Raw genomic sequence first — 467,769 nt, 5'->3', positions numbered from 1 at the left:
TTTCAATTAACTCCAGTAATTTCCTCCGAAAGTCATTAAGACTTTCCACTTTGGAATATTTCTCAACCCCCCCAACTCCTGGAAAGCTAATACATTTATGTAAAGTCTCTGGAAAGTTCTCAAAAGTTCACTAGACATTTTCCACTGCTTGTTATTCCAGCAGCAGGTTCGTGGAATGACAGGAGGGCAAAACTGGTGAAACACATATACCTGAAACTGAACAGGTCATGAGACCAGACTTCCAAATGACCAATGACCAACTTATACAGGTGCAATTGGACATAGCTTTCTTTAACCACTCCTGCCGCCCCCCGGGTCTATGCTGAACCTGGGTGGTCGTCCATATCGTCAATGTCAAAGAAACGCCACCGGTTTTTATAATTTTACTCCTTCAAAGGTTGCTTTCTAACACAAGTGAAGATATTTCAAACAAGCTGCGACTCCAGGTTGTATTTAACATGACGCACAAAACAAAACAAAAAAAACAAAACAACAACAATAATATTCAGCAGCAGCAGCAGAGAAAGGAAGCACTGGAGACTTTACGCAGCTGCAAAAGTCACTCTCCCCATTTTGTCCTCTAAGTCACAGTACGGAGAGAGAAGGAGGCAGCGAGAGAGGAGAGGAGAGGAGAGAGGGAGGGGAGGGAGTATAGTGAGAGTCTCGGACTGGTTAGCCTACCTATCCACTAGGAGGAGAGGAGAGGCAGCCGAGCAGCAGCAAAACAATAAACACCTACTACTACAAATCACATCGGCGGAGTTCACGGCACACGCAATCAGAAAAAGAAAGAAAGAAAGAAAGAAAGAAAGAAAGAAAGGAAACAGGAGTAATACTAACAGACAACTGAGACAAAACGCCATTGTGTTCGGCCGGGAGTGAAGTCACACAGCCATGTATCTGAACAGGGAAGAGGACAACAGCAAAGGTAAGGAGATCCTGTCAAGAACTGCCACTCTGTGCTGGGAGAGCGTCCTGACACTTTCAAGGTGTTTCATTGCTTAACGCGCCTCCTCTGCTGGAGGTGACACCAAAAAAAAAAGGTGGGAATGTTCTGTCACACATCCTCCCCTTTAATGTGGCTCGTACTGGGAAGCCTCGTCCTTTCTGCGCGGACAGGGGATGTTGCTGAAAAGTGTGGGCTGTCATTATGTAATATCGGTGCAGTTAATTGCCTCCTATAGGAGGATGCATATCTGTACGCCCGATCCCGTTTTCTGCTTCTTTGCTAAACCGATCAATTGTGAACCTGTTGTGGGCACATCCACTTTAGTCGTGCACGAATTTTGCAAGTGTGCACCGGCTGGATTTGTGCGCTTATTTAATGTTGTGGACATTAAGGGTAACGTAGCACAAGGTCAAAGCCTTGAGCTGGGAAGAAAAACCCCGGTCTAAATAGGTTATTATCTTCCGCTCTCTGCAGCATCCTGCAAAAAAAAAAAAGAAAAGAAAAAAAAAAGATACAAACGGAGTCGGCTGCAGCTTAATGCTTGTAAGGAGAGATAACCGTGCCGCAGCGAGAGGGGTAAAGAAGGGTACAAAGGAGGAATATTTGAGTAATCTCTCCCACGTGTTTTTGAGGCGTGATTCCCCTCTCTCTCCACGGCTGCTCAGAAAGGCACTCGACTCTCGTCCCCTGCCTGCTCCCCACGAAGCATAAATAACTCCCCCGGGCTGAGAGGTGACGCTAATTACCACCCAAATCTTCAGGTTGTACGGGAATAACACCTGCTGCTACTGGGGGACCAGTCGAGGAGGTGAAGGTGGTGAAAGAGGGCGCAAAAGGTGGAGTGGGAGGAGCCGTTTTTGTTCAGTTCCCCCCCCCCCCCCTGTGTGGTGTGAGACGTGATCTCACACGGACCACAACACCGCGGGTACCGTACGGGGAAGTGTGAGAGAGGGAAGCAGCAGCAGCAGATCCATGAGATGGTGATGGTGGTGGCAGCTCACAGAACCAAGATTACAGCCCCAAACAAGCCAGACACTCTTTGACGTTTCCTGTTGAGACGTGCTATAATCCTTCGCAGCATAAATTCAACAAGCTGTCAGAATAATTGCTGTCCTTACTGACACCATCACACACGTGCGGATTTGCTGGCTGTGCGTCCCGTTCCGTCACATCCCAGTGGTTATCCCAGTGGGACCTGGTGACTCTGGAGGCTGCTGGAGTACAGTGAACTCATCGTCACATTCGAGGTGTCAGTTTGAGAGGATTTGAGCCTTGCGACTCTGTGCGTCTTCCTGATGCAGGCAGCCATCAGCACACTGTGTTCATAAAGGGATGGATTTGGTCCACATTGATACTCGGGTAGCCTGTGGCGATTAAACAGTGATCAAACACTCATTGTCCCCAGTATACCCCCTCCAACACCAGATAGAGCTGTGCTTTTATGTTGTTTGTACCTAATTCTTACTGTGGTATATGAATGTTGCAGTTGAAATCACGACTTATTGGACCAGGCTGTGTTTTTGTAACCCATTATTGCCCATTTGCGATGAGCCTCATGTTCTTGTACTTAACAGACTGCAGTGACTCCAGATGTGCTCCTCTGGGGGATAAGCCTAATTTAAAAACACAACTTTTAAATTGCGAACACAGTTTTTGCTTTTTATCGCCTCTCTCAAGTTTAAGTTTCCACTTTTCTTCAATCGAGCCAGTACGGTTTGCTTTAAAAACCTGTAAGTAACTGACCTGGTGAAGGGAAGTGGCCAGGTGGCCCAGAATAGGGCTCATATTAGATATCTAAACCTTTTAATTTCAGTCTGATTGAGCAGTTGTAAAACTCGGGTGAGAAAGAAATATTTAAAAATCATTTATCCGATGCAGTGCTGCACAGTGGAGCAGATGGTAGCACTGTGTCCTTGGAACAAGACAGTCCCAGATTTGAATCCCGGCCTGGGGTCTTTCGGTATAGAGTTTGCGTGTTCTCCCTGTGCATGCGTGGTTTCTCTCTGGGTACTCTCACTTCCTCCCACTGTCCAAAAACATGACAGTTAGATCAATTCAATATGCTGAATTGTGTCCTCTGTGTTTCTGTGATGGACTTCTGACTTGACCAGCCAGAGATGGGCACCAGTTCCCCCACAAGTGGGCACTGAACATACCTGGATGGATGATAATTCTATACATATGAAATGCTTTCATAATTGAATACACAATAACAACAATTCATGATTTAAAAAAAATATGAAGCAGTCTGGTTTTGCGTTTGGTGTTGCAATATCCTTTGTCTGATAGTGAGCAGAGGCCTTAGTTCATCCTGGACGAAATCTACAGATATTCAGCTCCCCTCACTATCGTCTGTTGGGTCCACCGTATTGCAGCTGGAGGATAACACTGAAATGCAGTACATCACAACAACCAATCATAGCTCTGCAGAAGGTTATCATGATGCTGTCAGGGAGTGATGTTTATTTCAGTTTTCTTTAAAAGCGCAGTCTCTGCTGAGTGCTTCAACCAGGTGGGGGTCATCAGAGATCTGCAGGTTTTTTGGAACTCGGCGTTATCAACTCTTTCCAATTCACGGTTGCTGAGGCTGCAGGTTGTGAGTTCAGGCTGTAACCTCCGGAAGTCGATAATGAGCTCCTTTTTTTGTTCATGTTGAGCACCAGGTTGTTGTTTCTGCAAAGGCTCTCTAGCTGAAAAACCCGCTAACCATTATTACTTAATCTGCTTACTCTATGCAATCTCTCTAAGCTGGTCTGATTACAAAAGTCAATACTGGAGTGACCTAAAGTAAAGTTACATGAAGTTTTGTTCAGACCAGCCATGTGGCACAACTCTGATATCCACACAAGTCCTAAAGTATCATTCGGGTGAGACTTTATGTTATCCTCATCAGCATGAGTCAAAACACCGCAAAGGCTGTTGATAAATTAATTCTGCATTACATTTTTGGCTTAAATTAACAAAATCTTGATGCTGCTACGATGATTTTTATTTTTTTTTTACATCTGTGTTTATTCAGAAGACTATAAGTTGACACCTTAAACTCTCTGGTCAAGGTCAGTATAGTTGCTTGTCCGAAGATAAATACATCCAGAGTTATTTCATGAGTTTGAGCACTTGATTCTAATGGTAAAATTTTCTTCAGAACCGAGCGAGATTTATTTCTCCTTGTTTCATTCAGAGAGAGCCACTCAATGAAGCTGGAGACAATAGCTTCTCTTTGACTGACACATTCACAGCGTATTCCATAGCTGAGTGGGTTACATTACAATGGATGTATCTTTTACACACAGTCTTTTAGAAGTGGAGTTTTTTTCACCTCATCAAACAATCTTTATTGACATCTGCTGGTGGATTTGCAGCTAAAGCTGGAGGCAGCGTTTTTTGTTTCTATAAATGTCTATGTTGCAGTTTTGTCATTTTTAGTAAGTACATTACCTTAATTTTCTCTTTAATAAGTTGACTCTCTCTCTGTTTTGTATCTGTTTTGTTATTTAGTTCTTAGGAGCAAACAACAAAGTTTGCTGACATTGTTAAATTGGGATTATTAAAAACTTTAGCTGAAAAAAAAAGTCATTGCACCAATGCACCCCTAGAGTCTTTCCTGGCATTTAGACTTGAAAAATGGCCAAGCTTGTTTCTGGTTTCCTGCTTTCCAAAAACACTTTGTGAGAAAATAGTTGCAACTCTCTATTCATTTCTGAGCTCAGTAGATGTTTTCAAGTTGATCATTTCCCTTTTTTGAACAATAATCTCATTTAGAGTAAAGTTGAGTTGAGTTGTTTTGAGGTTTTCTATTAATCTTAGTCTCTTTTTTGTTTCTTTTCTTTTAGTTAAGTCCTTCTTAGTGATTCTAGTTTATTTACTGTCTTTTGTTGTTCCTTGTTACTCTATTTAAGTGTTTCTAAGGTTTTGTCATTCTTTAGAATCTAAAGATCTATTTCCAAGTCCCTGTATATTTTCTCTCTCTCTCTCTCTCTCTCTCTCTCTCTCTCTCTCTCTCTCTCTCTCTCTCTCTCTCTCTCCTCACCCTGCCTTCTGCTACAAAAGCGGTTCTTAACGTGGGCGGTACCGCCCCCCAGGGGGCGTTCAGAGGACGGTAGGGGGCGCTGGCGGAAAGTTTTACAAAAGGGGGGCGCTGGGATGCCTTTGGGGGGCGTTTGGTCGAAGGTAAACTTTACACCTTAAATGCACAACAATACCAGTTTAGACTTTGAGCAACTTGGTAAAACTGTATTGTGTAACATTAAATCATGCTTGGCTGCAACTGTATTGATGGCAGCTCTTCTTCTATTCAGTGTTTGTTAGCTTCTGTTAGCTTCTTGGCGCAGCTCCGTTCTCCTGCTACTGGTAGCTTCACCGCATCAGTTCAGCGTTACACCGGCTGCTGACGTTGCTGTGATTCACTTTGTCTAGTATTTATGTACATATGTTTTGGCAGTTCTGTGATCATGTTTAGCAGCAACTTATATTAAAAAGTGTTTTATTTCCATTTGAAGGCAACCCGCTTCCATAGAAGGAGAACAGAAAATCGCTCTTATAAACATATAATTACTAAAATCACGATACCCTCACTGTGTATCCCTCTGAAAAATGAACCCATTTAAATAAAGAAATCCCTCCATGGGTGATACCTCGATAGAGAGCGTTCATTTTATAGCGTTAACACCGGTGCTGTAAGTGGTCCGGTATGAAATGGGTGTGATAGAACAACGGTACCACAGCACTTTTAAATTTCAATAATCAGAATACCGAAATTGTTTCCGTTGTTTTAAAAGGTTTATGTCAGTCTGCCTTTTCCCCATTGATACTCTTCCCGACCGCCCTGCACCATATGGGGTTAAAAAAGAAAAAATAAAATAAAATAAAACGAGACGCATATCGCGCAAAACTCTGAACAAGAGAAGCGGGACATAAAACGGAGCGAAAAACTAGATGTGAATTATGGCATAAAAACAGAGAATCCGACGCTGAACAGTAAAAAAATCAACATATGATGTGAAACACATGACAATTAGGCTGCGCAGCAGGTGATGAGTGAAGATTACTGATGGTGAGCGTCAATAAACGATAAAATAAATCTAGCAACAGGAAAGAAACTAAAGTGGACAAAGCAATAAACCAAGAAAGGATAATACTAATAAAAAAGAAACTAAATAGAAATGAATGAAGAACAAAATGCAAGAATAAACTAAGAAACTAAAGTAAATACAGAGGAATAAACTGGTATGGCAAGACCTTTTGAGCAATACTTAATACAGAGGACTGTATGGCAAGAATAAACAGACACTATTTCCAGATAAAAGGTAAAATAATATTGTTGAAGTTCCATTTGTTTATTGAGACCATATCTAATACTGAGAATAAATATATCTTACAGACCATAACAGTAAAGAACTGATCACTTATTTATGTTTTTAATTAGATTTTATACATTTATTTCTTCAATATTATTTTTCATGTCAGTGTTAATGTCAGGAGGCTGATGACTCCATGACACTTTCAATTTGACTCATTAGGATTTGATTAAGAACCAGATTTGTTCTTTGTAATTTATGTCCAGTAAAACTATTAATCTATGTAAAGATCTATGTAAAGATATAATCCATGTTTCTGTCTCATATTTGTATGGCATTAAAAGGACCTGGAACTTTTGTTTTTCCACTGAAAAACAAAAGTGGGGGGCGGTGAGGGACCTGGATAAAGGCTAGGGGGGCGCTGGCCCGAAAAAGATGGCAAAACACTGTGCTACAATCAGCACCACACCTGTAATCAGTTAGCCAATCAGCAGTTTAAGTACTTTCCCAGTACTTAAACACTTCTATTCCTCTCACTCTTGTTTTGGTCTTGTTCCCTGTGATTTTTGTAAGTTTGTCCATCATTTTTCTCATGAGGCATTCTTCATTTACTTGATACCTTTGCCTTTCTGCATTTGGGTCCACCGTCAAAACCCACATCATGACAACTTGTGCTGTTTATGTTTTCCTTCTGACAAGACAAAAACTATTGACTTAAGTTAAAGCTGCATTGAACTAGAATGGCACAATATCAGGGAAACATGTGATTGGGATACTATGATGAAGATATTGATTATGATTAGCCCACTCTGCTTTTCTTTTTCTTCATCCCAATGATCCCAACACTGTGAGATTCAGCATCTCGGCCACTAAAAATACACAGTAAGTGAAGGAATAGTGTGATTTGGAGGTGTTATGGTCAAGGAGCTGAGCACATATTATGGCCCATTGTTGTGCATTTAAAGGGCACCCACATGACTTTCCTCTTAAACTGTGTCATACATGCAGCCCATATGCCTGCCAATTGCACGATGCAACCACAAGACCTCATTCAAACCTACAATACGACCCCATAAAGCTCAAGAAATGCTGTCGATAAACGCAGCCTCAATCATATCTAAAAACTGTGAAATGGCTCTTTAATCCAGCAGAGGCAGGAAGCCCTGAAGCAGATTCTAACTTTCGGTTAGTTGGCATACAGTGGCTTATAAATGGTCCTTTTTTGTCAATGTTTGTCAATGTTTTCCTTTCTTGCCAAGTGGTATTGCACAAACGATTTAAAAATAGTGGGGGCCTCATTGATGCTTTCTGTGTTGTCAACCACCCTGATGGAAAATCTTTATTAAACAACACTGTCAAAACACCAAGACAATTCAAGAACTACTTCCTCTCTACAAAATAAGAGTCTCAGACATGGATACAAGTTGTGAAGTTTAAAGAACTCACCCTAATAGTTCTTTACGGGGCTAGGTCAAATATGGAAAGCAACTTGATTGCACTTTGCAACACAAACTTTGCTTTGACAAGAAACATCCTAGCATTTTAAAGTTGTGAGGTCCTGTGTCACATCTTGCTGCATGCTGTCCTCTTGGCTGCCTGAAACATCCTCTGTCTGTTGACCTATTCCCTATTAAGACTTACTGTTAGACACTTCTGCAGCTGCCCGATCCCAGTATTTTTTGGTGCTGGTACTAGGCATACCAGCTCTTTGCATCAAATCCTTCATGTGTACATACTCGTCTCTGCTTTGCAAGTGTACCAATTTACCCACAATTTGTACTGCAACAGTTTTTGGCAGTAACTGTTGTGTTTTTGGCCTTGCAAAGTGATTTTCTCTTTAAAATCGGACAAAAACTTGGTTTACGCGAATGGATCAATTGAAGGATGAAGCATTTTTCAAATTTGCCTTTTACAAATTGTTGGCCCTGATGGTTACTCATTATGTGCTAAAACAGGCTGCTCTTTTGTGGACTATGAGGAGAACTCAGGGTTTCGCTGATGCTTTTACTTGGTTCACATCGGTAGGTATTTCCCTCGCTGTGCTGCTGTGTTCTTTGAATTCACGCTGTGTTTCAAGGTGGATTGAAGGGAGAGGGAGAAAGGTCTACCACTGACACATCGATGACAGAGGATTAGAGGGGAGTCTGGCCAAACAGGTTGGTCATATGTAAGCTTAAAAGTCTGACATGATGTGCTCCCTGTCCAACGCTGTTCTTAGCAAAAACGGTAAATTACAGTTCGTGGAATGATGGGAATGAACAGGATATTGTAGCGTCCTATTGTTTACTCAGTCTGATTGTGAAATGGGTTATCATTTATACTCTTGAGAAAACATTCAACAACTATGATGAGGATTATGTTTTAAAAATGTTATTTTAAAATGTCCTGGTTGGAAAACTATTCAGGGCCCACCTTCTTCTTTCTACCCTTACTTTCACCCACTGACCACAGAAGGCTCTCACCAGTCCCCAAGTGACCCTGCAGGATTAAGTGGGTATGGAAAATTAAAGAATGGATGGACCTAACTGGCCAAGATTTTATTTGATCAAATCAATATTTACTGGAATTCAACAGCACAGGTCAGCTGTGCGCTGGCTTTCTTTGTCGCTCTCCATGATAGCCTGTGTTTTTCCATTTTAAAAACCCCCTGCGTGCGTGAAAGTGAGTGCAGGAAGCGTCACCGCCCCATACATAACCAGAACTCTGCCTGCCTGCTTGTGAAATGACTGCAATGCTGCCATCACAGGAAGGATTCTGGCAGCGGAGGGCTAATTTCCACATAAACGCCAGTGGTATTTACTTGCCAAAATGCCACAAGGTTAGAAATATCGGACTTCGTTTGTTGATGGGTTTTAATGAACTGTGGTTCGTAGGTAAGCAACTTTAGCCTTTAATGCGTTTAACCACAGATGGAACAAGTCTGGGTTTTGGAGAAAATCACAAGATATGGTGGCTGCGTTTTTTTTTTTCTGGTTACTTTAGTTTTACTCCAAAATAGAGTGCAGCTTAGCGGAGACAAAGCTCAATACTGTTTCTATCTGAGAGCAGCAACTCAATGCAGAGCTTCATTTTTTTTGTCTTTTTTATCTTGTTCATTAGAACAAGAATTTGTGCATGGGGGTAAATTTGCCTTAGCTTTATTTGCTGTGTGGTCTTGCATTGAATCTGGCAGCATATACGGCTTGAATATGATATGTTGTAACACCAACAGTTTCGCTATTGATTTAGGTTGATACTTTATTTGGTTTTGGGCTCGAGTCCAAACTTCTGGTCAAGGCCAGGAGTCTAAATGACTTATGTTTGGCATGCATGAGCTGTGCTGGAGAGAGCAAGAGGTGGAAGCTGTTTGTTTATTTTGGCATTTCTGACTTATGTGCAGCTAGGAAAATATTATGCAGCAGATAGATGCTATAAGGAATACTTGATGTGAGCTGTCTGTTTTTTCTTTTTCTTTAGAAGAGACCCGGGGTTCCACTGTTTCTGTGTTTAGCTCTATTTCTGTCCTCTAGAAAGTCATTGACTGAGCAATTGCTACCATTATATTTGTATACTCTCATTATTTTTCCTTCCTGTGGAAAGTACTACTAGCTCAGTGATTATTTCTTTAACTGTGTTTCTTTCCTGCACAACTACTTTATGCAGCTATGGCTGCCATTAACTCCTTGTTTTGTGTCACATAGAAATTACTCATCATTGAAAGAGCTGCTCCTTCCATCAACTTACTTTTTGCTCTATTTATTGTCCCTTCCCACAGAAAGTATTTCTGGCTGATTGCTTCTATCTTTAACCATGTTTTTTTCATGGAAGAACTTAGTTATTGAGATTTAAAAGTACTCCTGGCTCAGTGTGGTTGTTTAGTTGTGCCTCTCCAGCTGTGAATCATCGATGGAAATGTGTCTTATATTAACACTGTGTACTCTGTTACAAAGAAAGTACTCCTGGCTAATGGAGTAGTAGTCGTGCTTCCGTCTTTAGCCATGTTTAAATGTCTTTCTATCCATGATAAAGTCACTAACATAATTTTAAACTGACCTGGATTATAGCTGGATATGAGTTGGATCGGTTTGTCTTTCAAAAATACCTTCAGGTAACATTTGTTTCGAATTGGTGCTACATAATTAAAATGTACTAAAGTAAAATAAAAGGTTCATGTGGCAACATTAGTCTCTAATTGGCTTTAATGAATCCAGTTGAACATGCAGTATGTTTAGACAGTCAAACCTGTGGATACGGCAGGAACTTGAGTCTTAATTAGAAGGTCTTCAATGCGCCCCGGGATTTTACACCATTTTCTTTCTGGTTCCTGTAAATTGGCGGTGAGCATCAAAGGATTTTTACTGTAGAGGAAATGAAATAGAAAACTGAGTGGATTTCTGGGGCGTCTTTAACGTGGTATGAAGTATAAGTGTCAGCAGAAGACTGTGAGCTCCTAACCTCTTTGTTATTATTGCCCTGTAGAAATTGATGATGTCCCTCTACTTCATGGCTGTTTTACTAATGTGTGATAGGAAATTATTTGGGGGCAATTGCTCCAGCAGTGTTGTAATGTCCACGCCTCTTAGGGCAAGATGAATTGAAACAGAGCTGGATGGCAAGAGAAAAAGGTACTTGGCTTGGCAGCTGGCTTCAACAAGTCTCATTTTCTTTGATCAAAACTTTAAAGGAGGATTAGCTGAGATCTTAATTCATGACTCCCTGAATTAAATTCTTAACGGCACAAAGCAGCCGTGAGCCACCCTGTTGTCCTGTCAGCTTGCTGCATTGATATCAGATGCAAAGCCTGGATTAAACACAACACATTCACCCCTGTGCGCATTAAAAAGGGGAACACAATCACAACAGAGACCCTTGGGTATAAAAAGAACATAAACTGGCACAGAAAACAAAACATTGTGGCATTCAGTGGACACCGTCATTTGGTTTTACGTTTATTCACCTTGATTGAATAGCTAATGGCTCCAGTTAAGGCTGCAGATGTGCGCTGTGAGCTGAAACCACAGGGAAAATCTCAAGGATCGCAAGAGTCAGAGGAACAGGCTGCAAAAGAGTGCAATTAGATGCTTTTGTAGGAACACCTGCAATGAAACGTGGGTTTGAACCTGCTGTGTTTGTCGACCCCCCCCCCCCCGCCCCGGTGGAAACAGGAAGCCAGTCACCTGATTAGAGCAAAGTCTAATCAAAGTTTGAATCGAGTAAAAAGCACCGCACAAGAAAACTGAATTGCATTTGTACCAAGTTCCACTAGTTGCTATGGAAGAAGTGGAAGCTTTTTACACTGCTGCATGCTGGAATCAGTCATTAGGTAAAGAAATAGAAGCTAAACGTCTTCTTCCCTATTCATGTAATACAGTGCCTTTCACTACATTTTCACATTCCATTATGTGAAAACACAAATCTCAATGGATTTAATTTAGATTTTCTGTCATAGACCAGCACTGAGTTGTGTGAAATTAATATTTTCTGTAACGAACACAATGTAGGATTTATTTTTTTATATTTCTTCCTATTAAAAGCATGTGTGACCTACGCCAACATTATAATCCATTGCAGAGGTCACCTGATTAGCAAGTAGTCCACATGAGTGTAATTCAATCACAGCAGAAATCCATCTTTTCTGTGCATCATGTAGAAACGGTAAGGTTATGGGACAACTGCAAATCCACCACGATACCTAAACCGTAATAGCCAGTCGAGGAAAATGGTAGGCAAGAATAAAGCAATCAGTGAAAGAAAGCCATAATAAGTCCTGCTTGCAGTTTGGCACAAGATGCTCTGGGCAGATGAGGCCAGAATTAAACGTCCTGATCTGCATGCAAAACACAATGTTTGGCGGATAACTAATGCTACACATCATCCACGAAATACCGCTGCAGTGAATAGAGAGGGCACCATCACTGTGTTACAAGCATTGCTCAGTTCTGACCAGAGCAATGCTTTTAAAGAGACTGCAAGGACTTGGCTGACCTGCCAGGAGGTCATTGACCCTGAAACCAAACTTGCACAACTAGAACTAGAGACTTGAAATCTTGTTTGGAAATCCTCTACATAGAAAAAAATTGCAAAACCCTTATTGTCTATGTAAAGCTGAGAACAGAGAGATTCCCCATTAATATTGCAGCTGGAGATGCAGAAAAACGAGCTTATTTCAAGCATTGACCAGGGGAGGCTAAATACACATCCAAGTCATAATTGTCATCTAAAAAAGTTTGAAAATGTTTCCTTTTCCTTTCACTTCAGAATGACGCACTACATTACGATGGACTAGCCCATAACCTTCCTCCAATAAAAACTAAACAAAAAAGTGACTTGCTGTTGTAACTTATCAAAAAGTGAACTAGTAGAAAGTAGCCTCCATCCTAATAGCAGACTTGTTGATACAGTGTCTTAGTACTGGAGTTATTTTTATAGTTTTCTCGCTCAGCTGACTCAAGGGGAAGGGGGGAGGTCCTTCACTTCTCCTTTCTCTGCCATCTTCCATTCCCTTTCTCCTGTGAGTCTCAGGGAGAAGGAGAAAAAGGATCGCGGCGGTTAACATTAGCTAGCCACAGGAGGAGTGATAGACAGGAAAAGTGTACAATAGAGTGGGGGTGAACTGGGGGGGAAAAAAAAGATGGAAAGAACAAGTGAGACGGGAGGACAGGATAAGCAAAGAACAAGCCCCAGAGTGCTAGCAAGTCAAGGTCACACAAAGGATAGGAGGCCGTGTGTGTGCGTGTGTGTGTCAGAGTGTGTGGAAATGCAAAAGTGCAGAGATGGACGGCCGGTACAGGAATTAGTGACGGGCTGGTGACAGCCAACTGGTTTAGTTTAGGATGGGGAGGATGAGGGATAAAAAGCTGAAGAAACTTAATGCCATACCCAAACTTACTTAAAAAAATAATTTATTTTTAGAAAATTTAGTCAGCAGGAATATAAATCCACAAGATATAGTAGTTTTTTTTTCTCTCACACATACTGGCAAGCCAAACAACTCTTTAAAAGACTCAGTCATTCTTTAAATATTCCTTTCCTTTTTAAAGTTGCTTTTAGAGCCTTCTAAATATTAACATGTTGTCCATTTTTTATGCCATATAATCAGATTGAATTTAGAGCATCTGTGAAAAACCTTTAAGTGTTAGGTCAGTTTCTTAACTGAATCTTTTTTCTAAATCGTCCACGTTGGCTCTTATTGAATGTTTATGGGACACTGTCCCACTGGACGGTGAGTCAGTCTGAAGTGTATTGCAGCCTCTAACATCATTTCTTCCAGCGTTAAACTGTATTTAGTTTCTGCTTTTTCATAGCAGAAACAAGGTGAGGCATGAAGAGATTTTCCCACCAGATCTGCGGATTGATGCAGTTCCTCCAGAGTTACTGCTGGCCTCCTGGCTGCTTCTCCTTAGCGGACCTGTAGGTTTAGGCAGACGGCCATGTCTTGATAGGTTTACCGGGCTCCCATAAACTCTCTATTAGCAGCGGATGGATTAAACAGAGCTTCCTGTTATGTTTAAAGCTGCAGATCAGACTGCTGCGATAAATAATAAAATTATTAATTGCGTGATAAATTGAAAAAGAGTTTGATCAGTTCCACTTGCATGATTGTTTGTGTTTCTCGTGTCTCTCCTTCTTTCTACCAAAGATTGGATGACAAAAGGCAACTAGCCCCTTTTTTGAAGTGCAATTTTGTTTACAAAGACTTCAGTATTCATTGTATTTATTGTTTCGATTGTTTTGTTTATCTATTTTGGCTATCTAAGATGTCTCCAGCGTTAAATGCTTGTTGGAATTTGAAGTTTATTGGCCTTTTAGAGCTTGTATTGTTATTGTTTATCACAATGACTTTTGAAAAATGTGCTATGGTGACAGGCCTTGCTGTGGATATTGTTTTATCCACTTACCCTGCTTTAAACGTCTCCACGGCTTCATCCCTGACCCGTCTGCTGTGTTCCTTGGTCTTAAAATCTTGTTGATTCACTAATGATCTCTAACATTATGTCATTAGACTGAGATTAAATTAAACTTAGTCTCTAATTACTAATTAAACTAATTAGAGGAGGCTAAATACATATGTGTACTTTAAAAAAAATTTTCTACCTCACATTTATACATGCTTTGTGCTAATGGAGCATAATATACATTGAAATGCGTTGTTGGATATAAGAATGAAAAAAGGTTCTTGGGATTTGAATGTTGGTTTTGGAGGACAGTGTTTATATTCACCGAAACAACAGATACAAGTTTTGTTTTTGCATATTTTCAGTGCCAATGGATGCTTCAGGTGTATATCAATCCTTCTCTCCTGATATGGTTTAATGTCTAACTCTCATTATGTCTGACTGGAATCAGAGGCAGCTGTGGTACGTTTGTCCCGTTTATGGCTAAAGGATGCGCTTGCATGCTCAGTGAGTGTTTACAAGTCTAGCTCTCACTGTGTTTTTCCATTATGCTCTCTATTCTTCACGTTGCCTTCAGTGACCTCCACCGTCTCATTGCAGGTGCAACTGTCAGTACGTGTGCCACATTAAAGTGAATGTGTTTTGAAAATGAACGGTTGTAGCTCTGGTTTTATGTCCCCCTCTCCTGTACCCTAAAAGCAAAGGGGGGGAAGAAAAAGAGGCTTCTAATCCCAACCTGCAGCCTTGCCTGTTATTTTGCTTAGTGCTGGTGAAAGGCTTGGTGTTTGTCATTTTAATAATATTTTTTTTTATCCATTTACTCGTGCATGATGCCACCTTAGAAGTAAAATCTCTTGTCTCTTCAAACAAATCAGCTTTGTTTACAGTTCACACCCAAGAGAGATTATGCTCCTGAGCTGTTGCCATAGTGCTTTGGAGCACCAATGGAGTGATGCACAACATCTGAGGTTACTCTGGTGCTCTGACATATCTCTAAAGAGCATTAAGCATAAAGTCATGACAGGGTGTGATCCATCTGCATAGAAGTCACCCCATGCTTGACCTCTGAGATCATGTCCAGCTCTTGCTGCTTTAAAGAAGCTTAAACCCAATTTTCTTGCTGCATAGATCTTAGGCATTTTCTTTTTTCCAGCACGTCAGTCTCGCCACTAATCCTTGCATTGAACCTCCAACGGTCACACAATCGCATCCGGTTCATGATACCCTGCAAATTATCTGAAAATGTTCAGTGTGTGATTAATCTCCTAAACATAATGATTTCTTACATGTGTACAGTGGCAGCTTTGTTAAAAAAGTGGTTCAGACCACTGAGTTTAATCATGCATATTCTGAATAGACAATGTTTCTGAGAGAGTAGTGCCATAGACACAATGAGCACATGGAGCTGAACCCCTCACTGGAAGTGCTTTTCTACTAGAGTGTCTTCTGAAAGTAGTGAAATTTACACTTGCGTGTAAAAAATAGAACCATCCAGGAAATGTGCAGGTATTTCTGCAGACATGTTCACATTTCCCAATCTATTTTTTGTGTTCCTGGAAAAAGAAGAAGTTGAATTACAGGCAAATACTTGAAATTAACTTGCAAGTATTTGCAAGATAATCAACAAGAAAGTGTGTTTGAACTGAGGAAAAAGTTACGACGGCCTGCCCTGCCCTGCTCTCCCCTTGTTTTTGTCTGCATCCTAGTGCACACCAAAGGAGGAAATGAACCAGAGTTCATTTTAAAATGATTGAAATCCTTGGGTTCAAACTGTTCACAGCATGACAGGGTAGCTTTTAGTTTTGGTGCATGAACTTAGTGGAAAAAATATCAGATTCATTTTAGTTTTTTAATCCAATCACTGGTCAAGTTTGGTCTGATTTTACTCAGCAGCTAATTTCTAACTGCATCTCTAGAGTCAGACTTGGTGCAATTAGTTTGTTTTCTGTTGTAAAGAATACATCAAAGGAAATAACAACCAATAGTTGTTGGATGTGGGACCTCAGACTAGGTTAATGTAAAAAAACGTATAAGAATATCACAGAATATCTGCAGCAGCACCCACCTGGACTCTTCTTCAGTTGTTATAAAAAGACATTAAAAATATTCAAACCTTCTTACTAAAACATTCACAAACTAATTCAATGAAATTGCAACTTTATACTCCACTGCTGTTATTTGTTCTGAAAGCAACTACTGGCTAAAACAATCAAAAGTGGAGCAATCTCATGTCATTGCAGCTTCACACGAGCGGCAACAATAAACAGGTGATAAGTCAAAAAGAAAAAAAAAAAAAAAATCAGGTTAAAAACCGTCTATGGTGGAAAGTGAAGCAGGGAAGAGCTGGGGCAACTCGAACCGTTCTGTTCTCTGGGGTGGAAAAGACTATTTTAGGACTTTGTGTCCTTTGGATGGCCACCATGCAGCTCACCTGCCATCAAAAGCACTGCTGTCTTCAAGCTACAGTTTTATGAATTCACAAAATGTAGAAAAAGCCTTCAGCATGAAGTGTCAGTGAAATCACAGCACCAGATAAGAGCATTTTTGTAAAATCTCCCTCATTTGGCTCAGCTTACGAAAAAAGAAATGTTTATCTGAACTCAAGAGTAGCTTTTTACCCATTTTTACATTCCTAATTCATCCAAGTTACCAAAAATATAACTTACATGTGTACATTAATGTATATTACAACATAATCATGATGCGACTTTGCTTTGATTATGTTTATAACTTCCTAAAACTAAACATATTTCAACATGAGTGTCTGCACACCTCCCTCTTCTGTTCATTACCACCCGAAAACTGGACCACTACCTCTGTTCCAGTGGACCCTCCTTTGCTCTTGGACCTGAAAATGAGATTCTGGTCTGTTACCACACCTAATTAGCTCCCTAAAATCAACACAGTCGGTTAGAGGCTTTGGACGTTGCCCCGACGTGGCAGTTTAGCTGTGAACTATACCCCAAATGGGCATTCAGTCAAACTGGTTTTCGAAATGTTACCAGTAAGAATGACTGTGGGTGTGACTGAGGTGAGCGCTTGGGCCTTGAAACGCATCAGCTACAATAAATTATTTGAGTTAAATATCATATTAAATGCATAATCTTGTAATTCTTTTCTTCTTTTTTTTTGTCGAATCCAGAAATACTATTAAACCTCCGCAGTAGAGTTTCCCCCCACCCCTCTTTTTTTATGTGGTAGTCCTAATATAATAATAATAATAATAATAATAATAATAATAATAATAATAATAATAATAATAATAATAATAATAATAATCAGAGTTAGAATCATGATTTAAAGGTCAGAGTGAAGGAAGCTGGAAATGCCTGATCAGAGCATCTCGTCCAGTTAATACGGCAGAATTGAAGTTGCGGTCTGGAGGGTATGAATCTGAACTGCTCACTGACAAAAGTAATGAGTGTTGATATATTCAGTGTAACATGTTTGCTTTGGTACACCATGTTCCATGACTTGGTGTGTATGCTGGTTGTTAGAGCATTAATTTCTCTGTTTGTGTGTGTAGCAGCAGCCTCTTAGTATTTAGCAGAAGAAAGAAAATAGTGTGATGCTGTGTGAGGCACCCTGTATTTGGCAAGGTGCTCAGACTGACAGATTGGGCTATATGAGTGCCATCTCTTCGGCTTGGCTGACTGAGCCTTTCTCCCTCGTTCCTCTCTCCTGGCTTTCATTTCCTTATATCCCACTTCAGTGGTGATCAGCAAGGGAATGGACAATTTTTCTTTTCCTTTGGCTCATTCAGGTGTAATATGTTTAGTCACAACAATTTAAAAGGGAGGAACCAAATGCAGGCAAACGGGGAAGGTGAGGAACACAAGGTTAAACTCCAAGAGTCTTGCAAGTCAGGAAGGCAAAATCTGAAATCCAGGTAGTAATCTAAAAAGGAGGACATAAAACAAGACATGAACAGAAAAGAATAAAAAAAAGACAAAAATCAGCAACATGGCAGTTTTAAGCTGTTTAAATCAACTCCAGACATATACACAAAACCATAAACCATGACAAGAATCCCCCTCTATGGAGTTATTTCCTGTATAAATGTGGCCTTAATTAATGAGTGAACAGCCATCTCGGCTTGTCTTCCCTGTGGTCGAACCAGCGGGTTCGCTTCTGACTCTGTGAGGTTAAAGTGTCAGAGAAGGCAGCTAGCACACTGCGTGCCCTTGCTTTACTCTCTTCCATTAGCAGCTTGTGGATGTGCATCACGACTGAGTAGAAATTACACACAATATGTAGATGATGAGCCAGAGAGGTATTGTTCTGCAGCATCTGTTATGAATAGGAGTCGATGGAGTCATAGTTGTCTCTGTGTGGCTTGTTGTTGCAGATAATGGATGTTGTGAATTTGCTCACGACAGATTTTCATCAGGAAATTTAACTACATTTATTTCAACAAAAGAAGTAATTTCATTGGATTTATCAACCGAGTTGTTTTCAAATTGCAATTTCTCTTTATTAACACCATTTTAATACGTTCAGTTTTAATACTAACTTTCTAAATTTTGTCATATTGCAACCACAAACTTCAAAGTATGTGTTTTTTGGTGATCCACGTGCTTGGTCACCAAAAACTACTGCACAAATATGAAGTGAAGCGCAAAAAAGTTTTCAAAATTTACACACACACAAAAAAAAGGAATGTGGGCATTTGGTATTTGGCACTACATGTATCCAGGATGTAAAAAAAAAATCACAGAGGACTTGGAATCTTTATTTATCATCTCTTACATATTTATTCAGGAGGTACATAAGCAAACTTTGCTTTTCAGTAAGACGAGAAAACATCAGTATTTTAAGATTGTCTTCTTGGTAAGAAAAATGCTGCAGAACCCACATGCCTTGAGTATGCTGTTATGTTGTATCAAGTTTTTGTTGTTGCTAAAGCGGCACAACAAAATTTCAGATTTCTTTGCAAACATTATGGAGACAAATATTGACATTCTGCTGTGGTTCGCACACTTAACTTGAAATCTTCACCTTACCACCATTACAACTGACATTGCCTGTCATTCGTCTTTGTAAAAGATAGCTGTGGAGTCTTTCTTCCACTCTGTAATGACTCCGGCTCATTGCGAGTTTTCTTCTGGTAATGTGCATCTGTCAAGGAAAACAAGGCAGCGCCTCTTAATGAATTGCTCGGAGAATCCAGTGCTGATGGATCAGAGGTCCCCATTCTCACAATTTTGAGCACCAGCTGAGAATATGATGGAAAGAGTGCAGAGAATTGACTGAGGAGATGAAGGAGCAGGCAGCAGACGGTAATGAACCCAGGGAGGAGGGAAAGACAACATAAGAAAACCCAACAAATACAAAATAAATGCACAGTGCCAAGTCACATGGAATCTGTGGCTTTTGATTTATAAGCGGAGTATTTGCTTCCGACTGAGCGTATCCAGTATGAACACAAATAAGAACGCGGGGAGACTTTTTGGCTGTTTTTGTCTATTTTTGACACTTTCTTTTTCCAAATTACCTGCATGACCTGCTTTTTGCGGCTTTATCTCGACACCTCCACCTGTCGTGGAACTTCGCCGGGGTCACAGGCTTATCATTCGCCGTTTGCCCTGGCAGCGGCCTGAATTTGTGCAGCTGGAGGAGCACAATGAATTGAATTCAAGCAATTGTGCATGCACGGGTGTGAGCAGGCGGAGCTCAGATTGGGACCCAGTGGAGCCGAGACACACCAGATTGGACTGACTCGTCCAAGCAATGCAATTCTGATTGGCTTGGCCTACGGAGCAGAAATGTGCCTTTTGTGGAAAATGCACTCATATACTATCGCCAGTGCCCCTTTGTTTACATCCATGGATCACGTTTCATTTACGCAACATGCATCAATTAGTGCCAAACCGCCCTGAAACCGTTTTCAATGATTATGGCTCTCGGGGCTCGGGGAGGAGCGACCCATACTCGCAATGAGTCATAAAAGGCAACAAATTATGCACTCCGAAAAGCCTGGACATTGGGTGATATTTCAATGTTTGGCCACTCACTCTTGGAGTCTATTTGCCCTCGAAGTTGGCACATGTTCAAATACCCTTCAGACGTGCATTTGCACAAGTAAACAGTGAAATCTTGACTCTCCAGTCTTGTGGTGTGTTTTCTGTGCACTCAAAGGATTTCAGGCAGAATCCTTTTGAACTTCTTGCAGTAAAACAAACACAAGAGTCAGAGAGAGGCATTTTGAAGTATGTTGTGACTCTGGTCAGCTTGTCGCCACCAAACTGAAGTGCACAATTACACAATCGGAACAAGATTCTTGAGTGCCAACATCCACTATGTGATTTGTCATAATGCTTCTAGTTCAGCAATGTTATTGTGAGTCCTTCCTGGGGTTCCATTTTGTTCATGGTGGTATTTTTTTTTGTTAGTATAAATCTTAGGCTGTTAACCAGCCTCCTTTTTAGATTGCAGTTGATTTTGTGCTTGGTGTTGCACAAAGATATAAGTGCAAAGTAAAATAAATAAATAATTCTGTGATAACGCTTGTTTTATTGTACTATGCGTATCAGTAATCAGTGACTGGGAGGGTATGAGCTAAAGAAAAGACAATAAATTATTCATAATTACTTTTTTTTAATTACTTTGCTGTTTCTTTCATGTTTGCTCTCTGATGTCAATCTAGTATTTAAATACAAATGAATAATTCCACAGAGAAAAAGCCAGTAATGTCGTCACAAAGATGAAATTAGGATGCTGTTTTTAAAAGCCATTATTGTTTTTTTTTTTTTTTTGTCAACTCCGGGTGTTTTGTGAAGGGCAGAAGTCAGCCAGCCTCTGTTACTCCCTTGGTTCACCAAGCCAGAAAGTCACAGCGCCGCATCAGTTGACTTCCATAGGGCCAGGATCGGCTTTGTGGCCTAAGGGCTGATTTTAGTGATGATGTGCAACCGGGCAGCAGCAGGGTTTACAAGAGTAAACACCATTCAAGCCATTTACAAGTTCAAAACATCAGGGATGTGAGAAATATGATTTCAATTTGAAGCACTTGCTCAGGCGACAATGGGATTGCTACACTGAGTTTGTCCAACATTGTGGCTTTGAAAAGAACGGCATGGGGAGACTTGCAACGCAGATTTTATGCATGATGCTGAGGCTGATGCAACATGACACAGTCTGTCGTCCCACACTGCCCGCTAACTTTTTATTACACTCACAGCTGTGCAGTATATCACCGTATCGCCGTTAGTCTAACAGGGGTCGAGATCAAATCAGACTTTTACCGTCCTGTTACAACCACCCTTCTCAAAAACGTCACGGCTGTTTATGCTAATGCTATTTTATGAACCCATTAGCCAAAATGAGGTCTGCAATGGCTTTTTATTTGCACAAAGCTGCAGATCATTTCCTCACACCCATTTAATAATTAGGAAGAATGGTCAAACTATTTTTTCTCAAAAATGCCAAATTTGAATGGAAATACCTGCAGTTAAAATGTTGAAATTAAACCTATTTGTAGCTAGAATAATTACTGACGCATGGTTGTTTTACTGATGCATTTACAGTGCAATGCTGTGCACATTCCCTTATCAATGTAATTTATGAGTAAAGCAGGTTTACATGAGCTTTTAGTGAAAAACAATGAAATACATCAAATCCTTCATAGAGTGCATTTCAGTAAATTTGATAAGTATTCATCATTGGTAATCGACATACTTCTTGTTGAATTGATGACAATGTGTTAAATACAAATAATTCTAGGATTTCTTTCTCACATCAGGGTAAATTTATGCTTGCTGTTGTTGGCGTCCTGAATAATGAGGGAGATAAAGGACTGTGCTGTGCCCGTTGTTTGGAGACGTGTTCTGTTCTTTTGGCTGGTTGTGCAGTTCCCATTTTTGTGAGCAAGCAAGTGGCACTTAGCAGATAGGAAAGGTGACGTCTAAGGGCGTAAAGATGCATCCAAAACAAAATTGGGTTCAGGAGGACAACACAAGAAAAGATTTCAGCAATATTTTCTGGGATAAATGAGAATACTCTTTTTGTTGCGTTCAAGTAAAATGTACTTTTAAAAAAAGTCTCTAACTGTTTTAAAGAATATCCATTTAGTGTAAAATAAGCCATCTAAATACTTTAGAACTTAAAGTGGAGGTTTTTTAAGTGGTAGGAGTCGGTGATCTGACGTTTTGAGGACCGAACGTGAAAAGCAGAACAGTTCTGTGAAATAAAAGTAAAGCTATGTAAATAGCCCAAAAAATTATCACTATTTAAATGACATTATTTCATTGATATTTAAACCAGCCTTACTCTATTCTTACATACTTTCTCTGACCATGAATGCTTCACATACGAAGCTCATGTTTCATGCAGGAAGATGATTGGGCCACATTGCCTCCCAACTCAATTTCCGGCATGTTTAACGATTGACTCCTGTGTTGGTAACCACCCAATATAAATAGGTCAACAGTTTAAATGAGTATAAATGAGTATTTATCCAATTAGTGCTGGAGATGAACACCAACTTCCTGGCTATTGTATTTAATTTAGAAACCAACTTATCTGCTGCAAAAAAAGTGTATCTATTAAAGTAATGTTTTATTCCATTTTTGTTACAATTAATCTTGACGTTAAGATAAATGTGTTTTGATGCAAGAAGACAAAGATGAACAATATCCCAGATTCACCCACTCTTAATGTTTTATAGCTTCTAACTGCAGTAACACTCCTGGCCTGTTGGTGTCCCACCAACAAGCAACCTTTTCCTGCATGTTAGCTATCATTCATGTCTGCTATGTTTGTGGTGCATTTTTGGCAAGGGGCAAATTATTTTCAAAATGGAAGTAGGATTATGACATTCTGCTATGTGGCCGTGCAAATGTATGGAAAAAGGTCAATGTAAGGACAGCGAAATGCAGTGACAGTGCCTCTCGAGACACCCGCAATGATATGATGGAGATCTTCACTTGTTAATTAGCTATCAGAGAGAAAAGCGGCACGCATGGGTCGTCATAATGAGTCTTTGACACCCTCGTTTTCTAGGGTTAATGTGTTGTTGCCTTGCCTCTGAGTCCACCGTCCCCTGAAAAACACTTCTTAATTATAGAAGGAAAAAAAAAGCAGAAGAGAGGAGGACAAAATGGGAGAAAAGGGGGGAAACAAATCCTGCAGATTTTAGAAATAGAAATGGATGCATGCGTACAGCTGTGTAGAAGCGGAAGGAGATGGACAAAGTATCTTTGAAAGAAGATGGTTTTAGAATCACGTAAAAAATGCTTGTTAATGTTTGCAGACCAATGCGATTTGAGATGCCCCGCTGACCAAGCTCTCACTGTGATGAAAACGCGTAATGACTGCACATCGGACGTGGCTGAGGGTTGACAGCCATGTGGCTCCCAGCCTTCTTCCGACAATCCTTCCCTTTCTTAAAGCGTCTGACAGACCTCATTAAGGGCAGTTCACACAGGGTCTATTGACAGGAGACATACCAGGACAGTCATGTATAAAACATGAGTTCACCATCGTCCTACGGAAGAACCTAAAGCTGCAGCCGAAGCTCATGGATGCCAAACGCAGCAACATATTTGACTCATATTTGGTGTTTACTGCAAGTTAACTGCGTGTCTCTAAGTTTGGTTCACACTTGACTTGCTTTTGTACCGAGTCAGTCAAAATTCAAATCATGTAGGTTGGACGATAAAAAAATAACACACCCTTTTTAATTGCCAGGCTTTTGTGAAATGAAAAATAAGACCAAGCTAAATCATTATAAAGTTTCTCATCGCATATTCTGGTTAACTCAACTGACAGATATATCTTTGAGGCATGATTACAAACATCCTGAAACCAGTATGGAAAATTCAAGGAATCCTGAAACATGCATGAATGGGTCAAGGCGTCACTCCAGGTATGTGTTTGAAGAAAGAATGGCATTATAACAGGAAATAAAGCTTAAAAAAGAGCCTATTTTATATAATACTCACCCTTTCTAATTACCAAAAAATAAATAAAAAAATCCCTTTGGGTTAAGTTGTATGGCGTGTATTATCATCCAAGATGTAAGTGGAATTAGAATAATTCAACAGTATATATTAAATCACATAAAAGCGGAAAATAACTTCAAAATTATTTATTAGTCTTTTCACTTCAAATAAAGCTGGCATTTTATCACCATTGGAGACACATTGATATTCACTCCCCCCTGCCCCCAGCCCCCTAACTCTTCTAAAATATGAATCTAATATAATAGGCTGTTTGTATTAAATATTTAGCCCTGTGTTATATTTATATCTCATAAGTTGAGGGTCAGTATAGCTGCAGATTACCTTCAGAAATGGAACAGGCAGAGAAGCAGATGATGGCTGGGAGAGGAGACAGCAGTGTGTAGTGTGCGGTGTGTGTGTTTGGAATTGCTTCAGGAAGTTCGGTGAAAATGCATCTTGTGTCCTTTCAGCTGCTCCATTTTCTTCCTTTTCTTCTAAGCACAGCGCTGTGCTCGGTTTCCCAGTGTTCATTGCCCACTGTTTGCAGGAGCACTTTGTGTAATGTGCTCCTGAAACATTTGACAGCCTGGACGGGGACCATACAAAATCTCCTTTAAGTTCACTATCCAGCAAGAGATCTGAGGAAAATGTTTCGAGTCTCTTAGGTTTTTGAAGGAACACCGGATGTAAAATCAAAAACAAATGGGAGAAGCAGGTAAAGATGCATAGAATGTGATTCTGGCTCCTCAACTTTCCCTCAGTCAAAAATGCAGCTGGGAAAAAATATTTATTGTTTTCAGTATATAAGACTAATTATCTAACAAATGGGCTGAAGAGTATTTACAATCACATTTCACAAAACCACACAAACGAACAATAGGAGGTTACACTGGAAAACAACCCTTAAAACGTAGCAAACATTATTTAGCTAGTTTTGGTTAAGTGATCAAAGAAGGTCTGCAGTTACCTGTGAGTACAGTTTGAAAATAACTTGGGACCGAAGTACATTTATTCAAGTCCAATTTGAAAATTAAATCAAAAGAGTTGGAACAGAATGTACAAGTGACAGTTTTCTCTGATAACAATGACTTATGGTGCTTTTACTGGTCAGAATTGGATGTGATATTTGAGTTTCCAACTGGCTAACCAACCAGTCTGGGTTTGTTGTGGTTGAAATTGGTTTGGTTCTGGTGACCAGCAGGTTTTCTTCCTCCTTTCTGCAATATGTGCTGTCCTTTATGTAATAAATGAATGCAAAAAAAAAAGAAAATCTGAAAATATATGTATATATATAGTATATCTATATATATGTAGCTCCTTAAAAAAATGTTTTTGAGTTTGACTATCAGGTTTGTTTTTCAGTTTAATTATACTTTGAGGTGACATTAGTCATTTCTCTTTGTATGTACTTTGTTTTAAGTAATAATAATGTTAATCTGGTATGTGTTCAGAGAAGCCAGGTCTACTTTGCAGTGGACAAATTTGTGCATTTGTCCATATTTGTAGTCCTGGCCTGAGGTTATTACTGTGTGCACTCATGGGGAAAGGAAGGCCGATGCCTGGATTCATTTTGTCATGCTGTTTCAGTTGTTTGAGGCCTTTGTGTTGATCTGACATGCATTTCTTTAATTGTTGATTGTACTTTATTCATACCTAGATGCAGAATATGCAATAACATGCATTGTCCTTCGAAGTGACTGGGGATGACAGTTGATCCGGCACATATTCCTTGATAAGACTGAAATTGCAATATTACATTTAGTCCAATATAAGATCTAATCCACAGATACTCTGGAGCCTCCCTTTGCTGTGAGCATGCTCGTATCTGTGCATGCCCCCCTAATCACCTGTGAGCAGCTACAAATGCAGGTGTTGCTGCCCCCAAACCGCTTTAAAAGCAGTGATCAGTGATGCACATGGCTGCATATTCAGTGTAGTGTGAAAGCAAGTGTCTGCCTGACTCTGAGCAGGGGCTTCAACCTCAACATTTCGCAACCTGCAAAAACATGACAAGTTATTTGTTCAGTGGAAATAACATGGGCAGTTTTGAGACCTCAGTCCACGAATGAATGACTCCAAATGCATTTATTGTCTCGGTGATAATTTCCTTCTCACTGTAGACTTATAGGATTTCAGTAGCAAACAACAGGTTTAGATTTATATATCTATCCCATAACTCCACTGTTTTTATTATATGAACTTAGCTGACATCACTAAATTGTGAGGAAAGTTTTGTATTTCAAAAGGCTTTTGGAAGAATATTAGTGTTACGTGTAATTTGGCTTTGTTGAATAAGGCTAATGAAAAGCCCTGAGCGTCGGCAGTCCTGCATACCCTGACTTGCTCACTGTCTGCCTCCAGCCAGGCTGCATACCAACTTCCAGTCTTGTGACCTCCTCCTCCTCCTCTTCGCCCCTTCACAGCCTTCAGCCTTGCCAGCCACCAGCTAGCAGAGCCTGGAGGTAGGGCATACTGGCAGCCCTCTGTGTTTGATGGTTGCATTTTTCTAATTCTATTCTGAGTGCTTGTCTTTCAGCAAAGGTTCGCAAAAAATGATTTGGTCCAGATGAAGAGACAAAGGGACACTTTGGGACATTTCCCCTCCCCTCTCTGCTGCTACATGTTATTGTATAATGTGTTTATGACCACTTCACTGCTCAACCATACATTGGCTGGGAATGTTGCAGAAAAGTGGTGCCAGTTGCTGCTGCTGCTGCACGTAGGCATACAATGTTCGTGTAAGAGGGAGCAGAGCTCCCTGCATTGTACAGTCCATTGTATTTTCCTCCTCCTGTTCCTCTTTACAAATTCTTCTAGTCTCAAATCCAATTCTCCATGATGGTGAGCCCACACAGGAATCCTCCAGAACATCCTGGTGAATCACCCTTCATCCGCAGGCTGAACACAGCTGAGCCATGTTTGACTCTAACACTAATAGGCACAGACATATACCCATCCAAACATGTTCTCCTCCCTGAGCCCTATCTTTCGGCCTTGTGCTATTTAGTAGCTGTTAGCCACTTTATAAACTGTCATTGTGTAATGAATGAGCTAATTTAAACCATTCCATTTAATGCTGATTTACTTGATTTAATATTTATTACGACGTGGCAGCATTACCCAATATTTAGAAATTACAGGATAATTTGTGGGGCTGCAGCGAGTCTTTAAACATGCGAGCTCCAGTTTCAGCTGTGAGGTATGAGTGATATGGGCTGCTACCCAGGGCGGCACACCAGAAGGGGAAGACACGTAGCAAAACAGGCAGTAATATCTTACCCCTGGACATTAAGTCAATAACAATGTATATTATGATATACACATGATCAATATTAATGGATAATGTCTGGTAGAATATTCGGTAATTTCACTGAACTCTGATCCAAAACTGCACGGCATTCTGGGGGATGTAGGCAGAAAACTGTCTTCAGCTGCTCATCCTCTCACAGCCAGCTAAGCAAGGCTGGGTGACATCAACTAACTCACTCACTCTTTGGTTACCTAGCAACTCACTCTCTGGTTGCCTAGCAACAACCTGCTGAGTAACTTTCACAGCAGCAGCTTAAAGTTTCACCACTGTGCCTTATAACTGCTTAAAAATAAACAGTGTGGAGAGAAAACTGTGGATAAGACATAAAAGGTCATCCCACCAGTTAGGGGGTGGCAGTATTTTTTGGCAGTATTTCAGATAATTAAAACAAAAAAACTAATTAATAAAAATACTTGATACTGACTGTTAAGACATGCTTTTAATGTGGTGCATTTTTCAGCCATATCGTCCAGCCCTAGTTGCACCCTGAATGAATTCTGTTCAAATAACTCAAACAATGGGGTCTGATTTTTTGGCTGACTTTAGTAAATGTTATACTGGAAAAGTAAGTTTGAACTGATTCTGACAGGAATTCTGAAGCATTTTATTTCAGTCAGATGGACGTTTTACTGAGAAATATTCAGCTCTGTGAGAGGGAACATTCCTGCTACAGGCGGTTCTGCTTTTTAAAGTTTGAGCAGGGACATAATGTGAGGAAGAGACGGAAACAACGAGGGAAATGATCACCATCAGTGCTTAAATCAGCATAAATCTATTTATATCCCTATTTGTTTTTCATTTGACTGATTTCCATATTCTGCTGCTGTCGCCTCAATTATATGACATGCCTCCACAGAAGTCAAAGAGATAACATAAAAATCAACTGTTATACATTAAACACAGAAGTGTATAAACACATATTTATTTTTGTTTCTTGTGCATAGTGGAGTCAATTTGCTACATGGAAAATGTTTTTTTTCTAGATTTTCTTTGAGCGATCTAGCTAAGAGAACCTATAGGCTCTGGATGTTTGATCATGTAAAACAAGTGGAGTTGGGATAAGAGTGCCAAAAACATCAAAGAGGAAGCCAGAACAATTTTGTGTAGCGAGTTTCAAACGTTTTTTTTAAGACTGATATGACAAATTTTATTTTAAATATTGATGTACAAACAGACAGACTGTGTACAAACACTTGATAAATGATAAGGATATCTTTTCAGGTGGGTGAATCTTAATCAAAGAACAATTAAGGCTCATTTCTAATCTTCAGACTCTAAGAGGAACACAATTTAATAAACTTTACACTATCATAACAACACCAAAGGTTTATGTGTGCAATGAACAGTATCATTTCTTATCTATTTTGTTTACTAATGTTTCTTTTTTTTTGTTGCAATTTTTTGTTTTCGTTTTTTCAGATGTTTTTTCTTCACCCTCTTTTTTTCTTCCAAGTTTATTTCACAATGTGAAATTTGTCTTTAGATTCAGTATCTTTTTTGGGGACTTATGTATTACTCTGGTGAAAAACATTAACTAAGACATCACTGCAACCTGAGAACAAAAAGACACTTTTCATGGTAGCCAGAAATTCGATATTTCTACTTTTTCAAAACTGTGATTGGACGGAGAGAGGGGATCTGGAAATCCAACCTGCTTTTTTTAAATTTTTTCTCTAAGTTTCTAACATAATACTGGCATTTAGCAATACTTTGACGTAGATATAATAAAACAAAACATTAAAATCAGCATTTCTAATATGACAGTCATAAATGTCAATTGTTAAGACTAAATTCTGGACTAAAATAAGGGATAACATCATTCTTCCAGTGACGGGAAATGTGCTCTTCTAACTCTGCTCGCCACTCTGAGCCCGTTCTCAGCCAGAGACCTGAGCTGAAGTGTTTCCCTAAATACAGCGACTTGAAGAGCAGAGGAGGTTGATCTAGAAAGGCCTCTGCTCAATTCAATCAAATCTGATTTAACAGGAACCTCTGTTTTCAGACTGTTTGCGCAAGTGTTCTCAAGAGCCCCTCGATTGGCTTAAAGGTCAGGTTGTACATAGATTGCACAGTTTCCCCGTTTGTCCTTTTAGAAATCAAACAGGCCTCATAGAGACACGGAGCTGAGAGGCTGCCTCAACAGCATCACTTGTTCCATCAGACCCCATTACACAGGACGAGAATTATAGCCCCTTCAAGTGAGTCAATTAATCAGCCATGGATCAAGTTAGATCAGAGCTCTTTGTTTTTTGTTCCTGTTACAATAAATAATAATTGCACTGCTGGGGAGATTGTTTGTGACAAGGTATTTTGCATGTTGCCGGGTCAGAATGAAGTGCCCTCGAGAGGATGTCAAGAAATTGAGGGAGGGATGGGAAGCGAAACGCTCTCCACGATTAATTATATATTTGAGGCATTAATACTCTGTTGCTCATTATCACTCCGCCAGAAGAGACGTGTCCACGGACGTGATTTCCATCTTTTCTCTTTTCTGCCTTAATTCCTCTCCAGGCTGATCTCACACTTCCCTCTATTATTTCCCACCGCCAGCTATGCCAGCAATAGTTAACCAAATGACATCCTTGTCATGATGTTATGGTGATAATGTCAAGTAGCTGCAAGAGCCCTGCCTGCCCGTGTGTGTGTGTGTGTGTGTGTGTGTGTGTGTGTGTGTGTGTATTGCTGTGTTTAATAGTGGTCAATTCTGCCATCAAATCACCCCAGCCTTGCTAGCTAGATGAGAAGCTCTACTGTCTCAGTAGGCGTGACAAACATTGACACAGAGCTCTGCAGTTATCATGTTCACTTCTTTGAAATAATACTGAGATGATACTTATGGCAGCAGGCTTGTCTTGTCTGAATGGCTCCTGTTCAAGAGCCTTTGAGGAAGAATTATAGGGAGGCTTCAAGATTTTTCACATAAGCTTCTGTTGAGAGTTTATAAGTGGCTTAAAGCTTACCTGCATTTCAGAACGGCCTCATCCAAGACCAATGTGGACTTTTAACTTCTTTTACTAACTTCAATCTGAAAAATATTGGAAGTGGCTCACACAAATGTGATTTCATCAAACTTTGTAATGATGTCCAGATTTGGGTTTAAAGTAATCTTTTAGTTTTAGAGGAGTGTCCTTGTTTGAATCTAACAGAAATGATCAAAAGATTTAGATAATGGCTAAAAGATAAATCATCAAAATACCAATAGATAAACGTGACAACCTGGTCGTCAATTATAAGCATAGTGATATAAAGGCAATTACTCCATAGCTTTCTGTAGCATCTCATGAAAAGGACTTTGAACAGAAATGACAGAAAATGCTCCAAACATTGAAATTGTAACTTTAAAAAACTTTTTTTTTTTTTTTTGGCTGACTACAGTTCAAAACCAAAAGTAACGGAGCTTCACCTTAAAAATCCTGAGCTACCCCTTTAAGACAAGCGAGCCACCACGACATACAGCCGGGTTAAAACGTCCTCAGGTGCTGTGTAATAACTGAGTTAATGTGGAAGGAAAATTACAGAGTGCGCCCTGCAGAAAGTGAAGGCCACAAGGGCCAGTAGTGGTGGAAAACTATATTTCCCATGGGCTCCAGACTGCATCCTGCTGTGAGCAAGCAGCTGCGTGGCATCATCAATAAGTCTCTGTCTGCTGGGTGCTACCCAGCTGTAAACAGTTGACAGCTATACGAGCAAACACATCAATGAGCTGTCAGGCAACAGACAGCAGTGCTGAAGGCCTCTCCAAGACGAGATGATCCCCATGCTTAGGATTCTAATCATTTACTGCTAATAATATTTGAAGAATTATGTTTTATGCTAGGTTGGCTCACGGCTTTTGTGTCGGTCTTTGATTATGGAGAACTCAAGCGGGATTAATGTAGGTGGTTGGGTATTTTTCATTACTGGAGTTTGCCCTTCCTTTGACTTTGGTTGATGCTAATGAGGGTTATTTTCTGTGGTATCACTCCAGCTGGAGTCTAAAAGCAGAGGGATATTTAAATCTTCTCCTGACATGCAGCCAATACAGTGTCGTCCCTGGAGACGCTCCTCAGTCCACAGCATTAAAGAGGACAGGACCCGAGCAGCGCTTTACCTATATAACACCCAGCAAAGTGATGAGATTTGTCACCTGAAGGCATGAGCTGCTTACTGGTCTGAAGGTTTATAACACTACAGTTTCAAAAATGCTACAATTTTCCAGTTTGGAATCCTATAAATAACATGCTAGGGTTTCCTCTGGCTGTATAGCAACAAGCAGAGTTGTCCTGCCCATCCCCAACATGTTGCTGCCCACTACTGCAGGACAACTGGCTGAAAATCATATCATGAAATACAAAAAATGAAATCAGGCCTTCCCAGCCTGTTTTGACAATTATCAACAATTGTCAATATTGATAATTACTTTAGTTTATAGTTTTAAGAGCAGCATAACAAAATTCAGTGCATCAATAATTGTCTGGAGAATCAACTTCTTGACTACACGAAATAAATTCAAAGAATAAATAATCAAATTTTGACAAACTTCACATCTGTAATATTACTGTGCGGTTTCGGATTGGAGTTCAGTGAAATTATTGAAAATTCTATCAGACATGCTATCCGTTGGTCACGCGTCTATCACAAATTGTTATTGAGCCCTACTTCGAACATTTTGCTGGTCCTGAAAAATACAGACACCCATGGGAAGCAAAATAGGGCCACCGGTCACTGCTAAACACCATTATCAGTAAAGGTTAGCTAAAATATGATGTTGTATTGTTGTCAATTTGAAGAAGAGTGAATACATTCTCAGAGCAATAAAAGGCTAACAAGCTGTTCAGACTGATCCATCGCTTTAAATGATCTGTTTGACCCGATGTTAAGGTCATCCCTCAGGGAGGTATTGGCTGTTTTCATCTGGCCCAATCTTTGGATGTTTGATGGTTCCTCTCTGGGATTCTGAACCGAGTTCAGCAAAAAAATAGTCTTGGTAGATAAGCTAGCTCTGTCTGTACTGCAGCTATGTAAAACAAATCTGGCTCCAAATTTATTATTAAGATGTAAAACAAAGACAAAATGTTACTGTGGAGAAACTTGCCTCAATCTCCTTGATTCTGTGTTTTTTAGTCTTGTCAGTCCATCACGCTCCCTGGCTCGCTGATTCAGGATTAAGGCCAATGCAAACACAAACAGAGAAATGTTTTCTCAGTGCTGGCGCTGCAAGAACTCATCATTGTGTTGTTACAGGTCACTCTTGGAGCTTGTGGTTGACACATTTTCTGGGCAGAACCATTTTATTTGTGGTGTCTGACAAATATTGTGTGATTGGTCAGAAATTTGAAGCATTCATTGTTACTATCCTGATAAATGGTGCTGGAGGAGGGATTTATGAGGACTTCTCACAAATTCTGCAATTGATTATGAAACGTCATGACCATGGAAAATTTGTTCTTATTTGTGCCACCTCAATAACAGAAAACATATTTCTCTGTTCTTGCTGGATACTTTGAGGCCTTTAGATTGCTCACAGAAGTTGCCCCAGCATAATGTTACCTGGTACTGATCACTGACTAGTTTAGTAAATGTAATGTTACACAATCGAGGTAGAAATATAATCTACCTTTTTCAAACGTTCTGTTTGTCTGAGAGGATAAGCTGCTCCAAAACGCTGAGCGACAACATCTGTTTGGCTATTCAGGTCATGGAAACCATACAGTCATGAAATGTTCACACATGTATATTCATGTACAATTTTTAAGATTCATAATGCTGTGACATGTAGCATTATTTTTGCAACAGTATGAATAATCTTTGCTTTTCTGTTTTAGATTAAAATAATTCCGTGATTTTTAGAGATTGTATTTCAAATTCTGTGTGAATCTACGCTATACTTTTGGAAAGTCTGTATTCTGTTTACTGTGTGAGGAAAGCAGGAATCACCATCTATAAAGCCCCGTATCCTGGAGTTAACATGCTGTTTCTCATAAGTTCCAGTTTGGCTGCCTTTTCAGCATGCAGACACCAGATCCAGTTCTTTTTTCCTGAACCCTCTTACTCTTTCTCACTAAGCTGTCGCACACTTGTTCATCATCCTCTCATCAGCAACTCCTCCTGACACCAGTTGTGAGAAGGTTGTGGTTACAGGCGGGGTGTAGTGATCTCTCCTCACACCATTTTAAGTTAGTCAGTGTGAGGATTTGACTGCAGGGAATGTGTGTAAAAGACTAAAACACACACACACAGGAATGTCGTCGGGTCACTTAAGGTCTGTGTCTTAGTGGATTTTTTATGGACTCTAAAGGTAGAGGACTTTGACTGGGCTGTGGCTCAGTCAATATTCTAACCTCCAGCTACTGATTCCAGTTTGCAGGTTTTTTTTACTGCCTGCTCTGGCCAGTCTGGTAATAAAGTGACTTTTACGAGCCATCTTTATTTGAATTAAGAGGCAAAAGGTAGAGCCCTTCATGTCGTCATGAATCAAAATTAATTCATTTGTGCTCTGCGGAGTCTGTCTGCCATGCCCATATGAACTTTGCTCATTGTTTGGTAGACACCCGTCACTCCTGGAAACTGGATAATCACATGAAACCCCTTGAGCTGTAAGCTCATGCGCCGCCTCTGTTGTGTCTGATGAGACTTCACATAAACCATAACGGATATGCCGAGAATAGGCTGCTTCGCTGTCATTTGACTGTCATTTAGCTGCCGTTCAATTAAAGTTGCACTTGTCCTGCCAATAATTTAATTACACCATTAATAATTGTTTTCCCTTTTTTAAAAGGCAGAGAATATTTAGGTTAATATTTTGCACGTGACCAGAGGGGCAGGAATCAGACATTGATATCTAAGTGCAGGGGCATGCACGCATGCGACTCCGTGTCCTCGGGCAAAAACAATTGACTTCGACTTGGATTAGATTTTATTATGCCGCCCACATGATACATCTGGAGCATCCGAGACCTCTTTGTCTTGGTTGATGTCACCAGCAGCAAGCAGTTGATGTGGGCAGATGGGGACTGTAGGCCTGTATGCATATGCACAGGCTTCACAAATCGCTTTTCAATAGCATTACAGTTGAGTCCCTCTTCCCTCACTCCCACTCCTACTCTCTTTTTTTTCCTGCGCTGCTTTTTCTCCATTTTCTCGCTTTCTTCACATCCCAAAAGTGCTCTGAGAGGATCCCACTCATGTCACTTGGCTTAGGATGTGTCAAGTGGAAGAGTGCGTGACTGTGTGGATGTTTGCAACTCTGAGCATGTATGTGCACCCATTTTCTGGAAGGCGGTGTCCTTTTTAAAGGGGATGAATTAGAAGTTTCTATTGAGCACATTAGGTGAAAGTGATAAAAAGTTAGCACTGAGTGGGTGTAGACAGTTGGATATGCCAGGATTAATAGCTGGCACGCTTTGCTTTGCATTTAAACGAGGATAAGGAGCAAATTAATATTTATGGGTTGGTAACTAATTGCAGCAATTGTCCACAACTGTCCATACACCTATTAAAAAAATGTTTTATCAGACCAATGCAAAACATAATCACTTTAAAGCACTGCTGTGATGTAACATTAGGTTGTAGCGTAGCCAGTAAATTACCTGTTTATGCAGTGAAGCTCATAATAATCCATTCCAATGTCAAATTTAAGATGAAAATGATATTTTTCATCACAGCACCACAATACCTTAAAGATCTGTTATTATTGTACCAACCGTCTAGACCCCTCAGATCTTCTGGTTCTGGTTCTGCTCTGCATCCCCAGAACCAGAACAAAACGAGGAGAAGCAGCATTCAGCTTCTACGCACCACAGACTTGGAACAAACTTCCAGAAAACTGTAAAACAGCTGAAACACTTGGTTCCTTTAAATCTCAACTTAAAGCCTACCTAGTTGCTTATGGCTAAATTAGGGTTAGAGTGTGGGTTTTGATGTCTTCCATGTTTTTATGTCTTTAATGTTTTTAATTTCTTTTAATTTCTTTTCTACGTTTTAATGATGTAAAGCCCCCCGGAAAACGTCCCAGTTAAACGATGTTTAACTAAAGTTCTACGGGATTTAGAGTCCCAGTTGACGGAGTTTCAACTAAAAACCTAGAGGTTGGAGTCCTTGTCAAACGGTGTTTTTGACTAAAGTCACTGAGGGTTAGAATCCCAGTTAAACGACGTTTAACTGAAGTCCTAAAGGAGTGCGGGTTTTAATGTTTTTATCTTTTTTTTTTTTAAATCTCTTTCTCACTGTTTATTTAATGTCACATGCTGTTTTTATTTTAATTATGTAAAGCACTTTGAAATGCCTTGCTGCTGAAATGTGCTATACAAATAAAATTTGATTGATTGATTGATTTTGATTTTACCAATATGTTGAAGTAACAAGAGTCCTGCATGACTCCTAATTATGCATAGTATTAAACCTAAAATCACAAAACACTTTTTCAGTGTTTTTCCAAGTTGAGTCATTTACATAAACACTGTTTCTGATACAAAAGAGCAATTTGAAGGTCGTCCTTCAAAACAGGAAACCACTACCATATATGGTTGCAGTCTTCATGACTTTTAACCGCATCTTCTTGAATCCTGTCACTCTCTGTGGATTATTTTATGTACAAATACAATGTTTTGAGTGAAATAGTGAATAGCTGCTTATTGTAGCAAAGGATATGACAAGCACTTTCGCTGCAGAGATCAGTTATGCAGGAGAATTGATGAGCTCCATAGCAATAAACAGGTGAAAAAGCTTGATTTCTTCTCACCCAGCAGAAACAATTCCTCTGTTGGAAACAGTTTTTTGCCTCAGGGTTTTGAAATCAACTGAAATATTGGATCGAATAGACAGAACAACCCAAAGAGGAGAGAGCAGGAAATAAAACACAGTTCATGCCATAGTTAGGACAGATCAGTGCATGTATTCTAAAAATGGGGGGAAAAAAGTGACAAATGTAGTTTGCTGTCCAGCTTTAGGAGATAACGAGCATTTGTAAAATGTGTGCAAGAAGCCATTAGGCCAGATGTGTCGTTTAACAATCCAGAAGCCGGTTTATTGGGAAGTCTGACCCCGCTTAGAACAAATGAAATAGCCAATTTAATGGCCCTGATTTCAGAATCCTGGTAGCCATGACGGACTTAGTCTCCAGCTCACAAGCTCATTACTGGGATAGGCACTAGTCCACCTCCAGAGTATCAGCAGCCACATTGTGGACTTAAATCAATAAAGTCAAAGCCACCAGTGGGACGGGTGAATAATGGCTTATTTGGAGGTGTGTGGAGCAGCCATAACGGCCCAAAGCTTGGGGGACACGAGTGGTTCATTCAGCTTGATCAGGTGCCGGTGATATTGCTTATTTGTCTCTGACACGCAGGAGCTCTTAGGTGGTACTTATAAAACAGGGTTAAGTCTGTACTTATCGCCTGCGGGACAGGAAGTCAAGAGTTACAGTTGATTAGAAGTTAAATGCATGATTTATTATTAATTCGGCACAGATGGACTGCAATGACAAATATTAAGATAGCATCCAGGCAGGTACATTAACCTTTGTTAGGGCAACATTTGAAGGGATTCTCTGATGTATATCTGTAATCTATTATTAACGTGCGCTTCACTTAAGGCAGCAGCACAAATACGAGTTTGCTCATTTGAAGGCGAGGGAAGCTGCCTTTTTATAAATGGGCTGGCTCTATGAGGCTTACACATTAAAGTAATTTATTTCAATCTTGCCGCTTAATTTTGCCGTTCTGTGCCAGAGCTGGGGGAAGAAAATTATCCCAGGGACACTGATAGATTATCTGATATATGTTACGGTTTAATGTAACTCTTATCTAAGGCAGGGGAGAGATAGATGCTGCCAGAAAGCTAGTTTTATCTCTTGATCAGATGGAATTGAAAGTGGATAATATTCAGTTACCTCCCACTGGGGTCATGACAGTGAATAAACATTGCTAAAAATATCCGTGCTGAGTTTAGGTTTGTGGATATAAAGCTTTGCATTTTTTGAATTAAAGCTCTGCGTTTAGGGACATGACTACTCTTCAATCTAAGTGAAGTGTTAGGACTAGTATTAGAGCTAGTATAGCTCCTTATCCAAAGCATTAATACACACTTTGTCACATTTCAACCACACACAAGTGTATTTTAATGTGAAAGACCACAGAAAAATGCTGCACTACTGAGAAGTGGAAGAGAAATCTAAATAGTGAGGGCATGCATGTATTTAGCCCCATTTAATCTGATATCTTTTAATGAAATCAGCGCAACCAGCATCTTTGAGTAGTCATTTAAATAGAAAATAGGTGTGCAGAGGATTGTAAGAAAAATCAGACTGAATGAGCTCGAGCTATTTTGTAAAATAGCTCCAGTTCCTGGGTGAGTGTTTGAATTTGGGGCTCCATAAATACAAATGCATTTTCCATCCACATCTCGTATAAGCATTACTTTATGCTCATTTATTTTGCAAAATCCCAAATATAAACACAAAGATTTTTAATTGTAACATCTATGTGAAAAAGGTCATCGTCTCTATCTGTGTTTTCCATCCAGTTCATTTCCAAGGCTTGCTTTTGATGCCTCATTTATTACCTGGAGGTTTTCATACAACATTAGCTCCCTTTCTTACCCGGTTTCCTGTGCTTTTTTTTTTTTTTTTTCCTGTCTGGATTTTTAGATCCCTCAAAAATCAACTTTTTAATTAGAGCTTTCTTTCAAGTTTTACAGCGTTTGCCTGGCATTTGGGTTGGCTTTATAACCAACACAGAACAGATGGTGCCTTTCTAGGTGACGCCGTGCATGTGTCACATGATGCCTCGCTAGTTAAACGCAAGCACGCCTTGTTACTGGGATGAGATGGAGCTTGATGGAGCTTGTCACTGAACTGAGTGGTGGTCCGCTCACTTTTACTATGAAGCGGCCTCGGTGAGGGGCACAGCGGCGCTGCAGCTGAGCCTCAGGGTGCATATTGGGACCAGAGAACAGGCAAAGCGCCCTGCAGCCTACAGGGGAAGCAAGAGACACTTGCTCTCACCACAGGTGCGGCCCACCTGTCAAAATTTCACTGATCCGGTACACGTCCATGTGATTTGCTGCACACGGAGCTCGAGTATCGGCTGTGGACTCGGATTTCCAAAGCTTCAGCTTTTTTTTTTTTTTTGTTGCTTTTTTAGTTTTTTTTTTTCTCCGTCACCTGAAAATAGCCTCTGTTCCTTGCTGTCAGTTCATCTGAAGATGACTTATTTATGTAAACAAATCTGTGCCCGTACACATTCAGCCAATGCATGGTAAAATGTGGTGTTCCTTATGTCTAAAAGCTGAGCTTAACTACAATGCTGGCCGCGTTATCGGGAAGTTGCAACCCGGATTAAGATGGTCAAATGAACGTTTTACTTCAGCAGCATAAGACACAACCACAAGAAAGGGAAATAAACAAGTTCTAACTTTACTCTTAGTATGCTTATCTAGTGGAGCAAAAATAGTAGTGAAAATATCGCCCAAGTCAAAACCACTGACACTATAACAAAAAATGAATGTAACTGAGACCTTTAAGATCTTAAACGGAGAAAAGGATGGAGGAGTTCAAACAAACCCCAGAACTATAAGAATTGCAGGGTGGGAATATGCTATTGCACCAACAGATGGCTTCTCTTTATGTCCGATTGTTTTGGATGTGATGCTTTAAAGATGGTCTACATCTTTGAGTTTTTTTTTTTAAAGCTTCGAGCTTCTTAGAAAAATGTACCACATTTTTCCTCCAATCCTGATAATAATTCAAATGGTTTGCACTTTTGGCCGCCTGCAGTGGGAACCTGTCAGTTTATTTGTGATCAGAGCAAAAATGGCAGTCTGTAAGAAAGCAAATGCCCACTGAACTGTGCTGGAATGGCAATGTTACAGCTATAACGTAGAGCGAATGTCAGAGCAGCAGGTTAGCTTTTGAGAAGATCGGTAAATTAAATGCCACCACGTCAGTTTGACACGTTTCTTACCTTAATCTAAAATAGATGTCTAGTTTTTGAAAAAAAAAAAGAAAAGAAAATTTAATTTAAGGTTGCTCTTGCAGTTGCAGCTCATCTTAGTACAGCAGAAATAATTCAAATCTGCTGATTGCAATCAGCTATGTATTAGTCCTCAGACTCCAAACGGAAAAAAAAAAAAAAATCCACTGTGTAAAATTGAACCAGAAAGCAGTCGGAACACATTTGCAAAACTCAGCATCGTGCTTTAGCTGCGGGTAAACAACATTTTGCTGAAACATCCCGTTTCTGCTCCTGAGGCAGAAGAGACTAAGGAGTGACATCTGAGGTTTGCCCTGCCGATCAGTGGCTACACAAAGTGCAGAACCCGGGCTCAAATAGAAGAAGCAGGCTCTTTGAAGTTACTTATAGGCTACCAGCTTTGAATCCAGATCTCCTGAGGCGCACAGTCCTCTTCACCTCACTTACGGCACACAGATATGCTTTGGCAGTTTTGATGACTGGACACTGCTCCAGATCCGCCTGTCCAATTAGCAAAGCTTTTTCTCCCCCTGAGGGCTGGTACCTGCATGTCATTGGACCTGAGATCACTCCATGGGGACCAGAACACATCTGCACAGTCACAACAATGCTTAATGTCATAAATGGGCATGAGCCAATTATTGCTTTCAAGATATACTAATGCTTTATAAAAGTACAGTTTTAAAGCTGTCATCATGTGGGTCCTGTTTGAAATTATTTATTGGTTTGATAAAGAAATTGCTAGTTTTCTTTGGGTTAATTTAACACAACCCTGGTAGTTGGCTGGCCAAAGAAGGCAGCAGCACATTTGCTTATCTTGCAAGATAGACAGATTTGGCATTAATACTAGAGATGATCAATCTTTTCTTTTTAAATACTCATTTCTGTTTTTCCTAGAGCTCTAACCTGTTGATTCTGATGGTCACTAAATCTGAGCTTTCTTGTTCTGACTGTAAATGATCTGGATTTACGCATTAAAGCACATGTCATTGACCTCTGTTACAGTGTTATTTGCCTTTCATTTAAATAGTATGGAATTATATTATGCTACACTAGTTGGGTAACAACACTGAAGCGTCACCTTTGTACATATACAACTGTAGCAAACATTATTTTATCGCAAGATAAGCCTGGCTGAAATAGATTTTTTAAATATTTCAAATAATTCCTAAGTATGAGCGCTGCAGCTTTCACACAGGTGCTTTAGACATGTATTTCTCTGCTACATGACTAATGCCACCGCTAGTCAAAAATATTAAAACCCAACTATATTGTTACTTATAGTCATACAACAATATGCAGATATTCTGTCTGTGCTGATGGAAATTAAGGAGTCTGCAACTGTTGACAGTGAAACTGAAACTGATGCCATGAGCTATGTTCGTATTTGTTTAGCAATTATCTGGACACTTGGTGACACTAGTAGAGACCTTCACCACCAGTTGATCCCTAAATATGTTTTTAAATAAATAAAAAAATAAATAAATAAATAAATGCGCCTCAGAGAAAGTTGCACGCCCAGTTGTTGCGCAACAGATGCAACAACTGGATGTTGCATAAAATGTCCTAATTTTCTCCTGTTTAGATGCAGCATAACACATTTTATAATTTTGTCTGCCTACATGGCAAGAAATAAAACATTTTAATAAATCAAAAACTTAATAAATATATAAATATGATTGAGCAATGTATTATTAGAACAAAAACAGTACGAACTATTACTTTTTGTGCATTTGACGAATAGGAAATTCTTTAAGATTTTTCAATTTTTCACTGATCAAGGGGAAATTGGTCATTTTTAATGAATGCATGACGTAATATTTAGCAGCAGTAGGAACAAATACATTTTTGTTTTTAAAAAACACAATTAAATGATGTTACATATTTTAATTATTTACCTAAACAACATGAAGCCATGGTATGTTTACTCACAGTTTATCACACTGGGGGAGAATCCAATGCCAGTCACAACTTCACACTTAGGCTCCACCTTTCTTGTTGACTGTCCACACTTAACCTCTCGCACGAATTCGGTCTTTGTTTTCCTCTTCAGTGAGAAGGGTTTATTACAAGCTCATTTGCAGCATCATTGGAAGCACTTGCCCCGGTACACAGAGCCATTTATTTCCTCTTTTATGTGCATATAAAAGAAAGAGCCACTGAAATCTAAAACAAGCAAGTGACTTTCAAGTTCAAGAGTGGCCTGACTTCTAAAGGCCTTTGATCAAAGGCTTCAATGGCTTGTTCACCTCACTTGTCATTTTTTACCAAGTAGTGCCGTTGCAGATGAGATTCAGCGCCCTCCCTTTGCTAGGATTTTTTACAGTGCTGGCTTAAGCTATGTGTATGCTAGAATATTGCTTCTCTGTTTACATATTCAGAATGCAAACAACCATTTTAACCTTTCACCCTTCCAAAGCTGCACCTGCTGAAGTATTTCAAGCTATGAGTTGTGTGCAGCGGGAAGGATAAATTTAATTTCCTGAGCGCCGTGCTAGCTAGAGGTTTTGCATGCTTTTCTTCCTCTAATGATGCAGTTTTTTTTTCTTCTGCACAGCCATAGAAGATTTGAATATATCTCTAATACCTCCACACAGTGTATTTCCTTCCTTTTATTCCTTTAGCCAAGTTTTGCACGCTACAGATGGCTATATAAAAAAAAAGGGAACCATGAAATGGGAAGCAAAGTGGAACTGTCTGTTACTTTAAATACACCTTTTCAGTTGAAAGCCATATGAGTGACACAGCTCATAAACTCTCTCCTAACCACCTGCCACCTCCCCACCTTCTGACCTTCAGAGAAAACGCAGGGCTTGATGGCTGTATATCAGCTGCTGGCTTCCATGAATCCTGACACATCCAAACATTCATCACTGAGCCACTCAGCACCGACTGCCTCTCCCACATGCCCAGAGCTCCGCAACAGTCCGACTCTACTTGTTTAAGATTCATTGCTACCCGTGCTAATGCCATGCTTTCTAATGGACTCGACTTTATTGACCTGCTTTTAGAATACACAAGCAGACCACAGAGGCTATTTTTGAACATCTGTGAACAGAGATATTCATCATCCAGAAGAAAGGCTGAGCTTTACGGACCCTCTCATACTTGGAGCTCATCTTCTGCCAGGCGTCTGAGCAAAGATAAAGAGAGATAAATAATGGACGAGACGCTTGTAATGAATGTTATGCTGGTTGTAACTTTACAATCAGATAAAGGTCAGGGGAGTACGATCAAGTGTGTTTACTCGGCTGGGTCAACTTCATTTGTGTCAGGGTCTGTTTGTCCTCCCCTTTTCCTAGTTTCTTAGTTTGTTTTCCTTTAGTTAGTTTTATTTCCACCTGTCCCTGGAACCACCACTTCTCAAGACATCCAGCAGATGTCACCCATGCTCCACCCCTGAGAAGTGTCCTGGTTCAACCCGGACACACACCTGCAGCTGGTTTAGAGGGCGTGGACCTGCGATATAAGCAGCAGCTACACTCCGTCTCACCGCCTGAGTGTTTGCCTACCACGGTAACCAGCGTTCCAGAAAGAGGCCTTCTGTGATTACTCTCGTCTAACCCTTGTTGTCTCCCTCGCCAGATTCTCCCGCCGTCTTCTAGTTGTTTCCCGGAAACCAGCTGCCCCCGCATTCGTGTAAGTCTGTCTCCCCGCTGTGGATCACCTCCCTCCTGTGTGATTTCCCGACGCTGCCGGTGTTCCCGGTCAGACGCCACTCCCTGTGTGTGTGTGCGTGATCTCCCCTCGTCGATCCCTCCCCGGGATTTCCCCTTCGGGACGCAACGGGCCAGGAGGCCCACGCCCGAACTTCCCGGAGGACCGCCTGGACGGATCAGGCTCCAGGCCGTGCCCGACATCAGAGCTAAGCATCGCTCGTCAACGGACTCTCGGCTCGCGCTCCGCTTCGCCCCTAATACCTCCACGCCAAGTAAGCTCACCTCAGTCATTTCCTGGAGAAACTCCGCTGAGTTCCCGCTAACCCTGCTTTCTCCCGTTGGCAGTAGAAGAACCGGTCCGCCGATTCGGCTTCGCCACCAGCTCCCTGATCCTTCAATAAACATTATTGTTTCTGACTCGCTCTGTCTGACTGTGTTCTTGCATGTGGGTTCGCAACCTTAAAACCGACATGACAGAACACTCAGGCCAGTTCGGAACCTCAGCAGACGCAATCAGACGGGCGCTGTCCGAACAACACGCGCTAGTCCAGTCACATGACTCCGCATTACGGGAGTTAGCTAGTCGTCAAGCCGAGACTAACGATAAACTAACAGAATTAACCACTTTCCTACGGAATTCAGTTCAGCAGGCTCCCAGCTCTCAACCTTCCCCGACAGTGGCTCCGGATCCACCAGCCCGCTCCATGTTTTCGGACGTCCGACCCTCAGCGCCAGAGAAATTTTCAGGTGACGTCCGGAAGGTCAAGGGGTTTATTCTCCAATGCAATATCATCTTTAATCATTCACCGCAGAGTTTTTTGCATGACAGTGCTAAGATTTCCTACGTGTTATCCCTGTTGACGGGCCGAGCCCTAGAGTGGGCCGAAGCCCGGTTTTCTTCAGCCTCTAACTATGGGTGTACCTTCCCCGAGTTTTTGAAGGAGTTACAGCAGGTGTTTTGTCAAGAGGCTGAGAAGACTTCAGCCTCCCGTGAACTACACGGATTGAAGCAAGGCCAGAAGACTGTGTCAGACTTTGCCATCGATTTTAGAATCTTGGCCGCTGCTTCAGGCTGGAACCCTGCTGCGCTTAAAAGCGCATTCTTTCATGGGTTAAATGAGCAGATAAAGGACCAACTGGCTACTCTAGATGAACCAGAGTCTCTGGATGAATTTATTAACTTGGCCATAAGATTAGACAACCGGATTCGGTCAAGGATGAGTGAGCGATCCCGCCGCACCGCCCTTCCGCGCTCCGCACAGGTCAGTAACCAGTCGACTGTCCAACCTCCACCCACCTTTCCCTCATCTACAGGACCAGAACCCATGCAACTGGGACACGCTAAGCTAACCCCAGAGGAGCGGCAGAGGAGGATGCGCTCCCGGCTTTGCCTTTACTGTGGTGAACCCAATCATGTAATCGCTAACTGTCCAATACGTTTAAACCCGCAGGTCCGGCAGTAAGGACGGGGAGACTGCCGGAGACTACAGCAGTAAGATCTCGCTTCATCATCCCTGTCTCCATAATCATTAACGAACCATATTCTTTATCAGCCCTCATTGACTCAGGGTGTGAACAGAACCTCATTAATTCAGACATCGTCGAGCAACTGTCTATTGAAATCGAGCCGCTTCCAGTTCCTCTCCGGGTATCAGCCCTCGACGGAGGGAACCTGCCACAGATCACCCATCAAACCAAGCCAGTGCGTCTACTCACTTCAGGTAATCACACAGAAGAGATTACTTTCCTCGTGTTTCCTGCCGCCAGTGCCTCCATCATCCTTGGTTTCGACTGGTTATACAAGCACAACCCGCACATAGACTGGGCCGAGACCAAGATTGAGTCGTGGTCCACAAAGTGTCACAGTACCTGCCTTCATTCCGCCTTTCCAGTCGTCACTACGCCTACAGAGCCAGCTGAGATCGACCCATCTGACGTCTCCTCCATTCCCCGTGAGTACCATGATCTAGCTCCTGTTTTCAGTAAGGACAAAGCCCTGTCTCTGCCACCCCACAGACCGTATGACTGTGCCATCGATCTACTGCCTGGCGCCCCATTACCCAACAGTAAGCTATATAACATCTCTAGAGCAGAAAGGCAAACCATGGAGGAGTACATAAACAAGTCTCTAGCTGCAGGGATTATCCGCACCTCATCCTCTCCCCTCGGAGCGGGGTTCTTCTTCGTGGGGAAAAAGGATGGCTCTCTCCGGCCCTGTATTGACTACCGTGGACTCAACCAGATCACCATCAAGAATAAGTACCCGTTGCCATTATTATCCTCAGCCTTTGAGCCCGTCCAAGAAGCAATTCATTCTGGAAGTTGACGCCTCCGACACCGGGGTCGGCGCGGTTCTTTCCCAGATGTCTACCCACGACCATAAGCTCCATCCATGCGCTTTCTTTTCCCGTAGACTCTCACCAGCTGAGAGGAATTATGACGTGGGCGACAGAGAGCTTCTCGCGATTAAACTCGCCTTGGAGGAGTGGCGCCACTGGCTGGAGGGCGCCGAACACCCCGTACTGGTCTGGACCGATCACAAGAACCTGACATACTTACAAGCAGCCAAGAAATCCAATCCCCGCCAGTCTCGTTGGTCTCTGTTCTTTTCTCGATTTAACCTATCTATCACATTTCGCCCAGGTTCAAGGAATGTTAAACCCGATGCTCTATCTCGAGTCTATTCCCCAGATGACGCTGAGGTGGTCCCAGCTCCCATCCTGCCTCCCAGTTGCACCGTGGGAATGGTCACCTGGGAGATCGAAGACATCGTCCATCAAGCTCAGCAAACAGAACCAGCCCCAGAGTCCTGCCCACCGGGTAAGGTGTATGTTCCGTCCTCTGTCCGATCCCGTTTTCTCCAGTGGATACACAATTCTAAGTTCTCAGGTCACCCCGGCGTTAGCCGCACGATTGGGCTAATAAACAGACGGTTTTGGTGGGCCTCCGTACACAAAGATGTCAAGGAGTTTGTTTCAGCCTGCCCAATCTGTGCCCGGAACAAGTCATCCAATCAACCCCCCGCAGGACTCCTACAACCACTACCCATACCTAAGCGCCCTTGGTCCCACGTGGCCATAGATTTCGTTACCGGACTCCCAACCAGTAAAGGTATGACCACCATCCTCACCATCGTCGACCGTTTCTCCAAGGCATGTCACCTTGTTCCCCTACGTAAGCTGCCCAGACTGCCCTGTTATTAATTAAACATGTCTTTAAACTACATGGCATCCCGCAGGAAATCCTCTCGGATCGCGGCCCCCAGTTCATATCACAGGTCTGGCGTCAGTTCTGCTCGGCTCTGGGGGCTAAGGTATCCCTCACTTCTGGCTACCATCCACAAACCAATGGCCAGACAGAACGTATGAACCAAGAGCTAGAGACGACTCTGCGATGCCTGACCTCCACGAACCCCAACGATTGGGCCCAATACCTCCCATGGGTCGAGTATGCACATAACAGCCACATTTCTGCAGCCACAGGTCTCTCTCCGTTTGAAGTGGTCCTGGGTTACCAACCACCACTCCTCCCCTCTGACGAGGAGAACCTCTCGATCACGTCGGTACAACACCACATCCGACGAAGCCATAAGATTTGGAAGGACACCATCACTGCCCTCAACAACACCTCCGCTACCAATAAACGCCTGGCTGACCGTCGTAGAACCCCTGCACCTGCTTATATAGTGGGACAAAAGGTATGGTTGTCCACACACAACATTCCCCTCAAGTCTATGTCTAGAAAGTTGTCTCCAAGGTTCATTGGCCCCTTTGAAGTGCTGGCAGTCATTAGCCCCTCAGCTGTACGCCTCCGCCTTCCCCCGTCTCTGCGTGTCCACCCAACCTTCCACGTTTCCCAAATTAAGCCAGTGCTCTCCAGTGAACTTTGCCCTCCGGCCGAACCCCCTCCACCCGCCCGGGTCATCGATGGCCATCCGGCCTTCTCCGTCCGCCGGATTGTCGCCACTCGGCGACGAGGTCGGGGTCACCAGTTCCTTGTCGACTGGGAGGGTTATGGTCCTGAGGAACGTTCCTGGGTTCCGGGATCATTCATTTTAGACCCCTCCCTTATTAGAGACTTTAGGGACTCCCAGACCCCGTCCTCTGTTCGGCCGCCAGGTGGCGTCCGTTGAGGGGGGGGTACTGTCAGGGTCTGTTTGTCCTCCCCTTTTCCTAGTTTCTTAGTTTGTTTTCCTTTAGTTAGTTTTATTTCCACCTGTCCCTGGAACCACCACTTCTCAAGACATCCAGCAGATGTCACCCATGCTCCACCCCTGAGAAGTGTCCTGGTTCAACCCGGACACACACCTGCAGCTGGTTTAGAGGGCGTGGACCTGCGATATAAGCAGCAGCTACACTCCGTCTCACCGCCTGAGTGTTTGCCTACCACGGTAACCAGCGTTCCAGAAAGAGGCCTTCTGTGATTACTCTCGTCTAACCCTTGTTGTCTCCCTCGCCAGATTCTCCCGCCGTCTTCTAGTTGTTTCCCGGAAACCAGCTGCCCCCGCATTCGTGTAAGTCTGTCTCCCCGCTGTGGATCACCTCCCTCCTGTGTGATTTCCCGACGCTGCCGGTGTTCCCGGTCAGAGGCCACTCCCTGTGTGTGTGTGCGTGATCTCCCCTCGTCGATCCCTCCCCGGGATTTCCCCTTCGGGACGCAACGGGCCAGGAGGCCCACGCCCGAACTTCCCGGAGGACCGCCTGGACGGATCAGGCTCCAGGCCGTGCCCGACATCAGAGCTAAGCATCGCTCGTCAACGGACTCTCGGCTCGCGCTCCGCTTCGCCCCTAATACCTCCACGCCAAGTAAGCTCACCTCAGTCATTTCCTGGAGAAACTCCGCTGAGTTCTCGCTAACCCTGCTTTTTCCCGTTGGCAGTAGAAGAACCGGTCCGCCGATTCGGCTTCGCCACCAGCTCCCTGATCCTTCAATAAACATTATTGTTTCTGACTCGCTCTGTCTGACTGTGTTCTTGCATGTGGGTTCGCAACCTTAAAACCGACATGACAATTTGTAGTCGGGGGATGAACAAAGATAGTGTAGTGTTTATGTTTCTGCACTGAGAGCTTTGCTGGATTCCTGAGGCACCACAGAAAACATCTGAAATCTTCCATCTCTTCTTTTAAATAGCATTTTTAATCCAGTCATAAGTAAAATGTCATTCTGTTGCGTTTTAGAGACGATTCCATCGTCTTCTTTGTCTGGCTACAGGCTGACACTTATTGGAGAGGTTGGCAGCTCTGAACCATTGACCAGAGAGACTCTGCTCCTTCTACTTTTTATCTGGAAGTTTATCTCCATGGTTTTTCACATCCCTTAGGTTTGTAAAATGAAAAAAAAAATATTAGCGTCAAGAACAGCTTGCACATTTTCGCAACATCGGAACACCTGGATCTTTTAGTGGAGGCAAGCAAAAACAATATGTAACTGTGGTTTCCATAAATTTTGCTGACTGGACCACAGTATTTATTTAACTTGCAAATGCACAATTAATGCTTCAGTGCTGTCATATGGAGGTCGTTGTTTTCTGCTTATTTAATTGTGCAAAATTTATGTTTTTTTTTATCTTTGTATTATGTTAAAATGTTTGATTTACTTTGATTTATTCATGTACGTTTGAGAAGTCCCTTAATTTCTCACAGTAACTACTCTGGGGTGCCTAAACTGATGGCCTTCCCAGATCATAAGGTCAATATACTGTATTCCCAAAGATACTCATTCGCTTGAGTGCCATCCAGGTCTTAAACCATCTAGTTTATTCTGATGACTGTCCACTCTTTACTGCTGTAACAAATTCAGCTCTTCTGGGAAGGCTTTGTACAAGGTTTTGGAGTTTGTTTGCAGGAATGTTTGACCATTCTTCCAGAGCCACATTTGAAATGTCAGACACTGATGTTGGACGAGAAGACCCAGTTTGCAGTGTTCGCTCTAATTTATCCCCAAAACTCTGTGGACTTCAGGTCAGATAAGTTCTTTACGTTCAAACCAACAGCTTGGTTGTTCTCTTTGTTGAAGTGCAAAATATATGGTAACACAAAACCTAGGTCTTTAAAAGTATATAGTAGCTTTGCGAACAGTTGCTGTTATAATAACCACTGTTATTTGCTCTAGGCACAGTTCAAGCAAATGCTGGGAAAATGTTTCCAGATAATGTTTTTAATTCCATCCTGTACAAAACGTGGATTAATTACAGCAAAGGGACCCTTTTTGTTTCCAGAACAAGTAATATCTAAAATCTTCTTTATTTCCACACTTGGTGGTTAAAACCAATCAGCACCAAGTAAAATGAATGATGCTCTGGGATTGGCTGGTTTGCAAACACTAGGCAATGGCGTCTCAAGTAGCATTGCACCTCGGTATTTCAGCCTCTCAAGCTGAATTTTTAATATTTTTTTAAATAATATTTTAGATTGCAAATTGACAGGTTTATAATTTGAAGATTTGTTCCACAGAAAAATACTCAAGTAGATTCTATTACTGTAAATTTTTAATTCTCATCCGCTTTAAAATAATAAAGCACTTTATAAGTCTGATGTCTTTTCTAAAAATAAAAATTGCTCACCCTTTTTCCCAAGAGGACTGGCTGTTTTTGCTCCTAACCAGCTGAATGGTGTCATTGAAATAAATGTGCATGTTAGTTAAATGTGTGAATTCACGCTTGCCTGCCAAGCAACTGTGCAATCCACCTTCAAAACACAGTTGGTAGATGCTGTTATGATGAATAAACACCGGCCATGATATAACAAACACAGAGGAGCAAGTCAAGTCATGTTACCTATTTAGTTACAAGGTTCTGCTTAGAAAACAGCATTTAGGGTTGGAGGTATTTTTCTTAAATATCTCCAAAGATTCTGCATATGCAGAGTAAAAGAGTCTGCGTGGCTGACTCTTTTACTCAGTCAGCCACGCAGATGCACTGACTTTTAAGTTCATCTTAAAAGTCAACAATAGCATTTATTTAGGGTTTACTCAGTGGACGGCAGCTGAAAGTTTGCCTGAATCATAAATAGGTCTTCAGTAAATATCGAACTCCCATCTGGTAATGAGGGGGCAGGGATATAAGAGTGTGTTATCACTTATTCCCAAACACATTCAGTTATAATCACTCACTGTGGACGTAAAACAAGCATGAAAAACAGGCATATCCATATAATATATCATAAAAATATTGGATTAAAGCGCTGAGGAATGTTGGAAGGATGCAAAATGCAGGCTTACAGGCTAAGACTTGGACAAAAGCTTTATTTCACTTAACAAAAACCCAAAGCAGGGAATCCAAAATCATAAATCCAACAATAAGAGGAACACAAAGACAAAATCCACTGAGTGAAGGAGTTCCAACACTGCTCATGGATTTGCGGATGGAGAAGATGACGAAAGAGTTACAGAAAGGCCAGAAAATGTATAGAGAAGAAAATGACAATGGAACATTTGTAGCCAAAAAAACAGCAGCAGATAACAATACATCAGATGAGCACTAACTCACTCACTCACATCTAAGTCATTTCCAGGTTAAAAAACCCAACAGGACAAAAAAAGTGTTTTTAATGGACTAATAGGTTTGGTATGAGAATGTCATGATAGTATAGTAGAGGGTAAAAATTATGAAAACATAGGGCTGGACGATGTGGCTTAAAAACGTATCACAATGTAAGAGTTTCATGTCAGTATTAATAAATATTGATACATTTTTGGTTTTAAATTTCTGAAATACTACATATTGGTGCTGTGACCTTTCCTCTTTTTTCCATGGTTTTCACTCCACACCATTGTTGTTTATTACGCAGTTATGCAGAATGGTGGCGAAACCTTAAACTACTGCCAGCCTTGCAGGTTGTTGCTAGGTAACCAAAGAGTGAGTTAGTTGCTATGCAACCAAAGAGTAAATGAGTTAGTTGATGCCAACTAACTCAACAAGGGTTCAGCTGGCCATGACAGACTGAGCGGCTAATGCCCTTTCTTTGCCTACATTTCCCAGAATGCTGTGCGGTTCTGGATCCGAGTTTGGTGAAATTAAACTGTGTGCATAATACAAGAGAGAGAGAGAAAAAACATCTTCCAGCAAAGAGTTGTGTCCTATTTTTTCCTATTTGTTGTATTTAGTGCAAACTAAAAGTCTTTTTGCTCTTGGGGAAGCTGGTTTGGATCTAGTAGCCTAATCACTGTGTTCTTCTCATTAATTTTTTCCTGCTCTTTTTCTTTTTTTTTTCATCCATGTTCTGTGCCGGTCTGTGCGGGGTCATGGTTTCTGAAGTGGACTCACTGGCTCTGAAACAGTAGCTGAAGAGAAAGAGGCAGCTTTGCCACATAAAACAACTTCACTGCCACTTTTTGCTCCTTTCTGAGCTAATCTGCTCCCACGGGTCTTGGCGAGGAGGAGAATAAACGCAAAGATAGAATGGAGAAATATGATGAAAAGGCAAGTTGTGACAAGCACAGAAAGGGAGAGAGATAGCTGTTGGGGAAACGAGAACAGACCCAGTTGGTGTAGGAAGGCTGAGCCGTTTGTCAGTTTTTCTCGTTGAGCGGGCTTGGAGGTGTACTCTGGCATATTGCTGTTTATTTAGGAACTGTTAGGTAATGAAATACCAAATTTCAACATATTAGCATCTTTCCCCCCATCATTTAGGCTGAGCATCTCCGTCATCCAAAGTGAAGATATTAAAATGTGGATTCTGAAAAATTCCACACACCAGGGGAAGCAGTGGATGGTGTTTTTTATGAGTCTTCCACAGCCACCACACTCCCTGGGCATCCTCTGCTGCCCATTAATCATGAGCTCTCTTGCATTGTCACCCCAGCCTCCCATCCGCCCCACCACCCACACCCCACCCTTTCACTCTCAGCCTGTCAGTTAACAAGCCTCGACACCATGACAGTGACGTGTGTGCGGCTGACTGATGCCTGCCTCAGGTCCGTATTGAAAAGGTATTGAAATGCTCCTGCAAGGAGGCCAGTAAGATTGTATTTCTCAGCTTACGATGGAATGTGGAAAAAAAAAAAAAGGAAAGAAAAAAAGGCAGCCCAGCTTGGTGATTCAATTAATCGTGCAGGGGAGAAGGCGCAGCTCTATTTTGAGACGCTTTCCGTTTGACAGCATTTACAGTGGCATGTAATCAACCCGTGTTTTTCATTTTAAGCACCTGTATGTCTCCCCTGCTCACTCCCAAAAAAGACATCACTGATCTTTTTCCTCTCTTACGTGTCGTTGTGTGTCCAGGCTCGGTGTCCCTCAGTGTGTTCCTGGTCTCCCTCGCAGTGACAGTTTGTGCGGTTTGGCTGGTGGCTCTTTGTGGCGTCTGTGGTTGGTGTCAACGGAAGCTGGTAAGTTTACGTACAAATACAAGCAAAAGCTTTAAATCTACACTGCGTTACATTACAACTTGAAGTGTTAAAAGGGGAAGATATTGAGTGCTTATTTTTTTCTTTTTAGGTTTATTTCACATTATTTCCTCATCAAAAACATTCCTGGAATGAAGCTGCAGTCTCCTAATAGTGCACAATAATAAATGGAGGTAACAGAGATACTGGATTGTGATATAAAATTGCACTATGTACCTGAAAAAGACATAATTCTGCCCCTTTAATACATCTAGATAATCAGTGAACCATTGGAAACAATAGAGAAAAATCATGCACATGTTCTGAACAAAGACATTAGTTGGAAGGGAAAAAAGGCGCAATAACCTTGTTGGATAAAAGTGCACACATAATACCTGTTGATGCACATTTTGATTGAATTGTAGTATTCAGTATTTTTAATTTGCCGTCTTTCAGCACTGAAGGCTAAAATGTGTGTGGTCCATTTTTTACATTACACAAACCTTGATGTTTGTGAACGTTAAGCATCAAAGCTACAATGTGAATCTTCCTGGATGACAGAGATTCTGCATTCATCATTCATAAACAAAAGGTTTTCCATCAGTCAAGTTACTAATTGGTGCACTTCCTGCCTTCATAATAATTATTGTTGAAATATAGATGATTTAGGCTAAGATTAACTTAACATAAAAACTGAAAGTTCTCATTTTCAGTAGTATCTTTTGTATCTATTAGTAATTATTACACCATTAGGTTGTCAGTATTCCTACATTTGTGATGTTTTTCTATTTGTGCAGCTGTGTGAGCTTAATTTTATCAGCCCAATTCACATTTATTTACACTTGAGCAGATTAATCCGGTGGCTGCAAACGTAAGCTTTCTCCTGCCTGGATTCATACCGTCTGTTTAAATGCCTTTGACAGAGGGCTCCAATGTAATGAGCTTATTTCTAAAAGGCATCACAAAAAGGTGTGAAATGCTGGTTCTAATTTCAAAAGGGGTTCAAATGTTTGCGATGCAATATCTTTCAAAAGGTGTTACAGTCAAGTAATTATTATTAGTTGAAGGGGTAACTTTTTCTCCTGGAATATTTTTGAAACATGAGCACATAAGTCATTTGAAGTGTAAAAAGTGTTCCTGTTGTCTGTTTAGGATCTGATACACTTTAGGTTTTGATTTGAATGTTCACATGCATGTGAAGGTTACAGCTAACAAAGAGATGCAGATGTAGTGTGATGACAAAATGTATGGAGGACAGATCCTGCCACAGTTGGCAAGAAAAAACAAATAAAAACATGGCTTGATAAATTCACTAATATGGCAAATATTGCATCCAAAAAATAAGAATTTTCTCAACTTACTTGACTATGCAGTGTTAATTTATCATCAATTTCAGCAGGATCTCCCCTCCGTAGATCTGCTGACCTTCAGAAAACTGGCTAATTTATTGCAAAATAGTTATTCTGGAAAGAGTTGAAAAAAAGACAGGGGAGGAAGAGAAAAGAGATAGAGGCACCAAGAAGGATTAATCATGCAACGCAAAAGAGGAAACAAATTACATAAATGCAAACAATTTAGAAATCTGAGATGCCAGCTGAGTAAAGAGAGGGGTCATGTGACAAATGTAACTTTTTAAGAATTTTATTCTATCGAAGTTGTTTTGGGCATATGTAGTTTTTATATTTTCATAGTTGATTTCTTCAGGTACAAAAGGAGCCGACTGTCACTGAACTTTTTTTTTCTCAACTTAATGCTAAATAAGATTTACTTTGGAAACCAGTGATTAAAAGTAATTTCCTATATTTTTTTTTCATATTTTACTACAAGAAAATGAACATATTGAATATCCATTAGCAAGGGATTAAATAAACATACTTCAGTTTAATAAGAAACCGAATCATATGCAATTGGAAGAGGTATAAAATCTTATGAAATTAATGCAGAATTGAATTTCACTGTATAAATGTATAAACCAACATGTGCTTGGATTTTTTTGGGAGGTTTAGCAAACCAGAATGCTCTGTAAGAACTAGCAGCGCCTTAACTTTGTCAGTGCAACGTCAGAGCCAAATCTCATTGGTGCACCTCTATAGTTTATAGTAGCTGAGTACTTTAAAAACTGACTTACATGAGTAAACAACAGCGCAGGCACAGTATGTGTGTAAAATTGTCTCTCTGAGCCCAGATGAAGCAGACTGACCTCTGACAGAGGGCGTGTCATTGGAATTATGTGGTATGAAATGTAATTGATTAAACAGGAGCCACCATTCATCACACAGACAGACCTATAAGCCTGAATGCCACTTCGTCTTAAAGGATTCTTTTCAGATTTTTATGCCTAGTACTACAACCAACAAAAACCTGCTTCAAGTTTAATATCACCTCAATCTCTTTTTTGGCTCAGTGTTGCTCTGCCAAGTCGCTCTAATAACAGAATTTGACAGTACAGCAGGTTCTACACACACTATGCCTCGCTATATACGGCCATCGGCAGTGCTACAATCACCAAGAAGGTGACTGTGCCTGGATTACCTGCTGATGTCATTACAACACATAGCAGGTAAATGATCCTTGCTGAAATGGGACGCAGGTTCAGGACAAGCTCTGTGTTGTTTCAGCATCACATTATATTTGATATTCCACCTTAAAATAAATGGAGCAGTGAATTTCTTCTAGTTTCCTGTGGTGAATAGAGGTAGTTCTGCTGCCAGTGTCATGGGAAGTCTCTGAGGTCCTCCTCTGAGTGCCGCTGCAGATGAATCTTATTTTTATCCTCTGACGGTGCTGCGAAGCAGTCCCGCTGCAGCTGCAAGTTGAGATTAAGTGACAATTTTTCTGACCTCACAACACGGTGATGGCCGCCGTCGACCACACAGAACGAGTCTCTTCCCTCTCTCATGAGGCGGCATTTAAAGCAGCCTTTTTGTTTTAATATCGGTGAATCTAGTTACCTTCTGGGTTTGTGTTTGTGTGTGTGTATGTGTAGCGGACGAGGTGGGAGGAATTGAGATGTCAATTAAAGCGCTTTGTATTCTTTGGACCACTTACTTTGGAGAAAAAAATGTCAGCAGCCCACTGGTGTGAAACCACTTTAAACGCAGCTGTTTAATGTACAAAATAATTAAGTGTGACCGAGATGAATAGAGCTCATTTCTCTGATGGGAAACGTGTTATTGATGACATGCTGCCGTTTGAGGAAGCACAAATAATGTTAATCTGGTTAAAAACAGCTTTTTCACATATGTAAATGTTAGTTTTCTACAAAACATTTTGCCTTTTGACAAGCCATAAGCTAAAACTTGCTTGTGGCAAAGTGCAAGTGGGAGATTTTAAGGCTTCCTTTCAAAAGTCTTTCTTCTTGTCACTGTTCCATAATGTTTGGCGTGCACAACTGACACTTGTCTATGGATGGGCTTCTCTGATTAATGCTCCTCCTTCTCCTTATCTGGCTTATCAGGTTAGATTGGCCACTGGCTTGTCTTGGTGGGTTTGCTAACAAAACTTTCATCTAATGGTGAAATAAAATAGAAATAATATGTTTAAGGGACAAGTTGTAACGGTGGATGACACTGATACATTGCAGCAGACATTAGCCTCTATGGGATCCTGCACAAATAACTGCGTATGTATGATGATGATGATCTTTAGCAAATCTCAGTTGTTCACATCACAACCGTTTTAAACCTTAGAATAGACTATTCACATGCAGACTAGTAATTTACTAACTAGGTGTATAGAAATGCTTTGTTTGTAGGTTTATGTTCCCTCAGTTCATACCAGCATTACATAAACATGCTTCCTTTCAGCTAAACTCTTTTATTATAAAAAGCCATCTGTATTCCATTTCCCATAAGGTCGCGCTCCCTGCACGCTTCCTTAGCTCGTGTCCAAGGCATCCGTTTTGGATATTTCCGAGTGTACTCTTAGACAGCGTCAGCTTTTATAAGAACAAGCGGCTCGCCTGGAGCCTCACGTGTCATTTGCGAGTGGACCCGTTCCAGTTTCTGGTATGATTCATAGGTTAATAGACAAGATGTTTTTGGGCAAGTGTTGCTTTTGGTATTTTAGCTTTGGCAAACTGGTGCAATGAGTTTTGTTTCAACGGTCCTCACATGAAGTCATCCTGCTTAAAAAAAATAAAAATAAAGCTCCTCTTTTAAGTAGAACACAAAGAATACTTTACTTTGTTGTGGCTTAAAGATTCATAAGGTGTGGTGAATTTTGAACAAGCGCATAGTTGGTGTTGTTTAATGCCTGATTTAATCCCAGTGGAGACAACAGCAAAGAAAACAACAAATACTAATACATTAATCTCTGATAATGTGATTATTGGGCTCCTGTGTGGTGGAGCTGATGGGTGTCAGCGGGGCCCTGTGCTGCCGGTAGTGGGAGAGATTTTCAGATTTCAGAAGCGGTGCAGCTCTAACATCTGTTTGAGCAGCAGTGGCCGCTTGGCATTCAGAAACCCCCCACCTGCTCCTGTGTACCTTGTTGCTGTTTGATCCGTGACATAGTTGTGAGTGGGGTTAAGATTGAACCAGACCACACTCACAGCGCTCACTCAGGGTTTCCCTTTAGCATTCTGCCAGCTGTTATCGTGTGAGAGAGAAGTATCGTAATTATATCAATCACGAATCAAAGACATTTAAAGGTAGCTGTGAAACGACTCCTGGAGGATTTAATACAAGATTAAGTGTAAAATACAACAGCAGGATTCGGGTATATAAAAAGGATTTTGACTGGTGCTAAATATAAATCACTTGATTTCACGGCCATTTTAATAGTTGACTCCTTTTTAATTGTGGAGGGTTTCTGGTAACATTGAGTGAGCGTGTCTACTCTTGTTGCCTGTTAATTCATGGCAAACAAACACAGCTGGGTGTTGGAAGGCGAGTGCGCTGCTGGGCGAGACAGAAAGAGAGCCATGCTTTTAACTCTGCCTCCTCTCATGTTGGGACTCTTTCGCAAAACTCTCAGCATCACCGCAGGCGGTCCAAGACCACATCTCCTCTTACTCATCTGCAGCTCTGCAGCAGTAACTAAACTTGCTGCTTCCTCCAAACAAAGCATTTGCTGACTTCCCGTCCCTTTTGTCAAGTCAAAACGTCCTCATCAGTGCCTAAGTGTTGTAAGGTTCCTTCTGTATTGCAAGGTTCCTTCTGTATTGCGCCATCCTGCTGCTCCCACTTTGTTTTGAGAGTCACGAAAGAGGTGTGTGCAGTGTGGAAAATGGGAAAGTCTTCTGTATGCAGCATCACCCAAACAATGTTGTTGTCTCAGGTAGCATAAAACTGCATCAATGTTATGCCAGTTTTCCGAACATTTTGAAGCAGAAAACCGGTGTATGCACCAATTTGTTTTAATTGCCAGCCTTCAGACTACAACACCAGTGCTACCTTCAGTAAACGTCAGAGCTGCCAAAATGTGTGATGTTTGTGGTGATTTAGCTTTGCAAAAGACTTATTGATGGTGAATGCTCCACAGTATCTTCCCCTAAGCCATTATGAAATTGCTTTTCCTTAAAAAAAAAAAAATTAATAAAAAAAGCAACATCCCTTGGAGATTTTGGTCCAAATTAACTTTAGAACATCAAGCCATTGCTGAAAATTTGTCAGCTGCATATCTTGATAGAAATCTTCTGTTCCACAACATCTTGAAGGGTTTTGACATCTGGTGACTGTGGAGACCCTCAGAGTACCATGAGTGCATCGTCATGTTCAGGAAGCCAGTTGAGCTGGTTAGAGGTTTGTGACATGGCGTGTTATCTTGGTGGAAGTAACCGTCAGAGTTTGCTGTCCTTTCCTGTGGTGATTAAGATCAGCAGCAGTAATCTGGTAGGCTGTGGCATTTAAACTGTTAATTTGGTACTTGGGGACCCAAAGTGTGGTGAGAAAATATCCACCATAGCTTTTCATCACTGTTACCAGTCTGATACCGTTCAGACTGGATTCGTGATTTGATGTTGTTTACACCAAATTCTGATCCCAACATCTAAACGTCACAGCTGGAGTAAAAACCAGGCAACAGAAAGATAACTGTGCATAGATCATCAATTTCTGGACAAACGTATGCCGTTTGGTACCAACAGTAACGCATCAAGTGCAAAATCTCTATCAATTTATTTTTTGTTCATCAAGAGGATGATGCTTATTTTATTCATATTAAACTGTTACAATATATAGAATAAACATATGGAGATTATTATTATTATTATTATTATTATTATTATTATTATTATTATTATTATTATTATTATTATTATTATTATTATTATTATTTATTTCCGTCATGACAAATATTACAGTTAGAAAGTTTTGTCAGTTAAACTTAATTTTTTTTTTCTTTTTTAAATTTCCAAAATCTATTTGTAGAATTGAGACAAAGCACTTATCCAGAGAAACGTGCTAAATTCATAATATAAGCACAACTCGTATAAGAAATCGTAGCATAATTTAAAACAGCCAGTTCAGAACCTGATTAAATATTTATTTTAATTTATTCATTAAACTAATTTGTTTTTTAAAAACTAATTATTTAATTCTTTCAAAACAAATGCTTTACTCTGGGAATTTGCTAGAACTGAATGCGACTAAATGATCTGAGCCTCGCTTAATTAACTGGAACACCCCCAGCAGAATATAAGTCATGATATGTCTGATTGCCAGAAAGCATTTTGGGGATTATTTCATTATTTGATCCATTGTTTTGCTGTGAAATTTATTATGAAGTGCTGACTCACAGCAACACCTCGCCGAAGCCTTCAGTCTGAAAACAAAAAGCCAGCTGGTGAATTTTATCGTCTGCTATTGGTTTTCTATAACCTGGATCTGGAGGTATTGACTTGATTTTCTCCTTTGTTTTCCGTCTTATTTTGTAATAACTGCTCAGCTTTGTCACATCAGCCTTTATAGATTTCTGCTGCCTTACTCTATTTAAGGAGAAGAAAGCGACTTTTAGCTGTCCGATCTTGTGAATGAGCCTGAAGGACGCTGTACAGAAGTTCTTTATTTTTGGTTTTTTGGATGCTGTGTGTTCTCCGTGAGACTGCTGCGTCGCACTGCAGAACGGATGACTTCTTCCTCGTTTTAAACCCCTACCCACTTGGGACTGTCTGTCACTCACTGTTTCACTCAGTTCTCATTTGCACCTGTCTCTCTCTCCTCTACTACCTCCCCTGCCATTGTTTCACAAGCTGCTCTGCGCCGTCATTGTTTTTCACTCCTTGTGGTCAGGCCTCCTTTTTGTTTTTCAATTTGATTTCCATTTTCAGCTTTCGCTCGTCTTTCTTGGCGCGGGACCTCTGCTCATCTCCCACCTTCCAGAAAATTTTACAATTGCAATGAATGAAACATTAGTTTTGTTTGATAGTTTGTCCTCGCTGCAAAGAAAAGCACATCCAAAATAACTGCGATGCAAAAGAATTTGCAGTAGATTGACCAAAATTTTTTGGAAAAGTCCATCTCTTTTCCTTGCAAGTTATATCTTATATAGTTTTCAGACACATTTTGAGCTCCTGTGGGAACACACACACATAGATTGGCGCACATTTTTTGTGTGTGTATTATAAGCAGTTCATTTGAAATTCAGCGTGTCATTCTCTGGCCCTCTCTGTTCCGAAGCGTTTTAACTGGTTATTCCGTCATTGTTTATTCATTTGTTGACCTTTCCAGTTTAGATTAGAACTGAACACACAAGACTTGAGCGGCTTAGTGTCCGGGTATGTATTAGATATGATCCTGTTTGCTACTCTGGCCTTTATCTTTCTTTCTCAGCAGAGCTTTTGTAAACTCTGACTTCGCAACAAAACCAAAATCCACGTAAGTCTGGGATTTGGTTGCAGTTTTTGGGTGAGCTTGATTCTCGGAAACATAAACTCCAAATGCGCCGCTTGGCAAGAAAAAAAAAATGTATGCAGTTTTTGGGAATGAAAAGCATTTGATGATAAATATTAAAAATGTTGTAAAAAAAATGAAAAAATGCAAGAATGTAAAATTATAAACTATATATATAGATAAATTGCCTGTTACTCTCTTTAGAGGTCAGTGATTATTATGCACATTTGCAGAGTAATTTATGTCAGTGAACTTATTGCTTATCAATAAGGTCAACAAACTTCTTTTAGGCTTTGTTTAAGCTATCCAGACTTTAGTTTGTATAACCTAACTCTGCTCTAAAGTATTCCACACCTTTATGCCAGCTCTTTTATGTTCCCTGGTCTTCCTTGCTGCATGCCAACTAATGTGCTTCAACAACTTTCTGGGACCTTCAGAGAACAGCCACGTTTGTGCTACGATTAAATTCCTCCCTGATGGACTCTACAGGTGGAAAGATTTATGCAAGTAATTGGTTTCACTGGATTTATTCAAGAGTATCAGAGTAAAGAGGGCTAGATATTAGTAAAAACATTTGATCCCCTCATGTCATGTGACGTGACAAGGTGAGATGAAAATATGTCTATTTTTAGCTATTTTTTTGCGCTATAGTTGTATGACCCAAGTATGCTGCTTTATGCTACACCAAGATGTCTAAGGCTGTAAGCTCAATTAACTCCCAGTAAACCAGCTGAGCTTTGGGATCGCACCTTTAGTCAACATAGAGTCGAACTTAAGGGATGGAGGAGCGTGCCGTCTTCTTTGTGTGTGTCAGAGCATCACTTTTAGTGTTACGTTCATGTTTTTTTTTTGTGTGTGGAAGAGCAGCTTTGGACTGATTCCCAACCCGTTCCACTCGTATAAAAGTGTCAGTAGAGATTACCTGCAGCAGGACACGTGCGAGGCGCCTTTAACAGTAATGAGCTTTTCCAGAAGAAAGCGCACAGCAGAACCTACTTTTTGAGCCCTTTAAATTGCCATTATTTCCATGGTTACTGCAGGTCATGCTCCAGCTGTTTGAAATCAGGTTTGTGCGGGACTTTTAGGAATGCCACTCTCCAGGACCCGCCGGATTACCTCAAAGAGGCAATTGCCATGTAAATTTCGGGGTGGTGCGAATGATAATCATAGTCAGAAATGACTCTTCACAGCAGATTTGATTTGACTTTGATTAGTGTAATCAGAGTATCATGAGGAGTGACGGCACAGTGTTCCTGAGATAATGGGAGAGGCATTTACACTTGAAATTAGCACAGCAAAAACACAGAGCTTCAAAGGAGAAATCCAGGCTAACCTTTTTGTGTCTTTGTTTTCCTCGTCAACCCATCCCTTCTCCGTTTGGCTCCAGGGAAAGAGGAACAAGCCGGGAGTGGAAACAGCCGACACTCCAGACTCTGCACGTGGGCGAGGGGAGAAGAAAGCCATCAAGTAAGTGTCTGGTAACTGGTTGGGGTGGAACAGTCTGGTGATAATGAGCTCGATTTGGTTCGGCTTTCAGTCCGCCCCAATGAACATCCACGCAAACGACGCAGAAAAATGAGCATTAATTGTTTTGTTTTTGTTGTTATGTGACAATTTCCACAAGGATAGTGTTATGGGGAGCAGCGTAATGCCAGGACAGCGATTCAATCAGTTCAGATTTAATCTGCATTATTTCACATTTGAAGATCTTTGTTGTGGATGAAATCCTTTGACAGCTCAAGAGGCTGCAGGTTCAAGGCAAAAGACTTTTTGTGAAATGCTTGAAGTCTGATTGTTTTGGGGGTGATGCTAATCTCACATTTCTTACAGGAATGAAACTGAGATAAAGGCATTTTATCGTCTTGGTAAATGAAGCCGGATAGGTCATGTTTCTGTTCCTGTGTGTGCTGCTGTATTTCCAAGTAATAACCTGCTCATTCTCTTCTTTAGCCTGGTTTTGCCTCAGCTACTTTCAGTGTGTGTTTTATTTATTTCTGTATGTATAGTTTTTAAGCACTGAAATGGGCTTCAGCTTGTAAATGCATTCTGACTTGGTTTGTTGGATCTCTTAAGTTTTGTGTTTTTGTTTTATTTTTTTCTGACTGGCTCCAGCAGCGTTGGTTTGCTCTGTTGGTCATTTCAGCTTCCAACTCCTTCCTCCTTTCTGCTCTGTCCCTGTGCTACGACTCTGACCGCTGCTGTGTGACTTGTACTTTATTAGCGATTCTGCTCACTGCACTCTCTGACTATGTGTGTAATTTCTCTGCACTGTGTTTCTTGCTTTCTTGCTTTCTTTCTCACTTCTCTTAACACCAAGGTTGGGGTGCAGACTTCACTTCTGCGTCGAGATTTTTCTATTGTTATGATGTGTCTTTTGAGTCTTTTTCTTGCAAATATGTCTGTGCAGTTGGCCACCCCGAATAACCGCCAATGTGTTTTTAAATACACCTTCTACGACGACTTGTCTGCTTCAGGTAGAGAAACAGACTTTAAATCTGGGCCTGCTGTGTTTCCGTCGATGCGAGAACAACCTTCGTCCTCCAGCCAAGCCCCCAGGACGGCCTGTGATGTGAATGCTCGGTTGGTGCCAGGTCTGTCCGTAGTTGTGTTGCTCTGACTTGTCTCTCTCTTTGGCCGCAGTGATCTAGACAGAGACTTTTGGAATAACAATGACAGCAGCACAGTGCAGCAGAGGTGGAGCTCCTATCCGCCCAAGGAGTTTGTACTAAACATTTCTCCCTATGCCCCATATGGAGATCCTCGCCTCACGCTCAAGTGAGTCTTGATCCAAGTTTGGTAAGAGACTTCCCTCTGGGCAGGGCTGTAATGAGGCAGGGGCAGCACTGCTCTTTCTTTTCCTCCTTTCCCTTTTTCTTTCGCCATCTTCCCCTTCCCACATATTCCCTTCACCTGCTTTGCTGTCATCGCCATTAGCAAACTCACCCAAATTATGATTGGATGTGGATAATTTCCATACATTAAAGACCAAATCTTCTCACGGATGACGAGGATATTTACTGAAACACTCATTTTGTAAATGCAATAAAAATGTGCATATTTGTTGACCTGCTTTTGTTATATAACGTCATTTCCATCATCTGTAGTAACAACAACAACAACGATGATGATGATGATAATAACCCGACCACTGTTGACACACTGAAGGGCACAAATGATTGCTAATGATGGCTCTGGTTGGGAAATCTGAGCACAGCAAATGCCACTTATGCACATTACAGCATCCTGTTAAAGGCATCTGACTATTAGTGCATCAACAAAATAGCACAGTCATAAAGCCCCCCAGCATGTTTCTGCTGCTTCTCCTCATATTGCGCCTCGCAAAAGTATGTACACCCCTTCATATTTCACACATATTTCATCCACAAACTGTGAAGAAGCAACACAAAGTAAAGCATGATTGTGAATCTGAAAGAAAATGATAAATTGTTTTAAAATATTGTCGGAAGGAAAAAAGAATATGCCTTTTTTCCTGATGTCTGTAAATACATTTTAGTGCAGTCGGTTGTCATCTAATTAGCCGGTTGCTTGTTTTTCTCCTTTTACTGTGAAGACCTCAGAGGTGAACGAGGCCAGACAAGTCAAAGAGCCAAGAGTCCCATGGTAGCTGTGGAAGAGCTGAGGAGATTCACAACTTAAATGGAATAGAGGGCAACGTTTCAGAAGGACAATGATCTTGAACATACAGCCACAGCTACAATGTGGTAGTTTAGAGTAAAGCATACTCATGTGTTTGAATGGACTAGTCAAAGTCCAGACCTTCATGAATGTGTGGTAAGGATTTACAAAACGGATGTTCGCAGATGCCATTCATCTATTCTGGCTGAGCTTCATCTGTTTGGAAAGAAGAATGAGCATAAAATTAAATTTCTAGATGTGCTACACCGATGAAGGCAAAAATAGTGCCTTTAACAAATGCTGTTTAAATGCAAGTGCATTTCAACAACATATTTCTGATGTACAATAAATCTTCTGCCACTTTGCGTCTTCGTTTTATTTTGTGTTGGTCTTAACCATAAAATCAAAGTAAAACACATTTCAGTTTTCCAGCATTAAACGACAAAAGGAGTGTGAATACTTTTGCAAGGCTACGTATGATATCACCTTTAAGTGATGCGCAGACGCCCCCTCACTCTCTACAGCCCTGCTGCTCCACACTAACTCCTGACCTATAACCTCGCCCCTCTCTGCCCATGGTGTGACCATGGAGACGGACAACCCTCATTTTCCTCCTCTCCAAAAACACTTTTAACCAACCTTTTTCGATTACGTTTGAAATCTGTCTGTCCTCTGCCTGTTATATCTGTTGTGGTTGCTTTTGTTGTGGAGGGTTGACCGTTGCCACCAGGTTGCAGTGTGGTGACAGTTCTCACCTGTACTTAACATCCATTTGTGGCTTACTCTCTTATTCTCCCCCCCCCACCCCCATCAATGTAATATCAACAGTGTGTGCTGCACTAACATTTAATCACTTGAAGTGCATCTGCTCTCTGTCATTTTCGGGAGACAATATAACACTGTTTTCTTTCTCCTTCTTGCTATAAAAGTCTCACTTGATTTCCAGTGAAATTCCAGCAAGGTCACCTCTGGGCCCTGAGAGGACGTTTAGATTCTGGGAATTGATCTGATAAAACTCCTAATAATTGGTCGTCTTAACCAGATTGCCCAGAAAAACAAAAGGCTGCACTCAGATCTTTGCATTTCAGTATTTAAGAAAGCGTTCAAGTCCCTCATTTGCTTCCTATAAACATCTGAGTCGTTAGGTCCTGCCTTCATGTGTGAAAAGTGGTGAGTTTTCTCTACTACACGGTTAGCGGAAATAATCTGCTAAATCACTGGTGTGTGGGCCTGAAAAGTAGCGACGTTCAGTCAAAGTGAGACTATGTAATGATAAGTTTCTCACAGGGAGAGACGAAGTCGACCTCTTGACTCCCACCAATAATACGTCGCTAAAGCCAACAGACAGCTGGGAAATCATTTCCTTTCTGAGACTCCCTCGAGATGAGCAGCTTTCCGTCATCGTAATGACACCGGGCCTCATTTAGTCAGTCTCCCTGTAAAAAAAGGATTTAGTGGATTTAATGATAATTTTTAAACATTTTCAACAGCCATAACATTCTCTTTGCAAAGGGTTATGGCTATTGAAATATTAACGTCATAATTTAATAAAGCCTGCTCAGGTAAGGAAATGGTATTTATACTGGCTTCCACTTTTATTGGCAAACCTGGTGGAGCATTGTAAAAAAATAACTATTATATTAAACGTTTATTGAAATGGCAGACAATAAAAATCAGCAAATCCAGAGTTTAAGTACTTATAGTCAGACCGTCTAAAAATTGCACAAACACACACACACACACACACACACACACGCACACTCAGAAATCATCATTTTGGTGCTGTATCCATACATCTTGGTTTTTACTGCTGTTCAATTTGCCCCTTTTGCAAGTTAGTCCCTTTGATTCTTAATGTCCCTCTGTTACTCACTGCTTCCATTTGTACCTATTTCATAGCCATGTATTCTAATATTGCTATTTTATTTTTTATTTATTTAAACATTTTTGATGCCAAATTTGATAAAAAGTCTCAAATCTCTATTGACTGTCTTTATATATGGCAGATTATGATCAATAATGTAAGCATAACAACGTCAGCCGGTATAAATTATTTATCTGAGTCTTATTACAGCAGACTGTGAGAGGGAAATTACTTCAAATCAAGTAATGTCCTATCAGGCATGAGATGTGTGACTGGTGGCTACCGCAGAACACAATGGATGATGCCATTTTCTTCTTAAAAAAAGATGAGAATAATACAAACAAAGTGTAAAGGTATGAAATGACGAATCACCAAGGTGACCAGCTACCTCTGGATTCATTTTTAGTTAATTTTATTTTAAAAAATGGCATGTGTAAATGTGTTTATTCCCCAGTTGTCAAAGGTAAAACGTTTTCTGGCATTAGAGCAAACATAAATTTCTTATCCTTTCTTTTCTAGTGTGTAGCATGTTTTTAGAGTCTCTGGGCGACTCCAAGATGTCTTCTGACTTTCAGTCAGAAGAAACATGTTGGTAAAATTAAAAACTTATTTCAAACCTAAACCTGCCAGTATATGAACAGTGTTGTGTTTAACTCTACTAATAATGTAGATTACACAATGCAGCTATTAGCTTCAAACCTGGATAGTTTTTATAATAATAATAATAATAATAATAATATATATATATATATATATATATATATATATATATATATATATATATATATATATATATATAATATTTATGAAGCAGTCCGTCCACTCTGAGTGAAATTCGGAGTCACAAAAGTTAGATCTGAATTTCCAAAATAATCCTACTTGCTTCTGTCCGTGTTAAAGAGTAAATATACATTCACCTTGTGCTCTGCTCAGATGAGGCTTGTATCCCATCCTGACCATCGCACGGCTAAAGTTGTGATCGATAATGTATAAATATGCAGGATTGTGGCAGGTAGTGAAAGTCAGATTTGAAAGGTGACCCTGGTGCAAGTTTAATACCCTCCCTGTGCACGCTTGTGAGCGTGCACGGTGCAATGCAAAGTCTTCGGAGCCTTGTGTTTTGTGTCTCCTGGAGCGGAGGAGCCATGCATATTAATGAAATGCAGTCATGTCACCAGAGGGCACTAATGTTCTTTTAATTTTGATCACCACTGCACCCGTTTTGAGATTAAATTTGAGTTGACAACTGCCTTTAATGGGGACGTTGATTAATTCCGGTACCTTGTGCCTGTTTTTGAAGGCCGGTGTGATTAGCACAGTACTTTCTGCTTTGCGTTTATCTTTCTGAATACTGTCACTGAGTTTTAAGTGCTGCCTAAATTAAATGACAAGCAGATATTTCAAAAGGGATCTTTTACACATCAAGGTACAAAAACAAATTGCGCCCAGTGGCTTATGAGCACCAAATATTTCTCACGACGTCATACTTTATTTAAAAGTAGCACATCTCAAGGCCTAGAAGCTCAAATTAAATAAAAAGGAATTACTAAAAGGCCAATCTGCACACTTTTTCTGCTCAAATCTATGTCCTCTAAGCCCAAAGGAGGAACTTGTTGCTGGTTTTTCATCCTTCACAGGCTACCTCTAGATCCCTCTCTTGCTTCACGTAGCCGTCCTCTCCCCATCCCTGTCCTTTTCCACGCTGGACTCCAGACCACTTTCATTCACTTGCTTTCTATTTGACCTTGAAACCTGGGTCTGCCCCTTCACACAGTCCACCGATCGGTCTCACCTCCTTAACCATGTGGTTTCTCAATCTGTTTTTTTTTTGTGTGTGTGTCTGTGTGTCTTTCTCACTCTCTTTGGTCTTTCTCTTCTCTGCCCATCATTATCCCCCTCTTCTGAACCCTTTGTCTACTTTGGGATCTCTACATCATCTCTTGTCCCTCAGTGGGGCGGTGTCAGGGGGGCAGAAGGGGGCTGCCGCAGCTGGGCATGGGGGTGCTGGGGGGGGTCCTTATCGCAGTGACAGCGTGAAGAGCATGGTGACAGAGGGAGTGAAGGCTGGGAAGTGGCAGACCGTCCAAAGCCACATGCAGTCCGGAGGATTAAGACCTACCAAGTGAGTTCAGAACCAGAGATTATAAAAATCAACGCTTCAGTTGCAGAATGCACACCTGACTCGCAAAAATGTAGTTCTTTTGGGTTTTAGCCCTTTAGCAGCATCAATTATCACATGAATGACTTTAATTTGGGAACAAACAATGTACTCTCAACACCCCTCACAGTATGAAGCCACTTTCTTTTCATGCACGACAGTTTTTCTAGTTGTTGCACATTTCTTATTGTCTCATCACTACATGTTGAAAGATAAATTATATTTAATAACCTAGGCAGACATTGAACACGCTAACATTTTTCTCAGTAAACATACTTTTAATTGGACCTATTAACTGGATAGAGGAGCTTTTTCTACCTGATGACTGCTTCATTATAGATTTTGGGTACATTACTGTTTTTTCATCTTTAGTGGAGTCTTGCGCAGACAAAGATTATAGAAAAAACTTCATGTGCTAATCCAGCTCTTTCTCAAACTGTCTGCAAGTGAACCTGAGATGAATAAGGGTAAAACATGCTGAAACAGATAATTGGGACTTGAGGTTAGTCTGGAACCTGACCCCGACCTTTTCAGAACCCTGAGATAGTAACTAGTTACAAAAGCTCTCTTATATAGATGTAGAGACTGCTTGGGTGTGTGTAATATCTTCATGAGCGTAGGACTTACATGCTACCAGCAAGGTTAAGGTAACCAGAAATATATAAATCCTGTCTTTCTCTCAAACTTGAATCGTCGCAATTCTGTTACTTCCCTTTTTTTAATTAAGACTTGAACTTACAATGTAAACTGTGTCGGTCATTGACTGTACAAATACCTCATCTGTGACGTCTGACATGATGTCGGGGCTATATTCAGTCTTCTGTAGATGAGGCAGTTAAACGCGGGTGCTGTGATTTTCTTCACATTCCGTTGACACTTCATGCCTGCGATTTCTTCCTCCACAACACATTTACGCTCATCACTACCTCGCTCGCTCCTTTTCTCCTCCTCTCATCTTTCTTTTTGCCCCTGTCTGTAATTGGATTCTATTTTCAGGCCGCCATGAGTGTCTGTGTGTCTCCTGTGTTTGTGTCTCGCACCCCTGTTTCTTCCCATCTCTCCTCCATCGTCACCCTGTGCTCCCATCGTTCTCCACTGGTCTGTCACCATCTCCTCTGCCCTGCCCTCTCTCCATTGTTTACCTCTTTCTTACTAACTGCTTTACTTTTGCAAGGCATCCATTGAACTTTTTTTCCCATCCTTTTATGTGTAGCTGTTTGGTACGGCGAATATCACAAGAAAAGCTGCATGTAAATTGTGCTGGATGAGGTAATGCAAACTGCATGAACTGATGGGAATAGCTCTCTCATGACCTAGTTCTGGTAGTCTGGGTTACACAGCGATCCAAGAGAGGAAGTTATATTTAGTTAGGAGAACAAACTCGAAAAAGAGAGGATGAGAAGTACTGTAGAATCTGCAAAACACAAGAGTGATGTATATGTAGGCAGACAAAGAACTTCTAATTGCATTGTGGGATAGTGGCTTGAGTCATTTTAGGCAAGGCAATTAATCAGTTAAACAGAATTTAAGAAGGGGAGGAGTGGAAATTAGGAGACTGAGAGAGGGAGGGAGTCTTGCTGTAGAAGTTGGTTGGCTGTCAGGAGCTCTCTAGAGGTCCTGCATGTGTTTAAAAGACCAAAAATACTTGGAGAGAAATGAGGAGAGGCTATAAGAGGTGGAAATGTTGACAAGCGAGTAGAAGAAATGGGAATTTCTCGTCGAACCACAAAACTCTCGACGGCGAGGCCTGGAAGCAGTAAAACCTCGACGCGCACCCCGCGATGCGGCCGTGCCACTCAGAGCCGCAACACGCCTGTACGGACGGTCAACATCCGACCGCTGCCGCTGCGAAGCTCACCTCCATACAAACAGCATGCTCAAGCCACACAGCCACGCAAGGCGCACTCGCGTCCGATGCAGACTCACTGCTCGACTCAGCACCACGAGCAGCACATGTCGCATGCCGATCATCACTCAGGCTGCACCTTTTACTGCTATTTTTGCTACTGCTGTTACAGCTGCTGCCTCATGTTGCTCTCTTTTTCTCTCCTCCTCCTCCTTTCTCCGCCTCCCAACGCTCCTTTCTCTGATCCCTCCTCCACTTTGACCTCAAATACCACCACACCTCCTCCCTCCTCTCCAATCACGCAACCTACAACTTCCTGTTTGGATGAACTTTCCTGCTTCTGCCCGGATGCCAACCTGACTTTGTCTCCAATACCTCCCCAATGCCCTCGACCTCTTTGTCTAATCTCGGATGATTCCTCACCTCTCCTCATCACCTCCTGCCCTGACCCAACCACCTCCACCTGTCATGGTTCCTCATACTCCTCTACAACATCGGACTCTCTCCCACGTCCTCACAAACCAATTCTCTGCCGGCCTTGGCCGTCAACCCGCTCTCTTTCCTCGCTACTCCTCTGCCCTCCCAGCTTTGGCGATCCAGTTTTATCCTATGCCTCCACGCTGGAGCACATTCCCTCCCGGCCTCGGACGCTGCTGCGGCAGCAGAGTCTGCAGCAGCCCCTCATCCACCCATCGGGCCCGGGCCTCAGCCACCCGCCTACCACATCCCAAAGCTTGGGACAGTTACACACAGGACCTGGACAGCCTGGGGGAGGTGGCGGGGCAGGGAGAGGAGATGGCGGCGGTAACAGTGGTGAGGGTGGGGGTGCAGGTACACGAGGCAGTGGCCGCGGTGCACGGGGTGGCTCAGCGGGAGCAGCCGCCTCACGTTATAGGGGAGGCGGAGCAGGAGGGCGCTCTCGTGGCAACCCTGGCAGCTGGGATTACATGATGGACCAGATGAAGAACCGGGGCCTGGATGTCAAGTCCTTCCTGTAAGTCTCTAAAAGCCTTCCTTTACTCATAAATAAACAATAATAGTTGTTGACTGTCAGACTGTGCTATGTATAAATTGTTATATATTTGTGTAAGGTGCATCTTTTAATGTGTACTTCTTTTCAGAATTGAATAGTTTTCAGTGAAATAACTTTATATGCTTAAGTACTAACCAGTGCATAATAGATTCTCATCCTTCAGGTGTTTTCTGTATGTTTGCATCAAATATCCAGGGAAGGATATTACTTGTTTTTCTCAAAATATAATGAATTATATTTGTCTTTGCAAGTGTGCTGATGTGTGTAAGAGAACATGGCAGTGGAGCTCAGTTCAGTAATTACTTCTATAGTAACTTTTAGTAAATATCATCGACAGTTGCAGCGACAGATTTAGGACATATGAACTTATCTCCAAAATATAAGAATGTATTTACAGAATATTTTAACCTTCTGTTAAAATACTTTAATCAACAAACTCTAACAAAGATTTATAGCAATGAAAGAATAAGGACTTATAAACAAACCAGATGTAAAACAGTAAAAGGGACTATCAGAATAAAGCAATAAAATGATGCAGTGATATCAAAGTTCACTGTAAGTGTTTACACATATATATAATTGAGATTCTTTCTGCAGGAGCTCAGATAAGCTGAGTTTAGGCCTATTTTTCAGACTTACTACAGTCGCCGGTCACCCAAGCATCATGGCTTATGGTCATGCTGTGAAACTCCTACATTCTGGAAACTCAGATGAAAATAGATAAATGCAATTCTTTCTGAAATTCAGTTTTTACCAGTTTCTTTTGTTCCGTATGTAGTTCATACCTTTTTATCCAGTCATGGCTGGGTACAACACTTTAGCCATTATTTCTCACTGCAGTATAGAAATGATGAGTTTAAATTTAAAAACACTAAAGTGCTCCTCCCATTGCTTTGTTTTAGATCATCTAATTTAAGTTAAGTTGAATATATAGCTTTCTACCTGCACTTAACACCTGATATTTTTAATGGATGACTGCTAGAATTAATGGAGAGTTGTGAGGACAACATTTATTTTTAACCCTTAGCCTTTTTACTTTAGAGTCTTGAACTGAAACCTGGGGATTTTGAAGGATAGAAACCATTATTTTGGCAACATTCGCTTTTCAGTTCCGTGTATGCTTCTTACTCATGCCTGCTTGTGATAGTTATTTGAAATGCTGAATTTCTGACAGTATTCAGTTAGACTTTGTAATTTCTGTGCCAGTCCAGCATTCTGACTCTGATATGCACAGACATGTGTCAGCACTTTACTCCCAACAATTTACCAGAATAATTTGCCTTATATCAGCTTGACGTGAAGTGTTTTGGCAGGTATCTTTTCTTTTTATAGTCTTAAGCACTTTTTAGTGTTTAGCTGTGCTATTATAATGTAGCTGTCAAAACATGTTCCTAAGAAACCATTCAAACTTTGTCTGCTGTTAGTTTTTCTCACATTAACTTCATTTTGCCTTAAGTCACTTCACGCTAACCTTACATGTGGATCAAAAGAGCATTAAAATACTGATTTACCAATCAGAGGAAGTTGTATTAAAACATTATTTTCTTCATTTTGCTCTGACACTCAGAAAAATTTAAGCTGTTATCTGTGGACATCAGACATTTTTTCACTGCCAGAGGACATATAAAAGTAAAAAATTGTTGTAAAAGAAGGTAATTTTTTACCTGATTAACTTCATGCTCAGATACAGTTTCTTCACAGTCTCACTGTTTTACTTTCTGCGTGAAATTTGCAGTGGCTGTAACATTAACTGCTTTTTGTCCTTCTTCTTCAGCTTAAGGTTGTTCCTTGCTTTAAATCCAGGAATCCAATTGTTTCATATTCCTAAGGCAAATACTGTTTCTAACAGAAAGGCAGCTTTTGGTAGGTAGGAAGAAATCTGTCCTCTTGACCCGTTTACTTCCACTGAGCTCACCAATGTTTCCTGCATCGATGATCTTTGTAGAAAGATTTTGCAATCCATCTTCTTTGTGTCACCACACATCCATTTGACGTATTGTTTCGAAAATGGTCTGTCTTATGTATCAAGACAACAATCTGTAGACGTTTTCAACCAGACCCCACCAGACACTATGCATATAGATGTGTTGTCATTCATACAGTTTAGATACTTCCTGGTTTTAAGAGAGCTTCCCAAGTATTTTTTTTTCTCCTGTTTTTGGTGTAAATGTATTGGTCCATTTCAAGTAAGACAAAACCAACTTACAAGTAGCTTTTCGGCAAGATTAAGTCAATAATATTGATTAAAAAATTGTTATAATTCCACTGGCAGATTTGTTTTCTCTTGTAACATGTGACAAAATGTCTTCTTAAATGTAAAGAAGACAACACTGAAGAAATCTGCTAGTGGAACTAATACTTTTTAAAATCAATATTAAGGAATTATTGACTTAAAACAAGCTTTTATATCTTCCTAAAAAGTAACTTGTAAGTTAGTTTTAGGTTACTTGAAGTGGATCAAAATATTTGCACCAGAAACTAGACCAAAAAATAAAAACAACCTAGTAAGATTGAATGTTTTTGCAATTTTAAATGCATCACAAATAACAATCTGTGACAAGAAGAATCGGTATTAATGTAATTTATTCCAGACTTCACCGCTGTAAAGTATTATAGATCTTGAAAAAAAAAAGCTGAGCTAAGCCCCTGCACCTCCCCCAATTCATTACAGGAGCTTATCATGGTAATGTGAGCTAATGAAGCTTAAAACAAATAAGGACTCAATAAATGGGGCTATAAAAGTGCAATTAAAAAGGCTAATAAGCATAGAGCAGTACATGTAAATATGTAATAAGATGTTGAATTTGAGCTTTAAGCTTGCACTATGGATTCTTGCCTTTATTAAAACCAATTAATTGACTACATTTATTCACCTTAATATTAGAGACTAGGCGTCCCAGGGAAAGCATGTAAATGTCTCAACAATGTCAGTTTACAACAACATTCACAGATGATGTGCCTCTAATGAGCTGTGATAAAACAATACGCTACTCATTGAAAACATAAAAAGTACTGAGTCTATTATTTTTTTTTTATTATTTAGAATGCCTGCCTGAAGAATGACAGGAAAGTGCGACATACTGTGGGTTCTCGTTCTGTCGGAGGATTGTTAAATGGTTCCACTGCATGCTCTGCTGAACAGTAACATCTGTTTTGTTGGCATTCAGCCTGTCTGCCTGCAATCGCTGTAACAGAACGGCGCTTACTTAATTACATTCCTGAGATGGTGGTAGGAAGAGCTAGAATATATTTATCTTCACACATGTCTCATCCGGTTTGGTTATTTTTATCCACGTTTCATATGAAGCAGAAGTTTTGTCAGCTTAGCTGCTTCTTGTGTCCAATCTGTTCAAACCTTGAATGTTTTGTAGAAGTGTCCACACCCACTGAACTTTTCAATTTTCTTCCCCGTCACAACCAGAAGCATCTGTGTTTTGCTAGAAAGACAAGTCCTCAAAAAAAAGTTACAATCTTGAAAGTTTTTAAACGCATCCTCTTTCCAATACACCTGAGTAACATGAGTATCTCCATACCAGGCCTCTACACATTCAGTGCGATAATTATTCAGAACATAGCAAAGTTATGTATCCATCCTTTATTTAACCAGGAAAAATATCCCAGTAAGATTAAAAACCTCCTCAAGAGTGACCTAGCCAAGATAGCAGCATTAAAAATACAATAAATCCAACATGCAAGACCAGACACACAAAATGCATAACCAAGAGCAATCACATAACCAAACATTAAGGCAGTTACAGAACCAAAGTAATCTGATCTCTTGTTTTTTTTTAGTTTTTTTTTTAGAATTGATTTAAGTTGCCCTAAGTTATGATATAACTTTAAATCCTTCTGCAAATTATTCTAGGTGGCTGGGGTGGAACATTTAAAAGCTGTTTTATCCAGTTCAGTTCTGACCATTGGGAAAACAATGTCCTGAGAGCATGTTCTGCTGTATGAAAAGGGGAAATAACACTGGACATTACCTCTAATTCACCCCGTCTTGTGACGATACACGGTAGTGGCAGCATTATGGTGTGGGTATGCTTTTCTTCAGCATGGGCAGGGAGGCGGATCACACTTGAAAATGGATGGAGCTCAACGTAGAGCAATCTTGGAGGAAATAAACTCTGCTAGAAGCTGCTGAAGTCTGAGGTGATAATTACAACCAACCAACGGGAAGCTTTAGATAAAAGTACAGTATTTTTTATGTTATAATGGCCAAATGTCCAGAACTAAATCCAGTGTCAAAACTTTTAAAGTTTTATTTGTGAAAATAGAACAAAAAAACCCCATAAATAACAATTGGAAGGTATTATGTCCCATTCACTTTACAGTTCTGCACTACTTAATGTTGGCTCATCAAACCAAATCTCAACAAAATGCATAACACATTGTGGTAAATGTCCATTTACCACCATTTACCAAGGTTTAAGGAGTATCAATGCTTTTGTAAGTCAGGCTGATAATAAGGCAGCCTGACGTGTCACTGCATCAGTTTAAGAACAACGGCTGAGCAGCTGTGTGTGGATTTGAGTTAACCCTGCCGCATTGATCTCATGTCACCAGCACCATTACTTCTGCAACATATTGTAACTCCTTGCCCGGAGGAGGTGGGGAGGGCAGATAAGAGAGGAGGAGGGTGATGAAGGGACAGATGAGCAAGGACACTGTCAAGGTGCAGCATGTGTTCAGTGTGCACTGAATCAGCTTCACTGTAGCCTCTCTTCATCCATTTCCCTCTTTCTTTGTGTTCTCTGAAGCCTTCCCATGGATGTCACAGCTGAGCTAATGCCGGTGGCTAAAGTGGGCATCAGCGATGCAGCACAGCGCGCGGCCTCCAAGGTCGCTGACAATATGGTCCATGATCATCAACCGTTGCACTCATTGTTGTAAATGCGAATTTAAGGTCATTGTTGGTGTGTTTGCGCCTCTGGAACATCAGCGTCTCGCATGATTGATGGCACAGAGGGGGCAGTAATAGACATGACCCTTTGCTGAAGACAGTTAATTTTAATCTTGGCTAGATTCCCTGTTTGGGTGAATCATTGCCTAATGAAAGTGTTGATGTCATTGACACAGATCTCTTGCCTTTGGAGAACTTGGACTAAATGGATTACTTTGGAGACCTATCTCCATTCTTTTTGGCTGGAAATCAATAATTCACCCCAGCTTCATTGACATCCCCCTCCCTCTCTCACCTCGGCGTCCTTAATGTCTGGTGCGTTGAGCGAAGTGCTTTCATGAGAGTCCTGAGTGTAAATGCCCGTACTTAAAGGGTAATGAGAGAAGAGGCATGCAACAGCCATTATGCTTACTATATCAATGTAAGCACTATATCATGTTGCATAATCCAGTGATTTTTAACCAGCGCTACAAGTAGTCAGCAAGTGCTTCTCCAAAAATAGATGCAGTCAGGTCCATTTGGATCTGGACGCAGGTTTTTTGTTGTCATGGTTATCGGCAGTATCGAAACACTTATCATTAGAATTATGTTATGGGTTTAAAGAACAAAGTTTTAAATGTAATTATAATGTTTGCAGGTGGAGGACATTTCATGAAGCAACTTTTTAAGGTGATGGAATCTCTTTTGAACCACAAGTCGTCAAAATGTACAAACACTCATTAGAATCAATGTCAAGTTAATGTAAATGTTAGAGAAGCTTTTTTTTTTTACTTTTTTGCTGTAAATTCAAAAGTTCTGAGAAATTTTCTTTAGTATAAAGAAATTTCTGACTTAGTTCAAACGTTTTAAAATCTGTTTTTAATAGTTTGCTAGAATTTCAGAATATTCCTCCTGACAGAACCAGCTGTAACGGAGTCCAGTCTGTAGGCTGACCTGTTCTCACACACCTTTTCGTCTCTGTCCACAAATTTTCTATGGGACTGAGACCAGAACATTCAAAACAATAAAAAAAAGTCTGAATTATTACTAAATGTAAACTTACTTGTCTAATCAAAAGGCTTATAGACAAAATATTAGAACTGGATAAGTCGTTGCTAAGAACTGTAGCAGCCAGTGACAATTTGACATCTTGAATCTGCAAAAAGACACACTGACCAATGGGTTTGCTTTGTGCAGCTTTGTCAGCTCTCGTTTCTCTGCCCTGAGTTTTTCTTTGAGCATTTCCATCACACTGGATCAACTGGATTATACCCTATTTTTCTTCTAGAAATCCCTGTCCTGCCTTCTTAGTATTATTTTGGGTCATTGCCTTGTTACTTTGCGCTGAACTGTCTCATCAACTTTGCAGAATTTAAATTCGAGCGGACACCTCCTTCCTATAAGAAATGGAAACTTAGAATATTATTTGTCAGGTAATCAATGAAACCAGCTGGTATTATTTTCTATCTACTCTTGTTCCACTCTGTGATCTGTGTGTGTGTGTGTTTTTTTTTAATCAATCTGGTAAATGTTGATAAGCTGCATCTGTCCAGGTTTTTTGTTCCGGAGCAGATCTGGCTTTTCAATACATCTCTCATTGGCTGACTATAACTAAGCTTTTCTATGCTTGAGTTTCATAAATGATTCACATGGAAGACATTAAAAATGATATATTTACCTCTTGAAGAGTGTTTTTTTTTTACCTTGCTGATGTTCTGAGGGGTTTATTTATTTCATTTTTTTTTACCTTAAAAAACAATGCTGAGATCATCTGTGACTGCTGTCTTCGGTGAGAATCCAGACCTTTTCAGTGTTGCTGTTTACTTGGCCAACCTCAGAGTTCCTGCCGTCTCTCTTGATTTCTTTTTTTCTCATTAAGTACGGCACGCCTTGAGCTTCTTAATTGCATATTGTGAGTTCAAAGTGACGGCTTCCAAATAAACATATCGCACTTCGAATCAGCTTGGACCTTTAATGTGCTTGGGGGCGGAGGAAACAATAACGCAGCACACTTGCCTGTTCACAGCTTTTAAATGTTCCAATTTGCCCCTTGAAAAAGAGGGTGCTTCACGGAAACAAAATTTGTATGTGAGCAGCCTGCAATTAAAGTTATAGCCTGCACTTTAAACCCACATTCATTATTCAAATTGCATCTAAAATGAACTATTTTGGTAAGTAGCAGAAATAGCAAGTTGTGTTTGTAACTAAGACCGAATCGCACCAAGGCATCAAAAATAAAACTGAACTTTTTATTCAGTTTTGATAGTCTTCAAAGTTTTGGCTAGGGCTCATCAACTCAACTTAATGTAGCGCTTCCAACATTGGAAACGCCAAAAACTCCCCAGCTGGAGAAAATCACACACAAAGGAAAGTTCTGCAGTTAATATGCAAAATGTATTTGTACCTTAGGTAAAGGGACACCTCTGAATTTTATTTTGCATCAACAAGAGAGGAGAAGCGAACAAACATTCTATTTACAATAGCTGCTAACAATTCTTAAAACACAATTTCAGGCTTCAGAGCCGAGATGTAATTGACTTAATTCTTTGTGCGTGATTCTCATTTGAGGCACTCTTTGAGATATTGATATAAAGAACTATGATATGTTAGGTTTTCTGAAGGATTAGCATTGTGTGACAGCTCAAAGCAATAAGAGAAGATGGAGTTGCATGAGCAGAGACATAAGCGGTTCAGGGAACATTAACAAGTTCACACTCTGAAGATGCTAAAAGTACATATTTTTCCCGTTTCTTTTGTGGTGGTTTTGCTCCTGAACTGATAAATCAAGACATAATCCTGATTTCTTATCTTGCATTCCCTGTAGGATGACAGAAGGTGATAGAATTTTGAGGTTTTGCCAGACTGATAAATTTTATATTTTTAATCAGTTTTCCATGTGGTTCCTTGCTTCTTGATTATTAATCCTTTCTTATAAATGTGTGTACAGTAGAATTAGTGGTGTGTGTATCATTGACATTTAGTTTTTTTTTAAATTGTTCAGTTTTAGATGAGCATTAGTTAATGGTTTATAATGGATTTGACTCTTTTCATTGATTTTATTCCATAATCTTTACTTGAAATGTTTAGTGCTGACTCCAAATGTGTTCTAAATCTTGAGAGTTAAACATAAATCACATTATTCTTTTAGAAATGCGATGGAGATTGGAATCTCGGGAAAGCAAAAAGGTTCAACCATCAGTTATTTTGACAGTTTTTTGTCAGCTCGTGATTAACTGCTTGGTTTCTGAGCACTAATGTCATTTAGCTTAATGTCACTGCAGGTTTAAAGAAGTGTGCTGACAACAGGTAGAGTGTGTATTCACATTTCATAGACAACAAGCTGATTATTTAATGATTCCTAATGGATGTGATATTTAACAGCTTGCATGTTTAAAGACGTCTACACATCCACACACACACCTTCAGTAATTTGTCTAGTTTTTTTTTTTTTTTCTTTTAGGTTCCTTCTGCTTTCCCTCCACATTCGCCTTTTTTACTCTGAACATTTGGGGCGTCTTTCTCCACAGTTAAGATTTAATTAAGCCTCATTAGGAAGATCTGGACTAATTGTTTCTATTTGAAAGATGGAGTATCTGGAGGTGTACGCCGTGTGTCATCGTTTTCTGGGTCACTGCTCTCTCAATCTTCTCATTTCATCTTGTGTGGACCGCCTCAGCTGCTCTACAAATCCTACCACTTTCCCTTCCCTCATCCCCTCACTCCTTAATTCCCAGGCCTCCTCATCACTGCCTCCCTTCCCTGCTTACTGTCATCCAAACCTGCCGTTCTATAGCTTAAGCCCCTCTCTGCGTTACGGTATCTCGGCTGAGAAAATATGTTGCCGTCAAGCTGTGGGGAGATATTAACCTGAACTTCAAAATTTCACCCGTTTTTTTTTCCCCCCATGAATGAGGGGGAAACACATTGACTTCAAGTTTGTTAAATAATCTGCCTGTTATGCATCAAAGACTGTAGTTCCTGAGCTCTATAGGTCTCGTAAAAACCTTTCAGATTAACACAAGTTGCTGACAACGCCTGTCAAATGCGAAATTGGGTTATTTTGCAAATCGTTTTCAATGCTTTTTGGGTAATTTACACATCACTTCACATATTTACTGGGTTTAACTAAATGAATACATCTGTTTATGCATTTTAACACATTTGTTTTTAGATTTGATAGTATTTTGAGAGCAAGCAAATTTAGTTTTACATCTTTAGTTCCACTTGCTTTTTAGGATCCAACATGTTTTATGCAGCAACTTCAGACTTTTCTAGACTCAAGTGTCCATAGTTCAGTCTTTATGAACCTTTAAGTAAAGTAAAAGAAATATATAAGATACACCCGTTTGTCATGAATTTACGTGAAGGGAAGGGCGACACAAAAAAGAAAACGTGTAAAAGGAAAGCTGAAAATTAAACAGGAGTGTCCAAAGATGGAATGGAAAAAAGGACAGAAGTAACAAAACAATAAAGAAAGTAAGGAAATAAATAGCCACAACATTTAGGCAATCAGATACGGAATGAAGTCTATGAATACAGACATTTTTCCACGCGCTTGTTTACTTTCACCATACAAATAATAAAATTCCAAGTTTTTCCAAACTGTGTTGAATCCCTAATTTAGTTTAAAGGAGTTTATACTTTTTAATAAATAATTTCAAGTACACAAAATGAAAAATATTAGATCCTCTTCACACCAGAATAATTTCAGTCCCATGATGCTGCTTCTTTGCAAATTGTGAAAACCATACAGTAGTAAAAGCCTTTCCCAGTTTCTGACCACAGTGTTTCCACCATGGGTATTACATCTGACATTTCCTCATACATTTTCCTGTAAACATGGGAGTTTTCTGCACTTCCACCAACCTTATTTAATTTAGAAAAATGTTGTTTCTTTAAAGAGCTCTTCACAGCTGAGCATGTCATCCTGCAGAAATGTAATCTAAAACCCAGCAAAGTCACTAAAAAGAAGCTCCTGTAGGTGAAAAGCCAAATATGAAGTGTGGATCTGTGTGCTGCAAAATTACTTGGAAATTCTTGAATTTGGCCTTTGATTTTCTTCCCTAATATCCTTCCCTGGTCAGATTGCTTACTGCAGGGGTGTTTGGTTGTGTTGTGTTTTTTGTTGTTTTGATTACTTTGTCTGTTTTCTCTGATTTTGGTCTTTTGTTCCACTGCCTCTTTCAAAACTTCCTTTCTTCCTTCTGCCAATCTAAAATGATCTCTCCTTCTTCTTCATGCTCAATTCCTTTTCTCCTTTGGGCATCCGCATTCTTTTTCTTGCCCCTCTTTCTATCTGCTGTATTTTTTTTTTTTGTCTTTACTGGGAGCCAGTGAAGGAAAGCTGGTGGTCCTGGCTTTGGCCATTGGTGTGGCAGAGCAAGATGACTTTGCCAATATCCCTGACCTGCAGGAAACGGCGCAGGCAGCACCACCAGCCAATCAGGAGCCTCCTCCTGAGAAGAGGTACCAGATATTGTATGAGAAGAGAGAGTGTTTGTGAGCATGTGTGTGAAGCAACTGCATGAAAGGGAAATGTGACATGATTTCAGAACTCATGTAGAGCAAAGTCTCCCCACCCCCCCCCAGTGATTGTGCACCTGAAATAGCCTTTCACAGTCTGTTGCAGTTATAAAAATAAGTCCAGACTTTGCAACGTAAAACTGAAAACACTCGTGTAATGGCGAGATCAGTAAAAGAGATAAAACGTTTCAGGTTTTAGCTGTAAAGAAGTAATGAGCTTCTAAACCACTGGAGTGAGATGCTCACTGGCACTCTACTCCTTTATTACGCTTTTAGAGGCAACATTTTAAACAATCAGATAAAACTGTGTTTTCCCATGCCAGTGGTCTTTCATTTTCCATGATCACCATAATCATTTTCTCTATCACAATGACATTTTCTCTCACCATTTTCCTCCCTATTTTTTTATTTCTTTTTTCAGTCTTTTTACTCCTGTCTGAGACCTCCCGCTGGTAATTGTCGTATTTCCTTTGCATTTTCATGCTTTTTTATTATCCCAGCCCTTTCCGCGCCTGTGTTCTTCTTTTTCCCTCGTGCTCATTAGCTTCCTTCAATCACCCTCCGCCGCTCTGAGAGTCTCGTCTCTGCAGCTCCGCAGAGGGCCCAGAGAGGCTCCTCATTATTCCACAACACGTTAGTCACTTACATAAACATGCAGCCAAAAATAGCCCCTTTCCTCGTCAGCCAAGTTACACACTCGGAGTCAAAAATATTTCCACTCGTCTGTGAGGATGCACCAGCCTTGCTCGCTTGCAATCTTCCCGTCTCCAGAAATAATTATCTCTGGATTCTGTTGTGGAACCGGACCAGTTTTAATAAGCGACTACAGGGGTAGGGCCATGTTAGGCAAATAGCTCACGCCATTTTTTTTATCCGCTGATGGTCGTCCAGATTATCTGGATTTCGCACCACAGAGCCGATGTTAAGTCCTTTCTTTTCTCCAGCCTTCTCGCGCATGTGAGATGCTCGGTTTTCGTCTGCGCCCCGGTTAGGTTGATTTAACCTCCATCTGTTTTTCTAATAATTTGGTGACACGCCTTAAAACAAAATGGTAGAAGAAGGCGAATTAATCCTGAAGTACATCTTGAATCTAACATGAGGGTGAAACAGATTTGATGCCCTGCCATTGTATTCCTCTTGTTACCTTGTTTCATATCTTGTCACGTTGCAACCACAAATTGTCAATACAAAATTTTTTTAGGGGTGGGACATGATGTGATAGGCCAACACAAAATCTTATTTATAGTAAATGGCAACTATTTTCTTATGAATTCCACGTTGCTGTTTTAGGGAGCCTCTTAAAACATAGATCTCCCTTCCTCATCATACATTTTTACCTTTAAAGCATCCCTTCGCCAAAATCTGGTTTGTCTTTAAGTTTCACAAACCAACCCAAAGGTAGCTTTTGCGTGCAGAAATCTGTTTAGTGATCATCAACGCTGCAACACCCACACAGCCTACAAACAATTATCTTCTGTGCAATTGGCCATGCATGCGGCATTTGTCTTTTCTAGCTTTTTTTTGTGTGTAAACTGAGAAACCTTTACAAATGGATTGTGAAATCTGCTAATAGACCAAACAGTAAGTGGGAAGCAGCATGTGGCCCCCAGGATCCACCTTGATTATCAGCGACTGAGTGCATTCCGGCATTCGCAGGATTAACCTGCGGCTCATTTAATTTCTCTGACTTACAAACAGAACGACTGACAGCTTACAGTCTGTACGCAACAACAAACTGCTGCAGATCCAGTCCAGAATTTATTTGAAATGTAAAGTGTGAACTTAAAGGGAGTGTTTGATCCCTTTTGGCCTCAGCGCTGCTTTCACAGATGTTTAAGTATGACATCATCGATCTCCCTTATAGCATACAGAAACAAAGCCACAATTTCATTCACCTCTCACCTCTCTGCCCATCCTGTTCACCACTTTTTAACAGAGTCACTCTCATCACTCATCTCCGCCTGCATTGAATTCACTGGTTTCGGTTTAAACACATCACTGGTACAGTCAAAAACATCACCTCTGCAGTTTATTTGATTGGGTAACGCAGCTATAACAAAATCAGTGCCAGGGTCAAAATTACGTCTCTCTACTAGCTATGTGTCCAACTAAAACTGGTTGGTCAAGAAGCCAGTAGCAACTTTAATTTAGTTTACTCAGATATATATGTTGGTTCCTGTAAGCAGCTCTTGCTTCATGCAGCTTTTGAGCAGAATCTGCAGAACCTCATTAAAACATTTAAACAAAGCTTTTATGTATGCAAAACTTACACTCAGTTCTGACATATCCAGTTTCAATGTATTTGTATCATTAACTGTTGATCTTTAATACATAACAGATCGAGCTTATCATTAAAAACTGCAGATTAGATTAGATTAATGAATGGTGAAATATTTTTACGTTGCTGTGTTGGCACAATAATTCAAGTAAATGAGTTTGGAGATTATTGCTTCACTGATAGATTTATTTTAGCATCTTACTCATATTACCTAACCTTGGTCACAGTGAAATGTAGGGCTGCAACTAATGAATATTTCGGTAATTGATCATTCTATCGGTTATTTTGACGATTAATTGATTAATTGGATAATTGGATAAAATTGCTACATTCTGCTGATTTTTCATTGAACCAGTTAAACCATTTTACATGGTATCTGAAATGCATTAAAAGATGCAATAAATAGTTAAATTGCTTTTATGAATAAGAAAATTTTATAAGCGTTCCTTTAGTGTACTCTTGCACCAAAGGATGCATCTGCAGCTAAAAGAATACTGACAATTATTATTTCTTTAAAAATTGGATAGCAAAAATTTGAACTTGGCGAAGCTAAAAATTCCACTTGAGGAGAATGCAAATGCAAAATGTGTTTGTTTTCTGTACAGTTTTGACCTAATTACTGCTCTGACTACGTTGTTTCAGCTAATGGCCTTTTTTAGATTCTATATACTCCAGTTAATGACTAATCGATTACTAAATTAGTTACCAATTATTTCAATACCCGATTAATCCCGATTATTGCAGTTAATCGCCTTAGACCTAGTGAAATGTATCTAAAGTTCCTGAGTCCCAAACAAAAATAACTCTTTTGTTCATATTTCACTGCTCCACGTTTCTGGTTAAGGGCAAGATGGCGTTGTTGTGTCCGATATTCATAATTCACTGACCTTGTGTGTGCTGTAGCCGGGTGAAAGCGCTCTGCGGTGGCACGTTTATGAAGTGCAGCAGAGCAGACCGACAGTTCGAACTGCAGCAGACCCGGCCCAACTGATAGAGACTCTCTGACCAGTGACAGGGAGGAAAGGTTGTATGATGAGAGGTTTATCTACCAGGCGCATCCGTAAGTTGTGTTTTCTAAGAAGGCCCAATTAGTATGCTAGAATTGCTGCTTAATGCCTCATTGGTCTTCGCTCAAACAATTCAGTTACAACTCAGTGAACATATTCTGCAGGTTCTCTTCGGCCGCTCATCGCTGTAAAGAGAGCTTTCAGTCCAGATCCCCTCGGAGCAGCGATTGAGCGGTCCAATGAGAACCGGGTCACAGTACCAAGTAGGAGGGATACGCATCTTTGTGCCACATTAACATTCAATCCACTTGCCTGTGGTCCTTTAATTATTCATCCATGCATGTTACATAATTCTGTGTAAGCCAGTAAAGGCTTTTTTTATTATTAGACAGGGATGCATATTTGTGTGCCGTAAAGACACGATGCACTCAGAGAAATCTGCTGTGCTTATTGCTATGTGGGCCGTGTAACATCATTTCATTATTAATGAGCTTAAATTGATCTGAAAGACAGTGGATAGGGGTTATGAGCTAAATCAATATTAATGTGTGTTTATTTAAGTTCACAATGGGTAATTAATTTCATTACTCTCATAAAGAGTTAAACCTTTCTCTTCTGTGGAACGCTGTGTGCAGCTGCCGGTCATCCACAGGGTAGCTCAGGAAAAAAGAAGAAAAAAAAAAAAACAGCATTAAAAAAGGAAATAAAAAAATGTATTTTGGGAAATGTTTTGGGAAGTGCAGGTTGTTCTCTGCACTTTTGTTCTTTCTCTTTATTTTAAATTTTTTTATAATTTTATTCTTGATTGTTTATTTCCTTGCATTTATTTCAACATTGTGTATATTTTCAATCCCTTTTTTACAATGAAATGTCTACCTTGTTTTTATCTGTATATACTCTTAGTTTTTTCTGCATTATTTTTAATTTGTTTTGTAAAATATACTTTCCGTTTAGTTGTTTTTCATCTGAAGCAGATTTTTACTTAGTATTTATTACTGTAGTATGGACTGCAATGTTTGTTGTTTTTTTTCTTTCTTATGTTTTGCTTTTTACTTGTACATGTCGGTCACTGTGCTCTTAGTGGACCTTTACAAAACAGCTTAAATGTTCCTCTACAAGCTTTTTTAAATATTACAGGGAAAAAAAATGCTTGTAATCTCAATCAGAATTTGTACGTAAACACATAAATTGATTATTCCATGCCTTGCTAGTCTGGTGCAGCCTTCCTCCTGTGACGAGGGTTTTCTAAGCCTGACTAATCAACGGGGTCTTCAGGGGCTCTGCTTAAGACTGTCCCCAAGGCAGTAGCTCCCTGAGGCCGCCGCGTTCATCCGCACATAACTGGAGGAATGTCGAAATGTATTCAGCTGCATGCCAACACAGCGGTAGGAAGATAGCATTTAGCCACGGCAAAAGGAGAGGATGAAGAGGAGGGGGCAGTGTGTTCATACACCAATGCATACAGTTATAGGCCAGTGGAGAATGGTAGAAAGTTCAAAGTACAAATCCATCGTACTTCAATAGGAGCGCTGAGAATTGAAAGACTTCACATTTGTGTTTTAGCTGAAGGTGGATCTCTACCCAGAAGGTTTGTGCAGAAACAGATTCTGACTTCTTTTTTTTTTAGATAGCTAGATGGATGGTAAACTGGGAGATGAGCTATTAGGAGCATTAACTCAGGACTTCTGTACCTCGTCTCAGAGCAGGTTTGATAAATGCAGCTGCCTCATCCTCAGGCAATCGCTGAGATAAATAAGGATTCAAAACATTTACAGCAAACTCTATTTTAGATTTGGAGTCCTATTGGACCTCTGAAAATGGTCCTTTTTTTTCCCCCTCACGATTTTGTGTTGCTGATATTGCTTGGGATTATGAGGTAGTTGCTGTGATAGACTCTGAGGCATGAATGCAAAATTACAGGAAGTATTGGGAGGCTGTAAAAGAAAGCAGAACAGTGAGCTGTGATACATGAAGAAGACACTAAATGCACCTTAAGAGTAATTACACTTACCATTTATCAGCAGCAATTTTTGTGTGCTCACTGAACAACTTCACTTAACAGGTTCGTTGTAAAGTCATTAAAGACCCTTAAAAACTCCAATATTTACAGCATTTTACAAAAGTATTAATATTGTTTTAGCGTTTCCTTATTTTGGCACGTTACAACGCTAAAAAACAAATGTCAGCATTTTTTATTCAGAGTTAATGTGATAAACCAACGCTAAGTACAATTTTAAGTATGAATAGAAAGAAAAATATAAATTGCCTTCATCTTTTTTTTTTCTTTTTTTTTACATATACGAATCTGAAAAGTGTGGCATGGAATTGCATTCAGCTGCCAGATTGATAGAAGACAAACTTCAATATCAAACTCTCAAACTCCAGCCCCTTGTTCCTTATCTGCAAACTCGCAGTAGAACTTTTTGAATTTTCATCTTTTCTGTTTTCGGCTAATGTTCAATTAAAGAATCGCAAGTATTTGATGTGTATTACTGAAATAGGATTTCACTAAATACACCTATTTTAGGCTAAATTACCGTTCCAGCATGCAGGAAGTAATTAGTTGACTCTGAACGTAACCTTATTTATTAAGTCATTCCAAGGATTTGCTGCAGCTTTTAAAGAATGACAGCAGGTCTGACTCTAATGTGAATGCTGATGTGGTTCATGTGGATGACGGCTTATGTAAGCCAACAACGTGCGGCAGTTCTCACTACGATCCTTGGAAGTGAGCTGCACTCCCAACGCATGATAGATCAAGTGGGTGGCAATGAAATTGAGCATAGATGTTGAAATACATCACTCCATGGTCTCAGCATGTTTGTTTGAGTGTTTGCAGAAGAGCGGAAGACTGAATGTTTGAAAAAAGGAAAAAAAAAAAAGAAAAAGTGGGGGGTGGAGGGTCTGGGTTGGACTTTCTTTCTCGCGTCTCTCTCCAGCCTAGAAGTGGAGTGACTTTGCCCCCCTTGCCCCTCTCTTCGAGCTGCTGGCCCTCGGTCAGGTAACGAAACAGGATAGTATCACAGGACGGTGAAACCCAAAGTATGCCTGCCTGCCTCCATATGTCCGTTCACGTGAATATGTGTCTGCGAGGCTCTCACCCGTACCTGTCATATATCCTAAACCTTATCTTCTTTGTTCTCAGTGTGTTTGCTTGTGTGTTGCACCCATCCCTCCCTGTGCCCACCACCCCCGTTTTCAAACACACCCTTGAGTCCACTCCCAACAGCCTCTTGTCAGACACACCCCAAACATCCTCCCAACCCCATATATATAAATATATATATATATATATATGGTCTATATTTCAAGAGTCGTTGCTATGCCAACAGCCCACTTTCTGTGTCTTAGCTGTGGCAGAATCTGATCTGAACCCACTCTGCCTCCCACTGGACACTGTAGACTACTGCAGGCTTTCCAGAGCCACATCTACCATAGCAGTCCCCTGAAGGGTTGGATGACAAAGAAAGCATTGGCACCAAAATTATATCAGTCACTGTTCTGCCATCTGCCAAAATTAATATTGCTTTCTTAAAAAAAAGAAAAAAAAAAAAAAAGAAAAAAAAATTGGAATCAGATTTCATTTTGATGCAGAGTGCAATCTGGAGAAGAAAACTTAGTTCCTCCTGGAGATCTGCAGCCGCAGCCACTTTGTTTCAACAGCCTGGAGGCAGAGAGCCCAGGACCACCTTTGGCTGCTCTGGCTCTTACCTGAGAATGCACTGAAACTCTGAATGAAGCATGAGGGAGAATTAATAATTGAAGACGTTCAGTCTCCCATCGATACTTGGGAGATGGAGGAGGCGGGAGGTGCACTGCTTTACTTCAATCCCTACCAGTCTCTCCTCGCTGTAGAGTACAGTAGACTGTCATATCTCTACCCAGCGTCTCCCTCTCCTCTCTCTCTAGTTTAGATGTAGTTCAAGAAAGTGAAACAAACAAAGAAAACACCCCTTGGTAACAAATACACAGTACAGTGGATTTCAAGTGTGCACACTCTTTTTAAAATCCCAGGGTTTTGTGATGTGAGCAGTTAAACCAAAACTTTTCCAACTATTATTTGATACACATCCTGAACTGTTCAACTGAAAGCGGGTTGTAGCTGTATGCACTTCTTTGACCTAATGCTTAATCTCCTTGCATTGATACCTGCCATTAATTGTAGCGACTCTGACTAACCAGAAATAACGTTCTCCTGTCACATTTGATTTTTTTCAGATTTTTTCATGTTTTCATCTTCTGTTAAAAGTCATAATTTATTCTATCACGATCTATTCTATTGTGTTATTCTATCTCAGATCAGTTTAAAGGGACCTAGAACAATAAAAACTTTAGCAGTCAACAAATTCAGGTTGTAATAGTTGTAAAGTCATTTCAAACTCCAGCTTAGCATGTGGAAAAGTCTCTTAACTCTGAAAGGAGGAAAAATGACATAAGGCTGCAATCCATCCCAGTGGGTTCCTCGTCTTTTAAATTATCCACAACCTTGAATCTGCCACTGGTCAGTATGATGAACAATCCCACCTTTGTAGCAGAAGAATTCAGTCTTACCTTTGTCCTGGGCTTTCATGCTGGCAGTGTGATCCAGCATCCCACCGGCCTTTTGCTGAGCATCCTTTGAGTCGGCCTTGAGGGTCGCTTCAGAGGGTCTGGTGGGGATTTCATCCAAAAGCTTCCAAGCCTGAGTGAAATCTCAGGCTTGGAAGCTTGTGAAGAATATGATACAGACTAAGCTAAAGTTGACATTTTAAGACATTGGATGGAAACGGTTGATATCGCAATCTATTTTAAATAGACAACCTTCAGTTGTCTGCTAGAATGATGAAGGTGATTACACTTCTTGGTATTCCAAGCATACTTCCAGCTCAAATTAGGAATGGCTTCACGGGAGGTAAATGAAAGTTTTGAAATGGCCTCACTGGAATCATAAAGTAAATTTGGTAGGAAATCTGTGGGATCACCCAGGTAAGGTTGAAGACCGTCAACACCCACACAATCTGATAGATTCGGAGATCCTTATCTTGACAAAGTCACGACATGCTAATCAACACGTACCAAAGAACACTGATTGAAATTAAATCAGAGGGAGCCTGAGAATGTGAAGAGTGCAGTTATTCAATCATGTTGCACCTTTTTTATTCCTTCTATCAGTTTTTTGTTGTTGCGTTTCAGTTGAATAGCACAGAATAAATGTCACAATAAATGTGGGAAAAGTTGTTTTTTTCTTGGCCTAATTTTTTTTACCTCACAAAAGCTCTGCACTTTAACTGGGGTGTGTACTTTTAAGAGCTTCTGCTACTAACACAAATCACTAAAGAACAACCCCTGTCCTTCATGAAATGGTAACTCACCCCCCCACCCCCCGCTGGTTGAAGTGTTTGCTTGTCTTGTTTGCTTGCCTTTTCTGTCTGTCTATTTGTCAGTATACTTTCCTTCAGTCAGTTCTGTCTTTGTCCTTTGCAAAAATGCACACATTATTGCATTCAACATCGATTCTCATCCAAATTTGGAGTTTTTTTGTAGCGCAACCAACAAAGAGCGCGCACTTCCTCTCGGCGAAAAGCTCGATAGAGAATGCTGGCCAGACAGACAGACGTTTTATGGGCTCCTTGTTTTATGGCCTGTGCAGGGCATTGCCTTCACTCGCTCTGAGTGACAACTACTTGCATATATTAAATATGCACATGTAGCCAATGCCGGTTTGTGCTTTGGCCCCGTGTTCCCACTCCACACTTTTAGAGTGTTGCTAAAATGCTGGAAAATCAGGCTGGTTTAAAAACAACTTGTATCATCCGTAGTTGCTGAATTTTTGATGTCCTCTTTTGTAACACTCTAAATGTGCTCTTCCTATGTTCTTATTATTTGTCCCCTTTCATGGTTTTAGTGAAGTTATAGTTTTGAATGGTATATCACCTTATTTCTCTTTCTATATCTCATTTATAAGTTATTTTAAACTCTCCGCATCAAAAAAAGATGTTTCTTGTTCGCTTTATCCTGATGATCAATTGTATTTATTGTCTTTTTTCTTTTTTCTTTGTGCTCTCTCTCTCTCTCTCTCTCCTTTTAGCATGTTTGCTCCTTTGTCTTCTCTTAAAGATATTGTCTGTAGCTCTGTGTTTCATTTTAATTTTTTGTCTTTTATTCTTTGATTCTTATCAGACTGACAAAACTAAGCCTATCTTGTGTTTGCAGGCTTTCCTTCCTTCATTCCCTATCTTTTCTTGCAGCTCTGTTTTTCTCTCTAACGTGCTGGTGTTTGTTATGATCTCACTCTCTTTGGTTTTTGTTTTCATACTGTTCATGCTGGTTATACTTGCTATCTCTTCTAAAACAGATTTCTAAAAAATCAGCTTGCTTGTGTATTTCTCTCCTTTTTTTGGTCTTTTCTGTCTAAAGTCTTCATTATTTGTGTCTCTTTGTAATTTGTGAATCTTCTATCCGTCTGCTCATTTTTTTTCTCTTTATCCACGTTTCTGTCCTTGCTTGTTTGTCACTTAACTGTTTTTCAGTGTTCAACCTCTTCATATGCCTTGACCAGTCATTTAAATGGAGTGCTGTCTTTGTTGTCTATCAACAAGATCCTTTGTATTGTCCTCTATTCGTTTCTGTCCTCTCTCATGCTTTTTTTGTCTTATTTTTCTAATTTGGTTTTTCTCTTTGTGACTCCGATTTTCATGATGTATGAACTTAGAGTTTTTTTCTCCAAGCGTGTGTGGAAGGGAATTAAATGTAACATCTATTAACATTTGTACCTCAGTGCCAGCCATGCCAGTGAAGATCTCATGTCTCTTCTTTTTTTGTTTCTGTAAAAACAACTGTTTGTCGATGCAACTGAGAGATTTAAACATGCAATGTCTGTCCTCTATGTGTTGCTATATGTGTTTGTCTGCGGTTTTTATATATTTATATGTATGTCATTATATGTGTGTATCATAAACTCTCAAAGGATTTGGGAAAATAATTTGGTTTCTATTATTTTAAGTTAATTGACTTTGTGTTTTTTGACTAAAAATCTGCTTATTATTTTGCTAGTGGAGGTAGCGTTCTTTTTGAAGATGTACTTAAATTTCTTATGAGTTACACCTCTCAGGTCTTGTGCCCATCATTAATCTGTGGAATACCTGGCAGATTTTATTTGGCTTTTGTTAGCGATGGCTGTTAAAAAAAAGAAAAGAAAAACAAACCCGGTTCCGCTGTGAAGTGACATCAATCCATAGTAAAACTGGGACTGAACGGATCATTTTAGAGAGGCGTTTTGCTGCTAAACAGGTGGAGGCTGGACTCCCTGTGGGCTCAAACGCTTTCTGTAGATGAGTAAACTGCTCATTAATGTTTGAGCTGTTTTACGTTTGTCAACCTGATTTTTTGCTTGCAGGGGCAACAAGCCAGCAAACAGCCCCAAGGGTCACCCTCCTGATGCCGACGGGCACTCTTCTGTAACTGACCTGGCCAACTCGCTCACTGGAGACATGGTGATGGTAAGATGGCCTAGACCACCTGGCATCCTCCCTCGCTTCCTTCCTTCCTTCCTCCCTCGCTTCCTTCCTTCCTTCCTTCCTTCCTTCCTTCCTTCCTTCCTTCCTTCCTTCCTTCCTTCCTTCCTTCCTTCCTTCCTTCCTTCCTTCCTTCCTTCCTTCCTTCCTTCCTTCCTTCCTTCCTTCCTTCCTTCTTCTCTTCCCTTCCCTTCCCTTCCCTTCCCTTCCCTTCCCTTCCCTTCCCTTCCCTTCCCTTCCCTTCCCTTCCCTTCCCTTCCCTTCCCTTCCCTCCCTTCCCTTCCCTTCCCTTCCCTTCCCTTCCCTTCCCTTCCCTTCCCTTCCCTTCCCTTCCCTCCCTTCCCTTCCCTTCCCTTCCCTTCCTTTCCCTTCCCTTCCCTTCCCTCCCCTTCCCTTCCCTTCCCTTCCCTTCCCTTCCCTTCCCTTCCCTTCCCTTCCCTTCCCTTCCCTTCTGCCTCAGGTCTTGGTTTTCCACTCAAAATATGTGGCTAAAAGCAATTTCTGTGAACCAGCCATATGTGACTGCTTAAACGGGGGGGGGGCAATATTATTTAAAATAATCTTTTTTGAGCTTTATATGATGTTATTATACTATTCCCTCATCAAAATCCTATCCTGGTGTGTTGCTTTTATTCTTTCATCCATGTTTGAGAAATCCTTGACTCTCACATGACAACCATTCAGTGGTGTCTGAACTCCTGGTCTACAAAGTGCTGCCCATTTCCACAAACAAGCTGCAAACTCCTCCAGACTAGTGGCAGCAGCAACGTGCAAACTCTTGGGGTAACTGTGAGTCTCAGTCCAGGGCTCCTCAGAATGGTTGTAGTTGGCATAATGAATGGACATTGTTACGGTGACGTGTTGAAAGTGGAGTGTTGGAAAGAGCAGGCGCTTCTTAAAGATAGTTACTTGATCGTGTTATTAAATGGCACTATGTGCCTGGAATAAAACATAATATCCCCTTTTAAATCTTTTTCCATACACGTTTCAGTAATTAATGTGACTAAAATGTTGATTTTAGTCATTTGATTCAGGACACACATGAACATGAGTGTTTATTTCTGGCTAATGGTTAGATTGAGTGAGAAAAAAAAAGTTTTTATTGCAGAAATGCTAAACACAAAAACAAGAGGACCCCATGGTTTGATGGTACAACAAAGAGGCTGCAGTCCTCGGTTCGGTTCCTGGCCCTGGACCATTTGCTGCATGTTTTCCCCTTCTGTCTCTGCCATTCCTCCTGAACATCTACTGTTGTATAAAGGCCACCAGTGCCACAAAAACCTTTAAAAAACAGATAAGCTGCAGCGTTGGGCAGTAACTAACCTTTAGCGTTATTAAGTTCTGAGTCATGCTGTTTTCAACTAAATCACTGGTGTCTCTAATACGCAGTGAATTGACTTCTAAATCAATGTTTTTTGGGGTATTTTTGCCCAAAAAGGGATCAACATTTTGCTACTTGTTACACATTGGATTTTTGTGAACCGTTTACATTTAAACACCTTTTTTAAGCACCATCTTAACTTTGGTGTAAACAAAGAAATGAGTTGCAATGCCTTTGAGGATGCATAAGTTGGAATGACCCAAGGTTTTGCAAAAGCAATAACCACTGTGGCACATCACAACTAATCTGTTTTACGGCGTAAGTCGTCAGTTTTATTCAGATGACACTCAACTCAGTTTTCTCATAAAATCCATAAATTCCAACAGTCTTGCAGATCTCACAGGTTTTCTTTCTGACAATTATTCCGTGGATTAAATAATTCATGCAATTTAAAAAAAATCTTTCTTCAAATTTAGTTATAGGTCATACATAATTTGTATTTACTTCCAGAAAGATATAATTTGAGATATTTAAAAATATGTAGCATATTAGCTGCAGTTTAAGCAAAAGGGCAGACAAAAAAGATAACTTTGTATTTTGAAAGTTGGAATCTGCAACTTTCAAAATACAAAGTATTTTGTATTTGAAAGTTACAAATATAAAATATTTGTAACTTTATTACAAATATTTGAGGAGGCCTCCTCTGGGAAGACCCAGGACACGCTGGAGGGACTATGTCTCTCGGCTGGCCTGGGAGCGCCTTGGGGTTCCCCCGGAGGAGCTGGAAGAAGTGGCTGGGGAGAGGGAAGTCTGGGCCTCCCTTCTGAAACTGCTGCCCCCGCGACCCGACCCCGGATGAGCGGAAGAAAATGGATGGATGGATGGATGGATGGATGGATGGATGGATGGATGGATGGATGGATGGATGGATGGATGGATGGATGGATGGATGGATGGATGGATGGATGGATGGATGGATGGATGGAATCTGCAAGCCAATAAGCTTTGGATATCCTGATGAGATCTTATTTGATTTGTTCTGAGACATGGAAAGCACTTCAGCTAAGTCATATTTGTCGAGACGAGTAAATAAAATCACATTGTTCTGAGGTAATTCTTGCCACCAGCAGGAGTTGTGCTGCAAAGTCATTGTAAGCTTATAAGGCAGGTTGATCTAAAGCTGGGGATGGTAATGAGCGAGTCATAATAGAAAAAAATAACACACCAGCCATTCCCACAGTGGCAATCAAGCAAGCCAAGTCATCCAAGGTGACTCATACTGTTTGACAAATTAGAGTTGAAATTCTCCCTCTTTCTGAAACCCATATTGATGAATCAGAAGTGAGCCTTTGTCATTTCGGTTTTGGATGAAAGCTTCAAAAAGTAGTACTTCAGGTAATTCTCTGAGCAACACTTTGCATGCCAAACAGCACCTGAGTTCTTTCACAAAAAGGTCTACTGTAGTGCATGCTGCTTACCTCCACATAATGTACGTAAACTTGTATCCCAATTGTTTTTCTATGTGGCAAGAAAAAAAAAAGTAGACATCAACGGTGAGACGAATATGTTACTGTAGGGAAGGTTTCACGTGCAGAAAGCTGACATTGGTCCATGTTTTACGTCTCGCTGAAAGCTCTCTACCTCCTCTTTGTTTCTCTCTTGCTCTCTCTCTTCCCCCCTCTCTCTCTGGCTTTTATCAGATATCTGCCTTTTAGTGCAGAGCAATGATAAAGCAGTCAGAGTGGCTGTGAGAGAGCGCGGGTAGTCTAAAGCTCCGTATCTTCAATCTGAGCACCTCCTGCCTCTTAAGAACATTAGTAAGGAAATTAAACTCTCAGAGTCTTCTTAACATCGCACCAATCTCTGTCTCTGAGCAGCTGCTCGAGCGCGCCATGATCAAAATGTGACTCTGAAATCGTTCCCCCTCGCGGCTGTTCTCTGTCGAGATCTGGGTGATGCAGAAAGTCGGTGCCTTTAGGTCTGACTTGTACCTTGTGTGGCTCTTCCCGGACATGTGACGGTTTACGCTCATTGCTTTGTCTTTTGTGGCCTTGCAGTTGTCCCCAGGTTCAGAGGATGATGACGGCGAAGGGCCCGTCAGTGAAAAACTCGGTCGAATCCAGTTCAGCATAGGCTACAGCTTCCAGAACACAACCCTCACCGTCAAAGTTCTCAAGGGCCAGGACCTTCCAGCCAAGGATTTCTCCGGCACCTCGGACCCTTTCGTCAAAATCTACCTGCTGCCTGACAAGAAGCACAAGTTGGAAACCAAGGTCAAGAGGAAGAACCTCAACCCCCACTGGAATGAAACCTTCCTCTTTGAGGGTTTGTCATATTTACAACTTTTAAAGACCTGAAATGTAATGTTAATCCCATTGGATTCTGTAATTTTCTCTGGGTTTAAATGTAAATCTTAAAGGGGAAGTGTTGCATAAAATTTACATTTTGCATGTTTTAGGGTCTCGATTGCACAAAAATAAATCTTGAACATATAAGTAAAATCAATTTAATAAGAATATGCCTTATAAGGTAAAGTTAATGCATACATTTTCAACCCTTTCCAGTTAGAAGATGCAGTAGCACTTTATTTGAAGGGTTGTGCGTAAGACTGACGTGACAGTCATAAATATGATATAACACCTGCTATTACATAAAGGAGTCTTCGTGAATCTTTGATTGTTGTCATGAAGTATCATTTGGTAAATAATGACACTTTTAATGCAAAGTTGTACTAAAACTTGCATTAAAAGTCCATTAAAAGTGTCAACCTTGCATTAAAAGTGTCATTATTTACAGAATGACACTTCAACACAACCTTCACAACCATTCATAAAGACTCCTTCATGTTCATAAAAGGTATTATGTCATGGTATGACAGTATTATGTCAGTCTTATGAACACCCCTTCAAATTAAATCTTATTGAAGATGCTCCTTTGGTTATAATCAGTACTGTGGCTGTGCGAATATGTCTCCATCAAGCTATAATTTCTTTCCATTCTTGCAGCTCAAACTCTGTCAGGCTGTAAAACGGCTCTTTTCATGTTTTGCTAACAAATTCCTGAGTAGACTGATATCTGGGCTTTGACTTAACATTAACTTTGTTTTCTTTGAACCATTTTTTTTGCGAACTTTTGCATCATACTTGAGGTTGTTTTTCTAGTTTGGTTATAAACTCAGATCACATGAATTTACAATTTTTCTCAGATTATCCCTTGTGCGTTTGGCTGAATTCCAGACTAGATTTGTACGCTCTTTTGAATTTTATTTTTTATTTGACATTCTTTGACATTCTGCCATGCAGTTTTGATTTGTAAGAAACCATGGAAAACATTTCTTAAAGCACAGTCTCTTCTCTCTGAGCACTGGAACCTTTAACTCCCTCAGATTAGACGTAGCCGTTTCGATGGCTTCTCGAACCAGCCTTCTTTTCCCGGTCCACTCACTTTATAAGGACAGTCAGCTCTAAATAGATTTAGACAAGTCCCAAAATCCTTCCATTTTTTAAAAGATGAATTTAGCTGAACTCTGTGGGATGTACATCGAGTTAGAAATGTTTGTGATTTTTTTTCAGACTTATACTTTCCCATTTAATAGCTATTCAAGTTTGTTTAAAAGTAATGAGGCTCTCCAATCATTTTGACTGTGTGAGCAGTTAAATATTTGCTTTTTGCTTTTTAATCTTATACCCTACATTGAGTTTTTATTAGATTTTTCCCCCTCAATTTTCTGCTCTTTTATCTCAGGTAATTTCATCTGCAACATTTTATTTCGGCGACAGTTTTCTACCTGATTAAACCATCAAAGACCTTCAAATTACAAAGATAAATGAAGTGCTTTTGTAGAGTAAGTGGATTGTTTGGGCATAAAGTTTTGAAATGAGAATAAGTTTTGCTGGTAATACTGATTTTTCTTCTGAGTGTTCGTGTATTGGGGGGGAAAATGGCAGAAACATAAATACTTTTCTGTAACCTCTGTATCAAACAACAACATAAAAATAATAAAGAATTCATGTTTCTTGAAAACTTTGTATATATATATATATATATATAAAGCTAATCAATTTGAGTTATTTTAGAAACTAGCAATAGTTGTTGTTTGAAAGGAATGTTTTGGGTGAATCTGTTACAGTTGTATTCAAAATGTACTTCTTTTGTTTTTTTTGCACGATAAGCAATAGCAACCACAATCCTGTATATTTCAAACAGTCTGAACCAAGAAGCTGGTTTATTAGGCATTGTGAATAGAAATGTAAATATTGTGCTCATTTTCCACCTGTTAAGACACTGCAGTTTTCAGACCAGGAAACTGGTTTCTTTGCTTTTTCTCATCAAGTAATACAGAGATAAAGCTCATTTGCAGCAAGCCTGGCAGATTTCAAAAAGACTTGTTTCTCCATTGAAAAGGAGCTTTGTGTTAGTTGTGTGAAAACTCAATATCAAAGTGTGAAATTAGAGCAAGTTTTTTATTGATTAGACCTCCAGCCTAGAAACAGCAGACCGATATTCTGTCTTGCTGTAATAATAATCATCATCTTGTAAGCTGCAGAGGCTGTTTGTCATTTGCAAAGACAAGTGTTTTTTTTTTCTTCTTGTAAGGAGCAAGTTTTTTTTATGACTTTTGAGATTGGCTGAATGTGAAACGACAAAATAGGAAAACTAGGGTGGAATATTCTCAAACCTTTCCCAAACCCACAGCCCTTTAAGCTTGAACTCGATTAGTTTGTGACAGGGAGCTCAGCTTTTGCTCCACACGTTGGCATTTTTTGTCATATCCTTCCGTGGAAGCATGTTGCACATTACTGTTCCCTCTGTACTGTCAGGAACATGCTTTTCGCAATCTGCCACTGAGCTGTGCCTCTCCGCCCACAGTGTTATCTGCTCCCTGTGTCTGCTTTAGGCTTCCCTTACGAGAAGGTGAGAGAACGCACTCTCTACCTCCAGGTGTTGGACTACGACCGCTTCAGCAGGAACGACCCCATCGGAGAGGTGTCAATCCCCCTGAACAAGGTGGAACTGGGCCAGCTGAAGACCTTCTGGAAGGAGCTTAAGCCCTGCAGTGATGGCAGTGTAAGAGGGGCTGTTAGACAGAGCTACGGCTGATGCTCACTTTTAATCCCAGTGTAATTTGTTAAAGCAAGTGTGACACGTTTGGTCGCAGCTATCATCATGTCTGATGTGATTTTTGGGTGAGCAATGATCATAACTAAGCCAGCCCGGTCACTGGACCGTCTGTATTTGGCACATGGAGTCAGAGCAGAAAGGGCAGTGATGTAACATTGCACAACGAGGCAGTGAGTAATCTGGAGTTTGATATCCCCTGATGAAATCTGATCTTAGACCGGATGATTCACACTCCATTGTTTTTTTTGTGTTTTTGTGTGTGTGGGTTCGTTTTTGCAGGGGAGACGAGGCGACCTGCTGGTGTCTCTCTGCTATAATCCCACTGCCAACACCATCACTGTGAACATCATCAAAGCTCGCCACCTTAAAGCCATGGATATCGGGGGCACCTCGGGTAAAGTCTTTGCTGTGTTTGTCACCGTCTCAAATCTGTGTTTTTCACAGTTTGGTGTTTTTGCCTCGACTTTCAAAGTTTTGAGGTTTTAATTTGGATTTGAAGTACACGGTACTTACTGACCGGTCAACACAGAATAATGAGTACTTTGCTAAGAATTTCTTTACACTTTTTTTCATATTGCAGTGGCAGCAGGTCTCAAGTACTAATAAAATAAATTGATTGCTTCTACAGAATTGTTCAAATCAAAGAAAGTACTTTCAGTGCGCACCAATGTTTTCACATTAAGTGACCGATGAAGTCAGCGTTAGTCTTTCCTGTTTGCACAGGAGGACTGAAGAATTATCAGTCAGCTGCAGCTCTTTCTGCCTTTGTAAATTTATAGACTTTTACTTGACAAAAGTCTGTAATTCCTTTCTTTACGTCTTCGTAATAATGCCTTGCTTTGTGTTGTGCTGAAAGTTGTAATGTGACAAAATGAGGAAACAGTCAAGGCGTTTGAATACTTTTGTAATCTAGTTACTGTCCTCTGTTCATAGTCACAGCAGCAAGGTGACATTACATCAAGCATATCTGTTGACTTCTATCTGCCTGTATATCTATGAGGATCTTGAACCTCCCAGCTAAATGTGCATCAGTGCACTCTGGTCTCTTCTGGTTAAAAAAAAGTATCAGGTCCTGCTGTGACATGCTTTCTGTGCATTTTTTTTGTTGTTGGTAAAATTAGAGTTTCCTGCAGTTACTATTACCAGATACAAAATTGCTCCAGAATTTGCTGTACGAATCCCAAGCCCCATTTCCATAAATACTTCCTCATTTGTATGTTTGCTAGCTCAGGGAATAGGTTGACCTTGAGCTCAATCGAGGTCTCTGCTTCCCTGCTGCCTTTCCTGTCTATAACAATCAAGAGGGTAATTGCAAAGCTGACCCTGAAAGCAAAAAAAAAAGAGAAAAAGAAACACATCCATAGGCATTTTCTTAGTTACCCTTGGCGTAAACTTCTGCTCTTTTGCGTCCTTTCTGCAGACCCTTACGTAAAGGTGTGGCTCATGCACAAGGACAAGCGTGTAGAGAAGAAGAAGACGCCGGTGATAAAGCGCTGTCTGAATCCAGTTTTCAACGAGTCCTTCCCCTTTGACGTCCCTGCCCATGTGCTGAGGGAGACTACCATCATCATCACCGTCATGGACAAGGACAGGCTTAGCCGCAACGATGTTATTGGCAAGGTAATTTATGACATAAGCATCTGTGGGGGGTCTGCAGAGATTTTTAGATAGGTGTCACGGGTTAGCTCAGTCTGTTGTAGAATCGTAGAGTCAACAGTACTTGTGGGCAAAGAACATAAAAACAAACTAAAATCAAATTAAGTAGAATGACTTATTTTCATTTTTTTTCTGTAGGAAAGGAATATTATTCAGTGTAGTTCCAAAACTAGAAAGAAATATTGCATGTTTGCTCAAATTATCCTGTTGTTAGATTGTCCTGATCTAACAACAGGATTTCAGTCACTTTCTTTCAAAATTTGCTGAATTTAGCAAAGCTTAGTTGAATTCAATAAAATCTGATTTGGTTGTAGTAAGTTGACTTTTCTGTCAAAGTCTCTTCATAGATGCGGTTCTGCTTATTATAAAAGCTTGGTTATAAAAAGATGAATACTTTGGGTTGTACTTTCTGCAAATCAATCGCCTGTGCGGGAGGGGTCAAATTTCTGCAAGCAGGGTTGCTGAAAAGTGTACAGGGACAGTTTCAAAGAAACACCAACATGGACCGCGATGCCAAAGCTTCTCTGCACATCCTGAAGCTTTTTCTTCCTTAGACAAGCCACACTTACAAGCTCAGACATCCAGTTGATGTTAAAATTACCTTAAGTCACTAGATGGGGCCTTCTGCTGCTGTTAATGGTTCAATTTTGCTCCGAGTTAGGCAAATGTCACCCGTTGTGAACTTGAACAAACAAGGTTTTGTCATGACAACCAAGCAATTTGAACAACAACCAGCCGTCTCCTCCTATGTGTATGAGTTGGCATTAAGCTTGAAGAGACATACAACTTACAGAAAATTTAAAGTAAAGGTTATAACTCTCTTCTTTGTTTGAATACTGACCATTTCAACCTCTAGCTTCATTAATTTAGGCAACGGTGACATAAATATTGCTTTAGTAATACAGCCTGTGAGTGAACGGGGACAGCTATTGCTGCTTCACCTCACTGCTTTTCAACTTATTGCTGCTCGTCAGCAAGGACTGATACCAAACACCATCGTTTACCATCATGATACACATGAAAACATATCGACTTGGAAGAGATGGGCCATACAATGGCTTTTTATGTCCTCAGTAGTTTAAAAATTTTCATGAAGAGTGCCTGATTGTTTCTTTCTCCACTCTCAGATCTACCTATCGTGGAAGAGCGGGCCAGCAGAAGTAAAGCATTGGAAGGACATGCTCGCTCGGCCGCGCACTAACGTCGCCCAGTGGCACGCTCTTAAGGCCTGATCGCACCACCCAGCTTCCTCCATGGCCACTTCCCGTCTCCTTCTTCCCACCCTTCTTCTCTCTCCCCTACTCCCGCTCCCGTCCTTATGCACAAGACTGACTTGCTGCCAGGCTGCGAAACACGGGTACAATTAGCCATCTGCTCTCTTAAACCTTTAAACTCTTCTCTATTTTCTTTTAGAATCTCAATTTCCTCTTCCACTTCTCTCTGAATTTCTCGCCCCTTGTGCTGTTGTATGTTTTTTTTTTCTGTGTCGCCACTTTGCCAATAGTCCCCCTGTTTCTGACTGTCTGTATGTCTGTCTTTCTGTCCTTATGCAATCGGCCCATGGAGGTCTAACGATCTGTTTATTTGTCGCTGCAGTCCCTTACCGGTTAAACAAGTTGGTATCTTAGAGAATCATAATAATTTGAGCTCATTTAATCTTGTTGTATAAATAGTACAGTTATACAATATAATACAGAAGGCAGTGTATGAACATACAGGCGGGTGTCAATAAATTACAATACCATGGTAATGTTAATTTAGTGATTCAGCTCAAAAAGTGAAACTCACTGCATACCAAGTGGGTAAACTAGAGTATTATATATTTCCAGTCTTTATGTCTGTTAATTTTGATGACTGTGATGTACAGCTAATATGAACCCCAAATTCAGTTTCTTGTAGAAGTCAGCTATTACATAAAACCAATGAAAAAAAATTAATACAGCATTGTGGTGCTACAACATGTACTATACAATGTATGTCTTCAATAATTGACCGGGGCCACCAGCCTGTGGCTCTGCAGATGTGTGCGCCAGCCTTCAGTTCATCCTCATTGTTGGCTCTGGAGCTTCGGCAATGTTTGAGCTTCAGACCAGGAGAGTTTGCACTTTTGCCATATTTTGCTGGAAAAATAAAATCTGCTCTTCTAAAAACCTCGTCAGCAGAGTGAAACATGGAGTGCTCTGAAACCTTTTTGGTAAATGTCTCTGCTGACGTTGGACTTTATAAAATACAATAGAACAACCTCAACCAGCTTGAAATCTGTGCCTCTTCCCTTTATCTCCAGACTCTGGGATCTTGATTTACCAATGAAAAATAAAATCTACTTTTCTAATGAAAAGAGGACTTTGGACATGTCCTTTTTAAGAAGTATTTGTCAGTGTCTTGCATTCAGGAGTGTCTTAACACAAGGAAGGTAACAGTTGCAGAATATATTCTGGAAATGACTCTTAAAGCTCTGACTCCAGCCACAGTCAGTCCCTTGTGATTCTCACCAAAAATCATAAATGAGCTAGAATCCTCTCAAGGCTTCAGTTATCCCTGTTGCCTGTGCCAGATTTTTCTGCCACCCTTTTTCCTTCCACTCAACTTTTCAATCAGCAGCACACTCTTGTGGTTTGCCACCTTTGTACAGAATGTCAGTCTCTGTCTGCTGCTATCTTCTATTTATCTGAGAAACAGAAATTTGGGTTTTCAGTAGTTGTTACTCGGTAATGATCAAAATAAAGAGACATAAATGCTCCAAATATATGATGTTTGTAGTGAATCTCTATTAATTATTGATTCTATTAATGAATTAACTTTTCTGTGACGTTACGATGCATCTTATGAAGATATAATTTAGCTACGTAGGCTGGCAGGGTTTCACCTATGAACACTAGTTAACTGTATCTTAGCCATATTCTGTCACCTGTTTCCCCGTTTCATTAGTCTTTTCATTGACCCTACTGTTCTCATTATTTGTCCCAAGTGTTTTACATTTTTCTCTCATAGCAAACCTTTTCTCCTTCACTCAAGAGTGGTTTAATGTTCAGCTGAAGTCTTTGAAAGTGATCGATAATAGGTTTGTGATGAAACAAGCTGAACTCAGGATGGATTTGTTCACACTGTTGTCTCTTCTCTTCCTTCTATTCTCCTCTCTGTATTCTCTTTTCTCCTCTTCTCTTCCTTCTGGCACAATATTAGTGACTTACTTTGCCTCACCACTCCTCTCACAACAACCCTCTTTCTGGAGCCTTCCTTGTCGTCTGTGTGCTGTGGGTGCTGTGCTGTAGCTCCAACAAAAATAGAGATTTAAAAAAAAAAAGGAAAAAAAAAAGCAACTGAACTTTCCAAAGCTGGGAAAAGATGGGACACAAACTTGTGATATGGATTTGTCCCGATTTTTCCAGAAAGAAGAAGAAAAAAAAAACAAACAAAAGACACGGAGAGAGAAAAAAGAAGATGAGATCCCAGGATGTCACTTTTCATGCATCACCAACAGAGGAAACCAATTGAAATCTTCCAATGTTAACAGGAAAATCAAGGCTGAAGGCAACGTTTGTGCACGTGGATTCAGCTGTGTGCACATACTTGTCTTCGCCCTGTGCTCTTCTGTCACGCTGGTGGGTGTCCACCTCCAGCAGGTTGGACTGTATAGTTAGACTGCTGTGTTGCAGTTGAGTGTGCATTTACAGGAGCAGCGCACTTCGAACTTTACAGAAATCTTCTTCTCTTTTCTCTTTCTTCTCTCGCGCTCTTCTTGCTCTTCTTACTGCCATCGTTTCCCCATCCTCTACTGCCCTGCCTTCTGAACGAGGGCACGGGGAAGTTCATTTTGCACTTTTTTGAAAATGTAATAAAAATAATAATGATGATTATAGTTTTTGATGATGATGATGATGGTGATGATTATAGCTGTGGTGAAAATCAAGGGAGGAGAATCTGGAAGGGTTGGCTGCAGTCGGGGGGGAGAGGTGACGTTTGCTCGGTGTTTTCAGGGTTTGGAGTTGAAGCGGAGGACACAGAGGATGCAGGGCTCTCATCCTCCTCTTCTTGGTCTTTTTTGTGTTTTTTTTTTAAAATATGAGAGTACTTATGTGTGCTTGTGTGTGTATATGGAAGGAAACTGCAGGACTCCTGGTGGGAGTCCACTGATGTTTGAAATGTCATGCTGGGATGGAGATTCAAGGCACGTTTGCCTGTCTCATGGAGACTGGCCAGCACAACAGTGCTATTACACAATGTGTCGATTAACATCAAGCTTGTCAGAGCTCAGAGCTGCACATTGTTATTCTGAATGAGTCCAAGAAAGAACAGTTTATATATATATATATATATATATATATATATATATATATATATATATATATATATATATATATATAAGTATATATACTGACAGGAAAAGGTAGCTCTTAGCCACGTTCTGAATTTTAGTTGCGCCTCATGGGAATTACAAATGACGGACAGCGTGTGCGGTTTCAGATGATTGACTTGTCTGCCTCTGTGAGATACTGCAGGAGTGGATTAGATGTTATCTAATGCAGTAATAGTTGCCCGGTTTGTCAGAAACATTCAGCTCATACCTGTGGAAATAAAGCTGTCATAAAGCAGCAACAATAAAACTTACTTAGATGCTCATAGATGCCTCTGCTCTGTCTTAGTTTGCCGTTTATCCCAGTTGTTTGCAGTTCACCTTTAATACACTCTTGTAAAGTTTTATGCTTATTTCTGTCCCAGGGTTATCCTATAGCACTCCCCAATCTTTCTACGCCTTGGCACTTTATTCAGGAAGTAGCTAAAATATTTAGCTGAATTATCAATACTGTGCTTTTCAATGAATTAAAATTTAATGCCAAATGTACTCTAATGCAAATACATCTATTTAAATATATATAAATTTCCAGTACAATATAATAGCTTTCTTAACCAAATGTACCAGAAATGACTTGTATTGAGTTATATAAAGCTTATTGAAGTAAGAAAACTTACTTCAGTAAGAAGACTCGTATCACTATACATTACTATATAATACCTATGCATGTCAAAGTGTTAAATAGTGAAGTACACCAATGTTTCACTGGGGTAAAATATAAGATTACATTATGTTTCAAAGTTTTGTTCTCAAGGTCGGAAGTAAGTAAATTCAAGCTTTATTTATTGATCATATTTTCACACAGATGTCACAAAGTGTACCATAAAAAGGGTAACTTTAATAAACCACACAGAAGTGTACAACACAGAAGCCAAAACACAATCCAATCGTCTTGTGACAATCTATTATAAATAAAAGAAAAACTTATTTTTTTTCTATGTTCTTAAGGACAAAAAAATTAAATGCTTTAAACTTTACATCATAACAGTTATGGAGAAGGTAAAATATTTTTAAAGTTTTAATTCTACTGTGATGATTAACAATCAGCCATATCTATACCAAATAAAATATAAAGGAACATTTCAAATTAAAAACTAAAGCGGTTATTTGGCTGTTGAGAAATGGTAAATCGGAAAACATTTAAATTCTTCACTTCTGATTTGCAAGTACAGCTGTTACCCCTTTTGTTTCCATGTTCACTGTGTTGATTTCTCCAAATCAACACAGAAAACTAGGAAACCCTAAATGCAGGCTTACTTGCTAATAGTAAGTCTGTAAGCAAATCCAAAATTAATTCTACATAAATGCTATTTTTTGAGCATATGTATGTAATAATATTGAAAGAGGATGCTATTGCTTTAATATTGTAAAACCTTCTTTCCTGGAAGTTGTCTGTCTGCATATATGGATGATCTATTATTATGTATCTCATAAACTTTGAAATATACCACATCATACATTAGAACAGTAATTTAAGTATGAACAGCTATTAAAGTTGATGCAGTTTTTATGCAGTTACTGTTCTAATTTCCTGTATCTGCTGACTGTGTTGCTATGCTAATGATAGTTTACACTTGAGAAGGGAGACATAGTGAAGGAGTTGGTTCGGTTGTGTATTTTTTTTATTGCTTTCCATTACTTTAAAAATTAAAAACAAATTTGGTCTTTATTCTTAAACTAGGAAGATGTAATGCAATAAAATTGTGTGTTTGCTGTTTGAGAATATTGATAAAGTTTCATCTTCCTTTAGAGACGAGGAGCTCAAACAGCAGCTATGAAGAGAGAAGCATTTACTGCGTGTCTTGATGCCCAAACAGTAGGAGGATTCCCTATCTGTGTTTACTTCATTAGCAATGCCTTCCCACCACCTTGTGTTCAGTTTCCACGGTAACCAAGTACTTGATTGCTTAATGGTTTAAGGTAGTCCTCTTGAATTGTGTTTACTATTCAAGATGTAATGCAGATATTAGAATATAGTTGTTTTTTTTGTTTTTTCCCAGTCGCACATCTGCTTTGTTGCCTATGGAGAAGGATGTTAGCTAGTAGCATTAATACTGCATCCAAATGTACAGGAAACTTGTTTTTCTTTTTGACTGTGTCTATAGGGATGTCTCCAGATTAGTTTGTTTTGGAGATGAGCAACTGGATGAAAGATATTTAGATGACAAGAAAGCACAGCAGTCTGATCATTGTGGGTGTAAAATGTCCAAGAAGCTGTAACCCCACATCTCTTGGGCTAACCGTTACGCACCAGTCCAACGAGTATTTAGCTTAATTCCTTCTCAAATCCCTTCTTGATTCTCTACACTGAGATTCCTCTGACTTTTATCCGCCGTTGCTGACCTGAATCACTTAATTTCAAACCCACTGTATAAAGACTGCCTAATAAGTGAGTCCATACATAGCACAGCTTCTGCCAACACTGCCTTTTTTTAAATCTCTTTTGATTCATGCTAAAGATGGTGTCAGCATACAACTGTGCAGTTGTAAACTGGCCAGCGTCGTATAACTCCTCCTCATGAGTGTCGGTAAGCTTTTCTGGACAGCATGCGGTGTGCCGACTATGTTCTGGGCACTGTCTTTCATGTGAGCCTCAGTGCTGGCTGCTGTGATGCACTGATCCAGTCCAGTGCCCTTCAGAACAATTGGCCATCCATGGAACAGGGCTCACTGTTTTGACAGCCAGTGCCTGCAGTGTCACAGCACATTACACTCCCATTAGGTGGTCAGAAAGGAGCAATATCTGCTTCCTTGGACCTTGTGGGGGGGGCTCACTATTTGCAAAAATAGCTCTAAGAAAAAGAAGCATGGAGCGGTTTTATAACTAACATGCGTGCAAGTAAAAGTCTTATCACCCATCCGTTAGCTTGCTCAGCTTTATCTTTGCTAATATTGGAGCTTTTCCCAGCTACAATTAGGCAGGGGAGTGAGAACACCCTGAACAGGTGCCAAGTCCATCGCAAGGCTAACACAAGCACAGCCAATGCCTAACAATGGATGCTTGTGGATATCATACAGAAAGGCCCCCAGGTGACCAGCAGTCCCTTTTTCCAGTTATCTGTCAGTGCAAACCGGTGCTCCACCTGGCTTGTCAGGTAAAGACAGAAACTAATCGGTGTAATCACTCCTGAAGGTGTGAAAACACTTTCTGGACCTATTAAGTCAAAACAGTTTATCAGCTATTTCCCTTTAACTGAGTTGCATATAGTTCAGAAGGCTGAGCTACCAGGCTTTATAAAGTAGTCCTCAGTCACCCTGTGAGCTTGGAGATGCGCTGTTATTTTTATAACATGAGGCAGATTGTGAAGGCACTCATCCTTGAAAATAGACTGCTGAGAAGACTTTTGGACTTTTAGAAGTCTAAGCTCTGCTTTTTAATTCAGATGACCTCCTGAATAAAAACTACTGAATGATAAATATTCTACTCTGCCATATTGGTCAGTGTTGGCAGGTTGCATAAACACCATATCTGGAAATGTCATAACTTTTCTTTTTTGACCACAGACTGATCCTTCACATTTCTGATTCATGGTATCGTTATAGCATATAAAGAAACTGTTGCTTTTTTTTTTTTTTTTTTTTTTTTTTAGGAAGCGTAGCAGTGATCTCAGACCTGGATGTTTATAAGGATTACTTGTACAAAACGAGATACAGCTAAGTTTCCTTCAGTAGTTAAAATAGAAAAATCATTGATGCTCTAACTTGTGATTACTCTTAAATGTTTGACTCTGGAAAATTGTGGGGAAAAAATGCTGTGTGTTTGCTATAAAGCCAGTTCCCTCACGACATATTCCATTTCACAACAGAGTGTAAAATCCTTCAGAAACCTTCTATCTGTAAAATACTAAGAATCCCCTAGTTTATCTTTATATTTTCTGCTTTCAGCTCAACAACCAAAACACTAAAATAGATGGAAAGTTTCAATCTAAACATATGGAGACATTAGCTCCCAAACACCACTTTTTAATTGCACTGCCACCTCTCTCGCACCTCTAAATGTGTTGCGCTTTCTTGGCACCAACAATGTCAGGAGTGACCTTCAGCAAGCCAGGGCTCATGAATATACCAAGACAGGATTACAGATGTTCCCAGTCAAGACTCCCCCTCACCCCCCACCCGGGGTCCAATTGGTGTGTTTGTTCAGCCTCAGTGCTGTCTCTCATCATTATATTCAATTCCTGGCAAAACCAATGAACAGGTGCTGGTGTGGGCCTGAGTAAAAAAAGTTTAATTCTGCCCACAACTTTAGTGCTGCAAGTTTTATGTCCTTTTTCTGCAAAAAATAGACTTTTTGTATCTAAAACCATCCCCAGACCTGTATTGGCATTTGTAGTCATGATGTGTAAAAGCTTTAAAATAGATTAATCTTTTACTCCTCTGGTTGAAAAATATTGAACAATCTAACATTTAATGTCAGAACATTTGCTAAGTGTAAAAAAACAAGCTCTCTTTTTAAAGTCTAATTGTTTTATGTCCTCTCTTTTAACCCACATAATCTCTCTAGATTTGGTTCACTACTTGGGCTCGGGGACTGGAATGACGATGGTTGAAATGCTTACTGTATTTTAAATCATTATTCTATCATAAGACCAAATTAGAACCCATTTTCAGATTTCTGGCAGAACCCACCAAACTTAACTTTTAAATGTTCTCGTATGTCAAGCAGTTCCACGTGGGTTTTTGAAGACAAACAGGCCCCCGCCATCACAAATCTGCTATACTCAACAGTGGGCCTCAGGCACTTTACCTCACATTCATCTTTTGTTTCATGGCAGGTCAACCTGGAGAGTTTGTTGCAGAAAAATTTTGCTCTCTATCTGAAATTTGGCACAGACAATCATAGTTCCCCAAAGATGATCCCGACAGACACGTTTATGTCTTTCTTCCAATGAAATAAATCCATGTTGGCTGTGATGAACTTTAGTTATTCTTTTAAGACTAGACTTTGTGCACTAGAGTATAAAATGTACCCCTGTGGTTTAATATCTTGACAGCTTATTTTGTACATTTCCATGCATTTTTAAAAATGGATTTACATTTACTAAAGTTATTTAATTAGTTTAAACCTCTCACAACTGAAGAGGTCCTACCTGTTCCTTATGCTCCCTTGAGATTTATGATGGCGTTTGTCCTTGTCTCATTCCTCCTTCCCTTAATATTCCATCGCAGTTTTCCTTGATGGATTTCTTAAGTTAAGCATCAGTGACTCACTCTATTGGAAAGGTGCCTGCTCTGCTGTAGTCTTTGCTAAATTAAATTAGGGGTGTTCTTTGTCTTGGAGACCTTAATGTCTGTGTGTGTGCGGATTAAAGTGAGGCTGTGGTAATCCCATCCTGGAGGAACATCTTCGCTGCTTTATTCTGCTGAATCATGTTGCGACGCCTGAGTAAGTTCAGGAGTCACCTGGCTCACCTTCGCTGTTTGTTTGTCTGCGCGTTCGTCCTGCCCTGCACCGACGGACCTCTCCTCTCCCTCCAACTCACCCTTTCAATTGTTTTAAGCATCTGGTGAAAACCAGTGTGACTCCTTCCATTCAGGGTTGTATGAAAAGTGATTACACGAATATGAAAAACAATAACGAGTAATAATTTCCTTTCTGTTCACATTTGACTGTTGGTTAGTGTGTGCGTATGTGTGTGCTTGGTGTTCTTGTGTTTTTGTTTCTTTACGAAGCATTGTGAAGAATAATTTTATTTTTTTGTTTGTTTTTTAAAAAACTTTATGTAAATATTGTTGGTGAAAATTAACATTTACTGTACTCCGAGTTTTCGTTTGTCACTCGAGGCGATGAAGAAAACAACGATACACATGAATAACAATGGTGATGTTGACGATGATGATGATGATGAAGCTGATTATACCTGCCCTTCTTGAACAAGGGCTTTTGATGTCTGCTGTATTTTTGTTGGGAGCGTCGTGAGGTCAAGGCAAGACAAGCGACGGGGAAGGAGTGGTACCCGACACATCCCAGGTTCTTTGTAGCAACACTGCCACAAGTCCCCGAATACACCCAGGTAACTCAAAGCGACACAAATTGTAGCCATGAAGCATCATTGCATTCTCACAACATGCTTTGCCGTGTGTGAGAACGACACACACCTCCATATTGAGTCACTCCAACCCAGTCGCTTGGCATCACATCCCCCACCGTCAGCTTACAGGCTCTGGGATTTACTGAAATGCCATTGTGTTAGATGGGATTAACCCTGTCCTGACACCCATGATGCCTTGCTCATCGAATTTGGAGTCATTATTGATGTGTAGGGAGCCATACATAAGGATGGACATGGCTTCCATCATCCTACAGCAACAAGGGTAGTTTGCATGCATGTTTTAATTCCCAACTGGGCTGATGTGAACTTGCCAAATAACCGGCTTGTCGGTTGCTCTGTGAACTATTTGCAAGAGCTCTCAAACGCCAGTAAGGACAGTTCAGGATTAGAGAGACGGCCGAACTATAAACTGCCATATTGTGATGTAAAAAAACCCAAAAGAACTCAAATAACAATACATGCACCATCTCTCCTCTTCAAAACGGATTTTAGCTGTGCCATATCACAACATATTCCTTTGTTTTCGCCAGGACTCGTCTGCAAAAACACTGTTGGATGTTAAATCATGTATTAGTGTAACTTCAGAGAATGCTGACGGAGCTTTTCTGTGCTGATTGGTCATTAATTAGTTAGAAAATAAGGTGATGTCACACTGTGTGTGAGAGAGAGAGCCGTCGGTGTCGCATTTATCTGCAGTTTAACAAGATTTCGGAAACGTGTCAAAACATCTTAAAATATCTTTGCATTTTTAGCTTAGCACAGTTAGTAAGATTAGCTCACTTAGCTTCGCAAACTATGAACAACGGTTCATGAAAACTGAGCAAAAACTGTGAAGACTACCAATCCAGCATGTTCCCCAATAGACAGAACCGAATTAAAACAGAGCTGTTTTGCAGCAATGCATTCAGCCTTGCTTTTAAAATGTCGGTGTCTCCTGTGACTTCATTTGTAAATGTCTCATCTATACTGAAAACAGCTAACTTTGCTCAGTAACAACTTCCAAACCAAAGAGAGTTTTTGTCAGTGTGACATGTTGGCGCTTGTGTTTTCTGAGCCTAAAAAAGATTGGATTTTTAAGTCAGTCACCGTTAAGAGCTGGGCAAGTGTAAAATTTTTATTCTGGCCACTAGATGATTTCTCTGTGCGTTTTATCCTCTTTGAAATAAATGAGGAAATAAAATGCACTTTTATTTATGTTCAAAGCATGCTATGGCTTTGTAAAACATTGGTAAAAACAGGATTGTGGTCAAGTGCCATAAGTCTTACTTCATCTGGTTTTTCATATGCTGCATCCGCCCTCATGTTTCAGGCCCGGCAGCTCCGCCCCTGCACAGTGCAGCGGCGGAGCTCATCAGTTTCAGGTTTCTTTCAGGAGCGTCTCTGACCTGACATGGTTTAGCAGATACTGCCGGCAGCTGTCTCCAGGAAAGACAGTGGATACAGTTCTACCTTCATCTGTAATACCATCCGTCCGAGGGAGTCCCACAAGGACGCTGAAGCTCCACACGCTGACCAAAAATAAAGCCCAGCTACTTTCCCCTCCAAACTCGATCTGTTGCTGATTGTGAATGAGATGCAGGCCGAGCGACGTCTAAATCCTGCCATTTATACAGAGGTTTTTTAAATCAGGGAGGTAATAAGCAATACTCTTAACTGACCTACTGAATCTAAACTGAGAGGGGTTTTATTTTTGCATCGAGGGATGTCAAGGGTAACACTCCTGCTTTTTGGTTGGGTTTTTAACTCCTTTTTCCACTTGCCTTGGCCCACCTCTTCAACAAAGAGTGCTCTAACTTTAAACACACAATTGTGATGTGTACAATCTGATTCCATGTACTTATTTATGTTTTGGTTTTTTTTGCCAACTTTGTATAGTGTACAAATATCTATAAATATACAAACCATGACAGTACTGTATAGATTTTAGCTGCCTGGTAAGGTTAATAGTATATACTTGGTAGACTAAAAGAAAAAGCGTAGAGCTGTTCAAAAGCCAGTTACTGAGAAAAAAAAAAAATTGCTTTCTGTAAGACCCGATGCCACTGGCTCTTTTTTATATTCTAAGTTTCTGCTTTCTTTTTTTCATTGTAGCCAGTGGGATCTCTTTTTTGTCCATTTGTTTTGCTTTAGTTTTTTGTTTTGTTTTTGACAAGACACAGCAAGGTTCTGGCAGCCAGGAGAGTGCGGTGGAACGCAGACTGGAACCCTGTGCAGTTGTGCGTGTTTTTAGGTGTGTGTCCGTCCATCGTAGTGCTTAGTGCTCTTTGTGCAGTGCCTCCCTCCGCCCTCTTTTTCTCTTACGCAGATTGCTCGCTAAGATGCAGGATGATTGTGTTTGCTGAGGCTAGCTGATGCCCTCCTCCTTTCTCTTTTTCCCCCCCTCTCATCCGCTCTGTTTCTTCATTACACCGCTTAGTTTTAATCCTCCGCTAAGTATAGATTTCCACTTCCTCTGCTCGATTGTTCATTTACTATCCCATTCAGATGATAATGCGCACACCACCAGAGTCTAATTTCCTGGTAATCCATTCCATCCCCCATCATCTATCCTGGATTCTTTGTCCATTAGGATCTCCCATTTGTCACCCTCCACGTTACTTTTTCTATAGAGCTCTGTGGACCAGAGAATAAACACACACACACACAAAAAAAACGAGAGGAGATCCATGTTCCTCATCCCAATTCAAGCCTTATAACTTCAAACTCAGAGGAGAGGGAACGGTATCGGCTCAGCATGCAGCAACACAAAGCAGCCATATTAAAGTCAAGCACAGATGTGAGAGTTGATGCTGTGGCGGCTTCACTGCTGCCTGTTTGTAGCAAGAGCGAGAGGAAGAAAAAAAAAAAAAAAACGCCTTAAAGATCGGACCAACCACACATTAAAGATACTGGGATGTGTACATTTGTGGAAACCCTCCCTTTTCCTGCACCACTTTTATTACTTGGTACTCCAGTGTGCTGCTTGGTTGCTCTGTACATATCTGTGTAGTACTTCTGTTGATGTCCCCGTACTGGTGTAGTAAAGGGTTCTTACTGGGTTTGCTCCGGCAGACGCCCTCCCTCTCCTGTTCTATTCTCATTCTCCTTAAACGAAAACTTCAAACATTCCATTTGAACCTGAACCGAACAGCTACTTAAAGATGATTGGATCTCACTGGGAGCCAAAGAGAAGGACCGAACTGCAGACGTCTCTCACTGGAGCCATGATAATAACCGAGACGCCTTGGTCACGTCCCTCTGAGGGAGGGCCGCAGAACCTCCACACCTCCACGCGCGGCTCTCTGCTCCTTCCAACCCACCTCCTCTCCGGTCGGCCCTTCTGGTTTGGAACAGAAGGGCGAGACAGCGGGACGGGGTCGAGAGAGCCCTGGGAGGCAGCGGGGAGCCGCGTCTCTGCGGCCGCGCCCAGCAAAGGGAGGGAGGGCGTCTCAGGGCGAAGCTCAGTAGCACTTTGGTTTTGCGTTCCATGTTTATTTTTTTCAGCCTCTCCTGTTTTTTTGGGCCGAGCGGACTGTGATCTTACTGGTTATTTATTTTTTGTTGTTTTTCTGTTCTCGCTCTCCTCCACTCATCAGTGTTACACAGTGTGCTGGGTGGACGGAGCCTTGGAGCTGAGCTCTGATGTTGTTCCATATTAAAGAATCATTTTTGCTACACTTGTGTTCAGAGCCTGATTGGTCTGTCTCGTCGTCCTTTTCTTCGGTATACTTTAACCAGGACTACACTGCATGGCGAGAACATTATAGCTGCTTAACATCTTGTTCTGCAACCAGTAACTATCCTGATTCTGCACCTGAAAGCAGCTGATTATCTGATCATTTAATCTGCAACAGTTTTAATTGTTCATTAAACATTTAATCACCTTAATTTCAAGCATTTTCGTCAGGCTGATGCATCCCAACAACTACAACATGTCATTAATGTTTGAATAAATATTAACGGCCAATAGAGAATGTACTATTAGAGAGTTTAAGTCAATTAAGGTAAATCTGCTGTTGTACATATTTTATTGTTTCAATGCCTACAGCACCTTGCAAATGTTTTGCTACATCACAACCACAAACCTCTGTGTATGAACTTGGCTTTTTTATTAATAGAAAGTAGTTCTGAATTATGAAGTGTATCCAAACTCAAACATGATTTTTCAAAATCTCATGATCATCATTTGTGCATTTCTATACAGCTTCCTCATTCAATGCTTTCTAGAACCCACTTTGCTATGATTAGAGCTGCAAGATTATCACAATTCAAAAACTTGATGTTCATAAGAAAGATTCTTGAAACATTATTGAAGGCAGATGATTCTTGCTGATGTAGAGGAGAAAAATTTTATTTAGCATGATTGTGTTTTAATTTTCTTAATGAGAAAATTAAAACACAATGAAGTACTTACCAATACATGGTAAGTACTTCAGCACCGATTTTGAAAAAGAAAAAAGAAATGGAAGTGATTCTTTCTGGTATAGTAAGCCGGTAAGCCAACACTGAAAAATATGTCAATGTATTTTACAGATCTTGGTATCTTGATTTAATTGTGCTGTGAATTTGGAGGAAGATCTTTTTGAAGTGTAGGAGGAATCTGGTCCACACGAAAAAAAGAAAAGGTTCATTTTAATATAAACGTGAATCTGGGACAGTAAGATGTTATTTTTACAGGACATTTATGGAAATGTGGTCAATGTAGTTGGTGGAAAAACATCCCGATGGGAAACTCAGAGTAACTTAAAACCATTTTGCATAACTAAAGAAAGAAATATTTGCCCTTTTTTCTTTAAGCAGCTTGAGCTCAACCAGATTGAATGGGGAGCATCTACTGAGATTTTCTAGTCTTGTCACGGATTATCAACTGGATTTATACCTGGACTTTGACTGGGCCAGGCTAATACATGAAGATGCCTTGATTGAAACCAGTCTATTGTAGCTCTGGCTGCATGTTGAGGGCTGTCCTGTTTAAAACATCTGAATCATCTGACCAGTTTCTCTTATTCTTTGTATTTTGTTTGTTATTGTGTTTGTGGAAACAGGAACGCTATAGATGACACCCAGACAATGGCCTTTTTATTTTCATAGAGAACAGGTTTGTGTATGTTTTATCAATAGATTCACTCACTTGAGCCCTCTTTTTTTCCAGTGTATTTTATTTAAGGAGGTCACATTTTAACATTTGTATTTTGAAAAATAAACTATAAATCTATTTTCTTTCACAGTTATGGATATGTTTTGAAACCCTGAGACTGAAAATCTAAGGTGTAAAGTTTCTGACTCTCATCTGGATCACACAAAATGATCCAGATTTCTAACAGGTTCCCTTGTATGATTGGCTAAATGGTTCCATAAAAGTCAGTCAAAGTAAACTGAAAGGGGAAAAAAAGAACCTAATTTAGCTAAGTTACTTTTAGTTGCAAAGATCTGCCTTTAATGGACTCCTATTTTAAAAATTACCATAATCTCTTTTGAGCTGAAAACTAAGATTGTGAACAAAAAAGAACACCTTCATTATCCGCAAAGTGCCATTTGATTCAATACATTCCAAAGGAAACCCTCCACCTTGAACCCAAGCAAAAATCTTTTCATCATGGTACTGAAAGTGTAACACATATCTACGTACATACAGCGCCTTGCAAAAATATGTATCCCTTTTGAAGATTTACAGAATTTTTTTTGTCATGTTATTACAACAGACTTTTTATTAAGATTCACAATTATGCACATCTTTGTATTGGTCTGCAATTTTGGTCTGCGTGTCATTTTCTGCACACGCCTGTGCACAGTGGCTCTGGATGTTTCTACTCCAGACTCAGTCCACTGCTTCCCCCAAGGTCTGGAATCGGCCCTTCTCCACCATCTTCCTCAGAGTTCGGTCACCTCTTCTTGTTGTGCAGCGTTTTCTGCCACACTTTTTCCTTCCCACTGGGGTGCCTTGATACAAACTCTGGGAACAGCCTATTCGTTCAGAAATGTCTTTCTGTGTCTTACCCCCTTGCTTGAGGGCGTCAATGATGGCCTTCTGGACAGCAGTCAGGTCGGCAGTCTGACCCATGATTGTGGTTTTGAGTAATGAACCAGGCTGGGAGATTTTAAAAGCCTCAGGAATCTTTTGCAGGTGTTTAGATTTACTTTGTTAATTCAGATGATTAGGCTAACTGCTTGTTCAGAGAACCTTTTCATGATATGCTAATTTGAGACTGGGATTTTGGGTTTTCACGAGCTGTATGCCAAAATCATCAATATTAAAACAATAAAAGACCTGAAATATTTCAGTTGGTGTGCAATGAATCTAAAATATATGATAGTTTAATTTGTATCATTACATTATGGAAAAAAAAGAACTTTATCACAATATGCTAATTTTTTTAGAAGGACCTGTAGTTTTATTGTCACAAAATGAAGAAAAGGTTTAAGGTTTATGAATATATTTGCATGTCTCTGCATTCTTGCAAATAAATCTGTTACTGATAGATCAGAAAGTGATGTTTGGAGGAAAATCAGTTTGATTTAATGGGGACTGCTGTGAAAAAGTTTTAACATCATTTGCTGAAGGAAATTGGATTTTGCAAAGGTTGTTTTAGCCTTCAAGACCAATTAAAATTGTGTAGTGGACAGCTTTGGCTCTGAGCAACATATTAGTCATCATGGAAGAAAATGAATCACACAGTTTCATCCTGCAGTCTGGAGGAAACTTTCCTCTTTTTGTTTAGTGGTGATGGGAAATTATCTTTGCAATTGGGGGTGAATTGTTTTGCAGGTTTCTTTTTTTTTTTTTTTTTTTTGCTTCAGGAGCATCTCAGTCATCTGTGCACTTCAGGTTCCACTGATATGTGTCAAAATATCTCATTGTCGATGTTAGAAATGCTGTTGTTTTCACTTGAAATGTCTTATTTCATGCCTTAATTTTCCACACCACATTCCGGTCACCCTCCATATATTCACCAAAGCTGAGTGAAACGTAGAATGGAAAAAGATGACAGTGCAATTTGCTCCAAACCATGCATGGAAGATTTGTCCATTAAGTACAAAAGTTAGAAAGGAGGCTGCAAGGAGATAAGCCTTGCAGAAGTGAAGCAGTGAAGCAGAGGGAACACCTCCGAGACCCCGGCAACACAAAGACAGGTCTGAGCGCCTGAGCTGGCTCTTTATGTCCTTAAACATTAATTCCATGCCTTTTTATGGCAGACAAAGGGAGCAGGTTATTGAACTGACAGGGAAACCTTGGAGAGCCGCCTCCCAGAGCTGCAGACTATCAGCAGCAGCAGGAGAAACAGGTGAGCCCCTGCAGACAGCTCTCAGGGTCTGAACCTCAACAGACGGCTGCGAGTGCATCATCACGACGGGAGACCCTTGCTTGCATCACCTCGGTCTATTTTTAGAACAGCTGCATGATCCCCCCCCCACTCCCCCCCTTTTTTTGTCTTTGCACCTCTTCCTCAAGTGCAAGCTGCACCAACATGCAAAAAGCACAGTCTGTTTATCTTGAATGTTTTGATCAAAAGCTTGCATGCAGCCGAGCGTTTCGCTGGAGCAGCCACATTACGTGTGAATTATGCAGATGAAGAACAAACACCGGCTGCTGCGTTCTCAGGATGAACAATCAAAGGAAAGCTGAGAGTCTCTGGGTCCTCATTCAAATCCAGGAGAGCAGGTGTTTTATCCGTTCCCCCACTCTGACTGTCAGATTGAAGTTGCTCAAACAAGTCAAATCATCTGGCGTAATCTTGAACTGGAATGAAAATAGGCATCCGGGTCTAACCCTGCTGTGTGGATCCCCCATTGAATTTGTAATTATAGATGCCAATAACGTGCACATTGTGTTTAGAAGAAAAGGAGCAGGAAATGAGATGTCAGTTTCTATGATGCAGGCGTTTCCCCGTAGTTATTTTTTGGAGGAGATAATAAACAGTTCCAAGTTTGGCATGACAGGATGTCGAGCAAGAAAGACTGCGGAACAGAAAACGCAAGCAACAGCTTGGTAGAGACGGGCTCTATCCATGCACTGCTGGCGTTCAGCAGATGGAGGGAAGGAAAAGAAAGCAAGAAGTGATGCAGCAGAGAGGTGGGAAAAAAAAACGCTGTGTGAGTCCGAGGAAATTAGACGGCATGAAACGAAATGGGAGGTGAGAATTGAAGGAAAAGTGTAGAAATAGTGTGATGCTGCAGTTTTGAGCCCAATTTGATGAAAAGGTGTATGAAATAACATTGTGTTTGAAGAGACGCACAAGCATGTAGGATTTTTCGTAGGATTTCCAAAAAAGGTATTTTTTCTAGTTAAAAGAATCATCTTTCTATGTTGCTTTTTTCAGAAGTCCAAGAGTCAGTTTTGAATTAAAAAGCTGACATGAATATATGTTTTTTAAAGTGTATGTGCTTTTTTAGACATTTTCTGCTGCTATAAGCAGTGAATTATCACACCCTGTCCTGGATGGACATTTTTTTTATCAAGATGTCATGCAAATTTCAAACCATCCATCATTTTTATATAACCTTAGACTGAAATCAGAGCCATGGCGGCATCACAATGCCATCCAGTGGACGCATGGAGAATCGGTCCAGACCGGCTCTGCAGAAAAGCTGTTCTGGTTCCTGCTGCTCTTTGTCTGGCTTGTTTTAGTTCATCCTTTCCGTAGCACACAGAATTCAAAGACATGACTAAAACTGAACAGAAGGTTATGGAGTTCTGCAAAAATGTGTTAACCTCAATTTAAACCAGATCTTTTAAAGGATATTCTCCTACGCTTGAAGACCAGACATATGCATTGATTTTCCACAGACATCAGGTTCTTAGTAAGCTTGAAGTAAGATAAAAAACTTACAAGTAACTTTTCAGCAGGTTTCTTGTCAATAATTCTTTAGTACTGATTTTTTAAAAGATTCCTAGTTCCACTGGCAGATTATTTCACTTACAACAAAACATTTTCCCCATGTTACATGTGAAATGATCTACCAGTACAACTTAAAACTTTTTCATCCTCTTGTGGAAAAGATTTTGATCTCGGTGGATTTTTTACTGATTAAATAAAGGTTTAATAAAATAAAAATCAATAATAAGAAATGATTTACTTAAAACAAGCTCATACGTATTGCAGAAAAATTATTTGTATGTCAGTTTTTTTACATATACAAAGATATATGCACTAGAAACTGTACTAAAAATGTTTAAGATTTTGTGGTTTTTGCAGTGTATTCAGAAATTGATGTGTGTGTTAATGGTTTCAAACTAAATAAAACACACGAGATTTAACCACATGAATGAGTTCCTCAGCATTGGTTTTTGTATTTAAAGTATGAGTGGCTTTATGTGCTAAAGAAATAACTTAAATGACAAAGTGAAAGTGCTGAAGAATGACATAAATGTCATTCATCCGTCGCTTTGATAGGTCTTGAAAAGTAAGTTGAATAAAATGAATAAAGAAAAATCCAACTGCTGCGATATTGTTTCACATAGAGAACCAGACCTGGAAATATGCTTGCCTGAAAATGAACAGATGAAGTCATTTCAGTCTTAATCAATAAGACCCTCTTATTGCAACATGTCGGGTGATAAAGGAATAAATTACAATATAAGAGTCATTTTTTTCTGCTCGCTTCTTTTAAAAAGGCACCCGCATAATTTCACCTTTGATATTTACAGATTTCAATAATTAGATGTGCCTTTTCTTCTTTTTTTCACTCTCTAATGGCGCCTTTTTTCCTATCTGAAGCCGTCCAAGAAGCCTTTGATGGTTCTGTGTAACAGCGAGCTGTCTGCTGTGTTTTGTATTATTACAGTACAAATTGCAGAAAAGGAGCTGAACTGAACAAATTGCAGGAAGGAAGAAAGAGACTCTTAACAATGCCTCCTTGTGGAATAACATTACGCTCGCACCTGAAATAATTTCTATGCACTTCAGTTGTAATGTTCTGCCCCTGTGCTGAATCTCCTAGCAACAGAAATGTGTTTACCTACAAACCGGCTCAGGACAGAGAGAGACGAACAAACAACGTAGTGTTTAGACACAGGTGTGTCCTGGGTCAAGCTTTTTTCACACTCATCTCTATTTTACTTTTACCTCATTATATTCAGAGGAAATAAGGTGAGATTGCTATTGCTGCCCTTTTGCAGACATAAACTGTTTTTGTAAGTAGGAGATTTCTTTTCTTTCTTACAAACTGCTCTTAATTTTTTTCCAGTTGATTTGAAATCTAAAAAATGCACTCATTGCTACATTTATTTCAGGTCGCTGCAGTGTCAACATGCCTGAAGGATTTTTTCCCACCATCACTGTTAATGGCGAAGGTTTCTATGACGGCACACTGCAAAAACACACAAAATCTTACCAAATATTTTTTGTCTAACTTCTAGTGCAAATATCTTAGTACACTTAAAATACAACAAAACTAACTTTAAAGTAACTTTTCAGCAAGACACAGGAGCTTGTTTTAAGTCAGTAATTCTTGAATGTTGATCAAAAGTATTAGTTACACTGACAAATTATTTCACTCATAAAAATAATGTCTTGTTCAAGTGAAAAAAATCTAGTGCTTTATTTTTTTTACAATATTCAAGAATTGTTCAATTAAAACAACCTCATATCTTGCTAAAACGTTACTCTCAAGTTAGTTTTGTTGTATTTTATGTGTACTAAGATATTTGCACTAGAAACTAGAGGAAAAACTCTTGGTAAGATTGTATGTTTTTGCAGTGCACAAACAGATGTTTGGGCAGCCGAGGATTGTCATACCGCCTATTGAAGAAACTGAAAGGCGGGGATCACTGAACACAGCCAGTCAAGCACCCCCTAAAGGTCAGCTGAGGATGAGAAAGTCAGAGTACAAAAACTCAAATCGATCTGTTTCAGATTTATTCTTGGATTATGACAGACATGTTGTTGTTTCAGGCAGGATGTGTTTCAATTCCTGCCTTGGAGCCCCTGTTGCGTCCGGCTTTCTATCGAACCAAAGACCCGTTCTATCCTACCAGCCCAGTTTGGACCTTGTTGACAACCCTCACTTTGGGTAAGTGTCAGGGCAGGTAAGAACTGTCCGCCACAGCGTCAGCTTTCACTGTCCAGTGTCATCACTGTCCACTGGGAAACACTCAGGCAGAGATGTGAGTCAGGCATGGGTGAAAGCAAGCTATTTCTCACTCTTGCTCTGACCAAGTGACACAATAGTTCTGCTCTGACTTTTTCCTCTGAAAAAGTTTTCCAAAGTAGAAAACCAATCCCAGTTCAAATCAACTTTTATTTAAAAATGCATTTCATTGTTTCACTGTGTATTTGTTCATTTCATGGCTCTGTTTGCACACTGTGATGTGTGTGACTGTGTTTGATAAAGTCAAATACCAATTTTGATGTAGATGTCTTTGTATATTTTTTTAAGCACTAAGCACTGTGCTTTGAATGTCACAATTTCATTGCTAGTGTTTTAGCTCTTCTTAGTCTTACAGAAACTAATATTTTTCTACCCTTGGCTTGTGAAATAATTTACTGAAGTGCTGAGCCATGGCGCCATGGTAAGCTAGATCATTAGAAAAAAGTCCAGTGAATTTGTTGTTTTGTTCTAAGTTTCACAAAATGCTTTTTTAAACAGCCGTTGCTTCTGATGTGTTTCTTGAGACGCAGTTGTATTTTTTTTTCCTGTCTCCAGAGTGTGGCTAGCCGACAATTTCGTAACTCAGAATATGCGGTACTACCAGCGTCCCACCTACTCTGATGGCTCCACAGCTTTGCCAAGCCTCCTTAACAAACCCATGACCAGCGGCTTCCATCAAGTGAGCGCTGTTTGCCACACAGAGCCTACTGTGGATCAGGTACTACAAATTTTCCTCTACATTATCCTTACAATTCAACAGACTTGAAACAATCATGAGCTGTCTATCTCCTGCCTTTCTTCAGACAGAGTACCAAAGAGTGTTTGTGCCCCGTCGCTTACCACCAGGTAAAAACTTAGGTTGTGGCTGCAGACAGATGATAAGATGAGACACGATAGAGACGCTAACAGATGTCCTTGCTACAGTTTCTCGCCACATGAATATGGGTCCAAAGCTGGAGACTGGGTGCACTGAAGGAGAAGACCTACAGTACATCACCTTTCGGGACAAAAATCCTGCCACTGTGAGTATTACTTAATAGTAAGCAATCATATTAACATGGTGAAAGTATTCATGTTCTCAAAATATTTAATTGGGATTTTATGTGTTACAAAATATCCATAGCTTTGATGATTTTTAAATCATCAATGCTATGATGATTTGAGGTAGCAAATCATCCACAGCTTTGAGGTTTAAGAGAAGGGCTCTTGCATGATGCATGCGTTTCGACATGAAAAATTGAAATGTATGGCACTCATTTCAAGCCTCTGGATCAATACTTTGTGGAATCAGCTTTTTTCTGCAGATACATTCTCTAATCGTCTCTAACAAGCCTCTGAGGCCTAGAATAGAGAATAAATTACACCCAGGCGGATTATTTCAACTAAGTTAATTTGATGTTTTAAAGTGAAGGTGGCTGAATTCATATGCATGCCACATTTTTCATATTTCTATTTGTAAAGCATTTAGCAAATAACATGCAATTTTTATTTCTTTTCCACAGTTTAAACTACTGAACTACTGTCTGTAGGTCTGTTACATAAAATATCCCCCAAAATACATTTCAGATTATGAATATAATGGCAAAAAATGTAAATATATATATATATATGTATAGATATTTGTTACTCTTTGAAAAAATAGATCCTTAAATTTATATGTATCTTATAGTATAGAATAAAAAATCCATCATTGTCCCAAAACGGGGAAATCTCTTAACTTATACTCACTGGTTCACAAGCAGATGCTTTCATGTTTTTTCCTCTCCTGATGTCTAATGTCACCTTCTGTCACTCCTGTCTGTTCTCCTTCTGGTGCTTTCAAAGCTCAGAGAGTAGACTGACGTAAAATTAATTTATACAAGTCTGAGCTACAAAACAGCTAAAGAAAAAAGTTGCTTTGCAAGATTCGTATGTGGCTTACTACTACAAGCAACATCACAAAAAAAATTCAAAGTCATTCCTCCAAATGATTACATTATTTGGTTGTATATGTGATCCTCCTTTACTTCTGAATGTGACTTTGTCTATTTGTGAAGTGTTTCCCTTTCAAACTGTGGCCGATTTGTCCAGGTGGTTCCGCGTCTGATCAGAAAAACAGTGATGGGGAACGACTACCTGTCTCCGACATTTAAGCAGGTTGAGCCACATCCACTGCAACTCCCTTTATACTGGACAAACAAACACCCACATTTTTTGATATGAAACATTAACTTTTGTTTTTTTTCAGGGAAATGAACGCTTGCCAGGAATATGCAGCTGTTCCTCCAGAGAAACAGGGTATACAGGTGGTGCCAACGCCCTCTTAGTCGACCCAGTTAGTCCCCATATTCTCCAACTTGTATTTCTCTTAAGCTGCTGTTATTGTACAAGTTTTTGACATGCACTGTTTCATAATATTCTAGCGCCTTCATCTGCCACAACTGGAAGTGAAAAGTCGTGTACCACTTGTGAAGGCTTCTGGAAACAGGGTTTGTTTTGTTTTTTCCAATTAATAGATAATCTCTTTTTGATTAGACTTTTTGTCTTTACTTTTATTCCTTTCTCTTTTAGGAGCCCTCAGGATTTTGCTTAAATATGCCAAATGAAATTTTCTCTAAGGGACCATTGGATCCGTTACACTTCACTACACATTATAATCACAAGTAAGTGTTTTTTTTATCTTAATACTTTTGGTTGTGGTGTAGGACTTTTTAGATGCTAAAAAACCTTTGAGCCAGACGTCCTGGCTTTGAAATGTTTTGTTGATAAACTTTGAATTAGTAATAAATCATTTGTTCATCATTCAAATAATTTATTCTGCGATTGATTACAGTGATTTGAAAAAGTACAGATTTCCCTTTTTCGATGTTTCTTTTGTACAAAGTGAGCTATGGAAATTTAGATTAGATTTTTATTTTCCTAGAATTTTAAGAAGAATGTTTTTCTTGTTTCTTGTTAATTTGTGGTATCTTGCTACCCTAATTTATTTGTGTTGTGCATCAGAGGGAATTTTAACTTGACAAGAATTATATTACTTTCCAGCTTCTGCCAGAAGGACAGGCGCACTTTTTATACCTCATCAATTGTCAACGCAAGCCAAACAATGGACAATGGCTACAACAAACGAAGCACAGACAGGTGAGATATCGTCACATTTTTGCCTGGATAATATAATATTGTGCTCATTTTTATGATTCACATGTCCTGTTTTTTTGTTTTTTGTTTTATTCCACAGGTTCATATTGAAGCATTAGATGTTTTCACTGTTTTAAAGTAATCTGCATGTCTTCTCATCTCAAAAATAAAATCAATTATTTAAGCATATCATTTGGTCTTTACTTTTTTGTTTATAGAAGAATACAAACTCCAGATGTACATGGAGAAGATGCAAAACTGCATTTTGTTTTGGTTTACTTATAAAAGCCCATCAGCTGTGGGACTGGAGGCGCTGATGTGCTGACTTTAAAAGCACCTTGTTGTCACTGACCTACAGAGAATGAGAAGACTGTAAACTAAGGTGAAAAATGATTCCACTCAGACCGAAGCAGACTCCGATTTGCATGAACCTCTGCAAACTCTCAAGCTGTTGTGCCACCCACGGCTGCATGCAAAAAGAGTCACCAACAAATCTGGACTAAATACATAACAGTCCAAGTATGACAAACTGTGTATATTACAACTTTATACCACTGCTCTACTGCATCTTCTGTGCTGACATCAGAATATTTGACTTTTTCACATTTTGCAATCCTGCAATTACATAGTGCAAATGATTTTTTTTTCAGGGTTTGTATATGGCAAATCAGCAGATATCACCACATAATTCTAATGTTGAAGGCAATTTAACTATTTTTTTTCTACAAGGCTGAAATTTAAAGTTGAAGGGGAGATCAGAGAAGTTAAATATGGGGAGAAATTGGAAGAACACTTCCTGACCAGGGTGGAGGTTCACCTTCCAGGAGGAAAACAACCCTAAATGTAAAACCACAGCTACAATAGGTTTAGACAAAACCATTTTAACATGTTAACTCATTTTGTTCCAACACCTAGATTAAATTAATGGAAAATATTTGGCACTGGTTACTCTCCATATAATGTGACTTTTAAACCAGTTTTTAAAGACAAACTGACAAAAATGCCAATCTCTAGTCTAGACGAACAAAGCTGACAGAGACTAACAACCAAACTCAGTGGTACCAGCAGTGGCATAGCTGATACCACTGTTGCCTTGCAGCAATAACCTCCAGGGGTCTTTCTGCATGGTGTGTGCATGTTCTTCCTCTGCATATGTGGTATGTTGGCTTCTTCTTTTTGTCGAGAATGCACAACTGTAAGTTTAATTGGTTTCTCCAAATTGCTCATAGTTATTAGTGTGCACATGAATGGTTGTTTGTCCTGTGTGTCTCTGTGTAGTAAATGCTCCTATGAACCTGAAGGGACAAGTAGCCATAGACAACGGATGGAAAGATGGTTCTACAAATTATTGACCAATACGAATGCACACCACACTTCTGTTCACTTCACAGTTGTCCACTACTTGGTGCGTTCGGTCCATCAGTTGATCTGAGGGACCAAAGTATGAAGTAAAATACATTGATCTTTTTCGTTGTTGAGCAACAAAACGTGAAAAAAATTAAGGGTTAAGAACGCTTCAGCAGTCGCACCTGTCTAAGAAGAAAATCGATCCTGTCAGGACAATGAAAAAGCTCTAAGCAGTCAGAAAGGAGGCCACAAACATCTGAAGAAATTGTAGCAGGATGTTAGCAACAGATCCTTTGGGTCCTGTGGGTTGAGGTTGGGTTACTTCCCACAGATGCCATCAGATTCCTATTAGGGGAATTCTGGAGACCATTAATAGTATTTTGGAGCTCATTTCTCACATTCCTGCATCTTATCTATTAATACCACCAACGTTATTAGACACAGAGATAGAAACTATTGGTGCATGACAATTTAAAAGGAGCAGTGTGTATGTTCTGAATTGTCCCAATGCAAATGTAATGAGATACTGTCACATGAGTACACGCATTAATATTCTAACACTAGATCAATAATTCACTCTTTTAATGAGATGCAAGAAAAAAGATCTGTGCAGACACAAAGGACTGGATTACGCATGAGCCCCACATGAATAATGTGCTCAGAGATGAGAGGAGAACAAGGGCCTGGGCTGTATAACGTCAAGAAAAAGAGTAATGTCACCGTCTGTGACAAAAAGAAGAGCACAACATTCATGACACAGCTGAATTTCTGCCCAGCAGGGTCCTTCAGGTTTGTCAGGGCACAAAAAGTATTCTGCTTCATCGTTTTCTGTGTCCGCTTCATGTGTGAAGCCTCTTTAAGGACTTACCTTTTATGGTCAGGCACCCCAGCTATTCATCCCTCCAACGCTCTTTCTTGGCACTGACACTCGTGTCGTAAATATTGTTTTAAAATCTTTGACCAACACACTCATTTAAATGCAGAGACAGCCGTGCTTTAAAGAAGTAGTGCTGACAAGCACATAACACAGGTACTGACTGTGATGAGCAGAAACGATTCTTAAGTAAACACACGGCATCTTCTGTGACAAAGGACTGGTATCGGCTTCATTCAGCTGAATATTTAATAGCAAAGAACCAAAATAAGTTACAGCAACCTGATAATGTGCAGTTGAGAGAGATGACACTGGTGTTTTTGTTTTAAAGAAATATAATATCAAGACAATTTTCACAGTTAATTACAGATCATTAATTAGCAGCACATCTGAGAATAAGTCGTATTCACGTATCTGCTGTACTGTCCAACTTCTGTTTCTACCTGGAACCAAATCATCTTGCGAGTTAGAGGAGCTTTTCATGCTCCCTCATCTTGTCTTCTTGTGTCTTCCAGTTCCTCCCCATCCTCATACTCATAGTCCATTGGAACGTTTTCGTACTCCAGCCCCTCTCCTTCATACTCAAACCCTTCTCCCTCACATATCATCTCTTCTGTCTCATATTCAACCAATTCTTCATCATATTCAAGCTCAGCACCATCATACTCGGTCACTGGCACTTCTACGCAGTCCTCCTGCTCCTCGTCCTTAACCAATGTTTCTTCTTCTCTGACATCGGAGTCTTCAATGTTCACAGCAGCTTCGTCCGTTGCCGGTTTTGAGTTGCTGTTCTTCAGGATTCCATGTATCACTGGTTCCTCTCCAGCCTGAGCCAGCTCCTGAGCCAGCTCCTCAGCCTCTTCCTCAGCGGCCTTGCGACGTCTCTCCTTCCTGGCCTCACGGATCTCCATGAACTCAGCAGCCCCTTCCCCAACCAGAAATACATCCTCGCCTACTTTAGGAGGTTCCTTGACGGGATTGTGGTCATAGGAAAATAGATGAAGGGTCCGTAGACGCTTCAGGCTAGGAAGCTCTGTTATTTTGTTTTTATCCAAGTCTAGGATCTCCAGGGACTCCATGCGCAGCAGGACTTTGGGGAAGGTTTCAAAGCGGTTTCCGTACAGCCACAATCCCTTTAGCGATTCCATGCGACAGAAGTCTTGAGGCAGCGCTTTCAGCCGGTTGTCCCCCATCTGCAGGGACTTGAGGTTTGGCAGGTCATAAAGCTCCCGTGGAAATCTGTGGAAGTAGTTGCTCTCCAGCCAGAAGCACCTTAGATTCCTCAGGTTGGTAAACTCAGGCGGAAGGGTCATGAGTCGGTTGCTGCCCAGGTACAGATGGGTGAGGCTGGTGAGCTCGCACACAGCCAGGGGAACGTCTTCTAACTTGTTGAAGTCGAGGGCGAGCGTCCGCAGACCCTGCAGCTGGGAGAAGCTGTCAGGCACCTTGCGAAGTCTGTTCCCGCAAACATACAGCTTTTCCAGGTGCATCAGCTCACAAACACGCGAGGGTAATCGCTTGAATTTGCGGTAGCTCAGGTCTAACACGGGATCACCGCTCTCCAACAGCTCCTCCACTCCCAGTGGAAGCTCTTCCTCTTCCTCCTCCACTACTTCCTTCTCCTTTTCAGTGTCCTCTTCGTCCTCACCATCTTTTGCCCCCTCTTCTTCTTCTTCTTCTTCCCCCTCGGTCTTCCTGGAAGAGTTGCCCATGCTGTGCCAAGCAGACTCTGACTCTGACGTGAGTCAGGGCAGAGTCATTTGATAAGGCAGTGTCTGTGACAAGTGAACTCTCAGTTTGGAAGCTACTGTTGTTTCGTATATGAAACCACAGGCTGCAACCAGCATCATGGTTCGGGCCAGTTAACACTTCTGCAGCCATGCAACAGCAGTTCCTAAATGTCCCTGTCTCCACTGGTTTATTAGGAAATTATCACGTGGTATTATCTGGCAAACAGAATGAAAAAAATAATAATAATAAAAGGATGAGGTAGAGTTAAAAGTAAAAGTTTAGCTTTATCTTTAGTTTTTCGTCTTACCATTGTCTCTTTAACATCCTCGGGACTTTGAAGAGAGAAGTGTCCGGCAGCTTTGAGGTCATGTGATCAGGAAAAGAAAGATCCCCCCCACCCCACCCCCCGAAGTCGTTCTTCTGCGCTTCTTAACTTGCCTGCAGGTGTCAGTGGATAAACCCAGAGTCGGCGCGCCGCTCAGTGACCTGGCCGGCGGGAAAGAAAATAAGTCACATAAAGGTCCGTGTGAGAGTTAATGCAGCTGCTCCCTATTACAGGCCGGGTCTCACCGCGGTAACTATAATCCGCGCTCGGAAAGAAATTGCATGTTGGAAAATTACAGCGCACTTACTGAGTGACTGACGGACTGTTCCTGATGTTGGCTGCTTCTCTCCGTTAGTGTGAAGGCTTGCATTCAGCTGAAGCCTCCCTCTCTCTGTAACCCGAACAGGGGGCATTCACATCACATGGTCAGTTTGTGCTGCGTGTGTAAGAGCAGCGTGAGTAAGTTACTTCGAGTCAACTTTAAAAAAAAACTTTTCGAAGTTTTTTCAAAAAGTTATTTCAAAGGCATATACAGTATATATAAAAGTCAACTTTTTCATATTATATATAATATGAAAAAAAATATATAGGCCTATATATATATAATTTTATTTTATTTTTATTTTTTTACTTTAAAATTAGATTATATTTTTATCCACATATTTATTTGGGAAGTCTCCTTGCCATCACCTAATCTTCAGCTTTCTCCACAGATTTAAATTGGGACTCTTGATGGGCCACGCAAACATTTTTGTTTGACTTCCCGTATGAAAACACATGTTGGTAAAATTACTTTTTAAATAAAAATCTGCAGTGTTTTTTTTTTCCACAGCTTTTCCATTTATTGTTATTCAAAGGGTGCTTTTTTACCAAAGCTTTGAGAATTGCTGATAATTTAATCTGAAATGTCAATAGTAGCTGAATTCCTGCCTTAAAACATTAGTACTTCATCCATTGGAAACATCAGAGCAGCTGGAACATTTCATATTAGCAGTTAAGTAAAACCCAAAAATTTCCAAATGTACCAAAGTAAATTGAGACTTCTATTAAGTCAATCTTCTGCTGAATCCATTAACTATTTGACAGTGAGCTTTCCTGGGCGACAGTATATTTTTTTTTTATTGCGATGGAATGAAAAGCCTAAAGAAAGCTGCTGGGGTCAGATTTTTTTGGGCTTCTGTCAGCCTGATGACTCGTGGCAGAAGAAGCGGACAAACAGGGGCACGGGTCAGCGTGCTGCTTGAGGATAATTCTGTCTGATATGCTGAGGACCAAAAGAGCTGATTTGCACATTTTGATGTTGCATCCAAGTGACCCTGAAATGACACGATGGACTGGAAGCAGTAGATAGGCAAGCAGACAGACAAAGACCTTGGGTGGAGAAAGGACACAGCTGCCGAGGTTAATGTGTTCTGGAAGCACTGCGTGGCCCATGCAGGCAGTACAGGAAACATATGGAAAGAAGACAGAAAGCACAAAATGACATTTGTTTTATGAGGTGCAAAATCATGAAAATGAATAAAATTGTAGACCTACATAGTGCGTTTAGATTTTTCCACATATTAAATAGATGATGAAAGAAGCATAAAAGGTCTGCAATAAGATCTCTAGCTACTGTGCAGCCTTGGGTTAAATGAAGATAGGAGTTATGTGATTTAAAGAAGAAAAAAAACTCTGGCACTTGCTGGTAGCCAAAGGAACTGCAACAGGCATAAAAATAGCATTCACAACATTTTCAACACTTATTGGCACCTGTGGTGAAGATGTGAAAAAAGCCTTGAAATAAATTAATTTTTTGCTGCTCTAAGACAAATTCAGAATGCTTAAAATAAGTAAATTCGGCACTTTGGGCAACCCTTCTTTTTAAATGTGCTTTTTAAATAAAGTGGATTTGGAATTGGATGAGAAAAAAATAGCTAATATAATTAAAAACTTTAATTTGAGTATCACTGGTAGTGAAAAAAAACGTCCCACATTGTGAAAAAAAAAGCTTTTTTCACAAAATCCCACTGTCACAACTAATGACACTAATGACAAAACTTTTTACAACCTGCTTCTATCAGTAAAACAGCTTTTTGTAACATTTCAAGGTTTGATCAAACAGAGAGAGTCTCTCTAACTCCTGTTCTTCATTTTGCCACACAGACTCACTACAGCCTTTAGACGAAGGGACTGATAAAAAAAAAGATTAATAATGTCAAACTATCACTGTGCTGACATCACATGCCACATGTTTTTGCTTCATTATATCATTCTTAGTTTACTCGCAGAAGTCACCAAAATTTCAGCTTAAAGTGTCCAGGTATTTCACTGAGTTTGTGATGATATAAACTCTAATAAGCTTCCCAGGCCTTTAGAAGAGAAGCAGACCTGTATTAACAGTGAGTTTGGTGTCTTCTACATGTTCCTCCTTTGTTTCACAAAGACATTCTGACCAAAGTCTCATCTGACCAAAGCACAAATGGTTTCTGTTTGTGATAGCAGTGATTAGTGAACTTTGTCAGCTGTTTGGCAACTACCATAGATGGTATCTAGTGGTCGTTATGGAGTCTTGGTGACTAAAAAGATCTTTATTTTCTTCTTTTCTGAAGTTCCCTAACATTGAGTGTTGGAGATCTCTTTTATTTTTTACCCTCTCCTATATCTGACTCATTGTGTGTTGTTCCAATATAAATATTGACCGGTGATTATAAGACAAAAAATGTGTCAGATCACATTGACCAACGTAAGAAGAAAATCATAATTCAAAAATTCTAGCCATTGTTATCCACCTGAAAAGTAAGGACAAAGATGCTTTACTAAAATCTATTTTATGAAAACTGGTTATTTTTCACCCACTGAATAAACACACTCAAATCAAAACATTTGTATTTTTTTTTTACCATGAGTTTAAAATAAAAGCTTAATTATTTATACAGATCATTCGCAAAGTGTAAGATGCTGGATGTTTAACCTCTTGGCTTTACAGTTCAAGCAGTTTACAAATTAAATGAATCCATCACTTTACTAAAAAACATGCAGTTAGATGGTTATTATGTTCGGCTTTCAAACTGGCACCTGGAGAGTTTTGAGATCGGGTCACAGACTTTGATGTTCCTTTAGTCATTCCTGAGCAGCTTTTGTGAGACCAAACACGTAGGTGTCAAAGTAACACCCACGTCAATATCAAAAACGCTGCACTGTAAAATGATTAGAAGTGTTACTCAGTTTCTCAAAACACACTTAGCTGCACATAGGTGTTCATGGAAAAATGTTTTAGAAACTCATACGTTAAACTTATCAGACCTGCGACCAAAGGGGTGTGTGAATGTTACTGTTTCTGAAGGGAAACTCAGAAAGTAAATGTGGTGATTGCTACAAGAAACTGTCTGAGCTTGAATATTAACTGGCACTCTGTAATCTGCCTCACTTTTCATTTTAAGAAAAGAGAAGGGTGGCTACAAAGGCTTTGTTGTTTTCAAAAAGTGCATTACACTCTCTGCCTTTAAAATCAGTGTTAAGGAAGGTTAGAGTTTATTTATGTTTGATAACTTCAGTATTTAATGCTTGAAATTTACCTTGTTCATCGCCATTTCTCTTTGTTTTCGAACAGGTCAAATTTATATCATTTTGTACAGCCAGCTTTGGTAGTTTTGCTTATGCTGAATATACTTAATGTGAGCTACAGCCCTAAAAACAACTTGATGTAATGAATCGTAATGAAAAACGTAAATGCAAGAGAGTGAAGTGGAAAAAAAAATACAGACGATCCTGACAATTAAAATAAATGGCATAAAACACCAGAAAAATCAGAAAAGAAATGGCAATTTAGTTTAAAAACACAAACGTCGCTTTGATTTTAATCATTTTATTGGCATAAAAGCACGAGAGAATCACGAAAGAGATAGCAGTTTCATTTAAAATCAAAAAGTTTAAAACAATTGTGCTGCATTTTAAACACTGTATCATCGGAAAGTCGGTCTCACGTTTTGAGAAACGTATATATCTCCAAATAAACCGCAGCCCAGGGCATCAGGATCATCAGGAAGGACGTGATAAGCATCTGTTTATGCTTTCTGAGAATGCCACCGCATCTCCTTCAGTCCGTGCATGGGGCCAGACGGTCCCACGCCCACCAGCTGAACTTTTTCCAGGATCACGCAGGTGACCCGGTGATGTCCAGAGGAGCAGCTCTCTGAGCCAATCGCGTATGTAGCAGCGGTTCGGTTCCTGATAACTGCGTGCCGATTGGCCAGAAAGGCTCGAATGATCCGCTCGAAGTTCGTGCTCCGGGTGGGGGTGAATGAGACGATGAGCGCAGCCTATGAGGGAAGGAAGCTGGAGGATGGATTTTATGATGCTCTCAGTTAGAAAATGAATTCGTGCTGAGCTGGAGCAAACTTATATAAACCGGTGTGGTGATGAGACTAAAACACAGAGGGACTTAAATCATCCAAATCTGATTAATAGCTACAGTAAGTTTTACACAGTTTCTCATTTTAATGTTATTACACGATAGCTGAAGAAAAAAAAAAAATCGAAAAAACATTCAGAATTGATTTGATGGGATATTTTTCATGCATTTGATGTAAGTCTGGCTTGAAGAGTTGCTTTAACAGGCTCAGCCATAAATTCATAACGATGTCAGTTCCCTTTTGTTGTTTTAATGAACTTGTCTCTCAGTGTGTTGCAGCATTTCTTTCAACAGACAATATATTAAGGTTGTTTTTTCCTCTCCAGGTGTGACAATCTGTGGTAAACTGGTCCTGAGCTTCAAGTGAGTCCAAGCAGCATCAGCAGGGACGATGGGAGGTGGAGGACAGCAGACGGAGCCTGCAGAGCCAGGCAGCGGGAAGGCTGCAGGTGTTTACACCTGGGAGGAGGTGCAGAAACACTGCAGCAGGAAGGACCAGTGGCTGGTGGTCAACCGAAAGGTCTACAACATCACCCAATGGGCCAAACGGCATCCAGGAGGGTCTCGGATCATCAGCCACTATGCCGGAGAGGACGCCACGGTAACATCTCTCTTAAAAAGCAAAACTTAAAAATAAAATCTTATTGCATGCAAATAAAGCTGAATATAATCAGATCTTTACTCACTTTTATCAATAGCTCAACAGCCTCAGATAAAGAATAATATGACATATTACAAGTTCATCATTCATTTTATTAGAAAAAGCTACATTTTTAGAACCTGTGTGCACTTCATGTTCATGTCACCTTTAGACACAGAAATGTACAGAAGTAGTCATCCTCTCTCTGACATTTTGTTATGAAGAAACTTTGGTACATTTTTTTTTTATAGTGTCTCTCTGAACTTTGAATCATTGCAGCTTTGTGCTTTCGATACTTTTCACAAAGCATGATCCAAATTCTGCCAAGTTTAATTGTCAAGCAAATATCTTTACATCTGATTCTAAAAGGCTTTGAAGAGTTTACGGTAAAATCACCGGCTGCAAAGTTTTCTCCAAGGATTGTGGCTGCAAAGCAAGCCCCCATCATCACCCACCCCTCCACTACCGTGCTTTACTATTTTTAATGAGTTTCTTGTACTGATAAACCATTTTTTTTTGTTTGTTTTCACTCAATTCTGTCTGGTTTATTGTGCCTCAAAATCTTAGTTTAGACCATATTTCTCCAAATATTTTTTTTTCATTTCTGGAAGACTTGATTTCTTGATTAAACTTCCAATTAATCTGGTTTTTATGTTTTCCCACCTATGCTAAACATTCATATTCACAGCTTCTAGATGCTCATCTGAAACCCCGGACATCTTTCATGAATGAGCTCATACCTGTCCTGAGACACTGATAAGATAATGACCCAGCTGGCTGCTGCACATCAGCTCATTCCTTTGAAAATGTCTCTATTATCCCACACATGGCTTCCGCACTTTGGCTTTGTTTTCTGTTAAATAAATAATGAGACGGCGTAATATGTCATGTCTTGTTTATCTAAGGTTTGGCTGACCTCATTAAGACTATTTAAACCTGTTTGGCTAAATTTCTCTTTGCCAAATCAGCAAAATTCACAATTCAATAATAGAAACAGCAAAACAAAAATCTGTATAACATTAAAAATTAAATATTAAAAATGTCTCCTTATATGTGCAACTATATTGTTATTCCAGTCCCTGCACGTCTTAGATACCTTAATAAATTAGATCATCCTTGAAAAGCTAAATTATATCATTCATTCAGTTTAAAAAGTGAAACTGATATTATATAGATTTATTATACACAATGATATGCATTTTTCCTTAAAATTTCTCTAAATTTAAATGATATGACTTACAACTAATGAAAACCTCCTAAAAAAAAAAAATACAGTTTATCAAAAGATTAGCCCAATACAAATATTTTTATTGCAAAATTGTCTTATCTTGCGTACACAATCGTACGGGAGACTGTTGACGCAACAGTTGTCCGACAGACAGTCGTGTGGCTTGTCCTCCCCATAAAATGTCATTGCCAAAGAAGTAGACTTTTTGTGCCGCATGAAAGCATATTGATCTAAAGTTCAGAGGAAGTAGAAAAGTACACAAACAATAAATAGTACAAGCAAAGCTCATTCAGAATTATAGGGTGGATTCACAAGGCATGAACTGTAACTGCACTCAATGCTACAGGAGCCACCATATCTCAGAAACCGGCTACAAATGTTGTATTTCTTGCATTAGGCCACTTCTAAGGCCACTCCTTGGCCCAATCACCGGAGACATGATTGGGCTGAGGAGAAAAAAGACAGGACTATTGTCCACAGAACTATTTTTAGATCAAAGTACATTCTGTTTTTATTTCACTTAGAAATCAAGGTCAAAGAGTCTGTAGGAGGAGTGGAGAAACACAGAATCCAAGCTGTTTGATCTCTAATATGAAGGTTTCAAGTCAGCTGTAACTTGAGGTGCCATGTCATCAGCTACTGTTTTTTTAAATCAAGTCCAAGGTCAGAGCAGTCGTCTACCAGAAAATTTTACAGCACTTTGTGCTTCATTGCGCTGACAAGCATTTCTGGTTTAATGACCGTGGAATCACATGCCTGATTGGCCAGCGAACTCTCCTGACTCTCCATACGGGATCTAAGGGATCTTTGCAAGAGGAAGACCATGACGATCCAACAGTGCAGATTTGCTGAGGGTCGTCTTTCACGACATGCGCTTCCTCAATGCCACAGTAGCTCCACACAGTGATCACCTCCGTGCCGCTCCACGCTGATGTAAGGAAGTAATTCTTTACTTCCTTCATAGGTTACTATAGTTTACGCTTAAGATGTATTCCTGAATGAATCAAGTTTGATCTTTGATCAGTGATGTCACGTGAACATTGGTGTGAACTTTAATAAACTCATCACCCCATGGCTAATATCTATAAATATGAGTCAGACCAGCTGCAGTTTGTTTATGCTCTTCTTTATTGCCTTTCTAGATAATAAGAAGGAAAACTTACTTAGATATGGATTGTCTCCTGAGGAACAATAATAAATAGATATTCTTGTTTTTTCATATTAATTATAGAAAGTAAAATCAACTCTACCAAAAACAGGTTTTCACACTCACTTGTTCCTGGCAACATTACAGAAACATACGATAAGCAATCTGCACTCTTTTGAATATGTCTAGAATTTTCTTATTTTTCCATTTTATTCATGTCCTTAATTAAATATTAATTCAATTCCTATTTGAGAGATATCTACATGTATTGTGTCTACAGAGTTGACTGATAACCATTCAGTTTGTGTGTTTCTTGTGATGCGAAAACACACAAACCAGAACTATTTTTGTGAAATCCTGCAGTCCAAATTCTTTGTTCATGACTCATTTCAGATGTGCTTTGTTAGTCCAATTAATAAACCTCAAGCATATTTATCTCAAATATGAACAAATGCTGTGGCTTCAAATAGCAAAACCTTAAAGAAAAAGAAATCAAGAAATGTTTCATACACCATAAATATAAACAAATAGCGTTATGTTTTGTGCAGTCCTTTAGTATATCAGTTTATTTTGGTCACTTTTGGAGGGGTAAATGTGTAAAAAACAATATGCATTTGCTTGCTCTACAGGAGGCTTTTACTGCCTTTCATCCAGATCTGAAGTTTGTGCAGAAGTTTCTGAAGCCTCTGCTGGTTGGAGAGCTGGCGGTAACAGAGCCAAGCCAGGATGGGGAAAAAAACGTCAGTCTTTACATTGAAACCTGATCTGAGTTTGCAGATCAATTGACATTTTTTGCTTTATTTCAACAGTTTTACATCTTAGTAAAGCCGTAAAAAAACAAACAAACTATTTCATTCTCTGTTTCCAGGCAGCCATCATAAAGGATTTTGAGTCTTTACGTGCCCAGGTGGAGAAGGAAGGACTTTTTAAAGCCAAACCTTTATTCTTCTGCCTCCATCTTGGTCACATCCTGCTGCTGGAGGCTCTGGCCTGGATGATGGTCTGGTACTGGGGGACGAGCTGGACTCTGACCTTACTGTGTGCTGTCATGTTAGCAACATCTCAAGTAATTTAAGCTCATAGACTATTTTTAATTTTTTGTTGTTTGGAAACTAAATCTCATGATGCTATTTTACCTTCTTCTGTGCAGTCACAGGCTGGATGGCTGCAGCATGACTTTGGTCACCTTTCTGTCTTCAAGAAGTCAAAGTGGAATCATTTGGTTCACAAGTTTGTCATTGGACACTTAAAGGTGACTGTGTAGGTTTCTGCCTTTTGAATAATTTCTGCATGGATGCTAACAGAGGGTTTTTATAGGGCGCTTCAGCCAGCTGGTGGAACCACCGACATTTCCAGCATCACGCCAAACCGAACATCATGAAGAAAGATCCCGACGTCAACATGCTGGCTGTCTTTGTACTGGGAAAGACTCAACCAGTGGAGGCAAGCAGCTGAAAGGAAAAATGTTTCACATGATGCAAACTGTCATGTAGCTGCTCACCCATCGCTGTCCTTCTCTCTGTCACAGTACGGCATTAAGAAGATCAAACACATGCCCTACAATCACCAGCACAAATACTTCTTTCTCGGTATGCTTGTTGGGAGTCATTAAAAGCTAATTAGAAAATTATAATAGCTTTCCAGGAATAATGAATATTTCTTTTGCAGTGGGACCTCCGCTGCTCATACCGATTTATTTTCACATGCAGATAATGAACACCATGATTACTCGTCGTGACTGGGTGGTAAGATTTCCAGACACAGTGCGATGCAGAATCATTACATAAGTCGGAATGGGATTTCAATTTAAGCCTATCTAAAACACATGTTTAGCCACCACACAAGATGAATGACAAATGATTCTTCACAATAAAAAAAGCTTTTTGATGATCTGAATCTTTTGTTTTGCAGGACTTGGCTTGGTCCTTGTCGTACTACTTTCGCTATTTCTACTGTTATTCCCCTCTGTACGGCTTTCTTGGCTCTTTTGCACTCATGATGTTTGTCAGGTAAGAGTTCTGAAGAAAACTGAAAAAATTTGGTAGGTGAGGTCTTTTTTTTACGTTTGTTTTCAGTTAATTGTAAATGGGACAACACCTGATTTTAATTTTCTTTGTTAAATTTATGCTAGTTCCACAACTGATGTTACTTCACTCTCAAAAGCATCATTCTATTCTAATTTGCTGTTGTAAAATAATTTCCCATTTTGGGCTTTTAACCCACATGAACACCATGTTTGCGTTTCATTGCTTGTTTTGCAGGTTTTTAGAGAGTCACTGGTTTGTGTGGGTAACTCAGATGAATCACATACCAATGGAGATTGAGTATGAGAAGAACCAGGACTGGCTGACCATGCAGGTGCCTGTTTTATTAAAAGTAAACCATATAACTGTCATAATAAAGATTTGTATTCTGCTGATGTTGCTTGTCTGCAGAACTCAACCTCCCCAAACAATTTGGCGCCTATAATCTGCTGAACTGCTACAAATGATGTGACTTTGTAAGACTAATTTACTGGGGGGAAAAAAAGTTGTATTCATTTTTTTTATTTACAAACAGAATAGTTTTGATGTTTCACTAAAACTTTGGGTAATATGGCGTATGTCGTAAATTGCCTTGAATGGGACTCTGTAGTTTTTTCTGCAGTTCTTCTGAAGCGTATGTCTGTTTTTAATGCAATCTTGGCAGCAGGTAATAAACCTAATCTCACCAGATTAAGATAGGAAACTATTGATAAAGTGTAGATATTGTGGGTTAATAAATGTGCCACGAGCCTGACCAAAAGGTTTCTTGTTCTCTGCTCATTAGTCCGTCTATTGCACCATGTAAGCTGAAGACACCCATCAATGCATGGTCGTTGACATGTAATCTGTGTACAAAGACTGTACACTCTAAATATTGACTTAGTTCAGGTTGATGTGTTTTACCATGCTTTGTTTTATTGTTAGCTTTAATACACTAATTAATCTCGCCTATAAACCACAGCTGCCCAAGCAGATGAACTAAGTCAAATGATGTATCAACATATCTAGAGTCTTGTCTCATATTATCTTTTTCAGTTACAAGCCACATGTAATATTGAGCAGTCCCTGTTCAACGACTGGTTTAGTGGACACCTCAACTTCCAAATTGAACACCAGTAAGTCAAGATGATTTTGCGCGTGAAATGAGTGTAAGATTTTTCAAACTCGCGCAGAAAAATGCTGAGACATCACAAATGAGGACTCATCTGTTATTTATTGTCTTTTTCTTCAGTCTGTTTCCCATGATGCCGCGCCACAACTACCACCTGGTGGTCCCGCGGGTCCGTGCAATGTGTGAGAAGCACGGGGTCCCGTATGAAATTAAGTCTTTGTGGCGAGGAATGGCTGATGTTGTCAGGTAATAATTACACATTTCCGCAAAATGTGTAAAAATAAAAAATGTCCTTAATAAACAAAAATATCATGAGAATAAATGCACAAATCCTTCTTTTTGTTACCTCTCATTATAGAAAACAGATGCTTGTCAGATCCAAAATGTTTTGGCAATTTACTAAAATTTTAGTTTTGTCTTCTTTTTTTTCTCCTTTTTTTTCTTAGCTCATTGAAATCTTCGGGGGAACTCTGGCTCGATGCGTATCTTCATAAGTGATGAAATGTTTCTAAATGAACTGAGATTGTTCTCTATCTGATCTGCGTGGCTGAAAATCAAGTTATACCTCTAACTTTGTTGGTGTTAAATTAGAACTTTAGAGGGTTGTTGTTGTTTTTTTTCCCTTTTTTAATAACAGAGTTGCTATGCTTACCGTGCATGAAGCATTTACTATATGTTTTTTTTTTTATTTGGAATGTGAACTGAACAATACAGTAAATTAATGTATTTTCTTGTTAAGAAAATCAATGAAAAATGAATCATTTTTAATACAGACAAACATAAAAGATTTTTTAAATCAAAAACATACAATATAAACTTTCTTCTGCCAGTCCTTCATCTGTAACTGTAATTGATCTTCAAATAAACAATGAAATGCTGACCTGCTCGTGTATCTCCTTTTTTATTTTGGCTGCTATACTAAACCATGCATCTTTTCTCTAAAGGATAGTTTAGTTGACAGGTGTGCTAGAAATCTGCTTTGTTGCACCAGCAACGGGTGCTTTCACAGAAAAGCATCAAATCATCTTTGAGCTGCTTTAAAATGATTTCACATGTGCAAAACTGCAGCTGCACCTGACAGCGTCTTTGAGTTAAGAGGCTGAATTACAGGAACAATTTGCTTTAACCGTTTCGATAAGAAACCAAAAAATTGCAGTCAGTCTGAATTTGCTTCTGTTGCAACAGAAGGTATTGCAGGAGTTACAACAAATTACATCTGAAAATAAATAATCTTTAAAGACATTTTACATATTTGAATATAAAATAAAAGATAAAAAATAAAAATAAAACATAATTGCCCAGTAATGGGCAATAAAGTGTATTTTACTGCTTGGTAATATTTCAGAAAAGTAAATGGTGGCAGAATTATTTAAAAACACACACAAAATCAACATTGACCTCACTCCTTGCACCCCAAACATAAAACCTTGCACATTTTATAAAGCTAACATGTTTTTCTCCTGAGAAATTCAAACAGCTGACACATCGCAAAATGAATTATCACTTAGACAACATCAATAAAAGTAACACTGATGAATATATTTGAAATATGTGGACTAGTTGTGGAAAGTTTGTTCTATATCAGGTGACCACGGTGACCATGGCATGACTGTGCACCAGCCTTATCTTTATTCCTTCAGGAAAGTTTTGCAAAGGATAAAGGTGTACATGAGTACAGAACATGATCTGACTGCATGATAAACTTGTGACCTATTAAAGAACTTTCTTAAGGTCCAGAATGACATGGCAGGGTGAGGTAATATTGCTCCTCATTAAATTTGTTTTGGACTTTGTGAAGCTTGCCAACTCGACCTGAGATGGTGCAAAACATCCTCAAAGCATAACTGATGCAACTGCTTGATAAACATAAATTCACATTTTCAGCCATCACAAAGTAGCACATAGAGTACAGTGGACGGAAGATAATGTACAATATGTTTTTTATCACCATCTATGCCGAGTCAACACTTTGCAGAACCAACTTTTACTGAAATGTTAGCATCATTTCCAGGGTTTTTTAAGCCGACCACAAACAGATTTTAAAAAAATCTATTTCTATTGTCTTTTTTGTTTCCTTTTTTAAACCCATTTCTGTTGTAAAGTTGTTGTAAAGTAAAAACCGACTGAATTCAAAGCATCGGTGAATGTCAATTTAGAAATCTTGTGACAGAGTCCACATAGAATATTTTCAATCCAAAGAGGCATTTTTGCTCTTTATCTTAATGAATTAAATTGTACTAAGAACATGATCTAGTTTTCAAGAGAACCTAACATATAAAGTCTTTGTGATTGTTGAATTAAGTAATAAATAATGTCTATTTAACAGATTTAGAGCAAATGAAAATGTCCTACTTTTACAAGAATACAAAAAGGACAATTTTATTAAGTGAAAGCTCTGTATTTACACAAAGTGAAGAAATAACATGCATTTTACAACTTAATGACAAAACAAAAAACCTAAAGAATTTTTTTTTCTATCACTACAGCATCATTCTATTATTCCATGCTATGTAAAAGAAGCATGAACCAACTGAAATAAAAAAGATACGACTATTTTTTTTTTACCTTAAAGTTTAATTATTTAATATTTACTTCTGCAAAGTACCTTTTTGTTATGTTCCCCTACAATTATCTAAAGTTTCTAGCTTCACAGTTCTTTGCCAAGACTCAACAGACCCTTTGTTTTGACTCTAAAATGCTTTAAATAAGTTTTAGACATTTTTCTTTCAGCCACATGATCATCAAAACTTGATGGCAAGTTTCCACGTGTTAAATTTATAATAATGAGTCCAGCAAAACGAGAAGCTGAAATGCTGCATATCAGTTTATTTCAGTGAGTTACACCCGGCAGTTGCTTCACTGCATTAGTTTATCTTCTTTCTGGGAAATGTCCAGCATCTCCAAAGTTACGTGAGACACACCTCCCCTGCTGATTATTTTCTCTTTGCGCTCTCAGACGACCCTGTATGTTTATTGCGCCCCTGATGTCCCGACCAAGCCATCCGAAATGGATGAAAGGTGCGCGCTGATTGGTCAGAAAACCTCGAATGATACGCTCGAAGTTCGCGCTGTGGAAGGAGGGTGACTAAACAGAGGGAACGAGCTGTTGGCTTTTATGGTCTTTCTTATTAAAAGTCGGTCTTTGCGAGGGGAGAAAATAACGTGAGCAGGTCTGTGGACGTGACTGAAGTCCGGGAAAAAAAAGCAACAGGAGTCGGGATTGTGTAAGTTTATTTATTTTTTCTCTAATATCGCTTAACTTAACAGCCAGACTATGTAAAAAAAAAAAAAGAAAGAAAAAAAGAAAAAGGTTGTATAGCATACCCATAAACCAAATATTTAGAATGTATTATGCATGTTTAAAAAGCACCCAAAACGGCATATTTTCTTCTCCTGCGTGTATGGTTTTACACAGATTTCTAGATGCATGCATGACTGTCTTTTAAAAACTCTGGTAATTATTAATTATGTCGCGCCGTTTTGTCTAACTTCATGTGTGAATGACTGGTTGTTTAGCGCTCAGCTGCAGGCTCCCGGATCCAGAGACAGCAGCAGCAGCAGAGAGGAGTATGGGAGTTGGAGGCCAGCAGACTGAGGCTGCAGGGGTTTTCTCCTGGGAGGAGGTCCAGAAGCACCGCAGCAGAAATGACCGGTGGTTGGTCATCAGTCGAAAGGTTTACAACATCACCCAGTGGGCCAAAAGGCACCCGGGAGGATCTCATGTCATCAGCCACTATGCCGGAGAGGATGCTACAGTAAACATGCCGCCTCTTTAGTCAGAATAAAACCAGGATGCATTCATAAACTAACAGTTAACATAAAAGCTTATTAAAAAATACTGACTGGTCTTTTGAAGCAGTTAGATATGCACTTTATTCAAACATTACATTGGAATTCAACAAGAATGAGAGAATATGAGTGGCTCATACAGTCTGATTGCATGGTATGACACAGTGGACACATTATTTTTTCTGTGCTTCCAAAGTTGAATAAGCTCTGCACTGGTGGTACACTTCAGGGGAATTCCTGTTATTTGCTGGATTTTATTTACATCCAGTTTCTTTGTGACACCTGAACCTGAAAAGCTGTTTTTTGAAATGCAATATTCTTAGCATTAATTTCTTCCCACTTCAGGCTATGGGATGCGAAAGGAAGGATGACTTGAGCATTAAATATTGCTAACAAAAGATGAAAATGAATCTATGACATCAGTTTGACTGACAGTGTGAATTAATCTGCAACTTATAATGGCAGTAAACAAGAGCAGTTTTTACATAGCAAGCTTTCTTAGATTATAAAGCTCAGAAATCATCATCTTCATCTGATCTTCCTGAATAGTTCAGGGGGATCAGATGACCCCTCTAAATTTTTTTTAAATTTTTTTTATTTTAATTTAAAAATAAAAGATTTTCTTCAGTTACATTTTTCAATTTCAAAAATTATAATTTTTGAAATTTAAATTTAATTAAATTTTTTTTATTTTAAATTAAATTAAAAATAACCATTTTGTGCTATTAAATTTTAAATTTTTAGGTTTTAAAAATAACCATCCGAAAAATAAAGGTTCAACACCCACCATTTGTAAATATTAGCATTTCTAACAAGCTAACATGCTGTTAAAGTGTCATTCAGTCATTTACATGATTAAGGACGATTTTCTTTGCTGAATTTTTAATTTAGCCCTGCATCTTATGATAAACAAAAAGTAAAAACAAAAACAACTATAACCTTTTCATAATTATACCTCATGGAGAAACGTTTTTAGCATCAATACCAGAAAGAACACCAAAGAAAAAACTGTGCCAGCGATGACCAATGAAGGCGTCATAATAAAGGACCAACAAAGGGCAAATAACTGATTAGTGGCAGATGTTGAATTAGTGAGGAGACACAGTGACCCCCTGGGTTTCAAAATTACAGACTGTGGTGAAGGCAAGTTGTCAGATTTTTTTGCGGAAATTTATTTATGCAAAGAGGCCAAAACTGTAGCTAAAAATGGCCCAATTTGCATAGATTGTGACAAGGTCGAAACTCCAGCTAGACTTGTGGCGGGTGGAACAACTTTATGAGGCTGAAAGGTTTTATTTAGCTTCTGGCCTTTTTGAAGGAAGTAAGTACAAATCAGTCAGGGACATCCTTCACTTACAATAGGTTCCCAAAAGGAGGACTTGAATGGTGTTGTTGAATTCTTCAATTAGTGATCATTTGACATTTTTCTTATGACAATTATATAAAAGCCGATATAATTTTCTTGTCACAGTTTGCCATGATAAAGCATTAAAGGTAAAGATTTTAGCACAATGATCTTTGTTTATCAGGTTGTGTCATTCATTTGTTTTTATATTTTCCGCACTATAAGGCGCACCGGATTATAAGGCGCACTGTCGGCTTTTGAGGAAATTGAAGGTTTTTAGGTGCGCCTTATAGTGCGGAAAATACGGTATATCATAAAAGCTGAAGGTGCAAAAGAGAAGCAGAAGTGAAAATCAGAATGTGGTGGTGTATGAAATAACACAAATTTGAGGAAAATATTTTTTATGTTACAGGGCATTTTCTTCTACTCCAAGCTGTACCAATAACATGATTTTTCTTTTATATTTTTCAGGAGGCTTTCACAGCTTTCCATCCTGATCAAACGTTTGTGCAGAAGTTTCTAAAGCCTCTACTGATTGGAGAGCTGGCAGCGACAGAGCCAAGCCAGGACGGAAACAAAAATGTACAAATAATTCAAGTCTCACAAGAATCTCAGATAACTCGCACAATATTTACTCATTCACAAATTAGTTTTTTTTTTTTTTTCATAACAGGCATTAACAAAACATTGTTACAGCTTCCCTTTTCTCTGCTTCCAGACAACCATCATAAAGGATTTTGAGTCTTTACGTGCCCAGGTGGAGAAGGAAGGACTTTTTAAAGCCAAACCTTTATTCTTCTGCCTCCATCTTGGTCACATCCTGCTGCTGGAGGCTCTGGCCTGGATGATGGTCTGGTACTGGGGGACGAGCTGGACTCTGACCTTACTGTGCGCTGTCATGTTGGCAACATCTCAAGTAAGTTCAACAAAGTTGCCCGTCACATGAATAAATCACCTTATATTATAGAAAATATTGCTTTTTTTTTTTTTTTTTTTTTGCCAGGCGCAGGCGGGATGGCTGCAGCATGACTTCGGTCACCTCTCTGTCTTCAAGAAGTCCAAGTGGAATCACCTGGTCCACAAGTTTGTTATTGGACATTTAAAGGTAACCTTTGCAGTTTTGACCTTTTAAGATTTTTGGTGATTTTTTTTCCTGTTTTTGAGAGTCCTGTGTTTTACAGGGAGCTGCAGCCAGCTGGTGGAATCACCTTCATTACAATCATCATGCCAAACCAAATGTCCTGAGCAAAGACCCTGACGTCAACATGTCGGGCATCTTTGTTCTTGGATCTGTTCAGCCTGTGGAGGCAAGCAACTGGAAGAAGATTTGTTTTAAGTGTTTTAAGAAACTTGTAGCAGCTCACAAACTGTTTTCTCCTCATTTGTTTCCTCTCACAGTACGGCATGAAGAAGATCAAACACATGCCCTACCATCACCAGCACCAGTACTTCTTTTTATGTACGTTTGTCAGAAGTCATGGAGCATGAGAGAAATGAGATGAACAATTTGTCATGACAAAAATAAATAATCATAATAATTTGCCTGTGTTTCAGTGGGGCCGCCTCTTCTCGTCCCAGTCGTCTTCAACCTGCAAAATCTAAACGTCATGATTTCTCGCCGAAACTGGGTGGTAAGATTTTGGACCGTATGCTTTGCAGTGCATGGAATTACTTACATTTCTAAAAAAAAAAAAGGCACAAATGGTAAAAGTTTATGTGAGCATATCACTTTAATGTATTTTATTGGCACAGGACAACATACAGTATTTTCAAGAGTATTTTTATTTTTTTTAATCAGGATTTGCAAACATGAAAACATGAGAAAAAAATGTTTTAAACAATGAAATTTTGTTTTTCCTTTTTTTTGGTCATTTAAAGGATCTGGCTTGGTATTTGTCCTTTTATATTCGATATTTCTCCTGTTATGTGCCCCTATATGGCGTTTTCGGCGCTGTGGCTCTTAACCTCTTTGTTAGGTAAGAATTTGAATTGTTAATTATTTAATCATTTGTTGCTTACTTGTTAATTTCATTCATTTGGCAAATGGTTAAAATTATTCCCAAATGTTTCCAAAGTTGTTTCTATGATTTGTGTCTAAAAAACAGTTAAAAATAATTTATATACTGTGATTAAATAGTACTTGTTATTAAATGTTTTTCTAATTGTTGTTAAGTTTTTTTTTCTGAGCTGGGAGTAATTTAGACTTTCACCAAATAGACCAATTCCTAATCATTATCTGAAACACAGTGTAGCTTATTTTTCTTAGCAGTGACATTCTTTTTTTTTTAATAATTAAGAAAAATAATAATGATGATAATGCTAATATTTAATTAACAATTTATGTAGACATTAAATATTGTTTTTATTTTACTCTGACCCTGGATGGATCAACCAGTTTTAACAGAACAAAAGGTCCTGACCTCTGAGTCACATCATGTTGATGTTTGTCAAATTCATATAACCTGTATGAATGTATATTAGACCATTACGTTAGGTTATCTGCTACCAGAATATGTACGTTATTATTAAAAGATATGTCTTAATAAAAAAAATGTCAAAAACTGCAAGTGTATGAAATGCAGAATCATTAGACGACATTTTTAAAATAGTTTATTTTGCAGGTTTTTGGAGAGTCACTGGTTTGTCTGGGTGACTCAGATGAACCATCTTCCAATGAATATAGATTATGAAAAGAACAGAGACTGGCTTACTATGCAGGTACGTTCTTTTAAAAAAAATTAAATTTATATTTATTAAATACATTTGTCCATAATATATAATTTTTAACAAGGAAATATTTAATCTTGCTTGTGAGAGGAGAGACAGATCAAAAGATTGACATTCTGATCTGTGTCCAATGCAGACAACTGACCTTAGCTAGTTTTTATTATCCCTTGTGCTGTATTACTTTGTCTACCGTACCTGACCCAAAATCCCCTTAAGCTGTCTCCTCACTCTTTAGCGCTGCTCACAGTAGAATCTGAAACTTTCTTCTAGTCACTCAAACTAGTTTCAACACAGATAAAGTTAACCTACCTACATACGTACATATTTTCCTACATTCTCAGTTTTAATTCAGCAGAGGTGTCCCTGTGACTCACTGATTTGGGTGGCCAGACCACAAATGCAGTTCACACTTTTTAGATGTCTACCTAACAATTGTCAAACATGTATTACTTTTCTTTTGCACTACTTTGTGCTCCATTATCACTTTTTTTGCCTTCTACCTCATCAACTAAGCAATTACAGCCACTGTGCTTTACAAATAGATTAAAAAAGCCAGAAAGTAAATTGTGTGATTCACAGAGAAAGTTCGAACAGACTGCTGAAATCGTGCATTAAATTAAAAACATTTTACTTAGAAAACTAATGTCTGTTAACCTGTAATTTAAAGCACTAAAGATTCAATTTCGTGCTGGCAAACTAAGCATAGTGTTTCATTTACCATCCAGACTGGCATTTAATGTCTATAAGCTCATTTCAGAGGTTTCTGTTCATCATGCTAATTGAGATTCATTTATTAAGAAACAAACTTTACATTAACTTATATTCCCACTGCAGCTACTCAAAAATTCTTGACTCGGGGAAACAATCAACTAAAATAACATTAATCATTCAGGATATTACGTTCTGCCAAACTTCTCAGCAACCCTTTTTTTGCTCTGTTAGTTGTGGAAATGCTCCACTGTGGTTCTAAGAAATGTCTCGACACACGTAAAGGAGTTTGCTGTGTGTTAGAATCAATGAGGGTACATTCGTTGATTTGAATCGCCTCATTTGTCTCATCAGAAAAGTGTTTCTTGTCATTTTGTACCTCTAAAGTGAGGAGCATCATTAACAAGCTAATGCTTCTGCACCGTTTTCTGTTTCAGCTACAAGCCACATGTAATATAGAGAAGTCCTTCTTCAACGACTGGTTCAGCGGACACCTCAACTTTCAGATCGAACACCAGTAAGTCGACAGCGGTTTACTGTCTTTTGCAAGACAAATATGGATACTAATAAGGTGGCCGTTTTCCTGTTAACTTGTTGTTTCCACTCAGATCAAAGACACTGACAGATATCTTAGTTGGCATTTAAAATGCTTCGCGTGACTTTAGCGATGTTAGCACTTTGAGTTCTCTATTGTTTCTGATTTAATATTGCCATTCTCCAGCGGGTGGGGGATGAAATTTGGTCCTAAACTATTAGAGATTTAAAGCTCTACTGTTAATCACGTCAGTTGGTTTGACTTTGATTCTTCTAATAATTGAATTACATTTTTTTTTTTAAGTCTGTTTCCGAGAATGCCGAGGCACAACTACCACCTGGTTGCTGCGAGGGTCCGTGCGCTGTGTGAGAAGCATGGGGTCTCTTACCAGATGAAAACGCTATGGCGAGGCATGACTGACGTCGTCAGGTAATAACTCAGACAGGATAGGCAGTTGAAGCAGAAAGTCACACTTATTGAAAATAGTCCTTCATTTGATTTAAAATGCATGAGCAGAGCAGTGACGGCAGAGGTAATCTGTCTTCTTCCAGTTCACAACAACACACTGCTCGCCTGCTCACCAGTTTCAAACTGATGTTTTCCCTTTTTTTTCTTTCCTTCTTGCTTTTTTTCAGTTCACTGAAAACTTCAGGTGATCTCTGGCTTGATGCCTATCTTCATAAATGAAGAGCTGCATATAAATCAAGTGATCTGCTTTTGCATCAAAAACATGTTGAGTGTTGAGAATGAAAAGAAAAACAACAGAAAATGTGACTTTTTTTCACCATTTTTGAAGATGGTGTTGTTAATGGACTGAAAAACTATTTAAAGCTTATAGGATTTTAAATGTAAAGCTTATAGGATCATCTTAAAATATCTTTAAAATTGAAGACAGTTTAATTATTTTTAATTAAGTTATCTTAATTTAAATAAGATAATTAATTCAATGTTTTTTTTGGTAAACATTTTCAGTCACACTGACTGCAATAAGACAGTTAATATGATGACTTTTTTTCCAATAGTAATAAGTAACATTGCTGATAGAATGATTGTCCTCTTATTGTAATCATTCAGTCATACAAAGGTTAAATATTATCAAATCTCATAACCTTCATTTTGCTTTCTTCGGTTTTAGACCTGCAACCTTTTAATTAATTTTGTTCTTTGTTGCATAATAAACAAGTTGTTGTCTCCTACAACATTTAGTGTTATTACTGGAGAGGCAAACATAAGAAATATTCTCTAAAAAATAACGATCAAATTTTTGTTATATTTTGTAAGTAACTCGGCATTGTAAACTTATTGACAGATGTGTTGTAATGTGCAGGAACTTACAGAAGGAATTCGTGACGAAAGTTATAAAGTGAAATAACAGTGAAAGGATTTATGCACCCTTGGATGTTGCAAAATATTTTAGAAGTACAAATAAAACGTTTTGTATTTTCCTGTTTTCCTATGTGTCAATTATTTTTGTCATAAAACACATAATCGAGTTCAATGAAACCCTGCAGAGAGATAGTCCATGCTTTAAACAAAGCATATTTTAAGTTGTTGCAAGATTCAATTAATAACCATGCCTACAGAAATGACAGGTTTAGCGCATATGCATAAGGAAGGACGTTTTGAGGAGGTTCCCTCAGGACAAAATAATATGAATGACAGAGTGGAAAAATAACGTTTGGCAAGGATTTGTTAGTCCGGAAAACGTATCGCCATCAAGAAAACAGTTAGGAGACGAATCACAAGAGGTAAGGGTGAAACTTTTAAAGCACAGAAACCTGTTTGGTGTTTTACAAAAATGGTGTACAGTAGAGGAAATGGGCACTTTTAGAGCTTGAAGGATCACGTCTTCATTTGAAAAACATGTCATCTGAAGCTTACATGTATTTTTTCTATCTTTTTCTTGACTGTCCCCTCTTCATAGGCAGTATGATGTGAAGAGATTAAACATTATAAAGGGACACCAGCATCTGCATCACAATGCAGTTTTATTAACTTCTCCGTTTTGCAGCATGGACAGACAAAAATAACTCGAGATAACAAAATGCAAATTTTCAAGTAGGTTTTCATTTATTAATTTTAAAAAGTCATCCAGAACAAGCTGGCCCTATGTGAAAAAGTAATATCCCCCTTTATCTAGTAGCTGGTTGTGCTACCCAGTGTTAGCAAAATCTGGTTAGAAGTCTCTTCTGGAGGAAGTCCTCTCTTTTATGCAGCACAGTTTTAATTCAGCCACATTAAAGCATGAATTTGTTGTTTTTGATTATTCCACGCCGTCGTAATCACTCTTAACTTTGACTTTGTCACTTCAAAACCTTCAATTTCTTTGGAGGTGGACTTGGTGCAGCATTTCAGATCATTGTCCTACTGCAAAACAAAAGAGATCTGTAAGGACTGCAGTGCTTTTTGATAGTGCTATATATATTGAATAATTACATAATTATTTCATAATAATTACATAATTACATTTATGTAATTATTAGGGTGAAATGTCTGTAAATGAACATCAAATTAATTTGGGGCTCCTGGTGTTTGGAAATACATTATTTACTGAAATATTCTCTTGTGACGATTTGTCTCTTTTAAAGTGAAAGAAAACCTCACTTTTTCTAATATAGTTTGGAAGAGATGATGAATTAATCCTTAAACAATAAAAACATTACCCATGGTACCTCATACATTCTCTTTTCTTTTTCTTTTTGCATCTCTTCAGCCACATGAAATAGACATAAAAAGCTGATTGTTCACTGTGGGAATCTGGGTCATGCTGCGGCTGACTGGACCTCCCAATGAATACATCGTCTCCAGTTACCATTCCTTTATTAGCAGATCGCGTTTCCTTGCAGCACTGACTGTCCACTGAGTGTTAATGTGCAGAAAATGTGTATTTTTTTCCCCACTAATAAATATTTTACATGATATACAAAAAGGATTTAAGCATGTTTTTCATTAGACTCTCAATTTTGCAATAAGATTAGCTGTTTTGATTAGCTGCAGGCAAGAAATCATCATCATTAATGGAAACGCCAAGCTAGCAAGCGAATGTTCAAACGATATTTGAAAGTCAAATGCGCTCCTGATCTCCGACTGGAGCGAAGGTTCATTTTTCGGCAGGACGACAAACCCAAAGCATGCAAAATCTCAAAGGAGTGGCTTCTGAGCCCCCCTGTGAATCTCTGCAGAGATCTGAAAATGCCTGCACAGGCGTCTCCCATCCAACCAGATGGAGTTTGTCAAAATGTACAAAACGTGAAGAGCTGTGAATACTTTCCAGATGCATTGAAAGTATTCAATGCATTGTGTTGTGAGTTGAAAGGGAAAAAAACCCGTCACTGCTCTTAAATAGCAAATATCATTAGCCAGATAATCAATAAGTTAACCAAATTCAAACACGAGTAAACACTAAAATGATAGAATTAAGTTTCGGTCCTTATTTTTACAACAGCTAAACTCAGCATTCATAAATACATTAATAGGTTATAAAGTGACCTACTGGACTTTATGCAGCAAACTAACAATCAGAGAGAGACCAGTTGGTGAAAGGATCAAGTTAAAGTTTTGATTGTAGAAGTAAAACAGTGATTAACTGAAAGTTTGTATTGAATTCTGCCAGATCCTATCAGATTTTAATTACTAAGACATTTAATTACATTTTAACAGATAAAAAATAAAGTGGAAAATGATGGACACCCTTCCACACTGTAATTACAGATCTATCTGCGGTGCATAAATTAAGTTAACAGATTAAAGTAATTATTTCACATGATCCGCTTTTAGAACTGCAGCGAGAATGTGTCAAATAAAATTAAACACTCTTAAACATGGAGCAAATGCCGAATGACACCTAGGAGACAAAATGAACAGGAACTTACAGGAGAAACGGCTGATAAGCACATAAAAGGACAGCAAAGAGACAAAAAGAATATGCATTAATGGGCATTAAAAATGTCCAGAAAGATATGTTTCCACAACTGGACACAAAACTGAAAAATGAAACCAAAACTCAAAATATGTTGTGCATATTATTAGAAAAGGGTAATTTACTGAATATTCAGTTGATCTCAAATGGCACAGCAGATAGAAAATTAGAATATTAGAACAACAAAGCTTGTGTACAAACCAGAAGTCTCACTTTATCAAACTATGTGTGTTTGGTGCATTTTTATTTAAAGCAAGGTTCTTCTTCATTCATAAAAGTTATTCGCTGTGGATAGAGAAGTCGGAGTAAGAATGTTTTTGTGTTGCTGAAAAATATCACTGGATATCTCTCTAAATCTGTCTTCCCCACTGGAAAACATGGGGGGGTGAGCATCATGATGTGGGTACGCTTTAATTCAGCAGGGATAGGAAAGCTAGCTAGCGATGTCGGACATTTACTCCAAAAGTAGAGCAGTTTTCAGTTTCCAGATCGCCAATGAATTAACTCATGCCAACAATAATGAACATTGAGAAATTAACTGAATATGGCAAAACCATCCATCCATCCATCCATCTTCTTGACACCCTTGTCCCTTAGTGGGATCGGGAGGGTTGCTGGTGCCCATCTCCAGCTAACGTTCCGGGCGAGAGGCAGGTTCACCCTTGACAGGTCGCCAGTCTGTCGCAGGGCAACACAGAGACACTCAGGACAAACAACCATGCACACACACACACACTCACACCTAGGGGCAATTTAGACAGACCAATTAACCTGACATTCATGTTTTTGGACTGTGGGAGGAAACCGGAGTACCCGGAGAAAACCCACGCATGCACAGGGAGAACATGCAAACTCCATGCAGAAAGACCGGGAATCGAACCCAGAACCTTCTTGCTGCAAGGCAACAGCTCTACCAACTGCACCACTGTACAGCCTTATGGCAAGACCAACTGAATATAAAAAAATAAGAAAATAATCAAAACCCAAACACCCAAATGCTGGTAGAGACATACCTCATCAAAACGTCGTAGCTCACTGTAAGTACTGAGTCAATACTGTAAACATGAATGTATGTAATATTAAAAAAAAACAAAAAAACATTTGACTTCATAAATAAAAGTAATAAATTACATTGAAGTTCAACCAAACGAGAAAAAGTCCAAAGGCCATATATCATAAGGGAACATTTTATATTCACTATCTGCTGCACAAAGGCTATTAGAAATACATAAGATGGGCAGACAGAGAAAACCTAGCTAGGATTATTGTATTTCTTTAGCAGCCGGGGGGAGGGGGGGGGGGGCCCTCTGGTGCTAAGAAACGAGAGGACTTGTAATCTGCACGTTGTGCAACCTGTTTTGTAAGAAATATGTGCAAGCAGCCTGTGGGAAGCTGCCTACTCCTTGTCCATTCTAATCAGAAAAAGTAAAACATTTGCATTTGTCGAAAAATTATAAATCATTACACTATTCTAATGTATTATCTAATGAAGTCATTAGATAATCAGGGACTTCAGATAATCCCCAACCCATTTTTGCACCGTCTGCATAATCTTTGTGAACCACAAAGTGTCGCAGGAGCAGCTGGAGCTGCAACGACACTGACTGCACGGACCGTTATGACCTCTGGCCTATTTAATTCACTTCCAGGGTTCGGCCTCTAGGGGGGGCTCTCTGCAGCTGATCGTCCCCGGTCCGATCCGAACCCGCTCCAGCAGCATCTCGTCCCGTGGTGCACAGGCAGCGCTCCAGCAAGCCAGAGCTGCTCTTCTCCGATTGGTCAGAAAGCCTCGAAAGATCCGCTCGAAGTTCGCAAGGGACGAAGAGACGTGTTGGGAGGGGCGGAGGGGGGGGGTGAGAGAGCGAACAGGGCCTATCAGGGAGGACTGCCAACTTGGTCGGCTTTTATGATCGCCTTCCTGCTTGTATAAAGCAGCTGGACGGCGCTGAAGGTGAAGCGGCTCTGTGGGTGTGAGGAGAGCGGTCCGGATCTGGATGCTGTAAGTTACAAGTATTTGTTGTAATTCACCTGACCGCCGCCATATTTGTGAAGCAGAAGTGAAAGCATCATCTGAGAGGGTTTATGTTTAGCCCAGCAGAACAATGCATGCTTCATTATTACTGCTGGCGGGATCTATCGTGGACATTTTTTTGTTTAAGCGGGTTTACACCTGATTATAGATTGTGGTTGTATGTGTGTTCCCCCCCCTCCCCCTCCCCCCATCTGTCTGTGAGGGCAGACTGGTCATCTTGTGAGCAGGTGAATCCAGGAAGGGACAGCAGCAGCAGCAGCAGCAGAGAGGAGGATGGGGGGTGGAGGACAGCAGACGGAGCCTGCAGAGCCAGGCAGCGGGAAGGCTGCAGGTGTTTACACCTGGGAGGAGGTGCAGAAGCACCGCAACCGAAACGACCAGTGGCTGGTGGTCAACCGAAAGGTTTATAACATCAGCCAGTGGGTCAAAAGGCATCCAGGAGGTTCCCGAGTAATCGGACATTTCGCCGGAGAGGATGCGACGGTGAGTACGCTTTCTTCATGCAGGGAAATGTCAGTGTTTTCCATTTATGATGTTGATAAATTGCTAAATTACAAATGACAGCATGTCAATTGCTGATGCTTCGCTGTTAGGAAAGTTGTGCTAATCTGTCTGCATTCTACTTCATTATGGAAGTATGATGATTCCTTTTTTTTGTACCTCCATAAATGATTAAAAAAAAAAAAATCCACGTTTTATTGATTTAAAAGTCATCACTTCAAAATTATGGGAAGTTTCAGTTTGCGTTCATTTTAGCCCATCAATTAGTGCAACTGAAATCACAAATCAGTCTTTAAGGTTCAGTTTGTAACCGCTGTGTGGTTTTTGCACACTTTGTTTATGTTGGAGGTATGCATAACCTGTAAGTGCAAATGTTGCCTAAATATGGATGAAAAAAAATCTATATCAGAGAATATATTCTTACATTGACTTGAATATAAGTGAGGTTTAACTGAGAGCTTTCCTTCAAACTGTATGTCAAACTGATTCTTATATTATCTACATATTATCATCATTTCAGGCTTCCACACTGATTTTCATTTATTAACCTACTTAATATGAATCACTTTTAAAAACTAAAGAGTTCAAAGTTTTGTCAGATTTTTTTAAACCTTTTATCCATACTGAACGTTGGCACTTTACCTTTCTGCACTATAAATAGCATTTTTGGTATTCTATGTAGTGGATATTGCAAAATAAAATAACAGAAAATAAAAAAAAAACTGCTTCATTAAAACTTAAAATGTAATGTAACAGAGCTATAAAGAATACATTTGGACATCTATATAATTGAATTTTTCTGTTATATTTCATTAAGAAGCAGGTTGTTAATATTTGAAATTGCAGAATGAACCTCGCTGTGACCTTTGAACGGAGTCACTACGTGGACATGATCTGTGATAAACACTTCATGCTTCTAACTGCACGTCTCTGTGCCTCCAGATGTCAGTTTGACATGTCTTAATGTAATGTTCTAATCTGCTATTACGAATTAAAAATATGTGAACAGAATTAACATTTAATTCTGAAAAGATTCAAATTTGACATTGGAAATACTGGATTTTGGAGCAGCTGGAGCTAGCTGGATTACCAATGACCTCGTTTTTTGTTGGGTTAATACCGGATGCCTCTGGCTAAAGGATATTCACATATATTCATTAATTAACTTTTTCTGAATTGATTTTATTTTCTTTTGTTGTTGGCTTCATTACTAACTAACTTTGAAATTATAAAAGATTTTCTTACCATGGAAACCTGTAAGATTACAACTTAGAAGGTTTCTATTTGGGATCTTTTGATGCATTTTTTTTTAACTTCACTATAATGCTAATTTCTCTACAAAAATAGAAATGAAAAAGATTACACCAGTTGGTTCACACATTTGCACATGGTACATAACCTACGGTTGAAAATGAAGTTGACTTTTTTTTGTCCCTTAAATACCTTTACTTTGCGCAGCTCTCTGCAGATTAGGATTAATGTATAAATTATTTAAAACTATCAATCTAACACAAAAAGAATTAGGCTATCTTTAACACCTTAAAAAAAATCTCCAAATCTCATATTTGGGGAACTGCAGCAATAGGATTCGCCTGTCGCCATGACGCCTGCGATGCTATCTATCTACATCCTAACCCGTTGTTTGGGAAACATGTCTACCTTTTACACAGATGTGATTTTGTGGAGTTTGATGAACTTTGCAGGTGACTGTGGTGAGAAACGAATCATGAACATGTGAAGAAGCACTTCATGTCCACTGTCTGATGTGGTGGAGGACCAGTTATGCTTTGGTTCTGCTTATCTTCCACAGTAACCTTTGTAGAGCTTCATTATTACTGCTTGCGGGATCTATTGTGGAAATAGATCCCGCTAGCAGGTCATTCAGTAGGTGAAAATTAAGTGAAACAAAGGCCAATAAATTTGATACTGGGATTTTACACATTTTTACAACTGTTCTGCAGAAAGTGACTGTTATCTGCATGTTATGGTCAGCACATCGCTCCTAGACTGCAACATTTACAACTAGACATTGTTAGTTGTGAAGTTGCCCTCAGTTGGATTCGGCTCAGCTGTGCTCCAACATATATGTGATTTATTTTTTTTTAACTGCTCTCATCTTTTCTCAGTTTTTACTCTGGTTTATGCCTAAAGCGTCAAATGTTTCTCTTCACAGGAAGTTTTTGCTGCTTTTCATCCTGATCAAAAGTTTGTGCAGAAGTTCCTGAAGCCTCTGCTGATTGGAGAGCTGGTGGCGGCAGAGCCAAACCAGGATGGAAACAAAAGTGTAAGATTTTACATTTAAAGGTGGAAGGGGGCATCTCTGCTGCCTGTGCAGTGTTTTACCTCACATGCACCCATGAACAGCCAACTTCTGTGGCAAATCCATTTTGTAACCTCCATTTGTGGAGGTTGTTAACAACAGTCCACTTGCGTGTAATGGATCATTACAGTTTCCCTTTTGGAATTGAATTCTTTTGGAATAAATTCACATTTCAATGATATTTTAAACTACTGTGATGCTCAACTCCAGTTCTAAGGAATGCATGCATATTTTAGATGTTTCCTGGGTCAATCCAACTGATTCACACAAGTGGCCCATTAAGAGGCCTGTGAATGACTTTATAACATACTAAGGAAGAAATTAAGCCCTTAATTCTGGCAAATCTAAAACATGTACAGCAACAGCTCTTGAGGGCAGCGTTTGGTCTTTATACCTCCATTCAGGTTTTACTGAGATTTATAATATTAAGCATTGCACACACATGTCATATTAAATTTTATAATAAAAGTCACTTTAAATATGTTCTACTTCTCTGCTTGCAGGCAGAACTCATTGAGGAGTTTGATCGTTTGCGGGAGCAGGCAGAGAAAAGAGGCCTTTTTCAAGCGCGGCCTTTATTCTTCTGCCTCCATCTGGTTCACATCGTGCTGCTGGAGGCCCTGGTCTTTCTGCTGCTCTCGCACTGGGGCACGAGCTGGACGATGACGCTGCTGTGTTCAGCTCTGCTCGCAACCGCCCAAGTACTTTCAGCAGCACTAAACTGTCCTTTCTGTCCTCGAGTAACTTCAGATGGATGAAGTAACTACTTTTCCTCTCCATTAGTCGCAGGCCGGATGGCTGCAGCATGACTTTGGTCACCTCTCTGTCTTCAAGAAATCCAAATGGAATCACCTGGTCCACAAGTTTGTAATTGGACACTTGAAGGTAACTCATGGTTTATTCTGTTTACCGTCTGGAGTTCTCTAATAGCTGACTGCTTTTGTTTTTTGTTTTTAGGGAGCTTCAGCCAACTGGTGGAACCACCGACACTTCCAGCACCACGCCAAACCGAACATTTTCAAGAAGGATCCCGACATCAACATGATGGATATCTTTGTGCTTGGGAACACGCAGCCAGTGGAGGCAAGTAGCTCAATAAAAGGAATGCATTTCTAATTCGTCCTGAGCTCTAATGCAGCTTAATAGCTCACTGAACGCCGTGCCTCTCTCTGTTGCAGTACGGCATTAAAAAGATCAAACACTACCCCTATAACTACCAGCACCATTACTTCTTTCTCGGTATGCTTGCTTTAAGACGTTTGGAAAGAGTTGAAGAAGTCTAAATTTGTTCCAGAACTAACTCGTTCATCTCTTTCAGTGGCGCCGCCGCTGCTTATTCCAGTTTTCTACAACTACAACATAATGAAGACCATGTTTACTCGACGTGACTGGGTGGTAAGATGCCCACCTCAGTTTGGAATGAATGTATTTTACATAAAAGGAAATTGTGACTCATTTTCTTTGTAAAGAAACATAAATAACCTGATTATTATTATTTTTTGTTTGTTTTTTTTTTTTTTTTTGAAGGATCTGGCCTGGGCTTCCACATACTACATTCGTTACTTCTACTGTTTTGTTCCGCTGTATGGTGTGTTTGGCTCTCTGGCACTCATGATGTTCGTCAGGTGAGAAGGATTTAAAATTTAACTTCTTTTAAAAATGTATGTGTCTAATTAAGGTTGCAAACATGTTCGGGTTTGTTTTAGAGGCCGACAAACAAAGTGGAAAAAAGAACAGTCATGATTTGATTTTTGCATTTCCATTAACTTTTTGTGATAAATCTGCCTGCATTCTTTGCCACACGCTTTTTTTTTACTCTGCTTTCAAACAGAATAAATACAATGAGTCAAAATGTGTCGATGTTAAAACCTGCAGGTTTTTAGAAAGCCACTGGTTTGTGTGGGTGACTCAGATGAGCCACTTGCCAAAGGAGATCGATCACGAGAGACGCCAAGACTGGCTGACCATGCAGGTACCTGCTTTATGATCAACTAATATTAGAGTCTCGTTGTGTGCACTGCTTATCAGAGGTGGAAATTACAGCCAACGGTTTATCTTAATTGAAAATAAGAAATATTTTATCATAAATTTTCTGACATCTTATTCCTGCAAGGTCACACACATTTGCTACAGATTTTGTTTTTATTATTTACTGTATTTTGTTTGGTAAATACTTTGCAGAATACATGATATGTATGATAGTTCCCAGCCACGTCGTCAAAGTGAAAGAAAAGAAATAAAGAAGTACCTTTCAGGTGTTTTAAACTGCATCGTATTATATTGGGACTGGCCAACAGAAAAAAGTGCGTAGTTGTTCAATTTTTGTCACAATCAGAAATCTGAAAAGTGTGTCATTCTTTTAGAGTCCACCTGTACGAAATATAATCTCCATATATTCTGTGAAGGCATTTGAGGTTTGGTGAAGAAAACAATGGTGGACAAGCAGCCCTATGAAAACAAAGGAACATGGCACAGATAAAGCTGTGGAAAGGTTTAAAGTAGGGTTAGACTTGGAAAACAAAAATCAATACCGGAATATCTTCGCACCTTTTAAGACTTTGTGGCGGAAACTTTTTTTAAAAAACTGCCTATCATTTCACATTCCACTTAAAAATGGTGCACTACTTTACATCTGTCTATTACATAAAATAAAATACTTTGAGGTTTGTGGTTGTAACTTGACAAAATGTAAAAAGGTTCCATGTTGACTCTTCGCTCTTTTTCTCTGTTTCAGCTACAAGCCACCTGTAATATTGAGCAGTCCTTCTTCAACGACTGGTTCAGCGGACACCTCAACTTTCAAATCGAGCATCAGTAAGTCAAAGGACTTAAACTTGGACTTTAACTGACTTTGTTGTACCATGTGAGCATTTTTGCAACGTGCTGCAATTTGGACAAAGCCAAAGACTGATGAAGAAAAACAAATGAGTCAGTAAAAAAATTGTAACCAGTTAAAGTAACAAGTACTTGATTTACTCCTCTGGACCTGCAATGGATTTGATACTTACAAAGAGAATGTGTTGTGCTCAGAAAGGCTTGTCCTATTCAGTACTTTGTTAAAAATAAGTATTTTAAATTATATTCACTTGTTGTTTTCTGAATGTAATATTTATTTTTCCTATTTTTTCATCTTTAGCTTACCTCTAAAACTAACGCCCATTCATTTTTGAGTCCATTATTCTGCCTCTCTCTTTCAAGTCTGTTTCCCAGGATGCCGCGCCACAACTACCAGCTGGTGGCACCGCAGGTCCGCGAGCTGTGTGAGAAACACGGGATTCCTTACGAGACGAAAACTTTGTGGCAAGGAATGGTTGACGTGGTCAGGTAATAACCTAGAGCCACTGTCAGGGATATTACAGCTATGTCTTTTGGTGTTGACATCTTTTATGGTTCAGCGGTTTGTGATCATATTGGGCCCCACTGAAATGAATGGAACATCCCATTATTTCTGAAAAATTCTGCAGAAAACCTTGGGATCTTTCACAGCTAAATATTTTCACGTACTTTCAGCAAGAAATGGTATTAAAACTTTAAAGCATAGTCATGTCCTTCAGTTATTTCAAAAGGTCTCCATTATAGCTTTTGCTTGCCTTATGCTCAGTTTTGACGAAAAAAGAAAAAGAAACACTGGCCCACTAACTCTGAGGGTTCCCATGCAAACCCTTCCAGACCTCTTCCCTACCTTAAACCCTCCTTATAACTCTACTTCCAAACCCTCTGTATAAACCCTTCTTTCAGCCCTAATTCCATCCCTAAATTGAACCCTCCTTCCAGCACCAATGCTGACCAGCCCTCCTTCTAACATCCTTCCAAACCCTCTTTATAAACCCTCTTGTCAACCCTAATACCGACCCTAAAACAAACCATGATTCCAACCCTCCTTCCAACTCAACTTCCAACCTTAAATCCTCCTTTCAACCCTAATTCCATACCCTCTTTATCCTTACCATAACCGCTCCCTCTTCCTTGCCTAACCCTAACCTCCCCCAACCCTTGCTCCCCCCTCACCCCCCATTTTCTAACCCTTCACCAAACTAGCATCCTTATCCTAACCTCCCCCTTCTCCTTACCTAATCTAACCTCCCCCACCCTTTTCTCCCCCATCCTCCCCCCTCGCTCTTCTCTCCCCCTCTCCTTCCCCTTCTCTTTCTTTTCTCATACACTTTCCCCCCCCTGGTTTCACATCTATTTTTTCTTCACGTCCCAATCTCCTCTCCTTTCTCCTGCACAGTGCATGACAAAACACTACAAGCTCCGCTTGAGCCCAGCTTAAACGGCGCACACCAGCACCAACGGGAATATGCCAACCATATTCCACGCACCTTACACAGCACATACAAACCAGAAGGTGGCTCCCTGGAGCACCATGCACCGGCCACAAAGAGCAACCATCTGTTGCTCAAGATGGTTCCTGATCTCGAGTGAGAGTGCACTACCTATGAGGAAGCAATATGGGCTGGAACCAATCGTGGTGGGCCCGCGTACCTCGAGAGTGAAAATTCTCAACTACCTAATTCCATACCCTAAATTAAACCCTCCTTCCTTCCAACCTTCTTTCCAACTATAAATTGAACCCTCATTATGAACCCTCCTTCCAACTCTAATCCCAACCCTCCTTTCAAACCTTCTTCCAACTTTACTAATTCCAACTTTAATTCGATGTTCCAATTAGGGTTGGAACATCCTTCCAACCACTTACAGCAGACACACTGCATTTTCATAGAAAATGCACATTTTTTGAGTTACTAACTACATTATTTTGAGGCTCTTAGTCTTTCTTTAAACAGTTATTGAAAACAGGCTCTTAACTGATGTTTTTCTGTTCTTTTTCAGGTCGCTGAAAACGTCAGGGGAACTGTGGCTTGATGCATATCTCCATAAATGATTAGCTGGCTTTTTCACGTTTGTCATATAATATGAAAATCTAATAGATGAAACTGGACTGATCTGTTGTTTTCAGTGTTTAATGTAAAAGAATGTTCTAATCTTTAGTGGACACTAGATTTTTGAGGATCAACCATAATTCAATGTTAACAGGTGACATTATAAAGTGTGACAGACTCATTAAAGACTTTCAACAACAAATAGTGCATCTTTTTTTTTACGTTAGAATAATACTCATGGTAACTTGAAACATAAGAAAATATCAAAAAAAAATAATGCTGAAGACAATAAAACGTGTAACTGGAATTCATCTGGACTGGAAACAGCAAAATAAATTATGGAAACTGCTGCTGCTAAAACGCTACACATGAGTCATTATAGTTTACGTAACAGAAAGATGGTAAATTTTAAAACTTAGAATATACCTTGAAACTCATAAATGGGCATTGCATATGTTTTACGTTTTTCCAGCGAAGCCGTTGGTTCATTGGAGTTATAAATTCAGTGTTATTAAATAAGTGGAACAAAAAAAACAGTATATAAAAATCTGTTGCAAAATATTAATGGTAAATTCTTTAATTATATCATCACAAATATTTACACCAAGAACATTTTCTGTGAATCTTCATGTGATTTTTCATACCAGAACACAAATTTAGTTTATTCTTAACATTTTGTGCAGTTTACATCTCAAACACCAGGTTACAATAGACACTAACGTACATGAATAATAAAAATATGTGCAAAAACCCTTAAAATTGATTAATCTATTTTTACTGTAGCATTATTCAAAACTAATTTTTTTTAAAAACTCATCGAGGAGGAAAATAAATTCCACAATAGATAGCACTAAATAGCTTTTTAAAATGTCACCTGCATCAACTTTACAAGGCCCTAGAGGAAGAGCAATGGAGGCTTCGTTTTCAAACTTATATCTTACTTTTTTAAGTCGTTCAGAGTGTTGAGGTTGATTTTGTCATCAGTATTTTACTTAACTGGGTCACTACGATTTCACTGAGAAATCAAACGGTTTAACCGTGACAGAAAGATTGTAGAGAGAACGCTTTAGAGTTGATTATAATAATCCAATAAGAAGTGAACTTCTTGACAATAACAAATTGTACAGCGGACATTCACTACATTCTTTCATCAGTGATTTTCTCAGCTTGGCTTCCTCGGCGTTTCATTTTGCTCTCTATTTTTTTCCTTTTATGAGAAGATTCATGTTTCATTTAATGAGTCACTGCTTGTTTACACTACCCCAGATCAAAGTCATAATTAACTCAGTTTCTATTGTCCACAAGTAATCAAATAGAAACAAAATGAAAAGACTATGAAATACTATGTGTATCACATAATACCATGCACTAATGTACGACTTTGTCCATGGAATATGAAAAAGATTTTATTCTTAAACAGCTGCAGAAAAAGTTTCCAACGTCAAAATATGCTTCAGCGATAAAAGATTAATTCATTTTAAAGGTTTATATCCATTTTAGGTCTGCCAATAAATTTGGAGGGCGCCATATAAAAGATCCCACTATTACTGAGAAAGGCATTTTGCTTTTTTAAGTTGCCAAAATGTCAAATAACATCAAGAAAAGAAGAATAAGAGCATTTATTCTAATACTTGTCACTGATTTATGTTTACCGACCAGACACAAACTTCTGCCATACACAACAAAACGTACGCTTGCTTTATCTTTCCTGTTAGCATTCACATGAAAATAATTGGCTATGCAATAGAAAATATGTCAAACATCCTGGCACTGATTTTAAAAAGCAACTGCAAAGATTTTAGGTTTTTACAGACAAATTCTGTAAACAGTATAAAACAGTATTATTAAGAACATACACTGACCCTGCCCTCTCATGCACGCGTGTGTTGCATGCATGTCCTGCACATACAGCAAAACTGTGCACAAGTTCCTCTTCTTAGCAGGTAATTTCTTCGATAATTTCATCAATTGAGAAAAATGCAACATAATTTGGAAACACTTGAAAAACAAACATCTAACATTTTACAAAATAAATATGCAATTAATAATGAGCGTATTCAATCTTGTTTGTTTCTTTTTTTATCTGAGGATCACGAGAAAATAAATTTTGCAAGCTGCTGCACTTGGGGTGGCGGGTGGCGCTCCACGTGTTCAGTCGAAGCTGCTTGTGGAGTCGACCTTCTCCTTCCTTCGCGTCATGATTTCCTGCAGCTCAGAGTCTCCTTGGGACCTCTGGAAAGAAAGCACATTTGATGCTTTGTATCATTTTGTTCTCTGAGGCATTCCCAGAACACAGCAGCTACATTAGAGAACAAAATGCTGCAGTTTTATGAGAAAGGTCCAAAAGTTGAGCAGAGGCTATAACTTCTTAAACAGTTCTAGATGTTTATGTTACTAAATTCTTTCTTAAAAAGGCCAACTTTACCAATCTTTGCTTTGTTCAACATTTTCAAATTTGTATGTATTGTCTATTATCCTATTTACGTTACATCTGACTGTTCTGTTTGCTGAACTGTTGTTACAGTAACTCTCCTGAAGGTGGCAGCAAAGGAAAACTTTTGGAAAAAACGATAACACTTAGCAACGTCAGCACAAACGATTAAACTGTAACACATTTTACCAAATTTGCTGTTGAAGCTAACCTATTTTGAAAATTTCCTTTATGTCTATAATAAAATAGAAAACAATATTTTAAACCAGTTCAGAGTCCAACTTAAGAGTTGTAAAAAATAAAATAAAATAAAAATAAAGTAGTAAATTTGCAGAACCATCTTGACTGAGAGTTGAGAATACAATGGCACCAGACTGGATCATGTGTTGTCAATTTCATTTTCAGTCTATTTGCAATAAAACCTGAGAGCAGCCAGGATATTCAAATAACAGGGCATAAGTGGACCCAGCAAAAAAAAAAAATTGAGTACGGTTGTAATGGCAAACAAAGTTATGGTTGGCTACGTGTTTTTTATTTGACGTCAGTTTTGCACACTTTAATAAAAAATGAATTCTTATTTGTTTAGATTATTTTTCATCAAAAAATTAGTCATTTGATTTTTTTGACAGCAACCCTAATTTTAATTCTTGTCAAATTGTGATTAACTTTATTGAACTTCTTGACTTTCTTCTTCTTTTCTTTTTCAGTTTGAGTGTCAATGTTGGAAACTTTGACTTTACAAGTGCTGTCAGATAGTTGATTTTAATCACCTCTGAGTCATTTTTTCTACTAAACATGTATTCATTTAAAACTATATCCTTCAATTTGAAAGCTGTTGACAGCTCCTACATTTCTAAATGCACACTTTGTCCCAACTTGCCCAGGTATTGTATAGTATGAAGATTTCACACAACATCAATAAAAAGACTCTAAGAAAAAAACTGGTTTTTAAGCAGGTTGCATGCAGAGGATTGTGGCCAACCTCTAATTGTCCTTTCTGCAGAGACACCTGATTGAAGACACGGCCGCCTTCGTCCCCGCACACGGCCTTCAGCTCCTCTTTGTTCAGGGAAAACAGCTGCGCTCCTGTCAGGATTCCCAAACATTCAACAGTCCTGCAGAAGGGACAGTAAGACAGTTTATTGTAGTAGCATTTGAGACACATCTGTAGCATTTCTGAGTGTGATGTTGCTCCTAACAGAGGGCACGTCGTTGCTGGTTACACAGTGAAGAACCAGATACAGTCTTCTCTAGGCACGGTGGCATGTTGCAGCAGGAAAAACCTTGGTGTCAGAAGTGGCATAAGGAACATGTGGATTCCTCTGAAGTGAGTTTGTTCCAGCCCCTGGGGGGATGCCTCTCAAATATTTCCACATTTAAAAAGGAATTACACCTTCAGCTATGCCTTCCAGTGCCTGATCTGTGAGTCATCTCTTCATAACAATATAGCCACATAAAAGCCACCTCTTCAACCGTCTCCCAATCAACGACTCTAAAAACTTGCTCAACATGACTGAAGAACAGTCACTTAATGACTCTGTAGTACCTGCATTATTGCAGGTGCAGATGGTGCAGAACATGAAGGTGCTGCACAGCTCTTTTCATTGCGATCTGACTTCTAAAGCCACTGTGCAGTCGTCCATACTCAAAGCAAATGCTCCTTTCTGATTGCCATCAGCATCAGAAAGATGGAGATCCTTGTCTGTCTTTAAGAGAGTCTTGAAAACAGACATGAACGCCAGTTCTTCTGACTCTTCTGACAATTCAACACGCCTCACCTAAAGTGGATGCATCTTGTTACTCACTTGTTAGCCACCTTGGATAAAGACGCCTACTGAATGATTAACGTTATATAAATGTAATGTCACCTTTATGACTAATGAGAGCAGTTCAGGTCATCTGAAAAATGAAATAATCTCTCACGTTCTTGCGCATGAATATACCGTATTTTTACAGTTTATTGTTGCTGAATCCTTTTATTTCCATGTACGGAGCCTAGGAAGGTATTAATACCTCGTAAGCCTTTTCATCTTTGTCCTTTATATCATAAACTGCAAAGATTTTATGTAATCAACCAAACTGTGAAGTGGGAGGAAAATGAGACGTGGATTTAAAAATGTTTGGCAGTTTCTGAAATAGATTTTGGTCTGAACTTTGGCTAGGCCATTCTAACACATGAAAACAACAAAAAACAATCTACTGTAGATCGTGTTGTATAAAAGGGTGCAGTATGCTGCTGTCTGAATGAAATACCTTGTTGATGTTAGCAGTCAGAGGGGAATACAGAGACTGATTCCAGGTGATAGAAAGGTAACATTATCTCAAATAACTACTCATTATATACAAGGTATGTAGAATGCCTTCTCAAAAAGAACATGTGAAACATTGAAACAGATGTGCAACAGCAGCAGAAGACCGACACGTGGGGGTAGGGGGAGGAGGGGAGGGGGGGCACTGCTGACAGGTACGAACAGAAAACTGACATTATTGTAACCTGGAATATAACAGACAAGAAAACCGACTGGTTTGCACAATCGGTCTCAGTTTCACCTGATTTACAAAATGATGTATGATATATCAGTGTTTTTCCAACTCTGGTCTTCAAGGCACACTACCCTGCATGTTTGAGGCATTTCCCAGTTTCAGCACACACTGCTTCTACTGATTGCTGATTAACAGGCGTTTGCTGAGCTGCAAGTCATCTGAGTCGGGTGTGTTAAAGCAGAGAAACATCTAAAACATGCAGGGCGGCGAGCCTTGAGGGCTGGGGTTGGTATAGATTATAAACCTTGCCTTCCACCTCCAAATGTGCAGTAGTATTAGTCTAACACAAAAATGGTTTTGGGGAAGAAAAACCCCCCAGGAATTTTATGACTATAAAGAGTAATCAAAAACACATCACTGCCGTTGGGCTTTTAAGTGAGCAAATAGAGGATGTGTGCAACGAAGCAAACTTACTGTTTAGAGAAAGCTTTTGCATTGAGCCACATTGTCACCTGCCCTGGAGATGACTCGGAAGTTAATGGCACCCGTGGGGCCGCCGGGCGCTCTATCCGGATCTTTCTGGGTGGCGGGTTTTTGTTTGCTGTGATTTTCATCAGTAGCTCGTTATTAACCTCGTCCATCTCTGCAGAACAGAAACGTGATAGAAACGGAAGTAAGACCAAGTGTTTTGTTTAAACATTCTCCGTTTGTTGTTTTTGCTGTGTGCGTTGACTCACTTTTGTCTTTCTGTATTCCCCCTTTGAAACTGTCCCTCTTGTGCAGAAGTTCAGTGGGCGAACCCCTGTAGTCGCTCTGGAATCACACAGCCACACACACACACACACACACACACACACACACACACACACACACACGCATACACACACACACACACACGCACACACGCAGACACACACACACACACACGCACACACGCAGACACACACACACACACATAGTCGCAGTTCAAGACAGAGAAACCACAATGTTATTACAAAAACCGGTTCAGCTTCCTACTCTTTCTCCGGCCGATTCATTTTTGAATGAAAGCCAGAAGCAAAATATGCGAACGCGTATTTTGAACAAGGAAGAGGAGCTGTATGCACGAGCTGACGCAGGATCTTTGTTGTGCATGCCGTCTAGAGGAAGTGCACACTGGAATGTTACGTAGGAAGTGCTGACAAAGTTGTAGAGAGCAGCTTGCAGCTCACACTTCAGAATATTCTGTCTTTCCATTTTTTTTTAGGTCTGTAAGAGTCTTAATTCGCCATTCAGCAATATTTGCTCTACCATACAAAAATTCTCCAAATCTGTCTCCAGCCTTCATCAGGAGATTCCTACAGATTTTCTCTCAGACTTAGTTCTGAACTCCAGCCCAGTCATCCGGAAAACTTTAATTTTGTTCTCATGAAATCATCATTTTGTTTGTTTGGATGGAAATTTGCGCTTACGGTGATGCTCAGGGATGACTCTTTTTCTTAAGATTTTGGGGTGAGAAACTACTCACATTTAGTAAAAAATGACTTGAAATATGTCTCTGCAGAGTAAAGACGCCATATTTGTTTGTTTTTGTTCAGTTGAATCATATGGGATATTTATGAAATTTCACGTGGAGGTTATGAAATAAACTTTGTCTCTTTTACTCAACAGAAATTGACTTTTCACAGAGGTATGTACACTTTCTATATACCAAAAACATTTAGTGAAAGGAAAGTGTGTTTTTCTTGCCCTGGTATAGAAGTAGCAGCCTCTGCATCATCTCTCAAAGCCTGAGCCAAAATATTTAGGAAACCAGAGTGATGATATGTGTACGAGTTTGCAGTGTTTCTCAATGTGTCTTGAACAGAGAGGACTGCAGTAAACGTTGTGCATGCAGAGTTGGTAAGTTACCGGGTAGGGCTCTTCTGGTTCTTCTAGCCTTACAACATCCAGGATGTTGTATGGGACGTAGCCGGATTGGCCGCTGCGATTCCGTAGTTTCCACCACTGTTTGTTGTCTTCCAACACCTGCGAGAAAGATTCAACAGCTCACTCCACAACACAGGAAGCTGGAGTAGATGTAATGCATTATCCCACAACGCTTCATTTACAGGGCACCGTTCTGATGCAAAAGTAAACATCTCGATTGAAACTGTAAAAAAAAAACAAAAAAAAAAACAGGAAACCGTGGTGTTACAACCTCAAGGACTTCATCCTGCAGCACTGACAGCTCGTTGGGATTCCGCGCCACAAAATTGTAACGGATTTTGGCATATTTACGGTTGCTATGCATCCCATTTGGTGGGGAATGATTGACGTAATACTAAAAAAAAGTGACAAAACAAAGAAAACAGATACATATTTAAAGACAGAGCATGTACATTTAATAAATCTGAACTGAAGTAGGGAAACAAAAGCATCTTACATTGTCAGGTGAGTGTCTTCTGTAGTCAGGGCTTGTGGGAGATGCAAGTGGACTGGGTGGTCCCTCGGTTTCCCACGGAGACGTCAAGAAAAAGTCTGCAGGTGGCTCCCATCCATTTCGAAACTTGGGGTAATAAGGAGGCGCGCACTGATCTCTGGGCCAATCTGCTCTGTAAGAGGAGGAATGACATATTGTTTAAAAGTGATCCATGTGATTCACATAATAAGCAGACAAAGCCAGCAGCAGGAGCGGCAGCACTCCACATGTCAACACACCTGGGTCTGGTCCATCCGTCACCAAGCAGCTCAAAAGTGGTCATCTCTTTGGGGGTGAGGTGTCCGCGCAGGAAGTCGACGGCATCCATCGAAAGATGAGGGGAGATGACGGAGCGCACCAGGTCAGGACTTCCACACGTCTGCAGGACCTGACAACATGGTTTAAAGGTTCACAGTTGGACCTGACTGAAAGAGTAGTGCTCATTATCTCCTCTGAATACTCAAAAGAAATCATGCCCAGGTACTCTCCAGGTAAAGATGGCATAACAGGCATAAAATCGTGGAGCGCTTTGCAAAAACGTTAACGACCTTAAGATATTTGCAATACTTCAAAAATACTTTCAGTGCAATTGTGAAGTGGTAGAAAAATGACATATTTTTGCATTGTCTTTTACAAATAAAAGTCCTAAAAGTTTGGCATGCACTTGTATTCTTCATTTATTGCCCCAATACCCCCTACACTTAATACAACATCACCATCTGCCTTGCACAAATCAGAAAACAGTGTCTACTTGTGGACAATTTCAGCTCATTAAAAATACAAATATCCTGTGACGTTAAAGCAGCAAACCTGCCAAGACGTGTCTGTCACTCTGGAGGAGCTGCAGAGATGCACAGCTCAGGGAAGAGGACTACTACAATTAGTCAAGCATGCCACAAATCTGACCTTCATGCACATGTTAAGGAAGGTATTCTGACCAAATGAGTAAACATTCTGGTTAAAGTCCAGAAACAAATCAAAAGAAGAATCTGCTACTAGGCTTCAAATGATCTGTTTACAGATGCGCACCATACAATCTGACTGAGTTTGAGCTAGTCTAAAAAGGAAGCCTATAAGTCTATAAGCTATGTGAAGCTGGTAGAGACAAGACAGCGTGAGCGGCCGAAAAATAAGGGTTCTAAAAAGCGCTTTTCACTTTTCTTTTTTTTATTTGAGTGTCCTTTAAAAACATCTATGCTAATGTGTTAGTTTATCACACAAAATCCCGAAAAAATACAGTGGTGTTCAAACTGTATGAAAACCTTTTGTATTTCTCGACTGGAAAAGTTAATCATATAACCTAAGCTTGTATAAAATTAAACAGTGAAAACAATAAAGCAATTAATAAACAGGATTAAAAAACAAGAAGCGCATAAAACAAATATAATCTGAATAAAAATCTTTTGTGTTAGACTAAAATCTTTAGCTTTACAAATCCACACACCATCTTCTGCAGCACAGTTTCAGGAGAGAAACACCTGCTTGGGCAATGTAGACGGCAGCTAAAATAGGTCAACTTTCCTCAGAAACATCACAGAAATCTCAAGAGTTCACAAATCATTTTCTGTGCTGCAGTATCGAAGGAGTGGCTGAACACTCCAGCTTTGAAAGCCATGCGTGTCGCTCCAGTTGGTTAAGTGTTTGAGCAGAGCACCGAGAGTGGGTGTGGTGCCAGAGTAAAAAAAAAAAAAAGAAACCAAAGAAACCACAAATATCTGATGTGACAAAAATGCAAGCGATGAACTGAATTTAAAGAGCAGTCTGTCAGAGGCCTCTCAGCTCAGCCAAGTTTCATTTTAACCAAAACAAATATTTTAGTGAAGGCCCCTCAGTGAGAGAAAGACGGCTTTCCTCAGCCACATTAAACTCGGGCAGGTTATGGTTTTTATCTCTTACCAGCTCCAAAGGTCCAAACAGGAAATGAACCAGCTCCGGAGCACTTGGGTTCTGTAGATGTTTCTTCAGTTTGGCCTGCAGGGGGCAGAGTGGCAAACGGTCACTGGAGAGTCGATGACCAGAGAGCGGCCGTTCACCGACGGAGGTTAGAAGCTTTGATATCTCACCAAGAGGTTGAGGGCCAGCTTCAGTTTCTGCAGGCTGTCAATGAACTCTGCTTCAGAGGGGGGCCTGGCCCGCAGGGTCAGCATGCCCTCTGTAAGCAAGAACAACAACAGTGACCACACGCAGAGGTCAGGGTTACCGGCTGCTCCACACCCCTGCTGCAGACAGGACGCAGGTTTCACTTTCTTGGCAAAGGACCAAAGTCATAAATGTTCTTTTTTTTTTTTTTTGTTTCTTTTTCATCCATTCCAGAACATTTTATCGCTGAAGCGATACACCGAAGGAAGGCAATAAACAGCTGACCTTGACCAGGGCAAGAAAAACTCCTACAGAGTTTCATAACCAGTGACTCAGCTGGTTGAACAAAAAGTTTATGACGCAGGAGATGTTGGATATAAAATGGGAGTTTAAGATAAATGTTGACTGCTTTCGTAAATTGGCGCTTCTGTAGTATTTACTTTTCCGTTGCGTCATTATTCAATGGGGGGGAGGAAAAATTACAAGTTTGCCGTAATATTTTTACCAGTATGAATGTGAAGGAGGAAAGTCTCTCTTCCACTTGCTGGTTTGTTGGATCTTTGTAGATTGAATTGCTTTCCATAAATTCTCAACTACAAAGAGTTTCCAAGCTGGTTGTAAATCTCAGACTCCCTTTCATGTTTAATGAACCACTTCCCATCTGTTTGCTAGGTCTTCAAAAACGTTCAGCGAGTCAAAAAATCAGCCATCTAAATGCTTTTTCACAGCACAACCTTGCATGATGCTGATCAGCTGCATGGCCAAGTTTTTTTTTGTACCAACAGACCAAGATGTTTATGTCTCGTTACCAGTCACACATAATTTCTTTTCATGAAGAATTGAACATACAGAAACGCCGAAAAGATACTCTGGAATAAAAGGCCACGTATTTAGTCTATTAAAGAATCAATAAACAAGAATACATTTGAAAATCTGGTTAAATGCAGCTGTTCTGCACTGTTGGTACTGTTTGAACATGCTTTTGTAGGGTTTTAGCTATTTATTATACTGATTTCAATATCATTTCAAGTTTGCTCGTGTTTTTTTTTCTGATTAAATGATAATGAAGGAATCTGAAGCTGCAAAGCAGATACTAACTTCAGCCTCTCTAACCAGTCAGTATTCCAGCAGCGCTTCCACGCTGATCCTCCAAGCTGTCACCGTTTCTTCTTTTAACCACACAACAAAAATGTCTCCATACAGACATTTTAAAAGTAGTGAGAGCTTTTCAATGCCTACTTAACTGAGTGCTGTCAGCCAGTCTGATCAGCAGTTTTAGTCATAATAACACCTGTTGAACTAAATACCTCACACAGCAACAACAGCTGAGTAGAGCTTCCCAGACAGACAGTTTGATGAGAAACATTGTTGTATTTTAATACTGCAAGATCTTGTCATACTTGATCAAACTAATCTTTGATTCATCTAGAAAAGTTTCTACCTTTCAAATGTAAAAAAAAAAACAACAACCCATAAAACATGGAAGTAGATAAAGTGTTGACAAAACATGCATAAATATGATAAAATGACCAGCACACAGGACACAAAGAGAACCACACATCGCAACGTGAGCAATATGTCCATATTGTCACGCTGATTGAGCCACTGCAGAAGAAGAAAGGTTGACAGACCTGCTGGTCCTTTCTTCTTGTTCTTCTTACTCTTGTTGCGTTGATTGAGCTGATAAAAAGCCTCGGCTGCCTTCTGCAGCCGCGCCACAAAGATCTCGATGTCGTCCAGGGCACAGTTGAGGATTTGCTGAAGAATAATAATAAAAACAATCATGTGCGCTGTAGTCGCTATGAGCTCATGAGAAGGACAATGATGACCACCACAGTGGATATCAAATCTCACCACATCCTTCTCAATGCGCTGGGCCAGCTTTTCATGCGACTCTGCATCTTGCGGACCTGCAAGTGGAGAAACTGTCATTAATCGCAATGAAACAAAATATTAAAACCATAACTGGTAAAATTATGTTCTGCTACTGAAATGTGCGAGTTTGCGTGACTGCATAACTCTGCGTGCGTTCTCACCGTGAGTGTGTGCAGCGGCTGCCGCTCGTCTATTTGCAACAGGTGGCGGGCCCCTGGGGGCCGAGGGAGGGAGGATGGTTTCTCTCTGACGCTTCATTTTTTCCTGGTTCACCCTGAACAGGGAGAATGGTGCAAAATGCATCACTGGCTGTCATTATTGCCACAAAAGTAGAGGTAACCAGTGAAACAAATATGTGTTTGTGTACACCATTTTTCTCACTTGAGGGTTTCCAGCCTCATTTTTTTTCCATGTTTGTTGTCGCCAAGAGCACTGTCTATGTCTGCGTGAACCAACTCAGCCTGCATGAAGAGACACAGAGGGAAGAAAAGAAATGTTTTTAAAAATCACAGTTCTAGGTGAGTGGTTTTAAAGTTACATCTAAACTTATTTTTCTTTTTTAACAGTTGACTTTGAATGGGTTTGCTCAACAAGTTCCGTTTTGCAGAAGCTTTTTCACACAAAAGGTATGTAGCAATAATCTGTGACTTAAAATAGTATTTACTGTAAATAAAAACAAACTTTGATGAATATATATAGAAACGCATCAGTCAGGTTCTTATTGGTGAGCAGTGAGACAAATAAAGATCTTTTTCCATCAGCCTGATCTTTGATGTATTTTTGTTTTGATGCATAAATAATGATAATAATTGAATTTGTTTCTTACCAGTGTGAATTAAACGTCATGCGAAGCTGCATGTCTTTTATGGTCCAAAATGTGATCATAAAATATTAATATTTTTATAATCTTGAAGCAAAATAGGGTTTGCATTCTTGAATAGAAAATCAGAATCAGTTTAAACACAAGGAAAGAAAAATCTCTTTCCTTTCCTCGGCCAGAAGGAAAGAGACTGTAATAATATATCAGTTATACTTTCCATAAAATTATTGGGACTGAAACTGTTTTAAGATGATAGAAATGTGCTTTTATTTTTGCCCTGCTCTAATTTACAATACCATCAGCCCTGGTAAAGATCTGATATCTAGTCTCCATAACAACCATTTATTTCACCAGTGCTGATGCAGACCGTATTGTTCCAGTATTTACATAAAACAAAGAAACTAAACGCTGCAGACATGTTGATTCGGCTTGAAAAGCTCCATTCAAATTTCTAAAGCATCACTTTAAGCGAATTTTAACATTTAAGTGTAATTTTAATGTGTTTAAAATTACAGTTAATTACTTTGTCTTTTAAAATGTGATTATTTGTCTACAATAAGTTAAAAACATAAAAAATGCATTATTTGCTTATACATGTAAGTCAAATCTGACCAAAACAACCAATAAAAATAGCTGAATATATTTTTAAACAAGCAACAGAAAGGCATTCCAGGGCACCTGGACAGGTAACTAACAACACACGTTCAAGTCTTGGAAGAAAAACACTCAGACACACACCCCCACACACACGCACACACACACACACACACACACACACACACACACACGCATACACACACGCACACGCGCACACACGCACACACACACACACCTCCACTTGGTCACAATGGAAGAAATGGATGTCGGGTTTGTGTTGGTCCCTGTCTTGACACATGAGCAGCAGCACAGACGGGTAGCGTGTCTGATTCAGCACCGTCTGGCAGAGGTGGACTGTGGTGAGGGGGAAGTTCTCCAGTTCTTCCTGCATAGCAACCAGAATGCCATTGGTATCATGGTAAAACAAAAAAAAAGTTAAGGAAAAATAAAATAGCATCACAAGAAGATAATCATTAATCTAGATTCATATGGTGTGCTTTACACTTTTCCGAGGTATTTCTGAAAATCTTTCCTACCAGCTGAGAATCATCAACTCAAACAAACACTTTAAACAACACGTAATTTCTAGAAAGTTCCAGAAATGCATATATAACTTTATATTTAACTAGCAGCTTAAGGAGTGATGCAGAACATCTACATCTGTTTAAATCTGACCTTCTTATGGGAGCATCCCTAAGAGACACAGAGACATATGCAGAGCATAATGTGTGAATATGAACAAACCTGAGTGTCACAATCAAGAAGTCTGAGCGCCTTGTCTGTGACCTGCAGCAGCATCTCCTGTGTCCAGATTTTATCCCTCGAGTCCAGAACAATCAGCTTCTTGATAGCATCGTCCACCGTGACGATAGATTCTGTCTTGTCCACAACAAACGTCGACAGATGCTGGAGAAGAACGAAAGCTGTTAGTGATTAAAACCTGGAGTTGGGCCAAAGAAAATGGACAAGAAGCACACACAAAAAATAAAAACGATTCAAATTGGTTCGTTTTCTCCTCCTTTGTCAAGGAACTTCTATGTTTTCTGTGGCCTCTGCGAAGCTTTTGGCAAACTGCAAATGAGACTGTAAACAACTGTCTTTCACAATGTGGCATCCACACAACTATTAGTCGTCTAGTCCAGTCCATAGATATTCCAACGTGAGCCTTTACAGCACCTGCAGAGCTACTGCTGACCTCTTTGCTGCTTTTCTAACTTATACTCTACTTGCCCAATCTGGTAGCTTAGATGGACAATCACATTTTGGTGTCTTTGCAGTTGTATTATTATGTTGAAATGTTCAGACGGTGGATTGAACTGAAAAGTGCTCAGTGAGATGTTCAGAGTTTGGTGTGAAACGTCAAAGCTTTGTTTACAGAATGAAAATATGGGAAAGATCTGAATACACAGCCTGCTACATTTTTTCACATTTAATTAAGACAAGTTCATAAACTATGTATCATTTTCTTTCCACTTCACAATAACACACTATTTCATGCTAGTCAATTAAATAAAATCCAAATAAATCTATTAAAGTTTGTGGTTGTAACATGTCAAACTTAGAAAAAAGCTCAAGGAGCAAAAATTCTTGTGGGAGATACGTTTAATCTGCCTCTCAATTTCAGTTGGTTCAGCATAAGAAATAGCTGCAAACAAGAAATCAAATGAATTTATCAGTTTTATTGATGTGACTGCCTTATATGTTTTACCAGAATGGATTACTTTAAATTCATGTTAGCATATTTTTACAAGCTGTATTTTCACATGATGCTTTTAGACTGAAGAGTTGGCCAAGGTTTCGTTTCTGTGATATCCCAACATCTATCCTTTATTACATCTGATGCAATCCGGTTGCAGAGATAAACTATAAGGTCACAATTAAGCATCTTTCAAATGAGGGTGTTTCACACCTTAGTCCTGCTATCGTGATAAAAAAATATAAAACTGAAAAATAAAACTTAAAAAACAAAAATCTAACTGCAAGCTTCTTTGTTTTATTTTGGTTAATACTGACAAAAATACAAACTAAAAATAGAGATTAAAGCAGCTCCTTTATCTAACAGTTAAATCTTAGCTTGTGCTTTTTTAAAATTTCTGCTCTAAAACATTTAGCACTGCTTCTTTCTGCATTCATCATGTTGGAGCATGTCTTGCAACCTGCCCATGTGTCATAATGAACGAATTTGGAAAATTATCAAGATTGGCACTGGACACAGTTCAAATCTGATCACTGACCCACAGCACATCTTTCACCTGTGCACATCCGCCCCACACTGCTGCTGCACTCCGAGGGCTGATTGTTTTATCATAAGACCTCATAAACGATAGGAACTCATCACTGTGAGCTTTAATCTCTGGTTGAAGAACAACCCAGGACACATCATGACGCGATCTGTTTTTTTTTCCGCTGCGATCAGGCAGCATAAACAGTTAACACACTTAAATAAAAGTCAAATGTTAGCAACAATAATTCTACGCAAGCTTCCAAAGAGCCTCACTTTCCACAACTAAAATTGGTCTTGATTAATATTTTCACAAGATTTTCAAACAACTTTTAAGGTTTTCTTTAGACTTTGGCATCTTTTATTCCAATGTTCTGTCCAGTTTGAGTTTTTTTACCAGGCATTTTGCTTTAAAAGAGGGGATTTCAAACAAGTAGAGGACATAAAAAAACACAGCAGCTCCCAAATTTAAAAATTAGATAAATGCATTTGATTATTTTTAAAATGTTTGCAGCTATCTGCAATTTGTAAACAATTTTGCTGATACTAAAACATAAACCTTTGCGTATCATAGTAAGTTTTGTCATTTATGTAGTTATTGTAACTTTTACTTACTTCCTACATAGTTGTAATTTAGAAACTTTATAATTTTACAGATTTTGTAAGGTTTATTGGGGCATTAGGGCACAAAAGATTATCAGCTTATTTTTAACTTCTTGACAAACTAAATCAACTCTACCTGAAATCTATAAGGCTTAAGATTTGTGAAATCTGGACTAAAGTGTCCAACATAAAATACAAATTCTAAGCAAGCAACTCACGCCTTTTTGACATTTTTTAAAATGCGCTTTTATGTGTTGGTTCTCTCTGCCAGCTAAAAATCAAAGCCATCAGCAACACTTAGAAAAAAAAAGCCAAGTTGAGATTTGGTAATTTGAGATAAAAGAGTTCAAATAAATATAAATCCCTGTAAAAATCAATTAAATGATTCGACATGACGATGCAGGGAATTTTGATTTACAGATTAAGCTAAAAGCTAAAATACAAAAGGCTCAAATCAGGACTAAATCCTTTTTACGTTGATTACTAATTATTTGACATTTAAACTTTTGCTTTTTTTACAATATTTTTTTTTTCCTCAGATAAAATATATATGCATGTTATCACTCGTCTCCCCTGTCATGAACCCTTTACCACACATCGTCTCGTGGAGAGACAATCTATAGTCGTTCTATTACACAACGACTTCAGAACGCTTTAAAAGATTACAGAAAATGTATGCAGTGCAGAGGTTGTCAAATCTAAATAAATATAAAATGTACTTTTTTTAATTCTCTATAAACCTTTTAATAACAACTGTGACCAAGTATCAGAAACGTAGGAAGCTCTTTCATTTTTTTAGTTGTAATTCTAAACTCTTAAATCGAATCATAAAGCAAAGGCTTTACCTCTACGTGGTACTGCGACGTCTCTTGCATGATGAAATTGGAGTTGGAGTATTTTTTCCGCTGCTCTGTACGTAACAAAAAAAGACAAAAAATTATTCTATGCAGACCAAAAGCCATTGTAAAGTAGGTCTGTCCATTAAAAACCAGCTCTGACCGTAAGTCCACATGTTGGCGTTTCGGTAGTGAGACGAGACGAAGGGGAAAAGTAATGCGTGAGCTTGAAGAGCACACAGCAAATAAGGAAGTGACAGATTTTACCATATGACCTCACAGCCAACAACTCTGCTAATGATTCAGGTCTATGGCACACTTAGCAAGGCAATTACTTTAGATTGTGAATTAGATAAATGTTTTTTTGTGCTGAAGCAAAACAAAAACCATGTCAAAATACGCAGTTTTTAAGTTTTTGTAAAATTAAACATTTTGTAAAATGTGTCAGATTAAAGAATATATAAGCCCATGTAAGTAAAATGGCCCCAAAGGCACCAAATGAGTACTTTGTTTTACTATTCTGGTACTAGTGGTCTTCATTTCCAATAGATTATACAGGAAGTGGGCAGAGAGTGAAAGGGGGAACGCAGCAAAGGTCTCAGGGTGGGAAAACAAACCCCAACCAAAGACAGAACGCCTCCCTCTCCACCGTACACCCCCCCCCCCCCTAAATAAGTTAATCTTAAATCTTATATCGTAGGGTTGCGTGCATCTTGAATTCCCCTCCCACATTTCATAATGTAGTCAGAGTTGGCACGGAACAGCCAGGGCTGGACTCATAAGTCCAGATTTATTAGAGGTACAAAGATCAATGACAGCACCAGGATCGGTTCCTCCTCTCTGGCACTTTACCCACCAGTTAATAAAGTCTGACTATATCTGAGACCAGCTAAAGAATGAGCCTGAGTCTCTACAATAAGAATGATTCTTCACAAGACAAAGACATTTAAGATGTTCAAAAATGTAACTTAGAAAGTTAGAAAAGGGAAACTCTGCCGATCTTTGTAAACGCTAAGTTTCTTTAATAGGACAGTCTGAAAAACTGAATTTATATTAACAGCGACTCCATGAATAAATCAATCTCTATAAAATCTAACACAGATCAGGTTTATATAACCTAATCAATATTTTCAGCTGATCACAGACTCTCACTGCAGCATGTTCAAATATGGAGATCAGATCAAAAACTAAATGTTGAAAGTATCTTGATGCCAGAACAAAAAGTTTAACAATTTAGCACAGCTTTGCCCAAAGGTATGCAGATCTGTTTTGAAGTATTTCTTCAGGAGACCATTTGTCTTCCAGCTGAACTTATTTGGGTCATTCATATTCAGTAGCAGAATAATACATTATCGACAAACATACAACATTGTAAATAGGTAAGAGAAGAAAACAATCAAGGTGGTTCAATGACCTGCAGCTGCTACACATGGCCTCATAGGAGATTCACATAAATAAAAGACTACAAAACACTGATACCAGCACAGAAAGGGACGTATCAGGTCCTAAGGATGATAATGGAGTCAAGCGATAAAGGTGTTTCTACAGGTTGTTTACAGCAAGCTGCATGAACAGTTTGTACCACACAACCTCATCTATGTTGTTGATTTTGTATTACAGTTCCTATAAAAGTCTTACAGTGTCTTGCAAAAATATTCAGACATCTCAAACCTCCTGAGACCAAACTCTTATGTTTTTATGTGATGAGACTAATGCAAAGTGTAATTGTGAAATAAAATAGAATATATGTTTTATGTATATATACATAAAACAGTAGCCAAAAGTCTGAAAATATGACTTGCTTTTGCATTGAGTCAATACTTTGGAAAACCACCTTCATTGTAACCACTGCTACATGTTTTTACAAGCTTTGTGCATCAAGACTGCTCAGTCAGATTTGATAAAAAGTGTGTGTGGGCATCATTTTTCTAGGTCTTGCCACTGATTGTCAGCTGTATTTAAACTGGACTTTGACTGGAGCGTTCTAATACAAGCTTTGATCCAATCGCTGTGGTTTTAGCTGTTTGCTTAGGGTCGTTGTCCTGCTGGAAGGTGAACCTCCACCACAGTCTCAAGTCTTTTGCAGCCTCAAGCAGGTCCTCCTTGAAGATTATCCTTAATCAAATCTATCAATCTGACCTGTTTTTGCTTCATTTTCTAATCCTAATAATTCTTTTTGTTCACCAACAATCTCTAGCAAACTTCTGAGGCGTCCACAGAGCAGAGTGGCAATTAAATCACACAGGAGGTGGACTGTGGACAAAAACAGTTATATAAAACTGTTTTTGACACTTTTGTTGTTTTTTTCCTTTTATTGTTGCTATTTTAAAATTGAAACCATTGAATCTTTAAACCCATAAATTCTTTTTTCAGAGCAAAAACATTTTACAACTTCTAAAAGCCAGAATAAAACAAAAGCACATTAATCTCAGCAGTTATTTATGTCCACATGCATGTCCAGATGTCCTCGTAAAGCTTAGTTGGTGCTAAATGAGGGCACCAAAGTGATTGGACCCGTTTGGCAGGTAAATATTATTAAAGGCAACAATTATGACATGTTCCTACAAACTCTAGCAATAGCTTTCATCTCTAAATTTCCATGTTCCATCTACCAGAGTCAACATTCTGATGTCACACCAGGTTTTGTCTTCATACAGATACATTTCCTATTGTTCACTTTATGTTGACTGCAGCACAAAAGTCCTGTTGTTTGCAGAACACTTAAGAAAATGTATGTCAAGGCTCAGTGAGTAAATTCCAATATTTACCCTTTTTACCATCGTGACAAAGAGCTCTTCATGGAGCTCAAGCATAACATTGAGTACAGATTTAAAAAGCGGACGACTTTGTACCGTCCAAACGATGCAACCGATTGCCTTCCCTGTTCCTTCCATTTCCTTCCTGCTTGGCTCTCCGCAGGTGAAACAAAAGCGTCAGGTGTCGCTCTGAAAGCCGAGCTCGACTAATGTCTTATTAATGACCGACATTAATTCCAATCAATTCACAGCCCTGCGACCGAGTGCAATAAGAGCCACTTAGTCGGCAGATGGGCCGATCTGCAGAACTCTCCAGAGTCAATGGTCGGTGATAAAAACACAGCACCTGGCAGATTATCAGCCTCTTACGTGACCCAGATCCATCGGACAATCACTTAAACGCCACGGAGTTTGATATTTCACCTCAAGCAATCCGATCCTTGCAAAACTGGCACTGCTTTCAGAGCTAAATGCTTATTTAGTTACATTTATGAAAACACAATTACTAGAGAAAAAAAAACTTGTGCTGCAATGAACAAAAAGGATAAATGATACAGTAAGCTGACATTTGATTTTTTACAAAATCATTTCTTTCATGTTGACCTTTAAGAATAAATGCACAAATCCAAACTTTGCAGCTAATTTCTGATGTCTGGTTTTAGAAAGTTTTGATCTGCCAATTTTGGCCACTGAAAACAGCCTTAGCAACTGATCTTTTTACAGCCTTCCTGTCATGAGCGATGATGTCACACTTTGTGCATGAGAAAGAAGTTGTAAAACATGATTTTGGATATTTTAAAACAAAGATATAATTATTACAAAAAGTGGATAAAAATTGTTTTTGGCATCTTATGTTAGCACAATTAGAGCTGCTAGAATGACCAAAACTGCTGTGCCTGCGTGTTTCCCCTCCAGATTGTATACGACAGATTTACTTTAACTCTGAAGTGATCTAATCCGGCATGTTTCATGACTGACAGAAGCTGAAAGCTCATAGTAAATACAAATTTAATTTACACAGTTGTCTGACTTTCTGCTTCTTTTGACTTCGAAGTCTTCGTAACTCGGTAAAATCAGAAAAATTGCAGTTCAAGGCCAGATGTAGAAGAAGGCAGTTTCCAGCCGCCAGCCGATTTCTTGGTTCCCTTCTTTACACAAAGATACCTCACCAGAAAGCGTCACCATCAACATCCAAAGAGTAAAAGTAAATACGGGTATCAGAAGAGTCAAATCTTTCAGTTAGAGACCTCACCTGACAGAGACATTGTCCAGAGAAGCTTAGGTTGTTGTCTGAGTGTTTTGGTCCAAAGCAGAGCAACGATTAGTCTGATGTTCTCACTTTCTGCTTCAGCTCACAGAAGCTGATAACAGATCAAGCAGAAGGACCTGCTCTGATTTGCATCACTTGTCTGCTGGACTGTTTGCGTTATGGGGGGAAGTTTGCATATGTGAGATTACGCTGCTGCATGTTTATTAAACACTTCATCCAGGTCTGTTACAGATAGACAGCCCACAATATCCTCTGAGCAGAGGGAGGACAGGCGATCCTCCCTCTGCTGGTAGCGGTGACCATCTGTTGCTCAGTTGGAGCGGGGCAAGAAAACAACAACTAATCACACGTACAGTAGGATGTCGCACAGATCACCAGTGGGTTGCTTGCACCCTGTGGATATCTGGAAGACAAATAGCTTAACCGTGGTTGCAGGTGCAGCAAGAAAGACTCTGAAGATACTTTGCAGCCGTTCAGCACCGTCTCCGGCTATTTGAGCCGGTTCTAAATATAGAAGCGTGCAACCATGAAAGAGCGTTGCCCCGTTGCACCTTTGTGTTGTTTCTATTTGAGGCGACTCTTTGGCAGGTTGGAACATTTTTCTCTGTAGAAGGAGGTGCCGACAGGGACCAGTGAGCTCATGTCGGAAGCAAAGAAGGGAGGATCAACAAGCGAATGAGATGGAGAGTCTGCCTTTTCCTTTCCACTGCTCAATGTGCCTTTTATTCACCTGCCATGCATGGGTATCCCCACCCTGTTCCAGCCGCACATTAAGAACAGGCACACCCTGCACTTTAACTCTTACTCCCTCACACACACACACACATTATGTTTTCCCATCTCCGCAAGGACTTTGCACCGACTTCTATTTATTTTTCATTTATTTCTATAGCCTAACCCTAAACTTGGCTCAATTTAAGCCTGTCACCATAACATGTTTTAATTGTCCCAGAAATGATTGCGATAAACGATAATATTGTCGTTTTGAGACCATTTTCAACTAATATAACAATAATATCAAAATATCAAAAACTTTAAGTTCCAGAGAGCGTTTATCACTGAAACAGGCAGACATTTTAAAAATCCAAAATAAATAACACAATTAAAACAACTATAAAATGGATTATGAAGTCTCAGCAAAACAAAACAGCATTTCAAAGCATATTAATTATTAGGCTCAGACAGGGTATACATGCAAAACTGCCATATTGCACTCATTTTAATTCATCGTTAATTGATGTATTGATTATTGTGATACACTTATTTTTATGTGGTTTAGGCTTTGGGTATTCACAAAGTAGTATTTGTTGGAAAAATGGGCCTCACAAGATGATAAATGCTAAACACACATCATAAAAAAAACAAACCTTAGGTAAGCAATGGCAACAGTCAGAGAATATTTCATCTTTTTTTTTTTTGCCAGTGCAAATATAAGTGAATCACTTGCATACCACACCCTTGTATTTAAAGAATGCACTAAAACATGAATGCATCCGTTCATATGAGAAGACACACAGAAGCTAATGCATCCCACTGCTAATCCTTGCTGTATCACCTGGGGAGCCGGAAAGTCCAGTTTCCTTCAATAATCCTTTTCCTCCCATTACCCTCATTTTCTAACTGGGTGTCACCAATGGGGGGAAAAGAAAAAGCTCGTCCAGCACAAACATTGGTAATTATTTTTACAGTCAGCAAGTATGCACATGTGTTTAATTGGAGAAGGATTGTGACAGCGTGGTAAGGTCGTAAAACCCCAGCCACACGTCGCACATGGCGACCTCTGGGTTTCCTGATGGAGACATTTGCATTGCAAGTGCAATAGTATTTTTATGATTTGTGTCCATGGCAGAGCGGATCTACAGCAACAAAAGGTGTGGAGGATTCACGAGTGTGTAAGGAAGACTTTCTTCTGGCACAAGGGACTGATTTTGAAACGTAGCAGGTGTCAAGTTATTCTTTCCGAGTTGATTTATATTGCTAGCATTGAAATATTATCTTTCATAAGAGTTAGAATTGCTTGGATTCGCTCCACATACGCTTCTTCGGCGCACCTGCAACTTTTCAGTGATATCAGTGCCATTTTACGCCATTCCTGCCAGTCTTGACACTGTAAATAAACTGAATTGAAAATTGTTCATGAAGAGGATGCTTGTAAATAGTCAGATTATCTTAAATTAATAGAAATATGACAGTGTGCTGCATTTACAATATAGCAGATCTTGACAACAAAAGTAAAGGAACTTGTTTGTGCTTATTGTTGTTCAGACAATAATTGTTTGCTTACCTAGATGGTGAATAATAAAATAGATAAATTACAGGACTTGCGCCCATATAATGTGTCCACTTTCATCTCAGAAAGTAAATAACTGTGGCTCTGAGTCTCAAATAGTAACACTTTTACGAAGGCACTTTAAGTTTTCAAGTCATGATTTATTTTGTTAGAAGCGGTACGTTTGAATAAGATAGGCAAATAAAATACAAAATGAAGAGCAATAGTTTTTACATACAACATAAAACTAACCCAAAAACCATAAATCAATTAATATTCCAACCAGGGCAACAAGAAGAATCCACTTGCTTGAGTTTAATATCAACAACTGAGGATAGAATAATGTTTTATGCCTATAGAAAAATTTTATTCCTACCCAGATCTGGTAGGTTTACAATTTTCGATGCTCTTTGCAGCTAGGATGTAAGGAATTAATAAATTCAAGATAAAGTTGTCTTGTTTCTATAAAAACTATTCTTTTAATGGTAAATGTGTGCAACCCCCTAAATTACACGATTTTAGCTGTCAGCAACCTGTTGTGACAACATCCAGCATTAAAGGTAAGCAAAGACACAGGCTAGATGTGTGTGAAAGCACATTCTTGAAAAAAAAAAGCCAACGGTAAAGAAACACCTCTACAAGCTTACCATAGAGGGCCTTGGCGCTGAGCTTGCTGTCCGATCTGGCCACTCCACTGTAATGACAAAAGGAGGAGATGGGGTTACGCTGGAAGCCCTTCATCTTCTCTCCCTGAATATTAGACCCTCAAACGCTTCTGATAAACATGGGACAGGGAGCAGACTGGACTACATTCAAAGTGAAGCATATGGACTGGAGGACAGAAAGAGAGAGTGGAAACAGGAGAGAGGGAGGAGAAACAGAGGGGGAGCCCAGGCAAAGCAAACAACTCTGAACAGAGCGGCTCTGTGCCCAAAGTCCCTGACCCACACTACCTTCCACAAACTGGGTTAGTGATTCTCTGCAGCCGACGCAGCTCGACTCAGTCTGCACGTAGAAAGGCAAACAACCACAGGAAAGCAGCAGAAATGTGTGAAACTCACTTGGCTTGCCTCGACAGAGGTCCTGGGGAGTTCATGATTTCAGGCATCCACCTGGGTGAAGAAGCAGAGAAGAGGACAGTCAGGATAAAGGTAGAGGACGCATCTGGAGGAGAATGGGGATATTTTCTCACCACAATATTATCTTATAAACAGCATGCTGTAATTTTGTAATCTAATAAAAAAAAACACACAACTGTGATCTATTTTCAGTTTTTTACACGTAAATATTTCAGACCAAACCAAGTTTAATAAATCCCTTACAGAGATATACTGAGTAAAGCAAAGGACAGTTTTTCAATTATGGGAGAAAAGCTCAAATGTGAAAAAAGTCATTAGAAAATGAATTTTACTTCAGCTTTTTGGAAAGCCAAAATTAACACCTAATAACTGCCTGGCATGTGGAATTTGGAAACATTTAGTAGAACCTGTTTGGCAACAAGAAGTAGACTGAAAGATGTCAGACAGCAACACATCATACCATATAGTCTAGGAAAATTCAACAACAAGTGGAAAGCAAAGTCAGTTACATCCATTAGTCTGCGAAGGGTTACAAATTCACTTACACAGGCTGTGGAGCCAATCATTAGCCAGGCGATAACAGCATCACTAATCCCAAGGAGAAACGCAAGCTCATCAAAAAGGAAAAAAAAAAGAACTTTGGCACGAAATTGTCCCTAAGATTTTTGACACAACACTAAGACACCATTTCAGAAAATGAGCACCTGGCTGAAGGACAAGCATGATGGGTGTAGTGGCTCATAGTGGCTCATAGCCAGTTATTGCAAACCCTTTATAAATGAAATTACATTTAAAAACCATGTATACACTTATGATATCCATGTCTAATACTTGAGTTTGTTTGATGATTTAAAACATCCAAGTGCGACAAAACGCAGTGAAAATACATTTTCACAGAATGTTATGGTTTTATAAGGAACAAACTAAGACTTATAGTAACAACTGCACAACACAGTGAGAATTTTTTTTTGCATATTTTTAAGTTTTTGTACAAATGCTGTAGCATAAAACTGTATACAGTCTAATGTGAAATAGGTTTTCTTAGCAGAACTATTTATAACTTTTGAACATTTTCTCATTTTGTGACTTTACAACCACAAACTTCAATGCATTTTAATGGGACAGAGTAACAAGTAGAGCAGAACTATGAAGTGGAAGACAAATTATACTCGTGAACAATTTTCAAGTCTCAATTGGATTTAGGGTTGCACTTTGACTGGGCCACTCAAACACATTAATATGCTTTGTTTTAAACTTTTTCACGGTAGCCCTCACTTCATACTTATGGGTTTTGCTGTAAGGTGAATATCTGCCTCAGTCTAAATACCTTTGTAGCCACCAAAATAGATTTTTTTCAGTATTTTCATGTTTTTTAACATTAATCCATAGTATGACTTCTGGAGGCAGCTGGTTGCAGCTAAATATCAAAATATTAAAGCATTTTTCACTCAGCTGGTGAAAAAGTTGAGATTTTCTCTAGTAAAAAACTAAGTTTCACTCTTCTTAACAATAAGAAGCTACATTTTGTTGTTGGGTCACAAGAAATTCCAAAAATATTCAATTCTGTGATTGCATCGTGAAGAATGTATGAAGAAGTTGAATACTTTGGCACGTCGCTGTCTATTCTTAACATTATGATGTTAAAGAGCTCCAGGTGTTTTATTAAGTCAGATCTGAAGTTGAGGTGTGCAGCTTCTGCAGCTGCAGGTGGGGGAGACAAAAGCAAACAGCAGGCTGATACGTTCTGTGTAATTAGATCCAGTCCACCGAGGGCCAGGCCTGCATAACGAAGAGCGCATTAATTTAGTCGGATTTTTCACACCCAGACACACAAACTAGTTGTCTGGCATTATTAGCGCGTCTTCTAAGAACACAAAGCAATGTGTAACAGAACCCGGCTCCTAAATCTGAAGGATGAGGAGGAGCAGAGAAGAAGAAAACAAAACCTTCCCACGCCCTTCCGCCTCAGGCCTTTGGCTTAGCTGTGAACGCGTGAAGAGACAGGTTACACAGTAAACCCCGGGTCCACAGGCCTATGAGTGAGCAGCCTAATTTTCCTCATCTATAATCAGCCGAACCCAATAATATGTGTGACAAAGCATAAGTGAGGTCTTTTAGGTATCTGCTTTTATTACATAATTAAATCCCAATAAACGTTGGTTAATGAGAAAGGTGAGCAACAGTTAAGACTGTAGATAATAATCGTCTTATTTGACTTTTAAACACCAAAGAGCCACATCCTGCTGTAAGGCAGCAGCTCTGTTTGTATTATTAATGGGTAGCAAGAGGTTAGGATCCTGTGTCACCAGCAGATGTTGGCTGCAGGAAACCGGTCTTGTGTTCGACTCTCTAACATCGATCGGCCGTAATGTGTGGCGAATCTTACGTTTGCCATACCGAGCAGCTCACACTTTAGCTGTTGGTAGGACATAAACACCCTGTGTGACAGTTGCAGGTGTGTTTAAACAGCATTCTTCATGGAGATCATAAAAAAACAGCTTAAAGCAGTAATCTTCTCAAATCCTCTGAGGGAAATAAAATGAAAGCTCACACCCACACTTTTTACAGCTTGACCCCCCGCTGTGTGGCTCCACGGCTTAAATCTGCCGTGACAAAGAGTATTTACTTTGCCATAAGTGAAATCTGCTACAGACCGCTCTTCCTGCTCTTATCGCTCCGGTCATCACCGCTCCATGCTATTGTTCGTGGCTCTGGCCTGCTGCCAGCGTTCAGGAGGCGCCCGAGGCCAGAAGAGGACAGGCTCGGTGTCATGTATTGTCAACCTCGCAGCACAAGGCCATCTGTGCACCTGCATCTGCTTGTTGCTGAGCAATGACAGCTTTACCTCCAAAGTACAACGTCCTCCATGATTACTGGAAAGGACCCCAAGATAAAGAAAGTAATGACTCAAGAGAAGAAAGACTGAAAAAAGGAAAAGAGGTGTGGAGGGCACATGGAAGGAAAGACTGAGATTAAGACTAATCATATCTATACCTTAATGGGTGTGGAGGGCACTGTGAATGACCAAGATACTACAGAAAATGGCTTGAAATCCAGATAAGCAGAACTTTAAAGTATTTCTAATTTTACTCTTTATCTGCTCACCAAGAGGTTGAGTTTAAACTGTTATCTAATAAGTTAATAAGGCAATACAGATTCAATGATCTTCTAGCTTTCAAAAATGACAAATTATTTGAGTGAGCAGGTGATAAAATGTGACATTAATCATCTTTGGTTGATAACTAGTGTCAAAAACTAATATATAACATCTAATTAGTAACTAATTACTTACTAATAAATAAATATGTTATCATATGACATTATGATAATAATTTATAAATATTATAATCATTAAAAATAAGAAATGATTGATTAATAATACCATTTATTTCTTATGAATGCACAATGTTCAAGCTCTTACGACTAGACGTGAAAATGCAGGCTACACGTCCATCCATTTTTTTACACCCTTGTCCCTCAGTGGGGTCGGGAGGGTTGCTGGTGCCTATCTCCAGCTGGCGTACCGGGCGAGAGGCTGGGTACACCCTGGACAGGTCACCAGTCTATCGCAGGGCAACACAGAGACACACACCTAGGGGCAATTTGGAGAGGCCAATTAACCTGACAGTCATGTTTTTGGACTGTGGGAGGAAACTGGAGGACCCGGAGAAAACCCATGCATGCACAGGGAGAACATGCAAACTCCCTGCAGAAAGACCCGGGCCGGGAATTGAACCCAGAACCTTCTTGCTGCAAGGCAACAGCTCTGTGCAGCCCGCAGGCTACACATTTAAAAGTAATTAATAAATTAATATTAACCACTATCTCACAATTTTTTGGGACATAACACATGAAAGCTGAAAGATGTTCAACTTCTGCCACTATTGCTACCGTCACTATTATGTCCCATGTGTTGAGTTTCAACACAATACGATACATCGGGTGGCGATGACTTTCGCCTGTTGCCATCGTTCATCGCTCCCCATGTGTTGAGCCCGATATTGTTGCTGGAAGAAGAGCAACAACTTGTGCAAATGCGAATGGGTCATTTAATATCGACTGGGATACAAAAGAGTATCTTTGAAAAATGTATTATTCTTGTATCGATTATATCAAAATATCGATTATTTTGAAAACCCTAACCTGAAGGCAGAAATGTTATCTTAAAACAACGGAAGCCGAGACAGAAAAATGTCAAGGGTCAGTGGTGTGGATAAATGAGGCTGTTTGTAGAAATAAGATTAAGAAAACTTCACAGAGCTTGCATCGAGTCTAGACAAACATTTTAAAAGACTCTACAATAGTTACAGCTGTGGCACACAGCTGCAGAACATGAGCGTTATGCTAAAACCAAAGTAATAATTCTAGGGCAATGAACTCCTCATAATATAGATTTCAATTCTGAGAAACATACTTCATAACTTAACCAACACTAAATAAATCATTGCAGTGAAAAGTAAGCATGTGACCCTTACAGCATGTGTTCTTAAAAAGCTTGTATTTTCTGAGCTAACAACAACCTTCAACATAAAGCAGAACCAGAAATCACTGACAGCGATAACTTGTGTAATCTCCACCAAAATCTAACTTTCTTCTTACATGAGCAACCTGGACTTTGTCCCACGGACCCTGAAAAGCATCTGGAAAGAGATAACACATATCTGATCTGAGGCCATTTAACTGAATCAGCTCAGGCTGTTGTAAATGCTGATGATTTTCCCATTAAAAGCACCATGATTCACACGTCAGTGCTGGAAAATGTGTTGGACACTGGGTAGTTGTATTTACAATGAGTAAAAGCACATGACACCCACTTTCCTCTGACCACAGAACTAAATGCTGTAATTAAGACTAAATGTGACACTGAATATCCTGATGAAATGCTGGAAAAACAGAGCCGGATAAATGTTACAACTCCAAAATAATCACATATGAATGAAATAGACATTTCCGGTGTTCTGTGACAGCAAAACAAATGTAGCAGAAGCACGAGAGTTTAAAAAATGAATATATTATTTATATTTCTAATAAATTTTAAACATCTGAGACAAAGACGAAATATACCACAATACAGTCAAAAATGTATAAAATATATTTTGCTAAATAAATCAGCCAAAAAGCAGATATATTTTTACAGTCAGTTAATTATTGCAGGACATAATTTTGTCTGTCAGAATTAGGGGGCGGGACCAGCACTGCTGCAGTTGCAGACGATTGGTCTACAGAGGAGTTCCAGTGAATCTTAACCAGTCAGATGCCTCTCTCTTTAACTAATCATGGTAACGAATCAAACTTTTTCATGATGCCTTGCAGCATGAAAACTAAGAAATATTTGAATAATACTGAAAAAAAACATATATATATATATATATATATATATATATATATATATATGTTTTTTTTTTGTTTTTTTTTATCAAATATATATATATATTTTTTTTTCTTTCTCAAAAATATAAATGTATATACATGTATTTCACATTGAATTATTTTAGATGAGTTATTTGATAAAACTAGCGTTTTAACAAAATTATACTTTTTTATTAAGTAATCATAGTTATTTGAATGACTATTTTAGTATATTTTTATTGCATCATCAAACTTTTATCAATCTTTTTTTTTTATGAAGCTGCCTTTCTGGACTAAAACCAAATGTGCTGAATTGCTTTATGTTTATTTGGACATATTTTTAACTCATTAAGGTTCAGAAAAAGTTAAAGTTGCTCCCTTAAAAGACCCTTACAAGTATAAATAAAGTCACATTATTCTAAACTTCATAAATAGTCAGTTATTTTAATCATCACTCAATTATATGTTTGGTGTGTTCCATATGCAAAGGTGAACAATGGTCCTTCATCATCATGCTTCATCATAGTTGGTGATCTTAGTTGGACATTATGTCATAAACACTTGCCTTCAGATTAATTATGACATAATCCACAACTCCAGAGTTTATTACTGCTTGGAGCATTTTGTGCAGACACATTTTTTCTAAAGAAAGGGTGTGCCTAAAAGTTCTGGACATCAGTCCTTATTAGACTGTGGTAAAAGTGTTACTGGTAATATCTTATGGCTCCTTTTAGTGGTACTAAAGTCCTTTAGTACTTTAAATAAGTACTTACCCTACTTATTTAAAGGGTAAATGCTTTTCTTGCCATTCTAGGCGTTCAAGCTCTGTAGTCACATAAAAGAAGACGGACAGTACAGTGAATGGCAAGTGAATTAATAAAATTTAAAAATGACAAAAGTTCAAATGGACATCTTACTTAATCCATCTCTGTCTTAAACAGGTGGTAGCCATGTTGGATTCTGAATCCTAGGCTGATGGAGAAAATATCCACCTTTGCAACTGGGGATTCCTAACGAGTTCAACTATAGTTGTTAATCAACTAAGCAGAAGAAGAAACTTTATGTTTTGACTGTTTACACAAAGCAGGAACAAATCAAGTCGTACTGCTTTTAAAATGTCTCTCATTGTAGTGACTCTTAAAACTGCCACTGCTGATGCACACATCTTTGAATCTCGATAAAACTGTTTATCCTAAACATTCACCGTATTTTCCAATGAAGAAGCACGACATCAACAGATTCCGTATCCTAAAGAGTCAACGGGGTTCATTTAAACCTTCAGGTGATTTTAATAAACATGTTGAATTCAGGAGAAAACCAAACACACTAAATGACGTTTATGATTTCAAACAGTGCATTTGTCACCACCTCAGCAACTCACGGAGAAGTTTTGCAGACTGGGCGTTTAAGTTGACACACGTGGGTTCAGACAGCGCCTCCGACGTCAGCCGATCATCCTAAAACCTTCTGTGCGGAACCGCAAAAAGAAAGGTAACTCCGCGGGGGGGCGACGGTGGGGAAGCTGTCGAAACTGTAGAAAGTCAAAGAGCTTTGGTTTTGCAAAAAAAAAAAAAAAAAAACGAAGACAGGTCCGAATGAACCACCTGCTGTGAGCTGTCACTTCTGAGAAAACAGCAACTGAAGGAGGAGAGGCGGTACAGGTGAGAGACGGTGACTGAGCAGGTAACTCAACCCAAAGGGGGCGGGGCTAACCTCAGACCTCGCTTTGCTGGTTGTTTAGAGGTTAATTTGTCTCAAACTTTACTACAGTCACTTTAAAGAAGTTTTTCCTCTTTGATAATCAAAAACGGTGCACTTTATTTCCTGCATGCTGTTATGTATATCAACTTGTGTTGAACTGAGGGCGGTTCCAACCCTTCTTGTCTCACGATTTGATTGGAAGAATTTCTGTTGACATAATAGGGAGTTCCCCTATTTATAGAAAAACGATAGTTTTTTTTTCTTTCTTTCTTTCACTTTAACTGGAAAACAAATATAGCATATAGTGTAAAATAAGTATGTGTAATTAAATTAATTCAATTATGCAGTTTCATCTGCAGACAACCTTTATTTCAAACAAGGTTATTACACTAAATAAAATCAAGCATACAATAAAACTATGTATTGCAAGCTTAATAAATGAGATAATTTAATTTTTTAAAAAGCAGAATAGAAATTGAATTCTATTTCATTTCAAAAGGAGTTAGAGGAAGGAAATGCTTATTAAATCTTATCACTGTTTAGCTCATCCTACATCTATATCATCCATATGTCTATGAAGGTAAATACCTATACACTCAGAAAAATTTGACCAATGGTTACTTAAAAAAATTGTGGCAACAAAGTGACACGTAATATAATTGAATAGAATTTAAGTTCTACAATTTTGATTAAAAAGTATTGAATATGTTAACTTAACTTAACTTAAAAAAAATGAAGTACATCTTAATAAAAGCAACAGCTGAAATGTGTTTGATTTATTAATATCAATGCAAATGATCATTTATATTGCCCAAAAATATTTAGTAAATCCAAGTCAATTTTACAAGAAAAACTAATTTTTATTTACTAAGTATCTGAGCAAAAATTATGTAGATTTATTAAATATCTGGGGGAAATTTAATCATATTTACTAATAATCTAGGTGAAATTAACTTATATTTATTAATTAAATGGGTGAAATTGATTTACATTTACTAAACATCAATATAAAAATTATTTGGATTAAGTAAATAATACAAATAATATCAATTCATATTGTAGCACATTATTGGTTAATTCAACACATTAAAACTGTTGTTCTTATTAATCTGTAGCTAAAATAATTGATAAATTTTAAGTTTTTATTTGTATGATAGCACTTTAAATCTATTCAATAATATTGAATGTCACTTTGTTGCCCTAATTTTTCTGTGCCTAATTTACACAATATCCTGACCAAACTTGAGTGGCATCAAAAAATAACAAATTACAATGCATAAAACAGCAGCAGCATTTATTTGTGCAATTTTATAAAACGTGTTTATCCAGCACCAACTAGTGCAAAATTCCTAAATACAACAATAAAACAGAGAAGGGGCAATATATATCAGTATCAAGTCAAAAACATAGTGCCACTCTGCTCTAAGTATAGTTAACATGATTTTTAGAACCATCACATCAACAACAATCAACATGGACTCAGTTAAACTTGCTTCAACAATTTATCAATCACATAAGAGTTCACTTTATGTTTAAAGTGAACTCTTATGTTCTCCTTTGTCCTCTGCATGTTTAAGGCATGCAGAGCCCAAAACAAGTATGCACATAAAACCTACCTGGGGAAAACGCATGACAAGATGTGAGAGTTGGGCAAGACCTTTGAGGCATAAAAACTTCCATTTTCTTTTTTTGTATGTTTATGCTACATCTTGTCACTGTGTTGGGGCCCTTGGCTCCGTGACACTTACTTTCCTTTTCGAAAAATAAGTTGAAAGACAGAACTGGAAAAAAAACATATTAAATAAAGTGCAAATGAAACACAACAGTTTTCCGGCCTGCAGATCATCACCCTTCAGTGGTGAAGCCTGCATGGACTCTCCAAAAAGGCAATAGTGGATGCTCTATGCTGTATAAAAGGGACAAGGGTTCATGTGACAGACCTGAACAGATCCAAGCCATATAACAGGCACATATGAGAACAAGGGGTCAGTCCTTAGAAAGGGTGGTTAACTGTAATGTACTGCAAGAAAAAATACACATGCAGAAATCCACTGAACTGAAAATGACCCTAATTTTAACTAACTTCACCGAGCATTTCACAAAGTTTTGCGTGTTGGTTTTGACAGTGACTTGTCTATTCCCTTTTGTTTAGCAAGGGTCCGTTTTCTTAAGCCAGTAGTTTATTCCTGAGGCTGTTCACTTTTGGGGAGAGCTTTGAACTATCCAGCCCAAGGAGAAGTTTCTGAAACACTTCAAACGTGTATCTGAGCTCCTTTGGATAGGCGAGATTCACAGCATACGCCAACCCAACAAGCAGGGAGCAAGCCCTTGGAAAGTTACCCAGAACAGTTAGAATTTTCATGCCGTCCACCACAATGCCGATGTCTGGATCCTCTGACGTGTTAGCTTTGATGTTGTAGATCTTCAGGCTTTGAACAGCAAGGTCCTGTGACACACTGTCTTCATCAGCATCCTGTAATAGCAAGAACATTGTGCATATCAGACAGTGCAGCCAAAGGAGAAGGTTCCATTTCCCAAATTGCTTGCAACTGTTTGGACAAGAAAATCTGGAGTTTGTCAGCCGTTGCTTGTAATGCACTCTATTTATGTCAGTGTTTTAGACAAATCTGAGATAACACAAAAGAAAACCCGCACATAATTTATAAAGGAAAAATATATATATAAATCAATCATAATAATATATTATACTATAATCAATTATGCAATGAGGAGCTGAACAGTTACAAATATTTCTAAATGAAGTTTCTGAAATTAAATCAATCCATTACACTATTATTTCTTCCTGGCACTGTCTTGATTAATATCTTATTCTGCGTTGCCTCAGTCTTTCTGTAAAAATGTCTTTGTATTCACAAAGCAGCGTCTTGGCCATCATTTCTTAGCTCACTTTTAGGGACAAATTGCCAAAACTTAAAAATAAAAAAGTTATGGTTAGGTAAAGCATTCTTAGGAAAAAAATTACATAAATTACTGACAAGTTTTAAATTATGCTAGTTGGTGAAATCAAATTGAGAAAGCATTCTGCACTAGCATTTAAAAATTACTTAATGGAAAATAAGAATTTAAACACACTTAACAGAGGACAATGATATACCTTGCCAAGAACTACTGGGAGAAATACAGTTATGACTATTTTGTGATTTGACTTTCCAACAAATAACAAGTACAAGAGATGAGAGAAATCTCCTACTTTATATTTTAACATCTAATTCAACTTACATCGTACTCTTTTAAGAGTTCATCTGTAGATTCCCCAAGGTACATCATCAAACATCGAATGATAACATCTCTGGTCATGTTGATGTCAGGATTGCTTGGAGTCTGAAACGAAAAAAAGAAACACCAGGTGGTTTATATTACTGTTAATATTGAGTTCCTGTGCCGTCTTGGGGACCAGTGTAATAAAACACTACTCATACAAATTCTCATGCGATTATTTCATATTCCATTTATAAAGACAATCACAGGCTAACCTCCAGTAAATTTAAGTAATGATATTCCAGAAGTTTAAACACAAAACTTTGAGAATAAAATATTAGCAACAATAATGCTCAATGAAAGATACCTTGAGTAGGATAGCCTGCAATCTCAACCCCATGCTTCCGCCCTTCGAGTGGAAGAGGTTCAGAAGTCGAGGAGTATATTCATCCAGTTTGGACATGAACTTTGATTCAAGATGCACCATTGTGATTCTGTGAAACTCATCCTGGATCTGTAAGACAAATCATGAAACCAGTTTTAAAGCATCAAATATTACAAACATACATACTGTTCTTACGACATTTTTCAAAAGCAAAAAGATGGATCAAATTTGATCTATAAAAAAGATGACAGTAACGTAACACATTTTGTATCAAATTGTTAAATGCAGAATCACAAATGCAATCCTTCACATTGACTAGGAATATTTCTGATTGGCATCCACTTAGAACTCACGTGAGATGTCTCAAATAGAGCGGGCCATCTGGCTTTGATGTCCTCTATACTGTGTGATTGGTTGATGATTTTGTTTCTTCTGTGTGCAAATGTTTTGGCCATTTTGGCCAAATCATTTCGCAATTGTAATGTCACTGAAAAGATTATCACAATTAAGTTTTTTTTTAAATCATCCAGCTCTATAATATACCAACTATCGATGAATACCTCATCCAATCCCACTTCAAAAAATGAACTATTGTTTTAAGATGTTAAGACAAAAATATGAAACAGATTTTAAGGTAATATGCACATCAACAAATGCCAAAAAATAAATATTAAAGTCAAAGATGCCCAAAACGGACTAAGGAAACATTTCTCTCACTCTCTCTGTGGCAGCTCAGTCAGTACGAAGCTACATACTGATTTCAACCCAACATTCACAGACGCATCTCACTGTAACTGTTTATCTGTCAGTGTGAGCTGCAGCCACAGTTTGAAAGCATAACGTTTTTCCGAGAAAACGGGAAAAATGAGGAAGCCGTTTGTGCCAACTGAATGTAACTAACGTAATGTTAATGGAGAGCCTCAGTGAGAGCCGGTGAACTGGGGTTTAGCAAAACACCAGCCATTGCGCTCAAAACACGCCAAATTAAAAGAAGAAAGAAGAAACAGCGCACTTTGTCTGAAAATGTAACTATGCAAAACGGCTGATTTTTCGTTCGAAATGTGTAACGTTATAAAAACTGATTAGAAATCTGCTTTTAACATGCTACTTGAGTAAAAATGTTACTTGAGTACATTTTAATTGTAAAAACTGCATGCAGTAACTTTAAACGAAACTCCTGAGTTGATTAGCTCATTGATTATCTCACCGTTGAAAACAACGTCTGTTCCTCCATTATGGTGCCCAAACATGCTAGCTAGCTTGTTAAGGTGGGGGAGGGGAAGCTTGGGCTGAGGCCAAGAAACTAAATTAAATAAAAGAGTAGCTTGTATTCTACGGCCACTATATAACGGTATTACGTTAGTCACATTAAATTGTGACATTGAGACTACTTTTTTAATCATTGCAATGCATTTAGCCAAATCAAAGACGACATAGACTGACTTCGAATCCTTCACAATATAACTTAATTGACTTGCTGTACAGTAAAGTTGCCATGTTTGCTAATTTGCAGTAACTTAAGACAATGTTTAACTGCTACAGACACTTGAATTGTTTAACTAAAAACACTTAAAACATGTCTTACCTTTAAGCAAACGGTAGTCCACGAAATGCTGAGCAGACGCGATGTTCCTGTGATGAAAATGCCTTGGGCGGGAAAAAGTCAAGGCCTCCCAAATGAGTAAAATTTATCAATTTTCTGCATTTTTGACTTTACCAATGAAAATAAATAAATAATACTTATTGTTTTTTTGCTGATTATATTTAAATAAAAACAGAGTAAAATGCAATTAAAAAAATATTCAAATTTGGTTAATTCAGCTCAGTGAGATTCAAAACTGCACACAGTCTTTTTTATTATGTATAGTTTGCTCTTATTTATTTAGTAAATATTACTTAACCCTGATCACACTTTTTTCAGTGTACAATTAGCTGATCATTTATACTATTGCTATATAAGGACTAACCATAGATATTTACACTTACATATATATTACACACAACTAAAATGTAATTGTTTAATGACCAATATATCACCTATTATTATTGTGTATCATATATTATTGCAAAAGTGTCATTATAACATATTTTCAACATATTTCTGTTTATTTCAAATCACTGCCCAGTAATTCAAGTAAGATAAAACCACTGACACAAACTGTGCATCAGTGTTGATGCTGTGGAGTAAAAGGGAAGAAAAAAAGGAGATTAACTGGAAGTGATAAGTTAAAAATACATCCACAATGAAATGTTCAACTTTTACATAGCAACAGAAAATATTAAACAAACAAATAAGTCAAATCATTTCAGAAATGTGTTGCATTGTTTTATTATTCAGAGGCTTCTTTTGTACACTAAGCAGAGACTGGTCTAAACTGGCTGGATTCCTGAGGGTAATTGCATGGATCGCTGCCCAGGTTTCAGTATCACTCGCTAACAATGACCTCTCTTTGGTCCCTCCAAAGAAATTCATCCACACAATGCTGTTCTTATGCAGTGCAAATTACATGAACAAGCAGTCATAGTGCTTAAACTAAAAGCCAGAAGAAAAAGGCACCTCTTGGGGCAACAAGGACAGACGTACAGCACGGCCGACCTACGGTCAGTGTTTATCTGTGCTCACCTGTTGCTCAACCACAAGCACTCTGATATGTGATTTGTTTGGAAGGTGGTTACTTTAGGAACCTTGTCACTGGGTTTGATCATTAACCTCAGCTGTCAGTACTGAGAAATCTGTTTGAGGAAAGTGGAGCCATAAAGGACAAACACTGAAAATGAGGTAGACGTTAAATGCAGCCAGGAAGGCGTTGTAGAGGACACAGGGTGAAAACATTAGGGCTATTCTTTGTTATTTCATATTACTGGGCCATGTTACGTTATCTCACAATACTGTTTTGGATCTAGGCTGTTATTGCTGTGCATAAGTCCAGACTGTGGATTTTCACATTGACTAAAGTTTGGCCAAACTTCATTCAAACACTAAAAACAAGCATTGTAATAAAAAACAAAAGAAACTAAGTACTAAAAATCTTCCATTTTATTGCATTTTAAAACTATTCTGACCTCTGCTGGACAAAGTAGGTAACACATGAAAACTAAGGAGGGAATCCAAGTTACAGGGTTTCTACAGATTGTTTTTATTCATAACAATCAAAGATTGCTGTGACTTTATGGCAGATATTTCTACAATCTCAGTGTGTAAAAATTGAACCCGCAAGCCAAGAGACTGGAAAGAGGGACAGAAAGGCAGATGAATGATTAGATGGATGGATGAACAGAAGATGGATTTAGACATTGGGATAATGAATGAAATGTGAAAATGCAAATATGTTCTATATTCCCTCCTGTTTCAACATTTATCCAGACCCAGAAATGATTTCAATCAGATTTTTGACTTTTCCTGACTGATCAGAAACCCTGGGTTTGACTTGAACACAACCAACATTTCTATTACTTTTGTTCCACTTCCAGCTACATAAATACTTACAACTAACTAGTCATTAAGTCATATTTAGTACATGTTTTCATACTTAGCCTGCAAGAATGAAATAATTAAAAAAGAACAAAAGTTTAATAAAAAAAATAAATTGCAATAAAAACACTCAAACTGTCCAAAAAACACATTAATTTCATAAATTTTGTTTTCTGTGAAATATTAACTTCCTAGTTTGCTGCAGGATATATGGTGGTGAAGTCTTCTTCACAAATACTCTCTGAAACAAGAAATAAAGAAGATGTCATTAAAACCACTTATATCACTGAATTATGCTTATAAGGTAAAAAAAATAAAAATAAAGCATTATCTAAACAATCCACACTGTAAACAACAGAACTATTCAGCAACACTTTTGGATCCATCTCTTCAGCCCCAACATGATTTAAAATTTATTTCAGAAGGAAAAAAAAACTAAGAATGTGCTGACACTCTATCAGGTGTATGTGTCATTCGGATAAATGATAGCCATAATCAATAATGCAGGCGTGTCTTATTAAAGGAGCCATACCTGAACAATAGCCTGAGAAACAAAGAAAAGCTCACCGTTCTCATGTCATTCAAAACAAACATATGAGATGCTAATTACGTGAGGATATCTTGTCAATCACCATAAATTGAGTCCTGGTGTCAATATCAGATAAAGAACTGTTTTGTCTAACATTTGACACCAGATATTATAATTTGCCAGACTGTCTTTTATTTCTGGTAATAAACAGAACTTGCACAGTCGTCTTTATTTGTACTGATTTCTGAAGTTTACACAGATAGTTTAAATTTCTGACAGAATAAATTCTAAAGATTTCAAACCAGATCTCAAAAGAGTGACTTGTGTAACCTGAGCATTTTACCTGCAACATCAATGCTTCGCTTAACACATCAGCAAATCTCATACTGTCAACCAGAGGCAGTTCTAGATCAAGTTTACCAAGTTTACCACTGTGTTTACCAAGACACAGTGTGGGACATGTGTATTTTTATGAGAGCGCAGGACAAAACAAACATCATCTGGGAAGTGAGGGGGGACACATTTTTCAGAGGTCAATTTAATGATACATTGTCTTCTCAGATTAAGTCACACCTTTCATTAGTAGCTAAAAACACACATAATCACCAACCTGTCTTTAATTCTTTAAACTACTGTATATATTAACAAGATCTAAAGTTTTAGCTGCCAATCTCTGGTTGAATTGACATGGTAGGTGAGTTTAAAGATAGCTCGGTCAAAGATGTTACCGCATGTTAACTTCAGATTATTGTAATTCCCATAACCTTTTCCTCTGTTGAGGAATCAGTGCTATAAAATAACAAAAGAAAGTGACACTAGAGGCTAAAAATGTATATTATTGAAACCAACCTCCTAAATTTGGCCAGGGTGCTTAAAGCCAGGACTCCATCTGCACCATAGACAGTGATCAACACACTGCTGATTATTACGTCTGCTCTCATGACGTAGGTCTGCCACACCAGGAAGTACACCGCCAATAAGATGGTTGCTACTGTCATAATGAGGTTCCCAAACATATAGCTGTCACTCTCCGTCAGATTGCCCCTCGCACCTGCAGTGGAGTCATCCAGTGAGTTTTTAAAAAATCTTATTAACACGCTGCATTGAAAGTACGTGTCAAAGTGGCTCAGGGTGCAAAGTGTGAGCGTTTTTCCTCACCCCAGTAGAAATGCAGAAACTCCAGAGCAGCAAAGAGGAGCAGTAGACCAACATCATTTGTCAACGCATCAGAAGGATACGGCAGCTCCAAGCCTAACATGAGGAAATGATTGTAACTGTCAGTCGTTATATAAAACACGTGGTGGGATAGAAATGTAAAAGTGAATCGCATGGCATCGCGGACTCTTTTTGATGATTAGGCTGAGAGTGAAGAGGAAATAGAAGACGAAATAGATGCTCGTCAGGTTCAGCAGCAGCTGCAGGGTAACAGAGGACAGCTGGAGGCAGAGTTAAGAATTACTGTCTCTTCCAAATATCAGGTTGGACAATGTGTGTTCATTATTTTCTGTAACAACTTTAAAAAGGATACCGAACCCGCAGACATTCCTGCAAATTAAAGTAGACAAGACAAAGTGAAGCAAAACAGGCACAACAACAACAACGTATTTAGGTACATTATATTCATTTTGATAAAGTTTACGCGTCAGAACGGTCTATAACCATAGCAACGCGTCCACCTACCTGGTCCTGGAATCGCCATTTTGATTTTCCTCCTCGAACATTCAAAACAAATACGTCTCCATCTACTGGCTGGAAGACGTACTACAGCATGAAGACACTTTCTCCAAATAAAATAAAATAACCATGCATTCACAAAATCTATGATATATACGAGCCTCGTTATCATATTTAATGTGCTTTAAGATTTAAATAATAACCTTTAAGAAAACTAAACACACTTTTCACGTCTTTTTAATGGTAAACTGTAGTATTTACCAACGGATATCTTAAAATGTTGTGATTTTCAGTATGAGCGGAAAATAAAAATAAAGGTTGGCTAACATAATCAGGCTATGTGTAATGACTCCATATAATGTGTTTCACTTATTGAGTTACTGAAATTGATTAACTTTCCAGTAATATTCAAAGTTGTTGAAAATAACAGTTCATATGAAAATGACATTTGTGGTAATAAATATAGCTGTACATCCAGTGAATCTGCTTATTTGAGTATTCATTTGATGTTGAAAACATTCAAAGCCATTTCACTTTAGAGTGTACAAGAAAAAACACAAAGCAACAACAATAATTAGAAAAATATGATGATAAAAATAACAACTGATAATTTCTCTAAAGATCCTTTAACTTTATCCATAATATAAGCTGAGTCTAATTGGAAATATCAACCTTTTTACCAAATATATTAATTTATTCAGCTCAATTCTCCCTCAAGGTCAATATACAATTGTCATTAAATCAAAAAAAGAATAAGCACAAACATTGAAACTGAGCTGGAATCAATTAATCTTTACTGCGTCGTGCAAACCACTTTCTTCTACATGTCTGCTATATTGCCTTTTTCACCTTTTTGTCATGTTACCACATGACACAAAGTTCAATGTATTTTATTTTGTAAAACAACCTTTTGCTGCAGTCACAGCTACAGCCTTTTGAAGGTATGTTTCACCAGAATCTCAAATATTCTTTTCGTCCCTGCTGAAGAAAAGCATGTCCATGTGTTACCCAGGTCTACATGGCTTGTGGCAAATTCAAATTAGACTTCTCCTGGCTTTTTAAAAAAAAAAAATTTTATTAATGTTGGCTGTCTTCTTGTGGCATTGTAACCACACAACTAATTGCCCTGTCAGCAACCATGAATTTCTGCACAATATTTTGTTTGGTTTGTACATTATTATCTGCCTTGTCATAAACCAAACCATAAAAGTAGCTGTGCAAAGAATAACCTTGTTATGCCTTAGATAAAAGTGCGTAGAACCAAACACATCAGGAGTAACGCACAATTTACTTCTGCTCATGCTTACAGTTGCTCGTCTCTATGAGATAAGAAATACAGAATAGCAAAATGAACTGCTTTAGAATATCCAGCTGTTTCATTGTCCTTTGCAGCCTCTGTCTGTTTCTCTTTCTCGCTTGTCCTCTAAAACAATCTGCATAGTGTGGCTGGAAGAACGGAGGCGTTGTTTTGGTTGAATGGAGGAAAAGCAGAGGGGTGGAGGGGTGGACAGCGAGATGCTCCAGCTGTGGGGGGACAAGACAACACAACAGCATCTCACATGTGGGTGACGGAGGGGGTGGGTGTCCAGGCTGCGGGGGATGCACACAGTGGCATTGTTATAGGGGGGTTGGATGTATCTGATAATGTTGCAAGAAATGGATCATTCCCTCAAATCCTCTCTTTAGGAAGCCTTCACACAGAACGCAAATGTTGCTATGTGTTTGTCTAAGCTAACGCTGCTCAGAAAATTGTCCTCCTCCCCCCAAAAGAGTGGACTTGAGGTAAAACAAGCATTTTAGTAAAGTTCAAAGAGTCAGAATTAGCATAATTATAACAAAGAGAATAACACAGGCTCAACTATTAGTTCCTTAAATGTGATTGTTTGTGAGGTTAATGAGAAGTAAATAAGCATTGTCTTCTCTTTTGTGATTTTTTTAAATGTATGGAAAAGCATTATTAACTCATACAGGAATAATGGAGATTACTGAAATAATATGTCCTATATTTGTCTTGGACATTTCTGAAGGTTGTTCAAGAAAAATAGTAGTCATAAGAGAATATTAGAATAATCATGTGAAGTACATATTACAACACAACACATTTAACCTATAGAAACATAACACAAATACAACCTCAAACCATGGATAATGATTCTTCACTTGACTTAGTTAATAACCTAAGATTTCTTGTAGTGCTAGTTATACTATTAATTGGCCAAATGTTATTATTTTGAGTCTCATTTTCATAATTTTGCACCCATATCATTATTATGCAGCACAAGTTAGATTATATGACACTATTTGGTCATTTCCATATCATTTGTTTATCTTTTGTCAGTGAAGTGAAACCTCTCCTCAGGCACAGATTGTTCCAAATTAATCTTTTTTAATACTATTTCTTTCACGAATCATGAACTTTTTTTTCTCATGCCATGTACTATTTGTGTGTTCTTTCAGAAAACATCTATAATAATAATAATGCATTATTATTATTATTATTATTATTATTATTATTATTATTATTAGAATAAATAAATAAATAAATAAATAAATAAATAAATAAATAAATAAATAAATAAATCTTGGTTGATTTCCACTGACAAACATTCCCCTGATTCATTTTCTCTTTGAAATAATAAATAATTGTACTTACAGCCAACCTTTGCTGGTGATATATTTAGTAAAAGCTTGTTCTCCCATATCTGTCCCCTTCATGTAAAACAGCATAATTAAAATTCAAAATTAGCTTTTTTTTTTGGCGTTGCACCTCAAAATTACCAGCATATTGTTGTGATGTTTAACTACAGTCTATGTTTTATTGTTCCCACAGTTTGCGAAATGAATCATCGGGTCATTGTCCAATAATTGCTGTCGTGTGGAAAATCACAGAAACCATGAAGATTTTTGAATTTATTCATAAAATAAGGGGACACTAGTGACTTCTCATAAACTTTCCAAACTTCCTCCATAGATGTATTATTTTCAGCAGCAGCTGCAGCAGCAGCAGGCTGTCGGACATCCCTCACCTGCCTCAGCTCCTCTCCTCCGACTCTCCCTGCAGCACACACCCTGTCTGGGAGGGAGAGGCGCAGGAGGAACACAACTCGCCTCACAGACTCCCGGAATCTACTTTAAACTCATTTTCACGCTTTTGTTTTTGACTCTTATACAAAGTTGAGTTTTATTCCTTCTTTTATAGGAGACATACGTTTTAAGAAAGCAGCCTACGTCACAGCTGTTTTTTAATGAAGTTTATGAGAACTGAATTTGCGCTGTTGAGGCGACTTTTTTTAACGTTGTCCTCATGTGGAGCGCTCTTTGTTTTGTTTTTAAAGTTTTATCCCGTCACGTATAGGCCTATAACTCGAGCCACAAGGGAATTTTGAAACTTTAAAATTGGCCCTTTAGATTGGTGCCAAGTTGTTTTACTAAAGCCGAAAAAAAACTTCAGCTCATTTAAGCCGGCATTTGTGCGAAGAAGTGAAGTTAAATAAAATCGGGATTTCGTGATGTATATGTGAAAGTTCCCCCCCCAAATCCGAATCGGTGTCGTTCGGAAAAGGGGAGAATTTGATGGAGGTTTTATGTGGGACCCGCTAGGATGGACGTGGTAGATGAAACAGAGGCTTTACAAAGATTTTTCGAAGGTAAGATGTTTTCTGATCATCTCATTGACCTGTTACGCATGAGTCACTATCGAAACAAAACGGTTGCGTTTTTTTGTTGTTTTTTGTTTTTGTTGTAAGAGTTCTGACTTATAAGTGACTTGATTTCATGAAGAAAACACTTTTCCTATCTTTAGCGACCACGGGGCGTTGCAAGACTTAAAGCTGTACCTGGGCTTTTTAAATATAAAGAAAGTCCTGACCCAAACCTCAACTTATTTGTAAACCTTTGGCCTTGAGGTTGTAACATTTTTTGTTTTTAGGCAAATTCCTCTTTGTAAACTAGAAACATGAACTTTAAAACAGTTGACAATAAATAATATTTTTTCAGATAGATAACTGATTCAACTGCGTCTAAATGATTTGCTTTGAGATTTATTTAACACATTTTGTTTAGATGCTTTAGGTGACGTACATTTAACTTTTGAGAAGATACATCATTTTCTAAATAGCACATTTTAAATATACCTAGTTTCATAATTACATCATCTGCTCAAACTGTGCATAATTCTTTAGTCTTATCATTCCTGTATCTGGTCCTTTAAGGAGTAAATATATTTTGGTTCTGGTCAGTCAGCTCTTTATAGTGTGAGTTCATGAGCAGCAAAAACAGCAGAAATAAATAAAAAACAAATCTAAATTAACAAGTGTCAGTGACAAGACGTGTTGTTCTCGTCATCAGATATCATCTGTAATTTATTTTCAACAGTCAGTGTGCTCTGATTTGTTGCTTTAAAGATTTCTCATTCACTGCTGAAAACAAAACTAGGGGAATTCAGAAACGTTAACTGGTGTGGGGAGCAAAAGTGCTGCTGATGGGTAACAGATTGAGGAGAAGAGTAGGAATCCTGAAGGAGGGGGATTAGGTGGAGGAAGGTGGGGCTAAAAGGGTGTAGGAATTTAAGTCAAGATAAATGGCGTGTTTTGTAAGTGCTCTGTTGGACCAGAGCCGGCCTGAGATTTTATGGGAGCCTGAGCTTGATTTGGGGCCCAAATTTTAATTCACATTATTTATTAAATAATTAACAGTAGTTAATAGTGCAGAAAAGGTCATTTCTCCGAATTACATATTTGATCTGTCAGTCAGATCTAGAGTACAGTGATTTATTATAAGCTTAGTAAAGTCAGGAAAGAGGAAGCAGCTTACATTTAGTTTGCAGCTGCAGATGAAATATTATTCCAGCAAAATGTCAATGTAATGTTAATTTTATTATTACAGGATGTTTTAAATAGGGATGTCTAGGGTCTGAATAATCAGATTTTTTTTAAATTAATTGTCAGCACTAGCAAAAACATAAAACAAATACGCTAAAACTAGCTAATAACTGGGTAAAACAAGAAGACCCCAGAGCAAAAAAAAAAAAAAAAAAGGAGAGGTCAGATGCTATTGGGGTCTGCTACAGTTTGAGTCCTACTCTAAGACTTTTCATTGGACACATGCCGAATACCCCCAGGACCCATCCTGGGGGCCCTTCTTATTTAATATAGAGGTATATAGAAGCCGCCCACTAACTCAGATTATAACAGCTGATGAGAATAATTATCTTAATTATTATCTTAATTACACAGATGACACAGAGCCACCAGGTGACTATGAAGCCATTCAAGCACTGAGCAGATGCCAGTCAATGCGTGGATGTGGCATAACGTTCTCCAGCTGAATAGAAACAAAACTGAAGTCATTATTTTAGGACCTTAATTATGGACGACCCAGACCATCCTCTTCATGAGTCTGCCTTGAGAAAAACACAGTATTCTCAGTTAGAGGCTTTTTCAGATTCGTTGTAATACAAGAGGTCTTTTCCGCCAACAGGCATCACCATCTACAGTAATTCTTTGAAGAATCTAAATTAATGTTAGAACAACATTTAATTTCCCTTTGGGATTTTTTTTAATGAATTTTTGAGTTTTGCATTAAGAGTAACAACCAAGAGTCAGCACACAGCCATTGTAATTAGAGATTAGTGAGGCCTGAAATCTGCTGTAGTGATGGACTCAGATCTGAACTTTCAGAGTCACATAAAGACAACTGCAAAATCAGCCTTCTATTATATGAAGAACATTTCCAGGATGAAAGGACTAATGTTCCAGCAAGATCTTGAGTAACTTATCCAAGCAGTTATTTTTAGTCAAATTCATGACTGCAGCAGTATCTTCACAGGTTTTACCTAAAAAGTCAATCAAACAGATGCAGCTGATCCATAAAGCTGCTGCTGGCGTTCTCACTAAAACTAGAAAAATAGAGCACATCGTCCCATTTCTGAAGTTCTTAAATAGGATTCCTGAAGCTCAGAGAATTAACCTTAAAATACTTTTGTTAGTTTATCAGTCACCAAATGATTAGAACCAAAATACATTAACGATTTGTTGACATATCAACCTTCCAGACGGCTGAGGTCTTCTGATACATTTCTATTCTCCATCATTCAGCATTCAGTTGTTATGCACCTCTAATCTGGAGGAAGCTTCCAGAAAACTGCAAAAATGTTGAAATACTAAGTTCATAAAATGTCCGTTTTTCAATCTGTCATTGCCTTTCCTTACTTTGCACCTGCTATATGCTTTTGTCTCTGTTGATTTCTTTCTTTCTTATTGACTAATGCACTTTGAATTTATTTGTTGCTGTATGTAAGTACATTTCATTTATATAGTATCTTTCATAAGTTAGAAAACCACAAAGTGTTTTAGAGTAGGAGAATTCGAAAATGCAAAAAATATGCTATTAAAAATAAAATCGCCTTACCTTGCCTTGCCTTGGGGTCACCATGCAGGACTGGGGGCCCTGAGCAGCAGCATAGTATCTGCTGGTTCAGATCTTCAGGCTGGTTGTTGTTGACAAGGTGGGAATGTCTACATTTCAAGCCCCAAATTAATATTCTTTATAAAAAGCATAGTTTTGTTGTTTTTATCTCCAGAGTATTTTTGACATTATGACTTTCTTCTGTCTATTCTTACTTACTCATATTCTAAACCTCCTCTATGTCATTTAAACGTGGCGTCAGTCCATAATACACCATGTGATTAACTGTTCCCTTCTTGTTCAAATTCAGAACACCCACTTTACTGATCGAGTTGGTTTTTTTAAAAAGTTTTTCAGATGTCAGGTGTGCATAAACACAATCACACCCCAAGAAGAGATCTGTGAGGAAATTTTGACTCTTTGTTATTGTATGCGCTAAACACTGACTGAAATATACACAGCCATCCATGACTGTCAAATGGTTCCTCACTGTTCTGACAGGAATTTAGTGTGTTTACATTCTTGCCTTGGGAGTAAGAGAGATGTTCTTTCTTTGGCTTTACTTCAGCCACCCTCGCTTGGTCTAAAATGTCAACTTGTCCATGAGAGGTACACATTAGGTGCTTGTTTTCCTTGTTTGATTTAATCCTGAGCTCAGGATTTCATTGGATCAACTTCGTATGGACGTCAAAAAGTTCTTTTTTATAGTTGATCAGTTAAAACAGCGCCGTGGACATGCAGCGATATGATTGATTTGGGTAGCAGTAAAGTGTGTTTTAAGGGGTTTAGTGAAATATATATATGTGCACATTAATGTACATTCCTGGCATAGTCCTGGTGGCTGTTAAAACACGATGAGGTGAGACTGGTGTTACTCTCCGTGGTCTTAGGCCTCTCGCTCCGGCTCTCTCCAACTCCATTAGAGTGACAGTGAGCAGACAGGGTGAGGAGGTGAGATAGTGCAGACTCAGGGCGGAGAGAGGAGCCAACCGCAGATCCCCCTCAAAACTTGACCTTCTCCTCTCTGACTCACTTCGACAGCAACCAGTCCCTCACACAAAGATGGTGTGTGCGCCCCACAGACACTGGAGTCACAGCTGTCTGCAAGTAGTCATAACGTCACCAAGGATTTGATTAAAAGAGAAGATGTGATGCAGCTTTAATGACATTCTCAACACTAATAAGAGAAGAATTTTCATTTAAAATACACAAAATTGGCTTTATGAGGGCACACTTTCAGAAACACTAATTGTGGTGGATGCAGATGTGTTTTGATGAGCAGGAACTATGTCCTCAGCGAGTTCTGTCCCGGGGCTTCCTCTCGATGGGATGTACCCAAACTACCTTTAAAGGGAGGCACTCATCAGATCTCCTTATCACATCAGCGAAACTCCTTAATTGACTTCTTTCAATGCAGAGGAGCTTTCCCCTCACTGAACCTCTAAGTTCAGCCATCCTGAGGAAACTCATTTCACTCACTCTTTCTTTTGGTTATGATCTATTTCTCACACAGGTTAATGAATATTACCTTTTTGGTCCAGACAAGGTCTCGATCCTTAACTTCCTGTCCTGCTCTGTCTTCACTCCCTGGGACTTGAGGCAGGAACTCATCCCCAACTTTGAGGGAACAATTGCTCTTTTTCTGGTTGAGAACCATGGTCTCAGATTTATTCTCACACTAGATGCCCTTAAATTGTTTCATGTGCAATGTCATTATGACTGACCACCATCAACACATTAAAACATTTTGTTTATCCATATTTCCTGTACTACACAAGCTGATGGGACAGCAGTAAATATGTTCTTCCATTACTCAGTTGTCGCCATCTGAGTAATTTTATGAAAATTCCTGCTGCTCGACTCCCACAGTAGCTCTGAATCACATCCATAATGGGTGTAAATGCTGCGACTCATCATGGAAATCCTGCAATAAGGCTGACGAAGTTTAGCTCGGTACTCTGATTTATGGGTTCAGCAGAAAGTTGCTGTTGGAGGGAAGCATTGTTTCTGAGCAGACAGGCTTGCAGAACTAAGCAGCGCGCTGCAAACCAACCCTCTCCCTGCGTACGTTGTTAAACTGGACTTCACTGATTCATTTACTTTTGTTTCCACATTCATTTTCAATGATCTAAAGTCCTGCCAGAAAATTTGAATGACTATTTCTCATTTTGTTGCATCTCATGAATTGTAACCACTGTGGTCTTGCAGTGCTCCGTATCGTTGTTGTGAAACCAGAAACAACTCTGATCTGTACCAGAACATCTTTTCTTCCTAATTTCTCAAATGTTCCTTTACGCTGTCTCTGATTATGTCTTGTTTAGTTCCTCCTCCTTTTTTTTTTCAGTATTGAGAATTTCAGCCATTGGCACTCAGCCTCACATTTTACACAGTTTCTCTCTGCGTCCAGGTCCCAGCCTGATTTCTGCTGTAATCTCCCTGAGCCAGGGCCACCGGTGCGGCCAGTGCTTGTATGCGACAAGGGCTGTGTGTGGTAGCCTGGTACAGCCCTTTCCCATGACTGGGAACTAATCCTCATTAAAACACTCTATTTCACACATACACATAGTATCTTTAGCACACAAAACACACACACCCACATTTTTTACACTGTTCTGCGACTCTCAAGACTTTGTTCTAAAGTCTTTGCGCCCGATGGGAGAAACATGTGAAAGATAGACAGGAATTGTTTCTCTCATCTTCTGTTTCAGGTGTTGTCAGCTGAAGAACGTCATCATGCTTTGGCTTCGTCCAGGTACCCCGTGCTGCTCTGTCTGCTCTGCTTCTGTAGATGTGGCTTCTTAGACTTGTTGAGTGGCTTTGTGTTTTTGGTAACGTGTCAAAGCGATATGCCTCAGTTTTTCTGAGCAAAAAATATGCAAGACATTAGCATCGGTGATGATTTGGAACATTTTCTGAAATTTTTGCTGTAGTATGTGTGTACTTGACGGAATGCTGTAGACACAGTATGCATGTTTCTAAATTGAGCTGCATTTTCCAGATCAGCTGTGGAGGTTGCTGGCGGTCTTATTTGTCTATATTGATATAGGTTCAAAATCTAAAAATGCCTGAATATTAATTAACAAACCAATTTAAGAGCTTTCAAACATTTGATTTGGTGTCCTCTTAAGTTTTTCCCTTTTTCGACAATTGCATAATACAGTATGAGCTGTGTGAATGTTATTTATTCAGCTTTTTCCATCTATTTTATGGATGTTCAGCAAAGATTGTTGGAGGATGAACTAAGATTGTTATTCGTTGTAGTCAGATCTTATAGTCAGATTTATTTTTTAAAAATCTGCCAACTTGTCTGCAGAAAAAGAGAAAAGTTCATTCAAGTTCTGCATTTAATTGTCTTTTGGGAAAACAGGTCAGTAAAGTAGATTAAATCCTTTGTTGTTTATCCTGGAATTCCATTTATGTTATTTTAAAGAGCTCTAGGTAAAAGTGCGGCAAATGAAACATTTAGACTTTGTGTTCAAAATAAAAGACATCCTTTGAATTTTTTTACTTTTGGTTAAGACAAGTTAAACACATACCGTTAGTGTCATGTAGGTTCAATCTCAAGGACAGAGCAGGGGAGAGCAAGGCAGAGGTTATGAGCAGTGCATACACCTGTGTGATTGACAGTGCTAAAACATCCTTCCTTGCTCTGATTGGTTGTTTCTGCCTGGGAGCTGTGGGTTTATTCAGATGGCAGTGGGACCAGAAACAGAAGAGCTCAGTTTTTTTTCAGGTTATCTATCTCATGTTATACTGACAGGACGTCAGTTTTAACAAATTATAAAAAAGTTAAGTCATTGCTGCTTTTCGTTCACTCAGGTTAAAACTGAATCAGTTCATGCTCATAGTTTATTAACTGAACTTTCAAACTTTCAAAACAAAATATGGTTCTTGATTATTTATCACTTTTACATGCAATAAAGTTATGAAAGATAGAGAAAAGTTTGAAGTTATGGGTTAATTAGCAACTGAATATGTTATCATGTAGCTTGTCCTGTCCTTTACAGATTTACACCTATTTAATTTTTTTCCTGTTCTCTTTGTTGACTGCATTTACATTTGTCTGAAATTCTGCCTGAACTGCTGTCATTCTGTGATTTAGATGTCAGAAAGTAAAACAAGCCCATTAAAATATGTCTATTTAGACAAAGTTTTTGAAAAATGGCCAGCCCTTATACACTCCAAGGTTCCTCTACTCTGTTGTATCTGTAAATCACTCCATTGCTCTCCCTGCCTACAGCAGGCTCTGCACGGTAAGACAAGGCTTGAGGTTACAGAAACCAGCATAAACAAGAAAAATAGTTTGTTTAAGCAGTTACGGTGTTTATGTAGTTAATTTTAAAGAATGGGAAGAGGCAAACATACTGTCAGTAACAAGCGCTTGCCTAGACAGATATTTGCGCTCCAATTCTTATACACACAAAAGTCACATTTCCCCTACTATTAAGGGAAACTCTTTCCTGTAAAACAAGCTAAAATGATCTTACAACATTTGTTTACCACTGAATGGGAACCATTTAATGATGCTTGGCTCAAGGTCAACATGTAAAAAACAGCTTAAAAGCTTATGCCACTCATGAATGCACTCATGTAAATGCAATAAATGGCATGACAAATAAAAATAAGAACTCTATGCATTATAGGAAATGCAAAGTTGACCTTAGGAAGCACACGTTGTATTGCTACATTCTCTACTCACATCTAAAACTGGACGAATATGTTCTTACTCAAAATAAAACCACATTTTCCTGAATCATATTCATCAAATCATCTTTAATCGGAACTCACACACTCTGTCCTCTGTGCGACAACCAAGCCATTGAAATGGTGGCATAACGCACACACTCACGTAAAAACAAACAAATGCGTGTTCACATGGGCACGCGTATGCTCACACAACCCTTAATCTTTCCAAAGGCACGACTGTATCGAAGTCCAGCTGACAAGCATTTCACTGTTCCCCGCTGGACACAGCTGGACAGAGAAAAACATAGAGGACAGGGAAATCTACACATTCAGTCCACAGCCAGTTAAGATGATTCAGTAATTTGGACGTTACAAACGCTTGATCAACGTTTCTGTCAATCTTCTCTCTAAACCAAATTACATTGACATTGGCTCCTTTAATTGCTATTATTGATATAAAAAAATAAGCATATAAACAGAAGAATCTTTTTTTTTTTTGCTTTGGTGTGACATTATAAACTATTACTGTTCATTGTTGTATTAAAAAAAGCTACATCACAACAAAATTAGACACCAAAATAACATAACAGCAATTAAATAGAATTCATATGTTTACTGTGAAACTGTACATTTTCAGTTTCAGTTGTGATAATACGCTTTTGTTTTTGGAGTACCCCATTCTTACGAAACAGCAGTGATCTACCAACAATAACATTTACAACTAGATGAGTAGGACTCAGTTTTTTTAGAGTCGGGTGATTTCTTCAAGATTTGTGTTATTTTACAAAATAAAATTTAAAAAAACAGTGACTAGGTTTAAATTCCCTTGGTAAATAATTTATTTCTCTGCTCTTTTATCCAAAATCTTGACGTGCCAAATGGGACCTTTGACACAAACAGGACACGTCATGCTGAGTCGTACTGAGAGAGAACAGATTACTGAACTTCAGCCACAGAATGTTTTGTTTAAACTATCCCTCAGAACAAGAATGGCTCAAAAAGGATCACTGGGCAACACATCTTTGAGTGTTGAACCAGGTGCAAAAGGGTTTGACAATAATAAGAGTCACTTATGTTTGCTTTGCTGTCACTTTCGGTTGCTGTATGACTCAAATGTTGCATCAGTTATGCAATAATAACATTTCATAATTCTATGTTATCATGTGCAGAGGTTCTGTCAACACTGAGGAATATTTACTGAACTCGGCATGCCAAATGCATGAAGTAGCTTCAAAAGAATGACAGTCTGATCTATTTTCTCATTATTTTTTTACTTTTGCCAATTGAGGATGCTAATAGATTCTGTATGGAATGTTGAGTTGTATTTTTTATTTTAGGTGATTATTAAGTGTAGGGAAGAAATAAGATGATGCTGCCACAACAAAAGAAATCTACTTGGTCACGTCTTTACTTTTTACATGTTTAACTATATTGTTGTCAGGACATTCTTGTAAAAGAGGTCTTTGATCTCGAGTAGCTTTATCCTGGTTGAATAAAGGTTAAATTAATGACTTTTTAACATATGATGAACATGGCCCAGCTACATGAAAATCTTGAGTAAAGTTGTCTTAACATCTGAATGTTAGCACAAACGCTATTTAAAACAAAAGCATCAGCAGTATCTACGTCTTTTCTTTGAAAATCAAACCAACAGTTTTCCCACCTAAATGAAATAACATATTGATTATTACTGCAACAAAAATGTTTCCCATGAAAGTAGTTATCATTGCTTAATTCATACATTTTAGCAAAAATGTAGAATAAATAACTCAATGAATTTAACAGCAGTTTTCAAGTCCTTAAAAATGATGTGTAATTTTGCCATTCAGATCTTTATCGAGTTTCACCAATAAGACAAATTCACTTGTTATTACGAGTGAATTTAGTGGTCATACTCAGCCATCCTTGCCAACTCTAGAATTAAAAAAAGCTTTTAAGCTTTATCCCTCTTTATTTTTTGCAGTACCTGTAAATATTCCAAACAGCTGCATTTATCTGAGTCATAAATGCTGGGAAACTGTACTAGCCCTTGTTCAGCTAGCTGACCAACAGTGCTCAGCAACAGGTGGGGGAAGTGTCCCTGTGCATTCCTTGATGCTCTTAGCCAGTCAGTGAACAGGGCTTAATGTTTTCCAAAATTCAAATTTTGGCTTCACACTTTGTTTTGTTAGACACATCGACATGGCAAGATAAGACAGAAGTCTAATTTTAAATACACTTTGGAACATGTTTATATTTACACCTTTGACACTTAATCATTGTGATGGATTGCATAGAAACTAAGTAGTCATTCCAACAAAAAACTACAAACCCTATTATTAGTTTTTAATGCCATCTTGTTTCGAACACGTTTCTTGGACTATGCTTTTAAGTAAATTTTTTTTCTCTCTTTCCTTTGTTTGTAAAGTCTTCCCAACCTTGAACATCATACCTTTTTCCTCTCTTTTCATACCCCCAACCTTCTGTAGGCCCCATCAATCTTCCCTCCTCTTTCCCCATATCTCCCTATTTTCTGTTATCAGTCCTGCCAGCTTAAATTTACTGCCTCTTTGGGTGGGGTGCACATCTGGATCCTATTTAAAAAGAACCATCCTGCCTTTTTTCCTTCTTTTTTTTTTTACTATCACGCATCAGGAGACATTTACCGGCTGTTTATTTTCTGAGAAGCAAGATTGTTGTTTTTTTTTGTCATGAAAATTGCAACACAAGGATTTATAACTTTAAATCTGGAATCTAATTTAATTGGTCTGAGACAAGTGCTCAAGTTTGTGGGTTTTTCTGGTTGAAAGATATGAGATATGACTGTTCACTGGAAATGTTCTCAAATGGAGCCATTTTTCCAGGATGATATAACTCATTAGTCACCTTTGTTGCAAACAGTAGAACTCAGTGATAAAATATTGTAGGAGCTGTGACTCTAGCAGCATGGAGCAACATTTGTGTTGCGTTTTGATGGCAGTTAGAAATGGATGGAGAAAAGGGAAAAGGTGAAATATTTTCTAATGCTAACACAAAAATTCCTCACATTCCCAAGTTTCTAGCTGAGGACCTTCCTAATCTATTGGAGGAGGAGTGAATGTGTGTGTGTGTGCGTGCGTGCGTGCGTGCGTGCGTGCGTGCGTGCGTGCGTGCGTGTGTGTGTGTGTGTGTGTTTATGGGGGTGGTGTTGGGCTTTAAAAGAGTGGGGTGTCCCACCCACCCTCTTATAGCAAGTCAGTTTTTTCTCACTTGTTCTGTTTGCACAATCTGACATTTGGGAAAATATCTTAGAGGTTTTTAAAAATATATATTTACTTTTCAATTATAATATTTGAACTGATGGTGATTATCTCTATAAGAGATGTATTCAGAAGCAGGTGTTCATTCTACGTCAGTGTTTTCAGGACTAAGTGGGGTCATGTGTTTGGGATTTGCAAGGCTTTGCCTATCAAAGGCTGAAAATGACCCTGGGGGAAAGATTGGGTTGGATTTTGGAAATACTTTTGTGTAGAATTATTTATGACATTTTCTATATATTTATAGGAACAATAAGTCAATTGACTACTGAATATCTTAAATGTGAATGCCATAAATAATAGTCAGAACTGTTTGGAAATATTTTTAAACATCCCTTGGATTTCTCATTTTCTTTTATATCCTTTTTGATAGTTTAGTTATTTTTGGTCATGAAGCTTATAAAACTAAATTCGGTTTCCCGTGGTTACCCATGTCCTATCCAGTGTTACCAATTACAGGTTGTAGTTAAAATATTCCACTGAGAAATGAGAAAAGCCAAACATATGAATTCTCTCTGCATGTGTGTCTCAATATGTCCACTTGAAAACAAACAGATTGAAGAATGAAAACTTTGTTACTTCACAAAAATAGCTGATACGTCCTACCCTTTGGGATCTGAAAGTTGAATATGGTGCAAGGGGTGGAATGTTGCCCCAAACTACATTTAAAAACAATTTAACATATTATTCCCTTAAACTATGACTGCTGGACTTTTCTCATTAGGAGAGTGAATAGAAGTCTCCCTCAAAGAAATGCATATATCTCTAGATACAGCAGGAAAGCACTTACTTTACTGAAGATATAAACATCTGTTAGGATGTCAAAAATGATACCTTTGGAAGTATAAGGTTAATTTAACTCTACATTTTTTTTTCAAGTAGAAATGTGGCTTCAGTACAAAACAGTTTGTGTAACAATGATGGAGACTCTGAATCACCACTATGTCCACATCCTTCGACTCTTTGTCACCTCTGAAACCTTAATCTCTACATTTCACGTGAGCCAATCACAACCCTCCATTTCACAACATCATCATTAAAAGTGTTCCAGATAATCTCATCGTGTCTCATTATCACATTTTACACCTTGAAATCAACAGAGTTCTTACAAAGACATTTGTGGGATAAATCTGTCAGGGAATTGTTGCAACACTTGGACTGAGCAGTTGTGGCATTGTGTGGAGTTGCTGATAGATTCCTGTTGCTAATCCCCAGATGCTCTCCATCTTCTCTCTTCACTTTCCCAACCCTCCCTTCTCCACAGGTCATGATATTACCAGTTCTCTGGAGCCAGCCAACATCGACACCAGTATCCTGGAAGAGTACATCAGCAAGGAGGACGATAGTACTGACATGTCAGTAGGGACACCAGACGAGCCCAGCAACGTCAAAACAACATGCACCAACCAAAGCAAACCATGTTGTTACAAAGGAATTTGTTTTTTTCTGATAAGACTAATCCCTTCTTTCTTCTTCTTTTTTTTCTCCCTCCCAGCTGTTTCTCAGAGGTCCACAGCACCCCGGGACCAAATTATTCATCTCCTCAGGCAGGAGTGTCCTCCTCTGGAGGATTGGTGTGTGGTGTGAGTCCCCCTATTCCTCTGCGCCAAGGAGCCCCTCCAGTCGGGCCCCCTAGCTGTCAGAACGCCTACCCCCAGGGTCCATCTCTAGGGCTCCGACACGGTTACCCCTGCCTGGGGCAACAGCAGCAGCAGCAGCAGCAACAGCAGCAACAGGCTCACGTCAAGCCAGAGCACCGGGGCCATTACGCTCCAGGGTGAGCAGTAGTTCAGGAAAAAAACTGGGAATTTATTATCAGAAGGCTGGTTAAGTTATTTGGAAATGGTAATTAATTACTTTAATTACTGATTACTTCCCCAAAAAAGCAATCCAGTTACTTCACTGATTGCTTATCTTCAAAAGTAATTAGTTATTTGAATTACTTTACTTTCAAAAAGTAATGCAGAGCGTGAATACGCTATATAAAATGTATTTCTGTATATTCCATCATATCAAATTTAATAAAATGAAGCCGTCTCTTTTTAAAACCTGTTGATGTCTTATCAGGGTACGACTGAAGAAAGGTGAAATTATCAAAGAAGGCCAACAACCAGTCGCACAAACCCCTTGTTTTTGCTGACTTTATCAATATAAAACAAGCTAAACTGAAAATATTAATTTTCATGAGAATAAAAGACAACCTTATTAGATATTAAGGATCTACATGTTTGTATTTTGTTGTTTGCTGCTGATATTTCGCCTGAATTACTTCTGTGTAACCCTACAAACTTATTTTGCTTGAAGGTGTTTCATTGTTTGATTCCTCCTGATCATTCAGCCGGGCAGCCTTCGTCGAGCACAGAAACACAGACGTTGTTTGACTAAGCGAACAGTAACTAACAAGTGTTTCTTGTGATAGCGCTGATGTTTTTAAGACGCCACTCTTTGCTGCATTTCTCTTAAAGTAGGTTTTTCTTTTGCTTTATGCTCTGATAAATAGCAGTCATCTTAGGGATGCTTTAGTTGCAGCCATCTCACGACTTCAACATGTATTTAACTTTATTGAATATCATGTTCTTTTGTCTTCCACGTTTTTATAAAAATGGCATTTGGCCACTTTTACAACATATATCAAAGAAATATAATACCTTTAAACATTTGTTTAAACTCTGATCAACTTAAAAAAAAAGTATCATTTAAAATGTATAAAATACTTAAGTTGCACTTATTTTGTTAGTGGGAAATAGGATATGTTTTCATTTACAGAATTAATGTAACGAAATTAAATGTTCTCATATTATGCCACAGCTGCACCAGGTTGCTAATAATTGGGAGCTCTATTTCGATTAATAATACATAATGCTCTTACTTCACCATTACAGCCAAAAACCAACTCTTCAACAAGTGCATTATCAATGTTACTTTAGTAATTTAAAGTGTTAGTCAAGATGAGAGGGAGGACTGATAACAGAGATAAAGAGTCCACTTATATCCTCAAAAACAGAAAGTCTGACCTTTCCGGTTGTGAGAAAGTGCAGAACAAGAAAAAAGCACAACTAAGAGGAAGTGGTTGATGCTGGATATTTAAATAGATTTAACATTTCTAGAGACTAGCATGCCTGTGTTGTGAGATTTAAATTCATTCCCATTATTTTCTTTCCTTCTTTGAATCTTTGCTGCTAGGACTCTTCCTGAGTCCCCACCAGACTCCAGCTCTGAGCCTTATTCGCCTCAACAGGTGAATGGTGAGTAGCTCGCTTTTTGCTTTAGAAAATGGGAATTCAAACGCCAAGCCTAATGTTGGTTTATTTTATTTTAATTAAATTAGACACAGACTTTCCAGCCAAATATATTGTTTCGTTGTTTTATTAATCTCACCATTTTTTTCAACAATTAGATTCAATTTTGCCTTTTAAATAGTGTCCTTGCATTCTCAAATCTTTGGTTTAGATTCTCACATGATCAGAACCATGACTCCAGAGAATATGTGCCAGATGACTCCGACGCCGCCTCTCCCGCCACACGGCCACTATCCTGGCATGCATCGAGACATGTACCTAAAGCCAGAGCCCATGATCTCGCAGTATCATATCGGCCCAGCAACTAGTGGGAGCGGGGAGATGCAGCAGACACAAATGCTCCATCAGCTGCTGCAGCATCCTCAGGGGCAAGAGTGAGTCCGCGGATAGGATTGTCTTCGCCAGTGTGTGTTGAAAACATCAGACACAATCAGTTCTGATCTTGTTTCTGCAGCAGCATCCCTGTTCATCAAGCCAAGAAGAGGAAGCACTCTGAGTCTCCCAACAGCACCTTGAATTCCCAAATCCTCACAGGTATCATCAAACAAGAACCAGGTAGGCAGGCATCTTTCTCCCCTCCCTCCCTCGCCTCCTCTACCTCACGCTCACCAGCTCTCACTAACTCGTAACACATATTTACAGAACAGAACGTTCATTACGCGAAGCTTCAACACGTTAAAGTCAGCTGTTTTAAACGTGTTTCTCACAGGTCTAATGCAGGATGCAGACAACACCTACCTGGACCCAAACTATCAGTGCATCAAGTGGCAGCCTCACCAGCAGAACAAATGGACGACCCTTTATGATGCCAACGGCAAGGACCTGTGGGTGGAATTCGTCTTTGCTATATTGTCCAGAAGCAAAAAGAGATTCATGGATTTTGTAGAGTCAGAAATGAACTGTGATTTAATTGGTTACTCGTATAATTCAAGAAACCGCACGACAGGAGTGGAAAAGTAATGGCTTTCCACAACATTCCTGCACAGTGAGGTATATGTGGGAGTGAACGAGAGCAGGGTTTCAATTTAGACAGGCACCGTCGACGAGGATAAAGGGGGGAAAAAAATGTATTGCACCTCGTTGTGCTTTTGCAGTGCCAAACAAGATAGGGAGGGAGGTTGGAATGAACTCCCAGGACCTTTGAGATATGTTATCAAAACCACCTGGTTGACCATTGCAAGCTCTAAGCACACAATGCTTAAATTATGAAAATATATGGGAGTGACTTTTTCAAAATTACAAAATTTTAAGGGAACATTTAATCTGAGGTGACCTCCAATTAGCAGAAGGATACAGATGAATAGCCATGTTAAGGCTTTAGAAATATAACATTTTGTTGAAAGCTTGTGATTTTTCTGGCTGTACTGCTCAGTTTTTCTGAACTTGTATAATGAAACCTGTATTCCCCTACACTGGAAAAATATAAAAGTATTTTTGGTCTAGTTTCGAGTGCAAGTAATTTAGTACCCTTGAAATAAGATGAAACAAATTCTTAAGATATAGGATCTTGTTTCAAGTCAATAATTCCTTAATACTGTTAAAAAAAATACTAGTTCCACTGGCAGATTTTTCACTTATGTAGCCTAGGCGTAAATTCAACCTGGGAGACTCTCTTCAGCCTTACAGCATCATCGATTTCCACGCCTCAGCCAACCATGACCAGATCATCGCTCTGCTCCAGCCAATCACCTTGCAAGAGCTCTTTCAAAAGGCCATTCAACCTCGGATTCACCAGCTGCAGCTGTGCTTCGACCCACGTCCTCCCCGTCTCCACCCTCATCCTTCCAGGCTCCCTACAGGCTCTTTCCTCTCAAGGCTCCTTCCTCTCTAAGCCGTGCTCCACCACCAGTGCCTGGGCCCGGGGGAAGACTACCCTGAGCTTCGCCCTGAGCCGATCATCCGAGCTCGCTGCGAATCTCAGCTTGCACGTCTTCTGCCGGTGTCCGAGCGCCAAATTCTCGGCCCAATAAACCGTCTAAATGTTGTTTTCTCTCTCCGTGTGAGTCTCTACAGATTGAAACAATATGTTAATAATTGTTAATAAAGTGAAAAAATCTGCCAGGGAAACTGGTACTTTTTAAAAATCAATATCAAAGAATTATTTACTTAAGCTAAGAGAGAAAATAATTGTATTTTCTGGAAACATAATTCATAAATTCTTGGAAAGTAACCTTTTATTTTACAGAAAATAACCTATAAGTTTACATAAAGTAATAAAGAGAAAGTCAACATACTAAAGTGCAACTTAATTACAAAAAAGTAACAAGAAAGTAACATTCTGTGAAAATAACCTGTAAATTCAGCAGATTTCCTTCTTCCCTGTTTAGACCGATGCCGACCTACCGCGTCGATGCTGATAAAGGCTTCAACTTCTCCTTGGCTGACGATGCCTTTGTATGCCAGAAGAAGAACCACTTCCAGGTCACAGTGTATATCGGGATGCTTGGAGACCCTAAATATATCAAGACGAATGAAGGCCTGCAGCCCATCGACTGCTTTTATCTCAAACTCCATGGAGTGAAGGTGAAGGAAACATGCTGGACAGTCAAAGCATGATTTCAGATGTATGTATGGTACCAACTTGGCTTGATTAGGTCTTTGGATGACGGACAACCTGACATTTATTACTTTCCATAGCCTGTAGATTGTAGATTGATGAATGTTTTAAGGAATAATGAAATGGAAAAACACTCACACCTTTAAATTGACTCTGAGTGTAAGGGTGTGTGGTTATTAAATACTCAGTTTTGTTCTTCGCCGGCAGCTGGAAGCCATGAATCAATCGATTAGTGTGGAGCAGTCGCAATCTGATCGCAGCAAGAGGCCTTTCAAGCCAGTGCTGTAAGTCCACGCCCCTTAAATCACTTTGAAACAATCATAAGCTCAATCATGCCATCATTGTATTTGTCTTTGTTCAACTGCCAGGGTCACGTTGCCCCCTGAGCAGGTCACCAAAGTTACAGTAGGACGACTCCACTTCAGCGAGACCACAGCAAATAACATGAGGAAGAAGGGCAAACCGAATCCCGATCAGAGGTGGACAAAGTGTGCTGCATGAATACATTTATGACCCTTAGGAGTCTCCTGTTTTTGACTGCATTAATCTTTGCAGGTATTTCATGCTGGTAGTGGCCCTGCATGCACAGTCCCACAGTCAGAGCTACACTGTGGCTGCACATGTGTCTGAGAGGATCATCGTCAGGGTAACGTCTGGCCATGTCTGTTTCCTTCTTACAGCAATCATATCCCGTGTGAATGTGAAACTTTTCTATTCATCAGCTGCTTGGCCCTTTATAACCTCGTCCTCTTCATTCCTTTTACCTGTGTGAATGTTCTTACCTTTACATTTTGAAAAAAAAAAAAATTGTTCCCCAGAGTTCAAATGATGAAAGAATACATGATGCTGCTGTCCTGTAAAAAGACTATTCAGAGAATTTATCTAATTTGTGAACAAAATGTGTTGATGGAGACGTAGGATGTGTCCAAATTACGGGCTGCAAACTTTGAAGGCTGATTATGTCAGCAGTGATGCAACAAATAACGGCTTGAACAAAGAGATGGAGTACAGTTTCAAACATAAGTATATAAAAAACTGGAGGTCACAAAAATTTTAATCTAAAAGCGGTTGCGTATTCTTAAGCATTTTTTTTTTATTTCTCATGATCCTTCGCCCTTTAATTCATCTTAAAGGACATTTATCACCACTTCTTACAACAATTATGTTCAGACTTGTAGCTCGTATTGCTATATTAATTTATATGTCCAAAATCTAGGAAGAAATTTACTAAATAGCAACAACAATGTCTCTAGCTTGAATATGAGTGATTTGTGATTTGTCAAGTGAGAAGACAAAAATTATTTAAAAAATGTTTTTGGAGATCTAACAAACTAGCACCACACCCTGAATTTAAACGTGATGTGTGGATAGCCCAGGCTAGTTTGCCAAAGTGGTGAATGACAACTCATGGCCTAAATTATCATTTTAAAAACCTAGAAATCATGGTAAATATCATTTCTGCTCCAGTTCTGATCAGCATTCTTGTTTGATTTACATAGATACTTATATTTCTCCGGAAAACTGTGAATTACAAGAATTAGCTACTTTTAGAGAAATGGCTCCAAAAGGAGGATTTAAAAAGTGGATTGCTGTTAAAAACAATAGAAAGGCCAATCGAAATTTATATATTTACTGAGTCTGAAGTAGTTTAACATTTGCCCTTTAAAACATGAAATCTCAAATTTTCAGACAAAAGCTTTTTGCTGGACAGCAATGTTTGTTGAATTTATTACACAAATATTTATCATAACTGCATGAGATAGAGAAACATAATGTGTCTTTTTTGTTATAAGACCTTTTACTTGTGTTGGAGATTTTGCTTGTATCATTGTGATATAAAAATAAGATTTTTATTATGTAAAAATGTGTAGTTGTGATAATCAAAGTGTATATAAAGCAAGCACAGCCATGGTAAAAAAAAATCTAATTTATTTACTGGGGTTTTGTATGAAGCTCTGATTTCTGAGCTGTACGTTTTCAGTGTTTCTTCTTTTCATATTTTTCTTAATTTAAAAGATATAATATTGCACATGGGTTTACACTTTTAAGGCTAGATTTAAATGTCTTCAGGACACGGTAAAGGCCAGATTGTTCTTACAAAATGTAAGATGAACATACTTTTTTTTTACCATGACTGTAAGCACAATATTTCCAAATATGTGTTTTACTTCCAATGTGTACCACATTGCTATTTTTTAAAAATGTGTATCTGATTCCCAGCGTACCTCTTCCTTTGATTTTTTTTTGCGACAGGCATCCAACCCAGGCCAATTTGAAAGTGATAATGAGGTTCTGTGGCAGCGTGGGCAGCTGCCAGACTCTGTGTACCACCACGGCAGAGTCGGCATCAGTACAGACCGTCCAGACGAGGCTCTCGTTGTTCACGGCAACGTCAAAGTCATGGGATCCCTGGTCCATCCATCGGACATCAGAGCAAAAGAAAATGTCCAGGAGGTCAGGATGAGTGTGTGTGACTCTGTGGGTGCTCTAAAAAAAAATTCAGATGTCATCCTTGTACCCCTTACATAGCACAAGGGCTGCAGCAATGCATACATCTCACAGGATAAAATATTTTATTTGGCTCATGAGAACAAGATGTAACAAGATTCTGGCAATAGTAGGAGAAATCTAAAAATTCCTGCAAATTTGACTTCACAGGTGGAATAAAGGTTTGATTAGTCACGAACTGTGATTTAAAGATTTTTAATTGGTTTACAATATTCCAGTCCTGGAAAGAAGAGCCAAAGAAGAACTGAGAATGGTCTTTTTTTTGTGTATTGTGTATTGTGTTATACATTTCTCTCCTATATTTTAAGCGATTAATGCTGCTAAGTTTTGTTTGCCTGTCTGGAAAGTAGTCTTCATTTCCATTTTCATTTTCTGTAAACACAACACACCAAAACAGGAAGTGCATCCTTTCCTACTTCTAAATAAGGGTCTTTAACCATGCATACATCAGTGCTCAAACAAACACCTTCGAGTTCTAGATTTATAATAATAGCACACACGTAGTCAACCAGATGAAGCCAGAGGGAAAAAAAAAAAAACATATTACTATTACTTTCTATCTAAAATAACACAAAGGCAGATAACCAATAACAAAACTCTGGAATGTTGAATTTCATCAACCTATCCACCCATTATGTATTTGATCCTAGAATTATAATTCAGAAAAGTTTTTACACTCCTTTGTTTCCTTTTTTGCCTTTTATAGATTAAGCAGTGAGGTTTGACTCTTGGGTAACTGTTACACGTTTTGCCGACCTTTCACCTATCAAGTTGTGAAACTTTCTTCTGTTTTCTTTAGCATTACATCATTTTCGTAGTATTTTCTTTAGCTGTTATCTTTGCTTCGATAGCTATTCTGATATCAAATAAAACATGAAAAGTTCACCATTTAAAACATTGTTTTTCAAACAATGTTTTAACACTTCTCTACTTTCTGCTACTTTCTTCATCATACTTTTTGTATTCATGCAGTGCTGTTATCTTTCATCAGGTTAACACCACAGACAATTTGAAACGGATTTCTCAGATGAGGCTGGTTCATTACCAATACAAACCTGAGTTTGCTGCGACCGTGGGCATAGAGAACACAGCGGAGACAGGTAATGACTTCACAAATTATTTCTACTTCTGCAGCTTTATCTTCCTGGAACGATGTGTAACACAATATGTGTCTGTGCATTTTTCATCATCCGCATGTTGTCACATCTTCTTGATGCTCCTTATACTTCTACTTCTCCCCATGCAGGTGTCATTGCTCAGGAAGTTCAGCAGATCCTACCTGAAGCTGTTAAGGAAGGAGGCGATGTCGTTTGTGCCAATGGAGAAACTATCCCCAACCTTTTAGTTGTCAATAAGGTAAGGATAAATACATTTTCAAACAAGCAGAACTTCTATATATTGATGATACTGATTGTGTCCTGCTGTTTTTGAAGGAGCGCATCTTTATGGAGAATGTTGGAGCCGTGAAGGAGCTCTGCAAGCTGACGGACAACCTGGAGACTCGCATAGATGAACTTGAGCGCTGGAGCCGCAAACTGGCCAAGCTGCGGCGCCTCGACAGCATGAAGAGCACAGTGAGCGGCAGTACGGTGAGGTGAGAAAGAAACGCAAATCCGTTTTGATTTTGAGGCATAGGTCCATCTAAAATGTGCCGCGTGCTCCATGAAAACAATTTTTTGTGTGTCTTTATAGCCAGTCGGGAAGTTATTTTAGCAGAACAGGAAGTGGTCCGCTCAAGAAAAGAACGGTCAAACCCGGGAGCAAGGTGTGTGGCTGAATTATAGGTTTTAAGTTATACAGTGCTTTGCAAAACTACCTATATATTGGTGAACTGCAGTTTGTACAGATGCCATAATGTTTAATCTGCCTGTTCCAGAGCTCACCTCTTGATCAGGGCTGCATCAGTCAGAGGTTCATGCAGGGAATCATCCTGGCTCTTCTTATTGTCATGGCCTTCAGGTTTGTACGCAGGGTTCCAGGAGCAGTAATGGGGGAACGTGGAAGTTGCTACGCATACATCTGGTTTGATTATGTCTCGCCTGTTTGCTTGTTTGTTTGCAGCGTCATTTCGATGTCAGTCCTTTACGTTCTTACTCTTCACCATAGAGGAGCCATCACGGAGAAAGACGGGTATGCACTTTTCAGATTCAGAGACAAGCTTACCACAACATTTCTCCATTTCTACTTTTAAAAAGATTCTGTTAACTATGTCTCTGTTTCCTGTAGCCATGTTTCTTCTTGTGTTCTCTACATCTCATGGATGCCTATCTTCACTGCTACTATAACTGTCTGTCCGCCTGTCTGCACATGGTACACTGCCAGCTCTTCTACAACTTAAGTTTCCTTGAGCTCTGTCATTCCGAACTTAAATTGCTCAGATGGTTTTTGTTTTGTGTGAAATGGGATTATGTACCACATATGGTCATAATATAAGTCACTGGAATGCATTAAAGTATGTTTATGATTGGTGCAGGTCAAGAGCTGCACTGGAATCATCCCGCAAGAATCCTTTAACTTCAGTCTCCACCACATCTGCACCAGGTACTATCGACTTCAGTTTGAGTGTGAAATTATTCAGCTTAATGAATTAAGCTCAATCATGTTGTTTTTTCCCCCCTTTCTGTTAAACATCAATAGCTTGCTGTTCAACCACAGCTGTGAACAACCAATCAGCAACCTCTCTGACATTGAGTAGTAACCAATCCACATCTGGTGAGAAACATTAACACATCATTAACACATCATGATGTACTCATATTACACAGCAGATGTGCTCACTGTACAGATGAATTGTCTGTCTTCTCAAGGTTTGAGCATCCCAGTTCCCACTCCTGGCACCATCGTTAAAAAGGCCAAGTCCAGGCAAATGGACAAAGACGGCCACAGCAGGAACCGTCTCAGCCACACATCAGCACCCATGTATTTTGCCAAGTCCAAGAGACCAGTGTCCCCAGATGCAGAAGGAATGGGAACCACCAACCGGTTGCCTCCAGGTCAACAGCCAGCACCACGGAGACAACGCAGCCTGCATGCTAAAGGTACCTGCATGACCACAACCCAGCCATGACACTTCTCTACACATTAGCAGGCAGCGCGCAAATAATATGAAGCATTGGGCTTAATGACCACAAAATCAAGATTGTGTATTTAATGTATGACGGTATAAATTTGGCTTAGATACATTTTGTTTTTCCATCACAGGAACAGCGACAGCTCCGTCTCTAAGAAGTGTTCACATTCTGGAGACAAACCAAGAAATCACCTCACAAAGTTGTGAGTCAGCGGAAAGCTGCAGGTCTGAAATTAGAAGATTAATAGTTCTTGGCTATTGGTGAACATATATAAATATTTTTGCTGTGACTTTCAATATTTCTTATTAATGCATGTTGTGTGTCTCTCTGCAGCTACACTCTATCACTTAGGGGACAAAAAAATCATTCCATACCACAAATTACACTACACATGATGTAAGTATAGCATGGGTGCACTATAACACAAATGATGTGATTGTGTTTAATCATAGTTGCAGGGTTTCTATTAGGTTTTAAAATGTCATGGATCTCATTATTTTGTGTTTCCAGATATTTTTTCCTTGCTTTATTTTCTAGAAGATTAAAGTATAATATCCTAAATAAAATTTTATACTTATTTTTTATCATTTGTTATATCTTCCAAATACAATTGTAACAGTAAGATTTCTGACTTCCGGTTTTTTGAGTTACTAATGACAAAGATGTCAACAAACTCATATGTCTGTAAAGGCTTCAACAAGGACAGTCATTTCTCCACTGGTGAGAAGTGTAAACCTTGTGATGCTATTATGATAACTTACTAAATTGTATTTCATCAACGTGTTTTCAGCTCATTAAAACCCTGATTTCAGAGGAATCTGCTACAACAAGAAAAAAAAAACAGATACATTACTAGGTTCATATTGAGCTGAATAATTATTCTGGTAATGTTAAGTTTAGTACTGGCCAGTTTTCCCCACTGCTCTTTCACACTTTAGTTTAACAAAATGTACTTTAATTAGTGTTTTGTTTTGTTTTTGTTGATTTTATTAACGTGATTTTGATTTTGTTTACCATCATTGTTAACCTTTTTTGTTGTCTTTCTCTCTTTGACTTGAAGATACAATGGGAATGCATGCTGTAGTAATGTTCTTATTTAAAAGAATTGGTAATGAATATATTTTCTTTTTTTTCAGGTCAAGAAATAGTGTATGGGTGAAACAATGTGGAGCCACCAAAGGACGTTTATGTCCCAACCACACAGAGTCAGAGCTCTATAGTGGACAGAGTACATCTACAAAGGTATATCTGATCAACATCACTTATATAAACATTTTCACAGCATACCTTACTTATTTGCGTCACGGATAAAAATCTCTGCTTGTTTCTAAGGGGACGCATCACCTCTGGTCAGTACCCGTTTCGTCTTTCCAAGACGTCACCTATCACTTTCGTGTCTCTCACTCTGTGAGTAAACCTGACCTAGAAAAATAAGGGACTCACTCAGATACTAAAATTGTCATCTGACTCCCTCAATTTTCTAAATCTTGTGGAGTAATTTTGATTTTCTATGATTGTGGTGATTTTAATATATTTGTTCTTTTTTTTTTTGTTGACAGGGAGAAGTGAGTTGCGCCACAGAAGAAAAAATCCCATTGCACTCTGACTACCATTTTCTCATTCAAAGCAGCTGTGTGTGAAGAGGAAGTTGATGTGTGCCTGTTCCTTCACACTTCGTCGTGTATTTCCTGTTTGTGGTTCTGGATGCAGACTGTGTATGATAGAATGATCTTTCCTTATTACTGTATATAATTTTAAAGATTTTCATGAAGAACAAAATTTACCACTGTCCCAACTGCAATCTGTACCAAATGAATTTTTAGTAAGTGATTCCTGATTCCTGTGATCACTGGAATACAGCGCCCTCAATAATTGTTGGCACCCTTCATTCAAAATGTGTAAAAATCCAGAAAATAACTTCAGCTGTGATTGTTTTACAACAATCTAACATGGGGGTGAAATGTGTGTCGTGACTCAGACTGAAAGAAAGATGTATCCATGGCAATGTGTGAGCCACTTACAGACAGAGGGACCTTTAGGCATTACTCTTTACATCATATTTTTACTAAACTTCTACATTACATTTTGATCTATTTTATTAAATTCATCCCACATGTTTTTAATTGCTTTCAGGTGCTGGGACTGATTATACCCACTGTTTTGGATCATTAAACTACTGAAAGTACCAATGATGATCCATTATCAGTTTTCACAGGAGCCACCAGATTTTACTCAAAACATTCTGGAAATGCAGTCAGTTTATGTTGATGTGCACTCGAACAAGGCCTTTGGAAGATGACCAGGCAAACAACAATGCAGATCTGTTGTCACTAAACAGTGGGCATTACACATTCATTTACAAATATTTATCATGTGTTACTGATTTTTTGTTGCTACGGAGATTTTATTTTCGATATATTTTACGCTCTTTACCATCTTGCTTCTGTGGGGGGTAGCAAGATAATGTGTTCTCATCTAGCCTTTTTGATTGCAGATTAAGTTGTTTTAATTTTTTAATTATAATTTCTCTATAAATAGATGATCAATACGGGAGAGAGATTTTCTCTTGTTTTTTGTATTTTATGGAGTGACTAAGAGCAATGGGGCTCCTTGTGATGTCATGCTAATCTGCCATGAAAACAAAAAGTAATTTCTTAAAGTTATAGTTCCTAAACCTTCTGATTAGCTCACCAAGTAGAGTTCAATTTAAGTTAATTAATTATAGCAGACTTGCTGCAGAGTCTCCAGTGGTGATTTTCTTTAAAGAATTGTGTGAGATTACAGAACTGCAAGAAAGATTTCTATATTTTTACACATTATTTTAAGCAGGGCTGCCATTGATTATGAAGGCTGCAATATGACACACTAAATACTGTAACGCTCACGATCCAAGCAGTATCCAAAAATATATGGTTATCTTTACATTTGATCAAAATGTCTTCCAGCTATAGCATAAGCCAAAAACATGTATGCCTTCGGTACTGAATATACCTCAGTTAGAGAACGCTGGTAAATCCTTAGTCTCCACAGTGGAGCTTCATGTTGAGGCTGCTACTGGCATCTACACTGTCCACTTCATCTTTATGGTAAAAAATAAATTAAACACTGGATGGGGTTATAACACTGAATGACTCATTATAAAATGTTTAGGCATTTGGCTACACTGACGTTGCTCCTTATAGAAAGCTGTAGTGGAAATATGAGATGAGACCCCGGCCCTGAGCCAAGTCTTCTGCAAAATCACTGGAAAATATTTGTGTAGAATAAAACTGGAAACTAGAACAAATCACTGGAAACAAACATGATGATACACTGTTCTTTTTAGGATGCGGCAGAGGAAAAAAAAAAAAAAAAGTTTTACTGACAATATTTCCACCAACACTGGAATAGCTTACACTGTACTTTCTTAACTGGACAATGCTGGTAAGGCATAATTGGTATAATTGCACATTTCAGGTGCAATTTCAGGTGCATGTCCAATCATTTCTCTAAATACTACATCATGGCTTTGAGGGTAGCTGTCTTCTGGTGTATTTTACCTTTTGGATCTTGGAACTGAGTGTCTGAAAGGGCAATGATACATTTGAAAAATTTGCACTGGTTTTACTCTTCTGTGTATTTTGTTGGATCACTATTAAACATTTTCCCCATGCCTTAAACAAACTAAGACTATGCAGTGATAGCGTTTTTATTACATCTGTATTATATGTTTTCTTGTTTTTAATTTTCTTTTTTATTTCTAATAATGTTTTGACATTTTTCTGACATAATGTGTTGATTAAAAACTGTCATGTGTTGTGTGTTTAAAACATCTATAATCAGAAAAAAACAACAACAACAAAAAAGTAACTCAAAGATAACTAGCAATGAACGGGAAGAACAGCCATCAAACAGAGATTATAGCATTCATAATGTAGACTGTGTGATTCTTTCCCTGTACTCATGTGGGTAGAGGGTACTATTTTAGCTATTTAAAAAGCACCAGTTAGCATAAACCACTGTAGCACTTTTGTCACTGTATATAAATATATATATGAACTGCTTTTGCTTCATCCAATGTATGAGGCTGACGTCAGATTCCCAAAGTAGAACTGCATTCCATATTATTCTGTTGCATCATTTTGTACCTCCTTTTTATCTGATGTGCTTTATTTTTTTCTGGGTTTTTTTTTATCAATAATATATTAACTTAGCATAAGATGGGCACACATTTGCAATTTTAGATCTATTTGAAAAAGAAGAATAGCATACGGATGAAGTTTATTGCCTGGAATAATATCACTACTTTTAAACATTTTATTATTAAAGCTTTTTTGGGTCAAAAAATACGCTGTAATACTATGATTGCATGCAGCAAATAAATTGATTATTGCATTGTCTGAAAGTTGTCTGAAAGTGTCTCCTTTTTCTTGGGACTTACAAGATCATTTTTCATCCTGTCCACTGGATGGCAGTCAATCATTTAGAATTGCTCGAAAGAAAGCAGTACGGTATGTCCTGAATTTTGTCTCTCAGGTAGAACACACATAATAAAAGACTCATTGATGACTCTTCCATTGTAGATCACTAGGTAAAAATTTACAGAGCAAATAACGAACAAAAAGTATATAGCAGTGAGAAATTTGCCATTCGAAAGGCAAATTTTCCTGAAAGGCTTACATGAGGGAAAAAGTAATTTGACGTAATGACGTCATCCCTACGTCCAGAAAAAACCAGGAAGAAGTAACCAGTACGTGGCCTTTTCATCTCGAACAGTAGCTGCGGGAATCTCGCTTCGTCACAAAATGGTAATAAATTACTATGTGTATTACTCAAAGTACATCATATTATGCTTTTATACATGCAACCTTGATATATTTTGCTAGCTTCATCTTTACACGTTGTATTCTAGTTCCCGGATAAATCAATACATTTTCTGAATGGAGCACCTAGCAAGCATGCAAACGCTGCTGAGCAAGTCATTAAACGTCTTCAGATTATTTGTATCACTTGCCAAAGCCGGAATTTGTTTTTATGCTGCGTTACTTTGATAAATTTCAGTATTTTTAAGCTGCTTGTGTTTGCTGTGGCTGCAGGAACTAGAGGCCATGACCAGGTACACCAGCCCGGTGAACCCAGCGGTGTTCCCCCACCTCACTGTGGTCCTGCTGGCCATCGGAATGTTCTTCACAGCCTGGTTCTTCGTGTATCCTTCCGCTGGTTCTGCTACCTTAATATCCGTTTTACACAGCATGAAGGACAGGAGAGTATTAAATGTTCATTGTCCCCTATGGATGCGCCATATATGGCAACTTAAATTTTCTATAACTTGTAACTTGTCAAAAAATAGTAATGTAATTTGAAATATCTCCTGTATTGATTGGAAAATAGGAGCGTGTTATAGACAACACAATTTGCAGGGGCTGAACAAAAATGTATGATGACGTATCAATTCACTAAATGTATGATGACGTATCAATTCACTGGACTTTTAGTATATGAATGTTTGAAATCAAACTCACAGCTGGGGGATGTAGAGTGGACATTGGAAAAAGCAAAGTCAGGATACACACAAAAAATAGACAATACTGTACAATAATTGCACATTCTTACGAACTGTTAACTTAAGCTAAAAAAACAAACAAAAAAACAAACACAGAGACCAATGGGGAGATCAAGCATTTCTCTGCCAGTACAACAGGTTCAATGTCATTAAAAATCCCAGTGTTGTGATGAATTATGTTGTCCTTACAGTGATGATTGAAATTATGACATATTGTGGCAGTAAAAATAATAATAATTATGGACATTTAAAACAAACTGAGGAAATGCAAATATTAGAATTAGAATAAAATGTCCAATTGGTGGGTTTGATATTTTAATGCTTTCACCAGCCCATTTCTGAGAGAGGGATTTTTTTTGTGCTTTGGTCTGAGTTTTCCTGAACTTTTCATCAGTTATGAAGTAACATCAACAAAATACACAAGGGACGTCTACAAGGAGCTGCTTATCTCACTGGTGGCTTCACTTTTTATGGGCTTTGGTGTGCTTTTCTTACTGCTGTGGGTTGGCATCTACGTATGAAGGTACATGTCAATATTGTCTTTTACATTGTTAAGAGGATTTTTGTTTATTAAGCACTTTTAACTGAATTGTATCTGTTTCCCTGCTATTTTAGGTGGCTAAGTCAAAAGAACATCTCACATTCCAACGAGACAAAGAACATCCATCATAACACAACTCTGGCTTTTAATTTGATGGCACTGACAATATTATTTGAATCACATGGACTCTGGATTTCATTTCACAAGTAAAGGGGATTTGTACAAATTATGGTGTGGTTCTTTAAGTCTCGTGAGTGTTATTCTATTAATATTTTAATACTATATAGACAGGTTAAGATTAAAGTAGGGTCATGTTGCACAACAATAACTCATGATCTGTTAAATCTGTAATTACATTGAAATAGAATGTCATGGCTGTCTAGCTAAAAGATAATTAGTCATGAAGTAATTCAGAGTTCAGGTTTAAAAATCTGTTAAGATGGCCTGCAGTCATTCACTCCTAAAGCCAAAGTATTTCTAGAAGATGCAAACCGTGCAGAAAAGCCCTGGCAGGAATTCCAACTCAAGACATTCTTGCTGTGAGGCGAAGGTGCTAACAATTTTGCCATCATGGAGGCTTTAATCTCACTTAAGTTTCAGCTACTTTGCAAAGAAGGCGCAAAAATTTCAGTCTTCAGATGTAAAAATATGCTGACATTCCTCGAAAGACAAGAATCCTTACTGCAGTGGAAGGCTCTATACAGTATTAAATCATGGCTACTGAATGTAAATGCATGCCAATCTTCATATTTTTATTTGTAGAAAAAAAACAATAAAAACCATGTATATTTTTTTCATCCTTTTCACAATTAAGCTCCATTTTGTTTTGGGCAATCACATAAAAAAAATGTAAGTTTGCAATATTAACTGGACATAGTGGAACCTTTGCAAAAACGGGTATTTGGTTTTGTACAAATGATACTACCTGTTTTGAACAACTTTGCAGCTTTTACCAGGTTGAGAATAGTAAGTTATTTTGACACACTGAAGGCTATTTGTGGTGTGTTTTACTAGTGGCACCTTAAAGCCTCAATCCCTGATTAATCTTTGGGTTAAAAATAGGGCACCCTGCTTCACCTTGTCTCCTGGATAATACTGACTAGCCTACTAATGAAGGATTACACCGTAATTAGACGAGGATTATTTAATAATAAAAAAAAACATTGAACACATACAAAGATTCCAACTAAAAACCCAACAGAGTTCACATAGAAATTGGCTTGTTTAACTCACTTTTACAATGTAAACAGCACAGGCTAACATTTTATTAAGGCAAAAAAAAAACATTTGATTTCCTTCTTTGAGGGAAATAATAAAATTCTACCAAATGGACAAGAACTACATGTTAGAGTCGATGGGTACAAAACATAAAATGAAATGAAAGAAAGGCAGGCCAAACTTGTTTCATTCTTTCGTTTGCAGTAAGTGTGTAGTAGATTGTTTTTAAAAGGCCACAAAGATTAACAGGCTCAATCCTGATTAATACTATACTACATGTGCCATCCTTGGCTTGCCTGCCAGTGTAAACCATTTAACTGCCTGTCTGCCTCACTTTGAGGAGCCAGATAAAAACAAACTGTGAAACTCTGAGTCATTCACTAACAGAGCGTGAGTTCAATCTCGGCTCAATGGCAATTCTCTTTGAGTTCAACACATTACAAGCATAAAATCTAAGGAAATCATTCAGATATCAGTCACTGGTGAGCATGCCCAGTCTTGTCAGATGGCAGTGTCCACAAGGAGCCTTTATTGTTTCTCTCGACACTGTCCCGTTGTCACTGACGAGCTCTGGCAAATTGATCACGCAGCCACATAGAGTCCTCATACAGCCTCGGGTCCCCCATGTGCTCCGCTGTGCGCTTGTATAAGTAGTAGTACAACACAGCCGCTGTTAACAGACACAAGCTGTAAGGAAAACCAAGAATAACTGCGTTTGCGTCCGTTTTATCTTTGAATTAATTACCTGTTCTCTGGAAAACAAAGAGAGCCAGCAGACCATCTGTCCACACAAAACGGTTCGAGTCGAGCCATCTTAGGTTCTAGGAACAAAAAGGTAAAACACTCACAATGCAAAGCAATTACACAGGGCTGTGAAAACGTATTTGCCCCATTACAGATCTCTCAAGATTATGTTTCAATGATGAATGAGGGGAAAAAGCAATCCAAACCAACTTAATCATTATGTGAAAAAGGAATTGTGTCCATGAGTCTTTTAAATAGCTGTAGAAAATATTTTACAAAATATAAAGATTACATTTTTGTTTTTGATTAATAAACAGAGATTTTGTCTGGCAAACATCAAGTTCACAGCTTTAGAGTTTCTGGATTCTTTTCTTCGAGTGACGAGTCATTGGAGGATGATGTTTTGCTTTTAGCAATTTTTTTAATGGTAATGGTGAAGGGGTTGCACTTGTCTATTATTTTATAAAGTCAGAGGACTCCACAGCACTTTACAATCAGTCACTGGATTGTTTAGTGACACTAATGGCGGTAAGCTACATCATAGCCAGTGGGGCAGTCTGACAGAATGGAGGCTGCCACTCAATCAGTACCACCTCTGACCAAAGATACAACAGGAAAGTGGCTGAGACAGAAAGAACAGGGGTTCAAACTGGCAACCCACCAATTACAACATGAACCTCTACCTCCTGAGCCACATCCTACTTCATGCTGTCAAACAGGTTTTTGTTCAAGTGATTTCTTGATTGGTTGGACCAGTAACCAGGCACAAATGTGGCTTTCCTGGAAAATGTGGTTAATTAATGATTGAGTTGATTCCTCAATAAATGAAATCATTTAAAAAACTGTACTTTGTATTGAACATTTTAAATTGTCGGAAAAAAAAAAATCTGTAAGAGGTGAAATACTTTTTCACGGCACTGAACACTGAAAGAGTGTAGAAGTAAAGTCAGACATGTCTTAATTTTCTGAGTTTCTGCACACAAACTGTCTGTGAAGGCCGGAGCATACCAACACCCAGCAGTGGAAGCAGATGCTGAGGGTCAGGTAGAGAGCGGAGAAAACGAGCAGAGCCCTGAATCTGCCCAGCAGCACAGACACAAGGCCGACCTGGAAGACGTAGGTGTTGAACATCATCAGGAGGATGATGATGACGTTGAACAAGATGGCGATGTCCTGGATGCTGCAAACACAGTTTTTGTTGGTTTATTTTGGGTGTTGTTTTTGGTCTGGTGACAAGAACATGAGGTGGGGTTTTTTTTTTTCCAGTCACTGATTCTGACTGGCATCTTGAACAAAATAATCTACTGCTTTGCTGTCCTGCTCTTTATATAGTAACACAACAATAAGCTTTATGTTTGGGTAGAGCCTTCAGCCTTAATAAGAATGATGGATGGTGCTTCTTTGGTCACTAGGTGGAGGAGGGGCAGGTCAGCATCACTCGATGTTCTTACACTAATTTTGGTACATCCTACTTTTAAAACCCTGGCAGACCTAAACAACGGTGGAATTAAATATTATCAAATCAGATTTCTATTGAGAAACACCACATTAGTTGGCTCCAGGAGAACTATTGATCTTTTAAGTAATCATATTAAGAATTTACCCACCGGCAAATCTGGTGCAGATTATCAATCATCCGCGACATGACTTTTATATATCTGTACATACTTATAGTTTTTCAGTAATCTTTTTGTGTACTCTGGCAGCCGAACAACATTTTGTTGCCAAATTCACTGTTGTGTCTTTGTGCAATGACGATAAACTAAATCTAAACTGGATTTCTCATCTAAAAGGCTGCTGTAGTTCCTGAAGAAACTCCTGAAACATATTCAGTTGAGACAAAACTTTCAATCAACCTTCTCCTCAAACACCTGGAATTTAGAAGCCAGTAATAAATTAATGCCAAGAGAAAAACTAACTAAAATATATAATTTCTGGAATGCTTAAAAAGTTCAGGAATCAAGAAAAAAACTGAACTGTGATTTTTTTTTTCCTTACATCAGACATTATTTTTCTTGTGTGTAGAGCTAAATCTGTATTATTTTCTAGTTGAAGTGACACTCATCACTTTCATTTGTTTGAATTTGAAGCTAATTGTATTAACTGAAACACAGTATTAACTGCACAGTTAGTTGTGGCCACAGTTAACTGTATAATTAACTGCACAGTTAATTATACAGTTAATTGTATTAACTTTGTTCCAGTTAATACAATTAAATGAAAACCAACTGTATGGTTTCCAATATATTTATTACAACAGATGCAGCAATCATCTGGTGACATTTAAGACTGCCTCAAATTCTGAAAATCCTGAAAAACTATTCAGGAAATTTTGCTTTGAAAAAAAAAATCTGGTAAAAATTAGGGAGAAATAGGCTTGTCACAATACGCAATAAATCAATTAATTGCATGATAAATTAAAGCAAGCTTGGTAATTTAAATTTGCATGATTTATCTTTTTTTCTCTCCCTTTCTACCAAAAAGTGGATAACAAAAGTCTTCAGTCTGCTGCATTGGTCTCAGCTAGCCCTTTTTTGAAGGACAATTTTGTTAACAGAGACTTCATAACTAATTTTGTTTGTCGTTTCTGTTGTTTTTATTTATTTTGGATACTTAACATGTCTGCCAGTTCCAGAATTAAATATTCGTTAGAATTTAAAGATTACTGATCTTGAAGAGGGTGAACTTACATTATTATGCCACTACTATTATATTATGTGAAAATAGTCTAAAAACAACAATATTATCATTTATCACAATAACTTCTGGGACAATTTATCGTCAAGCAAAATGTGTTATTGTGGCAGGGAAAAAGGCTGTGCTTTGATGTACAAATAGGGATTATTAAGTCCTTCATTTTCTGTTTGATTACAACCTCAAACACCCAGACACAAGTCTTTTTTTTTCTTCCTTTATGTGATATAAAAATGCAAATCATTCAAAATCAAATTTGGCAGCTCAGAAATAAAAATTATCTCAGAAATCGCATAGGTTAAAAAAGCCTTATCGCTCAGATTTACCACTATTTAACTTTAGTTAGATGATATCTAAAAAGTTTATCATATTCTGTGACTTACATGAAAAGCACAAGTTGGATGACAGGAGCTCCTCTCAGAAGTTCACTAAAGGAATTAACGAAGAGGTCATAGGCCAGCAGAACCAGTTGGATTAGGAGCACCAGTGAGTAGTTTCCAGTCTGAAGCATCTTTGACCCGATCTTCACTGTCCTCTTTTCCTTTGGCTGGTTTCCTTCACGCTTCTGACTAGTAGATCTATTCGCTCAGCATGAACCCCGTACATTCTTCAGTACAAAAACACGGTCCATATGGTTATACAAAGTGGAAAAATAGCCCATTCACATAATTTATTTGGCTGCTTTTTTAGAACAAATGTTCTGAAATATTTGTTTGGCATAGGTAAAAGAAATCTGAGGACACAAGTCTGTCCAAACTGTCAGCGAAATTCTGGTACTTGAGCATGCTTTATCCTGTATGATGGCATCCTTCATGTAGAAAATCCCCTTGAATGCATCACCTACGAAGAAAAAAACAGAGGCAGTAAAATAACAGAAACGTTGCAGAGTAAAGGAAAACTTCCAGCAGAACATAACATCCTGGGTTTCGTGGAAATCTCCACCGGTAAGAGGAGTTGAGCTCCTCTGCCTCAGACAGCTAAATTAGAAGTAAACCCATCCATGTAAGGTCATCATGCTGTTACACAGGCAGGCATGTGTAAAGGTCGCTGCTGGGATTATGGCTCTGAGCGAACTAAATTTACGCAGGCACGACGACAATCTCTTGTTTTGTTGTTGTTGTTCTTCCATCTGCTTTTATTCCCCTAATGACGACTGTCTGGCGCTGTTTTGTTTTGGTAGCGGATCATCTCGGAGACGGATAAGTGTGGGATTTCTACAAAATCTACACACCTTTACAACTGCAGCGACTGTTATACAAGCAGAGTTTAAGAAAATGGTCATTGTCTACTCACCTGAAGTAAAAGTAGCTCTTCATTTCACCTCTTTCTACTTTTTCCCCCCAAAACGATGATCGCTTAACGCATCCCCCAGCCCTTTTCAGCAGTATCGCATGTATTTCCGTAATTCCATGGCAACGCTTCCTTTTTACCGTAATGGCAGCAAAGCGAGGGCAAGTTCATTTGTGTAGCACAACATAACATAGTAAGTGAAGTCAAACTGCTATAAAGAAAATTAAAACAACAGAAGTTAATTCACGTAAATACATAAAAAATAATTACATTAAAAGAGCGAGAATTTAATTTGAGCATAGCATTATTGTTGATGTTGTTGTTGTTATTATTATTATTATTATTATTATTATTATTAGTAGTAGTAGTAGTAGTAGTAGTAGTAGTAGTAGTAGTAGTAGTAGTAGTAGTAGTAGTAGTAGTAGTATTGCTTACAGAGATATTTTTCAAGGAACCATTTTTTTCTGTACATTCCTCACTTTTATGAAATTCATTTCAGAGTGTGGTCTCTGATGTCTTGAAAAGTCAACGTGCTTCATTTCTGACCAGCAGCTCTGAAATGTATTAAGTGCGAAGACTATCCAGTGCCATATGAACATTTTTTTTTAAAATATATTCTTTTACAAACAGTGAGCCAATGCCATGCTCAATGTAATGTAGCAAAATTCCGTTTTCCTGGCTACAGTTAACATTACGGTAAATATATGAAATGTGCAGTCGCCCTCTAGTGTCTAAGACAGGAACTTGAGTGAGTGACTTAAGCGATCAAAGGTAGTGGACTGTGTTGTAACGCGGCTGCGGCAGGTAAGTAAGCAAACTGTTTCCCACTTCAGTTAGCTTATCATGCAACATGTGTCTCTTAAATTAACTCTGACCCTCTTTTTACTTCACTAGTTCACTGTAAATTGTTGTCTCTGTGGGGGGCTCCTGCTTTAATTAATTTTTAATGGTCTATTTTGGTGGGTTTTGTTTCTTCTGCTTGAAATGCTGCCCTAAGTTTAAAGTTTCGCCTTCACTTTAGGGGATTACACGTGTCCTAAATGCGTTTAACAAAAATTATATGTCCAATTTCAAACGCAGATATGCACTTTCTAACCGTTTTGTTTGCTAAACCTGTTGTTTTATCTCAAGTGCTCTGGTATTTTTGGGAACATATGTTTGAAGTTGAACCACTTAAGCGGATCAACTTCTGCCACCTCTTTAAAATTAATGTAAAAAGAATAGAGTCTAGTGCAGTTTATTAACTTTGGTGTGGCTTCTGGCTTGTTTAGAGTTCGACTGACACACTAAATCTCTAAAACACAATGTTTGCACAAGACTCTTATCTGGTGTACTATATCCTTTAGTTTTGAAAACTTCCCAGACCACCAGCTAGATAATTTACAACTATATCAGCGTTTTGTTTTATGTCTTAACAGATAGCGAAGCAGAAAGATACAGTAGAAAGGTCAAGGCATGTTATACTAAGCCTGATTTTAGTTCAGCATGTTCATCACCCCAACATATGCAAGACCAAAATTGCTTTTGTTGGATTATAATGAAAAATTTGACTTATGTGAATTCACTCTTACTGTAAAAGTTAAAAAATGATAGCTCCTTGTATTCAATAGAAAATTCCAAATGTTGATGTAGCCACTAATGCTGTTTCCCCGTAGCTCTTTGGAGTTCAATCTGCTTGTAATTGTGGTAGCTCTGACAATGCAAACAACTGCAAATGTTAAATTTGCATCTCTTTCCCTCGTTCTAGTTGCTCTCCCCTCCAAGAACACATAATTATTCTCATGTGACACCATCCTGTTTTTAAATCACATACACATCCTGCTCTCCTTTTAGGGAGAACAACTTGCTGTGCTCTGCAGATCTCTATATGATCTTGACACACCTCGTATTGATAATTTGACAATAAATATGAAGGAATAATTCCTCCAGCTATAGTGGCGTGATACAAGATATCTGAAACGGTTATGAAATGTGATGTAGCTCAGACTGACAGCCTCCGTGTCATGTGCTCAGTCACAGTTTACTCTGCACCGTGTTTAACAAGGGAGTAGTCTCGTGGACACTTTCTTGCTAATTTAAAACGGCATTTTCTACAATCATGCAAGCAAGACATTGGTTCCAGTTTATCAGGAGAGTTAAAGTCCTGTTTTGTAGACTAGAGATAGACAGAACATAATGACTGAATCATTTCTTGCTCTTTTTTTTGTCACCCTATAGGAATGTCTATGTGGCTGAATGATGGTGAAGTGCTGGTGGGCCAAGGCAGGGGTGAGGCGGTCCCACTAAGGCCCAGACTGAGGAGCCTACCGTCTGGCAGCCCCAGGCTTGGCAGCCCCAGGCTTGGCAGCCCCAGGCTGAGTCAAAGACGTAGCCCGCTGGCCTCACCACATGCCAGAGAGCCGATGCCGCTGAGCCCACAGGCAGAGACCATGGGCAAAGCCAAAGAGCTCTTTGTCCTGTGTGACAAAGAGGGGAAAGGGTTCATTACAAAACGAGACATGCAGGTACGATGGCTGGTTTGGTAGAGCAGCAACTTTAATGGCATTCATTTTTAAAGAGTTGATTTTTATGTTTTTGGTTCTGTGGTCAGAGGTTAGAAGGCGAGTTGCCGCTCTCCCCAGAACAACTGGAGACTGTATTTGAAAGTTTGGACCGAGAGAACAATGGATTTCTCACTCCTGTTGAGTTCAAAACAGGACTTGGTGAGTGAGGCTGTGAAACAAAGCAAAGCTGTTTGTGAGACACATTGCCTTGAAAAATATCCATACCCCTTGTATTTTTTTTTCTTCACATTTTTGTCATAATAAATCACATTTGGTACTTGATGTCAAAGACTAACACAAAGTAGTAGATAATTATGAAGTGGAAGGAAAATATGTAAGTTTATTTCTATTTTCTTTTACAAATAAACATCTGGAAAGTGTCTGCATTTGTATTCAGCCCTTCTGGGTCAGTATTTGTACTGACCCAGTATTTGTTCAGCTCAGTCAGACATACCTTTTTAGGTAATGCTACAGACTCTTAAATTAAATTTAGATTTGGACTACCTGCTATTTTCGGGTGTTTTACAATATCAACTAGTCATACTTCCCAGCATCCCCACAGCATGATGCTGCATCCTCCATGTTTCACAACTGCTGGAGATGTTTCACTCTGGGTGATATGCAGTGTTAGTTTTCTGCTAAATATTTCATTTTGCAAAAAGGGCCAGAAAGTTAAATTTTGGTCTCATCAAACCAGACCGCCTTGTTTCATATGTTTGGAAGAAGATGCTAGAACTAAGTAACATATTTCTTCTTTCCACTTTTCCAAAAAGACCAGGTTTGTGGATATCTGCAGGCTCTTCCAGAATTAGAAAGAGCCTTCTGATTGGTTCTCTAATGTTCTCTTTGGCTAGCCTGCCACTTTAGGTTTAAGTTCATTTGCTGGTGGGTTTATAATGCTGCCCTACTCTTTTGATTGTTCTAATGTTGATTCAACTTCTTCACAATTCTTTCCCTGACCTGTGTGCTTTATTTCCTGGTCTTCATGATCCTTTTTGTTCACTAACAAACCTCTTAGGACTTGACAGAAAATCTGGACCTTTTTTTTGATGTTGTTGACACACAGGTGAACTCTGCCCTGGATTTTAACAGCATCAGTGAACTGCTACAAATTTATTTCACATTTTTAAGATTTTTCTTTGTTAAACATTCATCATTTTCCTTCCACTTGAAATTCATGGAATGCTTTGTGTTGCTCTCCTATGATTTACCTTGAAGTCAAGGCTGAACATATTATTGGCTCCTTGGCTCAGGTGAACTGATGGGTGTGGATGAAACGGCTGAGCTGAGCCCAGATGGATCAGAGGCACAGAGGGACGATGTGGACTGGTCCCAGGACCCCACCGCAGCCAGATTTGTCAACATACTAATGGAGCTGGGTGCTGACAAGATGTTCAAAGAGTACGATGAATTACTTACAGAAAGTTAGTGGGGGGAAAAAAAGGTAGCACATTGTCTCTGAGAAGGGAGGGTGTGGTGTTTAGCTGGATGGCAGGGCCTCTATGCTTTAAGCACCACATGTCATAGAATGCTAATGAGTATGAAAATGATGTGAATCATGATCTGTGCTTTTTATCTGTGGTCCTAAATTTTCAAACTGTCAGGAACACATAGAGAGATTTTCAATATATTTTTTGTAAAAATCAACAAAGGTACTAAAATAGTTTATTTCTGTTGGGCTTTTTTTTGCCTCCCGTCTGTAGATTACACAACTCTTTTACAATCTGTTTAAAAAAATCTTGTGTGTTTGCTAACATTAGGTTTCAGGTGAACCACAGAGATATGCATTTATTAGGTTTCATATACTGAATTTAAGCATATGGTTCTGTGCTTTTAACAGCATGCAGGAGCTTTTCACCCTGTGGTGTGAGCTCCAGAGAGACAGCCCAGAGCTGCTCAGTGCCCTGGAGTCTCTGTTGGTCCACGCCGTGTCCAACCTGCAGGACGCCATCAGAGAGAGAGACACTCTGGAACAAGCTCTTATCAGGTCGCTCCTTCCCCCTGCTGCTTAAATGCTCTGCGGTTTATTTGAAAACCATTTGAAAAGAGCTGATCTTTTAAACCTGTTCTGCTCCAGAAGGGAGAGCGAACATGACAAGATGGTCCGATCCATATATGAAGAAATGGAAAACCAGATCAGGGAGGAAAAAGAGAAATGGGCCGCTCAGGTACAGCTATACAATGCTCTCAAGTTCTGGCATTCTTGGCAAAGATGTGTTCAAAAGTCTGGTTGTTATGGAGATTTAGTAATCCCCCTGCACCTCCACTGGAGCTTATTTGCTGCACTTCTCACATAGTGAATTTAGGAGATCTCCTCCATCAACCTTTATTTAGCCAAGATGAAAAAAACATCTTTTTTTTTTTCTTACAAGAATGTTCTGGCAAGTAACAGCATAGTTACAAGCAGTAAGTTACAGATCGACACACTTTTACTCAATAACAATATAATTGTTGAAAATTAAAAACCTAGGTCCTAAATCACCTTCAAGTCAATGACACACCGCCTGCATTTATGCAAGATTTTTTAAATGTTCCTGAAAGAATAAAATGAGACAAATTCCTTCAACTGAAGTTTGTTCCAAAACTGATTCTATGCTTCAAAATCAAAAGCCTTTTTGCCTTCAGTACCATCCTTTACAATGAAAACCTGAGCTTTTTCTCTTCATATTTATATCCTAGGGAAATGGGAATATTTGAAAATTCACTTTTTTAATACTTGCTTCATAAATATACTTAAGTTTTTCTCCAGTTTTGTGTACCTTATGCTTAAAGCTAGATTTATTTGAAATCTTTCTATGCATCTACTTCTAGACGTAGAAATAAATTGAGTAATTCAACCAATGTACCATTCAGCAAAAAAAAAAAAAAGCACAATTATTTTAATTTATATTTTTGCTCCATTTTTAAAATGAAGGACAGCTTAAAGAAGAAGCAGAGAGGCCAACAGCTGGAGGAGGAGCTGAAGATACGGGAGCAGGAGTTGGAGAACACAATGAGCAAGCAGAAAGAGGTGGAGGCATCCCAGCGGTGGTAAACGCATCTCTCTGTAAGCTGGCTGTGTTCACGGGGCTCTGCCTTCGCTTTCAGCTCGAGACCAGAATCCGAACACTGAATTGTGAGCAAACCAACATCAGGGAGCAGAACCGGCAGCTGCGGAGCCTCAACAGCCAGTTGCAGGAGCAGGTGGAGAGCAGCAGAGAGAGGCTGCAGTCTGCACTGCGACAGCTCAGCCTGCTGCAGGCCAACGCCGCTCAGGAACAGGTGGCCCGACAGAGGTCAGCACCAAAACACGTCAAGTCTGATGGAAGTGATTTAGGTTCATTGGCTCAGTCATGTGACTAAAGTTTTCATGATGATCAGTCAACGAAGAGATAACTTTATCAGTTAATATCTGTCAGGGTTGGTTATTCATTAGCACTGTTTTCTTGTGTATCTCTGTAGGAATGTAATGAGGGTATCAAGAAACATCAAAAAGGAAAAGGAAAGTCTGATGAGGCAACTTGAGATATTAAGGTAAGCTTAACCAATCTGTTATCCCAACACAATCCAAAGACATAAGCTATGTCATGAAGAAGAGAGTTTTAACAGACATGGTTTCCATTAGCTGTTATTATTATTTTATGCTGTGATGCATTTAAAACTAAACAAATCTGGTTGAATGGAAATGTTGATACTTGCTGTCTTGCAAGGTCCTGTTTGGAAAAGAGATTGTAGATCTCAATGTGTGTTTTTGTTGTTGTCATTGTTTTTTATCTGGTTGGATAAAGATTGTCATATATCCGTGTGTTGATAAAAAGTGTTGATGTTGTCTCTCTTTATCATGTTTCATTTTGACTTGTGACTATGTAAAAGTCAAATGATATTCTCTGTTTGATATAAACATTATTAATGTTTCTGTTCTCTAAAGTTAGTTATATTAAATGACAGCAATGTGAGATTCTACCAGCTAAATAACAATTAACCGCATTAACTGTTTTTGGTGTCAGGCTGGATTTAAATGAGCACTTATGAAAACATTAATAATTTTACAGCCAATCCAAGACAGCAAAGAACAAAATCAGGTTTTGAGGCTAATAGAAACATGAATCCCCAAAGAACTGTTCTTTTGCTTGGTGGTTTGTTGGAGGAGGCTTTAAACTGATAGAATGGATTATGACTTCACTGTAGGGAATCTATTTCCCTCAGTAATCATTTTGATGTTTTCTCTCCACATTAGCCGTGTGTTTAAAAATTTCTGTTTTTTTTTTCTTTAGGGATATGAACAGGAGGCTGCGAGATGAGAAAGATGCCCAGCAATCACTTAAGCTGGTTAGTCACCGACACACTGTCCTGTCTTCGCAGCCATTCCCTTATCTCTTCAGTGAAGACCCTTGTCCTCCTTGGACCCGGCAGGTTTTTCCAACCTGAGCCAAGTCTTGGAAAAAGCACTGTGCTTTCCTCCTTCCCCTGGACAATGATTAGTCAAACAGGCAGCTCCTGCTAATTACTTAATAATCTAAGATTTCCGTGGAAGTGGTCAGTGAAGCGAAGGATTGTGCTTAGTTGCAATTTACTGTCCCAGGTCAACGGGAAAAGAAAGTGTTTTTGTTACCCTTACTGAACCCAACAAGTAAACTAAACTGGCTTAATGTTTGTTACACCATGTCAGTAAATTTGTCTTCAAGTGAATTCCATACATGTTTAATTTTCACTCACAGAGATGTCTTGAGCACAAGCTACATCTTGTATTTTTTCTTAAATTATAATTTATGAAAGAAAAAGTGTATTATTGAAAAAAAAAACATTGTGTTAAATTATTTTGCTGCAGAATAAAGTATAAAGTATTTTTGACTCCATTTCTGTCTTTTTAAATGTGAAAAGCATCCAGAGAAAATACTCATGTTGTCCACGTAATCTTCTAGAATCCAAACGTCACCAAGTCTCTGCAGAAGAGAGGGTCAATATTAGGCAACTACTTACAACAAGACAAGACAGTAGGAAGGTTTGTATGATTGACAGTCTACATTTCTCTTCTTTTTTTTTCTTTTTTTTACAGTAACGAGACAGATGAGATTCAGTTATTTTTCTTTTGTGTTGATTCTGAAGACGGCTGAGCTCTTCTGAAGAGTTGGAATTGACCCATACAAAAGAGATCACAGATTCATCCAAGACCTGTCTACCATCATGTAAAGTCCTAGATGAAAATGTTGAACAGATTCAAACTCAGGTGGGGAGAATCTTAAATATTCCCTCTTAAAAATATGAGACTAGACCAAGAAAAGTGTCAAGTTTGGTACCTTTTACTTTGCTTTTAGAGCAGACTTGTCGGTCTACAACGAGTGTTTAAGGTGGTGTTTCTGGGTAACTCGGGGGTGGGTAAGACCTCCTTCATCCGGCACTACTGCACTGGAAACTACTGCAGTAAAATGAGTTCTACTGTGGGTAAGCAATCCTCTATTGCACACTAACATTCATATGTGAGAGGGATGGGTATCACAGGGCAGTATAGATTTTACTAAGATTGTTAGTGCCACACTAAATTACTATAAAATACATTTTCCTGGAGCATTTTTTTAATACTGATAATTTTCAAATCTCTGGAGAATTACACTATCTGGTTATTACTACTGGTTATCATGGTCCTTTCATGTTCTATCAATGAAAATTACATTTAAAATTTGTTAAACTCTGAGACTAGCTGTGCCATGATGCAATCTGGAACCGAATTCTGGTCTTTTCCAGATGTATTTCATAAGACTGTGGAAACAAGCGTATATTTCCAGACTGTAGCTATCATGCCATTGTCCAAAAGTCCTTACTCCCTTCTTGCTTGCAAAAACATCTATTCTTGAGATATGACAATATAAATGTCAAAGTAACAATGTATATTTTCCCTTAACATCCAATCTATACAGTTGGTTTTAGGACATTCTGCAGCAGTACAACTATTATAAGAATACCAGAGATTGTACTGAGTATTACTTCAGTACAAAGGTTTAAAATGGACATAAAAACAAATGTAAAAGATGGATACATTTACCAAATGACAGCTGAACTTAATAACCCCCTGCCAACTCAATCTGAGTCAACCTTAAGTTTCATGCTTCATCTTGGACAGCGGAGATTATATAATATTTTTTTCCTGCATGGTCCAGTTGAGACTTGAGAGCTTTGGGTACAACTGTGTTTATGTTCAACCATATAACCAGATACAAACTTAATTCCCTTGGCACCTTATTATTCTGCATAAATCTAGAGTTTGGTGACTAAATACAAAAGTGTTGATCTTACTTGAATAATATTAAAAACTTGTTTTTAAGCGACACTGCTTGACTAATGCCTCATACTTTAATACACTTTTGAGCAGTGTGTCCTCGAAAGGACAAACACACTGCTGTGTAAACAGTCACATGGAACGGTACTCTGTCATGTCTACCTGACAAAAATACACACCTAGTATTTACTCTTCGTCACATGCCTGCTGCCTGACATCAGAGACAGAGGAGGGATTAGGATAAAAGTGCTTCACTCTGAATTGTTTAACATGTTGTCACACTACAGTCCAAAACTTTAAAGTACGTTATTGGAATTTAACGAGTGAGAATGTGGAGGAAAATTAACATGTTTAACTTCATTTGTGTGGAAACTTACAGCTTGTGTGAGTGAAGACAGATTGGCACAAAGTTGTGCATAATTGTGTGGAAGGAAAAGTTTTCATATTTTTCTAAATAAAAATCTTACTTTTTGAATTCAGCCCTCCCGAGTCAGTACTTTTTAGAATCATCTTTCAATATAATTACAGCTGGAAACTTTGGGGCAGCTCTCTGCCAGCTCTGCTTCATAGACTCAAATCTCTGCTTTATGTTCCTCTGGTAACACCCAGTCAGATTGGACAGAGAACATCTGAGAACATCTATTTTTAATTATAGCTACAGACTTCATGAGGATTTAGGTCTGGACTTTGACTGGGACATCCCAACACAACGTTGTACTTTGATCTAAACCATTCCAATGAACTATAAGGTTGCCTGTTTGTTCAGAGCTGTAGTCCAGCTGGAGGCAGAAATCCACCGCAGTCTTTTGCATCTTCTAACATTACATCTTTCAGGATAGTGTTGCATTTGGCTTCTCCCGTCTTTTAATGAACTCAGCTCTCCTGTCCCTACTGCAGCATGTTGTGATGACGTTTTGTTGTTTCTAGGTGTAGATTTCCAGATGAAGACTTTAATTCTGAACTCCATCACTATCACATTGCAGCTGTGGGACACTGCGGGCCAGGAGAGGTCAGATGTGTGCTTTTAATTTGCAGAATCTTTGACCAATCAGTTATCAGTGGCTCGAGGGACCTGTCTGGCTATAATTTAAATGTTTGCATGTTTCCAGGTATCGCAGCATCACTGAACAATATTACCGAAAGGCAGACGGCATCCTTGCCATGTATGACGTAACTCACAGCGCCTCCTTCAGTGCGGTGAGAGGATGGATGGATTCCGTCAGGGTGAGAGGGCGGACCTGTTCTGACAAATGCAAATCTGTCATTTGAATACACGCAAAGGTTATTGAGGAAAATGATCATTTAGGATCTCAGTGGCATAATGATGATCATTTTGTTTACCTCAAAAACTCGTGTGGGGAAACCTCTTGTTTCTCTCACGCTTGAGCAAACCGAATCAAGTCAGTGTGGTGTGTTTTCCCTCCAGGATAAGATGTGTGATGGGACTGTGCTGATGCTGCTTGGAAACAAGCTGGACTTAGCAGACAATAACAACAGAGAAATCACGAGACCGGAGGGGGAGAGGCTGGCAGAGGTGAGCTGCATTTGAATATTCAAAGAGCTTTCTGCACTGATTCACGTAAAGTTGCGGCCTAGATTAAATAAACTATATTAAAATATCAAATTAATACAAGATTTGTCTTTTTTTGTTGTTGTTGTTGTTGTTGGCTTGCACAGGATTACCAGGCTTTGTTTCATGAGTGTAGTGCCAAGACTGGGTATAACATGGACGAGCTGATGGTTCACCTGGCTGAGTATGAAACTGCAAAACGTTTCTCTTCCACTTACAGGAAACTTCAACTTATTGTTTTTAATAACATTAACTTCAAAGTTATCCACTATTTTTCAATGATCTAAAAACAAAAATATCGGTAACATACTGAAATTTGTCACTTTATTGTGGTTATATTGCAATAAAATGTGAAAAAGTTCTAGTGGTGTATATATTTTAGAGAGAGATTGTTAAAGGGGACGATTAACGATTTTCCACATTTTGTTTTTCTTAGTTTTGGATTTCTACTGCTTCTTAAAACAGCCCAAACTCTTAGCAGAACCACCCAGCTGTTTTTTAGCAATACCTTATATGAGCTGTTTCAAAATTCTTTGGAAGATAATGCCACTAATCAGCAGGCACTGTCCCTCACCTATCAGGCCCAGAGAAGCCCAGTCCGTCACCTAGCAACCTGTCACCTAGCAACCCAAGCTAAGCTACAGCACGATTGGTCAACTGGTTTATTTGGATTGAAAGCAACAAGAGGCCCTAAAACAGCTCATTCTGGAAGCAGCTCAAAATAGGCAGAATTGAGAAGACTAAAATCTCATTATCTAATATTGATGTTGTGCAAAAATATAAAAAAGAAAATGCACCACAGCTTCAGGCTTTATCTTTAAATATGTATGAATAAATTCATATTTGAACAAAACCAGGACAAGTTCCTGAATCTTGTGTAAAGCCATTCCATTACATTGTACATTGTTGGTGTGAATGTTACTGTTGAATAGGCTGTAGTTCCTCTCGCACAAGCTGACTATTAGAGGTGCAAAACAAAAACTGTCTGCATAAATCATGTGGTTTATTTTATTTCCGTGTCAATTGTTTAAAAATAAATAATTTTCTTATTTTAGGATGCTGGTGACCAAGGATGATCGGCAGTGTGAAGACGCTTTTTTACTGACAGAGGACACAGCTCAGAGAAGTTGCTGCGCTCTCAATAAAAAGAAGATTTGATGCTTCTGGAAAGCTTTGTTACAAAATAAAATAAAATAAAAATTGCAGTTCAGTCTCACACCAACATGGACTGCCCAAAGTCACTTCATTACACAAGAAATTGTGGCTCTTTTCTCTTTGTTGACCAACTTCTATTATATTGTCATACTTTGTATTATCAAATCTTTGTTATAAAATATATATTTTTCTGATTTTTTTTGTGTGTCCTTTTTTTGTGTGTTTTATTGTAAAGCCTGTGTGGATATGTAGCCAGATGGGGGCAGACAAGCCCTCTGTGTGGACCGTGGAGGCGGTGAGGTGTGTGTGAGGCCAAAAGAGGAGGACAGACGCTCATGTAGGAGGCTGCGAGCGTCAATTGAAAACTTACACTGTTGCAGTTCTGCTTCAGCAACGGAGTCGCAGTCACAGCAGGGTGAGTGGGATCTGCTCAGTTACCCTGAGAGTCATCATCCCTCTGGGACACATCGTCTGAATTCAGGTAGGGCTGTTGTCCTTTCAATAAAAAAGAAAAAAGAGCAACTTTTTCCAATACAGAGTAGGTTAAAAATAACTCACTACAAGCATCGAGGTTGTCTAATATTTAAGCTAAGGTGAGATAAGTTCACTACTAACTGAAATATATACATTTTCTGATATCTACTTTGCCCTTTCTTCTGTTTTGATCTACTTTAGGATAAATTTATATGCAAAACCTAAAGTTTTATATTTTTCAACACTTATGATAGTTCAGTTTCAAAAACATAAACTTTTTTAGCGTAAAGTCAAATGTTGAACATACCAAGTGTAGAGTAAAGGGGTCAGCTTGCGTTACTGAGATGGGGAGCATACGACTGTGCGCTGGCTGACATGTGACACAAGTCGTTAAGTATGTTTTCCCCACAACATATTTGATTTCATCTCTGAGCTCTTTCCATGCCCCCCTTGAATAAATTTGGTGCCAGCTTTTTTGTCAGTCTACGGTTTAGTCAAAGGACAGAAACTGTCTGCATGTCGTCAGATAAGTTCATTAGACCTGCAGCTGAGATTTAACTGATCTCAGCACATCACTTCTTCACATTGAAGGTGGAAGTTAAGCCCACTGAAAGAGGAAATTACTGAATGCATTTAGGTCACAGCTAACTAGTTTTAATCAGACACAGAGTTTGTGGTGATTAGGCTTTACTTACCCTGAAGCAATGAAAGTTTCCCTGATAATTTTATCTCCAGTAAAAGAGCAGAATTTGAGGTGTGACCTGAATTCAGAGTCTCTGAGCTGTCTGGTTCTCTAGTATCTGGAAAATATTATGTTGCTTATCATGCTTGCAGACATTTAACATATCTTATTTTATAGGATGGAAACTCATCGCAAGAAGAAAAACACATGTGGGACAATTTGCCTGAAGTATCTACTTTTTCTCTTCAACGTTTGTTTCTGGGTAAGTTTATGAATAAGTAGGTTTATGAATAAGAAGCCCCCTCTAGCTGGATTTATTTAGGTTTGATGAACGTACTAATGTTCTTGCGTCAGATTCATTGTCATTTCAGCAATGTACACAGTGGACAACAAAGCAAAATGACGATCTTCAGGACCAGGGTGCCAGGATAAACATAGCCTAAAACATACGTCTAAACATCACCTTAGCTTAGCATTAGTTTAGTTTAAGATGAAAAAATATGGACGCAATGATGCTGAATAACATTAAAACAACAACAAATCACAGCTGACAATCATTGGTCAGGGAGCTAAACAGCGAAATTGTGAAAGTGATCAAGTACTGATCTGAATTATGGAGCTTGATTATAAATAAATAAATACATATTCTGGATCAGTTATTGTTTGATCAGTCTGTAAGTTCTGGGACATGTGTGAGAATCAGTTATTGTTTAGAAGGCTGGTGGCCAGGGGAAGAAACTGTCTGCCATCTTGGTAGTGGAGACTCAATTGCTCCAAAACCAGAACAGACAAGGAAAGTGTCTGTGAGGGGATGAAGAGTTCATCCATAATGTGGGCTGCCTTACAGATGCAGGATGTGCTGAAGACGACATGGACACACTGCTGTTGTTTTGAGGGGGATTTCTCTTCATTTTCATTTTCTTTCCAGTTAAGGGCATCAATTGCTGTTTCCACATCACCACAAATCTATGGTGTCAGATTCAATACCTTACAACGTTACCGAAAAGTTAATATTTTTCAGAAACTCAATTCCGAAAGTAAATCAGATTATCTAGATTAATTACACATAAATGAATGTTTGTTAAGCCTTAATTTTTAACTGTGATGATTTTTCACTCACAGCTAATAAAAACACAACATATAGTTAAGAATATTAACCCGTATTCCGGCCAATAATGAACATTATATTGGTGAAATGTGAGTTTAAAGATAAGTATGTGTAATTCCTGCTTAAGGGTTATTTTCAAAATGTACTTTTAATCTGACAAATGAGTCTCATTGAACACATATTCTAATTGAATTTAATTAAACACATTAATTTAAATGCATCTTGTAAAAAAACAAATTCAGCTAAAATCTTTAGGGGTTTACAGTGAATAAATGAGATGTTGTGCGGTTTGCATAAGTGAAGTAGCATCTTCTTAAAGTTAAGAGATGCATGATTCTTGACATGTGGCATGTTGTGTCTCAGCTGGCTGGAGGGGCCGTGTTGGCGGTGGGAGTGTGGACTCTGGTGGATAAGAGCGACTACGTCAGTTTGTTGAACTCCAGCTTCTACTCAGCCTCTGCTTTCATCCTGATAGTCGCTGGAGTCATTGTGACTTTGACTGGAATAATCGGATGCTGCGCCACTCTGAATGAGAAGAGGAGCCTATTGATTGTGGTGAGATCCCACAGAAACACTGACAAAATACAACACCTTAAATCGGTTAGCTTTTTGTTAAGCATATGAAGTCAGATAGTCGTGCACGAGCTCTTTATTACAACAGAACATGACTCTGAGAAGTGTGTGTTGGAAAATAATCCTTGGTGACCTTCTGTCTGGTCTGCATCCATTCAGGGTAGCCTGATATGTGAGGCATGTCTGTCAGATATGACAGATAAAGTCACGCAGAGTGTGTCTTTAAGAGTTTAGATTTAGAGCTCAGCTCATGCCAGAGGAATGAGGAGCATCACGAGCGGCTGCTCGGGCCACAGAATGAGAGAGAGAGAGAGAGATAGTCGCAGTGAGCGGGTTACAATTCAAAGGCAAACCTGAACAAACTCTGTCACGTTATGTCTATTTTTATTTCCCCTTGGACCTCTGGCTTTTTAAAGCGACGCCTTCCCTTCACCTAGTTGATTCATTAAATTCTATTTAGCCCCTAAATCTATCGAACTAATATAAAAGTAAAGATGTCTGAGTTTGAATTGTTTTTCATGTAACCTGTTTTCATGTCCGTTCTGTAGTATTTGGTGTTGCTGCTGTGTGTCTTTCTGCTGGAAATCACAGCTGGAGTCCTGGCTTATGTTTACCAACAGCAGGTAAATTTAGCTTCGCACATAGTAACTGGTTTTAATTCAATATAATCTAATTTTCAACTGACAGTGCTGTGAAAAACTATTTGCCCTTATAAAGATTCATTCTTTTTTGAGAGACAGCAGGCGCAAATCGTGGCACCTAAGCAGCTGTCACCGGAAGTGCCGTGGCAGCCCTTGGCAGGTGCCAGCATAGATATAATATAAGGATTATATTATATTATGTCTAGGTGTAGACATAATATAAGGATTATATTATATTATGTCTATGGGTGCCAGAATGAGGTTGCGGCACCCATGGCCACTATAGCTACCGGTGCCACGATTTGAGCTCGGCCCTGCTGTCTTTTTTCTCAGTCCTAAATCTATCAGATCAAAAACAGAAACAGACAAAGATAACATGAGTGACTCTGGGAAGGTTCAGTACTGTTCCATGTTTTCTCCATTTTTGGATAGTTATTCTCCCTGGAGTCCCAGCGCCTTAGAAAACATCTGTTCCTAAGTTATTTTAAATATTTTATATGTTATCCTACTTCATTTTGTCAGACAGGTTCCGAAACGTGCTAATTGGTCTTTAACCAGCTTGTCAATCACCTTAGTTAGGATGCTGAGTTAAAAATGGGTCGATAGTTGTTTAGTGAAGTGAGATAGTGAAATTGTGTTTAATTGCAATTTATGATTTTAAAAAAGTTATTTTGGGGACCCAGGGGGTTACTGTGTCTGAGGTAAAAATTGAAAGTATTTCATGCTGGGCAAAAAAAAGCTAAGCTTTTTTACGTCAATGTCCATATACCGGAATAAGCAAATTGGTTGTTTTGAAAATGTTAACAAATGTATATTTTGTTTTGCATGTATTTAGAATTATATCATCATGCAAAATTAGCTCTTCATTGTTAAAACCTAACTCTGTAGCTATCCTCTCTGCATGCTTTTCTCTGCATGTTCTTCTTGTGGTTTTTCTTCACTTTCTATTCTTCTCACACCTCTGTTTCTTTTCCCCACTTCGTCACTGCAGTGTTTCCCTTTCTGCTACCAGGTAATCTCTTGAGATGTGTTTTCTGTTTTGCATCCGTTTCTCGCAAGAGTTCATATACAATTCTAGTAAAAAGTTGAAATACACTCCTAATGGTTTTGGGTGTCATTGTTTTTGGGTTTAATGATACATTTGAAGTGTTTCTTTTTTCACAGTGAAATAAAATATTAACAAAAAACTTCAATTAACTTTAAAGCAACAGCTGAGTGTCTAGGTGTCAAATTGAATGACACAAAGGCAGGGAGGGGGAAAAAGAGGAGCGTTTGATTTTTTTTTTTTTTTCTTCCTACGCTCAAGTATTTCTCATCTCTCACAGCTGGATGATGAGCTCAGACAGAACCTAAAGTTAAACATGCAGCAGAAATACCTGCAACCAGGCCAGGAGAGCGTCACACTGTCTGTTGACAAGCTACAACAAGAGGTGAGGAACATTTGTTCCTACGAAGGCTGCAAAAACTAGCTCAAATAAAATAAATATGAGAGGAGCAGAAATAACTATCCTCATCCTTAAAAGATCGAATGCAGTTTTAGTAAACAAAAAAAAAAAAATCTTTCTTTGTTCCTCCCACTCAGTTTAAATGTTGTGGAAGTCACAACTTCTCCGACTGGAGCGACAGCGAGTGGATCCGGAGAGAAGGAACTCAACAGCTCGTTCCTGACAGCTGCTGTAAAACTCCCAGTAACCTCTGCGGTCGCAGAGATCATCCATCCAACATCTACAGGGAGGAGGTGCAGCGCCTCGCAAAACAGTCATAGCGCTTCGCCATTACCCCAAGTTTCTTTATTATTACAAACTTTAAAGTGTTTTATTGGGATGTTATGTGATATTTAACGTTTGGTGTATTGCGTTCTAACCTAGCTGTGATTTAGAGTGTGTTTTACCGAGATCTTCATGATGCCGTTTGATCTCTAACTTACATCTGAGGCCTTCCAAGAACAATTGTATTCATACCGGGATTAAATTACACACAGTTAAGTAACTAAGTGACTTCTGCAAGTCCATTCAGGGTTATCAGAGTAAAAAAATGTGAATAATACAAATGCAAGCAAAGGTTGTCATATTATTAGACAATAAGAATTTTGAAAATTCTGTATCATTTCCTTTCTAGTTACAGACGTCTCCATCACATGAATTCACTTTGAACTGCATTGAAGTTTGAGGTTGTAGCAATAGAAAAAGTTTCAGGGAGCTAGATTCCTTCCTTAACTAATTGTTTCCGAATGTTTTAGATTTTTATTTCATTCTGTTATATTCCCACCCAGGGAGGATGCGTTGAGAAACTGGAGGATTACATAAGAAGCCAGCTGTACATTCTCGGAGGAGTGGGTGTTGGGATTGCATTTCTACAGGTAAAATGAGGAAAATACAAATGACTATTCGCAACCTGCGAAATGTGAAAGAGGAACTAACAAGTTTCATACTTCTGTTTCCTTCCAGCTTATAGGGATGATGTTCACCTGCTGCCTTTGTCGAAACCTGAAGGAAGATCTGTATTGACGTTGGACCCTTTTAATATCACATTCTTGACTGTGTAACTTTTATTTGACTGATGCAAAACCCAACTTTTCCCACAATGTTGCTGTAGAGTTGGAAGCTGAAATGATGAAAACTGTTTTAAATGACAACAAACACCACAGATGTACTAATGCTGCTGGACAGCACCAATCTCTATTTCACAAGAGGAAATTCTAGTTATCTTATTTTATGATAAAGTATGAGGTGTAAATATACTTATATGCAAAATAAAACACAAAAGATAAACGCTGCTGATAATCAAGATAAATTGCTAGTGTAGCACAAGCAATTTAGTAAGGGCGATGGAAGTCCATCTCCTCCACTGTGCAAAGACAAAAGTATTTTATAATTGTGACTTTGCCAGCTCATATAAGTTGTATCTCATAATTATGCCTTAGCTGACCGATGATGTCATACTACCTCATCACTATGCTTTAGTATCTCATAACACTACTATCTAATAAATGTACAGTGTCATTATATTAAGAGAGAACGCCACAGTTAAATTATTGTCGTAACTCTAATGCATTCTTTAAACTTGTTTAGTTGCAATGTGAATAAAAATTGAATGATCCCCAACGTCATTTTTAAGGCTTTTATTCTGAAATTATTTTTGGGGATGTTGTTGTCAGCTGACCTTACTTCCTCGTTAGATCGTTTTTTTGTTGTTTTTGTTGCACTTCTATTATCTTCTTTGGGAAAAATAATAATAAAATGTCTGCGAAACCAACCTGCTTAATAGTGGCCAGCGCTTCCCCTCAAGGTGAGTCCACTGCGGCTTTCACTGCATAGTGTCGGAGCAGAGCCGTCATTTACGGAGCCTATTAGCTGTAATTCAACAATGTTATCCATGGTTAATTTAAACTGTAGCCGAATGTGCTGTTGTAGAGCATTGTTGTCTTTTTTTTAAAGTGTTAAATTGGTGTGTTTTATTCGTTCAGGGGTCTCCGCCAAATCCTTTCTGCAGTGCTTCAGTCTTTGCAGCACAGCTTTCAATCTGCAGACCGCCACACCAGGGGTAAGAGCTTGAATATGAATGAATGCCTAAAAAGCAAGTGCTGAGTACAAGTACGTCACAAAAAAAAAATCTGTAAAAGCGCAATATTTCTTTGCCAGCTATCTCAGAAGGTGAAGCTATATAATCATCTCATAGTGATATCCCAAACCTGCTTTTGTAATTTTGATGATTATGGCTTACAGATGACAAAAACCCAAAATTCAGTGTCTCAGAAAAGTGGAATACTCTGGAAAAAAAGGTAATTAATGGAAACAAATGGACATTGCTGAAGAAGCTGGCTGTTCACAGAGTTCTGTATCCAAGCATATTAAAAGAAAATTGGCTGGAAGGAAGAAGTATGGTAGGAAAAGACGCAACAATGAGAACCTCAGTCTTGAGAGATTTGTAAAGCTAAATCTATTCCAGACACACAGATGAATATTAGACATGGGCAGCATCAGATAAAGGAAACAGAACCATGGCATTATGGTCCAGAACTCTGTATTCAGATAAAAGTCAATTCTGCATTTCATTTAGAAATCAAAGTTGGACATGTTTTGCATAGAAATGGACATACTTTTTGGAAGCCTGACATTTGTGCTTAAAACATCCATCTATGATCGCTCTAATGTGATATTTATACTTTTCTGAGACACTGAGTTTTGGGTTTTCTTTACCTGCGAGTCACTATTTTGCTTTCTGAGACAACTGGCAAGAAGCATTGCACTTTTATGCAATGTTCTATTTTGAGATATCCTATGTGTGTTATCGTGGTGACATCCTGCAACCCACTAAGGCGGTAAAAGGATCTCATCAATTCAAAATAGCACTATTCATCCGGTGAACAAAATAGGTTTCTCGCATTTTCTTGTTTCTTGAGAAGTTCTGATCAGATCAAACCTTTCTGGTCTATTCACATTCGCGATTTTCTTTCGAACACTATAGCACATACTTTGTTCATTTTGGTTTAATTCAAGCAGTGATGCCCCAGTCGATCAGCCAGTTAAGCTCAAAAATAAGATGGTATGCTTTATGTATATCTGGGGAAAATATTTTCTTTCTGTCATGTTGTGTTTCATCCAAATCTACCTCTCTATCTAATCTAATCTCTCTCTATATATAAAAAAATTAAAAATCCACAGCAAATGATTTTCTCTTGTGAGCTTTAGCCCTTAGAAAGAAAAGAACTGGGACCAGTTGGTGAGAATGAGGAATCAGAAGGTCAATTAAGTTTGTCAGTTCATTCCTTCCTTAAAAGCTTTTTGATACTGGAAATTGATTTGAATCTAGCAGGAAATTATGAGATTGCAAGATAATACCTTCACGCAATGCATAGAGTGGTATGTCTGCCATTTTGTTCATATTTTTAGTAAACCAAAACATTGTGTCAAAGAACAAGCACTTTGTTGATGTATTTATATAACAATTTTTTTTTTTATGCATAAATTAGATTTTTTTAGTATTTGACTTGCTGATCAGAAATGGTAAAGGTGAAATTTTCAGGTCTCGAATAAGATGTTTACCGAAGCCAAAGTCTTTTCCACTAACAGAGTTTTCGTCGTGCTATTTAACTTATAGCTGCCAGTTTGATGTCAGCACTTTGTAATCTGTTCTATTTTACTACGATTGCGTGTTTTGTGGAAATACAGGGAAAGCCAATAGACTTTGTAGGAGTTGATGAAAGCACAGCGAGATGGGTGCAGGACTTTAATGTGAAGTCCTACGCAACACCAGCCAAACTCGAATCCATAGATGGTGAGAAGAGTTGATTCCACAACCCATCTGCCGTTTTAATGTCTGCTGCTGATATTGGTTGGACTCTGCTCGGTTATGATCCGCCGATCTTTCCCAAGGTGCCAGATACCAGGCGCTGCTTATCCCCGACTGCCCTGGAGCGCCGAACGACCTGGCACACAGCGGCTCCATGCACCGAATTCTCACACAGTTCATCTCCCAGCAGAGTGAGTTCCAGACTTGTGTTAATGTCTTTGTTAACAGCCTCAGTGCTCGCTGTATTTTTGTTTTCTCCGCCTTGTGCAGAGCCCGTGTGTGCTGTTGGACAGGGCGTGTCAGCGCTGTGCTGCGCCACCGACGGGCAGAAGTGGATCTTCAGTGGTTACAGCGTAACAGGGGTTAGTCTTCTCTTATGGGGTGAGGTGGGATGTTTACTCAGAAATATCGCATGTGTACCAGCTACCTAATAATCGATGTTTTCCTCAAAGCCGTCTGTGTTTGAACTGGTGCGTCAGCCCGACTTTGCCAACCTTCCCCTTATTGTGGAGGATTTTGTAAAAGACAGCGGAGGATCTTATACAGGTGAGCAGCTGCTCAGCGCAGACACTGAACAAATACAATCACTGTTCCTCAAACCGCTTTAACGCTCATCTCCGTTTCCCAGCGAGTCAAGAAGACGCCGTGCATGTAGTTGTGGACAGACACGTCATAACTGGACAGAATCAGCAGTCGACGTCACTGGCAGTGAATAATCTCATCCTCCTTTGCAATGCCAAATAAAAGGTCTCTCTGTCTGGATCTGTTAGTAACAAGCATTTGTCTGGAACAAATCTTTGAAGACGATGGGTTCAGCTGCAAATACGTGCACAACTACTTGTTAATCTTCTCAGTAAAAAGTCACAGATGCAACAACAAAGAATTGACACCCTTCAATTTTTTTCACACATTTCTGAACTTTTTCCAAATTAGGATTAAGTTTTTTGTCTGAACTCGGTAACCAACAGGACATAACAGCCTTTTATTTTTGACAAAATGCATTAATCCAGCATGCCTTACCTTGATATTGTGTTTAAGTACCTTTGGCTTTAATCACAACCTCAAGTCTAGGAATTCTCTTCATCCTCTACAGTAAAAACCTGCAGAGAGGAGATCTGTCCAGACTGACAGTTTTGGTATCTCCAGAGATGTTCAGTTGAACTGAAGTCCAGGTTCTGGCTGGGCCCGCACCCACTACTTTCTTATTTTGTCACTACAGTCCAGGGTTCTGCAACCTTTACAGTTCAGATAGTTATTTTTGCTCTCGATCTAGCTAAGCAAAACTGGTTTAGAGTCACAAATATTACGTGACCTTTTGAGAAAACGAACGCATAGTTTGACAAATATCTACAAGATAAAGTTTGTTCACTTTTGAAAAACCATTTTATTCTTATTTTTAGCTTTAAAGTAAATAAAATCATAGAACCTCAGCACAAAGATCATGGCTCTATTTTATCGGACGTTGACATCTGCTCCGTTTCCAGTTTTGGAACACGTCACATCTAAACCTGCATAAACATCGATACTTTTAGAGCCATTCAGTAGTGGAATGTTATTTTTTCCATGAAAAAAAAAGAACTTGCATTTATATTGTATATTTAAATTTATATTTAAAATCTTAAGTTGGTTCTTGGATGGAAATGGATGGAGTTGGTTCTTTATTTTTTAGCCAAAGTTATTCTGGAAGGTCAAAGAATCCAGAACTTTCTAGAACAGGTTGTTTTTAAAAACAAAAATCTATTCTGCTGCCATGTTTACATTTTTGTCACAGAATCTCAGCCCTATAGCATGATGCTGCCACCACTGTGCATCACAAGAGATTACTGCATCATTCCATATATTTCCTTCAGGAAAAGCTGTACTCTGAGCAGCAGCCACTTGCATCAAAGGATGATGGTGGAAGCTCAGGTCAAAACAGTTATATTTAAGAAATGTCTTTCCTAATCTGTAAAATCTCAATTGTTTTCGATAACGAGGGGCTTCAGTCTGGTTATTTTATCATAAAGGCCTGTTTGGTGAATTGTGTTGGCGATATTTGATATCTGGCCTGTACACTCCCTCATCCTCATTATTCAGGTTGTGGTTCCTCACACATTTCATTCTTGAAAAGCAGAGGTACTTTCTGGACATTTAATGTTTGAAAACATGTTTTTTTTTTTACTGTGTAACAGCATATTATTTTGCTTACATTTCTTAAAGAAAACAATATTCAGATCTCTTTCACAATAAGTCAGTAACAAAATGTGTGAAGTCAATGGGGGTGAAAACATTCCTGGGAAACTGTAGTTGTTACAGCCCTGAACATCAATTTCTGCACTGTACAAGTTACAAAATCATAAATTAACACAAATGAAACAAATCTGAAGTACCAATGTTTTCTTTAAGTGCTTTTTCCAAAACAAGCTGTCCACGTTTTCATGACCCTCAAACCAGCTGATTATTTTCCAGACCGATTCTTTTGCCGCATTTTTTCCTTCTCTAGTTCAAAGAGGCAAACAAAAAAAATTATAAAATTCTTTTTACAGACACCAAAAACACTGTTTCCCTTATGAAAAAGTCCAACGTTTATAGGAGATCATAGAAATAATCCAGTCCTTGTCCCATTTCCCATAAAGATAATCCTGTTCCCAGCTCGGAAGCCAAAGAAATCCTCATGTGGATTGACTGCAAAAAAGGTAAAAAAAAAATAATTGTTTTAATATTTTACATTTCTTTACTGTTATAATTTGCACTATAATAATTATAATAAAAAAAGTTTACCTTCAGTGAAGGATAGTACACCACATGCTTTGCAGCATTGCTTCTGGGAAGAAGGGAAGAACATTTATTTAGAAATGCTTCACAGAGTCAAACTTCAAGTGTTTTTTTTTTTTTTATTTATTCAGTACCTTTTGTAACTGAAGTGATGCTCAGCAGAGTATTCATCCCAGGTCATCTTTGGTCTTTGTTCTCGCAAAATCTCAATGTACCTATAGAGAACAGCCAGGAAATGGAAACTTTTAAAGCTCCTGAATGTTTTTCCTTACGCTACGTTAGATTTCTCTAAGCAGTTGGAATTTTGGTCTCAGAACGGATTTACACCTGAGAACGATCTGGTAGCAAACCATGCAATTTAACCAGGGTACTTTTACTACCAGCAATACAAGTCAGGTAAAAATGTTCAGCAGATATAAAAAAAGTTCACTACTGTTAAAATGTTAAGGTTTTGTATTTTTTTTTTTTTTATCTGATCTTTTTCTTCCTTTAATGAGACATTTATCTTGCATTATTCAACTGACTGAACTGAGAAATTTGTTAGGGTGAGAAAAATAAGCTAGGGTGAGCTTGTTGCATAAATGGCTCCACCCTGAAGCTAACATTTTGTTAAAGCACCACTTGATTCAGTTCTAGCAGTCAGTCCAGCAATGAATTAAATATTTGAACTAATCCTAGAATAACTTGATCAACATTCCTTTACTCTGCAGAGAGGTCACGAAGGATCGAAATAATTCGGTCCAGGAGCCAAATTTGATCTGAAATGTAATTAATTATATTTGGTCAAACAGGTAATTCCACATCCCAGGTTACTGGGATGTGGAATTACCTGTTAGCTAACTGATAAGCTAACCTTAGTTAATCAGTTAGGGTTATAGTCCCCCTCCTCTGATGACATTCAATGGCAATCTCTTGTATTTAGTAACAGAGATGAAAAATAAGTGATAGGATTTTATGAACAAGTCATTTCTCTGGTTTTGCAGCAATAACTAAATCCTGAAGGACAACTCGATAAAAACTGAAACAAGCTCATTTAACCAGCAAAGAACCAACGGTTCCATCTCACCTCCCACCCAGCACTGGCTCTGTCCCATGGCTTGAAAAATCAAGGCCATACAAATTCAGTCCAAGCAGGATCTTTTGTCTCCACTGAGTGTTCGGTGCAAGCTGCAGAACACAGTCTCTGATCCACGGCAGCGGCGAGCTCGGACCCGGTCTGTTAGAACAATTGAAAAGGAAAGGGTCGATTTCTTAATTTTCTCTTCCTGCTTTCAGAAAAATCCTCTCATCTATGAACTCACCTGGGTCCACTAGAGTAGTCGTAGGCCATGAGGCTGAATCCATCAACAACAGGGGCCAACTCATCGAACTCCTCCCTGCCAAACATCCCTGGGCTCCCCGAACTGATAATTACAGCAAAAATTTATTTTTTTTTTCCTTAAATTGGAACAGTTTAAGGTTTTGTTTTACACAAAAGTAGTTGTTGAATATATAATAATTATATTCACCTCGTCACAGCTGGCGGGATAACTAGTATGCAGTCCAACTTTTTAGCATTTAAAGTCTCGCACACATGTTTCACCAAATGAACAAGCTCCCTGTTAATAAGAGAGATTAAAAACTGTTTAATAAAATTAAAAACATTAAAGAGTTTTCCTCCAATATCCCTTTTCAAAAGAGTAACTCGCTTTCTCTTGTTCCCGCCCAGCTGGCTCCAAAGCTCCAGGGTAAATCCATCGAAACCCTCCGTCTGAAAGGCCACAAAGTTCCCATCAAACTCATGTTGAGCGAACGACAAAACCGCAAAAAGCTAAAAGATAAACCCAATACATTTATTACCTTAGCAACATCTAAGAGTTCGCTTGACAGCTCCTCGATTTCATCCTCACTCCCAAACACGCTCATGTAATCCTGGTAGGACCAGCCGTCAAACAACACTCTGGGCACTGGATATAAACAGGTTGAGAAAACCATGAAACAACCTCCTGATCTCAAACCACATCCACTAACAGGCGGCATCTGCTCACCCATCCTGACTTTTTTGTTTGACTTGCGTACAGCTTTGACCCAGCCTAGAGAGACAAAAGCATGTTATTTTACTGTATGAGAATGAGCAGATATTTAAAATTTGGCTGCCAGTGAAGTGAATCATCTACCAGCGTCGTGATCATGGAGTCCTGTGACGTCAAACGTCCCGGGAGCTCGTCGGCGGAGCTGCAGCCAAACCGGAGAGACCGACGACAGCTTGGAGCCAAACTGCTTGGCGACATCATAGCCATGGGAGTTCCACTGCAGGACGCCAACAAATATGAAACGAGAGAGGACTGGTCAGATGAAAATGAACAAATACGTGTCCACTGGTTTGTCATAGAATATGTGAAGAGAACTCAAGAGAAGTGTAGCCTTAAGAAAACCACAGATCTGTATCTCTAATTGAAAAAAATGGCCTCATTTTGCTACGGAACATAAATGTTGGACTCAAACAATAGAAGGTCTTGAGGTGTGATGAGTCCAGATTCACCTCTTCGCAGAGCAAGGGGAAAATTAGGACAAAAAAAAAAAAAAACGGCACATGAAGTTAAGTGAAACATTGTTCATACCTGAATCGTTTCCTGATTGTTCAGCAAAGCTTCTACTACAAGATGTTCCTTTCCACCATAGATTCAGTTTGATTTATTATCAGTAAACACAAGACTCATGGTAATTATCTCGACACCAGGTTGGTGTCAAAATAACTGATATTTAATTGCATTTCATCAAATAAGTCCTCATAAAACTCAAACCTAAGGCAAACTTCTTCACCCAAGTGAAGTTTCAAAACATGCCAAACCTTTTTGTAATGCTTCAACTCAATTAAGTTAAAGCATTACTTTAACGCTATGGAAAAGAATGATTTACAAAAGACTGATAAGTACTATAATTCTCATTAAGAATTTAAGAGTTGCTAATAATAACCATTTGTCTAGGTTACAAGTGTAGGCAGCAATCCGATTCCTTTTTGGCTGCGGTAACAACCAATTAACGTCTGAATAACAACAATTAAGATGCACATTTTTTTTTAGATAGAGACTTACAGGCGTGATATATCCCAGCAATGGTCCTTCAAATGTCTTCTTGATATGAGCACAGTGTCTCTTTTCTTCCTTCACTATGTCCTTCCACTGCACATCTGTCACAACAAGGCCTCTGTCCAACACAGACGATTCAGCTGGAGAACTCTGAAAGGCGAAATAAAGGAAGAAAACGGTTTGAGTTTTTGAGCAAAAGCATCGAGTGTTTACACTAAGCAGTCCTTAGTTCACAGGTGGGGAGAAGCTGCTACTTGCCTGCGCTTCAACTTTCTGCGACTTCTTTGAATCCGTTTTTGACAGAGTGGCACCGACCAGCCAGCAGAAAGCGCTGGCATGTAGCAGAAACATCAACATAGACTTCATTTTTTGAAATGTCAGTTAATAATTATCTGGCTCAAGTATGTCAGTGCAAGTGCTTTCTTCCTTCCTTCCTATCTGCCACAGATGAAGCAGATTAAAAACCATGTCCTGATGTGTGACGTGAGACAGCGACCGCAAAGGGTACGGTTAACATTTACCGCTGTGAAAAGGAAAAAACAATAAACGCGTTTATATGATTTAAAACAGACTGTCACTGATTGAAAACTTAGCTCAACGTGTTGTTGAAGCGTCACCACAGCTAGGTAACTTCCGCGTCTTGTGGTTTTCAAAATAAAAGTTCTGACCAATCACAAAAACATATCTTCCCAGCCGGTAGGTGGCAGTGTGGTGGACTTAAAAACCGGATGACAGAAGTCAAAGCAGGCTGCTGTAAACAGACGCAGGGGTATTTATGGTGCAATGTAAGAGAAGACTTTTGACGGGTATTTGAACAACTACAGTACGTATTTACATTCTTGACTCCAAACTGAACTGTGAGTTACTTTCTTAAAATTTCGTCCCAAATGTTGCCGTGTCAACATAATTCTTTCTGTTTACGTCAATGAGCTTCATTACACAGGTTAAAGTCTAAAAATATGAGAGCCAGCATTTCAAATCTCAAATATATTTTTTGATTGATTAAATAAAGCAGCATAAATTATACTTTCGTTGTTTTTCTTATGTACTATAGGTGTACTGAGCAATGGCAGTGGAGAAATTTGTGTCCAAGACTCTGGAGCTTCTACAGGAGGAGCGAGAGGCTGAAATAGAGGAAACCAAGTATGACATGTTTACAAGCTATTATTTATTATTAACAAAAAGAGCCATATACAATCCCACATTAACCTTCAGAAATGCAAACTTTCAAATACTGAAACTTTTGAGACGTTTCTTCCCAAAAGTCTAAGTAAAGATAACCAAAGGTTTTACTGAATCTGCTATTTATTTTGTTGTTTTTTATGTAGAAAAAACAGAAATTGATTGATTGAAAAGGGTTCTCCTTGTAAACTGATCATTTTAGATGTGTACACTATAAATTCTTTCCTGAGTTTATTTTTATGATACAGACATGACATTCCTATTTAAGGTTTTTTTAATAGATTCAATTTAAGTGACGGAAATTCCAAAACAAAATGTAAGCTGATTTTTGAAAGTACTAATTGTGCTTGTGAAGTTCTAGGTTGCATACTCTCATAGATTAATAATCCTCTTTTAATCAATATAACCCTATGATGAAAACTGATACATCTTGTTCATGACAAGCCTCAGTTTGTCCTAAAGTTATGTCTTCAAAATATGATTTAAAAAAATACCAAATATTTTTTTCATATCGTAGTTGTGTTTGTAAAATGACATATTCAATCCTCAGGATATGGCAGGAGAACATTTCCTTGAAGGATCTTCAGAATAAAGGAGTTTGCCTGCTGAAGCTTCAGATAGGGAGTCAGTCCACCGGCCTGTACGGTCGCACCGTCATCGTTTTAGAGCCCAGGAAGCATCTCGGTTTCTCCTCCCTTCCGAGCAACAGCTTTGGGCCAGGTGACAAAGGAGCCTAAAAGTATTACTGTTGCTTTGGTTTTAATTGTTTCTCAGAGCAGGATTCACGTCTTTTTTTTTTTTTTCTTTTGTTTTACAGGCGATATTGTTGGCATATATGACCCTTCTGGGTGCATTGCAGCCTCACAGATCTGCACAGGAATAGTAACAAGGATCAGCCAAGCTTCTATCAGTGTGGCCTTTGATGACCTGAAGGATGGAGCCAGCTTTGATTCAGATGGTCTTTATAATCTCTTGAAGCTGGCCAATGATGTTACCTACAAACGGATGAAACGGTGAGTAACATCCAGAGGGTGAAGTAGTTTAAACTCAGCTTCAATCCATCTTATGTTTATAATGTGTTCATCTCTGCAGGGCCTTGAATGCATTAAATGGCTACAGAACCGGACCAGCTTCCAGTCTGATACATGTTCTCTTTGGAGACGCGCAGCCTTCTTCTCACTCACAGTCAAGTGAGTGAAGCTGGTTGTAAAACAAGTTTAAAGATCGCAGCATTCTGATTAAATATGTGTATTTTGCTCTTTTGTTTTATCAGATGGCTTTGAGTTCTTTAATTCCGAATTGGACGATTCCCAGAGAGAAGCTGTATCCTTCGCTCTTTCACAGAGAGAGCTGGCTGTGGTTCATGGACCTCCAGGCACAGGAAAAACCACCACAGTGGTGGAGATCATCCTGCAAGCTGTGAAACAAGGCCAGAAGGTGCAAAGAGTTTCAATAATTTAGCACAGTAAAAAAAAAAATAATGTGCTTCTTAAATAATCAGATGCTGGATCCCTGGTATAAGTATGGTCCTGTTCATGTCCAGGTCCTGTGTTGTGCCCCCTCAAATGTTGCCGTTGATAATTTAGTGGAGAGGCTTGCTCGCTGTAAAGCCAAAGTCCTGAGACTGGGCCACCCCGCCAGACTGCTGGAATCCATCCAGAAACACTCACTGGACGCCATCCTCGCTCAGAGCGACAACGCAAACATCATCGCCGACATCCGGAAAGACATCGACAAAGCACTGGTCAGCACTGGAGGTTGTATTCCTGCTAGGATGGAGATTTATTAGTCTCCTAAAGGCTAACGAAACTTTGTTTTGTTCTTTTTTTGCTTTTCTTTTCAGGTGGGGATGAAGAAGAAAAGCGAAAAAGGAGAGCGAGGAAACTTTAAACGTGAAATAGGAGAGCTGAGGAAAGAGCTGAAAAACAGGGAGACGGCAGCCATCGCTGAGATCCTGAAGAGTGCTGATGTCGTGTTGTCCACAAACACCGGTCAGTGGAGCGAAGCGGTCGTCATCCTTCACCTGCAGCAATAAAAATAATGGAGCAGGTTTGTGTTCACAGGTGCATGTGACGACGGTCCTCTGAAGTTCCTGCCGGCAGAGCATTTTGATTGGGTGGTGATCGATGAGTGTGCGCAGGCCCTGGAGAGCAGCTGCTGGATCGCTTTACTCAGAGTGCGCAAATGCATCCTGGCTGGAGACTACAAGCAGTTACCACCAACCATCAAATCACAAACGTAACAAAACAAGATGTGTTTTTGTTAACAGCCAGGAATTTATATGTGACTTTTAAATGAGCAAAGCTGATCTGTTCTCTTTAAAACACACTCACTGTCCTCTTTTTTTATGTACACATTTTCAATGCAATCAATTTAAAGGGAAGGTTTATGACGTAAAATTGACTTCTTTTTTGAGCTTTACATCATGTTAGAATGTTAGTACCTCATCAAAAACATATCTGAAGTGTTGCTTTGATTCTTTCATGCATGTTTGAGGAATCTCCCATGGCAACCATTCAGGGGATGCTTAAACGCTGGCTCTCACAAAGCCAATCCCACACTAAACCAACTTTAGTGTGGGATTGAATGGGAGATTCACAGAAAAATCTGCAGCAACTGCATAAAGTTCTCATGTTAAAATGGACCAAAATCATTGATTTGTTGAATCTGCCTTTAGGAATTAACTACTATCAAGGCCTACATAGTAAAATAAGCACTGATTTTATTTGGGTCATAGCAAACAAAAATCCAGGTTAAATTGTAGATGAATGTGTTGTGAAAACAAACTTAAAGCGTTTACCAAGCTCATCAAACCATCCTGTTCTGTCTGTGTCCTTTCTGCACAGAGCTGCAGCTAAAGGCCTGTCCCTGAGTCTCATGGAGAGGATTATTGAGACGCATGGAGACTCGGTGGTCCGTATGTTAACAGTTCAGTACCGCATGAACAGTGCTATCATGGAATGGGCCTCCAAAGAGATGTACCATGGACGATTAACCGCTCACAGTTCCGTGGAGAAACATTTATTGAAGTAAGTTTCCACACACTCCTGGAGAATGTCTCATACTCCCAAGGCAACGAAGGCTGACTCCTGAAACTAATTGCAAAATCTTTTCTTCTGCAGAGATCTGCCGGGCGTTGCCTGCGTCGAAGAGACCAGCACGCCACTTCTTCTGATCGACACCGCAGGGTGTGGCCTGAACGAAAGGGAGATGGCAGACGAGCAGTCCAAAGGGAACCAAGGTAAATGTCTTTCCTGGAAGGCTGTAGGAAATCTTAATGGGTTTATTGATTTTTCTAGTGTAAAGTTTAACTTTTACTGACTGTGTCTTCAGGTGAGGTCGACATTGTTTCACTGCATATAAAGAGCCTGACGGAAGCCGGAGTAAAGGCTAAAGACATTGCCGTTATCGCTCCGTATAATCTCCAAGTAAGTCTCTGGTTTGAGAAGAGCTGCAGGTAACACTGATTTTTAGCTTCACAAAATGAAACTGAACCCGGCAAACATTTTTTACTGTGCGGAAGACATGATAAGTCATCGATACACTTCACAAACTAGAGCACAACAAAGAAAATATATTGTAAAAATAACCTGAAACACATTTCCTTTTGTTTATTGATGAGTCAAATAAGGAACATTATTGCCATTTCAAAATTAATTGATCAGCACAGAACAAACTATTTTAAGATAAAAGCAAACACACAAGTGGACAAAAAAGTTGGTACCTGTTAATGACCAAAAAGCCATGATGAAAACGGTCGCTGAAACAGGATGAAACTGACAAAATTACTAATTAGTAAATGATAAATAAAACTTCACTAACGTTAATTAAAGCAAAGAAAATCATACATTTCTAGAACATGGTATACCAGCATTTTTGTCCAGACCTGTTTCATTAGTTTCTTTCTTTTTTATTATTCTGGGGTACCACATTTCAAAACCAATATCTGATTTTCATTTGTTAATTTTCAGTAGGTTTTTATTTATTATTTTGTTATTTTTGGTCATTAACACTGCGGGGTACCAACAGCTTTATCCATAAGTTTAAATTGGCTGACTTGGATGGATATGAGATCAGTACATGGATATCTGTGGAATATTTAGAAACTAAATATTATTACCATGTAAAAAATAAATTGAATTTTATTTTGTTTTGTTAATTCCTGATTACTCAACAATATATTTAGACTATCCTGCCACATAATTTTATAAAAACATGAAATTCAGTCCCAACGTTAATGGCTGAGTGACTAAATTTGTTCCTGTTCATAAATCTCCACAGGGTACTGAGTTTTTAACATTTTAGTCTATAGTATGTTTAAATTAATAATAAATAAGAAAGTTGGCAATTAACATTAAACTCATTGTATGAATTAACTTTAACTTCAATATTAGTATTGTTCTAGAAACAGTTGTGCTTTTCCTTTTATATTACTTGATTTGTAATATAATAAAGTTAATATGATGCATCATAATGTATACTATTAATATTTAATTAAAGTCCAGGATCAAACCTTTTATAAAGGGATTAAATGTTTTTAATCATCATTTCTCTAAGGTTGATCTTCTGCGTCAGAAGCTTTCTGCACGTCACCCAGGGATGGAAATAAAGTCTGTGGACGGATTTCAGGGCAGAGAAAAGGAAGCTGTTGTGCTGTCGTTAGTTCGCTCCAACAGAAAAGGTTGTTTCCTAATATAAATTTCTTATGATTTTTGCTAAATCATAACCATGAGCTGTTTTGAATAGTTTTTTTTCTTCCTCTTTAGGTGAGGTGGGTTTTCTTGCAGAGGACAGACGGATAAATGTCGCCGTCACACGCGCAAGACGTCACATCGCCGTAGTGTGCGACACGCAGACAGTTGGGAATCACGCTTTCCTTAAATCTCTGGTCGATCACATGATCGAGGTCGGTGAGGTCAGAACTGCATTCGAGTACCTGCAAGATATCGTGCCGCAGAACTACACCCGTGATCACAAAGACACAAAGACCAGCACTTCCTCCACATCTAGCAAGCAGAAGAACAGAGATCAGGCTCCAGGTAAAGCAAAGGAAGGCCAGAAAATGACCAGCAACTCTACGGACAACACAGCTGGTTCACAGAATCACACAAAGTCCCAAACATCAGCCCAGAAAGACCAAAAAGACAACAAGAGCCGATACGCTGAGATCAGACTGCAAGTGGAGAATTTCATGAAGGATGTAAATATGAAGGATTTACAGTTCCCATCATCCTTCAACTCCCACGATCGCCTGCTGGTCCACCAGATCGCTGAGGAGCTGGGCCTCGTTCATGAGAGCAGAGGAGAGGGCGGCGGCAGATGCATCACCGTCTCCCGGCCCGTGGCATCGGAGCCTGTCGAGGAGCCGACGCAGGAGGAAACCCAAGAGGAGGAGCCTGCTCCTGCTCTGCAGAGTGAGCCGCCACCATCCCACCAACCTTCAGTAGATCTGAAGACGTTGCATCTGGAGAGGATGCGAAGGGAGCAGCAGAAGAGGGAGGAAAACGTCCAGCAAAAGAAGCAACAGAACTGCAACCCTGCAGCTCAGGGAACAAAGAAGTCTAAAGGTTTGTCTCAAACCACCTGGAAGTGTTTCAACTCCACGTCTGCTCACAGGATAACTCTGGGTTATTTCCCCTCAGGAAAGAACAAAATGAAGGCAGGGGCCTGTGACATCGCTGCTGCCGCCGTTCCAGATGATGACTTTGATGCTCTCATCAGCGCTGTCGTGAAGGCAGACAGTGTTTGCAGTTTTGTGAAATGCAAAGCGTCTGTGTTGACACTCGGCCAGCTTTGCATCTTCTGCAACCGGCAGTTCTGTCTCAGTCATCACATACCGGAGGTAAGAAGCGCTCTGGCTCAGATCAATACTGTAGAGAAATTAATTTACTCCAGTCATTTATTTTCATTGCTAAAGAAGCTGGCTGTTCAGAGTGCAGTATCTAAGCATTATAACGGAAAATTGAGTGGAAGGAAAACAAGTTGTATAAGTAGGTGCAACAAATACGGGTTTAGGAGAAACCAAATATCTTAAAAACGGGCTCTCCGAGAGCCAAAAATGTCAACATTGAGTATATATGAAGATGTATAGATTTTTACGATTGTTTTATGCATTTCTCACTCCGTCGTGTTATTTTGTGATTTTTATTTCTGCATTTAGTATTGTGCTTTAACATCAACCTGCCAATGGAACTAGAGATGGAAATAAGCCACCATGTAAATGTTCATTAACACATATTGTCCCATTTTTAAAAATAATAACATCGTTGAATGTTATGAAGCAGAATAACCAGAGAGTTTCACATTTTAGTTAAATTCCTGAAACGATCTGCTTTTCAGCGATATTCCAATGTATTGCTGTTTTCTAAGTGCCGTTTTGTTTTGTTGTTTTAGGTTCATGGCTGTGGCGATAAGGCAAAGTCTCACGCTCGGATGAGAATAAGCAAAGAGGGGGTTCTTTATGCCGGGAGTGGGAAGAAAGACAAATCGTTGGACCCTAATAAGAAAGTGTACCTACAAAGAAAACTGGACTCTAAGCTGAAAGATATGGCATCACAAAGGAAACCAAAGAACAAGGAGACGGACACTTAATGTCGTAAAATAACCTTTATAGTTTATTGAATGTGAAGACTTTGTTCTGACTAAATAAAGCGGCTCAAATATTCAACTCAAAATACTCCAATGTCCCTCATTTGACACAGAATGTTGCTTAGTTTTAATTTTATGTCAAAAGAATTACGTTTACCTCTGTTCTTTTGATTTTGCCCCTTAAAGACCCAACGCCATGCATTCCCACTTCACTTCCTAGGCCTTCTCTGGAACCACTTTCATTGTCTGAGCGCAGACTGTGAGTGGGCTCGAGTTTTTCCAGTCCTCACACAACCCAACAGAGAAGTACGGGAAGAGTTTCTCTGTGAATTTGTCTTTGAACGTGTATATCACGGCTGAGTCGGCAGCATTGGTGAAAACTACCCTTCCTTTGTCGCAGTCCAGCTGCACGGTAAGCCTCTCCGGCATCTGCTTCACCGACACCCTGGTGCGAGGCGAGGTCTGAGCCCAGAGGGAGTCTTTGCTGCACTGGCCCATCACCCAGTATCCCTCTTCGGGGCTCAGGAAGGTGGTGCTTTTCCTTTTGATGGACTCACGCGCCACCCCTACGAACCAGTCTTTGCTGTGGCCCACCTCTACGGTCCAGCTGTGCTTCCCGGACGTGAACCCGGTGGCGCCCAGCACGCACATGCGGCTGCTGCAGCGCTCAGGGTTGTCGGGCAGACGCAGCTTGTTGCTGTACTGCACACTGGTCAGCTCCTGGGTCAGCTTCAGATTGGAATGGGCCGTGTTCGAGTCCAGAACGACTGAAGCTGCAAAACAGGAAGTTCAGTTGAAGCCGCAGTATGTAACCTTTTATTTAAAAAAAATTATACATTATTGTTTCACATATTTGTTGGAACAGTTCTGACGCGACAATAGTATGAGACGAATAATCTGTGAAAAAAAATTGAGCTCCTCTGCCTTCTCCCAGCGCTTAGTCGAAACAGCCAATCAGAGCCAGGAGGAGGGTCTTGGTGCTGTCAATCATCTCCTCCCTTGCTCTCTGCTACCACACAACGTCTCCCTGTCAGCACAGCCCGTCCTGAATGCTAAGGCTAGTTAGCATGGCCACCCATGACAGTGGATAAACGGTGTTCCTTCAATGGTTTGTTGTTTCTCCACCATTAGCACATTTAGTAGTGCGTTTACGAGGTTGATTGACGGTGCCAAGACCCTCCTCCGGGCTCTGATTGGTTCATTTTGATAGGAGCGGTGCATTTCTTCAGGCGCAATACCAGCACGGAGGATGTGATCTCTTCTCAGGTTACATTTCTCATGTGAAACTGTCACAACATAGTGACTGATTAATGAATATATAAAAAACTTTTTTTAATAGGTTAATCAGTGGTTTTGTAAACCTAATGGTAAATGTGCTCACCATATTTGACATTTTTCAACATCTTCTGGCAAACTGTGAACTTGAGTATTCCCAGATGCTTGGCAGAATTAATCAAAATGTCTCTCATGGTCTCAGGCTCCTGGATGTTGCGTTTGACGCTGAAACATGTGAAAATCATACTGACATTGGTTTATAGAAACATTTATTACTGATGTTTTGCAGACTGAGAGCTACATACCTTTGCTTTGTTCGCTTATATTCCTAAACATGAAGTAAAAAAAAAACATGTTTAAGACACTTGCTTTCTTCCCTTCTCTTGCCCCAATTACGGCCAATAAAGCCCACTCATGCTACAAAATCTTTTTTTAAAACAAAAATGCACCAGAACTTATAGTTGCAATGTGGCAAAATGTGGAAAAACGTGAATGGGCAGGAATACATCTATAAACCAATATATCTTATGAATTTTGGTGCAGCCTATATTTAAAACTAAGAAGGTTCTGGTAACTTCTAACCATTTATGGCAATCATGACCCATTGAAAATGTTAGATTTTCTTTGTTCCCTCTGAGTGATCAGTAGTTTCCAAATTATTTGGAACATTTACAATATTCTCTTTAGCCCCAAGCTGTTGTGTTCACAAAGTTCACATCGATTTAAAAGATGATTCAAATTGAAATGATCCTCTTCTTGCTTTTTGTGGATATTTCAGAGGTCGGTGTCATTTCCTGTGAGCCTGTATCCACTAATTCACCTTTAATTTAACTTAAATGTCTAAAATCCACATATTCTGAAAAGAGAACATGCAACTGTTGACTTAGAATTTCCGTGAAATTAATATTGACTAGTTTATCAAAGATATAAGTCCATAATCAGTAGATTGTACCTGCAAGAATGGCAAATCCTTTGCTCTGAGGACGATATCTACTTTGCTGATGGTGGAGTTGAGAGCATGGATCTCCTTTTCTATGTCTTCAATCTTATTACACATGACCTGTATTTTAATTGTTTCTTCCTGTTTGAGCATTCTCAGCCTCATGTCTTCTTCATCCCTGAGGAACTGGTGAAGCTGCAGAAACTCCCCCTTTATCGCCGTCTCGATTTCATCACTTTGAGTCTGCAACATTGGAGCAGGCTGGTTATTCTGGTTAGTGTTTGCTAAGGAGGGACTTTTCCGTCCCTACAGGAAAAAGGTAACCTTAGAGCTCAACATTAGGATTAAAACGGTAAAATTGGTGAAATTATCCAAGAAAAAAATAATCCCAAAAGCTTTTACCTTTATATACGTTTTGATCTCCTCCCATTGGTGTTTAGTTTTACTCATTGTTCTTACTTTCTTTCTTAAGGACCCAAGGATGTTAGAAATTTCGGTCTAAAATGAGAACATTAAGAACACTTTGAAAATGCTTGACTGTGAATAGCTAAATTTCATTTTCACAGCAAGCTAAGATACAGTGTTGGTACAATTCTGGTCTTTATGTTCTGATACTTTACACACACACACACAGAGAAAAGAAAAATCTCCCTATCCTCAACTAGAAGGTAGCCAGACTTGTCTTTCTTATCATACTGTTATCTTACCATGTTTGATTCCTCCTTGTTTTTATTCATACTATACCTTTTTCTGCTGAGCTGCTTCCTCCACTGGGCAGCACTTGTGCACTTTATGGTCCCTTGATATTTGGCAGACGAGACAGATGGGAACCTCATCGTTGTCGCAAAAAACCTTCAACTTCTCATTATGAAGCACACAAATCTCCTGATCCATGGCCTTTTTGGTTTGAAACTCCTCCACGATTAACGTCAGATCCTGGTTGACAGCAGGCATCCCGGAGGAAGACTCAGTGCCGCACACGGGACATTCTTGACTCTTTTTCCACTCCCAGAACTTGTGCAGGCAAAGTTTGCAAACGTTGTGTCCGCATAGTAAAAGGACGGGGTAAGTATAAATGTTGGAGCACCGAGGACAGGATATCTCTTCCACAGAGACAGATTTCTTCGTTGATATCATGATGGTGTCCGCCTACAGAGTGACTAGATAAGAAAACGTCTAGCTTCTACACTGTAGTTTCTACACTGACTGATTCCGGCAAATGCTGCCCAGCTAGTCGAGCAAGTTAAAAATCCCAGCATGTTCAAGGTTCCATGTGATTACATATTTAAGACCTGACTGTAAAGGAGTGCACATAGTTTAAACCAACAAACAAACAAAAAAAAAAACACATTCACTGTAACTGCCCTTTATTTTCAAAAATAAAACACTTCCATATGAGACACAGTAACATAGTTTGATCAGTATTCCAGCTATGCCTTTGAATCTGTACCTCATTATGACTAGAAAATCCTAACAGAAACAGAAGTTGTGACTACTCTTGTTTCCAAAACTGGTGGCAAAAACAGAGGTAGTTTATATTGTTAAAGAAACTGGCAGGATGATATCTCTATTTACTGGATCCAAGCGGTCGCCTTGAATAAACTGCCTCAGCAGGTACACTCACAATGAATCTTTTTTTTGTTTTTTTTAGACAGCAAACATGAACCAGTCGGCTTCCTGAAATCCTGACATGCATGTTTCTTTAGTGCGATAATTGTAATGTAGTTGGTGATAAAAACAAAATTCCAATGATTTTTTTTCTTCGTCATACTGCAGTTTGTAAAACAAAGACAGCAGTTAATTACAGGGTTCCTACAAATTCAAGACGTAATTTTCCAGAAATGGAGGAAGATTTAAGCAATGGAGCAGAAATAAAGTCTGTAAATGCGCATATTTTTTACTATTTTTCCATGTTATTTTCTCCTGTTTGTCCAGATAGTGAAAATACTGAATTCAAATTTGACTCTTTTCCAGACTGCTTAGGAACCATATATTTTAATTTAAAGCTAAAGTTCTGAGTGTAAATAGCTGCACTGGCAGATTACCTTCAGTCTCTAAAATATCTGTAGCCTGGCTGCAAACAAAGCACGTTATTTAGCTAAAGATATTTTCCCTCCTATGTAGAACAATAAATCTAGAAGTAAATCATTTACATGGAATATTGATAGTAAATCTCAGACTCTAATAAACAGTAAAATAAATAAATAAATGGGTTCATAATTTCGCATTGTTGCTTAGTTATTCATTTAGCTCATGTAAAAAGACCAGATGTATTTATGTTTTTTCCTTTATCCATCAAAAACGGCCAATCCCTTCAATGCCTTTGCAAGTAAAATACAACCAGTGATATAAAAATACTAACAATGTATTAAACTGAAACTCTACATCTCCCCCAAGAAACTGGGTGCATACATGACTGATCAAAGGTCCGTTTTCTTTTTACCTCTATAAATAAAAGAAAGTAATAACAACATAATAATACAGCTGCATGAACGTGTTTGTAAAGACATACTAGTTTTTCAAAAGTTAAGAGATTTTAGTTAGTTTAAAAAAAATACATTAAATCAACCAAATGTTTACCAGAAAATGACATGAGAACATTATGTACATGAAAAAAAACAACAACAAAATCATTCAGGAGTGACGGCGCTGTTGTGAGAAAAACAATTCCTACAGAAAGACTGTGGTGAACTTTGCCATATGCATTGATTTTAGATATCAAAGACTCATCTCAATGTTTTTAAATGGTTCTTACACATATAACAGCCAGCGACGTTGACGGTCCTTCTCCTGTTGCAACAGATGTCCAGTTCGTCTGATTTTCCAGCTTATCTCACAATTGAACACGGTTAGTTATACAGTATCTCCTCTGATGGACTGAGACTGAAGTCTCAGTGAGACTGAGGCCCTAATCTGGGTTTGTGAGCCACAGACTCGGGGACGCTCTTGCGTTAGAGCAGTCGTCCCATGAGCAGAGGACCAAACGTTTGTGCCTTTTTGAAATTCGGCACATCCTAAGGTTGCCTGCTGCCTTCACGTCAGTCCAGGGCCTTGAAGGCATCATGCCGCGTCTGCAGAGCCAACATGTAAACTGACGGTGGCAGTCACACAAATCCAGGCTTGATGGAGGATTTGAAACACTTTGGGCAACCCTTCGTCCCGTTTGTTTGCAGACACCTGGGGACAGGACACAGAATAAAGACACGTCTCCGCTAGACCAATACAAATATGCACACCATTTTGAATCATAAGGAAAATCATACATAGTTTTAAAATTGTTCAACAAAGTTTAAAAGCTTAAAAGCAAGGCTTGGATTTGTACTCATTTTTCCTTTACTTTAATATCAATAAAGGAAAAAAAAAAAGTCCAGGACAACCAATTCCCCTGATTGATTACTCACAGTTTTACACTCCACAAATCTGGCTCTTAATTAAGACAGACTCAAGAAATCACCTTTGTATTTTGACACAAATTATGTACAGGGCAAGCATGTGGAAGCAGGTGATCTGATCAAATGAGATCCAAAATCTAGCATTCTGGCCTACATACAAAATGCTGTGTGTGGCCGCCATTACAGAGAAACACGGAAGTGGTGGTATTATGCTTTTAATAGCAGAGATCACAACGCTGGTCAGAACTGAGAGAGATTAATGTAGGGAACTCTTAGAGGAGTTTTTAGGCTGTAAAAGACTTGAGAATGTTTATCTTCTGGCAGGACTTTTTTTTTTAAATTTGCAGTGTTGGCTGAGCTCTCTAGAAGTGCAAAGAAACATACCTAAAAGGATACTTTGCAGCACACTTTTCAAATTTTTATTTGTAAAAAAAAAACCAAAACAACAACAACAAAGTTTGAGGGGTATAAGCACATTAAAACACGCATCAAGCTCCTTGACTATTTTTTTAATGCTCATTTCCTTAGTAGCAATGAATTGAGAGAGAGTAAACACCTACTTGAGATGGAAAATGTGGGAACAGGGTAACGCCTGCAGCTTTTGGTCCCTGTCCCCAATGGACTCCCCACACATGCCGCAGTAGAGCTCCAGCTCCTCCACACACTGCAGGAACTTCACCACCTGCTCTCGCAGCTCCTCCTGCTGCTTGTTGTTGCGGTAGATGCCCTCACGTAGGGAGTGAACCTTCAGGCTGCACAGCTTCGGTACAAGACAAACATCGACATGTAGACCGATGCAGGCTTTGTATCTCATCTGTAAATTTTGCTGATTTTTTATTTTTTTTTTCCCATAAGCTTCAGTTACCTTGTTTCCCATTCCGTCTGCAAGCTCCTGCGCTCGCTCCAAAGATTCAAGAGCCTGAAGAAGAAAAGAAACACACAGAAAACTTATCACAAAAGTTGTTGCTCCAGAAACCAATTAAACAAATTCACCAGTTTCACAAACAGGGTACAGGTATGTATATATATATTTAACTGCACAAACTTTGTCATATTCGTTCTGCAGAAGCCAACATTTTGCAACACCCAGATAGACGTGCGCTTGTCCAAGACGGTTTCCAATCTCGGTCATAATGCCCAGTGCAGACTCGTAACGAGGGAATGCTTTCTAAACGATTTGAAAGAACAACAGCATGTCGTTTATACACATTTCTCAAATAAATAAATGTGTCAGAATAAGAGTCAGGATAAAAAAATTAAAAAAAAAACAATAAAAAAAAAATGCAGATGAACCACATCAACTAGACTGGAAAGACAGGTTCACACTAACACAGAAGCATTAATGTCGCCTTACATTAACATCATGCCTGCAGCGGTGGATGTCTGCAAAGTTCAGTAAGCACAGAGCTTGCAGGGGCCGGTCGCCATGCTGCAGAGCAATCTTCATGGATTCCTGTCAAAGCACAACACAAACGCTGCTTAGAAAGGCTCTCCGTCTCCAGCTTAGGTCACCAACATACACCGCTCAGTTTTTCATGTCAGTAAATGTTCAGAGGGTTAGGATGTGGGTGCTCCGGTATCTGAAGTATCCCAGGTTGTGTAATCTGTTTGGTCAAATGTGATAAATCTGAAACGTCTCTTGTTGCTATACTTTTACACTCCAAAGCAATGACATCAAGTTATTTTTCACCCTCTGTACACAATTAGAACAGGGCGGGGACTCAAGCCGCCCTTTTCATTAACACGTTAAACCAGCGCCTCTGTGAGAACATTTTTGTAGAGGCCTGGACACGGCAGAGCAACTGGAGCTCGCACCTGTCAGCAGTGAGCACAACATACATAACAGAATCCTGGTGAGCAAACCTAAATTGGGAGATTCTTAAAAGTCTGCGAGGAGATTTATGTGATGTGGTTTCCTTTAAAACAATACCTCGCAGCACCCCATGGCGTCGGGCAGACGCTCCAGCTTCCTGTAGGCCACAGACATGTGGAACTGGCTCATGGCGCGATACTTGAGGCTCCAGCTTTTGCCGTAGTCGTTGACGAGCTCAGCTGCCTTGCAGGGGAAGAACAGGGCTTTCTCGTAGTCCTGTCATCAGATATGCAGAATTGCGGTTCTTCAGTTTCAAATAAATAGCATAGTGCACCACTTACGCGCTAGTATGAGAAGTCCCATTTGGCTTTGCCTGCATTCTTTTGACAACACAACTCATGCCAGAGGGACCCAAGCTTCTTCCAGATGTATTTGAGTAAAATAGTAACAACGCACCACCACTCTCCCTCCCCAACCTGTTTCTGCGCACAGAGAGTCGGCTTGCGGAAAGAAGGCAACTGTTCCCCTTTTATAAAACAAGCAAATTCATCAGTTCACAGCGTGGAAAGTAAAGCTCCTCCTATCACTTTCAGTAAATAAATATTATGAGCAGCATGCCTGTTGATCTTCCTAATGATCACTTTACCATAGTAGATAATCCTAATAATTATCCACCTAGTATAAATTTATAAAATTCTGTTAGTCTGTTAATGAACAAATAAATAATCTCCTTAAAAAGACAGCTTTTATTTCATTTGCTTTTTACAATCAATCAATCGTGTTATTTCAGCTGCTATCGACGGAATGACTGTTCTGTTTAAATTGTCTATTATTATTATTATCTAAATCTTCTTGTTCTTTTTTGCTTCAGTTTTTTTGTGCACGTAGGATAATGGCATGACATTTCTATTAGAGGTTGTAGTTGGAAAATCTCACACTGGCCCATGTCTAGACAATGTAATAATTTTAGGCATTTAATATTGATCTGTTTTATCACAATATCACCAACAACTAAACTAAACTAAACTAAACTAAACTAAACTAAACTAAACTAAACTAAACTAAACTAAACTAAACTAAACTAAACTAAACATCTAAGTATTAGCTAGGATGTTGGCTTTGTGGTTCCTCACCCCATCCAGTCTCCTCTTCCTGATTAGCGATCAGAGATTCAAAAGGAACAAAAACTTTGAGTAAAAGTATGATGTCTTAATATTTACATACATATTTTACACAAATTCAATACAATATACTAGCCAGTTGCACTTAAACCTAAAAAGCAGCTAAAATAATATATTAACTATTAGAGATAGAATTTTTCGATCCATATCATGTTTGTTATTTTGATTTTGATGCATGAACTTATGCATATGCATATAAACAGTATATAAACTTCTGCTAAACTTACATTTAGAATCTCACAGAATGACTTGAAGTTTAGCAAGTTGATATGAAATGCTGCTCTTAGCTAATAAGCCAATGAAATGAGGTTCACCTTTTTCAATTCAGCTGTTACAAATTCACTTTTAGATGATACTTTAATTAACTGCAACAGTGTTACCTAGACAAGAGAGATAGGTTCTGTTCTTGAAGTTTCAGAATTTTTGTTTTTTTCTGATTATTATTTTATAGCAGTTGGTCTTTATTCAGAGGTGTCAGGCAAGAAATGTGCAGAGAGAAGAGAAAACATTTAACAAAGATCCTGCGGTTGGGCTTCAAACAAATGTGTATTTCTTGAAAGCAAAGGAAAAGTGTTTGGTTTTTCTTGTAGTCGGCTGTTCATCAGTGCACAACAATTTGTTGGGGAGGGTGGAACGGTATTATTTTAACTTCATTTAAAAAAAAGACTCTTAACTTTAACTTTATTAAAAAAAAGACTCTGGACACTCTGGCACTTTCAATGGCGTCAAAAGGACTAGGAAACTCATAATGAAAATTGTTTTGAGGCTGTTGGTCTTAAATTACATCTGGAATAAATAAAGCTGATTAACAACCAGGTTGAACTGAAACAGCCTACAGAGCTTCAGCATATTATTTTCATAAACAGCAGAATTCAGAACACCTTCAGCTGCACGTAGATGTTTCCCAGACTGCAGCAGACTCTGCACTCCAGCATCTTGTCATCGTTGTTGTGTGCGTAGCGCAGGGCCTTCTCGTAGCTCTCCAGGGCCTTCTGGAAGACGCTGAGGCCCAGGTAGGCGTTGCCCATGCTCAGACACACCTGGCCGTTGAGCTGCAGGCTCACAGTGGTGCCTTGCATGTTTAAGCAGGTCTGGCAGTAAGACACCGTCTTCTGGAAGTCGCACAGCTTCTCGTTGCTACGCGCCAAGTTCAGGTAGCCTTCAGTTAGGTAGTCTGGGTCCTCCATTTCCCGGGCTGTGTCAATCTGTTCGAGGGCGTACTGCAGAGGAACGTGTTGGTAAAGAGAAACAGATAATATGGAGAGAACAAAAAAAGTCTCATTTGAAATGCAGAGCTTTAAGAACTGTGCTGTAATGTGGGAGCTTGGAAACTGCAGCTCAGCTGTGCCTTGAAGGCGGCGCCTGGTCCCCCACAGACGTTTTGCACAGCTGAACGGTTGCCAAGGGAGATTAAAGAATTTCTAAAACATGCATGAAAAAATCAAAGCAATACCCAAAGTCATGTTTCTGCTGAGGGAATAGAGCTGTAAAGCTCTAAAAAAAAATCGATTTTACAAAAGTACTGCCCCTTTAATTCAGTCACATCGAAGCATTTATGAGTTTAAACAGCCAATTTAAGGTTATGCCACAACATTTCAATCAAATTTATATTCAAGCCACTCAGTAGGCCACTCTAACACCTTCCTTTTATTTATTTATGTTTTTTAACCAAAGAGAGAATAAGTTGTTGCTGCTGTGTAACACAAGCACACCTGAGTCTGCAGTAACAACCTGAAAGCCAGACATTCTCCTTTAAGGATTGCTTGTAAAGACTAGAATTGATGACTCTGTCATTTTTGACAAAACCCCATTGTCTTTAACAAGCAATGCAACCCAAAACAATCACACTACTACCACCATGTTTGACAATCATGTTTATTTTTTTATATATATCAGATGTAATGGGACACACGTCTCTTAAATGTTCCCCTTTTGCTTCTGCAGTCCATAGAATGTTTTCCCTAAAAACTTTTTGAGAAACATCTTTGTGTTAGTAGTTTTTTGCCTTGAAACTGTCGCATGGATGCCAAATATGCTGAGTTTCTTTTTTTTTTTTTTGTTGTTGAATCATGAATGCTTAGTGAGTCAACTGATCCCCGCAGTGCTGTAGATGTTATTCTGGATTTTTGGAATACATTTGACTGGCCAGATACTTCTGAACATATTCATCACTGCTCCACGATTTCTCCTTTTGCAGATAATGTCTCACACTCTGGAGTCCCGAAACCTTAGAAATGACGTTGTAACATTTTATACACTTTTAGATCTTCACAACATTGTTTTCATCTTCTCTTTAAGTCCTTTGGATCCATGAGTTTCTGCTTTGAAGCCGTTTTTTATCTACTCTGTCTTGTCAGACGGGTTTGATTTAAAGGATTTCCTGATTCTCCAGATCTGACAGTAATTAGCCCTGGGTGTGGCCATGTCACTGAAAACAGCTTTCCAAAAAATATGAATAATCACAGTTATTTGAGTATTTAATAAGAAGGGAGATTCATTTTTTGCAAAGGCCTAGTCTGATTTTAATAGCTTATATGAATTAAATTATAATTCGAAAACCGTATTTCATAATATTTGGATAATCTGAGAAACTGAGAAAAACACATAGCTGAAAAAGTGTGTGACATGGCAGATTTTCACGGCACTGCATCGTTTTGGTCGTTAAATCTCTTCTTTTTGAAGCCCTCATTAAAACGGCATCATTAAGACTTGGTCCTTTCTGAGAGCAGATGATTATATCAACAAGACACCCTACACTGACTCTTAGGTTGCAGGACACTTATTTACTCTGCATCGCTGGGAAGCCCACAAATGAATACATGTTTCTCAGGATGGCTGTTAATGGTAGGTGGTTACCTTCAAACTCCTTAATGGAAATATTGAAATGCTACAACAGCAGAAGTGAGCTGGCATGTTGACATATGAGGTGATGGGACACTCTGTAACATTCACTCTTCGGATTTACAGCCACTAAGTTACACGGTTCAAATAGAGCAGGACTTATGCAAACGCTCACTTGGCTGGTCAGAGAAAAACGCCTTCAGAAAAGCATGAACTTCATCAGAAAGAATATTCATCAGCACACGTTGAATTCAAAGTGTCAGGTTGCATACCTTAAGCATATCTTTGTACTTTCCCATTTCTGAGTGGGCTGTGATCAGGCACCCGAGAACTCGGAACTTCCCTCCAGGGTCTGAAGTCTTTTCCAGAACTTTTGTCCAGACATGCAGGGCTTTATCCGTCTGATTGGACTGATACAACTTCAGGCCCTTCTCTATCTGCTGCTTGGTTTGGTCCTGGCCCATTTCTGGTGCAATGCGCAACGTGAAAATATTCATTCGCTTAGGCCATGCAGCTTCAGCAAGGCAGGAAGAAAGCAGATCCTTCCTGCACAACTCCAAAGACTCCCTGAAGATGATCCGCTGAGAACGGTTGGTACCAGATCCCGCTCTATCAGCTCCGGCCGAGCTGAGACGGAGACGAAACCGGATCCAGGGAGGGACAACGGTGGCACACCAAGAACATTATCACAGAAATGCCCTGCTGAGAGCTGGAAAACCGATCCTGTTTCGCCTCAGGAGCGCAGAAAATTCTCCTTTATAAATTCCCTTGGAAAAAACATAAAAGATACAAGTATCCCAGCTGAGCGCTGGCAAAGGTTTCCCAGAATATCTTCTCCCTCCACACCCCAGCAAAAGGAATTCTTAGCACCCCCTTCGACCAGCCACCCCACTCCACCTTCCTCCTGCTGCGGCTCCAGCAGATGGCCTTGTCACTCCAGACCATGTGTCCCTTCAGGAATTAATGTTCTGCCCTCAGCAAACTGTCCCAAGGTCACTACAGCTCCTAGCAATCTACCTTTACATGAACCAGACATGACGGAGAGATACACACTGGACAAAATGGAAAAGTCTGGAGCCTTAAAAACAAATGTCCCAGAAAGTCATAGGAGAGGTCAACCACTGTCCCAGGAAGCAACATGCTGCTGTTCCAAGTTTTTGTTGTTGTTTGTGGTAAAAAAGCTGCGTTTCAGACAGTGTTCGTAGTGGCCATAGGTTGTTATCGGTAGTTCTTGTGTAGGCGCATCTGAACCCCGACACCCACCCCTCATCCCGCCGTCAGCAGCCGATGCTCAGAATAGTTTGCCCAGTCTGACATGTTCCTGAGCTTAGGTTTCAGCTGCACAGACTCCAGCAGAACATCAATGGGATCACACTGTTGGCCTCTCTGTAGCAACTCTATATTTCCCTCAACTTTTTCACTCCCAAAAATCAATGCAGGAATTTTTATTAACTTTAATCCTGCTTCTGCTGATTCAAAGACCAGTATATATTTGGTCCCTTTTGAGTCAGCACTTTGTAGAATCACTTTTTATTTCTATATCTCAACCACTTGGGACATTTTGAGTGAAATTGTTGCCCCCTCTGCTTTGCACAAACGATCAAGTTCTATGAGATTTGGATACCTAAATTCATAACTCTTGACACAAATTCTCAATTAGATGCAGGTCATTCTAAGAATATATATGTTTGCTCATTGTAGATCTAGCTGTATGCTTAGTTTTGTTGCATAACTGACCTGTCAGTTGTGTTCCTCAGATTTTATGACATTGTTTTTTTTTTTTTACTAATGTTCGTTAAAAAGCCTTTGAGGATGTAAAAGAACAGCCATATTGAAATGTATACACATTTGGTCTCCAATTACTAATTCGGAAACCTCTGCCTAGTTTCACTGGATTTTATTTAAGGGTATCAAAACAAAAGAGCATCAACAGCAAATGCACACACTTAAAAAAACAAAACAAAAGTACCATGTGTGTTCTACTTATTTACCTGCTACTTTAGATGAAGTAGAATTAGACAGTTTAAAAATCCTTCATTTGATCTTTAATCTTATTTTTAAGAGTTGAACTGTGTGACTGGAAAACTGTTTCCAAATAAATCCCAGCAAGACTCAGTGGTTCTGCTAATCTACCTTTTCTGTCTCTGCCTATTTGTTAAACACAGCAAGAAACCAAATACTGTTGATCTACCATAAAATATCAGTAAAACATATTTGTAGTTCAACAAGTATTAATAAATTTACAAGGCACTGCATTTTTTTTAATCATGTATTTTTGAAGGGTTTTAAAAACATCCATTACTTGAAGACTTTGAAGGCTGGTTGACCAGATAAAAACTAAAAGCGACTCTATGCAGGATTTCCCATTTATCAGAACACATGAACTCGAACCAGTACCGCATACATAAAAAATGCAAATGTTGTAAAAGCTACAAAACATTCTCTGATATTGTGTTTACAGACTTAAAATGTGTGAAGACTTAGCCACTTTCAGCAGCCTGGTGATTACAATGCAGTTTTTCTTTTTTTACTGACCACTAAAGCACTTCATGCATGCTAATATACGAGCAGTGCACAGGAAACAACAGCTTTGATCATCACTGGTCACAGTGTTACGACACATTCGGTCCCCCAGCTAAGAGATACACAACAACACGCTGATACAGAAGCATCTCACAGACACGGCTGAGGTTTTGGAATGGCTAACGCAGCTGAGTGGGAATCTTTTCAGCAGATCTGAAGTCACACCAACGTCTGTCACCTGACTCATTGCGATGATTGTGGACCGTAGATCGGAAATCCTCAGGCCAGTACAAACTGCCAGTTCGTTAGGAGGATCTTTATACCTTTGATGACCGAGACCACAGATGTGGCCGGGTTAAACTTTAACGTGTTAGCGTCGCCTTTCTTACACTTGTCCCTGAAGACGTATATGCAGCCGTTACAGCTGGCCACCTTCCACAGGGAAGGGATGCAGCTCCACACCTCCGGGAAGCGCAGCCGCGTGAAGCTCTCCAGCAGAGGGTTGTAGCACACCAGCGAGTCCCCTTCGCCTACGATGAAGATGACGTCCATGTGGACGGCGGCGTGCATGCAGCCGGCAAACGGCAGCATGTACGGCTTGATCTGGCACTTCTGGGTGGAGGTGTCGAAGCACTGGATGAGACGGGACGGCTTTGTGAAAAAGTCCATGTCGTTCTCCTCGCCTCCGAGCAGGTAGATGGTCCCTCCCAGGTTGACGCCGGCGGCCCCGGACACGGCTGTGTCCAGCTGGCTCGTCTCTGTCCACATGTTGTCCTTCACTGTGTAGTAAATGATGGCGTTCGACAGCGTGTCCTGTAGCGTCTTCCCGCCCAGCGAGTAGATTGCGTCTTCAGAGGCCACCGACACCATGGTGTGATGGAGGCGGTCTCTAGGCAACGGTGCACAGCGCTCCCAGTCCATGGTGTGCATGTTGCACTTCCACATGCGGCGGGGGATGGACCCCCCCACCACGTACAGGTCCCCGCCGTGTTTACAGGCGGCGGTGATCTGATGGCAGAGACTGTTCTGGCCGCTCACGCTGATGGCATCGTCCTCATCACAATGCAGAGACACGGCGAGGGAGTGAGTCCTCGTCTCCTCTTTACCGATCAGGTAGATGTGGACGTTCTCCCCGATTTCCTGCCACGGACCCAGAAAGAAATTTTAGTCACAGAACCAATGACGAGAACCAATCACCTTATGATTATTATTACTACTATTTTCTGTTTTGTTTTGTTTGTTTCAAAATTATTAGCTACATGTTGGAACCTGAAAGCCCCTTTCTTTCCATCAGGTTCAATGTTTGACACATTGAAATGTTGAATAACTTCTTTGTTCTGTACCTTTTTAAAACCCTGGAGAATAAAATAACTTATCAACAAGACGTGAAAAGAAAAACTGGAAATCTGACACTAGCTGATAAAAACCTGATTGGCAGGTGTTCAAATTCTACCTTCAGATTCTCCTGGAGAAGGCAGGAGAACTCCTCTCTCTCGACCTTGTTGTGGTTTATCCACGACTCGATGGCCATCGTTGGATTCTGGGAGCTGGGAACGCCATCTAAACACAGAGACAGAGCCGACTGAGCAGCGTCGATCAACAGAGGTTGCAATTCTTATGCTTTTAAATCTGCCCAACAGTAATACCCTTGATGATGTCCAGCAGCAGGCAGAGGGGCAGATTGAGATATTCTTCGGTCTGATGCAGCTGAGCGAGGTGGATTTTAGCACACTGCTTGGCTGCGGTATACAGCTCCTGGTCACTGTGTCTGTCTGCAAGCCACATCACCTAGAATTTTTTTTTTTTTTAAACAGAAAAAAGATTTAGTATGAATGTTCTAAATCAGCCTGGCCTGCTACGCCAGTGACAAATCAATAAAGACTTCTGATTCTGGTCTGCTCCTCATCCCCAGAACCAGGACCAAACATGCAGCTTCAAGGCACTACAAAGCTGGAACACACCTCCAGAAAATTGTAAAGGAGCTGAAACAATAAGTTCCTTTCAATATAAACTAAAAATCCACATATTTAGAGTTGCTTTTGAGACATTATAAATGAAACAATCAACATTTTGATGTGTAACAATTGACAAAATATAATGCTTCAATCGTTGACTGTGTGTTCTGTGACTTTGTATTTCTGTGTTTTATGGTGCAAAGCACTTTGACCTGCTTTGTTGCTGAAAACGTGCTGTACAAATAAACTTGACTGATTGATTGAAATCACCTGCAAGCAATTCTTGACCTCCACCGTCCGCGAGAGGAAGCGGGAGCACTCCTCAAACAGAGCCGTCAGCTGGTACATGTCCGCCATCTCGTAGGTATCCTGCAGCTCCTCCACCCGCAGCTTGATGGTGCCGTGGTAGATGTAGTCGACCAGCAGCTGGAAGACGGAGGCGCTCACGTCCTTCAGCTCGATGAAGCGGTTGTGGGACTCTTTGAGGTTGGAGGTGAACATGGAGCGGAAGAAGCTGCTCTGCGCCGACAGCACCAGCCGGTGCAGGTGAAACTGCCTTTCATCCACGGTGACGGTGACGTCCGCAAACAGGCCGTCCTCCAGGCACAGGTCCATGATGCTCTTCACCACGCGGCTGGAATGAGAGCGGTCAGTGAAGGTGTATCCGAGGAAGTAGTTCTCCTCTCCCACAGAGCCGCCCTCCTCACCGGACTCCATCTTCGCTGCCTTCCATGTTAAAAACAAATGTTGACACCGGATTATTAGGGGAAGATGAACAGTGGATTAGATGAAGGAAGTTGGTTATCATTTATCGGTGGCTTTACAGCAACTGTAAATGCATATTAAATGTATTAGTGGAGACATAAACTGATGAGACATGAACTGATCCACCAGTTGCTCCACATGTATCTCGGCGTGATTTTGGAGAACCGGATAACTTGGTACACATACATGTACGTACAAAGATCTCTTACGTATTGTAGCTTTTTAAAACATTCAGCTTTTACTGTTTATTCTTAGGGCGACGGTAATGCTACCTATGTTTTTTTTTTTGTTCTTCATACAAAAAATAAGTAATACAATTAAAACGGATACAGCATGTTTTGAATGTTCCCTTTTTATAATCGGCAGGTCTGAAAAGTAATATCTTTATTTTATTTATGAGTAAAATGTTTCGTTTGATAATGTATTAACCCATGGATTGAATAGGATGCTGTAAACGAGTGGAGTTCGTTGGTTTTATTTTTGTTTATAAAGCTGTTTCCTCACTGACTACAATTCCTCAATTTGGACAATGAAGTTTATATTACTAACTTCTGAGTTTTTGCAGAAATATGTAAATATGCACCACTCAAAAGCTCTGTTCTATTGACTCGTATTCAAATATTCAGATGTGTTTATTAGCTGTTTTTTTTTTACGATGAACAATTAAATCGTTCAGTCTATACACGTTTTCTAATAAAAGGTCTTCAACATGTAAAGAGCAACCAAAACAAATAAAGTGATGCTGATTGGCTAAGCTAGGTTACCGCTAGCTGTGCTGTTGTGTTTATCTCCCGCTAGCGCCCGCAGCAGAAAGCCGCCTGCTTGTTTTTCTTTTAAATGTTCTACCAAAATATTCTGAAGAAAACATGGAACTAAACAAAACTCGCCTAACTGTGATAGCCATGCAGTTACGCTACCTTTATTTGCACTGTCTCAGCATTCAGAGGCAGCTGAACTGTTCACCGGAATAACTGCTGTAAAAGGTTAAACTAAGGAAGCTCCAAACGCTTACCGCCCCCTTGTGGCAGAACCTCATTACTGCAGATTCTTATTCAAAACAACAAAACAATGTAATTGAATCTCAGTAGGCATACGTAAATGAAGCACACCTTCACAGGTGTGTTAAAAACGTTCATTAGCAAATTGCATGAAGAAGAAGTGGAGTTGAGCAGTTTTGACAGAATTTCCTCCTGGAAGTCAGTCTGAGAGGTCCTATTTAGATTACCTACATTCATATTTTCATAAAAACTTTTGATCATAAAACTGACTTAGGATAGATCCTCTGGGAATGCTTTCTTCCCTACAGTTTCCACGTGATGTTTTTTTTCTACCCTACAATCTAAGGATGAGAACTGAGAGAAGAATTCAGATTTTCCTTTCCTGTGCTTGGCATTCAGATAAAATATTTAAGTGAAACTTTTCACTTTACTGTTTTGCAAGATGAAGAAATAAAATATCTAAATTAGAAAAATTTTCCACAACCTAGACTTGCTCCAGAGGAACCATCTGGTTTCTGCCTGTTTTTCAAGCTGAAAAAAAAAATCTGTGGTATTCAGGGGACGTTTTCTTCTTTCCATGAGTGGAGAGGTAGGGCAGATGTTGCTTTTCCTCTTTTTGTTCTAAGCTAGAGAGGCATGAATGCACAACTAAGACTCTGGCTCCCAATTATTCTATGGCTTTGGCTTGGTCAAGTGCTGCAAGGTGAGTAAAACGGGACATTCTGATAGTTTATGCCGTTACACTAAGGTAATTCATGTGTTCAGTTTGCGTTGTATACTGAAGTAATGACAGTTATAATCAGTACATCAGCTCAATTTTTAGCAGCAATATAATTAAATCTATGACAATTATATTTTTTCCTCTTCAGATGTGGCAGCAGGCTCAGGTCCAAATGCTGATCTCTCCGATGCAAACCTGATGTTTGAGGTAGCTTTATGTCCGACTTCAACAAAAGTATAGATGACCAAAGCATCTATGCCGTTTCTTTTCTACAGTAAAAACATTTTCTGTATTCACAGATTTTACTGAGTGGTGTTGAGTTAAACAAGGATAACAATGTTTTCCTGTTGGACGAAGAGCTGGCATCGATGAGGAAAGGGCGGGAATTCTTGTCTCAGATCAATGACGGCATTCCGAGGACTCGGACCTCGACAGAGCTCATGATGAAGACGCGGGAGGCTCGTCGGAAGACTCCTCTGACTCGGGATCAGTTTGAGAACCTGGTTCTGAGCATGGTGTACTCTGCTCTGCAGGTTGGGGCCCAGAGGAACAAGGAGGAGCGAGAGGCTTGGGGTGGAGTGCTTGTCCAGCTGGCAAACATCACCACCTATGACTTAAGGGGAGGTTTTCTCTACAATTATGCTTAGAGAAATTATAAAGATGGAAGCTTTGATCTTAAAATTAGACAGGAAAATAATTTTTTTTGTAAAGAAATATCCAGCAATATACAAATGAAGATATTTATTATTTTACAGTAGAAAAAGTGAAGGGAAAATGTACACAGCCCTGCAAATACGAATGGTTCATATAAAATACGACACTTTTCAACATGCAAACAATCCCTGATGTTGGAAACACAAAACGCTAACGGAGAAATGTACAAAAATAAACTTAAATTTCTCAGCTCTCTACAGTTTCCTCTTCCGAGTTTGTTTTTGTTTGGTGCACCCGGTTTTGGTTTTGGTCTCGGTTTCTTCCATAGAAGCTAGCTTTTTCTTCAGCTTAGCATCCCTGGTCGAACCCCTCCGGTCTCTGCCAGAGCGCTGCTGACCCCTCCGCTGACCTCTGACCCCGTCCGCTGAAGCCGACGTTTCCTCGATCGGTTTGTGTCGGCCGCTGACCAGCGACTCGTCGTGGTCCCAGATCAGTAGCGTCACGCCTGAGAGCAACCGGAAAGAGTTTTTCCTGCTTAATTCAGCTTTTATTCTTCTTAAACTTTTTTCACATTTACTTATGCGACACTTCACAAACTGTAATGAATTTACTGACATGAAAACACAAAGTAGCACATAACTGAGGTGAAGGAAATAACTGATGATTTTCACAAATATAAATGTGGAAAGGGTGTTTTTGTGTCATCCATCCCCCTTTATTCTAATACCTCTAAATCTAAATAAAATCCAGTGCAGCCAAAAGTCACATAAGAGCTGCAGAGATCCACGGCGCTTGTGGGAAAATATTAGTTATGTACGACCAGAGGGGTCAATTCTGGCCTTGGAAAAAAATAGAGTGACAAAAGGACTTATAGCAGGATAACAATCCTTAAGATACAGAAACAGTTTAAATGTAGTGATTTAGACTAAATCATGTGTCAAAATGAACCAAAACAGATCTTATTTTCCAAGAAGAATGAGCGAATTTATTCACTACTTTGCATTGGTGAGTCGTATAAAATATCCCAATAAAATCCACTGACATTTTGAAGCTTTAACACAACAAAATATGATTCAGGTTTAACAGGTGGAACTATGAAGACAACTCACCCATTCCAGATCCGATGACGTCACCCATTGGACTGAACTTGTTGATCTGTAGACAAAAAAAAACAAACAAAAAGAATCTCTTGGTTTAAAAAGGTTCTGAATTAGTTCATTTTAACTTGACTTTTTAAATGAAGTGATACTTACAGATTTGATCCCTGAGGCCGTGGAATCATACATCTGAAACACCAACTCCCCACTGTTGGAGTCAAAGACGTCAATGGTCCTCTGATCTCCGGTGCAGATGCGGTCATCAGGGTATCGGCCCGCCACAATCAGGTCGTACAGGGGATGCCAGGTGGCCTACAGAACAATCAGTCATTGTTTTGTTGTTAGACTCTCATAAAAAAAAAAAATAAATCATCTTTCTACATCCATACTGCCTAACATATGATGTTTTAGTCATAAAACCAGATGGATTTTATTTTTTAATCAAATGTTAATTCCCACTGAAATAAACTTGGAAGAGAGACAACAGACCTTGATGGGTGTGAGGTGCTGAAACTGCCTGTGTGGGTGCTGAATGATGTGCTGAGGCTTCGACCAATCAGAGGAGGAGTACACCCGGATCTGGTCGTGCTGATCTGTTGTGAGCAGCTTGGTGGCGTCCAAAGGGTTGAAATAGGCTGCAGTAGATTAACAGAACGGGTTTCCTTTAGGTTTTTATCTCTTAATAAAGTCCTAACTTCCAATTTATTCAAATATTCGCTCTCATTTCTCATATTAAATCATGCTGAGAGATGATTTGATCACAGCCCTTTGAGAGGAAGCAGTTTTTTTTAAAGATATCTGGTATAAAGTAAACTAGAATCCAAACATTTATCCGTGCTGTATGAAAATATTATTCTTAACCATTTAACAATACTTAGTAAAACTTCTTCCTTTAAAAGGCCAAAAGTATTTTCTACCAGCTAAATGCTAGAATAATAGAGAATTTCTATTATTATTAAACAACCCCAAAAAATTCAGAGTTCAGTTTCTTTTTGTTTTTTTTTTTCTTGTTTCTTTCACTCTGGGCTAGCAGCAACTTTCTGGAGTGAAGCCTGAAGAATTTCAAATCAATCTAAAGATAATTAATTTTTCTTCTGATACTTGACATCAAAAAGGTTGGATTGCTTCAGTATGAACAACCAGACTTATAAAGAACAATAATAATAAAAAAAAAAGTTTACCAAAGACACAGAATTCCAACCTGAGTTGACAGCTCTCTCGTGAGGCATTTCGTAGAGGAAGCTCGTCTTGTCCTTGATGTTCCTCAGGTCCCAGAGCTTCACCGTGTGATCAACCGAGGCCGTCGCCAGCAACCAGTCGCATCGGGAGTTAAACTCTGCATGCGTCACTTTGGCTTTGTGCAACTTACTGCTGAAAATCTAACGATTAAACAGAGCAAACGCAACATAACCGTCGTATTTCTCTTGACTGGAAGTGATACCGACTTTGATTTCACCAAGTTTCTTCTTTCTTCCTGAACATGAACAAAACGACCAATTTAGCCGCTACCAATTGCAGACCTTTTACGTCTTCAATCCTTTGCTTTAAATAAAGTCTCGACTCAGATTCATTTAGCGCATGTAAAAAATAAAGCACATTTTTAGAAGACTGCTGTGAAATGGCTGTAAGAACAAACCTTTTTCCCATCCAGACCCACAAGCAGAAGCTCTCCCATGTTGTCCCCAGTCACAAGCATCTGCCGACTCACAGACACGTCGACACAGCAGTACCAAAAGCTGGGGAAAAAATAAGGACAACCATTTAGGAAATGTAAGCAATAATCAGTGAAGTGGTGTCATGTGCGACATTTGTGATAAATAATAGTTAAAAACATTACAGCAATTTAGAAAGATGCAGAATTCAGTCTACTCATTATGTAACATTCAACCCCTAGCAAACTTTTTTTATGGTTTAGTACTTAATCAAACAAAACAATAGAAATAAACTAATCTGTTTGGAGGTTTAGAGAACGACTTTTAGACACAAAAAACCAACTTGGGATAGTTTATACATAAAAACAGAGCAAAAAAAACATAAAACTAGAAAAGCACAAACAGTTTGTATTGTGCCTCACAAATATATCAACACAACTCTAACATTTTGTCATACTGCAGCCACAAACCTTTTTACATAAAAACCAAAAGTAGTGACTCGACTTGTTGAGTAGCTCCTCTAGATTTGTCATGGGCCTTTTTGCTGCTTCAAAATGATGCTCTCTTTGCTCAGCGTGTCATTTTAGGATGTCAGTCATGTTTTAGTGGGTGCACCTTTTTGTTTTTTCAGATGATTTATTTAAGGGCGCACTGATTGCAGTTTTCTGGCCAATCATAGATCTTTAAAAATTCGAACCTGATGATTCTGGCTGATAAAGAGTTTTCTCTATAACCGACACTGCGACAAACTGTTTTATTTTTATATGCGCTAAATGAATCCGAGTTGAGAATTTATTTAAAACAAAGGATTGAAGATGTAATCCTATATGGTATAGCAGCATATAGTTGCTCTAAATTGCCAACTTAGCAACAAGAGTTGCTAAGTTCTTTCTACATCCATAGTGCCTAAAATAAGATTATTTTAGTCATAAAACAAGATCGATTTTTTTTAAATCAAATGTTTATAAAAGTTGTATTCCAAATAACGGTCGCACTTTTAAAAAATCTTTACATTTAGATATAGTTGTTGCAACACATGAAATCGCCACAGAGATTTGTGGTTGTAATGTGACAAAAACAAAAATAGTTCAAAGCTTATGAATTTTTGGCAAATGTTGCCACCGTCAAGCATCAGTCTTCCTTCCAGTTTCCTCACCAAACACTGTGGTGATCATGACCGCAGTCTTGCGTTCTGGACAGCAGGGTGGGAGTGTGGCCCTCAAAGCTATGCAGGGTCAATGTCCCCTCGCCAGAAGCCGCATAAATTCTGGAGAAGTCTGTGGGGCAAAACTTCATCTCGCCAATGAAGTCTCCCGCTCCGTTCTGCACACACAAGTACAAATGCAGGCCAATAATGCATTCGCTTTGCATGAAAATGCCTAAATCTGTAGGGGCCGCCTGATAAGAAGACTGATGCCAGACTGAGTGAGCTTATAGCCCTGATGGAGAAAAAAAAGGGCTACTAGTCTTACTTCAGGGAGTCTGTGTATGTAAACACTGTTAGGGTTGTCCCACTGAAATCCTGCAGCTCTGTTGTACCGCCCATAGATGAGGTGAACAGCTGACTGGGATTTAACAGGTTAAACTTCATGTCTGTCACTGAGTATCCAGCCCCCATCTAAGCACAGAATCAAAAATGGGTTGTCGAAAGGCACATCTAGGATGCACACTTCTACAAATCCACCTGCTTTCTTTAGCCACAAAAGGATCGCAGATGATTATAAAGATCATCTACAGGACCCCTCTATGCTGTTGAGATAAACCCAATCAGACGCATCAACTCACCCCTCGAGTAAAGCTTTTCGTTTCAGACTTCTCAAAGTCCCACAGAAAAATGTCCCCCCCTTTTGAGGCTGCAGCCACAGTGGTGGGATGAGTGGGGTGCCACTCCAAGCAGGTGATTCTGCGATCAAATGGACTGCTGGCGCCATGAAAATGGTAGGAAGACAGAGATCGAACAAACGGCTCCTGGAGACACTGCGAGAGACAGAAAAAGTTTTTAAACCGGATTTTTACTCGGTGCGCTGCACAACACTGCAGGAAAAATCCAAGCCTGGCCTAAACATGTCTGTTGTTACGGCTCTTCTCATTCTCAACTGACATTAATCTCTGATCATCCCCGTCAGGAATAATTTTGTGCATAAATGTACAACCTAAATAAGTTCGAGAGGCATGTAGAGTTTTTCCAAGGCTCTGTGCAACGCTGGAAAAACATCCCTCAAAATTTTATGCAGAGAATAATTTCTGCAGGAATTGGTGGCGCACACAAATGAGATATCGAGGTGAGCATCTGAAATCATACAATCATATATTTGATTAAAAGAGAATGAAAATATCCAATTGTGTGGAAATAAATGTCTTGTTGATTAGGTCCAGTGACAATTTCCTGCCTGGCTACAGGTAGCTCCAATTTGCCCGCAGTTCAATCACCATAATGAGAATATCTTCTCATAATCCATAACACTTCAAATTTGGAAGAAAACCTGCTACAGCAGCAGAAATTTGGCAAACAAATTGCCTCTGTAGTTTGTTCTTGTTTTTAATCATTATCAACTGCTGTCACTAAAGAGAAATTAGGGATCATTTCACCCCTACATACAGACTGCCTTTACTGATCCTGAACTATGCAGAGATGTTTACCTGTCTCATCTGAGAGCGGAGACTCTGGCCCAAAGAACTCTTGTATATATAGTGCAGGATACTCCCAGGGCCATTCTTCCTCTGGACTCCTGCAGAACTGTGAGAAGGCCCTGCAAAACGAAGACACCCATTCATTCAGCTATCATAACTAGAACAATACTGGCACAATGAGTCACGGAAGCCGTCCAATCGATGCAGCACACCCGCGTTAGATGTTTCTCCATCTATCTTGTCTCGCAGTTTTTTACTCAGCGACGTGTCTTCCGCAGCTCCTTTCTTCACTTTACTTTTTGATCCATTTGCCTGTGACTTGGTGGGCTCGCTTTTCATTTCTCGGCCTGTTAAATCGACGACACAACACGAGAAGAGTGATTTGACTCGACAACAATCAATCTGCCTTCATGCATAATGTTCGAAACTGGCGCTTACCTGTGGTGGTCAGCTGGGAGAGCTGGACGAGCTAAAAAATCAACATAAGAAACTTCTGTGTTTGCGTAACACTGTATGCACGTGACTTCAATGGCTGCAGGTTTGTGTTTTGTAACCTCTGTGTTATACAGTCGGAGCACGGCAGGGGGCGCTGGTTACTCAAGAACAACTTCACTGGATGTTCGAAAAAAGGACTACAAAAGTGACATCATAATTTATTTTTTCAAGATTATTGCTTTTTTTTTTTTTTAAAGAAGAACCAACAAGAATATTCTGAACTTCTGTTTAAATGAAGTAATACAAAGGCTGTTAAAATGGTCATTGCATTGAAAGCAATGTGTTTATTAACATTCATCTAAATTGCTTTCGTTGTTTTAAATTTTATAAAAAATAGTGAGATAATAATAATAATAATAATAATAATAATAATAATAATAATAATAATAATAATAATACAAAGCAGCACATATTAATGAAATGGAAGAAAAATTATACATTTTATAGTTTTTTTCTTAGCTGCTATTTATCAGTTGCAAGGTTAGCCGGAATGCTCAACTTGCTACATCACCTACACTCGGATGTTTCACATTATTCTTTTCCTGCGGACTTCACATAGTTTACATTTTTGTCTGGTGTCGTGTGTTTATCACCATACACGGATGAAGACCGGCGGAAGCACGTGTTCTTGTTCTGGGATCTTATTGGCTCATTTCGGCTTCTTTTCAAAAGGTTCCGTCTGAGACTGAGGCGGAGGGAAGATTCAAATTTAGAGCAACAGAAACGGTCAAACTAAAACAGATTACTACTCTTTACAATGAATCGACAAGCGTAAGTACGATTTCTTTTCCTCCGCGCGTCGCCTTTAGGGTTTGTTTCAAATATGCTTTGTGTTATCATTAAAGGTTGATTTACGGAGTTGGCGAGACTTTGATGACTAGCTTAGCTGTGGGATAGTTAGCAGAGAAGCCAATCGTTACCGTTTACTATTATGAATCACTAAAAGTAGCTGCGACGGTTTGAAATGTAATCCATTTTATCCTTCACTATCAGGAAATGTAAAACGCCCCGAAGGCCTCCTCCTAAAAAGCCTCCCAACAGCCAGAGAGACCCAGTTGGGGTAAGTATCCGAGGTTTATAAGCGAGCATTTCAACATGGCGGTCTAAGAAAAAACGATGTCTCTGCGATCTTATTAGCGTCTTCAGCGAATCTTCATTGTATTCTGTAAGAAAAATAAATGATTTTGATTTCTATCAGGTGTATCTACGTGTGCGGCCTCTGGTTGCGGAGGACGAGGAGTGCTGCATTGAGGTAATCAGCAGCTCCACTGTCCAGCTGCATGCTCCCGAGGGCTTCAAAGTAAACCGAAATGGGGAATATAAAGAGGTAACCAGTCCAGCCATGCAGGTGTACCTTAAACTACAGCTGCTATGCCATATACATGGATTACATGTCAATTTTGGATGACTCAGATCAGCAAAATCGGTTTAAAACCTCTTTAGAAATATTATTTGGCATAAATTATGTGCATGGTTTTCTTCAAAAGCTGTGTCATCCCTATCATCATCATATATATATATAATCTTCAAATACTTTTACCAACTCCTAACTAAAACATTAAACCACTTTAGGCCTATCAAACATGTCAGATTCTGAGTTTGGTGAAGAGCACACAAAAATTAGAAGGCTGTTCACATTTATTAAAAGTATTTTAAAAATGTATGTTTTGCATAATAAAGTATATTCATATTAATGGATGTGTTTTGGTTTTTAGACACAATACTCCTTCAAAAAAGTCTTTGGAGTTTCTGTATCGCAGATGGAGCTCTTTGAGAACATGGCCAAACCTCTTGTTGTTGACCTCATTCATGGGAAAAATGGTAAGAGCATAAGATAATAAATTGTAACGTGCAGAAATCGGGTGTCCACAGCCTGGAGCTGCCACCAACACACAAGAAAATTACAGCAATATCACGTCATAGCACAAAAACTTTACAAATATAATAGAGATGTGCCGATCAGGTTTTTTCCTGCCAATTCCGATCACCCATGAGGGCCGATACCAATCACATAATTATTATTTTTAATTATTACTACTGGTTACATTATGTGGAAAAAGAAACCATGAATTCACCTTAATTTAGACAAAAACTTGATTTTAATAACTTTTTCCAAGAAGAAAACTAAACAAAACAGGCATTGTGCAAATTGTACTGCTATCAGTAATACTATCTTTAACAGACTGATAACATATGAAGGCTCTGGAGAGGCTAAATAATGCAAAAAGTCCAAATAAAACCTCTCAACATTGCTAAAGGAGTCGAGTATAAAACTTAACATTCAAAGGCAAATACAGGTTCCATCACAATAAACAATCCTGAATTACTGAATGAAAACTTTCTGATATTATGGCGGCTAGCTGATTACTGCTAGTTCTGAGTGGCTGTTTCTGACTGAGCGGAGTAATTATGCAGAACAGGGAGGAGATCGATTATTTTATCTGTCTCATGTTAGGACAGCGAAAGTTTTAATACGTATGTAAAATGTATTTTTTTTAAGTTAGATGCTGCAGCTTTAAAGCTAGTCAAAAAATGACATGTGGTATGTTAATATTACTTTTATTCAGTTTATTTCACTTTAAAAATGCTCACAGGACGCTGCACGATCGGCTGCAGAAATGGATAAGGATGAAAACCATACTTGTAATTTTATTGCGTAACCTTTTAATGTGGAACGCTGCGGCGGCAAAGGATAGCAGCTGTCAATCGTAACGACTGGCAGCCCTCGGTGTAACCGCAGATTTGCAGTGAACAGTTTTTATCAAGTAAGAAGACTAACGTTCATATACCTTATAAGCAAGTATGATTAGAAACGTATTGCTTCATGGAAAAAGTATCCGTCTAACCATTGGTAGCCATAGAGATAATGCCACAAAGTCATTTAGCCTAGCATGTATGGAAAAAACTGGTTAGCATCTCGTCTTTTGTACGTTTTTACTGCTTCTCCGGTTTAAGGGGAAACTGTGTTTATGACGTAGTGATATAAATTATGTTGGTGTTTCTCAGGCTCCATGCGCCTGGTGAAGATGAGCACAAAGGTTTTTGATGTCATCTCCTCTGCAGGACTCGCTGCTGCTAGTTTATCAAATCTTTTATGCAGAGTGGTGCAAGCCTTTGATAAATCTCATCTTTATTTTGCACCCTGCACTTTTGACTCATTTTTTAAAACTCAGAAATGCATAAAAACTACTGTTGTGCTTTCCAGGTTTAACCACATATGGTGGCACACACAGATAAACGGTGTGTGCCAAAAATCATCTGTGCTGCATAATCTATATTCTTTTTCCGGTCGTAAGTTATTCATTAGCTCCATTTATTGAAGTATTTCTTAAAGTGAGGTCTTAAATTATTAAATCTAGTACTAGTGCAAAATTAAGAGTCACTTCCATTGGTTCCTTTTTGTTTTTCTTAAAATTTATTAAAATCAGAACTGGCCAATGGAAAATAAAACAATGTAACTGAAGCTACATTATCTACAGATCATACAGGTAGCTTCTGAAATCTTGTTGGAAAGTTTCAATAGGCATGGATTTATGGCTCCAATATGAGACTTTAGTTAATGAGCTTGATTCATTTGTGTCTGTGGTATTTAAACAATCTAGAAAGACTGCCTGAAAGGAAAATCAAAATAAAATAAAAAAAATGAATGAAAGAAATCATTATAAAATATAGATATCTTATGCTGAATTTACTTGTTGGTGACCAAAGTTGTGTGCAATTTTGTTCTCTGTGGTTAATAACTTCTCTTTAAGCAGTTACGAGGCACGGTTGTGGCAGTAACTTGACAGGTTGTTGCTAGGTAACCAAGAGTGAGCGTGTGAGTTGCTAGGTAACCAAAGAGTGATCTTGATCCTTTGCACGTGACCTGACGTCACACTACTCGGAACTCTACCCGCTTCTCCATGACAGACGTCAAAAACCATAGACACAAATATGGTCCCACTACTATAATTTAGCTGACCTTAATATTTCCTTTGTTTTATTTTGGTCATTATTGTTTCACTTAGTGTTTATATGTGTGTGACAGGCGTGTGTATTGGACATTTGTAGAAATACGCAACAAATCGTATCGGTTCACACAACATTTAACAGCCAAATATGATTCCATATCTTATGGGACGAGTGGCAAGCCCATGCCCTCATGCTAACATTAGCCTTGTATCTAAAATACAAGGCATTTTAGATAATTCCATAATTATTAGCAATGTTTATTATACTGAATGGATTAGGTCACTGTAAATTCACATGCTGATGACATCACACGTCACCGACAGCATTTATGCTAACCTTAGCATTTTGGATCATTTTAATTTATACAATGTTGGCATACTGAATGATGTTGGCATACTGAATGACACCTGTGATGTTTGATGACACACCACTATACCATGATATGCTGATAAAAGTTGAATCCACAGAGTGCTTTCATTTAACACTGGCTAGTGGTGACATCACAGTGATGTCACCACTAGTGGTGACATCTGGCTAGTGTGATGTCACAGCATGTGACATCAAATGCTGGTGATGTCACATGCTGTGACATCACCAGCATGTTTACTTACTTGCATACTGAATTGACTTAATCCATTCAGTATGGTAAATATTGCTAATAAATATGAAATTATGGGGAGATGAGGCTTGCCAACGTGCCCCATCTCCAGGCCTGGATCCCCACTCTGGGGAACACTTGACGCAGGCAAGGGAACACTTGCCCGCGTCAAGTGTTCCCTTGCCCGCGTCCGAGCAAGGGAACACCAAGTCCATTGTTATAACTCATCATAAGGGGTCTTCGGGCTGCTCTTAGTCTGGTTCCTCACCTAGGACCTGTCTGCCTGGGGTGACCCTACCAGGGGCATAAAGACCCAGACAGCAGAGCTCCTGGGATCACCGGGACACTCAAACCCTTCCACCACGATAAGGTGTCAGCCCATGGAGGGAACTAAGAAAAGATTTTAAAACCAACTACTAAAGAAACGATTTTAAAAAGACCTACAGTGGATATAAAAAGTTTACACACCAAATATAAAATAAAAAACTTACAATAATAATATGCACACACTTAAACTAAAACTTTGTTGCAGCACCCTTGGATTTTATTACAGCACTAAGTCTTTTTGATGTGGAAATATTTGGCCACTCTTCTTTGCAAAACTGCTCCAAATCCGATAGATTGCAAGAGCATCTACTGTGCACAGCCTTCTTCGGATCACCCCACAGATGTTTGATGGAATTCAGGTCTGGACTCCAGCCTTTTTTTTTTTTCTTGTAGGTTTTGTTGGCTCTAGTGGCCTTTTTTTTTTTTTTTTTTTTTTTTTAAGGTTTTGTTGCCGCATTGAAAGACATGCGGCAAATGTCACCAGGCTTTGAATCGTACCTGCAACCACCAGCATGAGGACTAAGGCCTCAATACATGGGTTGTGCTTTGCACTGCGCCACCACAGCACCCTCCAGCCTTGATCTTATTCCGGTGAAGCCATTCTTTTGTTGATTTAGACGTGTGCTTTGGGTCGTTGTCATGAAGTTCCTCTTCATTTTCAGCTTTCTAACAGAAGGACGAAGGTTTTGTGCCAACACTGACTGACTGATATTTGGAACTGTTCATATTTCCGTCCACCCTGACTAAGGTCCTGGTTCCAGCTGAAGGAAAACGGGCCCAAAGCATGATGCTACCACCACCACCATGCTTCCCTGTAGGTATGGTGTTCTTTTGGTGATGGGGCAGTGTTGTTTTTGCTCCAAATATACCTTTTGGAATTACGGTATGTCCAAAATGTTCAACCTTGGTTTCATCAGACCATAACACATTTTCCACATGTGTTTGGGAGATTTCAGATGTCTTTTTGCAAAATTAAGCCGGGCTTTGATGTTTCTTTGAGAGATAAGGCCACCCTATCCCATAGGCCAGACATATGAAGAAGACAGGAGATTGTTGTCACATACTGTAGTACAGCCAGTACTTGCCAGAAATTCTTGCAGCTCCTTCAGTGTTGCTGTTGGCCTTTTGGCAGCCTCCCTGACCAGTTTTCTTCTTGTCTTATCAGTTTTGGACGGACATCCTGTTCTTGGTAATGTCACTGTTGTGCCATGTTTTTTCCACTTGATGATGACAGTCTTCACATTGTTCCATGGCATATTTAATGAATTGGGAATTATTTTGCATCCTTCACCTGACTGATATCTTTGAATAATAAGATCCATCTGATCCTGTGGCAGCTTTTTGCGGACCATGGCTTGTGCTGGATGATGTGGCTACGGAAAGCCAACTAGAACAGCTGAAAAATGCAGTCACAAATGCAGTCTTTTGAGACTGAAGGAGGCGGAGTCTTGCTGCTACGCCGTAACAAACTGGATGTTAAAAAGAGCTATAAGGCTGTGGACCCCTATCTTTTAACGGATCGATACTCGCGATGCTTTCCTAGGGCGGAAAATATCGGTATACATCGCTGAATCGATTTATTTATACAGCCCTACTTTTACTGCACCTTCCTGAAAGATTTCCGTTTGTCTTTCAATTGCATTGTGCAGATTATAGGTCACAGTAAAGGTGGAAAAAGCTGTAAAAATGTTTTTTACATTAAAAAAAACTGGCATTTGAACAGGGTTGTGTAGACTTTTTATATCCACTCTATCTACTAAGCAAACAATTAAAAAAAACACGCCTACCTACTAAGCAATTTAAAAAAGACCTAACTACCTACTAAGCAAACAATTGAAAAAGACCTACCTACCTACTATCAAACAATTGGAAAAGACCTACCTACCTACTACGCAAACAATTTAAAAAAGACCTAACTACCTACTAAGCAAACAATTTAAAAAAGACCTAACTACCTACTAAGCAAACAATTTAAAAAAGACCTAACTACCTACTAAGCAAACAATTTAAAAAAGACCTAACTACCTACTAAGCAAACAATTTAAAAAAGACCTAACTACCTACTAAGCAAACAATTTAAAAAAGACCTAACTACCTACTAAGCAAACCATTCAAAAAAGACCTAACTACAAATTTTAAATGACCCAACTGAAGGCATGAACGGTTCCACAGGTGTGATCTCATCAAACGTTGGCTTGGCTCGAAATCCTCCTTCCAGAGGATCAACGAAGGCCTCCCTGGGTACGATGTTATATCTTGGCTCTAGATTAAATTCCTGTGGGTCTTTGGTTGACAGGATCACTGGTTGGTAGTTTTCAAGATCTATTATGTCCGACACATCATCTGAAGGAATGTAGACCTCCACAGGTGAGATTTCATCACACCTGGGCTCCAGTTCTAATTCCTCGTCCAGCAGATCTTTTGTTGACAAGATGGCTGGAGGAGTCGAGGCTGCCATGGCCGTAGTTCTGTTGGCCATGGTGTGAGAGGTCTCTGGGTTTTTCGGTAGGTTCACTGGAGCAACCCTAGATGAAAATTTCCGAGTGAACTTGGTGAAAAAACCCTTAATCCTCCCTTTCAGACCTTTGAGCATAGATGTTTGCTCAACTGGGCGGACAACGGCTTTCTTGGATTCCTTAGTAGACGTATGCAATCTGACAAGAAGATCCTTAACCATCTTTTTGATTTCGTCAACCATACCGTTGAACAGTTGATCTTGATTGCTGTCGTCGGAGTCTATGCTGGAATTGACTCTTTCCTCCACATATTTGACAATTAGATTGTTTAGATTGTCAGTGTGCTCTGTTCGGACATCTCCGCTAACCTTTACGGCCATAGCAAAGGCTTCAGGCACCTTGTTGCCAACGATTGCTTTTATGGCATCAGTCGTGCAAATGTCCTTTGGAAGACAAACTTGAGCGTTGGCTGTAAAGAGCTCCAAGATATCATCCAAAATCCTAGCCAGAATGTAGGTGGTGGATCGAGCGGGGTCTCCCTCTGCCAAATGCATCCACTCAATCCAGGTTAAGTTCCAGAAAAGTGGTTGAACTATAAACCTCAGGATGTTGGCTGTAACGAATTGGTTCATTCCGCTTGGCATAATTGCTGTAGACTTCACTGATTTCTGGAAAAGTTTCAAGTTTTCTGCTTTAACGCTAGATTCACAGGAACTGCTCCGGGCTCTGAGACAAAGGTCTGCAAAGTGAGGGTTTGAGAAGAAAGTGCAAATGAAGACTCCTGCCTATGACGTTTTTCTTCAGACGTCATAGGCATCAAACCCGCCGAATTCTATGTTCTCGTGTAATAAGTCACGTTTTCTAGACTTGTGTTAAAAGCTGTGTCCGAAGAAGGTCTTCGAAGACCGTGAATATCGACGACCGGAAGAGGGAAGCTGTCAAACAGCTGTTGTACAGTTCTAGCCTTTAGCTAGCAAAAACAACCAATGCGCTCATTTTAAACAGAGGTTCGGTATGAGAGTCACGACCAGGTGGAGCAGAAGCGGCACTCCGTCTGGGAAATATTACTACCTGTAGCGCGTAGCAGCGGTTCAACAGCGAGAGCAAAACCAGCGTCTGACTTAAATAATTTTGCGGATTGTTTGTTTAGCTTTCTGACAGTCATGCTAATCCGGGCGAGTGTTTGTAGCTGTGCGCTGCTTTACCTGCTATCTGATCCTCCATATGTCTTTTTTTTTACTGCAGTGAGTCCCGATATAGCCAAACTCCGTCAAGTATGGCATTGTTTATATGACATATTAGATTCGTGGTGTTGACGCATGTTGACGTGCTTCACCCCACGTGCTTCAATTATCCTCACAACATGCAAACTTCCCCATTCAGTGCGTTATAGTTCCACACGACACGGCTTAGGATTTGTGTTGCTGCGCGTTTGCGCAGAGTGAAGGAAAGGGGAGACCAGCGGCACAGACGGGCTGCAAAATGAGAAGCGTGTGATTGGCAACAAGAGATCGTGATCAGCGATCACCGATCATATACTTTTCACAGAAATCGGCCAATTATGATCGGCCGATCGGCACACCTCTAAAATATAAGTATTACAACAACACGGTATATCCAACAATCTGGTAATATAAATACATTTATTTTAAGCTATTTATTTGACACTTCCACAATAAATGAACACGATCACCAAATAAAAATATTAGGGATGCACAATATATCCACACTAACATCAGTAATGTAGCATGATTATGCTCATCAATCTGTTCCTGCATTATAAAAGCATCAGATATCTTTTTTTTTTAAGTTCAGTGTTTGCTGATGATGTGCTGTTTGCTTGCAGGGCTGCTCTTCACATACGGTGTCACAGGAAGCGGGAAGACTTTCACCATGACTGGCTCTCCAGGCCAGGGCGGACTGCTGCCCCGTTCCCTTGACATGATCTTCAACAGTGTCGGCCCCTTTCAGGCCAAAAGATATGTAAGAGAGCAGTACACAATGATATCTTTCAAGTCCACGCGACTTGTCGCTGTATTTCCTTAGCTTTACGTTTATTGGAATCTCCTCTGCTCAGGTTTTTAAAACGGACGATAAAAACTGTATGGAAGTTCAGTGTGAAGTCGATGCTTTGTTGGAGCGTCAGAGACGGGAAAACAACTTAACAGTTCCTAAAACTCCCTCCTCCAGGTATATCTTGTGATGCTAGGAAAAACGAAAGCTGCAATCAACACTGTATAACTAAATATTGAGGTTGTGTGTAATTTCCTGCTTTTTAGACAAAAGGTTGACCCTGAAATTGGTGACATGCTGAAACCAGAGGAGGCCTGCAAAGCCGATGGTGTGGATGAGGACAGCTGCTACAGCGTCTTTGTCTCCTACATCGAAATCTATAACAACTACGTCTATGACCTCTTGGAAGAAACGCAGGAAGACGCGATCAAGCCAAAGTAAGTGTCTAAAATAAATGGACGTACAGGTGTGCTTGAAATGTATGCTTAAGCACCGTCATTCTAGAGCAGTGTTTCTCAACCTTTTTTGGGCCAGCGCCCCCCTAGCCTTTATCCAGGTCCCTCACCGCCCCCCACCAAAGAATTTGCAGACTACTTTCCACTGACCATTATTTTATCATTAATATTACTATCAGTATTGTAGATGTTTTGATTTTTATGCTTGTTTCTGTATTTATCATCAAAAATAATTTCCCAGAGAACAAAAAAGTCATGGGAATAGAAATTATTTTTACGGGCGTCTACGAAAAATGCAATGAACATTCTAGTTAAAATTTGTAGGCCTAACAGCAGCCAGTCAGAGTGGAAACAATATTCTTATTTTGTGCCATTTTCAAGTTGTTAAATCTTTCACAAAATGACCAGATAAAAAATGAACAACATGCCAGTTTAAACTTTGATCTATTTGCAAAACGACTGAGCTCTGCAACATTAAAACATGGATAGAACTGCAACTACATTAATCATAACTCTTCTTCTCTTCAGTGTTTGTCAGTTTCTGGTGGTGCAGCTCTGTGCTGCCTTCAGGAGAATGGGACATCAGAGTATCATCCATAAAACTTCATCCACATGGCATTTATTGTGCAAACCAGAGCTCTCAGTGGAAAAATAAAGTTCCAGATCCTTTTAATGCCAGACAGAAACATGGATTATATCTTTATATAAACATGTCTATTGATTTATAGATTAATAGTTTTACTGGACAGAAATTACAAAGAACAAATCTGGTTCTTAATCAAATCCTAATGAGTCAAATTGAAAGTGTCATGGAGTCACTGAACAGCCTCATGACATTAACACTGACATGAAAAATAATATTGAAGAAATAAATGTATAAAATCTAATTAAAAACATAAATAAGTGATAAGTTATTTACTGTTATGGTCTGTAAGATATATTTATTCTCAGTACTAGATGTGGTCTCAACAAACCCATGACATTTCAACAATATTATTTTACCTTTTATCTGGAAATAGTGTCTGTTTATTCTTGCCATACAGTCCTATGTAGAGATGTGCCGATCAGGTTTTTTCCTGCCGATACCGATACCGATCACCCATGAGGGCCCATCACCGATACCGATCACATAATTATTATTATTTTTTATCATAAACACTACCGGTTACATTATGTGGAAAAAGGAAGCATGAATTCACCTTAATTTAGACAAAAACTTGTTTATAACTTTTTCCAAGAAGAAAACTAAACAAAACGGACATTGTGCAAATTGTACTGCTATCAGTAATACTATCTTTAACAGACTGATAACATATGAAGGCTCTGAAGAGGCTAAATAAGGCAAAGAGCCAAAATAAAACCTCTCAACATTGCCAAAAAAATTCAAGTATAAAACTTAACATTCAAAGACAAATGCAGGTTCCATTACAATAAACAATCCAGAGTTACTGAATGAAAACTTCCTGATAGCATGGCGGCTAGCTGATTACTGCTAGTTCTGAGTGGCTGTTTCTGACTGAGCGGAGTAATTATGCAGAGCAGGGAGGAGATCATTATTTTTTTCTGAGATTATCTGTCTCATGTTAGGACAGCGAACGTTTTAATACGTATGTAAAATGTATTTTTTTAAGTTAGATGCTGCAGCTTTAAGCAGAGGTTCGGTGTCAGAGTCACTACCAGGTGGAGCAGAAGCGGCGCTCCGTCTGTGAAATATTACTACCTGTAGTGCGTAGCAGCGGTTCAACAGCGAGAGCAGAACCAGCGTTTTACATCGCAGCTCGAAGACTTAAATAATTTTGCGGGTTATTTGTTTAGCTTTCTGACCGTCATGCTAATCCAGGTGAGTGTTTGTAGCTGTGCGCTGCTTTACCTGCTATCGGATCCTCCATATGTATTTTTTACTGCAGTGAGCCTCGATGTAGCCAAACTCCGTCAAGTATGGCATTGTTTTTGTCGTATTAGCTTCTTGTGTTGATGCATTTTGTCATGCTTCAATTTTCCGCCTCAACACACAAACTTTCCCATTCACTCAGTGCGATATAGTTCCACATCGCTTAGGATTTGCAGACTGACATAAACCTTTTAAAACAACGGAAACAATTTCTGCATTCTGATTATTGAAATTTAAAAGTGCTGTGTTGTTCTATCACACCCATTTCATACCGGACCACTTACAGCTGCGGTGTTACAGCTATAAAATGAACGCTCTCTATCGTGGTATCACTCATGGAGGGATTTCTTGATTTCTTTATTTAAATGGGTTCATTTTTCAGAGGGATACACAGTGAGGGTATTGTGATTTTAGCTACCAGTAGCAGGAGAACAGAGCCAAGAAGCTAACAAACACTGAATAGAAGAAGAGCTGCCATTATACAGTTGCAGCCAAGCATGATTTAATGTAACACGGTACAGTTTTACCAAGTTGCTCAAAGTCTAAACTGGTATTGTTGTGCATTTAAGGTGTAAAGTTTACCTTCGACCAAACACCCCCCAAAGGCATCCCAGCGCCCCCTTTTGTAAAAGTGTCCGCTAGCGCCCCCTGCCGTCCAAACGCCCCCTGGGGAGCGATACCGCCCACGTTGAGAACCGCTATTCTAGAGTCTCTGCGAAGATGTTTAATAGTTTTATGACAGAGTAGCTGGAGGAGAAAAACTGTTGTCTTTTCTTTTTGCTAGGTGGAATGGTGGAGGCACACCTGTGCGCCAGAACACTGAGTTCATGTATGTGGCCAGTGAATACTAATCCAGTAGACATCAGATTAGCTGCATGATCAAGCTAAGCTGTCCAGTTGAACACATTTGTAGAAGAGAATTCCTTAATAGTGATTTTTGGTATTGCGAAAAAAAATATTTATTGGCTACTTAATTTGTGGAACAGGAGTCCATGTTAGCTGGATTAATTATAAGGGAAAAATTAAATAATCTGTTATATTTGGTTTAGGCTAAAACTGATCAAATTAAAGTGATTACTAATTAATTCTAGAAAATAATGTATTCATAAGACTAGAAATACAGTAAATTGCCATTAAATTTTTTTTTTCCCTGGAACGTCTTTGAGTGATCACTTCAAATAACAAATGCATACTTGTTTGAATATTGGATATTACACAAAAAATTAAGTCAATAAAATTTGTTTCAGCAGGCGGGGGAACATTCAAGTTATCATTCAGAAACTTTTATTTTTGAATTGAATTAGCTGTGATTTAAAAAATCTGCACTTTTAGTGTGCATTACTGTCCATGTCTGATACATCTCTTAATTATCAATATTTTTAATAGAGCTGATCTACAGTAGACTAGATGAGAAAAATCAAAGGAACAATGAAATGGCAGTTTCAAGAAATGACGAATGTGATGCTAACTTTAGCATCGAGTCATTTAAAAAATCTAAAAAAAAAAACTTGAACAGGGTAATGTCTTGTTCAAAATGTGGACCATTTTAGAAGTTTGTGTCCAGACGAGTATGAAATTTGTCATTGGAACATGAGCTGGAGCCTTGGTTATGAAAGACTACTAAGCAATGACTCACTATTTAAGTCTGAGGACTCTGCTGATTTTTCAAGTTTTGTCTCCTTTTTGTTTCATAGAATTTTAGAAATCCCTACATGACTCGCTTTCTGCTTTCAGTCTTTGCTTTGCTGTTTATGTGTTGCATGAAAAGCTGTTCCTTTTCACTGGAGAACAATTTACCTAAATTTTTTTCATTACTGCTACAGACCGCCTCAATCTAAAATCCTTCGAGAAGATCAGAACCACAACATGTACGTGGCCGGCTGTATGGAGGTCGAAGTCAAATCTGCTGAGGAAGCATTTCAAGTGTTCTGGAGAGGTGAGCATTTCTGTTTTTGATCCACAAATGATTGAAACAAACCTGTTTTAGCTACAGACGCTGCAGTGATGATTTCTAGATGTGACTGACCTGGAATTGCTGGCCTCCGGGTCGCCTCTGTTCAGGAAATGACTTGGGTTAATCTTCTCTCTGAGCGGTTTCAGATCTGTTGCAAAAGATACATTTTGTGCAATGAATTATTGAGATAATTTAACTTGCACATTAAAATTCTGTTTGTTTTTTGTATGTGTAATATTTTTTATTTTTTTTATTTTTGCAGGTCAAAAGAAGAGGAAGGTTGCAAACACTCGGCTGAACAGAGAGTCGAGCCGATCGCACAGTGTGTTCATCATCAAACTGGCTCAGGCTCCTCTGGATGCAGACGGGGACAACATTCTCCAGGTTAGTTGCAACCAAACTTCTCTCAAAGTTCAGAACGTATTACAATATCCACCTGCTATTAAGTTATTATCCACGCTGTTGATTTGGATGTTCTCCCTTTTAACCGTCAGGATAAGAACCAGGTGAGCGTCAGTCAGCTGTGTCTCGTTGACTTGGCAGGAAGCGAGCGCACTGGTAGGACAGGAGCTGAAGGCACGCGAATGCGTGAAGCAGGTTTGTTAAACATATATGTTAGGTTCGATAAGGCACCTAGAAATGTTTTGCTTAATCTAACATGCTTTTCTATCCAGGAAACATTAATCAGTCGCTCCTGAATCTGCGGACGTGCCTTGAAATACTTCGGGAGAACCAAATGTGCGGCACCAACAAGGTAAGTGTTGCCAGATTGAAGCTAAACGTTTCCATTCAGACCATGCAGGTAATGTAGAACCTCTGTTGTAGATGGTGCCATACAGAGACTCCAAAGTTTCCCACCTGTTTAAAAACTACTTTGACGGAGAAGGAAAAGTCCGGATGGTTGTGTGTGTCAACCCCAAGGCGGATGATTACGAGGAAACGCTGGCAAGTTTATCCCACGGATTCACTGCGTCCTTCCAAGGATGTTTCCGTTCTCTAACAAGCTTCCTGTCTGTGCAGCTGGTGATGCGGTTTGCAGAGATGACCCAGGAAGTGGAGGTGGCTCGTCCGGTAGACAGGCCCATCTGTGGATTCACTCCGGGACGCCGCCATAGGAACCAGGCGTTTAGGGAGGAGATGTCTCAAAGGTTGGAGGACCGCGGTGGTAAGGATGCTTCTTAAATATAATTCTAAAACCTTATTAGACCTGGATGTTTAGGCTTAAAAATAAATTCTCCCGATTTTTTTATGTATATGTATATTTTCATACTAAATACATTTTTTTCCCCAAATAATTTGTTTTATTTCTTAAAAAGAAATTAGAAATGACAAATTAATCTTAATCCGCTTTTTTTAGGGGTTTAAATTATGGAGTAATATTTATGCATCCATTAATCTCTGTTCATACTTTTTGTTCATCCGTCCATCTACTATGTGAACTATATTTATACGGGGCCATTTCCAGAATGAAGAGTTGGACTTAGTCTGAAGGAAGTCTTAATTCACACCAAGAGCTTTCGGACAATTTCATGCTTCCAACTTTATGTCAACAATTTGGAGATGAGACTTTCTTGTCCCAACATGACTGTGCACAAAGTAACTTCCATAAGGATATGGATGAGTAAGTTTGGAAGACCGTCACTTTGCCTATAGAGAGTATAAACCTCACACCGATAGAATGTCTATGAACTGAATTGGCGCAGAGCCTGTGAGCCAAGCTGTCTTGTCCAGCATCAGTGTCTGACCTCACAAATGCTTTTAGAGAATAAATACAAATGCATATCTGCAAAGGGTGGGTTGGCATCATATTACACTCCATGCAATGAAAATGGGATGTTACTCTGATTCTTATATGAATCACAGATGTGTCAACAGTTTTGGCAGCATAGTGTCATAAGTTCATACTTCAGAAACTAAAGGCTAAGAGGTTTTGAGTTTTTAAGACTGAAATAATGTTGATATTTGACATAATGTATATAAGCCCTGGATTGCTTTTAGTTTTCCATGTGTTTAATCAGAAAATGTTAACTTGTTGAACCCAACGTCTTCCTTCAGACGCGATGTCTGCTCTAAATGGGGTGGTGCTGAGCCTGCCACCTCTGCCCACATCTGAACTGACTGACCCAAATGATGAGATCACCATTCCTCGGCTGATTGAAGCGCTGCAGAACAGACAGAATATCCGGCAGATGATGATTGAAGAATTCGACAGAGCAGGTGAGAACTCACAGCTTGTCTGTCACAGGTTAACAGCTTTTTTTTTTCTTTTTTTTTTTTCTTGTTTGTTTTTGTTTCGGCTCACCTTCCATATCTTATTTTAGCAAGCAAAATGAAGTCTATGCTGCAAGAACTGGACTCCAACATCATTTCCAAAGAGAATGTGATCCTTGAACAAAACGGCAGACTTTCAGAGAAAGACAAAGTGATTCATAGCAACAAGACTGAGATCGAACGTTTAGAGAAGAAGACCAAAATGCAAGAACACAAGGTTCTTCTTTGACTTATTTATCACTACTGGTTTGTAGATGTTTTGTAGTGTTTTTTTTTTTGTTTTTTTTTTTTACTGTCCATCATGACTTCCTTCCAGATCGACATCCTGCAGAAAACGACTAAAATCTACGAGGATGACAAGCGTTCCCTGCAGCAGGAGCTGGAAACCAGGGGGCACAGGCTGCAGAGAGAGCTTTCTGAGAAGAGACGCATGGAGCAGCGCATGCAGGGCGTGGTCTCAGACACACAGCATAAGTGGGAAAAAGAGTGTGTAAGTTGGAACAAACGTATCATCACCTGTGTGTGCTTCTGGAGCATTGTTAGACTTTTCAGTGACATAATTTGGTGTAACGATGCTAATGTTGCGCAGGAGAGACGAGTGAATGCGATGCAGCTTGAGATGCAGAACAAGCTGTGGGTGAAAGACGAGAAGCTGAAACAGCTCAAAGCTATAGTAACGGAGAGCAAGACTCCTGGTCGCCCCAATCCCCAGCTGCATCAGACTCAGCCTCCGCCTCAGCGGTCGTCCAGGGAGGAGCGGCCGTCCAGGGAGGAGCGGCCTCCATCAAAGAGATCCGCCTCACCATCGCCTGTTCCGGTACGTCGTCAACTAAGTACTTTGCTCCCAGGCTCTTTTTATTGTTGAAAATTGTTCAAAGTTACAAGTATCACTGACTTATTTGATGCTCTTTTGCTTTTTTTTCTAAGGTTCTTGCTGTGAGATTGTGCAGGTGTTAGGGATGCAAGTTAATCTAAAGTTGATCGACTAACGATTAATTGATTACATTTTCTTAAAATCAAGAAGGCTGACTCTTTCCATAACATAAAGGTTAAAATTTTTCATAATATGCCGAAAAATTATTACAATTTAACAGTTTGTATCAGCTGTGTTAAATACTCTAAATACAGGAAATTGTGGTTTTCTTACACTAATTTAGATATATTTATAAAATATAACAAAACGGAAACCTCTTAAGTTGCTGAATAGAAAAATAAAATATGAAAAGAATAAAACGTATATGAAACATATCATTCTCCATAAGCAGATGTTGGTACAGAATTGCCGTCTGTAGTTGCTGTTAAAGGGAAATGAAAACATTATTCTATGAAGTGCGTTAACTCACGAGAACCCTCAAAATAAACCTTACTTATTGGCATAATACGACAGCGTATTAAGGCCACTCTAAGAAAGCAAAATAATAAAACTTAAAAGAGTAAAGTCATGGCCCTGCGACAGACTGGCGACCTGTCCAGGGTGACCCCGCCTCTCGCCTGGAACGTTAGCTGGAGATGGGCACCAGCACCCCTCCTGACCCCACTGAGGGACAAGGGTGTAAGAAAATGGATGGATGGAGTAAAGTCATGATATTATGACTTAATAAGCGCCATTACGGTGAAACTTAAGGAGCTTGTCTTTACCCACACCTGACTCCGCTTAAGGATGACCGGCCGCGCCCTCTGCTGGATGGCGGCCAAATTACAACATTAAAAAGGGCTCTAAGCGGTTATCAATTAATCAATTGGGACTGCTTTTAATTTAATAAACCATTAAAATACAGTTGATCATGAGTTGATTAATTGTTTGGATCCCTGGCAGGTGTCTATTTTTTCTAGTCTGTATTGGTTTTATAAATTTGTTCTTCTGGCCCTATCTTACTGTTTATTTCCATTTTGCTCCTCAGAGTCTGGGCGAGTCTCGTCCGAGTCTCGACGAGTCTTCTCGGAGTCTGGACGAGTCTCGTCAAAGTCTCGACGAGTCTTCTCAGAGTCTGGACGAGTCTCGTCCGAGTCTCAATGAGTCTTCTCAGGTCAGTCCAGTGCCAGGGTCACCTGCAGTCAGAGCCACTAGTGATGAGGAGGTCGAAATGAACCCAAGACCCACATGCCCCCTTCCCAGCAGCAGTTGTCCTTTATCAGTGGCCAATACTGTCTCCTTACTGGAGCAGGAGGCGGCTCCAGATGAGGTTTTACCGTCACCAGATATCCCCAAAAGAACTCTGTCTCCCACCGGCTCCCCAGCCCGCCGAACCAAGAGAAGAGCAGAGTGCTGTAGTAGACGGGGGCCCCGTCTCCCCTCCCCCATTTTGCTCCTTGACTTCATAGAAGAGAAAAGCAACAGGGTCAGTGAGGTAGTTGCAGCAGCATCAGGTTGAAGAATTAAAAACTGGATTTTCCGCTTGTTGTAGTTGAATTTCAGGTTGGTCAGGGATCATTTTAAAGTGTTTCACGTGTCTTTTGTTTGGTGTTGAATTGTTACGCGATCAGACGACCACGCCGGTGCGGCCTCGCCGCCGCCGGTCCCGTTCCGCGGGCGTCGAGAAATGGGTGGACCACAAGCCGCCCTCCAGCCTCGACTTGGGGACGGTCCTCCAGCCGGTCATCCCCAACGCCATCCAGGTGTCCGCGCCCAACGAGAAGGCCCTGTCCAAGTGCGACAGATACGTGTTGACGCACCAGGAGGTCGCCTCTGACGGCGAGATACAGACCAAACTTATCAAGGTCAAGTGAAACGTAGCAGGAACTTAAATATTTACTTATGTTTGCTTTTTACTCAGGTTGACTTCAGTTTGAGAGAATTTTAGTGCTTATTGCAGTGAAATAAAGAACAGATCTGTAAAAGAACAAACAAATTTGAATATCCATTAATGTGAGAATAAAATCTTTTCACGTCTAATCTTTATTACAACCAGTATGTCCACATTTCTTTCTTTTTTTTATGATTTTTGGAAGTTCAATCTGCAAACCTTTCTACAGATTTTTAATTTTTATATTTTCTTTAAACTCATCCAGGCTAATTAAGACATAAAAAATGTTTCCGATTTTTTTTTTAAGCCAGATGAAGTTGAGGGCAAATAATTTCAACTAGCGAGGCACGATGTATCAGCATGAACATCGGTATTGTCTGATGTTTGTAATTTATTTATTAATTTTTTAACGGATCAGTCAAACTAGTAAAACTAGGCCAGTACTAACAGATATTTACATCCATCTTGTTGCTATTTGAGTTTCAGAAGTGGATCTAGAAGATTAATAAAGTTTTTTTGTTTTTGCTTTAAAAATTTGCTGAGACATGGGGGCAGTTTTTTTGGGGCAAAAGCAATTTTATATTATCAGCAGAAATCTTAAGAACTCTGAATTGCAGGGAAGCCAATTTACATTTGACCTTTTGTTGTTTTTTTTTTTTTTTTTGCTTCACACTTCAACACTTTAAAATTAAGTAATCTCCTACCAGGTTAACTGATTGTCTTTATCTTGGAATATCTGAGCTTATGTTGCCGTTTAAAGTTGGCTCTAACCTTATTGTTCCTAACGTTTCAGGGGGAGGTCATTAAAACCAGAGGCGGAGGCCAATCTGTGCAGTTCACCGACATCGAGACGCTTAAACAGGAGCTCGCCACCGCCTCAAGGTGACGCAAAAGGCTTTTGAGCTATTGTTTTCAGTGCATTGTGTTTATGGTCATTGTGCATTCTGGAAAAGTATAGAATTGCATTTTATTATTTTTCAAGGTCACTGTTATTTATTTAAAGAGAAAGTAATTCTAAACTTTAGCCCGCATTCTGTTATCTAAAAGACAAAGTTGCATACCTTGGCAAAGGTATGCGAAACAACTCCTTCAGTCATCTTTAGTTATTGTAGGCTAAATGTTCTGATTTGATCAGTGTTAGACTGTAAAGTAAAGCTGATTTAACTCTCCCAGAACTAACCGCGAGGCGGCGCACTTCCTCAGCATCATGTTGTTTCATGAATTTATATAAAAGAAAAAGAAAGAGGTGATGGAACCAAACAGGGTACATTTTCTTTGTACTCCAGTGTCTGGGATAATCTTTCAGATATGAGCCTGAAAAAGTGTTGGAGCCATGTGGATTCATGGTTTGCATGGTCAGATATACAGTAAATATGGCCAGTTGGATGACCTCACTGAGGTCAGTCCTCGTATAGATGATGGTGGCCAGAAAATGTGATTTAACTGCAATCAATGTGGTTATCCCAGAATCCAACAGTATGGTAATTGCATATTTTCTGGTGTTACGTAGCCATAATCCAATTAGAATTTTGTAAAGATTAAAGCATTTTCAGTGGAGAAAATGCTAGCTTAATAAATTTCCGTCACTGTGTTTCTGTGAAGCCGTAAAAGGAAATCGTCAGAAGGAGCTGCTGCAAGTGGAAATCAAACAGATGGTGCTTGGACTGATGTGGAGACACGGGTAAGTTAAAAAAAAAAAAAAAAAAAACATCTTTAATGACTGTCTTTATTTAGTCATCCAGTTTTGATCTAGGATGAAGTTTAAAAAAAAAGTAGCAAGCAGCAGCTGCTGCAGCACTTCTGTTGGTCTGTTTTCTTACACAGCAAAAATTGGTTAAATGGGAGGAACTTTGATGCATATTAAAAGGCTGGACTTTACCCAGAGTGTTTAAAACTCACTGATGTAGCAGAAACCAAAATTCATCCCTGTAATGTTTCGTTTTAAAATTTCCATTAGAGACTTTTAAAGCTTCATTTCTAATCCGTTTTTCTTTTCTTTCCAGTGCTCTGTGGCCTTGGAGATGAGGGCCGGGTCAAACATGGGGCCTGGAGTTGAGCATCACGGGATCCCAAAGTAAGCTGCCAGCAACATAATTAATAAGACATCGTTTTATTGACGTAGGAAATGTCTGATTCACTTCGTTCTGTTAAAGGCGCAGAAAACCCTGAAAGCTCCTGGCTGCTGCATCAGTATCTCCTCTCTCCTGTCCTCACTTGGCTGCTGTGCAATACTCTGAACTTGTATTTTGTATTTGGCTATTGTTTGAATATTTATGCTTTTTTTTTCATGCTTCTTTTTATATATGTTTGCAAAGGATTTCTAGACATAGGTCACTAAAATGTTCATAAAACATTGTTGATATTGGTCTGCCACTCTATTTGTCTAAATTTTTTATTTTGTATCTACTCTTGAATAAAACAACTTTTGAAGAGTCTGTGTGTGTGTGTGTGTGTGTGTGTGTGTGTAAAATATGTAGTTGAGTAAAACACAGGGAAGAATTGATGAAATCAGTTGATCAAAACTAATATCACATCAAGCTAATAAAAAAAATAAAACGTGCGACCTTAACATAACTCCACAAATAATTGATTGTGGAAACTTATCTGTTTAATCCTTTTTTTTTATATCAAAAACGAAGTACAAAATGCATATGGTGCACTGTACAAGAACATACCTTTTCACTTCATTTCTGTATTTCAAAAATCAATTTCATAAAAGGTTTTGTGCAGTCTAATTTTAGAATCTGAATCTTGGGGTTTTATTTACTATAAGTTATGAAAATTAACAGAATGAACACTAAGTATTTTTTTGAGTGGAATCCATATAATTGAATTTTACTTTTTGTAATTTTTTTATTTTTTGAGGATTTTAAAATTTACTTGGATGCAACTACATAAGAACGAAACAAACAAAAACCATATAATTGGTCAGCACTAGAGGGCAGCAGAGGACAGCAGGAAACTAGAAGACTCGCTGTGATCCATCTTCATCCTGAACTAACCTGTAAACAAAAAAACCATAAACGTTTCAACAAAAGAAAATTCTAAAATCTTATACTTTTATTTTACAGCACTGATGAAAGTGGAGCAATATTTTATTATGGATGTCCAGGTTGCTTTATTAGTTGTATTTGTCAATAAAAAAAAATTAAATAAACAGCAGCTAGTGCTGGAAAGAGGAAGTTTGATGAACAAAACTCAGCATTCATTCATCTAAAATGGTTTGAATATATCTGCACCCAATCAGTTCTCTGATTTCAGCGTGCAGAGTTTACCCCTCCTCCTCCTCCACCCCCCCCCCCACCCCCCCACACACACACACACACACACATTTGTGCAAGAAAATTATATCATAATCCCTCCCAGCATTCGTCTCTTATCGGCTGAACATCACAGGTGTTCTGATCATCTCGTGCCACTGGGTCCAGTCATCCAGGCTTTGAGTAGATGGTTGAAAACTCATCTACTGCCAGTCTGGCTGAGTTTCAATTGGAAAGCGCTGGAGAGTGACTAACACGGAGCCTCTTGGAGAGGGTCAAGAGCCCAGAGCAAGCAGCGGCCATTAAATTCACCTCTATGAGATATTGAGTGCTTTGCTTTTTGACCAGGCTCTGTTTGATGTGCTGCACCACGTCATGCACAGCTCCTCACCGCAGGGCCCTCCACAAGCCAAGTGGTGTGAGCTTTATAAAGATGTTATTATCAAACTCCTGATGAGCCTCTGATCAGCGCTTTCAAAAGAGACACTTGAGGGGAACTGCATCACAAGGCCTGAAACACACACACACACACAAAAGAAAAACCCACATCTTAAAAGACAATGCCACTTGTCCAACTGTATCCTCAGAGTACACCATTCTTGCCTTTCAAAGCCTAAAGCCCGCTTATGTTTATGAATTATTCTTTTTGCCGGTGTTGATAAACTTGCTGGAGGGAAATTTTCTCTTCTACTTGAGTACACAGTCAATTAGTCTGCCTCGGATTTTTAAGAGCGAGCCTAATTGCAGTGTTTTATTGACTCTCTGCTTGAATGAGTCTGATGAAGATGTCTTAAGCAGCCTTTGGCACAGTTGGGATCAAATCATTTTCGCATCAATCTGTAATGTAATTGAGGGTCGTTAATAATTCAGCGATTCAAATTTGTGTTGTCCAATCGTTCGCCTTTCATATTTTAATTTTTCTCGATTGCAGGCTGATTAAATCCACACATATAAAACAGATGACCACACGCGGAGATTCAGTTCGCGGAACAGTTTGGAGCACCGCATATCATCGGTGCACAGTTGCTTCTTGAGAGACGGACAAAAAGAGCAGATGTGAACACTTTGACCTCTGGCCTGGTCTGTGGTCCAGGTGCACGATGCATGATGTCTTTCACCTGGAATATGCAAAAAGGAAATGAAAATTTGTGTTCACAAAAGCTTTTCATGTGAAGAAGTTCAAGATATTCTGTGTTGAATAGTACGCAAACCTCTTTATGTAACTGCAATGATAACTTTAAAAAAAAAGGACAAAATGTAAAGTTTTCCATCGGCTCCACAAGTGTGCATCGCTTTGTGTTGCTCAAGCTCCAAAATAATCCCATCTCACTACGTTGCAGGTTATGGTTGTGCATACCGAAACATTAGAAAGATTAATGGTTCGGATGCTTTAGCAAGGCACGGTAGCCGTTTGATCCATTTTTAATTTGCAACACTTTGATCAAAGTTGTCTCACTGCACTTGTTCGCCGTTTTGCGTTATTAAATCTGAACTTAGCAGCAGGTACACAACCCCTTACATGATTAACACCGTTCTGAAGCAGGCAGTGAAAAGTGGGCATATGTTTAAATAGAAGTGATGGAGCGCAACCCTCTCCAGCTGTGCGCCACACTTTGGATTGTAAACAGGCAGCCGAGGTATGATGGTTTCCATCCGCCACCAAAATCTGCATCGCATCAACTGAATAATTGCAGATTCGAAAGGCAAGTTAAAACAAGTGACTCAATCACAGCCGCGGCTGTCCTTTAAAACCGCAGCCTATTACATGGCTTTCTGCTCTCTGTTAGCGGCAAGCGCAACAGTCCCTGACAATTAAAGTCAGTTTGTGGGAAGCGTCCATAAATACCGCATGAGAGCATAGCTTTTGTAAAAAAAAAAAAAAAAAAAACCAAACCTCTGATCGGGGTCAACACTACATCTTCATATGTCACGGCTGTGGCTGGCAGCCAGCTCAATGTGTTGGGCCAGAAAACGAGGCAAACACAGATCAGCGCTGACAGCCGGGGACTCGTCGTCTGGCCCATCGCTCAGGCATTCAAGGCTCACCAGGCTTTACTGCTTTTTCATCCTACATGAATTTCCCTTCGGGAGAAAGCTTTAACTCAGTGTTTCTCAACTTTTTTCCGGCTGCCCCCCCCCTCCACCCCCTTTATCCAGGTCCCTCACCGCCCCCCACCAAAGGATTTGTAGGCTACTTTGCACGGACTATTATTTTATTATTAAAGTTGCTGTCGCCATTGTAGATGTTTTGATTTTTATGCTTGTTTCTGTATTTATCATCAAAAATAATTTCCCAGAGAACAAAAAAGCCATGGGAATAGAAATTATTTTCACAGGTGTCTAAGAAAAATGCAACGGAGATTCAAGTTAAAATTTGTAGGCCTAACAGCAGCCAATCAGAGTGAAAAAATATTCTTGTTCTTTGCCATTTTCTAGTTGTTAAATCTTGCAAATGACCAGATAAAAGATGTACAATGGCAGTTAAACTTTGAACTATTTGCAAAAACGACTGAGCTCTGCAGCATTAAAACATGGATAGAACTGTAACTACATTAATCATGGCTCTTCTTCTCTTCAGTGTTTCTGTGAGTTTCTGGTGGTGCAGCTCTGTGCCGCCAGGAGAATGGGACATCAGAGTATGGCACCCACATGGCACGCTCACCATCAGTAATCTTCACTCATCACCTGCTGCGCCTAATCGTCATGTGTTTCACATCATGTGTTGAATTTTCACCTTTCAGCGTCAGATTCTGTTTTTATGCCATAATTCACATCTAGTTCGTTGCTCCGTTTTATGTCCGGCTTCTCCTGTTTCGCAATGTGCAGCTCTTTTTTTTTTTTACCCCCCAAGATGTGCAGTGTTCGGGAAGCGTATCGATGGGGAAAAGGCAGACTGACATAAACCTTTTAAAACATCGAGAACAATTTCGGTATTCTGATTATTGAAATTTAAAAGTGCTGTGGTACCGTTGTTCTATCACACCCGTTTCATGTCGGACCACTTACAGCACCGGTGTTAACGCTATAAAATGAACGCTCTCTATCGAGGTATCACCCATGGAGGGATTTCTTTATTTAAATGGGTTCATTTTTCAGAGGGATACAAAGTGAGGGCCGAAGAGGAGACATGGGTCCCCCTTCCAATGGGCTCACCACCTGTCGGAGGGGCCAAAGGGGTCGGGTGCACTGTGTAACGGGCGGTAGCCGAGCGAGGGGACCCTGGCAGTCTGATCCTCGGCTGCAGAAGCTGGCTCTTGGGACCTGAGGGTATCGTGATTTTAGTAATTACATGTTTATAAGAGCGACTTTCTGTTAGCCTTCCATGGAAGCGGGCTGCCTTCAAACGGAAATAAAATACTTTTTAATATAAGTTGCTGCTTTGACATAATCACAGACCTACCAAAACATATGTACAAAAATACCAGACAAAGTGAATCATTGCAACGTCATCAGCTGGTGTAACGCTGAACTGGCAGGAGAGGAGCTGCGCCAAGAAGCTACAAACACTGAATAGAAGAAGAGCTGTCATCGATACAGTTGCAGCCAAGCATGGTTTAATGTTACACGATAGGCTACAGTTTCAGCAAGTTGCTCAAAGTCTAAAGTTTTTCTTTAAACGCACAACCAGTCACTGGTATTGTTGTGCGTTTAAAGTGTAAAGTTTACCTTCGACCAAACGCCCCCCAAAGGAATCCCAGCGCCCCCCTTTTGTACAAATTTTCGCCAGCGCCCCCTGCCGTCCTCTGAACGCCCCCCGGGGGGCGGTATCACCCACGTTGAGAACCGCTACTTTAACTTAAAGAAGGCGGGGCTCTTGGGCGCTGTTAACAACCATCAGTGAGCTAAGCGTGATCTCACTTTGAACAAAACATCGGTTTTGGTTGGGGAGTTTTAACAACTGGCTATCCGGAGAGGAACCTGTTCCAAAGTGGCTTCTGCTAGTTTAACGTGGACGACAGACGTTTGGTTCAAGTTCGGAGCGGCGTCTCCAAACGTGCAGTGAAGAACACGAGATTCTCCTGGAAAGAAAATCACGTGTACGTTTGGCTCTGTGCGAGTGGTCGCAGTTTATTCATTCATCATTTTATTTTAGTAAACATAAAGTTCTTTATTTGAAGCAGAATTTTTTTGTAAGGCTGTAGACAACAGTAAACGTTACAGAAGATGATCATCTTGGACTTGACTGATGATCTGTTTGCCACAGCCTGCCACTGAGAGCCAGCCGGGAGAGAGGATACTTGGACTGTGCATTTATTGTAGCATGTAGTTTGTGTTTTATATATATGCGTTGTGCTTTGGCGAAATGTTTCACAATTTGGTGATCATTTTTGGCACAATTCATCTCAGAAAAAGCCAAAAATAACCTTCACATAACCTGGGAGTTTGATGGCTGTTTCAGAGCATTTGTAATGATTTTCAGATGCCTCAGGGCATAATTTTTCTATCTTTTCTCTCTTCATTCATGCTAAATCTGTTTATCTGACTAGCTTGGCCTACTCACCTCTTTTTTTTGACGGCAGCACACAAACATAGCCATCTACATGAAACAGGTGCAGAGATCAAAAGCTGAGGTGAGAGAATTCACTGACAGGACAGCAATTATCCTGTCCTGCACTACTCAACCTCAACTCTACCAAAGAGTGACAAGAAAATCATCATTGTTGAAAGGCAACGAAAATAAGCTTAGTTTGTGGGAAACCGATTTGCAGTTTTCTAGAGGTTTGTTCCAGCATAAAAACAGAATAGCGCTTCTACTTAGTTGGCTCTGGTTCTGGTTGTATAGAGCAGACTAGAACCATAAGACCTGAGTGCTCTGGAAGATAAGATTGATACAATGACAACAGATCTTTAATGTATCTCTCTAACTCGCACAATTTTCTTCCGAGAGTTGCTGTAGATGCCTGCGGCTGTCGGCAAGAAGAATCTCCCTGTTAGTAAGAAAGTAAAGTTTATTTATAAAGTGCTTTTTATAGATACAAAAGTCACAAAGCGCCCTACGGTGTAAATCACAAGTATAAAAAGAGGCATGAGGCGATGACACAAAAGCTTGGGAAAATAAGAGTTTTCAGTTAGTTTTTGAAAACCTCCACTGCATTAGCAAAGCGAAGCTACAGGGGTGAACGGGAGCCGCTGACTGAAAGGCCTTGTGCCCCTTAGTTTTTACCCGACAACATGGAACAACCAGAAGATTCTGGGTTTGGAATCGGAAGCCACGAGCAGCAGAGTGTTTACTTTAATATCTGGGCTGCTAACAAAAAACTCCCTAAAAAACCAAAGGTATAGTTTGAGATGGCTGTCTAACACACACTAAATTGCCCCGGTGGGGTTGATGAGAGCATGAAGACATCAAACTATCAATGAGTCAGATTAGGAGAGACTAGAACCGAGTGGAGAACATTACTCTATCTTTAAAGTACTAGAGAAACATGTTTCATTGGTATTTGTTTAGTTAATTAATGACCTTTTAAAATTGTTTACATGAGCTAAGCACAAAAAGAGTGTAAGAGTGTTCTCCTTCACGTACTCCGAATGTGGACAGAAATGAGCTCTTATAATCAGCTCAATGACTTGAATGTGTTCTTTCTGGCTCCCGAAGTATTTCTTCCATAACTGCAAAAATCTCCCTGGAAACTCAACAGAAATTTCCTGGAAATGAAATTCATTGGGTGGGTAGGACGAGCCCCCTGTTGGCTTTTTGATTTTTATGATATAATTGTCCACAGGTTGTTCAAAACAAAGAAACTTGGAATGGATATCCCAGTTTTAGTTTTTCCAACTTTTTTTTTTATTTTTTATTGCTGCAAGGACAGTAGTTAACAAAACACATTCCACCACTTTGGCTTTTATGAAGAAGAAAGCCACTGCAGTTTGAAGCAAACCATTCAGGGCACACAAACAAAACTTTAGGAAGGGGGAGCGGATGGTCAGATGAGACAACATTTAAGTTTTTTGACAGCATGCAAAACTCTGTGCAGTGAAAAACCCAATTATCCCCCTGAACAAACTATATCTAGACAGAGAAACTTGTCAGATTGGATGGGGGAAATGAAATAAGTTAAATACAGGGGTAACTCTGAAAGAAAACTTGTTTTTTCTTTTTTTTTTTATAGACATTCACCTGTTGCAGGATAATGTCCTAAAATATACAGTCAGAGCTACAATGCAATGGTTTAGATCAAAGCATTTAAAACAGATTTGCAGACTTGAAGCTGCCACAAAAGTCGTCCTGCAAGAATAGCTGTATAATAAAACCAAAGAATTTCAAGGGATATGAATATTTAAAGGGCACAAGTTTATGTTTGATGTGCTCTTATGTGTTTTGCGAGGTACTTTGTGTTTTCATCTGTGAAAGGTGCTATGCAAATAAAATTTTACTCACTAATGCTGTGTTTTATGCATGCAACAACCTGTTAAATTATAGATGCGAGTAAAAACTTGATTAAGAGACAGAAATGTTGATTTGGAACAAACTAAAACAAAATTGTAGAGACAAAAAAAAAACACTTATAAGACGATGTAGACCTATTACTGAAGTTCTCCCCTTTTACCCGTTGTCTCTCTTCATTGCGTCAAATCCTGAAAAGGAGCAAAGTGTGGGAAGATGTTAAGACAGGCATGAGAATTAGCTTTGCTCCTAATTTACTAGATAAATTGGAGCAAAACTGTAAGATTTTTTTTGGACGTGTGACTCAAACAGTACAATTTGTGTACTTGCACTTAAGAATTTGAAGAGGTGTAACTGTTGTTTTGTCTGTGAAAGACTGAAAAAAAAAAACCCATCTACAATTATACAACTCCTACAGGATTTTTCTGAGCTACTTCAAGTTCGTAGCTGCAATGCACAACCAAAAATACCCTCATTCTATACTGACTGCTGATAAAAGGTTAAAAACACACCAGCTCTGAAAAATGCATAAGGTCCAGAGATAAAAGACGTAAAAGCTCCCACACTCTCTTATCTACTTTGACAAATAGAAGGGTCAAAGACGTTACAAGCTTACAGACATACTCTTGGAGGTTAGGTTTGGTTTTTAAGCTATTAGAAGTACACTTCAGTAGAATTCCTCAAACCCCATCAGCGCATGTGTAAGATGGTACAACACACATCTGCTGCCTCCACCTGCAGCTCTGATTTAAAAAAAAAACATTTTTTTAGCCTTTCAAGTCACAGAGCATCCAGACTAAATCACTGTAGGTTTTTTTTTATTTTATTTTTTTTAGTTCATGCACTTGACTGCTGTTCTAAAGATGAACACAACTCACATTACATTGAACACTGTCCATTTTGCATCCTTGACCTATCATCGGTCGTTGGATTAATCTATTTGTTGCGGTTTCGTTTTAGCACTGAGGAGGGGGAAAAAAAAAAAAAGAAAGAAAATCGGACCACTGACGGCCGCATTTCAAGACATGACTGATTTCTTTTTGAAAATACTGGGAACTGCTGTTGTGTAGCCTCAGATTGCCAAATTGGGCTGAAGAGTTTTCCCTCCCCCTCTTTGTTCTTGGCGGCTGACTAAGTGCTTGCAGCTGTCACTTGAGTGTATTCTCCTTGCCCAGTATATGTGGCTTGGCTGCACTTTTAGCTGGCTGTGTCTTCACTGTGGTGACAGTGTGCCATGACTGATTTCCGTCGACTCACTTTCATTGTAACCACAATGTGTCCTTCACACAAAAAAAAAAAAAAGTCTTGAGTGCTTTTTTTTTTTTTTTTTTTTTTACAAGCGCTCGATCTCATCTAGTTAACGCCGCAGCAGCGTAAACCCGGGGTTTGCGTGCAGTTGGCTGATTATTTAAGGAGCGCTGCGAGCAATTTGCTGATGAAAAGAAAGGAGATGAGATGCCAGAAATCGTTGTGCTGACAATGGTGCAACGCAAGATGATGTACGAGGCTTAAATGGTGTTTGAATGTGGGACAGATTGATTTTACCTTTCGCTCGATTAGGATGAAAAAAATGTAAGCTTGTTAAAAATAGCTTTTAACCAACTCCTTACGCTGACGTCTGTCTGCTGCGGGAAGGAGAATGGTATTTCAAACCTTTGTCTTGCCAATGCTATCATGCAAATTACTCACAGCAGAGACAGCTTATCTGCGAACAATCATAGGTGGCAGTTGGAGGAGGGTGAAATTGCACCACATGATTTTCATATCTGCATAAAGCTCAGTCAGTCAGGTTCCTCCACACAAACACCTACGCAAAGGCAAACACAAAGGCCTCCTTCAAAACACACGCACACGCACACACACACACACACACACACCCCCACGCACACACACGCACACACACGCACACACACACACACCCCCCCACACACACACACACACACACACACACACACACACACACACACACACACACACACACACACACACACACACACACACACACACACACACCAGCAGTTTATATTAAAATAGCCTGGCCCTTTCCTCCAGAAGTTGCCCTTTCTGAGTGGTAGGTAATTACAAGTACAGGCTAAGAAATTTTCTGAATAATTTCAAAGTTTCTAATGAAGCAGCATTTTTTTCTCCATCAGACAGTGGCAGGAAGTTTTATGAAAGGTGAGCTTGACTAAATTACACACACAAAAAGCCCCTGATTCATAAAGCTGTTGCATTGTTGTTGTTTTTTTGTATCTTGTTTAGTATGTTTTGATCTTTTTTTTAAAAAAAAAGTCATGTTATAACAAACTTCAGTATATTTTATTAGGATTTTATGTGACAAACTAACCCAAAGAAGTAACTGCGAAATAAAAGGAAAATAAAACATGGTTTGTTCTATTTTTTCTTATACGTAAAAATCTAAATGGTCTTGCATGTTTACTGTAATGCAACCATTTGTGTTCCGGTCCATAAATCAAAGTGACTCAAAGGCTACATTATACTGTATATAATGTGGAAAGGTCTTTAACTCGTGTTTTCAAAAATTATACTAAACAAAGTCCCCCAAACATTGTCAAAATAAATAATCATAATAAAAAAAATCGATGAAGAGATTTTGGACTTGCCAAACAGCTGAATGTGAGATCCAGACCAATTCCCTGAATAACCAAATACTGAAACCAAAAAATAGATCTACACTGCCAGATCAACAAAAGACAACAAAGGATGCAATTAAAGATCCTGGTGGTTGGAAAAAGGTGGAAGCGAATTGTAGATTTACCTTTAGGCTTTCTTCTCTAATATAAAAAGGTGTTTATTTTTTTCTCTTGCAATTCTTGCAGTTTATGCTACCATTCCAGGTTCTTTTGGGGATTTTCCTTTCAGTTCTGCCTTCATCCAACTTCCAGCAACTCTGACTGGCTTTCTTCTTCTTGCTGAAGAAAAGCATCCCAACACCATGACACTGCCACCACCGTATTTGAGTGTAGAGGGGGAGTGTTCAGGTTGTTAGTTTCCCACTACACATAACATTTTTGTGCGCAAGTCGAAAAATTCAATTCATTTGTCATCTGAGCAGGCGACAAAAATGATGCTGTGTCCCCCATCATGATGTTTCTTGATCTTTTGGCTCATCAGATAAAATATATTCTAGTTTGATGTAACAACACAAAATGTGATGGGGTTTGAAAATGCTTGCTGCTGATCCGAGCTTAATGTGCTTTACAAGTCATGCGAGTTATTGTATCGATTAAAAATCACCGAGCCTTCTGCGCATGAGCGCTATGCCATTTGCACCGGCCTGACCAGACTCTGATGATTCAGTGCATGCCTAATAAACTGAGGTGAGAATTCAAATGAGGCCCAAACTGCCTGCGAGGCTCGCTAAAGCAAACACCAGGACAGCTGGCAGAGAAATCATTGTGACTAATGGTCTCAGTGTGAGACAGGAGCACGGCTGTGGGTGGCTGTTTCAGCACGCTAAGAGGAACAGACTTTGTTTGCTTTCCTATAGCATAAAGCGTGACTGTGTGATTGTGGAAGTGTTGGCTTTGTTTGCTTTGCTTTCACTGCCATCGCAGCGTGACACCAGACCCATCAAAAATATTTGCGGCGTTCTCTTTCTTTCTTACCCTTTTTTTTTTTTAAAAAAAATGTTTCTTGTCTCATGACGGAGAGACATTGTAAAGTTTGAACATATTAGGTCACGTCGCTCTCAACCGATGGGCGGCATTTAAATCCTGCTGCGGTTTCTAGACGTAACGCGCGGCGACCTGTTGTCAGGGTGGATGGCCTTGTTTTTGCTCTTCCCTCGTCTTTCACTACCGTCTCTGAATCCGACTCAAAGCTGGAAAGCGGCCGTGCAGCTGTCATAACTGCGGCATGGCTCAACGTGACGCGGGGAGCATGTTTCCGCTATTATCTGTTCCATCTGATCCAGGAGCGAATGCTAAACCTCCACCGCATCCCTCCTTTTTTTTTTTTCCCCCCTCACAGGCCGCTGCTTGATCAATAACCACATCAAAGGCTCTGAGGAGATAGCAGGATTCTTTGAAGCATGTTTGTGGAGCTGAATTTGCTGAGCTAACACGGTCCACCCAGAACCCCCTTGAATAAGCTTGTTTGGCTAGCATCCTCTCTGTTTGTTGAAGAACTGAGTGGATTCTAATGGATAACACACAAGGCCCCACTCTCTTGTCGTTTTCCCCTCCTTTCGAGCAGCTAAACGCATCCGTTCTGCCAGTGTTTTTTTTTTTTTTTTTTTTTTTTCCCCTTTTGCTCGTCTGACATACGCTTCATTGGGTGCCAGCTCAAATATTTATCTAATATCAAACTGGCTGTCGTATTTTGGAAGCAGTAAAATGCCACAAAATAACTTGCATCATGTTCCACGGTGCCAAGTGAAAAATGCCTGTTAATAACAAATCTTAAAAGAGATGGCTGGCGGACAAAAGAAGCAATGTTATGGATTAGTGCATGCCTTGCAATGGTATTCTTACTTTCCCCACAGTTTTTACTTTCACAGCTACAAAATTATATTTGTATAACTGGAATTTTATGCCACAGACTAAATGTATAATTGTCAACTGTAAGGAAAAGAATACGTGTGCATGGTGTTAAACTATGATGAGGAAGAAGTCTGACGTAGTTTTCCATAAGTCAGGTGGAGTTCACAGCTAACGTGCAGAAGAAGGTGTTCTCATAAAGTAAATGTTAAGTGTTTTAGACTTTGTGCAATATTCTATGCACATATCCACATTCCACCTTGAGCTACAGAACCCCACTGTGAAACACGGTGGTGGCACCATCATGCTGTGGGCATGCTTTTCTTCAGCAGGGACAAGGAAGGTGGATAGAGCTGAATACAGAGCAGCAAACACTGGGCTGGAGGTTCAGATTCGAGCAGGGAAGTGATGCTAAAAGAGAGCTATGCAACAATGGTTTGGATCAAAGTATATTTATGTATTTGAATGGCTGGCCCAGTCAAAGTTCAGACAGGAAGTTATTTGTGAATCGCTGGCAAAATATGAGAATTTATGTTCACAGAAGCTGCTCTTCCGATCTGACTAAATTTGAACTGTTTGAACTAAAGGAGAATGGGGAAAACTTTTAGTCTCCAGATGTGCAAAGTTGGTAGACATACCCCCAAAACACCCAGCTATATTTTCTGCAAACTCTGTTCTTTAAACGATTCTTATTTTTACTTACAAATGTTTTTGAAAACCATGTATTTTCTTCCTTCTGTTTCACAACTATTGACTACTTACTCCATTAAAATTCATTAAAGTTTGAGGTTGTAATGTGACAAAATGTGAAGACTTTAAAGGGACATTAAGACTTCTTCAAGGCAGTGTTGTACATTATGTTTCGACCCTAAAGTGACCCTTCGACTCCTGAAAGTGAAGTCCGTTTTAAGGGTGAATATAATAAGTGGATAAACATAATACCTCTCACGATGATTTACTTTTCATATTCACAAGTTGTCGCATCTTTTTGTCTGCACTTGAACTGTCTGGTGTATACATGCAGAAGGAAAGGTTTGACTCGCCAATCAGCTTTGGCTCATTTGAAAGTGAAATGTGTGGAAATGCTGACATCTCTTTCTCTTCCCTCTCTAACACCGGGGGCACCGCAGGATTTACACCCCCATCTCTCTCTCAATCTCTTTTTCTTTTCTCATTTACATTATGGATGGTTCATTTAGCTTACATGACTGAGTGAATACATAACCCAGGGCAATTCAAAATATCGTCGGGGCCTGTAGGAATAAAACGAAAGCACATAAGCAGAAAGGATTGCTGCAGTGTCTTCTGCTGGATCCCGTAGCTCTTCCTCTTGCTCACACAGCTGAAAAACATGGCCACAGCTGACCTAGAAGACAGTGTGTTGGTAGTGTACAGATAGACCTGCAGGAACAAGATTTATTGTTAAACCTTGTCTGAACAGTGGTTGCGTAATCATGCACAGTGCTGGCTTTGTTTATGACAGTTTACCTTTCTCAGAGCAGCAGGGGAGTGAATCACTAAAGTCACCAAATCTCACCTTCATTAAAACCATCTTAAGGATCTTGACTAACAGGCCAGGACATTGATCTGTTGCTACAATAATAAATGAAGCAACATGTTTTCTGAAATCCTTTACACTTTTACACCTTATGTTCACATGTGCACGTTTTAGGTGAGGAAAAATGTTGATTTCTGATGACTAAAAGTGATTTTTTCTGATCTTTTTAGGCCCTGTCTTCCACTAAATTTTGAAGGTGAACTGTTGAACTTAAATATTGAAGAAAGGGGCAAATTATGATCTTTACTGTGAATTCTGTTAATACTCTGAATTATATTTCCAGCTGGAAATACAATATAAAAACAACAACCTCTGAAGTTACTAGGAAAGTCTGAGGTCACAGAGGAGCTCTGGATTTGATTCCCAACTCGGCTGCTGTACATTTAAAACACAGTGATTATTGTCAATGAAAAATAACCTATCAATAAACATATTTGTAGTAGTGTGTCAGGGACACAGGAATGGTTTTATATCCCTCAGTAGTCTGTCAACAAGTGATGGACTCAAGTTGCACAGGGTTTCTTTCATGCTGGTTATGGTTGTCATTCAGTCATAACCATAAGTTTAGTGGATTCAGCAACTTTCTGCCAAGATCCTGTCAAAACCATCTGACCAGCTTTCCAGCCTCGTTGCTGAATCCAAAACCCTGGAAGAGAAGTCATTTTGCAATAACAGAGTGAGTCAAATACTTGTTGAAATGCTCTTCGTCACCCGCCTATCTCCTTGTCTGTTTTTGGGAGTAAAAACAATGACTTTATCTGTTCAAGTCAACTGTTGCAGGTCAAATTTCTGTGTTTGTGTTTTCCTTCTTTATATTGCTGTCTTAAGCTACAACCAGAAGGTACATAATGGAAATCTTTCTGTTTGAGCATCTGCTTCTGCGTTTGATGTTTTTAAGTGTTTTGTGTCTCACTGTGAATTTTTCTTTACTGATGTGCAATGAATAATTAGGTGATATAATATTTGGTTCATCCAAACTTGGCAAGTGATGTAAATCAAATAACTTTTTAAAGGAACACTGTGCAGCTGTTACTGACATCTAGTGGTCAAGATGAGAACAGCAGATGTTTTATTTTATTGAATTTTGGCATGAGAATATAGCACTTCTTTAGCGTTTATAGATCCATCCATCCATCCATTTTCTTGATACCCTTGTCCCTCAGTGGGGTCGGGAGCGTTTATAGACGATGAACATAATTTATTCTCATTTTGATGAATCGTTGTCTCTCCTGACATTATGTAACATGGCCTCTGCCCTAAAAGATGGACATAATTTTCCAAACTTTGGATAAAATGAAATATAAAATACCTTCGAGATGCTTTGGCTAATATCCATCTTAATTGTTTTGTCTTTTTGTCTTCACAAGTACCCATATTGTGAGGCTGTTAGTGGAAAGGACATGATTGCTGAAGAACACAAGGCATAAAATGAAAGGAATTTATGGACTTAAGGTGAATGATAAAGTATAGATATGGTGGACTGTTTAGTAAGAAATTTCAGACACAGTCTGGGAAATGTCTACGTGAGAGATAGAGATAAAAAAGCCACCAAGCAGGTGAGTAGGCCTGCATGTGAGGAATAATCAAGTAGGCTTTTCTTATCTGTATGTTTTTGTCTGCGTGTGCGTTTTACGGTTGGGCAGAGCTGTTAACATTATAGCTGCGATGTGTAACCAATGATAAGATTTTAATACCTGCATTCAGATGAAAAGCATGCTTTGGCACAGAACGCGAGCTTTTATCCCGGTTGCCAAGAAGTTTGACAGCACCGTTTTCATCACGGAGACGCAAACTGCACAATAATCTGTGTGACAAGCCAGTTTTACAACCTGAAGGCCTCAATGAGCTTAATGACAGAAGGAGCGTACACATAAACACAGCCCTGCTCGCACAGGAACAACAAAGCTGTTGGGTTTCACAGAAAGACACTTCACAGGTGATTGTTAAATGGGCACTGGTGTTAAAAAAAAGAAAAAAAAGAAGGAAAACATTTGTTCTGGTTGTGAAGTTCACCTCTGCACCCTCAACCTCCATCATCAGCTGGAGGTTGAGGCTCTGCCTCGCGTTAGCGCCGCCGCTCCAGCCTGGACAGGTCCGTGGCTGTTATCTCAATGATGTTCTAATTCTAGTCAAACAGTTCTGTGTTTGACTCAATAGAGGCAGTGTTAGTCAGGAGAGTCAATATTAGCAGAGCACACAGAGCAGGGCTGGTGTTAGGAGAGACAGAAGTTATATATGTGTGTGTGTGTGTGTGGGTGTGTGACAGCACACACAGTTAAGTGTGCTCTGTTAGTGAACCTTGACTGCCCACTGCAGTAATAATAATAAAGATAATAAGAAAACGGAAGAAGGCGAACCTCTGCTTACCTTTTTTTTTTGTCCTCTGTGGTTTCCGTGTTTAACAAGAATGACATGTCTTTTATCATCTGCCTCTCACATGGATGTTATTGTTAGACATCAGACTCTCTCATTCCACACCGTGCAGCTGAGGGCGCTCTGCCGTCGAGCCTCAACCTGCCTGTGAGCAGCACGTCAAAAAGGGCATTCGGGTTTGTTGTATTTTTTTTCAGTCACAATCAAACGGCAGCGTCGCTTGTCAATGTCCTGTTAATAACTGTGCCACGGTTAGTTTGCAGACTTCTCCATAGAGTCAACGGAGACTCGGTGAGCAGGCTCATAGTGGAAAAATTCCTAAAGGCCATCGTTTCACCACATAAAACATGTGGCGGCGTGAACAATATTTATGCCTGAATGAAGTTTTAATTACACATAGCAGCTAAAAAATGTGTCTGCTCTGCCTCATTTGTAATCATGAAGTCATAGGAAATTATATATCAATCAGCCCAGAGCAACTTCTGTTTGTTCATGGTTCATCCGTCTTTCTTATTTCCACAGACTGAGACTGGGTAAAAAAAAAAGAAAGAAAGAAAGAAATTACCCTTCAGCATCTGTTTCCCATTCTATTGTTTATTAAAAAAAAAAATAAAAAAAAATCTCCAAACTTGAAAACGAAACAACACGAGCTGGTACTGTATTGTTTTAAGCAGTGTTACAGGCACATTTATGTTTTTAGAAGGTTTAAAAAATCTTTCTGCATAAATGCCTCTGACACCTGCGGCTTATAGACAAATGAGACAAATTATAGACAAATGAGGCTTAGATATATACAGTATACATATATTTTTAAGTTGGTGGTTGCGGCTTACATTTCAAATTCACTCGGTAGTTTGGAATTTATAAGACGCATTAGCACATCTGCAGACTTTTAGCAGCTAACAGGAAGGCTGAACAGTGTGAATACTTTCTGATAATTCTGACACCAGCTAATTGCTAATAAAAGACACTGAACTTAGTTTCAAATCTCAGCTCTGTAATCTTTTGTCTGCATCTTCTCTATCACACACAGCACCAAGATACATCTCCTCCAAATGCATTAATCTTTTATAGCCTTCCTGACCTTGGCAGGAAGGCTATAAAATATGTAATCCTGCTCTCATACTTTTTCATAGTTCTGAAAAATAAAAACAGAATTTACTAAAACTGGTATCAGCCGTACAAAGTTGTAAAACTAAAATGTACTTAAAAAATTGGCCACAAAGCTCTGCTTAGCCTCTATGCCAGGCTTGGCACCTCAACTTATTTAGCCAAATAGCAGTACATAAAATACTGCCATAATTTCTTTTTTGCATTATTATTTGATTCAAATTAATAATTGACCTTAAAATCAGGGGAGTGAAGAGGGAGTCGTTTAAATGTGAATTTTGCAACCAAAAGTATTGTGTGAAAAAAGCAGTAAGGGGAGAGTAATCTGGCAGATTAAACATGTTATGGCACTGCAATGGTGTGGCCATAGCAACCTGCATCATTGGCATTTCAAAACAGCCTGGGGCCAATTTCTGGGGTTGATCCTGCAGCCTACACACAACACAATTTCAGAGGATCCTGGAAATGCATTGATTTGACTTTCGTCTTCATTTATTTACAGTTCAGATGTTTTACCAAGCTAATGATACCTTAAAATTAGAAATATTGTGCAAGAAGTGAGATTTTTGTCTCACAAGTATAACATCTGGTATAAATAGTACCAATTAAAAGCCGCCTCTCTCTTATCGTCAAGAGCATGAGCGGGATCCTAAGTTTAGGCTTTAATTGATTAATTTGAACCATTCTTTTTGAGAAGGCATGATAACAAATAACTATAGCAAATTTTAAAAGTAAGAACATGTATTTTTTTATGATTATTTCTTGTGAATTTTATGTAATCTAAGCAGAAAAAAAGATAGTCTCAAACATACATACACATCCCCACCTACAGTTGGTTGAATATCTCTTAGCAAGTTGCAAATAAGTCAAACATTTTTGTAGTCAATAGTAAGGTCATAATTTGGGTAGATATGTAAGCAGTCTACCTATAAAATAGACTTACTGGATCATATCTAACTTCTGTCATTAATCTATAACTTTTTTCTGGGGTTAAGGTTGGATCCATTCCAGAAGCTAAATTCCAGATTGTCCTAAATAGGTTTTGATGAATGCTTGGCATTATTGTTTCCTTGGATCACTAAATTGGGTAATTTTAAACAGTGAAGTGATCACCATGAACTGAACTGTGCTCCAATAAGTCAACAATGCCAATAGACCTTAAAATCAGACCTTAAAACTTGTATTTTAGTGGACCTTTGAAGGCAACCATTCAACTTTTGGAATGGAATAAAGAGCAGTAGTAAAAATATTGAGTGGTTGCACCATATGTTTCTTAAACGTTGGATGATTTACGGCCCATGACTTCCAAAATGAATTACAAATTTAGAGACTGTTCTGCACCTAAACTCAGCACATTGTAAATGAGACGCTCGTTGTAATTATGTTTAAATGCAATGACAACAATGCTATCTATAAACGTCGCTCAACCTAAGCAGTATTTTTCCCCCGTAGACTATTTGGATTATGGTCCTTGAAAGTTAGTTTTCTCTCTTGTACCCTTTTGCTTAAATAGTTCTAATTGTGAACTGTGGCATTGTTTTTTGCAATGTTAAACTAAGAATGGTTATGAAATTGTTGAAGAATTTGACATCACAGACGCCTCCAACTTTACTTGCTAACAATTCAGTCTTGCTAAGCTGCTCTTTTTAATACCCAGTCTATTATAAACACACTAAGTTGCAATGTTTTTGCACACAAGACTACATGTTTTTTTCCCACAAAACCTTTGGATGGGATGTTTGAAAATTTCTGAAATTTCTGAAAGGACTGTAAGTGCAGCCAAAGATATCTTGTTCTGTCAAAACAGCAACATGAACACTTAATAATGATGTCGTTGCCACCACACATATGAAATAACTCTGTAGCTAAGCTACTGCAGCAGCTGTGATGGTTGCAAACAGTCAGTCATGTCTGACTGAGCCTGTGGCCTTGTTAGCAGTAATAACTAGAGTAAACAAACAGCAGCGGTGTATTTTAAGGTCATCACAGGCATTAACCAAAACCTCCGAGTCAGCACAAAGCAGTGACTGGGATGTGGCAGCGTGCTTCTCCTGTATAAATCTGCTGACATGTGAAAAAGAGCAACATTAGCTAATGCACTACTTAAAGACCATAATTGCTCTTTCCCCTACTGTTAATGAATGCTAATTAGAAGTCTGGAGCAGTTTTGTGGTGTGTGCTGGCTGCTCCTCTAATGTGCCGTATTGTTCTTCTCCTCGCTCCAGCTCAGCACTAATGCTGCTGTGCCAGCTATTAAAGTCAGATAAGCTATCCATCTTTAGCACTGCCAGCCAAAAAGCCACTAATAGCTTAGCCACAAAATTGTTAATTTCCACGGTTTTCCCTCTCCCCGTGTTTGAGCGTCGGCACTCAGTGTACAGCAGATACACCGAGGCAGATATTCCACTTTGGCTCCATGGTGTTATTTTCTTTTTTTTCAGCCCACATTAGTAGCCTCATTATCGCCAAATACTCTTCCAGGGGAAGCAGGCTGCTATATCTGTGGGTCCCTCCTCCTCCCCCTCCTCATTCGATGTGACACTATCTTGGATGCTGTTGCGAAAGTCTATCAACATCATAAAGCCCTCTTTGCTAAATGCGTGACTGTGTTACGGGACTCCACCTTGTGGGTTGCAATAACACAATTTAATCCATAAAACACCTCCAACTGTAATAAGGGCAATCACAACCAAGCTTTTAACGAGGATTAGGAGACATATTAGCAGGCCATGTTATCCTCATTCTGGATTGCTGATAATTTTACAACTGGTTTTAGGGTCTGGCAGACATCCATTCACCGGTTTTGGCAACATGATCCTCAGAAGGTTTGAAGAGAAAAAAAAAATTATGCACGCCTACACTTGTACCGAGTCAGAAAGAGTGGGCACACTATCAAGACAGAACATTTTGTCTGGCAAACCTAATATTTGCTGTCAACAAAGTGATTAAAATAAGTTTTATATTTGGATTCCAGAACAAAAGCTTGCTTTTTTTGGTTAATTGTGCTTCTTATTTTTAACAAATTACATTGCATATTCGGGCATCCACATTTATTTCATGAGTGTCATGAATTTTTCCATTGTCTCATAATCATTAGCAGACAGAGTTTGCCACTTTTCAAACAAAATTCACCTCGAGTGTTTCCAGCCGTCATTATTCTTACAGCCAGTTTAAAAGTTTTGGGAAATGTCTGTCAAAATCTGACATGATGATTATTTATCCAAATACCTTGTTAGAAAACTGATGTGTCCCTCTTGACACCCCACGTATTACATCATATGAATGATTCAGTCAGTAAATTAGTCGGTGACTAACATTAAGCTCTGAATGAATAACCACAGTGAGCGTATATTTCACAATGCCAGATTTGTACTCTGCACAAATATGAAATAATCATCATCATGTCAGACAATAAATAAGCCAGGAAGTGACTGGTTTATAGTGGGTGGGAGAGTTATAGTCTTGTGGTTTTGCAGTCATGCCTTTGTTCTGTGGCTGTCGATGTGCTACAAATGAACTTTTCAAGTTATGAGAGACTCTAATGTTGTTTGACATGTAAAAGAAGTGAGCTTCATCCGTTTTCTCCTGCCAGTCTGGCCTCGCACGTAAAATATCTGAGAGCTCTACAGTCATATTTAATAAATTATAATATGTCAATGAGAAAATTAAAAATCTAAGCAGGTATTGACCATACTTTTTGTTTTATCCTTCTCTAACAACTTGTTTCTATTTCTGTAATAAGAGCAAGTTTTTAAAAATTAGTTTTATATAATGTGTTTTCATTAAGTGGAAGTGGAAACTCATCATTCAAATATCCTGTGTGTAATTAATACATGTGCTTCACTTGGCAATTATGTTCTTTTCAATGATGTCCTCAGTTACTGAATGGGTCACAAATGCAAATAAATAGATATTTACTTCAGCTGCAACTACATTTTACACGAGATGCAGTAAATATGGATTACAAAGCTCAAAGTTTAAAGATTTGTATTGGTACTTCAGATATAGGAAGCATGCTGCATAATTGTATGGACTTTCTGAATTTCAACTGTGATTTTACTGTACAACACATTTTCCAAACCAGTCTTGCTCAGTGGATCAAAGCCACACAAAAATTTGACAAACAGGAAGTGAACAAAAACTCGAACTGAACGTTACAGTTTTCAAACCTTTTCAACCTGTAATTTATTATAGATGAGTTTAATTATAAAAGACAGAAACTTTATTACCAGAGTGTCAATAATCCTGAGACAGTATGATGTTATGTTGCAAATGTTGGAAAGTGAAAAACACAAAGCCAGTAAGGCGAAAAGACAAAGAGAAAGAGGCTTGTTCCTGTGTTACTGTGTAGAAGGGTGAAGTGGTTCACATGACCCCGACAGCGATGCCTCTGAGTCTGTGACCTTCTGTCGGGCAACTCTCACCTGCCCTTATTTTTCGACATGAGGTCATTTAAATGATATTCAAAAAGAAAGAACTATTAAACTCCACTGTGATTTTTCATTAAACTGTTTGAACTAACCAGTAGCTTAAATAGCCAGGCAATAGCTGAACTGATAACTAAAACTAGAAACAATGTGAGTTTTTGGCTTTCTTTTAGGTTCCAGACATTTAATGGTCAAATACCAATGCTCTAAACCTACAGGTACTCAGGATATTTCTCAGAGCTTGCTTCAAATGGTCTCATTTCTTGTTCTCTACGTGAGCTTGATCCAACCGAAGTTTCAACCAGATACAACATGCCTTATAATATAAACCCAATCCTGTAAGGCCGTAAATCAAATGCAGAAATGTTCGCTCCTCCTCTTGGGGAAATCATATCCACCGCATCCTGTAATTGTCAGCAGTTTCCCAGTGATGTGCCTGCAAGGTAGGGTGGTAATAGTGAGCAGATTGTCAGATGGTCGAGTGGTTAGTGATACATCACACAACTCTCCTCTCGGTTCCAGATCGGTGGAGCTGTTGACTCACACACGTATCCATTTCTCCGCCCTCCACTTCACAGCGCCGCTGCTAACAAACAACTCGACACGCCGTGGAATGTCACTCTGCACTGAAACAGAGGCACAACAGGTTTAAATGAGCCAAACGCAGCTGCAGGACTCCAGGGCGCCATGCAAAAGTCACTATTATAATTGTTATTATTTTTGGTTTCTTCTCCAGCTCGTTATCTTAGCCAGCGATCAGCTTTATGCAACCAGAGGGTGTGTCCTTTAGATTCCTGCAAGCGATTTCACGTTGGATTGAAGTGCTGTGCCGCAGAAGGTGTGAGCATTCCTTTGCAGACCAAGGAGGGATGGAAAGATTGCTGTGTGAATGAGGGTAGGAAACCTGCTCAAGATTGTTGAGATAAGGATTACTGGGAAAGCAAAGGTCATGCAAACAACAAAACAAACAGCCATCTCGCACAATCTCATCTCTATCAAATGTATCCTTCTGTAACAACTCATAAACTGCACATTCTCTTCTTTGATATACCACTGACAACGATAACCTAGGACCTTGTAAAACCCGCTTTAAACATAATTGGTACCTGTCGCAAATCTTTCTTTTTTTTCTTCTTTTTACAGGGCCCATAATAGCTGAGAAAACAGATCTTCTTCGCGGTATAACTCATCAACCTTAAAGGGTGGATAAGTAACTCAGCAGACAAAAAGATGAGAGGGAAATTCTGTAAGTCAATTCAGTCCAACCATTTTGCTTTTGTCAATGTTCTGTACTGTTGTGCCCAGAGCCAACAGAACCAAAGGTGCGGCAACAATGGCTTTTCTTGCCGTCCTTTTGCTACAGGCAGAAAACTCTTCCCTAGTAATTAGGTTTGGAAATTGCTAAATTTCTTCCTCCAGTCATGTTGTTATGATGAAGACAACTTTGAATTGAATGTTCTTTGAATGAGTTGTGTATAGCAGAAGTGTTTTATGAAGGCCATCAATGCCTCCTCTATTATAGCTGGCGTTTTACAGCAGGTATGTCCTGAAATGCCCAGATATATAATCGTTCACAATTATTGGTAGCGTATATGTCTAGTGTAAAAAAGTAATAAAAAAAACTTACCAGGATGCAAGATTAGTAAATTTTAGACAACTTGTAGATTTTATAAAAATGGTACCAGGAATTTTGTGGAAATTCCTGGTATCTTGATGTTGGATTCTTGCCCCTTCGACGTTCAAGGTTGTAATTTTTATACCCCTTCAATGTCATATTATGCAGCCACAATAAAAATGAATTTCTTTTATAAGGCTTTACACATTTTTATGATGGATGCCAATAAATGTGAATGGCAATTCATGTGTCACACACACTAAAACAATAAGAAAACCAGGAAATACTACGTGAGTTGACAATATACACCACTGCAACCTTTTTGTGGGTCAGAAGACTTGTACTAAGGCCAGTTATACGAAGGTGTACTAAACTTTTAAAAGTTTACTGATACAAGCCAATAAAATCTTGACTTGCACCTTTTCTGCGATTAAAAGTCAGCAAAGTTTGGAGCATTAGTAGCTCAGCTCTTCCTGTCCCTCAGCTTTTGCTGTACACTGCCAGCCTGCTCAGAAAATGATCAAGCAGCACGGATTATAATGATGCTAACATCAGTCACTCACTCATAAAATAAGGTAATCCACTTACACAAGTTACACAAGGGGTCCGAAGTGAATTTGTTTTGTCTGAAAAGTTGCAGGGAACCTTAAAACCGATGAAAATGATCATCAGTGTTTATTTAAATTAGGTAGCGTATCAATATTTATGAACTCTAAGAACAGGTTAATTTAACATTTTTACCTAGAAAACGTTCTTGGTGTACAAGCATAATTTCTAAGAGAAACGGTTTGTAATTTGAAGGTAATATTAAGTCCCCAGTGTCAGTTTGTCCACACTGAAAGGCTTCTGTGTGCTACCGCTGTGTGGCGGTGAGGGGAGGGTGGAGGCTCATTGCAACATTTCAAAGGTGAGTGATTTATATGGCAGCTGTTCCCCAGTGTGCCGTTCTGAATGCCCGTGCCCCATGTTTAACAGCTGACAAACACAGGCTTTTTCTGTCACGTAGCATTTATTGCCCCACACACACAATTCTATTAGTGCAACCGCAGCCATACATGGATCTAAAAAAGTTTTTATGGGGTAGTTATCTCATTTAATCATACACTGTGAGTATGCACACATTATCAGAGTGACCCAGGTTTGAGTGCGGGAACGGAGATTTTGCGTTTGAGCAGACAGCAGCTGTGCGGCTTTCAAGGACAAAACCCTAAAACGGATGCTTTAAAATGTTTTTCTTGTTTTTTTTTTTTTCATTTGAGACATGTGCTCCTTAAATTAGAGAAGGCTGAGAAGTACTTTTTAAAGCTGTTTGATATCTGAGATCTCTCCATTACAACCACAGCGACGAACTGGGAAGAGTGTAACCTTATTTCACGCTGGATCTCAAATAGTGCTGAGAATTTGTGAGGCAGTTAGTGGCCGTCATTAATAACGGCCTCGGCTGGTCTGACAGCTGCTGATTGGAATGAAGAGCTGTGCACCGGCAGACAGCTACAAATTTCACTGACAGCCAGGTCTCCATTACTAAGCGTCAGCTGCCAAAACAGCAGTAATCAGAGAAGGAGAATAGAAAGAAAAACCTGCTCTCTTACCACACTATGCTATTCGTTTAGTCTTAGAAAACATTTAAACGTGTACAAGCACATGCAGACTATTTTCTTGCACCGCATACCACTAACCGACCTCTAAACCTTTGATAGATTACCCGTTTCTGGCGTGATCAATGGAAAGTGTCGTCCCAGACACGCCTCTTGTGAAGACAGTGAAGTAATATAGGGACATTTTTGAGTGCTTCATCCATTTGATTTCCAACAGTTTTTGTAAGGTTTTATGTTTTAACTTGTAATCAAACAGCAAACAATATATTAAGGTTAGGTATAGCCTATCTTAAAGCTAGCATCTGATTGACTATTTTAAACTAAAAGTAAGAAAGAAAGGGACGACAAACAAATCAATGAACAAAGGAATGAATGAAAGATTTTTCTTCATCAGCATAGATAGAGTGTTTGCATGGTGTAGCAAATTGTCAGTACTGCTATTGTGTTAGTTCTGTGATATTGTCAGTAAGTTGCAGCAGTTGTGCACATGTACGGTAAATATGGCATGTCAGAGCTGTAACACACAAGCTGAGCATTTTTTCCCCCATTATGTCCAAAAGAACATGACAGTCTGGGTTATGTATTAAATGCATAAGAGAGCAATACTGGAGTTTGATTACCAAAGACACCATGTTCATGTCCCACTGAATTGAAATGCAGACACAATACTGTGATGGTAATATTAGACAGAAACAAGATAATTTTAGCCAGTTACAGTTTAAGCTAGTCTGAGTTTTAGCCATCAGTACATCTCAATCCTGAATGTTTCCCCTCTTGGTGTTGCTCTCTGTTTCTGTTTGAAATAGAGGATCCATCTTTGTCTTTGTTACTTTATCTTGGCATTACACTAGCCGATTCTGTCTCTTAATAAGAAGCTGTACGTCAGTTATTGTGTAGTTAAAGAAGGATAAACATGTAGACAAGAGCTAGGCAATGGGACATTTTAATTATGAAGATGAAGCAAAACTTACTGATGGGGCCCAAGTAGAACAGGACATGGAGCATACGCAGCATAACGCTACAAATACAGCAACAACAATGAAAAACAGGAAGCTTATATACAGAGGAGAAATAACCAATGGCCTGGGAAATAGGTGAGTCTAGTAAGAAGAACATTAAACAGGTGCGACAGAAGACCTAGTAGAGGAACGGAAGAAGACTAATTAACACAGATAACAGACAATCAGCTGAAGACACCAGGCGGAACAAGTTGAACATTAACACAAGAGAAATAAATTGGTACAAAATACAAGAAACCTGACATAAACAAAAGCCTCAACACAAGGAATAAACTAATCATGACAGAACTAATCTAGAACAATCCAAAGTGATCGAAATACTTTGGTAGTTTTATTACAATTACATTGTATAAAACTATCTAAAACCATAACCGTAATATTTAGCCACATCATTTTACATATTAACATCAAGCGTTAATCATCAACCCGTTCCTCAATCCGTCTGAGGAAGCAATAAAATGCCAGTGGCAGCAGAAGGGTAGCGTAAACATGTCCCAGTCAAAACAGGAAGAGAAAAGCATTAAGGCTTCTGAACTCTGGAAAAGTAATATTTTGCATGAAAAGCACAGCATTTTCTTAGAAACCTGTGTTTGCTATACAAATGATGTAAACAGAATTTATATTTACATAACAACTAAACAAGGAGTCTTTGTACACTGCATTTTTACTCAGGTATCCGAGAAATAATAAATACATCACTCGATGTTTTTCCCTGTTTTGTCCCTCTGCAGTAAATAAGCATCATAAAAACATTATATTTGGTTGTGCTAAGAAAGAAACTTGTGGTCTGTGGGAAAATTCATGTAAGCCTCACGGATGAGGCATTCATTTTTTATAAGATTCAATAAAACTCCGTAATTTGATTGCTTAAATGCAACCATCTGCCACACTTTGAATTTCTTAGCTGTTCCTTTCAAAATAAATATCAATTTCTTGGGAACAAATTGTTTTTGGAGAAAAATAGAATGCCTTCATTCTGAAGGCAATGAAGTGAAATTCATATGCAGAGTTTTGTTAAGAATTAATAATCTACAGCCTAACGCTGGAAAGAGGCCACGATTGCCCGAGCACAGACTTCAAATTCCTTTAACGTGTGACCGAGTCAATTTGATCGAAGAGGGAGGGTGTAGCGTTTTTCCAGTGGGAGGAGTAAAAGTGAAAGTCTGTGGCCTTGAACACTTTGATCCCTGTAATGACAGAGGGCTTTGGTATGGGTCAACTTGTCATCGCTCCTTTTCCACTGATCCCTGCTACTCCCTGCTGCAAAACATGTGAACAGAGTCACTGATCCACACTGTCTCTCACACACACGCATGCACACACACACGCACACATACACACATGCACACAAAGCTCCACACATTGGAAAAAAAAAAAAAAAGCACTCTGGGTGTGTCTGTCCTGCAGGGAAGCTACATTTTCTGATCCTCGTGTTTTGAATAAATTGACAGCTTTATAAAGTAAAAACACTTCAGTGATAAACAGCACTGCTGGCATGTTGTTTTATGGATGGCCCCATTAGCTCATTGTGGGTTGGAGGGAAAAAAAAAATAAAAAATTTGGGATGCTCAAATTTAGCCAAAGACAGATGTGGCGACGCGTTAAAATGAATCATAGATCAGACCTCCCGCTAATGTTGTTCTACACGCAAACTCGTGTATCAGCATGGTTTATAGTGACACATGAGTAATGCTCCAAGAGTTATTCCAAAAAGTCAGCTTCCTAAGCCAACTGGAGAGACTAACCAACGTATAATTCACATCAATCCCCTACAAGCACAAACAATGCTAATGCAACATGCATGAATGCAAACTGCAAAGCTTCAGGAGGTGGTAAGAAAACCAAGACAGGGACGCTTCATTTTATAGCTGCCTCTTGCATGTCAGCTTATTCCAGCAGCAATAAAACACTCCATAATAAAAGGCACTACCCCAGAGAGGCAGCAGTGCTGCAGCTATAGATAATCCGCTCACGGAGTGTTTGCATTTCTGTCCTCTGGAAGCTTTCGCTCCGCTTGTAAGCATAATGGAGAGGAAGGAACTTTGTCTTCGCCGCTCCGTCAGTGTGAGCAAAGCAATATTGCGGCCTTTGCTGAGAAGTGTGGGAGCAAGCTGCTTAATTATCACCTGCTTCATTATCCAAACAAGACCTTTAGAGAGGATGTAATTAGACCCCCTGATAAAACGAATACTGGGGGAAAAAAATGCTGTCAGCTGGTGAAAATGAATAAGTGCGTGTTTGTTTCAGTCAATGCAAATAACAGTAAACCTCAGTATGTAAATGTTACACATATGAAGTACCGAGTTTGGTTAAATATGTGAAAAACATGCTAACATGTAATTCATAAAATATGACCTTAAGCACTTTCTGAACTTTTTGCTGAACAAAATTATTCACTGTCGCTTGGTACTGTAGGTTGTTGCAATTGTAGTCCTTGCAATTCAAACACCATCTATGACTTATGCTGTCCCTGGTCAGACGCCAGGAGAAGTTTCCCATCCTCTGACCCCTGCAAACATGGTGCCTGAGGCTTTTAGATGTTTTCTGGAACATTTTGAGTTTCTCCGACTCCTTTTTGGTTGTTCATTGTTAATTCAATGTTTAGAGCAACAGCAGTCATTTATGTTAACTTCTAGCTCTAAATTAATGTGAACTACTCTTTTTACAGGATAGACCAGACACTATTTATATCCATCAACAAAGTCCTGACATAATTCTGGTTGGATATTTGACCACTCTTCTTGGTAGAACAGGTAGATTCCTCAAGTTCTTAAGCACAGATCACACATTTTTCAATAAGGACTGTGTCAGACCTGTTTTAACTCCATAAGTTAAACATGCTTCATCCATTTCAAAACCATTTTAAATCTAGCCGTTGAATTATTGTGAGGTCAGTTCATATGGGTTACTCCTCACCTTTTCTATTCCATACACTTTGTGGAAAGCCGCAGTTTCCCAGGCAGCTAAACGGCCCGTTAGCATTCTCCTACAATGTTTGACAGCTTGTCACCTTTGGCCCCTCTCAGATTTTGTCATGTGTTCTATTTTTTCTTTAAAGTACTGACTACATTTGGACAGCTTGTATTGGGACCACAACACAGAGCTCAGCCATAGAAAGGTGAAATTCCCACAAACATTTTATGTATTATGCTCACATCAACGACACGAGTCATAAGACACACCTTTGAAAAGTTCTGAGAAGTCACTTGAGCTCAACAGATTGACTTGTATGATCTGAGTGGACGGTGATTTGTCACTGGAGGGCCCGAGGGAATGGGTTTATCTGAAAGAAACTTTTATCTCATCCAACGCTGATCAGAAGACACAGCTTGGGATTTACGTTGTGCGTCAATCAATATGCTGTTCCCAAGACGTGTTGCCATTAAAGCTGCTGTGACATTGTTTTCCATTTTGCTAGGATCATTTAATCTGATGAAATCAGGTTACTCTCTTGTATTCATTATTCCACTCACTTTGTGGAATGCACCAGTGTCACTGGAAGCTCAAAGGCCCCTCAACATGATACTCCAACCACCATGCTTCACATTTTTGTCTGTTACAGCAACATTTTTCTCCAGAAAGGATTTAGCTTATCCATGTGGGACAGCTGAAAATCCCGGTAGCATTTGATGATTTCCATTTAAGGAGCAGGTGGCTATTTTGCGATCGGGCTCCTCTGACTTCTTATTAATGTTAAACTGGCTTTACTGTGTGTCATAACGCCAGGTCTCCAGCATCTTCAAGCCTTTTTGCTTCCAAGTTGTTCTTGTCTGATAAATACTTTGTTTTTATTTCCTCTAGATCTCAACCATATAACTGACAGGTATCATGTTGGATTGCTGCAATGCAACATGGGGGAATGGTGGAATACTTGTGCTTTTGCATAGATAACACAGTTGGGAAAAACATCCTTTAAGTTGTCACCTTCAGATAACCATTTCCTAGTTTGCTGGATTTGAACAACTCTGAACCAGGCGGTAAAGGTAGCATTGGCCTCAGGGAGGGGACTCTAACAAGGCAGTAGTCCTTATTTAACATAGCATGAAAATGCTGTTAGTCATCGCTCGCCATGACAGCGGCTCTCATTATCACTACCTGGATATGCATGGCATGGTTGTCAGAGCGAGGCAGGCACTGGGGACAGTCACACATGATTGCCTCAAATCAGCCGAGAAATGGGATGTCTGATCACTCTCAGGAAATCTGGTAGAAGGACACAAATTCACCTCTGGCAGTTCGAGCTAAAGGATGTTATGAATGCAAATGCAAGTGTCTTATTAAGGCACAAATGCTGAGTTTGTTTCACTGCTTTCTGAAAAAAAACCCCAACACAATCCTATGACCGGGAAGTATTTGGTGGAAAATGAGAGATAATTTTGGCACCTTCCAGCCACTCAGATCAGGCCAAGCTCTCATCCCTGTGTCCTTATGTCAAGTGTTGTTTGGCTGCCAGTTCCTCTCCGCCTCCCACGGCTCTGATGATTTTAGGACTGCAGGTGGAAAGCCTGTCTTGCCCACTAGAGGTGGGACCAAGAACAACATCTCACACGTCACCCTCCTCTTGACTCATTAAAGTCTTCAGCTGTTCCTCTCAATATCATTTCAGATTTCATGCAGATGTGTCACACCCATCAGGCTTTGATTTACACCATTTGCACTATACTGTACACTGTACTCGTTGTGACTGCGGGGAATCTGCTGAATGGCCCCCTCCCTCCTCCGGCCTTTGAGTGGCCAGCATCCTGCTAAATGCAAGCCAATCGTTTGATGGTGGGTGGAGCGCCAAGCCACAGAGCACTTCTTCCCGTTGGCAGCTTTCCCTGTGGTGGCTCTGATCACAACACAGTGTTAACAACACGTGACCTGGCCCTGCAGCCCACAGTAATTGAGGTTACATCCCAGGCAATACCTTGATGAATAATTAAAAGGCCAGAAACAGAACTCTGAGTGACTTAGCCAGCGCCCCAGGGTCTAATAACGTGCTTGGACTGTATTAGGTAATCTATCCACCGGTGCCAGTTAGTGTCGCACACTCACGAATAAGCACACAATTGGGCCCAGATAAAGGCAGCACAACAGCATCAGTCATAGTCAGGGAAGCGAGCTGGCTGAGGCGTCGCAGGAACAACATGAGGAATTATTTCAGGGTGACTAGCGGGCACTTATCTTGCCAGCAAAGTGAGACAGATTTGAAAATGCAGAAAGGATACCATCTGGTACTAAACTGTGCAATAATGAGATGCTTTAGGACAAAGAGGTAAATCCTGACGTCCAGTACCTATAAAAGCAACACGTTTTTGACCTTGGCTGCATTGAAACCTGATCATGGAAACACTGGGCCCATTTATAAGTTGGTGTTAAGCCTGCAAAGGTGATAAAGATGTACCGCCATGCCAGGACACTCTGTTAAATCTACCAACGTCATTCAGAGGCTAACAGAGGTCACCGCCGCTATGCCAAAACATTGCTTGCTTTACAGTCTGCAAGTATAAGATTAGAAACTGATCATCTGACTGAATCCTTTCCGGAGAAGCCTCTCTTGAGACAAAATGCTGTAACAGTGTAAGCATGGGTTGCTGTGAAATCCTGAAAGTACAAATGCTATGGGATGGAACATTGAAATTAATGAAACGTATAAATAGAAAGGCTTCATTGCTTCCCATTTTGTTTCAGTTACTATTTAAGCACACAACTAAAAGCCTGAGCATATTCTACAAGAACAGAGAAATGATTCATTTTACACAACATGGCAAGACCAAGAACAAAGTTATTTCTGACAAGGATATTTCATACATCACAAGAACTCAACTGCAGACCAGATTTATCAGTATTGTACCCACAACCACTTAAAATTTCTTTCCAATCAAACAAAAGCTGTGAGACGACAACACAGGAACGAAGCTCTGCCCAAAAAGTTATGTCACGGAAAAGCTGTGAGAACTCCTCAACCTGCAGGAACAGATTGACTTCAGTTTGTCCCGGGAGTGGGAACACATTTCTCCGTTGTTGGGAAATATGTGTAGACCTTACAGTACAAACTGTTTATTGAGGGCAAAGGTGTCATCTGGTAATTAGTTCCTTGTAGTCCAGAGATTTACTGACATGCTGCTTGTGGCTTACAGCTTGTTGACTGTCGTTTAATAGAGATGTTTTCGCTTATTAAAAAAAAAAAAAAAAAAAAAGTTTCTACTAAGTCTGATGAATTCTAATTAAATATTCTGTAATACCTACCCATCACCAGCAGGTGGCGATAATGTTGACAGTAACTAAATAAACATTTAAAACAAGACCCAGAGTGATAACAGAATGGTAGACTAAAGATTTTACCAAAAAGATTTGTAAGTAAAAGTTTGTTGAAGTAATTGATCCTTTTCTCCTTTTCATTAAACTTTTTAAGAATACATGTGGAGCTTATCTGAAACAGAATCAGAACTACAAAGAGACGAGTGGAAGAAAACACAAAACTGCTCCACAGTTCTTGTGGTTTCTAGAACAAGACAACGAAAGGCCACATTTAACATGGCTCATCATATCATTATCAGTTTAAATAGTAATTAGAAATACAGTACACATTTATACCCTTCAAATATTATTTAATCTTCTTTTTTTAGCCTACAGAATTGACTTGCGTATGGGTTGTAAACACAGCTGAAAATCTTTGATTTGGAAAATTACTGTGGACTTAATTTATTTACTTAAGTAAATAAGTAATTTATTTACTTATTTACTTTTTTGCATTTTCAAATATTTCAAAATTGCAAAACTGTCTGACTTGTAACCAAGAGAAAATATAGTAGCCTTCTTTCACCCGTCTAACCAGCTATAAATAATTCTGGGAGGGGGAGCACTGTGTTACTTTGGCATTTAATTTAATGACTTCAGTTAAATATATGGTGCTCAAATTTGAAACTTTGATATATCTTTATATTGGCATCCACCCCATGCCCATTGCAGCATGTGTGAGACATCTTAAAGTATTTATTACGTGTCATTTCTCATTTTATCACTTCAAGTTAAAGCAAGTTTAGCGAGGAAAGAAAGATTATAGCTGTTGAATTTCCAGTGAAGCTGTGCCTAGACGTCCAAAATATTTGCAGGTTAAATGTGGAAGTAGGGCTGACTGTTTTAAAGCCTGGAGCGAAGGAAGGTGAATGCAAACCCCAGTTTACATGTTTCTCTTAGTTCAGCAAATAGGACAGCGTGGCGCTTTCCTCTGACAGGGCCCCGTGTGTCACAGCTTCAGCAGTAAGTTGAGGTGAGCTGCCGGTGCAGAATAATTAAGACCTCTATGGAAGTGACAGGGTCACCAGGAGGTATGCAGCATAGCAAAGCTTCCCTTCTCAGCTGTTTCCTCTATGAGCTGTCACGGCTGCAGCGTATTTATAGCAACATAGTGCGGCACACATGTCCAACCCTCCCACCGCCTCCACCTCGGAGACAGATGTCACCTTCAAGTCTCTATTTCTGGGGCTAAACACAAAGCTTTCGGCAGCCTAACAAGCCACATATGCAGGCAATCAACAGAACAACTGGAGTCTGAGGACAAACATCTACGTTGCCTCATTCAGGCTGAAATCGCCGGGCGGGTAGGTGGCAGTTCACCTCTCCCACCGGACTGGGCTTCTTTACGTAACAGCTTGGCAGCTGCTGGTGTTCTGCTGAGTGGGGATTGGTTTTGACACAATAAAAGAAATATGTGGTACTGGGTTCACTCAGACTAGACAAGATTTTCGTATTTAAAATAAAACTAAGATGCTAATAGGATAGACATTTAAGCAATCTGTAATCAACTCAGAATAATCCATGCTGGTTTTGTTTACTCTATATTTCACCTTTTACACTGGTGGTCCAAATTGCAAGAAAAAAAAAAACTTTGAAAATCCCTGTTAAGTATAGAACTATCTATTTCAAGTTGGTTTAGTTGAATATTTCTGATTTCAAATTAGACATAACTAATTATTATTCAGGCTCGTTCAGAAATGTGGAATAGCCCTTTAGTTCAAATGGGAACCTTATATCAGACATAAACTTCAGATTTAAGGTTGAAGTATTTGGGGGGATTTGATCATATCTAGAGCAAGATGATAGCTTAATAAACATCTACATTAAAGCAATTCTGTAAATAAGAGTGGGTTAAAATGAAAGTTATTGCAAACATTTGCTGCTGACAAGGAAGGCATAACCTTCCATGTGGTCCTTTAGAGAGACATGCAAATACGCCTTCAAAAAAACAGTTGTGTGTCTAAATATTATTTTATCAATCAAATCAAAACAGTTTTTATCTGCATTCTGCCAAATTGCATCAATGAGACAAAAAGTCCAATGGCATTTAACTTTAAGAGTATTAAACGAATGCAGAGACATCTATATATATTTATATATAATCATATTTTAACAGTTTAATAGGTAGTTCTATCAATATAACTTGCCACAAAAGGTCCTTTCAATAGATTCAGGATCTTGATGTGGCCTGAAATAAAACATGAATTGGACACTCCTGCTCTAAATGTGATAAAAAAATAAGAAAAAAAAAACCTTTGCATGATGTATTGTAAAAAAAAAAAATCAAAAATCAAAACTAGCACCAAAAGTAAACAGGAAGCAGACTATTTAATACAATATATGGTGCTTGTGTGTGTAAAGTGGTGGACAGTGTAGTTGTGCTCTCCGATAAGAACTGACTGTGGGGGATTAGGGGTGATGTCGGGTGGGACGGGATTGAATGTGTTGACATAGCTTTAATTCAGTTTGATACCAGACACCAGTAGTCTGTCTGAATCTCGGTGCACAGGGGGTGTTAACCTCTCTGGGATTCTCAAAATATACAAACACCAAGCACGACTGGCCACCAAGGATTAAAATAACTTTTATGAGTGCCAGGCTCATATACTGCCATTTCCACACTTCCCTTTGGTCAGCAGTAAAACCCTTTTAAACATCAGGAAAAAAAGCCTCGGTTCAATGATGAGAAAACATTCAGTTTAATTATCTATTAGTTTGTTTTTTTTTGTAGATCTGTTTAGAATGACATTAACCATGCTATAATCACCCTGCGTCATGTTTAGAAAAAAAAAGGCAATAAAGTTCAATTACAGTGTACAAACGCATAAACATCTTGTACGGGTAACAGATGCAATTTATGACTGGAGCTACAATTTGATCCTTTAACCTTAAACAGATTGCTAATGTGTCAGACTATCTGCCCAGTGGTGTGTTCTCAAGGCTAGGGTGACACGTTTTGAGCCCCTGGATGAAGTGTTGGTTACTCTATATGAGCATGTCTTGCAGGTCATAAGCCTGTCACTGCCAAAGTGGGTTTCTTTTACTGCCACACTGGCGATAATCAGCTGATGCTGGCTGTCAGTCGACATGGCAATGGTACAGACAGGGGACAGGCTCAGAGGACACATGATCGCCCTGCTGACAAGCATCCCTAACCCCAGCTGCTCCGACGGCTCCTCTGTCATCTGGGAGGACGAGGGAAAGGGGCCACAGGCTGAGAGGAAGGTGGCAACAGGGGCCTGCTGAGAAAAGGACAAGGAAAGAGGCTGAGGAAAGCACGAGTTTCAGCACCCCCAACATAGCTGTGCACCACACCCCTCTCAGCGCGGCCCTCCATTGCCCAGCGATAGAGGTTCAAAAAGAGCCGAGCTCACAACGGGCGACGGCAGGTCCCACACTAAGCCAACAATCAGGTGCTACATTGTTGCACGGCATTAACTCAGACCACTGGGGTGACATGTCACAGGATTCTTGTATATATATTTATACATGCATGTATATGTTTGTCTTTGTTGTTTACACCTGTCACTACAGTTCCTGCTGTTTGCCAGAGGAGACAAAAAAAACTGAACTTTTCACCTACATCCAAAACAGCTTAAACGATTCATTTTGCCATGCAGCATGGTGCAGGCAGTGGCATGCTGTGGGGATGATTTCCTTCTGCACTTATGAGGAAGCTGGCCGGATTTGATGATAGAGTAGATTGAACTAAATACATGAAAATTGTGGAAGTAGACAGGTTACATACAACAAATAACATTAAATCTAACAGTTGATAATTCAGCATGTTTGATAAAGTCTCTGTGTTATGTTATGATCTATATGCTACATTGCTTCAGCAATAGGGATAATGATTAGTATTCTGTTTATAGTTAAATCATCACTGAGGGATTCTCCTCACTGAGTCGAGTTTGGTCACATATGTAGTCATCCAGCTGAGATGCGCTGTGTTCCTTCATGTTTAGGGAGGAAGAACACCCTTCCTCTTGACATGTCAGTGGTTCTGCCCATGACATCTCCAATAGACTCGGCAGTGAATTCTGGCAACCCAGATCTGCTTTGGATTTGTCCAGCTTTGCTATATTGAAGTAAAGATTCGGTCCTTTCTTTTGAGCCACAACCACTGACCACTCCACTGTAGCACCCTCGATATTCATTTGATGGCCTGTTGTAAGAATTGCCCACTCATGTGAAGATCTCTCATCAGTCTGACTGTAGATGTTGCATCAAAGCGGCAACATCTAACTTTCACCAGATAGATATCTGCACTCCGTCCTCACTGTCTAGCTCAATGCTGCAATGATATTTTCTCGTTGTAGCCTTCCTGCATTGCATCATACCAAAAAAAGTGAGCTCAATAAAGTAAGCCCTTTTCAGGGTTACATGGCTTTGTGTTACATTTTTCTGTAAATGTGGTGAAACTGAGATATTTTTTTTCTCTTGACCTTTACAGCTATCTATAGTAAATAGGTTTTATTAAAAAAAAACAAAAAATCACAATGAGCTGACCGACAAACGTGCACACATACACAAACACGCACACTGGAGGAAGCTGGAGTACCTGCAGAGGATCACTGCATCCACATGGAGAACATGAAAACTACATGGTGAAACAGTCCAGGATTTCAACAAACACACTTTTTGCTGCAAGGTTGAGAAATGGCAAAATGCATGTTTTGTACTATTGGATTTATTTCTATTTCATTTTATTTTTATATTAATTTTTAGACATGATCTCAAACTTTTGAACTTTTGATCCTATTATTCTGGTTGTTTTAAATAAAGTGCTCACACATTTTTTATTGCTCTCACTTCCAGTACTTCTTTTTTAACAGTATGCGGCAGCTCTGGAAAAGAATTATGTTCTTTTATTCTATGAACTACTCACAACATTTGTCCAAAATTCCAAGCAAAAACTCAGTATTTATTTGTAGAAAATGAGAAATAATCAACATAACAAATGCAAAGAAAACAAGTTCATATTCATTTAGAAACAACAATACTAATGTTTTAACTCAGAAATCAATATTTGGTGGAATAACCATGAGGTTTTCAATGGGGTTTAGTGCAGTGCTATCTTAATTTTTTTCCAGAGCTGTGAATGTTGTTCTGTGCTATATTGTCATAAATTATCACTTAGTTATGCGCATGTATAACAATATTTTCCCTAAGCGGAACCCAGATTAAGTCTGACAATCTCAACACACAGTTGGCAGTTTTCATTTTCATTCAGCAAAATGAGGTGTTGGATAGTGTTCCTAGCTGCAAATAACCCTGCTGCATCTAACATTTAAATATAGAATTGAGTCGTGGAGCTCTGAAAGCTATGCATCGCCTTGAAAAGTTCAGCACAGTTATTAGTTTAAACTTAACTGTAGCCCCTTATAGACACGGCGTTGTGGGCACTTGGCCACATGCTGACGTGCTCAAATGATCCTACGTTAACGCACATGTGGCAAAGTTCAGGCGTGGACGCGCAGCCCGTGTCGAGCTGAGGCTGCGAGAGCACGCTGTCCCCCCTGGGGGAGGATGGGCTGGGGGGGGGGGTTGACCTCTCCAGCATTGATTGGCAGGTAAACGGCTCAACCTGAATCTTCTCTTCAAGGAATGTGCTTGTGTCTGTCGGAGTGAGGAGCAGCTGGCAGGAGTAAAGACAGAAGATGAAGTCAGCTTTAAGTGTTAGGATAAGAACCTCACAGCTCTGGGTGCCATTTAGCAGCACACCAGACTCTCTCATTTTAGACGCTCATTAGCAAACTGAGGACTGGTTATTGCATCGCAGAGAGAGCGCCTGCTCACCGACAAGACTGTGATTACACTGACGGAGCTACTGCTTAAAGGATTCAGTTTAAAAATGTTCTTACTGCACATAATTAGCCATGACACTGTTTCCTAATCAATCCACAATCTAGACGTTCCTGGGTTTTTGCCACTAGTAATCACATGAGGGCTGAATTATTCTGATAGCTACTTATTCAGATTAAATTTTGCAGGATTGCTGCGCTGCAAAAAAGACGCACGCGCTCACACGTTTCCTCAACCCCCACGAACTGCAAGTGTTGACGTGTTGAGTGTTGATGTATGCATATCCCCTCTCACATACAGCGCTTTAATACCCAGCGAAGGGGCCTGACAAGCACCTCTCTCTCTAGCTCTCACTGCCTGAATTCTCCAATGAACTGAATTAATATCTACGTTACATATGATTAAAAAGAAACATCTAAAGAGAGATTTAGTGTAATTTCTTCACATTAACACCTCTTGCATCACTCTGGAACTGAGAGCATTTGTGTTATGTGACCTCATGTCTTATTCCTGGCCAACATAGCTCAGGAATAAGTCAAACTATTAAATTATCAATGTTGACTGAGGGGAATTTATTTCATTCAAGCATAAATAAATCCAATGAAAAGGCCTCGGGGTATATGATTTGCAGCCATTTGATCAGGTGGATTGCTGGCTGCAGGGTCTCGCTAACCCTGAAAAAAGAAAAAAAAGTCTTTTTATCTTTAAATCCAACCACTCTCCTTTAACCCTAATCTATCATCTCCGTTATCCTGCATGAATAATTGGTGGCCTTAAATAACCACGGCAGGCGTGATTAATCGAAAGGGGTGAGGTGTTGAGATCTGGTCCTACGGTGAATGTGCCGAGCCAGCAAACACCTCGCACTTCTGTGGCCACTGCCATCTGTCTCCCAGTGGGGCTCGTTCCTCCACAGCAACCCCTGCGACTATAACAACATTACCAACAATTTTCTGACACATATAACGCAGATGTCTTCCAGCTACCGCAGGATCTGCTATGTAAATGAGTTTACAATCGACTCCCTTTTTTTTATCCACCTAATAGCCACTAACCTAAAAGGAAAACCACAATGACTAATTTCTGATCTCTGTCAGTTGTTTATTAGGTTAAAAATATCATGAGTACCTACTACTACAAAAAAAATAAAAATCTTACCAACACTTTCTTACATGTTTTAAATCGTTAAACTGATTAGCATTATATTATAAACATAGGTTAAAAAAAAGCCTCCAGGAATTACAGTGCTCGTATATCTACAAACGGAGAAGAGGTGGAATAATGGTGAGCTTTTCTCAGGACTGATCGACTTACCAAAATCACTCTAAGAGTGCAGTGAAGACTCATCCGGCAGGTCCCAAAGTAACCAAGAACAACATCCAAATGCTGCAGAACTGCATTTGCTCAGTTAAGGTCAGAGTTCACAACGATGCAGTAAAAAGAGACTGGGCAGAAATAACATCCATGCGGGAGTTAGAAGCAGTGAAGACGATGTTCTCGTTTTTATGGACTTACTGTGGTTGCAGTTGTGATTCTTGCCGGACTGGTGACCTGGATAAGCCCCTCCTTCAACCAATTAAAAGGCAAACAATTAGATGATCTCAGTTAGATGTCAGATGAAAAATTTTGTTTTCTAGCTCTTGGATGCTAAATACCCATACCACTTAATATCAAAAACTGACACTGTGTGGTTTTAGCCTATGAACCGGTTATATCTGCTAGTCAGTCCTCTCTAGTTCTGCCCCGAGTGAAATGAAGTTTGGATTTTGTGCCAGGCTTTCAACTGAATAGCAAGAACAAAGATGGTATTTCTCTGCTCTTTCCAGGCTGCATTGTTGTGTAAAAACTTTTTCCAATGGACTCATGATCATCTAATAAGTTGAAGTAGCACAACCACGGTATACTCCACAGTGAAACATGGAGCTGTGGCCTGTTGTGAAGTCATGGACTAGTAATATCTGTTGACATAGTGACGCAGATCTATGACCTCTTTCTACAACAAGTAAGGTATTACAGGTTACAAATAACAACAGAAACTCAATAAGAGAAAAAACAAGGAGAACCTTAAATCTGTCCTGCACAAACTTAGTTTGTGACACAATATCTATTGTTGTCAAGAAAACCAGAAGTAGAAACTGGAGCATCATGAACGTCATCTGCTTAAAGTTAAGTGGGATGAAATCACAACAATAATGTAGACAATCTAAGCTGATTTAAGTTTAGTGTGTTATTACACTGCATTCTAGGGATTATGTTTGTTTTTTTTTGCTTGTGTTATTTGTTTTAATAACTAATTGAATTTCTGACTGGGACTTTAAATCTGCAAACGCCTAATCTGAAACTTGAATAGCTACTTAGCTATCAATGTGCTGCGTTATAGATCCCAATTATATAGTTTTTTTGTTGGTTAAGCTTGCTTGCATTATGGTTCAAAATTCTTTCAAAGCAGTTTGGAAAATATGTTTCCTAAAACTTCCAACAATTACTAAAGGGATCAGGCAAGATAATAATATAATTGCCACCCTATAATGTCAAAGTAAGTTGTATTGCTACAGATGGCCTTGGGTTAACCAAGCATTCTTGAAAGGGACAGTGCAGATCAACAACAGTTCAAGATGTTTCCATAGTCTAGAACAGGAAAAACAGGGCTCACATTTACAAACACAGTTTCTTTCTTTGCATATTTATTTCATTTTTCAACTATTAATCCTGTTTTCTCACCAGGTACAAATTATTTTCTGTTAAAAAATAAAACTGTAGCTTAGCTAAATGCAGCTCACAGGGGTCTAAATCTTACCGACTCTAAGGGCAACCACTGGATGTGTAGCGCCATGTTGGACCTTTATTTTTAGTATCGCATGGCGATGAAAGCTTCATCCAGCTTTCCTCTGACCTTCACTGTTAAAATGAAGTAAAACAATAATCTCATTATTAAAAATATTTAAGAAATGTTTCACTTTATGCCTTTTAGAAATCGGGTCATCCTTTAATCGCTCAGCTATTCACAGTAACAGATATCTTGACAGGGCTTCCCAAAATTTCACATGCCAGCACATGATATGACGCATTACTCGTCTTAGCACGCTGACACTCCTGCGCCACTGACAGCTGAGGCAGAGGCATCCGTGACCAGGAGTCCAGATTGCAGACAGATAGGTCAGCCAGGTGATGCACATTAGTTTGTGGTAAATGTATGCTCTGCTGGCAGAAAACATGCTGCAAGCTGCAGAAAACATGAACTAATACCGTGTCAATACGTCTGAGGGTAAGGTGAAAAGTAATCACAGATGCATCTGTGCAGAGAATGTAGAAATGATGAGTCACGCCTAGAAAGCTGGAACTTTCTTGTGTATTTTATTACGTAGCTTTCATCCCATGTTGACGTCCATGTAACACAAATCTACTCTACTCTGAGCGTCACTTACAAATAAACAACTTAATCACATAAACCGAGGTTGTTTTTCCAGTGTTGGCACAGACACAGACACCAACCAGTGGTTATTGAATTTCCAGATTCTTTATTAAATGATATTAGGCTCATCAAGAACATGGACACAAAGTATTTTCTGCAAACAGTGTAACACTTTTTAATCACAAGTGGCAGTTAAAGATTGCACAATGGGAAGTAAAAACGTAAAAACAATAGAATGTGAAATATAATGAATATTCTTTATTTTACCACAGAGGAGAAATTCAGGAGAAATAACAGAAGCATCGATGTATGTAGATTCACACACAAAAAAAATCGAAATGTTTTAAAAATATATTAAACGAAATACAAAATTATATTAAAACTCTCCGCAGTTATCAGAAACAGGATACTTTGATATTAGGGATGACATTTTATGTAATGTGTATTTGTATTTGTGAATTAAAAAGACAACATACATGACATACTTACGTTCTGGTAAACATTGTGTAGATGTTTACCAGAAAACAAATGTGCAATAAAACAGTAATATAAAGTAAGATAAATGTCTAAAAAGATCAAATATGCTGTGACACATTTGGCATAAAAACAGTACAAATGAGTTCAAACCAATGAAGCAAAACAAGCACAATCTCTGTAATAATTTTGTCTGTTTTACTCAGTTTTTCCGTCTCTCTTAAATGGTGTGACATCACCTCTACTCGTAATATCAATAATTATTGAGCTCTCAGTGCAGTGGGGTCGAAATTGAATTACCATTAAAAATAACTTGGCGAGAAATCAGAATCAGATAAAATTGATATCAGCAGGTCGAATCTTCACAAATACAATAAATTGGCAACAAAACACAGATCTTTGTGTAAGAGTCCAGTCTGCTGAGTTTTTACTCATGAGGTAAAAAAAAATAGATATGAATATTTTCAGATTACTGAAGCTGTTTCAGAATCTTCTTTATCAAGTCTCATTAATAACAATAGCAATTACATTAACTAACACAAACAGCAAAGGCCTCCATTATATTGGTAATGTACTGGCAGTCGCAGAAGTCACAAGCAGCAGATATTTAATTAATACAACATAAAAAACCTAAACAAGAATAGAATAGCTAATTAGGTCCTTGGTGTAATTGATGTGACATGTTTAGCTTGTTTCACGGCAGACTTGAACCTCTCCATATTATTTTAGTGCTACACTTTCCACCCATCTCAGAGTGACACCACATACTGACCTAATGATATCATAAACACTGCAGTTTAATGTGGCTATTAATACGCGAGGAGCTCCTCCAGCCTGCCTTATTAATTACACGCTGATGAAATTTGACAGCATTGCTCCTGGGTTGGCCAGCAGCAGTAGCAGCACATTATTACCACTGCCTTTCATATTTCAAGACAGTAAACATGAGCTAATGTAATTCAGAGATACCCCCACTCTCTCTTATTGAAGTTGCCATTTTGTCTTCTTCACATAACAAGCCAATGCCAATTAGAAAATGAGTTTGAAGAGCAGTTTGTGTATTTAGCTAATGATGAATGAGGAAAAACAGAGAAATGGTTGGTGTGCTGTTTACTTTAAGTTTCAGTGTGTCTAGCCGTGGTTGCGCTGCCCTGACTGTGGTTTTAAGGCACACACCAACAGAGACGGAAAATGCGACTGGAGTTGTACGAACCCCTCACTGACTTAAGACCTGGACTAGAAGAAAAATATTTGAGACTTGAATTGTATTCCACCCTACGGGACTTGAAACGACTTCAGCTGTGAGCAAAAGACTTGACATGGACTCTGAGTTGGACTTTCTCTTTGAGTTAATGAGACTTGACTCAGGCGAAAGCTTGAGGCTTGACTTGGATTTGAGACCTGATTCTGATTTGGACTTAGAGTTCAGGTTTTGAGACTTGGTACTTAAATACTCGAGACTTCACTTGGACTTGTCTCTCAGAAACATGAGAGACAAGTGAAAGATTTTAGACTTGAGATAGATTTGCTGTTCAGGGATGATTTGAACTTAAGTTTGGGTGAAAGACTGGAGATTTGATGAGGACTTGAAGGAAAATAGTTGAGACTTGACTTGACTCTGACTTGGGATGAAATACTTGAGACTGTATTTGGTTTGAGAATTAATTAGGACTAGGAGGGAAAAAAAGACTTGCAAAAGCATATCATTTATACTGAACTTATTATAGTTTTATGGTTGGGCACAGTTCTTTCCTTAGGTATAATTATAACTCAAACTTTTCTCTGATACCATTATGTCATTACAGACAGTTGCTGGCCACTGCCTTATTTTCCACTGTAAGGGAAGGAACTGAGAGGAACATTCTGTCAATTGGACATCGAGTAAGCCTAACAATGAGCTATGCATGCATGGTGAGATTTGCTCCGCAGAGCCGGGGCTAAGGATTGGGAGGAAGAGGCGTTCTAATTGGCCGTAGAATGAGAAGCTCAAGCCAGCCGTACACGTTCGAGCTGCGACAGCGGACTACTCCCCTCATCTCCGTGAAAATGAGCTCAAGATTCACAGCCTCAGGAGACATAATACATGACAAAGCCAACAATAACGGTTAATTTGAAATCATGTCGCAGTCCTCTCTCTTGCCATCTCCCTCGTCTCCCTCTTTTCGATTTTGCTTCCTCTGTCCCTTCTTCTCCTGCTCTCCCCCTGAAATAACTCATTCATCCTAAAAATGGTTTTCAGTGTTTTTTTTTTTTCCCTGCCTCCACCCAAGCCCACCCCTGAATACCATTAGTCCCATCCCTCCATGCTCTAATGACCAAATGCATTTCCTAGATTTTCTCTGCAGCAGCCCTTATTATCCTGAAGCTAATGTTTTAAATTCAATTGCAACAATCCATATCCAGGCCAATTTACTGTCTCCTTTTTTTAAAGGCGGCCTTCGCAACGCAAGCTTTAGAGAGCGCCGTCTGTGGAGTGGAGATAAAAGTGGCAGGCTTGCTGTGCGTGTACGAGCCTCCAATCCCCGAACAACAGGACATTTGTTGTTGGTGTATTCACCCAGTGTCTTGACAATACCCCACCACCTCCTCGTCCACATTCATAAAACACTAAAGCAAACGTGTTCAAAGCATGCAAAGCAGGTCTTGATGAATTCATGAATGTGCCCAAAACGCCCACTTCCTGCGCACATGCACGCTCACATGACCTGCACCGCTCTAGCTGCAGGCAAACCGCCTATTAATGTTTCACAGCGTAGTGTATCTGTGTCTCTGTCTCGGTTTCGTTTTTTTCAAGGGCACACTGCCAGGAGGCGAAAGTGTAGGATGAGGGGCGGGAGGGGTGCTGGTGGAGGGCTGGGTGTTCAGATACAGACAATATTTCCCCCCATCTCTTGTGCCTCAATGCTTCAGTGCTTGCCAGACTCAATCACATGTGCAGTGTGCTTTCATGAATTAATAACGGGCACTTTGGAGGCCTGGCAGGAACATGGTGACCACACGCTGATGGAAGTTTAATGAGCAGCACGGGGACCACGCTGCCATGGCACCGTCGGGTCTCTCAGCGCACTAGGCCATGTCCCCGGCCTTCTCTGCAGAGGCACAGTGTTTGGACTCTCATTACCTAGATAAATATATCTGCCCTCTGGATCAGCCCACAGGCTTCTGCTTCCTCCTCCTCCTCCCCAAGAGATGCTATCACAGCCCTGATTACACTGCCCTGCCCTTGGGACGACGGCTGGGCTGGAATCACAAGAACACAAACATCAGTCTCAATTCACTTCCTTGCTAAACATCAGACCCTTGCACAGCCGCTGATCCGCCACAAGTCTGCTGAGGTACAGGACAAGTCCGGCCAGAGATCACTCCAGAGCAGCGGCTGGTGTAAGGCTCAATGGTTTTTCCAATAGGCAATTATCTAAATCAGGTCACATTTGGATTCAAGCTGAAGCATGGGGTAATTACAGAGGTCAGTCACCAAGAGTGTACCTCCCTTCCTCCCCCCTCCCGCCTCCTTATTTCCAATATCCATCTCCCTCCTGCTCACCATTCAGCCTCTCAGGAACAACCCACTGATGAATCTCTGAGATTCAACACGCTCACTGATTTAAGGCCAGCCACAAGCATTGATTTGAAATGGCCGATGTAGCAGGGCGCAGAGCATCCTGCCTGTGATAATGACTAGATCAAATGCATCACACCTCCTGAACCGGTTGGTCCAATACCAACGTGATTCCAGACCAAATTCAATCACACACCTAATTCCCTTTTAGACTCAGCCAGGTCTCTTTTTGTTTTTTTTACTTAAACTCCTTCCTTACTTCCATCCAAATGTAGAATAGTGATCGTTAATTTATCAAAAATGAGACTAAAGCGCAGTACCTCAGAGTATTCCTTACCCTTCAATGTTTTCAGATGAATTTGTCAAGTTTTTGGCAATATGTAATAAAATAAAGAGCACAATGGTAAAGTGGAAATAAAGTAATACAAGATTTAAATATAAAAGAAAAAAATATAAAATCTCAGAAAGTACATTTCAAGGAAATTCATGCCAACAGGAGGAACCATTTCAAAACCGAGTAATTACATTAATAACACTCTGAAAGTTAAATGCAGCCAGATTGTCAGATTTAATCAGGTATTAAACATACTTTTCAAGACAGTATTTCTGCATTAAAAATGTTTTTGTTAATCTGATGTAATGTCCCAATCCTAAATTTAAGGATTTTAAGACTCTAAGTGGAAAATCATTATAAATAGCAGAAATAAATGCTTCAGTCTTTGTGTAATTAATCTCTAAAACATGTTTCGCCTGGTAAATTAAGGAAATCAATGAAAAAATTGTCAGATTTTTTGAATATCACTACATATTTGTGACTATACATACTGCTGCGTGCTAGAGAAGAACATTTCATGTTAACATACAGAAAACGCTTTGATTTAATTCCATCAGAAGCTGCAAATGTGACTGGAACAAGAAAAAACACGAACAAAAGATGCTATATTTCCTGGAAATACATATTTAGCAGCATGTTGTGGCAAGAACTGAAGGAGCAAATGCATCATAAAGCTCCATAAATAGGCTGATGTACAATCCAATCTCATTAAATATGGCAAATGTCATGCACATTCGCGTCTTTCTTGATAACAGTGAGTCATGGGTCTGTCAGAACAAAGTGGCGAGGAACATTAATGTGAAAGAGAGCTAATTATGGATGGCAGAATCTTTTAACACTTTAGCACATTAGTGAAGCCAACGCCATCGGATATTTCATGAATGATACTTAGTGGGTAATTCTCACAATTTTACACCATTTATTTGTTCTGTTGGGTGTGATATTTAACTTTCTTCTTTTGTCTGAGCTAAAACCAAAAACAGTCTTTCATTTGTAAACTGCATAATGTTTGGTTTAGAATAAGAGGCATTTTTATTACCTAATACGATATATTCCCATCATCAATTAAATATGTAGTTCATTATTTGTTTCAGATTTTTTTTTTTTTTTTTTTTTTACATTTCTCATTTATTTCACTTACAGTATTATGACAAAGCCTTGTTATGATCACAATTTCTACTTGATGCCACTTTGAAGAACTACAGGTGAAAGGGATAGTTAAGCGTTTATTTTTCCCCAGGTAAGATTTGGGGATTTTGTTTTTCTTTTTTTTTTTTACTAGAAACACTTATCCTACCTGAAGCAGAACAGGCTGAAGAAAAGTGAAGAAATCCTCAGAACACGGTAACACAGATCACACATTTAACTAATTTGAGCTATTTAAAGCAACTCAAACTGAAAGTGTTTGTACCTGTCACATGCAGCGCGACATAAGCTAACAACATCCTACGCTTTCACGTTAAAAGTTTGTTGATTTTTCTTAGTTATTAATGCATGAGACTAGGTTGCTTGATGTTGTTGACTGCATAATTTCCAAACATCTACAAGATCTGGAGCAGCACAGACATGTATTATTGTGACTGCATGTTTCAAAATTATTCAGAATCCAAAGGTTTACTCCACTCAAGGTGGAGTCTCTTCTTTTTCACATATTGTTTCTAATTTCAAAACATGTTTATTTATTTCATTTTGACACTTTACCATACAGATTATATTGCGCTGTTCTGTGGAAGCAGCTAAACAACATTCAGGTTTACTGCTTCCATGTTTGAATAATTCACTTATTCACTCTGTAGCACTTTTCATCTGCTTTCATGTTCATCTCTGAATCAAAGTAACTGGAAAATAATACTGCATTATTTATTATATAGCACATATTGTGCTTTTAACGTTACTAAATGAAGAGCACTGTAGGCAGATAACAGACATTTTCCACTCTTTATGATGAAGGTCTACCTACTTACAACACACTTAAAAAACGTTTTTGTACAATTTTTGCATCTGGTGTTTTTGTAGATGTGTAAATTACCTGAATACATTCTCCACAGCCACTGCAAGCAGAACATGCACGTTGATACACCTCAGTGGTCTGTCTGTGCCATTTGTATTCAAAAAGTAACTGATGGCTTTGGAGGGAAATGTAATATGCACTTGTAATGAAATGGAAGGGCCTCCTTGAATTCCCCTGTGTGCAGAGGTCTCTTCGTTTTCTTGCCTCTTGCACCTCTTGCTCTCATGTTTATATAACAGTACAATCTCAATCATTCTCTCCAGCTGGTTGAAGGTTACCAGGGCCAAGAGGGTAACAAATGGGCTCAGCGCACCATCTGAGAGCTAGCAAGCTGAAGGCTGGATAATGGTCTGTCATAATGGACAATATAGGCAGAGCCCTCCTGAGACCGGGATACCAAAGAACAAGTAGGCTGAATTATTCATGGTTACCATGGCGGCCCGCACAGCTGCATTACATTAGGCTCTTCATTAGCTGAGGCGTATTCTACAAAAAGCTCGAAACTAAAATATGACCAATATCCCCCATTGAGGGAAGACATTATCATAAACTCTCGAGGGGGTTTATTCCTGCCTAAATGTGCCTGAGTGCTGACCTTCCTCGCCGCAGTAATAATGTGGTGGGGATTAAAATGTGATTCCATCCACGACAAGAGCTCCTCATGCTTATTCTAATGATGGCTGCACTGTGACAGCCCGGCTACGTCTGACACTGCAGTCATTTCCCACTAATAAGACACTTAACACAGGGCCTCTTGCTCCTCTCTGCTCTTGAATTCGACAATGAGGTAGACACAAGTAGCTGAGGGGAAATTGCACTCTCGGTTATATTTGCTTTGCACGTATATGTACAAAGCTGTCATCAAGATGACATTTAGAAGACTGTATGTCAAGCAGTATAGCATTATAATATATAATACTACCTTTGTTTGCTTATACAGAAAATAAATCAAGTGTTATTAACAGTAGTCTGTATTAAATGATTTAAAAAAACATTTCTGTCTTTTACAGGTTGATTATAAAAAAAACGTTTTGATCCTTAAAATTGTCAAAATGTTTCACATTTGATTCTTTTATGAGACATTATCTGGTTTTTCCAAAACGGTTTGTCAATATATTAGCTAATAGAAGTCGTGTAATTTGGCTATTGGAAGCAAAATTATACATTTTCAATGCAAAAAAAACGCCCAAAAACTAATTGCTTGAAACTAGCTTCATCGGACAACATTATACATTTTCCCCTCAAGCTTAACTCTTGTAGTTCAACAAGGCAGGTTTCTGAGGAAAAGTAACTCTGTTTCCAATGGAGACGTCTCATAAGTACTCATATGAAAATGATGCTTTTGGTGTTGCAGAGCTAATTATACAAAAACTTGTGTTAATGTTTGACTTGTACAACCATAAATTTCATAGCTTGTCAGAAAAACACCTGATCTTCGCTGACTTGATGTCATGTTAAGACACTGAGAAAAAATGTCTAACTACTTTGAATTCTGTTATTTTTTAGTTATTTTTTTAGTGCTGTTATTATTTGCCATACACTAACAGTGTGGGACATCAGCTTGATCAGTTGTTTAGATGTATGATGTTTTCATGCCTATCAAAGTCAGTTTGGGCGTAAATTTGCATTTGTAGGTATTTATTATTCAAGTGAAGAGAAAAATTAGCCTAACCGGAAAAATTGTGGATGCAAGTTGTCATTGTATTTGACATTAATGGGTGTGCATATAACAAGGCAGCTTCCCCTTAAGGAGCCAAATTCTGGGCTTGAGAATGGTTCAGACATTACACCTTGCTTCATTAGACTTGCAATGTCCAACTAACTCCTGATTGGTGGATTATTTAGCAACTTTCTTTTCAGCTCGGCTCCAACTGACTGTCAAAACTAAGAACTCGGATTCTCTTTTCCTAGCTATGAAATAGCGGTGCAGATCTTTACTTTTGTGAATTGGTCAAGAAAGTCATTAAAATTCAGTTATCCAGTCCATGGACAACCAAATTTTACTAAAGGAGCTGTGTATGTATGGCATCCTTAAAACAACTTATTTTTGTGTGGGGGAAAAAAAAGCCTAACCAGTCTCACTGATGAATATGTAAATTGAGCTCTTCAGAATAAACTACAGCATTTTAAAAATGCTACTAAAATTTCTGTAAATCACCTGGTATTGCTCATTTTAAAGCTACACATGACTAGTTGTCCTCTATAAAAAATACATTCTTTGAAGCCTTTTATATCTTTAAACAACCATGCAATTGAAATCAAAACATTGAGGAAAAAGCAATTGTGATTAAAAACCGTTCACTCTTTGTTTGGAGCAGGACGAGAACAACTAAAGGGAATTATTCACTCTTTTCTTTATTCTTTTTTGAAATATGACGTTTTTTTTAAAAGTTCAACACCAGTTGTGTCTCTTTGAGAACATGTAGCAGCACCACTGCGAGCCGTTTGAATGCATAACACAAGATTGATTTCTTGACAAATTTCATTTTGTCATAGAAAAGTGCACAGACTTGTTTTTCTTTCTGGACTCTTGATATTCCTGCACCGTGAAAACCTCCACAACAGACATGTCTGTTTGTCATATTGTGTGTTGTTCCTCACACCAGTGAGCAGCAGCACCCATGACTGAGCAGCACATGTACAGACTTGTCTGTCAGACTGAGGTTGTGAGAAATCTGTTCCGTGTGAGCCACCACTGTACATGTACAGCTGATACCCTGCTAGCGTTGCCACAAAGATGAATGTAGAGACCATAATATATTAGATGTCCTTCATTTGTTTCATCATCTTTAAATCTTTAGCAAATGAAACAAAAGTAACCTCCTAGGAGACCACCAGCTGTGGAAAAAAAGAGAGCATAAAATAAATAGTTTTGGGTTCACTTCTGTTTCACTCACTGACCATAGAGCACACACACCTCATAATTTAATAATAGGGAGCAGACTGTCAGAGCAGAGGAGCTCGTGCTGGTCACTCTGCTGCCAAACAAACCCACAATTCAGGGTCCCATGACATGAAGAGTTAAAACGACCCGTAGAGTTGCTTTTAAACCCACAATATTGGTGAAACTCATGTCAAAACTGAACACAGAAATGCACAGATGCACACATGACACACGCAGCCAGTAATGTATGCCTTATTGAGCACAGTTAAGGATCTACTTTCCAGAGAAGGCAAAAGGATTAGCGCTGCTGAAACATGAGCAGTTATTGAAAAGTCAATACATTGTCATTAAAAGTGAAGATTGTTCCCTCAAAGAGAAGATATCGATCCATTCATGTGCTTACTGGTCATCAACTCGACCAGAGGTCCGCTGCCAAACGGGGATGTGAGGTTTCTATTTCCTGATGTTAACCCTTGCTGGTGTATCCAAATAGTCTCAGTGACCTTAAATGACTCAAAGAGGGTTAGAGGTCATCTCGGTTAGATAACTACAATCATGTAGCGGCGTGAACACAAAACAGACGTTGCACGTGTATTTCTGTATTTCACGTTTTGCCACATTACAGCTACAAAACTCAATCCACTTTACACATCTGGCCTTTAAGGAAGGGCTGGAGGAAGAAAAAACAAGCCTTGAAAAATCCTGTGTGCAGTTTTTCATGAGTTTTAGCTGTAAAAAGAAAAGATATTCTTTTCTTTCAGGTTCACATTAAGAAGAGTGAGGGAGTTATAGATCCTTTTAACAATGAACTGCAGAGACAGTCACTGTAGGATAATGCAGCACTGCAGTGTACTTCTTTGCAGTTCAGAATAATTGCGCACATTATTTTGGCCAAAGAGATAATCTAAAGACTAAAAGTAAAAGCGAAAATAAATCTCTGCAGCCATGTCTTCCATTCAAAGCAATGAGAAAAAACAGAAAATCTCAAAAGCTGTTTAATCACATGATGCCGTCTGCACAGTGATTGTGGACTTCATCCTCCTGTGCTTTCACTAACCTCTCTGACACACCCCTCTTTTCTTAGAAACAATGCATTATTTAATTGGATATTACTCTGAGGCAATCCACATGCAGAGCAAATCATAAGAGAGACCTAGACGATTCCTTAATCCTTTGAATTTGTGTACACTGTGTGATTTAACGATGCAGTGGAGCAAAACTCAATCATTTGAACAGAAAGAAAATGCCTTCTTTAATATTTTTAATCCTCTTTGAACTGTAAACTCCATCTGTAGTTTAAAGTGATGACTCATTCAAAGCATGATCTTAATCCGTTTTCACGCAGCTTAGTTCTGAAACCAAAGGGAATCAGAGGGGGCGGGGGGATTGAAAGCAGTCGTCAACGCAACAAACCAGAAACAGTTGCATTTATTTTCATACAAGGGCATTAATGCTTCTCTAATGCTTCTCTAATGCCCTCCCTCTGTGTTGATCAACACAATACAGTGGGGGAAAAAAATAAAACCCATAACCTGTTTTTAATAAGAAATTGCTAGTCTGTAAAACTCTACATAACGTAAACATTAAGATTAATTATTGACCTTACATTAATTGTTTTGAACACTTCAAGAACTTTTTGTGTGGACCTTTATATGTAATGCTGCTAATACATAGATTGCCTTCCCTTTGTTGTAATTTTGTGAAAATATCTTTCCCATGTGACTTACAAATGTTTTGTATTTTTTCCAAAGTTTACACCAAAGTAGATATCCATCCATCCATTTTCTTACACCCTTGTCCCTTAGTGGTGTCGGGAAGGGTGCTGGTGCCTCACCAGCTAACGTTCCGGGCAAGAGGTGGGGTCACCCTGTACAGGCCTACATTGGGCCTCATGTAGATCCGCCACTATGCACAGGGAGAACATGCAAACTACATGCAGAAAGACCGGGGCCGGGAATCGAACCCAGAACCTTCTTGCTGCAAGGCAACAGCTCTACCAACTGCACCACTGTGCAGCCCCAAAGTAGACATATTAAAGGAAATTGTTTTCATGATATTTTCATAAAAGATCCAGTGGATGTAAAATGTTTTGAGAACACTGTGTCTGCTGCAAGTTTGGATTTAATTTCTGCTTACCTGCAATGACCACGCAGCATCAGAAGTGATATGTTTGCTATTTCCAATGAAACAGGTGCTTACTTGTTTCAATAATTTATGCTCTGAATCTTAAACGATTCCAATACCTATGCTCATGGGGTATTTAATCATAAAATGAGACTTCTTAATGTTTAATTAAGAAACATCTGCCCTAGATGTGGATAAGTTTTACTTCCATAAATATACTCGGCCAAGAAACAGTTTATTTTACCGTGTATGTGCTTGTAGTCTAATTTATGGGCCCCATCTGCCATCTGAAAAATAAAAACGCAAAAATCTGTAATGATGCTCGTAAATGCTAATTGTCAAATTAAATTTTGAACATATCTAACTCTCAGTTAGCCAGATTGCAGTTTGTGTATCACTTGAAAGTCATAAATGTGCCACTTAATGACTTTATGAATGACAACTTTCCTGCTGTGGTTGCAAGTAAGAGCTCACATGCAGTCTGGTTTCTGTAGCCCAGAGCCAAACTCAATTCTCAGAGGAGTCGAGAGGCAGCTTGACTAAACAGATCTTCGCTGGTCTGCATTGTTTTAAACCCCTTTTCTTCCTCAAACAGCTACTAAAAGGAATGCGATATGTTCTTCATGCTCAGATGACATAAATCTTCGAGGTCGCCGTTCAGATCTGTACAACAATAAACTGCTTCTTTCAGTTTCTGCATCTTTAGGTCAAAGCTGACCACAAATTCATTTCAGTCGTACGCCGGTTAGACATGTTTTCCGCTGATTAAGAAAAGTCATCTCAGTTCTTTGCTCGCCTCTGATCAATGTGAGGTTTTGAGGCAGAGGTTTGGCACCTAAACTCAAAACTGCGCTTTCATACAAGCGAAATGTTCCCCCAGGCTGCGTTCACACCGAATCTGTCAAAGTGACACCTTCCCACGTGGTTGTGCTGAGATGTGGGCAGTTTTCTTTGTAACCACTGAGGGAAGATCAATTTTACAGAACACTCAATTCTGCTTCCTATCATCTCTTCTCATCTCTTTTTAACAAAACAGTTATATTAAAAGCCACAAACCTGTGCGAAAAACAAGAAGGTTTTAGTCTAAACATTCTCTGCAAGGCTTTTCACCCCCCTCTCTCTCTCTCTCTTGCTCAGTTTATGCAGGGATGAATGCAGCTCTGGGAGTTATGGATGGGTTAATTAGCAGTGAGAGCTCATCTCATTAGACAGTGAATGGCATTGGTGCTGAGTCTACAGCATGCTGTCAGAGCTCTGATAACACATTCTTCCACAGAGCTGCTTCAGCATCTCTGCGTGTTTATTTTTCTCTTTATAGACGGTGACACACATCATTAACCCCATGCCTCTTTCACACGACAATGATCCAAACTCACACTTACAAAATGACTTTGCCTGCCAGCTTGCCACATCATCTGAACAAGTTGTCCGTTTCTGATGGCAAGCTGTTATTGTCTTATTATAGCACTCCAAACTGTATTTTTCTCTTGGCTAATTTTGTGTTATTAGTATTAATGGAAAGCTTTTAAACATCTAATTAGCAAACAGTGTGTGCTGTTTAATCTGAGTGCGTGTTCTGTGACGGCCTCAGAGGTGTGTTGGAGAGCGTTAGTGGATGAAAGCAAAAAGTGCACAATAAGCAGGTGAGGGCAGAAGTTTTGGACACGTTTAAAGAACGGTTTTATTACGTAGCAATAATCCAGGCGTTGTAAATCTCACGTGGTGCCGTTCTTTTATGGAATGGAAACAGTGCGACACAACTGCAAACTTATCAAAACATGGCAATAAACTCACTGACAGGCCAGACAAGGAGAGAATTAAACACAGAAGAAGTCAAGAGGGCCAAGGTGACTCTGGAGGAGCTGCAAAGACCCACGGCTCAGGTGGAGGAATCTGCTAACAGAACAAAAGGAGGACACAGCAAACATATGAAATAACATGCTCTTTTCAAATTAAACCAAAACTAAACTTTTTTTTGTGTAAGTGCAAAATATGTAGTGTGAAGACTAACATTGCACCCTAAAGGCCCTGAGATTGGTGATGACATTATTTTTGCCACTGGGAAACCTTTTTTGTGTGGAAATGGCTAAATTAAAATCTAGCCTTGAATCCTTTTTTTCTGGAAAGCCTTGAAAATCGCTGTTCATTGATGCGTTCCTTTAAATTTGACTCAACGGGGATGTAGATTAGAAAGAAAGAGCAAAAATATCAGCCTGTAGATATGCAGGAAGTTCCATGAATTATTAGGTCAGTGGGGCTAATTACATTTGAACATTTCACTTTTCAGATAAAAAAAAGGTCAATTGAATGCTAAGGATGCTATTTTTTTTAATAATTCTGCACTACTGTGTTCATAAATTGACACTAAAATATATTGTAGTTTGCAGTTGCAATGAGACCAAAGATTAAATCACCATGTTAGAATGAAATCAGATTCATTACGAATCCCTCACAGAATAAAACTAGTCTTTAGCGTGCAAAAAATGAGCAAAAGGTACCAACACCTCTCAGAGACCACTGCTTCTTGCATACAGTACAAATAGGAAAACCTCACAGATAAGTAGATCTGGAAACATTTCCTTTTTGGGGGGCAAACGAGTGGCAAGAGGTCTAGGCTGGGTAATACTGCCTCTTGTCAAAAAACAAAGAACAAACATGCCATTACGGCAGTAAATCTGTAAGACAGGATCAGTGGTTTAAATGAGTTCAAGTGAAATGTGTCTCTCTACTCCAGAGGGCCAGTTGGGCCTCATGTAGATCCGCCTTGGCAGACTCTAACATTTTCTGTCTGGCATGTCTTAGTTTTGCTTAACACAGATTTATGAGACTGTTTCCAGCTGAGATAAGGTAAATTAAAGGTGTGCATTCTTTATAGGTCATGATTCAGCAGGACGACATGAAACCTCCACAGCAACGCCGTGTTTATAAATGGACAAAAACTCAGCGGAAGATATCTTTGAATGAGAAAATAAGAAAACCTCTCTTGTGGACGGCTCAAGTCATGTCACTCTCAGAACTGCTGCTTGTTGCGTTAAATAAAAATGACGTTTCGGTGGTGATTTCCTGGCCACTCCAGATAAATGACAGCTAATTTGCGCTTCCTGTAAAATTATTTTTATTAGCACCCGCTACCAATGTGATATTGAGTGCTTCGGTAGTCATTTATACGTCTATCAGTGGGCAGACTTTATAAATGCTTTGCAAATAAATGAAATTAGGTTTAAGGTGCTGTTCAACTGGTGAGTCCTGAAGTCTTAATGGAGCCCTGCCTCACTGGAAGATGTGCAAAAAGAACATACAGCCACAGTCCACTTTATTAGATACATCTTACTGCTGTTGTCCTGAAGCCTGTCTGGCACCAACATTCATATCACTAACAAAATCACCTACATCCCTTTTTTACCCATTCTGATGCCTGACTTGAACTTCAGCAGGAAATCTTTACCCATCGAAACCTAATTGTACCGAGTTGCTGCCACATGACTGACTGATTTCTCGATGTGTTAACATGAGCGTGAACTGATAAGCCTAAGAAAATAGCACACGAGTGCAGCTAAATCATATAACAATCCGTAGTTAGAAACCTAACTTACCTGAAAAGTGCAATATACTACAGTAGAGAAAACCTATAAAGAGACTGGCCACTTTCAGGTCATAATTCACACTCTTGCTGCCCGCTTTGATCACCACCATTGTTGTCTAATAGGCCATGATTTCAAAGAGTAAGCCAGCATCTCAGAAGAAATCTGACTCACTGATAACTCTTTAGTGCAATCATCATCTGAAAAGTACAATTTTAACCACGATTTTCTGATTAGAACGACGCACAACAGCTTCAGGACAGCCAGGAAGATGATCACAAAACAGAGTTCATTCAACATGATTCTTCTGAAGTCAGTAGTGTGGCAGAAACGCCTGACACACATTTTATGCATATTGCTCACATGAGAGCTGTTGAGTTATGCACCGCAGTCTTTTCCCTGATCTCGGCTGCAAAAAATGGGGTTTTGTGTTTGTCATAGTTCTGCTGCGTGAACTAAAACAGGATAACATCAAGACTAAGCTGTGATAAATTTGCACTGTGTTCACAACAGGAAGGGTAAGCAGAGAAGCTCATGTTCTAGCATAACCAAACATTTCCCAAAAGATGTCATATTTCTTAATATGAAGGAAATGCATGCTCGGCATATTTCTTTTGTCGTTTGAAAGTCGGCTGCGTGGTGGAGTAGGTGTGAATGCTGTTGATTTGAGAGTCTTGAGTTCAAATCTCGGCCTTCGGTCTTTCTGTGTGACTCGGTTCTTGTACTTCTGTCAATTTCATTTCCATACCCTTGTCTCCAGTTTATACTTTTTTTTTCACAGGCTAAATCCAGCACCAAGGAATAACTGTCAATATTTAAACAATCTTAACAACCTAATGATGAAAATGTGATGCTACATATTTTATTTTGCCACCTGAATATTCCCACCATGTTGGTCAAACACAAATCATTTGACAAATCAGTCTCCACCCAGCAGGGTTAATGTCTCCTGCATATTTATAGCTTTTTTTCTTTTTTTTTTCCAGATTTCCAATCAAAGTGGCTGGCATGTCTCTGGTGCGAGCCGCGCCTCTCAGTTCTCCATGAATCATTCATGCTGTTTAGCTCACAGTTGTTTGGGTGCATCTGGCTCGGGGAGGTATGAAGTTGGCCAAATGGAGAGGCCACATGGCAGCTCCAGATGTTTTGCTTTTGTATATGCACAGCTCATCAAAAACAACAAGCGATGCCACCCTGGAGTCTGATGCCATCTGTGGGGGAGCAGACAACTGCTTCTCGAGTTCCCCAGTGAATAACTGGAGGACTCTTATACAAAGTTTTGAGTTATTTTCAGACAACCCCTAATGCCAGATTCAGCAACTCGGAGGACAGGAAAAGCGATTCGGCTGATGTAAAAAAAACAAAAAGAAAAGAAAAAAATGTGGGCAGCAGGCTGCTAATTTGAAGTCAGCTCTTCAGCAGGAGTGCTTGGGTTTAGGAAGAAGTAAGCATCTGCACAGCAGAAGTGTCCTAGAGCAAGACAGCAAATCCCTGACAGCTGCTGGGGAAGTTTTACAACTGTCTGACCTCCCTATGAAAAGAGGATGAAGCGCTTCACCCTTCAGGGATCAATTAAACAAAGAATAAGCATGCCATTACAGCAATAAACCCATCTGTAAGGCAGGATCAGTCTTCCAAATGAGTCCAAACAAAATGTTGCACAAGTAAGAATTTTACGGCTGATTCCAATATCCATGCTTTGCAAACTTTTGACCTACTGATGCCAGAATCGATAAATTCTCTCTCCAGGAAGTTAAATAAAAACAAAAGAAAATGATTTTTATATATTTCTCAGCCCTCTGATGTAATAGCTTAATGACTGTTAATATAGAGGTGACGGCATGCCACCGTGTGAGAGCACTTTATGAGATATAATCTTTTACTTTCTTGAGCTTCTTATGTTAGCAATTGACCTGTTTAGCACAGTTAGCATTACTAAATTTGCAGTTTTCATGTCTGTAGCCTTGAGAATGTTAACCATTATCTTCACTACAAGATTTCCTAAAGAAAGCCATCTTTTTCAAATCCGACATGTTCCAGGTAGTTGAAAGCAGAAAATGTGAAAAAGGGAGCAACTCTTGTTCTCCGTTCAACCTTCCTATTAATTTCTAAAGTCTCATTTTCTGTCAATCTCTTGCAACCTAAACAAACTGAGAAATGTCTCGACACATTGTCGAAAATGCTTGCAAATGCTACATTTTCTGCTTTACGTGACATTTCTCACTAGCACTAAAAATTGCTGACTATTATCTCCTGAAGCTTCCACACTGAAGAGGGTTGTCAGTGGAGCTGTCCAAACACTGAATGCCATCCTGGGTAGAATTTGCTTCATGTTGCCTCTGCACTGTTTCACTGAATGCATTTATCAGTGCTTTATTTTGCTAAATAAAAAAGGAAATTAATTGAAAAGAATTTTAATTTCATGCAAATTCAAAATTTAAACATTGCTTTCAGTTGTAAAATTTAAATTTGAGCACAGAAGCCGAGGGCCCTGGGAGACCTCTACTGTTCTGGGGACGATTAGCAGCTACGTAGTTCACTTATGCCTGTAGTCAGCTCTGCTATATGTGGTGCATGCACTGATTGGACAAGAGTTTAAAATTTGAATTCCGACTGGTCAATCACCAATCGGGGATGATCCGTCTGAAAATAATCTGATTTCTATTTTGTACTCAAAGTTTTACATATCTGTCTGCTCACATTATTCTAAACCCCGTTCTCTACGGGCTTTTTGTGTCCAGCCCCCTTTTGCACATCACAGCCATCCCCAGATTTCAGCTTCTCTCAGTAAAATCATTATTTAGTCCTTTTGTAAGCAAGCAGTGTCCCAGATCACAAATTAATCTTTCATATGTTTCCAAGATCTAGCCTGCTGTAATCCCATCTGTATGAGACACAACAAAGCACAGCGAGAGAGCGCCCATGAATTATTCATTCATTTCTCATGAAAGGCTTTCGTTATGTCTGTCATGTTTCACTCTTGCAGGGAAAATCCATTGATCCTTGCCTTTTCTCTGACAACAAGAACAAACAACCGACATCACATGGGCTGTGCATTTTGCAACGCTCCGGCAAATAGATCTGAGAGAAAACGCATCTGCAATGGGTTGCCAGGTTATCTATTCTACATATGTGCATAATTCGAACACACAAATCGCTCACTCATAATCGTCCTCACACCAGATTAAACATATCTCTTACCTAATAGCTGCGAGAGCGGCCTGAGGGAAAATGCTAAAGCGAGACACAGCGGATGAAGTCACATGCGCCTTGCCAGAAATCATTTATCTCCAGTATTATTATAATGTAACGAGCATGTCTTCTTTCTGACAAGTTGCCTCCATAATTCAGCACTACAGAATAGAGAAAACAGCATTGTTAACAAGAAAAAGGCTTTAAATCACAAGCAGGAGTACATTTCCTGTGAAATATTAATGTGGAAAGTGTTTGTGTACAAGGAACAAAGGCCAGAGTGTTGTACATCAATGGGCTGACAGTGCTGCGGGCTCTGCTTACTCCAGCTATGGCACATTGTGTATGTATAAGGGATTGGTGCATTGGGGAAAGAGAGAGAGGGTCATTTATAATGTATAGGTCTGCTGGAGCATGAAGTGTTGAGTCTGCCTGGGTTAGTGTGCGCCGCTCAGTGTGGCTGGTCTTCACCTCGCTCCAAGCAGTTGCCTTATTTACTTTAAAGCCTGTCCTCTGGTGACTTGTTTGGGATCTCAGGATGCCTGATGGATGAGACAGATCCAATTCATTTTTACTGGGATGGGCAGAGAAGACGCGACTCTCCCTTTGAAAGTCACACGGTCCGCATTAGTGTCTCTTCACCTGCAGTGTAATGAGGTTAGTTGGGGAGTTGTCTGCAGGATGCTTCAGTGATGCTCAGCAATTCCAAAGTGGCAGACCTGGATTGAATCCAATCAAAACCAGTCCAGTTGCTTTCTGCCGAGCTACAGCTATGAAGAAGACACACACTCATCCCACAGACTGGGCAGCAAACTGGTGGTTTAGTCGGGGAAACTTAGAGTAGGTGATTCACAACTGAGAATAAAGAAGAAGGAGCTAAGAGAAATAATTTAGCACTTTAAAACAATTCAAATTAAAAAAGAAAAGTGTCATATAAGTTGAACAGGACGCTACGGTAACATACTTTGCAATTTCGCAACAGACCATTCTTTCACTTTGGTAGGTTTTGCTCAGCCAAACAATGGGGCGTTTTTCAGCGATTAATTATTTTCATTGATATGATGTCTCTCTACTGCCGGTAATGTTAATAATTTCACACAACCTCTTTTCAAAACATATGATCTAACATGGAGTTTGCATGTTCTCCCTGTGCATGGTGGGTTTTCTCCAGGTACTCCGGTTTCCTCTCACAGTCCAAAAACATGACTGTCAGGTTAATTGGCCTCTCCAAATTGCCCCTAGGTGTGAGTGTGTGTGTGCATGGTTGTGTGTCCTGTGTGTCTCTGTGTTGCCCTGTGACAGACTGGTGACCTGTCCAGGGTGACCCCGCCTCTCTCTCGGTACGCTAGCTGGAGATAGGCACAAGCAACCCTCCCAACCCCACTGAGGGACAAGGGTGTAAGAAAATGGATGGATGGATGTTTATGTTTTTATTTCCATTTTTGTTTTTTCACGTGGCAGTTCCTATTGCTTCATGGAATGTACCTTTTCAATACCTTGTTATTAAAAATAATACATTTGTTTCTTTGTAGAGATAGCACAAAACACTGCAGCGGTGCTTATAATTGGAAAAACACAGTTGATGGTCACTTTTGAGACTTTGGTTGAGCACAGGAATAATTTTTAGGACTTGGTAAACCCTAAATATCAAACTTTTAGACATTTAACCATGTTGTTTTGAGATTCGTGTCAGTTAATTGCCTTTTGAAAACAGTTTTACCTTGACTGTTGAATCAAATTCTCTTTTTACTGCATTGGATGTTTCATGTTTAGAAAAAAGTGGACAGAGACTGAAATATTTCTATTGTATGCAGCATTTCATAAAGAGGCACCAAAAAATTGTTTGGTGGTCAGATTTTGTCTTTTCTTTAGAGAAAAGCATGATACGAGATATAAACAAATATATGGATCCTGTTCTTTTATTGTCTTATTTTACAGCGCCCAAAGAGAAATTGGAAAGCTGATATAAGCAGGTTAAAGCGTAGCCCACTCCAAACCCCCCCAAAACAGAAACTGACCACAAAATTTACTTCTTGCTATTTTGGTGGTTTGGAATGTTTATCAGGCAAAAGGAAAGAAAGTAAACTTACCATACCATTAAAAATACTACTCTAAGTTTCCCCCCCCCCCCCCCCCACTTTGCACCTGTAGCTTGTTCTGTTGTTGTCACTCATGTTTCTTTCATAGCTCGCTGCAGCTGATATGACAAGTTGCCCATGCTGATTGTGTGTACTTGACTATGTAGATTACACAGCAGCTTGAAGGATAAGAGTGTTGTTGTTAGCCCGGGCTGCCTCCTCCCTGCCTGTCAGCTCCAAGCGAAGATGAGCTTGTGGCCTGTTCTGTCTGTTGTTAATCCTGCCTGTTCTGCTTTGTCAAAGCCTGTGTTTGAACAATGGAGCTGTCTTCTTGTCTGCTAATTTAGGAACAAACATTTGCCTGCACAGCAAACAAGCTCTCCCAGGAAGTGCTATTAATAGGATAATTAAGCAGACGGTAATGAGCGGGATTACAGCTAATTATGACAAGATTTGTTTTGGCATTTGCCTGAGAGGCAGCAGAGTGTTAAAGTCTGCACAGGAGTTCATCGCTGCACTGAGTGAGCAGGCACCTGAGTAAACAGACTGGGACTCATTGGGGTGCTGGTGCGATGCGTGCGTGCTCTTCATGCGAATGTTTGTGGCTGAGTGTGAGGGAGTGCAGTGATAAACAAAAGAGGGTATAACAAAGGCTGTGGGGCTGCCAGAGCAGGCTAGCTCTGGTGCAAGAGTGAAGGTTCGCCCAACGTGTCCCTACACAACGTTTTGAGCCGTGTGGCTGTCAGAATGCTTTAGAGGTCTGTTGTTTTGCCTTCTAGTTCATATTATCCATTCACAAATATTATGGACGTCGAAGATATTGTTTTTACATTTATATCTAAAATATAAAATTAAACAAACTGGTGGATGAAACAACATCAGGAGATGAAATAGCACTTAGAGGAGCAGGAAATGTCATCTATCTTGACTTTCAAGCAGCAAGATAACTTGCAGGAGAAAGAATACGTGATCATCAATGTGTGTCCACCAGCCTGTGTTGAGTCTCCATGGCAACCAACTGGGTTTTTTTTTTTCTAGCCTTTGTCTCCACTGCATCCACTACTGTTTTGGGTTTTAACTAGATATGCACCACAATGTCAAGATATAAAAATTTCACAAAACACCCATTACGTTATCTTTGAGATAAGAGGATGTTAGCTGCCAGCTCTGCTTGGTCAAGCTTGATAAAACTGTGTTTTTTTTATTTAGCTGGTCATTTAAATGTATTATTAACCTATTAAGCTATAGTAATAAATGTAACAACTGGCATTTATGAAATTATAAAAACTGCCAATTTGGTGGCATATGATAAATAATAAAGTCCACTTTGAGGAAACCAGACTCTGCTGCAATTAAGCTTCTGGGTTTGAGAGAGCTTAAAGCAAAAAGTATTCTGGCTTTCCTGTTTTTAGGTAGACGTTTTTGCCATTCAGCCATTACAAACCAAAAACTTGTTCATCTGAAAAACAATTAGTTTGGAAAAAACACATTGAGACAATAGATTTTGAACTTTCATTTCATGCAGCGGGCCTGAACAGTTAATGCTTATTTTTATAAGGTGTTTTTATTGATCATCAATTTATTTTAACAAATCTCTTAAATTAAATGACCCTCGTGAATAAATGGATCCCACAGGATATTGTAGACATGTTAAAGTATTCTTTGGTGGATATTGTGTATTTCATTGTTTACAAACGGTTCTAAAGGAGCACAAAGAGGAGCATACTTCAAATAAAGGGCACATTTTATCCAACCCAGCTTCAGCCCAATTCTCTGCGGGGTTTTGAACCAAAAATAGGCGTCAATCGTGGCAGTATGTTTGATTTTTGAATGTTTTGTGAATTTGATGGTATTGTGTTATTTAATACATGTTAAAGCTTAATTACTATGGGGATGTCACAACTCGGTCATCTCAGATCTTGGCTTTTCCAATAAACTGATCTAAACGACGTAAAAGGAAGATGTGAACACCGATTTGTTACAGATACAAAAGGATGCAAAATAAAATTTAAAGAGCTCTTTTACTGGTTTGTTTTTTATGATATCAAAAAGTGTTGATTTGTATGACAAAAAAACTTGATTTAGTTTCATTTCAACACTTGAGTCTTTATTTTTGTTCCACTTCTAAAGATATGAGCAAAAAGGCAAATCCTTTATTTGATGCAAGATAAAAAAAAAGACATCTTGACTCCTTTTGATATATTCTTGGTTGTAGAATCAGTGTCATTTTACTCATGTGATAAGAGATTAAATTAGACTTCCTTCCTTCTCGGGGACTCAGCATTCAAAGGAATTAAAACTGCGGGGTGACTTTAAGCGACATGATCCTAAATTCACAAGATTCAATCAAAAACTGACAACAAACATGCCTAGTTAAGGTGACGGGGAATCTTAATGCGATTGTAGCTAAAGCTTAGACAGCAAGCCGCCTCCATTAAAGCGTGCTGCACAGCCCAGCAAGCTCCAGATAAGACAGCTGAGTCTGGGATTTAGAGCTTTGGCTTATCATCATCTTCACACCACTGTCTCACCACTAGCAGAGCACACAGACCCTGAAATCCAAGTTTGTCTTCAGGCTGTAGGTGCAGTCAAATTCAGAGGGGGATGGGCGGGAGGGGGCATTTAAATGCGTTACAACTTCTAATTAGGACCTTGATCTCTTTTTGCCTTCTTAAAAACACAACTGCTTTGGCACGACAGCAAGACTTTTCATTCTGCTGCAGAAGCCGGGATGAGATTATGGCGGGAGGGAGAGAGCGAGCTGCGTGGAGCACTGTTTCAGAAATAAAATTGCTTTTATTCCACCCAACATGTGTTCAGTGAGATTAAGGCATAATCTTGCGAGGTTTAATAGGAATGCGTTTGTGGCCTTCCAGCTGAGGCAGAAAAAGTGGAGCATGTATGCTCCCACTTTAAATCCTGTTTATTGAATTATAAGGAACCTTAAAGGATAGGGAACGTGATGCATACATTTTAATATTTTATGAAATCTCGAAGCATGCCATCGTGTAAATATGCAATGTTTAAAAAGCTTTTTCTTTCATTTTTTTTGAAAGTGAAATCACTTTAATTTAGTTCTATGTTGAAAAATAGTACATACTGTAGATTTTAATATAAAGAAGGTTGTTTTTATACAATGCATGAAATTTGACCAATTCAATAGCATATCTCATTTTGCATAAATTCCCATTTAAAGAGTTACATTTCATTATTTTCACTATTTTCAGTCTTTAACACCAGATGTATCATTGTTTTGATACTAGCCTTTTGAGATCCCTACCTTTTAAACATCAGAAAACACATACTACACTTTAATCATTAAAAGGAAAGACAGAAATGGATGCAAAATATTATATTGCTTTGATCATGTATTTTACACATTTATGTAACGATATATGCATTTTTTGTGTGTTTTTCTGAAATCCCTGCTACTTATCAAAATAACTTTTCTACAAAAACCTGATTTATAGAGCAAAAATGATAAAAATGATAAATGTTAAAATTTTGTCATGCATAGAGAATAATCTATTCTTGATTGCAATTACTACAGAGATACATTTCTTAGTGTGTTTTTATGATACAGTCAACCATCTGGGGGTTAAAGAATTATATAGAATGTCAAGCATTTAGGAATATTTAGAAACGCATGTGAGAAATTATCCTTTTATTTAAGAATCAACATGAAAGAGCCAAAGCAATCATAGAAATGCCATTCCAGACTACATAGTGCTTTACTCTGCAACATAAGAACATAGTGGAAATCCCTAACCTCAATTTATGTAATCCAAAGACCTCGCATGAACTTCAGTTTGAGCTGTGGCTTTCAAGAGGTATTTGGAAGTTAAAGTCTCAGATCAGATTTGGACAGATTAGAATTACGAGTTGGAAGTCTGGGAGGGGTGGATATGAGGATTTGCACCGCTCCACGAGACGGCCCTGTCAGTGATAAGTTATACTGAGCCACGGGGTAAGAGGATTGCCTGGACTAATCCGAATCAAAAGACATACCATGTGAATTACATCCCGAAACAGGTTCGCTTACAAAGATTAGAAGCCTGCATGTAAATCCTGTCATACTCTACTTGGCGCTGGAAGAGGAGCCTGAAAGAACAAACACAAACATGTGCTTTGTACCCCGCTGCAGCGTTCTGGCACCGGGTCCTCCACAGGAGTCGGTGGCTTCCTTGATTGCAGCTTTCTCCTCGGTGTTCTTCAGGAGATTAACTGTCCGTCGTTGAGACAATCTAGGCCAGGCACACTAATTATTCACACAACATCTAAGAAAGTGCTTATACAGAGGGTTGAGAATAACCATCCCCGAGTGTGCTGACACCCACAGAGCCTCCTGCTGTTGCCTCCTCCCTCTTCATCCCTCGCCATTCCTCCCTCCAACAATCTCTAAGATAACCTCCGGTTCAATGAAGCATTTGTTTCTCTTCCTGTTTGACATGGGCGATTGCATCAAGGCATCTGGCAGCAACTTACTGTTAAGACGTCAAAGTCTGTTACTCTCCACTGCCGTGACAGGAGAAAATAGTTTTTAGGTCTGTTTTCTCCCTTTCTCTCTTACCTCTGTGGAAGCACTGAACAAACAAGGCTTGTATCTCTGGCCCAGAATGCTTCAAAGAGCACATGTCTGCTGGGACTGGCTGTGAAATGTAGAACAGTGTTGGCTGCTTAGCTTTGCACTTCAGCCAGAGCAAGCTCATATAAGAGCTCTGCAGAAATCCGGGCAGATCTGTAAATCAGGGAGGGGGTACGTTATATGGCACAAGCTCCTTCACTGCAAGAGGTGTAAACATTTTATTGCCGTAGAAAGACAGAACTGCAGTTTCATAAATTATCCTTTACAGATAGTGTGGGTAATAAGACAAAGTGATGTCAGAAGCTTGAGTTACACGGGGTTATAACTCCTGATAAAAGCTGATGACTATCCCTGCATAAAAAGGGGAGTGAGTGTGCTGGGCCGCGGTGTATATAAGGGAGATATACTAATATCATTACCCTACACATCAAGGCTTGCAGGAATGCAGTAAAGCAAAGCTATTTTGTTGCAGATTGAGTGGATGTAAATGCTTTAGGGCACGGTGTAAATGGGAAGCACTGAGACGAAAGCAGTGGGAGCCGGCGCAAGAAAAACTATCAACCGGGTGGTGCAAAACTCTCCGCAGCGCTATGAAGCATGCCGAATAGAGGTCTCTCACTGCAGTATAACGGCTCATAAAGCTGCAAATGGTATTTCCACTTCATTCAGTCTCAGGGCCATGTTCCAAGGAGCTCCCTCAACGATGGAATTGAACCCATTAGCAATCGATTAAAGAACCAGCAGGCAGTCACTGCTCCCGCCTGCGGGGGGAGGACAGCGTCTGGCGGTAGGGGCGAGAGGAGGCCCGTTAGCCAGCATACCTGCCCCGGGGATTGAGGTTCAAATCTTTGTTTATGCAGAAATAGTGGCCAATATGCTGGCCTTGGGTGACGCCCCCTCAGGCTCAGATTAAGATATTGACATTGCAAAGGAATATTGCATGTCGGGGTTTGATTGACACCTCATGTCGCTGATGGGAAAGGTACAACACCGTGCCCGGAGAAGGAGGCTCCCAGGACACCTGCTACTCCTCAAGACATTATGAGTTACGCTCCTGATAAGCATATTCATAAATCCTATCGAGTGTTTGAGATGTGGATGTTTACCCAGACCGTGAGAGATATGAATGATGAGCAATTTGACCTTTGGCAGCGGAGAAGAATTTTAATCAAGTGACATCATTTGACCAATCCATAAAATGATATGAAATGGAAATAGCCATCTGATTACCCCGGACCTAGAATAGCTTTACACATATGACCTAATTTGACCCATATGTGTGCATGTAAACAAATTATAATATCATCCAAAGTTAATTTAGTACAGAAGTGAAACTCAGAAAATGCCAAAAGTGACATTTGTGCTGAATTTGCCACCAATCTGGTCTAACATTGTCAAGAAGAAGATGAGAGAATCTAATGGCAACAAAAAAATTAAAAAGGCCACAATTAAAGCAACCCAAGTTTCCTTAGAACCTCTGCTGATCCACAGTCTGATATCCTTAGCATTTCATACAAAAAAGCAGCAACGGGAGTACAGATATACTTTTCAATAGGTGATATTTTGCATTAAAAATCATCTTCATTATTGATCTTATAAAATATTGCAATGTTCCAAGAAGTTCAATGTAGGGCTGCCATTACCAACAGAAGTCACCTGGAACATCTCTGTCTCTGTATAATGAATCCATGTGGCTTTCATATTTTAAAACTGAATTACTGAGATAAATTAAATTTTAAATTACATTCGACTTGATTGAGTCGCACCTGTACACATCACCGTATATATTCAATGGACATAAGCCTGTCAGCTTTTATTCTTGGTTTTGACCTTTGTCTGCGTGGGCCTCATAACTGACATTTTCAATTACACTGCAAACAACTTATCAATATGCATGGATTTCCCAGCCAATATGAGAGCAAACAGAGTCGTTTGGAGAGCTGAGTCTGTCAGGGGAGAGAAACAGGGCAGACATGTCAAGGTCAGGATTTTGTTAATGAGGGACGGGCCGCTGAATAATTGAATGGGCCGAGCAGTATCGACTGTTGAAGCAGAAGCATTTAAAGCGCTGGCGATCGTTAAGAAAAATCCTCCCAGCACTTTATGTTCCATGGCAGTAATTTATGCACGGGCATCCAAGCGGGTGCCCTATGGTTCACAGGACTGAATGCACAAAGCAATGAGTGGATTAGCCAAGCACACTTTAGAGACAGCAGCCAAGCGTGCAAGTCATTCCTCTGGATGAAGTGACAGCTCTGGCAGAGCAATTATAATTCAGCTGTGCATTTTTAAACACACGCACAAAGGAAGCTCTGCGTAAACGGAAAAATAGCTAACAAAGTCTGAAATGCAGAGGCTGAGAACTACCGTTATCTAAAATGATGTGTCACATACGCCAAGAGTTCCCATTTCACCATTTTTACGTTTTCACATTTCTGTCTCCAAATTCCACCGTTTCCCCAGATCGAGATTTTCAGAAACCTCGTTGCTTATTAGCCAGTTTGGTGGCGTACAAACGCAAACTCTTGCTCACATTTACACCAACGTCTTCACACTTTGAAAGAAACAAGAAGTCTCTAAGTGGTTAGAATGTAAATGTGGAACCTTCAAAAAGGGAAGAAAGAATGAAAAAGGACGGATGGATGGACGGATGAATGGATGGATGGAACAGCACAATTAAATGCTTGTAAACAAGATCAGCAATTCTAGTTTTTCCTAATGCTCCCATTGTTTTGAGCTCAATCTCCGGCGTTTTTAATCTGCACCGAGAGCTGCTCAAGCTGTTGTTGTTGCAGCAACATACTCGAGCAGTTCTCAGGCCTTTAAGCCGGCACCCCTCTTTCCTCACAGTAGGTTGGCAGCTTTGGGAGGGAGGGGGAGCCAAAGAGAGAGAGGGGGGGTTAATCCCTCTATGTAATTACTGCTCCCTGCAACGGCCAGACCATCTCTGTGTAAATCAGATTAGCTGACCTAAATCGCTCTCGTTTCTCTCTACTGCATCAAACAATTCCTTATCTTTGACCATAGAGCTAAACAACACCACTACTCCAACCTTCCACCCCCCCTCCCCCCAAAAAAGACATGGCCTGTTTATTTGATCAGCACAGGAAAGCAAACAGTTCCTCCATGATACACAAACAGACTGGACTGGGCAGGGCCGGCCTGGCTGGGTGGCCGCAGAGAGGCTGAGTCACTGGCCGGGGCCGACGACATGCAGATAACCGGCTCCATCACGTCCGCAACTTTCATACGGGCGAAGCCATTAAAACGAGAGGAAGCCCGGCAGACGCATAAAGATGTTGCTGAGCGCTCGGTAAATAAAGGTCAGCGAACATGATAGAGATGTATTACTGCTCTCTGTGCTGCCTCCTCACCTCCTTCCCATCCAATTTATTCCTCCGGTCTTACATTTACAACTCTGAGAGCAAAGGGAGGGAGGTGGCGGTAGGGGGGAGGAGAGGGAGAGGGAGAGGAAATGCTGCTCTTCAGTGGGAACAGAGACGGGCTAAAGTAAAGAGGGGGAACAAATGAGGTCTGTGATCCTGCCTGTCCCCCCTCCTCCCTCACTCCCCCCCCCCTGAGCCCCAATCAGGCTGAACCACTGCTCTCAGCGCGACAGCCAGGCCTTTGTTGCTGTCTGAATGGAGGTTAAATATCCCTCGAAATCAGAGCTCTTTGGCTTTCTGGACGCATAGTCAGAGACCCGGTGCCTTTCACATGCTAATGCCTGTGTTTTTTATTTCCTTTGTAACCATGGTTAGACAGTGGTATCATGCTAAAGGGTGATGAATAAAGCTGGTGAATTTGTTTTTTTCTCAGCTTCTTCCCCTCTCTCTCTCTCCCCCCCATTTTGAGCCTCGCTCCCTCTTTTATCACCATCTCTTCGAAGCCGGCCCACATTCCATCCCCCCGCCTCCTGCAGGGGTTTAAAAAAGCACAGATGGTCTCTCCTGACCTGCTATTCATCATTGTGTCAAAAGCTTTGTCAGAATAATGCTCCCCAACATCGCGCTGAAGGATTTTATTTGTTTCTATTGACGGGGCCTGTTAATTTCACAGACGTCTCATTAGGCCTAAACCACCAATTAATTTCTTTTGTTCTCATTAAACGGCTAATTCTAAACATGAACCGTGCTGACAATGAGCGCCGCTCAGTGCCAGAGCCGCAGACATGGAGCCGCTGGAGCGTGAAGCAGGCAGGTAGAGGGAGAAAATTGAAGAGCAGGAGGAAGGGCGGAGAGAGTGGCAGTAAGAGGAAGAAAGTGAGAGAGGAGAGCCATGACAAAAGCCTCTGTTAATTTGGAGACACCCTTAACACCAAGCATGGATGGCAGCTCATTAACTGATCACAGATTTATGTTTTTTTTTTTTTTTTCCTGTTGGGGAATCAAGTGGCCCTCAGGCGGAAAGGTTGCAATCATCTGTTGGTGGTAACAGCAACTAAACAACTCTGGACCGACATAAAAATGATAGCAAAAATAAATCAAGATACAAATGGCAACAAAAGTGAAAAGTGAAAAGCAAAGACCGGGAGCCAAGGTGGCACTTTTTCTATTGGAAGTGCTCTTGCACTCTATTATGGCGGCGCAGGCTGTCATTATGGCCGAAGATATATGGAAGCCTCATAATATCCAGAGATTGGTAGTTTGTTAGACAGCACTGTACAATTTGCTGCAGCCTTGAAGGATCCTTGAGCCTCTCTTGACAATTTACCGAGGGGAATTGCCAGAGCGTTGCCTTTTGTCTGCTGGAGACACAGGGGCAATTATCCAGCCTCCTGTAATGTTTCCCTGACTTTAATCTCCTGGCTGAAAGCGTAAAGCAAAATGGGTAAGGTTTCACAGTGCCTCTGGGTTCTATTAACACACAACTGCTGTTTCTGCTCAGGCCCGGACAGCTAAGAGAGGGCTGCCGTCTGACAGACAGGTTCCCCCCAGGGCTTTTAGAGGGAAAACATGATTATATCATAATATATTTTCAAAAACGGATCCTTTTTGAAAGATTGCCCCCTCTGTCTTTTCAATAGAACATGGTGGTGCTTTGGCCAGGGGCGGTGAGGGAGCCAGGAGTGACAGGCACGTCAGTATATCAAGTTTTTAACTAGAAAAACGAAGAAATCATGAGTTTTCTTTAGACTTTTTTATGTTTCAATTTTTAATGTTTTATTTTTAAAGCTTTTTAAGCTTGCCTTTTCAGACAGTATCAGTTTGTCTTTTTGTCATCACCTTAATCCTTAGCCTACACATCTCTTTTCTGTAGGAACTTACTTATTATTGGTGACTTTTGTTTCTTTTTTACAGATTTGAAACAAACCACCTCCATATTTCTCCATGTGGAATATGAGTACAGAACATTATGAGATTATTATGTTAACTTTTCCAAGTCAGGTAAAACTTTATCTCGTACTTTTGTGTCAACATAAAGAATTATGCTACTGGTTTTTGTAAACACACACTTAATATATGATACGGTGGGTGCCACCAGCTTCAGAAAGACAATCTAAAGATAACTTTCAAAGGTTTACATACTAGCTAAACACAATTCCTCAGAAATGAAATATAGATGTGTTTCAATGTCAAACTCTCTTCCTTCAAAGAAAGATGAGATTGTTTTTTTTTTCAGAGTATTTGATAAAGATCTGGATGTTTTCAGATCCTCACAGCTAATTTCAGACATCACATGACCAAATCATGTAAACTCGCATCTCTTCATTGTTAACCAACCATCGGTAGCCTGGAGTTAGTAAATACATCTACGAATCACTTGATTGCACAGGATATTGTCAAAAGAAAACAAACAAACAAAAATAACATGCAAGACATATTTCCTTAGAGATTGTATTGGTTCCTGTCTGAATTACAAAAGAATGTGTTGCTTATTGATAAGCACCAACATCCACTGACTGCTGTTATGGGATTGTGTTTATATATTCCCAAATCCTTCCAGAAATAACAGAAAGATAGACACTCTGACAAATTATATTGCATTATTAATCCACGAAGCAGTAAAGTGTGCACATTTTGTCAAATCAAAACCAACTGTTTAAAAAGTATTCAAGTTGCAAATTTCTTATATGCAGGAGCAGATTCTTTCCAATTCAGCAAAAGTAGCCACAGTGTAAATTATTTTAAATAATAATTAGAAGCAAACACAGGCGAAGATTAGCCAAAGGGAAATCCAGTTCTCATCACCTTAGCTCAATATCAGCATTTCCCCCGTAATTAGTCATGTTACTTATACACCTCCAGCTGTGCTTTAATCACCGAATGTGTGTGGAAAAATAATTAGCATCTTAGCATAATGCACATAATAAAGAAGCACTTGTAGCTGTCTTGATCTTAACATCAAAGAGCATGTGGGTCCCTTCATGGGGCATTAAAGTAACAAGGAAAAAAAACAATCTAATCCGAAGCCATATTATTTACAGGATTTTTTTTTTAATTAGTTATTACTAAAAGCAGAAACAAAACAGAGGCTCTAAAGACAAGCAGAGAGGAATTTATTTATCTTGTCGTTATAGTTGCGTTGCCTCGAACGTGGCCAATGCCGACAGCCGCCTTGACCTCGATATCTAAAATAGCATCCAGTCCACTCGTGTGGCCGTGTCATTTCACTAAGCTCTCCACGGGGTAAAGAGCAACATCAAGTTTTCATGTAGAGAGTCCTGTGAACATCAGCAGTCTGAACACAGCGAGTGACAGAGGCAGCGCTGGCAAGCAGCAATCCACCCTAATCCAAATGAATCCGGGTCTCCCAGGTTTGTTCATCCTGGTTGGAGGGCGATGACTGCTCTGCTCTGCTGGAGTGCTTATCTGCTGTCAGTGGTCGGTGACTGTACAGGCTTCATGTTATCAGGGCTCAACCTGCTTGGGGATTGGAGGGTCCACGGAAAGTAAACACAGAACCTGTCTTTCGCTTATCTGTCCCAGGAGTGAGTGTGCCTGTAATGTCAGCGTGTATGTGTGTGTGTGTGTGTGTGTGTGTGTGTCTGCATAAAAAGAGAGAGGAGAGAGAGAGAAAAACAGAGAGCAGGGAGCTTGTTTCCATGGCAACCTCCTCCTTTATTTCCCCCACCCCCCCATCCTTTGGCCCTCCCCTCTATAAGAGAACCCTGGTGGTCTTTGTGTAATGCGATTCCACTAGAATGCACTGTGGATTAGAGCTGTGTTGCCTTTGGGCCCTAGGCAGGGCAACAGTGAAGACATTATTACCCAGATCAAATGCTGTAATCACTAGGCACCGGGGGCTTTCACATGCATTGGAGATAAAACCGAGGACTGGCAATGCTCAGGTGATTAGAGGATTATTATTCTGAATTTCAGCAAGGTGCCAGTCTCACGCTGTCAGAAAAAAAAAGAGAGAGAGAGAAAAGAAAAAGATTTCCTGTGTGATGAAAGGGAGAACATACAAAACAGAGTTTCAGCCAAAAGATCAAGATGATATTCTGTTGGGTTGTGGGTTAGAAAGGGTCATTATGAGATTCTCACATTATGATAATCTTGAGTTAAAACAGCAGAGTTTCAGGGTATTACAATTTTTTACACCTAGAATTAAAGCAGAAATATCTAACATAATCACATAGCTTTTATTTAAAACAGAAAAACTCTTATTTCTGCAGCCAAATTAAATTGGCATGTTGATTACTACACTTATTGCAATGCTTTCTATACAATTTATTTATTACTTCTTTGATTTTGATGCTTAGACTTAAGCAGAAAAAAGGTGCTTATAGACTATCCCATCTTTTCGCTATTCTGCTTTTTACACAATAGTGCTCAGAATAAAATATATTATCCATCCTAAAACTTACTGGTACAAGTCACAATAAAAACTGGTGATGGTCATTTCCTTTAATTCCTTTAATTTCCTTCACTGTTACTTTCTTTTGTCAGATTATGTGACTTATTCAGGCCCAAAATGATTCCCTTTACAGCTGGATGTTTCATAAGAAACATCCAGCTGTAAACAGGTTGGAAATCAGTTCCAACCTGGCAGATTCTTTGTACCCACTTTGGTAAACAAAAATTTCAAATCATCCTTCACTCATTCTACTCAGTTTACTATTAGGAAATGTAGGTACTGTGTGTGAAATAAACAGTAAATATTGATGGCAGAAATGCAGAAATTAGTCTTATTTGACTTAAAGGCCATTATCTGTCATATTTATGAGTAAGTGGGTCCAAAAACCTAAATCAATAATAATAGTGATATTTTTTTTAAAAAGTGCTATTTTAATGAGTGATGAGTGGTGCATTTTGAATTTCTACATTCTGAGTTTTTGCCTTTACTGTTGACGGAAATGTTGTAAACGATGAAAAATGTACAATTCTTCTTCCCGCCAGATGACCAGAAGTGTGCAGCAACAGGTGCAGGAGGGGACTCTGCTTTACTCCATGCACCATAAAAAGTCACCGCTGCACTTTCTCTGGTATCTTATTGAAGGACATTAAAATATTTGTCCTGATGGAAAAATTTTAGTGTTTCAAAGCCTCAGCATAACCTGACACAAGCAACCAGCCCATGCTTAACTGTGCTACTTGGTAAACCAAAAAAAGATAGCATATTATCAGTCACCGCTCGGTTTCCTGCATACATTTCAGATCTTGCCTCTAACAATCCAGACAGTCTATGCAACTGGACTACGCTCTTGTGTTTTGAACTTCTGTAAAGCACTCGGGCCTCTCTAGTCTCTCATCCTGCGCCACTACCCTTCTTTAAATAGTGGAGAGCAGCACGGGCTTTTGCATGAGAACCCGCTGAAAGCCTTCCATTGAAAAGTAGATCAGCGGAAGGCGAGACAATGACCCCCTCGATGTCCACGATTAGGCTCTTAGAGGTGCGGCCTTTCATCTGCAGATATTCCACTGTTTGATTAAGAGAGGAAGAAAATCGTACTTGAGCTGGGAGCTTAAGGTACAAATGCACACAGGAACTACACACTTCATGTGGGAAAAGAAAGACTACAGCTTTTAACAAATGAGCCCGTGAGAGCGTAGCGCGGCGGCTGGCTCCATGCTGAAAGCATCCGGCCCCGCTTTTGTAATCCAACAACAACATCTCTGGAGAGACAGCCTTATGAAGAGCTCACTGCTTCAAGCACATGGTCCTAGAAAAGTGTTGCAGTGGAGTGGATGGACTGGGCCATTCTCCTCATCCTGCCCCAACAAATTCAGCGACCAAAAGGCCACTCAGCAGAACTCAAGAGCTGTGTTTACGTCATTTCTTTCCTTCCTGAAGTGGCCCTGAATGCAACTTCTGTCTTACTGAATCACACTGACGATGACCGCGTGATGTCACAGTGCAACCATGAGAACCTAACGAGAGATCGGAGCTGACAGTGACCACACTCGGGGCACACTGCGCCTTTGAAAGCTGCACTAAGTTCATCCCTCAAATATTAATGCGAGCTCAGTCATTTTCTGAGTTCCAGTTAAGCCAGGAGATCCACCACGGCCGCTCTAACAGCACACGGAGTGTCTTCCGCTTATGTCTGCAGTTCTCCTGAGATAGATGTCAGCTCTGGATGCATTTACAGCCATTTGCTGATGCACTTCCACTTACTGTCAAGGAGAGCCTGTGAATAATATTGCATGTACTGTAAATGCAGACTGGAGTACAGGAGAATCCTAGCAATAGTAACAAGACGAACTGAAGCGAGGCCTCTGAGGACAAGCTTCTGGCTTCCAGGCAGCAGACACAGAGACAAGATACTTTTAGCATGCCCTGCAAACTGTGGATATAAACATGTTACACATTGTGTTGGACTCCCACGTCAAAATACGATGCCGTAATAAATTATATCAAAATGTTTCCCACCTTTATTGGGAAGTACTATTCCATACAGTTCAATAAAACAAAAATCTGAACAGGGGCATATGAAAAAGATCTAGCTGGTCTTTTCACATAAATGTCTTTTGTTTGAATAATAAAAAAAGAAATAAACTATAAAGTCTTTTGACTGTGATAACACCTCGTGATCAAAGGTATTCTTTAAGCTTCTGGAAACACAGTGTTATAATAGCTGTATTTTTAGTGAATAACAGTGTTTGCTTCTGTTGCTTTTTTTGGTCATGCTTTTATCCCTTATTTCTCTACAACGTCTTTTGTTTTATTGTTATAGATTTTTTAGGATACAGGCCAGTGTACCGGAAGCAAAGGTAAACAAAGCATAAGTATGGACACACCCTTAATCTAATAGCACGCCTTGATTTAATTTCAGCATTTTGTCTTCTTGCGTCTACATGCCATCGATAACAACAAATCCAATGAACCAAAAATAGAGTTCCGCTGTCTTAGTAGTCCTTTCCTGACATTTTCATCTTTCAAGTTAACCTTGTAAGACCTTGTGTTGCAATATTACACAATCTCTATTTCAAACAAAATAAATATGCAAATATTGATTTTTCTTTTTTGAAAAAAATATTGATTTTTTTGTTTTTGTACCCAGACTTGGAGATTGAACACTTTTATTCAGTCTTGGAATGTTATTAGGTAGGAAACTTGCCTATAAATTCCTGCTAAAGATCTCTGTGAGTCACTGTACCACATTAAACAAAAAGAAGGTAAGTAAAATGTCTTTTAAAATTTTGGGGGGTGATCATTAGGATGTGTACATATGTTATGTTTGTGTAACACTTGCCACAAAATTATTAGCATCATAAAACTGTACAAAAACCTATTTTCACCTCCAAAGTGTTACAAAGCTTGAACTTTTAAAACATGTTTTTCTATGTCTGAGTCTTCCACATTTAGGTTATGGTTTGAAGAGAGCAGATCAAAAATATCTAATTGTACAAAAATATCAGTTAGGACAAGGATACTAAAAAAAGGTTCTACAGCATTGCATATATTTCTAAAGTGTTGACTGGCAAAGCAGAAGTCCTTTCTTTCATAAATACATCCAAGTCCGACTAAAGACTCTGCAAACTTATGGAAGAAAGTGTTATAGGTAGAGCTATGACTAAATAGGCCTCAATTTCAAAATAATAACCGTATTGCCAAAAGAACACAGTGAAATATGGTAGTGGCAGTATCATGCTCTGATGCTACTTTACTTGAGAATAATTAAAAATATAGCAAGAACCTGCTAATTTTAACCCACAACATCAAGGTGTCCTCTAGTAATCAAATTTTAAAAAAGTATTTGCACTGGAAGAAAATTGTAGCTGTAAAAGCCAGAGTCAGGAAATAAATAAAACTAACAAAAAATCTGAGGCTATTTTAAGAGTAAGCATGCACGTTCAGTCACATTATTGTACCTTTTCCATTTCATTTCTGAAGGTGGAAAAAGGTCTGGAGTGATACTGTAGTCTTTTTTGAAAAATGCATCTAAAACCTGCTATTTCAACAGATGTGAACACTTTATGTTTCAGAAGAGTTTCAGATGTTGGAAATAAACTAATTTGTTGTCTTTCAGTTAACTGAATTTATCACCAAGATTGATGGAGGATACATAGTTGTGATTTATTCCCTTGTAAGAAAAGCTGCACAAAATCTCATCTAAAAATGAGTTTAATAGCATAATAAATTGCTAGTTTAATATAAAAAGATTAAATTAACATTTGCAGACATCTGTAGACTTGACACTAATTCATCCCAGTGAACTATTTGAAACAGCAGCCAAAATAATGACGGAAATACAATTAATCAAATAAACCCTTCAAAATTAAATAAAAAAATATATAATTTGACTATTTTTAAAAAGAGCTGATATGCAGATTTTGTGAAAACAGAGTTGGATTTTTTTCAGATTCTCCCTGACTCTCGTGTTGCTTTCATGTTAAGGTTTTATCCTGTGTAAGATAAATGAAGTAAGAGTTAAATCATTCATCTATTCCCTAAACACCTTCACAAGCAGAACGGCAACGGCAGGTTAGAAATCAAGTCCAGATTATACTTTATATAAAAACAGTTTATTGACTTATCAACAACTGTCTACTGTACAATCCTTATGGGTGAAGATGAATGTATGCGACAGTTTATGCAGCGGTTGTTGCTGCAAGAGATTTCCAGGCAGAATATTGCGAGTACTGAAGAAAGCAAATGGCATACCTAGGATGTCAAATGTGGACGTGGCTTTGCTTGCCATCTATATGTGTAACCAAGCAAGTCTTGCATATCAGTCACAGGCCGTCAAAACAAGGAAGGCAATAATTAACTTGCACAGACTGATGACTTTGCAGAGCGGAGCAATGAATTTTCATACAATGGTTGAGTCAACATCTGAGCTCAAGTCACGGCTGCCTTTCAGGAAATCCATCAGTCTCCCAGTTGTTAGTTATCCATTTTGGTATTACTGAAAGCAGCCAGTGTTCAGGGACAGATCTTCATTTCAGAGCTGAGTTTCTGCTGACCAAAGCCAGTGGGCCAATGAAAACTGAAAACAATGAATTTCTTCGTCCTCCAGACGGAGACAGGGGGTGAAAACGGGCAGTTCCGGAGTCTTCTGTGGCTAAACTCCCTGGAACAAGCATCTGTTTTGTACCAAGTAGCAAACAAAAAAAAAAAAAAGCTGTTGTCGGGAAAGAAAGAAAAAAAAATTCCTCCAAATTAGATTTCCGAAAAAGGTTGCTCTTGACAAAGAACATGGGAAAAAAATGGAAAGGAGGGGAGGGGGAAGGAAACAGAATATCCTCTTACAAAGTCCTAATCTAATTTCCATCCCCAAAGGGGACAGAAAATCACAGAGAGAACAAGAAAGAACCATCACAAGCGAAATTGGACACCAAAATATAAATCTATAAAAGGCCATTTATTACTCCATTATGTACACTTTTCACAGGACCTCCGAGGAAAAGCTCCAAAGTGAAGCACCGCTTCTAGTTGTGTCATGGAACTTTATCTCCACAGTCGAAAGGATAAAAAAAAAAAAACAACAAAAAAAATCCAACAGGAAAAAAAACAAACAAAAGAAAAACAGCAAGACGTCTTTTTGTTTAATTTCCTTTTTTCTCAGTGCCTTCGCAAAACCGCTCTTGCTGTACGGAGTGTTGTAATAATCAGACATAAAATCCAGGTCCAGAACAGCGCCACCATCCATCCCAGTCTGGCACTGCCAAACTTTCTGTCCTGCAAAGCAGAATCCATGTCGTCTGTTTGAGGGAAGATAGACGGAGGAGGAAGAGCATGCTGTTCCCAAGCATGGGCATGCTCCGATCCGAAGCCGTCCTAAGCAGTCCTAATAAATCACTTCATACACGGTGGCCTTCTTGTCACCGGAGCCCGTCACGATATACTTGTCATCCGTCGAGATGTCGCAGCTCAGGACCGAAGAGGATTCCTTGGACTGTTAAAGAGAGAAGATAAAAATGTGTTATTCCTGGAAGCGACTAACAAACTTTGGTCCATTTAAAGTTAAGTGGGGAGGATTAGCTGACTACAGGGGTAGATTAGATTCCGGTGACATCAAGTTTTTGGCCCTCAAAAAGACTCGTCTGTCAGGTCAATAATTCAGTTTCAGTTTTCACTGATAGGGTAGACCTGCGAGACAGCGGTCGGCGTGTCCTTCCGCTCGTTCTTTCAATACAAAGGGTATTGATCCGCATACCTGGAATATGCTGGCGCCATAAGGAGTCCTCCAAGCGTTCAACAGATTGTCCTTCCCAGTGCTTACAAACCATTTACCTGCAAAAAAAAGAAAAAAAAGGCAGTGCCATGATCAGGCCTCCTTTAACTAATGAGAGACAGGGAAAATAGCTTCATAGCAAGACTCATTACATATTTAGCCTTGAGGAGAAAACAACTGAAAAAAGGCTTTTAGCTCTTAGTACCAACAGTATCTGTGCACCATAAAATGCTTCTCGTTTTGTATTTTATTGGGATTTCATGTGATAAGAGTCACAAAGTAGTGCATAATTGGATAGTAGAAAGAAAATGATACACAAGTTTAAGATTTTTTTTTTCTCTGGAATAAAAGTCTGTAGGATGTCATCCTAAAACATTTTATTGAGCCTTTTTTTGCTTCAGTTATAACTATCTAACAGTTTTTCACATCTAGTCATTGAAATTCCTGCCAAATTAGAGGCAAAAATAAAAACTAAGAAAGATTTCTTTGAAAAACAAAATGACCTAAGCAGTCTGATGTATGTAGAAAAGGGATCTTTGTACTTGTACACTCCCAGTCCCCAAAAATGATCCGTAATTATCCCACAGGTTTTCAAATTCTTTAGTTGTTAGGGTTTACTATTTTCTATTTTCTTACTTCCTGTAAAATACTTGACTGGATTTTCTAGGCGGGTTAGATTCCAGGGCTCGTATCTACCCTTTATTTATCTCCATCCAACTTCTTATATCTGCAGCTTCCCCTTCACACCTGTAGAAAATCATCCCCTCAGTAAGATGCTCCCAGAAGTGGGGATGTTGTGTTTGGGGTGACTTCTAATTGTAGTTGAATGAAGTGGATTTTACGTAGGATTATCAGAGTAAAATGGGCTAAATAAAAAATACAAGCCACACATTTCAGATTTTAATTCGTAAAAACATAAGAAAATTGAAAAACTTTCTTTTTACTTTGACTTAAGACCAATTTACAAATTTGTGTCGATCTAGCTAAAAACAGCAAAAGTTAAAGTTTGTGGTAACATGAACAATTTCAAGGGGTGTTAATAGTTTTGCAAAGCGCCATGTTATTCTCTGTTCCTTATATATGAAGGTGAGTTCATACCACAGTAGGCGAACTTCAGGGAGAGGACGCAGCTCTCGTGCAGGTGCAGCTGATACTTGTCAGGCTTCGAATGATGGAGCACCTCCACATTGCTGCTCTCCATTCCAACAGCAAGCCACTCTCCCGTCGGACAGTAGCCCAAGGAGAAGATCTGGAGACGGGACAGAAGTAACAGTTCAGTGGCTAAAACGACATACTGGTGCGTTACACGTTTGGTTCTGTATTAAACGCCTGTACCTGTGAAGTGAAGTCATGCTGCTGCAGTTGTCGACCCTCCCTTAGATCCCAAGAGCGAACAGTGTTATCAAGGCCGCCTGTCCACAGTTTAGTACCATCATGGGAAATGTCAATACAGCTAGCACCATCTGTATGACCCTGGAACTGCCTGCAATCAGAGTAAGAAGGAACACAAACATGTATTGACATCCTCTTTAAAAGCTCCTCACACAAGAGCAGTTCTGTTATGGGGCCAGAGCCCGCACACTGGGAATATGTTTTTTTTTTCTCCCCTAACCTAACAAGAGTCTGGTTGTGCAGGTCCCAAACGGCGATGTTTCCATCACTGCAGCAGGAGAAGCAGACTTTGGCGTCGGGGCTGATAGCCAAGGCGTAGCACGCCGGGGCGGACGAGGTGAGCTCAGCCTTGATGCGGGGCGTCTGGGAGGCCAGGTCCCAGATGGTCAGAGTGCTGGCCTCGCCTCCAACAATCAATGTGCGACCATCAGGCAGGAGCTTACAGGATCGGATGTAGTTATCCCTGTTCTGTCGCGCGGAGGACAAAAAGCCAATCAATACAAGCTCTGGCCAGTGAGAGGAGTGCAGAGAATTAGAAACGAAATCAGGAGGAAAATCCTCAGACCAAATCAACCAACAGGTGTTCTCCAGGCTGACCTGAACCAAGCGGAAAGATGTACAGATGGTCACGATTGCGCATATATTTTAAATTTCCCAATTTTAAAATTAAATATTTTTTCCATACAATGATCTCCAGATTATTCGGTGTTTTTCTTCCTGGCATACATTAGTGCCCTGTATTAACAACAAACATCCGGATGGTCAATCTTTTCTGTAGCCATTAGTGTTCAAAAAGAACAAGGAATGACACATCTGTAAAACAAAACTCAAAGTGTTCTTTGAACATTTTTCCAATTTTTGGTCCTAATTTCAGAGTAAAGCTTTGCCATTAAGAAAAAAGGTTCCCAATTGGCAGATAGTGGTTCGAATCTGGACCCAAATTAAAGCTGCAGTAGGTAACTCTTATAAAAAATTATTTTGGAAACATTTGTTAAAAACGTTAGTATGTCCAGACAGTATAATTTGAGGCCAAATAACTTGTTAAAACACAAACAAAAAAAACAAAAAAAATCAAGCTCCTCTGACTTCTCCCTGTGGCCCTACTGCTATCTGCAGAAAGAGCTACACAGATTGGTCAGAAGCATCCAATCAGAGCCAGAAGGATGGTCTTACTGCTGTCAATCAACCTCATTGAGCGTTTTTGGAATTTTTTTTTCCTTTCTTGAACTTACATCTTTAGCATGGGATGTACTGCTAATGGTAATGATCTGATTGGTAAATCTAGCAATGAGGATGTAAAAACATTTTTGAAACATTTTTTCACACTTGTATAGACCTGGAAACATAATAACAATGCTCACACTCTTGAGCCTGGTATTGTTTTGATCAGACACTGAATAAATGCTTGCATTTCTGAGTCAGTACATTTACTGTCAAACTCTTAAGTGGGATGTAATCCTCAACAAAGGATTATCCGATTTTAGATGGAGTGACACAGTTTATAAACTCCACAACAAAGGCTAATTGTGAAATGTCATAAATGAGTGAATCGGGAGAAGGTTCTTACCAGACAGTCCAGTTGGGATACGGGGCTTTTGCTGCCTGGCTGACTGATGTCCCAGATTTTGACGCAGCCCTTACCGCCGGTGTAGACGTGACGGGTGGGATTGCTAATGGTGACGGCGCACACCACTTCGCCGTGGCTTAGCGTGTTGATCTGACGTGCATGACGCGGGATACCGGGGCCGATGAGGGCATCGGGCGGGAAGGGTACAGGTTGCATCTGACCGTCTGCGCTGACGTGGAAAGAGTACGCACTACAGAACAATACGCAGAAGTGAAGTTATAGTCGTTGGGTTTGGAAATGTGTGAAAGTGCTTCACATTTGGTGAGACACTCACGGTTTGCCCCCAGAAATGGACGTGAGGCTAGCTGGAAGGCCAGGGGCTCTCATATGTGTGTGAGGGTCAAACCCCTAAAGAATGAGAAGACATAAATGTTTGAAATTCAGCTCTGTGATCAAAGAAAAAATTCTAAAAGTGTCCAGAAAGATCTGCATCAATCTGAATTTTTACTAAAATGTCCAAATTTCTCATTAGAAACTAAAACATAGGACATAAGAACATCACAGAAAATACAAAAATCTTCTTCATCATTTATATTAGAAGTGGAGGCAACATCACACTGAGACTACAGTTGCTCTAAAACCAGAATTAACTATATCAATAATGATAATGGACATAATAGTTGTAAAGTTGACATCTGTCTTTCCTCGCATATAAGCATAGATAGCACTGCTCAAATAACACACCCAGGTCTGGTCCTGAGACCTGCAAAAGTCTCATAATATTTCTAAATCCAAGATCTTCTATAAGAGACAGAGTCCGGAAGAATTAAACAGAGAAACATTTGAGCACTCTGTTGAGCCTTCCTGTTATCTGCAGAAAGGCTTGCTCTCTCTCGACATGTAAACTGCGGACATGCCTCAAAGCAAACAAAAAAATACAGTTTTAAGTAGCTTTTTATTTCCCCCTGACTATTTCAATTATTTAACCAACTCTGAAAATTGCTAAATCTGGGTGTTTTTTATTCAGTAACTTCATCCGCAATATAGATAGTTATTGCTGTGATCCCAAACTGGTGGCACTTCCTGGTGATCTTTTTTCTTTTTTGCAAGGTTATTGACATTATGTCGTTATGGCAACCACTACTGTTATTGTGGACGATCTCCCACACTGAAGTTCCCCATGCTCACAAGGAGACATCTCATACGGCACTTGTTTAAGGAAGGAAATATGGATATGTCATGAGTTTCTGAAACTTTTGCACAATCAAAACCATCGAAACGTTTGCTTAGCTACATGTCTGCCCTGGCCGTTTCATCCATTTTTTTATACTTGATTTTGAGGTTTTAATCTCCACAGTAGAAAATTTGGATAAAATGCAACATGAAGGCTCGTTGCCTTAAAAAAACAGATACATTTTTGATTTGCCTTTGTCAAATTTTGGAGAAAAAAAATTTGCACTGAATGTGACATCATGAGTGGCATATTGAAAGAGGCAGAATCGTTACCATGGGAGAGCGACCATACGCTGCGGCTGCTGCAGCACTCATCTGAGGGGAGATGTGCAGGCCAGCGTATACGCCTGGACTGGTCAGACTTCCATTCATTTCATGGTGGCCCATCATGGCAAAGGGAGGATAGGAGCCCGCAATGGACAGAGGGGTCCGCAAAGCTGGTGCTGCTACAGGAAAAAAAGAAATTAAGAAAAACCAAAACAAGAGATGGATATCAGTATGTGAGATGACCGCAGACTGGAAAAGAATGATAATAAAACAAATAAATTCAGCCTCTATCGAGGACAGAGAATGGTACCAACCGAGAGCCTCCATGCCTGGTGGTTTGCCCAGGATGGGTCTGAGCCCAGGAGTGGAGCTCGTGCCAGGGGTGGGGGCATCGTTACGCGGGGTGGGGGTGTTGGATTTGAGACCAGGCGTGGAGGATTTGTCATTCTGTCAGGGGAACAAGAGAGCAAGCGCATTCACAATCCCAAAAAACCAGGCACTGTGCAGACTGACAATTTGAGAGCAAACTGAACCTAATCCAATCTAATTCTGACAACCCACAGCCATAAACTGCTATTTATTCTAAAACCTATTACGGTCACAATGGAGATGGGGCCGTTTCTATCCCCTTTAGCTTTAATCTTTCAGCGAGGCAGAGGCAAAAATCCCAGAATAGTTAAATACATTGAGCTATTAACAGAGGAGACCTGACTGATCCTGATGCGGGACAATATTATCCCTGACATTTTAGTCATGCACTTAAAGCACAGACAGCCATTCCTAATCCACAACAGAAAACGCTCCAGATCTATACCCCTTTGCTCTGCCTGCAATTCCTTTTTAAAACCCCCTTGTGTCCTAGTTTGTCCTCATCTCTCTTGATGTCTTACGTGACTGAGCTCCTTGGCTTTGGAGGACGGGGTGCTCCCGGAGGAGGCCACCGACGCTGGGCTGTTGGGCGTGTCTTTCTTGGGTGGGCGCGGTTTATCGATGCCGTTTTCAGGCGGGGAATGGGCCGGGCTGGCCCTTGGAGTCGCTGGATCCTAATAAAACACAGATTTTTATGGTTATGTAACAACTTTAGTAAAAAAAAGTAGGTGTTATCATTTAAAACTTCAAACCGCTCACCTCATTAGACACATCTACCACCAAATCGTCACTCTTCTCTCCATCACTGTCCTGCAGACATAATTAGAAAAATCAGCCACCTTAGCAGACATACTCTGGATCAACGTGTGTTTCTTTCTGAGATGGATAAGCCTGGAGCCAGAGCTAGTTATGGCTGTCACTGTGAAGATGCCATGCAGGTTGGTTCATATCCACAGGGCATTGCAAAGATTTTCATAAGGTTGAGAAACTTTTGACTGATTCTTTTTGGCCTTTGCCCTCTGCAATTCAACTAGATTTTCATCTCTCTATAGTGTTCTGCCTGGGATTTCTCCCATTGAAGTGGATTCCTCAAGTAAAATTTCAATCAGGCCAATCAGCAAACAGAAAGAGAAGTTGTGAACAGTGACGTTTATTTCCTGCATTGTTTTAGAATTGTAGTCTGCCTGTAGATTGGCAACAGTGAACAAAATCATTTAGTCTGTGTTGGTCACTCTTCCAAATATTGAATTAACATCAACAGTTAATGGTTCTTTACAGTGCAAGCAATTTCCACTAAGCTTCATAGTGATAAACTGATGCATTATATAAGTCACAACCAAACGTTAATGAGTAAATGGGTAAAATTTAAAACTTCAAAAGAGTCCACAACTCCAGCAAACAATAATTTATCAATAACTGATAGACAAGCTGTATGAAGCAAAGTGTCGAATAAAGGGCTGGTTTTATAACAAGCTTTTTTTTTGTCAGGATTCAAAGTTCAGTGAATTTTATTGGAAATTTACATATCAGACCAGAACAAAATTTATATTTTAGATGTATCCCGGCTCCAGTTGACCTAAACCCACCACCTCAACAGTCAGTCAGTGAAGCAGCATCATGCTGTGGGGATTATGGATTGGTAAAAATGTGGTTTAATATGAAGTTACAAGCTAATTCAACCTTGTATTTAATTTTTTTAAATATCTGTATATTTTTAGCTTTAATAGCTAAATGTGAAGCATTTCTGTTCTTATCCTTTAATCAACATACATATCTGCTCATGTTGTCCTTCTCCTCCACTTTGCGTTTCTTTGAATCCAAGCTGTAGTCTGAGGAGCTGCGATGTTTCTCGCTGGCTGTTCGCAAGCTTTCTGATGGCGATATCGAGTTATTCTAGAAAATGAAAAAAAAAAAATATATATTGTTTTATTGCCACTTTATTTGCCTTTTATAAAATCCAACAGCAAAACAATGTATGCTTTTCAAATTAAACGACGAACACACCGAGCTAATGCAAACGCTAAAAACGCCTCATTCACACAATGATATGGACACAGCAGTCGTCTGACACATGCAGCTGTGGGCCAGCACCAAACAGTACCCTGACACCAACCGAGCTCAAGCTCTCACACACACACAGAGACACACAACAGAATGAGCCGTTATCTAAATTAAACGGAGTACGGCTTGTTTTCTGAGCTCGCCCACCCCCTCTCCTTATAACTGGACAACAAACAGCCTCACAGGGGCTTGAGCAATGTGTTGTGACTGAACAGAGGGCCTTTTCTCCTCAGAGTCATTTGGACTAAGCATGAGAGAGAGAGAGACAGAGAGAAACTATATGCAGTGGGCCCTGGGCATTGGGCACTGTGTCAGCTCCTGCTTTGAGCTCTGATAAAGAAAAAGAATCTATATCCTGCCAGTGGGCACGGCAGCGTGGGACTGACTGGTGCTTCTCCGTGGAACCTGCCTACACAAGCTGGGATGGCTCACTCCAAGCGCCAACAGAAGGGGAGGCACTCGGCAGGAGTCCAGCAGCTTTCACGGGGAGCTTGCCATTTGCCTGCAAACTGCCAAGTTGTCCCAAATCTCTACGTCCCTCCATCAGAGAGCCAAAGCAACAGCACAGACAAAAACCAGAGGAGGGGAACAATAGCTGATGGACTGGAAGTCTGGGCAAAGGGCCACTGTCTGCATAATGGCTGACCTTTAAAGAGATGCTTAGCGTGACTCATTAACCAAAGTCACCACTCTACTATCAGATGACCTGGGACGAGAACACAGAAAACAAAACAGGGCCTGCTAATCGCCCCAGGAGCTCCATTTCTTCAGAGATGACTGAGCCCATTCAGCCGGCGTGGCCCACGGAAACAGAACCGCACAGGCCCGTCACAAGTCATCCGACATCGCAGCGCCTTGAATAAAACACTTCAGCAGGTTCCAGCCTAACGGAGAGCATGAATATTCATCACATGGCCAAAAAGAAGAAAGAGGGAGCTGGTAAACAAGAGAGACAGTAGAGGGGGATCAAACAAATCCTTTAAGAGAAGGAGGGCAAAGTCCTTCTTCAATTGTGATGAAATTACAAGCCTTCTAATCTCTCCAGCATGATAATGCACAGGTTTTATACTCCAAATGCCATTACTCCAAATACTAAAAGCAGATTATAACAGCATATCAAATCAGCAATAAGATACAGCGAAGCCCAACAATCGCTGCGGTCCTGGACACTCACCGTGCTTTCTGCTCCACCGATGTCACGGAGGCAGCGGAGATGATGAGGGAACCCAAGTGAGCAAAGAGAAAAAGCACGTCAGTTAGTCAAAAGTAGCAAAAGCTTCTGGCTGAGCACGTGTGAATCAGCTGTGGGGCTCAAGGCTCCGTTCATCGGCGTATGCTGGAGCTGCTGAGTAGCTGATGCAGTCGTCATGGGCTGGGAATGCAACCGCTCATTACACAGACAGAATGTGAACCGACAGGTTGGGTTTCACACCTAAGAGCTCCATGATGCCGCTCTAACAAGAAGCATTACATACTCTACGTGATATTTCGCCCACATTTAACATGATTTAAAACAAGGTTAAGCTACGATATATTTCACTTCAACTAGACACAGTTGAAGTGTCATTGGTTAGCAACCTGTGAGAGTAAGATGGCACAACCAAGCTAAGCTAAGCCATTAGCTTAGCCATCAGATATAAACCTGTTACACTCTTTAGAAAGCAGAATATCAAAAACATTTGATTCAGAGTTCCTATATACTTTTAATTTCATAATTTCACATGTTTCCAGATTCTTAACATTAAAAAAGTCTCTTTAATTGCCATTTTGGGATTTGCATTTTAAACCCCAGATAGAGCTAGAGGTGACAAAAACTGTGAAAATACCCAAACACGTTCATCAATAACTCAAAAACCAAAACAACAATTTTTGAGTTAAAAAGTTTAGATTTTAGTTTTCAGCTAGTCTATTCAGCAAGCTCAAACATTTTCTGATCTCAGTTTTATTTTTCTGTAGTTACCAAGGCTTGGAAAACACTAAGAAATTTAAATTCCATAACTTTTGAGTTTTGAAGGCTACATAGGAACCCTTGCTGTCCGGTCAAAAGACATTCAAAAGGATTTTTCAAAATGACAACAATAAATGTTAAAGAAGTATTTTTTTTTTATAATTAGAATGAAACTGGATACTCAGGCTTATCATGCAACGAGGATCTCATAATGTTCCCAATTTCAGCTAAATAAACTTTCAAAACGTGGTAAAATAACACACCTCTTAGCTCGAGATCATGATGGTTCTTCTCATCCTTCACCGGGAGATGAGTTTGGCTGCCCAGAGCCCCGAGGGCCAGCAGGCCCGATCCAGAGCCGGTCACAGGGGGGATTCCAGGAGGCTGCAGCCCCGAGGGGTGGGGCGGCAGCTGGACCGGAGGGCCGTGAGCAGCGTGGGAGAGGTGCTGCGCCTGGAGCTGCTGCTGCTGCAAGACAACAGGGATGCAGACAGACAAACACCAAGTGGGTTGGAGGGAAGGAGAAGCCCCTTGCAGCACACAACAATAGCAAAGGCACATGTCTATTGTCACCTCCTTTTCCATTTCTAGTTAAAGTGGCATGGGCCCCAAGATTGAGGAAGCGGAAGTTATTGCAAAAAATAGAAATGCACTGATGGGTTTTGTGACCGCTTTCATGTTTTTGGTTTTGGAACAAAAAAACCCCAACAAACAAACAAAAAAAGAACATGCTAAACATTTCTGTCTGGCTTTCACCCGACTGCAGTCATCCATTATTTTTTAAGGACTCCAGGCAACTTTTTAAATTAAGACAAAATGATCACAGACTTGGCATTTTAAACTCTTTGTCTTTTTGTAGAAATTAGCCCAATTAAAATGGCTACTATTTCTAAAAACAGAATGTTTACTCCCTAGGAAACTGAGACTAAGATTTAATCATTTTCATGATGAAAGAGATTGGAAGCTCAAAAGGGTAAAACGGACGTTGCTATATAAACTGTTCAGCCTTCTTGTTATCTGCTGAAAGCCCTGCTCTCTCTCAAAACCTGAATGAACAACACATCAAGAAATGTAAAAAATAAGTTTTTCTGCTTAATTTATTTTTTAACACTTCTAATTTTCACTTTGTTCGACCAGCTTCTTGATTTCTCAGTGCATGTCTATTTTAAAGCATTTTTCTGAACACATCCCATAGTAACACCGTTAGTAACACACAATTAAGAAACAGCAGACCTTCATAGTATAAAACAAGAAAAACACCAAAAACGAGTTTGATGAGAGACTGGATTAGCACAACAACAACAACAAAAAAGAAAAACTCATTCATACTCTTGCATAAACTGCTGCATTTCACTCTGCAGCATCACAAAAGTCCTGTAGCACCAGCGAGTTTAACAATGATCTTTAAAGAAAAGTGAGCTGCCAGGCCCAGAGCCAAACAACTACCTCCTTAAAAACACAATAAATTAAAAAATAAATAAACACAACAGAGTGTGTTTACTGCTTTCGTTTGCACAGTCCTGTATCGGCAGCTCATAAATCATTTGCACACCCAAACTTTTAAGACACAAGGGGAACTCTGAGTGCCAGAAGCTGGCCCTCCTTTTCTCTCATTCCTTGAGAAGGCAGCTTCAGGAGCCAGGAGCAGGGGTCCCACTCCTGGCACTCACTCAAGTCTCCAATATTCACCATCAATATTTGAAAGGCACGGGGAAATGAATGGAAGTTAAAAGGCACTCAGCCTGGGAAGGAAGCAGTTTAAAGCAAGGTTAAATAATACTTAGCTGAGACACCAATAAAACATCAGCAGTTTATTACCCATGTACAAGCTAGCTGAATAATTCAGCTGTTGTTACAGCATGCAATCTTTCTCTTTTACAAGACGGACTTCAATCAGTGACCTTTTACAGCCATTTTAGGAATATCGGGAAGTTGGTAATTACTACAGGCCAGAAGCAGGTAGATTAACTCAGCAGGAGCTTAGTTTAAGGGGTGGCAGGAACCCAAAGGTCTAAATTTGTTCCAAAATATTATTCCTTTTCTCTCCCGGAGTGATACAAGCTATTCTGGAAAATTGAGAGAGAGAAAGAGAGCGGAAGAGTATCCTCTAATATTGTGTCCATGAGGGAAATTAAGGAGCCAGTTCATTGGCATGGGGGAAGACATCCTTGCTCATTGTGTTTAATGAGGCACTGATGGGTAATAAGCATGGCTGATCAGCAAGAGCCCTCATTAAAGGGCTATAAATGAAGACAATAATAAATAAAGAAAGAAGTCTGGCCCATTTCTTTAATTTAATAATCCAAGATAAAGACTTATACACTATGCCCCTTTTTTAACCCCCACACTGAGTGTTACTGCAAGAAACAAAGCCCACCTGAGGATAAACTCACAAGGGCTAACAGGACAATTACATTCAAAGCAGACATGGGCCTGTTACTAGGAACAGAGTTCCTAGTTTAGTTTTTTTTAAGTTAAAGTATCCGAATTAGTCAAATATGTCCTAATACTCTCCAGGAACAGTGTGCTGCCCTCTCCTCGCCTGTTGCTCCACACTGCTAGCTAGATAGCATAGAGATGACAGACTAGCTCCCTTGGTTACAGTAAGGACAAACTGGACTGGAAATATTTCAGTTCATAAAATAACAAGTGTTGGATAACTTGGCAAACTGCAGAGGGAATGTCATTCAAGTCTGGCTGTTTAAGCAGATAGCCTGAGTAATTAGCCAGCTAGCATTAGCCTATTTTACTCCCAGTGTTTCTCCATTAAGAACAGAATGCCAAACAAGCGTACTATTCAATCAGTTTGGCAGGTCAGTACACTTTTGCTTAAGTTTAGCACATTAAATGGGTGTTGACGTTTTTGTAACTAACAAACAGCAGCAGGAAGAATAATCATAGTTTTTCTCATCTAAATCAAAGTAATTAGGCCTTCTTAGTATACCAGATGGATAGACAGAAAAGAAGAGCTAGGACAATATGGGTTAGTCAAAATCATCAAAGCTGTTTTCACCAGTAGTATTGCAATTACCCTTTTGACTTAAGATTGTGAAGCACACCATGCCCAATCAAAAGGCACATTAATTGGATACAAGAACAGCCATGCAACATACAAAATCCCTTCAAGCCACAAAAGCCAAATCCAATCCAAAGTGTGAAAAAGACAAATATTTGTGAACACCACTGACCATAAGAGCAGGGTAGGCAGTTTGCTGCTGCTGAAAAGGAGGACAGAGGTGGTCAAAGCTACAGAAGTACTGGCCATAATGACCACACAGACAGGTTGTACTGATAAAAAGTGCGAAAGAACCCAGGTTGGCATGTCGGAGACTTTTACGTTCGAACCAAACAGGACGCTCCAGCAGCCGGCTTCACCTCAAGCAGCTGCCCTAGTTGCATTCTATTAATGGCCTGCAGCTCCATCAATAAGACATGCAGCTGGTTCCTGTACACTTGCCTGTCTGCTTGGCATGCTCTTTCACCCCCACCTTGCTTTACAATATACATGAGGATTTTGGCATGTCTACAGAGCTTCTCTGAAATAAATAACTCATGGGAAGGTGTTCTTAAACATACACATACCCCTGACATTAGCGACTGCTGCGAGGTTTGGACCTCTTCGTTTTATCCCTGACGCCACACACAACTGTGTACTAAATCCACCTTACAGGCACATCATGTATTCCATTTAGTCTATTTTTAAAAAAGCAACTTCAAACTATTGAATCACAGAGAAACAATCACCCCAGCTCCAACTTCTAAACAATCACAATGTTAGTGCTGCTTTCTTCCAAAACTGAAAACTACTTATAAGACATCAAATCAAATGTTACTGTTGTTAGACACAACTGGTGCCGCTTGCAATGTAATAAAACGTCTTGCGTCAGTCCCAAAATACTAAAATAAAACCATCTCTATTCAAGAAAGTAATCAACCAGAAACAAAAAGGTCAAAAGGAGCGTAATAATTGAATTCCAATATGTGCATCCAGGCATCAGGTCGGCCTCTATGGACCTGCATGCTAAAGGTTCAACTGTTCAAATAAGATCACAGATATCCAAAGCTTTGTTTCCGCAGTGAAACCAGTTGCCTCTGCCTGATCAGTGCAGCATGGGTAAAGCTGATCAATGAGCAGCAGATGGTGTTTTGAAGCAGTGATGAACACCAAACATTAATTGTTCGGCGATGAGCTCTGCAAAGCGCAGAGCGGCGGGGATGTTCTGCTGTCTGAGCCGTCTCGGGGAGGCTGTTCTGCTCAGCCTCAGCCCTTTTAACTCCCACAGCTATCCAGGTCAAAAGTGAGGGATGAGGCTCCTTGTTAAAACCTTAGCCAATTAAAGCAACACGGGCTGCGGAGGGTGACTCCTCAAGAGCTCTCAGGCTCGCATTTGTAAATGCACAACAAGGCAGGAAACCACGCTACCGAGAGCAAAGCTGCAGAAACTAACCGTCCCAGTAGAGTTACGCTAAATATATGGAGCATATCAGTCACATTGTTTTGCTAAGTGAGATGCAGCAGAATTCATAGTTTACCCATTTTTTTTAGATTTTATATAACAGACCAAAACATAGCAACGCACAATTGTGAAAAAAGAGAGAAACAGAGTTATGGTTCTGAATTTTTGCCAATTCTTCTTTGCGAATAAGCTTCAGCTCAATCAGCTTGAAAGGAAAACCTTTCTGAGCTTCAATTTAAAAAAAAAAGCCTTGCCACAGATTTTGATTTAGGCCTGGTTCATTCTTAGTCATGACTGTGCTTTAAATTAAAACATTCAAATCCAGTATGGAGTCTTTCGCAGCCTCTAACAGCTGCTCTGCTCCTGCTTATAAAAAAACATTCTCACAGCATTATAGTGCTTCCACTGTGTTTTACAGAATGACTATTTTCAGGGTTTTGTGCATCTCGGTTCTAAAAGTTAAAATTTTTTTTGCCTGATTTGACCAGCGCGCCTTCCACATGTTCTTCCCCTGCATGACATCTGACAATCTGCCAGGAGGAAACATTTTGGCTGTGTTCCCCCCCTGTAATGTGCTTTCTTTTTGCCTCCATTTCATGTAGAAAGCACAACTAAAAGCTGGCCTAGCTCTCAACCGAGTTGCAGATCTCTGCAGGTCCTCAATCACTGCTCCTTACTCAGGTGGTCAGTTTAGGTAAATAGGTTTCTTTTGGTTGGTTTGAAGTTGTGCCATGCTTTTTCCATTTTTTTGACTACACTTAAGAGGAACTTAAATACTCAACTGTGCATCACATTATGTTGGTCTGTCACATATAATCCAAAAAATACAGAGACATCAATACGTTTTCATGGCTGTATGTCAGTCTATAAGTGTAGACAACATGTTCCAATTGTGTCTTTTAGGTGCATTGAATGTCTGCCCCTACTCAAGTTGAAATGAAGGAAAAAAAGGGAGTATACACACGGTGAGAGGCAGATTGGGAAGTCCACGTACCCCGATGATGGCATTCAGCTCGGTCATAGTCACCTGCTTAGCCCTCTCCACTGCCTGAGCAACCTGCTGTTGGTGCTGCGGGGAGACATTTAGGCATGATTATTGAGACATCCCAATATTAGTTTCTTTTTCACAACACTACAAGGACTTCCAGAGTGAGAGTGAATGTCAACAACACGGTACTCAAAACTACTTAATTGTCTCTCTCTACAACACAGGTAACAATATGTCACTTTAAAAAAAAAATAAAAAAAGCTGTGACACCGTTTGAAGGCCACATTCAAAACCTACCTCTTGTGACAGGAAAGGCATAATTTGAGCTAAAATTGCGTTCAGTCGCTTGGCAATCTCCGTCTGGAAAAAGAAAAAAGAAAAAAGAAAGAGAAGCAAAATAAGTTGGAGGTGTATGAAGCACACAGTGACTGCACATAACCCCGCCTTTAATGTTTACACCGATTAAGCCAATTACTCCGGCAATCAGAACTGCTTGACTCAACATCCTCTAAACAGCGTGATATTGACATTTGAAATATTTAAAACATTAGGAGAGCCCAGGGGGATGGAGCACAGCTGTGCTGAGAGAGCACTCCACGTTAAACGGATATGAGCAGGCAGAGTGCGTCTGCGTCGAGAGGATCTCCCCTCCCTGCCCTCGCCTTCCCCCCGCCCCACACAACAGCAACTTCTCCGTCTCTGTCCTGCACTTAACCTCAGAGTTAAACCGCACAACCACACCCTTTTATGAAGCCGAGGCCTTCAACCTGCGCCGTTTACTTACATGTGACAGTGTGGAGGATCAACGTTATGAATCGCAGCGCACAATGATAACAAACCATACCAACTTTGTGGGTTACTGTCCTCCAATCTGTGATCGATAAGCATTAAAAAGACAGCAAGCGGTCTGCGTCAGAAGCAGCCTTTCTAAGAATCAAGCCGGAGCAATTTCTTGCTGCCATCAACCCAGCACCCTCTCCACGCCCCACCCCCCCCTCAACCCTCCTCGCCTCCCATCCACAAAACCCTGCCTCCATTCTTCTGCTTGTCGACCAACTGCCATGGCAACAGCTACAGCCCTATCTGGCTGGGGATCATTATGCAAATGGCACCTCTGCTTGACCGTAACAGGCTTTAAAATCATATTACGTGCTTGGAGGCAGGTCATTAAATTGAATTTTCAGCCTGTCGATCACATGAACGGACCAAATGAATGGTGGATAAAAAGAGCGGTGGGAGAGGGGAGTAGGATCCACCCCCACTCTCCTGTAAAAACACAGCGCAGCCAGCTTGTTCTTCCCCTCGTGCTCGCTCTCTCTCTCTCTTTCTCTTTCTCTCTCCTTCTAGGCTTGGGGGATGAGACTTTCAGGTCTGAGCTCTGCACTGGGAGCAAAGAGAATAACAGGGCCAAAGCTACATCATCTTTGGAATTTATGAGACGCAGTTCAACCCAGGGCCACTGCAGAACACAAACACATCACAGGGATTTTCTCTGATTTCTCATTTGGAGCAGCAACGGCAGCAGCACACACGCACAATATAGTTCGCAGACCGCCGGCTTATTTATTACACATGGCAGAAATGCCAGGCAGTTTCTGGCAGGCTGACATATTACCTCAGAGCAGAGCCAAAGAGTGCGATGGGAAAGTAATGACCGACGGAAGAAGACCTGCTGACCTACGTTGCAACATGGATAGCTACTTAAGCTAGGCGAGCCAGAAAACAAGCTGGAGATGTAATGCGAGATGAAATAAAGTGATGGCTGGCATCGGAAACAGCTGCATGTGCCACTCAAAAACTTTTAATATTAGAAAAGACTGAAAAGCGGACCTCCTTAAAAACCTTCATTCCGATTTTTCCTTCCACTCAACTTTCTCTTAATTTGCTGAGATAAAGCACTCTGAGCAGCCAGTTTTATTTGCAATTACCTCTTCTGGCCTATTCTCCTTGAGGAGGGCGTCTGTGATCTGTGTCCATAAAGATCTCTCTTAGGCTGTTAGACACATTTCTGTATTAAAACTTAATTTTTATAAGTCTTACATTATAAAATAAAAAAGCATTTACATAATCTGTAAAAATATTTATTCCTCTAATGAATTTATCCCTTTTTTCCTCATTCTTAAACTAAATCATTAAAATAAACAAGCTTTTAGATGATGTTACAGTACTGAGATACACCTGCTTGTGCTGCAGAAAGTACAACGGTCCAAAAGGCGATTCTGATCATAACTTACTTATTGCCTTGAGACAAGAAGGGGAATGACCTGTGGTCTCGTACGATAAAGATTTTATGGCTGATACATCAATGCGGTTTTGTAAGAGTTCTAGAAAGAGTTGAGAGAGGCCATTAGAAACGGCTGGAAAGCTACCGGGGCCGTATAATCCATGTTTGCCGAGATAAGCCTTGTAAATAGCGCTCGAACATTTGACGGGATTTGTAAAAAGTCCTCGAGCACTCGGGGCCCATTCCTCTGTAGCTTAGTGTCATGGTGACAGCTGGCTGGGAGAGGTCAGGAGGTGCCGGATCCGCTCTGCCCTAAACAACTGCCAGCCTCCGCGCTCCCACAACACAACATGCAAATACATGGCAGACGCATCAGCTCAGCTCGCCGCCGCTGTCAAAATAGATACAGTGTAGCGCCGCAAGGACTTCTTCTTTTTTTTCCTTTTTTTTTTTAGTCTGCTGGCAGATAAAAATGGGGCTGTTGTCACTTTAAGTAGATGACAGCTTGGCCCTTGAGAGGCCAGCTTTGCACGGCTGCTACACAATTACAGGTACTCGGACCTGTGTAGCACCACTTTAAGAGCACTCTCAGGCTGGCGTGTCAATTGTGTGCAGAGAGGTATTTGCCTGTTGTTATCAGCAGTGGGAAAAAGGACCTGAAAAACACTGATGGGCATTAAATTTAAAGGAAAAGCAGGTGATTCATCTGAAAACCCTGCTTGACTGGTTATATTTAAAGAGGCAGTAATTTGTACTAGCTGAAAGCGTGGCCTTAGGGCATGACTTTGCTACTAAGAAGAATCTAGGACCAGTAAGGTCATCTCGTCTAAACTGAATAATTAGTTTCCCACTTAACTGAAACGCAAAGAACCAGCAAACTTTTTAAATGGTAATAGAAGTGAGCCAAATGGCCTGGGTAAAGGGACACATCATCGGATCAGCAAACATCAAACATTAAAGGAGTAGTTCAGAAATTTTGAAGAAAGGTACAATTAAAAGTTTATAAGCAACTGTATCTCAGCTGTTTAAATTCAAATTAGCTGAACCTGGAAGGTCCAAGACCAAAGCAGACTTAAAATCACTCTGGCCTCAGTTATTTATGCAAATGCTATTTTAAACCACCGCCAAGCTTGTTTCAGACACGTTTTACACAGAAGTTTATGCTCATTTACACAGCACAGGAAATAAAGGTTGGAGGCAGAGCCCCAGCAATGATATTCCTGGGTGAAACCACTTTAAGAACAAAACGTGTAAAGTGAAATTATAAAGTATAAACAAAGCTATGAACAAACTAAAACCTAGAGTGTGATGTGCGTTTCCAGCATATAAACAAAACAATAATAATCATTATCAGTCAAGAGGACTACGATTCAACATCTAGCCAAAACGGATGCATTTCTTACTGCACGATAAATATATTTTGTGGCTCAACCTAAACCCCAAAAACAGCTCCAAAGGGTTGCATTTGTATCCTGGTCCCTAAATATTAGACATGGTGAGACATATAAAATCTCTAACATTAATCTATCTCCTCACTGAGCTGAAAAGAAATACTTTGCATGTTCTGCTCCCTATATGCGTTTGCCAGTATAAGGCAATGTTGGCACACTACCTCCTACCGTCATTTGTTGAACTAGTCACTAGCTCCTGTTTAAATAAGCATCCAAAGTAAACAAGATGACAGTTTAAAGGGTCACAAACCAGCTTTCCAATAAACCGCAGCAACAGACTTTTCTTTGACAACTTCAGGATCAAATCATCTGAACCCCATTTAACTTGTTCTATGCGAAGACAGCAAAAGTTTCTCCATTCTTGCAAGTTCTGAACAAAATCTTTCCATTTACATAAGTGAACCTGACAGCCAAAAGCTTATACCACAAGACTATTAGACTGACATTCAGTCCCTTGTGACATATTTGAGATGTAAAGCACTGATGGCTTTCAGGACCTGCAGTGTCTGAAGCCACTTTTCAATTTTATATGAACAAAACAGCACTTTGGTGCTGGTTCCATACGTGTATTTTCTGTCTTTAAGCAAACTCATGGAGGCACGAGTGTGTGTTACAACTGCAGGTAACAACCAAATCTGATTGAAGTCAGAGTTTGAGTCCCAAACCCCCATCCAGCTCCAGGAAACAAGCACCATATGACGGCAATTACAAGGCTGACGTCATGCAGAAGAAATTAGCCATTTGCCTCAACTTTCTGCCAGGGCTGACAGAGAAGGATCAGATAACACTGTCACATCAGTCCATCCAAGCTGTGTCGGCGTGTGCATTCTGAAACCTGAAATATGTCCCTGCGCGGTAATGAAAAAGGCACAGTAAGAGGAATGAGCTTCCACACTATGGAATAAATCTCTGGGCAGGGAAATAATATGGCTGTGTGCATCCAATAATCCACCCCAGCCCTGCCTGTTAACCACTCCTGATCTTCTCCTCCTCCTCCTCCTCCTCCTCTTCTTCTTCTTCTTCTTCCTCCCCCACCCGGGTTTGTAAGGCCGGGGAAGCTGCAAGGACGAGGTCCCGTACTGTTTGCTCACAAACACGCCGTTCAGGAGGTTAGGGGCCCCACTGATGAATTATTCAAGCGCTTCCATCAGCTCTGTTGAGGCTCCTGATAAAAGTCAGACGCTAAAATGGATCAGTCGATTAACCTGTTTACACAAAGCCAGGCTCTTGCCCCTCCCCCTCCCAGCTCTATTCTCCTCCTCGTTGTTTCCAGCTCCCATCCCCCTCCCCCCACCCCACCATCTTCCCTCTGGTTGGCGATAAGTGCCTGACAGAACCTATCAAAGGGGCTCGGGGCCTGACAGACATGTGGCAATGCGACACACAGCCCCAGACACTGATGGATCATCCCACCACGCCAATCCGTTTTGCCGCCAATGCTGTCATTGACCAAGGAGAAAAGACAGACTTAATGGTTTAAATGCTGCATGTAGCAGAATCTGAGGATTACTCATTCATTCAATCTTTATATTACTTCAGGCATTATTGTGATTGATCTGTGAAGCAATACGAGATAGGCCTCTTGGATAAAGATAAGGACGCAATAAATGGCTAAATGACTTTTGCTCCGCTCTTGTAATTACTGTTCAGCAGTTCTGTCTTTGTAATCGTCACGTCAACGGCAGAGCTTGTCAAAGTCTACCTTTAATCTTATCAAAAAGCTAACTTGAATTTCATGACACCACTTGTAGATTTCCAATAAAATGGCTGAGACTGATTGTATAAATGGTGGCACATGGTTTCATTCATTCAGCACATACGCCTGCACACTCCTGTCAGGTTTACAGTGTATGGGTTGACTAATCTGACTGCTCTGATCCAATGAGCAGAGAGAATATAATAAAGATAATAATGCAGTGCGCAAAGAAATCAACTTCTGACCAGAATTGGACAATTTTCAGCTTGATCAGCCCTGACTATTGACCTGCCGAACAAAACTCAAAAATCCAATTTCTTTTCGATCAGTCAATGCAACATTCTTCAGCGCAACATATTCATTCTTTGGAGTGGATGCTGTTACTGAGGGAAGAAGACTCTAAATTTAGCCACCATCATTTATAATGGGGTGTTTACATGCTAAGTTAATAAATAGCCATTTAAAGGGAAACTATGTTTTCAAATACATGTTGAGAGATGCCTTCAGTTCATTAAGGCTGTAAAAAAAAACAAATGAACAGTATATCTAAAAATCTGCTTTAGCCTTTTCAAGTTTTAGGTCTTATGGCACAAGCAAGATTTGGAAATACTGACAGTTTATTTGAAATCCCAAAGCTAAGGAAAAGAGTGTAATTTTCCAAAGCGAGAATCTTCACGTGTGAGTTTGGGACTCCATTTATGCCTGCAAGCTACAGGGTAAAAACATCTGTCATTCTTTATAGATTCTTATAGGTATTCGCAGCAGATTAAGTAATGCTTTGAATTTGATTAAAAAAAAGACAAATATCACTGTGTGATGTTTGTGTTGTAGCTATACCTGTTTAACTTTACTGGCTAGAACATTTTGTACACAAAACACTGCTACTTTGTAGTCGAGAAACAACATTTAGGGAACTACCACCCTAGTTACACACAGAAACGTCTGCTTTAGTAATACAGGCCACACAAACCATGCTAAATGCTAGCATAACACCAATTTTGAAATCCTTTTATGATTGTTTTATAATATTTAGCAATAGCCTGTTTTACACTAACTGCTTTCTCTAACACACAGTGTGACGTCGCTTCTACACATGATATAATTATTAGCACTCACAGGGTAAAGGATAGCAAAAGAATATTTGAATTCCGTTCTGATATAATAATTCTTAAAAACAAGTTAAAATTGGCTAAAGTTTGTTTGGCAGGTCAAATAAGCTTAAAAAAATTTAATCAGTTTCTCTATTAAAAGTTACGGCAAAAAAAAATTAAATGTTACATACCTGTTTGTGCATCTCTATGTTCAACCCATAAGACATCTCGTAGTACTGAAAAAGAAGAAAGAAAGTACACATTACACAAAATGCGTGATATTGTCATGGTTTTGAACGCAACTAATAGGCTCTGCACAGCCACTAATCAATGTGATTGATCCCTACACTAATCACATTATCACATGCTTTTGAACAGTGGGGATGGAAAAAAAAAACCTTGAAAGGTGATGAACTAAGATCAGACCAGAAGAGAAGTTCTTTGAGCAGCTGACAGTGTGCAGCCGATAAATTGATTTTTTTTTTTCCCCTCTGCTGTTTGTAGTGTAGGCGCAGGGAGAAAAAGGGTTAGATGCATTGATCACTATCTTAAGCCCTCAGATCTCCACGATGTCTGTTTACTTAGCGTAACGCGATTGCTCAACACTCTTGATATTTCCAGCCAGGTCAGTCCGTCTGGCTGCCTGAAATGTAATCCGTGGAGTCCAGAATTGGCAACCGGGGCAGAAATGGCTTTCCAGTCAGCGTCTATTTGATGAGGCCAATGCATTATTCAGTCCATTAGCTTCTTCGAAAATTACTCTCAAACAAGAGAGCCATTCTGTCTGAGATCAGAGTCTTACAGCCGTAGCGTAACCTGACACCCATTGCTGGCTGTGGGATACTTCCCAACATGTTTACCTAACCTCCTTGATGTCAGACTGACATGTTGTTTTCACAGGAAAAACAACAAAAAAAGTAGTTTAATTTAGGCCAGAATGTATTGGTTTAAATCGCCCCTGCTGTGCGTGTGTATGTGTGTGTGTGAGCGCGAGTGTTTACCCGAGACAAGCGAGTACACATCCACAGGAAAACCTGCTCATTGCGTCATGTCTGGGCTCATTTCTTGCGTCAGCGGCACACCTATGTTTTTCTTAGCGGCTGCTTAAATAAAAGCTAATAATTAAAGATTATAAAGAAGGTTAGTGCAAAGATACAACCGCAGCCCTGTTCCACAACCTCCATCTTGTTTACAGTGGCCTCCGTCAACAGCTCGCACCTAATTTATGGCCCTGCATATGTCTGAGCGGTGGTTGGTGTCTCCAAGGAGAATAATCAGATCAGCACACACAGAGGGCAAAGCGGCAGTCAACCCCTTGGAGATCAGAGAGGCGGGCTTTAATGAAGCCCACTGCCCATCAGGAAGAGCTCTTCCGTAACAACTAGCTGCACCAAACCACTCCTCCTTCCCACCACCACCACCACCCTGAGGGCTTTCACAGGCCCGTACCTGACACCCAGCCCGCCCTAACCACCACATGCAGGTGATCACAATAGCCTGCGTCGCTCCACCCTGACCAGATCTCCAACAAGCCTTGCAATTTGGTACCATAATTGCTCCCCATTGTAACGCAAGCTTACCATGACATAGTGGCGCTGCATCTCCGTTTTCTCATTGGCCAGTTTGTCATACTCCACCTTGAGACTGAAAACAGAAGACAAGGTGTCAATTTCAACCACTTCAGCACTCATTCACGCGTATCTACTCGTCAGATGAGGAATAGAGTGAAAAGAGAGGGGGGGGGGGGGTGAGAAAAAAAAACCTGGCCCTTTCTCATTGCAAGTAGTTTATTGCTCTTAGCCTTCACAGACCAATAAAGTAAACCGACGTTCCTGTCATTTCTGTGATAATCATTACCTGTGATACTGGGCTTGGAGGAATTGGAACTCGTCTTTAATTCTGTCGCAAGACTCGGCGACTGTAAATTTGAAGCCAGGCTGGCCGGGCTGATGTGGAGCCTGAAAGCAGAAGGAGAGAGAGAGAGAGAGAAAAAAACATTTCAGCAATCCGACTCACCGGTTTGTGGAAGTTTTATTCCACAAATTCAATACTTCCAGGATATGAGCGTCTCCTCTGCAGTAAGACATTATAACACAAGCAGAGGTGGGCCCATACTTCACACCTCCAGCTGCTAATAACACCACATGAGTAGGCTTTCACACTGAATATGAATATGAAGCCGCCACCTGTCCTTGCATACAGCACAAGTCATGTGAGCAAAAGCGTGTTAACATGCAAAACATCTGCACACTCATCAGGAGCATGGGGATGACCTGCATTAAGAGTGGAAAATGGGCTTTGTAGGGGAGTTTTGCCTCCTTTTTTTTTTTTTCCTTTGCACAAATGCTCAAAGTACATAAGAGGCACGTCTTACCGGATGTCGGCCTTGTGGATACATCTTGAAATGTATCCTTTGTTTATGTCTCCAGTGTGCAGGTCCTTTGGCAAAATGGTCGAAATTTGGCTCACAGATGATACCAGTCTCAGCAGACAGGGGTGGGGTAAGGGGTGAGGGGAGGTCGTGGAAATGCTATATTCGAGTGGGGAAAAAGACGCAAATTAGCCTGCACACATGTATAATAAACAACTTAATGCAGTTCCAAACAAGTCCACAGTAACCGCAGCAATTTTAAGTCGTGGAAAAAAGCAACAAAATGCGCGCGCCTCTGTCTTCTTGATGACCTTATTCGGTTACGATTTTTTTTTTGTACACATACACATATATATATAAAAATTATTACATATTTATAATTCAAAGTGACTCAATCCAATTCATCTCAATGTGGGACTTTTAAACACTGATCATATCGCCTTTCTTTATCATTATTATTATTATTATTGATGTTCGACAAATGGCCAGAAAGCCCCGCGCTCACAGGACACCACCGACCGACCGCTGCTGGCTTTTCCGCCGACTTTGACTCCGCACGGAGCCGCGAAGAGCCGCGCTGCGGAGCGGAGCGCCCCGAGAAGACACATTAAAATACGCTGAAACAGAAATCAACAGCTGTGAAAAATACATACCCAAACGTGCGTCCTGATCGTCGGTCCGACTGTTGTTTCCCCCAAAGACAGAGAGGGAGAGTGAGGGGACAAAAAAAAAAAAAAGAAAAACACACAGAACGGTATAATTCAGGCGTTTAATCCCTCGTAATGTGGGCGCAGATCTCGACAAGCATCCTCCACTCTCTCCAGAACGCACCCAGCCAGACTAGACCAGACTGGAGGGAGCAGTTGGGAGAAAATTTCGTGCGGTCGGGCTCGATTAAACTACTTTATTCTTCGGCGTTGAACCTCCGAGGAATGCGCTCCTTACACGGCTGGTTAATCCTTTCCAAAAAAGAAAAAAGGAAGAAAAAAAAAAACATATATACATATAGGCTTCCCAAAAAAAAAAAAAAAAAAAATCTCTCCTACGAGTCGAAGAGGTTTCTTTAAACGCGTAACACGGTACTCTCCACAATCTCGCATTTCCCCCCCAGTTGTCCAGCTTACCCCCGGTTGCCACACACAGGCAGCAGGGCTGAACTGCCGTGGAAGCGTCTATCTGTCCAATCGCATTACTCGGAAGGAATATGGCCACATCTGCCTATCGGAGAGCGGCGGGCCCCACGTGGGGTGCACTGATACATGACATCATCCCGCGGATCCACAAGGCATCAGCCGAGCCGTCCCACAGTGTGTTCGACAACAGCAGCACGCAATGATGTGCCGACGATCATCTCCAAATTTGACGGAGGCTGCAAAAATATCACGTCCGCGCTTCATTAGGGGATGCTTGCTTGTTTTTCTGTGGATAAAATTATTTTAATTATTTCTTAAGGGGGGGGAGGGGATGAGACCAGCAAGATAACTTGGAGGGGGGGGGGAGATGATGCGCCTTGCAACAAGCATTCTTCAATTTTAACCCTCCATACCATACAAGGAAACGGGCTACATAAACACGAAGTGATGTTACTGTGAAATATCCAAAGTGAAAGCCCCCCCTTCAAGAAATCCGGCTTTAATCCGCGCCTTAATGCACGTGCACCGTGAAGGGCACGATAATGACCAATCGATCGTCGACGTTCGCCAAACTAAAGCCATAAATTTCTACTTTAAGCGGCTCGTGATTGTTGCACAACACGTCCGCGCCCCTACCTATCAGCATTTGGGTGATAGCTACACAGCGGGAGGGGAGAGAGGAGAGGAGAGGAGATGATTGCCTTTGTGTGATATGAACATCAGCCATGTCTGAGCACTGCCTTGTTTTGAAGCTTCGGCTCCTGCCCCACGTGGGGAACTCCTCTGCGGCTTTAAGACCTCTCGACCAATAGCGGCGCGGTGCACTTACTCGGCGGCCTCCCATTGGTCCGCCGGCGCCGAGCCTGTCATTCTCGGTGCTGAGTTGTCAATCAATACCACGCGGGGTCAAGCGCTGACAAATGCCTGTGCTCCCCGGTCCTCTGCCTGTGAATAGAGCCTGGAATGGCTGCTTAATTAGCTTCGAATGGCTTTTCTCTCCAGTTCAAACAATCTGTTACCACCACGTGGTAATGAGAGCCTACATTAAACAAAGGAAGAAAGGAAGCATGCAAACAGTTGTAACATTACAACCTGTAGTTTTCCTTTACATATGGGTCTATGTAAAAAGCAGACAAAAGGATGTTGTTTATCACAAAAGCAAATCGACCTGTTCTAACAATAGGCACGATTTCAATGTCGTGTTTAATTGAAGATGCAGCGTTTCAGTTAAATGTCTAAAAAGACCACACTACTTGTCTGTAGCCGTGCTAATAGGAGAGAGAGAGCCTTATCCATAAATACTTATGATATGGTAATTGTGTTTTATTATAACGAGTCATGTGATGTTTAGGTCAGTAGCAGGTTTTTGCCTGAACTGCCAGAGCCAGCTCAAAGCAAAAGCAAACTAAGCGGCGGCTTACACCAGCAGGGGGCCTCCAGGAGCGCTGGGATATTCAAACTACTACAAATGCAAATCATAGATGATAATAAATGTTTATAAAATGCTGAAATCTCACGTGTATTACACTGCTTTCACATTTATTTTGGTTCTGCTCTGCATTAGGGCAGGGTGGCTTTTCTGAATTATGAACATTTTAAGTGAAGTCCTGCTGGGAAGATTGTTTGTTGGAGTCATATAACCACCAATTATTCCAGTAGGCTATGAGTAGATTAGAAAAAAATTATTTTGTCAGTGCAGGTTTAAAACATCCCTTGGTTAGTCCCAAACATTCTGCTGTAAGGGCACCATTTTGTTCAAATAACCAAAATGAAAAATGTACAAAATGGCGAAGAGATAAATAACCAGCATGCATTGTGTTTGGTAACTTTCACGTTGTTGGCATTTACGTCATGCCAACAACTCATGAGATCTAGGAATCAATTTGTCAGTTGTTCAGTCATTTAAAACATTGGATGGTTTAGTGACATGCAAACTGAGAGGCTGTTTAGGGCCCCCACATCAACAGGGACCCCAACAGAGCGCCGGACATTTTCAAAGATGTCTACAAAAGCAAGTTTAAAATATCAAATATAAGTGTCACTTAAGCAAAATGAGCATTTTGTTTGATAACTTTCCTCCTCTGCTTAGTCAGAACTAACTTCTGCGCTCCAGGAGCCGCCAATATGTTACTCTAGCAGCATGCTATCACAAGCGCTATCACCGGTGAATCATTTCATACCAACGTGACACGTGTGTATAACGTGGGTGGATTACCAGAGTAGCCATGATTATTCATGCGGTTTTAGAATGAAATCAGGATGCATGAGTTTTAAAATGACATAATTAGTGAAATCTCATCTCTTTAAATGAAACTCACGTTTTGCAGGGATTTCTGTCGTCATTTCTGCTGTCAAACAAGAATCATGTCTTCCAACTGTTTGGGAAGAAAACTGCAACAAGTCGGAAAGAACAAATACTGATAGAGTGTTCGACAGTTCAGCACGTAATATTACGTGAATATCAATAAGTATTATAGCAGCAACTTTGAACAGTTAATTAATTATTATTGTTCATAACATATATATATTAGAAAGTAAAAAATATGCCTTTTTATTTTCAGAAACAGACTAAAAACATTTTTAAAGAAAATTTTCACATCCTAGTGGTCTTTAAAGATGACAATCAGACAGGAAGTTAGAAAAGCAAAAAGGGAGAAAGTTGTTCAGAAAAGGTTACAAGGCTGGGAGTCAGACCCTGGCCAAAGACTGGCTATTAGTCTTTGGCTCACTCAAAGACTAATAGCCTTCATACTGGAAGTAACCTTTAAATTGTTGCTTTAATTTAAAGGTGATTCTAGTAAAAAAAAAAAAAAGGAATAGCTTTTTTTGTGTCTGTTATTAATAGAAGAAAGTTTTTGTGAAGCTTAAAGAAATTTTTGATAATAGTCAACCTTGATGCAAAAACAGCCATATGGGACACTACACTGCCTATGGTGTGCATGTTGTCCTTGTACTAGAAGTCGTATCTCATGAGCTTTGAGTCAGTCAACAATGTTTACATTTATTTTGGAGTGCTTGTCGCGTCCTGGATGAAGAGCCACCTTGCTCTTATCAGAAGCAGTTCATAATCAAAGATGATAAGGGAATGTGATACTCTCTACACAAGTACAACATGGAGTCCTGTACAACACAGAACAATATCATGGCCATGTTAGTGAAGCAATTTTAAACTAATACCAAAACTGGGTTGCATAAAATTACTTGAGGGCAAAAAAAAAAAAAAATGTCAGCCATGTTTCACAGTGGCACAGCAGCAGATTTGGGGCGAATGCTAAGTTCATTATGTCACACTGAGGTCTGAGATTGCCCAGCAGTCGTCTTACTTGTCATTCTTGTCAGCCACCTTGAGGATGTGGGATAATTGTGTTATTTCCAAAAGTATGGGGGCAAGTCTGTGAGAAACTCAAGCACACACAAGAGCCGCCGGGCTAATCTCAGCCAGGCACCCCCTCATGCTTTTCAATAGAGAGTCCTTGGATTAAAGGCAACAAAAGGGGCCAAACCCCTGGGAGAAAGGGCCCCTCCACCCACTGAGTCCCCCACACTGTTTATTTACAAGGAAACCCCAGCCTGAGTCTAACTCCCACCCTTAGGCATTGCACTATAGGTCTGTTTGAGAGGTGGCTCTAATTCTTAACAGAGCAAGGATTGTCCTTGGTTTTGCTACTTTGAACAGACTAGAAATTAACTTTTCACTCAGCTGAGATGTAGCTGGTGTGAAAATATTTTGTCTGCCACAGAACAATCACCGTGGAGTCAAATTATTCAAATGTAGCAATAATTTCAAAATCCTACAAAAATCTGTTTTGAAAAATTGGCGCTGATTGAAATTCTCCTGTTGCAGCTCCACAAACAAGCCCCACATCAACCTTAGCGTGGAGCTAGTTTTCATCATTTTAATGGTAGTATTTGCCCAGTTTTTGGCTCATTAAAGCAACTTATTTATTTTTCTAAACTACTTAACCGATATTTCTCTCCTGCATGGTTTATGTTTTGTTTACAAAGCAAAAAACAAGCTCCCTGCTACAGCAGATTGCTGCGGTTCAAGCTTATAATGCAGCAACTCACACGCCTGAGTACCGGCGGACTGTTTTCATGAAGATTTGCAGACTTATACTGTACGTTCACAAATAAACACTGTGTATCGCTGCCACGTCATTCAGAGGCGAGAGGCAAAAATGTGCAAAAACAGGCACGCACATTCCATGCAACAAAGAGCCCACAGTATGTGGTGGAAAGATGAATTGCCTGTTCTGTTTTAATCAGGATGAGTCATCAGACTGTAATCAATGAAAACAGGATGAGAGTCCTTATCACGGGAGAAAAAAATGCAGATATGAGCAATGCCGTAAAACAAAAAGAGCCTTTTGGCAGCGATCTGGAGCTGCAAATAGCCCTAAGCTGAAGGGGACACAGCCAAGTGATACAATGAAAATTAATATCCTGCAATCAACAACTGCCTCTGATAAGTACTGACAATAAGAACAATACATGCACAAGTTTCAGTTCAAAAAGTCACTTCCTTGTGTAAATGTTTAAACTTTTCTCACACAGACTGGTAAAAATAACCTAATTTATGGTTTTCATATCTGTGAAAAATGATATATGGTAATAATAAAAATGCAGAACATCAAAAGTGTTGTGGTTAAAATTGAAACATGCTCCTCTTTTCAGTCCAAAAGTATGGAAATCTTCTATATTTTTCTTAATAAATATGTATTGTTCTTTGTTTACTTAATTTTCTTAAATTAGATCTTTTTGTTTGGCTTTGAAGAAACGGAGAAACTCTCAACCACATTGAGGTCAAACATGGATAAAAAAACAAAACAAAAACAGACACATTGCTGGATCGTCATCAAATCATATGTATGAAATTTGTCTGCCAAGATGATATAGGCACTGAATTAATGGAAAATTTTCAGCAATAACAATTTAATCAAAAAGATGTAATAAATGCAAGGAAGTAATAATTAACCAAACCACTGCTATGCGTGTTGGTTTTCGTTTATCATCGCCATAAAAAATAGTTGACATAAAGTGATAGCACTTTGTTTACACCCAGGAAGCCACACAGTGATTAAAAAACAAAAGGTTCAGAGTGACAATAAAAGTCTGAAACAGTCAGGCGTTTGTTTGGTAATCATTTCATCTTCGCAGCAATCGCAATGTCCACGTCTTTCAGTTTGGTCAAATAAATCACAGCGTTTCAAATTGACAAATTGATTGGAGCGTTTAGTGGAGCGAAAGCCTGCAGGAGCACGCTGGAAACTAAAAACGCAGAAGCCTCACAAGTAGCTCTTTGTGTGCAGTCTGAAACATATTTTTGCGCAGAATGTCTTTTAACCCGGCAGACTTTTTTCTCCTCTGTAATATTGTCATCTATATGTGTTGTTGTTGTTGTTCTGTGCAGAGCAAATAGCAGAAGGGCTTCCAGCTCGATTCTTAGCCACTTAAATTCGACTGCTATTTTCAGCAAAGTGATGCTGGCAGACAGTCGTCCTTCTTAACTTGTTTTTTCCCTCGTACTCTCTCTCACTGTATGATCAAAACTCAAAGCTGCCTGCTGAACAGACCCTCAACTCTTCTGTATTACATCTGCTTTCATAACACCCACAGATCAGGGCTAGGTGAAGTCTGTTTTGTCTGTGAGGTGAATTAGTCCTAAGAATCTGCTTCTTAAATGCACAAAGATTGTAAAAAGACTCAATGACATTAAACTGATCAGAGGATCAAGCTGTACCAGTTAATTGAGAGGACCTTGAGCTGCACAACAAAGATCTTGTTACTCTAATCCCGTTTCCTAAATGGCTAATGTGATTAAAAAGATTCTTTGGGCCTAAATTCAGTTTTGGTTCATGATTGCATTCACATGGCATGGGAATGACTTCACATGACTGTCTCGAATGAAAATGTGTTGTCAGGGCTACGGCCCTAGCAGGAAAAGTGCTCCTTCTATTAAAGTCAGAGGCTGAGAATTGCTTAGCTAAGTGTCGCATGATGCCGATGCGTTATGTTCCCGTTCATCAAACGGCGATGTCGGCGAAGGCGAGATCCTTGTCAGTGAGGAATGTGCAGCGCTTTTGTGTCGCTGCTGTACATGGTAACCAGACAGCTTTAACTTGCCCTGTAACGACAACTGGAGCTGGATCACATTTCACAAATCTCCCTATGAGAGCACAGGCCTCTGTCATCATATATGCAAGCCTTTCACCACTTCTGCCTCGCTGAGGAGCATTTCATATTCCATGGCACACAGTGCTATAGCTGTACTCCTCCAGTCCAAATTGACTCCACAAGTGCTCCTATACCTGCTGACTGACACATGCTCACTGAAAATGATTCCCTCACTAGTGGCTGGCACTGCTTCTTGCTCTGGAAGTGTGCTTGATTCCATTATTAAGCTGAAAAAGAGAGAGGGAGTGAGTGGAAGGAAAAAAAAAAGCTAGACTTGGTTGAGGAGAATAATGGACATCTGAGGAAGTTATCAGGGCAGGGTAGAGTGTGGATGCTGCCTGACAGCAGATCAGAGAGCTCCTCCAGCTGGAACCTCTGCTTATAAGCCTGGCAGAGCCGCGCCCAGGAGTCAGCCGGGATGATAAGATCTGTGGTGTTATTGGACAGGTCCGAACAGTAGCATCTATCGAGGTTATATCATGTCTACATCTTTATATCAGCATCAACCACTGGTGCGCTGAAAGCAGAATACAAATATTACTCCCCCAAAATCACCATCCTATAGGAAGATGTAAATGTGGATCTGATTGTAATGGAGTCATTTATTTTTTATTTTTTCAATGAAAAAGAAATAGTGAATTTTATTAATTTTGTAATCAGATTTGCACAGAAAGTAAATTATCTCTTTCTCACCAATAAAAGCAAAAACGTGCAAAAAGCCAAATTGGTAATGTAGGGAAAAAAATGAACAGTTTTTGTCATGTTTGTGATGCTTGCATAACCATTATTAAAACTGTTCACTCACTCTAATAATTTATAAATTACTTGTGTACATTCAAATAAGATCTCCATATCCTAATGGTCTTGCTAATCAGATTATAATTATAACTTTTGCCTTATTTAAAGAATTATGCAAGGAATCCATCAATCCATCTTAATATCAGATATACAAGAGAATGACCTAACTTTATAATTTGATGCACTTAGTAACTTTGTTTGAAGTCTCATTCTTTCGGAGCACACTTATTGAAATTATACATGTCTCCAAAAGTGACTGTTACTCTGCGTATTTCTGATTTGTCCTGTAAAAATGGACACAAAAGGGTTAAAGAATTACAGAGAAGGAAAAGCGGCGAGAGAAAGCGAGACCAAATCAACAAATTAAAGACTGTCCTGTGAGAGCCTAAGCCTCTTATTTTTATTTCAAATGAGGATAGAAATTGACTTCCTTATTGAATCTAATTATTAGCCGGTGCCCTCCAAAAGTCTCCCGAAATTGCCTGGAGCAGTCAGACTATTAGCATAAACACCACCACTGGCAAGCTTAAAACAAATGGCATATTTAGTCAGTGTTAATGGGATTAAAATGTGCGGGATTCAGGAGAGGTTCACCTAACAGCGAGCATCACATCATCATTATGTATGTCCTGACTTCTCAGCTTCCACTCTTTTTGTTTGCGTTTAATTTCTCTGCACCCCCTCCTCCCTCCCATCCCACCTCCCCCACCCCCCGTCTCCCATCCCTTCTAGCTAGTCTCTGTTATTCAACAGATTGTGTTCAATCTTGATCCCAAAAAATCCCAGACAATCATAAATAATAAAGGATTACACCGATCTGAAAAGCTGGTGCCTTGCCTGCGGCAGTGAACACACAGAGAAATAATAGCTGCCCATCTGTGCACCGGCTTGGTAAGAAGAAAGGGTAAACAAAGAGCATAGTGTACCTGGTGAAGCTTTCTCCTCTCTCAGCTCTTTGGCCAGAGTACATGAAAGGCTTTGGCTGGCTCTCCTCCTCCTCCCCCGCTACAGATTCCACTGGCTCACTTCATAAGATTTTTTTGATTAGGGAGGTCTGAGAACCACAGACTGACAAGGTGCGTCTGTCAGGACTCTAACAAGCCTTGGGATTATCTCTCTATCGGGGGTCCAGCAGTACTGAGATGCAGTTAACAGTATCCTCCATGCTCAGAGCGTAACTGTACAGAGGAGCTGTCTAATCCAGACCGGCCTTGCTAAAATATTTACACCTCTTGAGCTTCTCCATGTTTTCTTACATAAATCATAAACTTCATTGAATTCTTTTGAGATTTAATATGATCGACCGACAGAAAGTAGCATTGCGGTGTGAAAAGAAAAAAGTTACATGGTTTTTACATGATGTTCAGGTAAAAATGTGAAGCAGGGTATTGCATTTGTATTTGACCCCTTTTACGCTGATAACAAAAATAAAATTAGGGACAACATTCAGAAATGATCAAATTAGCAACTTAATCTAAGGGTGTTTTCACACCAGATAGTCCAGTAGACTTGTTTCGATTTGTTACATTTTCAGATGGTGTGGTTTGACACAGTGCTTTTTTCTTCACAAAATATAAACAGAAATTGAGTAGCATCATATCTGAGTAGTTTTAAGAGACGTAGATTTGTAGGCAATCCAGAGTCTGCATCAGAGTTCGATTAAATATTCACACGTCCCCAAATGAATCGGAGTTCCTAGACAAACAAACTAGAGTTTGATTAAAGCGGACTGAACAGGGCAGCTGTAAATGCACTCTTGGTATTTAGAAGACTTTCTGATTGTAAAAAGTAAGAGCATTTGTATTTAGACTTCGTAATAATGAAGTAATAATAATAATAATAATAATAATAATAATAATAATAATAATAATAATAATACATTTAATTTATAATGCACTTTTCATTAATAAAAATCTCAAAGTGCTACATGGTGCAGCTAAAAACAAATAAAATCATCAAAAACAATCAAAAAAAGACAGTCATTTAAAAGTGGAGTAGGCTTGTCTAAAAAGAAAAGTTTTCAAGCCAGTTTTAAAATCGGACAATGATTGCGGGGGTCTCAAATAGTCCAGGAGAGAGTTCCATAGACGAGGAGCAGCCACAGCAAATGCTTGATCACCCATAGTCCTTAGTCTTGATCGAGGAAGGTGGAGAAGATTACAGGCTTGGGATCGTAAGGGTGTAGAAGTTCAATGTGAAATAAGGAGGTCCTTCAAGTAATCCGGTGAGGTTCCATATAGACAGTGATGGGTGATAAGTGCAATTTTATACGGAATCCTATAAGTTACAGGAAGCCAGTGAAGCTCGTAAAGAGTAGGTGTGATGTGATCAAATTTACGAGCTCTCACTAGGATCCTGGCAGCACTGTTTTGAATGTACTGAAGCCTCTGAAGGTGTGTCCTGTGGACTCCAGTAAACAGCGAGTTACAGTAGTCGAGCCTGGAGGAGACAAAGGCGTGGATGAGGGTCTCAGCATCAGAACGGGAGAGAGATGAACGAATTTTGGAAATATTGCGAAGATGAAAAAAACAGGTTTTAAACAGGTGCTTGATGTGATTTTCAAATGTGAGATGGGAGTCCATTCAAACTCCAAGGTTTGTAACAACAGGGGAAATGGGAATGTCTTGTCCAGAGAATGAAATACTTGTCAGAGTCGAGGATGAACCTGGTGAGGCGTTCCGATCAGTATGGCCTCGGTTTTGGAACAGTTCAACTGAAGAAAGTTATGGTTCATCCAAGTCTTAATCTCCTCCAGGCAGGACGTTAGTGCAGTAAGTGCAGGTGAAGTAGAAGATGATCCCGTTCTAATGTAAAGTTGCAAATCCGCATAACAGTGAAATGAAATGTTATGCCAATTAATGATTTTACCTAAAGGCAGCAAGTAAAGAGAAAAAAGCATAGGCCCTAGAACTGACCCCTGCGGGACACCACAGGACACACTAACGGCCTGGGACTTGGAGTTGCCGAGGCAGACACATTCCAGCCTATTAGAAAGAAAAGATTGAAACCAATCCAGGACAGATTCACCGAGGCCGACTTCCACATGCAGACGATGTAGGAGAATGTTATGGTCCACAGTGTCAAATGCAGCAGAGAGATCAAGGAGGACAAGAATGGAAGTGCAGCCAGTATCAGCAGCCATGACAACATCATTTTTGTAACTCTTAGCAGGGCCGTCTCAGTACTATGAGCAGGACGGAACCCAGATTGAAATTTGTCATACAGAGAATTTCTTTGAAGGTGGCGCTGGAGTTGGGCAGCAACTGCCTTTTCCAGCACTTTAGAAAGACAAGGAAGATGAGAAATAGGACGATAATTGGAAAACGAATCAGGATCCAGAGTGAGTTTTTTTTAGAAGGGGTTTAATGATGACAGTTTTAAGAGACAGAGGGACATGGCCGGATTTCAGTGATTTATTTATAATTTGAGTAATTAATGGGCTTATCGCAGCGCGATTTGATTTTATAAGTGAGGAGGGAAAAGGATCAAGTGCACAGAAAGAGGGTTTCATTCCCTTAAGGAAGGTCCCTACCTCGCTTTGGGCAACGTAATCAAAGCAGTTCAACCCAAAAGGCACAGAAGTAGTGGCCAGTCAGGAATCAGAGATACCAAGAAACTGAGATCTGATCGAGTTTACTTTGTTTTTGAAAAATGACAGAAACAGATTGCATTGTTGAGTCATATCTTCAGCATAGATTTGCTTGTGGGGATTAAGGAGGCGATTTATTGTAGAAATAAGCTGTTTAGAGTTTCCTAGACAGCTGTTGATAATGTTGGAATAATACTTAGACCACGCTTTCCTAAGGGAAAAGGCATACGCTTTCTGATGTTCCCTGTATGCCTGTTTATGAACTGAGAGACCTGATTTTTTTACACGTCTCTCGATGGTCTAAATACATTCCAATGCATTTCAGATTCATATTTGTAAAAACAAGTACTAAAAAAGCTTTTCCTTCCACTGTTAAACAGCCCATTACAACGTGTCGGTCTACCAGGTAAAATTAATTCATGGTTGGGGTTGTAATATGACAAAAAGTGACAAAGCTTAGGGAGTCACTCCAACACATTGGAGCTCCCAGAAAGACTGATTTATATGAATACACCTCCAGCATCAATCGCCCATCTCATTTTGAGGATATTGATCTTGCTACCAGAGATCTCATAGGGGTTAATCAATTCATTTTGAGGTGATGTGATCTGCATTAATGGGTTGAGTTTATAAATCAATGAAAGATGGATTTTACATGACTTCCATCATCTATTCAGCAGCTCGGATGCCTCAAATTAACTGTCTTGTGATTTGAGTAGTTTAAAACTCCACTCATCATCACACACACAGTTTCTACAAACCTCTACATAGTATACACATCGCTGCACAGCTGTATGTATTGTGTAGCTGTATCTTTTAATTGGAAGCAAAAGAAAAAAAAAAAAACTTAGCTTGGTTTACTCCTGCAACTTTACAGCCTGTGCAGGGGGTGAAAAATGACCTTACGGCTTCTCATCCATCCCATCTGGGGAGCCCTCATTACGGCGCAAGATTTATATATGTAAATGCAGAGAGAGCGATATCGAGATAAATAGAGTTGGGTTCTGCAGCGGGGAGGAGACAAAAGATAGAGCAGAGGCATAATGAGCTCTGTTTGTGTGCAGTGTTGCTTGGCCTGTTGACAACAGATAATGAAGTTACAGTTAGTGGGGGGATCTGCTGGCACTAATTAAGCTCACTGTCATTAGCAGCGTTAGAAACACGAGGCACCGTCTCAGAAATGGGAGGCGCTAACATGAAAATTCATGTCAGCACCAGCAAGTCCAAAAACACAAGCAGCTCTATGCAGGAGCTTGACTTGCAACAAACCTCTGGAACCTTGTTGCGTGTTGCCATGTTCTCACAATATGTATTTTTACTGGAATGTTATGCATAATTGTAAGGCTGATTGATTTAGTTACACCTGTAAGTCCCTTGGACTGAGCTTCCCATAACATAATGCTGCCGACCAATTATTGTGTTTAATTAAGATGTGTTCAATGTGACTGGTGCTGGTTTTCAGTGGCTCACAGTGTTTTTGTATGTTTCTACAATTTTAGTTTAATCTGACCTAAGTTGTTGGTTTGTAGAAAACTGAAAATTGGACAGCATGTGCTTTCCTTTAAATAAATATTTGATCTTCTTGTGACCTTTTCATAAAAGCCAGGTTTTGTGGCGCGCACAAACAATAGTAGTCATAACCGTAAAAGCTTGCTTTGGAGTTTTGTGCTACTTTGTGTTGGTCTGTCACAAAAGTCCCATTAAAATAATTTCAAATTTATGTCTTTGGCATGACAAAATGTGAAACAATTTAAATACTTTTGAAACCCAGTCGCGTCTGTTCTGCACTGATGGCGCTTCGGAAAATTTCCATTAAACTTTCAGTTTTCAGAATGCGCTAAAAATAACTCGCTTCTGTTTCATTTCACACAAATATCCATCCCTACGCGAAAGGACTCACGTGAGGACGTGCCACAAGGTTTTGAGCACGACGTCGTCGCTTTGAAGCAGCTAAAAGCGTCTAAAAAAAAAATCACCGTTTATGTTAAACACCGTACACAGGAAATATTTTCCCTCTAAGTGAAGCTACAGTGTGAATTGGCTTGTGCAGAAGCCACAGCTCTGACATCTGGAAATGTGGCATTCACCACTGAGCTGTTAGAAAGTGGGAGAGCTCGATTGACTGTCACAGAGTCAGAGCGGAGCTCAGTGAGTGCCATCCTAACCACAGCTCCATCGCAGCCTGTAATCCAACTCACCACCGAAGCCGCTGCTGCTGGCTGCCTGCACAGACCCAAGCCTCACTGTTTGTTTATGCAGCACGTAGACCGGGCCATTAAAAGTGGGAAGCCTGTCAAAAATAAAAAGAGACTTTTCATGTTTGAGGGCTGCAATTGTGGCTCTTGTGTGATGTTTTTCCTCCACACTGACCCCTTTACTTTGAGGTCGGGAAGCCGCTTAAGCCTGGCCCCGTGGAGCCAGCCATTTTGCCGGGCCAAATGCAGTATTTTTGAATGTGGTTGTGTAGCGTTTGGGGGTTGGAGCGGTGACTCTGGCAGAGACGCTCCTGTAGCGTGCAGTGATGGCCTACACATCGTTATAACGTCTCCTTGGGCAAAACAACGCCAAAGATTTTAAATACATTCCTGCATTTTCTTTGCTCGGTCTACTTTGCCTTAACGTACCTGGCTAAAAAACTCTCAACGCTCTCAAAGTCAACCATGCACCACGCCGAGTAGAGACCGAGTTTTAGTAATTGAAAAAAAAAAAAAAAAAGGATTTTTCCCTTAGTATTCTGCATCGCTCCCGCTCTCCAGAAGCTGCTTACAAATGATACAAGCAGTTTAAGACCTCTATTCCCAGCTCAAAACGATTCAAATAATAAAAACAGCAAAGGGAAAATGTGGAAATTTGCTATGTAGTTAACTTGTGACAGCCACCAATTAGGTTTATGATTCGGGCGCCTCTGGGCCACTGTCGCCAGGCCTCAGTCTCCCTCTGATGTCATTACACAAATCTGCAGCAGTCTGACAGAGCAGGAAGGGCCACACTGCAGGACACAGGAGGGAGAGAAGCAGAAGAAAAGGTGGCTCGACTCTTCTCCTCCGATAGCAGCGGATAAGGCTGCCGAGGGGCCTCTTATCTCATCTGCACGTCCCGTGTAAATGTAAGTTTTAGTCTGGCAGATTACATCAGCTGAGGCTGCGAGGGACAGAAGCTGGCAGCCGGGGGACCTCCATGACTCCCTTCATGTGACAAATGCGTCCCCTCCACCCTTCGTGAGCTAACAAAGCCGGAACAGGATGTACCGTGGGAGACAGCTCCTCGCAGTTAAAGTGAGTCCCCCAGAGAAACTGGAATTAAAACTGCCATCTTCCATTTTGCTCTGCAGCTCACCCCCCCCCCCTCCCCCCCCCTCGGCGTTTGCCTTCGCTGTTGGCTGCGAGAATAGTGATATTAGTGGACAGCACGCCTCGGTTTTGATAAAAGTCTGCGTTGCAGCTGTGTGGAGGTGTGTCCTGACGAGAGAAGCACACAGCATCTGACATGCAGGCTCCTCTGTGGTCCAGAGGCCACAAAAATGCCATGTGACTGTATGAGGTTCATTTTAGGATACATAAACACACCCTCTGTGTTTGTCTAAAAAACCTCCCCGTCCATATACTGTATGTACAGCACATTCCAGCCACACAGATAGACAGACAGACAGACAGGCTTACAGACAAGCCACATCTGGTGAGCGACCCACAGAAGGCCTTCGCCCCGGTCCTCCTCCTCCTCCTCCTCTCCACTGTCATCCCACCCAGGGAGGGGAAGTGGTGAGGTTGCAGCGGTTGGCCTGACGGGGCCAGCTGTGGGACCACAGACCTCTGAGGGGAGCAGGGAGGGATCCAGAAACCTTATTACAGACCCAGCTTCACACTGGGCCTCACAAACAACTACTTCACAGCCAGCGGCGGGCACCGAGCAGCAACACTGCAGGATCTGTCCTTTAACGGCGTCAGAATGAGAGCATGTGTCTTACCGAAAGGTTCAAGCACAGCGTGTTCTTTAATGGGATAATAAAGACTCACAATGCCTTGCAAATAGTTTTCATTCCCCTTGAACCTTTTTCAATGTGTTGTCAAATTAAACTACACACTTCAATGTTTTTTATTGGGATTTTATTTGTTAGACCAACAAACGCAAAGCAGAATCAGTACAAAAACAAAAACAAAAATCAATTTGGTCTAGTTTCTAGTGCAAATCAGACAAAATTAACTTGCAAGTAACTTTTTAGCAAAATGTGCAAGAGTAAGAAATAACTCTTCCTTAATTCTCAAGAATTCCTTCAGATTGATGAAAACATATCTGTTCCACTGGCAGATTATTTCACTTATAACATGGGAAAAAATGTTTTAAGTGAAATAATCTATCAGTGGAATTAATCCTTTTTCATACCATACATAGTTATACTATTGTAATTCACAATAATGCCCTACTTTACGTTTTTCTATTACACGAAATCCCAGTAAAAAAAAAAAGACTGAATGTTGTGTGCATAGCCTGACCGAATGCGGAAAAAGGTCGAGGCACTTTAAGTCACCAAAGTGACAAACTCAGAGCGGCGATACAGATGCTGAATAACTCTGGCACTTTTGGGGTGGATTGCTATTGTGCCACAGTCAGCTGCCAACTCATATCAGCTGAAGGCGACTGTTGCTGAACTGCACCGTCAGCTGGATCACAGGACAGGAAGTTTGAGAGTGATGAAGTCACTGTTTTGCCTCCGTCCCCAGGGCGGTGATTTGTGAGCTAATCTGGTGCTGTCTCCCCAGATTCCAGGTCTTTCTCTCCCCCTGCGGGGGGGCTGCTAATGGGACAGTGGGACGGAGCCACCACGCAGCCCAGAGTGACAGGAACACACATGAAAAGACAAAGAACAATGTTGACATTGACTCTGCTGTCACTTCTCCGAATGTGCACACACGCACAAGCAGGGATGCAGAGCATTGTGCACACACTTGGACAGAAGCAAACGCAGAATAAATTACGCGCTGCATGTATAACCTTGGCTATTTGCAATTTGTCATGCAGCCTAGGAAAGATAATTGAGGCAACCTCACAGTATGCAAATGGAATGATAATCAGCCGCACTATACTCCCAAACACATGCACAGAGAGAGAGAGAGAAAAAAAAAACAGTTACATTGTTAGCAATTTCTAATAGAGGACACCTATTGACCTATTTTCTCTTGGAAAGCAATTTGTCCCTCCAAAATAAAACTAATAGGTGGCAAGATGAATGGATTAGAGTGGGCTAGGCTGGGTGCACTATGCCATGAGGCACTAAATCACCAGATTATTAGTTTTATGAGCCAAGCCCATGAGAGAATGATTGCTAATGTTCCCAGAGTAACCAAGGGAAATAAAGGTAATGGAGCAATTTATAAATTCTGATTGGTATACATAGAGAACTTCCAGCCCATCTCCTTTGTTATTTTACTGCTCTCGATAAAATACGCCCCAAGCCACACAAACACTGTGGCCAGCTATCAAAATCAATACAATCACAGAGCTGCGAGTGCTGCCTCTGCTTCTCGGTTATTTTTAGTGCATTGCAGTCTGACCCGCAGTTATAAATCAAAACCATGTGGAAAGGGAAAAAAAAAAATAAAACCAACACCAGTTTCCTTTTTTTTTCTCTTTTACTTAATTCAGACCGTCTGGAAGACATACGGGAGACGATTCACCCCCAGCGCTCCGAACACTCAGGATGTGTGTTTACAGATGAAGACAAGCTCGGTTTGAAATCGTGCATCACAATTTGTCAGACAGACGGACGGATGCAGGGAAGACTGGCGGGCAGGTGTTGGGTTTAAATCCTCCCAGCTTAGATGAATAACCATCTTTCACTCATCCTGTTTTCGTAGCCACACAACTTTCCATCATACAAACCCCAATCCCTAATTTCCACCTCTTCACAGCTCTCTGATGTCTAAATTGTAAGTTGCACAAACTTCAAATGTATTCTAAAATGTGCTGCAGATGTAGGTGCCTCTCATGTGGTTCATGAAAGGAGAGTTTTATCTGGTTTGGGGTGGGGGTGTGGGGGGAAGAGGCTTGTTGCTTTGCCACCACAGCCTGACTCCCTCGTTTTTTACGTCGTGGTGGGTGGTCCCGACATCGTCTCATGTCCGTTTGTTATGACGGTAAACAGCACACGTCCTACAGCATTTTTCTTCCCCCACTTTAGCTTGTTTTAAATAAATCACCTAATCGCTGTTCATTTAGGACACGTGCAGCTAAGATTTCCACTAGATTTCAACCTGCTTCAGTGTTGACGTGTGCTTTGGTGCAATGGTGAGAGGAAGTGAAAAGAGGTGTTAAAAACAACACCCGGCGTCTAAAAACATATTTGCACTCTTGTCACATTTTTAACATCAATGTATTTTATATTAGGATTTTATGTGACAGACTATTATAAAGTAGTTCACAACTGTGAATTTATATGATGCATGCTTTACAAATATTTGCTATAAATGAAAATCTGAAAAGTGTTACACGCATCTGTATTCATACCCCTTGATTCTGACGTTTTAAAATAAAATCCAAAGCGACCAGAAATAGTCAATTTGTGTGGATAAACCCAGTTTTTGCATGAAAGCTTTAGAGGTTTCTTTAGAGAACAGTAGCATCTTCACATACAACATCATGAAAGTAAAGGAACGGAGCAGACAGCTCAGGTATAAAGTTTTTGATAAAGTTTGAACCTAAAATATCTCCATCTCTAAACATCTCTCACAGCACTGCTCAATCCGTCATCTGGGCAGAGAAAGAGTGTTTGACGACCGCAAACCTACAAACCTACAAACCTAAAGCATCAACCAAAACGACAATGCTAACCCTGGAGGAGCTGTGGAGATTCACAGTTAAGGTGGGAGATTCTGTAAACATCTGGCACCAAATAGTGACAAGAAAAGGGCAAAGGAAGCCAAGAAAAACGTCCCATTTTGTGGTCTGCTATCCACGGGACGCATTGAACATGTGAAAGAAAAGGCTCTGGTCAGATGCGACCATAATGTAACTTTGCAAAAATCCTTAATTTGTAGAAAAAAGCACCTCGCAGCTCTTTAAACACACCCTCCCCACGGTGAAATATTTTTATGGCGGCAACCTGCTGTGAGGATACTTGTTTTCAGCAGGGGAAGGGAAGCTGGTCAGAATTAATGGGAAGATGGTTGTAGCTTCAAACAGGGAAGTTCGGGAAGAAAACCTTTTAGAGGCTGCAAAACACCGGGGCGGATGTTCCCCTTCGAGCATTCATAAAGTTTGCAGTTAGAATTTCACAAAATGGGAAAAAGTTCAACGGGTGTGAATACTTTAAGATGGTGGCAGTGCCTCAAGTCGTCCTCAAGCCCCAAAGCAGCTCGTCTGTCAGTGCATCTGTGACGGATTTGTTCTGCCGGAGCTTTCTGCAGCTAAGAGGAGCTGGTATCTTTGAAAGAGTAGACGCTGTAAACACACACACACGCGAACGCACGCACACACACACACACACACACACACACACACACACACAAACTACTTGACCTTTAGAGAGCAGGGCTGCTGACAGCTCGCAAACTCTGATTCTAAGCGAAAATCTTCTCATATGCTTCTTTTCCACCCACTTCTTGTTTTTCCGTGGTGAAGCTACATTGCTCACTTGTGTTTTCACTTCCTCGTCTTACAGGTATGAAGTAACACTGTGACCTGTGACAGCAGAATCTGTTGAGACTTGTCAAGGGAAGGAAAATGTGGCTTTTAGATGTTTTATATTCCTTTGTGAGTGGGCGATTCAGCAGAAATGACTCGCTGCTGCCCTTGGAGGACTATAGGTGTGACATTTTTAAAGGCTTCCTCCTGCACATCGACAGGGCTTCATTCCTTCAGCCCTCTCCCACAGAGAGGGTGTTTTTGGGTCACACTGCTGGTTCGTCATCACCCCACATTTCCTGTTGTGAAATGGTGCAACGCCCTTCGCAGAGCGAAAAGGATCTTAGCAAATCATGAGCAGAAACTCAGTTGGATGAAAGTTTATTCCGCGGTGTGAACGTTCACCTCCAGATACCACAAAGTCTGCAGCTTTGTGGTATCATTTTTAATCAAAGCAGGTTTGCCAAGCAATTCGCATTCGACATATAACAGCATTTTAATTTAATGCACACTTTAAAGAAAACCCGACTGCAGGATTCGGGCTCAGATGTGGACGCTGATTTTCCAGCAAATTGACTCTGCCGCAGTTTTCGTGCTGATTCTCAAAGAGAAAAGCAGCAGCAACAAATTCTGTGATCCCACAGTCTCTGTACAATGTGGTTAGGTTTTATCCAAACGCAACAAAGCCTGGAATAATTCTTGTCTTTCTTCCATCAGCCTTCCAGCAGCTGGAAGCCGTCAAGGGAAGCCACCCCAAGCAAAATGTTATTCCAGCTTGTTAGTGTTTGAAGTCGCAGTGAGCTGGGTTGCAGAAGCTGCTGCCTGCGGTTTATGGCTTGTTGGGCTGCTCAAGATATGGAGTCTCACTTTCCAGCTCAGGATGTCTCTCTGCCATTGAAGCCACAACTGTAGCTGAATGATAACACAAGCCCGTCTAGAAGAAAGGACTTCAGAATCGTCTCGTAGTCTTAGCTAAGTGAGTGACAGCACTGGAGTTTGTGTGGTAGCATGTGTGCATCTGCTTCAGCTCCTGTTGTTGATCCACAGACTGGAGCAGCACTGCTTGCTTAGGCTCCTCTTTCTCATTCTGACATCCTTTCTTAATGATACAAAGTGAGATGATAGGAGATTATTTCTCAGTTCTCACATTTTGGCGCCTCTGGAAAGCATATTTAAAGCCTTGAAATAAACTAAGCTTTCATTGTTGTAACATCAACGCAATCTGAAGAAAATGACTGAATTTTCTGGGAATTGACAACAGGAGTTGCTTTTCTACCTTTCTGTTTTTATTTCAATGATTGCTCTGATTATTAAACTACGTAGATTTAGGTGAACAGCTCTTTTTTTGGTACCCATTTTCTGACTCTTACCTTATATATATATATATATATATATATATATATATATATATATATATATATATATATATATATATATATATATAAAAAGCAGGTCAAACTTAGCAACTGAATGTTCCAACGATATCCACGGATATTTTTAACAGTCTTGTTTTGCAGCTCAAAAGCGATTAACCTCTTTCTGCTTCCCTCTGAACCGGACATTTAGATAATCCAGTCCAGCGGAGGCATCCTTACCACGGCTGTCGGGTCAGTTGAGGAGAACTTTGGCCCTCAGAGATGCAGGCCTATGATTCTGGCATGTCTGGATCTGTATGTGGTCACACAAAAAAGTCAATTTCACATATTTCTTTGAGGTTAGCCTCATATTCTGGTCAGACAGATATGGGTCATTACGTGGCCAAACCCTTCAGGGTGTTGGAGTGGCATGGTCAACATCAAACGTGACATCTTCAGATGACTATTTGGGATGCAGAATGGTAATAATGAGATTTACTTATCGATTAATGTTTTTTTTATCAGTTCAGTCCTGATTCCGTCAGGTGATTGTAACAGTGGCCACCTCATTACTGTAAAAACCTCCACAGGGAGGAGTAAATGCCGAGCTGAAGCAGGTGGAACTAAGTGCTCCCTGTGAAAATGACAGGCCAGGATGTGAAAATGGCTGCAATAAAATGCAATGAACAAACCATTAAGCCTTAAGTGAAGGACATGCAGATACCAATTAGATATGCTTGGTTGATTCTATTACACTATAAAGATGAGGTTAGACAGAGGGGTCAAGAGGGTCTCTACGACGCTGTGTCTGATTCAGTGAAGGCTTCTCTTCCAACCTCCCCTGTGTAGCGTTTGGTTCCCCACGCAAACACAAAGAAACAGTCTGAGACATATGACCCGGGGGTCAGCTGTCATGCCTGCTGCTCCTGCTTGTCCCTTGGGGAGGATAGTCGGACAGGCTATTGATCAGCCAGAGTATTATCAGAGCTGAAGCTGTTTATCACGCTGTCTGCTCCCAGCAGGGAGACTCTGTCTCTAATGGACCTTGGTGGGGTGCTCTCCTGCACCTGTCCTTGTCACCCACACACCTTAAGTACCATCGATCCCTGTGTCACCCGTCCTTGTCATGCTCCTCTGGAGACGAGGGGTTTTCCTGCAATGTGTGGAAAAAGCATTATTTCTTCCATCCTGGAGCTTGAACCAAGTGAGGAGCATCATTTCTTTTAATGTTCTGATGTTGACCAAATGCAGCAGAAAAACAGATGTTTACATAGACTGTATAAAAAAGATGACCTGTTCTCAGAATTAGAAGTATTTGTTAAATGTCTATGATGAGCTAGAGTATTTTTATTTTTTATTTCATCTTTCATTCTTGAAATTGAAATTCAGACATTTACATACATTTCCTTAGTATTTCCTGAAACTATTGTTAACTGTATGACTTTGTTAAAGATTGTGGGTATCCTTCCACTAGCTTTTCTTAATATAGCAGGGGTGTTCATCTCCGGCCCTCGAGGGCCAGATCCTTCAGTTTTTACATGTCCCTCAGCATCAACACACCTGTGTCAAATAATCAGGCCATTAGCAATGATGTGGAGAACATGACTGCATAGCAGGAAGGTAATTCAGCCATTTGATTGAGATCTGGAGGACCAGGCACACATCTGAAAGTTGTAAATCACCGGCCCTTATGGGTTGGAATTGCAGGCCCCTGCACTAGACAGTAGTTTTCTGAAATTTTGTCCCATTCCTCCTGACAGAAATGGAGCAACTGAGTCAGGTTTGTAGGCCACCTCGCTGACGCCACGTTTTTAACTCTGCACACAAACCGCACACGTACTTTGCAATGATCATTTCAAAACACTGACTTTTCTGTCCTTTGTCTACTAATTTGATGTGGTCATTTGGATCACATTTCTGCCCAAGCTTTAACTTGTCGACTCATCTCTCTTGAGATGTTGCTTCAATATTTTCAAAAAAAATTTTTTTTTTCTTGTGTTGCCACCTATTTTATGCAGTGCACCGGTTTATCTCCCACAAGCACGCAACCTCACAACATGATACTATCACCTTCATATTTCACTTCATATTTCACTAACTATGCATAGTTTCCTCTTTTTTTACCACAAATATAGCAATAGTCATTTTGGTCAAACAGCTAAGTTGTTGTTTTGTTAGATCACAGGACATGCCTCCTGCATTTAGGACTCGTCGCTGAGTGCATTTGCGAACAGTAGTTTTGGGTTTTTTATACTGCTGCTGGAGTCATGGCTTCTTCCTGTCTGAGTGTCCTTTCAGTCCATGTTGCTACAGGACTTGTTTCACTGTGGATATCGACATTCTTTTACCAGCTTCAGCCAGCCGTTTCACAGTCTTTTGTTCTGGGGTTGATTGGCGCCTTTCCCAGCATATCTGGAACAAATCTGGGACACAATTGCTGCCTCCTTGCTAAACAATGCGATGACTAGACATTTCCATGCAGTTTACACTTGCATATAATTGTTAAACAGATAAGAGTATCTCCAGGCATCTGGATATGCCAGACTTTGGAATCCACAGGTGTGTTCCCATTTAACTCAAATGCAATAAGTTCACTAATCAGACGTTTACAAAGCAAATGACATCATGCATATAACGGCATTCTTTTCCTTAAAAATCTTTTATTTTTCTGGCATCAGTTAAATGGAAATACTTTTGCTATTTCTTACTGACATGGTCTGATTCACCGTCAGGCAGTGGAAAAATGTTATGTCTTTTTAAGTGGTGTCTGTAGATGTCTGGTTTCAGTTGTGCACGCTAAAACAATATGAGCTAAAGAGGAAGGGATCTTTCTGTTTACTCCCTTTGAATCAATGAATGCGCTGGACTTGAAAATTACTCACTTTGCCATCTTGTTTTTCTTGAATTTTTACTTGTTACTCTTGACTTCCAGGTGTTTCCCAGCACATACTTTAGCATTGTGCAAGAACGCAAAATATGAGCTTTCAGGATTTCTACATTGGATAATTAGCTGCAACTAAAGTTCCAGATCACTTATACACAAACTGGATTTGTCCTCTTTCCTTCCATTTCCCAATGCGCACACGCTTATTTAACAATGCAGTCAAGCAATGTCACGTCCTTCAAAATAAATTTTTCAAAAATACATATTTAGTCATAAGGAGGATTCAAGTGTAGAAATAGAGACATAATCTGCATATATGTTTTTCTGAAAACAAAAAATGTCAATGTTTCTGCCAGAGCAGAAGAACATAATAGTTGGGTTAATTTGTTTGAAGAAGTTTGGTGCAGAAGTTATGAAACAGGAAAGAAACAGCAATCTGCTGGTGTTTTAAGTGAATTGGGCCTCTTTGAAGGAAGGTTTCACAATAGAGTTCACATCTTTGAGGTCAGCAAATGAGAAGCAATGTTAGGGTTGAAAACGAACCGAGCTGTCGCCTACACTTTATTCACACTTTGGATCTCTCTTTTTACGTGCCACCCCCCCATGCTGCAGTAAGGGTGTGATCTGTATTTTTGCGACTGATTGAGTGCAAACCTGTTCTCCTTCTGCTCATCATTTTAAGTAGAAGTTGCTCTCCATCTCCACCTTGCCCAGATCTTTCATTGATAATGCTAGACTGCCCTTATGGACAGCACTCTGACTTTAGACTTTTATCTCCTGTCTTACTCTGCTGCCACACTCTACATGTTTTATTTAAAAATGTGCATTACTACTAATAATATAAAAATTATATCCATGGAGAGTGTGCATGTTGCTTCTCATAATAGATGACCCCGAGAGCAACATTAAATGGATACTGAAGTCTGGGCACAAAACAGTGCTCGACCCTGAGCATGCTGTCAAATTAATTGCAAAACAGCCTGAGGGTGAGACGCTTACAAAGCCCTAATCTCAGTTCCATATGAAATATATGCAAATAAGAACATTTTTGGGTAGGTCATAGTTATTTATTTCTGTGCGGTCAATGAAAATATCTGATTTCAGCTGTAAGCCCCCATATATAAATCTTCAGATTGGCAAAAGAGCATATGCAGCACAATCAAAGAATATGTGTTGCATGTAATCAGGAGAACGTTTCTTTAACTTGTGACACAGGTACAAACTTCCAAAGTGCTTTAGAGAGTGAGATCATCCTTTCTACATCACTTATATTTCACAAAACACGGTTTTTTGACACATATTTGAAACATCTGTGGGAGCAGTGTTGGGATCCAACAAGAATCTTTACATCCAGTCCTTGTAGCCTATCTCCTCCACTTGCTTCGACGCATCCAAGTCCTGTCAGCTGACAAAAGCAAACTGTATTTCCCCCCGCTGCTGGTGGGTGGATCAGTTTATGTGCTCGGTTGATTGGGTAAGACCATGCCCAGTCACACTCTTTGAGCCTGTGGTCAATATCGGCTCTGTGCACAGCAAAGCTGTTACACTGCTCCATTAAAATAGGAGGCTGTGAATGTCAGGCACCAGAAGCCGAGGCCATAAACAAGCCAGCAGACGGTGGTTATTCGGAGGTCAGGCAGAGTGCTCAGTTGTCGGTGGCGGCTGGCCGGGGGAAACAAAGTGATGAGGATTTAATGATATCCAGCTTTGTGCCTATTGATAGCAGAGTCAATGGGCTGCGCTGTGGGTGTTTCTCTGATACACAGCAGATTAGCAGCTCTGTGCCAGATGAAAACGTCAGAGATCAATAGGACACAAGGGAGAATCGATAATCGCCCCACTGCTCTGTGGCTTTCATTTGGTGGATTGCTGTGGTCCTTTATGGCCTGCCGTGCTGTCAGCGTGCCATTAACTGCATTCATAAAACATGCATCACAGATCTGTCATGGGCATCATATGTTAATGTCTGCAGCTAATGAATATGAATGTGCAACTCATAAGCCAGCTCTCTCTCTCTCATTACATTTCGTCACACTCTGCTGAGCTGAGAGAGGTTGCTTTGGATAAAATGTAAATCACTGCTTTATTGGGCTAAAATGTATCACTATCACATTAAAATGGCATGCAGGTATAAGAAAAACTAACTTGGTTTGCAGCAGATCAAAAACTCCGAAGCAGTGGTGAACGAGAGAGAAAGCAGTGGACTAATTACAGCCGCAGCACAGAGCCTGGTGTGAAGGAATAATGGAGAATATTCAGTCATGTCCTTAAAACTATAATCAGCGTTACCTGGGTTGTCGCGCTTCATTATAGTCCAGAGATCTCAGATTAATTAGCATTATTGTGCACAGTGAGTGAGAGAATTGGACAGTAATTACATTAACCTTCTGGATCGCACCTTGTCTTTCTACAAGATATGTCTGGGCAATAAAAGATTGCTATTGCATAGATGATTACACTTATCCTCAACAGTGTCTGCCTACTAAATTGATCCAATTAGCCATTCAGGGCTAATTTAATTACTTGGGGCCGCTGCGGCTGGTCTGCATTTCCGTCCTTGCCACCAGGATAATCATAACTCCGAGCTAGGGAGCCGATTTCCAACACATGCATGAAGAGAGCAAATTTAATCTGATATGGGGAAACAGGAATTATCAGGCTCTTTTAATGCAAACGAATGCAAGCAAAGTGAGATCTTTGGCCAGATTTCCTGCATATTAGTGCGCATCAATGAAAGAAGGAGATAAACAGGACACACCCAAGTCTGGCTTTGCCACAGTTATCAGTGTCAGACGTCTCTCACTTCCCCAGAATATCAATCATGTGCGAAAAGTATGTTTCATTTTATACTCTAATGAAGGTGAGAGCAGGTTCATATGAAAGAGTATTTCCACGTCATTAGTATGCATGTGGCAGGCACATCGTTGATATTAGGTGAAACCGTCTTCATGCACACGAAGTAATCTCATCTGCTTCATTTTGAGCAAAGCGCAGAGACGCCAAGCACGTACCAATCTCCTCTGCTCTGGGGACGACGTGAGTTTGAGAAATGAGAGGTGGAAAAACCACCTCATCGCCAGCCAACATCCATAATTGGCGAAGTGAACGAGACAGGGATGAACTCTGGGCCTGGCTCGACTTTGTTGTAATTAAGATGAAATTCGCCAATCGTTTAAACTCACAAATGGAGCTTTGACAGGAAGCCAAGGGTCTATTGAAATACCATTGGCTCGCAGCTAAGGTATTCATCTGCCTTTGCAGAGGAATTAGGCAGTGTATTAAAGTCCTCAATCAGGCTTCAGGAATGGTTTCTCAGTAATTTGAATAAAAGGTTAAATTCTTTTGTACAAAAGCAGAAAAACTGTTGGCGCACATGGCAAGGATGTAAAAAGACCCTTAAGATTAACTCGTCTTTTAATTCAACAGCATTATCTGACACAGAACATTTTTGAAAAAACACTTTTTGCCTTGAGAACATTACTTAGTCACGTTTTCTATGGCATTGTGCAAAGTCAGAGCATACAGAGAAAACAAGTTGGTTATTCCTGAGTCCTGTTTTCATTCCTTATTGGACTTCCTCTAATATTTAGATCTGGGGCATCATTTTTAACTTTTTGTTTTATGTGGCTATATGTTTTGCATCATTGTCAAAAGATCAGCGGTGGGCCATTTTCCGTTTCCTAGTACTGAAAATGTACTAGTACATTTTCCAAGTACCGTAAAAATTTCCAAGAGTTTTTTTTAATGATATACAGTCTAACAGGGTTTATAGGATATTTGAAAGAGAAACAGCAAACACCAAACCCACCTGAATTGCTTAGAATAGAATAGAATAGAATAGAATAGAATAGAATAGAATAGAATAGAATAGAATAGAATAGAATAGAATCTTCCCAATCAGTCAGCATTAATCCATAACAGACAAGGAATAGACTAAATTTAATTAGGCCAAAGTTAATAGTCCCACAGTTAAATCCCAGTAGCTCTTAGCAAACCTTACATTTACATTTGTTATGGTAGGGAAAAAAGGCTTTTTTTTTCTCAGATGAGGTCCAATAGTTGATGAGATGTGATGAGTCTTTTGCCAATCGTAGCATCACCCCTAGAACTACTGAACATACTTTCATCGATAATGCTGCCTATGATGGAGAAAACCCTGCCACGGTGGGCAAAGCTTCACAATCACATTGACGGATTAAATATTCTAGAGCTTACCACAAGTATTTTGCATTGTCATGTCAAACAGCCTACCCACAGTATGCAGGTAGTAAAACCATTCTTCTATTACCTTTATTAAAGAATTAAATAATTTTCTAGGAGTTTTTTTTTTCATTATTAGATTATGCTGCAGCACAAGGATTAATTAAGGCTTCCTACATACACAAGAGGTGCCTTCAAATTTGTCTGCATATGTGCAGTCATTAAGCCAAAACATGTTCCGGTTAATAAACATAAAATAACTGATTATCCCATAAAAATTTTGTTGGATGTCTTGTATGTTTGCATTTCTCTCATAAGTTTATGTTCACATTAGCTGGAGGGAGCCACATTAAAGTCGGCGTATTCACAGCTCTGCGTCTCCTGCGGCAGGCCCTCTTTAGTGCCACTGTGTCAATCTGGCTCGGTCAGGAACACGGAGCACAAACAGAGCTATAATCACAGGACTGTTTGGGGAGGGCTGTTTTAATCTGTGATCAGTGAGCTGTGTCAGTGATAAAAAAAAAGAAGAAGTTGGATTTATATCAAAACATCAAAGATTCAATGCCAGTTTATCCCAAAGGATGCACAACCACAGACAGTCATTGGCTTTTATTTTATAGACAAAACAAAACAAAGTCTCTGGATAGATTGAGCTTCTTAAGATTGAATTTCACATAAAAAAAAGTTAGAAACTGTTGCAATTATAACGCTTTTCATGTGGCGTAACGCTAAATAAAGAGTAAGGCTCTTGTTGCCATCGTCAGTTAGGAAGACAAGCAAACAGCGTGTTAGACATGACTGTTTGACAGTATTATGGAGTCAGAGTTGCCTCTTGAGATAAACCCAACCCTCACAGCAGAACACATTTGGTCTTTGCTTTACAATTCCCTTTAAATAGCAAGATTTTCGAGTCGGTACAGTCTTTGAGTGCTTCAGCACAATAAATAATAAATCACCAATGCATCAACAAAGCGAAACTATAAAAAAGATTTCAGGGATTATTGAGATGGATGGGGTTTGTCCTTCATATGTTAATAGCTAAAAGCAGATATGGATTGTGGTGAATTGCAATATGGATTTTATCTTACAGTGCGAAGCAAGCGATAGGACACTAGCTCTGTGTGGAGCAGATTGATTTACATTTGGTTAATGTTCACTTTTAGATAGAGTTTAACGTATAATATGACATCATTATCCTGCTAACTGTAAGTAAACAGGAAATGGGTTTTTGTCTTAAACTTGCCGCTGTTTATCCTTCAATAACCTGCGCATCTAGTGAAAATTCTGTTGTTCATTGCTTGGTTTCATGTGAAGCTTAATTACTTGCAGCCTATCAGAGTTGCTAACCTGCAAGCAGGGTCGTTCTATCCCCCAAATACACCAATAGAGGGGTGAGACGGTGACATCCAGGCATCATGGGCATGCCATATGAATTTAATAGGTTGGCACATTAATATATGAGTCAAAATGAAGATATCTCACATTTTCACATAGTCCACAAGGCTCTTTACTGCACCCATGTGTCTGCACATGACCCAAGAGATTGCTAGAACCATAAAAATGCTAAGCTTCTTCAAATACCAACCATCCTGACTGTTTTTAATGCACTGAAATTGTTTTTTTCCAAGTTGTCTTCTCATTTGTTTCTTGCTGACTAACTGGACATTTTCCTCTTATGATTTTAGGTTTTATGTAACGCACCCAAGAATGCAATCTCTTAAAGTTCTTCCATTCAGTTTGGGTTGCAGTAGTTGTAAGTTCACCATCATTTTCCCCTCGTTAGAGTAAAACTACTATCTTAATTGTCCTAAATACAATTGCAAACAACACAGAGCATCAGGCACGTGCAGAGGGGGGAGCTGGGGGTGCTTGAGCACCTGCCCTTTTTGCTCCTTGCCCCGTGCCCTTGTGGTCAAATTCTTTTATTTTATTTATTTATTTTTTTGGTATTATTATTTCATAAGCCCTCTTCTGACACATAAAAACATGTGCTAAAATTCTTTGCTTTTTTGTTTCTTTTTTGTACAACATAATAAGCCGGTCACCTTGTTACCTTTGACCTTTTGCCCGTGACGCATGACGCAGTTGTCTCTCACGCAGTGAGATAAGGCGGCTAACTGGAGCTCAACGTAGCGAACGTTCCAGATTACAGAACTGTTTTTGGTGAATTAAAAAAAAACGTTTTTGGTGAATAAAGTGGAGTAGACTTGCTACTCCACTTGAAAACGGAAAACGTTGAAGTATCGTTTCTGCTTCAGCTCGGAGTCGCGGTTTAAGCAGAGAGGTAATGAAATACAACAGACACTGACAGGCCTCTGCGTCTGCCTTTCTCTGAAGAACTACTGAGCAGGAGGAGACAGCCAGGTGAGGAAAACTGTTCTTATCTATCGATTCAGTGTTTCTATCATACAGACATTAGGCTGTTGATGTGCTATTAGCTAGCTGCTAGCTATCAACTTTGCTAGCAAAGCTAGATAACTAAAAAGCTTCTTCCCTGTATCTTTAATGATATCAGTCATTCTTCAGTGTTGCTTATGCAATAAGGGTACAGTGCCTGTCCAAAACCGATCATCTCCATAATGGATATATGTCTTCTAATTTCCTTTACTGCATAATGTACATTCCATTTATTCTGGCGTTAGGTAAATGTATCTTGAAGGAGAATAGCACTTAAATAATAGTCCAACAAGGATATTCATTTAGAATAAAAAATAACTCATCCTGAATTACCATGATAGATATAATGAATATAATAAAAGTGACATTAATGAAGGGGGGAAAAAACTCAACCCAGACTTTAAGTTTAGGGTCTGGTCTGCAGAGTATTAAGTTAAATTTGTTTCCCAATTATTCAATGGAAGAAAAAAAAAAACTAACCTCAGTTAAGTAAAATAAAATTGTAATCAAAACTTTTGGAATTGTAATTTCTTTTTTAAAAAAAGTTTTGATTAAAATAATTTTTAATTAAATAACTCATTTTTTTTTACCAAACAAACATTTATTTGCACACATCATAAATCTTTTGTTGTGATTTTAGGTCCTGCTCAAGACGTCATATGAGAATCACAAGCAAAACTTTGAGTCACAAACAAAAACTTATAATGGCAAGAAAAGATTTCTGACAAGCGCAAATAAGTTTGTTTAGCAAAAAAGTTAACTTCATGAGTCAAAAATGTGTGATTTAAATTTTAAAAAAAAAATTTAAAGCAAAACTCAGTAGGCTTTTCTCATGGTGACATGCATTAACAATTAAATTTTTGCTTTTGTTTTTTTCGTTTTTCTGCAGTTCCACATTAAAGTTTGATGCAGCTCTGTTTTCCTGATGGACCATCTTCATCTGCAGCAAACAGGCAGCTCTTTTTTATAGATTACAGTCACTAAAAGGTTGCATTGTGCCCTTGTTTATATTTTTAATAGTGTAATTCTGTAAAGACAAAATATGTCTGGTGGTCCAGCTCTGATTTACATATCTTGCTAAATTGCGGGTTTGAATATTGCAATACTTTCCTATAACAAAATAGACCTGCAGAAAGAAATTACCAATAAAATATCTTACATAGACATAGTGTTATGCTCTATATGGAGATGTTCTTTAGATTTGATTGTACATGTCACATTTTTGTAATTTATCATTGTTTATTAAACTCTGAAAGCTGAGTGGCTTTGTTCATATTCTGTCCTAGAATGCGGTTAGATGTGCCCTTTTTTTGTTGCTGAGCACCTGCCCCTTTGGTGGTCTCTGCACGGCCCTACACAGCATTGACGTTAGTGTCCACTTCTTACAAAGCATAACCCAGAGAACCAACAGGCACACAACCCGGTTAACTCTTTTTAAATGTTTGATGGCATTTGCTTGAGAGTGAAAGCAACAAGTACATAATTATCTGTCTAATTAAGCTGCCAAAACACAAGCACAGTGCCTGAGCACCTCTGAAACTGTGAGTGCACCATTCATTAGCATGTGCTATAAGCTTATTAATCATCTAACAGCCAATTAGCACACTGTTACCATTTGCAGTGGGTGTGTAAATAAATTCCTGGGTTAATTTCTTCCTCTGATAATAAAGGGAACATTATGAAAATTAGCTCTGTGACTATGTAAATGATCTATGTTGTTAATTGCACAGCGGCGATGGGTGTTTGCTGTGGACCAGGCGACTGATGCAACAAATATTTCCCAGGCTGTTAGAGAAATTAAACGGGTAGCTGCTGATTCCCTGGAGGAATCCACAAGCTGCAATAATGACATTTACCCAGCCTCTGGCACACTGATAATGACAATGTCGCCGTTTGGCAGCAGGCCAGCGGGAGGTGAGGGTGATGGTGTGGGGCTGGCAATCATCTCAGAGAAAGACAGCACACACACACACACAGACACACACATATATATATCCACACTGACCACCTGGAGAACAAACTACATTTTAAAGAATAAATCACCTCTCGTATCTGCCACTGGTTATTAATTATGATTGCTTTCTAATAAGAGGGCAGCACCTGCAAAACATGATGGTATTGTAAATGGAATCTAATGAGATCCACTTTATCAAAATAACACAAACGAAAGTGCGCATATACAGCAAATCCATGCAAAACCACCAATTACCACTCACCGCTAATGGAATTAGACGCAGTGCGAACAAATGAATGTCATTATTTACGATGCTTATCACAGGATAATTTGGGCGACTTCTGAAGTCATCTGGTTGAAACAGGATATCAAATTATAGAGGGACAAAAAAAAAGGGCTTTCCACACATTTCAGATTTATTTTGGTAAATAATGATTCATTCATTTACATTCACTCCACATGCACTTTGACTCAGTCTACTGTGTAAAATCTAACTCCCTGCTCATTCATTCAGATGTACAGCTGTCAAATTACTGTCATATTTAACAAAGATGTCAGACTGATCTAGAATCAGCCAATCTATGGGCTATTGCTGTTGACTTCCTTCATGAAGCAATTAAGACATTTTTGATGTAAAAAAAAAAAAAAAGAAAGGAAAAGAAGAGAAAAGAAGAGAAAAGCATGAAACAAGTCACAGTTTCTCCACCAAAGCGATGCGCCCACTCCAGCCTGCTCCACCCTCCTTGTCCCGGTTTTGTGATGAATGCTTCAAGCTGGCCCTAACCATGCGTGTGACAGAAGAGGAAATGAAGGCTGCAGCAGACAGACAGGATGAATGGAGCATTTACTTTGGGTGGCTTCCATAAAACAGCCTGCCATGCAATACTACCACTGTACTGCTGACAATGTCTTGCTATTGACTGTGTCGTTCAGACACTTTAGAAAATACTCCCAGCATGTTTGAGTGGATAACCTCAGGCTTGACTAGTACCAGAAAAAAATTTTAGTATTGGAAGGTTTGGTTAGGAATGCTTGAAAAATTCAATTTATAGGTTTTATTCATCTGTGGACCTATTTCCTCACCAGTGCTCTGTAAAAATCCTCTAAATCCTTCACAAAGCAGCCATATTCATACTGAGAATAAAATATATGTAGATGGTCTCTGCTTAATTACTAGAAGTCATCTGAAGCAACTGGATTTTACTGAAAAGTAAAGGTGTCTGAATACAGATACATAATAATAAATAAAAAAAATTATATAATAAAATGTTTTTAAAAAATCCATTAACAGAGGATTTGTTTTGCTGTCAATGTCACTGAAAAAAAATCTACAAAAATCATAAATCCTACTTTTTTTTCTCCAACTGATGAGTTGTAGTATTTTCTGTCAGTACGCAACTTAAAATCCCCCAAAAATTTACATATTTCAACAGAACATAAACAGATGCAAGAGGCGTTGTTGTCTCTAAAAGACATTTTATTTAGTTGTAATCTCAGAGAATAGCATCCAATTTAATCTGTGAAATCTCTCTGAAGGCGATTCCCCCCATGCTTCTGCTGTTCAGTCAATTAACAACCACATAATACCGGGCCTTATAGAGCCAGCCAAAACTTTCTCGGTGCTGTCATCTGCTGTTGGAACAATTGCTTAATATAACACAAGACTCGAAGGAGCACTTACCAGGGCCCAATCTCCTGGAATCAATAACAACAGGCAGGCTATATTGTTTCAAACAAGAAAACAGCGGGAGATGAGGGGAAGAGAGCGCCAGAGAAATGGGAGGTGGGTCAATACAAGTGCTTGGGGTTTAAAAGTAGCTGGCTCAGCCATATAAAAAAAAAAACTACCCTGAAGTGCTGCTGTTCCCTGACATGGTTATAAGCACCACTTCCTGGACGGAGGGGCCATGTGTAGTTAAGATCTGAAAGAGGATGTGGTCTATCATTAGGCCTCTCCACAGCTATAAGAAAAGTCAGGAGGATTTAACCTCTGAGCAGAAGCATGGCGGCTAAAGGGCAACAGCCTGGGGGCAGACATGGTGTGACCGCCTGCAGCTTTTGTCACCGGCACTGTGGGAGGCTGTCAGGGAGTGGCGTCAGCAGCCGTGGCATTTCAGGGTCAGGAAGGATTTTGTTTTGTTTATGATAATTGGGCAGGAGCTGTCCGTCAGCGTTGATGAGAATTCAGATTTCGCTGGTAGCGGATGATTAGGAAGGCATTTACCATCGGCGCGACACAAATGTCACAGTCCTGGTAGCATCCCAGCGACAGAGCGGGCGGATCCGCCCCCGCCTGGCTAATGGAGAGGATTTTTCTAGTAAGTGAAGCTGTTGCCTCCCTGGGGCCTGTCAATGTCAGAGCTGCATGGATCGCATCATTTCCTGTGCCAGCAGGGTGAGCTGGCTGGAGACACCACGAGCTATCGATCTGTCTGTAATCGCACAAGCAGTTTTGGCTCGAGAAAAACTTCATCCTGAAGTGCTTAGCTTTGAGGCCGGGATACAGTTTCGTTGCAGGGAACGGGGGAAGAGAAAAGATGAGGCATCAAATGTCTTTACAACAATCCGAAACACAAGAGCAGAGAGATATTGACAATGGAGGGCAAAATTTGACCCCCTGCTATAGATCAGTGGCAACTCATGCGAAGCCTCATGACTGCTGAATCTTTTAACCCACAACCCAACAACTAATCCCCATGTAGTTTTTGCTTTGATTCACTGCAGAGTTTTTAACTTTCATCTCCAGAGACTCTTATCCCCTACTTCAGCTGGCCAGCTGGAATTGAGATTTCATCAAATTGCGCTATTAGTTTAGTCGTTTAGAGACTTTCTCAAAATATTTAGCTGGTCTCTCAAAACCAGCTAAATATGGTTTTGAGAGACCTTTCTTTTTATGTGTATGGTAAGTAGCCTGTATGTGCCCAGAGACCCCAAGGAGCTTCACACAACATTAAGTCATTCACTCATTCATAAATGCTGATATCACTCAGCTCATATTTTTGATGAAGTCTTCCTCAGTAGAGTGTGCAGCTGGGCAGTAAACATGTCGTAGAATAATATCATGTCCATATTTTTTGTCTTTAGTGTTACTCCATCAGTATTACATGAACATTGATTAGGATTACATGTGATTTATTTCTGCTACAAATCTTGAGCTCTTACGTTTTCACGGTTTAGTTGGAAGGAAGGATGGATACTTATAGTCAATGAGACTTTTTTTTAAATTTTTTTGACAACAAGCAAGACAAGCTGGGTTATGGTTTCAAAAAAATGCACGTGTCAGGTGTCAAACATGTCTGAATAATCCACAAGGAGCAAAAGCAGAGACAGAAAATCATTGACAGCAAAAGAAAGAAGCAACAAGAAACACTTCCAGACATTTCTGTAAAGAAATGCCTCATGTGAATCTATTGACCAACCCGAGTCGAAAAGAGAGAGAGAAAAAAAAAGAAAACGGCAGACGGTTTTATGATGCTGCACATTTGAATATCATCTCTATTTTGAGAGCAGAAGAGGTAGTTCTGACTAACAGTGAATGCGTGAGTGATTACACCTGCGTCTTTGGATGAAGACAGTGAACCTCGGAGGACAAAAAAAGGATCAAATGCGGGTGTATGAAGAAGCAGGTAAGGAGGAGGTGTGAACTTGCAGAATCCTTTCCCACAAGGACTGTGATCATTCTGCCTCTCATCTCACTTTTCTTTGATGTATTTATATGAAAGTATATCACAGAGTCAGTCTCGGAGTCTCAGCTGAAGGTTTCGATGCCTAAAAACTGATGCTACATGAAGAAACAAATCATGAGAGAGATTCAGCAAAAGCATAAAGAACCATAACAATTTTTACTTAAAGGGAAAAAGAGACCACTAACTATCGAAGTTGAGAGCGTCTAGTTGAGATTCAACATCAGTGTATTTGAATCTATTCAGTGCAGCACCTTGCAAAAGCATGATTTTCAATTATGTGTTAATTATTTGGTATACCGAAAAATCGGAAAAATGGGATTCATTTATATTCAGACCCCTTCACTGGACTCAGACTAAACTAAAAAGGAACTGAATATAAATGCACAGCTCTGCTTTGTGTCGGTTTATGATATAAAACACCAACAGAATAAATTGAGGTTCACTGTTGGTGACACATCAGAACTGGAAAAAGTTCTAGGGGTGTGAAGACTTTCCCAGGACACTGTATTCTCTCTGCCTCCATATGCTGAAGCAGATGTGCCGCCTGCAGAGAGACAACTGTCTGCTGCTCCACGTCTACTATCAAACAGCTCCCCACGACTTCTCACAGCTCACGGCACGCTACCTGCATACGTCCCCTCCAGTTGCCATGGCAATGGAGACTGGCGTAAGTAGCAACGGGCAAACCACAGACATCAGAGCAGCTGTTAAGCAGAAACATCAGACGACTGCCGGCGGAGGTAATTTATTACGGCTGTGTTCAAAGTCCATCTGAACCATAACAAGCCTATAAGCATGCAACGGATCGAATACATTAAACTGGTTGAGAGAGCCCCGCTCCCTCTTCATTACAGTGTACATATTATGTTCCACCATGCATGGAAGAGTGAACAAAGAGACACACTGAACACAAAATGAATAAAAGACATTGGAGTGTGCTCAAAAATCACACAATCTTATTTGGAGCATATCATGTTTATGCACAGAGTGAACCTTAATTTTCTCCTGAATAATTGACTTTGCCAGAGTTAAAATCTCAGGAGACTTTTTTTTTGTTTATTTATTTGCTGCATGGCCTTTGCAGGATGAACAACATATTAGCCTCTAAGAAATGTCTTGTCAGGCCTGCTGCCAAGCTATACATAAAGACTGTTTTTTTTTTTTGCAACACCTTTTCTCTCATAACCTTCAACTAACCTTTAAACCGCGGCAAATAATTCCAATCCTATTTTCATATCAATGGCCAAGTCAAGGCAGGCAATTATCTTTTATCCGCATATTTTGCTGTCTGAGGAGAGAATAATAAAGATTTCCCATGTGAGGAGCTGGAGGAGAAAGAGAAGAGAGCGAGCCAAAAAAGCAGAGCAAGATGCTGGAGATGCTATCTAAAGACATTAATGCAGCAATGAATTATTCAGTAATGACTACAAGATCTGTCATGAGAAGGGAGAGAGAGAGAGAGAGAGAAAAAAAAAAAAGAAAAAAGCTGTGCTAACATCTGCACTGTGTTCTGAGGGGGCTGAGCAGAGCAGGGCATTGACGCCAGAACGCCTCTGAAGATAAACATGACAAATTGGCAGATCATCTGTTCAATTAGGGTAGCAGAGCAGGTGTGCCGGAGAGGTGGCTGCGCCACAAGATGACACAGTTACCAAGCCAAACCAGAGGCATGATGGGAATACCTTGTTTGTGTGACAGTGATTTAGAGTGGTGCACCAGAAGGATACCCCATGAAAAAAAAAAGGATATTCCCCTTGGTACTCATTAAAATTCGACTGCAGACGGCACCCTGCCCCTCTCCCCCTCTGCTTCATTGCTTCATCCTCCTGCTTTTGGCGCCTCAGCTGCCTGACTGGACCTTCCAGGATCATTTCTTATTAATCCATAAAACATACTATCCTGGCGAACGGATTGAAGGGAGCAGTGGAGCAGCAAAGCATGAGATAGGGGGGAAAACATCACACATTTTTGGCGAACATGCAGGCAGGTGGGGGATGGAGAGAGTAAGCGGGGTTTGAGGAGGGGGGGGTGGTGGTGTCAGGGGTTGAGATAGGAGAATAAGTGGTGAACAGGGAATGGGCTGCATGTGCAAGAGATGATGCTGCTGGGGGGCGAGGGGGGGCGGCGGGGAAGAAGAAAAAGAGGAGGGGATTGGAAGCGAGGAACATGTTTTGAAATATTAATCGGGTGGTTCTGGCCGTGGGCTGGTGCACACAGATGAAAAAAGCAAAAAAAAAAAAAAAACAGAGGAAACCTTTGAAGCGGGGGAATGTTCCTTGAATTTGTGAAGCAGGCACAGTATTAGAAGGCCACGTTGGTGGAGAACAACTGGGGCAGGTGGAATGTTTCTCACTTCTTGTGTTCATGCTGGGCTGCATGGCTTATTGGTGGAGTGTGTATTTAAAGAGCTCCCCTTTTCCCAGGCCTGACACAAATGAGATGAGTGTGGTACACTCTCTTAATCCCCAGCGTCGTGTAATGCTTTTGAAAGGAATACTTACTGCAACATAAACTATCACTCATGGTCTTAAAGCAAGTTCAAGTGCTGTTCTCTGAGGGAAAAGGCAACTTTCTTCACCCAGCATTCAATGTTTATTACATTTTGGAGAGGAGAAAAAAAATCATTATAATTTCACAGAGCCTTAATGGGATAGCTATGGGTTTTTAAAGTGAGGTTCTGTGAAGAAATTATCTACCGTTGCTGTAATATCTTATCTGCATTAGATAAATATCTTTGCATCTTCATTTAGTTTAAACCCAGGATAAATAAATTGAATTTTGACCATCCTCATAACTCCAGTCTCAAAAACATTATAATCACTTCATGCAAATACTATTTAAACAGTTTTCACTTTACCACAAAAGCTGAGGATTACACAGGAAAATTACAGGGATGCAAAGCCTCAACCTCAATTTTCCATACATCAGACTCTATAAATGCAGTACAATACAGATGTGACAGTGGTGTAAAGGTTTATAAACCAGTTTTTCCATCCAACTATCATGATGATTTTATGATTAAAGCTGTTATAGATAGAAGTCTGCTTCACTCTTGGAGCCATTTGGACTAGTTGTTAGCTTTAGCCTGGAGGGATTACTATTCTGGATTTGTGTTACATGAAAACGTCAGGAGAGTTATCTACCACAGGAAAATATTACCTCACCTTTAAACCAGACCTCACTTAGAAAACCCTGAACTAAACCTTTAATAACTTATTGAAATCAACACTATGTTTTGACTCCAGCTGCTGTCTCCCGGTTACACCATTACAGATGGAGAGGGAAAAAAAAAAAAGATGCTCCGCAGCTCTCAACACAGACCCATAACAGCTAAAAACAAAAGCAGGAAATTGTGGTCTGGAAAAAGTTGCAACAATGGACGCCTCATTTAACACAAGAGGAAAATTTGAGTAGATAACTTAATATGCAATCTTCAAATTTACTTCGCTAAACAAATCCGCTGTGAAGACAATATATTAAAACACTTTCAAAAAATCACATTGGGAAAAGTCATCATCATTAAAGCGTACTCAGGCTAAGTATCTTAGATGAATTATGCCGCCTGCATCAAAAGACAGCAGGAATAACATTGAGACTGTGTCTTTGGTTCTTCTGTTCCCTGGTTGCACCCTGCTGGGAAACTTAAAATTACCCTCAGTCTGGCTATTCCCCCTAATAATAATGATACTTTTTTTCCCCTCTATCTCTCTCTCTAATTATGCAAAGAACTCTCAATTAGCATAACTCGTCCTCTGTGTCAGTGCAAACAGTAGAACACCCTGCGGGCCCACGATGGTTTCATTCTCTATCTCTTTTTTTCTTATCTCTTTTTTTTCCCTGACTTCTTTCATTGAGCTAATGAAGATGTATGCTTATAGTGATGGCTGTGTGCAGGTGCAACCTAGCTGCTGCAGAAGGTGACGTGTGTTTAGTGTGCTGCCCTCTGCAGGTCTCCCAGAGGGGCTGCAGCACTGCAAAAAAAAAAAAAAAAAAAAAAAAGCAGGCCTCAAGCCTCAGCGGAGAGGCTCCGGTGACACACATACTCTCTCACACAGCCTGCAGCGAAGATTAAAGATGTATGTTTAGGGCAGATCAAATAGAATGCAGAATCCACAAGCCTACAGAGAGAAAACAACACATTGAAAAGGATTTTAAATAAAACTATACTAACCGTTTGCTCAAGGCTTTGTCTGAGCCTGGAGTCAGCGCCGGTGAGAGCGCCTCACGAAATTGCTTTCTTTAAGAGAAACCTAAAGGGCATGTTTCATCATCTTTATAACTTTTTCTTTTTGTTTGTGTTCATACTTGTAGGTCAGGACAATTGCATTCATTTTCACGTACAAAATCAAAAACTATGTTAAATTTAGAAGAAAAAAAAAACATAAGTTGGAGACAGAAGTTGTGGCAATGGTAAGTTGTATCTCTCCAAACTCGGACATGACTGGGGATGCCCGACAAAAATAGAGTTATAGCATAGTCTGTATCTTAAATGTAAGTTCATAAAGCAAATATTCATATAGGTGATGTTATTGCCTGAGAGGAGTACTCAACAAGGAAAAAAAAGAAGCAAGTGAAAAACCAAATGTTCATAAAACAACAGCAATAGCTGTCTAGGTGGTCTGGCTGTTGACTTCCTGTCCAAGCTATCAGTCTCAGCCATTACACAAAACATAATCCACTGCTTATTCAGCTTTGGATTGTTCTATTAATTCAAAATTTCTTTTCTGATCTTCGTTTCACAATCCTATTGAATTTCTCCAAATTCCATAGGATTTCTCCTTTTTATCAGTTTAAAGACACACAACCATCTGATATGTCATCATTTGGAGTCTTTTTTTGGTGAAGATAGTATTTTCCTAATTTGCAGCAAAAGACAGAGTGAGGCTCCCAGACACATGGAAGTGACTTTAAAGAGGTAACACTAAAGTGTGCCAGAAAAGGATGCTTAAAAATATTCTTTTGCGCTTGAAAAACAACAAAAATGTCAATTGGGATTTACTTGTGCTTCATACTTTCAAAATTAAATATTTTCCTGGCTGTAAAATATGATGAAACTTGGACATTAAGAAAAAGAAAGTTTTCATTTATGCATTTGCTTATGTAAAGGACAATATGCTCCTGAGAGGAAACAATGCGAGAATCTGCAAACAAGTGACAGCTGGTGTAGGATCGCATTCATGTAAATGAGTAATGCGAGTGTGCAACAACTTGGAAATGGCAGTCAGGCCTGACTGACCCATGGGACGTTAAGGTGTTGTGTGCAGCTTTAAAAAAAAAAAAGAAAGAAAAAACACACAAGAGAGTGACAGTAATATAAGACATTAAAAGCTGCCTGAACACAGGCGGGGGAAGAGTGTATTATGTACCACTGAGAGCTGATGAAAGTGCCTGTAAGTCCTTAAGGGTTTAGCAGTAAACACTACAAACAGAAAATCCCCAGAGAGCGCCGTCACTTCCCTCCTCCTCCTCTTTCTCCTTTTCTCTCATGACAAAGTGGAGCACCATTAAGACCACACTGGGAGGGAAGACATAGCATTTCCTTAAAAAAAGACAGTAAACCAGATGCCAGTAAGTCTGAAATAGATCTATTGATTCAGCTGACCAGCGTGGCAAACAATATCTTTTTTACTAGCCCAAATTCTTGTCTACTAGTTTCTACCTACATTGGACTAGCTGAAGATTTGCTAGTTCAACATTTTAATGCCAACTTGTAGGAGCAGAAATTTTATTTTGATGCACTGACTATGTCAGATGAGTTAACTACTTAGCATTCAAGAGCAGTGATCTGTGTTGGCTTGTTAACACAGATTATGCCAAGTGGTTTTCTGGTGATTCAAATGTGAAGACTAGTCAACTAGTATGACTAAAAAAAAAAAAAATGTAACTAATTTGAAGGTTTTTGTCGCACTAAAAGAGTACAATAGCAAACATTACTGTTTAGTTAACAAGTACTGCTGAAGTGGCTTCTTTTAGTTAACTAATATTAATTTTATATGTTTCTAATTAATGTGCATGGCCAAAAAGTAGCAAACTATAATACATTACAAGTACATTATTAATGTCCTTATTAAATAATTGACACATTTTAGCTGCACTAGAGAACTAGTACTATCAAAAAGCCATAATCAGACATTTTAGACTCTATTAGTCAACAAATGTGACCTAAAATTCAACTGGCTGACTAGTAGAGCCAAAAGACAGCACTGGTTGATTATCTGAAGGTTTTTGGCAATAATACCTCATTAGTGCCAGTTGCATTTAAAGAGACAGCGCCAAAACAAGTCGCACTTTAGAACAGGGCTAAAAGAGAAGCCAGTGTAGCTACAATAACGAGGAATTGAGACCAAAGCGTTGAAATTCCACTTAATGTAGATTACAACTGAATGATTTAAATGTAAAAATTAAGGATTGAAAAGCATGTTTCATATAAACTAGTTAACTGGTATGAATTTAGGCTTCATCAGTTAGCATGCAGATCAAAAGTAGTCTTACGCTATGCTTCTTTGAGTGCATTTTTGGGACCTTTTATGTTCCCTAGTAAACTGGTATCACCAGAAAAAGCTCCTACTAGTCAACTTTTGCATTTTGTGAGGTCTACTAGCTAAGCTAAGGGTCGTCAGTGACGTTTTTAATGCCAACTGATAACAAGGTGGCCGACTAGTTTGGTCTTGATGTCAATTTGCGTGTCCAAAGTCTGTTAGCTGAGAATATCGCTCTATTAATGTGGACAACCAAGTTAGACAAACGTACCACAAGACGGCCAAAAGGAACACTAGCAAGAGTGCTTCTGCAAAGTTGATCATCAAGTGTGAGTGAAGCTCCAGCTAGCAAAGAGCAGCCACAAACCAGTAGGCAGAAATTATTGTTGATATCAAGGTTGCCAAGTTTTTTGCAAGGGTATTTTGCCATACCCTTGTGGTCTATCAAGTGTAGTCAACACCAAGAGCAGTCACAGCTGATGGTGTGAAGCAGGTACCCGGTCAGCACATGACACACTGACATCCAATCAGTGAACACCATTTTGACACATCAGCAGCTCTCCTGGGGGCGAGGGAGGCGCCTGTGTCGACTCGAGTGTCCACGTTTTTGCTCAGAGAGCCAGAAACATGCACACATACACACTCACACACGTCTGCTGCCCAGGGTGGAGCACTCCTTCCTGTGAGAAGTGGAAATGAAAGGTCACATAATGGTGCGAGATTAGAACGTGGCTTTGGGTTTTGGCCTTCTCTCTGAAATCGGTCAGACACATTAGAGGGACATGTTTTCCCGTCGCCTCATTTGAGGTGTTCTTGTGATCCTTGTGAAATCCTCTCCCGTCCTTACACTTCCACCGCCTCGGGCATTTAGAGAGAGAGAGAGAGAGAGAAAGGCAAGAGTGAGAAGAAAGAGTGTGAGTGTGTGTGTGTGAAAGAGAGGATTTCACAAATGCCTTCATCATTTAAACGGTTGGTGCTGTCGCTGGAGCGCGGCATGAATAATTCAGCGAGACTGCTCCTTCTTCAAACAGACAAATAGAACAGGATTACGCCCCCGCAAAACAAACGGTAAACACCACAATCAAAACAACAGAATTAATTAGGTAATTAGGGAGACAAAATAAATGTGAAATAATGATAAACTCTTTGGAGACCGCAGCTGCATCTCCTGTTACAGTATGCAAATATGCAGATTCGAGAGTTCAGAATACATTTGCAGACTCAGAGGATTGTTTGGGAGTGAATGGCACTCGCAACCATCTTTATAATGATGAGATTCGCTCGCATAATCTGTATCCAAGCACGCTGCAGAGGAGGGATCTCAGAAGTGCATTTGCAAGACTTGCACAAATCTTCGTGAAGCCAGTCAATCATCGGCGATGAATATTCAAAGCGGTTCCCGGGAGATCATCCACAAAGAGTCCGCTGCTTACTCGATGTTTCAGGCTTTTATCTGTCCAGAATTTTATTGGTGTATACACAGCATCTTCACCGAGGAGGGGAGAAAAAGACACAGATGTGCTGCTTACATAATTGAAGAATGAACAACAAAAAGCTCAAGGATTTGTAGTTCATTTGCTGTCAAGAGTTAAGAAGGCTTTTAGCTGCTTCTCATTCCAGCTGGAGTATTTCGGTGCTCCATAGCCGATTAAAAGCGTTAGCAAAGAGAATCCTTCTCATCTCTCAGAAATCCTGCTGTTATAAAAGAAGCGACAAAAGCGTGCAGAGACGCGGGCCCCCGCAGAGGATTTCTGCATGCCTCCTGATCCAGAAAGGTCAGGGCTAAACTTTCTGCCTCAGGCAATTATTGTCATTGACAAAAGCAGAGGAAGTGCAGCTGACAACCTTGGCTTTTGTCAGACGACGACCGCATGTCATAGGTGGGTGCATGAGTTTGGGGCACGGAGGGGAGGGACTTTAGGTAAATACCAGCTATCGGTTCCGAGAGATATTTAAATCACATTTCCAAATTGCAGCCCTTCAGAGACGGTTTAGAGAGGGACGGGAAGGTTGAGACGTAATGACAGCTTCTCTGGGGTTTATTGAAAGTGATGAAAGCTCAGAAGAGGGGATTGCTCACTGTGAATTCATGAATTTGAAAGAGATTATTTAAGCACAGATCAATTTGAAAGTCCTAACACTCAACGCTGATGCAAAAGCGTCAAGGGCGGACAAAAATATGAGCACAAATGGGAAAAAAATGACTCCTTTCAACATCCTGAAAAGCCATTTTGCTGCTGGAACAAATTAGTTCTCTAAATCTGATAATCCTGCTGTTGAAATCATTTAGCTGTCCGCAGCCACGGTTGTTATATATCCATATGTGTTGGCTTATATGACAACTGTATATAGCGTCTTGTGAAAGTATACTCAGTCCTTGAGCCCTAAAGTTAATCTCTTTCACTCGCATTTACAACCAAGAATGCATTGTTTTACTTTTTGCTTTTTTTCTCTTTCAAAATACATTTAGAAATTTTGTAGAATAACCATTTGCTACAAGTCTTTTGGTATATGTGTCTCTACCAGCTGTGCACAACTTGAGAAATTTTTCTCTGTGTTTATCTTTTTTTGTTCAAAATAGCTCAATCTCTGTTAAATTAGATGGAGAACATTTTTGAACAATAATTGTCAGATATTTTCACAGATTCCTTATCAAATCTGGCTCTGACCTTTGACCTATGGCAATCTAACATCAATGTTCTTTGATCTAACTCCCTTAGATTTGTTTTTCTACTAAAAACAAATCTAGTAGAACAAATCTAGAAAATATTCTAGATTTGTTCTAGAATATTTTCTAGAACAAATCTGGATTTGTTCTAGAAAATAGAACAAATCTAGAAAATATTCTAGAAAATATTCTAGATTTGTCCTGTATTTAGCTCTATGCGTTTCACTATCAACACCTATTATGCTTCCTTGAACAAATTAGGATTGATCCATTATCTATACAAAACATGTTTATTACGTTTTTTTTGCACAAAATCATTCTTAGATTTTTGAAAAGCAGAAGAGCCTCCTGCAAAACCAACAGGAATACAGCATGTGGTTTCAGGTTGGCAAGTCAACTATAAAACATTCGTCTCTTCCAGCAGCCGTTGTACAGCGCTCACAGGAAAACCCAGCTAACCAAATGTGCTTTAGCTCA

At 39.7% G+C, this 467,769-nt stretch overlaps 25 protein-coding genes, 1 long non-coding RNA gene and 1 other non-coding gene across 56 annotated transcripts; 15 read left to right on the top strand and 12 right to left on the bottom strand.

Annotated features, from left to right (window-relative positions):
• Positions 1 to 527: 527 nt before the first annotated feature.
• syt7a (synaptotagmin VIIa) lies at positions 528 to 114,010 on the top strand. Of its 6 annotated transcripts, XM_017305209.2 has the most exons (13): positions 528 to 928; positions 52,199 to 52,302; positions 61,519 to 61,598; positions 62,772 to 62,906; positions 67,583 to 67,753; positions 70,222 to 70,629; positions 80,885 to 81,016; positions 91,734 to 91,836; positions 95,230 to 95,497; positions 98,070 to 98,239; positions 98,573 to 98,687; positions 99,714 to 99,913; positions 101,077 to 114,010. In XM_017305209.2, the coding sequence occupies exons 1-13, from the start codon at positions 895 to 897 to the stop codon at positions 101,179 to 101,181; spliced, it is 2,025 nt and encodes a 674-aa protein (XP_017160698.1). In that variant the 5' UTR covers positions 528 to 894; the 3' UTR covers positions 101,182 to 114,010. The 6 variants fall into 6 exon arrangements, 5 of the variants coding, with proteins under 5 accessions (XP_017160698.1, XP_081464365.1, XP_008410341.2 ...); XM_081608239.1 differs by lacking the exon at positions 80,885 to 81,016; XM_008412119.3 differs by lacking the exon at positions 62,772 to 62,906 and having other exon boundaries at positions 529 to 928.
• A 6,276-nt stretch (positions 114,011 to 120,286) lies between these two features.
• saxo4 (stabilizer of axonemal microtubules 4) lies at positions 120,287 to 124,726 on the top strand. 2 transcript variants are annotated; one of them, XM_008412121.2, is made up of 13 exons: positions 120,287 to 120,423; positions 120,567 to 120,626; positions 121,033 to 121,134; positions 121,228 to 121,345; positions 121,979 to 122,141; positions 122,227 to 122,269; positions 122,348 to 122,445; positions 123,494 to 123,559; positions 123,651 to 123,737; positions 123,826 to 123,891; positions 123,974 to 124,065; positions 124,445 to 124,540; positions 124,638 to 124,726. In XM_008412121.2, exons 2-13 carry the CDS (start codon positions 120,584 to 120,586, stop codon positions 124,654 to 124,656), a joined length of 993 nt encoding a protein of 330 aa, XP_008410343.1. In that variant the 5' UTR covers positions 120,287 to 120,423; positions 120,567 to 120,583; the 3' UTR covers positions 124,657 to 124,726. The 2 variants fall into 2 exon arrangements, with proteins under 2 accessions (XP_008410343.1, XP_008410344.1); XM_008412122.2 differs by having other exon boundaries at positions 120,287 to 120,467.
• Positions 124,727 to 126,993: 2,267 nt separating this feature from the next.
• On the bottom strand, positions 126,994 to 129,301 carry lrrc10b (leucine rich repeat containing 10B). The gene is made up of 3 exons (XM_008412124.3): positions 129,122 to 129,301; positions 128,797 to 128,975; positions 126,994 to 128,704 (listed from the first exon to the last, which is right to left on the bottom strand). The coding sequence occupies exon 3, from the start codon at positions 128,468 to 128,470 to the stop codon at positions 127,238 to 127,240; it is 1,233 nt and encodes a 410-aa protein (XP_008410346.1). The 5' UTR covers positions 128,471 to 128,704; positions 128,797 to 128,975; positions 129,122 to 129,301; the 3' UTR covers positions 126,994 to 127,237.
• Positions 129,302 to 132,626: 3,325 nt separating this feature from the next.
• On the top strand, positions 132,627 to 140,237 carry LOC103466509 (acyl-CoA Delta-4 desaturase-like). Its single transcript, XM_008412125.3, has 13 exons — positions 132,627 to 133,268; positions 133,534 to 133,808; positions 136,852 to 136,962; positions 137,091 to 137,288; positions 137,373 to 137,474; positions 137,540 to 137,665; positions 137,751 to 137,811; positions 137,891 to 137,967; positions 138,134 to 138,231; positions 138,484 to 138,580; positions 139,282 to 139,361; positions 139,478 to 139,603; positions 139,804 to 140,237. Exons 2-13 carry the CDS (start codon positions 133,599 to 133,601, stop codon positions 139,853 to 139,855), a joined length of 1,338 nt encoding a protein of 445 aa, XP_008410347.1. The 5' UTR covers positions 132,627 to 133,268; positions 133,534 to 133,598; the 3' UTR covers positions 139,856 to 140,237.
• A 1,972-nt stretch (positions 140,238 to 142,209) lies between these two features.
• LOC103466510 (acyl-CoA Delta-4 desaturase-like) lies at positions 142,210 to 149,911 on the top strand. The gene is made up of 13 exons (XM_008412126.3): positions 142,210 to 142,581; positions 142,874 to 143,112; positions 144,963 to 145,073; positions 145,210 to 145,407; positions 145,495 to 145,596; positions 145,673 to 145,798; positions 145,890 to 145,950; positions 146,046 to 146,122; positions 146,370 to 146,467; positions 147,113 to 147,209; positions 148,364 to 148,443; positions 148,765 to 148,890; positions 149,097 to 149,911. The coding sequence occupies exons 2-13, from the start codon at positions 142,927 to 142,929 to the stop codon at positions 149,146 to 149,148; spliced, it is 1,314 nt and encodes a 437-aa protein (XP_008410348.1). The 5' UTR covers positions 142,210 to 142,581; positions 142,874 to 142,926; the 3' UTR covers positions 149,149 to 149,911.
• Positions 149,912 to 154,079: 4,168 nt separating this feature from the next.
• LOC103466511 (acyl-CoA Delta-4 desaturase-like) lies at positions 154,080 to 162,318 on the top strand. Of its 2 annotated transcripts, none has more exons than XM_008412127.3 (13): positions 154,080 to 154,379; positions 154,615 to 154,895; positions 157,087 to 157,197; positions 157,737 to 157,934; positions 158,017 to 158,118; positions 158,191 to 158,316; positions 158,412 to 158,472; positions 158,552 to 158,628; positions 158,761 to 158,858; positions 159,109 to 159,205; positions 159,968 to 160,047; positions 160,432 to 160,557; positions 162,067 to 162,318. In XM_008412127.3, exons 2-13 carry the CDS (start codon positions 154,686 to 154,688, stop codon positions 162,116 to 162,118), a joined length of 1,338 nt encoding a protein of 445 aa, XP_008410349.1. In that variant the 5' UTR covers positions 154,080 to 154,379; positions 154,615 to 154,685; the 3' UTR covers positions 162,119 to 162,318. The 2 variants fall into 2 exon arrangements, with proteins under 2 accessions (XP_008410349.1, XP_017160864.1); XM_017305375.2 differs by having other exon boundaries at positions 154,081 to 154,379; positions 154,620 to 154,895.
• A 345-nt stretch (positions 162,319 to 162,663) lies between these two features.
• eps8l2 (EPS8 signaling adaptor L2) lies at positions 162,664 to 193,066 on the bottom strand. Of its 2 annotated transcripts, none has more exons than XM_008412129.3 (20): positions 192,594 to 193,066; positions 185,859 to 185,909; positions 185,445 to 185,491; positions 178,512 to 178,576; positions 175,587 to 175,748; positions 175,078 to 175,227; positions 173,807 to 173,886; positions 173,587 to 173,699; positions 173,405 to 173,460; positions 173,182 to 173,308; positions 171,535 to 171,623; positions 171,368 to 171,442; positions 169,711 to 169,859; positions 169,436 to 169,604; positions 169,211 to 169,333; positions 168,922 to 169,038; positions 167,769 to 167,844; positions 167,506 to 167,674; positions 165,530 to 165,662; positions 162,664 to 164,348 (listed from the first exon to the last, which is right to left on the bottom strand). In XM_008412129.3, the coding sequence occupies exons 2-20, from the start codon at positions 185,903 to 185,905 to the stop codon at positions 164,268 to 164,270; spliced, it is 2,028 nt and encodes a 675-aa protein (XP_008410351.1). In that variant the 5' UTR covers positions 185,906 to 185,909; positions 192,594 to 193,066; the 3' UTR covers positions 162,664 to 164,267. The 2 variants fall into 2 exon arrangements, with proteins under 2 accessions (XP_008410351.1, XP_008410350.1); XM_008412128.3 differs by having other exon boundaries at positions 192,607 to 193,065.
• Positions 193,067 to 194,203: 1,137 nt separating this feature from the next.
• On the bottom strand, positions 194,204 to 198,456 carry LOC145552005 (uncharacterized). The gene is made up of 4 exons (XM_081608237.1): positions 196,884 to 198,456; positions 196,513 to 196,659; positions 196,167 to 196,268; positions 194,204 to 195,399 (listed from the first exon to the last, which is right to left on the bottom strand). Exons 1-4 carry the CDS (start codon positions 196,983 to 196,985, stop codon positions 195,094 to 195,096), a joined length of 657 nt encoding a protein of 218 aa, XP_081464363.1. The 5' UTR covers positions 196,986 to 198,456; the 3' UTR covers positions 194,204 to 195,093.
• Positions 198,457 to 199,643: 1,187 nt separating this feature from the next.
• Positions 199,644 to 202,290, bottom strand: LOC103466513 (transmembrane protein 80). Its single transcript, XM_008412131.3, has 6 exons — positions 202,212 to 202,290; positions 202,060 to 202,076; positions 201,874 to 201,967; positions 201,690 to 201,782; positions 201,381 to 201,582; positions 199,644 to 200,243 (listed from the first exon to the last, which is right to left on the bottom strand). Exons 1-6 carry the CDS (start codon positions 202,228 to 202,230, stop codon positions 200,231 to 200,233), a joined length of 438 nt encoding a protein of 145 aa, XP_008410353.2. The 5' UTR covers positions 202,231 to 202,290; the 3' UTR covers positions 199,644 to 200,230.
• A 2,974-nt stretch (positions 202,291 to 205,264) lies between these two features.
• Positions 205,265 to 232,390, top strand: myrf (myelin regulatory factor). Of its 6 annotated transcripts, none has more exons than XM_008412140.3 (27): positions 205,265 to 205,852; positions 217,836 to 217,926; positions 218,067 to 218,348; positions 219,755 to 219,816; positions 220,022 to 220,244; positions 220,328 to 220,404; positions 220,580 to 220,694; positions 222,198 to 222,393; positions 222,635 to 222,711; positions 222,796 to 222,906; positions 222,983 to 223,088; positions 224,681 to 224,881; positions 225,927 to 226,035; positions 226,182 to 226,291; positions 226,369 to 226,529; positions 226,628 to 226,700; positions 226,812 to 226,894; positions 226,997 to 227,065; positions 227,162 to 227,245; positions 227,409 to 227,476; positions 227,573 to 227,647; positions 227,743 to 227,973; positions 228,137 to 228,230; positions 228,340 to 228,402; positions 229,143 to 229,248; positions 229,339 to 229,413; positions 229,566 to 232,390. In XM_008412140.3, the coding sequence occupies exons 1-27, from the start codon at positions 205,807 to 205,809 to the stop codon at positions 229,644 to 229,646; spliced, it is 3,069 nt and encodes a 1,022-aa protein (XP_008410362.1). In that variant the 5' UTR covers positions 205,265 to 205,806; the 3' UTR covers positions 229,647 to 232,390. The 6 variants fall into 6 exon arrangements, with proteins under 6 accessions (XP_008410362.1, XP_008410360.1, XP_008410356.1 ...); XM_008412138.3 differs by having other exon boundaries at positions 220,328 to 220,425; positions 222,983 to 223,073; XM_008412134.3 differs by having other exon boundaries at positions 220,328 to 220,425.
• A 295-nt stretch (positions 232,391 to 232,685) lies between these two features.
• Positions 232,686 to 234,315, top strand: tmem258 (transmembrane protein 258). Its single transcript, XM_008412143.2, has 4 exons — positions 232,686 to 232,793; positions 233,082 to 233,191; positions 233,943 to 234,071; positions 234,164 to 234,315. The coding sequence occupies exons 1-3, from the start codon at positions 232,791 to 232,793 to the stop codon at positions 234,067 to 234,069; spliced, it is 240 nt and encodes a 79-aa protein (XP_008410365.1). The 5' UTR covers positions 232,686 to 232,790; the 3' UTR covers positions 234,070 to 234,071; positions 234,164 to 234,315.
• Positions 234,316 to 235,783: 1,468 nt separating this feature from the next.
• tmem138 (transmembrane protein 138) lies at positions 235,784 to 240,186 on the bottom strand. 2 transcript variants are annotated; one of them, XM_008412145.3, is made up of 6 exons: positions 240,039 to 240,186; positions 239,523 to 239,585; positions 239,129 to 239,352; positions 237,060 to 237,231; positions 236,053 to 236,128; positions 235,784 to 235,977 (listed from the first exon to the last, which is right to left on the bottom strand). In XM_008412145.3, the coding sequence occupies exons 3-6, from the start codon at positions 239,254 to 239,256 to the stop codon at positions 235,865 to 235,867; spliced, it is 489 nt and encodes a 162-aa protein (XP_008410367.1). In that variant the 5' UTR covers positions 239,257 to 239,352; positions 239,523 to 239,585; positions 240,039 to 240,186; the 3' UTR covers positions 235,784 to 235,864. The 2 variants fall into 2 exon arrangements, with proteins under 2 accessions (XP_008410367.1, XP_008410366.1); XM_008412144.3 differs by having other exon boundaries at positions 239,129 to 239,585.
• A 528-nt stretch (positions 240,187 to 240,714) lies between these two features.
• cracr2b (calcium release activated channel regulator 2B) lies at positions 240,715 to 247,828 on the top strand. 2 transcript variants are annotated; one of them, XM_008412147.3, is made up of 12 exons: positions 240,715 to 240,839; positions 242,253 to 242,539; positions 242,626 to 242,737; positions 243,832 to 243,979; positions 244,419 to 244,565; positions 244,656 to 244,746; positions 245,493 to 245,588; positions 245,666 to 245,853; positions 246,020 to 246,091; positions 246,832 to 246,886; positions 247,480 to 247,559; positions 247,664 to 247,828. In XM_008412147.3, exons 2-12 carry the CDS (start codon positions 242,255 to 242,257, stop codon positions 247,812 to 247,814), a joined length of 1,425 nt encoding a protein of 474 aa, XP_008410369.2. In that variant the 5' UTR covers positions 240,715 to 240,839; positions 242,253 to 242,254; the 3' UTR covers positions 247,815 to 247,828. The 2 variants fall into 2 exon arrangements, with proteins under 2 accessions (XP_008410369.2, XP_081464355.1); XM_081608229.1 differs by lacking the exons at positions 247,480 to 247,559; positions 247,664 to 247,828 and having other exon boundaries at positions 246,832 to 247,408.
• On the top strand, positions 247,662 to 251,705 carry LOC145552004 (EF-hand calcium-binding domain-containing protein 4B). Its single transcript, XM_081608235.1, has 7 exons — positions 247,662 to 247,784; positions 247,873 to 247,999; positions 249,759 to 249,840; positions 249,941 to 250,055; positions 250,258 to 250,365; positions 250,509 to 250,585; positions 251,457 to 251,705. The coding sequence occupies exons 2-7, from the start codon at positions 247,984 to 247,986 to the stop codon at positions 251,557 to 251,559; spliced, it is 501 nt and encodes a 166-aa protein (XP_081464361.1). The 5' UTR covers positions 247,662 to 247,784; positions 247,873 to 247,983; the 3' UTR covers positions 251,560 to 251,705.
• A 205-nt stretch (positions 251,706 to 251,910) lies between these two features.
• On the top strand, positions 251,911 to 258,143 carry cd151 (CD151 molecule). 3 transcript variants are annotated; one of them, XM_081608234.1, is made up of 9 exons: positions 251,911 to 252,037; positions 252,890 to 252,974; positions 254,296 to 254,375; positions 254,942 to 255,016; positions 256,026 to 256,046; positions 256,360 to 256,464; positions 256,617 to 256,772; positions 257,307 to 257,393; positions 257,482 to 258,143. In XM_081608234.1, exons 2-9 carry the CDS (start codon positions 252,920 to 252,922, stop codon positions 257,539 to 257,541), a joined length of 639 nt encoding a protein of 212 aa, XP_081464360.1. In that variant the 5' UTR covers positions 251,911 to 252,037; positions 252,890 to 252,919; the 3' UTR covers positions 257,542 to 258,143. The 3 variants fall into 3 exon arrangements, with proteins under 3 accessions (XP_081464360.1, XP_008410372.1, XP_081464359.1); XM_008412150.3 differs by having other exon boundaries at positions 254,184 to 254,375; XM_081608233.1 differs by lacking the exon at positions 256,026 to 256,046 and having other exon boundaries at positions 254,184 to 254,375.
• Positions 258,144 to 258,158: 15 nt separating this feature from the next.
• Positions 258,159 to 261,088, top strand: gatd1 (glutamine amidotransferase class 1 domain containing 1). Its single transcript, XM_008412151.2, has 7 exons — positions 258,159 to 258,322; positions 258,501 to 258,577; positions 260,206 to 260,311; positions 260,410 to 260,517; positions 260,597 to 260,688; positions 260,779 to 260,872; positions 260,955 to 261,088. The coding sequence occupies exons 1-7, from the start codon at positions 258,274 to 258,276 to the stop codon at positions 261,068 to 261,070; spliced, it is 642 nt and encodes a 213-aa protein (XP_008410373.1). The 5' UTR covers positions 258,159 to 258,273; the 3' UTR covers positions 261,071 to 261,088.
• Positions 261,089 to 262,442: 1,354 nt separating this feature from the next.
• On the bottom strand, positions 262,443 to 266,770 carry chid1 (chitinase domain containing 1). Of its 2 annotated transcripts, none has more exons than XM_081608231.1 (11): positions 266,407 to 266,770; positions 266,155 to 266,298; positions 265,237 to 265,369; positions 265,108 to 265,152; positions 264,920 to 265,026; positions 264,589 to 264,830; positions 264,382 to 264,483; positions 264,147 to 264,296; positions 263,215 to 263,295; positions 263,087 to 263,129; positions 262,443 to 262,990 (listed from the first exon to the last, which is right to left on the bottom strand). In XM_081608231.1, the coding sequence occupies exons 1-11, from the start codon at positions 266,512 to 266,514 to the stop codon at positions 262,892 to 262,894; spliced, it is 1,254 nt and encodes a 417-aa protein (XP_081464357.1). In that variant the 5' UTR covers positions 266,515 to 266,770; the 3' UTR covers positions 262,443 to 262,891. The 2 variants fall into 2 exon arrangements, with proteins under 2 accessions (XP_081464357.1, XP_081464358.1); XM_081608232.1 differs by having other exon boundaries at positions 263,087 to 263,126.
• A 68-nt stretch (positions 266,771 to 266,838) lies between these two features.
• Positions 266,839 to 273,997, top strand: ighmbp2 (immunoglobulin mu DNA binding protein 2). Of its 3 annotated transcripts, XM_008412156.2 has the most exons (16): positions 266,840 to 266,971; positions 267,203 to 267,291; positions 267,881 to 268,050; positions 268,148 to 268,343; positions 268,423 to 268,520; positions 268,604 to 268,767; positions 268,874 to 269,074; positions 269,174 to 269,321; positions 269,394 to 269,568; positions 270,177 to 270,359; positions 270,453 to 270,571; positions 270,664 to 270,758; positions 271,888 to 272,011; positions 272,097 to 272,897; positions 272,973 to 273,172; positions 273,724 to 273,997. In XM_008412156.2, exons 2-16 carry the CDS (start codon positions 267,215 to 267,217, stop codon positions 273,919 to 273,921), a joined length of 2,949 nt encoding a protein of 982 aa, XP_008410378.1. In that variant the 5' UTR covers positions 266,840 to 266,971; positions 267,203 to 267,214; the 3' UTR covers positions 273,922 to 273,997. The 3 variants fall into 3 exon arrangements, with proteins under 3 accessions (XP_081464353.1, XP_008410378.1, XP_081464354.1); XM_081608227.1 differs by having other exon boundaries at positions 266,839 to 266,971; positions 272,097 to 273,172; XM_081608228.1 differs by having other exon boundaries at positions 266,870 to 267,005; positions 272,097 to 273,172.
• LOC103466523 (nuclear factor 7, brain-like) lies at positions 273,922 to 277,394 on the bottom strand. The gene is made up of 6 exons (XM_008412154.3): positions 276,878 to 277,394; positions 276,536 to 276,631; positions 276,146 to 276,376; positions 275,499 to 275,521; positions 275,300 to 275,418; positions 273,922 to 274,691 (listed from the first exon to the last, which is right to left on the bottom strand). Exons 1-6 carry the CDS (start codon positions 277,268 to 277,270, stop codon positions 274,135 to 274,137), a joined length of 1,419 nt encoding a protein of 472 aa, XP_008410376.2. The 5' UTR covers positions 277,271 to 277,394; the 3' UTR covers positions 273,922 to 274,134.
• An 89-nt stretch (positions 277,395 to 277,483) lies between these two features.
• Positions 277,484 to 286,624, bottom strand: rapsn (receptor-associated protein of the synapse, 43kD). 2 transcript variants are annotated; one of them, XM_008412158.3, is made up of 8 exons: positions 285,633 to 286,622; positions 283,401 to 283,739; positions 281,456 to 281,614; positions 280,880 to 280,978; positions 280,571 to 280,693; positions 280,391 to 280,444; positions 280,086 to 280,285; positions 277,484 to 279,310 (listed from the first exon to the last, which is right to left on the bottom strand). In XM_008412158.3, the coding sequence occupies exons 1-8, from the start codon at positions 285,855 to 285,857 to the stop codon at positions 279,238 to 279,240; spliced, it is 1,272 nt and encodes a 423-aa protein (XP_008410380.1). In that variant the 5' UTR covers positions 285,858 to 286,622; the 3' UTR covers positions 277,484 to 279,237. The 2 variants fall into 2 exon arrangements, with proteins under 2 accessions (XP_008410380.1, XP_081464356.1); XM_081608230.1 differs by lacking the exon at positions 280,086 to 280,285 and having other exon boundaries at positions 285,633 to 286,624.
• Positions 286,625 to 287,242: 618 nt separating this feature from the next.
• kbtbd4 (kelch repeat and BTB (POZ) domain containing 4) lies at positions 287,243 to 291,614 on the bottom strand. Of its 2 annotated transcripts, none has more exons than XM_008412160.3 (5): positions 291,521 to 291,614; positions 290,109 to 290,564; positions 289,530 to 289,671; positions 289,337 to 289,443; positions 287,243 to 289,023 (listed from the first exon to the last, which is right to left on the bottom strand). In XM_008412160.3, the coding sequence occupies exons 2-5, from the start codon at positions 290,553 to 290,555 to the stop codon at positions 288,163 to 288,165; spliced, it is 1,557 nt and encodes a 518-aa protein (XP_008410382.1). In that variant the 5' UTR covers positions 290,556 to 290,564; positions 291,521 to 291,614; the 3' UTR covers positions 287,243 to 288,162. The 2 variants fall into 2 exon arrangements, with proteins under 2 accessions (XP_008410382.1, XP_017160888.1); XM_017305399.2 differs by having other exon boundaries at positions 290,109 to 290,472; positions 291,521 to 291,612.
• Positions 291,615 to 291,719: 105 nt separating this feature from the next.
• On the top strand, positions 291,720 to 293,231 carry LOC103466528 (protein FAM180B). The gene is made up of 3 exons (XM_008412165.3): positions 291,720 to 292,304; positions 292,471 to 292,529; positions 292,622 to 293,231. Exons 1-3 carry the CDS (start codon positions 292,238 to 292,240, stop codon positions 292,967 to 292,969), a joined length of 474 nt encoding a protein of 157 aa, XP_008410387.1. The 5' UTR covers positions 291,720 to 292,237; the 3' UTR covers positions 292,970 to 293,231.
• On the bottom strand, positions 293,049 to 298,950 carry ddb2 (damage-specific DNA binding protein 2). 2 transcript variants are annotated; one of them, XM_008412163.3, is made up of 11 exons: positions 298,795 to 298,950; positions 298,569 to 298,703; positions 298,366 to 298,475; positions 297,511 to 297,702; positions 297,198 to 297,343; positions 295,710 to 295,809; positions 295,275 to 295,452; positions 294,563 to 294,708; positions 294,230 to 294,385; positions 294,086 to 294,131; positions 293,049 to 293,481 (listed from the first exon to the last, which is right to left on the bottom strand). In XM_008412163.3, the coding sequence occupies exons 2-11, from the start codon at positions 298,693 to 298,695 to the stop codon at positions 293,231 to 293,233; spliced, it is 1,452 nt and encodes a 483-aa protein (XP_008410385.1). In that variant the 5' UTR covers positions 298,696 to 298,703; positions 298,795 to 298,950; the 3' UTR covers positions 293,049 to 293,230. The 2 variants fall into 2 exon arrangements, with proteins under 2 accessions (XP_008410385.1, XP_008410384.1); XM_008412162.3 differs by lacking the exon at positions 297,198 to 297,343 and adding an exon at positions 296,882 to 297,048.
• Positions 298,951 to 299,340: 390 nt separating this feature from the next.
• Positions 299,341 to 319,946, top strand: kif23 (kinesin family member 23). Of its 7 annotated transcripts, none has more exons than XM_008412167.3 (24): positions 299,341 to 299,622; positions 299,845 to 299,911; positions 300,050 to 300,178; positions 300,567 to 300,672; positions 308,030 to 308,166; positions 308,261 to 308,373; positions 308,463 to 308,633; positions 311,327 to 311,371; positions 312,366 to 312,478; positions 312,759 to 312,880; positions 312,991 to 313,093; positions 313,171 to 313,250; positions 313,322 to 313,441; positions 313,517 to 313,661; positions 314,552 to 314,713; positions 314,818 to 314,984; positions 315,084 to 315,257; positions 315,357 to 315,584; positions 316,669 to 317,106; positions 317,252 to 317,485; positions 318,305 to 318,393; positions 319,114 to 319,192; positions 319,515 to 319,585; positions 319,665 to 319,946. In XM_008412167.3, exons 1-24 carry the CDS (start codon positions 299,609 to 299,611, stop codon positions 319,678 to 319,680), a joined length of 3,123 nt encoding a protein of 1,040 aa, XP_008410389.2. In that variant the 5' UTR covers positions 299,341 to 299,608; the 3' UTR covers positions 319,681 to 319,946. The 7 variants fall into 7 exon arrangements, with proteins under 7 accessions (XP_008410389.2, XP_008410388.2, XP_008410390.2 ...); XM_008412166.3 differs by having other exon boundaries at positions 316,669 to 317,115; XM_008412168.3 differs by lacking the exon at positions 311,327 to 311,371 and having other exon boundaries at positions 316,669 to 317,115.
• LOC145552097 (Z30 small nucleolar RNA) lies at positions 312,539 to 312,636 on the top strand. Its single transcript, XR_014088046.1, has one exon. It is a non-coding gene; the product is annotated as a Z30 small nucleolar RNA (small nucleolar RNA).
• Positions 319,947 to 354,282: 34,336 nt separating the features above from the next.
• On the bottom strand, positions 354,283 to 359,483 carry LOC145552003 (uncharacterized). The gene is made up of 3 exons (XR_014087930.1): positions 358,760 to 359,483; positions 357,091 to 357,278; positions 354,283 to 354,879 (listed from the first exon to the last, which is right to left on the bottom strand). It is a non-coding gene; the product is annotated as an uncharacterized LOC145552003 (long non-coding RNA).
• A 38,086-nt stretch (positions 359,484 to 397,569) lies between these two features.
• tle3a (TLE family member 3, transcriptional corepressor a) lies at positions 397,570 to 423,746 on the bottom strand. Its single transcript, XM_008412173.3, has 22 exons — positions 423,012 to 423,746; positions 422,362 to 422,517; positions 421,845 to 421,945; positions 421,568 to 421,631; positions 420,179 to 420,223; positions 413,823 to 413,885; positions 413,502 to 413,606; positions 411,269 to 411,298; positions 408,344 to 408,548; positions 407,307 to 407,314; positions 405,842 to 405,964; positions 404,831 to 404,881; positions 404,593 to 404,745; positions 404,017 to 404,149; positions 403,709 to 403,881; positions 402,537 to 402,610; positions 402,203 to 402,452; positions 400,856 to 401,103; positions 400,579 to 400,726; positions 400,342 to 400,492; positions 399,226 to 399,302; positions 397,570 to 398,964 (listed from the first exon to the last, which is right to left on the bottom strand). Exons 2-22 carry the CDS (start codon positions 422,383 to 422,385, stop codon positions 398,857 to 398,859), a joined length of 2,334 nt encoding a protein of 777 aa, XP_008410395.1. The 5' UTR covers positions 422,386 to 422,517; positions 423,012 to 423,746; the 3' UTR covers positions 397,570 to 398,856.
• Positions 423,747 to 467,769: the final 44,023 nt, after the last annotated feature.

Source organism: Poecilia reticulata, chromosome 6, assembly GCF_904066995.2.
Source record: "Poecilia reticulata chromosome 6, P_reticulata-male-v2, whole genome shotgun sequence".
Taxonomy (NCBI): Eukaryota; Metazoa; Chordata; class Actinopteri; order Cyprinodontiformes; family Poeciliidae; genus Poecilia; species Poecilia reticulata.
Note: the sequence above shows the minus strand (reverse complement) of the source record. Positions and strands in the feature narration are given on the sequence as shown.

Excerpts from the sequence above, each read along its gene's own strand:
- LOC103466510 (XM_008412126.3), top strand. The coding sequence starts at position 142,927 with ATGGGAGTTGGAGGCCAGCAGACTGAGGCTGCAGGGGTTTTCTCCTGG. Across the intron at positions 146,123-146,369 it reads TTTCTCGCCGAAACTGGGTG|GATCTGGCTTGGTATTTGTC; the intron begins GTAAGATTTTGG and ends GGTCATTTAAAG. Across the intron at positions 148,444-148,764 it reads AACTTTCAGATCGAACACCA|TCTGTTTCCGAGAATGCCGA; the intron begins GTAAGTCGACAG and ends TTTTTTTTTAAG.
- gatd1 (XM_008412151.2), top strand. The coding sequence starts at position 258,274 with ATGTCTGCGAAACCAACCTGCTTAATAGTGGCCAGCGCTTCCCCTCAA. Across the intron at positions 260,689-260,778 it reads GTGGTTACAGCGTAACAGGG|CCGTCTGTGTTTGAACTGGT; the intron begins GTTAGTCTTCTC and ends TTTTCCTCAAAG. Across the intron at positions 260,873-260,954 it reads CAGCGGAGGATCTTATACAG|CGAGTCAAGAAGACGCCGTG; the intron begins GTGAGCAGCTGC and ends TCCGTTTCCCAG.
- LOC103466523 (XM_008412154.3), bottom strand. The coding sequence starts at position 277,270 with ATGATATCAACGAAGAAATCTGTCTCTGTGGAAGAGATATCCTGTCCT. Across the intron at positions 275,522-276,145 it reads AGGATTTGCCATTCTTGCAG|GAATATAAGCGAACAAAGCA; the intron begins GTACAATCTACT and ends CTTCATGTTTAG. Across the intron at positions 274,692-275,299 it reads GTTGAAAAATGTCAAATATG|CTTCAGTCGTTCTGGACTCG; the intron begins GTGAGCACATTT and ends CCTGTTTTGCAG.
- LOC145552005 (XM_081608237.1), bottom strand. The coding sequence starts at position 196,985 with ATGGCCAAAACATTTGCACACAGAAGAAACAAAATCATCAACCAATCA. Across the intron at positions 196,660-196,883 it reads CTCTATTTGAGACATCTCAC|ATCCAGGATGAGTTTCACAG; the intron begins GTGAGTTCTAAG and ends TTTGTCTTACAG. Across the intron at positions 195,400-196,166 it reads AACTCTTAAAAGAGTACGAT|GATGCTGATGAAGACAGTGT; the intron begins GTAAGTTGAATT and ends TTGCTATTACAG.
- tle3a (XM_008412173.3), bottom strand. The coding sequence starts at position 422,385 with ATGTATCCACAAGGCCGACATCCG. Across the intron at positions 420,224-421,567 it reads TGCAGCGCCACTATGTCATG|TACTACGAGATGTCTTATGG; the intron begins GTAAGCTTGCGT and ends CTTCTTTTTCAG. Across the intron at positions 404,150-404,592 it reads AAGCCAAGGAGCTCAGTCAC|AATGACAAATCCTCCACGCC; the intron begins GTAAGACATCAA and ends TTCCCCTGACAG.
- eps8l2 (XM_008412129.3), bottom strand. The coding sequence starts at position 185,905 with ATGCCTGAAATCATGAACTCCCCAGGACCTCTGTCGAGGCAAGCCAA. Across the intron at positions 173,309-173,404 it reads AGCGCATTGAGAAGGATGTG|CAAATCCTCAACTGTGCCCT; the intron begins GTGAGATTTGAT and ends ATTATTCTTCAG. Across the intron at positions 169,605-169,710 it reads GACGGATGGACCAGACCCAG|AGCAGATTGGCCCAGAGATC; the intron begins GTGTGTTGACAT and ends CTCCTCTTACAG.
- LOC103466513 (XM_008412131.3), bottom strand. Across the intron at positions 201,783-201,873 it reads CAGCCTAATCATCAAAAAGA|GCTTGGAGCTGCCGTATCCT; the intron begins GTCCGCGATGCC and ends TCCTCATGTTAG. Across the intron at positions 201,583-201,689 it reads GTTTCTGCATTTCTACTGGG|GTGCGAGGGGCAATCTGACG; the intron begins GTGAGGAAAAAC and ends ACTCCACTGCAG.
- LOC103466528 (XM_008412165.3), top strand. The coding sequence starts at position 292,238 with ATGAATGCACAACTAAGACTCTGGCTCCCAATTATTCTATGGCTTTGG. Across the intron at positions 292,305-292,470 it reads GCTTGGTCAAGTGCTGCAAG|ATGTGGCAGCAGGCTCAGGT; the intron begins GTGAGTAAAACG and ends TTTCCTCTTCAG. Across the intron at positions 292,530-292,621 it reads ATGCAAACCTGATGTTTGAG|ATTTTACTGAGTGGTGTTGA; the intron begins GTAGCTTTATGT and ends CTGTATTCACAG.
- cracr2b (XM_008412147.3), top strand. The coding sequence starts at position 242,255 with ATGTCTATGTGGCTGAATGATGGTGAAGTGCTGGTGGGCCAAGGCAGG. Across the intron at positions 244,566-244,655 it reads CTGGAACAAGCTCTTATCAG|AAGGGAGAGCGAACATGACA; the intron begins GTCGCTCCTTCC and ends GTTCTGCTCCAG. Across the intron at positions 245,854-246,019 it reads GAACAGGTGGCCCGACAGAG|GAATGTAATGAGGGTATCAA; the intron begins GTCAGCACCAAA and ends GTATCTCTGTAG.
- chid1 (XM_081608231.1), bottom strand. The coding sequence starts at position 266,514 with ATGAAGTCTATGTTGATGTTTCTGCTACATGCCAGCGCTTTCTGCTGG. Across the intron at positions 265,153-265,236 it reads ACTCCATGATCACGACGCTG|GCTGGGTCAAAGCTGTACGC; the intron begins GTAGATGATTCA and ends TTGTCTCTCTAG. Across the intron at positions 262,991-263,086 it reads TGTACTATCCTTCACTGAAG|TCAATCCACATGAGGATTTC; the intron begins GTAAACTTTTTT and ends CCTTTTTTGCAG.
- kbtbd4 (XM_008412160.3), bottom strand. The coding sequence starts at position 290,555 with ATGGAGTCCGGTGAGGAGGGCGGCTCTGTGGGAGAGGAGAACTACTTC. Across the intron at positions 289,672-290,108 it reads AGGTCAAGAATTGCTTGCAG|GTGATGTGGCTTGCAGACAG; the intron begins GTGATTTCAATC and ends AAAAAATTCTAG. Across the intron at positions 289,444-289,529 it reads GCTGCTGGACATCATCAAGG|ATGGCGTTCCCAGCTCCCAG; the intron begins GTATTACTGTTG and ends CTCTGTGTTTAG.
- cd151 (XM_008412150.3), top strand. The coding sequence starts at position 252,891 with ATGGAAACTCATCGCAAGAAGAAAAACACATGTGGGACAATTTGCCTG. Across the intron at positions 252,975-254,183 it reads TCTTCAACGTTTGTTTCTGG|CTGGCTGGAGGGGCCGTGTT; the intron begins GTAAGTTTATGA and ends GTTGTGTCTCAG. Across the intron at positions 254,376-254,941 it reads AGAGGAGCCTATTGATTGTG|TATTTGGTGTTGCTGCTGTG; the intron begins GTGAGATCCCAC and ends TCCGTTCTGTAG.
- tmem138 (XM_008412144.3), bottom strand. The coding sequence starts at position 239,256 with ATGCTTCAGACTGGAAACTACTCACTGGTGCTCCTAATCCAACTGGTT. Across the intron at positions 236,129-237,059 it reads GCTTCCACTGCTGGGTGTTG|AACCTAAGATGGCTCGACTC; the intron begins GTATGCTCCGGC and ends TTTTGTTCCTAG. Across the intron at positions 235,978-236,052 it reads CTTTGTTTTCCAGAGAACAG|CGGCTGTGTTGTACTACTAC; the intron begins GTAATTAATTCA and ends GTCTGTTAACAG.
- syt7a (XM_081608238.1), top strand. The coding sequence starts at position 69,494 with ATGGGAATTTCTCGTCGAACCACAAAACTCTCGACGGCGAGGCCTGGA. Across the intron at positions 81,017-91,733 it reads GAGCCTCCTCCTGAGAAGAG|GGGCAACAAGCCAGCAAACA; the intron begins GTACCAGATATT and ends TTTTGCTTGCAG. Across the intron at positions 98,688-99,713 it reads GGATATCGGGGGCACCTCGG|ACCCTTACGTAAAGGTGTGG; the intron begins GTAAAGTCTTTG and ends TCCTTTCTGCAG.
- myrf (XM_008412133.3), top strand. The coding sequence starts at position 205,807 with ATGGACGTGGTAGATGAAACAGAGGCTTTACAAAGATTTTTCGAAG. Across the intron at positions 227,066-227,161 it reads GCCATCACGGAGAAAGACGG|CCATGTTTCTTCTTGTGTTC; the intron begins GTATGCACTTTT and ends TGTTTCCTGTAG. Across the intron at positions 227,648-227,742 it reads TAGTAACCAATCCACATCTG|GTTTGAGCATCCCAGTTCCC; the intron begins GTGAGAAACATT and ends TGTCTTCTCAAG.
- ddb2 (XM_008412162.3), bottom strand. The coding sequence starts at position 298,695 with ATGAAAAGCGAGCCCACCAAGTCACAGGCAAATGGATCAAAAAGTAAA. Across the intron at positions 298,476-298,568 it reads TGGAGAAACATCTAACGCGG|GGCCTTCTCACAGTTCTGCA; the intron begins GTGTGCTGCATC and ends TTCGTTTTGCAG. Across the intron at positions 294,709-295,274 it reads CGAGAGAGCTGTCAACTCAG|CCTATTTCAACCCTTTGGAC; the intron begins GTTGGAATTCTG and ends AATCTACTGCAG.
- LOC103466509 (XM_008412125.3), top strand. The coding sequence starts at position 133,599 with ATGGGAGGTGGAGGACAGCAGACGGAGCCTGCAGAGCCAGGCAGCGGG. Across the intron at positions 137,289-137,372 it reads TCATGTTAGCAACATCTCAA|TCACAGGCTGGATGGCTGCA; the intron begins GTAATTTAAGCT and ends TCTTCTGTGCAG. Across the intron at positions 137,968-138,133 it reads TTACTCGTCGTGACTGGGTG|GACTTGGCTTGGTCCTTGTC; the intron begins GTAAGATTTCCA and ends TTTGTTTTGCAG.
- saxo4 (XM_008412121.2), top strand. The coding sequence starts at position 120,584 with ATGCCTGAAGGATTTTTTCCCACCATCACTGTTAATGGCGAAG. Across the intron at positions 120,627-121,032 it reads CATCACTGTTAATGGCGAAG|TGCACAAACAGATGTTTGGG; the intron begins GTTTCTATGACG and ends ATGTTTTTGCAG. Across the intron at positions 121,135-121,227 it reads CAGTCAAGCACCCCCTAAAG|GCAGGATGTGTTTCAATTCC; the intron begins GTCAGCTGAGGA and ends TTGTTGTTTCAG.
- tmem258 (XM_008412143.2), top strand. Across the intron at positions 233,192-233,942 it reads TTCACAGCCTGGTTCTTCGT|TTATGAAGTAACATCAACAA; the intron begins GTATCCTTCCGC and ends ACTTTTCATCAG.
- LOC103466511 (XM_008412127.3), top strand. The coding sequence starts at position 154,686 with ATGGGGGGTGGAGGACAGCAGACGGAGCCTGCAGAGCCAGGCAGCGGG. Across the intron at positions 157,198-157,736 it reads ACCAGGATGGAAACAAAAGT|GCAGAACTCATTGAGGAGTT; the intron begins GTAAGATTTTAC and ends CTCTGCTTGCAG. Across the intron at positions 157,935-158,016 it reads CTCTGCTCGCAACCGCCCAA|TCGCAGGCCGGATGGCTGCA; the intron begins GTACTTTCAGCA and ends CCTCTCCATTAG.
- ighmbp2 (XM_081608227.1), top strand. The coding sequence starts at position 267,215 with ATGGCAGTGGAGAAATTTGTGTCCAAGACTCTGGAGCTTCTACAGGAG. Across the intron at positions 268,344-268,422 it reads ACCTACAAACGGATGAAACG|GGCCTTGAATGCATTAAATG; the intron begins GTGAGTAACATC and ends TCATCTCTGCAG. Across the intron at positions 270,360-270,452 it reads GTGGAGAAACATTTATTGAA|AGATCTGCCGGGCGTTGCCT; the intron begins GTAAGTTTCCAC and ends TTTCTTCTGCAG.
- kif23 (XM_008412166.3), top strand. Across the intron at positions 308,374-308,462 it reads CCTAAAACTCCCTCCTCCAG|ACAAAAGGTTGACCCTGAAA; the intron begins GTATATCTTGTG and ends CCTGCTTTTTAG. Across the intron at positions 314,985-315,083 it reads CCAAAATGCAAGAACACAAG|ATCGACATCCTGCAGAAAAC; the intron begins GTTCTTCTTTGA and ends ACTTCCTTCCAG.
- LOC145552004 (XM_081608235.1), top strand. Across the intron at positions 249,841-249,940 it reads GACACTGCGGGCCAGGAGAG|GTATCGCAGCATCACTGAAC; the intron begins GTCAGATGTGTG and ends GCATGTTTCCAG. Across the intron at positions 250,366-250,508 it reads AGGGGGAGAGGCTGGCAGAG|GATTACCAGGCTTTGTTTCA; the intron begins GTGAGCTGCATT and ends TGGCTTGCACAG.
- rapsn (XM_008412158.3), bottom strand. The coding sequence starts at position 285,857 with ATGAATATTTTCACGTTGCGCATTGCACCAGAAATGGGCCAGGACCAA. Across the intron at positions 283,740-285,632 it reads AGTACAAAGATATGCTTAAG|TACGCCCTCGAACAGATTGA; the intron begins GTATGCAACCTG and ends GTTCCTCTGCAG. Across the intron at positions 280,979-281,455 it reads ACGCCATGGGGTGCTGCGAG|GAATCCATGAAGATTGCTCT; the intron begins GTATTGTTTTAA and ends GTGCTTTGACAG.
- lrrc10b (XM_008412124.3), bottom strand. The coding sequence starts at position 128,470 with ATGGGCAACTCTTCCAGGAAGACCGAGGGGGAAGAAGAAGAAGAAGAA.